Source organism: Aspergillus vadensis (genome assembly GCF_003184925.1).
Source record: "Aspergillus vadensis CBS 113365 unplaced genomic scaffold BO88scaffold_28, whole genome shotgun sequence".
NCBI classification, from domain to species: Eukaryota; Fungi; Ascomycota; class Eurotiomycetes; order Eurotiales; family Aspergillaceae; genus Aspergillus; species Aspergillus vadensis.
In genome coordinates this window covers 1-517,833 of record NW_020292066.1, presented here as the reverse complement: position 1 = coordinate 517,833, position 517,833 = coordinate 1, and the positions used below count along the sequence as shown (strand labels likewise).

Here is a 517,833-nt window from a genome sequence, read left to right as displayed (position 1 = left end):
ATTTTACCTTTATTAGGTTCAATAGTTTCAGGTTCCTATTAATTCTAATAAGATTCACTAGAAATAAGAAATCAGAAAAAAGAAATTAAATAATTAAATAATTAGATAATATAAACAATAACAAGTACAGCAGCTCTAAAGTCTATATGAATATATTATAATTATATTATAATAAAAATAAATTTATTTTTTTAAAGTCTAGTAGATATATCTATTCTATTTATTTTTAAAAAATATAATATATTATATCTCTATATAGATTACCAGAGATTAAATATAATTATTATTAAAGATCATCACATTTTATTATTAATTAATAAAATAATAGATTATCTCAGCAAAATAAAGATCTTTATTAAATTCAATTTATATAATATCTATTATTATATTTAAATAAAGAATAATAAATAAAAAACTACTTTCTATATCTACTATAATAATTATAAATATGTTATTATATTATTTGATTATATTATTTGATTTAGCTAATATATTTATTATATTTTAAAGTAATATAAACTATATATTTAATAATTTATTTAATATCTGCTATATTATATATCCCAATAATATTCTTATATAATTATAAAATTATAAAAAATATGTCAGGCATATGCAGATAGTAGTAGATTATTTAAACAAATATTAATTAATAATAAAAATCTTTAAATATAAAATATATATATATATATATGAAACATAATACTTGGAATTTGAAATTAAGCTAAAAAAAAGTCTCAAAAAAGTTAATATAATTTAATTATAATTAATATCAAAAATTATATATAAAATCCTAGTTCTTATAGAATTTATGAATATTTACAGATAATTTATTAGAAATTATTTTTATATTATTCTTCCCTTATAGAACCTATATATTAAAGAAAAGAAAAATAAATCAGGATTTTTTATTATATTAAAATAAAATTATAAATAATATATATTTTAGACTAATCTCTGTCTTTCAGCTGATATAAGAAAAGTATTTAAGAGATTAAAAAAATTTTTAATATTTATTATTTTTATAATATTTTTGTCTAAAATTTGAGATTAGACTTGAGACAGATTCTTGAAATTTTATAATTTGTATAATTATATTATAATTATAGATAAAAAAATCTAGTATTCTATTATACTTTTCTTAAGAAAAATAACAAATATAAAATATAAATATTTTATAAATAATTAAAAATTATTTGTTATCATAGAAATATTTAAATAATAATACTATTATTCAAATCAAATAAAATATAAAAAATATTAATAATAACATATCTAGATTTTCTGGTGCCACAGATCTATATATATATAATAATGAAATCTAAGATAATATAATTTAATTTGAATGATATAATAACAGACCTGTTTTACAGAATATAAGAAAAAAAAGTTATAAGTATAAAAATAAAAAATTAAGTAATCTGACCCGGAAAATATATAAAATAAATTTATTTTAAAAATAAATATTTAATAATCCTAGCTAGCTCAGTGATAAGACAAGAAATATTATAGATAAATTATAATATATAAAAAGATAGATATACCGAGGATAATATATTTTAAAAAATATTTAATATAAATATTAATAATATAATATATATACTAAGATAAAGAGATATATAAAAATATATAATTTTTATGAGAAACCTTATATTTATTATTATATATTATATAACAAGTTAGAGCTGTTATTATAATCTAGTAACTTAAAAAAAATAAGAACTAAAAATTTTATTATAGATTTATTTTTTAATGAGTAAGAAGAAAAATCCTGTGATATAATTTTAATAATAATAAATATATTTATTAAATTTATGTTTTATTACTTTATAAAGATAAGATACTAGTAGTATTATTAATATATAAAATAAATATAATATATAGAAGAAAAAAAGATAATAATAATAATAATAATAATAATAATAATAATAATAATAATAATAATAATAATAATAATAATAATAATAATAATAATAATAATAATAATAATAAATAGACACGGAAAGTAAAATAAATATAATAAATTAATAATAATATAGATTGCAGCACGGATACAGGTAGTAAGTATATGTAATATAAAAAGAATAAGTTTTTTTAATTAATTTGTATAACCAATTTTGTAATAGATAGTTACACTCCTGGCCATATATTCTTAAAAAAAGAGAAGAAAATCAGAAATCTAATATATAATTCAAGTTATATATTAACTTATAATCTGTATTATATATTTATCTTTTTATATAAAGTATAGAATATATAATTTTATTATATAAATTATTATATAAATTATTACTCAGGCAGAACAGCAAGGAAAATGTACTAAATAATAATTTTTATAAAATAATAAAGAAAAATATATAAGTAAGTTATTTTCATGTAAAAATATAAATAAGATAAAGAAATATTCAAAATTATTACTATTAAATAAGCTAGTATAGTAATATATTAAAAAGAAAGAAAAAGAGAGATTTATAAAAAAATGAAATATTTTTGATATTATATCATTTATTATTATAAATTAAATATAGTAAATAATAAAAGTATTTATAAGCAAGTTCTTGCTTACTAGAATATAAAATTATGAGATTATATTTATTTTGCTATACTAGCTTATTATAAATATGTGTATAATATTACATCTATATATAAGATTCGAGAATAAAGAAGTATATTACATATTAGTAATAATAAATCATAATTATAATATTATAATTAATTAGATTATTATAACTTTCTGATTATTAGATTAGAATATATATAAAATTATATAGATCTTTCTGCAGCTGCGGGGACGCAGTCTTTAGAAGAAAAGAATAATATTAAAATAAATCTATTAGTTTATTATGATTCAATAGATTATATAAATAACATATAGTTATAGATTATATGAATTAAATAGATTATATAATTTACTTTTATTTTATATCTTACTGGCTTTTCCAACACTGTAGGAGGCTAGTGATTAGTTTAAAGCAGAATGATAGCTAGTATTTATGTATATGATTAAACTTATCATGTCTCCTACATCACCCCTAACAAAAATTGAAATAAGAGTAGTAATTAAGGATATTTTATATATATCTATAATCTAATTTAATATTTAGATTCTTTATGTCTGTAATTATTTTAATATTAGTAATAGATATAATTCTATATTATATATATCTCTGTTAATTATATAAAAGTTTTTATATACTAATTTACTTATATATTTTTATATAATAGTCAAGATCTAGATCTGCTTGTCATAAAATTATTTATAGTTTTAAACTGAGGTTATATATTAAACAGAGATTATATATTATATAATTAAAATTATATAAATTATATATAAATATATTATGAATACTAAAATTAAAGACTATATTCGGATTCTCTAAGTATTATAATTAGTTATAAATACTTTATAATAATTATATTAACATTAGTAAGATACTTTATAAAAACTAATTACTAATTATAAATAATTTTAAATAACTTAACTGATTTTTGTACTGAAATTCATTTTTTATAGATAAAAGACTATTTAAAGTTTATAATATTTTTAAAATCTAGTTTAAAAATTATAAGTCTGTCTGTCTGTTTTACAGGAAATAAAAATAAATTGATTTAAGTTTTAACAATTTGAAAACTAATATATATATATAATTACTATATTATATTATTGATAAATTTTTATATTACAATCTTATAATTTTATCTCTCTGTAGGGCTCCTTGTAATTATACTTATATTATTAATATATTTAATATTATTTATATTATTTATATTATCTTCTTATAATATTTATACTATAGAAATATATTAATTAAAAATAGCAGTAATTCCTGCAGAATATTTATATTAATCTAAATATATTATATAATATACTCTAATAGAATTAATATTATATAATATTTATAGAGATTATACAGCATTTTTTTCTATAATATATTATTAAAGATTCCAGAAATATATATAAAAAGAATAAGTTTTGTTTTCTTTTATTTTTTAGCTACTATAGATTATTTTTAATATAATATATTATTTCTATATCTTATTTTTTATATTGTCTAAAAATAGTTATTTGAAAATAATCTATAAAATTTAATTAAATATTTAATTAGTTTACTAGTAAGGTCTTTATAATTTTACTAAGAATATTGCATAATATAATTGATTTATAAGTTTTCAATATAGAATAATTCAATTTACTAGAGTTGTAGAGAGCTATCATTTTAGTTTTATAATAATAAAGGAATAATAACTTATTTCAAATTGATAATTAAAAAGATTAGTTAACGAAGGAATCAGGATCTCTGGAATAACTTATAATATTTAATTAGAAATTAAACATAAATTAAAAGTCTTATCTAGCTTAAGTACTTTAATAATTTAATAAATCTTATATTTATCAAATAAAGATATTTTAATTAGCTCAGATAAAACTATAGATATTATATAAATTAGCTGCTGGAGAAGATAGAAAAAAATCTTTATTAAGATCTTTATATCTTTTCTAAGAGATAATATATATCATTTGATATTTTCAATAAAATATATATATATTTAATAAGTTTCTTGTTCTTTAGTCTCCTGTATAATTTTTATATAGAAAATTATATATTATCAATATTTATAATTTATTATTAATAAATTATTTTATAGCTTTTATATATGGTCTGTTTATATATCCGGAATATTTTAAAATTTATAATATATATTTACTTCAGAGCCTCACAGCTGAAGTATATATAATAATTTATAATACTGTTATTTAAAATACTTGATTATACTAATTCCTGGCAGATCTTATTAAAGCCAGGTCTTGTTTGTTAATTTACATAAATTTAAAAGACTGTTTATTAATACTTAGTAATAATTTTTATAATTTTTTATAATATATTAGTTGAGCTCCGTAGCAGTTTCAGTAATATTTATATAATTAATCATTTAAACTAGTAGCTGTAGTAGTATCAGCACGTATTTATAAAAGATTTTGTTTAATATAACAGAATCTAGAATCTATCAATTCTAGTAAGATTTTTTTAGCAGGACTAGAAGAAGGTAATGAAATTAATTTTTATTTATAAATAATCTGTATTCCTGTACATATATATTTAATTTAATTCATTAACTTCCATAATATTATGCAGAGATTAATAATCATATTGAATTAGATTTTTAATACCACTTCCTGTACTGCTTCTTGAATTATTTTTCTTATTAAAATTTATAATAAGAATTAGCTGTATAATTTATATTACTAGAGATTATATTAATAAGTAAATATTATTTTACAAATTATTTTAATCTTTAGATACATTATATATTATTCTTAACTGCAGGAAGATAATTTAACCCTATTTAAAAAATTATATATATTAAGTTTATTAATCATAATATACTTAATATTTTTATTTATGATTTATTAATATTAATGATATATGTCCAGAGCTTTAAGCAGGATATAGATCTTCTTATTTACTTTAAATTATAAAGAATTATATATATTATATATAAATATTGGTGATTATATATATTTATATAACCTGCTCCAGGATCTGATCAGGAATATATTAAAGAATTAATTTAGAAATTATATGGATTTTAATGATAATATATATAAAAAATATAAATAAACTGCTAATTAAAGTCTTTATATATATATACGGATAAGAACGCCTCTCTGTTAAGCTATATGTATATAAAGTAATTTTTAATTTTTATTAGAAAGTATATATTTGGATCTTTATCATAAGTATTAAACCATAATTTTTAGATTATGACTATTATATATTTGTATATATGTTTATCCTGTAGCAGCAAATTTATAATTTTATTAGATAAATATTAAATATTATATTACAGAATTCTTAGGCTTTTACGTAGCGGGATCTCTGAGACAGTATTCTTTATATTTTAATTTATTATAAATTAAGTTTTTCTTTAAGCTAGGAAAAAAGCCTATGAAAGAAATAATTCATTTATTTTAATATATTATTATTGCTTGAGCTGCTTGTTATATTATTTAAATCTTTATAAATACAATATAAGTATCTCCAGGAATTATTCTAAAGAAAACTGTGTCAGAGATAGTAAAGATTATACATATTATATTTTAAATAATCTACCAGTAAAAGAGTAATATTAGATAATAGAAGTATAGACAGGGAAATTAAATTTCAAAGAATAACTTCAAATAAAAAATACTTGGGTGTCTTGGGGGCAGGAAGTATATAAATTAAATAAGATTATTAATATACCGGATAAGATGCTGGATAAGATAGTGAATAAGATTATAAATATTATAATTAAAATTTTAGAGAGAGTTCTAAAGAAGATATTAACTGATATATTAATTGAAGTATTAAAGATATCAATAAGATTTGATATTATATTTAAAAAGATATTAGATTAGATAATCGGTAATCTTATACTAGAAGATAAGATATAAGATTAGATTTATAAATTTTTATAAAAATATACTTTGATGAATACTTTTATTAATCTTATCAATCTTGATGATTTAAATATTGATATTAATAAATTATTTTTAGTTTTATTTTTATTTTTGTTTTTTTTTATTTCTACCTCTGTCTCTGCCAGCTTAGGTATTTTTATAAAAAGTAATACCAGTAACTTTATCTTTAATATAACTTTAGTTACTAACAAAATATTATTTTTTGTATTATAAATCTTAATAAAGATCTTATAATAGCTGCTATTATTATTATCTAATTGATTCTGTAAATCTTGAGGATTATTCTCTGGATATAGATATTTATTTTATTAAATTGGAGATTAACTGAAGATAATAAGACTAGATATATTAAGTTCTTAAATCAAAATAGACTGACTGCCTTCTAAGAATACTCAGAATATTCATATTCATAATATATTTTATTTAAAGATATAGTTCTTTCTATATTTTTCTATTATGCTCGGGGTATTTGTCTGTAAGTAATTCAATAATAAAATCTTAATTATTATTATATTTAAATAAGTTTAGTAAATAATAGAATACAGCTGTATGGCTATTTATATAATTTAATTATTTTGATAAACAGTACAAAATTTGGTATTATTATTAAAGTTAAAGTATATTTCAGGAATTCGCTGTAGTAAGTAATTAATAATAATATTATTTATAATATTATTACTGGAAATTTTAATTAAGATATTATAATTAAAAGAACTAGCTAAAGCTGTTTATCTACTTTTATTATAATAATAAAATAAATTATGATTGTAAATTCAATTACTAGGAGTATTTCTGACCTGCTTTATTTATATAGAGATTTCTTATATAAATTCTTATATAGAATTTCTTATACAATTCTGTATAGAAATTCTAATTAGATCATATATTAGGTCTTATACCGGGTCTCTTATAAGTACTCGTACTGACTGATAAAGCTATAATATAAGTATTAGAGATTATAAAGAAAGTTAATACTATAAAGATTATCAGGATAATTAAATTTATTATAAATAAAATATATGAGCCTGCTTCTATCAAAAACTGTATTTTTAAATTTCTTTGAGAATTATGAAAATAAAACTTTCTTATTTTTATGTAATTTAATTAAGATATTATTATTAGATATAGCAGGTTTCTAAGTTAGCTTAGTAAATTTTTATAATAAATATATTTATACAGATTTACTTATAACTTATTCTTATAATATTTTTTATTGTAATTTTTAATATAATATAAGCATAATATTTTCTAAGCTATATGAATAAAATTAATATTTTTAAAATAATAATAACAGCTATACTAGAAAAGCTTATAATATAAGTTATATAATTTTATTTTTGATTTTCTAGGAATATTCAGTTTTCAAAAATATTATTTTTATTATAAGAATTCTAAAAGATAACCAGAGAGAATTTATATTAGAATAATCTTAAATCATTATAAATTTATTTTTTTAATAGAATCTGGATTTTAATAGTTAGATTATTCTGAAATAAATTCTTCTCGATCTGTACTATTATTATATATAATAAAAAAATAAAATAGAAATACTATAAACTAGAATTATATACTAGTAATTAGTAATATAAATAAGCTTGCTGAGAAATAAGAAGAAAAGCTAGATAATATATCATTATATATAAGTTTTTCTTATTCTGTGGTTATATTAATAGAAAATAACTATTTCTATTCTAGAATATTTTGATAGTAGTTAGTAATCTTAGTAAAAATAACTATTAAAAAATACTAGTAAAGAAGATTTTATATTTCTTACTAGACTGCAGAGTTAAAAATAATCTTATAAAAAGAATTTAATATACATTATAAAATATATATTAGATTTTTATTTTATGCAAGTAATATGGATAAGAAGAATAATAGAAATAGTAGACATTAATATAAAAATAATTATATAAATTAGAACAGATTAGAAGGATTAGAAATAAAGAAAGATAATCTTATTAATTATTATCTTTAAATATTAAAAGACCTGCCTGGCTCGTGGAATTATTAATAATAATATTTTAAGATATTTTCCAGGGGTAGTAGTTATTTTATTATAAAATAGTTTATAAGCAGGATTACCAACTGTAAGATATATTTAATAAATAGTTTTAAAAGGTTTTTGATTTAAGTATTAAATTAATCTTTATATAATATATAATTCATTTACAGTGGATCATAAATTTAAATATTTATATAATACTAAAGTTAAGATTATCAATTTCTACAATAAGCTACTGTATTTTTAAAAGTAATAATATTAAATAATTATAATAATATATTAAAATAAATATAAAGTGTATACAGAAGAATATAAGTTTATTTAGAAAAAATATAATAAATACTAAACTTAGTATATAACAGCGGGCATTTAAGTTAGAGTAAGTATTTTAATTAAATAGTCCTGCGCGGAGGATTGTTTTTAATAAATTATATGATAATATTAGTAATACTGGTAATACAAAGAGTAGATATATTATAAATATAAGTATATTATATATATAGTATAAAAAGTATAAAAAGAAGACAGAACAGCTCTACTTTTAAAATTAAATGGGATCTCTGTCTAGAATATTATAAATATTTATATTTATTAATATTTTCATCTAGTAGAGATATCCTGGTATAACTATTATTTATTGAGTTTTTTTATTATATTATTACTGTCTTTGCGGGCTTTTATTTATATGAGCTGTATTAATTTTATAGACTTTCTTTGTATTATTTATAAGCAGGTTAATTCCTTGATTCAGTATATCTTTTCAGATAAAGATAAAAAAATATATATGAAAATCTGAAATAAAGATTCAGAGAGAAGCAGATACAAAATTAGAAAGGTATTTACAAAATACTTAAAATAAAGATTCAAAGAGGAACAGATGCAGAGATAAAGAAGTATTTGGAAAATATCTAAAATAAAGATTCAGGGAGGAGCAGATGCAAAGATAAAGAAGTATTCCATAAATTATATAATAATTTTATTCAAGTTATATAAATAAAATTAATTAAATAAAGAAAGAGATGAAGCAGGTATAAGAAAATAAATATATATTAAAAAAATAAAAAGAGGATTCATATAATCTAATATATTATAAATCGGATAATTATCAAAGTAACAAGTGTTATATATTATAAATAAATTAGAAGAGGTGAATCTATATAAGAATTCTCGTAAATGATAAAATAACCCTATATTAAAATATTTTAAATACTATATTTATACCTGTTTTATGAATTTTTAATAATATTTTAAATAATATTTTGATTAATGAGCCAGAAGAGAAAACTAGATTATTTTATGGAATATTTAATTTAATTATATACTGAATTTTATCCTGTAGCAAGTATTATTCTAAAAAATGAATATTATGGAAAATATATCATATTTATCTGGATTATATAGGTTTTATCTTATATACATTTAATTTTGAATTATAATTATCCTATGAAAATTAGATAAGAATAAGTATATAAATCTAAGAACTTGTCAATTTATAATTTTATTGAATATAATTAATAAAATTTCTTAATTTAGGAATATTATATATCTCAGTTATCTAGCTAAATATTATAAATCTTCATTATAAAAATATATAAAAAATAATAAGATTACTTCCATAAATATATATTATATATTCTATCCAAAAAGATTTTAATTGTAATATTAATATAATAATTAGTCTATTATATTTTTTTGGTTTTTAATATATCCCGAGCTTATAATGTTATTTTATATTTTATTCTATTTATTATATAGTTTTCAAAATGACAAATTTCTCTAATACATATTATCTAAATTCAATGTTTTCTCTGTAATTAATATATGATTATTACTATATTAAAAAAATAAATACTAAATTATAATCAATATTCTACAGGGCTCTTTGTTATTTTTTATATTTTATTTATTCTATAATATTTATTTGCTCAGTAGTAATATTAAAAATCTCTTTTTCATTAAATATATAAATAATATGTATGATTTTATTTAGAATTCTATCATTTCAGATAAATATATTTCATTTTAATATATACATGAACATGCTCAGGAATAAAAATAAACATATGAATTTAAATTTTTACTGATTAAATATAGCTTGATTTATTTAATTAAATAATACATTTTTATATTTATTATCTATAATCCTTGAATTATGAAACTTGATTAATTATTTTATCACATATTAAAGTTACTTTGGAAAGAAACTTTATTATTTTAATTTTAATATATTATAACAATTATTTAAAGTAGCTACAGACTAGGATAATTAATTTAGTTTTTATTTTTAATTATTAGTTTCCTTTTTTTCAACTGCTCCATGTGGCTTATCTAAATTATAAAAAATATCTTAAAAATAAAATTTAATTTTATTAAAAATTTCAAAAGTATTCAATATTGTATATTTTATTAAACTATAGAAACTTTTCATATAATATTATATATAATTTTTAAGATTGATTTTCTAATTTTATTTTTAAGGGACTACTGAATCAGCTGCCTATAGATTTAATATTATTATTTATTAAATAATTTAAAATATATATAATTTATAATTAATTATAAGATTTTTCTATAAAACCTGATGCTCTTTCTTCTATAAAAATTCAAAATAGTTATTTAATTTTTAGATAAAAATCTAGCAGATTTACTCAAAGTTATTAATTATTTTAACAATAGTTTTTTCTCAGTAGAGTCTGCTATCTATTTATAAATATTTATAAAATACTTATTTATTTATATATATATATCTGTATATCTTATATATAAAGATAAGATATATTAAATTAACTATTCTTTTATCCTGTATAAATATCTAGTTAATCCTATAATTTTAATTATACTGAAATAATTTATAAAAATAATTTTTCTAGTCTGTATTAATATGAAAACAGAGCTTTATATTTAGCATACATCTATATATAAAATAAGTATTCTAAAAATAAATTCTAAAATATATATTATATATATATAAGCTATATAGATTAACTACTTATTAGATTTTTTATATTTTATTAATCAAGAATAAGATCTTGAGATATATATAGTATATTAAAAGCAGGATTAATTTATTGAATTCAGTATTATTACAAAATTAAGTAGCATTCTTATTATTAATCTTAGTAAGATAGTATACTTATTATCTAAAATCTAAAAATCAGAAAAGTATTACAGAAAAATTATTTAGCTAAAATAATAAAATTAGTTAATATATATTATAATATTTTATAAAATATAATAGTTTATCTGGTAGTAGCTAAAAAGATTGATAGAATTCTACATAATAATTTAATTACTAATAAAAATAATTACTTTATATATTTCTAGAAGTACTAGAATTAATATAATAAAAATATTATAATTATTCATATTATAATTTATAAGATATAGCTGTTTGATAAAAAACTAGAATTATATTAATATTGATAGATTTTTTATATATATTATATATATTATATCAGCGCTGACAGACTAGTGGATAATATAAAGTTTTGTAATAATTATTATTTCAATATTATTTCTGTAACTATTATTATTGATATAAACACAAGACAAATTAATTAAACTACTAACATTACTTAAATATTTTTTAAACTCTTAATATTTATCTATAACAGATTTTACTAAGAAGAAAAAATTATCATAGAACTAATAATTTTAGAATTAAGTAAATCTAGTACAAATTTATTTGAAGACTAAATAAGCCTTATTCTAAGTTTTTATAAAGAAAGAAATATTAAATTTATTTAGAATTCTTTTTTATAATTAGCTATTAATTATACATATTATAAAATATTAAATAAAATAATAATATTAAAATTTATAATGAGCTATTTTTAATAGTTTATTTGAAAGGAAAATAAGAAAATATATTATAAAAGTAAATTTCTAAAATAGGCAGAATATTATATAAAGATTTCTTATAATTTGATTAAATTAATAATATTAAATACTTTCTATAATTTTAATATTATTAAATACTATTTTTAGAAGTTTTTTATATTCTATATAATTTATATAAAGAATTTGTACGGAAATTAAGAGACGAGGATTATAATAAATATATATTAAAAATCTAAGTTAATTTCTTCTATGATAAACTAGAAGTTAAAGATAAGATAGAGACTAAATTAATTACTCTGGTCTAAAATTATTCTAAATAAATCTTTTCTAATAAATTATGATTAATACTAAAGTCATAGAATTATTTTATAAATTTGGTTTTAATATTTTATCAATTTAAAAGGGAAGATGCTACTGCTACACCAGCCAGGCTTCCTCCATACCAGCATTCGCTCATGCCACACCCTCTGTCTAACTTATAAGATAAGGTTGCATCCATTTAAGATAAGACTTGGTTCTTATAACTGACAGTATTCTACTGCCTACTATTATAGGATTCTTTATTCTTATAAGAGGTATATATTCACACCCCAGACACCAACATACTGGATCGGGAAGGCGGTGAGGGATATCAAAGAGACTATACTATAAAGGGGATGAGCCTTGCCTTTTTAGATAGACAGAGGGTGTGGCATGAGCGAAGACCGGTGTAGAGGAAGCCTGGCTGGTGTGGCAGTAGTGCCTCCCTAAAAGTATTACTATTTATAATAATTTTAAAATCTTAAATTATAAAATTATAACCAGATAGCCTTTTCTAAATAATAGTATATTTTTTACTATATATAATATAAAAAATATAAAACATTTTATATATATAAATACTTCCTGGGTCAAGGCTCTGGAAATAATATAATATTTTAATATTATAAATATATTATAATTCTTATTAATATAAATATTAACATAATCAGGAAAAAATATTTTTTTCTAAAATATTAATATAAGCTAGCTAAATACCTTTCTACTATTAATAGTTATTATAATTTTTTATATTAATAAATATTTTATATATCAGCTGAATAAGACCCTGGAAAAAAGTTGTTTAAAAGTCATTTTATATTAAGAAAAATTCCACAATAATTATAATAATATTAACTAGATTATCTGTACAAGAATCCTATTTAATAATAAAAAATTTAATATTATAATCTGTAATCAGAATCAGTATATTTTATAATATTAAAAATATACATATTTATATTATTATAAATATTTAGCCTGTACATGCTACACAGAAGATTATAAAAATAATACTGATAGAAATTATATATATTGTATTTTTTATTATATAAAAATATAATATCTTTGACTACATCTATAAATAAAAAAATATATCTAGAAATAATATATTAATAATATTAAATTTTCTATCCGCGTCCTGATTAAATATTATATATAAAATAAATCTTTTAATAAGCTATTTAATATTACTATAATTAATACATAAAAATCTATTATTATTTTATATAGTCAAGAACTTAATTGATTATATATTAAATAAGATTGTATTTACAAAAAAAACTATAATAACTTAAAAATTATTATAGTAAAAATTGTAAAGTCTTCCAGAGTTAATTATAAATTAAATAATTCTATATTAAATCCCAGTATACTAAATAGAGTCAGTTTCAAGATATTCTAATTATTTATAGATAATTTTATCAAAAGATACCTGTGTTATTAAAGGCAATGATAATATAATAATAAATAGAAATAATAATAATTTTATTTATATAAAACCCCTAGCCTTTGAGATTAATAAAAACAAACTAATAAATTTATCATTAAAATAATGAATATATGAATCCTGATAAAAACAGAAATAAAGATCTCTTAAATTTTAATTTTGATAATAATAATAATACTACTAATAATAAATATTAATAAATATATTATAACTTGATCTAGTACAGATAAAATACTAAAAGAACCTTTCAATTGTAATATATTGTTTAATTAGAAGAAAATATAAATCTCAATATAATAATTATTCAAAAACTATATTTGAGTTATTATATATTATAAATAATTATATATACAGATTTTATAAGATTATTCTTATATAACTATATAATCTATTCTAGAAAATATGTTTAAAAAGAAATTACCCTAAATATACTTCTTCATTAAATGGAAGATAAACTTTGAAAATAAATTATATAATATAATATTTAATATTTTAATCTTTCAGAATCTTATCAAAAATAAGATTATTTATATAAATAATATTTATAATTCTAACTTATAAATAATATCTCGGTATTAGAAATCCTTTATAAACTTATAAAAATTCATAATAAGTATCTAATTATCAGTAATTTTAATCTCTAATATTTAATATACATTATATTAAAATATAATTACTAAGACTCTAAGACAGAAATCCTGATATATTTAATTATTAATTAGGATATCAGCCTGGAGCTACTGCTTTCTAAAATAATAATAATATATAAAAAATAATTATAAATTAAAATTAATTTAATTTAAGTTTTAATCTACTAAAACACCTGTACTGGAATAATAAGATTAAATAATTATTAATTAAAGATTATTTTTTGAAGTTTTTAATATATATATATATATGCCCCACCTGGATATAAATACTATATTATAAAATATTATTAATATTATTACATTTTATTTTGTCTTAATACTTATAAAAACAGCCAGTAAAATAATGTTTTTAAAATAAGTAAAAAACGATTTTATACAATCTAAAATTTAATAAATAAGATAGTTATTAAAGTATTAAAAATTATACATCACAAACAGATCCAGGAAAAGAATAAATCTATATAAAAATCCTAATAATTAATAAAATAAATTTCTATAAAAAAGTCTCTAGAATCTATATTTATATTTATTTTATAAGATTCTAGTAATATATTAAATAATATTTTATTTAATAATCTTAAAAAGTCCAGTTATTTTAAGGAAGTTTTCTAGAAAATTAATATTATGTGCTACTATTACATATATAATAAATTAGTTTATAAGATATCTAGCCCGGATGGGCATTCTGAATCTTATTTTATAATAAATATCATTTTGAATTAAATAAATACTAAAAATATTTGACATATATCTGGATTAAAGTTTTTATCTTATTTATTCTTATATATTTATAAAAAATATACTACATAAGGTAAGTAAAAATAATTATATAAATTTAGAAAATGATTATCTTATAATTTTAATAAATGTAATTAATAAAACTCTTAGATTATCATTATTATATATTTTAATTATTTAATTTAATAATATAAACTCCTACTACAAAAGTATATAAAAAATAATAAAAATACATCTATAAATATATATACTATTTTTTGAAGAAAATCTATGCTGCCTGATAAAATAAATATTCTATTATGGTTTTTTTTAATTTTTCATATATCTGAAACTTATAATAATATTTTATATTTATATTTATTATATATTTTTCAAAAGCAGCAAGTACTTCTAGTATTTCTTAATCAAATTTAGAATTTTTCAAATGATTAATATACAATTATTACTATATTAGATTATTTTTAAAAGATATTAAATTATAATTAATATCCTGCAGGACTTTTTATTATTTTTTGTATCTTATTCTATAATACTAATCTGCTTAACAGTAATAACAATAACAGAAAAATTTTTCATTAAACTTATTAAATAATATTTATATTCTCATCTAAAATTTTATTATTTAAAATAATTATAAATTAAGATAATTAATCTACTTTCTATCTTATCTTTAACTATTTAATATGAAGAATATTTATTTCAAATTTATAATATATATATATATTATAACTCTAGTTTTTTTAATTCTTATACAGCTACTCTACATAGCTTATTTAAAATATAAAGATTTCGAAAAAATGGTATTTAATATTAATAAAATTATAGATAATATCTAGTATTATTTAAAACTTTATATATAATATTTTAGATAATTTATAAAATCTGTTTTTATTTTTTTTTTTAGTTTTATTCTTAAATAAGCTACTAAAGATAATTGTCTATAGATTATAATATTATTATATTATTAAATATTTTATAATATATACAATTAATAGTTAATTATAAAAAAAATTTTTTTCATAAGCCTTCATAGGCCTTAATATTTTTCTCCCTGCAGACACTTAAAATAAGTCTTATTTAATTTGCAAAAGTATCTATTAGATTTATTCAATCTTAAAATTATTAATTTTATAATAATTTCTTTTTATTAGTTCAACGCAGACAAAAATTATAAATATTTAAGAAAAGTAATTAAATAATATTAATAGCTTCAAATTTTATATAAATCCTTACGAATAGCAGCAGCTATAAAGATAATATTAATATAATAATAATTATAAAATCCTGTATATCAGCTGCTCTGTAAGCTTCAATATAATAGATATAATATATAATAGAATATTAATATTAATATAATCTTAATTTTAGTTAAATGAACATATTTCATAGGTCCTGTTATTGCTAGTTATAATTTTTCTATATTATTATTTATATTATCTAAGAAATATAATATAGTTGTTTTATGAATTAAATTATGATCTAGATCTTTATTAATTTCAACTATAATTAATCAAATTAATATATTTTATATAAGATTAATATAAATATTCATTAATTCTAAAGATTCAATTAAATACTTATCCTGCAATAGCTTCCTGGTTATACAGAGATTTTTAAAAATAAATTTACTGATTATCTTATTAAGGTCGGTACTGTAAAAAAATATTAATAATCATAAACTAATCCTGTTTTCAGCTTATTATATATATTATTATTCTAATTAATGAAATATAAAAATTCTAATAAATAAATAAATTATATAATTTATATATGTAATACATCCTTCTAGAACCCATCTCTAAAATACGTATTTTATATAATATATATTAGGTATAAAGCTCTGTCTTAATATAAAAATAATAAAAAAATACTTTTATAAATTATTTTAATATTATCAGAGCCACAGAATTAACTAAATATTTATATAGAAGAAGTAATTAATTTGATAGATTTTAATTTCATATACACAATATATATATAAATATTTAAATTAAGATTTTATTAAATAATTACAGACATGTACTTAGAATTAAATCTACCAATCTAATTTATAAAATAATAAAGTCTAATATTATAATATAACTTCAGGGACAATTCAGGGCCTTATTTAATAAAATAATAAAAAATAAGAATAGTAATAATTTTATTTTTCTATCTATTAATTATAATGAAAAATCTTCTTTACTAGTTATACAGAAGATACTGCAGTAGAAATATTTATTTAAGAATTATTAATATAATTAAATAATATTGTATCTTTCTTCTAATCTTTACAGGTTTTTTAGATTATTATAATATAGATTTAAGATATTCTTAGTATAATCTTTTCTTTATCAGATATTATAAATACAATCTTTTAATAATTCTTACAATTACTCTTTATATTTTCAAGTAATTATTAAAAAAAATAAAGAATTTTTTTCTGAGTAAATATTTTTATTTAAGAAATTTTATAGATATTTTTATAGAGATTAGATTTTATTCTATAATTCTTATAAATATTATAAAAATTAATTTTATTTTTATCTTTATATTTATTAATATTTTTATATTTATTATTATTTTTATATTTATTAATATTTTTATATTTATTAATATTTTTATATTTATTAATATTTTTATGTTATAATATATATTAGAGTTTATTTTTATAAATAGTCTTCTATATATCTATAAATTAGAATATATTATTATTTAATATTTTTTAATATCTTTTATTTTATATAAGTAATTGATTATTCTTTATAGCTAGTTATCTTCTAGTAATATAATATTTTATAATTAAAATAAAATTCTATTCTAGAATTTATTATGGATTTATGAATTTATATTTATAAAATGTTATCAAGATTCTTTCTATTCTGTAAGATATATTTCAGAAATCATTTTTTATATATTTATAAAAGACTAATTTTTTTTATAAAACTATCATTAGTTTTGATTTATTTATAAGAAACTCTTGCTGCTTACAGATCTTGTATTGCATTATTATAAATAAATTTACAAATTAGATAAAATAATATTATATTTAATTCTTAGATTTTTTAGTTAAATTTTATTTTTATTTCTTAATTATTAGAAGTATATATTTTATAAAAAATAGTTTTAAGATTTTATTACCAGATTTTTTATTTTTTTTAGTAAGATTTTTTAATTAATTTTCTAGAAACTTATAGAGACTTTTACATTTATAATTATAATAATTACTTGCAGTTTCCTCTTTCCAGGAATTATTAAATATATAATTTAAATAAATCATTTTAATATATATATTTTATTTTTTATTCTAGTTATTTATATCTGCAGTTAAAACTTGCTCAATAATAAATAATTAATACATAATATATATATAAATATTATGATATTTACTGTCTTGCGGAAGGTAGATATAGATATTTAAATATTTAAAGTTTATAATAAAATTTATTAAATATATTTAGATCTTTGCAGGTTCTTTTTTATTTTATAATAATTTTTAATATTAATTCGAAATTCATAATCTGCTTAAGTAGTTTAAATTATTTATTAATTATCTAGAAAGATTTATAATTTTTTATCTTTTTATAATTATTTTTATAGTAGTATCATGGATCAAGTAATTAGAAAATTTAGAAAATTTCTTACAGGTATAATTTCCGATATTTCTTACAGATATAATTCAATAGATTATCTTGTAGGGTTTGAACAAGAAGATTATATAAGAAAATATAATAAAATAATATAAAATATAGTAATTATCTTCTTAATAATATTATTGTTATTAATTTTATTTCTATCTATAAATAGTTACATATTTATGGTTAGTCTATAGATCATATAATAAGTATTAACTAAGTTTTATAACAGGACTGTTATCAGTATAGATATTTCTCATAATACCTTTTATCGCGAGGGTTATAAGGAATCAAGTCCTTATAATCTATTAGTATAGTAATTTACTGGTAGATTATAATAATAAGTATCTAACAAGCTTATATTGATATTTTAAAACATTATTTTTTAAATTATATATATTCTATATTAATAAGGGCGATAGTATATCTATGATATTAAAATATTATAACTATTTCTAAAGTCTTGACTCCTGAAGTATTTATATTATATATCATAAGTATATTATTACTTAAAATATTAATTCAATGCTAATTTTATAATTTATTATCATAGAATTATTACAAGCAGTAATATATCTATTAAATTAATTAAAAATTCTGAGTCTTGTATTAAAGTAATTAAATTATTGAATTCCAATTTTTTTATATAATTTTTAAGCTTTTACTAGAAACTCTGGTTAAGCCAGGATTAATACTTCTATAAAAAGTAATTAATTCAAACTGGTATTATTATCTTTAATATATATTTTTCTAAGCTAGTTAAATATATATAATTTAAATATTGATATAAATTCCTATTTTATTATTTTGGATAAAAATAATATTAAGATAGATATAGAATTTTTATTTTTTGATATTATAGTATATTTAATTAATTTAATCTAATCAGCTTATTACAAGTATATAATATCTATTATTTTTATAAAGTCTTTATAATCATATCTAGAAAAAAGACTTTTCTATTTTTGTATCAATATAAGTATAATATCCAGAAAGTTTAGAAAGATATTTTTCAAAGATTTATATCTATTTTTACTCTCATGAAAATAATTACAATTATTAATATTATCTAATAAAATATTTATTTGAATGTATAAAATTTTATATATACTTAGTTTAATTACTTAAGACTATATAGTTCTTCTAGCAGTTTTCTATAATATTATAATTATATAATACTATAAAACATCAGAAAAGCAATGTAGATAGTCAAAAATGGTGGTTAGCTATAACTTTCCGGGATTATTTGACCTCTAAAAAGGGTTGGTGGGCATGCTTTTTTAGGATGCTAGGGTCCTATATTTCTCCTATATAAAATAGTAATATTCTTATTTTTTATATATTTATTGTAATAATAATACCTCCTCTGCCAGCTAAACAGAGAAAGCTATTATTGTAAAAATAATTATATATAAATAGTTAATATACTTAAACTGGTCTTATATTTTTCTAGCAACAACTATTACCAGTGAATAGCATCTCAGGTAGATGTAATATATTTTAATATAGATTAGACTTAATACCCCCCTCTTATACGGATAAAAGCAATAAGTACAAAAATTTTTTAAAGAATTATAAATGTTCTATATATATAATATAGTTTTAGATATAAATGATCCTACTAGCTATTCTGGCAGCAGCCTGGCTACCAGATTAGTACTACCTGTTACTCGGCCGTTGGGGCAGACTTAAGTGTGTATGAATTAATTATTCAAGTTGATTAATGGTTATATATATATAAAACCCTGAAGGCCCTGAGATTTCTGTTTGAATACTAGCTATCCCTTCTTGTCCTACTAAAAATTTATAACCGGGTTTCTTATCTTTCATTATTAAAATTTTTCAACTAATAATTCATAATATTAAATTATAATATTGAAATATTACTAATATAATAATTTATAATAATATAATAAAGAAATTGAATAAAAGATGTTAAGATAAACATTAAAAAATAAGAATCTACAAAATTATATTCTCTATAATAAGATAATAAAAACGTTTCAAAAGATTTTTTGGAAAATTTTAATATTATATTGTTTCAGACTGATAGTACGGCCTGAAAAAAAGTATCTTTAAAATTATAAAATTTTAAAAAATCTATTAAATTATATTTTTTTTATAAATTATTAAAAATACAAAAAATAATTAGTACAAAAATATTATAATTAGCTCTGGTGATAAAGTTATAATATGAAAAAACCATTAAAAAGATTTAAAATTATTAATAATGTATATTATTATATATTTATTATTTTTATATATTCTTTATAAATAATACAGAAAATATTATAGACTACAATATATAATTTTGATAATAAATATTAAAAAAATGAAAGCGGGCTTTGTATTTAAAAATATAGATTAATATGATGTTCACTTGATTAAATAAATAATAATAGATAACTATAATAGAAACGAAATTAGTCTTTATTTTTAAAAAAGTATTTAATCAAAAAATATTATTCAAAAATTGATTATCTGATCTTTAATTTAAAAAATCTTTATTAATTATGAGGAAAATTTAATAAATAAGATCTTAGATAATAAATATAAGAAAAACTAAAATAATAGTCTATATATAAAATTACATATAATAATTCTTAAATAAAAGATTTTTTAAAAGATATATGAATAGCAGGTTATAATTTTAAAAAAATAATTATTGATTAAATAATTAGTATCTAAGTTAGAAGTTGATATTAGATATTACATATATAATATTATTAATGAAATATATATATAGAAATATAAATTAATATCAATTTTTAATTTTCTTATTTTAGTATCCCGGATTAGGGGGTGAAAAACTGCTAACTATATAATATATATATGTTAAAATATTAGAATATATATTAAGACTGAAGTTTATATATATATAATATTATAATTTAAAATATAATGTTATTCTGGATTTATTCTACCTAGATTATTATAACAAAAAAATAAATTAAATAAAAATGAAATTTATTTTTATATGACTTATATCTAGGTTAAGATACTATAAATATCTATATTTGAATATATATTGTAATACAAATAATACCTATTTTCTTTTAAGTTTAGGTTTAAAAAAAGAAAAAAATTATAATAAAAAAAAAGAACTGTAAAAAAGATTCTGTATATTGAAATTAATTTAAATTTAGATTTTCTTTTCAAAATAATACTAGCAGTTTTTAGAACTATTTAATTCCAAAAATATTAATATATTATTTCTACATTATAGACTCGATATTAATTATTTAGTTAAATTAAGAAAATAAGATTTTTAATCTCTATGTAGCTCTTTTTATAATATACTTAAAAGACTATTATATTATAAAAAAGCTTATAAAATTCTTTAATAATATATATATATATATTTATATATATAAAACTATTTTAAAATAACAATCTTAGTTTCATTTATCTGGAAGCCAGGAAAAGATGTTTATTAATATATTAATTATTATAAATGGAATATTACTATAAAAAGGAACTGGTTATTATTATTAATTTACCAAATTCTAAATTAGATTAGGAAAGTTAATTAATTTATGAATCTAATACTTTGTATAATATTTTGTAAAATATATATTATTTAGAAAAAGTAGATGACTGTCTCCTGTATTTAATATAAATTATATAAATAATTAATAACTTTATTTAAATTTATAAATACTTTTAGTGTTGTTAATTTAAATATATTGATAAAGTTTTATATAAATATTCAAAGAAGTTCTACTCAGTTTATTTAAATAATATATTTCTTATAAAGATTTTTTAATAATAAAAAATATATTTAGAAGGCCTTGACCAAGCTATCAAAAATAAAATTCTATCCAAAAATTATTAAATATGAATTTAAATAAAGAAGGAAAATATTTTTGTATTATCAAAAAATAAGAAGTTAGCATAGATCTTGAAAAAAATTAAATAATTTAGAATAAAATATTTTTATTATTATTAAATATATATATATATATATATATATTGAATTTACTAATTTCTATTACAAATATATATCAAACTCTTCAGAATTACATAAAATCTTTTTATAATTTAAATAAAAGAAATATGTAGTTCTGTTAGATTTAGGAATATTAAAATTTCTTTTCTTTAAAAAATATTCTATGTTTAATTAATAGTTATATTTTCTAGTTCTAATTAATAAACTGTTCTTGAGACTCACTTTTTAAATATTATAATTATATTTATATAGTAAAAAATGGGGGATACTACTGCTACACCAGCCAGGCTTCCTCTATATTAGTTTTTGCTTATATTATACTCTCCATCTAAAAAGAAAAGGTTTCTTCTATTTAAAATATAGTCTTATTAATATCTTTCACTGCCTGCTGCTTTAGATAACTTGATACCTGAAATATGATTTCAGTATCTTAAACAGAGAAATAGCTTAATTAAGAAAACAGTATATTTCTATCTGTAATAGAAATCAAGCCTTATTTTTAATAAATAAGATCTTACTTTAAATAGAAGAAACCTTTCTTCACAAAATAAGTAGAGAGTATAGCATGAGCAAAAGCTAGTATAAAAGAAGCCTGGCTGATGTGATAATAGTACCTCTCTTGAAATATTATACCTGATAAAGTAACAGCTTAGTAACCGGATTAAAAATATAAATTAAATTATAAAATAATCTTTAATTATAATCAAAATAATTATAATAATAAATCAGTTTCTCCTGTATCTTCTTAATAGCAGAAATTGAATTCAAATATTTATAATTGTATCTACAATTTTTATTTATTTTTATTCATATCCTTGCGTTTCCAAATAAGTAAAAAGAATATTATATATATAAAATATTTTATTTTTTATTACTACTAGTATTGTTAAAAATTGTAATAATAGTGAAAAATAGCTTAAAAAATAAGAAGTATTATAATATATTTATATCTTTTCTTCTAAAGAGCTGATACAGATATTTATAAATTCAATAAAGATAAAAAAATAAATATTCAAGTATTATTAAATATTAATATTAAATAATTATAAAGACTCAAGGATAAGCAGGAAAAGAAAAAAATAAATAAATAAATAAAAATGATAATAAAAAATAATTAAATCTGATAATAAATATAACTAAGAATAAATCAATCAAGAGAAAAATAAATTAGTAATTATAATAATAATTAATTAATCTTTAAATTAAATAATTTAATTTCATTTAGAGTCTTGAGGAAGCCTTTTATAAGATGTTTATAAATTTATTTATTAAATATATATCTTAGAGAAACTTTATGTTAATATATAAATCTAGCTTTTATTATTTTATTATATTTATATATTATTTTATATTTAGTATTATAGATCTTTTTTAATACAATTAATACTAATTAGACAAATTGTCTTTAGATTATCAGAATAAATTAGATTTTTTATCCAAAGAATCTAATTTAAATCTTAATAGATTAGATTAATTTATTAAATTCTAAATTCAATCTTTAGTGAAAAAAATTAGTTAATTAATTTAAATCTATCTTATAGATTAGATCAGCTAATTAAGATCTACCCTGTGGATTGGGGCCAAAAACTTCTATAGAATCTATTCAAGAACCCGACCTGACCTGACAATCTGACCCAATGACCCGACCCAATCCAACACTATATTTAAATAATATAAATATTTAAAAATATAATTAAATATTGACTATGGATATTGATAGTTCTATAAAAACTTTCAATATTAAAATATTTTTCTATAGCTCAGGATTATAATTTTTTATATATAAATAAGATAAGCTTTGATATAATGTATATAATATATACTGGAGAATTTATTAATATCAATATAATTTTAATCTTTATCGAATGATTATATTTTATAAATTATATTGTTAATAATTTTGATTATAATTCTCTCTTAATCTCTATATCTCCAGAAATATATAATATAGTTATATCATTGATAATTAGATTATTATCCAGATCTATACTTATTTTTTTAATTATTAATAATAAAGCTAGTAGAATTTATACAGTATCATTATATATATTAACTAATTCTAAGACTTTAAGTAGAGAATTTTTGTATAATAATTTCCTGATTATAAAAAATTTCTAGTAATAGATATATTAATTATCTTACTAAGACCAGTATTAAGACTGTTATATAAAAATAGATTATTAAAATTATATATATCAATGAACTAATCTTTAAAAATATATTATATTTATCTCAGGATCCTGGCTAATAAAAAAAAAATCTAGGAAAAAACTAATTTATATTATTTATTCTTATACATAATATATTTTTCCAAAATCTACTTTTAATATATTTATATTATATATAAATCTATACCAGGCGTGGAATTGTATTCTAATATGAATATAAATCAAATTTATAAATTATTTTAGTACTCTCAGAGTTACAGAATTAATTAAAATACTTATATAAAGTAGGGGATAGTTAATTCGATATATCTTATTTTTATATATACAGTATGCAGGTATATATATAAGAATCTTTAAAAATATTCTATAACTACAGATAAGTATTAGAAATCAAATTCATTTATCTAGCCTGTAAAGTAGTATAATGTATTATTATAATATAAACATTAGACTAATTCGGGGCCTTACTGAAAAAGATTACTAGTAAAAAAATAATAATATTCTTATTTTTCTGTAGAATAATAATGATAGTATCCCCCTATAAGATTATAATATAATTAGTAACTTTATTTTTTTATTTTATTTCAATAATAATACTTCTCCTATTAGTAAAACAGAGAAGAGTACTGTAATAAAAAAACTTTTCAATAATAATTAATATAATTACATTAGTTTTATATTTTCCTGGTAATAAATAAATCTAGTGAACAGGATCATAGATACTTATATATAGATATAAAATTATATAAAATAGATTTAATATTTTTCTCCACATATGTGTAGCAATAGACTAAATATAAAGAGACTAGAAAGATTATAAGTATTTTTCATATATAAATATCTTTATATATATTATATAGCTTTAGATGGTAATGTACCGGCCATTTAGCAGTAATACCTGGCTACTAGATCAATACTAACTACTACTTGGCCGTAGGGCTGACATAAGCGTGTATGAATAAATATATAAATTAATTAATCAATATATCTTATAATGTATCATTGCATGTATTAATTAATTATAACATCTCAGCTAGACAGTCTCCCTGTAGTAACTTTTTAGGTATAAAATGACACTAGTAATAAGTATACTAACCGTTTTATTAAAACCAGTACTAAAAATATTATCTAGAAAAGGATTATTTATATAGTTATTATTATTGATAAATTGGTTATACTTTTAATATATAATATATATTTCAAGGTTCTAATCAATAAAATATGAAACGTCCAGTGGATAATTAATTTATATAATTTATCTATATAATATTTACTTCCAGAGCCTATTTCTAAAGTAGTTATTTTATATAATATATATTAAGTATAGAGCCCTATCCTGATATAATTATAAATAAAAAATTAATTTTATAATTTATCTTGACATTATTAGAATCACAGTATTAATTAGAAATTTATTTACTTATATATAAATCAAAAAGATTCTAGTTTTTTTCCTTTTTTTATTATATTCTCAGATACATAAAAGGTATAGCTTCTCGATTTATATTTATATTATATAAATTAATATAATATTATCTAAGTTTTTACTATTTTCTATTTCTTCTGTTCTTTCTTTATTGTTAATATATAAAAAATTTAATTTTTATATGAAAATATAATATACATATATTATTATATTATTTATTCTTCTTTCTGGCTTTTCTCTTATTTTTATTCTTCTTTTTATTTCTCAGATATATAAAGAATCTAATTCTTATATATATATATATATATATATATTTTATAGTAATAAGTATATTTAATAAACAGAATCCTAGATGAGTATAATTATTTTTATGTAAATTAAAACCCCCCTGATCTACATGGGCGAAATAATATCATAAAATAAATATAGAGAGATCAGAGAATTGCAGGTATTTTATATATATGAATAATTTCTCGCAAGGTGCCGAACGGGTCATAATAGAAACACCGTCCGATCCCTAGTCCTTAAGCAAGCCCTAGCACCCCTGCAAAAGCATGCCCACAAGACTTTTAGAAGTCAAAACTCTTGAAAAGTTACATTTAACTGCTTTTTAACATTATCTACGTCGCTTTTCCGGTATTTTACAATATTGTGTGACCACAATATCGTAAGAAACTACTGGAAAAGCTATATAGTCTTAAATAATGATATTAATTATATATAAAAATTGAAAATATTATATACTCATAATAGGCTAACCAAATGAAATTAATTAAATTAATTATAATATTATAGAATAAGGACTCTGTACCTGTATTAATATTATATTTATATTTTAAAAATAATAAAGAACTTATATCAATTTCTAGATTATATATGTCTAACTTAATAAAATATAGATAAAAAAAACCAGTCTAATTTAATTAATTTTTATAAGAATATTAATTCCAGTTAAGCTAAAGCCTTTAGTAAAAAATTTGAAATTATATATATATATATGATCTCCAGTATAATAATTTAATTATTTTATTATGAAAACTAAAATTTAATTATTTAAATTAATAAAAATATTATTATCTGCAGAGAGCCCAAGATCTAAAATTATAATATATAAAAAATTATATGATATGATATTTAAATATTATAGATATACTATAATTTTTATTCATATAAATATTAATATAATCAGAAGAAGCAGCCTTCTAAAATATTAATACTCATATTAATTAAATAATTATTTATTATTAATAGCTATAATTAGTTTGTTATATTAATAGATATTATATATATCAGCTGGACAAGGCTCTGGAAAAGAATTATTTAAGAAAATTATTTTTTTATATTAATAATAAAATTTAATAATAATTATACTGCCAGCTGGGCTACTGTATATAGAAATTTTATTTAATAATACTAATTTTTGATATTATAACTTATAACTAAGACCAGCGTATTCTACAGTATTTTAAATATTAAACTCATAAATATAAATATTAATATTACCACAAGAATCCGGCTTGTATATATTATATTAAAAATTATAAGAATACTGACTGTTTTTATAAGAATAATATTAAAAAGAATTATATATATTATATTTTTATAATTATATCTGTAAATATAGGAAGATACACCTGGAGATAATCTATTAAGAATATTAAATTTTTATTAATACTTAAATAAAATAATATATACAGAAAGGAGCCTTCCAGTAAATTATTTAATATTATTATAACTAATATATAAAATACTATTATTATCTTATATAATTAAGAGTTTAATTAATTATATTATATAAAATAATCTTACTCAGAGATTAAAAAGAAGATTATAATTATTTAAAATAAAAATTATTATAATAAAAAATATAAAGTTTTTTAAAGATAATCTTATATTAAATGATAGAAAACTGAACAGAATCAGTCTTAACATATTAAAGTGATTTATAAATAAATTTACTAAAAAATATTTGTTTTTATTATTAAAATTAATAATAATATAATAATAAGTATAAATAATAATAAGCTTTTTTTCTATGCAGGGTCCCTGGCTGCCTAGATTAATATATTTAAATTAATAAATTATTATTAAAATAATAAATATATAAATTCTAATAATAATAGACATAAGAATTCTCTGTCTTAATTTTAATAATAATAATACTAATAATAATAATAATTATAAATAATTATATTATAATTTAATATATTACAGACTGACTACTGGGAGAGTCTTTTAATTAGAATATATTTTTAATAAAAAAAATATATGATTTTTATATAATTATTATCTAAAATCTATATTTAAATTATTATATATCTTCAAATAAAAATATATACACAGATCTTACAGAGCTATTTTTATATAATGATATAATTTATTCTAAAAAATATATTTAGAAAGAAATTATCTTAGATCTACTTTTGTAGTAAATAAATATAAAGTAAATTAAAAAATATAATTTATTTGATATTATTTTTAATATTGTAGTATCCTGATCCTTCGGGGTCTGGATATAAAAAGTAAAATTATATATATATATATAATATTTATAATTCTGAGTTATAAAGATATCTAAATATTAAAAATTTTAATCTGTATTATCTGATATAGACCGCGCTAGAATATGATCATTAAGATTTCAAAATAAAAATATTAATTTTATTATTAAAATTGATCTAGAGCTGCTGCCTCCCGAAATAATAATTATATATAAAAAAAAATTATAAGATTATTATTTGTTTTATATTAATTATTTTATATTTTATAGACTAGTTAATTAATTACCAGTTTTATAGAAACTAATAATAAAATGTTAATTATAACTTTATATTTATTTCATTTAATTTTAAACCCACCAAGGCGTTTATACTGGAATAATAAAATTAAATAATTATTAATTAAAAATTATTTTAAAAAGTTTTGATAATATATACTTTATCTAGATACAGATACTATATTATTAAATAATATTAATATTATTATATTTTATTTTATATTAGTATTCATAAAAACAGGCAGTAAAGTAATTTTAAAGGAATAGATTATATAATAATTTTATTCAGAATATATTAATAGAATTAAGCAGGCAAAGAAAAAGATAAAATAAATATAAAAATTATATAAATATATATATGAGAAAAATTGAAAAAGGTTCTATATAATTTGATATTAAATAAATAAACTAATTACTGAAGGATCAAAAACCATATATTATAAATAAAATTAAAAAAATAAATATACACAGAAATTCTAATAACTAATAAAATAAATTTATATTAGAAAGTTTTTTTAATTTCTATTTATATCTCTCTTATAAGACTTTAATAATATACTAGATTATATTCTAATTAACAACCTGGAGAAAAAAGCTAGATTATTTTAGAACATATTTTTTTAAAAAATCAGTACTACTAATTTAAATAATATTTTAAACCTTATTTTATAACAAGTACTATCTTAAATCAAATAAATATTATTAAAAATATTTAATATATATCTAGATTATAAGTATTATTTTATTTATTTTATTTATTTTTATATATTAATTATAATTATACTACGCAAGCCAGGTAAAGATAATTATATAAATATAAAAAAAATATTATTCTATAATCTTATTAAATATAATTAATAAAATTAAATTTTTCTAATTATTTAATTAAATATTATAAGCTCCTGCTGCAGATATATATAAAAAGAATAATATAAATATTTTTTTAAATATATATATTATATTTTCTTTTAAAAGTATATATATATTATTTAATAAAATAAATATTTTATTATAATTTTCTTAATTCTTAACATATTTAGAGCTTATAATAATATCTTATTATTATATTTATTTTGATTCTGACCTGTCAGAAAAAATATATTCAAAATAATCATAAATTAAAATAATTAATTTAGTCTCAGTCTTATTTTTAATTATTAATTTAATATAGAGAATACTTATCTTAAATTTTAATATATATTATAACTTTGATAAATTTATGAAAACTATTATTATTTTAATATTTATCTTAATCCTGACCTGTCAGGGAGGATTTATTTAGATTAAAATAACTATAAAAAAATAATTAATCTAATCTGAATTTTATTTTTAATTAATTTATAAAATGTATTTATCTTAAACTTTTTATATACTATAATTTTAATTTTTCTAACTTTTATACAGCTGCTCCACGTGGCTTGTATAAAAATAAAAAAATATTAAAAAAATATTCATTATTATTAAAATTATAGAAGATATCTCGTATTATATATTTTATTAAACTATAGAAATTTTCTGTATAATATTATATATAACTCTTAAAATTTATTTTTATATTATACTTTTTATTTTATTTTTAAATAAGCCACTAAAAATAGCTGTTTATAGATTCTAATATTACTATTTTATTACATATCCTGTAATATATATAACTAATAATCAATTATAAAGAAGAATTTTGTGTGAGATTTAATACTTTTTTTATAAAAATTTAAAATAAATCTTATTTAATTTTTAAATAAAAATCTAAGAGATTTTTTTTAATTTTAAGAATTAATTTTAAAATAGTTTCTTCTTAGTAAAGTCTATTATATATAAGGATTATAAGTTAAAAAAATAATTAAGTGATATTAATAACTTGAAATTTTTATATAAAGCTAAACAAATAACAATAACTACAATAATAATATTTATCTAATAATAATGTTAAGATTTCATATAATCAGCCGCCCTGTAAGCTTTAATATAATATATACAATATATATTAAAAAACTTATCATTATTAACATGACTTTAGTTTTTATTAAATAATTATATTTTATAAATTATATTATTAATAATTATAATATGTTTATTACACTGACTCCAGTGCTTCTAGAAATATATAAAATAATTATTTTTATTAATAATTAGATTACTATCCAGGCCTGTACTGATTTATTTAAATATTATTAATCAAATTAATATATAATATAAAATACTATTATATATATTAGTTAATTTTATTATTTTAGCTAGATAATCTTCTTATAGTAGCTTTCTAATTATGAGAAGATTTCTGGTAATAAGTATATTAATTATTTTATTAAAATTAATATTAAAAATATTATTTATTTATAAGATAATACTAATTTTAATAAATTAGTTTTTTTTTAATATATTATATATACTTCAAGGCCTTAGTTCAGAAAGTAAAAATAATTTAATAATTAATTTATATAATTTATAAATATAATATATTTTTCCACAGTTTATTTTTGAATCTTTTATTAAATACAAAATTTTATATATATATAATATATAGATACATACATGCGAGGGTCTTTAAGAAATATTTTATAAATAATTATAAATAACTTTTTAAAGATTAAATTTACTAATTTAGCCTGTGGAATAATATAATATATTATTGTACTATAGATTCTAGGCCAATTCAGGACTTTGCTGAATAAGATATTTAAAAAAACTAATAATATCTTTATTTTTTTATAAAATAATAATAATAATATTTTTTTATTAGATTGACTGGTAATCTTATTTTTTTATATATTTATTTTAATAATGATATTTTTCTTACTAATCACGCGGAGGAGGGTACTGCAGTAGAAATATTAATTAAAAAATAATTAATATAATTAAATAAATTTTATATTTTCTTAGTAATAAGTATATCTAATAAACAAGACTTTAAATAAATATAAAAATTTTATATAAATTAAAGCCTCCCCTGATCCATAGAAGTAAAGTAATATATTGAGATAAGTATAAAGACATTTAAAAAATTATAAATATTTTATATATATAAATATTATATAATTCTAGATATAAGCAATGCTTCCAGTCACTCTGGTAGTATAATATCTGGTTACTAGATTAATACTATCCGCCACTCGGCCATAGAGCTGACATGAGCATGTATGAATAAATCAATCAATCAATCAATATTAATAAGAATTATAATATATTTATAATATTTAAATACTATATCTGCTCCTAGAGCCGTGATTTTAAATATGTATATATAATAAAAAATATATTATTTCAAAGAATCTGTCCAATTATAATCTTATGACTTAAGATTTCAAAATTTTTATAAAAAGAAATTCAATAAAATTAGTACTACTGCCTTTAATATATAATTTATTAAACTAATTAAATATATAAAAGTTAAAGACTAATTTAAATACCTGCCTTGCTACTTTTATATATAACAAAATAATAGATATTATAAAGCTCTTACTCTCTAATATTATAATAAATTTGATTAATTCAATTTGATTAGCTGATTATAAGTATATAATATTCTTAATCTTTATAAGACTTATTATAGTTATATTTAAAGAGAGAGCTCCTGCCACTTTTTTAATATATATAATTCTAATATTCAAAAAAATTTAAGAATTTATTTCTCAGAGATTTATATCTATTATTTTTCTAATAATAGTATTTAAAATTATTAATATTCTTTAAGTAAATATTTACTTGTATATATAAATTCCTATATATAATTAGTTTAATTATCTAAGATTATATAATTCTTCTAATAAGTCTTTATAATATTATAGCTATATAACATTGTAAATATTGAAAAGATAATATAAATAAGATTATAGTTGAATATAACTTTTTAATAGTTTTAATTTCTAGGAAGCCTTAGTAGGTGTGTTTTTATAGAAATACTGATCTAATTACTTATAACTTTCTAAGTACTAGAGGATAATACTAAAAATAATTTTATTTTTCTATGTATTTATTTTAATAAATAATACTTTTTCTACCAGCCACACAGAGAAAAAGATTATTAGATAAAAGTTTTTATTCAAAAATAAATAGTATATATAATTCAAGAAGTCTTTTATTCTTCTGATAATAAATAAATATAATAAGATCATTTAGTATTTATATATATGAAATTATATAAATCAAATTTATATAACTAGATTATATGACTAGAACATTAAATAAATACAGAAAAATTAATAGAATTTCAAATATTTTATTATTATATAGATAAATTTATATATATATTTAAATATAAGGAATTATTCTAGTTGTCGTGGTAGTATACTACCTGACTACTAGATTAATATTATTTATTATCTGATTATTGGAATTAATTTGATATGCATAAGTTTATTAATTAATTACTAAATTTATAAATTTTTTTTATTAATTTAATAATCAGATTCTGGTTCTTATATATAATTCTGAATATTTTATTAGACTGGTTCAGCTGGATTCTAAAAGTTTTTATAAAAATCAATAAAATTAGACTAGTATTTTTATAATTTATCAAATCAATTAAATATATATAATCTAGAGATTAATATAAAACTTTATTATTTTTGAATATAATTATTGTGGTAAGATTACGGGTACTATAAAACTTTTAATCTTTAATATTATAATAAAATTAATAAACTTAATCTAGTTAGCTTACTGTGGTATATAATATTTCTGATTTTTATAATATTTTTTATAATTATATTTTTAAAAGAAAGATTCCTGCTATTCTCTCTATAAGTATGAATATAATATCAAATTTAAAAAAAGATTTTTTAAATTTTTATATCTGTTATTACTTTCCTGGAAGTATTTAAACTTATAAATATTATCTAATAAAATATTTATTTAAATATATAGATTCTTATATACAGTTAATTTATTTACTTAGGATTATATAGTTTTTCTAGCAGCTCTTTATAATATTATAGTTATATAATATCAAAAAACACCGGAAAAGCAACATAGATGGTGTTAGAAAACAGTTAAATATAATTTTTCAGGATTATATAATCTTTAAAAGCATCGATGGACATGCCTTTACAGGGTGCAGGGATCTTTTATATATATTAATAAAAATATTATCAAGATATATAATACAGCAGATATTAAATAAATTATTAAATATATAATTTATATAGCTTTGGAATATAGTAAGTATATTGACTAGATTAAATAATATAATGATATATTTATAACAGCTATAGTAGATATACAAAATAATTTTCTATTTATTATTTTTATCTATCTATATATTATAATAAATACCATATCGATTGAATTTTAATAGAGATTTTAGCTCTGCTATGATAATATATTATTTTAGAATTAATAATTAGATAATAATCTTTAAGAATTAATTATATTTAATTCTTAATGATTTATATAAAAATATAATATATCATAAAAATAAATAGAATAAATAAATATACTTACTCGACGTTAGAAAGAATAAATATACTTTTATTATAATATAATTATAATAAATTTATATGGTTTTTGAAGTTCTGTTTCTGATAGATTATAGATAAATCAATATAAAGATTATTTCATTTCTTTAATTTAATCATATAACTAAAGTTAGAATATAAAATAAGGATATCTATTTGTTTTTGGAAAAGTTTATAAAAACATTATATTTACCTTCAAAATAAAATGAATATTAAAATAATAAAAAAGTTTTAGACCTGATTTTCATATCTTATAAAATAGTTTATTAAATGCTATAATATAAGAATTATTAACAAATAATATTAACATATATTATTTAATTAAATAAATCAGACTATACTTAATAAACAAAAATTTAAATATATATATTTATCTTTATTATTTAAGATATTTATGTATATATCGGGAAAAAAATAATTATTTTTAATAATATGATTCCAAGTAAAAATATAAATATTATTTATATATCTAATTTAAAGAAGATTCTTGTTATTACCACTGAGCAGATCAGTATCATATAAAAAAATATTAAACAGCAAGGAAGAAAGACTCAGACCAGCACCCCTGCAAAAGCACGCTCACAAGGCTTTTAGAGATCAAAACCCTTAAAAAGTTATATTTTACTATCCTCAGAGGATAATACTATCTATATCGCTTTTCCGGCATTTTATAATATTATATAGTTATAATATTATAAAGAACTACCAGAAAAACTATATAACTTTAAGTAATTAAACTAATTATATATAAGAATTTATATATACAGATAAATATCTTACTAGAGAATAGTAATAATTTTTAGTAATTAACAAAAAAAATAATCTAAAGAGTATTTTTTTATTTCTCAAATATTATAATTATATTTATAGACAGAATAGCAGGAATCTTTTTTTAGATATGATTATGAAGAATCTTACAGAGATTAAAAATATTGTATATAATAAGCTAACCAGAGCAAACTAATTAAGTTTATTATAATTTCAAAAAATAAGAAGTCTATTTTTACATCTTAAATATTATACTTATACTTAGAAGTAGTAAGATAGGGATTTATATTAATCTCTAAATTATATATATCTAACTAGCCTAATAAAATATATATTAAAAATAGCAGTATTAGTCTGATTTAATTAATTTCTTTAAAGTTTGTAAGATTCTAGCCAAGCCAGAGCCTCTGGCAGAGAATTTAAAATTATATATATAATAAATTTGTAATATAATAATCCAATTACTTCAATACAGAAACTAGGATTTAATTAATTAGAATAATGAAAATACTATTATTCATAAGATTTCTAAGATTTTGAGCTATAGGATTACAGTTAGATAAAGCTTTTTTAAATAATAATATTTTTTTTATATATAATATAAAAATATTAAATAATTTATATATATTGATTAATTGATTAATTGATTAATTCATACACGCTTATGTCAGCCTTACGGCCGAGTGGCAGATGGTATCGATCTAGTAGCCAGATACTGCTGTCAGGATGGCTGGAAGGACTGCTTGTATCTAGAGTCATGTAATATCTATATACATAAAATACTTGATTTTTTAATCTCTTTATACTTATTTTAATATGTTGCTTTGTTCACGTGGATTAGAGAAGATTTTAATTTATATAAAAATATATTATATCTGCCTGAGATTTTATTTACTAGATTTACTTGCTGCTGGGAGAATATAAGACCTGTTTAATTATACTAATTATTCTTATAAAAATAGTTCTACTCTAGTAATCCTGTCTTTTATATCACTAGCAGGGGGGGTGTTGTTGTTGGAATAAATATATAATAAAATAAGATTATTATTTTATGGAAAAGGATTATTCTTGCTTTCCAGTTCTTATTTAATAAGATCTTGAATTAGTCTGGGATTTATATTATAATAATAAACTATGCTGCTTTGCAGGCTAGACTGGTAAATCTAATTCATAATAATTATTTATAATTATTAATAAGATATTTTAATACTCTTATATATATATCTGCGTGTTATATATTTAAAAATAAGATATATTAGACTAACTATTTTCTTATCTTACATAAATATTTAATTATTTCCATAATTTCAATAATACTAAGATAGCTTGCGAGAGTAATCCTTCTAATTTATATTTATATTAAAGTAAAACTTCATGTCTAGTATATATTATATATAATAAATACATTAAAAGTGGGCTTTGAAAGAATATATTATATATATAAATTATATATATATATATATATTATTTACTGAATTTTCTATACTTTATAAGCCAAGGCTTTAAAACGTGTGCAGTATATTAAGAATAAAATTAATTTATTAATATATTTTAATACTAATATTTCTTTTCTAGGCAGTATCCTCAGTGCTAATTTTAATAAAATAACTGGTATATTTATTACCAGGGACTCCCTCGTGGCCAGGAAGCTATTATAAAAAAATTAATTTAATTATTAATAACTAATAACGTCAGTACAGGCCTGGATAATAATCTAATCATTATATAAATAATTAATCTGTGTGTTTTTAGAGACACTAGAATTAGTAAGATAAGAATAATATAATTATTAATAATATAATTTATAAAATGCAGCTATTTAATCAGGGCTAAAACTATATTAATATTAGTAAATCTTCTAATATATATTATATATATTATATTAAAATCTACAGGGCAGTAAATAATATAAAAATTTAAAATTATTACTGTTTTAATATCACACCCGTGGCTGTTGCTATTAATATAAATATAAAATAAACTAATCATATTAAATTATTAGTACTGTTTAAATAACTTTTTTTGAATATATAATCTCTGTGTATAGTAGACTCTACTGAAAAGAAATTATTTTAAAATTAATAATTTTAAGATTAAATAAATCTATTGAAAATTGGGTAATAAGATCTATGTTGAATCTTTATAAGATATTAAAAAATTTTATTAAAGATTCCATTTTATAATTCATTATTAATTATATATATTACAGAGTATCTAGTAAAATCATAAATAAATATTATAAAAATATATATCACAACTAGATAAATCAGACTATATTTAACAAGTAAAAATTGAGATATATATATTTTGATTATTTAATATATTTATATATATATTAAAGTTAAAGATAGTTATCTCAGACAATAATATTCTAGATAAAAATATAAATATTATTTATATATTTAATTATAAAAAAATTCCCGTTGTTGCTGCTAAGCAGATTAATATTATGAAATAAATAAAATATAAAACCCAATGAAGACTCCTACAAAATAATAATACTGGTTTAATATTTCTTAAAATCTTTTAGTATAATAATAATTATATATTGTTAGGGGTTGCCCCTTGGGTCCAAGAGTACATCACCTGTTAGATAAGAAAGAATAACTAGTATTTAGACAGGGATCTTGGGATATCTGAGGTTTTGTATATGTTGGTTAATCAGCAGGCAGCTATGAGGCTGGGTAGCTAGGTCCTCTAGTAGGGACTTGTCCCATAACATTTATTAATTACTGAGAAATTTATAAATTTAATTAAATGAATATTAGGAATATCTACTATTTTCAAAAATTAGATAATAAATATAAATATAAGATATTTTTTTATTAGATAATATAGATTTTCTCTAAAAATTATAATATATATTTATTAAATTATTTTTATTTTTTTTATATACCTCTGCGGCAGGAGCTTATAATATTTAATTAAATGATTATAATATATAATAATAATGAACTCAAGAATTTCAGAATCATATTTAATATGATTATAAAATAATAATTTTTTAGATTTATATAATTATTCTTGTGTGGCTTCTAAAGAATAACTATAATTAAATATTAGAAATATATAAAATAATATTTATAATTTAGATATATATTAAGGGGGATGCTACTACCACACCAGCCAGGCTTCCTCCACACCGGCCTTTGCTCATGCCATATCCTCCACCTGTCTTAATAGAAAAGGTATCTTCCATTTATAGTATAGTCTCTTTTATATTTTTCATTACCTTCTTAATTAAGTTATTTATTTGCCTGAGGTACTAAAATCATGCCTCAGAAATAAAGCTCCTAAAGCAGCAGGCAGTATATTTCTACTTGTGATAGAAGTTAAGCTTTATCTTTAATAAATAGGACTTTATTTTAAATGGAAGAGACCTTTCCTATTAAGGCAGATGGAGGGTGTGGCATGAGCGAAGGCCGGTATAGAGGAAGCCTGGCTGGTGTGGCAGTAGCGCCTCCCTATATTAAATATCTTTGATAATATTTATTTAATCTAAGATAGTACCTGTTATAGAATAAAAATTAAAATATTATTTAAACCAGACATTTTATAAGATATAATATAATATATAATTCTATAAATCTCTTGTAGAGTAATCTATAATATATATATTAATAATATATAATTCTATAAATCTCTTGTAGAGTAATCTATAATATATATATTAATAATATATAATAATATTCTATCATATTATATAAATTTATAATACTGATTTTTTTTAAAAGAATATTTTTTTGTAATAGTCTGATTTTCTTTTCTAGATTATTAATTAAAAAGTTATTTGTATTACTAGAATTAAATAAGATGAATATAAATTTAAATTTAAATTTATTTTTAATTTATATTTATTATATTAATTATCAGAAGTTCTATACAGACTTACCTTTTTGTTATTCTATTTATAATATATAATTCTTAATATTTTAACAGTTATTTTATTAATTAAATAATAAATCATAGAGAATCTCTCTTTATTCTTTTCTGAGTATATATATTTATATTATTTTATTTTATTTATTTTATCTTATTAGGATATTCTAGATAAATTTATTATATAATTTATTCTTTAGAGATTACCCTGCCGGCTGTCTCCGTGAGTACTAATATAAGATATAATATAATAATATTAATATTATTTAATAATATAATATCTATATTTAAATAGAATAAATATATAATTAAAATCTTTCAAAAAAATTTAGTTAATAAATATTTGATTTTACTATTCCAGTACAGGTGCTTTATAAATCAGAAATTAAATTAAATTAATATAAATTTATATTTAATATTTTATTATTACATTTTATAAGATTAGCAGCTGATCAGCTGGTCTATAAATCATAAAATAATCTATATAAAATTAATAATATTCTTATAATTATTTTTTATATATAATTATTTCTTCAGGAAATAGCAGTTCTATATTAATTTTAATAATAAAATTAATTAATAACTTTATTTTAAAATCTTAATAGTTATATTCTGATATAGCTTATATTGAATCATATAAATTAAAATTATTAATAATTAAATATTTACTACGGATACTTATAATTTTATAAAAAATTTCTACTGGTTGACCCCCGGTAATTTTGTTAGTACAGTGGGAAGGTGCAGGGATCTGAATCCTTTGTTTTCTGCTGTTCATATGATTATTAATACTTCATATGGCCATTCAGCGTTGCTATTCAAGGCTTCACTATAGCGATTTAAGAAGGCGGTGCTGTATGGGAGACTTACCGCTTCAAGGATTCAAATCCCTGCAACTCTCCACCGTACTAACAAAATCACCGGGGTCAATCGTAGTAGTACTAAGATAATTTTTTGGAACTTAGAATTAATTATAAATATTACATATATAAATAATTTTATTCTCTGTACCCAGGTCCCGAAGGATCAGGATACTAAGATATTAAAAATAATATTAAATAAATTATATTTTTTATTTTTTTAATTAATAAAAAAGTAGATCCAGGGTGATTTTCTTTTTGAATATATTTTTAAAATAAATTATATACCTATATAAAAATAATCTTATACAATCTGTATATATATATTATTTCATAATATATAATAATATAAATATAGTTACTGAATAATCATTATACTAAAATCTTTTTCTTTCTTTTTCATTTAAAAAAATATATTATGCCTAAAAGTTTCTTCCAGTAATTAGTTTATAATATATTAAGTTATAGTATACTTTTTTTAAAGATTATTATTATGATTATTATGATGATTATTATGATGATTATTATTATTATTATTATTATTGTTATTACTATTATTATTATTAAGATTTATATATTTACTATATTTATTACTTTAGTAATAATTTATTAATTTATTCTTAATAATTTAGGCAGCCAGGGATCCTGTGAAAAAATTTATTATTATTTATTTTTATTATTATATTATTATTTACTTTGATAACAGAGGCGGATATTTTTTATAGAATTATTTATAGATTATCTCAGTATCCTGAGACTGATTTTATTTAGTGTTGTGAGATTTAATATAAAGTTACTTATTTTTTAACTAAGCTTAGAAACTTTTATAATTATAATTTTTATTATAATAATATTTAGTTTAAATTATTATAATCTTCTTTTTAATCTCCAAGTAGAATTATTTTATATAATATAATTAACTAAGTTCTTAGTTATATAAGATAATAATAATATCTTATATATTAAATATAGCAGTATCATTTAGCTTATTAAAAAATTTTATATATAATATCTGACCATGGAGTTAATAGAAATCTAGTGATATAATTTAATATACTTAATAAATTATTTTTAACTAAATTTTTTTTATATTTAAAAAAATAATTAAAAATATAGGTTTTTTTATCATAGAAAGCACAGCATATATAACTTGGGGAACACTACTGCCATACCAGCCAGGCTTTTTCTATACTGGTCTTTATTCATACCACATCCTCCACCTATTTTAAAGGGAAAGGTCTCTTCCATTTATAGTATAATTTTTTTAATATTATTCACCGCCTTTCTAATTAAATTATTTAGTTGCTTGAAGTACTGAAATCATGCCTCAGGAATGAAATTCTTAAAGTAGTAGGCAGTATGTTTCTGCCTGTAATAAAAATTAAGCTTTATTTTTAATAGATGAAATTTTATCTTAAATAGAAGAGACCTTTCTTATTAAGACAGGTAGAGGATGTGGCATGAGCGAAGGCCGGTATAAAAAAAGCCTGGCTGGTGTGGTAATAGTACCATCCTATAACTTTCATTAATATTATTTTTATAAAAATAATTAATATTCTTATAATTTTTTATATAATATGTACAGGCCAGGTGCTTATAGCAGTTATTAATATATATAATATTTATTAGTATAATAATAGTCTTGTAATAGATAATAATAATAAATTAATATTTGATTAACTTATATTAATAAAAATTGTAATATATCTGCAGTACTTGAATATTAATTTATATTTGAAGCTTTTATCTCAAGAAGTTTTTATATATAGAAGATATTCTATATATTTTATATTATATATAATAAAAATATTTTATTATTCAAAAGAATCTTTCCAGCTGTAATCTTATAATTTAAGATTTTAATATTATTATAAATATTTATATTTTTATTAATCTGATCAGTTAAATTTTAATTTTTATATTAGAGTAGCTGGACTATTATACTAGAAATTATATATATATATAATTTCAATTTTTCTGTTAGGGATTCTGGCTTGGCCGAAATTGAGTTTTTTATAGGAATTAATTGAAATAAACTAATATTATTATTTTTAATATATATTGTATCAGGCTAGTAAGATATATATAATCTGGAGATTAATATAAATCTCTATCTTATTATTTTTAAGTATAACTATAATATTAAGACTGCAGATATTATAAAACTTCTGTTCTCCAACATTATAATAAGTTAAATTAGCTTAATCTAAGCTTGTTATAAATATACAGTATTCTTGATTTCTAAAAGATTCCTTATAATTATATTTAGAAAAAAAGACTCCTATTATTCTTTCCGTAATATAATCATAATATTCAGAAAATTGAAAAGAAAAATATTTCTAAATATAAAAATTCTTCTATACAGTTAGTTTAATTATTTAAAACTATACAGTTTTTCCAGCAACTTTTTATAATATTATAGTTATATTATATGGAACCACACTGGAAAAGTGATGTAGGTAGTATTAGAAGGCAGTTAGATATAGACTTTGTGATAGGATCTACTTGTCAGGGTAGAAAGCCTGTTAACTAGATAAGGAATCAGCCACTGAACATTATATATTTATCTAATAATAAAAAAGATAGTCTATATCCACGAGATAGACTGATTCTTAAAAGATTAGTAATTTAATACAAAGAAATCAGTATCTTATCAATATTAAAAAGATATAAAACTTTTATTAATAATTTTATAACTCTTATAATTATTATAATATATTATTCTAATAACTTTTATCCTAAAAATTTAATTATTTTATTATAAATATTATTTTTGTTTACTGGGACAAGCTACCTGGCTCAGGTATTAAAAATAATTTTATATATTTTTAATTTAGAATAATAAGAATCCGATAACAAAAAATAAAGAATTTACAGAATATCCAGTATAAATAAAATTATACATTAATTTTATATAGCTTTATTAGTATTTAATTATATTTATATAGATAGATTTATTATAAAAAAATATAAATAAAAAAATTTTTTATATTATTTTTTTTCTCTTCTTCTTCTACTCTGTAGTTACTATTTATATAATAGTTTACTATTATTTTATTTATTCTTTATTATTATCTTTTATTTTTCCATTATTTTCTTTATTATATATTAATTATTTAGTGATTATTAATCTCTTTATATTTATTCTATAACTAATTTAGAATTATATCATATTATTTATCTTAATATTTATAATACGGTGGCCGAGGGGCTATTTAATATTATTATTATTATATATTAATAAATAGAAAATATATGCTATTTATAAAAGAATAATTAAACTAAGATAATTAAAATATATATACTATTTTAAAACTTCTTTCAAGAAATTTAAGCTAGATAAAATAAAAGATCAGGTAATCTTTAAGATTAATTATATTTTAAATAAAAAAAATTTAATTTTATATCATTAATATTATAACTAACGTGGTAAATATAAAATAATATAAATTTATAAACTTTTTTAAATATATTTAAACTAATATAACTAGACTCTAGTAGGTATATTAGAAAATATTATTAAATTAATTAAATTTTTTAAATAATACTGTATCTATCTCTTTAACTAGCCTGAATCCAAGGAAGATAAAGATTATATTAATTTAATAATAAAATTTTTTATATTATATATAAATATAAAATATATCTAGATAAAATTTTTATATAAATAATAGCTATTTACTGCTAATTTTATAATTTATTATTAGCCCAGAAAACTATAAGTAAGAATAAACTTATTTATAATTAATATATTAATATTTTACTAATATTATATTATTAATTATAAAGCTTTTTTAATTTATTATTATAAAATTATCAGAATTAATATTAAAAAAAATTTTTTATATTTAATAGTTTTAATTTTATTTTTTAGATTTCAGCTAAGCAGTCTTTCTAGACTAATATTTTAATTATAATTAATCTCTAATTTAAAAATAATAAATTAAAAAGTATTATTTACTAATTACTTATAAATTTTTTAATTATTTTAAATAAATTTTAAGAATGATTCAGGCCTTATTTAAGATTAAATTAATGTTAAATTATAATAAAATAAAATTATTAATATATATAAATATGACCTGTTACTTTATAATAATATTTATAATATATTTTTTAGTATATTAATAAAATATTATATATTTTTTAATTTATTATTAGTATCTAGACCTGCTCTTAATAGCTAATTAATAATATTTTATTAAATTTTCTTTAGTTATTATAATTTTTAATATATTTTTTAGTAATCTCTGATACTTCCTTGTATATTTATTATATTTTTAATAAAAATTTATTAATTATACTTATTTAGCTAATCTTTCTACTTGATCAGATAATAATCTTAATTATTATATTATTAATAAAATTTTTTATTTTTTTAATTTCTTATTTATCTTCATTATCTAAATTTAATATTAGAAATAGTTTTTTTTAGTTTCTTCTTATATTCCATAATTCTAACAAGAAAATATAAAATATATTATAAATTTATTTATATTTCTCAGGTAAACATAAGTGATATACTTAGAATTTAATATATTTAAAAATTTAAAAAATTTTATTAATTTTTTTAATTCTTTAAATTATAAGTTCTAGATTAATAATTTAATAAAATCTTTTTCTTTAAAATAAAATAACTTTTTATATTTATTATAATATTTCTTTTACTTTTTTATAATTATTTATTATATTTTTTATAACTATTTTCTTATTTCTTTAAGTTTTTTAAATTTATTTTATATAATTAGAATCTCTTGCTGTTAAGAATTACTTTCAATTCTAATATAAAAATTTAGCAAGAAACTATACAGCATATTATAAAATAATTAATTTATAATTATATTATTTATATTATTATAAGTAAATTAAACAGTTGGAAAAATTAATAACTAATTAATATTAAACTAACTGAAGTACTATTAGAGATAATATTTAATAATTTAATTTATTTATTTTATTTAATTATTAATTTAAAAATAGAACGCTGCTGAAAGTTTTAAATTTATATAATTATTATAGATTAAATTTAATCAAAATTTACTAGTAAAAATAGATTCTTAATTAAATATAATTCTATTCAGAAGTCTGAAGATTAATTTAATTTATTTATAAAATAATTTAATAAGATCTGGAGCAGTTATTATAAATAAAATAATAAATAAAATAATATTTCAAGAATTTATTAATAATAAGAATAATATTAATATTTTTTTATATTAAAATAATAGAAGGCAGTCCTGTAATAAAATCTATTATTAATTTAATAAAAAATAAAATAGTATTGATAATAATTCAAGATTATTATATAATTAATATTTTAAAATAATAATTTTTTAATATATTAAATAAGTTCAGATATACTTAGTTATATTATATTATAATTTATTTTAATAAAATTTTTTATATAATAATAATATTATTTAGGTCCTTCCAAAGTATCTTACTAATAGATTATTATAATATAATTAATAAGTATTTAATATAATATTTTAAAGAATAAAATATAATATTAATCTTTAGAAATAAATATAATTAATTATTTAAATAATTTGATATTTTTAATCTAGTTATTTTTATTAAATAATAGTTTTTTATAATTATATTTTTAAATCTCTATTCTATAAATATAAGATTATCTCTTAGAGTTTGGAACTATATATATTTAAATATAAAATATCCATGGTATATATTTATAATATTATAAATTAGAAAATAAATCTTTCTTAAAATAAGTTTTTTTAAATAATCTAATTAATTATTTTTATATTATTAAGATTCTTTAAGCTTAATATAATACATATATTAAATCTAAAATAATTGTATATATTTTAAAATTTAAACTAGAATTTCTCTTTAATAAGATCCTTTACTATTAAAGATAGTATATTTATAAATTATTTTTAAATTAAAATTAATAATTTTTTTAAGAAATTAGTTTTACTTAGAATCTTATAAATATTCTAGAAAATTTATTTATTAAATTTAATTTTTTTATTTTATATTTAATGATAAAATTTTAAACAATTATATTTATAAATTATTAAGCTTATCTTCCGTTGATTCTAGTTTAATATATAAAAAATTATAAATTTAAATAATTAAATAAAATCTTAATTATTTATACAGTCTCTTCTAGATACTGTTATTATTATTTAAAAAAATAAATAATAGTAAATAACTCTTGATCTAGAGTATTATAATTTAATTTAATACTAGAAAATATATAAGATTAAAATATAATTAAATAAAATATATTTTTATTATTAAATTAAAATAAAATACTACTTATTCCCTTCTTGGATATATCAGTTTTTAAATAACAGGATTTCATAGAATTAAAATATATTAATAAAAATATTTATTAAAAAATAATAAAAAATAATTTATTTAAATAAAATTAAATAAATTTTTTCTAGTTTTTGCCTGTTCACTATTCCATAAAATAAGAAAGTAAGAGATAGTATAATATAAAAATAATCTTAAATAAATTATTAATAAAAATTATAAAATTTAAGAAAAATGTGAATATTATAATAATTTTTAAAAATCAGTTATAAAATAATATAATTTATTTATTAAAAATCCATGGATACTCTATTAAAATTAATAATATATTCTAAAAATTTAATTTTAAATTAATAAAATAAATATTTTTATAACTTTATATAAAATTAGATTTCTTAAATTTTTTTAAAATTTAATAAGTATATTTTATATAAGACTTCTTATCTAGTAAAAAAATAAGAATTTTAACCAAATATATTATGTAAAAATTATCAAGAAATTCTTAAAATACAGAATATATATAATTTTAAAAAATTATCAAAATATTTATTAATCTAAATAATATAATTATATATATAAGATAATTATATTAATTATAAAATATTATCTTCTATTTATTATTTTTCAATACAGATTTAATAATATATATTTTTAATATTAATTTTTAAAAAATATATACTTCCTGAAACCTTATTAAAAATCTTTAAAATAAAAGATAAAGAATAATAATTCTCAATAAAAAACTTATTAAAATCTTTATAATTTATATAAAAATATACATTATTATTTTTTTTAAAAATAGAAAAAAATTAAAGATCCCAGCAAGGCTCTTTAAAAATTAAATTTAATTTAATTTTAGATTTTCTTAATATATTTTTATAGAATCTTAAATTCAGCCTTGGATAGGAGGTATATTAGACTATAAAAAAATATTTTATTAAATTTAATATTAATAATATAATTTACAGGAGCGTGAGGGGGTAATTATTTAAAAAAATTTAATAATAATATATACTTTAACTGAGTTTTGAGTAGCCTTAGCAAATTAAATAATGATAATAGATAAAATAAACAGTATATTTAATTATTATTAATAATTTTATACTAATAGATTAATATATAAATTCTAAAATATAATTATTAAAAATAATACTAAACTACCTTTTAATCAGAGATTCTAATTAATTTTTATATAATATTATTTAAAAGTACAGATGCTTTCTTATAAATTAATAATAATAATAAAAACTTTCTATATATTATAAATAAAAATAATAATTTAATTAATAACTTTAATTTTTAGTACAGTAACTAGAATATATTAGAAATTATAAACTATAATAAATTAATAATTAATAATATTTATTTTAGGGCAGTTATTTAGATCTATAAAGATTTTAAGACTATTTTAAGTATAAATAAAAATATAAAAATAATATATAACCTCTATTATAAATAAAAAAATTAAAATTATAAAATTTATTTTAATTTCTTTACTTTTCTCTCTAAATTTAATAAAAATAAATAAATTTTAATAGATTAAATCTTTTTATTTTCAGTAAAATATCAGTTTACAAGATATTAAATACTTTTATATATAAAATATTATAATTAATAATTATTTTTTTTTTAGAATTATTTCTATAATCTAAAATATTTTTTAATAGTTTTACTAGTATTCTCTTTGAGGTGTTTATATAATTAATTATTATTAAATTAATTATTATTTTATTTATATTTTTCTCTATTTTCCCATAGTTTATAATAATAAATAATAATAATTATTATTTTATTCTGTTTCTTTAATAAATAGAGAATATATTTTTGAAATATATTAATTTAAATTTAATAATAATTTAATAAAATATAATAAGGTCCTCCTTTTCTATTTAATAAGAAAAATATTATTTTAAAATATTAAAATAAATATAAAATTCTTTTAAATTCTAATTATATTACTAGTAAGCCCGTTTTAATTAAGCTATAATATTAGATTAAAAAATAATAATATTTTAAATTAATATAAAAATCTAATTTTTAAATTAAAATTATAATTTCTTTATAATTATTTTTTTTCAAATTTTTATTATTAATAAAATAGTAGTATCTCTGTCTGTATAATAAATTTATATAATTAATAATAAGAAGAATCTTATATTTCTTTAATAAATATTTCTTAAGAATATCTTTAAATATATATTTTAAATTAATAATCTATTTCTGATATTTCTAGAAATTAAAATTTATAAATAAAATAAAAAAATATTTTTAAATTTAGTTTCTTCTTTATCTTTTTCTAATTTAGAGAAAAATTAATAATATCTTAAAGATATTTTACTTAAAAATTATTTTTTTAAAGATAAACTATTTTTATTATAAATTAATAATTTATTTTAATTAATAATTTATTTTTAATTAATAAATATTATTTTTTAACTGTTGGATCTCTTCAATAGTTAAAATAGTATTTAAAATTAATTTTAAATTAAATTAATTATCAAATATCTCCTATTTCTTATTATTTTTAATAGGTATCATTTTACTTAAATAATTAAAAATAAAAAATCAGAATATAATAAAATTTACTTATCAAGGTAGAAAGTCTGTTAACTAAATAAAAAATTAATTATTAAATACTATATATTTACTTAATAATAACAAAAGTAGTCTATATTTTTAAAATAAATTAACTCTTGAAAGATCAGTAGCTCATTATAAAGAAATCAGTATTCTATAAATATCAGAGAGATATAAAACCTTTATTAATAATCTTATAATTCTTATAATTATTATAATACATCATCCCGATGACTTTTATCCCGATAGCTCAGTTATTCTATCACAGACTTTTTGAGGGTTTCGACCCCTAAAAGCCTTGTGGGCGTGCTTTTACAGGGGTGCTAGGGGTATCTTTAGAGATCGGAGGGATCGGCGGTCATAATATAATAATAAACGCGGACAGTAGTAAGTCTCTTTTTATATAGAATTTCTAGTTAATTAAATTGATAAAATTAAACTAGCAAGCCGCTGCTGAAGTAATTAATATATGGATTTTAATGATAATAGAAATAAAAAATAAAAAATCTTTTGAATATAACTTTAATAACAATAATATTATCAATAATAATAATTATATTATAACTTAATGTCTTATAAATTAATTACTGGAAGAGTCTTCTAATAATAATATATTTTTAATAGGAAAATATATGATCTCAGTATAATAACTATCCAGAAATTATATTTAAATTGTTATAAATTATATTATATATAATTATATATACACAGACTCTACAGAATTACTTTTATATAATCATATAATTTATTTTGAAAACATATTTTAGAAAATATCTTAGAATCTGTTTTTTATTAGCACAGAGATAGATCTGAAAATATATAATTAATTTAATATTATTTTAAAATATTAATATCCTCATCCTTCAGGATCTGGATCTTATAAAAAGTTAAACTATTTATATATGAAACATCATTATAGAATTATTATTAATTTTTCATAGGCTACTCTATAAATTACAAACTAATTAATTAATTATTAATCCTGTAAGAATTAATAATAAAATATTAGAAAATAAGTTGATATTAATTGAATTAAATCTTTAACCTACCAAGACACCCGTACTGGAATAATGAAAGTAAATACTTATTAATTAAAAGTTTATTCTAGAACATTCTAATTATATATATACTTTATTTAGATACAGGTATTATATTATTAAATAATATAAATATTATTATATTTTATTTTATATTAATACTCACAGAAGGAGCTGGTAAAATAGTTTTAAAAGGTAGATTATATAATAATTTTATTTAGAACGTATTAACAAAATATAATAAATAAAGGGGAAGATAAAGCAGGTATAAAAATAATATAAATATATATATTCCAAAATTTAAAAAAAAGATTTTGTATAATCCAATATCCAATAGATATGATAATTATTAAAGTATTAAGAATTATATATTATAAATGAGTGAAAAAAGGTTTATATTAAACTTCTAGTAACTAGTATAATAAATATAAATTAGTAATAATTTCAAATTTATTTTTATATCTGTCTTGTTTTAATATTTAATAATTTGAAAAAAACTAGACTATTTTAATTTTTTTCTAAGATTATTATTATAATTTAAATATTATATTTATCACTGCTGTATATACTATGGATAATTTAATAAAAAATTTATAATAATATATGTTACATTATATTTTATATAAAATATTTAGCCCGGATGGTATCCTGAACCTTATTTTATAATACATATTTTTGAAAATATTTAATATATATCTGGATTATGATTACTACCCTATTTTTATATATTAATGATAATCATATTATATAATTAAATAAAAATAATTATATATATCTGAAAAATTATTATTCTATAAATTTAAATAAATTTAATTAATAAAATTTTTTAATTTATTATTATTATATATCTCAGATATCTGGTATAAATATATATTATATTTTCTTTAAAAAAGATTTATACTGTCTAGTAAAACAGATATTTTACTATAATTTTTTAATTTGAATTATATTTAAAATCTATAGTAAGATTTATATCTATACTTGCTATAAAATCTTTAAAAATAATCATTATTAAGAATATTAATTAATGAAATTTATAATTGTTTTAATTATTAGTATAATAACCATTACTATAATAGAGAATATTTTTAAAACATATTAAATTATAACTAGTATTCTACAGGGCTCTTTATTATCTTTCATATTATATTTATTATATAATATTAATTTACTAAATAATAATAACAGGAGGTTTTTATAATTAAATATATAAATAATATCTATTTCTTTATTTGGAATCTTATTATTTGAAAAAACTATTTTTGATTTTAATATATACATGAACATGCTGAGCAGTAGAAATAAACATATATATTCAAATTTTTATTCATTAAATATAGCTTAGTTTATTTAGTCGGATAATATATCTTTATATTATTTATTCAAAATTTCTGTATTATAGAACTTAATTAACTATTTTATAAAATATTAAAATTATATTTAATTTGAAATTAGATTTATAGAATTTTTTATTATTATAATATTTATTTAATCCTGACCAGTCAGGAAGGATCTATTTAAAATAATCATAAATTAAAATAATTAATTTAATCTATATTTTATCTAAAATTATTAGCTTGATATAAGTAATAGTAATTCCAAATTTTTGATATATATATTATTATATAACTGCTCCATGTAGCTTATATAAAATATAAAAAACTTTTGAAAATAATATTTGATATGACTAAAATTATAGAAAAAATTTAATATTATATATTTTACTAAATTATAAGAGCTTTTTATATAATATTCTATATAATCTTTAAATTTTTTTTATATTATATTTTTTAGTATTTCTATAACTAGATATTCTATAACATAATAATTAATAATTCATTATAAAAAATCTTTCTGAATAAGACCTGGTGTCCTTCTGTTTATAAGAATTTAAAATATATCTTCTTTAATTTTTTGATAAAGATCTAGCATATTTATTCAATTTTAAAATTATTAATTCTATAATATTTTTCTCTTAGTAAAGCCTGCTATATATAGAAGTTATAAATTTAATAGAGAAAATATTTAAGCAGTATTAATAACTTAAAATCTATGTATATACTTATATACTTATATGAATTATATCATATAATAATAATTATAAAATCTTATATAATCAACCGCTCTGTAAGCTTTAATATAATATATATAATATATATTAAAGAATTTATCAGTATTACTATAGCTTTAATTCTTATTAAATAATTATATTCTATAAATTATATTACTAATAGTCTTAATTATAATTTTTTATTTTACTAACTTCTATATTTCTAGAAATATATAATATAATTATCTTTATTAATAACCAGACTGCTATCCAGATCTGTACTAAGTTTTTAATTCTTACTAATTCTTATCAATATATTTTATAAAATATTATCATATATACTAACTGATCTTGTTATCTTAGCTAGAAATTTTCTTATGATAATTTTTTTAATTATTAAAAAGTCTCTGGTAATAAGCATGTTAATTTTTTAAATTAAAACTAGTATTGAAAATACTACCTAAATAATACCCATATTGAATATATTAATAAACTGATCTTGTTTTTGACATACTATATATATCTTAAAATCTTGATTAATAAGATATAAAAGATCTAATAAATAATTAATTTATATAATTTATATATATAACATATTATTTTAAAACCTATTTAAATAGAAAGACGCTACTGCCACACCAGCCAGGCTTTCTCTATACTAGTATTCGCTCATGCCACACCCTCTGCCTACCTTATAAGGTAAGGTTGCATCTATTTAAGATAAGACTTAGTTCTTATAACTAATAGTATTCTACTGCCTACTATTATAGGGTTCTTTATTCTTATAAGAGGCATATATTTACACCCCAGACACTAATATACTGGATCGGGAAGGCGGTGAGGGATATCGAAGAGACTATATTATAAAGGGGATGAGCCTTGCCTTTTTAGATAGGCGGAGGGTGTAGCATGAGCGAAGGCCGGTGTAGAGGAAGCCTGGCTGGTGTGGCGGTAGCGCCTCCCTTTAAATATTCATTTCATATATGAATTTATACTAGATATAAAGCCCTGCTCTTATACAGATATAAAAAAATTATTTTTCAAGATTATTTCAATATTATCAGAGCTATGGAATTAAATAAATATACATGTAAAATAAAATACAAATTAGTTTAATATATTTTATTTTCATGTATATAATATATAAATATAAATATATAAATATTTAAATCAAGACTTTCTATAAAGAATAATAAATATATAACTTTAAAATTACATCTACTAGTCTAGCCTGCAAAGTAGTGCATTTTATTATTATAATATAAATTCTAGACTAATTCAGGATCTTATTAATAAAATTCTAAAAAATAAAAGAAATCTGTTTTTGATAGAATAATAGTAATATACTTCTGTAAAACAAAATAATTTATTTTTATATATTTATGTTAATGATAATCTTCCTCCTGCTAGTTATATAAAAAAGAAATTAAAGGATTTAGCTAATATATATAAGAAAATATATATCTTTATTTTTCTTAAAAATAAGAGATTCTTATTATTAAACTGATAAAAATCTTCGGATAAATTACCAGCTGTAATATTAATAATACAAAATAAATTTTTTTAATAATTATAAAATAAAAAAAGAAAAGAAAAGAAAAAATATAAAAACCTTTTTATTTATATTTTCCTACAGTAAATCTATTTATATAAATATAATTGAATACTAGTAAAGCCATACAAAAATAATACATAAATTTATTAATATTATATATTTTATAATATTTTATCTTTTATTATTAGGTTCCTGCTATTCTAAATTGAAAATATATAAAATTACTTTTACATTTAAGCCAAATAGCTTATCTTAATAAAAGAAAAATCTATAATAAAATAATATAGTTATTAAGAATAAAGCTATCAGGATAATATATTATAATAACTATAAAAATTATAAGATTATTAATAATAATTCTATATTTTATTAATATATATAAAATACTGATTTTCTTACTGAAAGCTACTAATCTCTCAAAAATCAGTTTATTTTATAGATATAGACTATTTTTATTATTAATATATAAATCTATAGTACTTCATGGCTGATTCCTTACCTAGTTAACAGACTTTCTACCATAACAAGTAGATCCTATCATATATATATATATCAAATTTTTAATTCCTCAGCTCTTATATATTTCTTTTATAAATTATACAGAATATAAAAAGTTTCTAAACATTATATTTAATATTATTTAAATTCTAGAAAATATCCAGTACTATATACTTTATTAAGTTATTAAATTCTTTTATAGAATATTTCATATAATTCTTGAAATTTATTTTTGTATTATTATTTCCTGTCTAACCCTTAAAAATCATCAAAAATAATTATTTATAAATTTTGATAATATATAAAACTAATAATTAATTGTAAAAAAATCTTAAGACTTATTTTTTTCCTATAATAATTTAAAAAATAAGCTTTATTTAGTATTTAAATAAAGATTTAAGAAATTTATTAAATTTTTATAATAATTCTTTCTTGGTAGGGCCTGCTATATATATAGATTATAAATTTTGAAACAGAAAATATTTGTTAATATTAATAGTTTAATAAGGATTCTTTATGTATCAAATAACAGCCGTTATTAAAATCATATTAATATAATAATAATCATTAGATTTTATAGTATCAGCCGCCATGTAGGCTTTAAAATGATATATATAATATATATTAAAGAATTTATTAATATTAACATAGCTCTGCTCTGGTCTTTATGGAATAATTATATTCATAAATAATTGGAATAATAGTTCTAGTCTTAACTCTTTATTATACTAATATTTATATTACTGAAAGTATATAATATGGTTATTTTCATTATTAATTAGATTGAAATTTAGACTTACACTGATTACTCTAATTATTATTAATTAGACTGGTATATTTCATAAAATATTATTATATATATTAATTAATTCCAAAGTCTTTTTAATTAAAGGATCGTCTTGTAATATTTTCTGATCACAAAAACATCTTTACTCTTTAGTAATAAATATACTGATTATGTTACCAAAACTAGTATTTAGATTACTGTATAAAAACAGGATTCCAGTATTAGAAGAAATACTTGCACTATATAAAATATGTTATTAATATTATTATTAAATTAATTCTATTTTTAGCATGCTATATATATCTCAAGATCCTGGTTGATAAAATATAAAAGATCTAATAAATAAATAATTTCTATAATACCTATATATAAAAAATCCTTAAGAACCTATTTTTAAGATACTTGTTTCATACATAAACTTATACTGGATATAAAGCTCTGCCTTTATGTACAAATAAACTAAAATATTACCTTCTGGAAGAAACAGAATAAGAAATATTCTAAAGATATACTTAACCAGATTTCAGAGAGAAATAGATATAAATGATATCTAAAAATAAGAAGTTTTCGAAAATATGCTAAATGAAGATTCAGGGAGAAGTATTTACAAATATAAAAGCATTTAAATGGCGCACTGAATATTGATTTATTTAATAATCTTTCATTTTAGTTTATTAATCGTTTCTATTATAAAACCAACTTCCTGATAAAATTATATTCATATTGAATCACGTATATACGCGTGAATATTGAATTTAGAAGTAATGAATATATTGTAAGAGCCAATCAAATAATCCTATTTAATATATCTAAACTAGAATATCAAACATGAGAGGGGAAGGGAGAGGAGTATAAAGAAATATATATAAATAAGCAAAATAAATAAATAAGATGATATATAATTAATAAAATAAATAAAAATAATATTATATATTTTAATTATAATATTTATTATTATATTATTTTTTTTTAGGACTGGCTGTTCTTCGTCAGAGGTATATTATTATTTTATGAATTAATATAAATTTATCAGTCTCAGCAGTAGCTAGCTACTGCAGTAAATACTTAAGAAGACTAAGATAAATAAAATATTCCTAATATTTCTAGTTAAATAATATATATGATTTATTTTATTTAAAGCAAGCCATTTAATCCTATACTATAAATATTTATAAAATAAATAATTACCAATTATTTTTTTATTTTATTTAATTATTAACTTTAATAAAAATAATAATATTTTAAATCTAGTTAGATAGAGCCTTTAATAAGTTTTATAAATATAATTTTATAAAATAAAAGATTAAATATATATATATTAGATAATAAATCTTATATATATTATTTATTTTATCAATAATTAAAATAAATTTATATTAATTATCTAAGAATTTTTATCAAAATTAGTTCTAATATTAGTTTTTTATATTAATATAGACTTTATTACAGATACTAAAACTATTAATAATTTATTTATTAATTATATTATTTTTTGTGTCTTTTAAATATTTTTCTGAATAAAAAATTAGATTTAATTTATTTAGAAAATAAATTTTTATATCTGATCTCAGATAACTATATATAAAAATAAATTTATAAGAAATATTTAATTAGATAATATTTTAGATTTATAATTTCTTCTTATTATAAATAATAATAGTCTACTAGATTTATACAGAAAAGTAATAATAATAAGATTGATTAGAAATAATAATCTTAATTAATTATTTTAAAAATAATTAATAAAATAAATTATTATATTATATATTATTTAATAATCTCTATCTATCCATCAGTTTAGGGGAGATATATAGTATAAAATTTTCATTTTATTTATAAGATTTTATAAAATTTATTCTAGAAATTAGTTATAAATTAATCTTCCTAACTAAAAATAATTAAATTGTAATTTTATTTGAATAGATATTTTATTTATAAATAAATATATTATATTCTGTATGAATATTTATTTAATATATAAAATAAAATTATATATTTATTACAATAACTTATTATAATAAAAATTATATTATAGCTATAGCAGTTATTAAAAAAATAAATATTTATTAAAATATATTATTATAAATATATAAAAATTAGTAAAGAATAGAACAGACTTAAAAATAAATCATAATAAATATTTTTATATTTATATATTGAATAATTACTTATATAATATCAGATATCTCTGTTCTAGATATTCTAATAACATTAATATCTTATAAAAGTTATTATCTTTATATATTCAGAATATATAAATAATAATTAATGATAGTTTTTTTTAATAATAATATCTAAAAATCTTTTTTATCAGGGACTATTAGCTAGTTTTAATATAATAATAATTTTTTTTCAAAAAGTTTACTATTCAATTATCATATTCTTTCCCAAAAAATTTTCAAAGATAAATAATTACATTTAATAATTTATATATGATTAATTATATATAAATTTTATAATTTAACTTTACAGGAGCTATTATTATAGTAAATTTAACGAATATAAATTAAAATCTAAGAATAATTTTTAGTTTAGTTAATCAGGTTTTAATAATACTTAAAAATAATAATAATTTTTTAATAATGTAGTAGCAGACTTTTTATAAATAAAAGTCTGGAGACCGGCAGTATAAAAATATTTTGAAATTTAATATATATAAAATTTATAATCCATTTTATTATCACTGAAGATCAGTATATTATTAATATTAATAATAATAGATTGATCCAGAAAATTTATAAATATCTTATTAATGAATTGCTGGAAGATTGCTGGGTTTTTAATAAAATTAAATAATAATATATAATGTTTATAAATGTTTTTAATAAGTATAAAATATTGTCAGATTCTTGAGATTAAAGTTTATATAAATTTAATAAAGATTATAATATTCTTTAGCTAGTTTATTATTTTATTAATTAATAAAATCAAATAAAAATCTTGATAAATTAATATATTTAATTTTTAATAATTTATATAGAGATATAATCCCCCTCTAGACTTTATATTATAAAAATAAAAAACATCAATAACATTATATTAAAAATAATGAAAATTTTTAAAATTTTTAAAATCTTTGGAAATATTTTTTTGGAAATTATTTTTAAGAGATTCTCTTCTTCCAATTTTATTTAATAATTATGAGAATAAAATAGTAGACGAATATCTAACCTTTTTAAAAAATATTAATTAAATTATAATAATATTTAAATAGAATTTATTTAATTTTTTCCTTAATTTAAAATCTTTATTTACAGAATTTTATTTATTACAAATTATTTTTTAACTATATTTAAAAATATAAAAAATATCTTAGATTTCTAATTCTGATGATATCTGTAGAATATAATAATTTTAATTAATATTATTTTGTTTTTATTTAGAATATTTTTATTATAAGATTTTAAAAATAAAACAGAGTGCTAATACTAGAGTTTTTCATATTAAAATTATAATTTATTTTAGTTAAAATCTCCTGCGGGGAGTTTCAATAAATTTATAATAATATAAATTTATATTTTAAAATTAATATAAAATATAATAGCTCTAGTATCTTTTAAAAATATTTATTTTAATAGATAATATTTTACTGATAGTTTTAATTTTTAAAATATAAATCTAGAATATTTTAAGGAATATAATATAATAAATTCATTTTAATTTTGATTTATAATAAAAGCTAGTCAGACTAAATAAATTAATAATATTAATAATTAAATAAAATTTTATATTTTATAAATTATATTCTTTCTAATATAATATTATACTGACTGAGATTAAGAATTAGAAAAATTTATATTATTAAATTCTTATTTAGTAATAATAAAACTAAAATGAATAATATATACGGAAAATAAAATAATTTTTTATTAAACTTTATTATAATATATTTGGTTATGAAGGATATTGTTTTACTCTGAAATTAATATTTTAATTTAATCATAATTAATATTTATATATATAAATATACTGGCTCTAGTATTCACTAAAAATATAAATAAATATTATTAACTTATTCTTTAATACTAAAATATTTATTATAGAACTCTTATTTTCTTAGTCTAGCAGAATCTGTAAGTTTAATATATTTCAATAAAATTTTACTTTATTTGAAAAAAAGACTTTTTTTATTATTTCTATTTATTTATTTATTTTATAATTTTTAATTATATAATTTAAATTATCTTTTTCTTTAGATAATTCTTGACTAAATAATTCTATTTTTAATAAATATTTTTTTAATTATTATATAAATACAGTCCTCGGGCTTCAGGCTTAAAATATAATTAATAATTTAAAAAATTTAAATATTAATAAAAATAAAAATAATGAAAGTACTAGTGTCTAAAACTATTAATTAAACATAAAATAATGAACCAGTTTTTTTAAATTAGTAAAAATTATTTTTATATATTTTAATATATTAATAATATTTTTATAGAGATTAGTTACTTCAGAATAAAATTAAAATTAAATATTTCTAAAAATATTTTTTACAGCAGTTATTTATATAGATATATATTAAATAATTAAAAAAAATTAAATTATTTATATTAATTTTTAATATTTATTATATTATAATTAACTAATTCTCGAAGACCAGAGTCTTTCTATTATTAAATATTAAAAATATAGAAATTTTTAAATATTTTTCAAATTGAAAAGTCTCAGTTCTTTGATTATTATAAATTATATAATATATTATTAATATTATTTATATATTATATCTTTAACTAGCTTACCCCGCTTTTAAATAAAAATATTATATTTATTAATTATAGTATTCAGTTTTATTTCTATCTTATTTGTAAAATTAAGAATTAAATTAAAAGTCTTTTTAGTATTATTTATATATTTCATTAAATTTTCTTTTAGATAATTTTTTATAGTTATCATTTTCTTTATTTATTAAAATAATTTAATATTACTTTAAATTTATTCTATATAAAACAGAGCCAGCCTGGCTTTCTTTAATTATTATAATTTGAAAAAATATTAATTAATTATCTTTTTTAGAAATTTAATTTAGGCTATTTTATCTTGGCTGTTTTATTATAAATAAATATATATTAAATAAATATTAATAATTTTATTAGATAACTAGCTACTTACAGTATTAATTAAAAAAATCAATTAATTATAATATTTAATATTATATAAAAGCTAATTAAATAATTCTATTTAATAAATTTAAACTAGAATATCAAATATAAGAGGAAAAGGAAGAGGAGTATATAAAATAAATAAAATAAATAAAATAAATAAAATAAATAAAATAAATAAAATAAATAAAATAAATAAAATATAATTAATAAAGTAGGTAAAAACTACATCATGTGCCTCAGTCATGTTACTCGCCATCATATATATTAAATTAATATAATAATGATACAATTACAACTTCCAAAGAAAAGCTAAATAATCTATTATGTTATAAATCAGATATGTTAGGCTTAATAAATAATAAATATTTCTTCTATATGAAAGGAAGATTATTTAAAAATTAATTTTTTAGGCATAGTCTAAAGTATTTTTCTAAATATTCAATTTTATTCACTTTCAATATGTTAAGCTACTAAGAATATGTATTTCTAATTATTATGGTATGGGAGGACCGAGGTCTTTTACTGTGCATCCAGACAACACTGATATGCCACAGTTCCATGCCGTTTTAGTAATCAGACGCTCTTGGTAAGCTACCACCTCCCCACGGAAATCGTTCGGACCACTTTTATTTAGTTTCTGCACATTCAACTACATTCCTGCCACGTACATGGCCATAACGATCAAAGTCAATATATTCAACACTTTAACCCCATACACTGGCACCGTTCTTCAGAGCCCAATATTAATCTAAGCAACAAATAATTGTTCAACCCTTCAAGCAGAAACCGAATTCAACCATTCTACTCAATATAGCCTCATCATGTCGTTCTCAAACCTTGTTTCTGACCTTGCATTCAGAGACGCTCAGGATGACCGAAGTTCTCAAATATCCCATGCACGGTCGCAAGCTACCGCACGATCATATACCAGCACGGCTGCGACCAGTGTTAGCATATCTGGTGACATTTCTAGTCAGCTTCATTCTGGTTATAGTCACCCATTGAGTAGATCATGGCAAGCCGAGAAGCAGTTGACCAAGGTTCGTACTGCGATCTAGTCCTGTAGTATCATGGTCTGATTGTGTGCAGGAGATGCTCATCTATCCCCTTTTCATTACCGATAACCCTGATGAAGAGACGCCTATTCCATCCCTCCCAAATCAGTATCGCCGAGGGTTGAATCGATTAGTTCCCTTTCTAAGACCATTGGTACAGAAAGGACTGCGTTCCGTGATTCTGTTCGGTGTCCCTTTGCATCCATCTGCAAAGGATGCGCTGGGAACCGCTGCGGATGATCCTACCGGTCCAGTAGTTCAGGCCATCCGCCTTCTTCGTTCGCGCTTTCCTCAACTTTATATCGTGACGGATGTTTGTCTTTGTGAATACACCTCACATGGTCATTGCGGGATACTACGTGAGGATGGGACGCTCGATAACGCACAATCTGTTGATCGAATTTCAGATGTAGCCCTCGCCTATGCTGCCGCTGGTGCTCACTGCGTGGCTCCGTCAGATATGAACGACGGCAGAGTTCGCGCCATAAAACTCAAGCTTATCGAAGCTGGTATCGCTCATCGTGTCCTCCTAATGTCATACAGTGCAAAATTCAGCGGATGTCTATATGGTCCCTTTCGAGATGCTGCTGGCTCTTGCCCATCCTTTGGAGACCGCAGGTGTTACCAATTGCCTCCAGGTGGCCGGGGGCTTGCTCGGCGAGCGATACAGCGCGATATTGGGGAAGGCGCAGACATAATAATGGTGAAGCCCGCTAGTAGCTATCTGGATATCATACGGGATGCCAAGGAGCTTGCCAAAGACATGCCAGTTGCCGCGTACCAAGTTAGCGGAGAATATGCCATGATACATGCAGGGGCTAAGGCTGGCGTTTTCGATCTGAAATCAATGGCTTTCGAGAGCACAGAGGGTATACTACGGGCAGGAGCTGGTATCATTGTGAGCTATTTCGTGCCCGACTTTCTGGATTGGCTTTCTTAAGCTATTGTGACAAGACCGAGCGAAATCATGACTGTAACGAGTGTGTCCACTTTGCTGTTTATCCCCCCATTATGTTTTTGTCTTTTGCATGTCAAAAGTCCATCTCTGATTGAGCCTGTCGATCTATCGAAAAGCATCAGCTCGTTGCTTCATTTCCCTATAAAACTAAACGGAGGCAAAACGCATTACCTTTTTCTTCTTTCCCGCTTGTCCCTGTCAATCTTATTATATTTCCCCATCTCTTACTGGGCTTTCATACATTTCCATTACGGGCATATTATTAAACATTTGATGATCCATGTCCGCTAAAGTACTACTTAAGTCTGCCATCGAATACAATGCTTCTATAACGATGTTTGTGTGTCTTGCTGCTTTGCTGTTGAGAAAGGGACAGACATCATTTCCCCACTTACGCCTGCGGACCACTCATGCTATCAAAGAATACAAATAGGGGTCGATGGAAAAACTAACGTTATGTCAAAGATTCACACCTTGTGCTCTGAGCCAGCCAGATCTCTCAGAATGGATGCAGAGAACAAACCAGTATAATTACAAGCGAAGCTGAAGGTTGATGATAAAAAGACAAGTAGAAAATATTTGGTATCCTGAAAGCCAAAAAAACCAGCTGGTACGTACCAACAGATCTGCACAATAAATCACATATAACTTGGCTTTAGTCCCTGAAAACCATAGGCTACGATGTCTGACTTTACTACCTCTCCAGGAGCGACATACGCCCCGCGTCGTAGTCGAACACCAGGATAGATCGTACAGCCAGCCCCAACGTAGCAATCTTCCTCGATTGTAACAGGGCGCCCCTGATATCGGCTTTGTGAGCCTTTGCGTTCTTGCATATTAGCATGGGCCATCGATGTAAGTATGGTAACCCGGGGACCTATCCAGGTATGGGCACCAATCGTTACAGGACAGTCATCAACAAACAAGCAGTTTTCTGAGACCATGACATCTTCACCGATATGCACGTTGTACCCATAGTGACAGTAGAAAGGTGCCTCAACAATAGCACCTTGCCCTAACGACCCTGTCGAACGAGATGAAGTCAAACCAGGAGGTGAGTTGATAGCTGAGCCTGGGGGAACAAGCACTTCCTTCAACAGTCGACTTTGCTCCTTAGAGCTTAACCCCGATATAGGGTTACAGGCGTTATTGAACCGCCATAAGGCGGCCTTGCAGCGATCCCTTTCTTCCACGAGGTGAACATCATAAGGTCGGTAGAGGTCACCACGTATCATCTTATCTTTTTCGGTGTCCTCTGTCGATAACGTACGAGTAGATAACTGATGTTCGATGCTTAGTGCCATCCGCGCCTGAGCCTGGGGGCTATTAGTGTCCACGTTCCCTGAATGTGCCGATCGTTGATCTATCCCTCCTTGGAAGAGTGGGACTGCCCCGGGTTTGGAATGGCCTCCATGAGAAAGCTCTCTGATAGGAGGAACGATTGGGAAATCAGACTTAGCATGGCCTTCCCGGGATAATTCATGAATCGAGGGGACCTCGCGGTAATCAGGCTTTGCCACATGATCGGAGATGTAGGAAGTGTGGCCTGTGCTTCCCCAGCTGCGTTTCGTCCATGGACCGCGACCGGAATTAGTTCCTGTAGGACTAGTATTGAATGAGGCAGTTGCCCGGTCGCTTTCGTCTACAACAATAGGCCTGATTTTCCCTGGATCAAGTTGTTCCGGCAAGGTTTGTTGCCGGTCATGCTGACTTAGATCGTGGACATACTGAGAATTGACATCCAAATAACCTTCCTTGGATTGTAGAGGAACTGGAGTTTTCGCATTCGACGGCTTTTGCCAGGTGCTTCGAGATGAATAGCCCTCACACAAGAAGCCCCCCCTGATACAGTTGTTGCCTACAACACCGATGAAGTTAGATCGTAACGATACCACAACATAGCTACAGAAACCATATCACCAAACTTACAGGCAGGATGTTGTTCATCGCACTTCTTTTTCCTCCTCCGACAAGTCATGCAGCCTGTTTTGGTTCGGTTACTAAACACGCGTTTTCTCTTGGGTGCAACTTGAACGGCTGCCTGAGGCCGCTCCTGAGGAAGTACAGATAGTGAGGATGGCTGCTCACTCTGTGCTGGCCCTTCCGTTGGACGACCGCTTGTACTCCAATTCTTTTGAGCCGTATCATGGCCATTGGCCTCACGCTGAAGTGCCTCGGCCAATTGAGCATCGGATGCGTCAAACTGTTGTGCACGCTGGGCTTGATGTACCAGCTGGGAATCATAATCATGCCATGTTGTATTTGCGGGTGGCGTTCGAGTATCACCCCCATGTTCCTCTAATCGAGGCTGAGTAGAAGGGGACGGATGCTTGATATCGCTTTCACCATGGGACATGCCGGTGTCGTTCGACGTAGATGTCTGAGTGGGGGGTTGGTTCGTATCATCCGAACGCAGAACCGGGCTTTTCGGAGCCCTGCGAAGCATACCATGGCTTTCTTCTTGTTCCCCAGATTCCGATCTTTTGCGTTTGCTCTTGCTGGGACCCGACGAGCCGCTCAGGGAAGGTGACCGCTGAGAATGGGGCTCTTCTAAATCATTAGCACTGTTGCCGCTCTCAGCGTTCCCGTTCCCCTGTATTTGTTCGTCGAGGCGAGATTGCGCATCTAAACCATTTCGTACGAAGACATCGGAGGATTCAACGGCGCAATCGGTAACAGCCGGTGTGGGCACAGATCCCGCAGTAACCGAGGGCTCTTTTCCATTCACTGCAGTAAATCGGGAAGGGCTATGGTCCGCCCTAGGCGCTTTTTCGGTGTCTTGATCATTCATTACCGATGTAGAAGCCACTGTTGCCATGGTAAATGAACCGCTCAGTGTAGGTATGTTTATAGATCAGCGCGGATGAAAGTTGAATTATCCGACATTTGCTTTCAGGATAACGCTCCTTGTACCCGATGATAATTACCGCCACTTACTGGCTAATGGACGATGGAATCGCTAGACGCGCCTGTCTGTATTTGCAAATTACCCAATATAATCTCGTGAGTTATGTGCGCTGAATTGAATCATTTGTGGTCTCCAAACAAGCACATCAAACTCAGTCCAAAAGGGATGCAAGCTCAGGAAGCGGTGCAGGAGAATTGAAGCGGAAACATATATCGTGCAAGTCGACTATGCTGAAAAGAGAGATAGAGAAGGTTATCGTAATATTTGGATATCAGGGCACTTCCTAGTAAATAACTAGGTGACCTGTATGACTACCCCTAGGACTGTGCCACTAAAGAGGCCAATCTTGTGTTGTTGTTGGGCTGGGGGTATGCCCGGCAGTAGAGGCAAGGAAATAAGTGTTTAGCGCAGAAGTAGGAGCGAAAATGTTTTGAACATTGCAGGGAAGACCGCGAAGAGGAAGGTGGGAAGAAGAGAGGAAAATAAAAAGCGCGTTCCTCGCTTTGGAAGTAAGAAAAATAATAATAGAGGGAAGAATTGCAACTATGATGCGCAGAAGGTTACGTGAAGCCAGTAGAAAAGCTAGATTATGATGGTAGATTGAAATGGGGGAATGTCTGGCCGTCTTACATCAATTCGCAGGCATGGATTCCAGATAGGGCGGTTACTAAATAGAAAAGAGGGGAAAGGCGTCAAAGGAAAGAAGGAGGGGAAAGTGTAGTAGTGGCCGTGGTCGTACTAGCAGTGGAGAGAAGATGGATAGGCAAACGATAACAATTATAGGTCAGCGAGTAGTATGTCGAAACGGACTCCTAGAACGAAATTTTTTGCCGCCTGCAGGTGGGAATCAAGAAACGAGGCATTTCACTAAGGAACCAATAGTACCTAGTTGCAAACCCCAGGAAAGAAAAAAGGAAAGACGAGCAGCCGTAAGGAGGGGGGGCGGGAAGAAAAATAGTAATGTTAAAGAGGTAAACGACCAGGGGAGTCGAAGTACTAGCAGTACCTTAGTGGGATGGATGCACTGTAGAGTTGGAGTCGTTCATTGGGTGTCGTACATCCTGGCAGAAGGATGCGGCTGCCAGCTGGCTGCTGAGCACTCGACAGGATTGAAGTTGGCGCGCGATCGGCCATGAGCGGCGCGAAGCAAATGGTTGGCTACCACAACCCCGGCAAGCAGCTTCTGGTTGGTTGGACGTGAAGTTAAAAGACGCATGAGTTTGAGCGATGGCGCGCTCAGGCGACACGCCACCTTTGGGAGGGGGGAGTCGACTCGCCCTGGTTCGGTGGCTTTTGCACTGCCGTCTGCTCTACCCGCGAGGGAAGCGCGGCACGGCGGCGGCGGAAAAGGTTCCTGGTGGGTCGAAGCGACCTGCGCGTTGACAGCCTGAAATGGTGGGTGTGGAACACGCTTACACAATAGCTCGGTCGCTTACCAGCGCTGCCTTTTCCCGCCAATTATTCGCCATTGGCGCAGGAGGGACGCGGTTGCGGTTAGTACGGCACAGCACCTGTCTTTCTTCCCTCTTACCTACCGCGGTACCCCCTTCCCCCCTCTCCCCCCCAATGTCTGTGCTATCGTCCCGGAAAGCTGAATTTGGCTAATCTCTCACTTACATTTTTATAATTTACCAGTGAACAATGAGTACTTCGTGAAAGCTGGGACGTAATTATACTCCGTATTAGTAGGAGTCCCCATACTTCCTCTATTATGAAGGGTGATGTACCATACCTATATTGTGACATGGTCAGCCACGCGCATCATTCCATTCACATTGAAGTAGATTGTATCTCAGCTGTCCTTTTTCCTTTGTACGTCGTTGAACAGCAGTGTCCTAATCATCTCAAGTACCAATCATTTACAATGTCGAAAATCTTCATCCGTTCTAAGTTTGCCAAAAGTAACAGACGGATTGATGGTCAGAATTGCTCAGCTTCCCACTGTACTCAAGTTATGTAATCTACTATACAGTAGGTGTCACTGGTATCCTAGCACAAACCATCTGTCTTTTTTTTATCCACTCATATTTCAATTTGGAAACGAAAGCAATATCCTAGAAAAAAAATCTCCATATTCTTTAATGCTAGTCCACTTAGCCCTATGTTTAAATAGACTTCGTAGCAATATAGTAGATTATAGGCCCATCTTTGAGACACCTATGATGTGCAGAGCCCCCCAGGATGTTAAATTCGGGCTCATCAGAACCGCAAACTCAGAAGATAATGATCTGGTCACTATAAGCAAGCTCAACATACCTGGATCGAATCTGCAGAAGGCTTGAAGACCTTTCATAATCGACATACTATGCAAAAATCCCCACATCGGTATTACCACTCCACAAGTATCTTGCATTGTGTAAACCTAGTAATGAAAGAAATAGGTACCCCGTAGTCTAGGTATCTAGTTCTATAGCTAATACTGCGAATCCGGTAGTTCAGTACTATGTTTACTTATTTCTTACTAACTAATTAGCTAGCTATAGTTTGGTCAGAGCTCTGATTGATGACTAAGGCTAAATGGAGATACATCGCACCGGCCCGATAGAATAGCGCCAACAATCCGAGAGACGCGCTGTTCTCACCGCCAGTACTCCGTAGTACGCATTGTTTTTTTCCAGAAATATCCATATCCCAAAGCCAGAACTCTCATCATAAATTACAGCCACCGTACCCCACTTTACCAGCTGCTTCTCCAAGGCTGCTGCATCTTCAGGCAGGAGTTTGCTCCAAGCTCACCCTACCTCCGACGAACCCCTCCAAGGAAGCCTCTTACCCCGCCATATATTCTGCCAACCTATTCTTTCTTGCTACGCCGTCTCGTATCTACGGCCTTCTCTAGACCCTATTGAGTCTTCATCTAGACCTCGCTTGCTTGAATCGTCTATTGAAGGCCGAGGAGCGCAGCGTACAGTACTGTCAACTTCTGGAGCGGAATGTCTGTTTCCATACAAGAGTTGGACAACACAGTCCGGGCCTTCTATGAGGGCAAGGGAGATCTGGTATGTCGCAAGGAGCTGGGCGCTTATGTCTTTGACTGCGTGTTATCGTAATTGGGATGTGAACTGACCTGATATGCGACTCACAGCAAAAGCAAGCTCAGCAGACCCTGACGGAGGTGAGTGACCGGATTGCGTAGCACATATCATTCATCTAGCTCTGACTTGTTTCCGGTGACCAGTTCAAGCAAAATCCGGATGCTTGGTTAATTGTGGGAAATATTCTCCAAGAATCAACATACCCACAGACAAAATGTGCGAGACGATGCCTCTCTCTATGCTGCAGACGGCCGTGCGCTGATAGAATCAGATCTTGCTCTCCAGGTCCTTGACGATGTGATTATGACGCGATGGAAGGTCTTACCCAGGGAGCAATGCCTAGGTGATTACTTCAAGCTAACCTCGATTGTCAAACTATTCTAACTTCCTCAGGTATTCGGAATTTTATTGTCAACTTCATCATCGAAAATTCGAAATCGGAGGACAAGTTAAGGAGTGAGCGAGCCTTCCTAAATAAGCTCAACCTGGTTCTCGTTTCCATCCTGAAACAAGAGTGGCCACATAATTGGCCAACTTTTATCAACGAAATCATCTCGTCTTGCCATACCAGCCTGTCCATCTGCGAGAATAACATGGCAATTCTTCGTCTACTATCCGAAGAAGTGTTTGACTTTTCCCAGGATCAAATGACTTCGGTCAAAGCGAGAAACTTGAAGACCTCTATGACGCAGGAGTTCTCGTCCATTTTCCAGCTATGTTCCGAGGTCTTGAACACAGCGAACCAGCCAAGTCTTGTCAAAGCTACACTAGAGACTCTGCTTCGTTTCTTGAACTGGATTCCTTTAGGATATATCTTCGAAACTCCCATTATAAACACTCTGCTGACGCGGTTTCTGGATGTTCCTGAGTTCAGAAATGTCACACTCAAGTGCCTCACCGAAATCGGCGGGTTACAAATTGGCAACCCGTACAATTACGATGAAAGGCTGGTCCATATGTTCACAGAGACGCTGACTGCAGTTTCAAGAATCATCCCCTTGTCCATGGATTTGAAACAGACCTATGCCAAGAGCAACTCGAGGGACCAAGAGTTCGTTCTCAACCTGGCACTGTTTCTCTCTAGCTTTTTCAGCGCTCATCTGAATGTGAGTTCTTATGGCATAACGATCAGGCTCATGCTAACCTCTTCAGCTCATCGAGAAATTGCCCAACCGTGACTACCTTACCCACGCCCATTTCTACCTCATTCGTATCAGTCAAATCGACGACAGGGAAGTCTTCAAGATCTGCCTGGAATATTGGACGAGGCTAGTGCAAGAATTGTACGAAGAGATGCAGCAGCTTCCAATCACAGATATCAATCCTCTGGTGAGTATGGGTGTTAGCGGCCTGTCGAACGGAGGTGCACCGCATCCCAGCACGTTGGCCAACTATCCTCTCCGGAAACACAAGTACGAGGAGGTCTTATCAAGCCTTCGCACGGTCATGATTGAGAAGATGGTGCGTCCTGAGGAAGTCTTGATTGTGGAGAATGACGAAGGCGAAATTGTTCGCGAATTCGTTAAGGAAAGTGACACCATTCAACTTTACAAGACGATACGCGAATGCCTGGTCTATCTGACTCATCTGGATGTCGTTGACACAGAGAATATCATGATCGAAAAGTTAGCCAAGCAGGTTGACGGGTCTGAATGGTCCTGGGCCAATTGTAATACTCTCTGTTGGGCCATTGGTTCAATTTCCGGAGCCATGAATGAAGAGACCGAGAAGCGATTCCTGGTCAACGTCATCAAAGATCTCCTTGGTCTTACCGAAATGAAGCGTGGAAAGGACAACAAAGCCGTCGTGGCCAGTAATATCATGTACATTGTCGGACAGTATCCGAGATTCCTGAAAGCGCACTGGAAATTCTTGAAGACGGTGGTGAACAAGCTTTTTGAGTTCATGCATGAGACTCATGAAGGTGTGTTGCTGCCCTGCACATGGAAAGTCATAGCTAACCCAAACCAGGTGTTCAGGACATGGCTTGCGATACATTCATCAAGATCGCGAATAAATGCAGGCGGCATTTTGTTGCGCTTCAGCCGGGGGAGAATGAACCATTCATTGAGGAAATCGTTCGCAATATGAGGAAAATTACTTGTGATCTTTCTCCTCAGCAGGTCCACACTTTCTACGAAGCCTGTGGCTACATGATCTCGGCACAGGGCCAAAAGGGCCTCCAGGACCGACTGATTGAAAATTTGATGTCCCTGCCTAACTCAGCCTGGGATGCCATCATAGTGCAGGCAAACCAGAACCCCGCTATACTTCAAGATGGCGAGACGATAAAAATCATCGGAAATATTATGAAGACGAATGTCGCAGCGTGTTCCTCTGTGGGCACTTACTTCTATTCCCAGCTTGGACGGATTTATCATGACATGCTGAATATGTTCCGTGCCTCCAGCCAGCTTATCAGTGACGCTGTAGCGCATGATGGTAAGGATGTCTTCTTCTGTCCCCGCCACAGTCTTACCTCTCGTCACTCCCGTTTCACTTCACCCCTTATGCACCGAGCATGTCAGTTGTTAGAGCTTTCTGACCATTATATAGGCAACATCGCAACGAAGACCCCGAAAGTCCGGGGTCTAAGGACGATCAAGAAAGAAATACTGAAGCTCATCGACACCTATGTGCAGAAAGCCGACGACCTGGAAATGGTAAATGCAAACATGGTCCCTCCGCTCCTGGAGGCCGTTCTCGTCGACTACAATCGCAACGTTCCTGACGCGCGCGAGGCGGAGGTCTTGAACGTCATGACAACGATAATCCACAAGTTACACGTATGCCGGCCCCACTAGATGACACTGAATCCTTGCAGGATTGATATCGAGCTGACATGTGCTATCTAGAACCTGATGGAAGACAAAGTCCCCTTGATAATGGAGAGCGTCTTTGAATGCACACTGGGAATGATCAACAAAGATTTCCATGACTATCCAGAGCACCGTGTCCAGTTCTTCAAGTTGATTCAAGCTATCAACTTGTACTGTTTCCCGGCATTGCTCAAGCTCGATGCTACGCAATTCAAGTTTGTCATCGATTCTTGCATGTGGGCCAGCAAACACGACAATCGTGAAGTCGAAAATACGGGTCTCACAATGTGCCTCGAGCTCATGAACAACATGGCCGACACTGATGCTCAGACCTCCAATATCTTCTTTCAACAGTTCTACATTCCTATCTTGCAGGATGTATTCTTTGTCCTGACAGACAGTGATCATAAAGCCGGTATGTGGTCTAGTTCCTGTAGACAGAAGTGTGCTGATGTGTATTATAACAGGGTTCAAATCACAGGCCATGCTACTGTCGCGCATGTTCTACTTCATTGAGTCTGGCAAAGTGCAAAACCCAATTTATTCTCCTGAACAGGCACCCTTAGGGACATCCAACAAGGATTTCTTGCAGGAATATGTTGCGAATCTCCTACAAAACGCCTTCAAGAATCTCCAGGAGTACGTTCTACCCAATCATGAGGAGCATATGAGTCGAAGGAAACTGAATGATTGGCTAATGTCTTCCAGAATCCAAATTAAACAGTTTGTCGTTGGCTTGTTTGCATTCAATGACGACTTTAACAAGTTCAAGACGCATCTGCGTGATTTCTTGATATCACTGAAGGAGTTCTCCGGTGATAACGCAGACTTGTATGCGGAAGAAAGGGAGCAAGCCTTGCGGGATGCTAAAGCCGCTGAACGAGACCGAGCAATGAGGGTAGGTGGTCTTTTGAAGCCATCCGAAATGGACCAAGAGGATGAGCTATGACTGGACAAGGAACTGCGTTCCGAAGTTGCGCTATCAACTGCCGATACCACAGAGCATGGCAATGATCCCAGGTCTTTATCGGCGAGTGACTGGTTTGATGGCTGGTCATGTTATGGACTCTAAGTTTGAACTAATTGCCATTTAACGAACAAGAAATTATCAGTGCGTATTGGGGTTTCTTTCATCATATGGTCCTCATGTAAAGTCAGTCTTGGTGCTTCCAGAGCGCAGCGCGATATTCCTCCGCTCCTTTCTTTGTGCCTTCCCTCATCAATCAATTTGCAGTGACAACATATATGAAGCTTTCCATCCAACGGAAGTAATAAGAAGATAGAAAAAGACCAATAGCCTGTTCAAAGGTAGCCAGGCGCTGCGGTGACAAGGTCGTAGAGACTCCAAAAGGGAGCAAGTAATGGAACGTAGATATATTCTCTCGGAGGTGGCCATTGAACTACAAAGAGGTCATTCTACTTATGCAGTAGTCTAGTAATGTCCGGAACAAGCATTCATTACTCTACACTCATGAATAATTGTTGTGCAAGTAAACCCCGACGTCTATCAGTAGTTGAGCGCGTACCAGAAGCGAAAAGGCGGTGTGAAGCCGTCCTCTTGCTGTGATGCATCTTCGTCAGAAGCAAACTCCATTTATCTGAACGCTCTAATGGTCCAAGTGACATTTTAGCCCCCGCGATAATAACTCTTGTCCCATAACAGCATCGGGACGCCTCTCTGTCTCCGGAGTTGCGTCAATATTGAATTTTATGACCATGTCTCGGACTCGCCAAATACCGTCTGAGCCAGCAAGTAGTTCTCAACTGGAATTGACAGAGGGGCATACCAGCACTTCGTCAGCTATTCCAGGTCCAGCAACTCTGAGGTTAAGAGCAGCAGATGAGCCTGCTGTTAATCGGCCCGAAATGAATGAGGGCACCTCCCGACGTATACGCTGGAGTGAAGATGTCATAGATAACGAAGGAATGGGAAAAAAGAGTTCCAAAGGTAATCTTTCCCTAGCCAGCGGATTTTACGAAACTGTGCTCACATATGGCAGTATGCTGCATCTATCACAAAAGCCGACCTATTGGCGATAGTAGCTCCGAATCCGAATCCTCGGACTCCAGTACTTCTAATTCGGACACAGATAGCGACGGCGAAGCGGCCTGCCATAGAAGGACGGGACGCCGCCCGCCTACAGTGCAGGGAGAAGACTATGCTTCTTCTGGTCAGAGGCCTCCGTCGAACAGAGAAGGAAGAACCTGCCGATCAAGTCACCGTACGAGGAAAACGAAACGAAAACCAAGCCCAAATGCCTATGAGAAAATGCCAAAGACTACAAAGGGCCGTTAACATGTTCGAGATCTTTCGCAGACTAACGCTGTGATTCATCCTCAGTATCCAGCAGTTAGGGTCTTCCATAATAGTGTTTGTTATATGCCATGAGTGGAAACATCTTAATCAAATGCAATGCGATAACGACGTCAATTGATACGCCCCATCAAATTTGCATCCTCAGTATCGTCTAAATGAAAACCTATACTGACTATCGAGGTCAGCCTTCTCTTACCTGTCCCCTGATCGTCCTTGGATAGCACGGTTGTCTCATAGTACTTCCTCTAGCATGACCTTTAAAGACGGGTTTGACCAGGTTATCTATTTATCTATACAATACACGTAAATATTAATGGACGGTTGAAGATGGTACAGGACATCAGACTTATTTCAGAAGGCTTGCTGGGACTTGAACAGAACTAAAAAGCGAATAGAGGGAAGAAATGGATGAAGTGACAATCAAAGAAAGAAGTGGTAATGCTGTGATTATAGGGGGCGAGCCGATTGTAGACTCTGCTCATCAACAACTATGAATGAAGTATATTTCACAGCATCATGCTTTTTCTTCTAGCCATAGCAGCCGCGGCACGTTGCCCGCGCTTAGTCCGCCCCGAATCGGCCAGCTTCGAAGTAGACAAGTCTGCTCCAGTACTCGCTTCTGGCTGCTGTGTAGGAAGGCTCGGTTTGACGAATTCTTCAAAGGATTTTGTCGAGTATGAATTACCTGCACGGGCCTCCGATGGAGAGATATCTCGGCTTTCTATGCCTATATAGCCGTTGTTTGCTGGTTGAATTTCACCTTTTCTGGATGATTCGGGCTGCGAGGAATGCCGTCTAGAATTCCGAGCTGTAGCAGGTCTGGCCTTGCACCCAATAGGGGGAACGCTCCTCGTAACATCATTACCAACCATCTGCGACGGCTGCGTGTGACAATTGCCTTCTTCGGCCATTACTTCGTCGACTTTACTCCCAGCCACCCAGTGATGAGGATATGCCCCTGTAGACTCGGAAATGCCTTCGGGTGCCATATTGCACTTGCTTGCCGGAGAAGTCTTCCGTTTCCTCTGAGACACCGAGTTCATTTGCTGGGTGGATGAATCTGCTGCTGCCTCTGTCGCCGGTAATCTGGGTTCTTTGCCTGAAGAATCCGAGTTTCGCGGTCTTCGACCATTAGATCGCCCATTCTTGCGCACGTCCTCATCCTCGTTCGAATCCAGCCGTGTAGTGAGGGAGCTAGAGCTTCGTCTCGGGTGATCGCCAACTGCTGCTATTAATTCCTTCGTAGGTCGCCTCATCTTGTCTCGTAAATTTGGCTCCGCATAGCTCACAATGGCTCTCTGACGCCTGGCAGGCCTCGTTGGGCCAGACACCTCAGGCAAATTCCTTGGTCCGCTCTCAATTTCTGGTAGCGTCGACGACCGCGTATTGGGCTGGGCTTTAACCATAGTATTTTCGCTATATTTCTCTTCATCTGTGGACTGATAGATTCGACACTGTCCATGCGTCAATTCTTGCCTCGACTGCTCGAGATCCGTGCTTTTTTTGGGGGGTGTTGGGGACAGCCCAACTTGCCCATCCTTTTCGTCAACGGAGGATAATGTGTCTTTCTGGTGCTTCTCTTGCACCATTGTATTATGTGCTTTCGTTGGGCTGGTCACATTCATGTTCGTGCTTCCTACATCCTCATTAGCTGATCAAATCTCAGTATTGCGGTGGCACGGCACGGCACATACTATGCTCCAATGCTTTCCGTTTTGCCAACCTGTGACTTATTGCCTCTTCTGTCAAAAGCGATGCCTTCCCTTTTGATGGGCTATCATCAGCCTCTGAAGACAGCGGCTGCTCGTTGTTGCCCGCCGGTGATGGTGACTGCATGCTTGTCCGTGGAAGGTCGGACTTTTTCGCTAACGGCTCTATTGTGTCTTCGTGATGCACCGAAAATTTGCGCTTGGTTCCCAGGCCGGAGATAGCCCCAGGGATATTTCGTGTCGAGGTTGCCCCGTGATCCATGCTAGGGCTTTCCATTTGCTTTGATGCTAAGTTGGGCCTTTTTCTTTTCCTGGTTTCAAGCGTTGGGGGCAAAACTGCCTCGTCCTCGTCCGATATGTGCTCGTCGTGACTTGGTTCCTGCTGCGCATTCATCATATCGGAAGAATCATTCGTAGAGGAGCTGTCGTCCGCTGTGTCTGGCTGCGTGGCTACAGGTTCTTCCGGAGTGGGGGATCGCAGATTATCGGCAGTGTTATATCGAATATTTTGCAGCTCTTGCGGCCTGTTTATGGTAAGCGTCGAAGACTTAAGGCTCGGGGTTCCGTTTCCTTACTCTAATGTTCTTCTGGGGTAGTATTTGTCTTCCAGGATGACAGGAAGCCTTCCGTCTTCGCCTGTCCCATGATTAAGCTCATCATCACTAGTCTTCGATTTCCAATCCGGCAGTGCCCGATGTTGGCTCGAATCTCGAGGATTCTCTGCACGTTTGCTGTAGAACGTGCGCGGAAGTGCGCCAAGGTCAGCCACCAGGTTGTTCAGTTCCGCCAACTTGCTGTCTAGTCTCGTCTTAATGTCGTAAACACCATGCTGGAGTAGCCGGACAGCCTCAAATCTCTCTAGCTCCTGACTAAGACTTATTACTTGCTCCCGAAGCGAGACATTTTCTGAGAGGAGATGAGAAACTTCAGATTCCAGGCTGCGAATGCGGAGGGACTGTATCGAGTTTACTCGGGCGATTTCACGATTCTGTCGCACAAACCGTCGTTTTACTGATGTGGCGCTAGAGTCAGCTTCAGTAGATTCCCAACGGGGAGGGGTTGCGGTGCTTACAGGCCTCTATGTGCTCTGTTGGAGCTGACGCTTCATTTAAGCGAGCCATACCCGGCATAAGGAGGCAAGACTGCGGGCAATTCCTCTAGGCAGTCAATCACCCAGAGACCAGGTATACTAGAAGTAGTAAAGGCAGCCAGCATCCACACTTATTCGGTATTGTAGATAGTATCTCGCCTCCTTATCCGAATTAACCGGTGAGTAAACCAGAGTGGGTGGATGTGGCCCCGTGATAGTTGACGAACGCGGGTATGGTTGTTGACAAATGCCCTTATCGGGACTAGTGTGATTGCTGTCGGTCTGCGACCGCTCAAATGGTGCATCATAATAATGATAGAAGCTAGTCGCAATAATTTATTCAGATTTTCAGTTTTCCATCTAGCAGCAGCTCCCTTTAGAAATCGACATTCTCGTGTAATAAAGCTCTTCACTAAATCTACGAGCCACAACTGCAGTCATACCAACTAGCGTGCAGTCTGTGCAGCCTGCGTCTTTCACTGTTCACTATCCGTTGATATACCCCGCCTCTATTGACTTCAGGGAGGGTCAGACATCTCCAAAACGCGGCCAGTACCAACAATTCTTCTACATCATGGCATACATGCCTCGTACTGCTTCCATGTTCCCTCCCGGATCCTCGGCCACATCCTCGTTCCGCCAGCCAAACCAACAATCTACAACAATCTCACAGCAACAGTCTTCGGTCCTAGCAACCCGCATTGCAGCAAAAAGGGCTGAGCTGGACAATCTGAGGCAGCTTCGTGATATGAGTGCAGCACTGGCCTCGCAGATGCAGGCTTTGCAGGACAAGCTTGGGACCCTCAAGGATGGCACAGAAGGTTTGTCCACTCAAAATATCATGGTGGAATATGTCCTGATTGACTTTCGTGTTGGCTGTAGCTGTCGCTTGTGTCCTTGCAAACTGGGATAATGTACTGCGGGCCATCAGCATGGCCTCGAGTAAGTTTTCTCTCTGATGAAGATTTGCTCTCAAACGATGCTGATCAACCAAAAAGCGAAAGCCGCGAACTTGAACTCACCGATGGAACACACGCCAGATTCCACTACCAAAAGACTTCCAAATGGCTCACCTATGCCTGCTACTCTGGTACGAATCCCCGTTTCAAAGCAGGAAGAGCCTCCTAGCCAGTGAATCACTGTGTACGAAATACAGGCTCTTGGCTTGGGTCATGCATATTATGCGTCCACAAACGTCCTTTGGTAGGTAACCCGGTGCCTGTGGACTGGGTCAGATGTCATTGGCTTAGCAGGTGAGCTATCATCTGCATGGTCGAGTATAGCAACGGGATCCACAGGAGAATCATCTACAAAGAGGCCGGGATCTCGCCGACATGGAATCACAGACTACGAGCTGGACATCGTGGATATTCTTGGTCATCTCTAGCATTGTCTGAAGCGATGGTATTGGATGCAGAGAGTTCCAGTTGTTTGTGGTAGCGGGCATCTGGAGCAGGATGGGGGGGGGGTCGCTTTCTGGTTGCAAATTGAGCCTCTCCTGGGACTGTTGGAATATCACGTAGGGGAACGGTTCCTGGGGATAGGTTATTTTGCCTGAAGAGGTATTTGTCCGTCAGGTCTGATCTGACAGTGGATAGTTAGGGATAGACCGCATATCAAGGGTCGATGCGGTGATTATTTCTCGCATACTCCATGCCAGTTTATATTTCCGCCGTGACTGTTTCCTCTTCTGAGTGATAGGCAAGGGCTCTCTCCTTGACGCATGGGTACGTACGGGTTAAAATATAGAGAATTAGAAGGGCTTTGTCAATCAGTCTGTCGCCAGACATGGCTTTCAGTGGGCTACCTACATCGATGCCCGGTAGTTTGCTGGGAATCGCGCATGCGTTGTCGAGCTCGATTTCATAAAAAGATGTCAACCATCTGGTCTCGGTAGAAGACAAGTCCGTTATCTCTCCGTCAGCCTACCGTTGAGACTGTTGTTATGTTCAGCTTATATCTGGCATGATGCGGGTTGGTTCATTAGAGGTATGCGAAGCCAAACAACATCAAAATCATTTTGGAGGATTTGGTCTTGTAAATCTCGTTGTCCTTCGAATTATACCTGCTCAGAGAACTTCGTTACCGCGTAGGAACGGTGGTATAGCATATTACTTTGAGGGTTTCCTACTGCTGTTGGACTAAGTCAGTGTACTTTGCAGTTTGGATGCGAATTCCAGTGCGCTCTATGAGAGAGAGAGAGAAATAAAAATAGAGCAAAAATGGAGTTGCGGGGAATCGAACCCCGGACCTCTCCCATGCTAAGGGAATATTATACCACTAAACCACAACCCCATATTGGTTGTTTGCGGAATGAATTTAAGCACTGTATGCTGTTGTTTAATTCTAAGTGTTGCTGAGATGTTCGGGCTAAAGCAGGTACTGTGGGGGTTGTGCTGCGGGTTATGTTTTAGTCGGTGCTTTGGCCCTCCGAAAGACAATCAATATATGCATGTGTCACGAAGGATTGGGCCTGAACACTTTCTTGAAGCTCTCATTGATGTGTAGGACTCTTGCTGTGGGCGACCATTGCTTTATTGCAGGCTCGAGAACAATACGCTGGCAGTCCCTTGTCTGCGATTACCAAGTGGAGTCTACCAGCTTCCCAGCGTGTGAACAGCAATACCTGGTACTTGCGTCGGCTCCTCTGCTAGGTTGCATGTGGGCATGATATCTAGAAATAGGGGTTTTTCTCGGTACCATGGTAAACTTTTCTCCCATTTGAAGGGGGATGGGCGGTATGATATGGTAACTCGTATCGTTCACTGTTGACACACGTATATATATATATATATATCTACCATGGCCGTGCCAGTAAGTTATCGCCGACCAAACATCATTTTGATGTCACCCCAAACCAACATTCCCAGAACCCGCCCCCCCGTGCGCGTGAGTAGTAGACGACCCCAGTTACTGCAAACAAGCCGATCATACGGCCATCCAATGGAAAGCCCGGACCTCGAGCCCAGGAGCTTGGGACGCGTATCATGTATAAATTCATATAGGTAGACCTACTACAGGTCGTCAAAGAGAGGTACCTGATCCTACCACATACACATGACTCTGCCAGCCAGAACTAAGTGGAGTGAATGTATAAAGGGAATTGATAAGGTAGTTCTTGATTCCTAACGGTTAATTGTTTGTATACCCAACTGGCCACTTCCCGGAAACCATAGGAAACCGTGGCAGGAGACTGTACCATAAGATATCGCCTGGTTTATCACATACGTGACAAGGTAGTTGATGGATGTTACTGATAGCAACCGAGACCATCCACGTGTCTGGGGTTGGGTTGGGCTAAGCTTTGGAAGAATATATATCGATATCAGTGATATACCGCGATAGGTATAGGTTTGCTGGATTATATAGCCTTGAGTTTTACAAAGTATACTATAAAGGGGTTGTGGTTTAGTGGTATAATATTCCCTTAGCATGGGAGAGGTCCGGGGTTCGATTCCCCGCAACTCCATTTTTTGGTATTTTTCGTTATGTTTTTTTTTTTTTTGGTGTTCCGTAAGAATGCGGTATACGCGTTGAATGATGTATGCACTGAGCATGTATATGGAAGGAAAGGAAACAGCCTAGCTAAGGTGATTATAATCATTGCAGCAATGTTGCATAATTTCTGCAGCAAACAAAAGTACATCATATAGGCAAAGTAGCGCTTGAGTGTGTATAAGATGGGGCTGTGGTTTAGTGGTATAATATTCCCTTAGCATGGGAGAGGTCCGGGGTTCGATTCCCCGCAGCTCCATTTTTGCTCTATTCTTTTTTTTTTTTTCCCGCGTCAATCGATCGACAATGGGAATGTCACTTTCCATGTATAGACACATACACACGCCCTCTTAAGTCTTCAACACTAGATGAAATCTCGGATGAAGGCACTGGGATGATACTTCGTAGACACTAAGCCCACACTCGTGTGTTCCTACACATCCATTGGGACTCAAGACCCATTAGATACAAGTTGCTATTGGTGTCTTAATTGTAACTATCCATCGCCTGGCTCTAGGGTACAGTCCCTGGTCACCGGTTTACTAAATTATCAGTCACGTATAGAATAGGCAACCTCTATACCCTGGCTAATATTAGGAAACAGCTTAACAATAGGATACCAACCAGTACACCTGCTGCTTGGATGTTTCAAGTTGGTCAGGACTGATTTAATAAACACGACATCTTCATACTTGGCATTGCCATGCCATCTGATGTACTCTTTAGATTTGCGATGTGATCGAAAGACATCGTGTTGGCTGGACCGAGGGAAAAAGGGGTGACTAAGAGGCTGCGTCGCAGGACATTCCAGCTCGTCCTCACACGGGCAAACTACGGGGTAGTAGGTTCGACGCCTGCTGCTGCCATGTGCAGAGCCTCTGTACGCAGTGGGCGGGTAGGGCGGAGAAGGCTAGAAATGATGTTGTGTCTGCAATTGTATGGATTTGACTCCCTGCTGTCACGCCAAGACACACACTGTCGGCATAACATATCTCACGTAGCCTACTGTTTACAGGTAAAGCAGTATAGCTACTCCTATGCCTTGACATACGCGGGCCGACTCATTGCTGCTGACAATCCCAGCAAGATCCTATGGGTGTATATACGAGTGAAATCAGTAAGTACCATCACGGAGAAATACTGATTAGTTACTGTACAGCAAGGATAACCGTGGGAGGAGCTGCTGACCTTGTGAGCATGACCACCACCATAGTGACCCCGAAGGAATGTATTATCCGATGGTCCAACCATAAGTGCCGTTTGGTGTAGATTGACCAGTGACTACAGCAGGTGCTCGAATTAGAATGCGCTGGGGCCACCAGCAGCCGTGCAGGTAAAAGCCAACTAGGCCAAGATAGGCAATAGACTACTGCAACTATGTAGGAAGGGATGGGGCAAAAGATTAGCCACCGGTCACCCCCCCTCTTTTTACTCCACTTAGACTGCCTTAAACATGACAAAAGATAATAAGAATAAGAATAATAATAATAACTATAAGAAAAGGCAGGTATCGTACCGGGTACCTGGAGAGTCGATAAATACTCAATACTTACATTGTTACAGTAACAGCAGCAGTAACAGCAGCGGTAATCAAGTTATTAGAGTAACTTGCGTACATTGATTATTTACACTGTGGTACAGTGGTGAGTGGCACATACTAGTTAGTACTTACGATACACCAGAGACTTTCAGAGAGACCACTTACCATATACATCATGGGTATTGTCCCGTAAGTCCCTGGACAAACCCAAACACTTTCAGAAGTATGGGCTAGACCTGAACAATGCTCCATACTAGCTCAATGTAGGTATGCTCTATTGGGGATAAGTTTTGGGTACAGACAGACTAGTATTGGCAATCTACCCGTGAACCCTACAACACCAGCCTCCTGGAGATTGGGCCATGCTCCCCCCTCTTTCCCCTAAAGGGGCTGTGTGCATGTCACTGGCGTCTTTGGGGCATTTAGCTACCCATATTTATATATAAGATACTTATATGTAAAGCCCTTGCCCTCCTCCCCCCCAATAGTCCGCCGTCATTTGCATCTGACTTGTCCCTGTGCGGACTGGGTGACCTGGAGGCTATGCTACACACTGGATGAAGAACCTGTTCCGTATCCCTTCCCATTCCATCACAACAACAACAACAACAATAACCCTTCCATACACCTCAGATATCTCATCAGTTGTCATCTGACATAGATCTGGATCCACCGGCTTGATCTACCCTCACGTCCTTGGGTAGATCCCTTTGCTAGTGGGGAGGCCTTGCGTGACCCTCCTGCTTCGCAAGAATGAGACCGAAGTGGATTATTATGGTGTGATGGCCTTAACCTTTTCATATATAATGAACCTCCACACCATTTACCATCACATCTGCTAGCTCTTCTCACGCTCTTCCCCCACTCGCACAGGAAGTCATTGCTAACTTGGAAAAAAAAGGGTTATCAGCAGTAGTAACCATTCTCATTCACGGAATAAGAGGCCGACTAGCAACCCTCAAATATCGCTATCCGAAGCGCATTCGATTATCCCATATTTGGTGACATATCATCGGGACAACAGTCCCTAGTCCTGCATTGATACTCCACAGCCCGTATATACAAAGTTTTTCCACCTTGTCCCCAACGCCATCCCCTTCTGTTGCCTCTTTGTGAGGACCAGCCAATATGGCAACTGAATGGTCGCTTGACTTCTGCCTTGCTTGTGACCGTCAGACCCTAGGGGAACCATATTGCTCCCAAGCCTGCAGGCTGGCTGAGCTAGATACCGTCTCGAAGGAGGCGACAGCACCTCATGCGATCGTGTGTCCACAGCCAACTAGGGCCCCCAGCCAAGCTGGGCGTTCTGTGACCAGCTCTTTCGCAACCATGGGAACGGCGCCGGCGGGATCACCTGGTTCCCAATACCCCAAAAGGGTACTATCGTCATCTTCTTCGCAGACATCACTGTCGTCGGTCAAGAGCAGCTCATCACGGTCCTTCGTGGTAGCAAGTCAATTTAAAAACGAGTTACGGGATTATGCGTGCAGCTTCGACCACGTCCGTGACTTGAAAAGACGTTTCGCATCTTAGCGCCGTCTGATTACAGCCCTCATAGACATCTATTTCCGAGATCTATTCTCCATGAGCACCTTTGTATCGAGACATTGGTGGCTATTGTGGAAAAATACCACGGACCCCTCGCACTTCAGCAGCCCAATCCAGTATCACCTCCCATTCCCAAGAGAACCGTTCATTGGTTGTCATATCTCCTTTACTACAAGAGCTATATACCCAGCATCAATTATACCATCAGGCCATTCTGGGCAACATGAATACCCAGAGAAGCCTGCAGTGTGGCACTAGGCATGAGGGATCACAGATCAGTCAGGCATTAAAGGGAAGGGAAGGTAGTGGGAGAGGGGATAAGCAATGAGGGGCAAGGGGAGGGATGGGCCGGAGGAAGAAAGTACATAGGGGAGACTGTCATGGAAAGCAAGTGGGACAAGAAATGAAAATAATACATTAGCATCAAGGTGCCGATCCGCGGCAGATCGGAGCAGAAGCCCGGTTTTATGCCTTCAATTGCAATCATTGTAAGCTGTCATCGCACTTGTATGGCGACGACATCAAGCATAATCTGCGATACCTCCAACAGTAGTATTGCTAAGCTACAATCCTACATGGTCCACAACCAGGAGGGTTTGAAGAAAGTGCCCGGACATAGGGGATCGCTATAGAATAATCAAGCCCGACTGATGTTCCTAGCATCTCCACTGAGGTGAGCATTCTCCCCTTCATAGTGTACTGATGTTCAGAGACACAGGCTAATTACTATACCCAGCTTCCGTCCAGTATAAAAAATATACACAACATCAGTTCTTCGCTTCACCCTCCCAATACAAACCGTAAGTCAGATTTGCCAATCACCGACCCAGTGCTGTCGCGAGTGCCTTTTCATCTCTTGGAACGAATCGAACCTTATACTTTTGTGGGATTGCCACGAGACTTGTAGGGTCTGAATTGCCCCGAACAGGATGCCAGTCAGTCTCACCAAGTGGCTCGATTCGGAAACCATTTAGTGTGCGCATGAAGACAAGATAGAGTTCACGATTCGCGAGTAGTGAGCCAGCGCACATGCGATAGCCCATGCCATAGGTGAAAAGAGGAGCGTCTGGTTGCTCGAGCCATCTTTCTGGCCGAAACTCCTCGGGGTCGCTCCAGACTTCGGGGTCTACGCGATGATGCATTAGCCAATAATTGCAAGGTATTACGATCTTTCATCGAGCGACAACTTACCCATGTTGCAGGCCCAGGAGTTCAAGAAGAATACGGTGCCCTTAGGGATCACTATTCCATTGTACACCACATCTCTAATCGACGTCCGGGGAAGCGCGAGACGAAGGACTGTGAAATACCTGTATATCACCACTTAGCGCACCGGAACTCTGAGCTTGGGGTCCATTTCTCAGGCTGTACCTTAGGCATTCTCTAACCAGGGCTGCAACGTAGGCACATCTCTGATCATCCATGGGATCGCACAAGGGTTGGTCATGCCCGTACATATCTTGTATCGCGTTTGCGGCCTTCTCCTGGATATCAGGCCGCTGGGAAAGAAGGCCAATACTCCAAGCCACAAGGGTCGTGACTGTGTCGAGACCTCCAGAAAGCATGGTCAAGCTGATTGATATGAGCTCTTCGGAGTTTAGTTTCGCCTCTTTGTCGAGAATAACGTTCGCCTGGATGCATGGTTTATGAATGCCTTTCTCCATGCGGTCATCCAAGTCTCGGTTTAGAGCGGTGAGATACCGATCACGTCGATCTCTCATTTCTTTGGCAACCTTTGAGTTGCTATTGAAGGGGTTTAGTCGTAAAAGAGGAATGTAGTCCTGCAGGTTGCCAGTGGTGCTTCTGAACTTGCTGATCTCTTCCTCGACGTGGGTAATCTCGGCAAATAGGTCTTCTTCTTGGGAGGCCACACGTACCCCCCAATTGAGGGTCAAGGACAAACTCAAGCTTAGACGCTGGATCATCGGCATAGGATCCACTGGTTTTTCGCCACCATTTCCATAAGTGTAGAGCTCATCCACGAAAGATCTGGACTCGACATCTAGGTGCGAGATGTATGATTCCACAGAAGGGCGATTGAGGGCTGAAGCGGCACCTTTTCTGCGTCTCTTAAGTGACTCACTATATGGGGAAGTCCCGATTGTTGTGCCAGCAGTATTTGATACAATCTGATGCAATATTGTGAGCTATAACCCACTGACAAAGGAAAGAAATGAAGGCAATAATAGAGAAAGCCTAGGGAAGCATGCTGCCTGGAGCTTACCTTGTGGAAAGTATAGAATTCCGGTCTTGAGCTTAGAGCTTGTGCATTGTGTCCAAAAAGAACTTTTGCCGCCGCCGCCGAATTCACGACAACAACTGGGATATTTCCCAGCTGGATTTGATAAACGGGCCCGTGCGTTTTAGACCATATGCGATATTGTTCAGCGGCATTTTTTCGGATCTGCGCCAGGTTTCCAATCAGAGGAAGACCACGGGGGCCCTTAAGACCAGGTACTCGAGCGGAAGCTCGAATAAATTCGTTAATGATGATATAGACAACCGGGACAATGAAGGCGGTTGCGGCCAATGACTGCAACGGAGATTCGAGAATGCTTTGCTGCAGGAATGAAAGAACTGCTGCGATGGCCATGATGGGCGAACTGTGTTTCTTGCTTGGTGATATAGTATTCAAGTAGATAGGGAAGATGTTAAGCTGGCGCTGGGCAAGTCGACTGAATATAACACAGCATCATATGCCCTGGTGCACATGTAAGACATCCCGGAGTCGCCATCCCTCCCCTCTCGCAGGAAGGAACATTTCCGTCACCAGGAAGTGAGGGATATTGCTAGCTTACTTAGTTTTACCCCAGGTTCCACTGTCCAAAAACCCGGGGGGGGTGGGGTTCGATCATAGTTGGTAACTCAGGCAGAGAGGGAGTGGAAGCAACCGAGAAGATTCCGCAGCCGGAACGTTTCCGCTTCTCAAGGTCAATACTGTCGATATACTCTAAATCCCTTGGGACAAGGACCTCGGTTGCTGCCATGGTAATGTAGGCATAGATCTGGCTTTCCTTTTTACCAATTGCGGTAGATAGTTAGTTAATACGTAGCTTTGATATCGGAGGTTGGCCGGGATTATACTTGTCCATATAAAGCAGAATGTACGGACAGTGTTTCAATTGAATATACTACTTCTTATCAATTGTAGGTATGAGGATATGAGTTAGTATTTTTTTTCTCTTACTTCTTCCCTCACCCTCACCCCTTTCTTTACTTTTCCTTTTCTACTCTCATTGGCTGCCCCCTTCTTTAATGCTCACATCTGTTTGCCTTTGCCTTAATCTCCATAATAATTGGAAAAAAATCCTTTTTTTTTTTTTTTTTTTTTCTCTTCTTTATTTTTTCTTCTACAACATTTTAACGGTGTATTCTTTTGATAAGCAACATCATCTTGTATAATGCTAAGAAGGAAGAAGGAAATGATAGAGAAAAATGGGAAGAGTATAGGTTGATATGAGTGCTTCACAGAAGAAAGGAGAAACTTAACAGGATTACCGGATGATTGATGGTGTGGCTTTAACTAAGTACGGAGTTGCTACTGACCGATGAAGGAGGGACAGGGTCTATTGAAGACTAGACTGCATGAGTACCCTTGGCAGCGGGAGTTATTTGCGGAGACAAAAATAAATGCAGTGGGTGTGAGATATCTAGTAGTCTACTACTTACTAGTCTATTTACTTTCTACTTATGCACAGACAAATGCGACGGCCTTTGACCCACTCTCCAAGCCGATCGGGAACATCAGGTGGATGTTTGGGTTGCTACCCTGGCTGACCGGTCGCATTGGATCACTGCGCGCTCCATTAAAAGAATTGGAAGAGGGGTAGCGGAGCGGAGGATTCTATCATGATCGACACGAAAAGCTGGATGGAAGGACAAGACACAAGTCAAGCGAACTTGATCTAGTCGGGTACGGAGTTTAGACACCGTCAAGTCCTGGGAAGGTTGACGTAGGGCGGTGGGACTCGCACTTGCATAGCAGGTGAAATATATCTACAACCCCCAACCAAGAAATTGAGTCCCGCTTGCTTCCATGGAAAAAGTGAGGGAAGCGCATTCATCTCCAAGGTGCCTGCCTGCCTACTAACCCGAGGGCATCCACCAAATTATTAGGGATTACGCCATTCAGGTGGGGAGTGTGTGACCACGGCGACGCTACTAATCTATGGCCACTTGTCCACAGTACATCAATCCAAAGAGTATACTTGATTATATAATACTTCAAGGTCACTACAAAGGTCTTGAGATAATTATCAAAGTATGTTATGAGTATATGTATTATGTACAGTATGTATTCAGTTCTATTCCCGCTCAGGGTCTGGGCTGGGCTGGGCAAGTGGAGAAAATGAACCCCGACAAACAAGGACACTCGACCCTTTACTTGTCGACTGCTGTACTTAAGACAATGATGAATGATCATGATATTCACTCCTTCACTCCCCCTTCCTGTCTTAGTATTGTAGAAAGCATCGCATAAACAAAATCATTGTATAGATAATAAGCCAACTGAGCAGTAACCACGACCAAATTTTATATGCATTGATATTATCCATCCCACATAATTCCGGTTTGCAGTACGAAGCAATAACTGGCAGGTAGTATGTATATATGCTGTTCTGTTATGTGGCACCTACTGTATGTATCGTACACATTTAAGCGTTGAGATCCAACTAGGGATGATCATTGTGCCAGACAGAAGGCTTTAGACAGGTCTAGGTATCCTAGAATAGACGAAAGATCCGCAATGAAAACGTGGATAGGTCGCGTGATTTCCAAAAACACTAGTTTGACTTACCTAGATAGGTAGTCCGCACTGCGAATGATTGTACTAATCCTGATCCCCCCGTTCCCAAGTAGGTGCTCCATTAGTAACCCCAGGCCAATTCCTTTCTTCTTTTGTATTCCTTTCATTTCTCTTTTTTACATCTCAAAAAGAGTATTCATTATATATATCGTTCTGTGCAATAAGTGAATTAATAAGAAATGGATAAATGATCTAAAATAAATCTAAACGAATCAATTGATAGCTACTCCGCCCTCCACAATTCTAGACTATGGAGAAGAGGGAAGAAAAAAAGGGGAGTTGTTCAACTAAGGGGAGGGGGGAAGGAGGAGAAAGAAGGAAATAGGAACAAGGTGGATGTTGACAATAGTAAGGACTATCTAGATAGGGTAAAACCTGATAGACCGCGAGTCTGGAAGCCATGAAAAGACCCAAGTGGATCGGTCCCTTTCCCCCCAAGGGAACATTTACAGAAGAGACAAAATCTTTTCTGGTCACATGCGGTTCCGGAGTTCGGGCGCGGCAGGCAAATCAGTGATCAGGCCCATCCACGCCCGGGGCTGCCGAGATGCTGATTGGTGGGACATTCCTGATTGACGCTGCGACACCGTCATAGCGACCCGCCCCCATTATTTTCTCCTTCCAATCCAGCTCCTTCCCGGATTGAGCTCATGACGCAGCCTCCCCCAAATTCCAAAAGGTGGAAGGTTACCCGGCCCTGAATTAGGCCTGTAGAGTATGTAAATACTAATTCATTCCCATTCCTTTCCCCGTACAAGAAACCATTCGAACTTGGCAGCTGATCCGGCATTCCTACATCCCTCGCATCCTTAACCTCGCCCTCTCCTCTCTCTTCTTTACTCTCCTCGTTCCTCACGAAACCCCATTCCCATTCCCCATTCTTCCTCTCGACTCGTACTGGCCCCATTGCCTTCCTCTTCATACGTACGTCAGTATATACGTATAGTACTCTAATTCGTTACTTCCCTCCCCTTCTCCGATTCTACACTTACCACTTTTCCTCGGGCAAGTGTCCCGTGTTTCTCTTTTTTTTTTTTTTTTTTTTTTTTTTTTTTTTATCTCTCTTTTCCTCTCGCCCCCAAATTGACACTCACAAGTCAAACATTTTACGTGGAAGGTATGCCGCCCCAATTCGCCGCCTACCTTGTTGCGTATCGGTTACACCGCAGTTCTCGAGTTCATATTCAGCTGACTTTTGGTGTATGCGCGTGTGTGCAGAGCTTCTTTGAGTATAGAACATACAGCGCGCGTTTCTTATAGGGAATCCACCCTCTAATACCGTCAATCCACCAACTCGCTCTAGCTCACCAGATCCTATTTGTTCTGAACATTCGACCCCCTGGGTACAATGGCCTCCCGCCAGTCTCGTAGGATTCTGCGACCTCTGCTCTATACATCGCTGGCGGCTGCCACAGGAGCCGGAGTTCTCTACATCTCTTACCGTCCCCGCAATATCCCTGGTTCAGAAGCCCCCGCAGTTCCGCCGCCAGGCTACCATGAAGGCAAGCTCGTGCCCCCGAGCTTCCCAAATATCAAATCCCGCCTCGAGCAAATCCAGGACTTAAAGCGCTCTTCCAGTGGAAGCAATTCCGAAGAGTATGATCTGCTTGTCATTGGCGGTGGTGCCACTGGATCGGGAATTGCTCTTGATGCTGCCACACGAGGGTTGAAGGTTGCTATTGTTGAGAGGGACGACTTCAGCGCCGGAACGAGCAGCAAGAGTACAAAACTCGTTCACGGTGGTGTTCGTTACCTGGAAAAGGCTGTTTGGGAGTTGGATTACAACCAGTTAGTTTTTCCCCCGCCCCTCTCCGATCTTTTGTTTGCGTGCCGACCATGATATACTGAATGCCACTCGTTCTACTTTAGGTACAAGCTAGTCAAGGAGGCTCTGAGAGAGCGAAAGTATTTCTTGAACACAGCCCCTCATCTGTCTAGCTGGCTTCCTATCATGGTCCCGCTACAGAAATGGTGGCAGGCGCCCTATTTCTGGGCGGGAACAAAGTTCTATGACTACTTGGCTGGGTCTGAAGGTATCGAGAGCTCCTACTTCCTTACCAAGAGCAAGGCCATCGATGCCTTCCCTATGTTAAGAAAGGACAACCTGTTTGGAGCTATGGTATACTATGGTATGCAGTTTCTTCCCCACCCTACCCCCGTCATTTAGATGATCCCTCGTTAACGGCGCGTGTGCTAGATGGTGCCCACAATGACTCTCGAATGAATGTTTCGCTGGCGATGACAGCTGCGTTATACGGAGCCACTGTTGTCAATCACATGCAAGTTACTGGCCTGGAAAAGGACCCCTCTGGGAAGCTGAACGGCGCTCGTGTCAAAGATCTTATCCCCGGAAGAGATGGACAAGAGACGGAGGAGTTCACGATCAAGGCAAAGGGTATCATAAACGCAACTGGCCCCTTCACCGACTCGATCAGAAAGATGGACGAACCCGGCATCAAGGAGATCGTAGCCCCTAGCTCAGGTGTTCATGTGATCTTACCTGGCTATTACAGCCCTTCAGATATGGGCCTTATTGACCCATCCACGTCGGACGGCCGTGTGATTTTCTTCCTTCCCTGGCAAGGGAACACTATTGCTGGTACAACCGATCAGCCGACTGAGATCACCCCTCAGCCCCAGCCTTCTGAAAAGGATATCAATTGGATCATCTCCGAAGTCCGCAATTACTTGGCTCCAGACATTAATATTGAGCGGAGTGATGTCCTTGCTGCCTGGGCTGGAATTCGCCCGTTGGTGCGTGACCCAAAGGTAAAGAGTTCCGAGGCTCTGGTCCGCAACCATCTCATTACTGTCTCTCCCTCCGGACTCCTGACCTGTGCTGGTGGCAAGTGGACCACTTACCGGCAGATGGCTGAAGAGGCGGTGGATGAGGCCATCGATGTATTCGGCTTGAAGCCTCGCGGTGTCACCGGCGCTCCGGATATCAGTGGTGTTGGCGGCAGTGGCTTGGTCTCCGACGGTGCTGTCCTTGACGGATCTTGCCAAACCCACCAGGTCCGCTTGATTGGTGCTCACGGCTTCTCCAAAACCCTTTTCATCAACCTCATTCAGCATTTCGGACTCGAGGTGGATGTGGCCAAGCATTTAACGGAATCATATGGTGACCGAGCCTGGCAGGTTGCGGCTTTGTCTTCCCCCACAAATGCTCGCTTCCCTGTCCGCGGCCAACGCATCTCCAGGCTATACCCCTTCGTTGATGGCGAAATCAGGTATGCTGTGCGCCACGAATATGCACAGACTGCCACCGATGTCATTGCTCGTAGAACCCGGTTGGCATTTTTGAACGCCGAAGCAGCCCTCGAAGCCCTCCCTAACATCATCGATCTCATGGGTGAGGAGCTCAAGTGGGACAAGAACCGGAAAGAATCTGAATGGAAGGAAAGCGTCCAATTTCTATCTTCTATGGGTCTGCCAAAGGCTTTCCTGAGCATGACGCGAGAGGATGTCGAGGGGGGTAGAGTAAAGGATCTGGATATCGCACAAAGAAAGGCCTTCGCTCGGTCCGGTGAGTAGAACCTGCACTAGAACAGCTCATTCAGGACAGACCTGACTAATGAACTTTTAGATCCCCCAGCGGATGTGCTCAGTAGTGACATCCCCTCGTCAGATTCCAACAAGCTGATACACCCCGAGTCCCCGGCAAACAAATAGAAGTGTCATGAGCTATAGAGTATTGCCTTATGTATAAATATTATCGATGTATTACTTTGATTCCATAATGTATGATGGGTCTGGTTAAAGATTTTCCTCGTGTACTTTCAATCAACCAAAGTGATGACATGTCTCGACTTCTATACCTAAGAATGACGCCGACAGGCAATATTATAATGTATGTACTCGGCTTGCCTTGGAGTAAATGGGATCATATAGTGAGATAATCTGAAACATGTCAGATACGGGAGACATATACCATCTAGGCCTAAGGCTTCAGCTGTGTTATGGTCAAGCCTTGAGCACTCAATGCATATGGTGGTGAACATTTAACAACAGAATGAAACAAATCGGGCAAGTTCATGGATGCGGACTGGTCATGGAAGGAACGCCTGCTCGACAAGGTTATTTTTCTCCAGTTTTCTCAGGGAATGAGCCTCCTCTACCCTAAATTGCAATAGTGATTAAGAGTTCAGACTTCCCGCAACGAAACTACGGTTATTGAACGTTGTTTGAGGCTTTCGCCAGCGTATTACATATTCACCTCTTTGCCTGACAGTTTATACTGCACACTCACTGAATCATGACATGGCACGCTTTTCAGAGGCGTGCCGGGGTTGCGACCTCATGGCCGCGTGAGAATAGCCTAGAATTCTGGAAGACAGAGAGCGACCGTCCTACTAGAATGTCCCAGCCACACACTAACTGTGAGGGGGAGGATCTTTTCGGAGACGAGACCGGGCTGGAGGTGAAGTACAAGACATTGACTTGGTGGTGAGTAGGCTACCGGTCTCTGAGAACTACTAGCCACTAGGAGCTAATTAACCTCCAGGCAGGCTGGAATGAGTGAGTAATCTCGGGTTGAAACATGCATGTTACAACATGAAGTCCTAAAGATACCAGTTATGATAGCAGAGACCATCTCTCTTGGAATCCTGGCTCTCCCCAAAGTGCTAGCTACATTGGGTCTTTTCCCGTACGGTTTCCTTAGCCGGAAAACTAGCCATGATTCCTGCACAAGCTAACTTTCCGCAGTGGAATTGCCGTCATCATTGGCGTCGGGGTGCTGACGACCTACACAGGACTAGTCATTGGGGAGTTCAAGCGTCGCTATGCTCAGACACATACCATGGCTGATGCCGGAAGCATACTGTGGGGAAGGACTGGCTTCGAAATCCTGGGCGCTGCTCAGCTTATCTTCTTCATATTCGTAATGGCTAGCCATATACTGACCTTCTCTATCATGGTGAGCGTTCTCACCGGCTACTCGGGCTGTACAGTTCTATTTTCCGTGGCTGGAGGATTGCTTTCGATCGTCTTCACCATTCCACGACGTCTCGAAAGCCTGTCATTTCTCTCCTCAATCAGCTTTGCTAGTATCCTCGGAGCAGTTTTGGTTAGCATGGTTGGAGCATCTCTCAACAAGCCAAGCCCTATCCAGACATCATTACCGCCTACTTTTCACGACATAGTGGTTGCAATTGCAAACGTTGTATTTGCGTATGCTGGACATGTTGCCTTCTTTGCCTTCTTTTCAGAGCTCCGGGATGTGAAGGACTACCCAAGGGCACTGGCGTTATTGCAAGTGACTGAGGTGACGCTCTACACAGTGACGGCTATTGTACTCTATGTATTGGTTGGAAAGGATATTGCTTCCCCATCCCTCAATTCAGTCAGTCCACTCTTCAAGAAGATAGCATATGGTATTGCAATCCCAACGGTAGGCAGCCCAATCAAAGCCGTGCTCCCTTGTCGTTCAACTGATCGCATAGGTCAGATTGTGATAGCAGGTGTCGTCAACGCCCATGTCGCGGTGAAATCATTATACTTGCGGATGTTTCACGGCAGGAATGCCATGCACTCACGTTCCTTCGGTGCAATATCCCTATGGGTCGCTGTATGCGCGACGCTATGGTTTTTGGCCTGGGTAGTAGGGGAAAGCATACCGGTTTTCAACGATATCTTGGGGCTTACGGTAAGTTTTTGGGACAAATAGGGAAACAAAGAGAAAAAAAAGGTACCCCCTTGGTCACGAAGACAGCTGACCCTTATTCTGCAGAGCTCGTTGTTTGCCAGCTGGTTTACGTTCAGTCTTCCAGGCTTGTTTTGGCTTTACCTCAATGTACCTGGGAGGCCTCTCGGTTGGAAACAGACAATGCTGATAGGCTTCAGTTGCATGAATGTCATCATCGGGCTAGTTGTCGTAAGCTGGACCTACCGTTGTCACTGGCTAACCAACTAACCGGAGTCCAGTGTATAGTTGGGGTGTACTCATCTATCAGATCGATTCAAAGCAATCTCAGTGAAAACGTCGTTCGAAGGAGGTTCTCCTGTGCAGATAATTCATGACTACTGCTTGGGAAACTACATCAATCAGTCACGGCAAGGCCAGAAGCATGCCGCTTTGCATTGAGACAGGACAAGGAAGGTATTGGAAGCCGTGTATCTCATCTATGAAGTGCCGGACTATGAAGGGTAGCGTGGGGCAAGCGTGTAAACATCATTCCAGTCTGCTAGGACAGAGACTAGACTTGTGTGCATGCGATTACCTTTTCACATTACCAAATTCTTACTTTCTTGTGCCTGTTTGCCCCTTTGATCAACATCTATTGTTAGGCCCGGAGGTTCTAGGCGGTGCCTTTGCTGCCTAGCAGTAAGTTGCTCAGGGACTTTCGGCTGGCAAAGCAAGGGTATCCGCACCCATGTACTCGAGATATCCGGTACATACCCATGATTCGTTCTGCGGGGATAGGCGGCTTATTCTCCAACGATTGACGTGGGCGCATAGCAGGTATAAAGGTAGATACTGCTAGACAATATCATAAGCGGGCTCCATAGCACGTATGGTAGGCAGATATTTATAGCTAATTTATCTCGCGCGTGGGGCCCTGGCTACACTACCTATAGCGCCTGAGCCAGTACTACCTGCATTGTTAACAATTAGGAGCGAACACGTACACTAGGTACACTTCGCTTGTATTACCATTCATGTAGCCGCTGAGGATGCAACCACCCACATGTGATACCCAGGTACTACACCCAGCTAGTTGCTGTAGTTGGTAGCCGCTCGGGGCCTACTAGGGCCAGCGAGTAGTAGCTCTTATTCAATCACTCCCGGTACTGCGCGATACTAGTAGGTTGCTAGTAGGTACAATCTACCAAGGTACAGACTAATTTATACTGTTAGCCAGTTAGTACTCCTCGTAAGTAACCGGATCGCGGAAATCCACTGGTGCCCATTCACCCAATAAAAAGGCCTGCGGAACCATGTCTGCGCGGGAGCCCGATTTGGATGCTACCCGGACAGCGGGAGGTTCCTCGATTCATTTGAATTTTATTTTTATTTTTAATTTGATTTGATTTCTTTTGTTCAATTTACCGCCAATTTCTCTGATTCTTTCCCCAGTTGGCCGCTTTCTCCCCCCTCTCCCCGCCCCCACTTACCGGGGGTGGTATAGTGTACAACTATAGTGTGTGGTACTTGACCGGGGGTGGGGGGGGGGGGTTTTGGGGAAGAGGGGGCGGGCGCCAAGGGAAACCCAAAACCCGCCCCAGAGGAGGTCATGGGCTGAATTTGAGTGAGGGAAGGGGAGGGGAAAACCTGGAAGAATCTGGAGGGACCGTCATCATTACCAGTTAAGTAGTTAAGAAGCAACCAATCGTTGCACAGGAATCTATTATCTTCAATTCTACTTCTAGTCATGCTCATTTTTTCATTACCAGGTCTCGCTATGTAATATTTATCCATACTTCTAACTAAGTATAGAAAAAGTATGTTCTACATGACTACTTTACTACTACTGTACCTACTAGTTTGTATACACGTTTCCTTTAGCAAACCATTGGCGCTCAGGTGCAGTAGTGAGGGCATTTCGTGCTTATGGCCTCGTGCAGAACTACAGCGGATCTAAAGTGTAGCTGCATGGCTATCGTACGCGGGAGCCTCTTAGTGTCATGTTAACAAAGGTACGTAAACTAAACTAACTGCTCTCCGGAAGAGTCCGCTTCCCAACGACAAATCTCTTTTTCCGCTTTCCGAGTCCGACTTGTTGGTGGTAAGAGTGCAGACGTGCCTTGTTTTTATTTCTATTCCTTCCCCCCTCACCCAAACCCCTTTCCTCATCCTCCTCCCCCGAGGGCGTAAGCAAATAAATGTACACCCAGAACTAGCCTGGGAATGGCTACTCCGCTTCAGAAAGATGCCATATGTGTATGGCTGGTCCCTGGCTGGTCCCTGGTGTAGCTCACTGTGCTAGAATTTAGGACAGCACCCATTGCTGGTGGTTATGTACGTGAGAAAACACGTCAGCCGAGGGACCTAGAAGTCCCCGTAGGGGTAAGTGCGGGGCACGGACAGGAGAGGGTCCAGGTCAGTGATGATCTCTCCCTGAGTTGTGATGATGAAACAATTTATTTTGGAAAATGATCCCATAGCTTGTTCAATTAGCAGCAGATCGAACAGCGGAAGAGAGGGAAAAAAAAAAAAAGGATGAATGAAAGACATGATGAGATCGGAGCAGGAAATTAGTAACAAGTTGAAAAAGAGGGAGAGATAAAACGAAAGATAAATTTGTTCCCTAGAAACCACACAGTAGATAGGCAAGAAATGAAATACGCAACATAAATGAGCATGAAATGCCAACGTTTCAAACTGGCAATTTTCGACAGTTCGGTCGTCATTTGACGGATACAGTCGAGACGGCTATACCCGTGTACTCGTCCGCTCGGGTATCGGACCAACCAGCTCGGACTTGGGGATCAGAATGCATGGTCAATCAATTGACCCTCGACAGAATAACTGGACACTATAACTGTGACTGGCATTCCCCAACCAAAGATTTCAGAGGGCTCAAGATGCATATGTTGCGGCCATCGAGTTTCACCCCATCGCACTCCTGCCACATCTCAGTTTCTTGTTTGTCTTGGCAGACGACGAGGTCGTTGACGGGGAAATTGCTGAGCGCTTGCGTCTGAGTGCAAGATTATCTGCTTGATTCGACTGTCAAGCTCAATCATGGCTTGGCGCCCACAATTTTCTCATTCTCTCTCTCTCTCGGAGCCTTGAGCCTGAAGGTGGTGTAGGCATAGGAACGGCTATTTGACGAGCGCACTACTGTCACTAAGTCTTGCTTCCGTTGGTGGCCGAGTCGTCTGCGCGATAATGATTCCAAAACTGCTCCACGGCTCTTTTGCACGCAGGTTCCTTTTTATAGCGCAAGATGAAGTAGTTGAACAAGGAGAATTCTTTTTGATTGAGCACGTAATCTGGCTCAGCCTTGATACGTTCCCATAGACCGTTGACGGAACCTTCAAGTATAGCCATCGTATCAGCGTCAGGACCAGACTCGGACTCTCTGGCGCGGGCTAAGGCATTTTGCACTTCGGGAGAGGAGGGAAGTTTCGCTGTTCCAGCCATCTGGGGTAATTGCACTTGGAATTTCGAGGCAGATATTCGGTCTCTCGATTTGGATTTTCGTTGAAGGAAGTGTTAGAGAAACGAAGACAGAAGAATCCCGCGGGTACTGCAGAATGCTGGATTGCTCAGGGAGGACAAGCCAGATTAATGAATGAAGAAGAAAGGGGTAGAAATAGAATGATCCCTGAGCTTCTCATCAAATTTTTTTTTGGCGGACTGTCTTTGGCAAGCTCCGACCTTCCCCATTTATCATCGTCTAGGTGGAGTAGGGGGTTTGCTGGGTAATCGTGGATCGAGTCTCTAACAAGGGAGAATAATACTAATGATTCAATCATAGTAAGAATAGCCAAGTAGACTAATACATTTAGAGTAATTCTATGAACATGGAATATTATATTAATGTTGTTAAATGAATGGACGTGCTGGCGCCGGGGGAACATCCATGTTTGAATGTGTTTCCAATTTTACCTTTAATACTACAGGGTTTCTTTCTCTTTCCTCTCTTTTTTTTTTTTCCCATTTTATTTTCTCTTTTAAAAAATAAGAAAAATAAAATAGGTGAAAAAAAAAAAAAAAAAACAAGAAACAAACTTTTCTTTTTCTTTTTACGTTCTCCCGTTTCTCTTTTCTTTTTTCCCCATCAATATTTTTATTTTTAATTATCATCCTCGTTTATTTTATTTTATTTTATTCTGCTATCTTCTTATTTTCCTTACTTGATTTTTTTTCCCACCTTCTCTTGTTTCTTTCGGGACTAACTACTAAAGCCTCCTGGTCTTCCATCCTTTACTATTTATGTCTTTTTCTAATTTGTCCTTCTTCCATCCTCCCATGCCCATGTTACCGCTTTCCCCCCTTCCCTACCTTTTCTCAAAGCATTGGATGGGCTCTTCATGGATTGCGTCTGTTATGCAGGAGTGCCACTTTTGAAAAGTGAGTAGTACTGATCGACTGGTGTCCATTTCAGCCTATCGGATTTGGTTAGGTTTGATAGATCTGATCTTGTTCCGAGTCCTCGTGCCTTGTGATAGAGCCGGGGAGAAAGGAAAACAAAAAAACCAAGAAAAGAAGAAAAAAAAAGTAAAAGAATAATATCTTTATTGTGCAAAGATCTCAGTTGATGTACTTAATTCCGGAAGTTGTCTGGAGCACGTCGAACCGTAGTGTATGTATCTAGCTAGATACCTCAGGAAAGGTGAGAGAAGCAGCAGTGGTGGGGATATTATTTCTCTCGGTCACCCTTTTTCCACCTGTCCCTTCTTCTCTCCTCGCGTTCACCCTCTTTAATTTCCCTTCCATTTGCTCTGATTTGTATGGCCATGTGGCAGGTGGGGTTTCGTACGGGCTCACCCGCTGTAGCAGCTTCTAGTATTGAGCCCTTGGCGTAACGGTTTTTCTCGCGATGGGAAAAGTGTCAGATTCGGGCTCCACGGTAGGGTAAAACTGGTAGGGTTGCGAACCAGGCCGAAACGAGCGGCTGCCGCTGGTTGGTTGTCACTAGTCGAGATTGGGAACTGGTTACGTACGGATCGGTGGTAGTCGTCCGGTAACTACGGGTAATCCGTCTAGGAACAGCCGGCGCTTGCACAAATCCAGCAACTGAGTGTATTACTGTTCCGTGGATGGACTGGGTCTCGTTACGGAGTAAAATGGGGTTGAAAGTATCTGACTTTGGAGCCATCTTGTCTGAGGTCTACGTGGTTAGCAAGGGGGAAAAAGGAAGAAAAAAAAAAGATAAAAAAACTTAAAAATTTCCCTTAGCTCGGTTCTTCCGATTTCGTTTAGACGTTGTCCAGTAAGAAGAGAATTTTCGTGGTCATGTGTGACTGGCATTTCGGGGATATTGTCCAATTTCACCAATCAAATGGGACTCCGAAGTAAGGTAGATTGAAATAAGGAAATAAAATGTTCAACGTGTATAAATTATCCTTTTCCCTTCTTTTTTCCTCTTTCTTTCTATTTTATTATTCATTTCTATATTTTTCAGATTCTATATTTTTCAGATTCTATTTTTTTTCTTTTCTCATTTTTATTTTTCGTATCATGGGCGATGATTGATAATTGGTGTGGATGTGGATTTGAGAGTTCGGACAGCTTCCACAAATTTCAAATGAGTTCAAACTCTCCGTCAAGTGTGCTCCGGGACATACGTACGACTCGCCCACAAGTCCGTACGGTCCGGTGCATGAGCTGGGTGGGTCTTGGGTGGTTCGCTCCAAAGGCGAATCGGTCGGCGGCGGTATGGAGTATTAGGCTAGGAGGTGAAATGACTCGCATCTCTGAGAGGTTCGCTGTTGGGAAAAGGAAGAAAAGTCAGTGTTTTGCTTCAGATGTACACAATGTGTGCTCGCAACGTATACACCAGCGAGAATGCTTAATCCCTTCAACTCTTCTTGATCCCTTGAATCGTACCACAATCCTCCTGTTGGTTAGAAAATATGCATCAATTTTCCGTCAAGCACTACCTCCTACTACTATGAGGTACTCCGTTGCAATTGCCCATGCAGGCTGGATCCTGCGGCAGCAGCTCACCGTTTCGGCTAGTCACTTCAAGCAGTCGTGCTAGTAGTAGTTGAAAGGATCTCCGTATTCAACTTAATACACCGCTTTATGTCTTACTCTCAACCGAAGTCGTTACTTAGTTCTCAGTAGCCGCTGACGATCTGTCTCTCATTCCCGAGACAAGCGGCCAATAGTGAATGCTTCTGCGCTTAGCCTTTGGGACTAAGTGATAGTAGTGGTACCGAGGGTCTTGCTCTATATATATCCCGCCGCTAGTAAATGGACCCAGTGGCTGCAGTGGGATAACTAGTACCTACCCGGCCCGTTGTATCGCGAAAACAACATTCATATCCAACTAGTTAACATAGGGAAGGCTGAGTAACGGACCCTCGTTCTTCTAAGATTACAACTATCCATCCTTTAGAGCTATGATCGACTTGATCTATCTTTAACCGATCCAACCTTTTTTTTTTTTTTTCTTTTTTTTTCTTTTTCTTATTTCCCTTACTGGGGAAGCAAACCACCATGCCCTGGGTGTGTGTGCGCCTCTGCACTTGATGCCGTGAGCCACCGTTCGTCCTACCCTTTATCCCTGCATTCTGTTTTCTTTTCGAATAGAAGCTATGCGCCAGGGTCACCATACTGACACGTTGACACTGTATCTCCACCTCTGTCAGACCGAGGTATGGCCGTTACAACCGGAAGCATGATGCTCCTTGTCATTGCTGCATAAGCAAGCGCAGTATCCAATGTTATACACGGATATGAATGGTGTATTTCTCCCCTAGCTGGGTCATCCGTCGTTCGGACCAGCCTCTATATCTCATGCCTGCCACTTGTCAAACCTACCCCAGGTGCAGGTTCATGCCTGAAATTCTGAGCCTATGGACTACCGCCAGTGTCTGGTCAAACATTCTATGACGAGAGGAGTGGACTTTCCTGCCCATTCTGCGTAAATTCCTCCCGGTAACCGACTGTATGCACGGAGTGTCCATACCCACAGTGAATCAGTGGTGACAACAAGGGCACTGCATCTCGACAACTCATTCCAAAGGCTAAGTTTGATTCTGATGGGCGACTTCTTCTAGGATGGCTCAGCTAGCCAACCCCCTTGCCGCTGACGAACGGAAGTGCCTTGGTGAGCGTCGAGACTAGTTGACCAAGCCTGAGGGTTACGCGCCAAAACCCAGGGATTATGAGTAGGGCCATCGGTGCATCGGCCCCCATGTTCCCTGCTGTGGGCTCGTTAGAACACCCACTTAGTCTGTTGCAGGCTGTTGGAGTCCAGGGTGACACGCTAACCATAATTTTGATACTCACCTACCAATGACTGCTGATGCAATGTCTTTGGAGAGTGACAGGGCAGCTCGGTCAGAGGTTCGTAGAGTGAGAGCTCCTGGAAGGGCACGATTCCTACGTATAGAGTGGTAACAACGTGTAAGCAGTAGGCAGGTATTTATTTGACTTTGGACCACCAGAATACCTGTGCAATTACATTATGAAACTCAGGAATGATACCTCTTATGGAGCAGCGAAGTGACTGGCTGCTAAAGTAGTTATCTGCCCATCTATACATAGTTAGCTAGTACTGAAATAGTCAAAGCACGCTTAACTTTACTACGGATACAAACATGACTAATCCGCATCTAGTTCCCCGCGCTCTTTGGCAAAGAAATCTTTCCACACACATTCGTCGAATCGCTTGAGGATACTGAATATTCCTTTGCCGAGCTTGCATTGTTTTCGCGTTGTTGCTAATATTGTCGTGCCGATCCCTGATCAGAAGTCATCGTGACAAAATGGTATACTATTACACGTCCAAGGTCGTTGACCCCTCGGCTTTCATCTATGTTGGGAAAGATAAATTTGAGAGTACGACGACCATGTTCTAGTCTGAGAACATGTGCAGAGTCTGACGATTTTTGTGGGCAGATGAGGACCTTATAAAACATGGGTTGGAGAAGGACGTCTGGTACCGTCACCCTTGCGCCGTCGCCGACTACCTTTCGCAAACAGCGTGCTGACGCTTGCATCTGGGTGTTAACCTTGTAGGGTTTGTTCACCACCCTGTTGTGCCAGAGATGCAAGAATCTAACCGGAGCTGATGCTACATCCAGTTCCACGTCGATAACTTGTCCAGTGCCCACGTATATCTCCGCCTCCGGGAAGGTGAAACATGGGACAACATCCCGCAGCAGCTGCTAGAAGATTGTGCACAGCTTACCAAAGCGAATTCGATCGAAGGTTAGCAATGACGACTCAGCAGCCGAAACCACCTACGAGAGGGGAACTAAGTCGCAGAGCAGGCAACAAGAAGGACAATATAACCGTGATCTATACGCCATGGTCGAATCTTATGAAGGATGGATCTATGGCGACCGGCCAAGTCTCTTTCCACAATCCTAAAATGGTCCGCAAGGTCCTTGTCCGACAACGGGAAAACCCAATTGTCAACCGATTGAACAAGACGCGTATCGAAAAGTACCCTGATCTCAAGGCGGAGAAGGATGAATATCTAAAGATGAAGCAGAAAGAGGAACGTAAGGTAAGAGAGGAGCAGCGATCGAGGGAAAAACAGGAACGGAGGGAACGAGAACAGTTGAAGTGGCAGAAAACTCATGCCTATGATGACCTGATGAGCGAGGAGAATGTTCAGGCGAGCAACAATCAGGACCGAGATCCTGATTTCCTCGATGACTTTATGTGATAGCAAGAGGGTGAGTGCAGATCGGTCATTAGAGGAACAAGCCGAAAACTCGGATTTCCATGGGCAGTTGCTTCAGAGCTATGAATCGCAACAACGTCGTGACATATTGTCGAGAGAAGTCCCAAGGCAGTTGCGACTTGTGCGATCGATGGACACCCTGGGCATATCATCAGGCGTAGTGGTTGGGGTTAATATGCGGTGACCTGACTGAATGGAGGACCCTACAATAGTCTGGAAAGATTCATGAAGTCATATGCTAGAATACACGAAATATTTCACGCAAGAAGCTGCTCGATATGGCATGATATACTTTGTAGTGGTTGAAGTTTGCGGCCTATCCCGTAAGGCGTCGTGGAGGTGGTTCTGCGTACCTAAGCGAGAGCTGCGGACGGCGGAAGCAATCTCCCTGCGCTAGCGATGTTGACAGCTATGGCCCCTACCTCATAACGACACGCAAGCCCGTCCGGCGCAGTGACCATCGCAGCAGCCCTAGAACGAAACGCTTTCTCCTAGAAAGTCGGAAGAAGAAAAATGCCCGAAGGTCCGTTTGTTGATCGCGCCTCCCTACGTTTTCCCTAATTTCCGACGTTCATTCGTGCTCACGATTGACCATCGTCAACCAGGCGCAAAACAGAAGAACAAGAAGAAGAACAAGGGGGCCGCTAAGCCCAAGGAATCAGATGAACGCCCTGAAATTGGTTCTAATAAGGAAGCACACGAGACGTCGGCGGCCATGCAAAACACTGTAAGGACTCCCGCATAAACATAGTATCGAAAGCCTGCGGGCACTAAATCTGGATCATGAGATGTGCAGGGTAATATAAACACGGAGAAGAACGTCGAAAATACAGATGACGAAGTTGCCGGAAATGAAAATGGGATTGATTCAACTATCGGCTCGACAAAGGAGGCTACGGGGGATCCGGAGTCCTCCGTCGCTCACGATACGGCTGGACCCGAGGAGAACGCGAATAAGTCCGCCGGTCCTGATATTCAGCAATCAAACGAACGGCTCGAGGCACTTGTGAGAGATCGTGATACGTTACGCGCAGAGGTGACCGATATGCGGAAATCGTTGGAGGAAATACAAACCAAACACCAGGCAGACATGGAAGCTCTGCAAGAGAGACTAGATGACGCCGAGAGCAAGAAGGAGCATGCGGAAACGCAGTTTCAGAAACTCCTGGAAAGGGTGAATACGATCAAGTCCCAGCTTGGAGAGAGACTACGGGAAGACGCTGTATGTTCTACTGCCTCAAGTCGAACCTCCGTCCACTCTTCACTAAACCTCGGATAGGAAGAAATTGCGCAAGCGAGATCGAGAATCGAAGAGCTTGAAGAGCAGAATTCGACCTTACAGGAGGAAACCCAACACAAGTCTACTGAATTAGAGCAACTATCGCAAGCAAATAGCGAGATGTCGAAAGAGCTTTCAACATTGCGGGACCGCACAAGTCTATCACAACAAAATTGGCTCAAGGAGAAAGAGGAATTGCTTGAACAGGAGAATTACCTACAATCCGAGTTTGAGCAGGCTAAAGAGGCCATGCATAACTGGGAAGTGCTGGCAATGGAGGAGCGGTCAGTCAGAGAAAGCTTGGGGGAGAAAGTCGTAGATCTTGAGGAACAGCTTGCTAGCGTGAAGGATGCTTACGAGAAGACTGCTGCCGAACGTGATTCCCAGTTGGCCACTGTGGATGGGCTGCAGCGTGCGCTACAAGAGATCCAGACAGGTGAGAGCATAACGGTGTGCAAATGACGACTGCAGATGCTTACGAGGCAATAGCACGTAAAAAGGAACTCCGTGAGCTTGTAGAAAGCTCCGATGCTCAGCTAGATGAGTTGAAGCAGGCGCTTCAAGGCGCAGAGGAGAAAGCCTCGAAGGCCGACAAGGCTCTCCAGGATGCCCAAACAGAGCTTGAGCGAGTACGGCCGTTTGAGAAAGAGGTCAAGGAGAAGAACCTCTTGATTGGGAAGCTCCGACATGAAGCAGTAACGCTGAACGACCACCTGACAAAGGCCCTGCGGTTCCTTAAGAAAGGCAAGCCAGAGGATAATGTTGACCGGTATGTCGGACTTTCACAAATGAGTCCAGATCTTCCGAAGAACACTGCTTACAAGCTCCTATAGTCATATTGTCACAAACCACTTGTTGCATTTCCTTGCTCTCGACCGGTCAGATCCCAAAAAATTTCAGATCCTGCAGCTTATTGCCGCCCTCCTAGGCTGGTCTGATGGTGAGCGAACCACACCGGCGCCTGATATAGTGCCACATATACAGTAATGCTGACAATACACAATAGAGCAACGTGAGCAGGCAGGTCTTGCGCGTCCAGGGGCGTCTAGCACCTCTAGCAAATTGAGGGTGCCGAGCACTCCCGTCCACCGCACGCCAAGCAGCCAGACTTTGGCAACGGAATTCCTGGATAATGGGAACTCCAGCAAAGAGTCGCTAGCGGAGCTGTGGTCCAATTTTTTGGAGCAGGAGTCGCAGAGTGCCGAGCACTTACCACCAAAACCGTGAAATAGAGACACTGTGGCTGCTGATCACTGCTGCTCAAAACTCGACCGACCCTAAGTAGAATCCGGGCAGGTGCGGGTGTTTTCTTTGATAGGTTGTACGATAAGCAGGCTCTTATCAGAATATGTATTCGCCATCGCCTTGTCCTAACTTTTTTTATTATATCTTTTCCTAAACCGGCTGGCGCCCCCCCACCGCCTCTGGTTCTGCCGTAACGGTGCCACCCAAAGTAACGGCAAAGCACACCTCCGGCTTCCCATACACATACAATTAATTCATGCATTCTTGCCTGTTGAGGCACCGTGTTCTTTCCTTTTCGAAGATTATTCGTACGCCTTCAGCAGTCCGCTCCTCAGTGTTGACAATGGCTACCAGTGCTGGTGCGTCTTCTCGTGTCAGGAACGGTTGACTCAATCAATATCCTGACCATGACTCCCAATCTAGTGCACAAGTTCCGTCCGGTGGTGGTGTCCGGCCCCTCAGGTACAGGAAAATCGACTCTGCTGAAGCGACTATTTGCGGAGATTCCTGATCGCTTCGGCTTTTCCATCTCGCGTTCGTTCAACCTCCCCTGATTGTCACCCCGTCAGCACGAACGCACTGTAATCTGACCTGGTGTTTTGCGACAATAGATACCACTCGTGCTCCTAGGCCGGGTGAGCAGGATGGCCGCGAATACTATTTCACGACAAAGGAGGACTTCTTAGATCTTGTGAGCAAGAACGGCTTCATCGAGCATGCGCAGTTCGGCGGAAACTACTACGGCACTAGTGTGCAAGCGGTCAAGAACATTGCGGAGCAGGGCCGGATCTGTATCCTTGATATTGAGATGGAGGTAAGAATCCGTTTATTCTTGCCGGCCAAAGTGATGCCGCGATGCATAGTGTAGACGTTCAGAGAAGATGCTAATAGTATTCTACTGGAATAGGGAGTCAAGCAGGTGAAGCGTACCGATCTTAACGCCCGTTTCCTGTTCCTGGCGCCCCCCTCGGTGGAGGAGCTGGAGAAGAGATTGCGCGGGAGAGGCACGGAGACTGAGGAGAGCCTGACCAAGCGTCTCGCACAAGCCAAGAACGAGCTCGAATATGCCAAGGACCCGCGGGCTCACGATAAGATCGTTGTTAATGACGATTTGGAGAAGGCATATACGGAGTTGAGGGATTGGATTGTTGACGGTGGAAACTTCGGTGCGTCGCAATAGTCGGTTACAGACAGCCTGATGCTGCAGTGGCCATTGCGCGTTTGATAAGTATGAAGTTTTAGACCATGTGTTTCCCATAGATTTCACTGTCCGAAGAACAGTAATGACTCATTGTTTGGAACCAGCTATATTCTCCTGGCGATGCGCAATTAAGGGAATTAAGTACAGGAAATGACGAGACAACGCTTAGCGCTTTCGTTGCTAGCTCTTTTCGACCTGGAATAACCAATTCATATGAATCAAAGCAAGACGAATACCTCTCATTCAAGGGTGGAGAGGGTAGGATGAACACTAATACGATAAGGAAAAGCCTGAAGTTAAAGAGGATATCTGTAAGAACATGCCGATAAGAAGGTGGTGCAGTAAAAACAAAACATGGAAAGAAAAGCGACCCTCAAGACTGCATATCTGGGCCTTTGATTGGTCGCGGATACATGGCAATGGTTCGTTTCAAACGGTCGCTCCACGGGACCACCGCCATCAACTGATCCCCTCAGCCAAATTAGTAACCGTTCATAGTCATGCGTTGCGAGTTGCGGCTGAGTTCTCTGTCCGCCGAAGGACTGATGGGACGGCTGCTACCGGGGTGGCTTCCAGCGGCACTGCTTTCCTTCAGTGCCAGCAGCTGCTTGGCACGGAAGGTCTCATAGTGGATTTGGCTGGTCGTCTCGATAAGGTCCTGCAGATGAGTGCGAGTGAGGAAGTTCCTCAGGTAGACGAATTCACAGTGGTTCTCATCCTCCACGTTGATAACACCCCAGCGGTTTTGACGTCCGCGAACCTGCTGGCCATTGACGACGATGGTGCGTTCGCTACCCACAACAGCAAAAGGAATGATGTCCTGGACCGGCGTTAGAGGCAGAGATAAGTTGAATGCTGTGCAATAATGATTCGCGTACCTTGATCTGGACGTTGACGGCACGCTCTTCATCATCAAGTTCGTCATTGTCGTAGGGGTACATCTTCAAGTTGTGGAAGGCAAACTCTTCCTTGATTCTCTCCTTGAAAGCCTGACGCTCTTCGAGGGTAAGGGAGTCGGCCTTGGCGATGACGGGAACAACGTTGACAACGTCCGACAGCTTCTTGAGCACAACGATATCAATGGGCTTGAGACTATATGAAAGTAGAGTCGGTTAGCCCCGGGGGAGTGATTTTCGGTGACAAAAGCTCGATAGACTTACGCATGGCCGGACGGCTGGATGAAGAACAGACAACAGTGAATACGGGTATCCTGGATATACCGGTCACGCTGAGCGGTAAGCTCCTTGCGGAGGTATGCGGAGTGCTGATCCTTGATGTATTTCACGATAGGATCCCAGCTAGTAGTACATTAGCTCGGCTACAGATATTGCGGGTTAATGTCTATTACCATCTGTCGTTGTTGACCTGGTCACCGTATCCAGGAGTGTCAACGATGTTGAGACGCAGACGCACGCCGTTCTCCTCAATGACTAAAGACGAGGCGGTTAGCTCTGCCAGGAGTGAAGCGGCAATGGCGTAGAGGTCATACTATGCGAAACGGTCTGGATTTCGGTGGTCGAGCGGACAGGTTCGTTGGGGGTCATGCGACCCTTGGAGTCGATAAGGTGCGAAGCAAAGATGGTGTTGATCAAAGTGGACTTGCCCAGACCCGTCTGGCCTATTTCGTCCATGTTAGCTGGGAGGGAAGGGGCTCTCTTTTCTCGGACATGACAGGTGAAAGAGTCGACTCACCAACGCACATGACATTGAACTGGAATCCACGTTTCAACAGCTTGCGCTCGATCTGGGAGGTGATGCTGTCGAAACCGACGTGGCTGCGAGGGAAGACCGTCGCGGGATTGGTGGAAGACGAATTGGCTGCGGCTGCCATTTTGAAGGACGCTTGAAGATGATAACGAGAGAGGGATTAAGAGCAAACGGGGGATGGTATATCTATCAGTCGACGGGCGTCCCAAGGGGTGGGGAGATGGTTGGTTAGAGAGGGAGAGCGAGACGGGGGGGAGTAAGTAGCGAGAGGGAAGGGTGAAAATGAAGACTAGGTAAACAAATGGGGAGATTGGAGAGGAATTGACAGCGAAAGAAGAAAAAAAAAGAGGGGGGCAGCCCACCAAGTAGTAGTAAGGAAGTAGTAGATCGAGGAGAACAAGAGCAACGGCGATGCCCAAGCGTTTTCGAGCGAGGGAGGGAGTGGAAGCAGAACAACCGGGGGCCCCTTAAAGCTGCGTTGCTCTGGCCATCCAACCCAAAAGCGGTGGTTGCGACTCAGGGGGCCCGCTATTCCCCCAACGGATTAGCGTGTCTCCAGACCCCAAATCGGTGGAAAAGCTTCAGAATTATTCGATTTTATGCCGCCGCCTTGCCAGCCATTTCGCCCAATTCTTTCCTCCCCAATCTGAGCTCCAATTCCTGTCTCAGCTCTTATCGGCACCTCCCGAATTCTGGCTCTACAACTCCTTCCCTCCACCATGTCCGCCCCCATGCTCTCGCGACGCCTCCTGTTCACGGAAACCGTGTCCTCCGCCGCCGCCGTAGGACGGTTGTCTCGTTTCGCTATCAATGCCTCCGCCTGGTCTCCCAACTGGCTTAAGCCCGCCGCCATTTCCTTGAGCATCCCCGGGATCATGGAGGGCATTTGGGACTCTGTTCTCCGTGCTGTCCCCAAGAAGAAGACTTCTCACATGAAGAAGCGTCATCGACAAATGGCTGGCAAGGCTTTGAAGGACGTGAAGAGTCTCAGCACATGCTCCGGATGTGGCCAGGTGAAGCGCTCGCACGTCCTGTGCCCCCACTGCGTCGAAAGTAGGTGCAAAATCTCTGCGATCTCGTTTCCATCAAGCCTTTTTTCAGCGACTGATCGTGATTTATCCTTCAGGTGTCAAGAAGCAATGGAAGCAAACTCAGGCGGCTTAAAGAGCGAAAGACGGCGAGATATATGATGAAAAAAAACGGACAGATTTTTGATTTGCATTGGGGGATTGTATTTTTACCTGGTATTTATGAAGTGTAGGATAAATGCTGCATGGCATTCGGCGTCTGGCACAGCCTGAGGGTTATCTATATTAGTGTTGTTATTTCTATATTTTTAAAGTTATACTGTGACCATTTTGTATACTTGTACAATTTGCCAGATATCAATTGAAAAAGAATTTAAATAATTGCATGTCGTGTTATCGCATTGACTCAGTAATTTTAGTAGGGTCGGGCAGAGGATGTCAGTCTTCCATTGAAGGCCCGCTGTAGTGGTGGGTGCCATTGGAAACATGATCTCATTCGGCCGCCAGCCAGTTTGTCCCGCCATGATCATCAACTCGCGTCCCAAACAACATTCGTACTCCTCTCAACAACCATACAGCGTGCTCAAATTCGCCTAGGGCCTACTCTGCCTAGGCATTTAGAGCTCCGGTCTAAGCATGGTAATGTTCTTACATGGGGAGTTATATCGCTGTTGAGGTAGTTTCTAACTTGAGAAACAATTGAGTTTAGTCGAAACAATATCTCTCTTGCGGTTCTGCCGACAATGGTTCGTATACTTTAGATGACTCCCTGCAAACCCTGGCATATACTAATATCATGACCAGCCCACCCCGTTGATATCTTCGCACTGGCCGTGACTGACAAGCAGATCTTGTCGGCCTCGGGTACTTCTTCCCTCAAAGTTCACTCCACTGCAGACCCCGATTTTCCGCTAGTACAGTCTATTGACGGTGCCCATAAAGTCGGGTGCCATCATGTGGTTACTAACGGAAATGGCTCGAGGGCCGTCAGTATTGGCTTTGGCGGTGAGATCATGATTTGGTCTTGCCACGACGGAGTCTGGGCGAAGGATGAGGGAGCGTCTGGTAAATACCCTAGTACTCCACTGTGTCATTCCTGTGTCTGACCATGACCCAGTAAACAAGGCAACACCTGCGGATGTTTGGGCCATCGCTTTGTCCGAAGATGGACAATATCTTGCCGGGGTTACGCAAGATGGCCACATCAAGGTGTGGGATCTGGACACTAATGGCGAGGAAATCCGAGACTATGAAACCAAAGGTAGCTTCGGCACCTGCATAGATTTGGTAGGTGAAGACTCGTCCACTTCTGCCACTTTTGGGGCCTAAACTCATGAATAAACTTTTTAGTCCGCGGATGGCCGCTTCATAGCAAGCGGACACGAAAACGGTAGTGTTTACATTTTCAGTACAGAAAGCGGACGCATGCCATTCAGCCTATCAGGTGCGTACTTTGTTGTGCTAGCTAAGTCCAAATGAAGCAGACAAAAGTGCCGAGTGATTGTCTAACATGTATATACAGGCTTGGTTAAACCTGTACGAGCTGTTGCATTCTCCCCTGGGGGAAAGTTTCTTGCTGCTGCTGGGGATTCCAAGGTGATTGTGCTTTATGACACGTCCTCTGGTGAACAAGTGGCGAGTCTCTCGGGGCACACCGCATGGGTCATGTCGCTTTCGTGGAGCCCCACGGGGGAGTATCTCCTCAGCGGGTAAGTTGCTATGTATATTTTTTATTGAGGATGCTATCTAACATTCGAAAGGTCGTTTGATGGAAAGGTCAAAGTTTGGTCGATAGACACAAGAGCATGTGTGGCCACCCATTCCGAAACAGACAAAGCAATCTGGAGTGTCAAGTGGCTGGCGAAGATTGGGAGATCAGTAGGATTTGCCACGGCTGGTGCAAACAGGAGCATATCATTCTATCGTGAGGCCACTGGTGGTTAGTGCATAGGCCGTGTACGAATCAACCAATGCCTTTGTTGTACGAATTCCTTAGCAGCGAGCTACTTGAGCCACCTTCCTGAGTATGCTGAGACGAAGGAAGCCTCGATAAATGCCTTTTTGCATTGTCTGAACGGAAGCCTTAAGATAGTAGGACCTGATTCCAAAGTGAAGCAAACACTGGTATTGATACATTAATCATTACTTGGTATTTCCAAAGCGGAAGTAGCCTTTATCTCCTCCCTATTTCATAGTATCGACGAACAACTTCCGCATTCTTTTCAAGAACGCACCAAAGTCGCGATCCTCATTGACGATATCGAGCTCCCGTTCGAGAGCCTCCCGATCGAGTTTTGGTCGTGTATGAAATACTGCGTAATCGCGGCTCCCTGTACCGAGTTCGAACCACGCTTCCGCTTCCCAGTCTTTTTCGAGCAGATGGGTGTACACAAACTTTAGTCTATCCTCCCGCCCAGCTCCCTCAATGCGTAAACACAGATAGTCCTGCCAAAAGTCCAACTCCGGCACATTCAGCCGAGCTTGAGCATCCAGATACCTGGCGTGCATCTTCTGCGCCTCCAGCTTCTGGTTGATCGCTTTTTGGGTCTCGTCGATTTGTTGCTTGAGGCGGTCGCGCTTGGCGAGACGGGAGTCACGTTCCAGGGTCACGGAGGAAATGGCGGCGTGCATTTCCGCTGCTTCAGCTGCTTCCTTCTGTAGTGTTTGTTGGTGCGTTTGCGATTTGAGGTCCAGGATCTCGATATCCCTTTGCTTCATGCGTTCATCCTCTGTAGGATTTAAATTAGTCCGATGCTCTAGCGCCATCTCCATAAAGCGATAGCTTACCCTGTAGCTCTGCCAATCCAATCCTGAATTGGTTCCTCTCCTCCAATACCTGCTTGCGGCCTCTCTCGATGAATGCATCAAAGCGAGCAGTAAACTGTGCCATACGATTCCGGAGATCCTCAAACCCAAAGTTGATACTGGGGAGTGAATCCGCCAGGGACGGTGCATCGGCCGACGCAAGAGGCGGGCGCATGCCACTTGTCGAGAGCGACGGATCAAAAGATGAGCTCATAGTGTATCTAACTTGATGCTTTATTGGTGCCGATGTGGTTGTAGTCTGTGAGGAATGCGATGTATGCGATGCGGGGTGATGATGGTTACTTGACTTTGTTTCATGTTCTCGAGCGCGCCGCTAAAGCGCGGTGTTGCGGCGCAACCGCCGGGCTCCAGACTAACGAAAGCTTGGCATCGATCTATCACCCATTTTTTTTTTCTTTTGCCTGGTCTTACCTTCGCGAGATCACCCAATGTTTCATTTACCCTTGCGCATGCATAAATTATGATTTGACAGCTGTCAGAAGCAGTTGCATTTGAGCACACTGCTGGGAGACTCGTCTACCAGTCCGCAAGCTGTGACCAAGACGTTGTACTTTTTGGTTCTCGATATGCTCACGGTTAGAAGGCTAGAGTTAGCGCATATCGCCAGGAGCAGAAACAGACCTGATGGATGAACACTCTGTGGGTGCTCTGCAATATGGGCATTTGGGGAAACCAACGTACAATTCAGAAGCTCACACATGGGTCTTTTCACGAACATTAGCTCCATGTAAGTGGTTTGGAAGATCGACGCGAGCCAGTTCGAAAGACTGACACCTCCTGGAGCTTCATGTATCTCTTACTCCGGAGTGACCAAAATCACGGTTCAATCGTCCCTCACTGCACTGCAGTCTTCCTCAACCGAGAATAAGGGCTTTTTGCCTCGCGTCTACCCCCAGCTTGCAGCTTGCTGGCCTCTAGTCGACAACGAAACCGTCTCTCATGCTATCACTGGCTGCGACATATGTGATCCTTCAGTTTCTACGCTTTTTGATCTAGGATATGCGGTCGATCTCGAAAACAACGATTCGGGGAGCCGAGTTATACCTATCGCCGTCATAGCATCCGGAGAGTGCGGGAACACTATCAGCTTTCGAAAAATCGAAGATGATGTTGTCGAACTCCGACGGAAGACGACTTCCTGGGCGCGTGTTCCTGCAATTGGGCAGACGGAGACCGTTGAGTGGTCGGCGGGAGGGGCTCCTGTCCGTCAAATCTGCTTTGCGCGGACGGTTGAAGATAATGCGACGTGGATGGCAGCTCGTTTGCCCCGCTCGACTACCATCTTCCGACCACAGTATCACCGAACGCCAGTGCCTGTCATAGGATTGCATGGCAGTGACCACCCATTTCCCGACCGTTCTTTTAAGTCTCGCCTGGATGCGAACCCATTGGTGGAGATACCAATCCAGCGGACCGGAGGCTTTGCGCATGCGGACGTGACTTTCAACCCCTGGTATCAGAAGCAGTTGGCTATTGTTGATGAACGAGGTCATTGGAGTGTTTGGGAGCTTTCCGGCCGACACAGGCGCAACAAGGGTAATTGGACAGCTATATCCGTCAATTCTGGCTCATTGCCGTGGCTCGATCTTGGAGACGGCCAAGACATCGACGACCACACTCGTCATGATGGATGGGCAGCCATCGAATGGGTTGGTGATGTTAACAGCTTTGTCGTCTCTGATAGACGCTGCCCAATGCTCTATCGTATGGAAAGCGGCGAGGTCTTTCCATATACAATTGAGCTTGGCCTTAAGCGAAGATCGGAGTGGATTCTGGACATCAAGAGAAGTTCTGCCAACGTGTCGCATGTTTTCATCTTGACGACAACTCGAATTTTCTGGCTGGATTTAACATCATGCCCTGAACCGAGCAGTGCAACAGACAAAGACTCACGACCGCCTCTGCTACCCCGTTTGTCCTGGCGCCATTTCCGTGATCCCGAGGACACCACATTGCGACTGACTCCTCTACTTGTGCGGGAAGGTAGCTTGATGACCGCAGACCTCTCCCTTTCATAGCACATGTACTGATAATCTCAATAGACTTTTACCTCGTTCTATACTCGCGCCTCAACAATATTGCGCTAACCTTGCAATGCCCATCTTCGTCCCTGGATGAAGCGGATGTGACAACGATACCAGACCCCTATTTACTGGAGATCCCGTTGTCATCTCCTGATACTGAAGGCTCACGACACTCCAACACGCAGCTGACAACACTGGTCTTCAAGGAAATTACGCATTTGCCATCGTCAGTCGGTAAACAATATCACGACCCACATGTTAGACTCATAAAGCTTTTTGCGGTAGACTCAGGTCTTACTGTCCACGAATCAATTTACACGGCACCCTCCCGTGATGACTCTCGGGATGATGAACCAGCCGCACGAGATGTCTTACGAGTGAAGAAAAGGCATCAAGGAGTGCAAAGGTTGCAGTCGGCTTACTTCGAAGATCGATTCGTAGTAGAGGACTGCGAGGAATCCATGCTGGGAAGCGGTATGCTCACAACCGCAGACACGGGGATGTCTAGCATAACGCCACTTGCAATCCCTGAATGGTCTCTCGACTACACCCAAGTCTATGCTGCTGCTACTGGAAGGTTAACGCTGTCATCAAGAGATGACGACCTAGGTAATCAAATCTTTCAAAGGAGTTTTGAGGAGGCTATGCAAGTGCTAAGCGAAATGGCCACTGGTGCCGGGGTGGGCAACGACCAGACATGTCGTACAGGGTAAGTAAATTTTACTGCTATATATAGACTATCTTTTACTGATGTTCTTAGTCTCGAGGCCCTTGGCAGTAGTCCATTACTTGACAGTGTCGAACAGAACTCGCGGAGTCTCCAGGAATTTCTCTCCAGCAACCAGTCAGCTCTCTTAGATTGGAAGGTTGACCGCCAACTGTCCGGCCATTCTAGTCCACTTCTCGTTCGATCGGCGGATTTCATATACGAGGTTTCGGGATTGGACCTTCCTGCAATCTATGATCTGCTTACCAATAACTGGCTGGCTGGCCTGCCTCACGAACTTCCTGGGCGCACAAGATTCACGAAAGAGAAGATCATCCGTGGAGTTGTCGCTGATCTGATTTTGGCTCAAATACGCATAAGAGTTCGGACGCTCTTCGGGATTGATGAATCTGATGACAGCAGGCGGATAAGCCCAGGGGATATTCCATCATCATCGATGATTTCGGCTGATGACCCCTTTAATGTAAGTGCGAGGCGGGTGTTTCAGCGATCGGCCTGGACAGGCAACGGTAGCTTGGATGATCTAGGCAGCGGCACGGCACCGGGAAGCACTCTTGGTCGCGAGGAAGTTGAAGCTGAGAGTCTGCAGGACATGGAACCTACATATGCCAGCCTTTCAGCATATACTACCTTTAGTCGCGAGCGGAATATGCCTCGAAAAGTGGCGAGCATGTTGGGCCATTGGCAACCAGGTGCCGACCCGGCTGGGTACAACTGGCAGAGGGCAATGCAGCTTCAGGGAACCGAGGAGTCGCAATCAGCATCTAAGGCAGCGACACCGAAACGTCGTCAACGCAAGAAGACGCCATCAACCCAAGGAACTACCACTGTGACTAATGGGAATGTATCCGTACCAGCTCTAGCCCCGATGACTTCTGTTACTCCTGATGTGCGGGGGTGGGGAAGTCAACCAGAGCACAATGAGGCGCCTGTTCTCAGACTGCAAAGTAGTCAAGTTATCGAGGACGATGTTCCGATGACACAGATCGAGCGGGGCGCATTTGGTGGCCGAGAAGCTGGGCGAAAGAATGTAATGAAGGCACGCAAAAAGAAGCGCGCGGCCGGTTTTTAAAGCAGCCTTGTTCGGTTATTCATCCAGATTTTTTGAACCTGAGAAGCCCTTTGAAATAACTGGAAGATTAGCATTCAAAGATATTCCGAATAGATTAGATGTACAATTGTAGCGGCTTGATTGGTAAGACAATGAGCGATTTCTGCGTATTTCTTTGCCCCGCCTCGGGATTGCGATATCCAACCCTGGGAAGTATAAGAAGAACGAGACGAGGCTCATTTCATTCTTCAAGCACTCTTTTCCAATTCTTTCCATCTCGTCGTCGATCTACCTACTCGCAGGAACTATCTACTTAATAATAATCGTCGCTGTTTGCTGTGCCAGTTACACGCCGGCATTGTTGCTCAACTCGAAACGCCCATCGATCGACGTTCCCCGTCTGTCTCCACCCCTCCTCTCCTTGCTTCAGCCCCGCCATCGTCATTCTATCTTCTCTATTTACTTATTTGTTCATCCACGCACCACACTCCACTTATCTGCTTTCTCTCTCTCTCTCTCTCTCTCTCTCTCACACACACACACACACACACACACACACACACACACACACACACACACACACACACACACACACACATACACACGCCCCCCGCCAACACCATGTCCGACCACCAATACAAGTTCAACGTCAGCATGAGCTGCGGCGGTTGCTCCGGTGCCGTGGAACGAGTCCTGAAGAAGCTCGAGGGTTTGTTTTTCTTCCCCTTCTTTCCAGGAAATCGTCAAATAGAATACTAAGCAAGTGCACTGAACCGCTTCGCTGACTTTCTCTCCTCCTCCTCCACAGGTGTCAAGTCCTTCGACGTCAACCTGGAATCTCAAACCGCAAACGTCGTCACCGAACCTTCTGTGCCCTACGATACCGTGCTGGCTACGATCAAGAAGACTGGAAAGACGGTCAACAGTGGAGAGGCTGATGGTCAGACTATGAGTGTCTGAGAAAGAAAAGAAAATGAAAGAGTAAAATCAGGAGAATCACATGGAGCCCAAGGGTGGCCTTGGGGAGGTGACGAAGCTTTCGTCCGAAGGGGGCAGTGTGTTATGCATGCATATATTGAAAGAATTGGAAGAGGGGCTACTGCTTTGGGTAGTGTTGCGAGATACCCTGATACCCCTGACCTGCTGCTGCTGCTGTCTGCATGGTTGTATATAGCGCATCTAATTGATTACGTTCGTATCTTTTTTGTGATTGACCTTCATGGGTGATTCATTTGTCTATCCGCTGCCTGCGCAATGTGTCTGCTAACGTTGTGGCTGGTGATGACGACGACTTCTGCGGGTATACGCATAAGAGACGCGAGTACATGTAGTAGTGCTCTACACTCAGAGTAGCTGTGTGCTAAAGCGAGGTAAGCACATCGCTTGTCAGATTTGTTGTTGTTGTTGTTGTTGACACGTGGTCGGGTATCATATCCGCTTGACGCTCAAGCTCAAGATTTATGTACAGCAATGCATATGCGGACATCTACATAGAACGCCATCGACAAACACAACCCGAAGCCTTCTAATCCACAATGACGACAGTCCGACCCTCAGGAACCGTATAGGGAACCCGCTCAACGCGTCTTACATAGGTAGGATAACGTTGTTCTTCCATCCGCAAGCCATCGTGTGGAAGGTCATAGGCTTGCCTGTCCGTTTCGCGTCCGTTAGTAACAAGTTCAAAAATAAGAAGGGGACAGTACGCGCAGCCCCAGCTGCAAGGTCCATACCGTGAAGTGTCCACAGCATCTTCATACCCTCTGACGTAGTGGCGGGCTGTAAAAGGCGGATTAGGTACCCTGTCAGCATAATTGCTTGGACCATGATGATCGGCCACAACATAATCCTGGATAGCGGGTCCTGCCCGGGAATCCAGACAAACACGGCCAACGGGCCTGCTCCATTCTGTGCTACCGGGCGAACTACGCATGTATTGTTCGGTCTGCACCGGAATTCCAGCCGGGAGAGGATGGGGGTGGACTGGGTAGGTTGCAGGTTGAAGACGACGCTGCGCTGGATACTTTGTTGGAACAGGATCCCGCACATCAACAGCACGAACGAAGTCCTCCGCATAGTGTCTTCCCTGAGATGGTTCCTGTGAAGCCAAGGGGTGGTCATATTCTCTGCCGCGACGAGTAGGGTCCTCCAGCTGAGCCACGTCAAGCGGTCTTAAACTGCCAGAGTTATATCTAGGAACCTCATGATAGACACGTCGCTCTCTCAATTCAGTGGGCCGCACAGGAACAAGCCTATCAGTAGCGTTATCCTCAGGAATAGCATATCTTGTACTTGGCACAACTTGAGATTGCCCTGGAGACCTGTACTGGATGGGTAGCCCGGAAGGCACAAAATGAGATGCATGGCCATGTACGTCTTCCAATGGCCTCTGATGCACGGCAGTCTCGGTCCTGGGGCCAGGTGCGGTAGTATAAGTGGAGTATTGCGTTCTTTCCGGGTGACCCTCCGCAACAGGATGAGATCCAACGGGGGCAGCATATCTCCTACGGAAATGAATATCGTCCTGGATTGAAGAGGGTTTCAGGTGAGTATGTCCAGGGGTATCCTGATACCTGCCGCTTGTGTAAGGGAACGCAGCACCAGTGGTGACAACCCTGGCTTGAGTATGACAGAGCCGTTCACGCTCGTAGTGGCCCATACGTCTCCGCTTAGAAGCTTGATCTCGATCAGAAACTTCTGGATCGTGGTGTATCATCTCCTGCCGAGCTGGACGGTGAGGTGTTATTGAGCGAATCGAGAAATCCCCGGAAATCCTTTTGGCAAGGTAATCCAGCTGGCCACTATTGGGGCGTCGGATTTCCATGGGTGTGGCAGTCTCAATAGAAGGTAATGCATGATCCTGTGGCTGTACATTGGTCCTGTGTTGGGACGAAGCCAGAGGTCTTGGGAGGACGGCCGCGTCCCCGGTCATCTCATGAATCTCTCTCGGGCCACTCACAAATACAGGCGCATTTGGCGAGTCTTCTCGCTGATATGAACGCTTCTGCTGTTGAATGACTGGCACCCGCTCCATAGAAACCGCACTTGTTACAGGTGCAATCTCCTTTCTCTGAGCAGGCAGTTCAGGCATACGGTGCAGTTCATACTGCTCGTCCAAAGTTAGCTCGAAGCAGTTCTCTCAGTGTAGGTCATAAAGCACGGCTATGATAAACAAAAATATAGACCTTGGGTGGCTTACCCGTTCCATTACAGAGTCCGCGACCGTCCTACCTATGTTGGTACTGATGGGCCTTGCACTAGACGTAGCAACGGGTGCCAGCGATACACGAGGTCTATGAGTAGACTCTGATTCAAGCCCAACAGGTCCTGGTAATGGCTGTCGAGTGATGATCGGGCCCCGAGAATCGGAGGCATCATGCAGTCTGTGCTGGTTAGTTTCGTTTGCTATGTTTCTATATCGGTTGAGAGCGCGGTCCCAAGCCTGATATCTGCTGAAGCCTCGACGATCAATCTTATGTCTTCTGGGGGGCTCTGGAATGTAGCGGAAACCTGGAGGTGCTTCTTCATCCGACGGATCTAACTGGGTATCACGAAGGGCAGGGTTTGCATAATTTAGCGTCCTTGTTTGAAGCTCGTCAGCCTGGGGATTACTGGAAACCACCATCACGCTGTTATCGCGAGTATTAGGTGAGAACGGCTCTCCCTCGACATCACCGTCCTCATCATCCGATATGACAATGACCTCTCGGAAGACGTCCTCCAGAACTGTCTTCCCATTCTCATCGTCTCCTCTCCACTCCACTAATTTTGCAAGGGTGGGCTCTTCGACCACGGTCCGAGCTTCATGAAAGGATGTCGCCTTCAAGAGACGATCGTAGTCAGTGTAAATGTGTCGGATATGTGCCACAACCGCTAATTGAGCCCGACGAGCCAGGGGTAGCTCAACTGCCGTTCCTACTTTTCGCTGGCCCTTAAATCGGTCTCAGCATCTGTCACGTATTCGTATATCATGGTTCCCTCCCATCTATTTCTCCTTTGGCTCGTCACGTACCTTTTGAAAAGCAGTCTTAATGATTTGATTGAGATCATTATCGGGAATGTTGGGGAATAGGTCTCTCAAGACATCTCTCGCTTCTGTATTAATAGTTGTCTGGGAGACTTCTGAATTAGCTCTTTTGCGGTCGTTCTCACCGCCAACCGTGCGAAAGGGCACCGCTTTCCCAGCGGCCGTGAGATAGAGACCCAGATCCATGCACACTGCTGCGACCGCGGCGCTTGGGAAATGATACCCTATTCGATGTACATGCTGGGAGAGATTGTGGGTGTGCATATGCGGCGTTGTCTAACCATAGCTATTAGATAAACGAGAACCAAGGACCAAATATGGACACAGCTGTCGGCATACCGTGACAGCGAATACCTTCAGACCATCCTTCCGACATAGTTCCTTACATGCCGTTGTAAGCTGAGGGTTGCCTGCAGGTATGAAGGTGTAACCAGGAGGGGCCTTTGCTTCAAAAGATATCTGTTTTCTTGGTCAAGAGTGCCCGTGAGAAACTGATAACACAACAACATACGACACTTCGAAGTTTTTTCTTCTCCTGAGTAACAGATTCCAGAATCACTCTATGTTTTCGAGCATTTCTCTTGACGATCCTGCTCGGGGCTCGCCTGGCAAGGACCGAGGGAGGTCTCCGAGATACTCGGGCCATGCTGACAATGTAGAACCTTCCCGAGTAGCTACAGAAGACAAGCCTTCATTTTACCGGTACCGGTTCAGATACACACACTGCATGGAATGAAGCCGTGGAGGCCTGGATCATTCATCGAGAGCGAATGGTTAGACAGACGCGTCGATAGACAGCTAGTAGTCACACGGGTGTTTTCAAGTTAGTAAGCCATATTCTACACAATGAAAAAGATCCTAAGCATGAACCGCAGTCCCAGAAAGTCAAGAATATGGACTAAACTGGAACAAGACGATAGTTGTTCAAGTCGGTCTAGCCACCGTTTTGGCCAACAAGATGATGCACTAGCCCTGATACCGTGAAATAAAGGGGGGGGGGGGGGGTGCTTGATGAGACCGAAATGGTAGTTAGCCGTTTCAACGCTGACCTCCCAACTATAGGAGTGTATAGCGAGGCAGAGCAGCAAAGATGGCGGCAGCCGGGGGTAGTATACAAAAGAACCTCCAACAGGCTGGGTTGGGCTGGTGGATGAGGTTTAAAGGGAAAGGTGGGAGAGGGAACGAGAGCGCCGGAGGGCAACCAAACTTAAACCATTTGCGGCCTAACGCGCGGGCGCCGCTGGTGCCTGCCTGATCGGGGCTAGCGTGAGCTACCTCATTCACATCAATTTGCGACCACCAAGCTAAATATTCAATCTTCCTGTCAATATATCTATCACCTTCCACTCTGATTGCCAATAACTGGATCAGAGAAGCAGTTGAGAGGTTCACAGTAATGTTGGCGCATTCTGACATCTTGCTGAGTGGTGAACCAAAAGAATAAGGGTGGTAGGGACAAGGGGAATTATTAGTATCAGTTGCCTGTGACCAAGAGGTCTCCTTCTCCCTTTCGCGGCAGGATGATTACACCTACCCAGACTTTAAAGTCTGTGGTGGATCAGAAAACTGTTGTCCATGCCTATCGCCACCTGTATCGCCAGGGCTTGAAGGCTATCAATTATTCTACCCCAGCACGGCATGTTCTTCGGCATAGTCTACGATCCGCCTTTCGTTCATCTTCACCGGAAGAGCTGAACCCGCGGCGCATAGCCAATACTTTACAGTTTCTCCAACGAGCTGCCGACGTTGCAGGCCTTGAGCATAAGATTGTGAAAAATCTGATGATGATGAAGTACTGGGAGCAGCCCCAAGTGAGAAAAGACCACCGCACGTAGGTTACCATTGAACCCCCCTTCAAAGAAGAATTTAGGCCGTGCGGGACTAATTTCAACCTAAGCTTGAGAGGGCTAGGGGTCGATCAAAGGGATCCTATATTGATGCAGGATACAATGCGGCAATTTAACCTAACCTTGTCACTCCTCAATGACAGCCTAGATATTTGCCTGAGGTAACCCATAGAGATCATTGATTCCCTGTCGTCTGCATCGAGTGTATGGGGTCACTGCTTTCGTCGGACATTGAATAAATACAGTCCCCCCGAAATAGTAGGACAACGCATATCTTCCACTTCAACTCTCACGAGGCAGGACATGACGCTATCTGAGTGTCGATTAAGGTCTACATCTCTTTTCTGAAGTTCCTTACATCTTGAAGCTCCGACAACCTTTCAAAAAAGGTCTTATTTCCCAGGTGAAGCTGCAGCTGGAGCTGGGTTGGATGAGAGACGAGAGGATTGTTTCGGCCGGCATGGTCGCCACTGGCGTGTGATCGGGATATACGGGAGCGTTGAAGGTGGAAGTAGATCTGGGCCGCGGCTAGCGAATCAGCATCCGCGCCGGCCCAGTGTCACATGTTCGAAGTGCCTGTTCCGGAGCCCTTGTCTGACCCTCAGGCTCGTTCCAGCGAACTCCTAGTCTTGTAATCCTTCGTACTCGAAAAATAAAAAGGCTCTTCTCAATCTATCTTCTCTCCTTTGACTCTCAGCTACGTTACACCCCATATCGATGCTGCCATAGGCCCTTCATGAGTGGGCTTATTACTTCCCTCTTCATTGAACCCGTCGTTCGGCAAGCCCGCCGCCTCTCCCAGCAGGCCAATGCCCAGCCATCCCCCGACAACCGACCTGAATCTCCCGCAAGCACACGAGACCATGTTCCCCTGGTCCATGGCAATTACAAGGCCGCAGACCCTACTAAGATCATAATGTCGGAATCTGGACAAGAAAAACATGCTGATCCCCCATCGAACGACGGATATGCGGGGTCCGACCATGGTCGTGCGATCTCGCCGACGTCGCCGCCGATCGACCCGACCAACCAACATCATGGAACAGAACATAGTCCTCCCTTGGACTCGTCCAGAAGTCCAGTAGGGGACTCATTGCCGTGTATGTCAGGTTCGCCTGGCATGCATAGAAGACCCTCGACACCGTCGGTACGGTTTGCCCCTGTCGCTTTCCCCGCGCATGAAGCCCCTCAGAGCACGAGACAAGACCCCCAAAGCCCACGACAACACTCGAACGACCAATTATCAGGCGAAGACGGCGGGACATCTTATACCTTACCAGAGGACGATGGAATGGGTGCCTTGAGAAAGAGAATCCACGCTATCAGGGACCTGGGATCTAGCAATGCAGACCAGGCACGCATGATCCACGCCTTAATGACGGAGAACTACCACGCTTCCCAGAAGAGTCTTGATGACCAGTCTGCTTTAAGGAGTCTATCACCTTTTAGCCCTCGCAGCCTCCCACGGGCGGATAGCCCCGGCAGCTGGTCCGATCGATCTTCCAGTCAAACTTCGCAGTCTCCAGTCTCGACAGCACCCGATACTCCTTCGTACAATTTGACAGCTGAGGATTTAATACCAACGTATGCGCCCCGGATGGAGCCCGAGTCGCCTCTCGGTGAAGTGGAAGACATAGATGCAGAAGAATGTGAGGAAGTTTTTCTGGGCTGTCAGCACTATAAGAGAAACGTCAAGTTGCAGTGCTATGCGTGTAAGAAATGGTACACCTGTCGCTTCTGCCACGACGCAGTCGAGGATCACCACCTTGATCGGCCAAGAACAGAGCATATGCTGTGCATGTTGTGTGGGCACGCTCAACCTGCGGCACATTCATGCGGACATTGTGGTGAAACGGCGGCGCAGTACTATTGCCACGTCTGTAAACTTTGGGACAATGACGCAAACAAGAGCATATATCATTGCAATGACTGTGGCATATGCCGTATTGGGCAGGGCCTGGGGAAGGATTTCTTCCACTGCAAGGTAAGAGGGCAATCCACCTAAGTTGACCGGCGTGGGATGCTGATGTGAGGTCTAGACGTGCAGTGTCTGTCTTCCGATCTCTATCGAGAACACGCATCGATGCATAGAGCGCTCTACGCAATGTGACTGTCCCATTTGCGGTGACTACATGTTCACGTCGCCAGAAACTGTGGTTTTCATGCGGTGTGGGCATAGCATCCACCAGCGATGTTTATCTGAATATGCAAAAACTTCGTACCGCTGTCCGATATGCAGCAAAACAATAACGAATATGGAATCCACATTCCGGAACTTGGATCGAACCATCCAAAGCCAGCCTATGCCAGCCGAGTTTAGAGACACAAGAGCTCTTATCTATTGCAATGATTGTGGTGCCAAGTCTATTGTCAAGTATCACTGGCTGGGTCTTCGCTGTGATATGTGGGTTCACTAATGATCTCCCTCCACATGGTATGCTAACCAAGGGCTTAGGTGTGAATCATATAATACTGCTCAGAAGCAACTTCTCCACCGCGATGCTCAGGATCCCGCAGAAATTGATGGCGAGAACACGGACATGGCAACCTCACGAATCAGATCTTCCTCTTATGGCGCGGATGAGACCGTATTATCAACGCTGGCCTCGTTGCGAATTGACACAAGCAATGTTCCGAGGCCGGACTCGGCAACTCCTCAGACTAACGCACCTTTGTCCGCCGAAGCAGGTAGCCAGTTTTCGTCCTATAGTCTGGCTCGTGGTCGTGCAGTCTCCCCGGTGATCAGTAATTATTTTGGTATCCCGCCAGATCGTGAGTCGGAGAGGTCGCGATCCACATCTTTCTTTAGCGGCCTAACTTTCCGGAACAGTGCGGACGATGACGGTGGCGAGCTTCGCTTATGGGGTACCAAAATCAAGTACAGCTATGGTTTTCTCGGCCAAGAAACCGAATCTGTTGATGGGGCCTCTGATGCGGAAATTGGAGAGATGGACGAGGATGGCGATAGTGGATCCGAAGAAGCAGAGAATACTCGTGATGAAGACGAAGAAGACGAAGAAGACGAAGAAGACGATCAGGAGAGCATCGACATATTTGGACATCGATGAAGTCTCCTTACTATATACTATATACATACACACGGCTGTTCCTCGAAAGGCTACTGGGGAAGCGGATAACGACCACCATAATGAAGCTGTCATGGCAGAAGTTGGCCGGTCCAACTGACAGCTGCCTTCTACGATACATTGATACTTTTTCTTGCTTGAGTTATGGTAGTTTGGGCGTTTGGTGTTGAGCATGTGTCAACGTGTCTATTGGTACTATCAGTCATTGTTGCACCCGCACGCTTGTCACACGGCGCATCGGATGGAGGTAGCTGGGGGAGTAAGGGAGACTGGGGTGGTTAGAGGGTGTTTTTTGCTTTGTGTAATATTAGATCCGGAAGGTTAATGGGTAGACAGAGGGGGAATAGCAAGACCACCTCCCTCTACTCATTTTTATTAATTCTTTAAATACTTCATCTTCTATACTACAAAGGTCTCTATCTAGTGGTGATGTACTAGTGATGTATGCCCCAGGCGAGCAAGGGATGATTAGGTAAGCCAGAGACGGGGGGGAAGATTTGACTGAATCGGGCGAAGATGACGATGACGACAAAAGTAAAGATGGGATGCAGATGCAGAATGATTGAATGAATGCAGGATCCCAACCATGGTTGGCCACTCTGGAACGCTCTCCTTCTGAAGATCGATCTACCTACTTCTAGGCAGCTCTGCTTCTTCTTCCTCTCGTTAGAAATCTTCTTCCTACTGCCTTTCTATTGCTCCACACATTTCCATTCCGTCCTTTCTTTGTCCTTCCTTCTGACTCTCTGCCTGCTGCTGCTGCTCACTAATCTCTCCTCTGAAACGAAGCACGGATCTCTCCGGGGCATGTTCCAACCCTCAGCTTGATTACGAACGCTTCCCCGACTCCTCGGTGCTGCTGCGCACCCGTCCCGGCGACACTCTTCTTGTCCTGTCCAACACTTATCCAGACTCTCCTTTTCCGTGCTGTCTGTTACGGATTCAACCCGCCCTTGACCGTCACACTATATAATCCAGTCGCTATACAGTAAACCCATCCGATACCCTCACCCCCAACCCCTCCGATAAGGCCCCCTCCCTATCGGTCTCTCTGGCGCGGATGCAGCAGCAGTACAACTATAAACCCTCGTCCTGATAGAACATGATCCGTCGCAATTCAGACATTGAGGTCCAGCTCCCAGATGCCGGTAGTCCCGTCGTCTCCGAATCTTCAAACAACCCGGATGTAGAGATGTCATCGGATGAACCTACTCTTCCTCTGAGCCTCCCTGCCCACCTCGCCGCTCGCTTTGCCCGGAAACCCAGTGTGATCCGTCGCTCATCAGCAGCCTCATCCCGCCGAAGCTCGATATCGTCCCTTCATTCGCAACACTCGCATGCGTCGGCTCATGGCGCATCTTCTACCGATCACGCAGCGCAGCATCTTCGGCGGACCTCTATCCTCGAAAGCCGCAAGGCACGGCTTGCCGACCGCGCGTTACACGCAGAAAAAGTGAGGCTACGTGCTGCCCTTGCGAAAGCTGCTACACGCAACTTGCAAAGAGAGGAACGGGCTTTAGCTGCCCAGCAAGCTCGGGAACGGCTTTTGGCTGAAATCACTGCCAAGTGCGAGGAGGAAGTCCGCCGGGCGAAGAAGAAAGCTGAAGACAACCGGGAAAGGAAGGCTGCTGAGCACGCTCGCCTTCGCTTGGAGATCGCCGAGAAATTCGCAGAGGTAGAGAAAAGGCGAATGCTATATCAACAGAGCCAACGGCGCCACCGCACCAGTAGCCTGCATTTAACGGACGAGAAGAAAATGTCAAATCTTTCAGCGAGTCTCATCACGCGGGACGCAGCCGCAAGAACAATTCAACGCGCATGGAGGACATACCATTCCAAACTGGTCATGCGAGAGTTTCTTGACCTAGGCCTGACGACCGGTCGCATCCGTGACATGACCTTTGAGGATGTGGGTGCTCTGCTATCGGCAGATCCAGTCCTGACCACTACGGCCCGCGTCCTTCGACTCTGCGGGCTGCAAGACATGGAAAGCGGCACCATGGGCGGCCGGGGTGCTGTGCGCACGTTTCTGAGCAGCTACTTGATTGTCACTCATCCTACAGAGGTTCTGAGCAGCAACGGAGAACAGGAACAGGACCTGATTGCCAAAGCACGAGAGCTCCTCGTGGCCTTCGAGCAAGTTACTCCTCTGCTCTCCTCCGGCTGCTGTTCGCCTCTGTCCATCTCCACTGAGCTCCAGGTGCTGTGTGAGGCATACAGTGTCTTTTTCTCTGCGTTCCATGCGTGGAAGACGCATGATTCCAGCGTTTTGATTGAGATCATGCTAGCTCAATTTATCGAGCTGGAGCTGATCTGGCAGACGGTCAAGGATGATCGTGCCGGTGGTGTGGCCGACGATTACCGGCAGGGGATCAGACAGAACCAGATTTTGCTCCTTGCCAGGCTGAAGCGTCTGGCGGGGTCTGATCGGGCCATGCAAATGGTGCGCGATGCTTTGAAGAAAGCCAAGCGTGAGAAGAAGCGTACTGCCGCTAAGAAGCAAGCTATTCCGCGGTCAGCGGAAGTTGCTCCCTCCACCGAAGCTCTCACTGAGAGTGTTGCCTCTCCTATCAGTGAGACATTCAACAACGTGGACAGTGCAGTCTTGAAAGAATTAGACAAGCAGCGGATCTCACCTCATGAACGGTTCACCCGCATCCTTACTGCCCTTCCGGAGAACCGGGCGTTGGTCCATGAGCTCCTCATCAACAAGGCGTTCAAGATTGATGAGGAACAATATACGGAACCGCGCAGGCGGATAATGGAGCACATGTGCGAAATGATGCGCAGGGATGTTGATGACGGTCTGGGCACGAACTGGACGGTGGCTATGGCTACTGTGATTCAGGATCGATTGCTGCGCTCTCTTCGGCCTGGCAATTCGCTTCACGTATTGATCAGCGAAGTGCTGGATCCTAAACTAATCGAGAACCAGTGCAAGGCTGGCGCTTTTTCCTACGATAAATTTTTCGAGTTTATGAATACCATCCTTCCGAAGCTCTGCGCTCCTTATCGTGACCCTGTGGTCAAGGCCTTTGTCGAGGATACGTCAGGGGATGCGATCGATCGCCTAGCAAGACTTATGGGAATCATCGATCTCCTGTCTCTTGATCACACCAATTTCATGATCCAGATGGCGGCGCCGCAGCTCATTCAGGAGGCGCCTGGCTACGAACAGAGAACGTTCGAGAAAGGTCTCCAAGATGGCTCGTTGAGTCTCGGGAAGACCCGCCGTTTCTGGCGGACGTACCGAAAGGTTCTCGCAGATGAGATGCGGAAGCGTGATCCGGAGAACGTAAATGGCGAGCCACAACCCCCTATGGCAAAGATCTACGCGCAAGGATTGGTGGATCTGGTGCTGAGCAACGCCCCCGTGTCCGACGAGCTGATTCCTGAGACGCTGGAGTTGGATCGCCAGCGGCTTGGGCGGCTACATGCCCAAGCATTTCGGATCGTTGCCACGGCGTCCATACTCTTAACGGCCAAGAACCTGCTCAAACGTGATGTACGGTCTCAATGGAAGGCCGAGGCTGACCGAATCCTGTCCCTCGACTTCAATGAGATCCAGCCCGATCGGGTCCAGTCGATCTTAGAGTCCACTCACCCGATGCCTCCTAGTGCGAGCGCCCAATTGGCAGCCACCATTCGACGAGTGCTGGCGCCAGTAGGTGCCGCTTGCGCCGCTGCCGCACCGGCGGGAGCGACGCAGACGACAGTCGAGATCCAAACGGACCCAGACCCGTCGGGCCCGTCTGCTGCCTCCTCATCTACCGTGTCCGAACCTGCAGGATCCATCGGCTCTGCAGGATCGTGCGCGAGCGCGACCAATGCTGCTAGCTTTACGGACCCTGTGGCGCGGTTGATCTTGTCGCGTCTACGAGCTCACGTACTCTCTCGTATGAGCGCGTCTAGCGCCAGCGAGAGAGTGCGGGCCACTACTACGGCTAGCCAAAGTCTAGCAGGAGCCGGCATGCCCGAGTTCGTGACAGAGGTCGGGCAATTGACCGAGGAGTTGGAGAAGATGCGTGAAGTGGACTGGTTATGTCATGGCATGATCTATGATCGCATCTTGGCCTAGGGTGTTTTGGCTTCAGAATGGAGCGTGATCCCAATTGTATATTTCGGACTGACAGGGGCCTTCTCTCTCTCTCTTTTTCATCCGTTATTTTATGGTCTCTTTATTTTTACATGGGCTTCCTTGGAGGGATATCTGTCTATAACAGGAGGGTAGACTAGGATGTGAAGGCGTAGTGTTGATATTTCTGTACCTAATGTGAACGCGAATCTATACAGTCGCAGTCTGTATCTCCGGCGCTCTATAATGGATGGAATGACTGACCTGTAGAATGAAGCCATTTCATGTTTCACTCCGTTTCCACAACCGCCAACTGGTGAGCTCAGCGCGCTGTGACGTGACTAATCGCCGATCCACGGCAACAACGACATTATCAGTCAGTAATTCGCTCCCCGCCAAATCCCACGTTATTCCATCTTCTTCCATTGGACCATCTACCGACTTCCTGAGAGCCCGAGTAGACAATTAGCGGCAGGAAAGCAAGGAGGCTCTCTAAATATAGACCGGACTACCCTCAATCATCACCATGGCCGCCGTCGACCACCCCGCCTCCTCGCTCCCCCACCTCCAGCTGCTGTCGGATTTGACCCCGCCTTCGCTCGAACGCACCTGGTTAACAGCACCACACCCCCGACTCCCCATCGTCGCCACCTGCAGCTCTGATAAGACCGTGCGCGTCTACTCCCTGACCAACTTCCGGCTCCTCTCCACCATCTCCGGCGGACACAAGCGCAGCGTCCGCACAGCAGCATGGAAGCCCCATGTCCAGGGCGAAAGCGTGCTCGCGACGGGCAGTTTCGACGCCACCGCGGGGATTTGGCGTCGGTGGGACAGTTACGGACAGACGACGGGTGATGAGGGATGGGGATTGGGTCAAGAAATCACCACCAAGAGCGAGTCACAAGAGGAGCAAGCGCAAGAAACCGACATTCTCCGTCAACAGCAAGCCGCAGACAACGACACCGACGGCGGCGCAGATGATGAAGACGAAGAATGGCGCTTCGCCGTCCTCCTCGATGGACACGACAGCGAAGTCAAATCCGTCTCGTGGTCCCCCTCGGGAATGCTCCTTGCGACATGTTCGCGGGACAAATCGATCTGGATCTGGGAGGATCTGGATGATGGGGATAATAACTTCGAGACGGTGGCGGTGATGCAAGAGCACGAGGGAGATGTCAAGTGTGTGGCATGGCATCCGGTGGAGGAGTGTTTGGCTAGTGCGAGCTACGATGATACAATTCGTATTTGGCGCGAGGATTTGGATGATTGGGGACAGGTTGCTTGTTTGCGGGGTCATGAGGGGACCGTGTGGTTTGTGGATTGGGAGAGTGTGGAGAATGCGCCAGTTTGTTCAGAGGAGACGCTATTGGCGCAGTGGAAGGAGGATGTGCAGAGGGAGTTGTCGGGTCCGCGTATTGTTTCGTGCTCGGATGATCGCACCGTTCGGGTCTGGAGGAGACAGCCTAAGGAGCAGGCTGCTGCTGGGGGTACAGGCATGCCGAGTATTTTGCGTCCGACGGGCCTGGATGAGACTTGGGAGGAGGAGACGGTCTTGCCCAAGGTGCATGATTTGGCTGTTTATGCGGTCGCTTGGAGTAAGCGGACGGGATTGCTGGCGTCTGTGGGTGCGGATGGTCGCATTGTGATCTATGAAGAGCGCTTGGTGGTGGTGAATGATGATACTTCTGCGGGTGAGTCGCAGCCTATGGATACGGATCCGCCTGCGGCTGCGGCAAAGGGTGCTGTGCGGCCGGAGTGGGCGGTTCTGGCGGTGTTGCCGGGGGCGCATGGCATCTATGAGATTAACCATGTGGCCTGGGCCAAGCGTGCGGATCGTGGTCGCGACGTGAGCAGGGAGGAAGAGGTCTTGGTCACTACCGCTGATGACGGCAGTGTCAAGGTATGGACGGTGAACCGGTAATTATTTGGGGGGTTTGCAATTGGATATCGACTATTTTGAGGTATATACGATGTTTACCGGTGGATGAAATTCGTGACTTATAGACGGGGAGGGCATTGTGTCCAGGCTATATATCAGGAAGCGGTCATAAACTTTGTTCATGTCTAGATGTTAAATGATGCCAGGTAGCAACCTAGATAAGATGATAAATGCACATAAGGAGCACGTCCTATCGTGGCCAAGAAAACAAAAACAAAAGGCCAAACCCCAAGCAAGCCATACACCTACACCTTCACCAGTTTACCCAACAAAAAGATGAACTAGGATAGATTATGATTGCCCCCAGCTCGGGAGGCCTGTCGAGAATGCTGTCGCGAGATATCATCCTCGTCGCTGTCATCGCCCACAGCGTAGTGTTCTCTTTCGAGATCCGGAGAATGAAGGTCATCGAGTTCGGCCTCGTCGAAATCCCCAGCTTCGACGTCTGCGCCTCCCGTACGCTTGTTGTGGAACCGCTCGAGAACAGAGCTTCCGCTCATGTCCTTATGCCAGACGCCCCGGTATCCCTGGTGACGCCGGCGGCTGCGCCAGATGAAGAAGCCCCAAACTAATACTCCGATAATGACGACGACGAGAACGGCTTCACCTGACTTGGCGTAAGCTTTCCATTCCGTCTCCTTGATTCTCTCCTTCTCCTGCTCCTCCGCCGCGGTGCTGTTGGGATGGCCGCCCACCGACGTCTGGGGCAGCTTCTCGCCGTCAATGCGCGAGTCGGCAGGGCTGCCTCCGATGCTCGCGATATCGACATTCATGAAGCGATCTAGCATGTCCCGGCTCTGACGGGGAAGGTCGTAGGGAACCATGTGACTTGCGTTGTAGATGAGCACGTAAGTCAAGTTTCTGGCATATTGATAGATACCAGCCGGCTCGCCTTCGAAACTCCAGTCGTGTCGAGGAGCCCAGACGCCGGGTGAGGTCTCGAAACCGGTGCCCCCGTTCCACTTCATGTTGTTGATGAGCTGTTCCGTGCCGACATGGTTGCAAATTAGGTCCTTGTCTCCGCTGAAAAGAAGGATTTGAAGGCCCGATTCCAGCAAGCCAGGAAGTAGTTGAACCGAGGGTGGGGACTTTTGCGGATTGAAGGCGCTGCTCACTGCTCCTGAACACTCCACCCAGCCAGACTTCTTTTCCGGATTGATGTTAAGCGCTTTAACAACATCTTCTCGCTGCAGGTAAGGCTTCACGTCCTCCAGGTCGGTCGGCCAGTTCATACCGCATGCGTCGGTGGTGTCACGAAGGCGGATGTCATACATGTTGAGACATTGGTTGTCTTCGACCGTCTTATCCAACAGAGCATTCATGACCTTCTCGCAATCGTTCAGATGAACCTTGTTCTTGCCCGTTTCCAACCGGGACTTGCAGACTGACTGCAAAACTTCGAGTTCCTTTGCGACCCGGCTGCCTTCCTTGATAAGGCCTTCTTCATATGCGTAGGGTAAGTAGGACATGTACTGTTCATTTGGAGAAATCCAACCATTGCCAATCAATAGACCTTTCAGATTCCACGAAGCGATGGTCTTTCCTTGAACATTCTTATTGCGTTCCTGAATGGCTTTGGCGATGTATGGAATATGCTGGCCGGCGTAAGACTCGCCGGCAATGTAGATCTGTGGGAGATGTTAGAAGAGAATCCTTTAAGGTGCAAGGCTAGGGCAGAGCGGAGTATTGCAGCATACATCATCGCGTTCATACTCCGGAAATAATCTGAACCACTCTTCCAGGAAGACAATGAACTGAGCCGACATCTCATCGAGCTCATGGAGATAACTGTCCGTGTTGACGTAACTGAACCCGGTTCCAACTGGTTGATCGACGAACAACAAATTGGCGAATTCGTCCCATGAACCCTCATTATATGTCAAGGTTTCATTGTCCTTCAAACGATACGGACCGACCTCCATCAATGCGCCGTCCATGGAACTACATCCGGGTCCGCCGTTCAGCCAGATCACGGTTCGTTGGCGATTGGCGATATGGCGATTCTGATAGTGCCAAAAGAACAGGTTCCCATTGTTCTGGGGATCCACCTCGATATGGCTGCGCGTGGAGGCCGCAAGTCAGTAAAAAGGGTGCTAAGCGGACCGTTCCGGGATATTGAAGCTTACCCAGCATGCATCTTCAGCAAGGGCCCCTCGGGGGCACCGGGCAAGGAGTGAACATAATAGTCTGCGGCCGACTTGGCTGACACCAAGGACGGGCTCAGAAAAAGGAGCGTTGAGATCAACCAGGACGCCATTGAGGGAATGGAAGTGGTCTCCCCGCGGAATGATAAGGAGACCGTGTATGTGTAGGCGATTAGTACTAAGATATGGCGGCGGCGGCGTCGGCGGATGACCGGGGTAGTAGTAGATAGTGCCGAAGACGGCGCGGAGGATACGGTCCCAAGTGGGATTGAAGTCGCGCTCAAGGAGTCATCGAATTTCAGCCAGCGGGGCCTTGCACTTTTCGCTTACCCGTCACCCTTGGGGGCGGAGGTAATGGGAAGCAACACTCTCGGGGATTACGTCGGCGGAGAGGGCCGGGAGGGAACCTGGTTCAGGAACAGGGATAAAGGTCAAGGCCAGAGGGAGGCGGGGTAGGAGTGTTTGTGACCTCTAGCACAAGAGTCGCTGTCCAGACACGCGCCAGATGTGAAGGTCAAGAGATTCCGAAGGAGAAAAAGGGGAGGAGAGGGCGAAAGATGGGAAAGGGAAGTGGATGAGAGAAGCTGAGGGAGAGAGTGGATAGAGAGAGCATAAGAGGATGGCGTGGCCAGACGGGGCGGCGCTCGGTATGGCCCCGTATCAGCCGGTATCTGGGCGATCCCGTTACAATTGTTACGCACCCTGAAGAGCCGTGGGAAGCGGCCTGAGGGAAGGGATGAAACCATTCTGATACCGTTTCCAGACCGTCTCAGCCTATCGTTGCCTATTTGGGGGCTCTATAGGTTGCTTCTATAGAAAGACTCGAATCCCGTCGGATTCTCTGGTTCTATGGCTTTTCTGAATGTGTCTTTCTCATGCATTATGTGAATCGGCCAAATAGAACGCCACAATGTCCTCGTGGCAATAGCTCTAATGGTTATCTGACCATATCGCTTTTCTTCTTCCGAAGCTATCCGTGAAGTAGTTCTCGCCGGTGCTAGCCAAGAGTTCGCCCGAATCGGGTCAGTCCTTAGGGGTTCATGACTTAGTCCTTCATGTTGCTGGTCTAGCGCTCATGATCTCTTATTATATTTCTCTCTTTAACTATCCTGTACAGAGGTTTATTTTTTTCAGGACAAGCTACGTTCGTCGCTGGTATACCAGATTAAACAAGATCATCGATGCCCTGGTCAGCATCCTTCTTGATCAAGTCAACCATGCCCTGGGATTTGTCAGTGATATCGTGAGATGAGAAATGATGTCTCCGTGGGTGAGAGGTTCTTCCAGGACGCACCTTGGGCATGATTGGCTCTCCATCATCGCCTTTTACATAGCGGAACGGCATCTCGGTGCGTTCATGCTCGTTAATCAAAATCTCCGGGTAGTCAATGTACTGAATTTGCTCCAGGGGCACTGTCCCGGGGTCAGCTCTTGTCTCTCATCTCACTGTCCAGAGAAGCAGGGGTTGACCTTTCTCATGCACGACCATGCGCGTAACACGCACCGCCGTGTCCGTGGTCATCTGCTTAGGGCCCAGTCTTCTTCCGGCATAACCCTTCTTGCGCAGTTCGGAAGTCCGATCTAAATCCATTTCGTCAACAGCTTGAACCTCATGGTCACTGCGATTTCAAAAGGGAACTTACCACGAGGAGGATCATCGCCTGAAGAACAGCGGATCTCGACGGTTAGCTATCTTGGAAATATCATAATGCCAACTAAATACCTCCGACAGTCCAGGCTCGATGATTGGAAGCACTCACCAAGAATACCTCCGAAAAGGAAGACATCAAAAGTGTCTGCATCAGCGGGACTTAATTCCACGGTGGCAGCGGGGTCCAGCAGGCAGACTCTGGATTTCCGATCCGCAAAGATTTGCTCGACACTGCGATGCTCCACCCCAAGGCCTGGGGTAGCAGCCAGGTCTTCTGGCATCTGCAAGGAGGTGGGCACCGAACTGAGGAGAAACTTGCTTCCCGCGGCGTGTGATTCACGGGCAATGCAGCCATACTCCAGGGCGGACCAAGCACCCAGCTCGGGGTCCAGATGTTCGACCACAATGGTCACGGGTTCCGAACCTTGCGCGGACATGGTGTCGCAATTGGAAGGATTTGATGTATCCTGCAGTTGAAACAATGGCTTAGAGCGTTTACGATTGGATGGGTGTATCGAGAGAAGTGGTCTGAACCAGCCCAAAGTGTGTCGTCCTAGGTAGTTATACCTTGTTCTTCTTTTCCCTTTTCTTGTCGTCAGAATATAACGGCAACCAAGGATTATGGGAATAAGAAGAAAAGAAAAAAAAGGAATGTCCCAAATTAATTCAAAATTATGAATAGTATAGACGGAGAGAGGGCGACGGGGAATAGCCTACGTGGAGAAAATCCAGCAAGACTGGAAGAAGAGATGAGTGCGATGCGTTCGTGGAGGGGTAGAATGGAGAAAAGCTGCTGAATTTGATTCCGTTTGAAGTCAATTCGAGGTCGAATACCGAGTAATAATAATACCACCCCGACAAGTTCACCACCACCACCTCCTCCTACTCCTTCGTTACCACTCCCGATTTACATCGTACCATTACTTCCAGGGGAGCTTTGAAGCAGATGAGGCAGTTTACTTCTAATATAGAACTTGCATAATTAATTAGAAAGAAGAGTAATTTGTTGGATCTTATTCTCTACATCTGATTTCACAATGAAACATGGAGGGGTTGGCTGGGTTTGGTTAGTTTCTAATCGATAACCCGGCAACTTATCAAGGCCAACAACGATAAAGACTATCGGCACTTGAATCTAAGTACGTAGTAGTTCTTGAGCTTACTAGTGATTGCACAAGAACCACTGATGGCATTAACTCCGCTGTCAAGCAGAATTACATAGGTCTGTAAGTAGTGAACATTGATACACATTACCTCTTGTGAAATACCGATTGATCCATGCTGGAAGTGAGTTGCTGGCAAGGTCGGTATTGGTATGTAACACTATAGTCACGAGGGAGTGGAGCCGCTCCAGAATACACCAGACTAAACTGGATGCAGATAGCACCATACCATAACTGGCATAATGGGTACAGGTGGATCGACATTAGCGGAGAACAGGGTTGGTACTGAGACGGTCACAGCCAACCATCAGGCAGTGGCACCTTCCCCCAATTATGACGGGCAAGGTCACTTCTCTCTGTCTCTCTCTGTCTCTCTCTCTTTATCTTCGGACTGCTTGCTTGGCTTGCTCTTCTGCCTCTTCCTCCTCCCACTTTCAACTCATCCCCTCCTCCACTTCCCCCCTTTTTCTCTTCTGTCTCTTATCTTCTCGGTTTGGCTATCTTCTTCATTCTCTCTTGCTTTCACACCCTTCCCTTCCCTTCCCTTCCACACCTCCTTTGGTTCAGTCAACTCGACCAACTTATTGGTGTCGTCCCATCCTGTGGAATCTATACTTTCCTCCCCGCCATCGGTGGGGTTTCCTGACGACACTCCCTTCCAGTGACCGCGCCTCACCCAGTCCTGTCCACACCCCCCCTCCAACAACCTAACAACCTCACTTTATTCTTGCCCAACTCTTCCTTCTTCTATTCCTTTTCACCGATTTTGTTCTCTTTCTTTCTCTCCTGTCAATCCTCATTTTTTTAACTTTGGTTCGCCAATATGAATCCCCATCAGCAGAACAAGATCGATACTAGCGTGAGTCTTTCCCGGGCGACCAATCTATTTGAAAATAATGTTCCATAAGACTGACAGTGACTTTGTATCTATTTAGAAAATGAGCCCGGATGAGCAGCGGCTTTTCCGCCTCTATGGCAAGATGCCCACCAAGAAAGACCTCCTGCAGAACAAATTGAAGGTATGCCGACTTAATTGTCTTCGAATTCTGACCGTCAACCCTCTAATCGCGGGCTTGTTACTCTTCAGGAGCGCAAATACTTTGACTCGGGGGATTACGCACTCAGCAAGGCCGGAAAGGCTTCGGATGTCGGTGTCACCAACATCGGCTCCCAGCACCCCGTCCCGGAGAACATTCCTCACCTAACTGCCACCTCGCCTGGTGCTAACAACCCTGCGGCTGCAAGCAATGGCGGCAGCATCAGTGCTCAAGGAGGCCAGCAGATCCCTGGTAGCATCAGTGGCCATCCCGGCTCCATCGGATTTCAGAGCCGAAGCCCCGTGAAGGACCCAAGTTATCTGCAACGGGAGACAAGTGCGGATGAGACCGAGGAAGCCGAGAAGAAGGAAGATGACAGCGTGAGCCCACCCCCTGCGCGTGGTGGTGTTCCGATCCGACAATAAATACCTGAACTGTCACTTTTGTTCTCCTTGCCCCATTCGCACTTGTTTTCGCATCATGTCTCTGTTTCCCCCCGTCGGTGGTGGTGGCATCAAAAGAGCCCGGCGCTATGGATCGATTCTAATGTATTTACGACATTTGTTTCCCATCTTCCTTCTCCCCTTTCCGTTTTTAGCGACCTCTGTGGACAAAACAGAATGGCTTTGTTTCCGAGCCGGCGGCAATGAGGTTGCAAGGGCGGTGGGAGCCGAGGCTCGGTCCAGTCAGGGCCTTTTGACAGAAGCTCAATACGGAGCTGTGCTCTAAGCCTGTCTACTTGGACCAAGCTCGATTACTGGACCCGTCCTCTCAGAGTTCGTTGCTCGTGATATCGGCTTTTGAGGTCACCTCAACGCTTTTCGTTTTGAAGCTTCTTCTCTTCTCTGTCAATATCAGCTGCAGAACATATATTGGTCATTTGCTGGTCCAGTCATTCCACAGGCCCCTTCCTGATGCGTTCATTCCCGCTCATATTTGTCTGTGTGATGCCGCACAGAACGTGAGATCTTTTCGCATACTGTTGTTATCTTGTGGGTAAAGGAGTGCGTGAGTGAGTGCGTGCTGGATACACGGTTCAATTCGGAGATGGCAATGCACCTGGCATCTGTTCTATTCCTGAAGTACGTTGGCAAACGAGCCCTCAGCAGGGTCAAAATGCAAATTGATGGTTTTTCTCTCCGTCCCTGTCGCGGTCTCAGATCCCATGCCCTGTGTGTGGGCTCTACATTGATACGGTAGGCGGAATGCATCCCGTGTGTATCCACTATCCCATCTGTTTAGATGGGCGGGATAGCACACCTTGGGTGCTGGCAACATGATACCGCGAGGTTGATATTCTGCGCTATGTGTAACATGAAGATGACCAATACAAGATCGCTACAGGCAGGGGGAAGACATCGCATCTTCCATCGCAAAACTGTCATTGGGTATAAGAACTCGTCTAAGGCACACAAAAGGCAACAAAGCCTGGGATGGGGCAATACATGCTGTTATATGATCCTTGATTGCGAATTGGAAGAGAAGAAAAAAAGCAAAGATAAAAATAGAAATGAATTGACGACTCAGCAAAACGACTGGGGTATAGTAACAAGAGTGGCTCGCAAGACCATGGTGTAAATGAGAGAGGACAAGTTTATAAAGGAGCGATGAAAGGCAGGAGGGTACCTGAACCCCCAGCAGAAGGGGCCAGCAGTGTGTTTGCAGGGACAGCACGGCAGCAAAACAAGTCGGGTGCACCATAATTGAGCCCGCCGTCGCGGATGGGGTGCTCATGACCGACACAGGCTATACATTATCATTCCCACCCGGCTAGGGGGGCAAATAATTGCATGGCTCTGGTATAGCTGCGTGAAGGGTGTGGTCGAGAGCTGTTTGCCGCCCCGTAACCTGGATTCCCGGAGTAACATACTCTGAGTGGGATGCTGCAAGTAGGGCCAATGAGAAAGCTTTTGTGCTTCCGGTTCCCATTCAAAGAAATGCAATAGTTCTGAGATAGCAAAATGACAATGCTGGCCTTCGAAGTGCTTCTGATAGAAGCTCCGGCGAAAAGCATGCTTTACGTGCCTGGCATAGTCTAGCCTGAAAAGTCGAAGAATCCGGGCAATATTGGCCTCAGCTGTAGGCTTCGAAAGGCGTCCGTGTCCGGCTCGATAGTTGTAGATGAAGAGCCAAGCGATTCCGACGAAGGCTGCGGTATCTCCGCAGTCCACGTCGACAAGATGCCAGAAAGTTGCATCCATATTTTTGACGGCTCCATTCAGTCAGTCTTCCAGTGACCAGCGAGTCCAGAGTCCAGATCGTCGTTTTCACCAAGGTATAGCTCGACAGCGTACAAGGCCATGGTGCCGGCGAGGTTGGCCCACCGCCAAAGGTTTCCACCGCCGGCTCCTTGGGTGCTCCACCATTCGCCACTGCCACCCATTGCTTGAGAGGTGGAAGCGAAATGCTGCATCAGGAGACTAGTGTACACGGCGATGAGGATGGACGGAGAGAAGTAGCTGAGTACGCCCAAGAATTGGCCCGCCGCATCGGAGTCGTCCAACGAGGCTTCTTGAGAGAGAGCTCGTGCACCCGCTTCGCGGACGGCGGGTATGATGCGAGTCGATGCGTACAGAACAAGGATTCGGTATGTGAGCGAGATCAATACAGAAGGGGTGACGGCACCGAACACTGCCGTGATAACATTGAAGGCCGCGTGGATGATGGAGGGTAAGGTGGACAAGGCGTGCATCAGGGTCGTGTAGGAAGCCATGATAATAGGAGGAAGCGGCGGGAAGTCCCCGGCTTGAGCGGGGGAAGGTACTTGCTCCACAGGATGCGATGGCTGGTAATCAGTGAAAATCTGGTAGATGCAGAGAACGATGTATGCGAACAGTAGAGAACTTTCTACTGGGTTTCCTCGCCCACTGCCAATGCCCCACGCGCAGAGGATCACAGCACAGGTGATGGATACTCCGATCAAAGCGGCATCAACATTTGAGATCTCGGGGAATTGGAGGACCCGCCACAGGAAGTATACCGAGCTCGATATGATGGAGGCGGAGAGTACCAGGAGACCGATCTAGCGAAGCACGAATTAGCAAATAGGCATCCTGCAAATATGGGCTATAGAGTGACGTGGACATACCATCCAACTATCGCTTCGCCCACCACGGTTGACAAGCCAGCGGGTAATCTGCCCTGCAGCCTGGATGACCAATAAGCTGCAGAATCCTTCCACCAGCTGGAAAACCGGGGTCGACCATCTCAGCAGTTTATCCCAATTCCCAATAGTCACTGATTCTACCAGTCCATCGGGCCCAAACAGCCACTCCTGGATCGACGAGTCGTGGGCTCTCTTGCCCGTGAAGGTCCGCTCCACCCAAGAGCCAGCATTATCGGTATCGATCGAGAAGCGGTTCAGCGACCAGATAAGCAGGATCGGAATAATGAGCCATTGCGTCGAGCTAATGACGACGATCAGGGAGGAGCGGAGCCATGACCGATCAGGCGTAGTGAGGCGCAGAAGCGAAAATAGGAAGTAGAAGGTGGCCAGGGACAAGGAATAAGCTAGACCGCATGTTTTCCCACCCACATCAAAGGCGAGGGGAATGGAAGAGACGGTGACGGCCAGAAAGACGGCCGACGAAAGGGCGCGGAAGAGCCACATCGGACAATATGGCCCAGGGCTACTGGACAGGGGACGCGCGCGAAAGAAGCAGATGAGGCACGGGGAGGGTCAAATATGCTGGAGGAGAGAGCGAGCAGGTACGGACGGACGCGGTGTCAACTTAATAGGTTAGACAGCCTCCAAGAGTCAATCTTGGGGTGGAAGCGCAAGAGAGTGACGAAATCCCGATTTAAGGATACATGAAGCCCGATTTCCCGAATTCTAGACTGGGTTTTGAGCTCGCTGGGCGATGCTAGCTGGGTCTATGAAGAAATAGAAAATTTCTCCCTCTTCTTTCCAGGCGATGTAAGAATTTTGATCTTATCACTTAAGCGGGACGGAATATGATGATGGATGATGATGATGGGATGGGACTGGGCCTGAACTGGTTGTGGCACGTGCAAAGGATAAATAGTGTCAGACACGCCAACCGATCGCTGGACAGATTCGCTTTTTCTTTTTTCTTTTTTTTTGGGGGGGGGGAGAGAGCCACTGACAGAGGCGCAAAAGCTTAACAGCCGCAGCGACTCAGGATGGACAGCAAGTAGAGGCACAAAAACCAGGAAAGGGGCGATGAAGCCGGGGGGCGCAGACCGAGTTTAGGTGGGCAATTCGACGATAGTCGCAATAGTAATAATAATAATAATAATAACACCAAATCCACTCCACCCGTTTTAGCGTAGAACGGAAGGCGGTGGAGCTGGTCCAGATGCTTAGTCGGCTGCAAGTAGCGGTCAGAAGAGGAAAAAGAAGCAGCTGGAAGGAAAAGATGATGCCCAAACTGGTGGAGATGGATAAATCGTATGAAGCCAAGTCTGAAGAGATGAATATCTGCGGAAGAGGGTCGAAGCTGGTTGAATGAATCCTTCAGGATAACCAACAAACATACAGCATACATACAGCATACAGTACGTAAATCCATCTGATTACATACACGGATTTCCTCTTCAGGACTAGCTCTTCCCCTCTCTTTCACATGCTTCCGTTAAGCCCTTGCGATAGAAGCCCTAAGGAGCCGCCCGATGAAGTCAAGCGGCAGTTGCAAACTCGCCCAGGTCCTTTCCTCTTGTGGAAGGCGCTGTTCTTCCAGTCAACCAATCACAAATCACAGATACCAAACCGATCCCCAATCCAGACCCCTCATAGACTGGTTCTTTCTCCAAAAGGTAACTTACTGTAGTATTCCGATTACCTAGTAGTACTTTACTTTACTTTTACCATTTCTTGAACCTCTTTCATCTTCATCTTTCACTATTCACTGCTTTTCTATTAGTATATGCTCCGCTGGCGTCGATTCTTCACCATGGCCGAAACTGCTGCGAAGAAAGTCAAGACCTCCTCTCCCTTGATTGGAACTCACAAGTGAGTACGCGCAGAAGCTTCTTCCCCGGCTTCCCCTCCATTCATAGATTTGCGATGTGCTGACTCTTCCTCTTTTCCCTGCGCAGTGGTCACTTCCACGCCGATGAGGCTCTTGCTGTCTATCTCCTCCGTCTTCTGCCCACATACTCCTCCTCTCCCCTCCTCCGGACCAGAGACCCCGCTCAATTAGCTACCTGCCACACCGTCGTCGACGTGGGCGGAGAGTACGATGCTGCCAGCAACCGCTATGATCATCACCAGCGCACTTTCGCAACCACTTTCCCCAACCACAACACCAAGCTCTCCTCTGCGGGTTTGGTGTACATGCACTTCGGTCGGGCCATCATCGCCCAGCACACCTCGTTGCCCGTGGACCATGAGGACGTGACTCTCCTGTACGAGAAGCTTTACACCGATTTCATTGAAGCCATTGATGCCAACGATAATGGTGTCTCTGTCTACGACCCCGCTGCCGTTTCCGCTGCCAACATCCAGAAGCGCTTCAAGGATGGCGGAATCACCATCACCTCCGTGGTGGGTGACATGAACAACCCGGACCCCACCTGCCCTCCCGGCGAGCCTCAGGACGAGGATAGTCTGTTCGCCAGAGCCAGCACGTTCATTGGCAACGTCTTTGCTCGCAAGTTGCACCATGCCGTTTCCTCCTGGCTGCCTGCGCGGACCACCGTAGGCGCTGCTTACCGTTCTCGTCGGGACGTTCACCCGTCCGGCCGGATCATCGTCCTGCCTCAGGGTGGTGTGCCCTGGAAGGAGCACCTCTACAACTTCGAGAAGGAAGCCTCTGGGTCAGAGGAAACCAACCCTGATGAGGAGGCTTACTATGTTCTGTACCCCGAGAGTGCGGCAGAAGGTTCGAAGTGGCGTGTGCAGTGCGTCTCTGTAAACGAGGGTAGCTTCGTGTCCCGCAAGCCTCTTCCCGAGGCGTGGCGGGGTGTCCGCGACGCCGATCTCGACGGTGTTATGGCCGCGGAGGCTGAGAAGTCTGGAAAGCCCAAGATCCCCGAGGGTGCCGTTTTCGTTCACGCCAGTGGCTTCATTGGTGGCCACCAGACCAAGGAGGGTGCCCTTGCCATGGCCACCCGTGGTCTCGAACAATAAGCTGCAAGTATAGTTGGCAGCTGCGGATGGATGCAAATTTACGATAGAATTTATGCGTACATACTTCTTGTCATGACGGTACGGGATGCAGTTAGGAAAACCATCTAAAAGTTATATTGTTGGCCAAAGTGCTGTGTTGAGAAATCAATGCATAAGGCATCGTTAAAACGTAGCCTTTATTACTGGCTTCTTCGTAATGAGACATTAGATAGCAAGGGGAAGTCGCACTGGTCACCTATGTCGCGTCTATTTCAACACTTGGCCGGGCAGGTTCCATTCGACTTTACTGATTCCTCCATTGCCCATCAACCACAGCGTCTTCAGCTCCGGCCCCGTCCAGGCAAAATTCTGGACCGTGTAATTGGTTTGAATCGTCAAGAGCAGCTCCCCAGAAGGGTCAAGAACATCGACACCTCGACCACATCCCGTCAGAATGTACCCATTCGCTGCCACTTTCAGTCCATCCGGGACAAAGCCTGGTGCCAGATAAATGGCCCGTTTGTTATAAGCGTGGGCACCATCCTCACTCACGTCAAATGCATAGATGGTCCTATAGAAGGAGAAAAGAGATGAGTTAGTCACCTTTCGGGTCTTCGAGCAAATCAGGACCAGGCTTTACACACCGCCGATGCGTGGTATTAAACGTACTGCCCGGATGGCCATATTTGGGATCAATAGGAGCGCTGACTGCCGCAGTATCGCTGATGTATACAATAGTTCCATCTGGGGTGAAAGCGATCCCGTTGGGCTGACCGATTGAGTCGTCCACAACTACCACAGCCCCAGAAGAAGTGTTATATCTGTAACTGGCGCAGGGAAGCTGGGGAGGGGTGTCTGTGATATCGTTGAACCAGGAGTATTCTGTACATCGGGGTATATCAATTACCGAATTCCACATGGCATATGGTAGGTGGGAAGAGCTTACGTGGATCTGTGAACCAGATATCGCCAGTCTTTGGATGCACGGCAATGTCGTCAATGGTGTTGAAGTAGTATCCAAAGTAATTGTTGACCAGGCTCGTTGTTTTATTCGTCTCTGGATCTAAGGTTCTGAGGGAGATGCGTTGTTCAGTCCCGCCAATTGATCTGTTGCCGCCAGATGCGCCCCAGATGATTTTGCCGTTATGGAACGTGCCGCCATTGGGGGCATAGACTGGTGGATCGGAGAGGTATTCGGATAAAGTTGGGGGGTCCTGGTTGAGGTCGACAACCAGCTGCGGAAGATAGCCTGGCGGCGGCGCGAGCTGCGAAAGGTACAGCTTGTTCTGCGATGCCACGTAGACGGGGGCTTCGTGCACCGCATCGTTCACGGCAAAAACGTATTCGTAGCTCGGGTTCGAGCCTAGGACTTCGAGTCCTTTCTCTTTATTATACACAATGAAATCCGCGGTCTTGACGTCTTGCAGGACTGTGCCGTTTGCTACGGTGGTATCACCGAAGGTCGTAACGGCATCCATAGTGCTTACATTGCGAAAGAAGTGGTAGCTATTCTGAGCGTCAATGACTGCCCGGGCGTTTCAGCAGCTGGGAGTTACGAGGGACTCACGGAAGCACATTCGCATAGTGATTGACGCAGACAACCGAGGGGCCACATTCTTCTGAGATGGGATGGGTAACGCCTGTCTGGGCTTGGACGAGACTGCCCGTGAAAGATCCGAGTAACAGCGGGAGTTTTTTCATTGTGATATGTAAATCTATATATAAATTCCGTCAAGTCGACGATTCAAAGAGATCAAGGAAGGCCCAGATGCACCCTTTCATTCCGATCAACAGATCCCCCGGTGGGCTATACAGTGATATTTGTAGACTATCCATCGGAAGATGGCGCGGGTAATTGGAAAGAGGAAGGAGTAATCAACGGGATGATCCCGATTTTTATCCAAGCCAGTTTGATCCCAAGCATACATGGGGGGCCTTGCCTCGGGGGGTTTTGAGGTCTTCGGGGCGAGCTTTGGACGGATGCGGTAATTGGAAACCCTCCTCTTAGTGTGGGGTACAGACGAGTTTGGGGCACGATCATCGCCCCTCCGGGGACTTCTCCCCCAAGACAAGCCATTCTCAATATTGCGGAGCGGCTTAGTAGGTCTCGGCAATCTGATTTTCGGATGAGTTCCCAGGCTTGCGGGAAATGAGCAAGCAGGTTCTGGTGACCTGTAAATCGGAGAACGTCCGAGGGGAGGGCCGAGGGAGATGCTGCAAAAGAAGCAGAGTGTCTGTTTACCCCCAAACAGATCCTTGCCATTGCCCATGGAAAAAGATGAAAGCAAGTCATCCATTAATGCCGGATGTTCAGGGAACTAATGTCTTCAATGCTGCCAGTGCCATCACCAGACACCGGGAGGTCTTTGGCATCGGGGTGTATATCCGAGTTGTCTTCCCTCTCGCCCAGGGCACGCTGGATCAACTTGGCTTTAACAGCAGCGCCTTTCATGCGCTCATCTACATCATTCACCGCTTCCTCCGTGTTCACCATAGGCAGGGAAGCGGGGTCTACCAGTTCCAGCAGGATCTCGATGTTCTTGGCTAGCCTGGAGCTCGATGAAAGGCTCGACATTTCCTTGCAGATGGCGGGATCCAACAAGGAAAGTTCTACCTGTTTGTGATCACTTTCCAGGGCTCCGTTGTTCTGGCCATTGGACTCGGGGTTTCCCAACAGCTGCGAATCTGCAAGCCGTTGAGACCAGACCAGGGCTTTGCCATATAGTCTTCCCATCTCGAGGAACTTCTCGAATCCTTTCTCGACAGCAAACACACTACCCTCTGTATACCCGGCTTGTGCACCATCCGCTGCACCCAGATCGTAGCCTTCTTGGTAGAATTCTTCCTCCAGGTCGAGCAGACTGTCAAGTAGGTTATTGTTCTCCATGATTGCGATTCAAGGAGAATAAAGAGATAGACACGGGAGGGAAGGAATGAGAGACAAGACGGTAATAGAGTAGAGAACGCGACAGTGGTATCTAGGAATCCGCTATTAGTTGCAGCAGTCGAGTGGGGGCAAAGGAATGGAACAGTAGGAGACGAGATGATATGAAAGGGAAGCGCCCAAAAAAAGTGCGGAGAGAAGCGGCCGAAAGCGATGAAGCGATGAATCATCCGCACCCGCGAAAAAGTTGCAACATTTCTACCCCTCCATCCCGCTGATAGTCCAATTCCCCGCCATCCGCCTCCAATTCCATCATGGCTTCAGACTCTAAGATCTTGCCCAAGAAGGGCCAGCGCAATATTTTGGTCACCAGTGCTTTGCCCTACGTCAACAACGTGCCTCACTTGGGTAACATTGTTGGTTCCGTCCTCAGTGCTGATGTCTTCGCCAGGTACTATCTATTCATCCTGCTTCCTTTCCTCCCCCCCCTCCCCATTGCTCCCTTTGTTTGGCTCCTCTCCGCGAGCTCTCTCATTAATTCCATTCCCACAATGCTAACACCCACTTCTTCAGATTCCACAAGGCTTGCGGACATCAAACACTCTACATCTGTGGTACCGATGAGTATGGAACGGCAACCGAGACCAAGGCGTTGGAGGAGAAGGTGACCCCGGAGGAGCTGTGCGCCAAGTACAACAAGATCCACCAGCAGGTGTACGAATGGTTCGAGATTGGCTTTGATCACTTCGGACGTACCCCGACCCAGCAACACACCGAAATTTCCCAGGCCATCTTCAAGAAGCTCTATGAGAACGGCTATCTGACGGAGAAGACGGCGGAACAGCCCTTCTGTGAGACACATGGATCTTTCTTGGCGGATCGTTACGTGGAAGGTGAATGCCCCCGGTGCCACTACGACGATGCTCGTGGTGACCAGTGCGATAAGTGCGGTCACCTCTTGGATCCCTTCGACCTCATCAACCCCCGCTGCAAGCTTGATGGCGCCACCCCCGTCCGCCGCTCTACGAAACACATCCACCTTCTCCTCGACAAACTCCAGCCTCAGATTGAAGAATGGTCTAAGAATGCTATCGAAAAGGGCGACTGGCCTAAGAACTCGCGTGTCATCACCGAGTCTTGGTTGAAGGAAGGTCTGAAGGACCGCGGTATCACCAGAGACCTGAAGTGGGGTGTCCCGGTGCCTCTGGAGGGATTCGAGAGCAAGGTGCTTTATGTCTGGTTTGAGGCTTGCATTGGTTACCCCTCCATCACGGCCAACTATACCCCCGATTGGGAGCTCTGGTGGCGGAACCCGGAGGATGTCCAGCTGTATCAGTTCCTGGGCAAGGATAACGTTCCTTTCCACAGTGTCATCTTCCCCGGTTCTCAGCTGGGAACCAAGGAGAAGTGGACTATGCTTCACCATCTGAGCACCACGGAGTACCTGAACTACGAGGGTGGCAAGTTCAGTAAGTCTAGAGGTATTGGTGTCTTTGGTACCAGCGCCAAGGAGACGGGTGTGCCCCCGGATGTGTGGCGCTACTACCTCCTGAAGAACCGTCCCGAGACTGGTGATACCCAGTTCGAATGGCGCTCCTTCGTTGAGAGCAACAACAGCGAGCTGCTGGCTAAGCTGGGCAACCTTGTCAACCGTGTCATCAAGCTTGTTACGGCATCTTACGGCTCGGTCGTTCCCGAGTTCACTGTCCCCGAGAGTTTCCAGCCCACCTTGGACGAAGTCACGACTACTCTCAGACAGTACATTGAAGAGATGGAGGGTGCACACCTCCGCGCTGGTGTGGTGAGTGCGATGAAGCTGGCCGAAGCCGGAAACGGATTGATCCAGGCCAACCGCCTTGATAACTCGTTGATTGCCAACGAGCCCGAGCGTGCTGCCGCGGTCGTCGGTACTGTGCTCAACTTGATCCACCTCCTGGCCAGCGTCTTCTCTCCCTACCTCCCCGCCACCTCCAAGGCGATCAACGAGCAGCTCGACGTGCCGTTCGGCCTGATCCCCTCTCTGGAGGACATCAAGGACGGCTGGAAGCCGACTGCCATCAAGCCGGGTCACAAGATCGGCAAGGCCAAGTACCTGTTTTCTCGTATCGACCCCAAGAAGGCCGACGAGTGGCGCGAGATGTTCGGTGGTTCCCAGGCCGACCGCCAGAAGAAGGAAGAGGAAGCGGCCAAGGCAGCGGCCAAGAAGGCCGCAAAGGATGCTGCTAAGGCCAAGAAGAAGGAGAAGAAGGCCAAGGCTGCTGAGGCCGCTGCCGCCGGCAGCAATGTCGAAGCCTCCGCCAAGGGAGGCGCCCAGGCTGTGGAGGTTACCACCGATAGCAAGACCGACGAGGCCGTCGAGAAGGTCGCCGATGGCGTGGCCCAGGTCACCATTCCCTCCTCTTAAATCACATAGAATTCCCAGCCCCCCAATCCCGTCAAAAGACTCGGAAGACAGCGTCTATAGAGTTGCAGCGACTAGCGGACTCCCTTGATATCCTGTGCTGATGATTAGAGCGTTTTCTCTCATTCCCCTTCCTTCCGTTTTCCGGCTTCGTCATCGTAGATCGTTGATGATCTATAGCTACTTCTTCTTCCTCTTTCTTCTTCTCGTCTTGGGATACTGCGTTGCTACGTATGCAAAACATACTTTGTGAAAATGGAGTCGATATGAGATACGATGTTGGTGAAATGAGCGCAACGGTTGATGACTGACTGATTGATTGATTGATTGATTGATGGGTTCAGTAGTATCTTTTCGGTTTTGGATGTCTTGCTTTAGGCTTCACATTTGTTATTATCCTGCATAGTTTCAGTTCAACAAAACTCGACAATTCAACATGGGTTTCAATACAATCCTATCCCGTCTTCTCTGTGCTCTACCCCAACGTTCCCAATTCAGTTACATAGGTCGAAGGGTATCGCCTGTCGCCAGCAGCTACAGTAGACTTCCTGTAATATCAGACATGGGGGACCCCGGATAGACAACAGGATTAACCTGAATAAATCGCTCATATGCATTCCCAGAGAGTAATAGTAGTAATAACAAAAAGAGTACATGATACGGGGAAATGAAACAAAGGGGAAAAAAAAAAAAGAAAAAAGCATGACGAGCCAATCCATGTATAACCGAAGCATGATACTCCAGATGTATGAGCCCTGCCAAAAGTCCATTTGAAATCGAAAGGTTTGGCCTCCACGACGCCTCCATGTGCAGATCCCTTCCAACTACATAGCCTTCTCCCAGTCTACTCCATTACCTCTTCCGGTTGTTTGGTCTAGGCTTCACTTCCTCTTGGCTGACAGGGTGCAGCATGACCTTGTTGGGCAGTTGCTGGTTGTTGGCGGAGTAGCCCTTGCTCCAGTCGTAACTGACGGCATAGGCGAAGATGTTGCCGTTGCGGTTGAAGGCGGTGCTGGAGATGGTACCGCCCACGGAGGGATATCCCTTTAGACGGTGCTTGGCGTCCTTATCCCAGAAGTGGAAGGTACCGTCACTGCCGGCGGTGCTGAAGGTGCCGTGGACGGGGTGGAAGGAGATGGCGTTGACGGAGTAGATGTTGTTGACATCGCGCTGAGGAGTCTCACGGTGGCACTTGAAACTGAAGTTGTTGGAGGAGTCCTTGTCCTCGACATACTGGATCGCACAGCGGCCCTCAACACTGCCGACGGCGAAGCCAGTGGCAGTCGAGAAGCAGCTGACTACTCGCGTCTGCCACTTGAGGGGAGACTGCATGGTCTTGTAGAATTTGGTGGGGTTTTCGAGGTTGATGACGTTGATATAGCGGTCTGCGGTGCCGACCACGAGGAGTTTGTCCTTGACATCCATGGTATAAACACGCTCCTGGCACTCCACCGTGGCGATGGGATTCGACTGTCGCAAATCCCAGTACTTGATAGTCTTATCCCAAGAGCCGGTCACAAGTAGCGGGGTCCCTCCGGCCGGGTTTGGGATCATGTGGCAGCATTTGATGGGCGCATCGTGAGCGGCGACTTGAGTGGTCGCATTGGTCGCAAGGTCGAGCATACGAGCGGCTTTGTCGGCGCCAGCTCCGACGACTTTCGTACCATCCTAGGTAGTAGCAGAGTCCAGATCAGTTAACTGTAGGCACTGCGACAAGGAAATGAGGGCGAGCTCACCGGCGACCAGCAACAGCTCAGAACGGGGGCCTCATGCTCGAACAGAGCTTTACCTTCGCTCTGGCCCTGCTCATTGATCTCGTAAATGCGAACCTTCTTGTCCCATGAGGCGACAGCGAGGTGTTCACTAGCCGGGGAGAAGCGGAGGTCCGAGATACTGTCCTCGGGAGGTTGGTTCAGGGCAACATCCTTGGAGATATCACCTGTGGTGTTGGTCTGACCAGCTGAGGTCGTCGCGGCGCCGACGGAACCGAAAAGCGACATTAGGGCGGCGAAGTATTACACTATATGAACCGATTAGGCGATAAGCTGTACCATCAGGGAAATTGAGGGGATCCGCAACGCGAGACGAACCAGGAAAAAGCAGACGTGACTGGGAGCGGGAGGAAAGGCAGCAAGACCTGGGTGGTGTTGTACCCAAGCGGTCGCGGAAGAGAGGCGCAACCGGCCAAATTGACCGAAGAGCGTGAAGCTTGGATGATTCGAAAGGCGCACTAGATTGGCAGCCCGAGCAGCATTCACTAATTGCACGAAAAGGAATGGGATGAAGATGGATTGGATTGTATGGAAGCTCGCTCATCCAAATGGGCAATAATTAATCGAATATCTTCTTCGCGGCTTTCCCTTCACCGCCTTCAAACAAGACAAACTGCTGAGTCAGCTGGGGGAGAGCTTCCTTCTCGCCTTTCCGTCCTGGGTAATCACTCTGTAGTACATAGATAGTCACTACTACCTACTACTTCGTAGTGGGTAGGACAGTGGGATTATCTCTACCACTGTTTGTAGTGAGATGCTCTTTAGTCACTTTCAAGATAACCTGCATGCTTAACAGCAATTTGACAAATTCTTCGCTTTGCTTCTTTAAGTTCATCCTTCTATACCAATGAAGGGAATGGCAATAACTAGTCTCCCCACATCTGAGACTGCTGGACTATATAGATATACAAGCCGCTTAACAACATACCTTGCCAACAGTCTAATACCAATCCCCTGACTGCTCGGTTGAGGCCTCAGTTCTTTGCAGACCGGTCGAATCTGCTCAACGCTGGTATCTCATAACCATTAACGTCAACAAAATGGGCACTCGCTACGAGCATGGGAGGAAGGGAGGGGGGGAAAGCTGACCTGCAACGGGTCGCCACCCATTATCATTGACTGATGCTGGTAGTGTGTTGCAGGCAATATGGAAATGCAGCGTGGACCCCCGTTATGATTCGTAGGACCCCGCCCAAGCCTGCACGGTCGAAATATTGGATGGCCAATAACTTGCAATCCAACACCTTATGATCGCCGATTGCTGTAGCCCCGTCTCGGGCGCAGTTTCACTTTCGAAGGTACCTAGTCTACGTTGTAGGCAGGCTACAGCCTACAGGGGGGGCATCACACCACTGGTCCAGTCCCGGGGCCTGGACAGGCACACCCATCAAGACTCCTCTCAAACCCTCGAGCTTGTCTAGTCTCGGCCAGGGCTGGTATCCCTTCATTCGATGCCCTCGCGATTTGGATGTCAAAGGACCTCACGTGCCACGGGGGGGATGACAGACCTTACATGAGCGGACGTTTACAGTTCAACCTGTACCACGGAAGGCATCTGCCGATTGTCTGGCACAATGAAAGGAAATGGGCGCCATGAGGTCATGCATTTCATCGGTCTTTCCGTCTGGGGTTGATCCGCTTGGACGAGTCAATCAGCTCAAATCAGTTTGGTAGTTACGAGAAAGGTGACGCATTTTCGATCTTCATTACGGCTGCTGGCTTGATGGGGAGGGGGTGTCGTATGCCACTACTATACCTACAACGACTACTATACCACTACCTGGAGATTGCTCCGTCAAAGATACCGCAGGTAGGTGCAGGGAGAAGGAAACAGAAATCATTGGGCCAGGCGGGAGAGCGACCGAAGGAGAGAAAATAAAGTACGGGCGAAAGAAGCAGACCAAGTGGAGCGGGCGGGAATGCGGGGTGCAGCCTTAGTGGACCGTCGCCCGGAAGCTCTCGACGTCAGGCTTGCTCGTGTGATCCGGTTGCCCCGGGTGCATCATTCATTGATTTTTATCTACTACTTACTTACTTGGAGAAATTTATCTGACACCTTAAGAATTCCACACTATCTAAATTCATTCATAAATGAAAATGGAGAGAGGGTTATGGGGAGGTTGGGTGGGAGGGAGAGGTGGTACTTTGAAACCATTCATCAGGTGATGGTCCGGATGTAGATATGCATCGTCCGGTGCGGAGATCCTAACAACCATCCTCCTTCTCCTCCCATCATTCCACCCTGCCTGCCATCTTTCTCTCTCTCTCTCTCTTCTCTTGCCATTCAGGCTTCCTCCCCTGTTCATAGTGGGAACATACGATCCAGGATGATTGCTCTGGGGCCCGCTTCTATTCATCATTTGAGCCATTCAGTTTCCATCATAATCCCTGTAGCTGTGCAGTAGTTTGCAATTGAACTTTACGTACACCCCGTGCTGTAGACTACTCATTAAACCTCCTCTCTTAGTCCGATGCAGCCCATGCCTCTATGTATGTATGTATGTATAGATGAATGTACGTCCGTATCTATCTACATTATGTATGAATGGTATGGATGGATGAAGAGAGGCAGCCAAGAGGGAATTAATGGGGATGTATCAGGTAAGGAACACGATGGTATGGTATACGTCAGGTAACTTAGTAGTAACTGACAGAGACAACATCCCAAAGTAGCAAGTGAGAGCAAAGTGAACCGCTCCTTCCCTCTTCTTCTTGTTCTCCCCATTTCTGGGTTGGCCCATCCATGTCACCTGCCCTTTCCCTCTCCCTTTTCTTCCCTTCTTCTTCTTCTCTTCTCCTCCTTTTCCTTTCCTTCCTTTCCTTTCTTCTCTCTACTATCTTGTTGGGTCCTACTGACTTGATTCTCCCTCCCTCCCATTCCATACTACTCACTGTTCATACATACTACTTACTCCTTCACTTGCTGGTAAGTTCAACTCTTCTATCTAAGAGTAGCACTAGAATGCTCGAGTAGTCATTCCACGTCACCACTCGGGTCCTTCCCTCCTCTGCCACTGGGGTGTCCTCAAGTGGCCAAAGGAACATCATCCATCCCCTTAATAGTACACACAACTAACAAGCTATTCTGTATACCAGGGCTCCTACTAAGAGATTCACTGCTTCCTGTCACCATATTCCGCAGCCATGTCTGAACCACTCCAAAAGATTGACTCGGCCATCGAGATATCCCCCAAGGATGAGAAGGCCCCCGACAAGGATGCCAAGAAGTCCCACAGACGTACCTCTTCCCATGCTGAGGGTGTCTACAACATCAAGGAACTTGGTAGGTCCTTTCTTTCTACAGTTATTCTTCATAAAGAACATAGAGCATCCTCTTCTGCTAACCACTCGTTCATTTGTAGAGGAGAAGAAGATCGAGATTACCCTTCCAATTGAAACCCAGAAGACTGGATGGTATGCATGTTGCTAAATATACCTTTTCAGAAGACCTGAGGCTAATCGGGGTAAACAGGAAATTGAACACCTCACCATCGACTATTGAGGACAAGGATATCCTTAAACTTCAGCTGGTCAACCCCCCGGTCAAGAAGATCGACTTGCACTTCCCACTAGGGCTCGAAGTCACCGCTCGCAATATGAAGGGCGTCACGATAAAGGATGCGCTGGACGCGATCTACAAGCAATTCAAGAAGAAGGTAAGTAGCTCAAGATGATGATCCATCAGATGTCTCCCGTTTCCTCCAATAATACTGACTTCCCATCCGCTCTAGGCCGACGATGAGTTGGACAAGCCTTACCTCGCTGGTTTCGAGTGGGACAAGGACGAGTGCTGGACACGCCTCATTGTTCACCAGACCAAGCAGGGCCCCCCTCAACAGCCCAGCAAGAAGTCCAAGAAGAAGAAGGCTGAAGAGGCATAGACTGCAATCTGCTTCGGACAGGCCGTGTCCATCCTACAATGTCTTCTCTCTTACTCTCTCTTTCAATGGCTACTTCCACCATACTTTGTGATACTGTCCTCTTCGTGCCCTTGGCCTCTCTGGAACAGTATCCGGGAGAGTCGAGGCAGGAGCTAGGCGAGGAGATGATAATCCCTGTAATCTGCCTTTGTTGTCTTTTCACTCCAACTCTCTGCTTTCGTTTCCCGTCCGAGGATGGGCCTTGGCCGAGTTGACTTAGTGAGCACCGGACGATCTTGTATCTTCGAGCTCCATTCCTTCATTCAGATTCAATGTGGAGACACAGGAATACTTAGTTGACCTTCTGAATAACTGATGTAGAAACTACTGCCTAGTGTGGTTCTAGTAGACGGGCTAACCCGGTAGGTCCAGGCACCAACGATCATGATGGGTCGACGTCCCACCCTTATCAGCATGTGATTATCAGACGTATGTGCATCGGCCTCACTCGCCCGCCGCACCTGCAACAGCTACATTATATAGAATATCCGCAAAACTCGATGCAGAATAGCACAGGCGCTAAAGCGCTGAAGAACAGATGCTAGAAAAGCACATCAATGCAACGCCCGCTAATAACAATACAGCCTCGGCGATAGAGATAGCAGAAAGTCGACAAAGAAACAGACTGAAGAGAGAAAGAACAAGAAAGATTAATATCATACACATTAGCATGAAGTCATCAACGTATTCGTCCCGCGTCCCCCCGCACCAAACAAAACTAAAACGACCTCGTCGAGGATAGTAAAGAAGAGGTGCGCATTCAACCGTCGATTATTCAAAGTCGCAAAGATCCTGCGCGCAGCGGCCTGCGCATTCGCTCGTCCGACCACATTGCCCGCTAGATCGGGGATCAGCGTGGCCAGGACCAGACTTGCTTCAGTGCGACTCTTCAGCCGCTCCGACGCAGTGCGGACGCGGCTTTGGCGAAGCACACCGCCCGGCCACATGGTATCCTTGATGAGGGTGATGTAACGCAGAAGCGAGTCATCCTGGACAAGGGAGCGTGCTCCTTCGCGAACTTTGCGCTCGATCGTACCTCCTAGCAATTGATGGAGGACGACGACCACGGCACGACCGCGCAGCCAGTTATTTCCCTTGTTCAGCTCGAAAGCTTCCAGGAACAGATCGCAGATGGGTTTGATGAAGGGCTCGAGTTCGCGGTCTTCGAAGGCGTTTAGTTCGGCTTCCGCTTCGGCGGCGGTGACGGCGTCCTCGGTGGCAAGGCCAGTGTCACCGGGAGATACTGTGGTGGAAGTGGTGGATTGTTGGTTTGTAGCGGCAGAGATGAGACTTTGTCCGGCTGTGGATAGTTGATCTAATACGCCGAAGTTGCCTAGGAAGTCATCCATGCCATCGGCGACGGAGTTGTAAATCCGAGTGACTAGGTCTTTGGTCTCTCCGTTGGTGGTGGAGCTTTGGTTCTCGTTGCGGGGGATGATGGCTCGTTGGGAGAGGAAGGCTCGTAGGTCCCGACTCCGGCATACTTCAGGGAGTAAGAGGAGTTTCTGTAGATATGCTTCTAGAGCTAGGCGTCGCTTCTGGAGGAATTCTTTCTGGAGCTTGAGAACGACACGTCGACGTGGGAACTCCAGGTGACGGACGGACGGGTATCTCATGCGTAGCTTCTGATGAAGTTCATGGAATTCGCTGTACCTGCGGGCTACGGCCCAGGAGGCGGCGGGCATTTGCTCACCGGCGTTACGTTGCACCTCGACCACATCTAGAAGATATGTCAGTGGATCTGGACAGCAAGTAGCTCCCTTGACAGACGGAGGTAGGATGTAAGGAACGTACACATAGCGAATTCTCGACCATCTTCCTCCTTTCCAACTACAATGGATTTTATACGGACGGTCGATCGGCCATACAGACTGTTGTCACTTTCTTGGATGATATACTGCTGTCGTTGCATCTCTTTGCGGTGAATCTCGCGTTGGATGCTCGCTTTGGATTTGCGCAGAATCCTCAGCTCCGCGGTGTTGTTGGTGAGTTCAGCTTTGCGAGTAAGCGTGTCTACCACTGACTCTTGAGATCCGAGCTTATCGATATCTGCGGTGAGCGCCTCAATGGCCTCCGTCAATCCGAGATCCCCAGGAGCCGCCTCATGGACTTGATCGGCCGGGTCTGTATCTGTTCCCATCGGCTCTTCATATTCGTCTTCAATATACTTCTGCTGTTCAGGGAAGAGATCATCATCGAAGACCCCCTGGCGTGAGGATCGATCCACGAGGCCCAATGAGGCAATGCTCGGCTTGATACGGTCCTCTGTCCGACTATCTGCCCGAGGGATATCTATTGAGCTGCGCGGCGATCTGGGGAAAGGGTCGCTAGCGGGCAATGCAGACGGGGACACATCAGCGTTCTTCACATCTTCAATTCGAGTGTTTTTGGGCTCGCTCGCAATGATGTCGTTCAAGGCTGCCTCCATGTTCTCGATAACTTGGTTTTGATTCGCCTCGGTTTCGCCATTTTGTGAGTCTTTCCCTAGACTTTGTGTCGACATTGCCAGGGGATCTGTATCGTAGTCGTCGTCAAACAGCGGTGCAGATCGCTCGGAATCGAATGAGCGCCTGGAAGACTCATCGTCATCAAATAGTTTACCCATGCTACGAACATCGCTCGAAGAAACCGCCGCTCGTCGCAAATCTTTGGGCCTGGCGCCAGGCTGTGATGAGGTGCGAGACATCAGAGGAGGTAAAGGCCGCCTTTCGGGCACTTCAGCAATGTTCGGGGAGCTCTGTTGAGGGGACTGCGGGCCTGCTTGGGATGCTTCATCCGATGCAAGGTATTTGTAGTAGAGATCTGACTGCTTGAACTTCGGGTAGTAAATTTCCTGAAGCTTATCAAGCACCGCAGATTGAGTGCTCAAAATGACCGTCCGAGCTTTTCGATACTGCTCCGAGGTGGCCCGCTTCCCTGCGCTCAGGAAAGCCTTCACCACCCGACGGGACTCATCCGTGACTCTCAATTCCGGTTTCGAGAGATACGTCTCACTGATCAGAGCCATGTCGCTTCGGTCCGCTGGGGTCCAGCTGGTGGAGGTCGGGGAGCTTTCTTCTCCGAAATCATCCTCTAGAGGGTTGCGAAAACCGTCGACCACGATCCAGAATTGAACTAGAGACATGAGCTGCTGACGGTCCATAAACTCCATGAAGTAAGAGAGACCCGACGCATCATGCATGACATCCACTAAGGAGGCTTCCTGAGGAATAGAATTCTTACGGCGAAAGTGAGATACGGCCGCGGAGGCGTGCGACATCTGAGTGCCTCCGGGGGCAGAAAGCTTAGCTACTTTTTGGTCCAAGACCCTCTTACCGGTCTCCAGTCGTCGGAGGTAGACCTGGTCCTGTCCTTCCACCATAGTCTCCCGCTTCAGTTGGCTTGCCACCAAGGCTCTGAAGCGTCTGGCGTCCGAAAGATTGTTACAGCGCCGGATGGCCCGGACAAATCGCTCGAAAGCACGCTCTGAATCGTGAGGACTCAGTCGAGGAAAAGGGTGCCCCCTTTTCGACCGGGGAGCTGGAGATGCATGCTCGTCCAGGGCCGCCCTGAGTTTCCGGACAGTCTTACGGTCCTGAATCGCGGTGCGACCATAGGCCTCCATCAACTGATTCCATGAGTCCGGGTCGGAGAGGACGGAAACGAGAGGGAAGAGCACGGCGCAGGCTACAATCTCACGAATCAAAACGGAAACAATGCGACTATTGAGGACGGATTCCGGGAACAGTTGGGGCAAGAGCCCGACGGCAATTTTGCGGAGGTACTCCTGTTCCAGTAGCTTTTGGTCGGAGAGAGACAGCATCGCCGCCGGGTGTAAGTTCCCCTCGCGATACTTGCTCGCGATGGCAATGTCCAACTCTTCCGACTCCGTGACATTCCTGGTAAGATTCCTTCCCCGGACCAAGCGCTCAGCAACCTCAAACTCCTTCAGATGGGATGTCAGAACGGGGAAAATCCGGGACACTACAAGAGAGACGAGGTCTTCCGTTAGGAGCCTATCGCGCAGGTTTCCAATGGCTGTCCGAATAGTATGATTCACCTCGTTCACGAATGTGGGGTTGGGGCTGATATGCTGGTACCATGATGCGATGAAGTCCCGCGTGGCGAAGGATAGGAGCTCGTCAATGCCTTCAGAGACGATGAAGGACTGTGGGTATAGAGATTGTGGATTATAGGTTGAACGGCTTTTGAATGCTTGGGTTTCTTGATCCCAGTGGTGGCGGGCGAGGAATGCGACGCGGGGACTCGTGGGCGAAGGTGAAGCAACGGCGTCATTCGGGGAGCGGATGGTGAGAAGCACGAGAGCGAACAACACGGTGGAGGAAAGAAAAGCACCGAGCACCAGAGCATAACCCAGATATCTCAGTATGGGGAGCCATTTGACGGCGAGACCCCAGGCTATAAAGGCACCAATGCCCAGGAGGACATAATCGCGATGCTTCAGGGCCATTCTCCCTGGAGCGGATGCGCTGCCATGCCGGTCAGGCAAGGAAAGCCGAGAGGGAGCCGAAGCAAGACATGATGGAGAAGAGAAAGTGAGGACTGCCGGCTAGAGAAGAAGAAGAAAGGATTAGAACGAGAGCTACAAAAGTAAGAGGAAGAAGGATGGATTGGGATCAGGCGGTGAGTTTGGGAGAGGCTAGTAGTTGCGTCACTCAGGTACTCGATAACTAACTTAACTCCCTTCAGAAGGGGAAGATCTGCAGTTGGGGTTTGTTTATGATAGTGAGATAAGATATGTAAATGGTAGTATAAGTTATAGAATATATACTATCATCATCAAATGAGGAGAGAATAACTTTGAACTGTGGTGGTAGTAGTCGTAGTAGTAGTACACGGGAAATCTGCCTGAGGCCTTGTCTCGTAAGTTGTAACTTGTAAGATCCCGTGCGTCTTTTTCAAGACGTCATGCCGTTTCGGGAATGTTTTCTTCTCTCCACTTCTTCTTGCTGTCCTTCTTCTCTCTGCTTTCCCTTTCCTTCTTCTTCTTCTTCTTCCTTTCCCTCTTCACCTTCTTCATTACCTCCTCCATTCCTTGTCTTGTCCCCTTCTTCTTTCCTTATACCTCATCTCTCATCTTCTAATCTCCCTTCCTCATGGCTTCCTTGTCCAACTTTGTCGACTTCTCCCAGCCGTCCCTCCAATGTACGTGGAGCTTTCCCCGGCTAATCCCCTCTCTTCCCTCCCCGCATGTGATTGTAACTGTTTCTTTCTCTCTCTCAAACAGGGGCTGCGCTGTCAATCGCCTTTAACCCTATCTTCTGGAAGTAAGTACTTTGCCATATTACATTCTTTCCAGTGCTAAACATTATTCTATCAAGCATTGTCGCCCGTGCTGGTTGGTCCCATCTCCCACTCCAAAAGCATTCACCCCAGATCCTACGAGGAATCCAGCTCTGGCAGTTTCTGCCTTGGCTCTACCATTTCCCACGTCCACCTCTTTCCTCCATTCATCTTTCAGTATAAGAGGCTTATGACCAATTTCCTCGGTCATCTCATTCTGTAGAGTATCGGAGTCACTTCTTGACTCGTATATTCGGTAATGCCTACTACGGTTGCTACTTCCTCGCCGTCACCATCTTCAGTCTGGGAATTCTGCGAGACCATGTCTACCAAGTGGCCCTGGAAGACCAACCTTACTATGCCCCTGTGCACCAACCCGTCCTCGGCGGCCTTCTTTTCGCCTTCGGCTCCGTCCTCGTCCTGTCCAGCATGTATGCCCTCGGTGTCACCGGCACCTACCTTGGCGACTACTTCGGTATCCTGATGGATGCGCCTGTCACCGGCTTCCCCTTCAACGTCACCGGTTCCCCCATGTACTGGGGCAGTACTCTGAACTTCTTGGGTGTTGCTCTCTACAAGGGCAAGGTGGCGGGCGTCTTCCTGACGGCCGAGGTCTTCATCCTGTACTGGTTCGCTCTCCAGTGGGAGGAGTAAGTATCCCATCTATCTTTTCTATATTGGCCCACTATGCACCATGGACTTGCCTGTACTCTTTTTTTCGTCGCAACCAAAGCCCATATGCACATGTGTCTCAAGCCCCAACGCAAAATGAGATTTTATTCCCCACGCACGGAATTGGTAAACCCCCACTGACCCGGGCCTGGTAGTCCCTTCACGGCGGAAATCTACGCCAAGCGGGAACGCGAGCGTGCCAAATCCAAGCGCGGCGGCAAGAGCTTGTAAGCCGAGACGTCACAGGAATCTATGTCCGGGGGTCTAGATTACCGCCCATTTGCCTCCCACCAGTGGAGCTTGGACCTTTCGACATCATTCCAGTCTCGCCAGTCCCTGAGTGGAAACACAGAGCTCGTCAAGCTACTGTTCTGAGTCTACACGGGGCTGCATATCATGGTCGCCTAGCAGTCTGGTTTTGTCCAGTGAGAAGTGGAAGGAAGAGGTGGAGGGCTAGAATGAGAGCGAGAGAAAGGGGCAGGATAGGGTGGGCAATAGCAACAACAGCTGGCTACGTATAGCCACTGAGAAGGAACAAAAGAAAAAGGAAAGTGCGGTGACATTGAGATGCTCAGATAGAACGGAGAAGAAAATTACTACAACGTTGAATTACCACATGGCAGTCTTCTGCTCTCAAGTATAGATAAACAGGAACAACGGGTATCATTTGCTACGCTTGTGCGCTTTCGCCATGATCATCAACTATCATAAAATCACACCATACTCCCACCAGGGATGGTAAATAAGATCACCTGTTTCACTATCCATATTCCCGTCAAGGGAAAAGAGGGAGAGGGGAAGACCATCTCACTCAAACCGATTCTCCACGGTAGTCTAATATGAGACACCTGGTTCACCTCCCCAAAACGCCGCCAACTCCACGCTATGAGTCTTTGGAAAGCGCAAGTAATTTGAGCGTGCAGATGGCAAGAGCTGCATCGGAGAGACATCCAAAGCCAAAACGCTGTCGATTTCAACAAGGATCCAGCCTATGCCCGTCGACCTCGGCCTCTCTTGGTCGACGTCCGGCTCTCCTCCACCGGTTCGATTTCATCCTCATCAGCACCCTTCTTGAGATCTTCTCCTTCGGCAAGGCCCCATTTCTCTCGATCGTACCAGTCTTCTCCGTCGCTCATCTCGCCCACGTGCCCCTCCGCTTTGCACCACTCGAGCACATCCTCTTTCATCCGATTGGCCCGGAGCAGAGACTCCAGCATATGCTCAAATCCACGAACGGTCTCCTCCTGCTTCTGTACATAGGACCAAAGCAGTCGACGTGTCTCTTCCGCTTCGTTGGGCGGGAGGCCGAAGTTCGAATCTGGCCGAACAGAGTCCGGTATAAGGAAAAGAGGGTGGGGTGTCGGAAGACTCCCTAATGTGTCGTCAGAAGGGGACGGGGAGAGGGGTCCGGAGTCGCCCTCCTGTGGATTCGCTGCATTAGCCTGTGCCCGGGTCGTCATGCGCCGAGGTGGCTCGGGAGATGATCCATCTTGCATTTCTGCATCTGCATCTGCATCCGCATCCGTCCCGTCTACCTGTGCATTGTCTCGAATTTCTGAATCAGGCTGTGCATTGCCCTGGGTTGTGGCAACTTCCCGCTCCATGCCATCCTTGTCCAAAGTGCCATCTGAGTTCGTCACTTTATCCCCATCAGACTTTGCGTTTGCTGTGAGGCTTCCATTGACTTGTGTGACTTGGTTAATAGTCTCTGAATGATGAGGCAGGTCGCCAACTGGGGTATCAACTTCTTCTGATTTCGGCTCTCGGGGTTGTTCAAGCGCATTCGCAACAGTTTCTTTGTGCGTCATCTCCTGGTCATGAATATCGGTCATCTCAACGTCCTTATCCGCGGTAGTTTTGTCCTGAGCATTCTCGTTCTGGGAAGGCCGAGGCGACTTTGAATCACCTGCACCCACGGACGCGCCTTGCACACTGCTTTTCTGAACAGAAGGCCCTGGCACCAAAGGATTTGCGGTCCCGTTATGTCTGTATTGACTCCCGGGTGAGCTACGTGTCGTATGGGCTATCCGGGGTTCAAAGATCCATCTGTCTTCAGGCGTCTCCACTGCACCGGACGGCATCCAAGAACTGTCTCCCAAGAACTGCCGGTGCAGATTTCTGGCCCGCCAAAGCAGTGCTCTTTCTTGGCGGAGCTTGGCTTCGATTGCCTGCGTCATGTGCAGCAGCGCTTTTGACGTATAAGCGTGCGATAGAGAAGGATGGGTAGGAAGTTCGGACGGGTGTTTTAAAGGGCAAAGGAAGTCTAAAAATCAATTGTGGTGCTTGATTAGCAAGAAACTTTGGGAAGACATCGAGATGGAGCAGAAGGCCTCACTTTCAAGCGCAATTTCCGAGAATGGATTTTCTGCCGCCGCAGCGGCATCAGCTTCGGAATCTTCGTCATCCTCGTCCAACTCATCACCTTCTGAATCATAGCGCACGGGATTGGGCTGGAGGATATAACGCGTGTATCCAGCATGTTCGATTTTCTATAGATAGATAAGTTTCCCTAGCGGTCAGCGTGCCTCCCTTATCATCATCACCCTGATCGACTGATGCTCCCATCAAAAGAGAGCTTTCGACGGCCGCGGGGGTGGAACTAACCTGCTTATAAAGCTCCTCCGGATGTATGTAACCCAGAGCACCTTCTCGGACGAAATTCGAATTTGTGTGTAGTTTATTACCCCGATTTGTTGGTTGAGTGATCGGATCGTCGGGTCCAGAGTCTAAACAAGAGCGAACGGTTAGAGAAAATGAGAAAGACAACGGGGAGAGTAGAGGACGCACAGTCATTCTCCTTGCGGAGGGCTCTCTTCATGCCAACAATGGTGTCGGCAATCAGAGCTGCCTGCGCCGCCATGGCTGGAATTGTAGTGGAGGCACTACTACAGCAGAGGCAGCCAGAGTGATGGCGACAGCAGCCGAACGAACGAAAACGGGATTCCCCGAATGGATAGGGCGAATACGGAGTTCTATGGGACGTGATCGACAAGACAAAAGCCCAGCACCATGAAGCATGCGAATTGGTATAGGGGAGAGCAGATGAGGGGAAGAAGAAGGTGAAGAAGCGAGGGGAAGAGACGGAAGAACGAAGTTGAGGTGGAAGACTGGCAGTCCGGGCAGGGAAGGAACGAACGGGCGCAAGTTGCAACTCCGGATTGGGGAGGAGCTGCGGGCGTCGCTCCGATCGCCGCCGCTAGTCCTCTTTTGGTAGCGCGTGATAAGGGCTCAACACGTGAGCGAGAGCGGTATCTAGTTACTATCTTGATAATCGATGAATAGATAACTACTCTGATTTAGTTGCACTAAGTAGAAGGGTAACGAGTACATCTACTAGGTATCTGTCTATAGCACTCGATCTATGATCCCAATTAAATTGAGGATGGTCCAGATCTAAACCTGATTTCCATACATACCACGCTCCACGCTACATACAAACTTTTTCCATGACCCTCGCCGCACACCTTAATCGTCGGCATCAACCCAGACTAAGATTCCTTTCTTATCCGACCGCATGTCTTCCGTCGGTAGCACCCGCAGGGTCTTGTTAAAATATGTATCGACGACCAGGAGCTGCGGCTGGATCCACAGACCTCGTTTAGATGCCAGCAAGTTGTACCGGACCGTGTGTCTGCTTAAGGGCACCAGCTGCACGACCATCGTCTTCGGTCCGCTGAACGCAAAGTTCTCACTTGCTTCCATGCTCAGGTTGAAAGTAAGGAAGTGCATCGACGGGTTCTCTAGAGTGTAATCAAGATGGATCAACCCCGAAAGTGTATCAGACGCCTTAGCTGAGGCGACCACCCGAGGCTCACCTGCTGGCATAACGAATCGGGGGATATCAAGCGTGGTCGTGGTGGTTGTGGATCCGTCGTTCAGCGCACCGTCATCTGTTGCATTGCGCCTCCAGCGAATCTCTAGGGCGAGGTTCAAGGCTGTAGGTCTGCGGTCACCCAAGATTTCCTTCTGAAGGTCCATGATGAAATTAGATTCTCGAAGCTCCTCCGGACGGATCTCCGCCACCTCGGGACTGATAATTTCCTCCGACCCAATGTGACAGGTGGCAGCGCCGCCCAGTCCAAGCAACACTAATGACATTTTTTCCACAACCAGGGGCTCCACAGCAAAAGAGACGACCTTGGAGTTGAGACACCATCTCTGCTGCAAACCTCCGGGCTTGACTTCATCCCCATTTGAAAGCAGATCGTCATCCACAGTGAAGAAGTCCGGCCAGGGTTGAGGATGAAGACGTGGAAGGAACTCATAATTGGCCTCGAATGGCCTGATGATTGATAGGCCAACACGCATGCTCGCGATGATAGGTGTCTGTATATCAGAGACGAGGTTGTAGAGCGCAGAGACTTCAAGCTCGTAATCCAAAGCATCGTTGGTATCCGTAACCACAATCGTAAGTTCTTGATGAGATGAGCGTTCCATCACCCCTATCGGTCGCTTCAGGTGGTGAGAATTGCCTTCTGTCGGAGTACTCTCCCCAGACCCCTGCATCTCCGAGGAACTCTCCTCATCTAGCCACCGTATCTTAGCCGTGGACTCCGGCCGGCCGAAAAGTCTAGTCTCAACGGAAACATCTGCAGCTTCTTCTTCCTCGTTGTCGACACCAACTCGGAGAATTATTTTCTCATTCGTATAGTATGTTTCTCGAAGGTTCAGCAGCTCTACCCGTATCTTGGGTGGTTTGGGTAGTATCTTACATCGGCCCGTATCGCGGCCTTTGCCCACGCGCCGTCGGCTTGGGCCCTTGGACGTTTGCTGCCACCAATAGGACTCATATGGAGTCAAATCGGTTATCGCGTTGGTAAGATCGAATTTTTCTTCCTCGACGGTCAATGTTATGGACGCGACACGGGACTCCCCGGCTTCTCTGGGAATGCAGGTAATATCGTATACCTTGGTCTGGGAAGGCCCAAACGTCAGGTCTGCTAGCCCAGTCAAAGCAGTCAATCCGCTCGTGGGTGATTGCAAAGCTGCCAAGTCTTCAGCCGTACTGGGGTCACGTAGCAATGGCGAAGTTATTGTGCAGGGTGTAGCCGTATCGGCGTCCACATTGCGATCAGACTGAAGCCGTATTGGCCGCAGGCAACCCTCAAACACTACCTTCACTTCGGAGAATGTGAGAGGGCTCGATGAGGGCTGGGCACAGGAGGTAATGATAAGCTGGCCCTTAGACGGCTCACCTACATTTCCTTCGGAACTCTGAAAGACGAAAGACGCGGTGACTAGAGCCCGGGGAAAATGTCAGTAAGAGTAAGTTTATGATATTACTGAAATAACTTACCGCTGGGCACGATGTCCTCTGCGCGCAGGACCACTGATGGCTTGGGATCCACTAAAGGAAAGTCCTCGAGACTATTATGGAGATCATACACCCAGTCGGGCCGCGGTTGGAACACTGAAAGAATAACATGATGTTAGACAGGGGACTAGTGAAGACAATCGAAGCTGCGATGCTAATGCAGTGCAAGACGATTTAGAAATAGAATAAGCTCACCCTTATGTCGAAGTTCCCAGTCAACGCGCAGAACCATATCGCTATCGCTCACGCGTACGGCACATTCCCTTAGGGCCCAGCCAACCCTTTGCATGAGCGGCCACCAGCCCGAACGTCGCCATGACAAAGTCGACCACAGTGGTCGAAGGATTTCGTAAGCCTCCGGCCATGAGCTTAGGCGCATATATTCTTCTGCAATCTCCAGGCTAATGCTCTCCGCTTTCCGGTTTTGGTCTCTCTTCGAGAACTCTTCGAGTGCCGCTTTCAAGGCATCCAATCTTAACAGTGCGTGATTGAAACCGACCACTCCCGGCTGGGGTGCTTCAACATGCGGCTCAGGTACCAAATAGGTGTCGTATAGATAAGACTTATTGGCTATCTGTGACGCGGGAGACTGTCCTGGTGGTATCCGATCGTCTTCTGGAATCTGCTCCGCCAAGGTTCGACGGTACATAGTATACTGCGCCGCTCGATAGAGCCAATAACCCTCATGATGAAGCTGTTCCCACGGAAGATATGCATCCGAAGGGGAAACCGTTTTGTCACGTGGTACGAAGATTGAGTATTGCTCTTGAAACTGATCCTGGGGGATGCCGACGGAGGTGAAGTAGGGAATATTGGCTTGGCGAATGAGCTGGGCCATTACCATCGACCACCTAGCTTCCCAGGCTGCCCAGCCATAACTCTTGGTGCCTTTTCCGCGCCGGTCGATGATATCTTTTGAACGATTCCGGTGGCTAGTCCAAAACCGCACAGCAGGTGTTGTCTGTCCCGTCATCAACAAGCCGCGAATGATACGTATGGCCAGTACATCCCCCAGAAGTCGTGCATCATTAAACCTAGGATTCCAGCCAGCAATATATTCGAACACCTCTTGACCAAACAGGGTCTCGTATGCGCTTTCATAATTCCGAAGCGCGGCATCGATTTCTTGGCGGAATTCCGCAAAGATACCCAGTTTGAATTCATATCGAACATTCCATCCTTGAGACGATAAGGTCTGGGACGTCCCACTTGTTGGTGGTGCTGTTGGCGGGGGGATGGTGCCTCGATTTCTTTTGCGCCTGGCGTGCTTCGATAGGTCCCGGTAGTATTCCATCACCGATGGCTGGAGAAGAGATAACAGGGACGTGGCGAATTCCTTCAATTCCACTGGCGTCGCATCGGACGGAAGGAGGAATATAGACTTTTGATCCAGATTCGTTGCCCTTCGAATGCTAGCCATTCTGTCCTCCGCATCCCCAGCATAGCTGCCCGTGCTCTCTTCTGACAAGAGAACAACTATAAATCGGGATTTGTATCCAGAAGATGCCCATTCCTTCTTCAATCCATTTATTTCTATCTTGAGTTGATTGTCGCGCAGCGAGCTCATATTAGGATCGAAGCAGAAGGGGAAGAAATTGATCACTGCCGCAGGGACAAGGTCCTGGTGTTTAGTGACCCATAGATGGCTAAGCAAGCCATCTGGAAACGTCGGCGAGCTTGGTGTAAGTGGGGATATGGGAGAATGAAGGATGAAGGGGGTGCCACGCGATATCTCATCGTCTTGTCCGGCCGTCGGGCTCGTCGGCGATACGGGTGGGGGGTCAGCTTTGCGCGGGGGGAGACTGTAGGACTATAAGAAGTCAGCGGCGTGAATGCGGCCCTTGCGGCATGAATGGTAGTAGAATTTCCAAATGTGAAGTAGCAAAGGAAGCTTGCGCGTGGTACGAAACCTCGCCCTGTAGGTGCGGGTGGGCTAGCTGTTTGTCTCCGAAGTGCAGGTGCAACGAGGAAGGGGGTTATGCTTCGACAGCCACGGTGTATCAACCTACCCGTCCAACGCTTCTGATTTTGTATTCAATTCTGGATGAAGATGCATGTGCACCCTCACTAGTATCCCACGGGGCACGGAAAGCGTTTTCCTCGAGAAGTACACGCCGCAATTCCTCCGCAACTGAGCCGGTCAGAGGCGGGAAATCCGAGTATATCTTCACGCCCCTCTCTCGGAGGAGGGGATAATCAGCTCGCACGCATTGCAGATCATCGTCGGCGCTTGCTTCAAGACCGGAGAGCAAAACGAAGGGGAGGTTGTGGGCAACATAATCTTCCGGGTAGGCGTCCATTGCGGACACAAGCTGCTGGGTGGTGCTATCGGTCACCGCATGTCTGGTTAGGCCGAGGGGTCTTTCAACGGCCACCACGGAGTGATGACTAGTCCGGAAATGGTTTGGAAAAAATGGTTATGTTGATAAGACGTTGTCTTCGATTCCTCGCACGCTGTAGAGCGATAATTAGTTCCTGCACACTTTTGCCGTCCCAGAACAGCACTTCCTACTGCATCAACATTGGTGTTGGAAGAGACAAATTGATGGTCCGTTCGGTTACCATCGCCGAAACACGCCAAGCCAGGCTGTATCTGTCAGGCATCAAGTCGCATCGATCATGGTTTTTACGGCATTCATCTGAACACCATGCATTTATTTTTCATATGAGAAATGCCATCAAATGAGACTTGTCGGCATGCATTAAACCATCGCCTAATCTGGATGTGTGTGTGTGTGTGTGTGTGTGCTTCTTACCGTCCACAAAACTACTAATTGTACTACTAGTAGTATATTTTTAAGGTACCACTTGGCTACTACTAGACGGTCGAGCCAAGATATATAATAAGCACTGGCAGGCTCACTTCTACCAACACCGACCTTCAAAAACTATTATTATCATTCCAAGATGGATTTCGCCAATGGCTACTAGTACCGAAAATATCGACCTTGAAGTAGCGACATTCAAGGTTCTGTTAGTACATCTTCCCCGGAAAAAGTTTCACATTTGAAACCACTCGACATGCCTTCTCCAGATTCAAGAGATATGATCATTACAGCATCTGTGCATTTGGCACCCGAGTCAGGCATATTCTAACGAAACCTCGAGCCCCTCAAGTTGATCCCTAGGTCGGACATCTGTCTTCTTGGTGGATCCACTGCACCTTTCAGATTTGATTGTGAAAATCTACTTTTCAGTCCAGCCACCGTCCACGCTTAGGGGTGCACTGCAATATGGCCAACAATCGACTTGGACCCCCTTCAGATGGGCCATTAAAATTCGCTGCCTTGAGCTTGCTATCTATACCATGACGCAATACCATGCAGCCCGAATGCACAAGGTCTATGATCCAGCTCATGGAGGGGGGTCTAACGACCTTGCATATCGTTACCGGATGAATGATCGTCTGTGCAGTGTACAAGCCACAAATGATGGCAAGGGACTCAGGAGGACGGAAATCTCCGTTCCAAAGGTCCCGGCTCCAGAACCAGCATCGACCCTCATTTCGATCTCAGCCAGCCTGTGGTCCGGTGGGGAATTGGACGACGGGGAGTCTCTCCATCCGGCTCCTCGCCAATTCGCTTCCGTGGACAGAAACGAAGCTAGCACGAAAAGCAAGATACTAGACTACTAATTAACCCATGAGTTAATTAACACAAATAAGTATGAGTGAGCAAAGGTGGGACATTTATCGTCATCGAACGAATACTAAATACCAAAAAGATCATCATCATCATCATCATCTCCTCCTGGCAAAGATCCAAGGGTCATGTCTCCCAACTAACTAACTAGTAAACAGAATTACCATGTTGAAATCTGAAACAAAAGGCTGATCTCATTCTTGAGGAGGCAGTCATGTGCCCCTGGCTAGCAGGCATATCTATCCAATGCTGGACTAGATACTTTTGTATACACACACCCATGAAATTTGGATCTGCGAACTGTGCGGAGGATGAAATGGCGCATTCAATTGGAATCGAGGAGTGGAGGCCCTGCAGGGACACTAAAGACGGGCGGGGACTCGGTCAGGCAAATGACAGGGCAGAAATCCTCCCTCGAATTTCTTTTGGAAGGGAGTCCACTAATTAATCTTTCCCTCTCCCTCTCTCTCTCCTTGTTCCTGGCGTGCCGTCTCGCAAAAGCATCCATCATGTGAGGGTGATAGAAGAGAAGCTGTGTTCTGCTTGTGGATGAGAGATGGAGGGTGAGGTTGCAGTAAGCATCTACGGAGTACCTCTCTATCTTCTTTCTCTGTCTATGGCATTGGGGACTAATTGAATTGATCTTTTTCTCTTCTTTCTCTTTGTCTCCTTTTCAATCTTCTTCACTTTCTTTCTTTCCTTCCATCCATCCTTCAGGTTTCCTCTGCCCCTCCCATCCTCTGAACTAAATACTTTTCTTTTTTTGGTACTCCGTACATTTATTTCCCTTTATCGATCGTACCTCCGTCCGTCCTTTTTCCTCCACTTACTTAGCTTCTTCCCCTTTTCCTATTATGATCTAATGCAAAGAATATTTATCTTATCCGCTCCCTTCCACCAATCTTTTTTCTCTCCTACTCTTTGCGCGCAATTGCGCTATACTAACCCCCAACCAAAACAACCTTCCAATCTCCCCCCCCCCCCCCCCCCCGGATCGGCAGTTCCAACAAACCCCCCCTCCCTCTCCCACCCTCCTCGTTAAGGTCTTGCTTCTAGACAATCACCGTTCGGCAAGGGGGCTTGCTTTTGCAAACTGCAGGGGCTCCATAGGGCCGCCCTGGATCTTCCAGCCTGGATTCTAAGTGGCACATGCGCCAAGCGCCCGCAGTCTATCGATTCTTGCCGTTAAGCTACCGAGCTTGCATACGCTATCTTGCGTTCTCACTGGATCATGCAAGCGCGCACTACGCTCGACCGCATATATCGTCGGTAACTGTCTCCTGATCCTGGCCCGGGAGAACGTTTCTACACCGTCATATTCCTTGTCAATGGCAACCATGAATCGCGCCGAGGATCCTCTGGCGTCAAAGTCTGATGGTGCCCCTTTTCACTCCCCCCCTTCGCTTCCCCGGCATCACAGGTCCATCCCTTCGCGCACGCAGCTTAGTGACCCTTCAGCAACGGCGGTTGACCCGGCGTCTCCCGAAGTCATTTCCTCTCTGATTTCCTCGCTTTCAACGATCTCGGTGCCTCTCCAGTCGCATTTCGACAACATCCCGCGCATCGATACGGAGACGAATCCTTCTGCGCCAGTGTACATTCCCACAGGTCAATCTCCCAGTCTTGACCAACGGCAACCCAGCGAGCATGATCTTTCAGTGAGGAACAGGACGCGGCAGGCGTCTGAGGAGGCATTGCAGACTCCCTTTCTGCATCCAGATGATGCGGCGGCCCCTCCTATCATTCGCATGGCACGGGCGCCTCCATCCCCCAAACATAAAGCGACTTTCGATCCGCCCTTGTCTCCAGGAAGACCGACATCTAGGGGCTCATACACGTCATCTAAGGCAGCGTATGAAGATACTGCGTTTGGTACCATCACCACGGAACCGGGCCCACGAGTGTCTACAGCAAATAGCGTGGCATCTTCGGGCTCTAGGAAGAGCCTGAGAAATCAGTTTGGCCTCCTCAAGAGGCCATCTCGAGAATTTTGCAGTGATAAGGACAGGAAAACCGAACGGCTACGCAAAACGTGTAGCTTCAACGACGGCCTCAGACACAATATACCACGCAGTCGTGCTAGTATACGTTCATTGTGTTCTATGGCTGACGTCGTGGAGGAGACACGCCCAGTGCGTGCAGCCACCGAGCCCAGCAGGGAACCGACATTCAGCAGACCCTCCAGTAAGGAACGCCATTCGTTGCAAAGCGCTCGGGATAGTGCGCCGAGTACACCAGGCGGTATTGGTAGCGGACGTGTTATTCCTGCTCGCGAGTCTTCCTTGCGCCATAGCTTTTCTTCCAGCCCAAAGCACCGCAGATCCACCCGCCATAGCCGGTACTCTTCAACCAGTAGCAGAGAGATGAAAGTGGACAGTGCGGTATCGGGCGTGGGCAACGAAGCCGAACAGGTAACGAAGCGAATACAAGAATTGAAAGACCAGCAACAGAAGATCAAAAGCGAACTAGAAATAGATGATACCCCGGAGAAGCCTTCTAAGCCTGGCCCCGCCGTCGCATCTGCCCGGGAGATGCAGAATGCCAGTGCCAGCAGCGAAACGATGGAGCATAGGCAGATCGTCCGACAAGCAAATGGTGGCTTTGACGAGAGTGCGCCGGCCCCAGCAGTCATGACGGGCAAGAGCCGCTCTTCGCTGGCCTCGAAGTCAATCAGTAACCCGCCACCGTCTCTGGAGAGATTTGACCAGCTTGCTCGTTACCGTGGTCCTATGGAACAATCGACCTCAGCCTTTACCCATAAGCGCTCCCCATCCGGTTCTGCTACTCCCGTTGGTGTCTCGAGTGGGGAAGAACGCCCCACAAGTGCCGATTCCATTGACCTTGCAGTCTACGACTACATATCTTCCCCGAAACTTACCCAGAAGGTGTCACATCCTACATCAGGCCGTACCATAGCGTTCTCCGAGGTTGGAGACCCTAAGGGATATGTGGTACTTTGCTGTCTTGGAATGGGCCTCACCAGATATCTGATGGCGTTCTACGATGAGCTGGCACGATCACTGCGCCTGCGGCTTATTACGTTGGATCGCCCCGGTGTGGGAGAAAGCGGCCCCTACGTCGACGAGGCGGGAACCCCCCTCGGTTGGCCTGGTGAGTATCCTCCAGGTTGGTTGTTGCCTTGTCTTTACTGATGATTGAATCCCAGATGATGTCGCCATTGTGTGCAACCACCTCAAAGTTACCAAGTTTTCAATCATGGCACACTCTGCGGGTGCTATTTATGCGTTGGCTACTGCGCTTCGGATCCCACAGCATATCCGGGGCCGCATTCATCTGTTAGCACCCTGGATTCCACCTTCTCAGCTGTCTAGCATTGGCTCGCAAAAGGCTCCCGTCCCCACAAATGCTGTCCCGTACTCCCAGCGAATTCTCCGAGCCCTACCGATGTCCATACTCAAGGTGGCCAATTCAAGCTTCATGACTGCAACCAGTGCAAGCCTGACCTCTAGCCTCCCCAAGTCTCCGCGCCGGGCTAAGCGGAAAGGGCTGCTCAAGGATAGCTCCAGTCCCACCGGCGCTGAAGCCAAGAGCACGCAACGGCTCCCATCCAAGATCACTCAGCAAGGGGTAGATCTGAAGGCCCTCGAGGGACTGAAGGCATCTGATTTCTCTGCTACCGAGGGATACCCGAAGGCCGACCCCACATCAAGTCAGGCCTTACTTGCCACGTCGCAAGAACGGGAACGCCAGACCGATTACGATAACCGACTTACGCATAAGATTTGGGAGCTAGCGACTACGAATGCAAATCCGGCGGTAGATCTGCTGGTCTGCTTGGAACGTCGTCAGCCCATTGGCTTCCGATATGTGGATATCACCCGCAACGTTGTCATCCACCATGGCAGCCGCGACACTCGTGTCCCGGTGGACAACGTCCGATGGCTGGGGCAAATGATGCGACGATGTGAGGTTCGCGTACTGGAAGGAGAGGGTCATGGGCTGATGGCCTCAGCGGCAGTGATGGGCAATGTGCTCATGGAGATTGCCAAGGAATGGGAAGATTGGATGATCGTGGTCCAGGGCAAACGCAGAGCTACCGTTGGAACACGTTCAGGCATTGCAGTTCAAGCGTGATGGATGCAGGTTAATGCAATGCATGCACCTTGTTGCTCGTATAAAGAGGAGGAAGAGAAAGCCGGTGAAGACCCCCGTTTACTGGATGGAGTCTAGAATGGGTCAACCCTACCGCTGCAGGTTCTGCGGTGCTTTGCTGCGGCTGTTGTTCCTCCACATGTGTGTCTATCTAGTGCGTGCCACTAGCAAGACTTGATGCCCCTGTTGTTGTTTTCCCTTTGCTTTTTCGTGCTTTTAATCATGATACCATCCCTTTATTAGCTCCATACCCCGATCATAGCATACATAGAGATACCTGCTAATATAATGCATAATCAATGTTTGTGTCAGTGCAAGAGATGGAAACGAGGAAAATTTAGCGAATCTGTCTAGGCGTCAGTAATTAGGCTATAGAAAGTTGTTCTATGTTGTAGATGGAGTTGACAGGACTACTAGCAGTAGTCAACTAAATGAAGGGCGGGCCAACCCCGACTAGCTGTTTCTGCCCCACTTGCTCTCCTCATGAATCGGAATCCTTGCCTTGTTTCTCCCCCCCGTGAAGTAAACCTCCCCAAAGTTTCCCCCCATCAGTCATCTAATCTACTTCCCCTCCATGCTTATCCTTGGGGTCTAATCTACTGTATTATTATTATTATTATTCTTGAAGGTGTTATTCTCATATTTATTATCTTTATCTGATACCATACTCGAGCTTTGCAGAGGCTTCGTGGTTGTCTGCTCGCCCAATGTCCAGCTATTCTTGGAATTGGAGCTGCGTCTATGACTTGTCGGCTCAACCAGCCTACTCTTAAACCACGCGAACGCATGCGCATAGCTGCCATTGGCTCGGAATCTTTGTGACGTATAGCAATTACTCAATATCGGGACCGTGAGAGAGAAAAAGAGGGAGAGTGTTCCATATTTCTCGCCGATTCACCCCCTTCTCTCTGTTCCTTCCTGCCTTGCTCCTGTTTACTCGTGGTGTCACACCTTTGTCAAGATGCTTTCGCAGCGGCGCATTCGGCTTCTGGCCATCGCTGTTGTGGTCATAATCATCATGATTTTCTACTATTCGGTAATATACTCCATGACATCGTGACCATACGAAGGTTCAACATTACAATGGCTGATGCGATGCATGAATTCCCATATAGAGTGAATCCCGGAGTGTTCAGAACCAACAATTCTACCGATCAACCGTGGCGGCGATGGAGGCTCAAAAGCAGGCAAAGGAAGCCGGAACCGCAGCCAACATACCGCCGCAGAAGGACCAGCCCAAACAGAATCCTATCAAGGAGGAGACGAAGCCTGCCATGGACAACGATAAGGAGGAACCGGCCATCCCCAAGGCGAACAATGACGCGGATGAAGTAGAAGAGATTCCAATCGCAGGCAGAACCAAAATGACAGTACCTAAGAACCGAAATGATCCGGAGAAAGAGACGTCGGAACAGCCGCAAGAACAGAAGCCGGAGACAGATGATCATGCGGCCGCCGTGGCCGAGCTGAATGGGATATTGAAGCGGGCACCAAGTACGCAGTCTTTCTGTTTCCTTTCCTACTACGGGAGACCTTCCTCCTGGTGTTTGGGAACGTTTGCTAACCTATGTGCTGCTGCCTCCAGTCATTGTATTTTCCAAGTCTTACTGTCCGTATAGCGCCAAGGCGAAGTCTATCCTCTTGGACAAATACTCGATTGTTCCTGCACCTTTCGTGGTGGAGCTTGATAAGCATGAGTTGGGTCGACCGCTGCAGGCGTTGCTGGGAGAAAATACCGGGCGTCGCACTGTCCCGAATGTGTTGGTTAACGGGAAAAGCATTGGAGGAGGGGATGATGTGACGGCTCTGGACCAAAAGGACGAATTGGCTTCAACATTGAGAAGCTTGGGGGGTAAGTGGGTCCAGGAGGTCCATCGTAAAGAATGAAGCCACTAGGAAGGCAGCAAAGAGATGAATGCCTAGTATGGCCGGATTGACAGAAGCAATGGGGTTTCTGTTTTTGAACACCAGCAGACCAGGCACCGAAACCATGGTCTCCATTGGCATACAAATGGGCTGGATGGTCTCCAAGCACCACGGGCTTGTACAACATAATATGGGAGGTATTTCCCCTAGTGGGTGAAGGGTTTATGTATTCTAGGTACATAGTAAGGGGTAAACAGGCGATCTTTTCATACGAAGTATACTAGTAATGATTATTGAGACCACGATCTTTTGTACGAGAAAAAAAAACTTCTGATAACTGGCTCGTGTAGTATGGAGTCTAGATAGCCTTGAGAGATGAGAACATTGTCAACTGCCCGTAATGCGTGGGGGCCCACGCAATAAGCAAGAGACGAGCTCCTCATTTGGCAGGAAAGAGGACAAATGATTGATGATATGGAGTACAAAAGAGAGAGATGGGTATAATTATTCATTATATGATTATTGTCATTCACTATTATAATTGTCAGGCTAATTATCATCTTTCTGCCCGTGAAAATTACTATGAACCAAAAGACGGGTCGGGACTAGACCCAAAACGGGCAGCCCTAGGCGGACAAGAGGACTAATCCGGATTGGGCCGTAAGCGACGCACAACCCGTGATTTTCGCTCCACCACTCCTCGACTGCGGTTTGCCTTGTCGAATTTCGATCCTTTTGACGACCGACCGCTCGACGATATCGACAATTCCCTCGCGGACACACCACAGCCCACGCAGTCAAGATGCGGTACATTTACTCCGAGGAACGGCTGCCTATCCCCGAGAATGGTGAGCTTCGATTATTCCCCCGATCTTTGTCGCTCTGTTCGCTGCGTGAACGCGGAGGAGGATCTGGACGGAGGGACAGGCATGGCATCGAGGATTTGGGGGGAGGTTTAGGATAGCGTTGCGCCAGTTACAAACCGGCAATCGCAAGGGGAAGGAAAAGAAAAAGAAAGAGAGATGCTACGCTGAATGCCTGTCCCCGCGATCGATTCTTGCGATCTCAGTTTTGTTTGCGTGATATGATAGAAAAGGACATGGGACTGATTCGAATTTCCTCATACAGTGAAGGTTCACATTCGCTCGCGCATTGTGACCGTTGAGGGACCCCGAGGTATGCAAATTCTCCAACAATCCACCACGGCCCGGCTCTGGAACAATTTCGACCAATTTGTTCTACATGGCGTTTTGTGGCCTACGGCTCGAGCCATGTGCCGCACCCGTCTGATTACAGCGACACTGACATGGGCCCTTTCCCCCTCTTGCAGGCAAGCTCGTCAAGGACCTCTCCCACATTGCCGTCACCTTCGGCCGCCCCGAGAAGAATGTCATCTCCATTGAGATGCACCACGGTGTCCGCAAGGGAATGGCTTCCCTTCGTACCGTCCGCACCCTCATCAACAACCTGATCATCGGTGTCACCAAGGGCTTCAAGTACAAGATGCGCTACGTCTACGCTCACTTTCCCATCAACGTCAACATTGAGAAGAACCCCGAGACCGGCCTGCACGACGTTGAGATCAGGTATGCCGAACTCAATTCACTCGCACACACATCGAAGACTGGGGGGGGGATAAGCCGGGATCAGGCCAAAGGCTTTTTTCTAGAGTCTTTTCCCGTTCGGGTTCCGGCTTCTTCCTACCAGTGCTTGGGTCAATTGTCATTTTTTTCTTGGAGGAAAGACATTTTGCTGATGGGTATTGCGTTATACAGAAACTTCTTGGGTGAGAAGTACGTCCGCCGTGTGACCGCCCAGCCTGGCGTTGAGGTCATCACCTCCCCCAACGTTAAGGATGAGCTCCAGATCTCCGGTAACTCCCTGGAGGGTGTCTCCCAGAGTGCTGCCGACATCCAGCAGATCTGCCGTGTCCGCAACAAGGATATCCGTAAGGTAAGAAGAATACCACCGGATACTTTCTGATTTCAAATTAGATGACTGACATGATAATATTGCACAGTTCCTTGACGGTCTGTACGTGTCGGAGCGGGGTAACATTGTCGAGGAGTAAACGGTGGTTGTCCGCCTTGGTGGGTAGTGACGGATGTCTGGAGAATCTCTTTTTTTCGCCTACTTGCATAGGGAAGCAACGCGGAATTTAAAACCAAAATCATGGAATTCAAATGCCCCCCTTGACGTGTTTACGGATCGGGATGACTCCTTGTACCTCCGTTGGGAGAAAGAAAGACAAAGTGTGCGTGCGTGGTGTGTAGACAAAAAATTACCGGTCGGCTTTTACTGAGCAATCCAAATATCCTCTTTTCTGTTCCTCATCGACTTTTTAGACGGATTCCCCATGGATTTGCTGCGTAGTAGAGTGATCGGAAATAGTCGAGGTAAGTTTGATTAATATAATAGTATAGATCATGGGAGTGATTCCATACATTTTGAATGGTTTGCGGGGAGGCTCTTCCCCCATGTTGTGTATGTCATCATCGCCTTGTTCTTCCTCTTCCTCTTACAATTGTCTTCCAGCCTGCCTTTCCCCCTCATCACTTCTCTCCGCATCCCTCTCGTTGTATACCCATGAGGTTTTCTTTCTCACGCCCATCAGTTGCTTGTTCTCCCAGGCTTCTTATATATATATGACATTATTCTCTCTCCCCCACATGCGTGGTAGCTTTCCCTGTTTGTCCAGACCCTGCTGACCGCGTCAAGCATGTGAATGTTGCTTCCCCTCGCCATGTGCCAACGCTGTTCTTGATTCCCCGCCGAGTAGATAAAGCCCGGTTGTTTCTTTCCAGTCGCAATGGGGTCCTGGACGACCATCTGCCGAATATTCTTCGCTGTCCTGAATATGATACTCGACGTCGCCTTCTTCTGGAAAGAAGTACGTTGTCCCCTGCAATCCCGCCCTGCCGTGGATGTGAATGAATGCTACAAGCTAGTTGGTGCTGGGCAGGTAGCTAACGCAGCTCTCCATCTGAAGCGATTACTGTCCTGGTGGAGATCCAAGTCTCCCCGGAAGCGACTGCAACATGTCCTGAGGACAGCATCCACCTTTGAGGAATGGGAAGAGGCTGCTTTCGAGCTTGATGAGCTCCTCAGCATGGATCTCTGGTGAGCAGACCCTCCCTTCCTGCCGAATAAATACCACTCCGACGTCCAAAGCATCTCCAAACTCTGTCCTTTCCTGACTCTCCTGCCTAGGCGTCAGAATCCAACAAGTCGGCATTATGACTACCGACTGATACTAGGTCGACTGGAGGCTCTTATGAGCGCTCGCGAGGATGAGGATATCCTGACCCTTGCGAACCTGCTTCGCTCTGGGTTACTTCGTAATTTGGGCAACATCACCTCCCCAAAGATGTTTCTGCATGCCTACGCCGGGACCAAGCTTCTCATAGATGACTATATCACACAAGTCGCGCTCTCAATTCAACAGGTCACCGTTCTACAGACGGCTCCGATCCACGACAGCGGATTCTCGTCGCAGGCTAAGCTTGAGCTTCTGCACGATACTCGGCAGGCATTTGGGAGAACGACACTGCTGTTACAGGGTGGTTCAATGTTCGGACTCTGTCACCTCGGCGTGGTGAAGGCTCTCCATTTGCGTGGCCTCTTGCCAAGGATCATCACTGGGACCGGGATGGGGGCGCTCATTGCGGCATTGGTGGGTATCCATAGCGAAGATGAGCTGCTCACCTTCCTTGACAGCGGTGCCATCGATCTGAGCGCCTTCGATCGTAGGCGGCGGATGAAGAGGCCGGAAGAAGAGAGTTGGTGGTTGCCTACTAACCTCGGAGACAGTTGGCTGGGGACACTCTTGCGGCGAGTCAATCGATTCATTCAGAAAGGCTACTTCCTTGATGCGGAGGTGCTGGAAGAATGCGTGCGCGCCAATCTCGGTGATCTCACTTTCGAAGAAGCATATGCCCGGTCCAAGCGTATACTCAATATCACGGTTGCCACATCAAATAAGAACGCTACTCCGAACCTGCTAAACTACTTGACTGCACCGAATGTGGTACGTGACGAAGCACATACGCTCTCTGTGTCCTTATTAACATTGAACCGTCTGTGGCCTAACTCCCTCTTACAGTTGATCTGGTCCGCCGCTGTAGCCTCCAATGCATCTAACAACTCACTTTACCAGCCAGTCACAATATACTGCAAAGACGAAACAGGCTCGATCGTTCCTTGGCCGCATTCTCGCGATGCAACCTTCTATCAATCCTGGCGTCAAGGTCAATACAAAGAGGAAGAATCACCGCTAGCCCGGATTGCCGAGCTATTCAACGTCAACCATTTCATCGTGTCGCAGGCCCGGCCATACCTAATCCCCTTCCTACGCTCAGACTCGAATCTTCTGGACCGTCGCCCAACCGACCAATGGAGCATCACCCAAGCTCTAATGCGTCTCTTCACTGCCGAGCTCCACCACCGCCTCGGACAACTAGACTACATGGGCCTCCTTCCCGCTACTCTCGCACGGCTTCTCATTGAGGAGACCATCCCCGGCCCCCATATTACCCTCGTCCCCGACGTCTCCCTTCTAGACCTTCCCAAGCTCTTCCAGAACCCAAGCAAAGACCGTCTAGCGTACTGGTCTCTCAAAGGTGAACGAGGTGTCTGGCCCGCCGTCAGCGCATTGAAAGTCCGCTGCGTCATCGAAATCGAGATCGACAAGGGCTACCAGGTCGTGCGTCGACGACAACCCTCCGAAAACGCCCCATCAACGCCGCGTCGCATGCCCAATGAGGGACTCCCGCGTCGCCGTAGAGGCTATAGCATTGATTATGGTAGAGATATGCTGAATTTCTCTGGAAGTCTGGGTTGCCAGGACGATTCAAACTATTAGGGTTGGTACATACCAAGCTCCCTGATGCTTGTGCGGCAACTTACGCACATCTTGCTCTGGTCATCATTTACTACTTACTTCCAATATTGATTGTATACATAGATAATGCGAGGTATCGTAAGATGCAGGAAAGACATGCATACTAGACGTTACTAGTAAGCTGTGAACGGTACCTGTAAGAGTGAAAGTATTCGAAACCTGGTTGCATGCATGACCTTATCTTTACCGTAGTGCAGGATAGAATATTCTTGTTTTGGATGTACTTCCTAAATTTGAAACATATTGAATAGACAAGCTACACTTTCATAGTAGCCAAGACCGAAACACTCGTCATACAGTGGTGTTCAGCTACTAGTACTGTCCCGTGAGCCTCACTTCAATGGGGTGGGCATCCGTATCGGATACGGATATATATATGTGGAAGTATACCCAATGAATCATGATGATCTACTATGCCGAGGCTGGAATGATACCTCGAGTAGCTACGAGTATTACTATGATAATAATTCGCCAACTAGTGATATCCATATCCCCAGAATACCTATGCACGGTCTATAATGGCCTTCTATTATGTTGCAGTTTCCCGCAAGATAGATCTTCCAGTTCGATTCTGCCCAGTCGGACGACGAAATTTACACTGGAAATCATAACTGTAGAATTCGATTTGAAACAGTTCACCTCACGTACGGGTTTGCATATCGACATACGAAAGAAGCATAAAATTTGTGGGACAATCACGTATACTCAGAGTATCAGGTGTGCGTTGGTAAGGAATAAGGCAGAGCAAATACAGTGACTACCATTAGGCATACCGAGATCGTAAACATTTCGTTACTGACTGGACAAAGAGGCTGGAAATTTATGTCATCTCAAGTGATGCCAGTGGTCCCTTGAAAGCTATGATATGGTTAGTCACTATATAATAAACTTTGTGATATGGGTGGAGGAGACGTACATTTCCGCGCATGCACGGCGTACCAGAATGCCGAGATGGCCATGAATCCTACGACGACAACAGAGCCGTAATTCATGGAAACAGGAGTGACAGGCAACGAGGTTGGCATACTGAAAAGAACCAGCTCGAAGGCAATCCAGCATAAGGCGATTACGTTGACGATCGGTCCAAAGATGGGACCACAGGTCCAAGGAGCTTGGGACACCTCGCGACGGCCGTTCAGGAGGCTCAGTGCAATGGGGATAGCGTACGAGACTGCGAGAGCGATGACACCCGCGGAGACAAAGGCAGTGAAGGCCTCGCTGCTACCGAGGTTAATGAGTCCTAGAAGCATCTGAATGACGGTGCCGAAGGTCAAGGACCAGACAGGTACGCCAAGGCCCGGGTGTACGCGCGCCCATAATCGCGAGAGAGGGATAGCGTCGTCTCGAGCGATCGCCCAACTGGCTCGTGAAGCGCAGACGGTAATGCTGAGGCTAGCACAGAAATTGACGATCAAAACAAGCACAGTGAGAGCAAGGCCCCCGCCGGGACTGTCCATGACTACATGGAAAATATATGGCAGGACTTGGCCAACAGGGGCATTGATGACATCTTCCAAAGGGGGAATGGTGAAGCAGATGGGGAGGATGAAGAATAGACCTGTTATGCACCCTACGGGGACACAGAGACTGAGGGCCCAGGGTACCTCCACGGCTGGCTTGTTGCATTCTTCTGCCATGGATGAAACCATGCCGATGGCACAGAACGTGTATGCGGGCGCGAGGAGTCCAATGAAGAAGGAGAAGCCCGACCATCCTGACAAGCTGGAGTCGTAGTGAGCCAATGCATAGGCAGCACTATGCCTGCCGGCACCCGCCTTCACAGAGAGCGCAATGAGGATGACAAGAATTGTCAGCACCGTCCAGAGTGCGCAGATCATGTCCACCTGAGGTAGATACCGGTTACCCAATGTACAGATGATAAATGCTCCCAATAAGACAGCGTATAAGATCAGCAGCAGTTGCCAGCTAGTAATCGTCCATCCTGGACGGAACATTGAGATCGAGGCCGCAGCTATGGATGCGAACCCGAAGTTGACCGATAGAGTAATGGTCCAATTGCCAACAAGCCAGACCCAACAGGTAACGAAGGATACAGCGGCTTTGGAGCTTCCTGCAACCCGGTACGACCAGTAATACGGCCCAGCTGAGGTGGGATATCGAGACGCGAGTTCAGCAAGCGAGAGGGCGATACACTCGCATAAGACGCAAACGACGATCCAGCCGACGAAGATGGACAATGGGCCGCCGCCATAGATGGCGTCAAGGAGAGGCCCTCCTTCTCCAAAGGGGATCGCGGCAATGGCTAATGTCTGGAAGAGAAGAGTGAAGACCGAGCGGTTACGACGCAATTGCGGCTTGTACCTCGAGCCTTCGAGCCTGTCCTGCTCGTGTTTCTCTCCCAGTTCTGATATTTGTGCGACTTTGTCCTGGGCAGGGCTGCTAGGCCCCGCCAGCCCGTCATCTTTAGTCGCATCCATCGCAAGAATTAACTCAGGCGGCTAGATCAATGACAGAGCTAAACCAAGTGGCAAGTGTTTGTGGGATATACATGAATGATCGTGCCCGCTGCCCCTGGGCTATCTAGCAGCCCGGAATCGGTCACACGCCCTTGCAGGCCTGAATAGGAGGTGACATTGTCTTAGGTAACACAACAGGCCATAAATGCACATCTTGTTGAAATTGGTAAGTTATCGGTGGGAGGCGGTCATCGTTTTTCGGCACTCTGGCTGAGCGCCCTTGCATAGCGACCGAGACATGCGTCAGCTTGGTGCGCAGCCTCGGAGCAAGCATATCAAAAGACCATTAGACACCAGTCAGAATAGGTCAACCGATGCAGAACCAGGGCCTTATATTGCGTGTGGATGCAATTATATAGAAGGCAGCAGACATAGATCCTGGCAGGGTAGGTGAAAATGACTCAGATGTGTGGATTTCGACAGATCTGATAAGTCGCACAAACGGAGACAGAGTCCGCAATCACTCTCAGTGGCGTCACCAATTCCAAAAATACTCTATCATGAGGAACACGTTTAGCCGTTGAACTGTAATCCTCGAGATACAGATTCTTTGAATGACCCGCTTTTGTTCAACGCACTTCCGGACCTGATACTCCAGGAAGGAAGGATGCGATCCCAAACATGTCGATTTCCCAGCCAGAATATGACGGTGCTATTCGCAGCTTGAGTGCTTGGCCATATCCTGTAGCAATGTACATGAGATCGGTGAGAACACTAAGCAGTATGCCACGGTGAAAAGCCAACGATAAAGTCTGACAAGTACCAATCGTAGACGTTGCTTGACGGTTCGAACAGAAAAAAGAAATGTAAAAAACTCAGAAGAAACAATGAGATAACTGAATTACGTATTCAAATAACAGAAAATATATGACACGCAAATGGATATATCCTACATGAACAGAACCTGGTACTGCGATCGAAGCACAACTACTAACGCGGACTTAACCTCACCTAAAGTTCATGCACCAGACAGGCGGCATGGATATAGACAGCTGTCTCAATCACCGGCCTGTCCACCATTAGACTGCACTTTGGGGACGGCGCCCTGATTGGCGAGATGGAGGACGAAGGGATCGAGGGCGCAGGGAACGAGCGCGGGAAGTGGGCCGACTGTCAGCTTCGGATGGCACATAAGCCAACGTGGGAACTGCGTCACGAGTCAGTGAACGAACGTCAGAAATTCGGCATACATGTAACTTACTGCTGAATGCATAGCCTTCAGTTGCTGCCTCCCGATCTTGGGGGTTGATTTCCACCCGGATGGCCACGTCCAGACCTCCCCACATGTCGCTGCTGCTACTGAACCCATCGGCGGCAGGGTGACTCGAGCCGGCATTTTTCTCGCCCTTGTGGAGGGGAGAGTGTCCGTCCATGGCAAGGGGGAACGAGGCAATCTCGTCCTGAGCCGTTGCGGCATTGCCATTAGACCCGGGCGTCTCAATCTCGGTGATACAGGCATAGTTTCGCGATGGCATCGTCACTTTATTCCAGGAGGCGCTCTTCTCTTGCCCACCGGGCTGGCGGTCAAAGAAGTCCATCAGCGTCTCATCAGTAGACGAATCCATGTGATGGAGCTTGTTTCGCCGCGCGAGGAGATTTGCAACGGCCTTGGGCGGAGGCTTATTGGTGATCGCACTGCTAATGACATTGACCATGTACCGCGGGTCGTGTTCACTGTGGATGCGAAGACTGGGGTTCGAATAGAACCTTCCGATGGCCGCCAAATGCACATCACCACCCAGAATTGTCACCCGTACGGAATGGGCCTTGGCAAAATCCTGTAGACGCTGGATGAAGATGCGTCGTTCTTTCTTGTGTTGCCGGGCCGTGTAATGATCGTCTAGGTCGTCCAACAGATCTACCTGGCCATCGAACTGATTAAACAGACCTCCTGCGAAACCGAAACGCTTGTTCAGCAGACGAATCGGGGCAATGATGGGCGAACTCAGGATATTCTCCAGCCATGCAAGACGGGGATAAGCAATCGGGACACCCAGAAGCACGACCAGGTGTTTGATGTCTCCATTTGCTGCTGTCACTTCGCTCTGAAGCCGAGAGAAAATAAGATCGTACGTGTCTGGATAGTTCACCTGGTGACGAGTGCGCTCGGTGCGCGCATCAACACCAATGAAGGCAATCCGCTTGCCGAGGCGCATGTACAGGTTCCTGCTCCTTTCCTCCACGTAAGGTCCTGGACGCTTACCGATAATCCAGCTGTCATCTTCCTGCTGTTCGTCCAGAACAAAAGTGTTCTCAAGCTGTCGTGGATCCGCGCCGGCGGTGCCGTTGACGGCGTGCATAGTCTGTGGGGCATCGGTAGTGTAGGTCGACTTTGGCGGGGCGATGTGATGCTGGAAGAGGCAGTAATACTTGAAGGCAACGCCGCCAATGCCTCGAAAGACGGAGCAGCGCATGAAATGGTCGGTGTACGAGCCGAAGCCGTCGATAATATCATGGTCGTCCCAGATATTGATTTGTGGGATGCGCCCGTTTGCACCCTTGAATGGTTGGGTAGAGTACCACCGGACATAGTTTGCATAATAGTACTCGTCACACCTGGCGCGCAGGTTGTTGTCGAAGTTGTGGGCGCGTCTTGTGTGTGGATTGGAGATGGAAGTCCATTCCTTAAGTGGTCCGTCCACACGAATTCCATCGTTGTAGAGTTGATCGCCACCACCGATCATGACATGGAAGGGTTTCTGCGCGTGCACGCGCAAGACATCATTCCAAAGGTTAGGCCCGACCCATGCGTTCATGTCCGTACCGACGGAGAAGCCATTGCACGAGTGGAACATCATACGCATTGACTGGTTAACAGAAGGAACCGCGAAGTCCCATGACGAAGGTGCTTCATCGCCCTCCACATAAGTAAATCCCGGAATCGCGTACTCCCAGCGCGCTTCATAGGATTCCAGAGCGAAAGAGAGGGAGAAACGCCAGAACGCCTTCTGGGGATCCTCGTACAGACGGACACCATCCACGGTCACAGCAGAGTCGCCCGCACGAGCACCATTGCCGGCGTGACTGGCCCCAATGGGGCCAGCCTGGCGTAAAAGCAGCCGTGGCTGGCTCTGACCCGGTTTAGTAACGATCAAGACACTCCCACGCCAAATGGACGAAGAGGTATTGACATCCATATTCTTGAAATTGATCAAAGGGCCGCATATTACGTCCACCTGGGCATTGAGGTCGGACGCATGGCCATTCATGGCCGCGACAGGGGCATGGGCTGATGATGATGTCAGTTACAAGATCCCGAGTATCGTAGGCAATGAAGCCTGGATGGAAGTGTCAAGGGACTGAAAGACAGTAGCTTACCCGGAAGAGCCATGCCGAAGGGATTTGGTAGTAGTGGTAGTTGTAGTAGGAGTAGTAATTGAGGTTGCAGTTGGAGTAGATGTGGAATACCAAAAATACCGGAATTATCGGAAATGGAGCAGAACAGGAAATGGCAGGCGATATGGAAGTAGTACGTAGTGATTATTTGCAAAAGAGGAAAGAGAAAAAGACAGGTATAGGGTATCAAGAAAACAGCCAAGAGGACAAGAATGAATAAGGAAGGAAGAGCAGGGCGAGGGTTGAGTGAGATATTTGGAATGGGAAGGAAGGAGTGATCCTGAAAGTCAGTTAAGGAAGGAACGACGGGATACAGCCAATGCTTGTTTTTTAAAGGCCGAGGAACTGCCAGCTGACTTTCAGCCCTCCGTGACAGGAAAGCAAAATAAGATGCAGCTAGGCGAGGGGCCAAGAGTAAAAAAGAAAGAGAGAGAGAGAAAGAATGGTTGAGATCTCGTATGGCAGGCCCCAACAATATGGAAGCGAGTCAAGCGACGGTCGCACGACGAACGGGATCGAACCGTGTACAGGTCGGGAGTAGAAGGGAGTAGGGCTGCAGGGCTGAGAAGGGGGAGACTGAGAGAACGACGGAAAGAGAGCGAGAGCGAGAGTGGAAGGTGGGTGGGATGAATGGAAGGGAAGGACGGGCACAAGGCTGGCTTGGGTTTGCCTGCATGTACCTGGAGAGCGCAGGGTGAAGTTACACGGGGGCGGACTATTTAGTGACGGGTACCTATCTACTAGTAGTACTTAGTAGGCAGTGGCACTTGTGCCCTCAAGGGACTCTCGCCAAAAATTGAAATGCACAGTAGATCTTACTCCTCCAATCACCGTGAACTCTTCATAAAAAAGATTTCTAATGCGGACTCCTGGCAGGCTGCGCGGACCCCCAATTCTCCGACAGATTAGCGATCTTGGCAGCAGGTTCTCAGGGGTTCAGCTTGGCTCGCCGACCAAGACCGGGTAGGGATGAACAGTAAGTAGGGAAGTTATCTATAGGGCCCTTTTAGGGAGGAGAAGGAGGAGTAGATGGATACCTTACGAAGCTGGGTCAGGCACTACCATGGATGTCGGCTAAATGGTACACGGTAAGTACACCGTTCTCCCTGAAATTATAATCCCCCAAATCGCGTCGAGGATTACCGCTGATCGTTTGTTTCCTTGGCTCATCTTATGAGCTGTCATTTCATTGGACAGGAGCGGAGAGCTGGTGATGACTGCCCAGAGATAGCGGGGCGCTTAACCTTCCCATCTGGGCCAATAACCACCTGCCGGCATACCCGGTGGGGCGATCCATGACCGGCCGTCCCACAGCAGAGCCACTCTCAAGCCACACTGGCTTTGCGGCTAACCCCGATTGGTGGGCGGCGGTGCAGCATCGCTGTGGCTGCCTAACTGGAATCGAATAGCTGGGATACCTCGAATGGGTGGCCTTGGCGGTGGATCGTAATGATTCAGTTCACTTCCAACGGGTTTGTTCGTTACAGGACAAGTCTGTCTGTCTCTAGTTTTAGGCAATTATCCAGCTGTGACCACTTTGTGGCTAGATATTATGTGACATTGAATTGATAATACTATGTATGTATGACATGTATGTATGGCATCATCAGTACCGTGCCTTCCCGATGCAGGTCATCAAGATACATGCATCCACGTGATGCTGTGCTCCGTCTGTTCCACCAGAACTGCGAGGCTGTGAGATTCCTCGTAGATATAATACCAATGAAATGGAAGCTGCCGCGCATCAGGCTTCATGACGCTCATAACATTACTTCTACATTGATAAGTATCACTTTCATCGGTCCTCGCTAGCTGCATGGCCCTGTTGCACATACTTTAGAATCGTCTTTGCCCTGAAAGTCCGTACGATCTCGCAGCCTCGCAGCCTATGACTTCAATTGGAGATTATGATACTGATCCTAAGAGACGCTTGCTACCAGTCAATCATGATGAAAGATGTCATGTAATGTTTGCATGTGATAGAACTTTTTCAGAGAAAGGTAAAGACATCTTCATCCTGCGAGAGAACGATGTGAAACAATCATCCATCACTTGACCTCAAAGGATACAAAGAAGTGGTAATAGACTCACCAACAGAACGCTAGAATGGTCCGCCAGGTGGTCATGTTCAAAGTGACTCCAAACATCCGCATTTAGACATGATCCGGACTCAAAACATCCAGAGTACTTCACTTCCAATGCACTCCATAGAGCGCCCTTTATTCAATCCCACCATGTTAATCAAAGTCTGGACTGGGCAAATGTCTTCTACCAGCATGCGAACGCCAACTTTCTCTTCCCCAGGCCATGATCCTCAGCTGCATCCCCTTTCTCCACAGGGTCTTACCCCGTAGACAGTTTCATCTCAGAGAGAATCGTCTCCAACTGTTCTCGGATACTGACATTGTCAAGCTCTGGATGTGCCTGCGAAAGGTCAGACATCCGCCTCAAGAGCACTGGAACAGGTGATTTGCGGGACTCAGAGGCATCGGAGAAGCTATCTTCTTCACTCGATGAAGTGCTATGCCCTGATGCTGTAGCAATCCAGTCCCTGTGCGATCGAGCCCTATCAAGGTGACGGGACTTAGCTGGCGGAGCCTTAGGAGCAGGAGAGGACAAAATGCTCGACGCCAATGCCTGTTTTGATCTCTCAACTATTTCTCTGAAAGTTGATTCTGGCGACTTGGGGACGCTGGCATTAATTGGCAGGGTAAACACGTCCTGCAAGCCTTGCTCGTGGCATTCTCTTCGCCCATCTTGGTACTGCTGGCGAAGCTTGCTGGCAGTATCCAGACTGGGCGCACATCCCCTAACATTCTCAAGCTCATGTGCTTCAGGGACGTGAAGGGTCATCAAGTCATCGATGTAGCGGCTCCTCGCTTTCTCGCATCTTTCTTGCTCTTCCGTATAGCCCTTTTGGACACGCTTCCAGAATCTAGCCGAGGCGCAGGCCAAGATTCTGCGACACTCCTCCTCATACCTCTGAAAATCTGCAATGAGAGACTCGGCTCCAGGAACACATGGCAGGATCAGCGGCTCTGCCATATCTACGACCCACAGACAGAAGTTGATGACAATCACCAGCTCCATGCCGGGATCCTCACTGACTCCCGCGCCCTCCCAGTTATCCACAACATACTTGCCCTTGCTAAGAATACCCACGCCCGGATCCAGCTTACATTCGTCAATACACTGCCGGAGGGTATCACGCAAGGCCTTGATTTGCACTTCGTACCGGTTAAAGCCCTCATTCCAGACGCACCAGACGTCGTCGATGTATTCTGGTAACCAAGCAAACTGACGGACAAAGAGGTTACCGCTGTCAAAATCGAAACCCAAGATATAGGCCTTGTCAGCGGGAGCAGCAGGATTACCGCGAACAGGCAAGCAATTAATCAGCATAATAGGGTCGTTATCCTCACCGATACCGTTTGGATAATAAGTCTGTGGATCAGATAGCTGACTGTAAAGACAGGGACGGCACTCATCGCCATCAAATAAGAACATGCTGTTGCGTCTCGTATTATCGTCCATGCCTCTTTCGTTGTGAGCGAGGTACAAGTGATAATCGATCTTGTTCAACCCAAACCATGTCAGAATATAAGCTGGGGATTCGCTTGTCGGATATTCATCGGCATCAGAGAGTGCATCGACATCCACGCTTTCTTCGGCAGGTAAAGAAATGGAGTCTCGTGCCCACGCTGTCTCGAAACACTCAACATCGTGCATAGGAGGCTCAATCAGGACTGTCTGATCCACATCCGAAACGTGATCCAAGTCCTCATCTGTGGTGTGGGACCCTTCAAGTTCAGTAAGGGAAAAAGTGGCATTTTTAAGCTCCTGTGGATCCAATATTGCGCCTTTGCAACTCTTCACCAGTTTTGGTATCAAAGAGAGGGGCCCAACCTCGGAGCTTATGAGGACCTGGGCTGGCATGGTGACAAAAACAAACAGGATCTGAAAGCACTCGAGGACTGTTCATACAACAACCGCGAAGCAGCAGCAATGTGTCGACTACGTCGGGTGCTAAGGGATGAGCGTGTTCTGAAGCAACAGACCGTGATATATTAATCTGGAGGAAAGAAGGTTGAGGATATGTGGGTTGAAACAAAAAACGAGTGAATCGAGGCGACAACGAAGATGCTGTAGAATGGCCTGGTTTGTGGAGATTCAAAGTTCCTCTAGGAAGAAATAATATCGAGCAGATAGAGGTTCTCTGTGACAACAGAACTGGGGACTGTGAGCGAGGTGCCATTCACTGACACGTTGGGCTAGGCGAGTGTGTGTGGAGAGAGATAGGTCATCGCCAGGGCACCTCAAGATGGAAAAGGAACAAGACCCTACATACTGACGCGTTCTACAATTCGCATATACAAGTATGGATATAGCAATTGCATGAACTAAAAACAGATGTGGGACGTGCGCGTCGAACAGAGGAAAGGTGCCATGCGTACGTGCGTGGGAAAGGAACTATGGTGTTTATTTATACACAGACGAACTTGTTACTAGTGAGCAGGGGACAACCCCAGAGTATGTCCAGTCTACTCGTTCATATGCAGTCTATGTGTGGCTTTACCCATCTTTCCATTTATGATCCGCCGGGAAGTACCATGCTAAAGGGGTACCTGTCATACAACCAATAAAGCCAGATAGTCCTTCAGCGCAACAGAGGATAAAAGGTGATCACCGGGATAACTATTACTTAGGTGATGCGTTGTCCATCTAACCCCTGTCGCTGCCTCGAAAAGGGTACATCCAGAGAAAATAGGTGCAAGAACCAGACAACAACACCAAACTTAACTGGGACCCCCAGATTTACGACATACCTTATCTCTCTGAACGGAGAAAAAGTTCATACAATCTAACTTTCCAAAATGCGAAACTATAAATACACAGCTACCACTGGTTGAGCAGTAGCCAATAGCACAACCTTAAAAGAAAGAACCCAAGTGAGGTTAGGCTCTAATTCTTCGAAGACAGCCAGCGATACCACGTCCCACTACCATCAGGATGTTTCCGTTCCGTCTTTGGCCGACACAAAGCCCAGGAAATACCCGTCAAGTAACCACCCATATGGGCCCAGTGATCGAGTTTATGAGGACCACGTAGTCGTCGAACCAATGAGATCGCTTCAAGAGCAACCATGGTGGTGATGATGGTCCATCCGGGGACGGAAAGCATCTTTTTCCATTCTTCTGGGAGGAAGAAGAATTGCAGGTTTTCGCTGTGGGGTGTTAGTCATTTGGGATTCGAACAATAGGGGGAAAGGAAGGAGAGGGTTAGGTACTTGGCATTCAACGTGCAGTAAGCTGCTATGACTCCCGAGAGGGCACCACTGGCGCCGAGCGCGCTGACAGTCCATTGAGCCATGAGACAGTGAGCCGTGAGGGTGACGAACGAGCCGACAACGCCAGAGGCGATGTAGAGCGATAGGAACTCTCCGCGGCCGATTTCATCGTGCACTGTGAGCAGTAACACACTTATGTCAGTTTTGAATTTTGAGAATTCGAAGTAGAAAATAGAGGAGAATCACGCACACTTGGTTCCAATAAACCACAGAAACACCATATTCGAGATAAAATGTTTAGGGTACTGATGGCTGAAGATGTTGCCGAGGAGTCTCAGCGGAGGATTAGGGTTGGCGGGGATGCTGATCAAGTAACGGTTGAAGAGTCTCCAGCACGGAGGGAACCACCAGAGCGCGAAAATGGCAGTATTGATACCAATGATGGTGCCGACCGTTGCAGCTGAGCGAGGAATATTGGGCCATAATCTGTCGGAGGTTGCGGGCGGTTCGTAGTACATAGTGTAGGCGTAGCAGAGACCCAGGGTTAGGAGCAAGAACGCAAACGAGGGGAGAAGCCGTTGACGCTGTTTATGGGGTTAGAAAAGGCAATCATGCAAGATGATGAACTGAGAGACTTACCAGGGTGAGCTTGTTCAGATCAAAGTCCAAGTCCTCCGCAGCCATGTAATTCTTCTGCACCCAAGCAAGAACAGGACGCTGCTTGGGGTCCGCAAGTTGTCGGTCTGCACCCACACATAGTGTCAGCCATCCATCATTAAATCCAATGCTTCTACCATATTAACATACCCTTTGGCGCAATCTCCAACGCAGTCTTCTCATCCACATTCCTCAAAGCCAGACTATTCTTCTCAAAAGAGCGCCTAACCCTCTCATCATGCTGCATACCCCGAGACAACCACTCCTGCCGTTTCCTCTCCTGCTCAGCCAGCAAGTACGCCTCATTCTGCGTCCGGACTTCCTCTAACACACTCTTTCCCGACGGGTTATGCGACGCACCCGCTCCCCCATTTACATCAGCTCCATACTCCCCACCCTGCGGCATATACCGCTGTACATTTCTCGCTTCCTCCTCGTCCATTTCGCGCTCAACGCGGGCCAGAATCGCAGCATCTTCGTCGACCGGGTAGTTCGCACGGAGGTACTTGAGTGCTAGCTCGAGACTGCGCGGGTGCACGGAGCGGACGATATCAGCGGGGAGGTTTAGGTCCAAGGTGCCGAGGAGACGGCGGCCATGGAGGACGGCGAGGACACGGTTCGCTAGGGCTGGGGGAAGCTTGGTACGTGGACCAAAGATGGTTTTGAGTTCGGTGGTCGTGAAGGGTGTTGAGCGGGGATGAGTGCCTTGTTCTTGGGGTTGGTCTGGAGTTGTTGGGTGTTTCGCGCAGAGGGAGTGGGTGTTGTGGAGGGAGCGAATAAGGATGAGGGATGAGGAGGGGGCAGTTGGTTGTCTGGAGAGAGCTGAGGATTGGTTTGACCAGGAGCTTAAGAGACGTCTGGCGATGTTATCGGGTTGCCAGGGGAGGGTGTTTGTAGAGGCGGAGAGACGAAGAGGAGCGGAGGAGCGCAGCGGTGATGTTGATGTTGATGGGGCAAGCCAGCTCGAGGCGCGGAGCCCCGGGCATGGTATGCGCCAGGCTACGCCCAACGCATTGCTCATCTCCTGCAATGAGGGGTCCGGGAACCCGTATCACAATGGACGATGCTGTTGGATGTTGGTGGTGGATTCGATGGAGTGCGGAGAGAGCCGGATTTTCTCCGTCTGCCGAGAGAAATGTTCCGCAGTGAGACTAAAGCAGTATAGTTACTTGATGGTTGGTAGAGCTAGTAGTCTACAGAGTTATGTCTGTATTGCAAACATGGCGCAATGCAGATGCCACCTACGATATCAGCTCAATTGAGGTAATTGGAAAGAAATTATTAGTTTGTAGTATTGTAGTTCTAGAAAAGAAACATCATCCCGAATAGCCTCATGCACGTGGATCATCACGTGGAGATAACGCGATCACATTCCCTGGTCCGATAAGCTTCAACTGAACTTCCCAGACGAATGAACTTCTGGATTGCTGGAGAAACATCCTCATTCATCTATTCACTTGTCTCTATCTACCAAACCCTCTATCTCATCTTACATATACCCATCAAACGTCGACAAAACCAAGCAACCATGTCCGCCGAATCCCTCCCCATCAGCCCCGCTGCCTTCGCCGAAGCCATCAAAGAGCTTCCCCTCCCTGTGCTCTACGCCAAAGTCTCCGAGATCCGCAACTCCATGGCGCACCTCCACCGCTCCAACCAGGAACTGAGGACATTCATCAACGAGTCATGCGACACGGACTCCGAAAAGCAAGAACTAGAGGCATATATCAAGGAGAACGAGGACGTGGCAGTGTCTATGCTGGAGAGAATCGAGCTATTGAAGACAGAGGTGGAAAATCGGGGACAGAAATGGATTGAGCTGGATGATCCGGAGAAGGAGAAGGAGAATGGTGAAGGGACTGCCAATGGAAGTGAGAATGGAACGGTGGAAGGAACGGAGGAGGCGCGGAACCCCGCTGCGGGGAATGAGGACCGGAATCAAGATCACGATCAGGACGAGGACCCGGAGGGAGTTTATCTGTAGTCATGGGTCTCCGTCTTGGTGATGAATTCGAGACCAGGAAAGGTACAATGCGGCTTTTGAGGAATATCCATCTATCGCATACGGGAACTTCTACATGAGCAGCTCCCGACTACCTCACCTACCGCCGAGAGTGTCGCAATGTCGCATTTGCAGGCCATTTGAACCACTGTCCGGTCAGCCTTCTCAACTGAATACAGTTCAATTGGATACAGTCGAAGCGTGAGAGACCTCGCGCCGCTGATTGTGTCCATGCTAGTCGAACTCTAGTCCTTCCGAAGGAAAGCCCTACTTTATCATCATGCTGATTGTTCATAATCTCAATTTGGCTGATCAGTGTCATCTCCACGTCAGGCTAGTTCCAGGTAAATAATCTCAAAATGCTCTCGTCCAGCCACGATGCGCAAGGTTAATCTAGGCTACAAGAATCGCGTAGTCAGTGGGGGGTCCCACGACTGGATATGCAGGAAATCACAGGAAGAACATATTCACACCGCATGCTAAATGCTTAACGCCAACTCTGTGTCACGTAATCCACGCGGCGTCCTGAAGAAGTCAAGACACCATGAAACCGCGATCATAGGATCGAGTCGGTTCGTCTAATCCGATCAAAGGGTTCCAACGCCAGGTCGGACCGCTTTCTTACTTGAGGAAAGAAGAATGGGAGTTCTGCTGCGCCCTAGCTCAGCTAGAGGCTTGCTGGCCCCAGTGGCCACCTGCTAGCGCCTCCGGAGGAATACGCTGCTGCTTGATGAACAGGTCGATCAGGGGTTGCATGGGCTCCATTTCCTTATCAGAGACGAGCTTGTAGTACTTGGCCACCGTGACGAAGTGGACAAAGCACATGTTGAGAATGTCATGCTTGTTAATGTGCCAGAAGGGGTTCAGCCAGTGCGCGTGGTACAAGTGGGCGTAGCATCGGAACATCTGCTTCATGATGCCCTGGCAGTCTTTATAGAACGTCTGAGGGAAGCCGCTGGACTTGCCAATCCACTCCTCCCCGGAAGTAGCGCTGGGGCCGCCTGCTTCGTTGACAGCAAAGGTGTCTGGTACACCGGTAACCTTTTCCGTGGGGAACATGACCGGGTCGTGAATCTTGCTGACAATCCATTTCTCAACACGGTTGATGAACTTGGGGGCCGAGATCTTGGCGGCACGACCGTCGACCAGCCAGGTGTAGGTCAAGCTATCCGACGATGCCCAAGTTAGACTGGTTTCCGAATCTTGGACGCGGGGGAAAAAGCAACTTACCGACCAGCCGACATGGTGGGGCAGGTGTTCTCGTTACAGATCGGCAGTCCTGTAAGGCTATTGACCTCCTGGATAACCTGGAGCATGCCATGGAGCAAGCGATATTGTTCAACGACTGTGTGGAGAAAACGATCAGCGCGGGGGACTCTCCGAGCGGAGGAGGCAGCAAGTCCGCTTACTTTGATGGGCCAGCCATTCACCCAGCTCCACGTTCTTGGGACAGGCACACAACGTCAAGAAGTTACCCTTCACATTGAGGGGGGCATATTTCTCCTGGAAAAAGTACTTGGGAGCATCGGGGTCGTAGGTGGAGGAGGTGTCCACGGAGAGACTCGAGGTGAGGGACGGCGAGTTGGGCACATGGCCGGCGGGAGGCATCTGGGACGCCGGCGACGGAGCCGGACTTCCATTGTTCATCTTTGCGGGATTGTTATTGTTGTTGTTGTTGTTGTTCTTGTTGTTATTGCCTCTGCCAAACCCTTGGCGGCTGGGAAGGGGAAACAAGTCGCAAGTCAGTCCTCGCTGGTGTCCAGACGGAGATGTGGGGGGAAGAAGGGAAAAGGAGAAGGCGTCAGGAGATGAAGCCGCAGCGCTGAAACAAAGGACACAGACTGGTGGACGTGGCCACTGATTTCAGGGGGCATCATTCTTTTGGTGCGCCCAGGCATGTTGCAGCACTGTCCACCCAGAGAGAGCGCATGCGAGTGAAGGGTCCAACAGGGACGGGATGCATGATTAGGGGAAGAGGAGGGGAAGGCACATACACACTCTGGAAGAAGGTCGCCATGATGAACGGGAATACACGTGTGTGGGAACACTGACTAATCTGGCGATCAGGCAATCCGAGATAGTTCAGTGAGAGATCCGAGGGGATTGCAGAGGGGGGAGGGAACAATCCACGACGGAGTTAACAGGGAAAGAGTTGGGGAGGAAGTGAGGAGGAATGAATGAATGAATGAATGAGTTTGGGGATGTCCCGATCTGGAATTCGACTGATTCGGTCTGGCCCGTCCACCTGCCCGCCGCGCTAGTCCCGCTTAGGCCCGGAAGGGATCATTATATCTACCGAGGGGGTCTGTTACTTTCACTAACTCAACTCATAGTTTATTCAGTCTGAACTAGTAATAATTAACAGCTACCGCGCAGCTCCTCCCAGAGTCGCCCAGCCCCATTGATCGCACTTTGGCCCTGGTGTTATTCCTATTCTACCCTCTTCTCAGTCTCTCTTTTTCATACAGGGTCTTATCAAAAAAACAATCTCTCCGAACACTTAAGCTGTTCCTAGCACCAAACACAACTTCATCTTCGGCATTGACCGCACACCCGCCGGAGCTCTCTCTTTCCCACCCATAATGTCTTCTTCTGATGAGGATGTAGTTCGCCGTCCGGGGCGCAGCACAGGTCCCGGTCAACCAGGCAGTCCGTCTGCAAGTGAACACAGCGAGGCTCCGGCGCGAAGTCAGAGTCCCGCGGGCTCGGATGCGGGCAACGCGAACGGCTACGATGATGCGGATCTGTTTGGTTCGGATGCTTCCGACGGAGGATTTGGCGAAGATAATGAGTATGGCCCATCGCCTCTGTTGCTGGAGAGACATTCATTGACTGGTATACAGACGACCCCAGCGGACGCTCGACGACGAAGAACTCGATTCCGGAGATGACGTGGATCGCAATGATCGGGTTGGAGAGCCCATGGACTACGAAGGAGGCGCAGACTATGAGGAGACGGTAAATATCATGGACATGAGCTTGAGCCGGGCGCCGGAGCCTGTGACTTCGAACGGCGAGGTATGTTCCACAAGCATCCACCTGCTGCATGATTCCGGACTCACCATTGTCCATTCTAGGTTTACACAATGCCAGTACCCCCTTTCCTATCCGTTGAAACGGAAGAGTTCAACCCAGAGACCTATGTTCCACCTCCGTTTACGACAGCGGCCACGTCGCTCTGCTGGCGCCATGACCCCCAGAACGACTCGCTGCTGCAATCGAATGCACGAATCATCCGCTGGGAGGATGGTTCCATGACATTGCAGCTGGCGTCCGCGCCAAAGGAGCAGTACCGTATCTCGACTAAGCCACTGGCGCCTCTCAGCAAGTCTGGCGAATACGACACGAAATTAGATTCCCACGTTTATCTGGGAGCAGCCGCAGAAGCCTCTTCGGTCTTCCGGTTGACCTCACATCTCACCCATGGACTTACGGTCTACCCGACTACCGTAGAGACTGACGACGCCGTGCAGCGTCTGCAGGAGTCGCTCGCAGCAGCAGCCCGTGGTGGCAAGAAGACGCTGGACGGATCGGCACCGGTTATCGAAGTCAAGGAGGATCCCGAACTCGCCAAGCGGCAGGCAGAAATGGCCGAGCGCGAGAAGCTGAAGGCTGCTCGTCGCCGCCAGCAGCTTCAGGACCGCGAGATGGACCGTGGTCGTCGTCATGGGTTCACCCAGCGCACCGGCGGTGCTGGTCTCACAGTGGGTGGCTTGGAAGATGACGACGGTCTCCTGACGACCCGGCCTCGCGCGAAGAAGCCTCGCAGGCCGAACCGTCGGGGCGAGATCTACACCGACGACGAAGAAGAATATGACCGTCGCGGACGCACTCGCGAAGACGAATACGACGAAGACGATGGTTTCTTGGTGGGCAGTGACGAAGAACCAGAAATCGTCGATGATGACGACGAAGAAGATGTCTTGGAGGATGAAGACGAGGACGCTGAGGGCGAAGAGGAAGACCTTCCACCCGCCAGACCGCGACAGAAACGAGCCTCCCCCGAGGCTCCTGAGAGAGGCACCCCTCCAACCCGGAAGAAGAACCGCTACATTGTGGACGACGATGATGAAGAGTAACGGCTCTTCAATTCTAGGCCATATTGACATTCTTACTTGCTTCTTCTAATGACATTGTAACTGTATCATCCATTCTGGGAGTCATTCTTCGGGCGCATGCATGGTAGTCACCACCCATTCAATGTTATATTTTTGATATCATACCAGAATTTTACAAAATTAAGAAATAACCAACGGACTCGGCGATATGCAAATTTGTACATACCGTACCGCTAGATCTATCTACATTGCTAGTAATATCACAAAATCATCAGACTAGTCCCTCTCAAACAGAGATCGGAGTTTATAGTATGATTGTCATAAAATCGTAAGATTAGGCACCGTTAAATCGAACCCGGTGATGAGAATTTGGCTCCCTCCACCCATACAGCCACCTTATATCAATGAAATTCTTGATCAACGATGCCGGGTCTACTTGGCACCCGCACCATCCGGATAATCACTTGGGTCAAAACCAAACTTCGGAATGACATTGCGCGCGCTCTGAATGATGCGCATACACAGCGCATCCCGCTCATGGCACGATTCCTCCTCCTTGGACCCGTCTGTCTTTGGTATAGGTAGGTGACGTTCCTCGACAGGCAGCGGGTGCGAGCGATGCCAACGTCGCTGGCGCTCCTCCATTTCCTCTATAAGACCAAGCAGGCTAGGCCCATCATCTGCACCCGGGGGCATACCGGCCGGATCACACGGCCCTCCTAGCACACGGTATCGCACGGTTTGCCGTAGCCAATCCTTCCAGCCTTCCGTGGGGTTGGGGGAGGCATCAATTGCTGCGGCGTATGCCGGTGGTGCCGATTGTCGGCCGAAGTCGACGGCGTTGACTTTGGATATACGTAGCCAAGTATCGGCGATGACGGTTAATAAGGTGCCGGTGAAGGTGACATTTTGCATGCCTGTTGTGAAGCGGAGGGGACAAATTTGGCAGCGGATGACGGCCTGGGCGGTTCTGGATGCGATGTAGAGGGAGCATAGGTTGTGATGGGAGATCGGGAATGGGGCGAGAGAAGACAAATGGCTGAGACAGAGGTAGAGGCATGATAGACAAGGGCATTGGCGGTCGGATTCCTCTGAGTCCGGGGATGAGGCGGCAGAGGACTGCTGGAGCAAGGATAGGTCTGGTGGGAGGGTGTAGAGATTGGCTGCTGATGAAGAGACATTGGAGAAATCAGGCCATGGACTGACTGTCGTTGGAGCTGTATCTATTGGTTTGTTGAGGAGGAATTGCCCGGCGTCAACGTTGCTATTTGCGTCCGCAAAGAAGTTGGTCTGCCCCGTATAGTCTGACGGGGCGGTCTCGGCTGAGTCAATGGTTGATGGTACTAGGGAAGCAAATTCCAAGTTATTGGTCCATGGATCATTCCCTGAGAGTCCGAAAGGTGGTGATAGATCCTCATCTTCTCGCATACGCTTCTTCGGAGGCCGTCCCATCTGTTTCTGTAGGGAGTAGTGGCAAGTGAGGCTTTGTTTGACGCAGCGAGTGCAGCCAGTGGGCTCTCCGGAACACTTTAGCTTGCGACTTCCTAGCATGATGGAAATTGATTAGCGCCAGACATTTTCTACTTCAGCTTGACAAGAAGTCAGACATACTGCACTCATCACAGGCCGCATGTCTTTTCCCCCGCGCCACGCCTGTTGCGGCGTCACTCGTGGAAGCATTGCTTGGGTATACAGGGTGTGGCTGGCTACATTCGAGAGAAAATTGCTGGTGCATCATGCTGCAGAGCCAGCGTAAATTTGGACCGGCTTTCAACTAAGCCACGAAGGTAATATGATTGTTAGGTGGTTGATCTTAAACTTCATAATAATGATTGCTTGTTATCGATAAAGTTGCGTGCCTGAGGCCAGCGAGGGGATCGATAAGAGAGGCGGTGTATCACGTGGGCGGTATGCCTTTCCGCAAATCGAGGGCAGCAAAAAAAAAGTCGAAAAAGTCGAGCTTCGAATTCCTTCCAGCAGTGCTTCGATCCTGCACAAGATTCTGCCCACTCGGAGTGTTCCTTCGTCGCCATGAGTGCTGCAAAGGTTTCCAAGAAGCGCAAGGCTGTCACCAAAGATGTCGAGGAGGAGGCCGGTGTGTTCTCTGGCGACGAATTGAACGTCGGCGACATTGATGGTGCGCTTTCGGACGATGCCAACGACCTGTCGAGCGACGAGGAGGATTCTGAAGTTGAATTGGTTGACGACTTCAGCTCCGATGAGGATGACGATGAAGAGGAGTTGGACAGCGATGAGATCCCCTCCGACGGAGAGGCGCCTCTCAAGAAAAAGTCCGGCACATCAGCTGCGGACCTGGAAGTACCTACGAACGACGACGAGAGCTCCAGCGAGGAAGAGCAACCCAACTTCCGCATTGAAAAGGATGCCAATGGAAACGACCGTTACGTCTACGACGAGATCAACCCAGACGACAACTCCGATTACTCTGACGTCGAAGAGAATGCGAACACGATCGGTAACATCCCGTTGTCTTTCTACGACCAATACCCCCACATTGGCTACGACATCAATGGAAAGAAGATCATGCGTCCTGCCACCGGAGAGGCTCTGGATGCTTTGCTTGACAGCATTGAGATCCCCAAGGGCTTCACCGGTCTGACTGATCCCTCGACCGGTAAGCCTCTGGAGCTGAGCCAGGATGAGCTGGAGTTGCTGCGCAAGGTGCAGATGAACGAAATCCCCGAGGAGGGCTACAACCCATACGAGCCTTTGATGGAATGGTTCAGTAACAAGCAGGAAATCATGCCCCTTAGTGCTGCTCCGGAACCCAAGCGTCGATTCGTTCCCTCGAAGCACGAAGCCAAGCGGGTCATGAAGATTGTGAAGGCCATCCGCGAAGGTCGCATTCTGCCTTACAAGCCCCCGTCCGAAGAGAAGGAAGAGGACCTCGAGCTCATCAATTATGACCTGTGGGCAGACGAGGCAGAGCGCCCAGACCACCCCATGCACGTTCCTGCCCCCAAGCTTCCTCCGCCAGGCTACGAGGAGAGTTACCACCCGCCTCCGGAGTATCTCCCCGACAACAAGGAGCGCAAGGCCTGGCAGGAAGCCGATCCCGAAGACCGGGACCGGGAATTTCTCCCTACCGACTTTGGCTCTCTCCGCAAGGTCCCTGGTTACGGCGAGTTTGTCAAGGAGAAATTCGAACGTTGCTTGGATCTTTACTTGGCTCCTAGAGTTCGCCGCAGCAAGCTCAACATCGACCCGGAGAGTCTGCTTCCCAAGCTGCCCAGCCCTGAAGAGTTGAAGCCGTTCCCGTCTGTCTGCGCCACGGTGTTCCGGGGACACAAGGGCCGTGTTCGTTCTCTTGCCGTCGACCCCACGGGTGTGTGGCTCGCCACTGGTGGTGATGATGGCACTGTCCGCGTTTGGGAATTGCTCACCGGTCGTCAGCTGTATAGCGTCAAGGTGGGTGAAGAGGATCCTGTCAACGTTGTCCGCTGGAGGCCTAGCAAGGATGCCGTGGTCTTGGCTGCCGCCGCCGGTGACGATATCTACCTTATCGTGCCCCCGATTCTCGACCCCGAACTTGAGCAAGCCAGTTTGGATCTTCTCGACGCCGGCTGGGGATATGCCGCTTCTAAGCCTGCCCCGAAGGCCTCGGAAGAAGGCAAGAAGACTACCCCTCCCCAGTGGGTGCGCCCCTCGGCCGCTCTCGCCGACAATGGCGTGTGCGCTGTCATTCCCCTCCGCTACGTGGCCAAGTCTATCTCGTGGCATCGCCGCGGTGACTACTTTGTTACCGTCTGTCCGGGCTCTTCTACCCCGGCATCCATGGCCATTGCCATTCACACTCTGTCCAAGCACTTGACTCAGTACCCCTTCAGCCGGCGCATCAAGGGTGGTGGCCCGCCCCAGACCGCGCACTTCCACCCCTCGAAGCCCATCCTCTTCGTTGCCAACCAGCGCACCGTCCGTGCCTACGATCTCTCCCGCCAACTGCTCGTCAAGATCATCCAGCCCGGTGCCCGCTGGATCTCCTCGTTCGACATTCATCCGACCTCCTCCACCGCTTCGGGCGGAGACAACCTCATTGTCGGATCCTACGACCGCCGTCTGCTGTGGCACGATCTTGAACTCTCCCAGCGCCCCTACAAGACCCTCCGTTACCACCGCAAGGCCATTCGTGCCGTCAAGTTCCACCCTAGCGGCCGCTACCCTCTGTTCGCAGACGCCAGTGACGACGGCTCTCTCCAGATCTTCCACGGCAGTGTCACGGGTGACATGCTCAGCAATGCCAGCATTGTGCCGCTCAAGGTCCTCAAGGGCCACAAGATCACCGGCGAGCTCGGTGTCATGGATCTCGACTGGCACCCGCGCGAAGCCTGGTGTGTCAGTGCCGGTGCGGATGGAACCTGCCGGTTATGGATGTAATTATTATAATTGGTCTTCCTTGTGTGTATCCTGTTCAAATTTACATGGGAGGCGTTTTGGTGTGTGCATAACTAAATTTAGAGTTTCTGATATCCAAAAGTTCATTCACTCCTTCATTGGGTTGTTTGCAGTAGTAGTTCATACCGGTAGAAATTAGTAGTAGTAAGTAATCAGTGGCATCCTGGATTGAATATCCCTCAAAAGATCTATCATTAATCATCACTTTTTTTGGATCCCTCCACACTCTATATATGCACACAATGAAGAAACAGCACAGAAGAGATAATAAGTAAAAGAAACAATCCCAAGGTACATCGATGTATGTACACACACCAAAACACTGACTGAATAATCTAATAAGTATTTACACCACCCCACCACTCCAATCCCTCCTCAACTTCTCATACTTCTTCAAATCCGTAACACTAGGCCGAATGAACGCCTTGGCAGCGACAAAGTCCTCGAACTTGATACTATCCCGTCTCTTAATAGCCGAGTAACCAGCGCGACGAAGCAAACTACCCAGATCAGCACCACTGAAGCCCTCACACTCCTCGGCGAGTCTGCGCAGATCCTCATTGAACTCGATAGGCAAGTTCCTGACGAGGGTCTGCAGGATCTCGACACGCTCGAGCGGACTGGGCAAGTTAACGAAGAGAAGGGTCTCGAGACGACCGGGGCGCAGCATAGCCGGGTCGATAATATCGGGCCGGTTAGTGGCCGCGATAACGTAGAGGCCTTGACGGCTGCTGCCGAGGCCATCGAGTTCAGTGAGGAGGGTGTTGACGACGCGGGCGGAGGCTTCAGAGAGGGTATCGTCACGACGGGGGACGAGGGCGTCGAGTTCATCGAAGAAGATGACGCAGGGGACGGAGGAGCGGGCGCGAACGAAGACCTGGCGGACGGCGCGTTCGGATTCACCGACAAATTTGTTGAGGAGTTCGGGACCCTTGACGCTGATGAAGTTGGCGCGGGACTCGTTGGCCACGGCTTTGGCGAGGAGCGTTTTACCGCAACCGGGGGGACCCCAGAGAAGGACGCCGGTGGGAGCGGTGATACCGACGTTGGCGTAGATTTCGGGGTTCTTGATGGGCTCGACGATGGCGGTGGACAGTTCGTCGCGAATGCCACCGAGGGCGCCGATGTCGGCCCAGGTGGTGTCGGGGATGGTGGCGAAGCCTTCGCGCTTGGAGGAGGGTTGGATCTTAGGGAGGGCTGTGAAGAAGTCGGCGTTGGAGACGAGGACGGTTTGGGTTTCGTCGCCGATGGGTGTTTCTTTGGCGTGGGTGATGAGGCGGCGGAGTTCTTTGACCTTAGGGCTGATGATGTCGGCTTCGCCTTCGATCTCCATTTCCATTTCCTCGCCGCTGTTGGACTTGAGGAGTTCGAGGTAGCGTTTGATGGCGGCGGCGCCGGCGGTGGCAACGAGGTCGTTCAGATCAGCGCCGACGAAGCCGGGAGTGCGCTTGGCAAGGGTCTTGAAGTCGAGGTCGTCGACGAGACGCATCTTGCGGGTGAGGGCGCGCAGGATCTGCTCGCGGACGGGCTCCGAGGGGACGGTCATGTTGATTTCCTTGTCGAAACGACCTCCGCGACGTAGGGCTGCGTCCAAGCTGTCTGGACGGTTGGTGGCCGCCAGGACGATGACAGGCTTTCCGTCGGTCTTTTCGAGGGCCAAATCGTCCATGCAGGTGAGAAGTTGGGCGACGATGCGCTTCTCCATTTCTCGTTGGGCGCTTTCACGCTTGGGGGTGATAGCGTCGATTTCGTCAATGAATATTAAGCAGGGTGCGATTCTCTTGGCTTCTTCGAAGTATTCGCGGAGAGCCTTCTCGGACTCTCCTGACATGCCGGAGATGACGGATGGAGCGGATATGGAGATGAAGGGGACGCCCAGCTCGGCGGCGAATGCGTTTGCGATCATGGTTTTACCGCAACCTGGCGGACCATGTAGCAGAACACCGCGAGGAGGCTGAACATTGGATGACATGTAGACTTGTGGGCGCGTCATGGGCAGGATGACAAGATCCCCGAGCTCCTGCACGACATCGTCTAATCCACCCAGATCGGCCAGACTGATATGTGTGGGGGGAGAACGGTCGACTGCGGCCTCGGCCTTGCGGCGCTTGGAGGACTGCGATTCACCACCATGGTGCCGTTTCTTCGTAGAGGTAGAAGGTGGTGCTGCTGTTGACTCGGCGGTGTTGGATTCGCTCTGTTTCGAGGGCTTCGAGCTGTTGGTTGTATTCCACATACCGACCAGGCTCTTGTTGAGGCTGTTGGATTCCTGCTCCCGTCAGCTACCTCTCCATCGCTAGCCAAATTCTAAGCCGCTTCTGAAGGCAGGTACCCCATGAAGCGGCGCGCATGTCGCATACCGGTGCCGGTGGCTCCTCCAGACCTTCAAAGTCGCCGTCTATGGAGTCGTTCTCATCTTCCCCGAGGACGTCGGCTTTCAGCACTTCCACCACGCGCTCGATGCTGTCTTCGAGAATGCGCTTCGGCTTCCTGTTCAGGCTGGAATTGGACCGCTTGATGGTATCGTAAATGCTGGACACCGACAGGCGGAATTGGGCATTCTCTGCATTGTCGTCGATGATTTTGCGTACGATCTGGTAGATCTGTGTATAGCGAGTTTAGCGATAATCGCATTGATATGACCCGAGGGACGAGTCGCAGCACTTACATCCTTGTCGAGGCCCTGCCTCAGCGTCGGCCTGCCCCCACGACGCATCTTGAAATAGAGCAGGGGCTATGAATGTGATAATCGGGGGTGATAAAGATCCCCGCTGGCGATGAATTCCCACAATTTTAGAGACCCGGAGAATTGATGCGCCGGCGGAGAGCCCCAAAATCGTCTGAAAACACCGGCAGATTCCCGAGAATGTCACACTAGTCCCGATGGGGCAATAGGACGATAACGGACGTCATCTGCGGTGGACTCTCTCACTGCTCACTAGTTATCTATCATTCTATCACCGCCGGCCTTTGACTGCTTCCCCTCAAGCATCCTCGGGAACAAAGCAACATGCGCTGACAATGGGGAACACAAACAGCACCCATAAGATCTCTGCTCAGGACCGGTGAGTCTATCCATATTATTCCAATGGGGTTCGCCCTGTTGCTGCCTCCATCAGCGCCGACCGGCACGGGTCACGAGCCCCATTCTCCGTCTCCGACCGATAAACTAACGCTCTTAACGCTCAGGGCAATCCTTGACCTCAAGAACCAGCGAGACAAGCTCCACCAGTATCAGAAGCGAATTACCGTCTTGACAGACCGCGAAACCGACATCGCGAAACAATGTCTCGCCAGGAATGACCGCAAGCGCGCTTTGCTTGCCCTGCGTCGCAAGAAGTACCAGGAGTCGCTACTAGATAAGACCGACAAACAACTCGAGCAGCTCGAACAGCTTACGGGGCAGATTGAGTTTGCACTGGTTCAGAAGGATGTTCTTTTCGGCTTGCAGCAAGGGACCAAGGTCCTGCAGACCATTAACAAGGAGATGGGTGGTCTTGAGGGGGTGGAGAAACTGATGGGCGAGACGGAGGAAGCGAGAGCCTATCAAGAGGTAAGCTTTTATTGTCAATGGTTATCTGAGAAGGGTATTCTGGACTGAAAGCTGACGAGTTGGTGGTGGTTGTACAGGAAATCAGCGAGATGCTTGCTGGACGCTTGTCCACTCAGGATGAGGATGAGGTTGAAGAGGAACTGGAGGCTTTGCAGCGGGATACGCAGGGCCCGGTTGTCTTGCCCAATGCGCCCAGCTCCAAGCTCCCAGAGCACGTGGAGGGAGTCAAGGAGGACGAGCATGCCGTGGAAGAGGCCCAAGTCGAGGAGCGGACTGCTATTCCTGCTTGAGACTGTGCCATCCATACGATCTCTTTCTTTCGATATTAGCATTGCCGGCGTTGGTGGTTTCATGAATTTCAAGTATAGTATAGCATTGTTAGATATGTTTCGCTATTTGAACGCTAGCAACTAGACCGTCGAAACATGGATTGGCGTGCATTATCTTGATAGAGGCCAGCTCAATACCCAAGGCAATATCCGTAGCTTCTGATCAATCATTTTTAGTCTGTCACAGACCTCATACATTCCAGGCCAGCATATAGCCGCCCCATGTTCAAACAAACACTGAAATCCGATCCATATCACTCCCGCTCACAGAATCCTGCTCCCCACCCCATTCACACCCTGGATAGCAACATGATCACCCGGATTTGCAGCCGCCTCATACAAGAAACTGATCGGCTCCCTATTTAGGGCCATAAACTGTCCCTTAAAACCAATATACCCGACTTTGGTGACGTCTTCTTCCCCATCGCTCCAGTTATCCTCGAAGAACAGAGTGATGGAGGTAGTCGCGTTCCAATGCGCCCGGTTCAGCGGCAACTCGAAAACATCTGCGCCCGGCATAGGTTGGGGTATCTCGACTGTCTGCGTGGGCTTCAGGTCCGAAGCTGTTCCGAAGTCCAAATCGTCGCGATTCTTGAATAACTTTAGGGTCTTCGGGGCAGATGGGGTAGGAGCGGTGTATATAAGGAGGGAGTGGACTTTGACTTGGCCGGTGAACCTGGAATCATGGAATTTAGCAGCTCGCTCATGGATGATATGGTGATTATGGTGTAATAGACTGTTGAATGCTGGGTTTTGCGACAAGAAGCTGCTGAGATGAGGGGCACTTGGCGGGGTAAAATCCACATCAAAAACAGCAAATGCGGTCGATAACGACGACGATATCAAGGGGTATAACGTACGGAATATACATCAGTAGCTGCTCATCTGCGTCGCTTTCCAGCTCCGGTTCATCGTCGAGTCTTTCAGACCATGTTTTCTTAACAATCGCGGCGCCGGACTCGGGACTGGCCTCTGCAGGTAGGATCTCGGGTTAGCATGCACAGCACTACTTGCAGCAGGTGTTTATATCGCGTTTGGCCTACCGTTCAATGTAGTAATCGAGTCAAATTGGATTTGAGAGTAGAGGAGGGATTGGATGGCGGGGGTGATGTCGTTGGAGTGATCATGACCGTCTTCTCCGTGGCAATGGCCGCCGTGATCGTGGTGGTGGTGATGACCTGACATATTCAACTTGGAGATTTGGAAAAGACTGACACTGATTGATTTTATTTAGATGTCTGATTGATAGAGTATTGTAAACCTGCGGGCTGCAATGTGTTCGAGATTGTAAGGTTGGTTGACTTTTCAGAAGAAACAGAAAATGATGGTCTGCGTTGTTGTTCTTCGGCGAAAGGACCGTCTGGCTGCTGCGAAATGATGCGCATCACGATCCAGGTGACCGAATGCTCGTTTCATTCACCACCCAGGTACGCTTTACACCTGTAAGCATTTATTGATTATTATGGTCCGCTGGAATAGCAGATTTTACTGGTACTGATAAATTCTACAGGTAACAGAAAGAAGGAACATGCATCTCTAATATTCTATAGAGGTCAACGCTGGCGGGTATAGTACAGGCAGGTATGTCGTCAATTACAATCACTAATAGGTTCACCGTCATATAAATCCCATCAAGGTACACTCTGTACCCGACACTTCAATGGACCTGGTAGTAGTTGGGGGCATATTCGAGGAGGTAGTTCTTCTCGATCTTAGTGATATCGCGGATGAAGGTCTTCTCGCCGGTCTGTAAGATCTCATGGAAGATGACCCAGTCGGCTTTCCGATTCTGTATAGCCCAGTTAGCGAATGGTCGAAAATATAGTACAGAAATCTAGATTGCCAACATACAAACATCAATGAACTCGGGTGAGCATGGAGAGTCAGGCCTCCGCTCACCGTCTTGAAGGTACCATCGGGCTGCATCTTCGCGGCGTGTGCGAAATAGCCCGTAGTAAGACACCTACGAATCTGTTCCGCAAGTTTACTTGGGTCTTCTTGCCGAGACCGTGCGGAGAGAGTCTCGTCGACCTGGATTCCAAAACGCTCAAGATATCGCTTCAACTGGCCCCGAATGCTCACAGCCCGCTGCAAAGATCGAAAGTTCAGAAGATTGTCCCGGCACCATTTGGACTCCTTCTTTCCTTTGGTGATAAACGCTTGGTACACGTTAAGGTACGTTAGGTGATCCCCCTCTTCAACTGCGAACTTTCTCCGGTGGCTCTCCGATGACTTCCTGTCGCCTTCATGCTGGACCCATACGGTCCCCTGAAGGCTCACCATGGCAGCAATAGAGAGGATCTCACTTAAGCAGTTGAAAGATGGCGCTGATAGCAGCACCTTTGCCATCATTGGATCGACTGCCAGCTCTGCCATGCGCATCCCATGGGGCTTTGTGAGTTTAGCATAGTCATCAACTGCTCCCAAAGAGTACAGCAGCTCAAATGCGCGAATAACAAGCTCTGTAGGAGGGGGAGTCAGGAAGTCGAATCGTACGATATTGTCGATACCCAAAGCCTTGAGCTGCATGATCACAGGTGCTAGGTTTGACCGCTGGATCTCCGGAACGGTGGCCTCGGGGAGTTGCTCATAGGCCTGCTGTGTGTAGAGGCGGAAGCACTTCCCAGGTTTGGTACGCCCAGCTCGACCAGCACGCTGAACAGCCGCTGCCTTCGATATGGGCACTGCGGTCAATGTCTCTATGCCAGTCTGCGGGTTATAAGCTCTCAGTTTGGCGAAACCGCAGTCGATGACATACACAATCCCGTTAATAGTAACAGATGCTTCGGCGATATTGGTCGACACGATAACCTTGCGGGTGTTTTCTGGTGTCGGTTCAAACACGTACATTTGCTGGTCTGTTGTGAGGCCAGAGTAAAGGGGCAATGGAAGTATACTCTGCGCCTTGGGATGTAGCGTTGCGGCACGTTCAGCGATCATCTGCACCGTTGTATCTATCTCCTCTCGGCCAGTCAAGAACACCAAAACATCACCTTCCGCCTCTTGAAGATGGATGTCGAACACGGTTTTGACTGCGCGTTCGACATAATCTTCCGCAGGGTTCTCGAGAAAGAGCATGTCCACCGGATACATGCGACCTTCTAGACTGATAATCCTTCCCACCCTGCCGCCGATTTCACTGGATTCCGGACTGCTGTCAAACTCCTCACCAGCGAAGAATCGCAGAAAGTCTTCAGCTTGCAAGGTTGCACTACTGACCACAATCCTAAGCTCCGGCCTTCGTTTCATGATCTTTTTCAGGATACCCAGGAGGATATCAGTACTGAGGGACCGCTCATGAGCTTCATCCACCATGATTACAGAGTACCGTGACAGCAGAGGATCTACGAGTGCCTCCCTAAGTAGCATTCCATCTGTAAGGAACTTGATCCTGGTGGAAGCCGAGGTCAAGTCCTCAAAACGAATTGAGTAGCCCACCTCTTCGCCGAGCTTGCAGCGCATTTCCTCGGCTACCCTAGCTGCCACCGTGGTAGCAGCCACCCGACGCGGCTGGGAAATATTAGTTTTTCCTTTTGCATCCGAATTGGTTTGAAGGGAAAGACATACCTGTGTCACGGCTATGGCCTTTCCATCTGCACACCATCCTGCTTGGTCGAGATAGTGGGGTAGTTGGGTTGTTTTCCCACTTCCTGTTTGTCCAACGACAATGGTCACCGGATATGTCTCAATCAGGTACAATAAGCTCTGCTTGTGTCTTGCGATTGGAAGCAATGCGGCTGGCTTGTATAGAGCCGGGATAAAGCTGGTGGACAGATCCAGCTCGGAAGCCATTGCGATTGGGCCTTGAATGATAATGAACCTAGGAGGTGATTTGCAGCACCGGTTCCAGCCAGGGGCAAGCTATTATTGCGCTAGAAATCCCCAGGTAAGCATACTGAAATAGCAAATTCCGTGTCAGCTGCGCAAGCCCTGCACTGCCAAAATTGAACCCAGAGTCTACTTGACGAAGTAGATATTGTTGGAAGCACCTGCAGCAGTGCTTACCTAAGCACCGGGTCCATCACGTGGCGCAACGTCACTCCGCGGGCATCGGAAGTGCGAAGGGGGCTGAGAGGCTCCGAAGCTCCAATCGCATCATCCCCAGCTTGCTTTCTGCCTGTTGGGCAAATTTCCTGGTCGCATAAATACCCTCAAGGCCTGCGAAAGCTTGGCACTCTTCTCCACCTTCTAGACTTCAAGTTTACACTATTTCAACGCTGCCTAAGTTGCTCTCACGATGTCGGAAGAAGACAAGACTGTAGGTTGTCCTCTATATCCGCTCCTTATACCTCACGCCCGGCCACTCACTCGCAGCCAGACTCCCAATAAACTGTCCACTGGACCGCTCAGTCCCAAACCCGAGTCGCCGACTACCGCGCGCCCTCTAGATTTCGATGATGAACCTCAGGAAACCGGTGTCACTGCAGCGCCGTCAACAGCCCCTACTCAGCAGGGCGCTGCGGAAGCTGCCCCGCCTAAGCCACCCCGCCCATTGAGCCCCCGTCAACAGGCCGAGAATACTCTCAAGGAAGCATTCCCCTCTATCGAGGCATCGGTGATCAAGGCAGTGTTGGTGGCCAGTAACTGGGATGTGGAACGGTCATTCCATGCTTTGCTAAGTACGTGTGGATTGCGAACAGACAGTACTGCTATGCGCGGTCACTAACAAGTCCCTTTAGGCATGACGGACCCCAGCGCTGCCGAACAAGATGCGCCGCCTCCGAAGCCACCACGCCCAACTGCTGCGCAGAGGCAGCTAGAAGCGGATGAGATGTATGCCCGTCAGCTGGCCGAGCACTACAACCGTCCTGCGCGCCAACCTCGTTGGGACAACGAGTACCCACAGCAGCGGCCGCGAAGGGGAAGCGATGGATCGGAGGAGAAAGAATACAGCTTCTTTGACGGTTGGTGATACTGGATCCTTCACTACGTTATCTTGGTCTCTAACAGCTGGCCTGTATAGATGATCTCCCGGTGATCCGTGAGAACCTTCGCAAAGGATTCTTAGATACCCAGACAAAGGTCAACTCCTGGGTCCAGAACCTGAAGAAACGCCTCGACGGCGAACCCGAGGCCGGTCCTTCTGGTCAAGGCCAGCCCGAAGAGAATTATGGTAGACCTAGACGAAGCGGAGACCTAGGTCGTCGGAGCGGCGATCGCGAACGCTACGACGCCGATCACCGCATCCTAAACGACGACTTTGCCTCACTTGAACTGAGAGATGCGGAAGGTATTTTGACCCTGATTATTCCCTGGTTCTGCACTAGATCCGCATTCGAATGCTAACCTCCGTTCGCAGCTCCTCCCCCGCGCCCCCCACGACCCCTCGCCAACCCCAACCTGTTCAAATCCTCATCACCTTCCCCTGATCGACGCAAGGTCTCTTTCCAGGAGGGGCCACCTACCGAGATTGACAACCTCTACGATGCCTCTGAGCCCGTTAGACGTACGTCTCCCGCGACAGGCAAGTCGAGCAAGTGGCAGCCTCTGTCGACTGTTGACCCTTCGCCCGTCGGGGAGCATGACCCATTCAGTCTTGGGGACAGTGACGATGAGAAAGAAAAGGAAGCCAAGGCCAAGGAGCAGAGCACGGCTGAAGCTGGGCCGGCCAGCGAAGCGTCGAAAGACAGCAGCAGCAAGGCCGAGAATGCTGGCAAGTCGTAGGGCTTGTTCAGTAATCGATTAATAATTATGAGAATTTCCTTTTTTGCCTCCTCCCCGACACATGCTGTTTCATCCCTAGCACCACCTGTCTGCTACATGTACTCTTCATACCATTACCCTGATAATGGCCATATGGCCGACGTTAATGATACCAAAGACTGCACTAGTGGGAAGTCCCAGAGACCGGTCCATCCCTAACGAGGACTATGAATACGACGAACATTACCACAATTAGTAGTAGACCGCTCAATTATGTCCATCATATTATTCCATTGTATAATTGAAGAATAAACGGGTATCACAAGGAAAACCAACCCAAACAGAAAGAAGCAGAAAACGCCATAAATACTTAAGATAATACTAAACCCACAACCCCAAATTAGATCCCTAACATCCATCTCACTCCGGCAAACCCTGCTGCTGCTGTTGCTGCTCATTCACAAACCCGCGCGGCACACCAGATTCTTTTCTTAGATCCTTAATGACCGCCTGATAGACAGCGTCAGCTTCCGTCCCTCCGGAACAAAGTAAACATATAGAGCACATGATAGATATGCAAGAACTTACAGCAAGAGCATCCGGATTGACTCCATTCTCAATCAAGGACACACAAAGCGACAGCTCCGTGCGGTCTAAATTAGTGTTCTGAATGAGGTTCGAATATAGTTAGTCAATCCACCGATCAATCAATCAATCAATTAGTTGACCAGGTGAGTATTGTGTGTCTTGTCAAAAGGTAATGACACCGGATCCAGTCTAGACCAGGAAGTCTGGTCTATTCCCGCCTGGCATGTTGGTGGTAGGTGAGATGGATAGGAGCAGCAGTGGATGATAGCAAAAGCTAGAAAATTCGATGGTAACAATAATAATAATAAAGTAAAAAGAAAATAAAACGCCAGGCAGAAGAATGAAAAGAAAATCGGTGGATGAGGAGGGGGGAGGTGGTGTCACGTACAAGAAGGGTGGAAATCTCGTGAAGAATGTCAATAACTTCGCGGGCGGCCTGGCGTTTGTCGTCGGCTTGGGAGGGCATTTTCGGGGAGGGAAATGTAGTAAAGTCTTTTGTTTGGAAGTGAGGGTTGAGTGAGAGGAGAAGGGACGGGGTGATGAAACGATGGACAGAATGCTGGAAAGTGTATATCGGGAGTATAGAGTATAAGCTATAGATAGAAGTTGACTGGAGTTGTAGATGGTAAATAGTCAATTGAAGGTATTCATTCCTATCCGGTCTCCAACTCAATATTACTTACTCAAATACTCAAATGTAACGTCGTATTGTAAGTATAGTACTGCGGTGACTAGCGCCCGTATTATACACTAGACCTAGATGGGACAGGGGAGTATCTGTGATTGGTTTTTCCTCTACTAGAAAACTTCCAATTACTCTTGACAACTCGGGCAATCGAGCTGAATTGAGAGCCATTGGACCCTCACACGACATTGGGCATCTGCTGAATCAGAAGAGAAATCTCTAGTGAACTATCCTTCGTGCTCCGGGATAATTGTGGAACCTCCCCTGTCAACTCCCCAACTTCCAAACGATCGTGAATGTAGATCCTGGAGGGGCTCTCCGGAATGCCACCAGCGGATCTGACTCCCAGTCTGACCATCTCAGACATCCATTCCTTGAAGAGAGACCAGGCCCTGGAGATTCTTGCCCAGATTTCACGCGTCGAGAAGAAGACTTTCCCCGCTAATGAGGCATTCAGTTTCGGTGAGGAACTCTGGCGCAAGAAGCCCAACACGAGGGTTCTGTATGTGACCCGTGCACCATCGGCTCCAGGTGATGTCCGCCCAACCTTGCTGGCCTATGCCGTCTACGTCCGCCAGAAGGGAATAGCCCTACTGCACAAAGTTTGCGTGGGTGAAGCACATCGCCGCCAGGGTGTCGCGATGCGGCTCATGAACTATATTCGAGCTCGTCTACAGAGCGAGGGGTGTCAGCAGATCCAGCTATGGGTCGACAAAGCCCGCTCGCCCGCCAGATCTCTATACGTCCGCAATGGCTTCAAGGAGCGTGATGAGATCCCGGACTATTATGCGCCAGGGCGTACCGGAATCAAGATGGTTCTCGATCTTTAGCTGTAGCGTGGGCCCTGTACCCGCCCTGTCGCGCCTAAGCATGGCCTTCGGCCCCTCGATAGACAGGCCTGATCCCCCTACCCCTCCACTTTACGCGGTGGAAAGGAGCCACAAGACTTCTCCTTGGTACTTTCTGTTCGAAACTAGGGTGGCTTTGCCTGTCAAATACCCTCCCTTAAGCCTTCGGGAAATACGAACGCTATTGAGAGGGAGGGGTTGGGCCGGCTATGCTCCTGTGTGGACTCCTGCAAGCCATCCCTTGCAGGCGCGTGCATTCGCAACGTGAGCTTGAACTCCCGCGCCGCGAACCATCCATCTCTAACCATTCCCATACTTCAGTGACGTCAAACATATCCAGGTATGGCTCTGTAGAAGGGGCCACACGCTTCGCGCCTCTCCTGTGCCCAATGGGCCCTTGGGCGCGGTGGCCCTTGGGGGCACACTCTTTGCCCTAAGGGCAGGCTGTTTCCGCCACTTTTGCTCTTCCAGCTGCCACCTTCTATCTTTGTCGTCTCTTTCTCTCTCACTTTCTTGTGAACTTCATATACAGTCCTAGATCTTTAATCTGTGCTTGGATGATACGTCTGGAAGATCTATAGGAACGTCTATCGAATACCTGCCAGGACCGTTCCACTTGCTTAGGAGATATGGCGCTCTTTGCGTTGGCTCTCCTCAGCATCCTGGTGACTGTTGTTGCAGGTCTGCAGGCCAGCTACCCTGTTAACGCACAGCTACCTCCGGTAGCCCGAGTATCGAAGCCATTCGAATTTGTCTTCTCGCCGGGAACCTTCTCTGGCAGTGATGACAACACACAATACTCGCTTTCGAACGCGCCGTCATGGCTCGAAGTCGACAGCCAATCCCGCACGCTATCCGGAACGCCGCAGAAAGATGATCAAGGATCACCGACGTTCGATCTTGTGGCCTCAGATGGCTCGGAGTCTGTGGACATGCAGGTCACGTTAATTGTAACAACCGACGATGGACCGCAACCGGGAAAGCCGCTGTTCTCACAACTCGAAGATATGGGGGCAACCTCGGCCCCAGACACCATCCTCCTACACACTGGCGACTCTTTCTCATTATCCTTTGAGCCGGACACGTTCACCAATACGCGCCCGTCAACGGCCTACTATGGCACATCTCCAGACAACGCACCGCTACCCTCATGGATTGTTTTCGACCCAGCATCACTCAGCTTTTCTGGTACAACTCCAGGTAGTGGACCTCAAACATTCAGCTTCAATCTTATAGCCTCGGATGTGACTGGGTTCAGCGCGGCTACCATGACCTTTGAGATGACCATCAGTCCACATATCTTGGCGTTCAATCGGAGCACGCAGACATTCTTCCTCTCAAAAGGACGGCAGTTCACTAGTCCGCAGTTTGCCAGCAATCTCACCTTGGATGGACATGACACGAGGAAGAGCGACTTGACCGACATTAAGGTGGATTCGCCGGATTGGTTGTCCCTGGATGACGATACCATCTCTCTGAGTGGCACGCCCCCTGCGGATGCCGCCGATAATAATGTCACGATTACCGTGACGGATAAATATCAAGACGTAGCCACGCTGGTTGTCAGTCTACAGTTCACTCAATTCTTTCGCAACGACCAGAACGTATGCGATGCTATCATCGGGCAGTTCTTCATGCTGGTCCTTGACGACTCTGTCTTGACCAACGATTCTGTCCAGGTAGACGTTGACTTAGGGCAAGATCTTCCCTGGCTTCACTACAACCGTGACAACAAGACTATATTCGGACAGGTTCCCTCCGACATCAGTCCGGGAAGCTATCATATCAACCTCACTGCCCGGGAGGGTACCGCAGAGGACACTCGCCAATTAACTATCAAGGCGATGTCAGAAGGGACCACAGGCGGGTCAGGCACAATCAATTCTACAGCCTCCGATGCAAAGAACAGCATTCGCGGAGGCAAGGCCGGTATTATTGCTATTGCTGTCGTCGTCCCCTTCGTGTTTCTGAGCACTGCCTTGCTACTGTTCTGCTGCTGGCGGCACAAGCGTAGAGCGGCCGCAAAGAAAGCTCAGGATGGACAAGAAGCCGAGAAAACGCTATCAACTCAGCCAGACGGCGAAGGGGTCACACATAGTCGGCCCTATGAGGAAACTGCCCAGGGCGAGCCCCCGAGGATTCTGAGGATCCCTTCACAATCATCAGAGCCTCCAAAACTGGAGCTACCATTATGGCATGCGAGCCCGTCGAAAAGCAATGAGCAGGCCCCAGACGCAGCCGGCAAAGAAAACACCCTCTCCGATCCTACATTCGATTGGGGAGGTTTCGCTTCTCTCAAGGGACCCGAACCAGAAGAGGCCAAACCAGTGGAGGAAGCACCGCCACAGCCGAAACGCCTGTCTTTCCAGAACAGTCCCCCCTTACACCGACGAACAACCACCACTAGTTCTAGGAGACGAGAGCCCCTTCGACCGATTCAGCCTAGGAGGTCCCTGAAGCGAAATTCTACCACCCGATCGCGTAGATATTCCAAACGGTCGAGTGGTATATCTACAGTAGCGTCCGGGCTTCCAGTCCGACTCAGTGGTGCCGGACATGGGGCCGGTGGTTTCGGACCTCCAGGACATGGCGTGGTCCGTCTTTCCTGGCAAAACACGCAGGCGTCGTTCGGAAGTGACGAGAGTGACGTAGGAAACCTAGCGCCGCTGTTTCCACGACCGCCACCTCGAAACAGAGAGAGCGGGGATTATTCCAGACGAATGAGCCTGCGGACAGTCGAGCCTGACGAATCGACCATTTCCGAAGCTGACTCACTAGAGGCGTTTCTTCACAGCCGCGCAAAGAGTCGGAATTCGTCCAACCCGCTCTTCGCAGGTCAATTTGGCCGTCGAGCATCATCGGGCTGCCGGGCTCTCGAGAGAGCTCGAAGCACAGCCAGTCGCGCCGACACAGTAGCCAGTTCCAACTACATTGAGGAATATCGAAACTCAATTCAAGAGCGGCCGTGGTCGACAGCCATGTCTGCCTCCATTTATACGGATGACCATCGTCAGTCGGCTTATTTACATAGCCTGTCTGAGGAATCTTCCGACATGGGGCCACCCCGCCCCGTGGGCAAACTGCCCAGCCAATCGAGTCTGGCACAGAACTACTCTGAGACGATTGCGCCCCTGCCTCGTTTCTATAGCGAAGTAAGCTTGGATGAGCCGAAACGGTTCGATGGAGGGCCGGGATTGGGGAAAGAGAACGATCCGCCCACTGAGCGGCAGCTCGGCGGGAGCTCACGCCCTTGGTATCAGACCGGCTTTTACACCCACGGCGACATAGCTGGGGCCGGACAGTCATCGCGAAAAAGCCCTTCACTCTACTCCATTCCTTTCGATTCCAAATCACGCCGAGTGAGCTTGAACCGAGCGGTGGAGCGGGAATGGGAAGAGCTGCACAGTATGCAGAGGGAGCCGGCAGGAAGCCTGAGAAACAACGCAGCCTTCTTGTGAATGAGGTGACAAACGCAATGCTTAGTATTTATGTTCATATTTGTTTTGGTGTTTTGCTTCACTGTCGACCAGGTCGTTTAGAAAAGTGTTCGGCGAGCGTGATATCCATGGATTCTGAATTTGGTTTCTTTGTTGCCCCTCGGACCGTTGGACGGTCCTGCGCCTATCTAGTACCCAGTAGTGTTTAGCTAAATAACTAATCCAGTTAATATATCACTTGCATTAGGTCACCAGAACAATGGGCCAGTAAACAGCGGTAAACCCTTGTTCCCGCTTATCGGACTTCGGAGAAGCGCCCATGTGTCACCGTCTGAACCATTAAGCCCCTAGTAAGATACGTCGGATCCTTTGGCCAGCTCCATGGCCGCTCCTTTTAGCGTCATTTGGAAATGAGGCTAACCAAGGCCCATTCTTATCATCATTTCTGGGGCAGAGGGGGTTCTTATTCCTTCCCTCAGCCTCTTGGCCCATGAGTTTTGAGGCATCCCTCTTCATCTCATGCCTATGATTCCTTCACCATGACCATTGCTTCCGATCAACCAGAAACACCCTCTGAGACAACTTCTCTCTTAGCTGGGCACAATGAACTCCCTGTGCAGCCAAAAAGTGTGACGCGTAGAGCCCAGCAGGTCTTATTTCTTGCGTGCCTCATAGCGGTCACTGTCGACATCGGCAACTACATCTCCGTTGCTCCCCAACTTCAGATATACGAGTTGAACATCTGCCAGCGCTTGCATCCGGAGGTCTTTGATAGCAACCCCGGCGGGGTTCTTCCTTCACTGATTCCTTCGGCTTGCAAGACTGCTGATGTGCAAGGTGAGCTGGCGTTGCTCAAAGGTTGGATGAGCACCTTTGACCAGCTTCCGGGCATTATTTTGGCGCTTCCATATGGACTCATGGCAGATCGCGTTGGTCGTAAACCAGTCTTATTTCTAAGCCTGGCTGGGTGTGTCTTGCAAGAGATGGCAATCAGAGTGATCGGTAAGTTAAGCTGATGTTGCGACGTGGAGGGACAGGCTAACTCCAATGTGAAAGCCTGGTATCATGCGACCATCCCCCCACGAGCTATTTGGTTTACACCAATCTTTCAGATTCTTGGTGGCGGTTCTCAGATAGCTACTTCAGTGGCTTTCACCATCATCGCGGATGTTTTCCCGGTAGAGAAACGGTATTGAAATCTTGCTAAACCTGTTCACATCCCCTCTGCTAATCAAGGCTCCTGTAGTTCAAGTACCTATTTCATCTTGTCGGCAGCTATACTGCTGTCAGAGATTCTTGCTGTTCCCTTAAGCGCCTGGCTGATGTCATCAAACGCCTGGATCCCTTGGATGCTCGGACTAGCCTGCGAAATTGGTAGCCTGTTTACGATCCTCTTGTTGCCGGAGACTAAACCGGAGCCTTCAGTCAACCCCGTCAATGATGTTCAGCCGGAGACGGCAGGCCACTTGAAGCTATCATCGGCATTTACATGGGCCACTGCGGTACACTTTGCTCGCTCACAGTTCGCTCAACTGCATGAGTTCATCGGCGAGTATCCAAGTGCCCTAATCATCTCCCTCGCCTTCCTCTTTTCGAGCTATGGAATTGAAGCAGTTCCTTTCATGCTCCAATATGTCTCCAAGCGCTTTTCATGGAGCTTAGCAGAGGTATGAGATCTCGGCAAAATGTACAAATACTTCAAGTTTCAGGTATGCTGATATGATTTCCAAGGCGAGCCTTCTCATATGCGTCAAGGGGATCATTAATTGCTTCGCTTTGATGCTCGTACTTCCGATGGCTACGAAGATCCTCGACCGATATTTGTCCCCCGTGCAGAGAGACCTTAAAGTGGCACTAGGCTGTGCATGTCTGTTAATGGCTGCTTTTGGCTTCATGTCCGTGGCATCTCATCCAGCAGTGTTCGTTGTAGGAGTTGCTCTGGTTGCTCTTGGAGGGGGGTTCAGCGCCGCTCTGCGCAGCGTCGGGAGTGCTTTGGTTGGGTCATCGCATGTTGGACTCCTGAATACGACCATAACTCTGACACAGGGAGTTGGACTCATGATATCTGGGCCACTCCTAGCTGGATTGTTTCGAGCAGGCATGGCCTGGGAAGGGGCGTGGATGGGGCTTCCATGGATGGCAGGATTTATCTTGTATGCAGCAACCATCCTGACAGTGTATTGCCTCCAAGTCCAGAGCTAGATCTAGCCATCATCATCTGGCCGTTGGTGACTGCTAGGGTCAGGTCAGCTGCATGGTATGAGAAACAAGTGATCAAGGTTGATCATCGAAGAGCATGACAGCGAGCTTGAATGTCCCCAGAAGGGGAGGAACAAGCGGAGAGAACCAGGGCAACGATGGTCAGTCCTGAATGGGCGTACTGATAGTGGTGGTATAGACCTTCCCATTTGCTAGAAGAGAAAAGATGGACACCGATCGCTCGCAAAGCGAGATGTGACCATTTCATAGTTGGATCTTTGGGTGGGATGGTAATAATCCACAATTGCATCGCTACTGGAATCTTCTAAGGAGCGGTCTGGGAAAGGCAGTTCACAAGGGAAGAGGTTGAAAGTATGGAGTAGTGAATTAGTTGAGAGAAAGAGCAGGTGCGACTCTCTACTAGATCAAAGACAACCGTCCTGCCACATGACCACGCTCCAACCGCCACGCTTATGTACTCGCTTTCTACACAATGAATGCTTACAAGGAACCTTCGAAGCTACTGGGTATTATCAGTATCTCATTATAAGTCGGTCAATGCTGTCTTCTCGGTTCCTCGATAAAACCCGGAATAGACACGAATTGAATTAGATAGCCCCAGTCCCCTTGCAAGAGCTAAAAGGTAAGCTGCTTGAGTTCGGACTGTCGGGGAATAAGTAGGCAACTGGCTGGCTGGCTGGCAGGCAAGCAAGCAAGGAAGGTATAGACAGAACTCATAGATGGCCTCTAGTCGAACGTAGGCGGCAGGAAGGTATTTACCAGAGCGGCTTAGTTTGCATGTATGAACACGTACCCAGATGCATGGGTCTGATCTACTGTATAACCCATCAGTAGCGCGTTTTGAGAGTTCCTTTATCTTAGCACGAGCCAGTCCTTTGGTAGTTCATATAATTAGTAACCTAGATCCCCGGTACCTTGCCAACTTCCAATCTAACCAGGCATTGAAGGTCAATAGGAAACGTGGCACGGACGACGTTCTTGTTTGAAGGTAGACATGGAGCTGAGCTAACTAGTACGTACAGTGTCAGCTCCACCGGAAGGTCTTTAAATGGATAATCCGTATTTCACCTGCAAATTAAATGGGGGTTTCATGCTGTAGAGATGCTATGCAGGAGCTGTAACAGGTAGGCACATCATCTATTATCTTCCAGCAGATACTAGAGACGTAGGGGGAGGGAAGTACCTCGAATTGTGGCTGGAGTTGATGGGTGAAAAAGTTCGGGTCAGCCGACGCCAAGGAGTTTTCGTCATTATTCAATTTCAATTCAATTTTTCAATTATTTTCAATTGCCGCATCCAGAAAAAGGCACGCGACTGGCAGACTTTCCCCCGGCTCTTCCCTTTTCGGGCCTACCGCCTGCCGCATGCGATCAGGTTGTAATGGTACGGTGGAAGTACCATGAGAGTACCTTACCTTTCTCCCCAACGGAGTGGAGGTACCCTGGAGGTACATGCGCTGCTCTCTGCCTGCTTCAGCCTGCTGTCTCTCTCTGTCTGCCTGCGGCTGACGCCCTTGTGATTTTCTTTTTCTCTCTTACAGTAACAGATGGCCAGATAATGCCTGATGCCCATTAGTCTGCTTATTATCGTGCAGAAAATCTCTTCCCCTTCCTGTGACACCATCTCCTCCTAACTTGGACCAGTTCCTCCCCTCGGTCCCTTGTGTCATTATTTAGTATTCCCAATTGTCTGACCTATCTTGCCTGTTATATCAATCACCCTGCTTCTCACCCAATTTCAGAGCTATCGTCATCGTTGAATCGGCTTTCCCCACTCCCCCGAATGATAGGTAGGCAAGACAGGCTACTACACCACTCCCACTACTACGTATTAGTAGTTAATTACTAGTAGTAGTAGGTGCTGTTATTATTATTACACCACCGAGTCCGGAACTTAACTAACCTTCCACAGCACTCCGGAGACACACACACTACTAAATCCTCACACAACTTTGGTCCCCTCTCTCCCTACTACTAGCTTCCCTTCCCCCCCCCCCCTCTCTCTCCCTCCACCATCCCATCATCAGTTCTGCTCACGCTTTTCTGCTGGTTCCATTCCCGCTTGCCGCCTCCCGAATAGTCATTCTGCCCTTGCCCTCAAAGCCAACCTAATCTCTTCTCTTTCACCTGATCTGCTGCCTCTTCCCTCCCCATCCCCCTCCCCTCGTCTTCCCCCCCCAAAAAGAATCCGCCGGGTTTTCTACCTTTTCTCTTCCTTCTATCCTTTCCCCTCCTCCCCCTCTTCGGTGGTGTGTGTATGTCTGTAACGGGCCTTTTCTCTGCGTGAACAGTTTAATTGTGATCCACTAGAAATCATGGGTCAGACCTTGTCCGAGCCCGTGGTCGATAAGGTGAGTGAAACCTGAAGCATTGCGTTTACCTGTCTGGTCTTTGATCCTCCCCCACACTGCACGCATCTTACGCCATTCCAATCTGTCCACCATCCGCGTTTGCCATTCTGTGCCATACCCGCCCATGCTCCCCTTTCTTATCCTTTGTCCAACATGTTCACTGCCCAAAATTATTATACCCTACAGCGTTCTTTGTCATTACTCCTCTTGTGTGTCGCGCCTGCATTGTGGTGATCATCCCTCCCCTGCGGGGTTCCTCCACAGGATGATGAAAATTTCCTGCACGCGATTTTGGGCGGATGACCTGTCACCATTCCATTGCGTTCCGGGCCTCTCCTAATTTCCTACATCCTCACTAACCACTTCCGGTACTATCTAGACTTCCGCTGAAGGTCAAGATGAGTGCTGTATATACGGTGTTTCCGCCATGCAGGGTTGGCGAATCAGCATGGAGGATGCCCATGCTGCTGTCCTCGACCTGCAGGCCAAGTACTCGGAGCAGGAAGAAAAGCCGACCGACCCCGATAAACGACTCGCTTTCTTCGGTGTATATGACGGGCACGGTGGTGACAAAGTAGCATTATTCGCCGGAGAGAACGTCCACAAGATTGTCGCGAAGCAGGACTCCTTTGCCAAAGGTGATATCGAACAGGCCCTGAAGGATGGCTTCCTCGCTACCGACCGGGCTATTTTGGAAGGTTCGTGAGCGCTATGATCGGAGTTCGGGCAACCTTACCACCCGCCTCTCCCTTCCCTTGATTCCTGTCCCTCCGAAATAGCAACGGACTGACCCGGCTAGACCCGAAGTATGAGGAGGAAGTGTCTGGCTGCACCGCAGCCGTCAGCGTTATTTCGAAGCACAAGATCTGGGTGGTATGTATCCTAGCCATGACCAATGAGGAAACGACATTGGGTTCGGTTCATTCGTTGACTGGTTATAGGCCAATGCTGGTGATTCTCGCTCTGTACTGGGTGTCAAGGGCCGCGCGAAGCCTCTTTCATTTGACCACAAGCCTCAGAACGAAGGTACAGACCCTACATCTCGATTACCGACCTGTATTGGTGATGCTGACATGACAAATAATAGGCGAGAAGGCTCGTATCAGCGCTGCTGGTGGTTTCGTTGACTTTGGCCGTGTCAACGGCAACCTGGCCCTGTCGCGGGCCATTGGTGACTTCGAATTCAAGAAGAGTCCCGAGTTGTCTCCTGAGCAGCAAATTGTCACTGCCTATCCTGACGTCACTGTGCACGATCTCAGTGACGATGACGAGTTCCTCGTAATTGCCTGTGACGGTGGGTCTCTCTCTGGTGACAATGAAGTGAGGGTTTCGGAGGTCGCTAACTTTTCGGAAACACAGGTATCTGGGATTGTCAGTCCTCCCAATCAGTGGTGGAATTTGTCCGCCGTGGGATTGCCGCGAAGCAGGACTTGTATCGGATCTGTGAGAACATGATGGACAACTGCCTGGCCTCCAACAGTGAAACCGGCGGTGTTGGCTGCGACAACATGACGATGGTCATCATCGGTCTCCTTAACGGTAGGACCAAAGAGGAGTGGTACAACCAGATCGCTGAGCGCGTGGCGAACGGCGACGGCCCTTGCGCTCCGCCCGAGTACGGCAAGTCTCTCGAGGATCCCACGGCCTCCAATTCCAATCCCTACTGACTGAACGGGGGGTGCAGCTGAGTTCCGCGGCCCCGGTATCCGGAATCAATTTGAGGAGAACCCGGATGACTTTGACATGGAAAACGACCGTGCGCGTGGCTTCAGCGTCCGCTCTGGCCGCATCATCCTCTTGGGGGACGGCACTGAATTGATTCCGGAACAGAACGATGACGAACTCTTTGATCAGGCTGAGGAAGACCAGGACCTTGTCAATCAGGTGCACCGTGATTCACCTGATGCGGCTCGGAATGAACGGGAGGGAACTCCTGGACCTCAGTCTAAGGACACTCCCCGAACGGACGCCGCTGAGATATCGGAGTCGCCGTCTACCACCGCGGAGGGTTCGTCCGGCAGTGCCCCTGGAACGCCGCAAAAGCCTACGAGTTCGTAGTCATGATGGATCTCTTGCATTTCTCCTTGATGTGTCTTTTCTTTTTTTTTTTTTCTATTTCCTTTTCTACCCTTGCCGCGCTTGTTACCTTTTTCCCTTTTTCCTTATTTTGGTTCTTTGAAAACCATCCTTGTGTGATTCTACGACTGTGCCCGTTTTTACCTATTTCCTTACATTTACGTGGACTTCTTTCTGCCTTGCCCCTTTCGGAAGCGCCAGGCTTTCTCACGTCGAACTCCCCCCTTCTATCTATCATACTCCAGCCTTACTCCCTTTCGAAATGGCCAAGTGGTTTCAGAGGCGGAGGAACCCAATCGCGAGGTGACCTTTTTTTACGAGAAGGAAGTCCAAAGTCACTCAATATTTCGGCATTGGTTGCGGGGTGGATGCATGGGAATCGGGTCGGAGGGTTTCGTTTATGTTTACCAGTTTTATTGCAGAGCCGCGAGCGGCCGGCCTCACGAGAGTACGTCTGTTTCATGCCATGAACAAGATACCGCACAAAACGCCCACTGTTGATGAACCATGATATTTTCCATGATTGTCCCAATTTTCTTTATCTATCTTATTGTCTGTGTCTTCCCTGCTCCTTGACGATGCGATGCCGTGTCCACCTCAGCTGCAACCTGGAAATCACCGGCGGGACAGCCCTTGCGATGTCCCGGCTTGAGCGCGACATTGGTATGTTGTAACCACTCGATCACGTCAAGGAGGAAAGGGAAATAGCGGAGTTGCACACCATGTATGGCGTCCCGGGGGGAGAAATATTCCACGATGGCATGACGTATAGTTTTTATAAGTCCGGGGTCGGGTAAGGCAAACTCGTCGAATGCTTGCTTCAGCAGCGGAGTTTCTGGAACCGGGATGAAAGCGAGCCGTGTATGTTGAATCTCTTGTCTCGTTTTTCTTCTTTTTAAATTATATCGTATGCATATAGAAACGTTGGCTGTGCAGGAGTCTTTACACCATCCGGAAGTTAATTGCGACAAAAGATGTGGGGATGCGCGTAGTTATAGTACGTAGTGGAAGAGGAGTGTAGGATGGATCTGTTTAACGTTAGTAGGTAGCTAAGCTAAATCCAGTACTTCGCAAAAAAGGCCTGATTGAGGTACACCGTATGGTACTTTGGAAGGACCGGGCGAATGAGAGGGCCCGCCGGAGTCCCGTGATGGGCGAAGATGGTTGGGGCAGGACCATACGTGACGGTCAGTTGTCTTGCTTGCTTTCCCCACTGTGGGCAATGCCAGTATTTTAGCAGTACGTATCTAGCAGTAATTAGCAGTTTCTCGCGGTCATTAGCGACCCATTTCCTGGTAAGCGGTCAGTTATATCGGAGGTGATCAGTCGAGTGTGAGTAAGGTACCATACATGAATCAATATTCCCGGTCGGGAAGATTTTGAGATTCTTGCCTTTTTTAGTCTGCGCTCTAGTTTCGGATCCGCGATACTTTCGGTCGGTTTCTTCCCCTTGTCTTTGCTTGCTCCATCGCCCGTCTGTCAAGGGTCCTGCTCTAGTTTCTTCCTCTTCCTCTTCCTCTTCTTACTCTTTCTCTTTCTCTCTCTCTTCCTCCTTCTTCTCCCCCCCTCTCCGCCATTCACCCCCCATGGTTTGTTGAGGGATTTCATCTTCTCCTCTGTGCTTTGGATCCCATCCCCGGGCCCTCCCGTACACTCCTCTTCCCTCCTCCACATCCTCTCCGTCTTGCTTTTCTGTCCTCTTGTCTCACCTGTCGCCAAGCGGATTAATTTCTTATCCTCCTTCTCTTTCGCCGCTCCTCCTTCTCCTCAGCTTCTTCTTTTCCGTGTAATTTTCTTTATTGACAGAAGTCGAGCTGTGCTCCCTCGGTCGGCCATCATGTCCTCCCCCCAATCCTCGACTAAACGCAAGCGCAGCGGTTCCCAACATCTTTCCGCCAATGCCGCCATTCCATCCCCTGCAGAACTTTTGCAACCCTCCTCTCGCGATGCATCCGGTGAGGAAGGCGACGAGTCCACAGGCTCCGCCATTCCCTTGCCCAGCAAGCACAAGAAGCAATCATCTCTCGATGTCACCTCTGCCGGCGCCGTTCCGCCCACCAAACGGGCCCGCAAGGCGTCCACCAGTGAAGGTCACGTTCCAGCTTCCAATGGTGATCTCCCCGACGCACCATCGGCCCTCAGCAAGGAGGATCCGGGCGAGCCATCAGAGACCACCGTGGCCAGCAGTGATATCGAAAGTCGGAGCAAGAGCCGGCCGGGCTTGCAGGTAGACACATCGGAGCCGTTGATGAGCCCTCCCGCGCGTGCTGGACTTCAGGACCCCGTCGGTTATCACACCAACCCTCCACCAACGGGACGGCCGGTGCGCGTATATGCGGACGGCGTGTTTGATCTGTTTCATGTGGGGTATGTATCGGCCATCCGGCTTAAGTAGACGGAGTGCTAATCATGAGGTGTGCAGACACATGCGACAGCTGGAACAAGCGAAGAAGGCGTTCCCTGACGTGCATTTGATCGTTGGAGTGACCGGAGACGAGGAAACACATAAGCGCAAGGGACTGACGGTCCTGAGTGGTGCGGAGCGCGCGGAGAGTATCCGCCATTGCAGATGGGTGGATGAAGTGATTCCCAATTGTCCTTGGATTGTGACGCCGGAATTCATCGATGACCACCAGATTGACTACGTTGCGCATGATGATCTACCATATGGTGCGGATGAGGGGGATGATATCTATGCGCCGATCAAGGCTCAAGGAAAGTTCTTGGCTACACAGCGGACAGAGGGTGTGAGCACAACGGGAATTATTACCAGGTGAGTTGTGCTGCTCGATGGCTATGCTTGGATGGGGGCTCATTCAAGTACAGAATTGTTCGCGACTACGACCAGTACATTTCTCGACAGTTTAAGCGTGGTGCTTCACGACAGGAACTGAACGTGTCATGGTTGAAGAAGAATGAGCTGGAGATCAAGCGTCACGTGAATGAGCTCCGGGACAGCATCCGGTCTAACTGGACTACGACAGGCCAGGAATTGGGTCGGGAGCTGCGTCAATTCTGGCAAAACAGCCGGCCCAACAGCCCGCTATCGAGCGCGCGCAACAGCATGGATCTGGGCGGCTCGCGCAGTGGTGTCACCAGTCCTGTGCTGGGCAGCAAGGCACACGTTTCTCGGGTGGAGGCCCTGGGACGGCCGGAGAGCACAATCGGCAATGGTCGGAACGAGCCGGACTTTGCAACGGGCTACAGTTTGGGATTGATTGGGGGTGTTCGCGCATGGGTAGGTGCTTTGTTATTGATACTTTGTGGCATTGACTAATCTTGATCCTGTAGATGCGCAGTCGCCGTTCTCTCGTGGGCAGCCGGGCACCATCGCCCACCAGCGAGGAAGAGCACGATTCGGAGGTGGAACGCAGTACGGAGGCATTGCAGCAGCAGCTTCAACAGCACGAGCATGAGCAGCATCACGGTTGATTGATTGGTTAGTTGATCATCTACGATATTTTTCATCAGACCCCAGACTGGTGAAGAGGTCTGTGTTCTGACTTGTTGCAACGATCGATGTAAGTTAAGCGAGGACTTTATTTTCATTAGCTCACGGTAGCGTTGGAAAAAGAAAAGAAGAAAAGGAATAGATGTTTTATTTGATATTTCTTTTTTCCTTTCTGACCGAGTTAATGAGTAATGATTGTCTGGATTGGTATGTTTAATGGGATGTTGGGATGGGTTGGTGGTTATTGTTGGTTGGTTGGTTGGGTTTTTTCTTTTGGTAAATTGCATACTTATTCTTTTCAGTTCTTATTCACGGCATGAGATGGATGGATGGATGGATGGTAATGTACAGCTAGATTGATTGATAGAAGGGCTAATTCATTCATGGATATGAGAAGTGGTAGTAGCAGTATTGGGATGCAGTATATATAGTAGTCAGTCTAACCAATGATGACTTCTATCGTGCACACAACCAACAAAACCAGGGTATCTATCATGCAACAAAACGCTTTAAACATCACTTTCTTCCCTTCAAGCAGCCATAATAGTCAACCTCCCCCTCCTCTCACCCACCACATCCTCCTCACTCATAAACCCACCATCCACCCTCTCCCGACACATCACCTCCACCAACCTTTCCCTAAGCACCTGCACATCCCTCACCAACCCATTCTCCAACACCCGTCTCGCCAACCGATCACACCTAACCATCACCCCCAACTCAAACCCCTTCAACCCCCGTACCTGTAACAACGGCCTCACCCACTCCTCCTCAGTCCCAAAACTGACCATATTCCCCCCAGTCACCGACATCCCCCCACCTCCTCCTACATGGTTATTAACCGCAAACACGGTCCCCAAATCCAACCCTAACCTGACCCTCTCCAACCCGGGACACTTCCTCGCCACGGCATCCCAGAATCCGGCCCATAGCGTATCATTGTGCGTATGCGTATACACTGAAAACGGATATTCCTGGCCAGCCATGGGCTGCCAGATCGGTGTGTATTGCACGGTGAGGGACTTGATGTATTTCCGGAGATGGGGGGAGATGGTGTTGATGAATGAGAGGAAGGTGTAGAGGTCGTCTGTGTCGATGGTCGTGAGGGAGTAGAGGAGGGGTGCGGACTCGAGGTACATGGCTCGGCAGGTTAGGAGCGGGGAGGTGGTGTTGCGAGAGAGGGTGGTGGGGAGGGAGGGGTGGGTGTGCGGGTAGAGGGTGCTGTTTGTGTCGTGTTGCTTTGCTTGATTTGTTCCTTTGGGAGGGTTTATGGTGGTGGTAGTGGTAGTGGTGATGATGGGTTTGGGGATGGTGGTGGGAGAGGTGCGCCATCTGGCCATGGTTTGGGGACAGCATTGGCGGTGTTTGTCGAGTGGGGAGGGGTGTGTGCATCGGACGTGGTGGATTTTGTTGCGGATCTGGACCAGGTGGATGGTTGTGTTTGTAGTAGTGGTGGTGTCATTGGGGTTGGGACTGGTGTTGGGGGAGTCGTTGAAGACGTAGGCGTAGATCATGAGGCGGATTTCTGGGGGCAGACGTTGGAAGAAGCTGCTTGTTGGTTGGGAAGTGCTGTCTGCTGCTGCGGATGGTATGATGTTGTCGTTGGAGGAGGATGTAGATGGAGGACTGCATATTTGACGAGATTGAATCAATTCGCGAATGGTTTCTGGCCATCGTTTGCCTGTGGGATAGTAGTGGAAGATGGAGTAGGGGTCGCGGAGGATCCAGGTGTCGAAGTGGCGCATTTTGTATATTTCAATGGGTATATATCTTGTCTAGTCTAGTGGTTTAGATGTATGGATAAAATATAGAATGTAAGTCTAAAAGATGTATAAGTATGATTGAGTATAGAGAAAGAATGACGGGCCTAGCTTATACATATATAAGCTAGTGGGAAATGCACAGATACACACTGAGATAGAAAGAAGTACGAAGTGATAATAGCAACATTTAAGAAGAAGAGTATAAAGTAATAAATTAGTTAATATTCGAGAATCGGAACAGCACGGTCTCAAGTGCAACCTTATGACGTGGTGGCGGCCAATCAACTGGTTCACATGCAGGGATGCTGCAGTCAAGCTCGCCGGTAGGATCAGAGTGCTCCGGTTGTCGTAGTAGTAGTATTGATGTTGAACTGTAGACTGAGAATGGTTGGTATCCTGGGTTGTTCCAATTGAGAATGCCACGTAGAGATGCTACATGGACAAAGTACTAAAGAGTAGTATAAGAAGAAGTGATATCCCCGGATTGCCCTCCCTCCACTATCTCCGTCAGTATCAGTATTAGTCCGGTAAGAGTATTGAAGCGAGCCTATCACAGTCCCAATCCAGGAAGAGCTTCAGCCACTTTCCTGCATTATGGCCAATCACAACCCTCAAAAGCAATTGGAGATGCCCATTGGAGTGGAGCTCTCTACACACTTTGCCACTTGCGGACTGGCATCATTTACTAGCGTATACTTAGTATGGAAGTACCACTGCATCCGACCGCCTCACTTTCACTGCTATCAATCAATTAATCAATCAATCACAACCCCATAACTAGTGACTTCATATATCCTTTTCTATATACTGCTATGCTCTGCGCCAGTATGCTATGCATTGTGAGCCCTTCCTCCCCCTATCGACATGTGGCATCGCTCAACCTCTTCCCTCCGCGGTCGAGCTATGCACTGTGACGCCGACCTGCTTCCTTTTTTCTTCCCCCCTCCCAAAGAACTTCAGGCAAATCCCTCAGATCGTCGCGCGATTTGCAAAACGCCTCATGCGCGACCCCCGCTCTGTTGTCTTTCCCCGCCCTCCTCCAGACGCGCTTCTGCAGCCACTCCAGCCCGGTTCTCGTCCGTGCCCTCTTGATCTCCTCCCTCCTTCTCCTCGGATGCGGTTCCCTTTGCGCCCTCTCGCGCCATGGCCACATACATCGCGCTCACCAGGATCAGCGCCGATCCCGCCCAGCTCACCGCCGACAACGTACTACCCCAGATCGCCCGGTCGTAGAACACGGCAAACAGCATTTGCGTGTACAGCATGAAAGTAGCCCGCGACCCAGACGATGTTGGCTTTGCTGATGCTTCCTCCTCCTCATCGCGCGTACCATAGTCCCGATCCCAGTTCACCGAAGTCTTGGGCTTGGTCTTCCGCACTGGCGGCACATACGCCAGACCTGCCGTGAGCAGGAACTGCAGCAAGAATCCGCTAACACCCAGCCCAAGAAGCAGCGTCCATTCCCACAGCGTTCCCGGCAGCTCCAGCGGAACCGAGGGCATGACCAGCATCGCCAGTGTAGCTACGACCGTCGTGAATGAGGAAAAGTAAGTCACTGAGACGAGCGGGTGACAGCGCTGTCCGATCATCCGGATCGTGGTGTACGCACACGAGGCTCCCAGCACTCCGAACGTAGCCACCACGATGGCCAGCACGTGGTGGTAGCTATCGGTGGCACCGGGCTTATCGCCTTGCTCCGGTTCTTCGGAGTCGGCGCCCGACCGCATGAACGGGAACGGCCGAGCGATGAGAACGACACCCGCCAGCGAGACCAGTCCGGCAAGTTGCTGCTTGCGCGTGAAGGTCTCGTTGGGGATCAAGAGCGAGCAAGCATAGCAGCTCAGGATCGGCGCGAGGAAAGTCACCACGGTCGCCTCGGAGAGCGGCAAATACTGAACGGAGTAGTAGAGCCCGTAGACGCCGAAGAATCCACCTCCAGCGCGCAGCATCAGCAGAGTAAAGGTTTCGCGCGTTCCGAACGGATGTGGTACTCGCGCGTACCACATGTAGAGGTAACTAGCGAGAACAGTGATAGACATGCGGGCGAACAGGATCTGTAGTACGGGGATCAGCCGGGTTCCTGAGCAGGGATATCTAGTGTCTTCACTAGAGGGAGCCCCATGAGTGGGCGATCCCTACACAGTACACACAGTAGATGATGCTTCCATCTACTAGGAGATAGCTATCCAGCAGATAGGTAGGTGATATAGAAAGAACGCACCTGAAACGGATGAAACCCCTTCCCATCACGACCCTTGATTTCCAAAACCTGCGTCATGACATTCATCGACGCACCAAAGAACTGCGCGAACATGACCAGGATCATGCCCTTACCCTGCAGCCAGACATCGCAGGATACCTGCTGCGCCGTCTTCCACCATGGCTGAGTTGAGCAGTGTTGCATTGTTGAAGAAGCAGAAGCAGAAACATGCCCATGTCCCGAATGAAGCAGTGGCGTCTGCTCCGAATAGACAACGTGCTGCTGTTCATCAAGCTGATTGTTCTGAGCCGGTAGTAAAGTTACATATTGTTGCTGAGTTTCTTCACCCGCGGTCGAGTTGACGCCCCTTGCGTCAGACGGATTCAGAGACATTTTGTTTCCAGTGGATCCAGGTAAGTGATTCTATTTTGCTTTGGTATTTCCTTTTCCTTCGTAAATCATAAATTCATGAAAAAGCAAAATGGGTTGAAATATCGTTCAATCGTTCATGTACTCATGGATGAAACAAGAAAAATAAGTAAAAGTAGTGTATCCCTGCGCCCCTTTGGAAAGAGGAAGAAAAACTTGCAAGTCAACAGACCGGCTGGAAGAGCACTGGAATGCGACGATATCACTTTTTTATTAATCAGAAGAAGAAAATATAAATCCCAGTCAAAATAAGCCCGTGACACCAAACTTCTTTTAGAGCCGCGATCGGCCTGGTTTTTGTTGCATGACTAATCGGGCCCTTGTGACACCCTTCGGTTTGGAGGGGAGTTTGTCCGAATCTTACTATTCTTATGTTGTATATCGATTGATGTGTGTTGTTGGTAAGAGGATATGAGAATGTATTGTATTGTTCAGGAAGCATAACAATCTGATTGAAATGCTATGCAGGTATCCTTGGGGGTTGCTGGCTGTGCATGAGAATGGTTCCTTGGTTGTGGTGCGCTTATCGGATCTACTAAATATCATCCAGATATATGTTTCTTGAGGTGACACTAACACAAGGTCAACAGATATACTGCGATATCACATCATGAAGCAGAATACATGGGCGGATATGACGCCAACATGGAAGTTCAATGAGATGTACATCTGCATGTGAGCAGCAGGGATCAAACTTTATTAATTACTCAAGGTCCGTGCCCAGACTGTGTGTTTAGTTGTTGGTCTGTCTCAACAGTATACACATAGATTATACAGCTCCTAGTTGTATATATGATCTACATAAACGTAAAAGTATCTCCTCCCTTCTCGCGCATCATATTGCCCACACGCTGCGTGCCCACAATCCGCTCCAGCTTCAGCGCATCCCACTTGGAGAACAACGCGCGCACGCCTCCCTCGGCCGCCTCGACCAACGCGGCTGGATCCAATCCCAGGAACCCGACAATCTCGCTATAGAACGCCGGGTTCTCAGGCACTCCGTACATGATGATCCGCTTGACCCCGCGGAGCTGGTACCGACGGAAGTGGTGCAGACGCTCCGTGTACAGCAGCACCGACTGGCGCCCATTCATGAAATACGAGCGAGCCCGCGCCGCCTCCCGCTGCTCTGTGTATTCGGAGATGGCTCCGAATGAGACGTTGGTGGTCTGCTGCGACGTGGCGAAGTGATTACGCACGCGCACAAAGTCCAGGTACGACGGGATGAAGATCAGGGTTCCGCCGGCGCTGGCCTTGCCGCGACCGGAGGCAATGTCGCGCACCAGCGACGAGAGGATGGTCGTGGTGAAGTGCTTGAACCGTGCATCGGGGTCTTTCGCCGGCGAGAGACAGTCGAAGCGGGTAAATGTCTGCCTGACCGAGACCGGGAGGGGGAGCTCGGTGATCGCGCCCGCGTGGATCGGCGTGGCCTTGACCCTGCCCGAGGTGTTGTGCATGTGCGTCGAGAACACCGAGTTCATCTCCGGAGTGACGAATGAGGTGAGCATGATCATCTGCCGCACATACCGCGCGTTGTTGTCCAGGTACCATGTCCGTACACGACTGAAGTCACATCCATGTGCCTCTCGGGGCTGCAGGTTGAGGTGCTTCATGATGTAGTCGATGTGATCCCAGTTTTGCATGAGCAATGCATCCGCATGATCGACGATTACTACTTCGATAGACGAAAGGAAGTCGTGATCGCGTTTCTTTACACTGTGAGGCATTAGATAGAACGTTCTGGACCCGAGGGTTGAGCTAGTCGACTTACTCTGCCTGGTCCATGATGGTGCGTAGACCAAGTGGACTGGCCAGGATCATATCGGAGGTGTAGAATTGCGCAAAATACTTGACAGTCTTGCGGGTGAACTTGAGACCCAGACGGAACATGTCGTCGTCATTGCCACCGAAGAGCTCGCGGAAGTCGTCCGGCTTGCTCTCCCATGACGGGTCATCAGCCGCCGAAAAGGTGTCGAGGAGACGTTTCTTGTTTTCTTGTTGCTCGGGTTGGAAGAAGCGCGTGATGGACTCGACGGCCCGCACACAAGCCTGCTTGGTGGGCAAGAGATAAAGTACCTTCGGCCGAGTGAAGCCCTGGTCTCGGACATCGATGTCGGCGTCTTGCTCTTTGGCCAAGCGTGTGTTGTTCTTGAGCACTCGATCGCGGGTCTTGAGCACGTGGTTGGTGGCGTGGAGGGCCAGAAGATCGCGCATCTGGGCTGAGTTGGATGGCGTCCGGGCTCCATACAGGACGTCCTGGTAGCCGAAGATGTACGGAGCAATGTGCTGGGCCTGTCCACCGATTTGGGGGAATTTATCGGAGGCTGGCTCTTTGAGTTTTCTCTTAAGCTGTACCGGATATAGATCAGCGGCCGTATCAGTAGACTAGGGCTGCCACGCTCACCTTCACGCTTGAGATCTGCTTCATTGGAGGTAGCCAGGACGCATCGTCTCCAGTATCTGGAATAGTGCGCACAAGCCTCAAGCCTTCTGGCAGTTCCTTCTTTGCATTCTTCCACTTGTTCTCCCCAATAGCCTTGATCTTCTTGGCCAGCTCGTCTTCCGTAGGGTTCGTGAAGTGCGTGTCGAAAGGATCGTTGTCTGTTGAACATTAGTGCAATGGCAAAACAAAGCAACAGCATAATCTCATACCGTCTTCGTCATCACTATCCTGTGCACCAGCATCTTCTTGATTTCCATTGTCCTCTTCATCCGAAGGCTCTTGTTGCTCAAGATCGTCCTCCCCGAGAGCTTCTTCGTCCTCCTCCGCAACAGGGTCCTCGCGAACAACCTCGACGGTCTCTGTAGTCTTATGGTCCACCTTTCTCCTCTTGCGGGCCGGACCCTTGGAGTCGGTAGATGTGTTCAAGAGTTGTAGCAGCTCGTTGTAAGGGCGACCAGACTTCTCCTCATCCTCTTCGTCGCTGGATGAACCGACGTCCATGACTTCCTCTTCGGCCATACCACCCTCCATATGCTCATCGACAGGACCATCTTCACCGGACGAAGAATCATCAGACCTGCATGGTTGGTCAGCTTTACTGTAGAGACCAGCGCGGAAGTGATGCTCACTCTATGTCGGCAACCCGAGAAGCCTGGAAGGCATCGCGGCGCCCGACGGGCCCTCTCGAGCGTTTTCCGCGGCCTCTAGGAGCTCTGCCTCTTGGAGGAGCCATTGATAATAAAGTAAAAGCAAAATTAAATTGGCTAATGGCCACTAGAACAGCAACAATTCGGGGTCGATTGCAGTTGGGCGGATTATTTTTTCGCGGCGTTGGGGGGGAGTTGCTTATCTTATCTTAGCGCGAAATTCCCTTTGCGCACACACAATTTGAGCCTCGCAGCAGAACCTCCGTCGCGGCATCAGAGGCGGAAGATTTAATTAGTATCCCGAACCCCAGAGTGCCACTCTTTCCCCCCCCCGGCCAGGACGAGATCAACCCGAGAGACCGCTCGACCTATTTTTCATCATGGCTGAAGCTGATTCCTTCCTTCACCTCGCTCGCCCTCTGGGCCCCGTGGCAGTGGGGACTGCACCGACAACCGCCCCTCTGAACGTTGTCATCCAGCCCCAGGTACGTGTTATATGGCTGGGTCTTACAGACTTTTCGACCTGGGTCATAGTGCTAACTCTCTGGGCTAGGCACTCTTCTCGATCCTGGACCACTCCCTCCGTCGCAACGCTGACCAGGAGCGTGTCATCGGTACTCTGCTGGGAACCAGATCCGAGGATGGAACCGAGGTGGAAATCCGCAGCACCTTCGCTGTTGGACACACGGAGACGACAGACCAGGTTGAGGTGGACATGGAATACCAGAAGCAGATGCTTGCGTTGCACCTGAAGGCCAACCCCAAGGAAGTGCTCGTGGGTTGGTACGCCACCTCGTCCGAGCTGAACACCTTTTCCGCTTTGATCCAGAACTTCTACAGCGGCCAGGGTGATGGCACATGGCCTCACCCTGCCGTCCACTTGACCGTCTCCACCGAGGCTGGAAAGGATATCGAAACCCGCGCCTACATCTCCGCCCCCGTTGGTGTGACCGCGGAGAGAGCCGCCGACAGCGCCGCCTTCATCCCCGTCCCTTACGAGATCCGCTACGGTGAGGCCGAGAAGAGTGGTCTGGAGGCTATTGCTGCGGCCCGTGATGCTGAGGAGCGTCGTGCCAACATCTTCACTGATATCGAGGCTCTGGAGCGTGCGATTGAGGATGTTCTGGGCATGATCGACCGGGTTTCCCGCTACGTTGAGTCTGTCATTGACGAGGAGGCTCCTGCTTCGACGGCCCTGGGCCAGTACCTGCTCAACACCTTGGCTCTGGCACCTAAGGTTGAGCCCGCTGACATTGAGCGTGACTTGTATGTTGCCCCTTCTCCTCCCCCAACCCTCAGTTATCTCTTTGAAACCAAGCATCAAACTAACCAAACCCAACAGCAACAACCACATCCAGGACGTTCTGGTCGTGTCCTACCTGGCCAACACCATCCGTACACAGATGGAGCTGTCCAACCGGCTAGCAACCGCCCAGCTGACTCTTGGAGGCGAGTCCGGCAGCGGCGAGTCGGGCGACAAGCGCGGCGGCCAACGGGGCGGCAAAGGAGGCCGGGGCGGGCAACAGCGGACTCAAGAACGGAGTGGAGAGGAGGCTCGCGCGTAAGAGGATATCATAGGGTTATTATAACGATACCTTTCCATTTCTCTTTTTAACATTTATTTCATTTGTGCAAAATTCTTTTTCTTTTCAGTTTATTTCTCTCGCCACGCAACAAAAAGCATGTCCCCCTTGATATCGTTTCATTTCCTGGATATATGATATGTTTCCAGTCCATATCCGGTTTCTTGTGCCAACCCAGGGGAACTGAAGTCATGTTGTATGGATGGAAGCCTACCTACAAGGGCTGGTTCCGCATCTAGCAATGGCAGGCATCAACATCCCAACCAATACGCGCCCTCATCAATGATCGCCCCGAAAAATTGAGCATCATAAGGAATGGATAGGACCTTACGAAGACCGAACCCAACGAACCCCAAAAAACGGAAAGGAGGAAAAAGAAATAAGAATGAAAGAATGAAAGAAAAGAGCAACGAACGGCGTATGGGAGTCCGTCTGTCTGGCTTGAAATGGAAAAGAAATGGGAAAAGAGAGCAGAAAGAGATATTTTTACGTACATGCAATCAGCCCTGCAACAGATGCTTGCATTTCGTCTTTTGTCCAGTTTTCTTGTATGTGATGTAGGGTAAGGTAGGGTAGTCTTGGTGGTTTTGAGGTACATATGCAGTATATTTGTGGCACGTTGACTATCGTACCTGTCTCCGTTGATAGACGTTGCAATAGAGTATCATTTAGGGCAGATCATTTCTTATCGATGCAGCTTTACCTTTTACAGTAATGATAGATCCCTTGATAGTTTTCATCAATTCAGGGAGCTAGTTGCTCTTAACTAAGTAGTAATATCCAATCTTGATACATAAGTAACGCCCCCCAATGCCGACCAGATAGTAGTGGATATCATATATGTGTAGAAATGCAGGTGGAATAACCCTACCCCTGTGGACCCGAACGCCAGAAAAGATAAAAACGAAGTCAGCAGCCAGAGCAGCAAGAAAGGTATCGGACGAGATCAAATCTCAGCTCATCCCACGACCTTTCGCTTCTTCGGCGCTGTATCCTCAGTTGCGTCCGAATCGCGTCTTGCATTTCTCTTCCCCTTGCCCTTACTCTTCTTCCCATCAACGCTTTCACCAAGTTCTTCAAGGCCCTTCTTGCCCGCATCCTTCAAGTTACCGACCTGATCATCATTCTGATCAAATGCCTTACGAGCCTCTTTCAGCTCACGCTCCATGCGAAGAAGTTCCTGCACACGACCAAGCTTGTTCGGGTCCCGGCGCAACGCAAATCGGAAGTCATCAACCTTGATCTTCTGTCGGCGGGAGTAGCTGGCGTACTGTGCCGCACCGTGACACATCTCGAGAACGAAGTCGGTGACAATCTCGTCCAGTACACGGATGGTTTCGGGGAGTGGCTCGGGAGGGTAAGATGGGTGCGGACGGGGGTCACCATAGGCAAGAAGGAGGAGACGGACTGATATGTGTGTTAATGTTAGCAACGACAACCCAATATAGATCTAGTTTATCGATTGAAGCCAACGGCGACGGACGTACGTTCAGATGCAAAGTTCATCTGACCCTTGTGCCTAGCGGCACGGGCTCGTGGTTCCGCCATATTATTAGTGTTCTTCTTCTTGGTCCCCTTTTTATTGCTATTCTTGTTGCTATTGTTCGAGGACTGTTCGTCCGCTTCGGCGACGGGTTGCGGTTTAAAGGCGGGACGATATCCGGCGCGGATTAGTTCTGTTTCCTGGGGATTGAACGGCCAAGCAGAAGCGAGCTGACTCGACACATGGCCAGTGCTGGGCTGACGGGGAGGGGCTGGTGAAGCCCTAGAAGTCTGCTGCGATGGCAGAGAACGGCGGAGAGGCTGCGAGGCTGGACGGGCAGCAGAAGATGTGTTGCGAATTGAAGCAGGAGCTGCGGCGGAACGATGGCCGGACTTCCGCGCGGAAAGGCGGTGGGGACTCGTGACGGAAGACATGGTGGCAGAATCACTTGGTTTGGTTGCGCGCGGGACGGAAGTCGTTCTGGCTCATCAGTTGTTACTTCTCGTCTGTTGGTTTACACACGACCGATAAAAGGTACCTTTTGAGATACAGACAACCTGGGAGGGATTGAAGCAAAGAAGAGAAGGAGAAAGTAACTAAGAGGCAGTGAGGTTTCCAACTACGGGAATATACTATCAAGATGGTCAGTGAATATACTCCGCAATCTTCCCACTTGCTGCCACTTCTACTGGTGATGGATCGTTAACTTCTAGTGCATGATGCAGTCTGCCTTGTTCAACTTTCAATCACTTCTGCTCGTGTTCTTGCTTATCATCTGCACGAGCACATATGCGCACTCGATGATGCCTGGGATCATGGACCGCAATCAGAGCGGGTAAGTGCTGCTGACTGCTGCTGTCTGAAGTGGACCTCATGTCGAGTCTATGAAGTGACACGGTTCTGACCTGATATTGTCTTAGCTTCTTTGGGATCTTCTGGAAGTGTGCTCGAATTGGTGAACGGTTGAGCCCCTATGTCAGTATATGCTGCGTCGTGATGGCTGTGAGTATACCAAGCACCCTGCGGGAACCAATTGCTAGCTTAACTCCGATGCTAATACCCATGTTCTTGCCAGGTCTCGATCTTCTTCGGCGGCTGATCGACTCGCCCCAACTCCTTGCGGTCTCAGATTAGATGGTCATTCTACCAGGTGGTGGCGTTACTGAAGCTTCTCTTTTCGCATCTTCTTTTCTTGCAGGGGTCTCTCATGATTATTGATCTGTATATCGTACATAAATTCTACACTATCAGGATGTCTATGTTCAAAAAGGATTTTGTCCGAAACCACCGTAATCCCAGGTCCGCGCTAGAGATGCAAGAGAATAAACAGAAACAGACGGGAAAACAGAAGAAAGGGTATCTCATGCGTTGGCCTTTAGACGTTGCAGGCCTCGATCGAGCAGCTGCTCAGTTTCCGCTTCGTCCAGCTGGGGATATTCGGGGTTCGGATTGAAAGCATCCCTCCTCAAATGTGAGGCAGATTTCAGGTCCAGCTGTTCCACAGCAATCCAGAGTTGCTCTGGATCCCGAAGGTAGCGTAGGCCCTTCATCGTGTAAGCATCGATAGACAAGCCCTGATCCTCGAGATCCTTAATTGACTGCGCGATAGCAGATGCATTCTGCTGACTCGCAAACCCGCTGATGATGACATTCCAGGTCGTCATACTGTATACGACTCCATGCTTGGCCATCATCTCTCTCACCTTCTCAGCCGCGAGTGGCTGGTTGTTATAGATGAAGGCACTCAACAGCAGCGTCCAAGTCAAGACCGTTGGCGGTGTCTGCGTGAAAGTGGGTTCAGAGCTGCCAGTTTTGGCGCCAGCTTCAGTGGCAGACTGTAACATATCTTCAACAACGCGCACAGCGGGTCGCAGCCCGTGTGGGTTGTTGCGATACGCAAGCATGAACTCATTGTAGGTATGGTCGGTCGCAGCCAAAGGGGCTATGTCTTTGTGACCTTGCAACACCAATTCCCGGAACCTGTTATAGACACGTTCGACACTGCCCACGTGGGCTTGACACCGAAGCCAAGTCGCAATAACGAGATATAAGGCAATGACGGACGGTGGTGTCTTCTCGCCAGTCGTTGGAAGATCGTACTGACGAGGGACAATCGAGAGCTCCTTCAAGGGCGTTATGTCATGCAGCTCGCAATACATGCGCAACAGAGAGTAGAAAATTTCCCGGCGGTCAGTAGCACCATCGAGGTGCTTCACGTTGAAAACGAAGTGAGAGTGAAAGAGCTTGCTCGCAATATAAGGGTTCTTCTTGAGCTCTGGCTGGCTTTCAAGTTCCTCCATCAGGTGCGTCATTCGCTCCCTGTCTTGACGAGCGACAGCATCGCTAAGTAGAGTCAGATAAGTGTACGAATCAAGTTGGAAGCCTTGAGCCTTCATGTGGCGTAGTACGTCAAGCCCTAATTGAGGATCCCCTGTCTTGAAGGCGTTGGAAAGTACCACGTTCATCATGTCTCGGTCAGGCTGCACCCCCATACTGAGGAGTTCGGGAAGAATGCGAAAATTGCGTCCATCCGGGCCATCCACAACCGAGTCGAGAACTAAGAGCTTGCTGCAATGGCGTGAAACCGCTATCTCCATGGGACTCTGGTGTAATCTCCAAAACTGCCGCCCAGCCCTGCGCAGTGCCAGGAGTGCGTTGTCAACGTCTTTGAATTCCGTGAAGCGGCCCATGAAACCAAGGTAGGTCTCGCCCTTCAACCTGTGTTTCCGGGTCTCCACAAGGTCCCAAGCCTCATAGACGGCGCTACGATCAGCCTTCTTTATGAAGAAGCGCACACCCTTCTGCGGCACATAGGAGACAGGCCACTGCATGGGGTCCAAGCAGGCACGTATGACAGACTGATAATTGTGGGAATTCTTGGTCCACCGCTGCATCTCACGAGAATGAAGAGTGTCCAGATAAATAAGACAGTCCGCAATCATGGCAAAGACTGGCTTGACAGAAGCCTGACATGTGACTAAGAGGAATTCCAAGGCCAGCTCAGGAGAGTTCCGCAATAGCCACAGCGACAATCGTCCCCAGTGGATCTCCATTTCCAGCGGAGTAAGGCCATTCCAGGCCTCACGGAACGCTCCTAGGCTGTCCGTTTGAATTGTCTCCAGCAACGCCTTATCTTTCGAGTCTAGAGGGTAAGGCACCAACTCTTCCTGCACTTCTCTCCCATCGTACTTCGCTTGGAATAACTCTCTCTGCGCAAACCTCCATTTTCGAATATCATCACCACTGCACGTATATGATCCGGACCTGATAGCCAAATCCAAGGCTTTGGTTTCCTTTCCAAAGCGTAATGTCAAGAGCGGCTTCACATCGCTGAAGCTCGCGAGGGTAGGCGGGGTACGCAAACTGCGTTTCTGCACGACGGATAGTGTAGTGTTTTTGTTGATGAGCGATAGTAAAGTTGCGTTGCGAGAAGCAGCTCCGGGTGACAGAAGTGAGAACTCCCTTTTGGTAATCGAGGGCTGGTTATGAAGTACACTATTCCCTGCAGATCGGCCGAAGGTAGTTGTATGGAAGAGGCGTTGGGTCTTCATTTCTGGAATAACAGTGCTGTAGACACTGGAATGCCTCATACCATTTGAAAAAGTATCTGGTTGACTGGAGGTATTCGATTGCGGCGCATTGTCGACAAAGGATCTTGCATCCTGGGGCCCTTCTCTCCGTCGCCCGAGGCGGAGCCTATGCTGCGGGTTGTAGACCGGCAATCCAGCGCAGACGCGGGAACGCGGGAGATAGTGCGGACAAGGTAACATTCAGACTCACAGCTTGTTCAGCTCATATCTCGATTGAAAGTTGCGAGAACAATCACCGCGCGGGTTTGGGGCCGGGGAACGAAGGGAAGCACGATTGTTGTAGCCAATAATCTTTCCCTCCGCCGCCGGATTTTGCTCCGGCGCCGATGTGGCTGGTGCGTTACAGATGTGGCGCAGCACCGCCCGATAACCAAAGCACAAGCAAGTACCTACCGAAAGATCATTCTAGACTTCATCATCACATCGTCTCAGTTCTCGGGTGACGCGAGACCCTTTCGAAGAGACTCGGAGCTTTCTGCGGGCAGAATAAAAGGATCGTTACTCGTTTTTCACCCCGTACTTACACCATATCGTGAAATCCTTCCCCCCGCTCGATTTTTATATCCGACCCTCCTCTCCCCGCCGTGATGTCGTCGAACCATGCTTCTCTCGATGCGGCGGCAAATGAGCGCAAAGCACGTCTTGCAAAGCTTGCCGCGCTGAAGCGGAAACAGCCAGAGCCAGAGCCATTGACCGAAGCTGGTGCCGCCGATGAAGAATTGGAAGATGCTGCTCCCGATGTAACAAAGCAATACCTCTCCGGGAGGAACTACGACGCAGAAATGCGCGGCCCAAAGCTGGGATTCGACACCGCCCCATCAGATGGTCAGATCACCGTGGAAGCGCAGGCTGCAGAAATCGCTAGGGCCACCGCAGAGAAAGCCAAGGAGGATGAGGAAGGTGACCAGCCCATTGACCTCTTCAAGCTACAGCCCAAGAAGCCGAATTGGGATCTGAAGCGGGACCTGGATGAGAAGATGAACGTCCTCAATGTTAGAACTCAGAACGCGATCGCGAAACTGGTCCGCCAACGGATAGAAGAGGCACAACGCGCAGCTCAGGCGAAAGGAACAGGTGCCAATGGAGGTGAACAGGGCGAGGAAGTGGGCATTGAAGGTGATATGCTGGTCCAGGGCATTCATGTCCGTGAGAGGGAAGAAGAGGAGGCAGGCAACGGTCTGGAGGATGACGAGGCATGATTTTGATACCCCATGGGAAGATGTATGGTAGCAGTTGCGATTCGGTCTCATCTCTTTGCATCTTGCTTTTACAGGCGCCCACAGTTGGAGGATTTGGGACAAGTGTCGCAAGGCGTTGAGGATCTCTGCATACGGTTTACTTGGAAAATTTACTTTCAATGCATTAGCCTTCTGTATGGTCTTACTATAGTACAGTCCCCCGTTTATAATCCTTGGAGAACCAGCCCGTAATGATGAGCCTCGAAAGAGGGAAAACGCCAAACTCCCGCACATCCGTTGTCCAGTACTTTTTCTATTCAAAACCGCAAGCCAAAGACACCTAGTTGCCCAGGTTCATGGACTGCGTCAACGCAAGACGCTTGCTGTAAGGACTGAGACTCCTCTCACGGGGCGGAGGCGGCGCGCGACCTTGGCCCCGTCCGTCTTTCTGCGAGTGACTCGGACCATCCCTATAGTCTCTTGAAGCAGGATAGCCACGCTCTGGTCGCTTCTCTGGGGTCGCAGACCGTCTCGTCCGGGCAATTCGGCTGTGATCCACGCTCTGACTTCGGGACCTGTCTCGTCGTTCACGATCCCGTGACAGGTGTCGAGGCCGGCCTCGCTCTTCAGGGCTGGATTCTCGACGCCTCCGCCGGGTGTTCCTGTCACCCTGCCACTCACGCGATCGAGAACGAGAGTCTCTGTCCCCGGACGAGTAGGAGACTGCGGAATCATGAGAAGACGCATCGCTGTAGCGTCTCTTCCTTTGTCCAGAAACATGGGAAGAGATGGACCTTGTTCGACCATGGCCCTTTCGTGCACCATAGTCCGCATGGCGAGGGGGCGATCTTGAGTGTGACCGACTAGTTGATATCGTTGATACCGAGCTGACCGAATGTGATGATGCTGACCGAGCTCGTTTAGAGGTCTGAGTGCGACTATCAAGAGGGTCCGCCTCATCATGCTCTCTTTTGCGACCTCGTTCTTCCTCACGCTTGGCAAGGATCTCAGTCGCTAGTCCTTTCCTGTACGCATTTTTAGCTCGTGCTCTTGACAGCTCGCTCATGAGCTAGATAGAAAGGATAGACCTACGTGCGTGATGAGTCACTAGGGACATCAGCTGAGAGTTGCGGCCGCAGTTTGGGGTTCAATAACTGCTGCGTGCGTGATGGACGAGACGTGTACGGCCGCTCTTGGGCGGTCACTTTACATTCATAGCTGTAGTGCCGTGCTGGGACCGTCAGCAAATATGGAATTATAGTGTAGATGGTCTTTACGTATCTCGTTTCAGGCATTTTTGGCACAAGGTGCTAGGAGTAGCCTTGGTAGGGCCTCTGAGGCCGGGAGCATTTCGATAGCGATTCATCCGGGGCACTTATCAAGCCAGTAGCGGATACGTAAAGAAGCTATGGATCGGCTGCCTGTCTGAAACACAAGAACACAAAAGAGAAAAAGATCCCCGCACGCCAGGAAATCAGCCTGGATATCCCAAACCCAAGCTCTTTCCTCCCCGCGGCTGTCGCAGGCAGAATGTGGGCCAGGCCGACTAGATTAAGCGCGCGGCTAAGCGCGGGCAGCGGCCCACGAAGGAGGAGCCAAGCGAAACCCGCCCGATTGACTTGAAGCGTTGCTCGTTCCTTCTCAGCCCAAAAGATCAAAAAGCCGGTCCAGCATCGTTGGCCTGCCCTTTTACCCACCCCCCATCCACATCCACTTTCCCCCCAAATTTGCCCTCCGGTGTTAGTGGAAGTCCAAGGGCGCTTCCGTCTCGACTCCCACTCCCTACTTTTTCCGGCTGGCTTGGTTCGTGTCCCGATCGTCTCATTGTTAGTGGAAGGAAACCTCATTTCCCCCTCTGCCCCCCAAAAGACAAGCGTTGCATATCGAAAGCCATGAGCCAATCTTTCTGACCATCGTGTAAGAGCAGCCTTCTTTCTTCCTTCCTCTCTTTCTCTGCATGCTTGCCTGCATCCCATATTCCGGCTCCTGATCAGCCAGTCCTCTCCACCCCGCTTCTCACAGAGCACGGCTCTGTGGCATTCCGACCGGACCTGACGTCGAAGCAGCTTTCCTTATGGCGACCTACGTTTTCCAGATATGTGCCGTCTTTCTTTTTGGGCTTGTGTGAAGTGGGATCTTTGAGTGGCTTTTGATCGATATTCATTTCGGCTTTTTTCTTCGTCAACACCTGAGCGGGTAGAGTGCAGTCTCTCGTCGGGTTTTCCCCTTATCCAATCCGTCCGTATCCGATCGTTTATTGTCTTAGCGGAAGGAAACGCTACAAGAACCCTGGACGTTTGGCTCAGAGAGTCACGGAATAATGGCATCCAACAGTTCCACAAGAGACGAGCATCGTCTTTCCTTTGCAAAGGTAGGTGCTGCGTTGCTAGTCGGCCAACGGCGGGTTCTCGCTGACCCGCTCAAGCAGATTGCGGCCATGCCTCCGCCATCAAATTCGGAAGTCCCCGTATCATCTGACGATTTGAACGGCTCACAGTCCGTCGATGACCCTTCATCATGTTCCGAACAACATGGCTCGGAAAATGTCCCCTCCAGCCAGGGAGACCCGATTTCTGTCCGAAACGAGGCTGCCGCTGTTGATCGAAACGTCGACAGTCTATCGCAGGCCGTACATGGTGTCCACATCGATGACAAAAAGTACCACGACGGTCCTGTATTCTCCAATGAGGTTGCAGACAACGCTTCTCTGAAACGAGAGAACTCGTTTGAGGACGATCGTACCCATCTTTCAAACTCCTCGACCAAGCCCACGAGCTTCGATTCTAAGAGCATGGCTTCTGTAACGACATTCGCAATGGACGAAAAAGATTCTTTGCGTCCGGATGACAGTGCGAGCGTTCAGGCCATTGATGAGGAGGAGTCCCTATCTGGGCACGCCTCCGGTGCTCCGAACTCACTGACAGGGTCAGAGTCAGGTGCCCGCGGATTCTTACAGAGACCACGGGGAATTCTGCAGCCCACGGGACCTATATTCGTTGATGGTATGCAGCGCACAAATGGTGCCATATTGCCAGACACTGTCGCCAACAATTACCCGAATGCCGATGCTTTCCAAGCAGGACGGCCTATACATGGGTTCCCGTCAGAGCCCGACGAGAAACTCCTTGAGGCTATGAAGTCCCCCAAAGACCGCCTCTTGATTCTTCAACTGGAAGAAAAGGTCCGATACTTTATACAGAATTCTAAGTAAGTCGGCCACCATGCTGCCTTTGTGGTTCTGGGTTCAATATTCTGATGATTTCCTAGGGAGCACTCTTTGGAACTCCCGCCTTCAAACGCTTTTGGGCGGCTCCTTGCACACAAGCTGGGCGATTACTACCATCTGACGCACTTCGTTGACAATAATGTCACGTCCGTCCGGCTTCATCGGACGCCTTTCTGTCGGCTGTACGTCTGCGCTGCGATCCTCACATCTTTCATGGTTGACTTGTGCTAATTTTTGTAGCCCTACGCCTCTCTCAGTTCTCCACGCTGCGACTAACAGTACTCCGCCTCCCGCCATGCCTGCAATGAAGATCATGCGTCGTACCGATAGTGAGCGGCCTTCCACCGAGGGTAGCATCGCGGCAAGCTCCTCCGCTGCATCTAAGAACGGATCCGAAGCCGGGGACAGCGGAAACGACGGGGAGCGGGGATCTACCCCAGCCAAGGACAGGTTGACCTTGACTCGCGAGGAGAGGGAGGCCAAGTACCAGGAAGCTAGGGAGCGAATTTTCCGTGATTTTACCGAATCGAAGAGTACTGAGAACGCCAATGGTGATTCTACCGGAACCAATATGTCACGCTCGAGCTCAACAAGTGGACGCAAAAAGGCACAGCGCCAGAAAACTCCTCACGATGACAGTTTCGAGGTTCGATCTCAATTCAACGCGTATTACCCAGGAATGCCTTATGCCAACGGACCAATGCCCTACGGCATGGCTGTCAACGATCCGTCTTTTCCAGCCCAACCTTGCATGGTGGGACCCGGTGTGTCGCCGCCTAGTATGGGCTACGGTCATAGTGGCCAGACTGGTCCAATGTATTCCGGGCCCATGAACATGAATGCTATGCCACATTATTCGATGCCTGTATCGCCTCAGATGACCCCCAGTGGCCCATGGCAGAACGGCCCTGTGCCCCAGCAGTCCCCCTACTCTGGATATGCGACCATCAACCAGTCGCCCGCGATGGCATCCACTAAGTCGTCCCCTGCTTTGAGCAGCTATCCTATGCCAAACTCCGTCCAATATCAACCCAATCCTGGTTGGTCCACGCCACCTTATCCCGGCGGCTATCCACAACCATCACATCGCAATCCTCCCCCAACTGGATGGGCCGGCTATCAAACGCAGCCTCCAACACCGACATCTTATCCTTATGCTCAATATCCCGGACAGCCCATGAGCCCGGGGATGCAGGGCCACGGCGGTGCTCACCCTTTGCCCGGAAGCTTCAATAGGTCGCCTTTCAACCCACAAACCCGCTCATTTGTCCCTGGTGGTGCGACGTTAGCACGGCACCCCAGCAAGGGCAACCAGCACGGTATGAACCCATATCCAGGTATGCAGCCGGGCATGCAGCCCCAGTGGTCCGGATTCCAAGATTTGAACAGCAAGGCTCAAGACATGCCTGGTTCAGTTGGACATGGCCCGACCCGCGGTGGGCCTTCGGGAGGCAGAGATTCTATTGCGAAGTGGGGGACACCGTCACATCTGCCACCCAAGCCACCACCGTCCGAGGTGCCTTCTGACTTTGACTTGAAACCGCGCAGTGGGCCCAACTCGACGCATCCTTACTCGGGCAACACGCTCCCCGCCACCAAAAACGGGCCGCTTGTTATTTCTGGCGGAGCAAGCCTGCCACGGGTCAATTGACGTGCTCCTGCCTAGGGCAGACAAAGCTTTTTTTCATTAGAGTGATACTACTACTTGACTGTTTTCTACCAAAAGTACATATGGTTCAATGTTGGCGTGATGTGTTGCTGGTGACGAAGGTTCCTGACGCGGCCGTTCTGTATCTCTGGAAGATTAGACATGGGAACTGTTAGTTGTGATCAGCGTCGCATCTCTAGTGGGAGAGAGGAATGATTTGATGAGTGGGAACTGGGTTTCAAGGTCCTGTCAGCGCCGCCCAACCCCTCGCTGTCGACGACTGGGATTTCGTGGGCGTTCGGGACTTGGTTGGAAACCTGAATTACTCGATGTACTTTGAGCATTGCTATGTTTGCTAGATCTTGCTGGCTTGGGAGGGGCAGGCGATAGTGCTTAGATAAATACACTGTATGACACCAAGTGTTGAGATATTGAAGTATTTGCAACAAGTAGTTATTACTACCCGGGAATAATCTCGACGGCTGCGGTCAGAAGGGTCCAGTCTACATACACGACACCACAGAAAAAAACAGCTAAAATTACACAATCATGACTAGCCAAAACACAAGGCCCAAGCACACAGCAGTGAAGGTAAAGAAATAGTAAAGGTACACAATATAAAGGCCAACTAGGCCACCACCACACCCATCACTCACTCATTCATCACTCTATTGCTTCGCAGGCTTCGCCTTCCCCGCCTCCTCCTTTCCATGACCAGTAATCTCTAAGCGCTTAATCTCCCTCTCGAGATCAGAGATTCCCCCCTTCCGGAACCGCGTGACCTTATTCACATTCATTGTGGTGAGTTCATTGAGGGTCTCCAAGCCCTGAGACCGCTGTCTAGCAACTGTCCGCGCCGTCAAAGCAAACCGCATATCTTTAGGTCCATCCACCAACTCCAGGATTGCACTGGCGGCCTGATCATCCTTCTTGGGTTCGACGCGCAGAACTCGCGTGTAGCCACCGGGACGTTCGGCGTAGCGTTCACGAAGAGGACCGAAGAGCTTGGGGAGAAGTTCGTGGGGGGTCTGATTATTTATTTGGTTAGTTGAGATTGTTCGCTTTCATCTATCGTATATCCTCCATGGTATGTAGGAAATATGTCTTGAGAAAGAAAGAAAAGGATAGAGGGGCAGCATCATACATAAAACGTCGACAATGCGCGCTTCCGGCTCGCTTCGGTGTTCTTCTTGCCCAGGGTGATCAGCTTCTCGGCCAGTCGTTGCGCCTCCTTGGCCTTGGCCCATGTGGTTGTGATGGATTCATGCTGGAAGAGAGAGGTGACGAGGTTACGGAGGAGGGCCTGTCTGTGAGAGGACTTGCGGCTCAGATGGCGGAATTTGGCAGCACCTCCGGCCATAGCGTCGGTGGTGGTGAGGGTGGTTTATTTGATATGGGTTTCTGTTCGGGGCGGAGTGTGGATAAGCTGGCTTCGGGGGCCAGGCGGTGGGATGGGATGGATCAATTCGAAGAGACCGGATGGAATTGAAACCGGGGTGGAGGATAAATGGGATATCAGGACTCACGGGTTGTTTTTCGTTGTCGTTGAGAGGGAAAGATGAAGCTGGAGATGGAGATGGGCGGAAAGATTCGATTCGCCGCGTAGCCAATCGGAGTGCGGGTACGGCAGCCCCGACTTTCTCCTCCGTTTAGGAACATCTCTGATCTTCAATCCTTCCTTCGATCCCCATTGAGTTCTTTTGCGTCTTATAATTGGGGAGTCTCTTTTGCCTGAACTGTACAGTGGTATTTGGACAAATCGGACATATTTATTTTGTCCCACATCTCCGCTTGGTGGCCACATCAGACGAGACCGATACTCCTCGTCGTTCCATCTCAATCAATCCCGATTGTCTGATTGTCCGCAAGGGCTTTGAAGAACCCCCCGCTTTCGTCTGTACACTTTACCAATCTCGACATCCTCTATTTGGCTTTGGTCAAACCATTTGTGAATATCCGCTCTTGTAATTTCTAAAATAGAGATTAACATGGGCTTCTTCGCTGGCTTCGTAAGTCCCCCGTTATGCCCTTACTACTCTCCTACCTCTTCATCCACTTATCCTACATCCCTCCATCCCTTTAACTCCATCCTCCCTCACATACAAATCAAACCAAACCAAAATCTCATAAATTACACCCGAATCAGTTCAGCGGCTTCGCCCTCACCACCTCCGTCCTGTACATCTCCCTCCAAGTACACAAAGCCAATCGCCTGGAACAGCGCAATGCCATTCGCGAACAAACCCGCGCTCTGAACTGGCTGGCCTCATCAGCAGGCGCATACGACCGTCGCTTATTGCCTCAAGAGACCCAGAAGCGTCCGGGTGAGGAGGAAGACCGGAAGACGAAACCTGTCTTGAAGGACTTCTTGAAACATCGCTGGAACCAAGAGGTGGAGACGTTGGCGAGGAAGGCGTATGAGAGTCGGTGGGAGGATGCGCGGGATACGGCTGTGGAGGGGTGGAAGACGGTGGTGAGGCTGGTGAAGAAGGAGTAGATAGATTTGTCTCCTAGTGCTGCCTTTTGTTTATGGTTTGCGTTGGGTGTAGGTGTGGGTGTGGGTTTGATGGAGATGAAGATGGAGATGAAGTTTCAGATACCCTTTGGTTTTTGCTCTATATTTATAAGGTCTTTGGATTGTTTAACTAGCGGTATAATGCTACATTTCTTGTTTTCTTGGTTCGCGGTGATTGCGGGGTATATGAAGCAAGGCTTCTTTGGGGGCTGTTGCCGCCTATGTGGTGGATTAAGTATGCGGGGTGGCGCAGACTTGATGCGATTGTCTTGCGACTGCTGGTACTTGGACACTGTGTGCCGCGTTGACAGCAATGCATATCCACTGTCAGTAGGCTAGTCGCCTTACTCTTTAATACAGAGGGCTATCAAGCAGTCCCCGTAGATGTCTGTATAGGCCAACAGCTAGCTCACCCAGTATCAGTCGTGGTCTGCGTCGTGGTACTCATGCTATCAGTATCACTCCAGATATCTTTGCTCTCCCTTTCCACCGCGCGCATAGCCTGAGCGACTTCCTCCAGCTTGGCCACCACATCCAAGACACCATTATTAACCCGATCGAAGTATCGATCATTAGCCTCCCGTCTCTCCCGTGCAAGAAGAATATCCTTTTCCGTCTCCTCATCCAGATTCCGCGAGGAACCATCCTCAGGATTAGCAGAATCGCCCGGTCCAGCCGTGCTTCGCGACGCCGGCCGCAGCGACGCATTACTCTTTGCCGTGGCCGCAGCAGTAGCGGCAGCACCTTTTGTTTCCACAACCTCATCCCCGGCTTCGCTGCGCGCCCACGCCTGCGCAAGCTTCAGCTGTTTTGTCCGGAGATCTTCCAACGCCTCAGAGTGCTTCTCCCCAAAGACATGTTCGCCCGTTGCCGCGCTCAGCTCGACCTCGGACAATGCGCTCTGCATCTCCTGCCATATGGCCTCGGAGCCGTCCACCTCCCCCTTGGACTGTTTGCGAGTCAGGAATGGCGAGAGGGACCCCGGGGCCTCTAGGGTTCCTGCGCGGGACGAGCGATTGCGCTGCAGAGGCGGCCGCGGAGAGGCTCCCGTCGTCGGAACAGCAGATACCGGCGGGGGAAGAGAGAGATTGGAGGCATTATGTGACGGCGGGCCTTGGAAGAGGACAGGCGGGGGAAGACGCTGGGCACTTATCTTCCTGGTGTCCATTTTGGGATCCATTTTAGGATCCATTCTGAGTGGGGGATCCATGGTTGGCAGTATATTTGTTTCCTTCCCTTCTTGCTATAAATTAAACATTATAATGTGGATCACAATTGAATATCAATAGTATAGTTAGAGTATAAGAAGAAAGGTGGTGATAGTGAGTGACAGCATCCTTATCGTTATCAGGAACCACGGGGAGAGCGACAGAGAGAGACGGAGAGGGCCGAAGTTTCTCCGACTCCGACCCAGCCCGAGTCCCGTGCCTCGCTTAGCGGCCGTTTAGGGCGAAGCCGCACAGCAGAACATTTTCGATCTAGTCGAGCGACCGCCGGCCGTGAAAGCGAACCCCCCCTTCGACTTTCGACAACCATCCGCCCATCCAGCCAATTTTATCCATCAGTTCGGTACGTATAGAGATACCCCCCCTATTGTGAATTTATTATCACCAGTCGATATTTCCCTGGTTGCGAAAAAGACAACGAGAAATTCCCCCTACGCACACACAAAGTCCGCCTTTTATATATCCCCGAATCTTGAGAGAGAGAAATCCGCAAACACATCCGCCACCTGCAACTTTTCCAACTTTCATCACCGAATTACCACCCATTTATTGGAAAAAAACATAATTCTAACGGAAATTCTTGCCTTTTTACAGTTCACCCTCCTTCGAACATAATCCGACAAGATGGGTAAGGGACAGCCCCGTGGTTTGAACGCCGCCCGCAAGCTCGCGACCACCCGTCGCGAGAACCGCTGGGCCGATCTGCACTACAAGAAGCGCCTCCTCGGTACTGCCTACAAGTCCTCTCCCTTCGGAGGTGCCTCCCACGCCAAGGGTATCGTTCTTGAGAAGGTCGGTGTTGAGGCCAAGCAGCCCAACTCCGCTATTCGCAAGTGTGTCAAGGTCCAGCTCATCAAGAACGGCAAGAAGGTTACCGCTTTCGGTGGGTGATCCTATCCTATTCGTTTTTCTTTATTTTCCCGGTTGTTGTTGTGGATGAATTGAGTTTGGGGTGTATATGATGGAAATCTGTGTGGTGTGTGGGGAGGATACCATGAGAAGAGCAAGGGAAGCATGGAATGGAGTTGGGGGGTGTGGCAACGGGGAAATACTGAATATCTGATTCTGGGGTTCGATTGTGCTAACATATGGTGCTCTGTTTAGTCCCCAACGACGGTTGCTTGAACTTCATCGATGAGAACGACGAGGTCCTCCTCGCCGGTTTCGGTCGTAAGGGCAAGGCCAAGGGTGATATTCCCGGTGTCCGTTTCAAGGTCGTCAAGGTCTCCGGTGTCGGTCTGCTCGCTCTCTGGAAGGAGAAGAAGGAGAAGCCCCGCTCTTAAATAACCCAAACCCTGGGGAATTTAATAAAGATGTTATTAGCGGGGTGGAAGGGGGCCCATTCCATGGAAGATGCTTCGGGGCAAAAGGCAAAGCAAACACAAGTCTATGGTCTGGAATTGATGGTTCAGGACGGATGAGACCCTGCAAAATACATACCATTTGCAGCGTACTACGATTGATATATCCATAAAAGATGGCGCCATGATTTATTTCTTTGGGAGGGCCCTAAAATTCAAATCCTTCAAAAAATGAGTCTAGCTCTTGTCGTAGTTCTGTTGTAGGTCGAACCAGCCTTGCGGCAATCTGCGCATCTAGAACGCATATACTACTGTAGTATGTACATCGGCTGGGTGCGTCAATCGATAAGGACTGATCTCATTCATAAAGATTATCCTAGTATCCCCGCGGGTATCGTTGCGTTCCATGATCTATGCCCTTACGCCTTACTCTCATCTATAGCCGTACTTTTTGCATGTCATCTTGCAGCCATCTGCATTCCCTTAAGTTTTTGTTCATATGTTGATTCATTTCCATTTCCATGATCCTCAAAACCGTTAGACGTTGATATCCTCCTTGCGGTAGTGGTCCGAGACAATACGGTAAAGGTAAGATGGCGCATGGCCTCCCCTGGAGTGCTTGTCAGTTCTGCAGACTCAATGGTCCAAGGTTTAGGGTAACTTACAGGTTAGTGATGTAAAGGTCGACCAGTTCCGCGGGGACATAGTCGTAAAGCGGGTTCTGCACGTCAATTTGGTCTACGAGGTCACCATCTTCGTACCCAATAACCTTGCTGACATCGCCATACTCGATCAGCGAGTCGAAGTCGAACGGGTAGACAGGGCTGAGCTTGTAGACACCGCTCACAACGACCACGGGAGTCTGGTGCACCTTGGCCGCGCGAGCGATGACTCGCGTGCCTGCCGCAGCGACCAATCCGCCGTTGGCAAGGACCGAGTGTGTGCCCAAGATGACCTTGTTGACACGGGACATGAGCGCGAAGACTGCGGAGTCGGGGATGAGGATAACGGTGATGCCCAGAGCAATCAAAGGTTTCTGGAAAGCCTCGGTGCTCAGGATGTCGTCGTCCTTAGGAGCCTGTCCGCTGACGGTGGCATGGGTCGCCTCATGGTTGTTAGGATAAGATTCGGCATGGATGACGGTGAACTTGCGCTTGGCCGCAGCCTTGAGCAAGAACTTTTGGACGGTAGTCGAAGAAGTGTGTGTGAGGATGATTTCGTTGGAGTGAATGTGTTCCAAGGCATAGGCCGCAATCTGGTCGTCCACCTGGCCCAACTCATCGATAATTTCGTTGATACCGTCGAGAACTTCGGCACGGATATCTTTGTTGTGGCTTTGGCCAAGTAGGCGGCCCGACGGAGACGCGGAGGCCGGAGTGCCAGGTAGAGACGACTCAGGCTCTGGGTGTGAGAGAAGACTGAACATGGAAATGGGCGTGGCCGACAGCGAAGTAAAAGGCTGTCTGGAGGATGACCGGTCGGAACCTTCATGGCGAGAAGAGAGAACCTCGGAGGGGTCTGCAAACGGCAGGGATATTAGCTCACAATAGTCCTGGATTGATGTGCGATGAGACAGGACTGACCATCCAAGGCACGAGGGGTCTGAGGCTGGCTTTCAGAGCCCGCTTCACTCAGAGTGAAGTCGGCCTCTCTGTCGTCTTCCGCTTCATCACGGATCAATCCGAGCACACGTCTGACAATGTTTCCGACCACCATCTCCCTAGGCTGGGCAGCCATCACGCGCCTTCCCACATGCTGGACTCGCTCGATCATCTTGTTCGCATCCGAAGTCCGAGTGGCCGAAATAACACTGCGCAGAAGGTAGGCGGTTGCGGTCGCGCATGATCTGGAATGGCGAATCTGTCTGCGTTTCAGAAGCCTAGAGGCTGGTCAGTATGTTGCACGAGCTGCTGCGACACGCGGTGATATGACGTCGAGGACGCACGAGATCAGATCGTCAATCGATGTATCAATTGGATTCGTCTTCAAGGACTTGAGGAACGACGCCAATCCAGGCGTCAGGGCCGCGGAAGTGGACGGCATGGCTGCGATTAACCGCGAAAGGGTCTCTTATTGAGTTGACTGTCAGGCTTAAAGGTGTTGACAAGCTCCAATGGCTTCCTGGTCAGGCACGCACAGTGTTAGAAGGTGGAGGAGTCATATGGTCGCGAACGGTAGCATACCTTTGAGAGGTCGCTGGAAGATTTCTCGAAATTGCACCGGTTGAGGAATCTATGACCAGATCGAACCGGAGAATAACGAACTCCACGTGGGAGACTTTTTTGGGGGAGAAAAGTGAGGGTGTTAGAAGGGGGAAAGTCAGAGGGAGGAAGAGGAGGAGAAGGTGGGATGTGGTGACGGCGGGAGAATTTGCCCGCTTTCTTTCGGTCTCAACTGCGCTCGGCCCAACCATACATACATACGTCCATACATACATACGGTCTCAGCGTAACATACGGCCAGGCCGCTTCTCTCCCTCTCACTCTCTCCTCTTGCTCTCCCCACACTTTCTTACTTCGGCCCATCGTTCCTCAACTTCATCCGCCGGCTGATCAGCTGCTGTCCGTCTCAACTTCCTCCTTCCCCCCAGCCCTTCCTCCCTCATACCTCTCCCCTCTCCGTGAGGCCTCCCTCTCGTTGTCGCCGTGAATTCCGCACGTTCGGGCTCTCCTTTCCGCCCGTCCTTTCCTCGGATCTACTTGTCGTCATTCCGCCATCCACCAGGTCGGGTAACGGTGAAATCCGAAAAAGCACGGGTTGTCGACTGGCGCATTGAGGTCCGTAGACCCCAACAGTTTCGGCTCTCCATATCACCGCATCATGCTCCAACATCCCCGGTTCCATCACCGGCCTCGACTATCTAGCTTGCAGTATTCAAATGATTGCTGACCTACGCTCCTTCTCCCTCTAGTCACCTGCGCCAGCCCAGACACCCGTGGGCCGTGTGGGAAGATGAACTCGCTCAACATCCTCTCGTCTCGAGTCATTGGCCAGTCGTCCCTCCCAGCTCGGAGCCGCCAGCGTTCCCGGTCTCAGGGAGACGTCGCCAGAGCGAGTGAGCCCGGCGACCTTGCCAAACTTCGGTCGTACAGCGAAAGCAACTTTCACTCGACTGAGGCCCACGAGAATAGCCATGATGCGCCCGACGAGAATATAAACTACTCCCACGAAATTACGTTTGATGAGAAATCGCCCCTATTACGAAGTATACAGAAAGATGGTTCATTTGCTACGAAAGGCACCCTAGGATTCGTTGCCCAACGGTTCTTTGATGCGATTGCGGAAACGATCAAGTTCATCTTATCCACCTTAGCTGCGCCCGGTTTTTATGTTGCCCAATGTTTCGAAGACGATAACGGTCATTACTCTTTCATGGCACCTGTGAGAAAGCTCCGACGGTCCGTGTCTCGCCGCCCATCCAAGTCGACTGGCTCCACAACGGCGGGTAGAGGTAGTCGACAAGCGGAGAGCAAGCGACGAACAGGTACTTCGCGACGGTCTAAAAGCAACGTTTCACGGGATTCCATCGCTTCGAGCACATCCGAGTCGGAAGGAGATCGCCGGAGCGCCAAGGCACTCGGCAATAGTCGGTCACGAACCTCCAAGGCAAAGTCGTCCAGTCCAGAACCAAGGCCAGATGAGACCGCTCCTAGACGCTCGATCCGGATCAAGCTCCATAGTGAAGAGGCACTCAAACGACAGAGGCAACGTCGGTCGCAAAGTGCTGATCTGCGCCAGACACCGGAAAATGGGGTTCAGGGTACTCTCAACCTCGACAGTCTCAAATCTCCCACGTCTCCGTCTGTGCATAGGGTCACCAGGTATCCGCATTCTCCTGTCCCTCCTCGCCCGCTGATTCCACCCCGTGTGCCATCTTACACGGCCAACCTCCGCCTTCCCAAGAGCCCGCAAAAGACTCTAGTCCTCGATCTGGATGAGACTCTCATTCATTCCCTGGCCAAAGGCGGCCGCATGTCCAGTGGGCACATGGTTGAGGTCAAACTGTCCACGCCGATGACGACTGCACTCACACCTGGCGGACCTCCCACGACTCTGGGCCCGCAGCATCCCATTCTGTATTACGTACACAAACGACCCCACTGTGATGAGTTCTTGCGCAAGATCTCCAAGTGGTACAAGCTGGTCATCTTCACAGCCAGTGTGCAAGAGTATGCGGATCCAGTCATTGACTGGCTTGAGCAGGAGCGGAAATACTTCCAGGCGCGGTATTACCGTCAGCACTGTACTTTGCGGAATGGTGCATATATAAAGGATCTTAGCTCTGTGGAGCCTGATCTGAGTAAGGTGATGATCCTGGACAACAGTCCTATGAGTTATATTTTTCACGAAGGTACGTCTCGACTTCGGCGTGGTTCTACTGCCATATTCCGGCCTGATCTAACACCTGCAATAGATAATGCTATCCCAATTGAGGGCTGGATTAATGATCCCACGGATAATGGTCTTCTTCACCTCGTCCCCATGTTAGAAGCTTTGCAGTATGTGACCGATGTGCGGGCATTTTTGGCCTTGCGTAGAGGGGAAGCGGAAGCTTAATCTGGCGCCGAGGGGCGATGGTGGAGGCCTTTACCAGACCATAGAAACGAAAATCAGAAAAAGGAAGGAAAAAAGAAAGAGAAAGCACAGTTTGATGTTTACGGAAGTTCTTATAATGCATTCATAGCTCAGCTCAGCTCATGTAAAGAAGAGGCTGAAGGGAAAGCATGACGAGTGTTCACTGAAGCATAATGTTTGTTCCTCTCCATTCCATTACCATACCATACCCCCTCTCCTGTTTTTATTCTTTTTGCCTTATTATACTACTTTGTCACCCTACAGATTCTTGTAATTCCTTTATTTTTTCATTGTCATTCTCCTATACTATTCTCTATTCTTATACCGTTTGTGTCATTCTGTTCCACCTTGTCTCACGAGTCAGGAATCATCCTCAAAAATGCCCACCTCAAATACAATATACCTTCCTGTCTGGATTTTATTCATCAAGACAGCGTTGCTAACTGCCACTTTGCTTCTTCGTTTCTTTGACCGAAAGAATCCTTTGGAACTGGGTTGTGGGTTTCCTACTGCGATTGTATGTCTGCCATGTCAGTTAGCCTGGGGATAGATCATACAATTCCAATATTGGCCTGTTGCTTCAATCGGACAGTGAATTCTGATACTACTAGTTAGATCTCTCGAGTCGTACTACTTACTCTTACAAGAATTAAAGCTGTCAATACTTGTGGTATAGCTCGACTCAGGTGACTTACGATGCTAAGATAAGCGTGGATAAATATATATGCTGTAGTGGGGACATTTCATTACTATTGAATAAGTAGTATGGATTGAGTAACTATGAACTAACCGAGGTGATGATGGCATGACTTTTAGGATATCACGTAATCTATACCACGTAGAATTATTGAATCTTTCTTTCTCGAGGTGCTCCAATTATTACTTGGTAGAAACTCATGTAGGAAGACTACTACTAGTAGATATACTGCAAGCCAAGTGGAGACGGAATAAATGGTAAACCCGATAGGGTAATATGGCAGAAGCTGTCAGTTCCTATCGCTGTTTCCATATTTCTAATTATCGTTATCGCGCCGTATCCGACATCGGGGAGTTCGGGGTTGATACGAAGTATGAATATTACGACAGCTTATTGATGTAGCTATACTTTGTGAAATATCTTTATCCAATTTTTATTTGTTTCGTTATATTTTCTTTTTGTTTGGGCTTGTTCGTCTAAGATATCGTTATGGTACTAGATTGATTTTTACAGTCCCTTGGCCTGCTTGGCCTCCGTCAAGGCTTCCTTCAAGGCAGCAATGGCCTTGTCGACGTCCGAACGGTTGGGGTCCGTAACGCTGACGCCCATGTGTCCGAAGCGGATGTACTTGGTGGCAACCTGCTTGTGCAGACCCGCTGCAAAGATGACGCCGCGCTTCAGCAGACCCGGCAGGACGTCCGGAGGAGCCAGACCCTCCGGCAGCCAGATGGCCGTCATGGCGTGAGCCTGGTTCTCGGGCTGGGAAGCGACCTGCTGCAGACCGAGCTCGGCGACAGCAGCCTTGACGCGGTCGGAGGCCTGGGCGTGGATGGCGTAGCGCTCAGACATGGGGCGGGCGGTGATCTGGGAGAGGGTGGTGTGCAGGGCGTGGACGAGCTGGGTGGGAGGGGTGGCGAAGTAGGAGGGCTTGAAGTTCTCGTAGTTCTGCATGATGGGGAGCCAGTTGGCGATGGAGGCGTAGTAGGAGGACGGGGGCGTCTGGCGGGTCTTGAAGGTGTCAATGGCACGGCCGGACAGCATCAGGATGCTGAGGCCGGGCGGGCAGCCAATGGCCTTCTGACTGGCCGTGAGGACGACATCAATGTCCCATTCGTCAAAGGCGATCTCTTCGCAGCCGACACTGCAGACACCGTCGACGACGATCAAGGTCTGGGGGCTGACACGGCGGACGACCTCGGCCACGCGCTTGATGTCGCTGAGAACACCGGTCGAGGTGTCGACGTGGGTGATGGTGATGATCTTGTAGGGCTTCTCCTTGAGGGCCTGCTCGATCTGCTCGAAAGAGGGGCGTTCGCCGATGGGGGCCTTAAGCTGGGTGGCATTGGCGCCGTAGGTTTCCAGGCAAGTAGCGAAGGAGTCGGCGAAGTAACCGGTGTGCAGGACCAGGGCATTCTCACCCTTCTCGATCAGGTTGGAGGCCACGATATCCCAGCCGAGAGTACCACTACCGGAGATGACGAAAGGCTGAGCAGCAGGGTTGGAGGACTGGAAGAGCTTCCGGACCATGGACAGGGTCTCTCCGAAAGTCTTGACGAAACCGGGGGCGACATGGCTCTCACTGGAAGCCAAGAAAGAAATGGGTCAATGAGGGGCAGATCGGAGGAAAAAGGACGAGGAGGGGAAGGGGATTGATTAACTTACGCATAGTGAGCCATTGACTGGAGGACAGCATCGTCGAATTCAATGGGCCCTGGGATCAACAGGGTGGGGTGAGGGGCTTGGGAGGACATTTTGGCGGCGGGGGAAGGGGAGTCAGTGGGAGAGGAAGGAGTCGAAGGAGTAGAAGGAGAGGTAGTCGGAGTGGAAGCAGTGCGATCGAGGGGTTTATATTCGATATCGTCGGGAGCCAACGAGTTCCTCTCGGTCGAGAAGGGGGTGTTAAGCTCCGGCAGCGGGAGTCGCTGATCCAGGTGCCTGGAAATCAGGCTCAATCGCTGCTGGGGAGTGCGTTTGGCCGCCAGGGTTGCTGATTGAATCGGCTCTCGACGGGAGAGAGCCTGCGGGGTAAAGGAAGATTGGATGGATAACGATAACTCTCTTTTGCTTGTGATGGAGGGTGGAACAACCGTGGGTTTCCCTCGGGGATCGCCGGGCTTGGATGCAGTAGTAGTGAACACTGTATGTAATCTCTGTATCTTCAGGCACACTACTCACTCCCTAGGTATGGGACTTTTCCTAGTGCAATGGCTGATTCCGGGTGATTTTATGCGATGGGTGAGATTGGAGACGATTTATGGGAATCGGTTTTTAGAAATTCGGGTTTTGGGGAAATAGTTGTAATTCCTCACGTTCAAAAATTTTTCCATTCCCCTTTTCCATTTCATTCCCCTTTTTCTTTTTTCCCTTACATTCTATCGGCCGGAAGACGCCATTCTTTCTCCAACCCGGGCGGACCCTTCCGTCCCACGATTTTCTCCGCGATCAACAATGGCTGTCTCTGTCTTGACTCATACAAATGACATGACTAAGTGACTAATTAGTGTAGTTTGACTGCACGATGGGCCTCTGTTGATTTGCTTTGCATACTTCTGGGCAAGTTGAAAGTCAGTTGTTTGTCTCGGTACAAATGAGATCTCAGCAACATCCACAACCGGCGCAGTGACCCATACGACGCTGTCGTTCTTCACTGCAATGTCCATGTGGACGATCTCGGCCAATTCTTTGAAGATTCACCCTGGTGACTTTACTAACTACTTACTCAAGTTGTACCATCAGCCAGCGCGATTCGCAGGTCTTCGTCCTTTTATTTGAAATCAGTGACCACCCGGAGCAGTCCAGGTCTTCGGATTTCCCAACAACTGATTCTCCGTTTAATAGCAGCAAAGATGAAATAGTCTTATTTTTTGGCCTCTCAGATGTATGTAGGAAAAGCGCAAACATGTCTGCCCGAATCTGCTGGATAGGTAATATTCTGGTTGCTTACGGCGCCCACATGCTGTCGTGGAGGGGTGCTGTTGGTCTTCCATTCCATGCTGAGCTTCGGGGAGCCTTGGTTCTCTTCCAAGTGGGTCTGAACCTCCAGCTGGACGACGACCTGCCATCCATTCCAATGCAGTTTGTCTGCTGCATTCATTCCGGGTCATAGAAAGGAATAAATAGCTGTCCTCTACAACATCCCTAGGCCGAATCACTTCAACAGGATACTCGTCGGTTTATAGTTTGGAATCCCTCGAATCTTCTACCCCTCTCTTTACCCCTCCATCGGATCATCACAATGGCAACCCAAGAGCCTAAACCCGCAGTAGTCTGCGTTTTGTAGGCTGACCTCCCCCCGGATACATCAGTACTTCTCAAAATGATAGTACTAATTCCCCATCAGCTGCGGATCCTATCCCGGTAACTCTCCTAGCCATCTGGAAGCAGCTCGTGCGCTTGCGCAAGATTTCCACAAGCACAATGTGCAGCTGGTTTACGGCGGTGGTACCGTTGGTATCATGGGAGAGCTCGCCAAAACCCTGGTCTCATTATCAGGACCAAAGTCGGTCCAGGGAATTATCCCGCAAGCCTTGGTCGAGGTCGAGGAAGGCTACAAAGGCTCAGCAGCAGACACGCAAAGCAAGGAAGGCAAGGCTGCTGAGCGTGTCGTGAACCAGTCCGTACAAGAATCCAACTTCGGCATGGTGACCATCGTCCCCGACATGCATACCCGCAAGAGATTGATGGCCCAGAAGGTCCTTGAAGGTGGTCCCGGGTCAGGCTTCGTTGCCCTTGCTGGTGGATTTGGCACCATGGAGGAACTCATGGAAATGACCACCTGGAACCAGCTTGGTATCCACAAGGCGGGCATCGTTTTACTAAACATCAACGGCTACTGGAATGGAATCCTCCAGTGGATCCAGGCCGCTGTCAAGGAGGGCCTGGTGAGCCCTGAGAATGCTCGTATCATTGCAGAGGCTACGAAGGTGGAGGAGGTTCTTAAGATGCTGAGGGAGTATCAAATCAGCAGTGATCGTATGGCGTTGAACTGGGGACAAGAATAAGCGGTCGATTACTCAGCAATCCTCTACCAGCATACACGATACAACATGGCACCGCGACACCTCTAACCTGTATAGTTATGAGTACTGAAATTGTCGCATAGAGCCTCCTATAATAGAACGACTCCTGAATAGTTATCAAGCCAAGTGACCTACAGAGGCTAATCCCGAACGGCTTGTAGGGTAGGGCTTAGGGCAGCCCGGGGTGGCAGGCATCCATCGGCGGGCGTCCATAAGCTTTCCCCGCGGAGCTCCATCGCGCCGGAGGAGCAACTGATAGTCATACGTAGCTTAATTTCCCATTCCCGTTCCCATCACCGTCGCCGTCTGCTGTCCGCATACTACTTCTCGCCAATCATACCCCCAAGATCACGCCCACTTGGAATGGGCCTTGAGTGCTTCCTTGCTTGCTTCTTCTAGGATGACTTCCCGTCTAGTCCTGGTCATTGGTGACCTCTTCATCCCCGACAGAGCCCCCGTACGCATCCCCTCATCCCTTATCGCATCCTCGCAGGTTGACCTGTCTGCTGACTTGTACTCGCTAGGACCTCCCGGCCAAGGTGCGCACTTTTGCTCCATCCCTCTTGATCCTCCTCTCTGTTTCGCAATCCCCCGTTCTCGATTAACACGCGCACAGTTCCGGAAACTCCTGACGCCAGGCAAGATCGGCCAGATCCTCTGTCTCGGCAATCTCACCGATCGGAGCACCTTCGAATTCCTCCGACAGGTCGCGCCAGACTTGCAATTGGTCAAAGGCGACTTCGATGTCGATTCCCCAAACCTACCCCTCTCCAAAGTGGTGACTCACGGGAGTCTCCGCATCGGCTTTACTCATGGCCACACCATCATCCCGCCGGGGGACGCCGATGCCCTTCTGATCGCTGCCCGCCAGATGGATGTTGACATACTGCTATGGGGTGGAACCCACCGCTTTGAAGCTTTTGAGCTGGAGGGGAGATTCTTTATCAACCCGGGCAGTGCCACCGGAGCCATGAGCACGGGGTATTGGCCTGAAGGGGAGGAGCCGACACCTAGTTTCTGTTTGATGGATGTAAGTCGCGCAACTCTACAGTGGCTTGCTGGAAGACTTTGTGCGTGCTAGATGCTAATAAAGTATCACAGATTCAAGGCGATGTTCTCGTGTTGTATGTCTACCAGCTGAAGACGGACGCCAACGGGGTTGAGACGGTCGCGGTCGAGAAAGTATCTTACCGCAAGAACAATATCCCTTCTTCATGAGTTGACGCTTTATAATTTCTTATTGTACATACATAGAACCAGGCACGATAATGATGTTCTTCTAACCTATGCGACTGTTGTTCATGTTGTTCATGTTGAATGAGTTGATAGTGATGTACGGTTGCAATCCATGGCCTGTCCTGAACACGTCGCATCACGTAGGGCAGTAGCTGACATATAGCATGATCCCTGCTGCAAATAAGACCCCTACCCAAGGAGATGATAGGTTCTATCGGCATTATACTGAGGGCGCGGTAATTGCTACGGAGATTGACAGGCTCCTTGCTGTACGGTGGACATTTTTTACGTAACTTTGATGTCCCCGAACCTATAAGGAAAGAAAAAAGACATTTACAGGTCCGCAAGCCTTGGGAAATACGTACGTAGCGATGGATTGAATCCCAACATCTGCCAATGCGACAGGAACTTGCCGAGTCCTAGGGGCTCAGGATGATGTAGAGCGGTACCGACGGGAGTGGTCCAATGACAAACCTGCTAGGCCGGAAAGAGCAAGCAGTGACTTCGGCGTCGATCAACGCAAGCATCACATTTGGTTTCTGCACTCCCCAGTCACCTATCACCTATCTTACTTTCTCTACTTGAACAGGTCCTAGTTTAGTTCTAGGTGCCAGTCCTTTCTGCCCTTCTCGGACCTTTTATTTTTCCTGCAGCTTTCCCTCCCCCGCCCACTAGACCAGTTCCGCGGAAGCTATCGTTGCCGCTTGAGCTTTCATTGCGACTCAGTGACGTGAAGAAAAAAAGACGCGACTCTCTCTACACCTCTAATAATAATGGCTACGGAAGAGAACGAGATCAAGGATGAGCGCCTCCAACACCAGGAGGAGGCTGGTGATGATGAGGTACGTTTTGACGGCTTGCGCTGAAAACCTGACGCTTGGTGCTTTCTTTTGCTGGTTTCTTGGCTTGCTTCTATTTGACTTTACGATTTGTCTTTCACTGGATTCAGCTAATGTGCCATTTCTTTTCATGACTCTTAGGAGGAGATTGCGGCGATGAAGAAACGGGTAGCCGAAATGGAATCCGAGGCAGCGAAGCTACGCGAGATGCAAGCCACACTTGATCAGCAATCGGAGAACCTGCGTGAGGACAAAGAGGAGATCGACGCTCGGAGTATCTTCGTCGGCAACGTGGACTACGGTGCCTCTCCCGAGGAGATCCAGGCACACTTTCAAAGTTGCGGCTCAATAAACCGTGTTACTATCCTGCTGGATAAGTTCACGGGCCAGCCCAAGGGGTATGTTGCAGCGCATTCGTCTGACAGGCAGGGGATATCATATGCTGATTTGATTTACAGATACGCCTATGTAGAATTCGCGGAACCCAGTTTAGTGGCTCAGGCCCTTGTCCTGAACGAGAGTGTCTTCCGTGGCCGGAACCTGAAGGTAGGTCGCAAGATTGAGGCCATTGATCGATTGAATGATACTAATGCTCTGTGATTACAGGTCGTTCCCAAGCGTACCAACCTGCCCGGCATGAGCCGCGGTCGTGGACGAGGTGGATTCCGCGGTGGCGGTGGCCGGGGGTACCGTGGCGGATTTGCGCCCCGTGGAGGGTATCGCGGTGGCTACCGTGGCCGGGGTCGCGGCTATGCGCCCTACTAAGGGCATGGTCTGCTAGGAAGCGAAGCATGCGAGCGAAAGTTAGGTGCAGACTCGACGCGGCATCGCGGTGGCGACGTCCGGTGCGACGCACAGGTCGAGGTCTGAAATGCACACATCTCTCTTGATCTAGTGAGGGAATCCTCTGGAGTTTATGGACTGGGATGTACTTTGTATGATAACCCTCGGGCAATCTCGGACTGCGCCAGATGGGTGGAGCACTGAAGTCGCTTGTTTCTTGTTGTGATATCATAAAGCCTACAGAGAGAATTTGCTTTACGACAGGAACCGTCAAGAAAAAGAAACTAGTCAAGAGGACGGAACAATTGGGAATTACGTCTTGGAACAGACAGAATAATGGAGCCGCTGTGAGTTCAGCAGAAAAAGAGAAAAATATGTGGCTCATAAAAATCTATGTAGTAAACTAAGGCAGCAAGGCGTTGGAATTAGCCATGCCAATAATAATTATACTGTAGGGAGCAAGGACGGCAGAAAACAGGGAATAACGTCATGAAAAAAAATAAATAGAAATAATATAACTAAGTAATAAAAACCCTACACCAATGAAAGACGGATAACCAGCCAGAACAGCCCTACACTAAAACCAAATTACTACTACGTTACTAAGTACTGTGGCTTTGTCAATCACTATCGGCAAGGCCGGCATGATGTCGCATTTGGAGAGGGAATATCAAGCATCAAATAGTAAGTAAGCGGGAAAAGGGGACGGAGGAGCATCCAATCTCCGTCAGCAAGTTGGGAGAGAGAGAGAGAGAGAGAGAGTCTAGAAAGGCCGACCCATGCGAGGCGCTGACGAGTTTATTCCTCAGAGCGGAGCAAGAGAGAGGGAATCATATCGCTTCCCTTCTCTTCTTTTTCCTCCCTTGGGTATTGTGCCCCACTGTGCTTGTGTAATTGACTGTAATGGTGTGAGATATCATTCATTGATTGGTAAGTTTTTTAAGTTGGGAAGAAGGAAGAGAAGGAGATGCAATTTGCCGTGGGAAGAAAGAATTTGGCTGCCTTGGAGGGGGGCGGAGGGAAGGAGAGATATGTAGAATATGATTAACTTCCAGTATGTGCAGAGTTGTGAAAGTTGAAAAATAAAAGTAGGCATCTACTTAACTATTTATTATTTCTCTATTATTATTGAGAGTAGTATCAGTATTGAAAAAGTTGACGCGGGGCGTTTTTTTGGGCGGAATTCCGGGCAGCCCAAAACGATCGGAGGGAAATCATCGATACTATCTAGACTAGACTAGACTGGTTACTCGGTATTTTGCAGTGACTGTAGTACGTATTTACTAAGGTTAACTTATTGTTTAGTATCAGATTATAGCAAAAGAGATTGATTGCATCTTCCACGGTTCATATCGGTAGAGATCGATCTATCTTTTTTTTTCCCTGCCGGTGAAGAATAATAGAGAAGAGAGTCATGCTACTACTTTACGACTAGATACTACCACCACCACTAATTACTACATGACTCTAGTACATACAGAGACTAGAACAAGTTGTGCTTAGCTGCTTTGACGTCTCTCGTCCTTCTCTTTCCCTTCCCCCTCCTTTCTCTTTCTCGCCACGACCATCGGAACAAGCACCAGGAGAAAAACCCACCGTTCATCCTCTGATACTCGTGGACTCTTCCAGCCGGGCATCGTTCCCAACTAAACTTGACTAGCACACAAACGGGATACCCGTTAGTTTACTACTAGTAGAGGAAGAAGAAGATCCGCCTTTGCCCGCGCCAACCTTTCGCTCGTCTCTCCCCTCCTCCCTGTTGCCTCCGGGTCAAAGTTCCACGACTTTGTCTCTGTGTGTGTTTGTGTGTCTCTGCCTTGCCTGCTTGACTAAAAAGTACTTACTTAGTTAACTAAAGTTAGTTAGCTAACTAAGTGATTTACTTAGTAGTAACTTACTAAGTACTTACTTACTTACTTACTTGCTTGGTTGCTTTGCTGCATCTCCCGGGCGAACCCCTCGCGGCCCCGTGATTGGCTCCCAAAGCGCAACGTCAGGACTGCCCTGCTCAGCCCCAAACTGGCCTGCGAGACTGACTGGAAAGACACTATCTACGACTGACTGCCCGCGCCTCCTCCTTCTCCATCATCTAAACGCCTTCGCTTGGCCCGTTGGTTATCGTCACCCTCATCTTTTATCGTCCTTACTTTTTCTCTCTCCCTTTCTCCCCCCCGTGTCCACCTCCTCTCCCCTCGCTCTCCACCCTCCACCGTTCGCTCTTCCCTTCAACCCCCCCCCCCTCTCCTCCCCCCACGACTTTCGCCTGACGCCACTTCCCTCTCCCGCTGCTGCTCGGTGTCCGTGCCTGTTGACGGCGGTGGATGCGCACGCCGCGATTTACCTTTTGAGGCTTGTCCGGATCGGCCGTTTTGCTGCACTTAGAGGCGCGTCATTGTCTGCCTGTTCCCTCCCTCCAGGATGGGTTCCAACCTGCCAGCGTATGTGCATACGTCGGATTCTCCCCTTGCGTGATGTCTTGAACATCAACGTCGTGTGTTCTGTATGTGTGTCGTGCTACTGACAGATTGCTAACCATCGATGACTTGCAGGCAACCAAATCTTCGGGTCACAAGTAAGCTTGATTCGGCGGCGAATCCTCGACGGCCTTGATGGGATATAGTGGGGACAATGTCAGACTGACTGGTGTGTTCGATAGTTATCGCAGCGGATGGGTTATACAAGCGCGATGTTTTCCGTACGTCCCCGCATTTGATCTACGGATGACTGCCAGCTGACATTTGCTTCGTCCATAGGATTTCCCGATCCCTTCGCTGTGGCCACCGTCGGGGGTGAGCAAACCCACACGACGTCGGTGATCAAGAAGACGCTGAACCCCTACTGGAATGAGATGTTTGACCTGTAAGGACCCGATCCGCTGGATTGTCTGTCTGTCTTCGTGGACCGACACTAATCACCGGTCCATGCAGCCGAGTCAATGAAGACAGTATCCTCGCAATCCAGATCTTTGACCAGAAGAAGTTCAAGAAGAAGGACCAAGGTTTCCTCGGTGTGATCAATGTGCGGATTGGCGATGTTATAGATCTACAGATGGGTGGCGATGGTGAGTCACGAGATTGGATGGTGTTCACCCCTCTTCTGGTCGTCCATACTGACAGCGGTCTCGCGCCATTTAGAAATGCTCACCCGAGATTTGAAGAAATCCAACGATAATCTTGTGGTGCACGGGAAGCTCATTATCAACTTGTCCACCAATCTCAGCACCCCCATCCCGAACCAGGCCAATGGCCTGCATCGTTCACATGCCCAGTCGTCGACCTCCAGTGGGCTCGTTCCCCAGGTTTCGAGTGCTTCGCATCCGTCCGTCAGCCCTGCCCAAGCCGAGCCGTCCGCCGCCGCGTCGAACGTGTCGCTCCATCCTCAACGAGTCCCCTCAACCACCCGACCGACCAGCACGGTAGGCCCCGCCAATGGCGCCGCCCCCCCTCCAGCTGGCCCTCAAGGTTCTCGCACCAATCTCAGTTCTTTCGAGGACAGTCAGGGTCGACTACCAGCTGGCTGGGAGCGACGGGAGGATAACTTGGGACGTACTTACTATGTGGATCACAACACGCGGACTACCACCTGGACCCGGCCGTCATCGAACTACAATGAGCAAACGCAACGCACGCAGCGCGAGGCCAACATGCAACTGGAGCGCCGCGCCCACCAGAGCCGGATGCTGCCGGAAGACCGGACAGGGGCCAATTCGCCCAATCTGCAGGAGAGCCCGCAACCGCAACCGCAGCAGGCCCATACCCCGCCGGCCGGTGGCAGCGCCAGTGCTGTGTCCATGATGGCCACGGGAGCTACCACTGCAGGCACTGGTGAGCTCCCACCTGGATGGGAGCAGCGGACGACACCCGAGGGACGGCCCTACTTTGTCGACCACAACACCCGGACGACCACATGGGTCGATCCTCGGCGACAGCAGTACATCCGTATGTACGGACACAATGCCAACGGCGGCAACACGACCATCCAGCAACAGCCGGTGTCTCAGCTGGGCCCTCTGCCTAGTGGATGGGAAATGCGGTTGACGAATACAGCCCGGGTGTACTTTGTGGATCACAACACCAAGACCACCACGTGGGATGATCCCCGTCTGCCGTCGTCGTTGGATCAGGGCGTGCCGCAGTACAAGCGTGACTTCCGCCGCAAGCTGATCTACTTCCGGTCGCAGCCCGCGCTGCGCATCATGTCCGGCCAGTGCCACGTGAAGGTGCGGCGTAACAACATCTTTGAGGATTCGTACGCCGAGATCATGCGGCAGAGCGCTTCGGATCTGAAGAAGCGGTTGATGATCAAGTTCGACGGTGAAGACGGTCTCGATTACGGTGGTCTTTCCCGGTAGGTCCCTTCCCTTAGCTGAGGAATGGCTGAATACTGACTAAATAGTGAATTCTTCTTCCTCCTTTCGCACGAAATGTTTAACCCGTTCTATTGTCTTTTCGAGTATTCCGCACACGATAATTATACCCTGCAAATTAATCCCCATTCGGGTGTGAACCCGGAGCACTTGAACTACTTCAAGTTTATTGGACGCGTGGTTGGGCTGGCTATCTTCCACCGGCGCTTCCTCGACTCGTTCTTCATCGGAGCGTTCTACAAGATGATGCTCCGGAAGAAGGTGTCGCTACAGGATATGGAGGGTGTGGACGAGGATCTGCACCGCAATCTGGCGTGGACTTTGTACGTTACCTGTAATGTTGTTATGGGCCAATTCTAACGCTGCGCAGGGAAAACGACATTGAGGGCATCATCGAGTTGACCTTCTGCGTTGACGATGAGAAGTTCGGTGAGCGCACTACGATCGATCTGAAGCCCGGGGGCCGGGACATTCCCGTTACCAACGAGAACAAGCACGAATATGTAGAGTAAGTACTGTCTGTTACGTTGTTGGCAAGGTTGGCAAAGCTAATGAATTAGATTGGTCACGGAGTGGAAGATCGTGAAGCGGGTTGAGGAGCAGTTCAACGCGTTCATGTCGGGCTTCAACGAGCTGATTCCGGCAGATCTGGTCAACGTGTTCGACGAGCGCGAGCTGGAGCTGCTGATCGGCGGTATTGCAGACATCGATGTGGATGACTGGAAGAAGCACACGGATTACCGCGGTTACCAGGAACAGGACGAGGTGATCCAGAACTTCTGGAAGATCGTGCGCACCTGGGATGCGGAGCAGAAGTCGCGTCTGCTGCAGTTCACCACGGGAACGTCTCGTATTCCGGTCAATGGATTCAAGGATCTGCAGGGTTCGGACGGACCGAGACGGTTCACCATTGAGAAGTCGGGCGATCCAATCGCGCTGCCCAAGTCGCACACCTGGTAAGCCCCTCTACCCTCGTATGATTACAGCGCATACTAACTAAGCCAGTTTCAACCGACTGGATCTGCCGCCGTACAAGACGCACGACGTTTTGGAGCACAAGCTGTCCATTGCTGTGGAGGAGACATTAGGTTTTGGACAAGAGTAGACAGGTGATGGGTGATATTGCATATGACCTCTAGCATCGACGCAAGGCAAAACATGGTGTCCGAATAACGTTACGGACTATGCCTGCGAGGAGACGATCCGAGGGAGGACTATCTCTTTTTCGTCGATATATTGTTCGGTTAGCAGGCAGGGCGGCAGTGGGCTTAGTGAACTGTATATAGTGTATTATTGCGGCGCCCGCAGCCATTGGGCGAGGTGTATGGAGTAGAATGTCGAATACTTCCAATTGGCATGATGTTCACCGATGTGTAGGTTTGGCCAGCAGCCAAGACGCACAGCATATTCCCATTCTCGACATTCCATGCCGAACTAATGATCAAGAGAATCGGTCTGGAAACCCTCAAGTCATGTACCCAGAAGAGAGAGTACTATATGATATATCGTACGCCACCAATAATGAGCGGGTCTATACCTACACCTGCTCCGTACTTTAGATTATTACTATGTAGATGGTACTCGACACTCCATAGATATAAGACTGATACCTTTCCACAACAGAGTATTCATCTTTAATCACTCTTCATTCCCCAGATAAATATACTGCTATACTCTTCTATCCTATAAACGCATTCTACCTACCACCAACACATCACCAAGACTGAGCAGAAGAGAAGGAACGAAAATGCAATTCAAACTGAACCTCATCTACCTCCTAACCCTGACCCTCGCCTCCCTCTCCGCCGCCTCTCCCGCCGCAGAAACTGGCGCAGCAGTAGCAGCAGGAGGTACAGATACAGGCGCACAACCCCCAGCCCCGACCTCTACTGGCAGTAGTAGCAGCAGCAGCGACAGCGACAGCGACAGCAGCTCTTACCAACAATGCGCGAAGAAGTATACCTCTCTCCATTTACCCCAAAATAACCCCACATATATACACATATACTGATGAAAATAATGAAATAGTATCCTCGACGCCTGCCTCTCCCAAATGAAACCCCAAATGGACAAATGTTCCCAGAATGATTGGTCGTGTTTGTGTACGCAGAGCAAGAATATGCTTACGTATGATCCCTTCCTCTCTACAACTGTGGAATACTATATGACGATACTAATAAACCCGGTGTTAATGTAGGTGCTACAACGACTGCCCCTCCGACCCAAACCATACCTCGGCCGATCAACAGAAAATGGAGTATTGTAATGCGGCGGAGGCGAATTCGCTGTATTCCACTTCTACCAGTGTGAGGTCGTCGAAGACGGTCGTGAGTAGTACGTCGTCGGCGACGAGTAGTAGGACTGCTGTTGCGGCGGCGACTTCGTCTGGGGCGGCGGGGAGTGGTGTTAGGGTTGGGGAGGTGGGGATGATGGGGTTGGCTGGGTTGGTTGTTGCTTTGATTTAGGGTATTACTTACTTACTATGTATACTACTACGTAGGAGTATGGTAGTATAGGAGTGTTGGGATGTGGGGTGTGAGTTGTGTGGTATAGATGGGGATGATGTTAAGTTGTTTGGGATGTATGTTAATGTTATGTGGTAGGGGAGGGTGGATGTAATATGTTACTTTTACTTATAATCTACTAAGGGTGAAAGGTATTGATGGTAATGTACGATGTGGAGGCTGAATAATGTATATGTATAATGCTTGCAAATGGGTATATGGGTATCAACGAAAATATCTCTCAAAAATCAACTGTATGCGTTTCCTTGCCCTCCATGCTCCTACTACCACTGCCCCCGTAGTGAATGTCCCTACGAGCATCCATTGGAATGGTCGTTCGGAGAAGACGAAGAATGAGCTTGTCGAGCCGTCATCGATATCAATGTCGGTTAACTCCTGTTTGTATCATGTTAGCATAATCCTGTACTTATATGTCAAAAGTGGCAGGGTAGCTTACGCATCCCTCAAACCCCCTCGTCACGCCCATTTCATTCCCCTCCAAATCCACCGCCATCAAGCGGAAATATCCCTCTCCGATCAGATCTACCTGCGTCTCGAATCCCTCTTTTGGCGTATACGCAACACTCTCAAACTCATCTTCTCCTGCGCTGGAATTCCTCGCCCGCTGCAGCACCCATCCTGCAATATCCGTCGCCCCGTTCCAGCTCACATATGCCGTGTCACCCGCCTCGTCGACCGCCACATCCGGCGGCACCCGCGGCCGTCCAACCCAGTGGAACTTTTGCGCGCGGTACGACTTGATCCATCCCAACCAGAAGAAGACGCGCGGCCCCCAGTGAAAGTCGCACAGCACTTCGCCGTCCACGGTGAACTCGGTGTACGCTGATGGCTTGCCCCAGCCGATGAAAACATGACCGGTCCGGGGTAGCACCTGCAGGCTGCCCTGGGAGTGGCTGCTAAAGGAGCCGGGACTGTCGTAGACGTGCAGGGTGTTGGCGGTCCAGTCGTCGAAGTTCAATTCGATCATGAACCCGCGTGTGTGGTCTCTAGTGTTGAGATGCTCGTGCGCTCCGTTGTCGAGCAGCGTGATGATCGTCTCGGACTGCCAGCGTGCGTCGTGCTGCCAGGTAATTCCCGTGGCGGACTTGTCGGGGGAAATGTCCTTGAAAGTATTGCGCTTCCCGCCTAGCACCCAGAGGATCTCGCCCGAGGGGCTGATGCAGGTGACGGTGTGCATGTAGCGGGACGAAACGAGGTAATTCCCGTTGGGGTGTTTGTCGATGCTGTTGATGTGGAAGAAGTCGTAGGCGTCGTGGGCTGTTGGGGCGGAGCCTTTCTCGCCGAGGGGGTAGTAGGATTCGTCGATGTCGTAGTAATCGCTGGCTCGCCATTCGAAGAGCAGTTCGCCTGTCGCAATGTCTATTTCCTGGAAAAGTCCGTCGTAGATCCAGCCGTCTTCGGGTCCGTCGACGGAGGAAAGGTCCGCCTCGCAAATGTCGTAGATGGTCATGAGCGCGGTGCCCTCGTCGGTGATTTTGAACTCGTGCACGTCGCCGGTGTATCCGTTGGCGGGGGATACGATGTAAACGACGTCGTAGGAGGAATTCAGCTGTGAATAATAAGCTTCGATCACTGCCAGTCAGTCATGCAGCTGCTACCTACCATGTAATATTGGCCGAGTCCCCGTGTGCCGTCGTCATCGCCCGCCCAGAATGTCAGGTAATCCTCCCCCATGTAGCGTTGGACTTTGAGGTCCATGATCTGGCCGAATTCCCGCTCAATCCATACCAAATTTCCCTGGCTGTCGTAGACTAGCGGCCCCGGGTCTGGGTATGAATGACCGCGAGGGCTGAGAAAAACGTAGCCCTCTTCACATCGCGGGTCCCAGCGCAGGACATTGACCTCGGGGGATTCCTGGTCAAACGACTCATATTTCAGAGTGGGATGAGGACCCAGAAAGCCCAGGTCATACCAGAGGCCATGCCATGAGAAGGCCGATGCCAGTATGGGCCACAAGGCCCAGAGAACCAGCAGCACGGCCATCTACGGCAGATTGAAGAAGCACGACAGGGCAGGTAGTAGTCAATGGAAGAGAACTAGCCTGCCAGAGGAAGAAAGAGTCGTGCATGGTGACGGAGAAAAAGCGATACGCTGCAAACGGAGAGAGCGAGTGGGCGCGGGCAGTTAGGAGGTGGGACAGAGCATGACGCGGATAGTCGCAAATCATGGACCGAAGCCACCCAACGAGCGAACGGGAGAGAGGTTAGCCGGGCCCCAGACGTTCGTGTGGATGCAGCGCTAGACTTGAGTGGGATGACAGATTCGTAGGCATGTTGGCATTTCAGGATGAATTGGTGGGAGGCGGATCCACTGGTGGCAGCGCTAGTAGTGGAGAACCACGCGGACGGACAGTTGAAAAAGCCAATTATAGTGAGATGTGATGAGAAGCATCCAAGGATTCGGAGTCGGAGAACCTTATCTGCGTCGGTTATAATAAAGGACGGAATGGCATTGGTACGGAATCGATAGTAGAAAGTTGAACGCAAAGTTCTGAAAACGGATGGCGTTGCGAATGCGGTACTTGGATAGTAGTACTGGAAGAGACGCCAACAGGACAGGTGACAGTTCGAGTACGTATGCTATGCACGCCACTGGAGTTGCAGATGGCGAAATGGATCTTGATGGATAATAATATACCAGTTATCAGGCAGCATTAATCTGGCGACCGCGCAATCTCTGGCTTCCCCGGCGGTCTGCTGTGCAGTTGCTTCCAAGGATCGGTTTGCCATCGGAGAAGAGAGACGATGCAAATGCCAACCGAAAACGGAATGCATATCATGCCAAGAATGATAGTATAGTTGAAGCAATTAAGGAGATGTTTCAGAGCCAAGAATGATTCCAGTTTAAACTAAACCCCTGAGTGTGACCCTACTCACGTGATCATTGCCCATTTCTTGCCCCATCTCCTTCCATCTATATTTGAGATAGAAAATAGCTACACCACTTGTAGCACCCAAGCCAGGCTGTCATCAATCATGGCAGCCACTTGCATGTAAACATTCCAAGTGGTATGGGCATAATGTAGTTCTGCAGCTTCCTTGGCCCGTTAAAGTCTGGTATGTATGTATCTTCATCTCCCTTGTTCTAGGGTTCCCCCACGGCCAGAAATTCCCTTGTGGGTCGTGCTGTGGATTCATCCATCGTCGGGGGAACCTCTGGCATGATATTAAGCATGTATTCATTGACAATGAAAAGTTGTTTTAATCGTATTCGGGTTTACACCGTCAGGAGCTCAGACCCGCTGCAATTTCACATATATGCGGGGGCAATAGACTATGAACAAACATATTGCTGTGTATATTGGTTCATAAACTAATTCTTGCTTAACCAACTTCATTTATTTACATTAGAGTAGCAATGAGATCTATAGTCATCTCGGTGGCATCTACACCCAAAAAGGTGATTTATACCGAGTCCGAAGTGGACTTACGTATCTCCTGCACGTCAATGGAGCAGCTGATGGCGAATGGATCCTAATCTCCCACTAAATAAGTACCTATCACAACCACCAATTTCCATATCATTCAACAAAACTCCATAAATCAAGCAGGATTAACCCTGCGACTGTCCAATCTCTTGCTTCTCCGTCTGCTTTCTCCTGTTGGCTGTTCATCCCCCAACTTTCTCTTTTCCCTTTTTGTTTCCTCCTCTACTTGTTCTTCCTCCACCTTCATTCCCTCAGATCCCTTCTTATCACCACCATCACCATCCCCATCATCACTCTGCCCACCCCCCAACAAAGCATAATAATGCCTCACCACCAACGCTACCTTTTCCACATCCAACCCAGACACTCCCTTCTCTTTCTCTTCCAACCTCTCCCTCAACCCCTTCACCCCCTCCCATAACTCTCGATACTCCTTCATCGTATACTTGACATTCAACTCGCCATTCAACCGCTTATACACCCCTCTTTTAACTCTATCTGCTGCCTCAGCCTCCGCCTGAGCCTCAGCCTCACCGTCCCCAGAGCCAGAGTCACATCCAGAAGTAGACGGAACCTCCCCCATACAAACCCACAAGTACACATCATCGCTGTAAAACGGTACATCCGCAGTAGAAGCAAGCGACAACACCAACGAAGCCGTAGCCACTCCCACACCTCGTAACGCTTTAGTTAGGATATCCAACGCTTCGCTTGGAAACTTCTCCTCTTCCTCATCACCTTCCTTGGAAGTATGGTGGGTGGTGAGAGCTTTAAATGCCCTCCCCGTAGCATCTCTAACCACACTCTCTGAGTTCGAGCGTATCATGCCTAGTAATGCTGGGCGAAAAGTACCATGTTGCCTGTTATAGTATCAGTACAGGCCCTATAAATAAAGAAAGAAGAAAAAGAAAGGGGATTTACATCTTCCACTCCATCAACCTCACCAACTCGTCTTTCTCCAAGTACCCATATCCATACCCACTCCCATCATCATCCTTTGCTCTTGCAGCAACCACCCCCGGTAATCCCTCATACCTAAACCCATCGAGCGCCAAGAACTCATCAACTTTAGCAGTAATAAACTCCTCTTCTGCTTCTGATCTCGTGCCTGTTGCTGTCCAGGATGATTTCTGCTTTGTTTTCGGTGCTGCTGCCGCTGGTTTGCGCTTGATCTTGGCGGCGGCTTTGCGGCGGGAGAGAAGGTCCACTGTTCTTGGGTATTGGGATAGGAGGTGTTGGAAGGTTTGGGGGGAGATGGTTTGGGGGTGGAGGTGGTTCATTGTACTTTGTATGATTATTGGTGTGTTGGTTTTTCGCTAGAGGTAAGATGGGGGATGACGGTTGTGGTTGTTTGGGGATTATGGAGCTGCGGATGGCCTGGCCGCTTCCGAGCGGTAGGGTTCTTCCATATCAATCAATCTACAATCTAGTATTCCAAAGGTCATTACAACGTAGGTATAATCCAAGCATTTAATACAGGCGTCTACTAATCATCATATCCGCCATCGCTAAATCATCCTAAACCCCGGCCGCTCGCAGAATTCCTGACCGCAATTTATCAAGTACCTAAAGTCCATACATGAAAGAAAGGAGAGTATCCTCATACATTAAACACGTGCAATTCTATCGTTTATCGTCCGCTAGGCCGGCGCGGACTGTCCTTCTTGCCCTTAGCAGGGCTCGCATCCGGGCTCGCAAAGCTCACGCGCTTCTCATCCCGGCTGCGACTCAATGGTCCCAGTGAGGCCGACATGACCCCTTCTTTCTTCTTCTTGTTCCGGCGACGGAACATGCCCATATCCGACTTGGCCTCTGGCGGCGTCGTGGACGTCGTGCTGTCCTCGTCGTCCTCCACTCCAATATGACCGAAATCCTCCTCCGCATCACCCGCCTCCGACGAGCTAGGCCCAGGGCTCTCCGAATCCGAAGCCGCTTCATAATCGTCGTCATCACTGACGAGACTCGGCGCCTGGTTCGATTCGATGGTATTTGGGCTGAGGTTGGACGAGGGCTCGGTCCCGTCCACCTCTCGCAGCCCGTCGAGCTGCGGCGGCCGGGACACCGCCCCATAGGGAGATTGATAGGGAACAGGCTTGGTCGGGGTTAATGACTCAAAGGGAAAAGGGTTGTGACTCGTTTTATCGAGCCCCTTGCGGCTGCCCGGGCGCTGGGTCGCAGTCTGCGAGGCCGTGGTCCGCATGGGTTGCCTGCCCGCACGGACTGCAGCCGCCTTCTGCTCGTGACTCATCGCTTCCGGTGGTGCCACAGACTCGCTGTCCGACTCGCCCTCGTCCGAAGAGTACTCGCCGAGATCCACTGTTGTCTTTGCCTCCCCGACCAACCGATCAAGGTCGAGCCCCACGCCCCGGGACTGCATGAGAGATGACAGGTGAGGGGTGGCGGGCGAGCCCATGAACGAAGTATGACTCGAAGTGGCAGCGGCAGCAGGTGTGCCGCGGTGGTTTTCCAGCTGGGGACGGGCAGCCGCACGAGGAGTTTCCACCCCGGTCGATGCCCGTCGACTCGGGCAGGATCGCTTCCGGGGACTTGCGTTACCGCCCGCGGCTTCAGACGCAGAGGACGGTGTTTTGGATGATGGCTCAATGCCATGTGCAGTTCGAATCAGCGGGTGGACGAACCCGCCGGTGCCGGCTGTACTGGAGCTCTCTACCCGGCCGCCAACAACGGCGCCAGCCTCGTCGACTTCAACGGGCTTGCCAGACTCCATCGCCGCTGCATCATGGCTGGTGTAGTTTCGACTATGTGCAATGCGACAATGGTTGATGAATCCTTGGGTGCTGGAGAAATTGTCCCGACCGCAGTCCAGACACACCAGCTTGACGAGTACATTATCCGACTTTCGTCGAATAAGCATGGGACCAGCCTTGTCCTTGGGTGCTGGGTAGCCGTTGGGCAGAGCCTGGAGCTTAGCACTTGCCGAGCCGCGCTGAGGCCGTGTCTTGCCAGCCAGCGAGCCCAGATCGCCCGAACTCCCCCGCGTCGTGCGGCCTTCCATGAGAGGTAGCCCACTGAGAGGAGTATCGGGCTCAACTTCGCCACCGTCGAATCGAGGATCCGGTAGGAGCCATCTAGAGTAGTGGCGCGAGTAGGGACCCTCCACGACACCCCATGGCGCGGGAGACTGCGGCGCAGGTCCATTTTCAGGAGCCCAGACCGCGACACCCGTACCATTGCTGACCGACTGCGAATAGCCCGCCACCCTGGATCCCGGATATGGTATCTCGGCACATCGACGGAGTTGCTCCAGCGCGACCTGGCATTTGGCAATCTCTTGATCGATCAGCCTGAGCTCATTGTGTTTCAACAACACCTCCAGACTCAGCTGCGCTTCAAGGGTCTCGCGCAGCGTGTCCGCGTCGATCTTTGGGGAAGTGCCGTCCTGCTTCGTTATCTCCGAGGCATTTGTAATCGCGCTTTGACCAGATTGCGACGGATGCGACGACTCCGAGATCGGCTGGGCGCGACCGTCCGGTCCAGCTTGGTGCGACACCGTCACGGCGCTGGCGGCAGGTAGGGAAGGGTCTTGCTGAAGGCTGACGGGTTTTGAGGGCGCATCGTCGGCGCGCAGCTTGGTTGCGACCGGGGCATCTCGGGCGGGGGCGGAATCGCTAGAATCAGAGCGCTTGCGCTTCAACTGCGGTAATGGCAGGCCACTGACGCCCGACGCGGCGCAGTGCGGCGAGGTCGAGAGCATTTTAAGCTCCTCGGCCATCACCTTGTTGCCCCCGATAGCAGAGGACCAAGGAAGCAGGCGAAACATGCCATGCGAGGTTGAGCGCGGAAGAATGTAGAGAGTCGGATCTGCGCAAATGCGATGGGAATGCGACAAGTTAGAGGCGCCACGTAAGAAGCACGGTACAGTCGAAAGTTGTTTGCCACGCAGACCCCATGCACCTGTGCATGCAAATGCGATCTAAATCCGGGGGAGAACGATGGAGTAAAATGAAGGGAAGAGAGGAGCAGGCAACGAGGGAATGAAGGTTGCCGCCGATCGGTCAGACGTCGTTGTTTGCGACCGGTGGGAACCCAGCAAGGGGGAGAAAGGAAACACGGGGGGAGCCCCAACAAGAAACGGATAGCCGGAGCTCCGACAGTGAAAGCATGCAACAAGGCTGCTGCGTGAAGACGTAAGATTATTGGATCAGATTGGAGGAAGGGAGTTGGAAGGGCAACTAGGATTGGTCGAAAAAGGAAGAGGGATATTGATGATAAGAAGTCCGGGCAGTCTGGGTCCCAAGTATGACCAGATTAAGTTGGGAGGGGAAGGAACAGGACAGGAGAGAGCGGCCAAAAAGCAGTGAACAAAGACCAGCAAGAATAATAAAGACCGGTCGGAGTTCTGGAAGACACAGCGTCCAAACTATCAAGCAGAACCTAAAGAGGAACCTCCTTCCCAGGCAGGTCACATGCACGCCGGGAAGGGGAAGCCAGCTGAAGCGGATCCACGGCTAGGCAAGTAGTAGTAGCAGCAGCAGTAGTAGTGATTGATGGGTGGTAGAAGTAAGAGGGCAACCCTTCCCAGTTCCCACGGGATGGTAATGGTAAGTAGGTTGGGCGGTGGCGTAATCTATTAATAATAACCAGTGGTAGATACTAGTTATTCTAGTGTGGGTGTGGATAGTAAAGTAGTTCGAGTGGAATGAATAGATAGCACCCGAAGCTAGTAGTAGTAGTAGTAGGTAGTCAAACCTAAGAGAGGGAGGGATCGAGAGGAGTGTGTTGTAGAGAGAAAAAGAGAGAGTACGGTTGGGAGAAAGAGGAAGAAAGAATGGGTGGGAGGGAGAGAGAGAGAGAGAGGAGTACCAAGGGAGACGAAGGAAGGCGGACGTTGTCGGGTTCAGGTTAGAAAACGGTTGTGGTAATAGTAGCCAGAATAATAATCATAATCTTGAATAATTATGTTGATTTGATGTTGATGTTGTTGGTGGTGTTGTTCAGGTCAACCTGGAGGGAAAATACCGTTAAGAAAAAGGCGACTATTGGGAGATAATTAGGAACCCGTAGAGAGGGGAATTTCAATACTTACGGAAGTCCGACCAGGGACCAAACCGGTTTGAGAGGCGAAAAAAGGTTAATTGGGAAGATGAAGGATTTTGGTTGAGTGGAAAGGGTAAGTAGGGAAAAGAAGTTGGGAGAAGAAGGAAGAACCCGGGATATGGGAGTGGAGGAAGTATTCAAGGGAGGGAGACAGAAGAGGGTGGTGGTGGTGGTCTAGTCAGTCAATCAGTTCAACTGGGGGGGAAAGAAGAGAAATCGAGATGGGGATTAATTAGTTATTCTCTCATCATGATTACAATATGTGAGTGTGAGTGACTACTTGTGACAGGGGAGGAAAACCGGGCGACAAAAGGACCATCCTAAAGCGAGATGCAGTACTAGAGTAGTACATACATACATACAGTACTACAGCTGCTGCTATTATTGATGGAGGAGGATGACACGTCGAATCACTGCCTGAACGAGTGGAGCCCATGATGTGATGCCGGGCCTGGACTGGGCCATGGATGCCCGGGGTATTGGCCGCGCTAACATCCGCTCTAGCAGGGGTCTTTTGCCGCCCACAAAGTACCAAACATACACCCATACACCCATACATACAGCGGGCGGGTTTCTATTCTTTCCAATTCCTACCCATACCCGTACTGGTATGAAAACCTCCGTCTCGTTACATTGCTGCATCTACCCGGTCAAGTACCCTCCGTCTGAAAGTTGAGACACTTCCAGGTAGATTAAACACACACTATTGTACTACTCCCCAGCTGCCCTAGTTATAACATGGATTCTCTCTCCCCCAATCTGCTTGCCATGCTTGCCATGAAATAGATCCTTTTAAAACCCTGTGACACTCCCAGTCAGACATTTAGGCTACCACCACCATCCTTTGCACTGCCTACCGATGCCAATTCGCTCATGACAACTCGTAGTTCCATGGATCTGTTCCTCAACCACCCGATTTTAGGTTCACTACACATGGGCATTGTTCCCTTCCCACTATCTGGCTCTCGCTCGCTCTCGCACCGTCAGTCTTTCCTCCTTTTCCACCAGCAGATCAGACCCGGGATCGGCGGTTGAGCAAGGCTCGTTACATCATCCACTCGCGTCCTCGTCTGCCTATCATCTCCACCAGCCACAGCATAGCTTGCGATTGAGTTCACGCCAGCACTGCTTCATGGCACGCTTGCTCGTTGGTTCTCCACCCCCAGACGCCCCCTAAGGGATTCCTGCCAGAGGAGGGGCACTCAATACGAAGTTGCTCCCACAACAAGGGGTCTACCACAATACCACCGCCTATATCACAGAGATTTATGCCTGAGGCTGACAGCTTCCAACACTCTCGCATACAACATGGCCTGTCGCTTCATCCTCATTGTTGAGTTGCCGTTGACTAACATCGCAATAACCGACTGAGAAAGCCGATTCTCAACCCTACTTTCCAATCACTCAAGCGGTCGACTGTCCTAAGAAATATGCTGGCAGTGTGCTGACAGTATGCTTCCATCTGCTTTCGATGAGAATCATGCTGACGGCTTAGAGGCTCGAGGCGTTGGGTGCTCCCGGTTTTTAACCACGGTATTCTCTTGGCCTCAGGTGCCTCTGCCGTCGGGACACCCGAAAATCTCACCTCTCATCGGACCTCATTATCCCGAGGCATGGAATTTCCGAGTCATCCTCCAAAGGGGATGATTTTGAACGTGTTGATCCTCATCTGAGCGGGAGGGGGCCGTTATTCGGATGTTGCTCAGGTGCCGACTGCAGAAAAGATACCCTATGCCTATTTCCCCACACCCCGCACTACCCTCAAATTAATTCGTCATGCGGGAATTTTTGCGCGCCGGTGTCTACTGTTTGTAGCTAGTGAAGACAATCTTCATGGCTCATTTAAACCGGCGCTCGCTGTTATTGCTGCATTCGGCTCTTATGTCAGATGACGGACGAGCTTGGCCATATTGAGCTCCTCGGATGGTCCGACTTGGGACCTTGGCTTTCCTCGTCGTCGAATAGCCTTTTGGCTCAGTGCTAAGCATCCTTCAACTCAGAACTAGCTAAAGGATGGCTCGTCGGGTTATCCAGATGTCTCGGTCCGGGACAGAGGCCATGTGCCGGCAGCACAAGCATGGACGAGATATAAGAAGTGCTGGAACTATGCCGACAAATGAAGCCATAGCACCGGTCCACACCATCTATCTCCTCTGAGACTTGCGCGCCCAATGTACAATCTACTAGGGTTCCTCGCTGCGCTGGGCTGCGCGCAGTCCGCCCTCGCAGCCCCCTTCGCCAGCTCTCCAAACTCCTCCTACATCGACTGGCGCACCTTCAAGGGCAACGGCGTCAACCTCGGCGGCTGGCTCGTGCAAGAGTCCACAATAGATAGTTACTTCTGGGACAAATACTCCGGCGGCGCCTCCGACGAATGGGGCCTCTGCGAACACCTCGGCTCACAATGCGGCCCCGTCCTCGAGCACCGCTACGCGACCTGGATCACCAAGGCCGACATCGACAAGCTCGCGTCCGCCGGTATCTCAGTGCTGCGCATCCCCACAACCTACGCCGCATGGATCGACCTCCCCAGCTCGCAACTCTACTCCGGTAACCAAACGGCGTACCTCAGAGAAATCGCCGACTACGCCATCAACACCTACAACATGCACATCGTGATCGACACACACTCCCTCCCCGGCGGCGTGAATGGCCTGACCATCGGCGAAGCCACCGGCCACTGGTACTGGTTCTACAACGAGACCAACTTCAACTACTCGTTGCAAGTAATCGATCAAGTCATTAACTTCATCCAAACCTCGGGATCCCCACAGTCCTACACCCTCGAACCCATCAGCGAACCCGCCGACAACAACACCAACATGGTCGTCTTCGGCACACCCCTCGCCCTGACGGACCACGGCGCCGCCTGGGTGCTCAAGTACATCCGCGCCGTCATCCAAAAAGTCGCCTCGGTGAACCCCAACATCCCCGTCATGTTCCAGGGCAGCTTCAAGTACCCGCAATACTGGGAGGGAGATTTCCCCGCGAACACGAACCTCGTCTTCGACACACACCACTATTACTACGAGCATATGGATTCCTCGTCGGAGAATCTGCCCGAGTATATCCTTGCGGATGCGCGGGAGAAGTCCGGCACGGGCAAGTTCCCTGTGTTTGTGGGCGAGTGGGCGATCCAAGCGACGTATAATAATACGTTTGCGCTGAGGAAGAGGAATGTGTTGGCGGGGTTGGATATTTGGCAGAGTTATTCCCAGGGAAGTGCGTATTGGACGGCCAAGTTTACGGGGAATACGAGTGTGGATGGACAGGGGGAGCAGAAGGATTATTGGTGTTATGAGACGTTTATTGACGAGGGGTATTTCAGTTGAGCTGCTGCTACTGCTGCTACTGCTGCTGCTGCTGCTGCAGTTGTTCAGGTGTATGATTGATTGATTGAATGTGATGTGTATATAGGTATGAACTATGAAGAGATGAATATGCTCATGAGTGGGTACTATTGATGACTTTTAACAACGAACTTGGTAACAAACTAGTTAAAACACAGTCTAGACTCGTAGGAAAAGAATGCTCAATACTACTAACAAACAGCATGAGAAACAATACATATCATCTTCCTTCAAGTTCCTCCCCAACAACTCATCCATTGACACAGTTATACCCAATACCACTCAATCCCACCACCCACAAAATACATAAAACCAGCGACCAGCACCGATCAATGCCTCACCACGCTCACCCCAACACACACCCAACAGAAACAAACTGGAATAGAGAAATCACTCCACCATCCTGAGCACGAAATTCACCACGACGGCCGCCAAAAGCGCCATAGCGAGGATGGTCGGCCCGAAGCGATCATCAATCCCACTCTGGCCTCGTTTGCGAATACTCTGCGCGCGCCAGTGGAAGGTCACCAGCGCATAGATCATCGCGGCCATGGCGATGACGGTGAACAGACCGGCGGAGATACGGCCGATGCGGTCACCGAAGTTCAGCAGACCGACGGCGAGACCGCCCAGGATGACGGTGAAGTTCAGCCATGAGAGGAAGGTGCGCTCGTTGGCGAAGAAGACTTTGGGTTCGACGCGCGTGGGGAGGGCGATTCTTTTTCCTGTATTTTCTTGGTTAGGATTTGAGGGGGGTAAGGATGGGAGAGGAAAGAATTGAAGGGGGTGGGGGATTGAGGGAGGGAGGGGAGTGGGATTACCTGGGGCGGTTTGGAGGAGTGGTTGGGAGGACATTTTTATTGTGAGGTGGTGTAATTGTGAGAGGATGGTAGCAAGGGAGAAGGAGGAGGAGGAAGAAGAGGAGAGGGGATAAGAGCTAAGCTAGTTGGGGAGCTGCAGCAGGTCGTGTGACTTGTTTCTTTTCTTGTCTGGGAGAGAGAACGATAAGAGAGTAGGAGATAGGTAGAAGTTAGAAAGGAGAGGGAAGGGAGAAAAAGAAAAGAGAGAGAGAGAGGCAGAAAGAGAAGAGAATTCTGCACGGAGTAACTAATTGCAGAGGTGGTGATAAGACGCCAAACTAACGTTAGATTAGTTAGTAGTGAGTTAGTTCTCTAAAGGAGGGAGACAAGAGGAAAGAAAGATTTAAGCTCCGGGGGGATTGATGTAATAGCCATGATTGGTACTGGACAGTAAAAAAACAGCACTGGATCGAGACGAGCTACTCGCTTTCCCCGCTTGACGCCCGACACTTTGCCCGCTTCGGGTTTAGTGTAACGCGCCGCGGCTGTTTCTGCTGTACTTCACCGCCGGGTAGCGCGCACGTGCCGCAACCTGTTGTTGTGATTGCCCGGTTGGCCCCGCCGGTGCCGATTGGTCTGGGGTCTACTTTACTACTATTACTACTACTTAGTACTAGTATGATAGCCTGCTGTTAAGGGGGAGCGGAAGTCCTAGGACGCAAACAAGAGAGATCATGGATCTACCATGCAGCGGAAGTCTTTTCCTGCAGTCTTCTCTTGACTTGTTCAGCCTGATGCAGTGGGTTGTCAGGATCTAGTGCGGTGGAGTGTGCAGCGGTTAGGAACCGTTTACATGCGATATAGTCCCTGTTGGCTATCACAGCTGTGAAGGAAAGGCATATTATTTGTGCTGTATAAGTGGGAGACTTAAAGTTTCCTGAGTATATCTGAGAATACGTGGGTTTCTGGGGCGCAGGTAGTTGCGGGTGCTGATGGCGTTATTGACTTTGTTGGTGTCCATTAACTTGAATGTGAATGCTTGAGGAGATCCTTCAGAGGTCCATATACAGTTTTTTTTTTGGGGGGGGGGGGGGGGTTCAAGACACTGCGAAAGATGATAAGTGAGTATTGTGCTTTAGCTATCCAAATTAAAGCATTATCTGTCCATTTCACTCTGATTTCACGCTCAATCACCATGTCCGTAGTTCATGATTACGTGTCTTTTGAAGACTCAGTGACAGCACCATATATTGCAGTGGTTGCTTAATTAACTTCTACAGAGTGTGATGTTTTATTTATATTAGTTTCTAGTCGATTTTTACTCCAACTGAGTAGAATGTGTGAAAGTGGGTGTAAGTACATTTCCTCCTAGATAGGGTACGCGTACAAGTATATATGTACTGGGGTAATGGCCAGTTACAGTGAGCGATTCCGTAGAATATAGTATAGCCTAAAATTGCATTCACCTTTTAAGAATAAAGTATTTCAAGCAAGAGTCGACGTAATTGGAGTAGAAAGGTCGAGTTGGAGTAGGGCTGTTGATAAGGTCCGTCAGTTGGAGAAGGTTACAGAGGTTACAGCTTGAATGGTTGGAGTAGATATTCATGCTGCGTTCAGCCTTATACACCTACCTTACTGCCGAATATATTATGAAACTACCTAAGGTATGCAATAAAGAAAGAGTGCATTTGGGTTGGGAGAAAATATTTAGGGGTGTGGGTGTGAGTCGGATGTTCAATGAATGTCAGGATCCGTATCCATCCGTACAAAATCATGGACTCCATAATTCCAGACAATATTTATTTTAACAAGACAAAAGAGCAGAATTTTAGAGCTGCTACTGTGATTAGAGAAATGTACTGGAATCAGTGCTTAAGTTATGCATTTTACATTCAGTAAAACACCTAATCTTGGCGTTATGTCCATCTATACAATGACTTTCATCTACCTAATAACCACAATATTATTGTTATATAGTTACTCCGACTGATGCCATTGAGAGTACCAGGGACCAGACTCAAAGAAATTACGATCCGATGATACTTAATATCACTATCGCCGGCTCCAATTATGGCTCCATCATAATGTCTCCAAATGTAACTCCGCGGGATTTAAGGTCGCGGCTCCATTAACGTTTTCAGCAACAAGACAGTGGAGAACCTAAAGGGCATTATTAAGCCCTGCCATAGTAGTAGATTAATAAACCAAAGTATCATTCGAACAATATTTCGATTATAAAAGGCACATGCATTCTATCCAAAAATCATCAACATGCAAACATTCCTGAAAAGGGCTCTCTCCACAATGACCAAACCTCTACTCCTCCACGCCCACGCCACGGGGCCCAATCCCATCAAGATCGCAATCGCTCTCGAATCCCTCAAAGTTCCCTACGACGTCCAACAGTGGGAGTTTGGCGACGACCCCAAAAAAGGCGTCAAAGGCGAGGCATACTTGAAGATCAACGAGAATGGTCGGCTTCCTTCCCTTCAGGACCCGAACACGGGCGTCGTGGCCTGGGAATCCGGCGCATGCATGAACTATATCCGCCGAGTCTATGACCGCGAAGGGCAGTTAGGTCCCGCCGGTAAGAAAGAGCAGGATATTGTCGACTTGGAGAAATGGGAGTACTTTGTGCTCACTAATTTGGCGCCTATGTTGGGCCAGGTTAATTGGTTCAGGTATTTCTGCCTACCGAAATAGTAGAAAAATTAAAAACCAAAATCGTTATATGCTAACGTCATGTCAAGGAACTACCATGAGGTGAAGAACCAGGATGCGCTGGATAGATACTCAGCGCAGGTCTATCGCTGCTTCGGGGTGTTGGAGGGGCAGTTGAAGAAGTCGAACGGAGAAAGTATTCTGCCCGAAAAGATTACCGCCGTGGATTATCATGCGGAGCCCTGGGTCAGGCAGTATTCTTTTGCGGGTCTGTCTCTGGACTCCTACCCCCTTCTTCAGCGTTGGCTGGATGGGATGGCTAAGCTGGAGGAGGTGAAGAGAGCGTATGTGAAGATTAAAGGACAGGGCCCGGAGTAGGCTCATGGCTGAGTGGGTGACTGCATTTATCATAGCTAGGGAGATGCGTTAACATGTGGAACAAGATTTTTCTAGTTAGAATAACGGTATTTAAACCCAATTACTCAACAGGCCAAGCACTTTATAGTGTATATATAGTATTAAGTACTAATGTGTAGCATCGATTAATTATACCGCGAATATCGCAATCCAAGGGTATCACTCAAAAAGTACTATCAAAACCCATCATACCACCACCTAAAACTCAACGACCCCATAAAGACGTGTAACATCCTCACACAGCCTCTCAAGACTGAACTCCTTATAATAATCCCTTGAACCCACCGGAAGCCGCTGTAAAAGGGACAATTTGATGGTCAGTTCAATCAGTTGAATGATCTCCGAGATCTTCTGCGGAGTGGTGTTTGGTCGATATGCATCTCGATAAGGCTCTAAAAGGCCTTCAATCTCGGACCTGTCGCAGACCTTGTTGCACATATCGAACCGTTGCTCGAGGAGCGGAAAGAGTTCGTCTTTCTCGATTGAATACATCTTGTCTCGATGTTTGAGATATTCCTTCCTGCGGATGACTTGTTCTTTACTCAGGGCGGGTGACATGTTGAAGACTGCAGGATGCTAGTAGGCTGTTTGAGGGGTGTAGATTGGTTATATTGTGTGTGGGTTTGTGTATATGCTCGGTAGGGCTTTAGTTGTGGTTGCTGTATCTTTGCTGACTTGCAAGGTTCGATTGAATACTCAGGGGATTGACCTTCTACATCTATGTCTATATCGACTACCAGATAGGCATCAAAACAAAGAATCTGGTGAGATAAGACATGCATTCTATTGGCGTTGTTCAGCCAAGGTTTGCTGTGGTGAAAGTACTACTAGTTGCCTTCACGATAATGTAGATATTTAGGCAACTAACTGCATCCTATAATGTAAAGTAATATAGAGTATCGAAAGGTGCTCCGCTCAAAGGTGATTCACAGAACCATATAACGGGGCCATATAGAAAGTGAATATGCTCATCTCGATATATATGTATAGCAGAGATGAAAGTTGAACTTAATTTTCGGTTCGTCCCAAGCATTGTGGACAACTTTCATGGCCACATCCTCCACAGAATACCAAACATTGTTGGTCAATGGTTTAGTTGAACAAAGGAAATTCAGGACATAAAGAAGCCTTTCAGAACAACATGGAGTTTAGACAATTACATCCGAGAAAACAAACATAATTTTAGTGTACCGGCCGAGTACACAACGTGACTCTGGAATCAGAACAGACACTGTAGTAAGTTTAATATGTTCATTGGGTGGGAGGTTACGTTGCTCAATAACGCTAACCACAGCATAGTGTATATACAATCCTTAGCATCCAAGGTACGAGCCACACTCCAAAGCCAAGATACAGCTATCCATAGGCAACTTCCGCTTCCATTCCAGGGCATTGCTTGCTTAATGCCAGGAAACATATGGACAGGCCGAAACCCCTCCATGGTTTGATTAACCATGTCACATAAATAGGGACTGGTCGTCTCCGTATCCAATCTGTCTGACACTGACCTAGGACTCTCCACTCATCTTCTACTCCTGAGAAATTCCAATCAATTCACACCATGTCCGATACATACACCGGCTATGACGAGTGCGGATGCAGTTTGGCGGAGCAATCGATGCGCCGGCATTACAACCCCATACAATTTATCCGCGGCTCGCGAGCAGGAGGCGTATGGGCAATCGGCACCGATTTGATTTTGAAAGCACACCCCAAGTTCGAAGACTCTCTGGAAAACGAACGTCAAGCGCTGCATCTACTTGAAGCTCATCCACATATCCCAGCACCAAAAGCTGACCGTAACTGGATCGATCAACATGGGAACCACTTCTCGATGCAGACACAACTGGACGGTGAGACACTCGAGAATGCCTGGCCGCGATTGTCGAAACACCAAAAGGCCACTATCGCAGACCAGGTGGCCGACGTGTGCAAGCAACTACAGTCCATCACATCGCCGAGTATACAAGGCATTGATGGAGGAGCCTGTCCATTAGATATGGTATTTGATGATGGTAAGCTCCAGGGACCTTTCCACTCAGACTCTGAGTTTCGGGATGCCATTAGCCGTGAACTATCGTCTTCAGCATTTTCGAATAAAAAGGATGAATTGATGAAGCGTTTCCCTGTATGCGGCCCCTATGTCCTCACGCATGGCGACCTTAATATCTCCAATATTATGGTCAAATACGGGCAGCTCGTTGGGATCATTGATTGGGAATTTGCAGCTTATTACCCCATATGGTATGAGTATCTTGGAATTGCCCGTGATTCTACTGGTAAAGACGCTGAATGGAGAGAGTTGTTGCGACAGCGTCTGGATAGCCATGAAGATGCCAAAGATTTCCTGAAGGACCTGCGTAACTTGCAATGGTATAATCGCTTGGGGGACTGAGTTAAAAAAGTATTGGATGGATTATATGCAGATTCTTGATGAATATCCTTCTATACTTTATAGAATGTGCAAATGAAGCTGGAATCAGTCACGAAAAGAATGATGGTTTTCATAACCTAAGAAGCAGATGCGACTCTGCAGCACCTATGATAGCGTATCAGTAAATAGTCGGATGTAGATTTAAAACAGTGGCCTTCTAAAGAAAAAGTATCTGCAGGGTGAATATGTACTAACCATGCCATGTATCTCAAATGTAGGACGCAGAAGGCTGGAGTTCAATTCAATTGTATACGTAGTAGTCTGGCTATTGTAGAAGATGGCAGCTGATGAGCTAATCCCAACCAAGTAATCAGCTAGTCCGGTCTTGGACCGGACACTAACCCCTCCCAGCCTAGCCTTGTATTCATCCTGACCAATCAAGAAGCGTAAAACGACAGCCATGATGCCAGTCAACGGCGAGCCCCCAAACATTCATTCTTCAGCACCAGCCCGCTAGCTGTTCTTTCGCTGCTGTCGCACTCGCCTTGACACTTCCGCGCATACCAGCATAGCATAGCATCTTGCATTGAGTGAGTGGCCATCTTATCCGTCAATTCCATCAGCCCGTGTTGCTTGGTTCGCTGGCCCCGGAGCCGCATTGTCTGTCCATCCCCCCACAATCGCATCTCCAGCATCCCATGGTTATCACTCTTCCCCGACGAACATCCCCTATCTACAATCAGACCCGCGCGAATTCCACTGACAGCTAGCCTTCAAGTCTCACGCAAAACATATCTTACACCAAATCCAACTCTTTCATTCACAATGGCCGTTGACGCTGCTACCCCCTCTTCGGTGTGTCACCACCCTCCCCGTGCAATGATCGTACCTGGATAGCCCGCAATCCGAACGTCATCCGACCCCTCTCGCGTCCCTATCCAGACGGACAACTCGTTACAATATACTTACTATTCGACTCGCATAGCCCGTTCCGATCCCCGAATTGACCAAGATCGCCACCGAGGTGCGTTCACCCATACCTTCACATTCATGGCCTCCCACTTCCACCGACAACCCCACTACACTCCTCTCCCCAAACCAATGCTAACCACCAATTCTCCCCCCAATATAGGCCTGCGACACCGCCCTCAAAGATGTGACCGAGTACGAACACACCAAAGTCGGCGACTGGAACTCTCAAATCATTGTACCTAATACCCCCACCCCCACAACTACCCCCTCCAACATCAATCTAACCACTCACTCCGATCCAACAGAACACCATCCTGAAAGCTCTCATCACTGCCACCGCCCCCTCTACTCCCTCGACCGCCCCTCCCTACCGCTTCACCGTGAACAGCACCATCGTGCAACAAGGCCTCATCGACAAGTCCGCCGCCGCTGACGGCGCGACCAGCAACACCGGCAAGCGCGGGATGCACTCTGCGTCCGGAGCTTTCTGGGATGTGAACCGCGATGGTATGTGGACGTTCAAGTATCCCGGCGCTGAGGAACGGGGTCTGGACGTTGTTGTTAGCGTGACGTGGTTTGCGCTGGGTTAGGAGGGTTATCACTTTTTTTATGTTTCTTGCTGGGGATGGATAGGTTGGGGAATTTCTTTCCATATAGAGTAATGAATTGAAGGGGAGTTTTCTGAAGTCTTTTGGTTATTTTGTTCTTTTTCTTTCTATGTGCTTGGTTTGTTGTTTGGAATGAAGGGAGGTATTTGATGCGATTTGGTGGATGGCTTTCTGTTTCGGGGTTTCTTGCTCATTGGATTGTGTGTAGTAAGTAGCCAGCTGGTGTCAAGTTGTTTGTATGGGATGGGTGGACTTTAGTCATTCTAATTGATATCTCGTATATACTACAAGTTGCCCGAAAGCCTACCAGCAGTCTACGGACAGAAAGAAGTACAAATAGGAAGAATATATCTGCCCCTGCTTACTTTCTATTGCATTTGTATTTTGCTATCGGCGCTGTTCTATTGACCGTACTGCTAGTTACTCGATTCTTTTTTAAATGAGCCCTGGTTAGATCCGCATAGTCTATACGAGTTATATGCTTCTTAGCATTATCTGTTACAGTATATAGAGCATTATTAACGCACAGAAGGTATGTCTGAAGAATAAGTAATCATACGAAAACAGTATCTATAGTTTTATAGGGAAAATACATCCATCTCCGGATTGGGCGCAACCCCATTCATTACCTCATTTGATCAAAGTTGCACACACCTCCAATTATGCGAGAGTATCTAAGTCAATACTTACTTACACAGAGTACTTATGTAGTCGCCATAATCCCAAACCTACACTTATTGCAGCTACTGCCCGCAATCAATTGGCTGATCCCGGAATTTGGACATGCTACGTACTAAATAGTACTGAGATAAGAACGCCTAACAGGACAACATACTACTAGAACAGCCGTCTTTTCGAACCAAATACACACAACCGGGCTATCAAAATATCCGGTTTCCCCACCGAAAACGACTCATTTCGGGGCCGGGCTGCCCGCCCACCCACGTCTTTGTGGACAAGGGTACCAAAAAAGAGATAGAGGGACAAAAAAAAGATATGTAAGCCCCTGGTGGGGCTCGAACCCACAGCCTTAAGATTAGCTGAATTGACAGTTAGCAGAGGTTCAAGGTTTTGGGTGTAGTAAGGGGGTACTTGCAAGTCTTACGCGCTACCGATTGCGCCACAGGGGCTTCCCTGATGGTGGTGAGACTCTAATAGTGCTATTCTAGCTTGCTCTTATCCCGATTTGTAAGGGAGGGTTCTTCTTGCGGTGAATGTAAACAACTCACGTAATACATGAATAGGTAGTTAATTCTTTGGATGTGAGTACTTAGTAGACATCTGTGATAACAAGAAAGAAGGGGAAAAAAAGAGTCATGTCAAGAAATCCTAGAGATGAATGCGGAAAAAAATTGGGAAAAAAAAAATAAGCCCCTGGTGGGGGTCGAACCCACAGCCTTAAGATTAGCTAGAGGGATAGTTAGCAACGTGTTGGGTGTAAACGGGTTTTTCGGGGAGACTTGCAAGTCTTACGCGCTACCGATTGCGCCACAAGGGCCTCCTTGGTGATGAGCGGGTCCACTTTTACGGTACTTTATCTCGCATTCACTGCAATCAGTGCTGAAGTTACATGAAAAAAGAGCCATTCAAGTATGAAGGACACGAATTAATGGAAAAAGGAGTCACGTGTCATATTGAAGGAAGATATAATTTTGGCGTTATTTTTCGCTTGGTAGACATATTTCATCCCTTCGTAATTCTCTGTGTAGACCGCAGGTAGGTTTTCCGGACACTTGTAGTGTACTGCTACCGGGTATCACTTCACGATTTTCACTTCAGTTCGTACCAGCACCATGCTGACATATAATTCGTCTCCATGTTGAGGAGCATTAACCTATATATAGCCTCCACCGTGATGTATTTCGGTCATCATACACGATACTCGCCTATCCTGAGGGTATTTTCCAAGGCTCGTTATTGTCAAGTTGTAGAGAGATGATCGTGTAGTAATCCCTGGATGATCTTACTGATCATTTCATTGCACAGTGGCTTAGGCTATGGAAAGATGAACCCTTCCTGTAGTATAAGCTCCTAAGACTGTTAGTACTAATGATAATAGTCTCTGGCAGTCATATACTTACATCTCTTATATCTTCATTGATGTTAGACCATCTCTTGTCGGAATGCTCAGGTGACTGAACAGAGATATTATTTATACAATCGAGATGTTCCGATGTCCTCTGTCTCTTAAAGAAGACTGCTTCTGATACAAGATAATGCTTGGTGCTTCTGACAAGGTTAGCAGATTTGTTTAAGTGGCAAGTGCATTCTTTCTGCGCGGTAACATACAATGTGTTTTATTTGGACAGACATGTTGATGGTGTCCTTTCGTTCCGTAACTTCTGTATATAACCCTCGTACACTTGACGATATTGTGGTCTCTTTTGCAATAGACGCAAGTCTTATTTGCAGGGCAGTATTTGCTGATGTGAGCCAAAGACTTGCAGTATTGACATGCTCGCTCTGGGTTACAGGACATGACCTGAGTCAGTGTGAACTATATTATAGGTGGAAGCGGAGAACAGTGCGAATGGCTTCCTGGTGTTGTCTGCAAGACTGCAGTTTGTGGCTGAGAAATCGTGAGAGCCTTGAAACTACTGGGACGTAGCTGTCGGAGAAGTTCGTACATTGTAGTCGGTAACAAAAGGTTCAATGAGAGTGGCATTATCATAGAAGAAATAGTAAGACAGGCCTGTGGATGTAGTAGGAACTGAAAAAGAGTTGGTTGCTCTCGAGGGGGAAGTTGAGCCAATTTATATAGAAGACTTGATGTATATTGGTGAATCGGGAATACAACGCTTCAATCAAGCCCTGTGAAGGTATCTTTGTGCTTAGGGAAGAGGCACAATATTGAAGGGGGCAATAGTATTCAATGATTGCAGAGTGATGAGAGGCGAACTCTAGGAAATTGAATAACTTAAAAAAGGAAGACCATCTGCAACAGGGGAATCGAGCTACTTTATATAGTATCTTAGTAGCCACTCTTATTTCCGGTAAGTTCCTTCTCTCCTTTCTTTTCCTGTTGCTAACATCCTGTGTCTGTCTCAGTTTCATCCGCTAAGCCTTTTGCATTCTTCCTACCACCAACCTATCGGCAGGTTTCGCTCGATTAATAGGTCTACGACGGATATCGTCTAGTATATATTGATATCGTTGGCGAATCCACTAGCTTCTACCCTTTAAAGGGCATATATAATATTGCTTATTGCCGGAACGGGCCTGGCAGTTATTTGAAATAGTACTCCTTGCAAATCAGTGCATCAACATTCACCACTTCTTCATTGGGTTCTGCATTATGTACTAACTCAAACACAAGAACCACAACCCAAAGCTTTAAAATTAGCTATTGGTTGGTTAGTAAATTGTCTATGCCGAATACTCATAGGTCCTACACGCTACCAATTGCGCCACAAGGGCCACTTGTGTATGAGCTGTCTCCGAGAGGAGAGCTATTAGGGTCGCTGCGGCATGCAGTGCGTATGATTTCTCCCGCCTCTATCTTTCTTGACAAGAAATACCCGTCCACATTTACTCTCTACTCTTTACTTCTTAAGAGGATGCCTTTAGCGTGACTTGTTTTTGTTCAGCTAACAATGTTATTTATTATTTTGATTATTTCCATTTCCTATTCTGCTTACTGCAGACTTTTGAACTATAATACAACCCTAAGAGCGAGAGAGCCGCACAGCTAGCCTCTTATTAAACGGATCTTGATCATTTAGAAACAATCTTCGGACTGTCCCCACCCTGGGCTATGAGTACATCACAATCACCCGGTTTGGATGTGGCAATCGGCGAAGCTAATTCTTGCTCCATCATTCGAGCCAACTCATCATCATCATCCTCCTCCACCCGATCGTCTGACGCAATCTCGCAGGGGCCCCTTGCTGGTACGTGGTTGTCCCGGCTCCGCTCGGAGTCGTGAGGCCCACCCGCGGGTTTTAAAGATCCTTGTCGAGGCGCTGGGGTTGCACTGATGCGGAGGTTCTGATTGCCGACGTCTCCGTCCGCATCACCAAGCCAACTGTATTTTTTGTTCCGCAGTGACTGAAGCATCTCCACACGTCGTTGGCGCTCCTCCTGTTCTTCTGGGGTTGGATTCGCTGCAGCTGACCCGTCATCGCCTGTTTCTTCGGTCAGGTCGATTGTGATAGGCTCCCCAACAGATGCATTTGGTGTAGAAGCCATGGATTGTGGCTGTGAGGTCGACGGTTGTAACGAGATTGCGTTCGAGCTAGCCTGGCGTGCCCGGGGAGGTTTGTAACCAGTTGGAATCGGGGCAACTGCGGGCATTTGCTTCTGAACTTGAATCTCATATAGTAGATTGTTGTAGATCGTGCCGAGATCATGAAGCTTGTTTTTCCACTCGATAGCCTCTTGCTTGTACTGCTCGACTCTTTGTTGATGCCGGGAGCACACACGTCGCAGCATGGCATTCTGCTCAAGTAGTGTCTGTTGTTTTGTTTTACCCGTCGCCGGATCCATGGCCGTCAGGTCCGACGCCAGTGCCCACTCCTGCTTATACTTGTTGCGCTCCAGCGTCAGCTGCTGTACCTTATTCCGCAGAGTCGCAAGGCGCAAGTTTGTCCGATCATCCGAAACTTCGATACACCTGACATGGATATTCGGAGCTGACGGCATGTATCCCAATGGGCCCCCATAAACTGGATACGGCGAGACATACTCTGGCTCGGCAAACACTCGCTGAAGAGCTTCGCGGTTTGTACTGTCGACGATGTCTTGATGATCAAGAGAGAACCGTTCCTTGGTAATCTCGCTGACGGAGGGCAAATCGAAGGATTGGTCAAACACACTAAAAGTCGCTGACATGTCTTCCTTGCCTCCTTCTCCATTACGCGCGCCCTGGATGTCAAAGTTGAAAGAAACATCGCCATCAGGGATGTCCAATGGAAAATCGCCCGAAGGGTCTTCGAACAGAAGGTCTATAGAGTCGAAGACGGCATCGGACTGTTGTTTCTCACCATCGCTTGGCGTATGAGGGCCCGTGCCTCCTTGTTCAGGTTGTCCAGAATCTAGTGATAATAACGAGGGTGTTTTATCCGGAGACTCTGTGGTTGAATATTGCGACAGCTCTGTGGCTTGCCTTTTTCTAGATTGGTCCCAGGAGACACAGTCTTCAGGGAACGCCTCGTCGCCATTTCGCTTCCGCTGCAAGACTGCATCAATCTCCTGCAAAACAAGTTCGGAATCGAAGAGAGGGTCGTACAACTCCTCCGTGGCGTTATTGGAATCGTCAAATGCCGAAAAGTCTATCTCTAACTGTGGAGAACAGGTCGTGGTATCTGCCCACGACTGTCGGCACTCGACCACCTTGTCGGCCGGAGATTGTTCTTCTGAGGGTGTATCATTGACTTCCACTTGCTTCTCATCGTTGTGATCCTTGTGGGTATTTCCGAGCGGTTGTGTGCAGTGTCGCGGATCGGCTGGGGTTTCTGACGTTGCGTTCACATCTCTGGTCGGCAGTTTCCGTTCTTCATGTTGGGAGGACTTGGTGGAGAGCTGCAGCTGGGACCCAGGGGGAGGTGTAAGCCCCAGATCATTCACGTGCAGAGGTAGTGATGGGGGAGATGGAAGGCCCTCAAGATCATGAAGACCATGGGGGTCTGGAGGACAGGTCTGGAAAGAGGTAGAAATACCTTCAGCCATGCTTCCATTCATCCCAGCGACAAATTCAGGCCCAGTTCAAAGACGGCCAAATGTTTGTGTACCGTGCTATGCCGTTCAATATATCCTAAGGAAGGTGGCGATAACACTTAGGAGATGAAGCGCTCCATCTACTCATAGCCCAGCTCTGCAGATGGTGAGAATGAGGATATCCCTCGCTTCGAGACTGCTGTGAAGCGTACCTCTTGAGAGCAAGTATTCAGATCCCAAAACGACTGTGATTTGAGACTTGTCCCGCGGGCAAAATGTACGGGAAGTAGATAAGAGGGAGAGCCAGCAGGTGCCTCAAATAAATAGCCTGTCAGCAGGCTCAGGCTAGCCACTGGATACGCGCCTTATTGCATAATCCGGTTTGAGAGCAACAACTGTACGGTTTCGCCGATGTTGGGAGAAATCGAAATACCACACGTGTCCAGGGTGCTCGATATAATCCCCGAACGAGTGAGAATGACCAGAAAAGCCAGGTCAGGACAGTCACGCAGAAGTAAAGAAGCAAAGAAGTACATCGCAGTAGAAAAGATTCCCATTCCGTCCAAATTTAATCCGAAATGATGTTCTCCGCCTTTTACACCGCCCTATGGACCGCTCACGTGCCCCACATAGTGTCCGGCGCCAAGCTGGGCGGCCGTGGCTTTAAGGCCGGCAGGAAGCTGACGGGCACCGCATCTTCTTTACTTTAGTAACTGGCGACTCCCCGATTCCCCGTCCCTCCTCGCCTCTTCAGCGTCCTTGCTTCTGGGCTCGTCTACAACCTTCAACATGAGCGTTATACTTTGCACTGGTATGCAGTTTTCTGAGCGATAACTGGTCTCCAATATCTTGTGTCTTTCCTGGGAAGAATTGACTGACCAATGTTCTATAACTCGTGATTTACAGCGGGCTACGACCACACCATTCGGTATGTCAGACTGTGTTACTTGCGCCCCGAAAGTTGACGTCGCTAACTTGGCCCAGTTTCTGGGAGGCCTTGTCGGGGATTTGCTCGCGCACTATACAGCATCCCGATTCCCAAGTTAATCGCTTATGCATCACCCCCGACAAACGGTACTTGGCAGCCGCCGGCCACAATAATGTCAAGCTGTATGACATCAAATCTACCAATCCCAATCCGGTCATGACCTTCGACGGCCATACAAACAACATCACTGGCGTCGCGTTTCACTGCGAGGGGAAGTGGATGGTCACCAGCTCGGAAGATGGTACAGTTAAAGTCTGGGATACCCGTACAGGCAGCCTGCAGCGTAATTACGCGCATAAAGCTCCAGTCAACGACGTTGTAATCCACCCTAACCAGGGCGAGCTCATTAGTGGGGATCGCGCTGGTATCGTTCGGGTTTGGGACCTGGGTGAAAGCGTCTGCACCCACCAGCTGATTCCTGAGGACGACGTTGCTGTTCATAGTGTTAGTGTCGCAAGTGATGGGTCCCTGCTTTGCGCTGGAAATAAGAAGGTAAAAAAGACAATTACTGGCCGCTTGTCTTCATCACTGACCTTGGGCGACCGGCCTATAGGGTAATGTCTACATCTGGCGCATGATCCAAGACGCCGAGATAACACGCATTGTTCCGATATGTACCTTCCAGGCGCACAAGGACTACCTTACTCGCGTTCTTCTCTCCCCTGATGTCAAGCATCTCGCAACGTGCTCCGCAGACCACACAGCCAAAGTATGGAACCTTGACCTTGATTATCCGCCGGCCAAGATTGCTGCCGCCAATGCCGCCAAGGCCAAGGCCAGAGCCATCTCTTCACCTGAATCGAATGACAGCCCTTCTTCCCCTGAATCTACGCAACACGTGAACAACGCATCTCCCAACGGCACCGACTTTGAAGCCAACCCATTCAGTCTCTTCCAAGCAGCGACACCTATAAACAACGAACCCCAGCAGTCCTTCCCTGTACAACCGGACGGACCCCCCATGGACTCCGCGACAGGAACACTTTTCCTAGAGACCACGCTTGCAAATCACCAACGGTGGGTCTGGGATTGCGCTTTCTCCGCTGACTCTGCGTATCTCGTCACAGTATCCAGCGACCACTACGCCCGTCTATGGGAGCTGGCTTCGGGTCAGATCATCCGTCAATACAGTGGTCATCACCGCGGGGCGGTATGCGTAGCGCTGAACGATTATTCCGAGCCGCGTTGAGAGTTGTGTCTTACATTAAGAAGCTGCCTAGAGGCAGATGTATGCGTCTTTTAACCTTTCTTCTCTTTCAATTGTCTTGTATGGTTCAGGGCTAATGGTCAGCATGGTGCCTGGTTTGGGGCTGGAGGCACGAAGGCGAATCGCCTTCTGCATTGGAGTTCAGGTTTTTGCTTGATTCCCTGTGTTGCGTCATTGGATGTTAGCGAGTAATCCTGGTTCGATATCCGTATATGCATGAGTTTATTGTATGATCGGTTTCATGGTTGTAATTGTTTCCAGTCATCTATCACCGTTCCCTACTTACATTAATCTCTCGGCGACTGTCAAGGCAGTGGACCAGTATTTGCCCCATAATAGTATATTGTTCAAGCAAGGAATGAGCAGTATTCTCATAATTGATATCAGTAGATAAATTGTCACGCTAATTGTGATATCTTCTCCAGGAGGCAAGATTTAGAATTTGAAACTTAATTATAGATAGATCAGATATATGTATGATATGAGATCTACGGTAGGTGGATGCAGAGCACTGTGCGAATGTTTTCCTAGTGTTGCCTGTGTACTTTTTAGAGCCAAGAAGTCCCCACGCATAAGAGTGTACTATTGTAGCAAGTTGGGCCTACCAATCTTTGCTAGGGTGAGCAACGAAGTACTAAGTAGGCTCAAGAAGGCACCCAGCCGCTACATTGGGTGCAGTGAGATGAGATGCCCCATGAATTTTGAATACTCTAGAGGGATCCTTAAAAGGGTCAATATGATTGTTAATTATATATTACCTGGGTCAATTAGAACTCTCATCTGAGATATATACTCCTCTTCTTTGGATTGAAATTCTTAGCATACGAACACTCGTAATATCATAACAGAGTCGTAAATATCGTAACCTATGCAAGCTGGATGACATGTGCAGTGCCCTCCCAATGTATCAAAAGGAAGCGAGGCAACCACAAGCTCAACTCAGACCCAAAACCGAATTCCGTCTAAGTTGAATATGCCCCAGTCTATATCCATCGCGTCTATACAGCATAACCCGAACCAGAACGGGAAACCAAATAAGAAAGAGGTACAGTATACATATCCAGATCAGTATATATTGGCGGGCCCCTGCGATGCTCACACCTTTATGTTCTATTTATCATCGTCGTACAGGCGATTTTCCTCATTCGGGGTATGAATCTCGGGGTATTGGATGAGAGGAGGAAAAGGGACCACAATCTGCGAGAGCTTATGTGGTCTGGAATAGGGAGACAACAGCTCACTCCGTAGTTGCGGGGCTGTGTGGATGCTCTTTCTCACGCACATCAGGGGAAGCTGTGCTGCTAGGGCTCGCAGTGCCGGCATTATTCTGCTTGAGCTGCTTGCGGGTTTTGCGGCCGCCACAGCAAGAGGCGCAGCAGGAGCCAAGCTGGAGGATAAAGGCAATCAGGTTGAAGGCGGAGGCGACCCACATGAAAGCCATCATGCGCGTGCCGATCCAGGCGTCGATGTTGAGGTCTTCGCTGGCGGAGGTGAAGACGTTGCGGAAGATGATGAACATGACGGTTGCGACGACGGAGGCAACAACGGTGAAGAGAGCGGTCAAGAAGGTTAGAATGAGGAATGGAAGAGAACGGAGGAACACAAAAGTACGACGGCGATGTTGCGGGTGGGTTTGATTGACGACTGGGTCGGCAGAAAGAGCTTGAGGAGGCCGTGAGGAGACGGCAAGTGGAGATAGAAAGATGAGGATGAAGGTTAAGACGGTAGCGGTGATAAAGAGACCAAACATCCAGTGAGAGGCTATGCGGGCGATGTGCAGAGCCGACGTGATGTTGGCAGGAAGAGCAACTGCAGGTTTGTGAGTAAAGGGAACGTTTTTCATGTTAGAAGGAGGAGCGTACTCGTTGCGCCGGATAGCAGTTCACTGAGGATGATCTCGACAGGATTGAACCAGTAGAGGGGTTTGGGCGAAGAGCAGTGGGTGATGCCCTGGTCCTGATAACCTTCGCAAAAATTCCATAGTCCCACTTGGTAAAAGTCGTGCAGACCGATGGTGCGAGCAATTGTATCGATCAGGACCGCATTGGGGGTGGACAATGGGATGATATTCGCCAGGTTGATCTCGAGGAAGTAGGTCTGTCGGAGAACGGGCTTATCGGCGACATTGCCAATGCAGACCAAGATCAGGAAGATCCAAGCGATGAGATAGCAGAAGGAACGAAGGATACGATGCCAGAGCACCTTCGATCTGCTCCGGCCGACCTGCGGACGTGCAGGAGCTTTCCTGAACAGGGGCAGCTTTGCCATGGACCGCTGTCAAGCACGTGGTGGTGGAGAGGGCAGGTCCGGAAATTGCGGATAATAGAGTCGGAGAATAGACGAAGAGGATAGAGGAGAAGATGGATGGAAATGATGTAGAAAGAGACCCAGATCAAGAGCAGGGCGTCTAGTTAAATTCTAATACGTAGTATAGAAGAGATCTGGGAAGACATCGACTGGATGACGTTTACGCCCCCCCGTGAACCACGTGCCAGGATTCGATGGGGAGAGAGATAGAGAAGGGACCAGCGGGGAGGGAAACACCGGCAACCACGGGATTAGGTTGACGGGATCAGGAGAGGAAGCTGGGGATACATCCAGGAGAAGAGAACCAGAGAGTGGGAAGGAAGAAAAAAAAGGGGAGCGAGGAACAGGAAGAGATGGCGGGAATGGGGGAAAAAGATTAGGGAAAGGGAAAGCAAAGTGGATGGCGAGAGCGACGTATACACAGTACACAGATGGATGACTGAATATTACCGAACTGATCTGATCTGCCGTGGAATTGAATTGGGCTTTAAGGTTGAAAAAAGTTAGACGCCTTGGCAGCCAACCAGAATGAGAAAATATGGAATAAAATAAATGGGGAGTAGAAAATAAAATCAAAACAATAATCACAACAATAATAATAAAAACAACAATGAGAATTTCACACGAGCCGTAACGCTGGCGGCTTCAATAATCTTACTCAGGGAGAAAGTCTCAGTCTCAGGGCCGCAGCAGGTATTCTTAGCAGCGGCGCTGGTCTAGACCCTGATGGGAACATTTTTGCGATGGTGGCAGGAACTTTCCTTGCCCTGCCTCTTTTTCCCTCCTGGGCGGCAGTCTGACTGTGGACGAGACAGTGGAGAAGGCCGATCATGAGCAGATTTTATCCTTGCTCTGAAGTAATCTGAAGTAAGTGCAGCAATAACCCCCCGTTGATCGAGGGGCTCTTACTGCGCGGACGCCGTTGACCAGCACCAAAACCACCCCAGTTCGTGGCTGGTGATGGGCTGGAATACAGTGATGATTGGCATGAGTTAGCCGCTGATGGTTTTTCCCGATTACCCAATGCAGTGGGGATCGTGGCTGATCTGGCAATCCTCACGACATTCAGGAGCCACTCGCCAAGAAAGACTAGCAGCGACCCTCATAGGGCCTGGAATTAAAAGTCACTGCCTATTCTGGCGTTTCGGCAACAAATCTATCTGTTCTGTCAGTAACTGTTTGGCCAAGACTGGCTCAAACAACGTCATCGACAGGTGGGCCCCACTCTTGGTGTCTTTTTCAATTCTGGCTGCCTGGGCTGAGCAGATAATATAATTGGCCGGAAGGACTGGGAGGATTTTCCATGCGGGCGATCTGCCAGTGAAAGCCAGGCTAAGATCGGCTGCTGGCCAGCTTGGAGCTTTCCTCTCCGGGACAGCGGGGCGGACAGTCAGGGGGGTGGCAACCAATGGCTGCCGGGATCGGCCCCCCTAAAGTAAGCCAGTACCCTGAAGGCGGGAAACCCTGCGTGGTAACAATACCTGTTACCAACCATACCTACCTAAAAATACCTTACCAGCCCAGCATCCATGGTTGACTTCATCGTAAGACATCATTCCGCGCCCGGTGATTATTCTGCTTCTTCAGGGTCCTGATCCATCTGGTGCTCCATCTGGTGCATCTGATCGCATCGTGTGGTCCTCTTCGGACAGATTCACCGCTGTATATATATCCAAAACCTCCGAGCCTCCACAGACCGGCCTCTTGACTCCAGACCACCTCTTGTCATGCGGTTGATCGCTCACCTACTGCCGCTCCTGGCAGTGGGCGTTTGGCCTTCTCTGGCACAAGATGATAGCACCACGACGACGACGACCGGCAACAATGGCGGCCTGACTCTCGAGGGGACCGTCACTTCGTCCATCAGTGAAGCGACGCTGCCCACAGGTCACTACCTCTCCTACACTACGACTATGACCCTCGACAATGGACATACCGTCACGAGCACCGGGGCGCACTCCGCGACAACCACCTCCAACTCTACAACAGCATCCGGGAATTTCACCACGACGGTGACTTCCTCGTCTCAATCTCTCACATTGCTGGTGGGCGGCCAGACTGGCGGAGTCAATGGCACCAACGCTACTACAACAGCGACGTCCACTGCATCGTCGACCCCAGTCGTCAACACACAGCCTTGCAATGGCCACGCGGAGTTTTGCGCGCGAAAGTACTCCAACATCACCATGGTTGCTGCCCACAACAGCCCGTTTGTCAAGCCAGGCAATGCGGCAGCCAACCAGGCGTTGGACGTTACCGCTCAGCTGGATGATGGCATACGGATGCGTAAGTTGTCCGATCGACAAAGCTTAGCCCATGGATGGTATTTTGCTGACACCCTGGACAGTGCAATTCCAAACACACCTGGTCAACAACACCCTCTACCTCTGTCACACCAGCTGCGATCTTTTGAACATGGGACCATTGGAAGACTACCTGACAACTGTCACGAAATGGGTCAAAACCCATCCATATGACGTGGTCACCATCATGATAGGCAATTATGACTATGTAGACCCCGGCAACTTCACAGGTCCTATCCAGAACTCTGGTCTCATGGACTATGTGTTTACACCCTCAAAGATCCCAATGGCGCTAGATGATTGGCCTACGATGTCCAGTATGATTCTGTCTGGCAAGCGAGCCGTTGTCTTCATGGACTACCAGGCCAATCAGACGGCCTACCCGTGGCTCATGGATGAGTTTTCGCAGATGTGGGAGACGCCGTTTTCGCCCACGGACGCAGCCTTCCCTTGCACAGAGCAGCGGCCGCCGGACCTGTCCACGCAGGACGCCAAAGACCGGATGTACATGGCTAACCACAACCTGAACCTCGACATCAACATTGCCAGCATCAGTCTGCTGATCCCCAACACTGCCTCACTCAACCAGACCAACGCGGTCTCCGGCTACGGTAGTCTCGGAAAGATGGCACGCAACTGCACGGGTAAGTAACAGCTGACTGTGGTCTGTGTAACATGCTAACCTCTTTACCTCATAGCTATGTGGGACCGGCCGCCTAACTTCCTTCTGGTGGATTACTACAATTACGGCAACTTCAACGGGTCCGTGTTCGCGGTGGCCGCCGAGATGAACAACGTAACCTGGGATGGGAAATGCTGCGGCGCAGCATCTGCAGCGACGAGCGTGATGCCTGGGGTGAGTGTGATGAGTACGCTGCTTCTGATTGCGGGAGTGCAGTATATGGCATCGATATTTTAGTGTTGCTCCGAGCGTATATAGTGGGAGTTTGGAGTTGATGGATACACTTATATTATGACTCACGACTGTACAGTTAGAATTGAACCTAGTGGTTAAACTAAATTCATGAACAGGTTTCTTTAGCCCTATGTAGCTGCATCAATAGCTCCCAATATACTCCGTCGACAAAGTAGTAACTCCGATGCCCCTAACCCAAACCAGCTAGCGCCCACTCAGCTGACCACCACCACCACCAAACCAACTCCGCACTCAATATCATCACCACACTTTACACAGTAGACTACTACTACAACAAGCTACTCAATCCACACCCGGGGGCCAATTCACAACCCTGAACCTCAACCCCCCACACCAAATCCCACCTCCGATACCAACCAATCCCCCCTCCTCCGGGATATACCCAATCCAACCAAAATGGTCGACATCCTCCCCCTCAGCAGCTACCCCTCCTACATCGACCTCCTACCCTCGATCCAAACCTGCAACATCACGAACCTCCCCGAGAACTACTTTCTAAAATACTATTTGTACCATGCACTGACCTGGCCCCAACTATCCTTCGTGGCCGTGGTGCGGCCCAAGAACGGCTACAGCAAGTATACCACCACCACGGAGAATGGAGGACAAGGAGCCGGCAGCGCCGCAGAACAATACCCCAAGGTAGTGGGGTACGTGTTGGCGAAGATGGAGGAGGAGCCGACGGATGGGGTGCCGCATGGACATATCACGAGTATTTCTGTGATGAGGACGCATAGACGTTTGGGGATTGCGGAGAGGTTGATGAGGATGTCTCGTACGTTTATCCCCCCCCCTTTCCCCACCTGCTTTTATTCTATTTCGTTTTGGTTGTTTGTGAATGTTTGTGGGAAAAAAAAAACGCATGCTAATCATTCTGGGGATGGTGTTGATAGAACGCGCAATGGCCGAATGCCACCGCGCACAATACGTGTCTCTGCACGTGCGCGTATCCAACAAAGCCGCGCTGCACCTTTACCGCGATACCCTCGGATTCCAGGTCGATAGTGTGGAGAGCAAGTACTATGCGGATGGGGAGGATGCGTATGCGATGCGCATGGATCTGTCGGGCATGTTTATCAATTGGGCGGAGATTGAGCGGAAGGATCGCGAGCGGGCGGAGAAAGATGAGAAGGATGCGGATGAGGGTGATGAGGTGGGTGAGTTGGGGAAGAAGGAGGAGAAGGAAAGTACTGAGAAGATGGTTAAGGTGAAGGTTGGGCGTGGGTTGGGAGTTGGGGATTTGGTTGAGAAGAATGAGGCGCAGGCTTCTTCTTCTTAGTAGTCCTCTCTTTTATTCTCTTTGACAAAAAGGTTCTAGGTTCGGGGGAAAAGAGTGGGGTTGTCTTTCTTGTATAAAATAGATGTTATACGACGGTTTTTGGTAGATCTTGATCGGTATTGGTATTGGTATGTTGGTGCATGGTTCTAGATTCATGTTGAAAATGCATGCTAATGACCACACTGTACCCCGGGTTGACGCCGGTATGATAAAGAAAGTAATAAATACATAAGAGAATCCCAAGTCCAGTCTCTTCCATGAATATAAACACCGCTATGATCATGCATCGTCCCATAAAGTAATTCAAATGATAATGTCCTGGCCATGGCCCACTAATTGCGCCGTGACGCTCCCCGATTATATTGATCGGTGCCCTTCTTGTCTTTCTCATATGACTTCTCTGCTTCTTTGCACGGCTTCCTTTCGATTGCCGACTTCTCACTCTTCCCCTTGACCGGCATCTTTTCGTTACTTGATGTGCTCGGTGTGCTGATAGAACTGATTTCACTATCCGATTCGGCCAGGGACCGCGCCGGGGATGGAATGGAGGTGAAAGACTGTACAGTTGAGCGGCTCTCCCGATTAGTGTCAAGCTCCAATCGCTGCATGTGCTGCTCGAGTGGCATCTCAGCACCATCCCTCTGCACCTCACGCGCTCGCTGCTCCTGACGCCGGCGGGTGCGTTTGAGCCGCCGCTTCTCGCGTTGCTCTTCTCGCGCTCGACGCAATACATCTCGAAATGCTTTCCGCGTGGCCCGAGTCTCTTCTTTGACCGCTCGCTTATCTGACTGCTTCTGGTGCTGCTCGCTTGGCGAGTCCCATCGCCTCCAGCCGTGACGCCAGCCGCTTCGTCCAGATGTACGGTTCTGGCGTCGCGACTGCTGAAGAACGTCAAGCTGACGCCGCAGACCCACGGCGGCTTCGTACAACTCCCGGTCGTGATGGTCGTTCAGTGACAAAAGCTGCGCGCGGACAGTGGCCAGATCAGAGGCGCTGAGCTCGGACGTTGTTGACAAGGAATCAATCGAAGAGAAAGACAAGTCGGATGCCTCCGAGTCGATTGAAGCCCGGCGAGTCCGTTCAGGTTGAGCTGGAGTAGCGCGTTGAGGCGCAGCTGTCGTAGCCGTAGCCGTAGCCGTAGTCGTGGCCGTAGGTGTATGCGTAGTGCTATTCTGTACGTACCCTGGCTTAGGGGGTTGGTTCGCGATCCAATCATCACGAGAAGGACTGACAAAGCCTGTGAAGGCATCCTCCACCTTTCGTCCCTGAAGTCCGGCCTGCTCCTCGATCCAGCGACTGTGAGCAAGAGCCTGTTCCTCCACCTGCCTTCCATAATGTTGTGCTTGCTCAGTAAAGCGCTCTCCATACTTCTGGGCCTGCGAGGCCAACGACGCTATCCAATCTAAGGGTCCTCCTCCCTTTGACATGCTTGGATCCTGGTAAGGAACCCCATAAGGGGGAGCAGTCCAGCCCCATGGAGGCTGAGGAGGGTAGTGACCGGGCGGCGGCGGCGGTGGAGGTGGAGGAGGGTAATGGTATGCAGGATGAGGCGGATACACAGCAGGGCTGTATGGCGCAGGATGCCCATAAGGCGCGTAAGGTGTAGGAGGGGTAGGATATTGTGGGTAGGCATATGGCCCTGGTGTATAAACAGCACTGACTGGAGGCGCACCAGGCTGCTCAGCAGCTGTTGGTGTCACAGGCGACTGTTGCAAGCGACCTCGACCAGCGTCGGACGCCTGGGCGACTCGATTCTCTCGCGTTGTAGCAGCCGGCCAACACTTAGGACACAAAGATGATCGCGGCGCACTCTGAGGGTCCATCACGTAGACATATACGACACGAGCCGAGCGGGGTTCGAAGAAATATTGGTTCCACTCCATTATCACGGCAGCAATCCGTCTCTTGCGTTCTTCATCCGTCTCCTGGGGCCGATCCTTACGATCACGCTGAATCTCTGCTCTCACTTGACGGGGCAGTTGTGCCGAAGTAGACGCTAGACCCAAATGCGGTGGAAACAAGTATCTCAGGAAAACGTCCCAGTCCTGCTGGGTGATGTCTTCCGTCTTCTGCGCGGTCCAACAACGAGGTCGACGCCGGATATCCTTCGATTGGCTGCGCGGAAAGATCGTTACACAATGTTCCACAATGTCCCCCTGACGGCTTGAAGTCGGAGGCGGTCGCTCCACGAAGTACTCCGCAGCAGATGTAAAGTGGGTAGGCAAGCTGGCGGAGGATGCTGGAAAATCATGACTGGCGGAGCTGGACGCAGGACTTGAGGGCGAGGTGCCTAGGGTTGTCTCCCCCCCACGCAGACGTAGCAGGACACGATTCACTTCCGCAGTTGCAGCGGCATTTCGGCTGTTTGCTTGTGCGAGTAACGGGTCGACCGCAGAGTATGGCGGAGGAGGAGCTTCGTCGGATTCCATTGTAGCAAGGACAGATATTGTTGTAAAAGTGTGAAATCAAAATCACGGACCGAGTTGACCTTCAGGTTCGTAACCCGTCATCCATCGCGCATGGGAAGATATGCAACACCCACCAGCCTTCCCGGACACACTCAGGTACGGAGACGCTGGAAGGCAGCAGGATTATCTAGATTCTGAGTACGATAATCAGCCCTGGCACTGCAGGGGCGAGCGAGCGAACCGCACGGCAGACGTAGGAGAGTTGAGTCCTACTCTTGAGTAAGACGATCGGAAATTCAAAAGGCCAGAGAACGGGATGGCCGGCAGGTGGAGGGAGAGACAAGATGACTTGGAAGTGTCTCGGGCGGCGGAGGATCAGCGGCGGATGTGATCACGGGGCAGCCGGCGCTTGATTGGCGCCACCCCTCCGCCTTATCGAGTCGATCTTCAAGCCAGACTGACTAGTAATATTACTCTCTCCTCCACTCAACTATCGATTTGTTCAACGGTGCTCCCCCCCTACCGCTACCCGGCGTTTCATGTTTACTTCTAGTGGACTGCCCCAGATTTATAAAATGTCAATCAAATTGTATGTGACCATGTCTGCAATGATTGATTCTATCCTATCGCAACTCATATGCAGCAGCAACAAAACAAGCAATTAACCAGACTATATACTGCATGGCGCCCAAACTCCCCTGCCTTGATGCCTTGGATATGTCGCAAGATGAGAAATATAATCACGGTATAGTGCAAGGGAATATGTACCCTGATGAACAGAAAGATGCGGGTATTAAGGATCTATACTGCTAATCCCAAGCGTCTCCCCAACCGTCGTCCTCCTCAGTGTCTTTAGGTGTCGTGTCAATCTTTTTTGCTGGTGCGACAACGGTCCTGGGCTTAGCCGTGCTACTGCGGCTAGATGGCCGTGATACCGAGGTGGGACTGGATTTATTCAATCCCTTTGGCAATGGCTTCTTTGACTTGGACTGGGCGGCCAGCCAACCCGCAAAGTCCGGCTCGCCGCCATCATCGTACGGAACGGGGGCTGCTTTAGGTGCAGGGGCAGGTGCAGGAGCAGAAACTGTTGGACTGCTAGTTGCTGTCGCACTGAAGGGGTCCTCCTCTACTTGCTGCTCGTCTTCATCATCGTCCATTGCACCCCACGCGTCGTAGACATCTCCTGCATCATCCTCTTCTTTAGCCAAAGTTGGTGGTTGCTCTGACATGGACCGATTCAGAGTCTGAGTTGCAGGCCGTAGTGTCTCTTTCTGCACCGATGATGACGCCCTCGTTGGGCGGGGAACAGAAGCTGGACGAGCCGGTTCAGGCTCGACCGGTTTAACACCGTTGGCGGTGGGTTCGATTTCGCCATTGGCCGCCGTGAGCTTATTGGTGAACGAGGAAATCGCCCATCCAGCCCATGACTTGTCGTTAGATGTGCCGATACGGGCTGTATCCTTTGTCGGATCTGCACTGGCTGCCGGAGGAATTACCGTGTCTGCCATTGTGCTGCCGTACTTCCGGATACGCTGGAGATACAAGTCGAGTGTCTTATTCGCCTGGTCTCTGACCATCCTATATGAAGCATTAGACCCGAGCCATGAGAGAAAGTGAATGTTCTTACTTTTCCTTATCCAGAAGGGAAGGGCAGATAGCCGGAAGCACTTTTGTCGCGCAGTCTTCCTCGGTGAAGAACTCCAGCGTCGCTCCGAGAGCGAGCAGACCAGCGCTCCGGGCGTGGACGAAGGGATCCCGAAGAGACCTGGTGAAGGCCGCAATAAGGACCTTGGACCTCGACTGTAACGGGTCAGCGTTGCGTATGATGCTTTCTGGGAAGAGCCACTCACGCCCTGTCCGAGGTTCTTCGCTATCTTGCCCAAGCAGATAGTGGTATTTGTACGAATTCCCGGCTGCTCATCGTTGGCAGTACGGGCGAGGAACTTGAGCAGATCACCGTTGATGACACGGTCGCTGAGCTTGTTGATAATTGGCAAAACAGCCTTGACCGTCTGCTCTCGGACGACGGGGGCGGCGTCGGTGAAGCCGGAGGTCTATAGCACATGAAATTAGCATCGAGCCCTGCCGGGGATTGTTGATACTAACAATCTGAGGGAAGATCTTGTCATTGACGATCTTTTGAGGTAGGTTGTCGATCATCACCGGGAGGTTATCGAGCAAGCAGACCCGCAGCGCTCGATCCGGGTTTCCAAAGAGTCGGACAACGACTGGCGTAAGTCTCGAGTTGAACTCTTCCTGGGATAACTTCGCCCCGATCTTCAGAATAGCCCCCAGTACCTTGGGGCCGCCTCCGCCAAACTCAACCGACTTTAGCAATTCTGGAAGCACCTTCATCTTGAAAAACTCCTCAGGGAAGTCGTCGGACAGCTCATCAAGCTCACTACTCCAGTCAGCATCCACTAGTTGCAGCCTGTTTCTAACGAGACATTGACTCACTTGACAAACTCCTCTCGCTCCGCATCGTTCTTGAGCCCTAAACTCTCAATATCGTCCGTCAACCGGATAAGTGGGGTTTCGAAGAAGCCGCCGCTCTTCTTCCCCTGCTCAACAAAGTGGGCAGGGCTCAGGCGCAGTTTGGGATTTGCCGTGCACAGGCGTTTATAGCTCTGATGCATACTGGGCGGGATGTTCGTCGTCTTGCCCACCTGGTCCCCGCCAGTGAAGTTGCCATTGTAGACCTCGTAAACTAGTATTCCAAGCCCGTAAGAATCAATCGCAGTCAGCGGGTTCCGTTTGATCGTGTCCCATCCGCTCTTGACGACCTCCGGAGGTGTGAATCGAGCCGCGTCAGGAACGAGACTACCGTATGTCTGCAAGGCGCTGTCAGTAACCGCATTTCCGTAATGTAATCGACGATAAACCGACATAAATGACCGCATTCTCATCGTTCATTGAACTCAGAATATCGAAACCGCCCAGCTTCCATTCCCCACTCTCGCTTGTGAATACCGATGAGGCCCTGACAACACCATGAACAGAGGCCGCGTCTCCGTTGATGAACTTGAGCGTAGACTGTAGAACCGCATACGTCAGAACAATCACAATCGCAACCACAACCACCATAACCCGAACATACCGCCACAGTATACAACCCCCATTTGGACGTCTCCTCGCTCAGACTCCTCCGCTTAACATGCCACGAAAGGGGCACGACTCGCTCGGTGACAATATAAAGGCTAGCTTCCGTCTATAATCCGTCAGCCGTTCCATCCATAAAACATGATACACGAACTATCGTGTGTCCAATTACCTCTATCGTATCCAAGACCTTAATCACCCCGGGATGTCTCAGCGTCCGGGACTTGCGCACCGCATTCTTCGCCAACGGTAGACGGGACTTATTGGAAGCAATATCGAAGGTAAAGACGCTGCAGGGCGAACCGTCTTCCTATACGTACCAAGCGCCGATCAGCAATCGCATTAGCCCCATGGGGGGTTTTGATTCCGCGGGCCCGCATGACATCTCATACCCGTTTCGTAGCATTGTGTAGCGTCCAGATCGAGTCGGAGAGATCGACTCTGTCTCCGAGCGAGTAAGGAAATGAACTACCCTTTGCGATCGCCGATGCGACGGCAGATTTGAGAAAATCCATGGCTGGTGTGGGCGGTGCGGACAGTTGTGGGTGTTCTCGCGGAGGGGGCAGCTAAATTAACTACTAGCTGGTCTTTAAAGATAACTACCACCGCAGCGGCGATAGTGGAGGAACGTCTTCGGCGGGGAGAGAGGAAGAAGGGGAGGGTATATAAGCGTATAAAAGAAAGAAAGAAAGAAAGCTTTAGAGAAACGACACGTATGCGACCGATCTCTAGTCCAAGACAGAACGAAAGAGATTCAACGGCCCCCAAGTTCAACAGGGAGAGAGAGATCGGGGACATGGGAATAATACAACGGATTTGTCCCCTTTGGCGCTGCCCGTGGTACCCCGCCCCCAATCGGGTTTAGGGGCTTTTTGTGGGAAAGCTCCCCATTTTATCGCCGGAGCTTGACTTTCTTTCTCTTTAGCTTTAACACATACACACACGCTCTCCTGTTTCTATATCTATCTCCCACGACAGACGCGTCTGCTGAATGATAGCAGCAACGACACTAATAACACAATGATGCTCTCTTCGCTCTTACCATCAACAACCAATACTCACCTCCAACTAACCCTTCACATCGAGCTGAGCTAACACAAGGCACGTCCCATAACTTCCTACTTGACTCCTCCCCCCGTCCCAGACCCGATTCACTTCTAGTCACAGACAATCCTTCCCCCCAATCCCTCACCTCCCTCCCTCCTCAAACCACAAGAGACAACCCATTCTCCAATGATGATCACCTGGTAAAAGGTCAGACCGCGAAACCCATACGAAAGCGTCGTTTCAACTCCCCCGCTGTGTGCTCACCTTCCAACCCAACCAACACTCCCAGCACGAGCAATCCAACAAAAAGAATCCCTTTTCCCCGAATACCCTCCCATCGCAAACATCATGGGGACATCTCCTCGCAGCTACCCAATTCCATTACTTTTCATCCTCGCTCTTCTCTTCATTCAACAAAGGCAGGCACAAGTTCTTGTTAAAGGCATAAAGGTTCTGGTCGAGAGGCTCACGACGTTGCTTTTTTTTTACCTTGGAGACACATGTGTACAACGAAACATTCACTTTCTTTTGTTTTCCAAGCCGCAATTTGGGGTTTCTGGTCCGCTTTTCTCCATGAGGAATTTCAGAAACTAATGGCTGCGGCGTACATTCTTTTTTCTTTGAGTTAACTGCCGAATGGGAGATTTGCGGGATGGGGGGGATGGGTAGGGTGAAGCAGGGATCAAACTGTGGTTTTGTGATGGGCTCGGGGGTGGTGGAATCTGGGTGTTTTGGCTGGTGGTTGGGCTTTGGGTTGAAGGGTAGAGTACCGCGGTGGCGGCGTCTTTCTTGGTTGGATGATGACCAAATAAGAAACTGAAAAGACCTGAGGAGAATGCTCTTTCACTACTTCATGCTTGTTGTTGGAATTTTGTTATCCTAGTTAGGCCCTGCAACTATTTACTTCCGTCGTGCTGACTGGCAGCTCCTGCGTAATTGCTACGTTACTGAGTCCTGTCTACAAGAGGCATCAAGCTCGATTATATTGATGTCATTCATCCCCGTCAAAATGCGTAAAACAAGTCGCCCTAGAACACTTCCCCTCATATCATCTCAATGTCATCCCGACAACTCACCCCCGTACTGTGCAACGTGTCTCCTATACCACTCGCTATGGCCTCTTCCACCCGTCGCTGTCCATCAGAACTCCCCTCTTCCTCCGGTTCGATTCCCCATGGGTAGAGATGGCAACGCAAAAGACATGCAAGACGAAGAAAGGAAAAAAGAAAAAGAAAAAAAGATAAATCCCAGAACATCATTGGCATATAGCAATGAGTACCCCAGTAACTTGGAAAGTTATCGTAGTGGAATCCCTTCGTTGGCTTCCGTAAATCACTTCCAAGAAGCCGTATAGTATAGGCCTGCATAGGATGGCAACAAGGCCATCGGATGCCGAACTATTTGCCGACACACCAATCCCCAGAGGTCTCTCAACTTATAGCCCATGGCTATACTCCTATACACACCTGATCTGACTGCAATACTTCACACGAAGCTGCCACCTCGCCTGGCTTTTGTTAGCACGTACCGACCCATCGAGGGCACTAAGGAAAGCTTACCAGCAGGGAATCGCAACCCGCCAACCGGGAACACTATAAGTCTTCCGGTGCACATAGCGCAGCGCATACGTACAATGTACAGATAGCTTTGGTAAACATAGTGAGGTTGTTGGTCGACGCGAGACGATTTGAGTCGCCAACGGTGAACAACTGGAGTTCACATCCAAGTGAAGCCTGAATTTCCAAAGAGGAACGGCGGTGTTTTGGGTCAGGTCGCTAAGCCAGCGATATGGCGTCTCACGCTTGTCAAGCGGGGGATGGTTCATTTCACTTCATCTGCTGCCTCTTGCGGTTGAGGTCCAGATGCGACAGTAGACGGGGGTTGAGCAGGCATTTGAGGAGGCATCTGCGGCATTTGGTTGTAACCGCTACTCGGTGTCCGATGCTGGTGGGGTGGGTAATGGTGTATTTGGTGGGGACTAGACTGGAAATGGGGCTGCTGCTGAGGGTAATTGCCGCGGACTGGGGGCACTATGCTAGTTAGCTACCTAACCCCACAACGGTCTTCTGGCTTCGTTATAACATACTGTGAGTAGGCTGCTGCGTCGGATACACGGGCTGGCCATGCTGCCCAGGGGACATGAACATCACCGGTTGGGGGGGCTGACCCGGCTGAGAATTCTGGTGCATCATCATGGGAGCACCCCGACTGGGACTGGGATAGCCACTGTGAGGCTGGGGCGGTGGCACATGTTGGGGATACGCGTGGCTAGGATTTGGGGAATACATCTGCATCTGGGGTGTATAGGGGGCCACGCCTTGAGGAACACCCATGTATGGTCCGCTAGACGGCTGTTGAACCATCATTGGAGCGCCCATGGTTGGTTGGGGGTTGACGAATTGAGGACCGCCCGGGTAATGTCTCATATGTCCAGGTTGAGTGCCGGCCTGGCTGACATAGAACTGTGGCATGGCTTGGCCAAATGCAAGCTGTGCATGTGGCGCCATGGGGGACGGGTAACCGTGCTGTAACCTGGGGGATGGGAACACTTGCGAGGTCGAGGCAGACATCTGCATGCGGTGGGGATCGTCAAAGTGTGGGGGCCCGGAATTATGATGCTGCTGAGGGTGCAGATGAGGCCCGTGTGGTGGACCAGTGGTGGGAGGCATGCCGGGAGTGTTCTGTGGGAACTGGAACGGCATCTGCGGCGGAGGCATCTGGGGATTGGACGCAGAGCGGCTCTGGGGAGAGATAGCTGGCACCGAAGCAGGCGGCTTGAACATTTCCAGGTATGTCTTTTCTTCGTTTCCGGGAGCGGCATCCCAAGTAGGGGGAGTCCGGTAAGCAGGCGGGATGCCTCCATTGAAGGCGAACCCCTTCTCATTTGACTCCGCATTTTCCTTCTTCATGCGCTTAATGGGGTTGAACTGATCATTAAGGGACGGCCTCTCAGAAATTGGTCTTGGCTTCTTAGCCCCGAAGAACAACGAGGGGCTAGTGGTCCGTGAGACGGAGCGTCCTCGGGTAAAAGGAGAGGAGGTGGACGAAGCACCGGGTGTAAAGGTACTTGCGGCGGGGTTTGGCTTAAACTCCAGGGCCCTCACGTTGAACTTGGTCGAGACGGACGAGGTTGGTGTCTGCACCTTATTCGGGCTAGTAACAGCAGGCTGCTCGCCAGCTGGGCCAGTTGGAGGAATGCGAACTTCATTGATAGGCAAGGGAGCGGGAACAGTTCCCATCGCGGCTCCCTTTCGCTGCTGTATGTTATCTGCTAGACGATGGCCGAGCATGCCAGTGGCTTGACGGCCCTGGTGCACGGGCTGCTGCGGCAGCCGCCCACCCGGTCCAGCATGCGGACCGGTTGGGGGAAACATTTGACGACCCCGAGGATAGTTCTGGCGGTCAGACTGCGCAGGAGGCGGCATAGTTCCACTCTCCTGGCGAGCGTTTCCAGATGGGCGAGCAGCGGGCTTCGAGTCAGTGCTTGCTGGGGACTTGGTCACAACCTTCTCCTCAGCGTGCTGCTGAGCTCTTTGGATGATCTCTTCCTGCTTGTGCGGGTCTTTAGCTAGGATGGGTACCAAATCCTTGGGCACTGGCGTTGCCAGCTTGAAGTTCTTGGAAAACTTCATAAGTTCGTTCAACTTAATGGTTCGATCATACGAAGCCTGGTTACGACGGCGTTCTTGCAACTTCGCCTTTTCACTGTGGGCGAATTGTCGGAAAGAGTCGAGCACCTCGGCCTCCACATTCGAAGTAGCATTTGCGGGAGCCGGGGCACCAGATGTGGTCTTGGACAAGGCAGGCTTTTGTTCCGTATCGGCAGCAGAGCTTGCTGTTATACTGGACGGTGCAGGCTGAGCCTGGGCCTGCCCATTCTCCTTGGGCGGTCCGGCGGCAACAGCCTCTTTCGGGGCACTAGGAACCTGTTTGAGAGAGCTTGCGGGAGCTCCCGAGGCCATGGCAGATTGAGCGGCGTTTTGCCTGCGTGCTGGTGGAGTGTACTTATTTGGCTGGCCCGAAACAAGCGGCGGGAAATTCCTCTCATCACGGCGGACACCGCTGTATTTAGCTTCCTCATCATGATCATCTGCCGATACCTGCCCTCTTTCCTCACGAACATGTGCATTGTCGGTAGTGGCGCCTTCTATTTCACGAGCAATTCGAGCAGCATCTGCTTCCTTCTGTTTATAGGTAGGGTCCGACCGATCGATTCTAGTGGTGTAGATGTTCTCATCGTAACTGCTGGTAGCACCGAAGAGCCTGGCGTTTGCTTCGAATTGGTCCCATCCAGTTGAATTGTGCGCGCTTTCGAGTGAGAGGTCAACGTCCGTATCGGCGGCAGGTTCCCAGCGCTTGAGGGTCCGCTCGCGAATCGCAAGATTTCCGGAGATGTCAGTATCCGTTTTGAAACCTACAGGAGTCCCTGATACTTTGTTAGGATTTCAAAGTGGCCATCAATGTTATCAAGCTAGCCCGGTGACTTACCGTTCGCGCTCTTTGCTGTAACATCGGCCGGGGTGACGTTCGGGACCGAAATGTCGACCACATCCTTGACATCGAAGGACATGCTATGATCCGGCGCTGACCCTATATACGGGCTTGAGACATCACTAACTCCATTCGCTTTGTTCTGATCCGCCTTGGTGGGCCTTTGCACCATCTTGAGTACGAACGAACAGTCGCTAGGCTCCAACGTCGAGGACGAAAAAATTCCCGTGTACTTATCCCCATTTCTTGTGGTAATCGTAGCATTCAAACCCTGAGAACCGTAAGCCTTTCACGTCGACACATGCCGGGTCTGGAACACTGAGCTTACAATGAAGCTAGCAAACAAGAAAACGAGACGGTCATTTGCGTGGTTATCGGGGGTGTTTGACTCTTTCGGAGTCGGTCGAGGAGAGGCGGACTGTTTGTGAGACATGTTGCCGTTCTGCTGTGAGTACGAGGCCCGCTGTGTGATCGGGTTTGCGCCGTGAGACCAAGCTTTGGTGGAGTTACTGCGTCTATCATCAAGAAAGAGGTGGATTAGCTAATGCGCAATACAATGTCGTGGCTATCAGCAAAGAGCATGAGATCAACGATAGTGCCCTTTCATCAGGCACGAGACTGGTGGTAGAACAAGAACACGGGGTGAGAAAGATGAAGAGGCAAAGACACAATGACGCCAAATAGTCGTCCAGAAGACCCGAGAGCCACGGAGGGCATTGACAGGAAGAGACCCGTCCTGAACAAGGTTTAGAGGGAGGGGGGATGGTAACAGAGCAAACGGCCATTTTTTCGTGAGGGGACAAGCGGTGAGGAAAGGGCAATGGAAGCAAACGAGTCGAAAGGAGCTGGGAGGGATGAGGCATAACATGTTGACCTCGCAACGTACCTCTGCCCGCTCTCGAGAGGACTACCGGATTGACGCCGGCCGCCCTCCGAGGCCTTTGTACTAGCACTGGATCTCAAGGAAGGTCTAGTACCGGGGTTCTGAGGATTCACGGCATTGCCAGACGCACTGTTGGCAGCCGGCACTGAGTTGACGGTAGAAGCCATCTGGCTGGATCGTCACCGAGCGTAGCTCTACGTCGTCGCACGACGCAAAGCCGTAAAGAGTGCGGACGGAAGGCACGAAGCCAAAACACACCGCCTGCGCAAACAGGACCGAAGAAACGGTGGATGGAGTGGGAGGAAGGGATTTGGGGGGGAAAGGAAGAAAGAATGGCGGGGTGGAAGGGGAGAAAGGGAAGCTGTGGTAGGAGAGCGAGAGCCCCGAACGAGTCACGGGACCGCCTTCTGGTGTTGAGCGTCCACGGGAAGGGAGGAACAGAGAGAGAGAGAGAGACACAGAGAGAGACGGGGAAAGGGGAGGAAGGAGGGGAGACGCGGATCCGGGAGGAAAGACGGGAAGTGGAGAAGGAGGAGAAGAATGAGTTAAGAAGAGAACACCAGAAGGGAACTGGCGAGAAGCAAGTAGTAAGGTAGTAGTAGTGGTAATTGTAGGTAGGACGTCCCGGTCAAGTCAGGTTGCCGGCCGCAGGTAGTAGTAGGGAAGAAGAAGAAGAAGGTAAAACTACTACTACAACACAAGGAGAAGGGAAGTTCAATGTTCAGTTGGTACTGGTAGATCGATAGGTGGGTGAGCAGCAGCCACAAAAAGAGGAGACAGGCCAAAGACAAGCCAGCCAGACAGCTAACATCATCCACAGGTCAAAGGTCAAGTAAGGTTAGTTTTCTGTACGTACAGCAAAGGTCTGGCTGGAGGGTTTAGCTTGTCAGAGGGGAATTTAGGTGGGCAAATCCCATGGAAATCCCAAGGGTCTTCCGGCCTTGGGTTGGTTGGCGGTTGGCAAGCGAGTGGGGAACGAAAGATGGCCATGAGTGGGAATGTGCACTTGCTTTTTTATCTATGTTCTTTCTTCTTCAAGTTCTTTCCTCCCTCGTTTCACTTCCACTCCCACTTCCACTTCCATCTCCATCTTTGATTTTCTTGCTAAGCTAGCTGATAAGCATTTATTTCCCAAGTCTGGTGGAATAGAAAACTAACTACTACATCTCAAGTAGTAAGTATAATTATTTTGGAGGGCTTGTGAACGGCCTTTCGTAATGCCTAGTCCCAAATAAAGAAGAAGAAAAAAAACATGATTACATTTATTGGCCATCATCTTTCCTGCACCATCATGAATAATGGGATTACAGTTGTGCGTGCGTGCGTGTAGGTGTGTGTGTTCCCACCTCGCTACTACTGAGACGCACCATGTCGCCTCACTCCACTTGCTTCTGCTTCCATCAGTCGAGTTGCCAATTTCAATGGACTCCTGCCCTTGCGGCCTGTCAGAATCCACTTGGAGCAGGCCCACCCATTGCGCTGCATGGTGAATCCATATGAGTTCCGTCCGTATCTCTGATCCTAGGTCTGGAATGATCCCTTGCTGCATGGAAGCTCACTTCCACAGCCCATGCTCCCTCAGACCTTCTTGGTTCTTGTCTTTGCTGTCACCGCGTCTGAAAAGTCCATTCGGTACTTCTGCCATCCGAGTGCGATCGGTAAGTGCAACAGAGCTCAGGTTCGCTCGAGCAAGGGCGGCTGTCCTGCCAACACATCTAGCAATCACCAAAATTGGGCATTCGCGAGGTGGAGAGCCATTCCACCCCCCGACTAACCCGGCTAGGCATCCGATCTATAGAGTCCTCCACCAGAGATACTTTTCCAGACGTGCTTCCCTTAAGATCGAGAAGCAGCGCCGTGCCAATTCTATCTACCTAGACTTCTGTGCTGGTTTACTGCAGCTGTCAGCATGATCATAAATTAGACCTTCGGGGCCAAGGAGATAGACGGCTAGTTAGCTTGATGATCGACCGAAACCATACTTGCATCATGCTTGCTGGGTGGTTTGTTTGGGGAATACTGGCAAAGCAAATCAGCGAACCGACTTGCGCTAAGATCCTGCCTGATAGACAATCGCATTGACGCTTCAGCGCACTACCCACTTGATGCTATAGATATCACATTACTAAGAGACTAAGCGAATACAGTAAGAACTAAGGCAAGCGCCGGGGCAATTGACCGGGCCATGCTAAGCATTATTAGGCTAGTTCATTATATTGAGCGCCTGCCCAGGCGTCCAGCGACTCATGAATTGTGCGCACAACGATGGATCGGGCCAGTATCATATTGTTGCTGGCGTTGAACCAGAAATAATCAATCAATGGAAATCATCGTTACGTAAGAGTGGCTCTGTCAATAGCCAAGGGAGACTTCATGGGAATCCCTTTCGTTCCAACTTGAGACAAGACAATCAATCAATCGAGAGAGGCACTGCCATCACTACAGTATGGACCAAAGTGCGCGAGGCCTCGTTAGGACTACTGTGTACAGAACCTTACGCAGTGTCACACAGGAAAGGATTTCCGGAAGTTTGATAGGAAGGGACCCTCCGGCGTTGAAACTCTAAGCCCAAGTTGGTTCTGCAGTCTGACATGGACGGCCAAGGGATCGGTGTCATCATGGGGAGGTATCCACACCAAGGGATGAAAAGGTTGAACCAGCTGAAGAAAATCTCGTCTGAGGTGTATCAACAGTTGGGAGCAGATCAAGTACTATTGCGATGCGTACTTGCTTTCACCGCTGGAGGGCTTAAGCCCGAGATATCTCTCTCTGAGAGTGGATTTACAGGGGAACTTGAAGGATGATACTTTGTTTGTGAGAGAGTAGTGTTGAATTGAGGCGCGGCTGAAGTGGATCCGGCGAAACCAAAAATCCCGGAGGCTGGTGCCAACATGTGACTTGGCAGGCGTTTGTCTGGTAGATGCCTCAGGCTGACACCAGTCTCGGAAGGCAGCGACGTTTGAATTGCAGTCAGTCAGTCAGTGTTGCGCTGCTGGGCATTTCATTGCTCTGCTGGCCGGGAGACTAGTAAACTTGTGCCCAAATTGGTCTTCTATCAGATCCCTTAGACTGCTTTTAGTGCCAGTCCAACAGCATCACCACCACCCAAAACTACTACTACCACCACCACACTACTACCTTTCACCACCCCCCTCTCGAAGAGGCTGGTTCCTTGGCTATAATTCCCGCTTGTCTCTCGCTGCCTTTCTCGTGCGGACCTTTTTTTCTTATCATTATTACCTTCCTACTTTCTTTGTTGCGTATTCTTCTACGCCGCCTCCTTCTTTCTCCTGTTTGATCTCCCTCGTTTCTCCTCATCGTTTGTGGCTATTTCGATCCATCCCGCCGTCACTGCTCCCTCCCTCTCTCTTTCTCCCTTACACATACCTCTGAGACAATATTCAATCCCCAGCCCTTTTCGCGACCTTGCACACTGCATCCTCTTGTCGCTCCTAATATACTCGTGTCACAACTTATCAACTGCCACCAAAAAGAATAATTGTCCCGGATTCCCGCCTTGCACATATGCAGTCCGCCTCCAGCGTTTCCTCCCGCTCCCAGCGAAGTCCGTCAGCCCAGCATTTCCCATCCGGTTCAGGGAGCAGTGTGGAATCCGCCATGACCTCCGCACCACGCAGTTCGTCGAGCTCGACGAGGTCTCAATCCTCAAAGAGCGTGGTAGTAAGTGCTCCCCTCCATCGTGGTGGCATGCAGCCACTGCTTGGGTTTCCTCCAAATCACCCCCCAGCCGTCCCACAAATACTCCGGCTGACCTCGTGGTGCGTCTGATCCACAGCCCGAGAAACAGATCAACCAAATCGAAAAGAGCGTCACCCATCTGCTGGTCGCCACGAAGCAACTGCTAGAGACACTGACACAATGGTCCCGCCGACAAGCCTCAGAGAATGAAGTGTCAGACGTCTACGTACGGCTGGGCTATGAGTTCAACCTGGCTTGTCGCGCCTTCAATGCCATCGGAGTTGACACCTCAGATCTTGGCCCCGTACCCGACCTCCTGCGTACGATCCTCGAAGATACTCTTAGCCAAGATGCATCCCCACAGAGTCTTGAGCGCTACCTCCCTCGAGTTCGCGACATCATCATCAACCTTCTACATGGACTCAAGAAAAAGCAGGCTCGACTACGTGCGCGGCAACAGAAGGAGGAAAGTAGGCCATTGCCCGGTCGGCATACAAGTGCCAGTAGTGCAACTTCGGCACAGGCGGCGTTGAATCAAGCATATGAGGACACTGCCTCCACAGTAACGTCTCCGAAGCGATCGACTCGGCGATTTGGCAGTAATGGCTCTATGGAGGATCCTTCTATGGCCCGGGCGTCTTCGGCGGCATCGGCTGATGTGCGCGGAGCGAGCTATTCCGAACGAGATGCGTCGAGGCGCGAGGCACAAAACATTCTATCGCAAGGATCTCAACCAGAATCTGGCGCAACTCCCAAGGCCTCCGTGACTTCGACAAACGCGCCACCTTATCCCACACCGCCCCCTCCGCCCGCCCCGAAACAAGACGATGCTCTCGGTGCTCTGCAGAGAAGCGGGGAGCTGGAACGTCGGGCCTCGCGAAGGTTTTCGGCCTATCAGATACAAAAGCATCTGGGAACTTCATCAAGCGGTGTTCCAGTCCTTCCGACCCAAAATTCACCGATCCCGAATCGAGGGCGTGATGTTCGTGAGTCGCTGAACGCTGTGCGTCTACGCGGGTCAGTCCATGGACGACAGCGATCGACAAATCGGCTGCATGACGCAAAGGTCGCTTCACAGGCGCCTTCGAGCGTTCCCAGTATCGAAGAGGAGCGCCCAAAGTCTCGCGTTGGGTCACCTGCAGAACTTCCAGCAGAGGGCACTACTGCCGCCAAAGACAAGTCTGTTGAACGCCCTGGAAGTGGACCGGCAGATCACCCGGCTATTGGACGGCAGCCCGATCTCCCACGACCTTCTGAAGAGCCGTCCCTCGCGGGGGCATTTGAACCCGTAAAGGATGCTGCCCCTACCGCGGCTGCCCGCCCAGGAACGCCTAAAACTGAACGCCAGGAGCCAGCTGTGTCTGCTTCCACTCCACCTCAATCAGTCCAATACTCCCCTGAGCAGCAGTCCCCAGGCAAGGAGCTCACTCTCTTCCTCCAATACAGAAGCAAGATCAAGAAATACGTTCTCCCAGAAGGATATACTGGCCTTACTATCGGGAGACTGCAACTAGCTTTTATTGAGAAGTTCGCTTGGAACACCCACAACAACGGGGTTGACTTGCCCGAAATCTATATTCAGGACCCGGTATCAGGCGTCCGGCACGAGCTGGAGGATCTGGCTGATGTTAAGGACCGATCTGTGTTGGTGTTGAATGTTGATATTCTGGATGAGGTCAAGAAGCATTTTGACGATGAATTCGGTGGAGTCCGTCGCATGATTGAAGGTGTTAAGGGGGCCCTCGAGGGCCAAGAAAGCATGATGCAACGTGTGTCAGACCGTCAACTGGAAGCTGCGAAAGAAATGGCTCGCCTTGCTGCTGCGCCTCCTGTGCCTGTCGCAGCTACCGCCAAGACTGGTGAAGCCCGGAAGGGTCCTATTGCGGGGAGCGACAGTCAAATCGCTGAGCTCCAGAGTTTACGACGTGACCTTGCTGTACTTCGCCAGACGTACTCGAACTTCACCGCCGATATTGCAAGCTCAATGAGCGCGATCCGTACTAAAGCAGGTGGACTGAAGACGGCCGCAGCTGACGTCACCGTACCATCGTTCGAAGGCGATGCAGGCCGTGTGCGGGTGAACTCTGGGAAGAAGGAGCTTGCCGAAGAATCAGAACGTCTTGTGGCGCGGGTTGACGATCTCCAAGATTTGGTTGAGGATCTCCGCAAAGATGTCGTAACTCGTGGTGTCCGACCGCTCCCCAGGCAACTGGAGTCGGTGAGTAAGGACATCAGCGCCGTCACCAAGGAGATCAAGAAGATGCAGGATTTCCTTAAGCGGGAGAAACCCGTCTGGACAAAGATCTGGGAGAAGGAGCTCCAGCAAGTCTGTGAGGAGCGTGACCAGCTTACTATGCAAGAGGACCTCGCAGCTGATCTCCAAGATGATCTGGAGAAGGCAGCTCAGACTTTTGCACTCGTTGAGCAGGCGACAAAGCAGCAGGCGATGCAGAACAATACGGGTGGTCCCACGCTACGCAACACCTCGCGGAACGTTGTGATTGATCCGGCTGTGGATCCCATGAAGGCTAAAGACAGCGTTTTGGGTGAGGTGCGCGCCTTGCAGCCGAACCATGAATCCCGCTTGGAAGCGATTGAGCGGGCAGAGAAGGCACGCCAGAAGGAGCTGGAAACTCGCCGTATCGGGCTTTTCCAGAAGGAGCTCGGAGCGTTTGTCGAAGAAGGCAAATTGAAGAAGAGTGGTGGGGTGGAGGAGGCTGAAAGACTCCGTCGGGCCAAGGATGACCGCATTCGCAAAGAGGTCTGGGAGAGACAACAGGCCAGGGCCGCCGAAATGGAAAAGGCAGAAGCAGAAGCCGCTGCAGCGCAAGCGGAGCAGGCTGAGGAGCCAGCCGAAGACGCAGAGGCCGCAGAGGCGGAGCCTGATGCAGACGTGGCTGAAGAGGCGAATGCTGAGAAGGAGGAATCTGGAAAGGAGGAGGAAGTAACTATGGTCAAAGGAAAGTCTCCGGTTCCGGAAGACTCGGATGAAGCAGAAGACGAGCAAAGGGAAACGTTCCTTGATGCCGAGGAGAACGAGGAAACTGACAAGGAAGCAACCACTGCGCATGAGCAGAAGCCGGACCATGAGCAATAGGGATACGGCTCTGTTGACCGTTCCGCGGCCAACATTCTCAGTGCGATACTCGTCCTCTCCCTCGTCTACATCTTGTATCTAGCCTGAGTTGTCGGGCTGCCTCTTTTGGACCTTTCTCCTTTGTCATTATCACCATTGCGTCCACCCTCGTTAAATATTTCCTTGAACTGTCTGTTTCCCTGTGTTTGCTATATTTCTTGTCGCGTTCGCTCAGTTCCAATCGCAAGAACTGGAGCTGCAGCCTTGCCTGTTCGCATATCGACGATACCCTGCCAGCTTGTGGCCTGTTATGACTATTGATGATATACAGGAGGGTCAGGTTATCTTGGTCTATCCTGCTTTGCTGCTGTTTCAGACGAGGTTGATTGATAGAAGCGTTCATTTCTTGCATTAATATACTATTAGAATTTATAATGTATCAAGCCGCATTCCTACACCATATCCTAGGACGAGCTTTAGACAAACGATTATTCTCGCTTCCCCCCTGAAAAGACCCGAAGCAAAAATTTACGACAAATAAGTAGCCTAAGTTACTGTCATAATTGTTGTTGCAGTGTTCCCCAACAATAAGAACCAACTTAACATGTATTATCTTCAACGCAGGCGACATTGCCATGAAGTAATTATACACATAGCACTCGCTTTCCCATCAAGTTACCACTCTCGATAACCCGTAAACCAAGAAGCCTAGTACTACAGGATGAGTGATCTCCTTATCCTGAACAATCAATAACTACAACGAAGTGACCCTTCCCCCTCTTAATATCCTATTCATCACTGGGAGAACCCCACCATATCTATCTATCTAGTCTTGAGATAAACATAAGTAGGAACTGAACATTCCCATCGCCATTCCCTATCGTGATGTTAGTTCAGGGTAAACTGATCAATACTATATATTCATGATCTAAATACTGCAAGTCGAATCAGCATACTTTCTACATGGTAGCACTGATTAGTTACATGGATACGTCTTCTGTAATTCTTTGATACTGATGACTGATATATCTAGTTGTTAGTTAGTGATAGCTAATAGGTATCACCTGCGAGATGATGCTGATGTATATCATGAGGTAGTATATTCTGTGTATTTATGGCCAATCAATTGAAGTTGATACTACCATGAACTGAACCGTTGGTTCACCAATATAAATTACTATAACTATGAGCAGTACCCTAACAACTGCAGCACTTCAATCACACTTGCGTTTGACCTGTAATTACCAAATTAGGATTCTTCCGTCCCCTTGGATTCCTCTGGCCCCGTGTCTTCCTCCTTGGAGCCATACTCTTCGTAATCAAGCCCGGTGCACCGACCGCAAGACGAAACGGCGGCTCTAGTCCTTCTTTCCTTGCCCTTTCGTCTCTCTCCTCACTCCCTCCATCATTATGAGCATCAACAACGACCGTAGGAGAATATGGCGGAAGCTCAGCCAACTCAAACTCCGAGGAAGTACTAGGACCCCCCTCCGCCCTCCGAACCAACGGCGAGCTATCCATGATACTACTATGTTCTCCATCTCCTCCTCCCTGCACCATCCCACTACTATCAGATACAACACCCACAAGCCCATCAAAACGCCCAAGATCCTCCCAATCCCGCTTATCCGTATCCCTAATGCCCGCAAAGCGCACATGTTTCTCACGCTGCACTTCCGCACCCATGCGCAGCATGGCAAAAGCATCGAGACTATCCGTCCAGGTAGGGACGGAGCGGCAGTAGAAGACAAGCAAACATAGACCCAGTATCTGCAAGCAAATCAGGATGGATATGGTTATCACCCCCGCTAAGCTCCACTTAGGCTTGACGATCACCGTTCCACTATCAAAGTAGATGCTTCGCGAGTTATACGACCAGTCTTGCGTTGCTGTGCTGGTTAGCACGGCTTCATTGGCGAAGTAAGTCGCCATGTCTAGTGCTGTAGCGGCGGCTTGGGTATCGTTGAACGAGGCAACCCAGGTGAAGATTGTGTTCATGAGGTATTGGTACCAGTAGTCGTCGCTGAAGCGGTCTATTCCCCATATGAGATCCTCGCAGGTATTGCCGGCGGTGCTGAAGCCGCTGAGGGAGAGTCTGGTGAATGGTATGGTGTTGAATTGGCAGATGGAGAATAGGGCGGATCTGGTGGTGTTGGTGGTGATGGCGTAATTGGCGGCGTTGAGGAAGCTTTGGTTGCCGAATAGAGCTAACGCACTGGTCATTAGTGGGCCGGCTGCGTGGAGGTCTTCGTAGTTGAAGGGATCGGGGAGGCCGGAGGGCCCAATGGTTGTTGTGTCGTTGTCACTGGTATATAGTATTGTCTGTTAGTAGTCTATTCCTCAGGGGGTCAAATTGGAAGGGTGTTGGAAGGGAATGTCTTACACAACCGATGGAATGGCATAATCATCGTCTGCTCCCAGATAGTCATTGAAATCATGCTTCAGCACCTCCTGACTGGGCCATTTCTCGAGAAGAGGTCCCGGATTGTTGCCATTCTTGTAGTTGCTGATTTCGAAGTACCCCCGAGTGGTATTTGTCGTACATCTCAATGTAAAGTTGTATTGTTCGGCTTCGTAATTAGTGATTTGCTGAACAACATCAATCCACAGCTCCTCGGAGATATCCTGGCGGTCTCGACTCCGAGTCCAAGGTGTCTGACCGTACGTGCCGGGCGCGCAGATTCGAATGTCGAGTGTATCAGGGGCAGTCAGGTTAGTCACAAAAGGCCGGTCACCCGAGCACGTCTGCGGGAAGTCGGATGAATGCACCGATTCGCAGGCGGATGTTGAGTTCAACCGGATGGCATGTTGGCGCAGAACACCGGTATTGGTTCCATTTTGCAGTGCAGATACGAAATACCGGTCCGAACGGAAAGATTCGTCATACCAGAAGAATGTTCCTCTCTCGATAGCCTCAGCGTCGTCGATGGTTGTCCATTGCTCCGGCCATAGGTAAGGTTGCACGTCGAGCTCGCCTACCAGCTGCGTTTTCTTGGCTACCTGCTGGACAGCAAGACTTTGAGGCATGGACTCTAGAGCGGCAGGCTCCGGGTCAAGGCCCACTATTGTGGCGATGTTCGATGGGTCGCATGTCCAGACAGGCATCTCCCAGCATGTGGCGATGGTAATATCCTCATATTTGATCAAGATTGACTGAATAGCAGGGGTGACTGCTACGAGCAGAACGAACAGCCCTCCAAAAATGGCAAATGGGGATCCATGGCCATCGAGTGGTAGACTGCGAAACCATGACCTCACGTTGGCCCAGGGACGATCCGCTAGAGCGACAATCTGTCGGAGGGACAGCTTCTGATTAGGCGAACGTCGCTGCGTGTAGACAACGGCCGCTTGGGCCAGGAACCCGGAGACGATGGGAATGGCGAGGACGGCTTGTAGCTTTTCAAGCACGAGGATAAATTCAAAGCTAACGAGAATATCCAGAACCACAGCTGCCGACTGACCAAGGCCCTGGCGAGTATAGGAGGCGGCGTCTAAAGGACGCACCATCATGACACAAGTCATGATCCAGGGAGCGAGCAGAATAGCAACATAGAAGGAGAGAAGGTACAGTGACTTCCTCGTCCGATACCGCAGAGGCTCCAGTATCGGACTTGGCTCATTTGAGTTCCTTTGGGCATTTACAGCCACTTGAGGGGGGCTGTTCATGGTAGCCATCATGTATAGCCCGCAGGCGAAGTGAGTAAAGTTCTGGCATGTTCGCAAAGACGGGCTTTCTCAGGGGTCGTTTATATCCATTTTCCCACTCAGGACTTCATCTCCTGGTGGCCGCAGCAAAATCAGCTATTGGGTCTCACGGAGGGTCTACCTGCAAGGCTGACAGACCATGAACGCTTGCGAACCGAGCTATAAGTGCAATCTAAGACCAAAGAAGCCAAGCTCATGGCGCCCCAAAACCCTAGCGTTTAGGCGAGTGTGGTTGGATGGTTCCGAGTGGATAAAGGTCGGAAAACTCGGCCGTGAGGCTTGTTTTCATCTTAGTCTGTCTCGCTATGGCCTCTCAGAGCATCGCTTCGTTCCGACAGACCCGCAAACTAAGGGTGCTCGTGAGGCTAGTGATGTAACCATACAAATTAGCAAAACCCTGCATGTGATGCCATAAACGCTTTGTTCGTCTTATCGTGTCACGAGATATAGGGGAAGGTGTTCAGAGTTCAGGGTATAATTTGGGCTATGCGGGCATACTAAGCCTATCACATGTAGTAAGCATCACTATCTTTAGTATATTTTATATATAGGCTCGACAGCTCTTCCAATCATACCACTTGATCTTTCTGTGCCCTCAGACTCCTCTTGTGAAGGCTGAGGCGCTAACCAATCAGCCAATGATTCCTTTCTTACTACTGATTTATCCTATCTCGTAATTTCTCCCTCGCCCTTCTGATGTCGCAGCCAAATCACTCCATCATCATCTAAACCTTCCATGAGAGCTCGAGGAATTCCCGCAAGGTCATAGTCTTGATATCTGGGAAAGCCTCGTTGAGAGTGCTGACAGGTCTGAGGTCAAGCTCATTTCCGATGATCCACAACCCAGTCTGAGCGAATAGTTGCTTGGTCATTTCTTTGCCCACTACAGCAAAGGTGGCCTCGTAGCAAGGTAATTCCGTGACCTGTCCTGCTTCTAACTCTTCTTTAGAGTCATAGGTGATATGAAATCTGGTACCTGGAATAGTCCCATTAGATAAGTTACAGTGAATACCTCATACAGAAAGATGCACACACCTCTCGCCTCTTCGGCCATATTAACAAACTCATGAAGCGTGACCCTGTCACCGATGATATAACTTTCCTTTGGCCAGACCGCAAGATCTAGGATGCGGACAACAAATTTCGCAATATCCAGAACCCGGGTGAGCACGACGGCTTGGTCTCCAGATCCGGGTTTGGCTGCCACGTTGTTGGCGATATCAACAAACATCGGAAAGGAACCGACGTTGGATTTGAGCAGAGAAGACCCGTAGAAATCCATGAACACGCCGTTGTAGATAGCAGTGTGCATTAGAGTTGTTTTCTCCAGTTCCTCTAGTGCCTCTGTCTTGGATTTGGCGACCTCGGGATACCTAAAAGACAGAGGTCAATACTTAAATAGGCTTTTCTCCAACCGCCCGGGTACTTTTGGAGGCATGGCTACTAACTTGGTGGGATATGCGAACCCGGCAAAAATGCTGGGAATAAATCGCTTTGTCGCCGATGAGTTCTCCGCCGCACGAATGAGATTCTTTTCCGGTAGAGAGCTTCCATATGCGTTGATGGTACAGATCACGTCGCTGACTTTGTTTTCTTCGAGGGCCGATGTCAGGTTTTGGATGTTGTCGTAATCAACAACGACCAAACGAGCTGGTAGCTTCTCGTCTAGACCGGGAGTACTCTTTGTAGTGTTAGCGAGGCGATTCGTCTGGTGCAGTTGAAGATATTACACTCACCTTTCGACTGAATATGACCACATTGTGCTTGCCATGGACGGCCAATGCTTCTGCAATGGTTAGACCAAGACCTTTAGTTCCACCGGCGACGGCAACCGTAGTAGTAGTAGTGGTAGTGGTAGCAGTCATAGTTTTTTAATATCAGTTCTCGGTATGTGAGTGAGAATGAAGCGAGTATAATGACAGTCAATGTTAGACCTATACCATATCATGTCGAAAAGCAAGTGCTATTTAACTGCTTAGAAAATAGCCTTGGCATACCCCAATCATTACAAATCCGAGCCCTGCATTCTAGCATTTTGTTAGCACAATGATGTCCTGAAGTGTTGAAGATGGTCGGATCAAATCGCATCCTGGAAGGATGATGAGACTAAACATACTTCCGAGCGGACCAGCCCTCCTCCGTGATCCGGTCATCTTTTCCGCCATCCGGCCACTTGAAGGATCGAAGGATTGAAGGATGATAGTTCCTAACCAATGACATGATCATAGATCTGTACTATCTTGTATATTGACAAAATAACACAATATTCCATAGCATAAATTCTCAAGACTCTCTCTAGCTAGATTTGGCATACAACAATCTTGATTAATGTTGATATCAAACTAAAATCGAAGAAAGAAAAGAAAATATAGTATCATATGGTCAATCATACTATGACACTACACGAGATGCTTATAGAGTAACCCTCCAAGATGGCTTCTATCTGGAAATCAGCAACCTAGGGGAGTCAATTGCCAACAAGGCCAAATAAGATCATCATTACTCGCATATTCCTCTGCACCCCTCGAATCCCACAGATATTCTACACATTCTGATACACCCCGCGGAGGTAAATTAATGACATTGTAAAGAATGTCCTCCTTACACTTGCGCAGCGGGTGATGGAATGTGCCTCTGTGTTGACTATAAGAGCTATTCAAAGGTAGACATGGTCTCACTAGAAGCATTCCATCAGCCACAACTCCAGTTCTTATCGTGGACTTCAATACCCATCAGCATCCACATCAATGGCCCAGCTATCGGGAATATACCATCCTCCTGACGGTTACCTTGCTAGCACACAAACCTGCGCCCTAGTTTGGGACACAATCCACCAGGATCTCAAAGCCTCCGATGTACGAGCGCGTACCTCCTCGAAGCGTTTAGTGTGTATGAAGCGAGTGCGGACGGTGGGGTCTATATCCTCAGGGGATTAATGGGGTTGGGGTTCCCGTTGGTTAGTCCTGTTATGTATCGTGTTCTGGGGGTATGGATGGGGGAATAGCCTCTTGGGGTTTGTAGTGGTAGTTATCGGGTCCCCCCATTCCGTGTGTGCTGGGAGTGGTGGTTTGATGAGAAAATGAGGAGGAAGAGTCGTTTTGTGGATGAGGTGTGATGATCATGATGATGATACATACGTAGTTATCCATTCCCCCTTGATTCGGGGAGTGGGTATTGTGTACTACATTATCTGCAGGGGGGCTTCATGATTTTGACTTCCGTGATTAATCATCATGTAAGTTGATCTCATCTTCTAATGGATTTTTGATATTGTTCTATTCAAATGCATTCATTGCATTAAGATTCCAGGTTTTAGCGGTTCCTGAACTTAAAAGTAGGGCTGGAATTGCGGGTGGCAGGCATCATTGTTATCTAAACTCAGTACATACTAACTTCTCACCCCCTTCCAACGGCCTTGCCTAGTCAAACGAATCAAGCATACATGATCTGCAATAAATAAAAGCGTAATCTGCGACATGACGCGGTGTGGAATGTGCCCTACGTCGATCTTTTTCAGCCTGTATTTCGTGCTAGTTTCACCGCCCACAGAATTATTCTAAACCATGACGTAGTAGCTATTGAACAGAGGATAGTAAAATCGTAACTGTCATGATTAGAAAGATAGATACAGCAGAGAAATCTATGATACTTCTAAAACTATGCATATGAACCAAAAGCCTTGCGCATAACAACCATCAACTCATCATTCTTCCATCTGAATAATCTCCTGGATCATGTCATAACGGATCTTCTCATTCACATAGCTGTCTCGCTGGTACTCCTCGTGACCGGTCACGAATGAGCGCATCCACTGGGCTGGCGTCGGAAGCTCTCCGCTTGCTCGTTTGCTGATCACATCCAGGTAGGGCATGATCTTCTTTTGGTCCATCACGGGCGTGTTACTGTACTGGAGATAAGCGCGCACGATGTTCACCAGTCCAGGGAAGCTGGAGGGCACCTTCGGGTCTTCGCCATTGATGATCTCGTCCGCCGTGAGAAGCGCACATGACGGTGATGCATGTGCAGTAGATTTTGAGCAACAGTTAACACAGCCTCTCCGCTGACGCTGTGGACGCTCGCACTGCTCTGCGGATGACCATCCGGTCCGGCGGAACCAGAAGCGCTCTTCGAGGGCAGCATTGCGCTTCTGCGCCCGTTCCATGGAGTCTCCCAGCTGGTCAATAGGCACATAAAAGTTCAAATGAAGTTCCGTAATGGCTCGAGATAGGAGGTACATGAAAATGGCGAAAGCAGCGTTGTCGAAATCGGTCAATTGTACTTCCATCGGTCGGAACTCTACCCGCCAGCCGGGTCCATCGTCGGTTAAGGGGATCTTGAGTCGGACATGTTGCCATACAGTGCTGTAGTAGACGTCAAATATGCCCGTACTATTCAGATCGAAGTTTTCCAGGTCTGTTCGGTTGAGCACAATTGGATCCCTCGAGAGGATATTGGCATAGTGCATCGCCAAAGGTTCGTCCATGCCGCCATCTAGTAAGCGTTGTTTGACCGACTCATTCATGGGAGTCAGCGGAGATTTGCTTTCAAGATTGGCTGGCTTCTCTTGCGAGATGTATGTGCGGTTCCAAGAATACCGTGGCGGCTGCATTGCATGAGTTAGTCAAGCCAAGAAACTTTAGGGTGTGCATAATACCGTCGTGGTTAACTCTTCCGGAGTACGATCGTCAAAGCATTCAGAGGTTCGGCCCCAGCGCACCTCTGTATCTACCAAATAACCCTTAAACATCGGCGTGGCAGCGGTAAGTGCTAACATAACTGGCCCCAGTGCGATCATTTGGTCATGCAACCATCGCGCTTCAACTTCATTAGGAGCCTGGAACGTAACCTGAATGCAGCAATTCCCGACCCCGAGACCGATCCCATCCAGATGGACATGGCCTTCTTTTCCATCCCCGGGGGGATGCTCTGCGGGGTATTCAAAAGACGCAGAAGTGTCATGAAAAGGTGATTGCGTCTGCTCATCTCGAAAGACTGGAATGTAGCTCTCAACACGCCGTTGTCGCCGTGCCAGCAAGTTCTCTGTCATCATTATATAGCGCGGTATGGGACAGCAGATCTGTTCAAGAGACTCTTCATGCGGACTTTCTGGGAGTGTGAACTGTCCCTTTTCACCTAAGCCAGGGAAAACACACAACGGCACAGGGTGTTGGTCGGGCGATAGGAATTGCCCGATCAATTTCCGTCTAAAGAAGTCAGCTTTATGCCTACTTGTTGCGAGTTCCAACATACCGTCTCTTCATATTGCCTTGAACCCTGAGTAGGTCCATAATATCGCCCCCATATGGCTCTCCTGGAGTTGCTTCAACCATATGCCGAGCCCATTCCGCCTGTAACTTGACTTCATTCCATGGTTCACTATCATGTCTCAGTATCCTGTCTTTGGCAGTGTTACTAAACACTTACACTTCCTCAGCTTTAGCACAATGTCTTTCCTCTTTTTGAAGGATGTCTTCTTGGTTAAGAAGCAGTGTTGCTCGCGACCTGTTTGCGTCAAGGCTGACCAGGGTATATTCAATCTGTCGAGTCAGCGTCTCCTTCGATATAACTACAGCAGGTGAGGTCTTACCTCGTCACCCCATAGTGGTTCCAGATCGCTTCTATTCTTTTGCCTCTTCCATAGAGATAGCAATTGCTTTTAACGTTAGTGACATGCATTCAGAAGGTAAATAGGAAGCACTTACCTCCACTGCCCCTTGACGAGCAATAGGTGCAACTTGCTGAAGCTCTTGCCATGAAAGCGGTGTTCCGCTCACCCTGCTGGGAGGTTAGACACGTACTGTCTCAAGTGCAACAACGGTGGAACATACGGTGGACCCATTCTCAGTAAAGTAGAAATATGATATGAAATGGAGTTGTTTGAGTACAAGCGTATAGGTATGATGGTGGGTAATTGAGCATCATTATATAGCCTCTCCAAAATGCAATTAAAGGGAATCATCTAAGACCTTTACTATACGCGTCGTTGTCGATCATCGTAGCGCGACAATCCATGGCTTGGCTGACAGCAGTATGCTGCCTCGTACGTAATGCTCATGGGCAGCTGAAAGAGGTTATGAATGACCAATCATGCATTCTCACATATTACGCTTTTTTGGGGTCGTAGATGGCGTAATGGCAGGCTGCAACTTCCTCGTTGCTACCCCTTGCATGGTGTCTCATCATGTCTGAAACGACAAGGCCACATAGGGCATTTTGAGAATTGGATATGTGCACCTCTTACAAAACTCATCTTCGGCGTCTCAGGCCAGGCCAGTCGGCTTCGTCCCCAAATGTCTTAACCTCATCTGAATATGGGTCAGTAATGAGACAGCCGCATCGGCCATGAGCTCGTAGACAGGCAGGGCTGCGTCCCCTGCATCTTTCGAAGCGGTAGTACTCACATACTTCTTGTCTTGGCAGGGCCACCGGAAACTGAAGGCAGCATCATTTCCGAGTCACCCCGATTATTATTGGAGCGCATTCAAAAGTCGATCTTCCACCGAAACACTTCCTCGAAGACATCAGTAACTTGGTCAAGTACGTGTTGCATTATCGCCAAGGCCTACATAATGCAGATCGTGAATTGCTTCGATGGAGTTCTTGGAAGAAGCGTGTTCCGTAAGGGGTAAGCATAGTGCTGAGGTCGATTCAAGTGCCCACTAGTATCTGCAACACCTGAGACCAAACACAAAAATAGACGATGAATTCCTTTCTGGTCGGCGTTCTCCGCAATTCACCAGTGTTCACCGTCTGAATTATGTTAGCTCCTCGCTTCCAATCCAGCTCCCCCCCATCCAGCGTACGTATGCATTGCAATAGGCTGCCATTCACGAGTCGTAGTTCTATTGCCGCCGAGAAAGGCTTCGTAAGTGGATGAAAATCCCTTTGGCATGTGAGGTACCCGCGTCGTGGAACTCTTCAAAATACGGTTTATGCATCGCAGCATGGCCTGTATAGGCTGAGGTGGAACATCAGACGAGCTAGTTTGTCAGTGCAGGGAGAACAGCGTGCCAAGGGACGCCATACATTTGCCTTAAAAGGCTAGCATTCATAGCAAGAGCCAAGAAATCAGACCAAGAAGCAATGACGAGCTTGCGAATCCCTATCTATGATGAAATGATTGCATGTCTATGGACAAGTTGGGGAAGTGGGAGAGGAAGAAGGAATAGAAAGAACGCATTGGGCTGAGGCCACGTGCTTGAGGTCACGGGCTGCCAAATCATCTTTCCCCTTTCAGTCGTTTGTCTATTACTCTTCCCTGTCTATTGTTCTCATGCTATGCTACACCACGGTGGTCTGTTGGCTTCTGTGATATGCAACAATTGTAGTGTATGTCAAGTCTCCCTGCGTTGCTCCTTATGATCTATCCAGACAGTTGATGCGTTCAATCAGTTGTTGAGAATTCATTCGTTGTAGGACTATGTGAAAGAGATTATATTGAGGCTGTAGGCTCCATTGCATACTGATCAGTCTCGACATTCAATTTGTAAAGGGCTTTGAAAAGCCAAGACTAGAAGGTCTCGATGGTATTTTCTGCTAAAATATGACACTTCCGACTGCAGACACATACGGCAATACATGGTCGTTCGAAGCAAATAAGATCTTCATGACCCATTGTTGACTCTCACTGTGATGGGCGTAATCACAGAACCTTCACAGGCTCCCCAGGTTTGAGCCAGCATACCTGGTCACTGATTCCTTCCTCCTGGAAAGCCTGACGCAGCTCTTGTCCAAACTGTGTGAAGTGATGCCATGACTCATAATGCATAGGTACAAGGTAGTCGGCCTTGATTTCGCGGAAAAGTTGAGCGGCCTGCTTGCCATCCATGGTGATCTGATAAGGGGGGCTGCTTGGGTCTGTCATGTCCGTAGGCGCATGAGCATTACCGAGGTTGACGATCGCAGCACAAATATGGAAGCGCTCTGCCATCTGCTTCAATTCCTCCACGTAAACAGTATCACCCGAGAAGTAGATTGCGTTAGGGAGACCATCGCGACCATGACCAAAGCCCTCCCCGGTCAAGATAAAGCCGGTACACTCGTTACCAACGACGTGCTTGGTTGGCGTGCCAATAACCTGGAACTTCTTTCCGGCAATGACAACTTCCATTTCTTCCCAGGGCTCGAAGCCATGAACTGCGGGCCGAGGGGAGAGGTTCTTCGCACCGTCAACAGTAGTGAAGACTCGGCGTCCATCAAGTAGGCGGCGACCGAGGTCATCAAGGTTGTCGACATGGTCTTCATGACTGAGCAGGACTGCATCAATGACAGGAAGCTGATCGAGGCGGAGAGCAGGGTCATCCTCCACTTTGAGAGAAAATTTGTCGGTCACAGGGAAAGATGTTCCGGCCGGAGAGAAGAAAGGGTCAGTGAGCATATTGACCCCATTGATCTCAAGTATGGCTGTAGCAGTGCCAATATGGGTGACGTTAAGAGTGGGTGCCATGATTGCTGATGAGCTTAAGAAGAGAGGCTGATTGGTGAGAGAAAGACTTGTAGAAAGGCAGTGTCTGCCGATGACTGCGCAGGGCACAATATATAGTAGATCTGAATAGTAGTACTTGGGAATCCGGGCAAAACGTGAGTATCTTGTTAAAGTAGGCAAGTCTTCGGTGGCCAGTATTTATAGCTGAAACTTGCTGAGTGGCACAGCAGAAAAGGTTGATATTGTTCACATAATAGACTACTAATGATATACCCAGCCTGTAAGCATCTTTGAAATGAAGAAAACTGATTATTCCGGTATCCCGCCTTCGGCATCCCGCCCTTCGGTATCCCTCCTCATATACGGTAGAGTTGTGGCGAGCCAGATATCTCAGTCACTTTATCTTTAAATACTAACAGATTGTTTTATGAATCAATCTGATGCTGGTGTTTAGATCGAGGAAATGTCGGCAGGGTGTGCCGGTTAATAGGACGTTTAGTCCGGCAATAGTCTCTTACGACTAGAAGAAATATGTAGGCCCGAAAACTACTAGATGGTACTATATTTAATTGTAATATGGTTAATTATGAGATCGTTTGAATTTCTTCGGGGCTTCTTCTTCTTCTTCTTCTTCTTCTTCTTTTCTCTCTCTCTCTCTCTATTTTTTAGTTGGCTGAAATAAACAATTACATATATTATTTCAAATAAGATCTGACGAGTGGCATGTCATCTGTGGCGTTTCTCCATGTTCAAATCTGGAGCGGAAGACCGAGTGGGATACCGATACGGTATCTTAAGTGGGGCACGACCTGTGGCCCTGAATACTAATCCTTATTAACCAAAGTCTATAATCTATCCCCAAGTACCATTCCACCAATTCATGTTGCAAAAGCGCTGATTACCTATCGGCCTTTTGGTGTTGGGTTCATCCGTGGAGCGGGTGCAACAGCGGCCACTTCGGTAACTTGCGTCACTTCTTCTCGTCACTTCCCGGCATCCCTCCTGCATCCTCGCAAGAACTGAGAGCCCCGAACCAACCAACGATAATGCCTTCCCCCAAACCTACTAGGTCACACTATAGCTTTCGATGTGGTCATCCAGGTTGTGGTGCAACTTATCAGCGGAGAGAACACTTGAAGAGACATACTGCGCGTCATAATGAGGGAGAACGCCTCTCGTGTCCTTATTGTGAGAGTACTTTAGCCCGGAGGAATGTGCCATGCCCGGAGCACCTGAACATCTGCTTCCAAAGCTAACTATAGACCAGCGACCTGTTACGGCGCCATGTTCGAAACTATCACCCTGAGAGAAAGCCTCCACAGTCTCGGGCAGTAAAGGCCTGCCAAAAGTGCCATGCTCGAAAAGAACGCTGTGATGGCGGACATCCGTGCAGCCGGTGTCAACAACGGGGTTTGAGCTGTTCGCTTGATGTCAACGTAACTGGGGACGAGAAACAACAGGTGCTTGGATCACAGGAGGATTTGAGAACTGAGCTGAATGCATCAGTTCCCGACGCATCACGGTGGATCGCCCAGGATTTCATAGATATTTACTTCAGCGAATTTCATCCTGTCTGGCCTTTCCTTCATAAAGGAACATTTGATCTTACCAAGGAGCCTTGCATTCTCATACAGTCCATGCTAATGATTGGACTATGGATCAAGGGCGACCGGGAGGGGCGGGACTCGGCGATGCATTTCCATCACAAATTGCTGTCTGCTATACAGGCACAAAAAGTAGGGATTATAGCATGATCAGTATTGTCAAACAGGGGCTGACTTCTTTTGATCATAGTCCCGGTGGCATGTGTCAGAAACAATACCACAGCGTATCGAGATGAAACCTTGGCAGATGCCGACATACCAGAGCATTCTTCTCCAGCTTATATTTGCTCTGCTCATAGCTAAGCAGGAGGCGACTTTTGACCTGAACCTTCGTTGTCACCTGCCATCATCCAAGTACGAGCTGCTCACCTCGCTCGTAAAAACCTGTCGGCAGCTGGGATTGTTCTCGTATCCGAATATGCTAGCTCAGCATCCTCTTGATGCGCCAGTAGCTCTCATCTGGGTAAGTGTGGAAGAAGCTAAGCGATTCGGGTTGGCCCTTTATAAGCTATGTCGGCTATGTGGGCCAAAACAGACAGTCAGTTCTGTTGCTCCAAGTCATGGTGGCTCGCGAGGGAGTGCACTTCTTACGCTCGCAGATCTGGACTTTAGCATGCCAGACAGTGATGAGATGTGGAATGCGTCATCGGAGGAACGTAGAAGTATCCTACAAAATATGACTTTACAGCACTCTTTTAGAGATAACCGCGACACCAGTGGCTGGATATCCCAAGCATCTGCACACTTGCACGATGATTATGTTGCTTTTGATTGGATTTGACAATGCCCGCTTCTCTTCCACACCATCAGAACGGTCGCATTAACAGAACATATAGTCTATGTCGCTGTCTTTGCATTGGAATATTGGTGCTTGAACCAGCCAGTTCAAGGAAGAGAAGTTAGGGCACTGAGGAATGGGGTTTTATGACAAGAGATAATTAAGACTTATATTGGGTGCAGCTATATGTATTAAGGTTTCGCTGATAAGGCCGGGGTGTTCTCCGCGTGGCCTATAAATGGCTTCGGATAATCCACTCCTTCCTTTCTCCGCAGCCATTCCTCTCCATCTCATGGCATCCTTCCCCATCACTCGCACCCGGACGGGCTGCCGGGCCTGTAGGGCCCGGAGGGTAAAATGTGATGGTACGATAATTCACCTCCGGATTGAATAGCCTCTGTAAGCTAATACATACAAAGAGAGCCATCCCGTCTGCCGTCGCTGCGCGCGAAACAACCGGGGCTGCGAATACAGCTTTCAGTTGACTTGGCTTGACGAATCTATCGCCAAGGGCGTTTGTCATGGAAGGACCGGAGTATGGTCAAAAAACGGCCGCAAGAGAATGGGTGTCTCAAACGAGCACGACCTGGCTAAGATGCCGCGACATTCTACGCCTGAAATTTCGCACCAGCAGTGGATGTTTCTAAACACATCCGCTGACGACGTTAATCGGCTTTGTGTGGAGTACCATAGGGGCTATGGAGGTAACTCGCTCGGTCTTCCACGGCGGCTGCTACTATCACCCTCAATGAATTCAATGCCAGTCACGGCCCTGAATCGAACTAGCGAGGATCCTATGCTGCTGGCATTCTTTGAGACAGTAATTTGCAGCAGCTCAACCCTGGTCGACAATGTACAATCAAATCCATATCGATACTTGATGTTGCCCATGGCTCTCAGCTCTGAAGGCATCTATCATGCGGCATTGGCGATTTCCGCAAATACCCTGCGTCTTTCCCAAGTGCGGTATCGCGTCCCTGCTCTGGAACACCATCACCGTGCGTTACTCCACCTCAAATATCTTCTAGGCCAGGATAATTGGACAGATCGGGAGATGGATGAGATATTGGGGCTGGTTATGATGCTCTGTTGGTTTGAGGTATTGAGAATGTTCAGCTATACCTACCAGCTCAGACTCAAGAGTTGACATCATTAGATCTCAGATCATAGTTGTCCATCGTGGGTGACTCACCTGAACGGGTTCCAAAATGTCACGTCGGCACGAAAGCAACGACGTTGGAAAACACCATCGCAGCACAGTCAGGAGCTTCTTAATTTCTTCGACCGCTACTTCGTTTTCCACCTCGTTCTTGCCCGAACGGCCTTTCGATGGGATGGTCCACAAAAACATCCATGTCTTTCTGCCTTGCCTCCAAGTCCATCATCGGATATTATCGACCCTTATATGGGATTTAGCCACGCGCTACTTCTCCTAATAAATAAAGTAACTGACTTGGCATGGCAAGAACATGCGCTGGACATCCAAAGTGCGTATGGACTGAAGCACTCGTTGGAGGTGCTCCGTCAGATGCCACCTCATGTGGATATCAATTTGCATTCGGGGAAAGAATGTATGGTCATTGCTGAAGCAAACCGCTTGGGTGCATTACTGCTCCTGCACGAGATATGCTCTTCTTCTACGTCAACCTCTTCGTGTCCATCGTTTACCTCCGAGGAAAAGCTCCGCTATGTTCGTCAGATTCTCAATCTCATACAGACGCACAAGTCCAACATGATGCGCACTGCCGTGCTTCCTTTATGGCCTCTCTTCCTAGCAGGTTGCTGTGCCTGGGACGACGAGGACAGAGTTGTTGTTCTGCAGATCTTCCAGGAGTGGGAGGCCATTCGTCGTTTTGGTGTACGTCTATCCACCCACAGATACCACTTCACAAGCTAATGGTTTAGAACATCACACCGGCAAGAGAAGTGATAGAGATGGTTTGGCGACGCCGTGACCTTAGCCTAATTGAAAATGCTAATGACGCCATGTCAGGGGGGACAGCCCGCTTTGAATGGGAACATGCGATGACGATGCTTGGGGGGTGGAAGCTAGCGCTAACATAAAGACATTCATTCTAGCATGTGTTATTTGCTTGTGTCGTTGACTTTTACAATCTCGGCCCCCTCTCACGAGTTTTACGTCCCTTCCATCCTGTCAGGTCATTCAACTCCAACTCCGGATCCTGATGGGCTAGGTTCTTCGCGGTCACCGTCTGGCCTGCGCGCCATTGCCACTGCCGGGCAATGCCAGTCTCTATACTTCCTTCCAGCAAGTCGGCAATGTACTTGCCTAGCACGGGCAGGAACTTGAAACCATGCGCTGATCCTCCGGCAGCCACGTACAGCCCCTGATGGTTAGGGTGCGGTGAAATTAGAAAGTGGCGGTCAGCGGTATCAGCGTCCCAGCAAAGACGGGTATAACAGAATGGACGGTCGGCCAGCTCCGGTAGGACACGACGAAGGTTCCGGCGCATCTGAGCCTCGATCTCCAGCGGGAGATCATCTTGCGGATTGTCCACAAAGGTGTGAGGAATAGATGACTTGTTTCCGGACTGTGTATCCGTCTGCATGTTCGTGATGAACTGGCTGTGCGCCATCTTGAACACCCCATCTGCCTGCGGCGGAAAGAAGTAGCCCAGCTCCAGATTATCCATAATAGGAAGTGCGGAATAATGAGTTGTCTCCGTCGGGGAGAGTTGTATATGCGCCACACTGTGGCCTTTGGCCGTCAACTGGCCCGCCACGTCCAGCAATGTTGGCGTCCAAGCCCCGGCAGCCACCACGACCAAGTCAGCAACATGCGTGGATCCATCAGCCGTGATCACTCCCGTGCAACGCTTCTCCTCATCGAACAGCAACTTCTTGACCCAGCCCTCTTCACCAGAGATATATTCCACCCCTTGCTCCTGCGCTGCGGTGGCCATGCGCCGTAAGGCTTCCCCGGCCGCCGCCCAGCCAGCCGTCGGATTCCAGACGTTGATATTCCACCCATCCAATTCGCCCGTAACGAGGGGGAACCGCTCACGGATTTGCTGCGTCGACAGGCGTTCCAAACCCTTAACCCCGAGCTTGGTGCACGTCTCAATCGACCCTTCCACAAACGCACACGACAGCTTATATGCGCTCAGAACCCAGCCAGGGACATGATACAGCCCACGAAACAACTCTGAGGACTTCCAGGCGGCAATCGCCTCAATTCCCAAGCGTGCATACAGCGGCTCGTTATAGTCGCTGCGAATGATCTTGCTGATATCGGTTGAGGCGGCCTCGCAGGATGGCGCGGGATATCGATCCAGCACGCGGATAGACGTGAAACCGCGCTGGGCGAGATGGTAAGCGGTTGAGGTGCCAAAGCAGCCAGCTCCAACGATGATGATTCTTGTGTTTCGGTCCATGGTAGGCTAGCCAAGTATTAGAATGGTTCTGCATCACCCTTCACTACTCAACTGAAGTATTTATCTAGCTATGAGTATCGAGCAAAGCTACAAACCAACCAACTACTGTAACCCAGAAACCCTCGGAATAGTAGCCAGAACCCCTCAATTGCCAACCACTCAGAGAGTAATTAGTATCCACGTCGCACCGACCTGCCTGCCTTCCCCTCAACCATCATTAATCCTCCCCTCGGGGGATACTAGTAGCGCAATCTCCTTATCACGATAAAGCCCCTCCCAGCAGATAGCAAGATAATCAAAAATCTCCACAACAGAGAACGGAAGTAAAAGCCAGCAGACCAAACCGGGCCTCGTTCCGACCTTCCCCCTCCCGCCCGTTTAATCATACCTACTTACTTATCATCTGTAAGGATCCATCCATCCCGCTACTGATTCCCCACTTTGGGATTCATGGCTTAAGCTGATAGGTTGGGTATAGGACCGGCGTATGTATACTACTTACTCCTATTTTATGCTATCTACGTAGTCGGTAGTTAGGTACTTACTTTGAGTGTTAGTAGGGATTCTTATCGGTTAGATGTTGAGACGTGGGCCACATGATTCGTTGTGTCTCGGGGGTTACCCCGCTCGTTACTTACTACTAATCTAGGTTTGTCGTTGGGGTTGATCTATGGCTAAGTATTGCTACTGCAGTGTGTAAAGCGGAGAAAGTGGTTAGTGTATTGTAGGTACCCTGTATGTTTATCTAGTGATTGGGGTAAGTATTATGGATAGGTATTGGTAGTTGGAGGTAGGGTGCATTGATTCTTTGATCATGTTTCAAGCATTGATTACTTTATAAGTAATAGTAGTATGCTCTACGATATTCCTGGTTCAGATTATATCATACTACACTAATATGTATACCGGAACGATCTCTTCTCTTTATCCGTTAGATCCGAAAATGCCGCATCCTCTGTAACAGTAACAGTCTGCTCCTCCTCCTCCTGCTGCTGCTGCTGTTCACGATCCCGTCGCTGATTCTCCCATCTACAGAGTACTCCGTAGGCTGAGATCGCGACGATAGCAACGACCAGACAAGCCAACAGGCCCTCGTAACCGTGCGAGTAACTCGGGGCATCCGTGGAGCGGAAGACCTGGGGACCGATGATATTCCCCACACAATAAGCGATAAAGAAGATAGCATTCAGAGTAAGTTTCTTGGAGTGACCACTGGTATTGGCCATAGGGAGCGAAGTGGATAGTACGTAGGGTGCCCAGTAGGTGTAAAAGACGTAGTAGGAGGCGAGGAGGCCGTGCTTGTCGGAGCGGGGAAGTTTCCACATGAGGATGGCACAGGCCATAGGGACTAGGTTTGAGACGGCGATGATGAAACAGCGGGAATTTGGCACACGGGAGGCGAGCAACGAGAGCAAAATCTGCCATACGGTGGCGAGGACACCGGTGGGGATGCCTAAGACGGTGGTGATCAGGGAGGAATAGCCGAGTCCGGTGACGATGAGGGCGGAGAAGGTGACGAGGCCGCCATTGGGAATGTTCTGGGCGAGCGAGAACAGAGCTAGGAGCCACGTCTTTGGGTCGAGGAGACATTCACGCACTTGGTACCATTTGATGGTTTTGTCTTCCATACCGGTGTTGTTGTCTTTGACGCGCTCGAGGCAGACGAATTTTTCGCGGTCGGAGAAGTACCAGCACTGGACTGGGGAGTCTGGGAGGAAGATGTATAGGACGCCTGACCATAGGATGGAAAATGCACCGAGGACAAGGAAAAGTAGTCGCCAGGGGTGTAGTGCTGTGTGGGTATGTCCGATGCCGTAGCTGACGACTCCAGAGAAGACGGACGACACTTGGTTGAACCAGAAGGCTACCCGGAGAGGTTGTTCACTCGTCTTCCACCACATGACCGTTAGGATGCTGGAGATGGGAAACACCGATGCCTCGAGCATGCCCATGAGGAAGCGCACTGTCGCCAGACCTGCAAAGTTCTGCGTAGCGGCCGTGCACAGCATCATGACTGCCCAAGCGAAGACCATTCCCACGTAGAGTTTGGCTACGGGGAGCCGCTGGATGAGTAGCGCAGCAGGGTACTCGAAGAGCAGGTAGCCAAAGTAGAATATTGAGCCCACCCAGGAATATTGGTTGCCAGTGAGATGGGTATCAGTCTCCATACCGTAGATAGCGGCATTAGAGATGATGACCTTGTCGACTGCGGCGAGCACGCAGGTGACCATAATCAATGGGATCAATATCAGATCAATCTTCCACAGCACGCGGCGCGCCTCTGCGTCGGAGATCGGTGCCGCCATGATGGCGGGATCAAGCTGGGCGAGAAACTGCACTGCAACATCTTCATCTTGCCCCGACCGATGGTCGAGGATGTCCATCTGGCCATGCTTAATCTTCTCCCCATTGGAGGCGCTGCGGTCGAGGCCAGGTTTCTTCTGGTCGGTAGTCATGGCACCAGTGTAGCATCTGCATTGATGAGGTGGGAGAAGCACCCCGACCATGTCGTCGAGTGTCAATTTTATAGCATCGTATAGATACCCCTGATAACGACGCCGGCATTTGTTATCAGAACCTTATGCCCCGAAAGGCTAAGGCGAGGGGAAGGTCGGAGCGAGGCCGATAACAAAGTACCGTCAAGGTCCCATGATAGGGCACGATAAGATAGCGCCGGCATTGGAGCGAGTGCTGTTGGAGACGAATGCCGGAGCCCACTCTATTTATATAGACCATGCCGGCCGTTGGGAGAAACAGTTCAGTGCATGTCTTCTGGTAATATTCAATCAATAATCATGTCTTCATCGAAAGTCAACATCAAAATCGCCATTGGTGAGTTACGCTGCCTGAGCTGGGCGACCGCATAAGCTGACATTCGTAGACCGTGGTGGCACATTCACCGATTGTCTGGGGATTGTAGAAGGCCGCAAGGAAGACATTGTCGTCAAGCTGCTTTCGCAAGATCCAGCTAACTACGCAGACGCCCCGATTGAAGGCATCCGCCGGATTCTCGAACAAGCAACAGGAAAATGCTTTCCCCGCGACCAGAAACTCACCACATCAGATTTTGGCAGCGTCAGTATCCGTATGGGAACGACGGTCGCCACGAATGCTTTGCTAGAGAGAAAAGGAGAACGAGTGGCGCTTCTGATCACAAAGGGTTTCAAGGATGCACTCCGCATCGGGACTCAGTCGCGTCCTAAGCTCTTTGCTTTGAACATCCAGCGACCCGACGTGCTTTATGAAGATGTGGTCGAGATCGATGAGCGAGTCACTATAGAAGGCTATCAGCAGAATCCTGTTCCAGATAAAGAAGGCCTTGAAGCGGCATTAGAGACAGACAATTACCTGAAGAAGGGACTCAGTGGAGAGGTCATCCGTGTCTTAGAACCTCTAGACGAGGCGAAGACGAGACAGAGTTTGCAAAAGCTTTTTGCTGAAGGATATCGCTCCATCGCTGTCTGTCTCGTACACTCATATACATTCCAAGAGCACGAATTGGCGATCGAGAGAATTGCCAACGAAATTGGATTTACGCAGATCTCGCTGTCTAGTCAGCTGCTTCCCATGATTAAAATGACCTCTCGAGGCGCTTCAGCTACAGCAGATGCCTACTTGACGCCGGTGATCCAACGATATACCCAAGGTTTCCGATCCGGCTTCCAGGATGGGTTACAATCGTCGGACACGCGCTGCGAATTCATGCAAAGCGACGGTGGTCTGGTAAACTTTCAAAAGTATTACCTTCTTCCCATCTGGATAGCCCGAGTTAAACTCACTTTGTTTAGGTTCTCCGGTTTGCGCGCAATTTTGTCGGGCCCCGCAGGTGGTGTTGTAGGCTACGCAGGCACCTCGTTTGACCCAGAAGACCGAAAACCCGTTATTGGGTATGTCCTTTCTCAGGCGACAGATTAAGGTGGATACTCGCTGACCGAACAGCTAGATTTGACATGGGCGGCACCAGTACTGACGTCTCACGGTATGACGGCAAGCTGGAGCATACTTTCGAGAACACCATCTCAGGAGTGACAGTGATGGCTCCACAGCTAGACATCAATACAGTGGCGGCTGGTGGCGGCAGCATTCTGTTCTGGCGTCATGGGCTCTTTGTAGTCGGTCCAGAATCTGCAGGCGCACATCCAGGGCCAGCTTGTTACCGCAAAGGAGGTCCGTTGACTGTGACTGATGCAAATCTGTTCTTGGGCCGCCTGCTCCCAGAGTATTTCCCCAAGATCTTTGGGCCTAACGAGAACGAGCCCCTTGACGTCGAGGTCACTCGTCAGAAGTTCACGGAACTGGCAGATAAAATCAATGCAGAGACAGGTCACCGGAAGACACCAGAGGAAATTGCGCTGGGTTTCATTCAAGTTGCAAACGAATCCATGGCAAAGCCCATCCGGGCGTTGACCGAAGCACGAGGATATGATACTTCAGCACATAACCTGGCCTGCTTTGGAGGAGCAGGTGGACAACATGCATGTGCAATTGCATCGTCATTGTCCATAAAGACCGTCATAGTCCACCGTTATTCGTCGATTCTCTCCGCATACGGTATGGCTCTTGCTGATGTGGTGCATGAGGCCCAGGAGCCTGCGTCCGGAGCTCTTACCGCGAGTGCAATGGAAATAATTAATGGCCGTATTGAGGCTCTCAAGGCAAAGGTCACCGAAGCCTTGACCGCAGACGGTATTGAGGAGACTCGCATACATTATGAGGTGTACCTCAATCTCCGCTACCAAGGAACCGATAATACACTGATGGTCCTCAGACCAGATGGCGGAGATTTTGGGGCAGCATTCATTCAAGAGCACCAGCGTGAATTTTCCTTTACCTTCCCAGGTCGCAATATCCTAGTCGAAGATATACGTGTTCGTGGAGTAGGCAAGGCCATTTCAGGTCCCCCAGAGGCGCCGCAGCCCGAGTTGCGATCTATTACGGCATTAGCCATTGGAGAAGAAAGCCGGGACGATTCCACAGAGGTGTATTTTGCAGGCGTCGGGCGTGTCACCACTCCAGTCTTCTTCTTGGAGCACCTGAAGCCAGGAAGCTTCATCCAAGGACCAGCCATGATCATTGACAAGACACAAACCATTGTCGTTGAACCCCATGCATCGGCCACTATTTTATCTCGCCATGTGATCCTGAATGTTCAGTCTGTCAAGAACCAAGTCGACAACGCAACAGTGGTCGACCCAATCAAGCTTTCGATTTTTGGTCATCGGTTCATGTCGGTTGCCGACCAGATGAGCCGGATGTTCCAGAAGACATCCGTGTCAACCAACATTAAAGAGCGATTGGACTTTTCCTGTGCAGTCTTTTCACCTGACGGAAAACTTGTGGCGAACGCACCTAATGTTCCTGTTCACCTCGGCAGTAAGTGCTGCTTTCCTATACTTCTTAACGGCAGCTGACTTGGGCCATCCTCAGGTATGGAGTATGCTGTGCGGTATCAGCATGAACAGTACGGTGGAAACCTGAAGCCAGGAGACCACATCCTCACCAATCATCCACTTGCTGGCGGAACGCATCTTCCGGACATAACTATCATTACTCCTGTCTGGGATCAGCAAGGAAGCAAGATCATCTTCTATGTCGCCTCTCGAGGCCACCATGGTAAGCAACCCCGCTTGCTGATGAGATAGTCGTGTCTAACTAGAATTGCAGCCGAAATCGGAGGAATTGCGCCAGGTTCTATGCCCTCAGATAGTAAAATGCTATATGAGGAAGGTGCCATGACCATGGGATTCAAGGTGGTATCACAAGGCCATTTTGACGAAGACATGGTGCGGAAGTTCTTATATGACGAGCCAGCCTCGTACCCAGGTTGCAGTGGCACTCGCACTTACAAAGACAATGTCTCCGACCTGAAAGCGGCTATTGCAGCCAACCAGAAGGGAGCACAGTTGCTGGAAGGTCTCGTTCAAGAAAACACGCTTGATGTAGTCCACTTCTACATGGACGCCATCAAGAAGAATGCCGAAACCGCCGTACGAGAGTTGCTTAAGACAATTGGCAAGAAGGCTGCTGGCCAGCCTCTCCGCTTTTCTGACTTCATGGACGATGGTACAGAGATTCGATTAGAAATCCGCATTGACGCAGAGACTGGATCTGCCGAGTTCGACTTCACTGGCACTGGGCGAGAGACGTTCAACTGCCTGAATGCCCCAAAAGCAATCGCCCACTCGGCAATTATTTATAGCCTGCGCGCCCTCATCGATGTTGACATTCCATTGAATCAAGGCTGTTTGGCGCCTATCAACGTTATCATTCCTTCCGGCACGCTTATAAATCCATCTGGGTATGCGGCCGTCTGCGCTGGAAACCCCATCACGTCGCAACGCATCACAGATGTTGTCCTAGGAGCCTTCCAAGCCTGTGCAGCCTCACAAGGATGCTGCAATATCATCTCATTCGGTATGGGTGGACTAGACGAAAATGGTAACGACATCCCGGGCTTCGGCGTTGGCGAAACCATATGTGGTGGTTCCGGTGCTGGTCCAACCTGGCATGGTACATCTGGTGTTCATGTCCATATGACCAACACTCGGATCACCGATGCAGAAGTGTACGAGCTGCGATACCCGGTTATTTTGCGACAGTTCTCTATCCGCAAGGGGTCTGGTGGCAGGGGACTTTACCGCGGTGGAGACGGTGTGATTCGGGAACTGGAGTTCCGCATTCCCCTGTCGGCCTCTATGCTGAGCGAACGTCGCGTCTATCGGCCATATGGGCTGGCAGGTGGTGAGGCTGGCCAGGCGGGGTTGAACCTGTACGTGAAGAAAGAGCTGGATGGGACCGAGCGAACGATCAACATTGGTGGGAAGATGGAGCTCAAAGTGCAGCCTGGAGAGCGAATTATCATTCACACGTGAGTTTAGGAGCTTCAGTCCTTTTTTTTTTTTCTTTTCTTTGCACGCTTGGCTGACTTGGAAAACTAGTCCTGGTGGAGGTGGCTGGGGAACGCCATCGGATGAGAACGCCATACCCATCTGTAGTGGCAACAGTTTAGAGGAGAATCGGGTAGTATTCGAAGCACGGGGAAGCGTACACAGCTTCAGTGCCACTGCTGAGGCAGCTTCATAGTCATTGATACTCCTTGATGAGGGTGATAGCCCTGCAGTCCCATGGCAAAACTTGCGAGGCGAAGTGTATGAACAAGAGGGACGAGTACATTGGGGGTCTAACCGGCGATCATGTGATTGCCATTCCAATATTGTTGACTTGTAACATGCCGATTTCATTTTGCTTCTATTTCAAATGGTAGGGTAGTCAATCTGGGCACCGTAGGGGACATGTGGACACAAGCAGGTGGAGCCTCTAGATATCACCAATCAAGTCATCGCAAGGACGGTTTTCTTTGCTGAATATGTTGCTCTCTATTGCTCTCTCGAGAGACCACCTTTAATAGTATCGAACAATAATCTGGATATGCATGTAAAATGGCTGCATCTGGGTTCAAACAAATGGGGTCTAGTTGAGTGAATGTCAGGCATAGTGAAAATAGCTTGTGTGGAGCCTTTTTGCTGGAAGAGGCAGAGCCTTGGTTACTCCATTGTGGGTAGTTGTTCATATGTTATTCCGTGATAAGCAGTTCAGTGAATATGAAGAAGGCATTCACTGTGCATCGTGAACGCCTCGTGAAGGCCTCGTGAATGGGTTTCACTTTTTACTTACGGTCAAAAGTGTTGTTTTCGGTACGCTTGGGTCTATGTCTGCAAGCACTACCTCAAATTTTGGGTTCACTCTGATTTGTCCTCCTAATCCCCATCGAGAAACCACCATGGCGTTCCCAATACGTGATACAAGTGGTACAGGCACCAAAATGCCACATCCAGCGCCGGCGAAGGAGCAGTTCAATGACCTTTCCACAATTAACCGTGATGCACTCACTACTCTCGCCGTTGAAGTCCGCCGAAAGCAAACTATAGACACATTTACAACTGCAAGTGTACTCTTTTGTCATGAAGGCAGCCGTAATGTCGTTCATGTGGTCGAATTTGACGACCAGGTGCGTTACATCATCCGCCTACCCATCAGCTGCCGGCCAGGGCACTGCACAGAGACTGCCAAAAGTGCCTTGATTGCGAAGGTGGAAATGATGCAATTTATCCAAAAGCGAGCCCATTTCCCCATGCCAGAAGTGTACGACTTCGACGTCTCATCGGAAAATGTCTTAGGTACACCGTACATCGTTGAGAGTTTTGTTCCAGGAACATTGGTCTCGGATGCCTGGTTCGACGACTCAGGGGCAATGTCATTGGACCAAAAGCGACTGCGCATACTGGACAGTGTCGCAGAGACCATGGCAAAGCTGCACAGGTTTTGCTTCGACGGAATTGGTACGTTGGGACCGGATGTCCATGGCGATCTTCGGGTGCTTCCATGCTACCATTCGCGGAAGGGATCAGGGACTGATGTGCAGTATGCGGAGTATGGTCCTTACGAGTCCACTGTGGACTTTTTGCGTGAGCGCCTTTTGAAATCACCCAGCGGGAAAGAAGAAGAAGGCCCATGTGACGTTGGCTGTCTGATAATGCTGGAAATGATGATCGGATGTATGCCGTTGTCGACGAGCCAGAAAGACGAGAAGGATGAGACATTCGTGCTTGCAGTGCCGCAATTTGACTCCAAGAACATTCGTGTCGATGAGCAGTGTAATGTGAGTGGAATCATTGACTGGGATGAGGTGCAGACCATGCCACGGTTCCTAGGCTATGCTACATTCCCCAAATGGATCATGAGGGATATGGACCCAGTAGCGCATGGATGGTCTCTGGACTCTAAAGAGGATTCGGCAGAGCGGTTGAGATGGTACCGGCTGCTATATAATCGCAAGATGCAGGGACTTCTCAATAAGGTCGGCGATGCGAGATTTGTGAATAAAACACATATCTTCGCGTCCATCCTGCTTGCAATCGACAATCCTGCGGCTCGAAGAGAAATTGTGCAGGCACTGGTTGCAAAGGTATTTCCGGCAAAACTGGAAAAGGCAATGCGTTTGATCGAGAATGCAGGCAACGGAGAACTCGGGCGGCAGGATAAGGAGCGACTCTGGGAAGGCTTTGACTTGCTTCTTTCGATTTCACGTTAATCCCCAGAGACGAGAATCTCACACATCCTTACTTTCGGTGGTAGGTTCATAATGTGGAATGGGGCAGTTGGCAGGTTGAGAGTTGGAAACTTTGGGACATCTGTGATGGTAGGCGATCCTTGCACAATATTCATGTGAAGACATATCTAGAAGGTTTCGCTTTCCCACTCATATGCAATGAACGTCCGGCAAATACACACAGTCTGTCTGCAGACATAGTATGGCTGCTCTGCTGCAATCCGCACTTGACCTTACCAGGGTTCATTCTGGTCCAAGTAGACGATATTGAAGATGGAATATTGGCTTAGTATCCGTCAAAATCCATGGTGAATCCTCATAATTGCAAGGTGTTGCTTCAAGGGCTGGGGTGCGTCGGCAAGAAGCACTGGTATCGTCTCTGTTGTTTGAGACCAACAGTTGTAGTTCTACTTTGTGTAGTGGCCAGCATGAGACATGATGATACAACGAAAGTTACGGCTAGGTACAGATTCCAAAGTAACGTGGGTACCATAAACACTAGAGGCACTATATATTTTAAATACAAGAAGAACAGGTGACCTTCGGGTCAGATTGGCTCAATTGGGAACATGATACAATAACCTATAAATAAAGTTTCCCACAAATTTTTGTTTCTCGAAGCCTTCGGTTCAAATACCGGCTGGTTTACTGTTGCTTTTTGATCGAAAGTCCTTCTATATTTTGTTTTACCACGTAGTATTCAATACTGGGTATGTCTGTTCCCATTTTCCTGGGTAACCTTTGTATATCGGTGCGTAACTGGGCCAGTTCATTGTATAGCGCTAACGCGTCTTATCAAGGAATCCGAAGAGTCCCCTAGTTTCTGCTTGGAGTTGCCCTTTGGGAGTCCTTCGATATCCTATACTCTGGTTAAGGACCGTATTGTGGACTATGTGATACTACTATGCAATCACTATCGTCCTATGCCACAACCCAGCTCCACCTCGTTCAATGTAGCCATCAATCTGTCACGTTATAATGTCGATATTCTGTCATGATGACAATGTAGATTATGAATGAGGTATCTGCCTAGTAGGCCCAAAGACAAGTAGTTACATATTTCAGGTCTTCGGCCGGAAAGTGAGATGATGTTGTATCTGAGTGGTTACACACCCGCATCTTTCAGTCTATTCATTTTTATAGCCTATTGCTACATTTGCATGAGTTATATTGCTAGATTATGCCGAAAGCTCTTTTCCCAGTCAATTGAAGACGACCATGTGGCGGGCGCTTGCAGCGGCCTCATGCAAGATTCAAATCCCGATGTAACTGAGCGGAATCAAGCGAACCTCCAATAATAACACTATTTGGTGCCACCGCAGGTGCCAATAAAAGTCGAACCAATATACTTTCGAGGTTACTCACATAAGCCCAATGAAATGCTTTGTATTAAGCCAGGTTGTAATCCAATGTAGTAATGGTGGAACACTACTAGTAGGGACTAGTTAGAAGCGATAAGCTTATCGGAATTGTTGTTCATCCACCAACTAAACTCGGGCACGGGACAAACAAACCCCATGGGCAAGTGGAACTCTTACAGAAGCAAGAAAAATTCTCGTTCCCGAACCCATTTATTTCCCCATCTTACTCCCATTTCACCTCATGTCGATCTAGACAGCCTGAAAATCCTCCTGTCACTGGACTAGCATGAAACAACCATCATGTTCGTCCAAACTATCCTTCTGATCCTCCTGCCTCTGGTGGTTTCTTACTTCATCAAACGGATCCGCTACTCCCGCTTCCAGAAGTATGCCGACTGGCCGCAACTCCCTCCCTCCCTCATCTGGGGCCACATGAAAGCGCTCCACGAGTTTATTGCCCGAGGTGAGGAGAGAAGGCACATCGGTATGAAAGAATCAAAGCCCTCGTCGTCCTCATGAATAGGATGGGTATAGTTGACAATTACAAACGCTCTCAATCAGACATCGTATTTCAAGAAATCCAGGAACATCTGGGGAATCCCCCTCTCGTTCTCTACGATCTCCGGCCTGTAGAGTTTCGACTCTGTGTGGTTGGGAGTCATGAGGTCGCAGAACAAATTGCCCGGAGCTCCAAGAGCTTTCCGTACAGTATGAAGAAGTCACCCACGATGGGCGCGCTGGAGCCTTTGTTGGGACCGTATTCCATCATCACGCAGCAGGTAGGCCTTCAACCATATTCTTTATTTGTATACATTTTTAAAGATAACCTATGTCACTAGGGAGAGCACTGGAAGGGTCTACGCAAGCGGTTCAACCCAGGGTTTGCGCCTCAGCACCTTGTTACCTTGCTGCCATGCATCTTGGACAAGGCGATTCAGTTCACTGATATTCTTGACGGGTACGCTCGTAGTGGAGAGGAATTATCCCTCGACGAGCGATGCGTCAGCCTTACCTTTGACATCATCGGTAGGACACACCTCTATTCTTAAGGGGCACGCTTTTCGTTCTAACTAGTCTTCAGGCGCAGTTACCATGGACAAAGACTTCCATGCCCAGCTAGACCGCAGCAAGCAGGATGAACTCGTTCGTCTCTACCGTGAGCTAACGACCACATACCGTAGAGGCAGCAGTGTGCAATGGGACTGGCTGGACCCCCGCATGAACTGGAGGCGTCGAACTCTATCCCGACGCATCGATCACCTGATAGCTGAACACATCAAAACGAAGTTTGCTGAGCTCAAGTCCAAATCGACGGAGAAGCGCTCCCGGAGTGTTCTCTCTCTAAGCCTACAGGACATCGACGAACTAAATCCCCGTGTCATCCAGGAAACATGCGACCAGCTCAAAAGCTTCCTTTTCGCCGGCCACGACACCACCAGTATCGTATTGCAGTGGACCTTCTATATCCTCAGTCGCACCCCACGCGTGCTGGATAAAGTTCGCCGCGAACTCGACGACCTCTTCGGACCAGACCCATCCCCCGCAGCCGTGCAAGAGAAGCTCCTTGCCCCGGGCGGAGAAGAACTCCTCCAGCGTATGTCCTATACCTCTGCTGTGATTAAGGAAATTCTACGACTGTACCCACCATCCGGATCAGCGCGGTACATGCCCCCAGGTTCAGGCTTCAACGTGCAATTACCAGACGGTAAGACGCTCTGCCTAGACGGAGTGGTCGTCTATCTCAACGCGACACTCGTCCATCGTGAGGAGAAAGTGTACGGACCGACAAAAGATGAATTCATCCCCGAGCGGTGGCTGGGAAACACAGATACCGGTCTAGGACTGGTCCCGGATAGCGCGGAGGATAAAGGGGATGGGGAAGGTTCGGTCGCAAGCGCTCATATTCCCGCCAGCGCGTGGAGACCGTTCGAGCGCGGCCCGCGCAACTGCATTGGTCAAGAGCTAGCCAACCTGGAGGCCCGGGTAATCCTGGCGTGTACGGTTCGGCGCTTCGATTTCGAGAAGGTGGGGGTGGGCGCACTTGCGCGGGATGCGACTGGAGCGCCTATCTTGAATGCTGCTAAGGGGCAGTATGAAGTGGAGACGGAATTGTTCAATGTAAGTTTTCTTTCTTTGGCTTTTTCCTTTTTTCTTGTAGGTTGGTAGAAGGGTGGCTTACTTTTTGGTTTCTAGACTATGCAGGTCACCGCGAAACCTATTGATGGGACGGTGGTGAAAGTTCATCTTGCTGAGAGAGCCATCTGATTCCAAGAAGGATGGTTGGTACTGCAGATGGATGCTATTAGCAACACTCTTCTTGGTCATATTTCCTTACTACTAATCGCTGTATAAACTACAAAAACGTATATATATTCTCTTCTCTTCTCTGCAGCAAATGCTAAATTGACGAGCTAACTCAATATCATGACTTCGTTCACTGTCCCTGAGTTCCCAAAAGACTAAGGGCTTGCGGAGCTGTAATGCGCTCCGAAGGCCGAAACTCCAGCAATGCGCGGATGATTGGGATCAGAGGAGCGAGCTCTGGCTCGGCCACTTCCTTATCGAAGCGGTCCTCCAGAGTGAAGACTTCGTCGCCTAGTATTTGGAAGTCAGCATGCTGAGGAACAAATGCATTAATAAGCAGTGGTTCTAGTATCTCACCTTGAAAATCCATCATGTCTCCAGCTTCCGCTCGCATACGGTCCCAGGCAGGTTGCCATTCCCGAGGTAACTCGCCCAGAAGGTCTATCATCTGCTCGACCACTACCATATCTTCTACATCGGAGTCAAAGGGGTATGTCCCGAACACGAAGAAGAATAGCTGCAATCTTGTCAGCATCATTTTTTTCGAGAAATTCTCTTGATGATCCACATACCATGCAGCCCGTATGCCACAGATCAGTCCTGTGATCAGACCTCCCCGTGAAAATCAACTCTGGAGCCCGCGAAGGACCCGGTTGCGCGAGTATCCTCGACTTCTCTTCCTGTGCAAAGCCCTCTCCTAGGTCAAAGATGCGGAGCTCCTCGGCAAACTCCTCTAGCCAGTCCTCCCAACTCACCGGTCCAAACAGAGCCGCTGGGAAGCCTTTGTGCAGCGGAGTGCCATCGAGGTGGGTCACTGGTTCGTGCTCGGGCGAGCCAAAGACCGCAAAGATGATCTTCTCCGATGCATAGGACAGGTTCCTACCGCTGAAAACGATGTTTCTGCCGCTGATGTCTGGTTCGACTTAGTCAAGAGAATACTCAAGGTTTGACTATAAGTAGGAGCTTACCTATCTGCCCCACACCCGCATTATGGACCAATTCGATAGCCTTGAGGAGCTGCCTCGACAAGCGAAGAATGGTCTGTGGATCAAGGGAATCCGAGAGCTCGCGGTAGTCAGTGATGATGCGATCGATGGTAGGACCGATCAGCTCAAACACCAGGCATTGATGGATGCCGTTGGGGCCGGGCTGGATGAAAGCGTCCAGAAGGTGGAGAATGTACTTGGACGAGAGATCGTCCGGAGCGGCAATCTTCTCCAGCTGCTGGAGATTTTGGAGTTCTTGGGAACTGTACGATGTGTCTGCCGTTTTGATCTTCAAGGAGACCCATCGGTGTCGTCTTTGAAGTTATCAGTGTCTATTTATGTAAGATGGGACAGATGGGCATTTGTGACGCACAGATTGTCATGGGCAAGCCAGACGGTGGAGAAACCTCCCCACGTGAGTTTGTGATGTATAGTGTAGCGGTTATCTTTGAAAGTATCGCCGATACGGACGGGATGATATCCACCAAACTTGTATCCCGAGAGAGGCTCCTGGGTGTAGAGAATGTCGCTGGGATATTCAAACGATGAATCTTCCATGATTGAGAATGAGAGAGATGATGAGAGAGAAGATGGAATGAGAGAAAAAGTCGAGGGGGACAGGCCGCGTTAAAAGAACCATTGCTGGGATGAGATGGGGGGTAGCAATCCCTGCCATTGTGAGCAGCAAGCGCCCTCCCACTAATCGGGACGCCAGTAGATGGCGCTGTGCAGGGAGTAACATGGGTTATGTTGGATCTATATTGCTCGCCATTACCCGCGCACCTTCTCAGCCCTCCTCACTCCTTTCTATAGTTAGTTCGGCCAACAGTTGCATTCTCCAATTTCCAACAGTCAACATTTCTCCATCATCCAATGATAAGCTGATCCGTGGACGGGCAGCTGTCAAGATGGAATGGAGCTGAGACTCACTTACTCTCCACTTTCTTGATTCCCATGGAACGGGGGGCCCACCGCCATGACGCAAAGCGGTGAACGTAGAATACTGCCGGCATAATCAGGTATCCATTTATTGTCACCTTTTTGGCATTATTTCCCGATCGGGACGGTGGAGGCCCCCGTTGCCTTGTTAATTGTTGTTCCCACTCTTTCCCAGCCACACTGTCTTTGGGCAGAGAGGAGAGAGTCGGTTGCCCCCCGACTGTTAGTTTCATGCTTAGTGCTTCGTGTATTTAGTGCCGGTATGATCTGCAGTTGATCCCGGTTGTTTCCCTTCTGTCACCTTGTCGGTCGACTTATCACGGAGCTCTTCCGATAACGTCCTTTCGGAAGACGATAATATATACTACTTATGTATGTGCGACTTCATTCCTGGAAATGTTTCGTGCGCTGACTATGACCCAGTCCTAGAAACTACGACCTCATGTTGTCAATATCTTTGCTGGCCTGCATCCTCGGCCCATCAATCGCAGGACAAGCCTTCGCAAGCAATGTCTCTATCACCAATGACTCCCAGGATACGGATTCGATCGATCAACACAATGCTCTTATCGAGTCATACCTATCTCAGAAGCCTGTCCGCGGAGTCCATAAGATGACCGACGATGAGGGCGAGAAATTCTTCCTCGACTACTGGCTGTTCGACGAGGCCTATACAGCCGGCAACACATCAAACGTCAATGATTCTTTATCACAAGCACAACCTTATAACCTCAACACAACCGAGAAGGTCTACTTTCAACCTCGCTCATATCCCTTTCGACCCTCCTACCCGAGCGACCTCGAGATCGAAAGGCGCGGGTGGAGTGAGCACTTCTCACCGCTTCTTCGGCGAGACTTCAAATGTCCTTCCGGCACATACGGATGCTCATCGATAGATCGACCTGAAAGCTGCTGCAGTACAAGCGACACGTGCGTTCTGGTCAACGACACCGGATCTGGTGACGTAGGCTGTTGTCCGAAGGGAGAGACGTGCTCGGGAACAATTGGATCATGTCAGGACGGATACTCCAGTTGTTCGTCGTCTCTGGGCGGTGGCTGCTGTATCCCAGGGTACGAATGTGTCACCGGGGGATGTAAGTAACCTGCATCAACTGAAGAACCCCCTACTTTGTGTCGCTATTGAGGCTAACGGCTCAGGTATGCGCGTCTACACAATCACGGTCACAGTAAGCTCAACCGTCATGCTATCGACATCCACACACACCATCCCTAAAACCACTGCGACGCAAACCACGGGCGATCTTGTGCCTCCTTCTCGACCTACCACTGTATCTACCTCCACGAACTCCAAGACGACCACGACTACCAGTACGGCATCGGTCTGCCCAACCGGGTTCTACGCCTGCTCTGCCGTCTACCATGGAGGATGCTGCCGAACCGGCCGCGATTGCGACACGACATCCTGCCCGGCAACGCCCTCGACGACCTTCACTAGCGACGGAGTGACAATTGTAGTCCCTGTGGCCACGACGACGGCATCCACGACAACAACAAGCTCTCCCGGGCGATGCGCAACTGGGTGGTTCAGCTGCGCCCAATCCGTCGGGGGAGGTTGTTGTCCGTCGGGATACAAGTGCGGGACCAGCTGTACGGCAGTGTCAACGGCGACGGAGACCGTGGCCAAGGAGCAGGCCACGAGTGGGAGTGATCAATTGCGGCAGCAGTGGGGGGTGATGGGCATGGGTATGCTAGCGGCCCTGGCGTTATGATAGACATGATTTGATACGTAGATCACGAGAGCATGCATAGCGAAATGATAATGACAATGACAATGACAATGATACTGAACCGATGAATGCGGTGGCAGGTATAAGTAAGCGTCAAAAGCCCCGTGGGGCGGCACGTGGGGCGGCATTTTACCCGATCGGGCGACGTCCCGGTGAGTCCCCGACCCTCTCCGACTGCGGCCTCCTCCCTCGATAATCTCATTCTCCATCACTTCTTCCCTCTTTCTTCTTCTTTTCTTCCCCTCTCCCGACTCGTCTTCCCCGTCTGTTGTTTCGTCTGCACGCCTACTTTTGGCCAATTCATCACCATGTCGAACAACGACACCCAGAAGCCCTTGCCCTTCGGCTACCAATTCATTGCCGGTGCCGTCGCCGGTGTGTCCGAGGTACGTATGGTGTGATCCCGCTGCCAGTTCACCGGAGCACGCGACTAACTCTGCCATAGATTCTGGTTATGTGCGCATTTCCCACCCTCAATCGACACAATTCAACCAGCCAATACTAATCCCCTTCCCCCCAGGTACCCCTTGGACGTGGTCAAGACTCGAGTGTAAGCTCTACTTCTCTTATCTCTCCCCAATTGCAACCACCCACTAACCTATCCCACCTTCAGTCAACTCCAGAAGGGTACCGCGGTCGCCGGTGAGGAATACTACAATGGCATGTTCGACTGCCTGCGCAAGATCGTCAAGAACGAGGGGTACGCCAATCAACTCCCTCCCCCCCAACCACCCCCTCACAACCAAACTAACCCACCTCCCCCAATAACAGCTTCTCCCGCCTGTACCGCGGTATCTCCGCCCCCATCCTGATGGAAGCGCCCAAGCGTGCGACCAAGTTCGCCGCCAACGACAGCTGGGGCGCTTTCTACCGCAACCTGTTCGGCGCCGAGAAGCAAACACAGTCACTGGCGATCCTGACCGGAGCGACGGCCGGAGCGACCGAGTCGTTCGTCGTCGTGCCCTTCGAGCTGGTCAAGATCCGTCTGCAGGACCGCGCCTCGGCCGGCAAATACAACGGCATGCTGGACGTCGTGAAGAAGATCGTCGCCGCGGAGGGTCCCCTCGCCATGTACAACGGTCTGGAATCCACCCTGTGGCGCCACATTCTCTGGAACTCGGGTTACTTCGGCTGTATCTTCCAGGTGCGCGCGCAGCTCCCTGCCGCCGAGCCGGGCAACAAGAGCCAGCAGACACGCAATGACTTGATCGCGGGTACGATCGGTGGTACGGCCGGTACGATTCTCAACACGCCCATGGACGTCGTCAAGTCCCGTATTCAAAACACCTCGAAGGTCCCCGGTCAAGTGCCCAAGTACAACTGGGCTTGGCCTGCCGTCGGAACTGTCATGAAGGAGGAAGGATTTGCTGCTTTGTATAAGGGATTCTTGCCCAAGGTGCTGAGATTGGGTCCTGGTGGTGGTATCCTTCTTGTTGTGTTTACGGGAGTCATGGACTTCTTTAGAAATATGAGGGGCGAGTAAGATCCTCCTCCTACACCTCCCTTTTCCCTTTTTTTTTTTTTTTTTTTTGTGAAATGAATTCTTTCTTTGTTTAGTTTCTATATTTCTACTTTACCAGAGATAGGGGGATAGAAATAGAAATAGACGGGACAGAGAAAAAGAGTAAAAAAGAGAGAAAAAGAGTCTGAAGGGTCTAGTTGTTGTTGTTCATTTCATGTTAAATTTGAAAGTATTCCCCCTTCTTTTTTCCCCCTTTCCCTTCCTTTCCAATATTTGCTTTTGAGATAGTACTGTAGATACTGGGCACTGCATTTATTGAATGCTACTAGATCCGTACTATTCATGTACTATGTATGTGTGTATGTAGGTACCATGCAAAAGTGGCTAGCTGTATGCACAGCGTGAGAATAAGCAAGTAAGAAATGAGGAAAAGAAAGAAATGCATGTGATATGTCTGTCTAATGTATGTCTGTGTGGACCCATGGAATGGGTCCATCCTGGTCTCACCAGGATTGGTACCTACAGTAGTCGGGCAATCATCGTCCCCGGGGAACTGCATGATGGCGGGCGCTACGATAGACATCAGATATCCTTGGACTACTATCATTTGCTGGTTAGACCCTTAGGAAATGGGGTCTAGAACACTCCATGTGCCTGTTCGATGGCGTGCAGGACACGTGTCGACTCATCTACTGCTGATGCCTAGGCTTCTATTGCCTGTGGCAGGGCCAATGATTGTAGTAACTTCCATTGTAAATTAGGAAAATGAGCATTGAGTAGAGAGTAAAGTTGCATGCACCGAATGCACCATTGTATCAATGAATCATGCTATGTAATTTAAATCGAAAATAGATAGCAGCCGTAAATGACATCCGAAATGGGGTCAAAATAGCCAAAAGGATATTAAGGATGAAGTAGGAAAGTTGAAGACTGTGAAACCGGGACAATGGGAAAAGGGTATCGATGTAAAAGGGAAAGAAGCCAAATGACGCAAGACATGTCGTGTTCCGACCTTGCTCACCATTATGCGCAAAAGAACAACAGAAAACATGCAACCCAAGATAGCTAGCTGGAAATTCACAAGACAAACACATAAGACAATCAACTCAACAAGTAAAGCCCACCAGAAATTAGGCAAAGAATGAAGATAATAGCAATAAGAATCCGAGACAGCCAATCCCAGGCAAGTATAGCGAGAACCACACGTGAGAAGTATCAAACAACTGACGAAAAGAAAGTTCAACTGGCCCTTTAGCCTCGATGGCATGATAAGGCTTCCGTGTACGCCGGTCAACTACCCGTCCGTTTGACGCCCTTGTATGCAATAGCTCATGACATGCGTTCGTTTGAAGAAATGAGAGCTCGAGCGATAGTTAGCGGGAATGTATCTAATTCATCTCCATCGCATACTCGTCTTCCTCCTTGAAGCTCATGCCCGCGTGACCCGAGCTGCTCCAGTACTGAGCCTGCCCAGAGCCTCCGTTGCTACCGCCGTTGCCGTTGAACGGGGGGCTCAGGCTCTGGGGGCTCAAAGCCCCATTGCCAGCCACAGAGTCCCCTGCCATGTTCGTGTGTTTCGGTACTCGCAGCCCGCTTCCGGGTGCCCTGCTATAAGTGAACGAACTAGGGTCGTTCTTCTCCAAAGCATCGAGAATCTCCGTTCTCATCCGCTTCTCTTCTTCGGTCTGTTCGAATGGCCAAGTTCCACCCAAGTTGCTGATGATTTCAGCCAGCTCCGATTCCTGCTGGAGCTTAACATGTAGGGCCCACATTAGGTCACGCATCCAGCCTACGGCACCGTTCAGGATGTCGCCCTTGTTGGGGCCCTTCTCTTTCTCCTCGATTGGCAGACCCATCGTAATGTTACCCGCAGTGGCCCGGCGACCATTGCCTCCAGCCAGCAAAGACGTCGCGGCATTGGGGGTGGCTCCAGTGGCAGACATTGCTGTGTTGTTGACAAGCTGCTTCCGGACTTTGTCATCCTCCAAGCGATGCTGGGGAACGAGGTGGGAGAGATCCTGGATGCGCTCGTTGATGTTGTCCCGTCGCCGGCGCTCGACCAGGTTATGGGAGGCCCGCCGACGGCGTCGCTTGGCCTCTTGGGATTCTAGGTCCTGGGCACTACCTGGCATGTGCGTATCAACCTTGGCCGGCAAGGAAGCATGTTTACCAGACTTGAGGATCTCCGAGATTCCCGCGTGGTGAGGGTGGCCGGGGGAGGAGATTGGGGACTCCACGAAAGAATGGGCACTTCCTGGCGTACCGTCCCATTGGTTAGACAGTGTCTTCTGGTGGCGATGCTGCAGGCCAGTCCGGATGGGTTGCGTAGGAAAACTTCCAGATTCTGGGGTTCCCAGGGTCAATGCACCAAGGGCTGGGGTCCTCGGGGTCATCGGACTGCGCGCATCAAGCGAGGCGCGGTCCACTGCTTGCAAACTCGGGCGGCCTTTGGAAGCCAGATAACTCTGTTCGAACTGGGATCCACTCTGCAGATGAGAGCCGGGCTGGCCGTTTTGGTTCATGGATCGAAAGTGGTCATAGTTAAAACTGTGCATGAACGGGCTGTTCATGGGAGCTCCATCGGGCGTGTTGGAGTACATCTGAGACATCTGCCCCGGATGACTCATGGAAATTCCGGCACCCGAATGCTGGTCCTGGAGGAAGTTCTGCTGCATGCCATTCTGTCCGTTGATTTCCAGGTCCAACAACTCATCTGTATCAATACCTGAGTTTCCAAAGTTGAAGTTCTGCTGCGACGTAAATGGGTAGGACATGAATCCACCGTTCTGCATACTAAGCTCCGACGGGTCAACCCCCTCGTTGGGGTTGCCAAATTGATTGGACATATAGTTCGACTGTGACATCATGAAGGAGGACTGATCACTGCTGCGTTTGTCAGGTTTGTTCTTGATGAGAATGCTCGCTTCCGCCAGTTTACAGCGAGTCTAAGCAAGCACTCAGGCAGAAAGCCGACTGCGTCTTCCAGGGGAGTCTTACAGTTCAAGATCGAACTCGCTGATGCTTGTGGGACTATGGGGTTCGAGCACAGTAAACCCCAAGCTGAATGTGGAGCGAGAAAAGCTCCTCGTGTGAAGGTTTAGCCTCTTCGCAGAATAGTTAAGAGGTCCAGTGATAGAAGCGGTGAGTTAAACTCATCAACGAGGTCGGGCGAGTTGCGAGGGTGGCGGGGAGAAAATCTGACAGATCGGACAAGTGCCCGTTAGCGCTCAATCAAACAGAGAGAGAAGGCGACACTAGAATGAGCCACGATCTAATTTCAGGGAGAAGAGAGACAGGAGGTGGCTCAGACCACCACAAAACAGGGAAGGTACGGAGTTACCAACCAGAAGAGTGGGATGTCTACTTGACGAGCAAGAAACTGCGCGGTAGACGCTTCCTGGATGAGGCAAAGATACGATTGGTGCTGAACCCGGGATGAGTTCAAGGCGAATGCGAGGGGTAATTCGCGATCGGATTTGACTGGTCGCGGTGGGCGAAGTTGTGGTAGAAAGGTAAGATTCGAAAGCGGACGCCTCGGAAAATGCCACTATCGTGGGCGGAGTCCGAAACCCAATAGGCTGCCTCGTTGATTGTGAACCGCACAGAGGAAGAGCAGACTGCACAGAAAGGTCTGTGGTAAGCGACCGGGGAAATGGGCAAAGTAGCAGCTGGGAAAAAAAAGGAAAATAGAAAGTAAGAAAAAGAGATCAAAGAAGGAAACAGAATTGCGTGGCCATAAGCGAGGCAAAATAAAGGGGAGACAGAAAGAGGGAGAGAGGGTGAAAAGGCGGCCAGATGGGGCCGCGGAGGCGATGGGCTGGAACAATGGGGGAGGGGAAAAGGGAAAAAGGGAAGGGAAAAGGGAAGCGATAAGAGCAGTCGGAGCCGGTCACAGTTGAGAGTGAGGAAGATCCACGGGAACGAACAAGACGAGATGAGATGGAGCCTTGTACTTGCACACCGGGGGAGGTTGAGTGTGTGGGGGGGTGGAAAGCGCGCTTCCTGAGAATTACTGTTTCGATGATGGATGCGAGTTGGGTCTGGGGTATATGCGACAGACGCTGGGAGAATCTGGGATGGGAAGAGGGGAAAGGAGTGGAGGAGGCGAGAGATGAATGTGGATGGATGGATGCACTTGATGGGCTGAAAGTGAAACAGGCACCGTGGGGGGGCAACTAAAGAGGGAGGAGAAAGAGAGGCAAAACCGATCGTGTTGAGCATTCCCCGGGCGGTGGGACTGCTGGGGGCAAGCGGTCAGTGGTGGCAGTATGCGGGCGTGGCAGTGGAAAGTGTGGAAGTGTGGAGATGCCATCGATTTGCCCCGGAAATCTGCCACCCGCTGCGATCCCACCCCCTCGGTCTCCCCGTGGTTCCCCTTTCCTCTCGGCGTGCCTTGGGGGTGTTGTTAAGCGAGACATAGACATGGCGTATGTGACTATGTGTGACAATAATCACGATGAAGGTGCAGAATGTCTCTCCTCTTCCCCTCTCCCCTCGTTTCTTTTCTCGCCGATTACCGCCTCCCCGCTTTAGTCCAACCGGGAAGCGCTCTCCGACTCGGGGTCCGTGAGACAAGAATGAGCCTTCCAAGGTTGCCCCGCGGTAACTCAACCCCTTGGGGATGTCGGAGCAAATTGGAGCATCTCATAGGCGCCTGCTCACTGTCTTCCCGCGAACTGTTCGACCTCCGACCCGCGATCAGTGGGTATTACCCTCCCCCCGCCGAGAGAGCATGCAGGGGTTGAAGCCCAACGGCGCTGTGCTGCAACCGTCGCTTGTTGCTCTTCCCAGACCACAGCTCGGTTGAAGCCATGACAACCCCGGCAATATCTCTGCCGGATATCACATACTGGAGGAATGAGGAGTAACCCATACCCCTCCTTCTTTTGGCTTTGCTTCCTCCGTCATCGGATTTAGAGTGTGTTCAGGTTTGCTTGCATCTTCTCCAAGCGGGATCCTCAATCCCCAGTGCGACCAGGCTTCAAAGGAACATGATGCAGGACAAAAATAATCGAGAACTCAAAAACGATATGCGAAACTGTAGGAAAACTAACTTACTAGGTTTAGACGTGTCCAGGGTCAGGTATGAGCGATGTTCTTCACAGACCTGCACAAGAGGTATTAGTATTAGTCATATCCTTCAGGTTGCAGTGACAGAAATAGTGCAGTTGATGGCGCAACAGTCATAGACGCACAGTGTGATAGTAGAAGGGATGGCCCCGCGGAGGTAAGTGATGGAAAGAAAGAGGAATAGTAACAGAGGTAGACAGAGGTGAGGCTCAAAGTATCCAGAGACCAGGCAGAAATGAAAAAGCAAACAAGAGAAGGGAGTAACAATGAAAGCGCTTATGAAGCCAGCCGCCTTATCTCAGCGGCAGGAGGGGCTTATATGCGAAAAAAAAAGTATGGAAGGGGACCGGGGCAAAGGAGACGACAAGGTATTTAGCTGTGATTACTTACTTGTGCCCTGTTGGGTGTGAGATGTCGCAACAGTGAGGGGTTCGTGCTCAGCGACTCTGAGAGACTGTACTGTCAAGTTACTGGGAACTACCCTTGAGCGACGGTGACCGTAAACAGGCAATTCGCGGGAGAGTCAATGCGGCGCAGCCGGGCGACGCAACAATCATCAAATGAAGAAGTCCCAGCTTCTGTCGACAGGATTCCAAGATTCAAGGTGGTAGATGGTATGATCGGTAGTAGTAGTGGTATTCCAGATAAGATCAAAAAGAAACAGAACACCTAGGCTTGAAAAGACGAGGGGATGAGGGGGACTTTAAAAGACTCTCGCGGCGTTCTTCACAGCCTCTCATTTGATATATCACGGTCAAGGTCATGCAGGGCGTCGATCCTCAATCAACGAGGCTTAACAAAGCATCTACGGGGATTACATGCGTAAACCGGTTCTCCAGCTTGGAGTAGAGGGTGTGGAATTAAATTAATATCATTTATTTTTGAAAAATAGAAAAAGGGAATAATCAGAAACGGCAAAGCAACACTAAAATAGCGGGCAAAACAAAATTACAAAAAGAATGAATACAATTTATTAATTAATGAAAAGGAGGGAAGGAAAAGGCAAGTCTTGGTGGCGATGAAGCTAAGGCGTGGGAAGCTAAGTATGTGAAGATGGAGGGGGATGAGACCAATACAAGCAGAAGAAAGGGGGGCGTGTGGTTGGTGGGCAGGAGGGGGTGTACTGTAAGTAGGGTAAGTAGGTTGTAGGAGAGACGGTCAGAAAAGCATCCATCAAGGAGGGTAGCACCGTCCGGATGGGGGAGGTTAACCTCCCCTCTCAATCCCATGAGCATCCAGGTACTACTATATTTGTCACCTGTCCCTTTTTTGCCAGGTTCAAGAAATAATTAAATAAAAATAAAAAGAAAGAGAGACTAGAATGACTCACTCGAGGTCAGCCTTTGGGAGGGGGAGGGGTGTTATCCCCATGGCAAGATGTTAGTTATCCGGTTTATTATCACTCATCTTATCCCAGGTTGGATTCTGGTTGGTTGCTACTTATTACAAAGTATCTCGTTGCGCCATATACTTCCATCGTATTGAACCAAAAAGGGCGCTAAGACAGCAATCATTATCGCCGTCGGACTTACAACCCCGACGCCTACTATAGGAGCAGCCAGCCTGCTATACTTCCTTACCCTCGATTTTAGGAACCCACTCGGGAATGTATCAGATGCCAGGCTGGGCAAGCCCCAAGCATACCAGATCATTCATCCTGACGGGCGGACTAATGACCATGGAGCGTGAGATTTAGAAAAATCATGGTTTTGCTTTTTCAATTTTAATTTTCAAAAGGGAACGATGACATCATAGTATACTGCTAATGTACTGAGGGGTTCCTCAGGATGGATAAATTGTTTCAAAATAGATTGTCGGTAATTTTAGTTTTGATCATTAATTCCCCAGGCTCTCCGCCGGAGTGCTTCATGGCGGGTATCGGAGAAGGGATGAATGATCGTGGCGTACCATGTGGTAAGGAAACTGAGGGAAACGATCTCCTTCTGTTCAGCAACTTCGAAATCTGTCCAGGTTACCTCTGTTCATCACTACTACTATTACTTACTACCCAGGCTTCTGGATGATCATGTTCAAGATCGCTGCACACTAATAGGACCGACGAGCGGCACAAAACACCGCCTTTACCATGGAACACAATACGATGTCCATCGCACTAGGTTTAGCTCCAGGCATACATACCGCTCGTATCTAGGAGGTATACAGCCACCATTATCTTGGGGAGAGATACACACACCGGGCACCTGCCCGGGATACGGTATCGTCAGGCTAGTAAGGTCGGCTTCCTTCGCATATCAAGACCCTCCTTCTCATCTTATTTGCGCACGTCCACCTCGAGTACGAAGATGAGCATGGAACCGCCTCCTTGCCCTTAGGAAGAAGCAGTCGGGCTTCCAGAAGAGACACCTCGGCGTCCGAGCGTCTCCAGGTTGGGGCTGACACAGAAGGCGGTCCGTGACACCGTGCATCCTGTCGCCTCCCGAGAAAGAGTGCGCCAGCTTGTGCCATCTGATAGGCTTCTACTTTGAATTATGGGGTGGGGTTGGTGCAATGCGACGGTGTCCCAAGCGCGGGAGCTGGTTTAATTTCCTATTGTTTTCTCCTTTTTCCTGCTCTCGGGGTAATGGCTTCATTCTTCTCGCGTTATTCCGAGCAGTCTTCATAAGAAGCGCTTCCCTATGCGCACCCGCGCGTCGCGACAAGATTTAATTCCATTCATTCCATCATTTGCCTTTTGACTTTTCATGCTCGATGATTTGAAATACAAGCCACCAGGAATGTGGGGAGCCTTATGATCCGGCGAGTGGGAAAACAATTGAGCTGCGTCTGGAATGCTGTCAAAAGTAAATTGCCAATCACCTTGCAGCATCAAATCAATCGGGGAGTCCTGATAGCCCGAAAGAAGCCACCAGCAGAGATTAGCTTGTCAACCCTGGTTCGAAGTGCCGCAGACACGATAGGTGGTATGTCACGACCCGACCAGCTACACCATGAACCACGCCCACTGACCTAAATTCCTGCACCGATCGTTATGTAGACTTCCCCCCCAGCGGACAATAATCTGGTATGCGACCTGGCGCCGCCATTCCCAACGATGACACCATCGTACATACAGCTGCTGGTGGAATGATGATAATGGATGACCGGTATCAGACCACAAGTCCGGTCGATTCTGCCGAATGCGGAATCAACAGATAAGCCCGGTACTTGCACCAGAAGTGGAAGCCTAATGAAGGAATAGCATTGGTTCCCGCAAATCGTGCCCGTCCCGTCCCGTCAAGGTTCGGAGGGCATGGCCGATATCCACGGTTACTGCAAGGGAGTTCTCACTACGTATGTATCTGATGGTTGGCCATGACGATGGCAAGAGCTGGTCGGTCCCTATGCTTGGCCGCCGACTCTCTTGTACGTGCAGGTGCTATTAGGATGCAGTAGCTACTAGCTGCGTATGATATGCAGGCGAGAGAGTTCATCATCCATCCAGTAACTTGTGACGCTAATGGGGTTCAGAACAGCTTCCTACCCGGCCAGGAATTAAGGTTTCAATATCAGAGAGACAGAAAGAGCAAAAGACACAGGAATTTCAATCCCAGCTGAGGAATTCCTCTAAAGTAGCAACAGGAAGATAATCAGACTCTGGCGGGGTTAATTATCCGGCCGGCAACACCTTTCCGTTTGATCTCGACGCTAGTTTACTATCGCCTAAAAGAGACAAAAGCTCGCATGTTGGAGATTTACGGGACTGTGCAAAGGTAAATCATTCGCTTCTGGGTTTTTGACTTTAGCCAGTTTTACGCAGCGAATGTACGTAACATGTCTCTCCCTGGAGTTGCCTGATGCAACCCAACTAAGAAGCTATCGGCCGTGATAAGCATTCTAATGCAGACACACCATGGATAGGAGGAGATTGTACTGAGGTCCAAGTAGGCTTCTGCATCCCCGGCTGCTCTAACCAGGATCGACTGGACTAGGAAAGAAGCCAGCCGGAAGGGGTTCCAGGGCGCCACTCGTCTAACCACAGTCTCTCGGCTTCTCATTCGACGAGCTGAGAAGCCAACCATGAGGGAGCAACGCACCTTTACAATCCTGAACAGGTTTTTTGGTTGCTCTTGGAGATAGGCACCAATTACAGATGACTAGTCATGTAGTTAGTGGGTGGACACTGTTTTGACCTAGACGACGAAATGTACCAAGGCAGGTAAGTAGTAGTAGGTAGGCTACCGGCACCTACTGATAGTACTGTCTGTATCTACTAGTAGTACTTACTAGTGTAACTACTAGTAGCAGTGGGAAGTAAGTATGTTTCGGTATGGTAAGGACGCGACCTGGTCAGCGGAACAGGCGCCAAACGGTTTTAACTAACCCCATGGGCGGTGTGGCCGAACTCTCCCATGGTCTTCAAACCAGCCAATTAATTGTATCCAGCCTGCCTGCCATGGCGCCATTTCAAGCAGTGATTGGTGGAGCGATTGCTCAGCTGGGGTCACCAGCTCGTTTTGGGTTTAGATCCGTCACCGGGACACCGTCTCTGTGAACGAGGCTGCTGATTGGCTGTTGGGGTAACCCACCCCAGCTTTGCAGGAAAGGGACGAACTCCCATTCCAACTGCGACGGCGATTATGGGCGGTGCTGGTGCTGGAAAGCAATCATCCCCCGATAATTATCGCGACACCTGTGGGTAAAGAGGCTCCCCCATTGTTGACAACCACACTCAATCATCCACTTGCGTTTCGGAGATAGTATCAGTTTCTGCGAGCTTTGGTATGTGACCGTATTCTCCCTATCTCTCTAGCTGGTAATGGTGGTGGTGGTAGTGGTGGTGTTCTGGCTACGTGCCTTGTTCTGCCTACACTCATCGCGACCACCTGCTCAACGCCCACCCACACACACACACACACCCACACCCACATATCCTCCCCCCCTCCTTTGACTTCCCCTCTCGTCTTTTGCTCGACTCCTCCTTCTCCTCCTTCCATCCTCCCAAGTCAGATGACGACTGGCTAATCTTGCAGCCTGTGTAGAGCCGATCTCTGTCTTGAAATTCGGGTGGCCCCAGCGTTACGCCAGCTACCATCCTCGCTCTCTCAACCCCCATTATCGTCATCGTCATCGTCATCATCTTGCAGCTTCCTCCACCCTCCCTCTCATTCTCCGGTCGGCGCAGCTCCTCTCCCGGCTGGGTAATTGGCCGTTCGATCTCTGCATTCCTTGCGCCGGGGTGGGAGACTAAACCCCCGATTTACAGCTCGTGGGACACACTGGGTTATTAGAACTGTTACATCGGCCGTTCGGAGATACTGTTTCAGTCTGCGCTACTGCTAGGAGCACTCGCAATTCCCTCCTCTAAGAATAGGCCGACTACCTCCAGGAGGCGCAGTCCCCTTTGGTGACAGGTTACTATCGATAACACGACTTTTACGAATCGGGCAGGAGGGCGATCACAAGCTTATCAGCTTCACTCTGAGAAGACACCAGTGGACCACCAACGTCCGAAGTTTCTATTAGCGGACGCTAGGTTTGTCCCGTGCCCAAGCTCCTCGGGAGTCTAGTCCGGTTGCGCAACAGTCATCTGGCCCGCTTTAGTTCGATCCTATCACCGCCTGTTACTCACTCGCCGTCGTCTTTCCCCCCCCCCCCTCCATCATTGATATCTGCAGATCATCTGCACGCACATATTGGTTTCCGTCGTGCATAGTCCCTGCAGAGCCTTTCTCACCTTGTCACCGCAGTGTCGCTCTTCCAGTGGTCGACTGGCAGTGTACACCAACCCCGGTAGCAACATTGTCCGAAGGCAAGTATCTTGCTTTCATTTCGTTTACCCTGCCCCTCTTCCACCAGGGTGTAACTAGGCCCGGCACAGAAGCGAATAGCAATCATGGCCACCAATTCATTCCGCGATTCGGTCAACTCCCTGGGTTGGTCGCGACGAGACCCAGATCTCTCCGCCCGCAATAACTCGTCGAATACGCCTATCCTATCACGGTTACAGTCTTGGAATCCATTTGGTCAAGGGGAGGGCTATCTGCAACTGCCCACTCATGAAGCTCCGGGAGCTCCCCTACCCGCCGCAAGTCGCCGAGAGGAGGAAGATACTTTCTTTGCCTGTAAGTCCTCCGAACGCATGACCGATTTTCCGTAAAGATGCTCTCTTCCTTGATTTGCTGCACTGCCCAGTCCAGGTGACAGAGACTCAGTTCCTGCATCTGTCTGGGTTCCACGGAAGCCCTAGGAATAGCTGCGTGATGTACTCTACTCTCTATTTACCTATGGGACTATACTTTGTCATCCACCGTTTAATTTTCCTATTCTCCATTTTTTGTTCCTTTTTTTTTTTTTTTTTTTTTTTTTTTTTTTTTTTTTTTTTTCTGCGCTTCTACGCATTTTTTGTTTTTTTTTTTGCCGCCCTACCTCCTCCCCTTTTAACTTTTGGCTAATGCTAATCATACATTCCCTTTACAGTAAGTCGATGGGATCGGATGCTCATTTTCATCGCATGCAACCTTGGTGCCGCCGTCTGCTTCCTCCTTTGCTTTTTCCTGTTCCCGGTCCTATCACTGAAACCCCGCAAATTTGCCATCCTGTAAGTTGCTCTACAGATTCCCGTTGATCTTTATCGAACCCCAATACATCCCCTACTTCGCCCACCCACCGGGGAGGGCACGAGGCGGTGGAGTGCTTGTCATGCCCTCCTCGCTGGGGACTATGCACCACGCGTCTCCGATCCGACTACATTCCAGCGTCCGTGCTGAACCCTCCATCACGCCTCACCCATACTGTTTGCCAAGGAACTTCCTGTGAATCTGTGGCTGATCGAACCGGTTTTACCTCTTGAACTAGGTGGTCGGTTGGTTCCTTGCTCTTTCTCCTATCATGGGCAGTCCTCATGGGACCCCTGGTCTACGCGAAACATCTGGTCTCGGGACCACGTCTGCCCTTCACGGCGGCCTATTTCGGCTCGATCGCCATGACTTTGTACTTTGCTATCGGAGTAAGTACCCCTGTTTGTTTGGCTCTAGCTACATTGCCCAGGATCTTCCCTGCCGGACCATGTTGTGTATGCCTGTACTATCTGAGCGTACGCCTCTGCGATCGCATACCAACCTGTCGATTTCGAGGATCTTGCATACCTGGGTCGTGCGCGTACAGTCGGAGCCTTCAGCCGACGATATGACATCATAATGCACCGCCACCCCGGTCGTGAATATGATCTCTCATATCGTCCTGCAACAGTAGCAGGTTGGATGTGCATGCACTACTGTAGACCCCAGTCGGGCCCGTGCACACCAAGAACACCAGTGGGAATACCGGTTGCTAATCGTCTTTTCTCCTCTAGCTTCATTCAACCCTGTTGACGCTCATCTCGTCGGTGTTTCAGCTAGCTGCCCTGCTCTGGTACCTTGTCAGCTACTTCCCGATGGGTAGTACTGGACTACAGTTTATGGGAAGATTCGGAGCTCAGCGTGTCACTTCATGGATGACCAGCTGATACTGTTGAAGCCTTGCTACCACCGGAGACCGGACTATCTTGCTCTACCCTGCGCCTCCTTCTGGACGCGCATACATTGTATATTTCTTTATTTGATCGCATGGTCATCATGATAGACATGGGTCCAACGGCCGGTATACGCTTGCTTGTACAGCTCTTACCCCCCCTTCTTTAATATATACCAGACAGCGAATACATTAGTCAGTAGTTTAGCTTTATATAGGTTGTATAATAAATATTGAGCTGTCTATATTAACCACACGAGAGAGACCGGGGGTAAACTGGTGCCCAAATACTCTTGTGCTATTACAATGCCACTAAGTAGTGTCCTCTCTAAGATGAGAGTTACAGATTGACTTGTTAGTGCGGTTTCATCACTGTTGCGTGTTTAGCAACTAAGTAATGGTGAACTCTCTGAAAGTGTGGGCGGTATTATATATTTCCTCTTACTACTAAGCAAGAGAACCCGATAATGCGGTTGGTATATTCCTTAGATCATCCTCCAGCCAGTCAGTCCTCTGAACGAACCGGCAATTTGTTCGGACCATCCTCTGAACTATCGATATTGAATTGTGGACTTGTTGGATATTGACTGTAGGTATGGTTTATTGCTGAGTTTTCCCCCTTTGCTACTATTACTACTAGTATAGCTGGGGTGATTTTTTGGTCTAATAATTGAAAATCCCTTCTATGGGGTGATACATTCTTGTCGGCTGTTAAGTAGTACTTGATTACAGCTGCAATAGGTGGCATGTGGGTCTGTCTTGTATACCCTCGATGATATATATATGCAACTGATGTTTTACTCCTTCGATGCATCGGAGTAAGCGAAGGAAGTAGTTTGATCATGCTTTCCAACGTATTTACACTAAACATTTACATATTTCACTATATAGTGCACCCGTTCAGTTGTCATACTGGAAAGAGAGGAATGAGAGGGTCATTATATGAAGGAAATCCATTAGATATAGATAAGACAATCTGACATACAACTTGCAAGCAACAGTTCGATAAAACGAAATATGAGATCTGTCATCAATGATACCCATTAAGCCTATCATTAGACTCCTTCGCCTCCCTCACAACAAAAGGCGCAATACTGGCAAGTTTCTCACAAGTCTCAGTCAACTCTCTGGACGGGTCCGATTCCGCGATAACTCCCGCACCAGCCTGGATCCACTGACGATCACGATCCTGGAAAACCGAGCGAAGCACAAGCGCAGCTTCCATGGTATTCTCATCCTCGATCATCAGAACAGCTCCCGAATAGAGCTCTCTGGGCTGCGACTCAAGGCGAGAAATAGCATCAATAGCAGCCTGTTTCGGAATCCCCGACGCAGTAATCGATGGGAAAAGAACATTGAATGCATCCCACATGTCCTTTTCTGGGGATATACGTCCGCAGACCCGAGAACCAAGGTGTTGCACGCTGCCCCGGACCCGTACTGACATGAAGTCTTCTACCATGGGCTTGTCGGAGAGTTGGCTGATTTCGTGCACGGCTTCTTTGACGGAGATGACGTGTTCGACGATCTCTTTGCTGTCGTTTTCTAGTTCATGTCGGAGTCTTTGGATTTCGGCTTCTGTGCCTTTGCAGGAGCGTGTGCCCGCTAGAGGCTCGGTGGTTACTACCCCCTTGTCTAGGGACATGACGAGTTCGGGGCTGAATCCGGTGGCTTGGTAGTCGCCATGGCGGAGGGAGAAGCTGCGAGAGGGTGTGTTGGATTGACGACCACAGTGGAGTGTTGATGGCATGTCCACTCGGTTTTGGAGGTTGACTGGGCGTGATAAGATTATCTTGGAGTAGTGGTCCTGCTGAATTTGTGATAGAGCTTTTTGCACTAGGGTTTTGTATTGGCTTGAGTTCTCATTTACGTCGACGTGTTGAATATCATGAGCGGGGGATGGTGTGTTGCGACACCGACATGTCTCTTTCAGCAGAGTGCACAAGTCCAGGACCTCTTTGGTGTCATCCCCGGTGATTGTAATTTTATCTGCGTCGATGAGTACTTCTATGCGAGGTATCATCAAGGCTAGTAAGGGCCATTGGCCAGGTGTGTATTTCAGGCCCCGGATATGGGGTGCATAGTTGAACCCAACGTGTCCGTATACTTTGGATGTGTGGTCCCAGTACTCGCGGAGGAATTCTCGCGCTATATCAGGTAGTGGCTTCTTCACTGGGAGGTGATGGCTTGATTCTCCAGCTACTGATATTGTTATGTTCTCTCCGCTGGAGTCGATTATCAAAGATCTGGAGGATCCAAGACCAATATGCCAGTGGTCTTTGCGTTCGTAGACGTAGTACTCAGAGCCACTGTGTCTCTCGAGGACAGATATTACTGGTTTGAGCAGGTCGCTAGAGGAAGAGGTGAGTGTTATTGATATACGAGTGGAGGACATTGCGGGTTGGGTCGATGTTGTCACGCTTGCAGCTGTAGAGATTGATGGTCAAATTGAAGGGGAAAATGTGTATAAGAATAATCAATCCCAGGAGAATGTTTGTTGGTTTTCTTCCCAAATCCGCTACAGCGTCAACATACTATAAGAAGAAGAATCTGGAATTGTGATAGGCCGCACAGGAAGGTGCGAAACTATGTGATATAAAAGGCATAAGTGAACTTCATGTATCCCTTCACCACATGATCAGGATAGACAAGAAGGGCCGTCAGATGATAAGAGTTGTTAGGTTCATCTCTTCAGATTGGCCTCTATCCCACCAATTACTAGGAGGAAAACGCACAATGAACACATGAATGATCTGGTATTAGATGCAAATAAGTCAACTTGCAGAATATCCCTGGCTTGCTGCGACCATTTCGGGCTTTCGCAGAGAAAGACCCGATCTATTCGTTCAAAATGAGGAAGCCTGATCCCTAGTTAGTACTCGGACGGGGGATGGTATGCGACTATCACAATATCTCATGACTCCATGTCCTTCATCTGCAGAATGATCCTTTAGGGGAAGTTTGCGGGCTAATCGCCGTTCAAAAATAACGAGGCCGCTCAGTAAAGGCCGCTAGCGAGCTGGATTCCTAAGGCTGTGTGACATACCACTGTTACTAGCTCCATTGTTCCTTGAACCAAGGAAGAATAGGATCTCCTTTCTATTGACGTCAACTTCCTCTATTGGGCCAAATGATATTCTTCAAACTTCCATGTCGAGGACACAGACATGATTGAGGTACAGACAGTTTTGCTAAAGATCGGACAGGACGATCCAAGCATCGCGAATACGTAATGCAGCTAAATGTAGTTGGAAATTGGCCTGGAAGGCGCGCATAGTACGACCATTAGAGAATGTAATGACATATAGACGTAGTCACGGCCATTTCACCGCAGTCGGCAGCGTGTAGGGAGCGGCTCGGCTTGAGATCTGTGTAACCTCGCTTTAGGGCCCAGGAGTGGTGGACTTAGATTTCTTCCAGCATCATGGTAAGCAGTACACCGGTTGGGCGTGATGATTGTTGATGGTACAAAATAAACCCCTTATGTACTTGCTGTCAAACGTATCGGCACTTTTATGTCGAGCCGTATCATGCTGTTATCCAGGTTGGAGACAAACGGAAGAGACAGACAATGCTAGTAACAGGAAAACTTTGCCCTTACGATTAAGCTTTCTCTGATCTGTTGGAAAATGATGAGTAATTCTTCACAATCAAAGGTCGATCATTCAAGTAGGGGTACCCCAAGGCGTTGTCGTACATTCACGCAAGGGATCTTGGTACATGATTGGTCTGTTACAATTTCTTTAAGCGCGACATAGAACTTCAATGGCGAAGACACAAGTAATGTTGGCCCAGGTGACGGTGTTTCCCTGATTGAGGATCCCAACTTTGCATAGGAGGAATGTCGATGGACATTTATACCGGTCAGTTCCTCCATCTTCAGTTTCTGTTATGCTCATGTTGAACACTCTGTTAGAGAAAGTGAATACCAGATACACTACTACTTACTTCAACGGCAATGGCTGACTCTGATCTATATCCTCTTGGAAGAGGACTATCGGACTCGGTTCGGTAAGCTCTCGATGCGAGCCAGTGTTGACATCGTAACCTCCTGCTCATTATGTTTCTAGATTGGATGCTCAGCATCTTCTATGGAAGCTTCACACTGGATATACGCTTCACCCCCACATTCCTATCACTCCAGACATGAAGATAGCGGAAATTGGCACCGGCAATGGGTAATGCAGTTCATTGTCTTTTCCTGACTCGAGGGCATGGATCGATCCTGTTCGGGTTCCGATGCATGCCCAGCCCAGCATATGAACATCCACTAATAAAGTACAGGATATGGCTCTTCGACCTAGCCCCATCGATGCCATCTACCGTGCAACTGCATGGCTTCGATATCTCGGAGGATCAGTATCCTCCGAAGCATATGTGGCCACGGAACGTCAAACTAGCGTTGTTGGACGCCTTCAAGCATGTTCCTCCCACACTTGTCGGGCAATACGATGTTGTACATGTCCGGATGTGGGCGAGTAATATACGAGATGGCAACACCGGGCCGCTGATGTTACATTTGCAACAGTTGCTAAGTAGCACTCACCACCCAAGGATGGCGACGTTTATCTAATATATACTAGAGCCGGGAGGCTACATCCAATGGGAGGAGGCAGATCTAATCCACCAACTGGTAAAAGGGCCCAAGGCCCTTGAGTTTGCAGAACATATACCGTGTCTATTTCAGAAGGTTGGTCTAGACTTTAGGTAAGATCTACTCCCTTTTAGCTATTATCTTCAGTACTGTTTGATAGTCGTGAGGGTATCAAAGGCTCATTGACACTATTACTGCTGGGTCACTAAACTCCCTCGCGATCTGGAGGAAGCACATCTGGAAGTTATAGAATCCAAGACAGAATCGTTCCAGGAATTCCTTGTCCAGAAATGCACGGATACATATCTTCTTGCTCTCGGTGAGATATTGCGCGGTACTAAGTTGACATGTGCGGAGGTGATTGTGCCTCTTGTGACCAAGCATGAGGCAGAACTGCAAAGTCTTTGCGCCGAGCGCAAGGGAACGGTATATAACTGGTCTCCGGTCAAGATACTGGCACAAAAAACTGCATAATCCTTGGCTTATTTCATTATCGCCAGGGAGCCGTGAAGGAACAAGATATGGTTCAGGGTTCCATATAACCGGATTGCTTTGCTGCATGCCCTGTCAGCTTACCTAGTGCCGCAGTAGGTAGCTCGGATAAGAGTATAAGGATTACAGCTACTACTTTGTTGACTCCGTAAAGATTTACTCATAACTGGGTAACTGGGATATCGAGGTATTAGATGTGACACTCGACGTAGCTGAACAATTATCCCAGACATTCCTGGTAAGGTTCTCTACACGATGTAGTAGATTTTCATATCCTTAATATCGCTCATTATAAAATACCTTTAGTCCCTGCTCATATCCAAAACACATTGAATTATAGGGTCTAGTATGCAAAATCTGTTCTTCCACTTCCCCTCAGTGGGAATAGCGATTCCATATTCAGATAGACTAAGCCATATGAAGTAGCTTGAATGTAGTCACTAATGAGTTAAGATCTACGATAATTCTATAACTGACCAAGTAAGCCACACCCGCGATGATACTGCCGAGGTTCATTAGCAAGCGCTGCTTCCGCTGCGTAACTATTTGCTAATGTCTACCCTTGCTCTTCATTCCCTTCGACACAGATGGGATCTACTCGTCAAGAGGAAATCTTACAACACTCATGCAAGGGGAGGACATCCATAAGATACTATCTTCAGAACTTTATTTCCATTGAATCAGTGTGCATAATAGTATCCTGGGGTTCTTCTGTTCGTAACAATATCCTCGTTTTGAGTGGCTGTTTTGATTTGTATGGTCTAGATTGAGGAACAGAGGGAGTGGGGGGCAGTGATGGATAAGGCTATGGCATACAATATTACCGATTAGCTGATATATTCTACGCTTTGTAGACTAAATCTTGGATCAAAATATACGTCGGTGGGCTGATGAGAATAGTTCGGATTGCACAGGGAGGATCCTGCTATATCTCCCTTAGATACTGAACGACGATTGAGGAGGTCTCTCTGGAATCTTATCCGGAATGATTAACGCAGAGTTTCCAATCCCGTAATCCTTCACCAGAGTAAGGCTGAACGCGCGAGCGATCTGATACTCTCCCACAGGATTCGGATGCAGTCCATCATAACCGGCAGGACATGCATCTGGTCCACAATCGTAGTTCTCCTGCAGTTCGACCAGATGAATGGGCGAATCTGCAGTACTCCACTCTGAGATGGCATTACGCAGCAACGCATTATAGATATTGGTATTGAACGGAATATCCTCTCGACCCGGGATAAGGCTGCGCTGGGGGACATTGGCGATGGCGAACTTGAGTTTTGGATTGGCTGCGCGGGCATTGATGACCAGGGTACGGATACTGTCCAGCGTGCCGGAGGCATCACTCTGGAACCAGGCCATGTCGTTGAACCCCAGCATCAGCAGCATCAAGTCTGCTTGGTGGGCATTGAGGACATCATAGATCAAGTCCTTGTCGATGGCGGCCACGCGGCCCCACACGGCGAAATGATGGCGATCAAAGTCCGGGGACACGTCAGGGGCGTACCCGCCGCTGGTTGGGGGCTGGCCCAGCGGGGTCTGGTGCTGGAGCTCCCCGTGGGCCTGCGGTTCGGACGGCGCGGTCCCTGTGTAGGGGCCCACCAACTGGACGGCAATGTTTTGCGCCCGGAACCATTCCCAAATTCGATACCGCCACGTGTAGTCCCCTTCTTTTCCTTGGGACATGGAGTCTCCTACAATCATTACTCGTAGGTTGCCGTTTTGCATTGCGTCAACTGAGGTTACGGTTGAGGATGAGTCTGTCTTGGCCGCAGCGGTCATCGAGGCCATCATTTGCAAGGCGTCCTGATCCTCCTTTGCTTCACCGAGTTGCATCGAGTTCGTGACCGGTGACAACATCCCGGAGTCTTCGTTGGCCGTGGCCAAGGGAAAAGGAGGATTATTTGCCAGTTGGGATAATTGACCGAATGCTCCAGGTTCGACAGCGACGGCAGAGTAAACAACTGGAGCAAGAGTGCATAGAGCTGCAAGATACACGAAAAGACAGCAAAACCCTCGGCTTCCCGGTGATGGAAGCCACCAGGAACGGCTCCCCAGAAGACCAGACATTTTGGACTTGCGGTTGCTGCGTAATCAAGATCGGCGCCCTCGGGCGCAGGTGATGCCCGGTCATTATATAACTACTGCTCCCACCAGGTATTAGGTCCATTTGCTAGGGATTTCACAAGTCCAGCGCGTGCCAACGGACTAATTAATCCTACGCTTAAATGATAAAAGATGATGACATCTGGCGATAGGTATCGCAGGCACCAAAGAGGAATGTGCTGGGATACGGCTTTCCTATCATATCCCCTCGATGTAACCTCGAGGCTGTCTAGTGCATCGCCTAGTTCAGGGTCTTGCCACGCTAAGGCCCGCTACGACGAGGGTTCGGATATCCTCAGCGTATCAGAGCTGGAAAGCACCTCACTACTAACCGACCGAATTTCATAATCGCTACGGAGACCATTGAACCAGTTCTTTCGACAGCAGCCTAAAAGCATACTACTCGACAATAGGGCAGCGGCTAAAACCGACGCACGCCTCATATCATGACCATACAGTCCCATCTTCTAATATAAACTCCGGTCAATGGCGATAAGTAATGTCTCACGAATCAGCCAATCCACGTTTGGCAAAAGCTTGATATCTCAGGCCCGAGCGTCAATGACTCCGCCAAAGCGACATAAACCACCACCTAGATGCACCCGCCAAGAGTCACTAGTCCAGCTTCTCAAGAACCATACTTAATCTCACCAGGTGCCTGCTGGGGTCTTTCTCCTGCTACCCTCTTCCTTCCCCCGGTGGAACCTGGATAGCGCCAGCCTGCTCTCCGGCCATGGCGTCGGTGACTCTTGAAAGTCTTCCGGTGGAGTTAATCGAGGAAATTGTGGCTTGGCTAGACTTCCACGATCACTGCGCTCTGCGTCTGACTGGACGCACCATCTCTGTCAAATCGTCTAATGCTGCATTTCGGAATTATTTCCTTTCCAAGAAATTGGAAGTCGCGGAGGCCCCGCTTGAGCAGTTTGTTGGAATTACCCAGCCAGGACGGTTCGGGCTTTGGGTCCAGGATCTCACTTTGTATGCACCTCCATCACAATCATACGTTGAAGATGAAGATACCGGAGAACTCTTCCCCATTAACCCCAGAATAATTGAGTTACTGGCACAAGGGTTCGAGAACATACGTGATAACTCCCCACACGATGAACCGTTATCAATAACGCTCAGAATTCTTGGGGAAGGTGTCAAGAGAAACGCCGCCGCCAGGGTATTCCGGGTCACACTGTCAGCTCTTCGAAGCACTGGGCTGTCTGTCTTGTCATTGGATGGGTTTGCAGACGGGTTTTACCACCGTCCTGTTGGACATGGTAGCTTTCCTATCAGCGAATTCCCAGAGGCTTTATACGGCGGCAGCACGGCGGATCTAAATAGGCTGGCGACGACCTTCCACACATGCAGGAAGATTCGTCTAGGCTTGGCACACGACATATACAAGTTCGATTCTGAGAGCGTCCGGGAATTCAACTTTAGTCGAAACAGACTTTTTGAGTTGCCACCAAGCTACGAGGAAGCCCGCGAAAGCACCCGATCACTGTCTGAATTTCTGAATCTGTGTGCCCCAACTCTAGAGGAGTTGCACTTGTCATGGGAGTCTGACCCTTTTGAAGATACAGCCGGAGTGGTAGAGAATACCTACTTCTTCCGTCGAGTACAGGAGTCTTGCCGTTTTTCGATCCTGAAGAGGTGCACATTGTGTCATTTGCACATGTCCGAAGCCACGCTTCTGGCCTTCTTCCATCCTCTCACTAGGCTCGAATATATAAGACTAGATTACATTTCGATCGACGGTGAATATGACGAGTTCTTTCGGCTCCTGTCTACGACGATGCCAGAATTGAATTACTTGCGCCTCCAGTCTATGTTTGATGCCACCGGGGTCCTTAGATATCCGGGAGAACCCCGCGAAAATAGGATACCACGTCCGAAGAATATCCTTCGTTTTCCTGGTATCATTCGGACAGGAGCTGATGCTAGGAGGCTAGTGGTAGGCAGGTAATGATTATTGATTCTATCTGTTTGTGAAGGAATAGGTCTCTCGGTCATGGCCTTACCTAGCATTTGAGTTGCAAAAAGACGGTGGAATCACATCGAACGAACGGCTGGAACTCCACGGCTTTTTTGCAAGCCATCCAGTTGAAACAATCTACCCCCCCCTCTTGAGGGAGCGTGTGAATGACTAGCAGTGTGGCGCTTCGACCAAGTAATCCAGCCCTGAAAACACAGAAACTATCTGCTTGGACATACATGTGTGGTGCTGAATAATGTCAAACTTCAAAATCTGAAGCGCAAGGAGTGTCATTTTTGGCCTACACTACTTCATGATACTTATTTACCTGAGCGCCGTGCGCACCGAATAGGTTACTGCATTAGGTTAGACTCGATATTAACCCGCAATGAAGAATCTCTATGACAGAGAAACTCATCACATTGGAGGTCTACCTTGCATAAAGCCAATCTAAACCGCATCTGCTAATAAGCAAGCTTCTTCGAGCCGGGCACTAATATTTCTAAGCTCAATCTGACACCTATGTATGTCTATTTTATTGGAGCATTTGCTTCGTCCAGCTATGGATGCTCAGTGGAACCGATCTAGTTTCGATGCCACGCGGCTGAAGCGAGGCTGAAGACGGGACTGCTCTGCTTCTAGTCTCCTTTTCGTAACAAGCTCCGACCCCGACAACTCAGCATGGGCCTTTAAAGCGGGGATGATTTCAAAGGTTTGCTACACCTTCCGAGCCACATACCCTTTCAGGCGACCATGGTTTACAGAGGAAAGCCCAGTCCAGGGTGTGCTTCATGCCGGAAACGGCGCCTAAAAGTACGTCGGTGCACCTTCACGCCTGGATGATTGACTGTTGACCATATAGTAGTGCGACCAGGAGCGACCTGCGTGCTCCCAATGTCTGCGGATAGGTAAAGAATGCCCCGGATACCAAGACCTCCAAGCTCTTCGCTTCTTTGATCAGACGGCCGCTGTAACCACCAAGGCCTTGGCCCGGGCTGCCAGTACCCACAAGGCCGCTCGATCACCCACTGCAGACAGTGCAGAAAGTTCGAAGACACCGCCATTGATCGAGGGGCCCACCACCCACATTCAGGAACAAGCCATGTCTCACATCTTCAAGTATTATGTCGGCACTAGTCAAAACCCCGGCATTCTCTGCTATTTGCCGAATTTGCTGCGCACTGACCCCTCGGATGCACTTCAAGCCACCATGAAAGCCATAGGGCTGGCATGCATGTCGAGGATCTACCATCGGCCTGAATTGGCACGATCGGCTGCAGAGGAGTACAGCAAAGCCTTGCGGGCCACCAATACGAGTCTTCAGGATGCAGTATTAGCTACTTCGGACTCCACTTTGGGGGCTGTCGTCACGCTGAGTATGTACGAGGTAATGTGTCTAGCTACATTGTGTGCTTGTAGGTGGGTTGTTAATCCCTATTAAATAGATTATCTCAGGCCAATCCCAGATGATGGACGCTTGGCTAAATCACGCCCGCGGAGCGCTGAAGCTCCTTGAGTTACGAGGAGTGAAGCAGTTCGAATCAGCGGCTGGGCGGCGCCTCTTCGCCAGCACACGCCTACAGATTGTTAGCTATCCCTCAATCATATCATAGGCACTAAACTCAGAGTGTTAACATACCATTGTCAGGCTATGATCAACATATTCTTCAGAACGAGTTGTCACCGCTCGCCAACAATAGCTGCATTATCAAAATATGCAAAATCCATTGGTGATGCTGATTCTCAGACAATGGAAGACTTTTACAACATCTTAGTCGCATACAACGATCTCTCCATAACAATAAAGGAGACATATAACACGACTGGCTTCCGCGGAAACATCGCACCCTTAATCCAAGCAGCCCTCGATCTTGACGCCGACCTAGTCTCATGGGCGACTTCCCTAAGCCCAACCTGGCAGTATACGACCATCAATACCCCACTGGCATTCTCACACTTCCGTAGCCACGACACGGAGTATCACGTATATCCAAACATCGACAACGCAGTGTACTGGAACCACTATCGTCAAGCCCGCATCATTCTCCACGAGATGATCCAAGCAATGTGTCTCCATCAAGAAATTCCTGAATCATCTCAACTCATGCACGAGTCTATAGCCATCAATAAACAACTGGCGGAGGACATCTGCGCTAGCGTCCCGTATTTTTTCACTTCTGGCGACGCTGCCCTTGGGGCTGTCGCTCGATTGCCATGGCCTTTGTACCTTGCCTCGGACTGTGCGGGTATATCGCCTCACACAAAGGACTGGATTATGCAGATACTCGATCTTATTGCAACGTCTACAGGTGTGCAGCAGGCGCGTATCTTGGCGCGGCTGGTCAAGACGGGAAATCACAGCTATATGTTGATTCCTGGGAAGCCGAAAAGAGTTCATAGAGAGGGGAGCGAATTTTCCTCTTCCTGAGTATGGCTCGATGCTCTATCAGCGGCGCTGCTCGCATCCTTTACTACAATGACTGCTCCTTGACGCAATTGAAGTTTCCCTGACAGAATAAGTATCCTAGTATATAAATTATCGAACCGGATCTCAAGACATCAGTTGGTGCCGGTAAGGTCAAGCCACGTAGGAGGAAGAGGTGGTTAAGAGATCAGGTACTAGTGCCTGGCTACAGTGGATGTCTTAACGATTGATAATATTCAAATATCCTGCCTCTATATATTATTACACTCACCGCTACACATATCTATATTCGGGCTTGATTCCTTTCACTAGACTCATTCTGGAGTCTCATATGTGCTCTATACTATACTAGCTTGGCTCATTCAATTGAATTAGGATTCAATTGAATAAGAAGCAGAAAATAATGAAAGCATGGCTACAGTGAATATCACCTGCATGACTATTTAGAAGCCACTTCTGGTGCCTACATGTCCTTCTCTCTTTCTTCCACTTTCTCCCAAAAGCTTTTCAGAGAATATCAGAAGAGCAGACTGAGGGATATGTCTCAACAGTTATTACTATATTCTATGTATCGCGGGCCAAGCAACAACACGGAGTACAATATATGAATGTTAATTACCAGCTCCCGCATCTACCGACATCTTCCCGCTCTAGGAAAAGACCTGCAGCATCAGGAGCTGTTCTAACATGCCTGACGACGCCCGCATCAAAGCGGTAGACGAGAGTACCATGCAAAATGCTCTTAATTGGAACTTCATCAGACTGTTTAATTCGCTCTGTGAAGCAAACGACCTCTCCTGCACGTCAGACGCGCTCAACTATCTTTCACGAACAGGTAAAGAGATGTGATTCCTGAGTAATTTTCATTGTCTATGCTAAATTCCACAGATATCCAAAGCCTCACACTTCAACTCTTGCTGGACCTGGAACACTCTGCGATCTGCGGGTTAACGCCCAGATATAGCCGCGCCGCTGCCCTGGACAATATCCAGAAATTGAAGACTGCAATAATACTGTCCGAAGCGTTTGATCTCTCCCTTGTACAGTTTATATTGGCTTCAGCTATTGCTTGCACGCCAGATAACGATATCTGGGAATGTATCGATGACGCAGTCATTGAATACACCCGTGCATCCTCCCAACAAATCCAACATATCCACAATACAAGCAGCTTTGCAACCCTCTCCGAGCACCGCCAATATATTGATCGAATTCTCAAGGCTGAGGTTGGATCTTTGTATGTTGGAATCCCGCAATTTCACGCCGCGTTTTTTGGATGCGTACGTGGTCTGCAAGAAGCGTCGCAGGCCGTATTCCAAAGATGCAGGGAATGCACAAATCCTCTTTTTGTTGCTGATAGGTGGGAGGGCTGGCCAAAAGATGCAAGCCAGGAAGACGTCTTGACTTGGTTCTCAGATCTAAATGATAAACTTGCTAACCTTTCCAAAGACTACTGTCCCGAGTCAGCGCAGCTACGAAGGCCAGTAGCCCGACCTAACAGACCCATTCAAGGCTCTACGGAAGAGCGCAAGCTGGACATTGGATTCGTTAGCGAAATCAATGCAGGAAAGAATACCAAATGTCTTTGGGTGGAGATCCTCGTACCTGGAGTGCTGAAGAGTGATCCAGCAGCCGATACCGCTGCGAAGACATGGCTTGATCTGGGGAGGTGCGCTAGAGAAGTCCTTGCTGCCCAGGATACCCGTCGGTTTGTCTTGAGTTTTACCATATGTGGATCCTTTATGAGGATATGGGCCTTTGATCGTCTCGGAGGAGTTGCATCGGATCGATTCGATATTAATGAGAATGGTCTTCAATTTGTGTCCATCATTCTCGGCTTTCTATGGATGAGTGGCGAGCAATACGGGTTTGACCCCACAATTATCATAACAGAAGATGGCCGGCGTTTCATCGAGATAGAGCAAGAAGGACAGGTCCAACGTCTTTTCCTCGAGCGGTTGATAAAACGGACACCCTGCATCGCAGGTCGAGCAACAACATGCTGGAAAGCGTATCGTGAAGATGACCCCGGGATTCCACTCGTAGTAAAAGATTCCTGGCAAGACACGGAGCACGACGAAGAAGGTAGTCTTCTTCAGGAAGCTACCAACGCCGGGGTGGTCAACGTCGCACGGTACTATCACCATAGCAATGTTTGCGTCCCTGGTAAGGTAGATGATGTTCGCTATAATATTCGGGGTGGTTTAAATATCAGAACTGCGACTAGCCTGCATCGCTCAGAGCAAGCACAAGCGCCCTCAGCCGGTGCCAGCGTAGCTGATGCCCAGCATAAGGGTCGGAGCACCGATAGACCAAACATCGAGCGACCCTCCAGCCAAGACAGTGCCATCTTGCCGCCTATAAAGCGCCCACGCCTATCATCACCTAACGATACATCCAAAAAGTCCCCAAACCGTATCCACCGCCGAGTCATCCTGCGCGACTACGGCAAGCCAATCTACACGGCAAGCACTCATTCAGTCCTTCTCGCCGCATTAGAGCAATGCATAACAGGACACCAATCTCTCCACGAGAAAGGGATCCTACACCGGGACATCTCACTCAATAACCTCCTAATTAACGAGAACAACAACAACAACCCATCCTGGCCAGCGTTCGTAATCGACCTTGATCTCGCCATCAAAGAACAAAGCGATATTCCTACCCCAGAGTCAAACGGCAGTAAGACCGGGACCAGACCCTTCATGGCAATCGGCGCACTCATGGGCGAAAGGCATTCCTTCATGCATGATCTCGAATCATTCTTCTGGGTGATCTTTTGGATATGTGTCCACTATGAAGCCCCGGGTAGTAAGGGAAGAAGAAGGACTGTTGCTATATTCGCCAGATGGATCTTTGTCGATACGGATGATCTGGCTGTTATGAAACAGGGCTTCGTGTTTACTGAAGTGGATTATCTGCGGTGGGCTGATAAGTACTTCACGACGTATTATAAGCCTCTTGTTTCGTGCGTCAACGCTTTGCGGAAGGTGGTCTTTCCTGGTGGGAATAGATGGATGGTGGAAGATATGGGGTTGTATGAGCGGATGAAGGAGGTTCTGCGCGCGGGTAGAGAGGATGAGTTTGATATGTGTGTTGAAGAAGCGGTCACTGAGAGTTTGTAAGTAGGTCAGAATGAACTTATATCATATCGCTGGCTAGTCGGAGCGATTGTGGTGATGAGTGTCTCAACAATATATATTCACGACATCCGGGAGAGAAGAATAAAAGAAAAGAAAAATGGAACAAGTACTAGACTAATATAATATAAACTATAAGTCATTATCCTTTCATTGATTGCATTGGTGGTTTTTCTTAGACTTCTACAAATTATGTATGAGAAAATGGGAACTTAGCTTCTAAAACTTGAAGATAGAACACACACGTGCAAGACAACTCAAGTGTGAAGGGGAAGTCATGATCTAACTAGCCCTTGGTTCTGCGTTTGTTTTCACCACTTCCACAGCGGATGTCTGTCTACTGGTTATTCGATATGATAGTATACTACTCCGTCCAATAGAGCAAAGGATAGATACTGGATGCCAAACCAGGCGACTTCATGTCTATAATAACTAAGTATGTACTTTTCTCTTGCAATCATCACTCATGACTCGTCGTCATCAGTCATTAACTTATTTGCCCCGACTCATCACCACACCTACTGTCCCCTCTACCACCCTCACACCTGGGATCTCGGCCTCCCAAAGTCCGGTTTCTCCTCCGGAGCCAACTTCATGCCACCACTTCAGCAGGTCGTTGCTCTCTTTGGGCTTCACGTCGGGCGACGCAGTTCCCACAGTGACATGGGGTGTCTCGTTTGCACATGGCCATTCCGCCAGGTTCTGGTCCTCTGGTGGGAATATCCGCGCTACGAATGCCATGAGACGGTTGTCCCAGATGAGACGCTCAAGACGTACGCGAGCCGGAGCCAGCGTTGGGGTGATGGTGGGATCAGACTCGGGCTTGCTCTTCATTTTCTCGATATACTGGCGGACGTATTCGTCCCAAATACCGGGATGTTCTTTCTTCGAGGCGCGGTGGATCAATGTCACGTGGAATGTGGGCTGTACACGTCTGCTGTTGGTGAGCTGTCTGTAGAGACGTGCTTTTTCGGGGTCTGTAGATGGGGGAAACAGAGTCTCGAGGATATTTTTCACCTCTGCAGGAGGTAGGGAGATGTTGAAGTACTCGATCTTCTTGGCCAGATCTTCGGGGGTTGGACCGGCTGTGGGTGCAGGGCTGCCATGGGTTTGGTTCTGATTCTTGTTCTTGTTCTTCGGTTTCTGGGATCCATATTGATGGCTCCAGTCCAGCTGCACTTGGTATTCGTTCATCGACCAGTAGATGGCGTCATCCAGTTGCTCGGTCGTTGGAATCTCTTTCACGAGCTTGGGATAGAACGAGTGTAGCGCTTTCACCACTGTCTCCAGATTCTCACGCGAAGAAGCACCGACATCCAGGTCAATGACTTGGTCGAAGTAGCAGTCTGGCTCACGGTCGGTGTCGACAGCTTCGAACCGGTTCAGGAAACCCTCCATGATTCCAATGACCTCCTCTGGATTCTTGCTTCCCGCCCGGATGGTTTGGTGGTTGTCTCCCCGATCCAGGACTCGTCTCCGCGTTACCTCGCGGATTCCAGGAAGCAATTGTCCTTTGGGCTCGTGGACGTACTGGAGCGCGACATAGCGAGCTTTATGAATCACAACCGACACATCTTCTATGAGTTGCTGCCGTTCGCGTCGCATGTGGTTGTTCCGGTCTGCTATTACCACAGGATGTTGGGCCAGAAGATTAGTAATGTCCAAGGAGAATTTCTTTGGCTTGTTCTTCTGCTTCGGAATGTTATCGTTCTGCACCTGTCCCCATCCAAACAACTTGCAGAGAGCCAAAGCCACGGTCGTCTTGCCGCAGCCCAGTGAAGCAATGGGGACAAGAATCACGTCGTGCGTCACATCGCCGGATTCGTCAGACTCCATTTGGATAATTTCAGATCCGTTGAGGCCTCTCTCTTGCAAGAAACCCTCTCTCAAAGAGATGATGCCGTGGTTCTGCTGGTACTGCTGTGCGAGACCAGGAGTTTTCGCGAGCTGTCTCCGCGCGTAATGGAGATACTCCTCAGTGATCTTCTTGTGCTTCTTGATGTTAGGAACCTTTCCTGCAATGACTGCCTTTGTGCACTCGCGCCACTGTCTGTACATCAAGTAGGGCTCTTCAAACTTGTACTTAAAGAACCAATCCCGGTATGGCGCCCGTCCTTTATCGCCCATGTGGCATCGGACCACAAACCCCTCGGTCTCGCGGCCATCCCAGGTGCCAGTTTCAGCGCAGTTGTCGAGGAATTTCTTGACCTGATCGAGGTCTTCATACACAACAAAGTTGGCCTTCTTGAAGCCCCACGCATCGGCGAATTTGTGTACTTCTGAGCTAGGCTGCGTGGCAAATTGGGGCACGTTGAAGTTGAGTCCATGTAGATAGATACCCGAAGCGCTTTCGTCGTAGGCAAGGACATGCTCCTCAAAAGAGTCATCACACAGCTCGCCTACTGCGGTGACATTGAGTCTGCGCAGTTCTCGTGCCAAGTCCTTTACACTCTTTCCAACAGAGGTGACATGTCGCTCGACCCAGCGCTCACCAGCTTGAGCATGGCTGAGGTTTGTATCGGAACGAACACCCGTGGAATGCTTGCTGCAGACCAACAAAGTGCCGTCCTCAAGACCAGAGATGAATATAATGCATCCGTTCTCTTTCACACTGAGCTCGTAGGGACCCCTAGTGTTCATTTCAATATTCCTCCACTTTGTGTCATTCACCTCATCCACATTGAAGAACTTGTCGTATCCGCGAACCGCAATCTCCTGAGTGCCATCCTTCCTCTGGGTGGTGAACAGTCCTCGCGCATAGGTCGGCAGATCGTCGCGTTTGTAATCCCAGTCCATGAATTTCCACGAATGCACCTTGATTTTGTCTGCTTTTTCAACGTCAAAGGTGGATTTCTTGCACTTGAACCCGGACTTCTTCCCGTGAGCTGTGCCTTTCCTGCTGGCAGCCTCCAGGCTGGTGACCAGCTCGGCGACTTCTCGCTCGTCCTGCTGCACCATTGTGATCTCTCGGATTCACGCGTATCGAATCCAAAAAAGTACGCAATTCGTGTGTTGCTCTCGGTAGAAACGAGGGAATCAAGGGTCGGGATGCGGGAGGAGGTGGGGGAGAAGGCAGAAGGCACGCTCTGTGTGTTGTCGATATGGCCAGGGAGGAATTGCCTTAGGTTTTAACAGAGCAAGCTCGACCTTCCCAATCAGAAGCTTATCCCGAGCTAAGATACAGCCTCGCGCGACGAAAAATGAGAGTAGAAAGTTGAGTCACCGTCAGCCTCGTTCGGGGTCCCAAAGTAGGAGTTTCTTATCGAAGATGCGGGGCAGCGATCCTTTTTTGAAAAAGCGCTTTTTTCCGCCCGCGCCACTTTCATCCGCCCATCTCAATTCACTGAACACATCCTGCCTTCACTCGTCCATTACCACTTCATCTGAAATTATTGTGTGACTCAAGGTATGGCACCATCTGTACAAGCCACCAGACACTATCAGGACTGACTCATATTTCCTCTCCGACTAGTGAAACCGGCGCTATGACTCAACCCAACCCTTACGTTCTGGCCGCCGATAATCCGGGCGCCGTCCTGACGCTGTTGCAGTCCAACCCCTCCATCGCCTCGAACCAGGATGAGCACGGATATTCATTACTCCATGCTGCGGCTTCTTACGGACACATCGACCTGCTACGCGCTCTTGTGAAGGACTACAATGTGGACGTCAACCTGCTCGACGAGGATGGTGAAACCTGCCTGTTTGTGACGGAAAGCCTCGACATTGCGAAATGCCTGGTTGAGGAACTGGGCGTGGACTACAACAAGAGAAACGATGAGGGCCTCGCAGCCTATGAGACTATTGAGAGCGATGGCTCTTTCCCGCAAATTGCTGCTTATCTGCGGCAAGTCGCAGGCGTGCCAGAGCCAGAGGCCGACTCGGCTGGCGACGCACTAAACCCGGCTCCGCCGCTTCCCCCGAACATTCAGATGAACCTGGGCACGGTGTCGGAACAGGAGGCTAGCGCGGGAATGGACGAGGTGGACCCCGAGTTCAAGCGGCGCATTGATGAGCTGGCCGCGCGTGAGGATTTCCACAGCGAAGCTACGCAGAGCCAACTGCGCCAGTTGGTCATGGATGCTATTTCGGGCTCCGGTATCAACACCCAGGAGCGTGAGGTGCGCCGCAGGACGGACTAAGGAGCATAATATAGCAGATTGCCAGTATACTGCGGCCCTCTGGCAACACTGATACCCAGCTTCCTGCATAGAGGTTTCGGAGGTCTTCCGGAGAGGTCGTTTACGTCTCGCATTATCGCGTCTAGGACCTTAGGCCTGCAGCTCGAACAAACCCATCATACCGTGTCTGGTGGTACTTCGAGCATAGCAGGAGACAGGATCTTCTGATTTATAACCTGGTACGTGGAGGAATTATGCCTCTATTAGGCGGCACTCCATGAACAAGGGCGCTATACCTGCTCCCAGCGCACGCGAACAGAGCATGACGGGCAGCTAAGTGAGGCAGCATACTACCTTATGTGACCAAGAATTAAACCTTAATCCGTTTACAACCCCCACATCTATATTCCACACACTGTACTAGTTCCTATCCGTAGGCTTGTAAACACCCTCCAGTCACTCACGTGATGATCGGCCTTCCCCGCATTTCGGGCGTCACAGCCAGTGCTGCTCTTGGCTTCGACCAATCCCTCCAATTGCTGCCTGTCCTCACTCTGTCTGCCCACCTATTCAGGTACTTTCCAGCTGTCAGCTTACTAGTCATTACCTCCTGGAGGTCCCTTCATTCGCCATGAACCCAGCGCTTAACCCGGACACTCCTCCCCCGCCTCCCCCGAAACCCAGCAGCCACGAAGCCAGTCGAAGGGGCACCCCGTCGCATCCAGGAACACCACAACAGTACCAGGAAGGACACTATGCGCAGGACCGCTTGAATATGCAGGGACAGAGATACGCTTCTTCTCCGGCGACATTCAATCCCGCTGCCTCGTTGAATGCGCTGCCTAAGCCGCCGACGGTGGAGGAGGGTTGGTTGCCTGCTGGTGTGAAGGAGAAATCGTACGTTATACTTCTATTCCTTGCTGTGATGTTGGGATATGGGCTAATAGATACTTTTTTGGCAATAACAGGACTGTCGATCTCCAGACCATCCTTCAAGATCCCAATCTCATCTCCGCGCTCTCCAGTAACCATCCTTCGTACACGGCGCACCAGGATAACCTACAGACTCTTCTGAAATACAATAAAGACCTTGCGAACCGTTTGCTGGAGCTGCAGTCACATGTCGGGGAACTACGCTCTTCTACCGAAACACTTCTTCTGACACATCAGTCGCTTGAGGTCTCCTGGCGGAAAAAGCAGTCTGAGATGGATGCTGCGCTGGCGCCGTGGTCGCCTAAGGCTTTGTATCAGCGGCTGGCTGCTTCGATTGCGGAGCAGGAGGCGGTCTGTCAGGCAGTCGAGGAGAGCTTTTTGGAGGAGGAACATCATGGACGGGCGACTGAGAAGGAGGTCGGCGATTGGATCAGACGGGTCAGAGCGGAATCTGCCAAGTTGGCGGCTAGGAGAGAGGCCAAAGCTAGATGGGATGAGGGGAGGGTTGGTGGGTGGAGGTGATATTCATGTTGGTTTGGCAACTTGATGGAGGTGATGAGGTTACCGCGACTTCGATCGAGGTCACGGTTCGACTATGGCATCACCTAGCCCATTATCTGCATAACTCATGTCACTGAACGCGGAGATGAAGGAGACAAAGTCTACTTGAACTGACAAGGTGGTGAATGTTCTTTCAGGCTCTAACCACAGTGCGCAGGGCCATTGGGCCATTGTCTCATCGCTCATCCGGCCCCTGTCGACCGCTTTCCAGATCAACGTTATGCGGGCTGCTCTCTACAGCATCGCGTTTGTCGCTCATCATGACCCAGTTACCGGCAGAAACGTGGCTCGGCTGTCCAACTCCCATGAAGAAAGCATGTTTGCGACTCCTAGCTCCCCACGACCAGCCCGCACCACGGATAATGGGAAGCTGATACAATCGAAATCCAATCCATGCGAAGACCATTCCCATGACCGATCCGAATATGATATCGAAACCATGATGGCGATAATCAAACCAACGCGATGCAGATATGAAGAAGGCCACCGCAATGGGCACTAATGCAACGATGAGCATATAGACAGGAGGAGCGGCGCCCTGGTTTCGAATCCTCCCACGATCCTGTCTTTGCAGATCCTGGCTGAGCGGCGAATACGCCAGGAACGGGAAGCCAATAGAGAATTTAGCACTTAGCCAAAGAGCGAGATACATCAATCCCGCGAACGACACTAGATAATCCCCATGTCAGATCAAATCCCAACTTGATAATAGATAAAACTCACTAGAAGAATGCCCACTCGGAAAACTAGCAAACCCATCCACCTTCAACATCTCATCCCCCTTATTCCGACATATTTCCCACGTCACCATCGTAGGCGCACCCGCAACCCTCCCTCCCAACCCCGAAACCGCATATTCATTAACCGCAGATAAATCCGGGTCACACCTAGCCAGCATATCCGGTCTCGGCTTCCCATATAGATCCTTCAATCCCTCCGTAGCCATGAACGTACCCGCAAGAGCAACACCTAATCCCATCCATCCTGCATGCCATTCCCAGAGTTTGACCATGAACTTCCTTCTTAGAGCTTCTCTTCGAGCATTCTGAACACTAGAACCAGCTATGGTGGTAGTAGCGGGATTGATAAATAGAACAGAGACCAAGACGATGATCACAGCTGGAGCTACTACCGCCACCACGGCTAACACGCCCGTTGAGACAGTATCTTTTTCCCTGTGGGGGAAGGAGATGCTTGGGTCGGTGAGGGAGAAGGGTCGGTGGTTGGGGGTTGTTTGGTTGAAGCCGTAGCCGATGAGGGCGACTCCGCTGGGGTAATTTTTGGGTTAGTAGTGTTTTGGTTTTGGGGAGTGTGGCTTGGGGTGGACGTACATTATGAGGATCCAGTCGAGTATGTAGGAGAGGATTAGGCGCTTGGAGAAGTTTTGGTAGGAGAGGTGGTGACGATGGGGTGCGGGGGGAGGGGTATCTTCTGATTTGGAGGGTGACATTGTAAGTTGTTTGTTATATATAGTATGGAATTTGATGTCTGTTGTTATTGGTGTTGGTATGTATAAGGGAACTGGATGATTGGATATGATGGGGTGGAATTGTTGCAAGTAGGTAGCTAGCTACTCGGCTCGTATGGAAGTAACTATGTGTATGGCAGGTGACCCGACCAGATGAGAATAGTAAAGGCTACGAGGCTAGGCGTTTCTGAACCCAAATCATTGGGATCGTGGTACGGCCTTGTTCATTGAACTCTAATTTTACCACCTTGCTGATCTACACTATATTTACGAGGGATGGTGAACACGAGGTTCGTGGGGGTGTTGAGGGGAGAGAGCATATGAGTAATATTGTATTCGTTGCATTTCGTTTCCTCATTTAGAATTAATAGACATGTAAGCTGCAAGACACCATTTTATTTCTGCTTGCCGTCCAAGTCGCCGAAGAATTCTCGGCCAAAGTCGGCGCTGCTGTCGTTGAAGCGCAGCTTGCGGTCAATGCCCCGGATCTTCTGGAGATCCTCGGCGTCTAGCTTGAAGTCGCCTTGGAGGTTGTCTCTGATGCGAGATGGAGTCTTTGACTTGGGAAGAACTGAGTGTCCTTCGTTGATACCCCAGGCTACAGAGTGTTAGCTTCTTTCTTCGCGAGGATAGATAATATGGGACCTACCAAGTGCTACTTGCGCAGAGCTCTTGTTGTACTTCTTTCCAATCTCGACCAGCACGGGGTCATCAATCAGCTTGCCAATTGTGCCCTCGCGAGAGTATAGCTCGTTCTGGTTTCCGAAGGGAGAGTAGTGGGTGACATGGATGCCCTTGGACTTGTGCCAGTCGGCGAAGCTACGCTGTTGCAGCCACGGGTGGCTTTCAAGCTGGTGGACTGCAGGGACGACGGAGCTGTTCTGAAGGAGACGTTCCATCTCTGACTTGGAGAAGTTGGAGACGCCAATGGCTTTCACCTTGCCGGTTGAAAGGAGCTTCTCCATGGCTTTGTATGTCTACCAGAGATGGTAAGTTAGCGCATTCATTGGGCATAGTTGGTGTTGTGTAAGGGGATGGAATACATACATCGACGTAGTCAGTATCTTCCACAGCTGGCTTGCCACTCTCGTTCTTGGGGAACTTTTCAGTTCCTCTCTTGAAGGCCACAGGCCAATGCATCAAGAATAGATCGACATATTCCAAGTCGAGGTCGTTCAACGAGTCCTGAAGCGCCTGCGCTACATCGTCGGGGTGGTGCTTGTTATTCCAGAGCTTGGTGGTAATGAACAGTTGGTCACGAGGCACGCCAGACTTCTTGATAGCCTTTCCTACAGCCTCTTCTGTTCCATAACTGCAGTATCATGTCAGCGTACCGACGATACTCGATCAGTCGAGCATGCGAACTCACATTCTAGCAGTGTCAATGTGGCGATATCCAGCCTTGATAGCTTCAAGGACAGCTTGCTCCTGTGCCTCTGCGTCTTGCCAGGTTCCAAAGCCAACGGCGGGGATTTGAGCGCCGGTGTTGAGCTTGAATGTGGTCGTCATTTTGAGTAGTATGCGTCAATTGAAGTATGGTTGAGTCAATGGCTATTATGTGCTGGTGAACAACGGCTGGCCGGGAAGAAGGCCCCTTTTATGGCCATCTTCCAGCGCATAATTGCATTACAAAATCCTGGTGAATGCAGCATCATAAACATGGATCGACGTCAAATTGACGCAGATAGAACTTTGGGTTTCTGTCGGGAGAGGGCCGATGACGTTTTGAGACGGACCCACTAAAGCTCCGATCCAGACTGGCCCTCAGCGGAGCTAACACAGTTAATGTTTCAACAAATCGCAATCAGGGAGCATTAATCGAGCGTTTCTGGACGATTCGAAGCCCGACATACTTTGTGCCAAAGGCGTGCTCGAGGGGTTACCTCATTGTGTTAACAAGCAGGTACCAATCCTCCACTGTGGGTCTACTCAATATATCCTGATGTTGGATCGCTCTGTACACTGCAAATCCAGACAGGCAACAAGTTGAAAGCGTTGGGTAAGTACTTACTAGATACCTGCACAAACTTACTAAGACGGTCTCTCGGTGTACTACATGTTGCCATACGATGTTTTCCTTCGGAGTTTAAAAATTATAGCCAACATCCCACTGTGAGCCACGATGGCCGAAATCCATTGGTTGTATATGCTCATGGGACAGGCCCAGTGAAAGATTGACAGGTTTCCATCCTCAATGAAATAGAGCAAGTCGATCATAGTGGAATGATTGAAAACTGCAAATCAGTGGGTAGATTGCCGTGGCGTCCGCTCCGGGGCATCGATCTAAGGCTTAGTAGGCATGACAACAATCCATGGATGGTCGGTCCTAGGAGTGAGTTATTGAGCTATGTAGGATGCTTTGCTGACCGGTCTTTGCCTCAATCCCTCTCTTCTATTAGCTCAAGACGGTTTTCAGTTTTCGCTAGGTCCCTGAGCCCGATCTGTCTTGTGGTATCATCTGCAGGACTTTTGCCAATTCCGCTTTGCCAACCTCTCTATACCTCCACCTTTGGCACGGTACTTTGCATACAGGTACTTTGTAGAAGGGGATACGTGCGATCAATCGCGGTCTAGACACTATAGGTGAGTATAAGAATGAAGCATGCATTGCATATAACGCATCACATCATCACGAAGCCCTCCCATGAGTCAGGTAGAAAGGAACAGCACTGGAAGCATCAACAATGCGGTATACTTCGTCAGTATTTCATTGACGAGTTTGGTCGATACCCGACTAATTGCCATCTGAAGCAGGCCTCTCATCACCTTGGGTAGACTTCGGTGTATCTAGTTGGGAATTAAACATCGACGGCGACAGATAGGAAATAGTTCAAAACCTTGGCGTGCTACTATCCCATCTTCTTGGTCTTAATGATCTGGAAGACCAGCTTAATCATTGCTGTTTGGTGATAGTTGATAGTGATGAGGAGAGTAATGTGTTAAGGGTCGGCTGAAGTGTTTAGGCAATACAATCAGTCAAAAGAGAAGCCGGAGCTGGTCCCAGCCCATGAGTTAATCTCCAGGTTTTGTACAAGTCTACCGATATGACAGTCCCAATCCCTAGCCTTTTCAGCGACGAGACCAGAACTAATCAAGTCCTCCGCTAGGACCTGCGAGTTTGAAGTGGGAAAGCGTAAAGTTCAGGAAGCATTACCCTGCGGGATCGAGCAAACCATCATTGGGCAGCCCAATCAATTTTAAATAATGACTGATTGCTTCAATTCTGGCAACTCATAGCTTTTGGAAGCTTGTAGATGAGCATTTTCTAGACAGTAAGAGATGTAGCAGTAATGGTACTAGTTGGGTGGGTCCTCGACACTAAAGTGTTTGTTTTCCGGTCAAACAACGCTCTTGGTGATACTCGCTAGCCGTGGTGTTAACTGCCCACCTATAAAACCGCGGCGCAACCCACAATAATTTTTTTCTCAACTTGCCCAAGCTTGCAACCGCATCAACAAGATGCACTAGTCGACAACCCAACTTACTTAAGTTGGTTTACTGGCATGCTCAATACAGTCAATGACAATTGATTGTATTTGAGCATGCCTTGTCAATGAAGATGTGAGTTCACAAATTTTGCTCCCTCAGTTATACATCCCTACCATATCAGGATGAATTCCTTAACAGGAGTCTCCACGGCCGAAAATGCATGAAGGACCTTCCAAAAGTCTCTAGAATTACTCTGATACCAAAGAAACCATCATTGCCTGCGGCTTCTTGTTTGCATTGAACTCTTGCTGACATTGTGCTACTATAGATGGTCTAATGATGACGAACATCTTCTGACAACATGATGTATGATTTCATATTCTAAAAGGTATGCAAGCACAACTTCTTTCTATATGTTCTTCCTCCCCTTGTATGATGACCCTATGACACGCTTTAAGGCATTCCTCAAACTTAATCACTATGTGGAATTCGTGTTTTAACTCAAGTTTCAGCCTTGTCTGACAACTACAAAATAACCTCATTGCTTCACTCAGCTTGTTTGTGACCATTGCTAACTTGCTGGTGATAGGTAAATACCAACCATTCCATCTCTATGCCATTGTTGGCCGTCGATGAAGATACTTTGAACGAACGGGCGGACAGAACGTGTGCATTGACCCGCATCCATCAAAAGCAAAGCGTACAAACTTTGCGGGTGTTGGGGAAGTGTACACATTGTTGAGAACTCGTCACCTGAGCTTTCATCGATCGTTCTGCGATTACCAGAAAATTCCGATCCAAGTCATACTAACAAGTCATGACAGGTACTGTCTTTCTCAACTACCCTCTTTATCTGCCCATATATCCAAAGTCAACATTACATGATGAATCTTGTTATTCACACTGTTTGATCCTGCACGCCATGTGTTTGGAAATGAACATGTTACAAAAAAATCTGATTTAATGAGGTTGGTAGTGACCATACCCTTGATACCAATGTGCTTGCGCTAACCCGTTTCATAGCCTGACTTCGTTGACATCTCAATGCTTGTGTCACTCATGCTATGTCTTGCACGTGATGCTAACTTTGTCGAAAAGTAATAGGGAACATCTTGTAAATGGTCTATGAAGCTTCCAAAGTGTGAGTATACCCTGTCGTGTTTTCTTCATTATTGCATGATGAATTCTTAAATCGCTGTGTTCTTACCGAACCACCTTGACGAAACAACAAAGATTCACCTTGGAGACCTGAACTTCTCACCCATACACATTTATGCATCAGTGTCTGTTTATACAGCTGCTAACATTGCATTGTGCAGGTCACTCGCCTATGGATAGCTACTTTAATGATAATGATAATGATTTCAAGTCTTGAAACAATGCTCCCACTTTTCTGTAAATCATAGTCCACATCTCATAAAACTTCGTATCGTCGTCACCTAAAGTGTTCCATCTACTCAAAGAACAAATTGTGCTTCTTGTGCCAGTCTTCCAAGCTATGCTCTGGGTAAACATCAAATACCTGCTTCTTCCCCTCTGGCCATCGCACCCAAGCCGGCTTAGAGCTCTCCATGATGCAGACCATCTCATCAGGGACCGGCAGTTCCGTATCAATGGCCGAAGCAAAAGGATGAATGAGCTCTGGCCAATGGTGATCCCACAGCCAAAGCATGGTGCTGCAATTGGAACAGAAATTCCGCTCCGACGCACAGATCTTCTCATCCGGTGTGCCTCGCGCCATGACGGCGGAATATTTCCTAAACCGGTCAGCTCTGAACTGCCATCTTCAACAGTCGCATAGAATATTCAGAAGCAGGCAAGAGACCGCATATTAAACAGAAGATTGGCGTGACATACTTGATCAAGTCCTTTCCCTTCTTGATCTTCAGGCTATCAGCAATACCGCCCAGATTGACACTGCCACTGTATCCGCCGACCTTCCGGCAGATGCTACAGGCGCATAGTTGATAAGGAACTGGGGTCGATGATTCGAGTGTGAACTCAACGCTGCCACACTGACAGCTGCCTTCAAGTTTCCTGTGTTCTTTGTTAGTATCTATTCGACAAATACTGCTCGTATCAAGTCTGTGTCGTTGTACACGAAAGTTCATCGGTATGGCGGGAGGCCTACATCGGCATAATGGTCAAGTGGTCAAGTATTCGTGGGAATAGTATAGTATTGTCAAGTGCGAAGCGTGATTTGTACTACTGATAGTAGTCGAACCTTGCTTGACAGGACAGAGGATTGCGACTATCTATATAGTACCAGGACCGTGTCCGGAACGGCCTCGGATGCAACAACGTCATTGGCATATAAGAGGCCTATCATGCAAACTCGGATTGTCTGGATCCATGAGGGGCTGGGTCAATGACTCCGCACATGCAAACTTGGATTCGCCGCGACGCTCGGATAGCACTGGATACCATGCAGCTATCGTCGCTTACTCTTTGTCCATTGGTTTATCATTTTCCACCTCTGCATGTTGTTGTAGCATCGTTTTGCGGTTGGGTACCCCGCATTTTGCTACCACATCACATTCTAGAGGAATATTTTCAAGGGTATGGGATAAAGACATGTTAAGTGTATAGTATAACATACTTGGCTTAATTCTATAGAGGGTCTAAGGTCACGAGCTCATTATCTCTGCGCTGTCTCGTTGCATGACTCTTCATAGATCAGCAGATGTTTGCTCTGTTTGTCTGTGTGTTTGTCACGATTGTCTTGTTTGTTCTTATCGGACCGCTCGCTGTGCCGTTTTTCAGCAACAATCGAGTCCGGCATTTGTCCGATACAGAGGACGACATATTGAGCCAGTCAATTATTCATTCGTTATCAATTTATTTCTCAGCTTCGGAGTATACATACTATTCTGTCATCATGGGTTTCGGAGCTCCCGGTGGCGGTGCCGCCCCCATGAAGCCTACGCCGTGAGTTATACCCTTCCCGGCCTTGGGAATATACCTGCAGACAGCCCAGAATCGCAGAAGAACAGTCTGAGCTAATATTTCTCCAATGAATTAGTCCCGAGCGTGGCAGCTTTCCTCTCGATCATGACGGTAGTCCTCCCTTCATTTCCGCCCAATTTGCAGGCTAGCCTATCTCGCCTCGTCGACAGCATTGAGCCTTGCGCGAACCCTTTCTCTATCCACCTATTCGACAGAGACATATAACTGACATATCACTCTTCTGCTACTATAACAGGCGAATGCAAGCACCTCATCACCGACTACCTCAAGTGCCTGAAATCGAGACGAGGTGTGAACGACGACGAGTGCCGGAAACTGGCCAAGTCGTATCTGTCTTGTCGGATGGACCAGTATGTTCTTGGTCTGCATATACGCTATTGAAGGACTCATAGCTAATTACCTGCGACTTGTCTCTAGCAATCTTATGGCACCGGACGATTTCAAGAACCTCGGGTTGGTTTTCGAGAAGGATAAGGCTACACCGAGTGGGGGTGCTGAGGGTGCGGAGAAGAAGGCATAGTTTTCTCCTGCCGGACTTATATGCTAGATAGCTTGGAGAGTTGTATGATATTGGGGGATGGCATGGCCTCTGTATAAATAGGGTACTATTGTGTGCGATGATTGATGATGGATGGATAGATACTACTTCTCCATTTCCGGCGTTGGGATTGCGGTTCTGTATATAGCTTGTGTATCATACCTAACTTTGATGTGCATTCATTTCAAGTATACCTGGACAAATGTGGAGAAAGAAATATAGGTACAATTCTTGTCAAACTGCCTGCTCCATAATAACGTTGAAGCAAAAAACGCAACCATGCAATGTCATGCGGGGAAGCCGACCCGCCAGAACACCAACCCCAAAACGATCAAATCACTCTCCGCCCGTCCCATTGAAGTCACCCAATGCTCCCAGCAAACCATCTCCCAACACCCACCCACGACCAATGTCGTCCATTGCACGGCCACCAGACCCCTGCCTGGTAGCAATCATCCTAATAGTGCGCTCACGAGCCGGTCCGCGCTTCGTCTTCCATTACCCACCCAACCCGCTCAGCGAGAACGGACTCCGAGGGGCGCCCAAAGCGCGACGACCGTCACGGAAGAATTCCAAGAGCAACGATTCCAGCTCCAGCGAAGACAGCAGCTCCACCTCTAGCGAAGATGAGGACGAGGCATCAATAACTGCAGCTGCAGCAGCTCCCACAACCACAGGGACTGCGACACAGTCAGCCAATACCACCCAGAACGCCTCGCACATCGCAGGCAGTCACCCGGTGGCAGGAAGACGGTCGAGTAACTTCGGCATCGTTGATGATGGAACCATATCCGGCTCGCCGGGCGGGGAGTCCCAGCGTGCAGGCTCAGTGGGGTCCGGGCGGGGGCTGATGATGCGGAAACGAGGGACGAATTCCGATGCGGAGGAGGATGCGGGCGCTGCGTCGGATAGACAGGAGGATGAGGCCGGGCCGTTTCGGCCCCCCTGGGAGTCGTTATTGGGGCTCCCTGCGGATGTGTGGGAGAAGTTGTTGAGTCCGTCGCGATCGTGGCATAAGCGGCGGTTTGAAGTCGGGATTAATGATTTGGCGTTTGTGGGGTGGCCGGTTTTTGTGCGTGAGGATGGGACGTGGAGGAAGCAGAGGAGGAAGAAGAGGAAGCCTCGTGCGACTTGGGAGGGAGCTGAACTAGGACATAATGAGGCTCCTGCTGATGGAGATGGGGGTGATGAGGCTGAGGCTGAGGATGATAGCCCTGATCGGGATACGGAGCTTATTGCTGCTTCGACGGAGACGTTGAGTCCGAAGCAGATGGCTAGTACGGATTATCAGCGGACCTCGATGATTAGTGTTAGGTCGTTCAGGACGTTGAGTGAGGCGCTGGATCCGGATGATAAGGATTGCATGACTATGTTTAATGTCGTGTTTGTTTTGGATCCGTCGTTGTTGGAATATTCCATGCGGTTGAGGGAGATTTACGATAATATTATTAAGAAGTTCTCCAAGGCGCTGAAGTGGGAGCAGGCTCGGACGGATTATGTTTGGAAGGAGGCGCAGCATATCTCACACATAAAGGAGAAGGCTAAAGAGAAGCGTATGTGGTCCTGTTGATGTGGAGAGAATTTGGTTGCTGACCCAGTGATGAGCAGGAATGTCCGTGAATAGCCTCTATTCGGAGCTAATCAGCCAGTCCTCACTTGCAAGGGCTATCTGCACTGTGTTCACCAGCATATCGGCATCAAAGATTGCGTCGGTGTCTCTGAGTCCAGATGTGTCCATCTCGCTACAGATACCACCTCTAACTTCGACGCCATGGCTTCCTGGGCCAACTGACAAGGCATATCCGGGTCTCTGGCTTACAACGGCGGACAGTGTCACTCCGGTCGATGATCCCACTGCTGATGAGAACACCGCCCCCCATCAAGTGCTTGCTAAACATTTCGCGCTCTTATTGCTGGACAATGAGGCATCGATTCTCAAAGACGTTGAAGCATCTGGGGGTGCTCTGGCTCCTGCGCTTGCCCATTATATCCGATGCTCGAAGCCGACGAAGTCCTTTGCGCAGATATCTGTGTCCTCTGGCATACCGCTTTCCACAATCCAGATGCTGGCTAGCCATCTTGTGTATTGGAGAAGAGCGCGAGCGATCCCTCCGCTCCATCAGAGGGACACTTATGTCGTATCACCAAACTGTGATCTGAGCAAGCTTGAGGTAGCCACAGCAGCTTATCAAGCAGCGTTCCCGACCCTCCCAAGTCTTCCCAAGATGCTATCAGCTATGAGCGGGACACCCAGGCCGTACGGAAGCTTCATTCCAAGCAAAGACCACAAAGACACGTACTTCGCTATCTTAGCGTGGCTATTACGAGGTGGCTGGGTCACTCAATTGCGGGCCTTTGCAAGAGTCAAAATAAGTCCTGAAATCAAGATGGCTGTGGAGACGGCCCTTCGACAGGAAGAAGTTGACAAATACTTGAGCAAAAGGGGATCGGCGTCAGATACCGAGACAAAGGAGGACCATGACGATGCTAGTTCATCTTCGTCATCATCACTAGACAGCAATGGAAGCGGTGATGAAACGCCAATGCCAGGCCGGTACAAACGGAACAACGAGCTCGACCTCTCCCATTCTCTCCTGGACCAGAACACGTCATTGAAGACATCGTCGCTCATTCTGTATCCGCACCGTGCATCACCACTGGAGTCCCGATGGTTAGGCGAGATCATGGCACGATTCCCCGAACTTCAAGGCGAAGTCCCCGATGGGGACCTTGAATACGCAGGACTTCGAACATCGCTCAAGAAGTACTGGCCGACCTTCATCAAATACTTCAACGGGTATGACGCGCTCGAGAAGATTCCTGTTCGAGAGAACTTGAAGCGCAAGCTAGTATGGCAAATCCTCACGCGCCTCGGATTAGTGACAGGACAACAGTCATCCATCCAGTTGGATCCTAGAGAACAAGTCCTGGTTAGTGTCCGACATTGGTAGAAGACGAGTTATGATTTATGGCCGATAAATATAATCAAACTATAATATAAGCATAATATGCAACTACGCCCATTCACATAGAAGACAATTCAATACACTAAATAATAACTTATAGAAAAGCCACCCAATCCAGCATAATCACACGTGACACCCCGGCACACGGACGGACGGACGGAACGGAAGCACTAAACATTTAGCGCAACTAACAAACCCAACTAGTATTCCTCGTCAACGCAACCAAAACCATGCAAGACTCTCCGCCGCCGTCGGAAACAGGAAATATCTCGGCCTATGGTTGGCGATTATTGTTTCGGCTCGGATCCATTCGTTCTACTTTAGACCCTCCGAGGAATTCCGAAAAAAGAAAAATTATTAGCCCTTCCACGGGACCAGAAACAGATAACTAGACTAGTTTACATTGTTGTCTCGCGCGCGCGCGTCTCAGCCCTAATCGTCGTGTGAACCGCTGCCCGGGGCTGGGACACTTGCTAAGCGATAGTTTGTTAGTAGTTGGTTCTATACCATTATTGAGATTGGTTAGTTTGCATAAATTGTCCGGTTGCGCCGGGCGTATCCGAGGTTAAGTAAGTTAGGTTGAGTGTTAGGCTTCGGCTTACTTAGTAGAGGAATGTGACTGACTATTGTAGTTAGTAACTAGTTATGACATACTAGGGTTGTGTTGTGTAAAGTGATTAATCGGTACTGTGATTGGATAGCAAAATGAATGATTCCGAGGGCGCTGGATGGATGGATGATTGTTCATCTAGTATTTATTATTCCTCATTGAAGAAGGACGGTGTGGCTGCTGCTGCTGCTGCTGCTGCGGGATCATGCATGGGATAAAGGACATTATTGTAATTCCGTATCGGTGGATGAATGGATGAATGAGAATGGCTTAGATTTGACTGGCTGGCTGGCTGGCTGGCTTATTGGGGAAGGGAAAGAAGGAGATCAATCAATAAATAAACTCCGTACCTTGTTGGGTTGGTTGGTATGGAATGCCCCTGCATTTTACTCCGTTCCCGGCCTATTAATTGGATTTATTATAGATGGGGTGTCCCCAGAGTAGTATTGCTTTCCAGCGAGATATGTGACTTCTGGGTAGGTATATCGGGAGAAGAAAATTATGTATATGATTGCTTGTCTTAGTGTTGTTAATAGAATTTGCTTCGAGCTTACTCACTGCTAACGAGGAAAACAAAATGTGGTGTTGTCGATTCATTCCTTCACCGGCTGCATGATCTAACTAACTTCGCATTGTATTGAAGTTTAAGTACACTTGACTCGATTAGGTTAGAGTGGTGTTTGATGTTGATACGGTATGGAAGGAAGGAAACTCGGAGATTTGCGGTTGTTCTATCTACTTAAGTCAAAACTGACTAGAATAAGTTAGTATGTCGATTCATACTCTTTTGAGTGTACTACTATACTATCCGAATAAATCGTCAAGCTTGAAAGGATATGAGAACCTAGAAGGCTGTGGGAACTGGGAAGACCATAAACCTTTAGATTCCATTCTATGGTGAATCCTAACATTCATAGCTCGCTCCATGACACATTTGCGTCTATTGATAGTACTAGTTCTCTGGTATTTAATTCTTGGCATAGCGAGCACGTTCTTGGTTTGACACGGGTTGACATGGGATATAACCTTACTTAGATGCCCGAGTTTTCTCAAGAATGTCATTGATTTACATGCCTGTTGTGCAATGGGGTTAGTTATTTAGTATGATTTAGCTGACATGATTCACTGCTCTCTTTGCCTACTCTTGTGGACTAGACTGGTGGGTCTGGGCACTGACAAGTAGATCAGGTTGGAACTTGGAAGTGTGGCTCGCTGGAGCTTCGTCTTAGTGAGTTGACTATATGATTTGTATGGTCGCACTTGGCTGGGATTATTAGGTTTAGCATGCCTTCGAGAAGTAGTCGCATGACTATAGTAGTGAAGTGAATTGTAACTATCAAACATGGCCATTGTAGGTTGACTGTTACTTTTGGTGCCTATGTGGGGAATGACATACTCCAGGATCAAGAAGGATCATGGCATTTTCCCCCCTTTTTATTAGGATTGATCAGTTTATACAAGTCGAAATTCAATTTGTTATATTCGATTTGTGAGCGAGGTCATCACCGATGGTATAATCCTACTACAGGAGCTGCTGGCGGCGTAGAAATTATATTTTACTTGCTCGTAGGCTCGAAGTGTGAATGAACTCGCCGCCCTACACAATCTCGCAACGAAATGAATCAGAATATAGACTGTAGCGACAGACCATGATCGCATTGTTATTGGGTGCTTAGATGCAAAGATTCAATGCAGAATCAGGCCCGTCGAGGATAGGTCACCTGACTAGTTCTAGCACTCCAGCACCGATAAGTCGCCTTATCGAACTTTCCAAATTCGACACCCTTATCTATCAAGTGCATTAGGAAGGCAGCAGAATGCTCACTTGTTGTGCATTTTGATTATAGATATTGTGCTCTGTAGGACCAAGACATCCCACGTCCTATGTAGCCCCGAGGTGGCCTAAACGCATAGTGGGCATGGACCAAATTGAAACCTTGCCTATATCACTGTAAGTGCCGTCTTGTTTCCTGGGTGTTATTATTCGCTCTTCCTCTATATTCCTCTCAACGCGGTTGGATCAACTCGACAAAATTGAGTGGCCCGTAGACCCTGACAGAGCCAGTGAAAAAAAAAGGCCTACCAGATGATGGCATCAGCCCCATCCATGCATGGATCACAGAACCCCTCCGAGCCCCGCCATGAGTGTGTTCGCGGTTCAAAGTCGTGCGCACCTGCAGTCCATTGCATTTTCGGTAAATGAGACCTTAAGCCAAAATGGTTAGCATCGGAGACTGAGGGGAGTCTGCGAGGTACTAGAATTGTGGTCGTGTCACTTTACCCACAACCACGGAGGGTATTTGCTGCCTTCACAAGACCTGGTTATGTTAATTAGACTTCCAGCTGTCAAGCATCACGAGTTAACTACTTTCTCCTTCAGGGTTGGGATGACATTTGGTAATAGAGAAAATGGGTATTATGAGAGCCGAATTGAAACCGGAGACCATTACGGTTTAGTGCCGCTGGAACGTCCGAATCAGGACAGTCGCCAGTCAAAGGGTTTTTTTTTGGGCTTGGGCATAGAGGGGAAGTGAGGGGTTGCTGGAAAGGACTGACTGACTTGCTGGGAGTCAAAGAGTGGGATGACTGGCTGGGGGAGGTAAGCTGCCACCCACGCATTCTCCCGACCTTCAATCTCATAAGCCTTGACTTTAAGACAGACTGGTTCGGAGGCAGAAATGCGTTTGTTATACTACTCTTACCACCACACTGGTTGTTGGTAATAATACGGCCCGCATGATAGCTAGTATGGGCGGTCTCATATCTAGGGATACCGATAGCAGTACAAATACTCGATTTGAAAATACTATGTTGAATATTTCCACCTCTTTTCTCATTTGCAATGGCCGTAATTCCGATCTAAAGGTTTTAATGTGAACACCCATCAGAATCCAGCAGAATCCATTAGCAATCCAAACTCATCTGCTGGTACTTACATACAACTTCCAGATCTTTACCCGGAATATTTACCTCCAACACAAGTGAAAGGCCGGTTCATACCCACAGAAACCCTGGAGTCCACGAACCACATCGTGAGACGACGATGTGGGTATATGGCAGGAATAACAATTTTCACCACTATTTTTTCTGTGATTTTTTGGACTTAATTCCTACGCCCTTACCTCTTTTCTGCCCTTGGTTGAGCAGAGCCCGTCCTGGTGTTCGGAACTGTAGGAATCATGGTACAAACTAGGTACCATTGATACCCGTATTATTTGGCAAGACAATAGTGTTATTACATGCGGAAAACTCGATTACTTTACTGTACCTTGAAAGTAGAAACCTCCTGTGCAATTTTTTTTTATTAACCCTCTGTTGGCGGATTCCACAATTCTGACTAGTACTTACTTTTCTTGCCTGCCTTCTTCGGCTTTTCCACGTCCCTCCGGCCTGTAAGTGATTTATTCCATTATTATTTTTCGTTCTCTTACACACACAGTCTCTACCCTTCCTCTCTCTCTCTCTCTCTCTCTCTCTCTTCTCTCTTCCTTCTTGTTTCTTCCCTTTAACCCCCCTCTTCTCTATTCCCCCCTCCCCTCCCCTCTTCACTGTTCCAACATTTTGGGATTCTGTCCCTCCCTGTGGTTCCCTCCGTCGGTTACCCGTGACCCGTGTTGCTATAGTGAGGTGGTGCTCCATTTCTGCAGTGCGCCTTTTTTTCCGTTCTCCGAGATCCTCCTTCACACACAGACAGAGGTATCCTTGTATTCAGCGGGACCACCGTCTACCTTACTTTTCTTTTTCCTGCCCATTTCCCTCCTCATTGACAAGTTAATTTGATCGTTGATCACTTTCTTCTTGCTCAGTCTATTTTTTGTTTTCTCCGCACGGGTCCTGCCTCGAACTTTTTTCCGTCGCAGCTCCTTACATTTTTTTTTTCCCTCTTGCCCTTCCGTACCTGGCAAATCTTCAAACCCACCAAGTTCTGTAGCGGTTGTTGCCACGTGCAAGTCGCGCCTCGTTTACGCTTTAACGCTTTCGAAGGTGCAAGGTTAACGAGTTCTCTCGCAAACACCAGCGTATATCGATTCTTTACGTGATCGTCGATACGACACCAAGCCAAGAGGCAGCGCAGTTGGATTCTCCGACGGCCCGAATATCATAACCGCACACCGCGAGTGCTTATTGTAGCCAGTCTTACAACAAGCACGTCGAACGAATCGGTTAGAAACCTCCTTTGGACACCTTCCTACCGAAGCGATCTCGTCTCACGATTTCTACATCGACTCCTGTTGGCCCTTCTTCGTTCGCCGTTTAGCGGATCTGGACACAAATAGTGCCGTGCGAGAGCATATTGGATGCGATTTGTGTGCTAGGTTTCAACATTAGTTAAGGGATCTTCCGACTACATCGGTTGTTACGCTACACTTCATCGACCGCGTCTTTGACCGATTGGACAAACGCCAGTTCAGCCGTCCGCTACCGAATAGGTTCAATAATCAGTTACTGGAAGTTGCGTTTGGTGGGGTTGCTCAAGGGCAGCGATTTTTTCTTGCCATCGTTGTTGGAGTTATTCCAACCAAACCTCGGTTGACAGCTCATTGCGGAGGTATCTGTTCTCTGGTAGAACTGACTTCTTCGCTATCCTCTTTTCTTCACTAGAACGGGCTTCATAGACCGCGTTTATTTCTCACGTATCGAAAATGGCCGCTTCATTTTCTTACGCTCAAGCAGCAAAGGGCATTGCTCCCGCGCAGTCCCCCGCAAAGACATCACCGGAAGAACAGACCCAAGCGGGTTCGAAGCCGGAGGAGCAGAGTGTGGACTCTAGCTCGCAGACGAATGCAGATGCCGTGCCTTCCAAGGCCGAAACAGCCCAGGAAACCGAGGTGACCCACACTATCGAGAAGGAAGTCGAATCTACAGCTACCAAGGCCAACGCTTCTGAAGCATCAAGTGATGGCAACTCTTCCACGTCATCTGTCCCCAAGGATGAGGACGGAACAGATACCCCCAACGGTACTTCGGAATCTACCTGGGACAACAAGTCCCAAGCCTCGGGTACCGAGAAGACGAATACTGGAGCAGACAGCACGAAGGACAAGAACGCTGAGAAGGAAAAGGCTGTGCCTGCTAAGGAGCTGAAGGCTGCCCCGCTCCCTTCCGTGAACATCTGGCAGCAGCGGAAAGAGGCGCAAGAGGCCAAGGCCAAGGCCGTTGCCGCATTGAAGCCTGCCTCCAAGGGCACCTCGAAGACTGCGTCCGCCGCTTCCTCAGTGTCTGGTGATCATCAAGCCGAGTCGAAACCGGCCTCCAAGAAGAAGGGATCTGACGTTCCTTCGGAGGGCGCCAAGGACCGGAAGAAGGCTGACGGAAGTAAGGGACGTGATGATGGCGCCAGCATCCCTCCTGTTGGAGACGAGAGCCTGTGGCCTACACCCCAGGTTGCTCAGGGTGAGGAGAAGAAGAAGGCTCAGGAGAAGTCCGACAAGACTGAGAAGAGCCCTGTCATCCGCCCTCACGGCAAGGAGAAGTGGATGCCCGTTCCTTACGTTCCCACCGCTGTGTTCAACACCCCTCTGCCCTCTGCTCGTAGAGGCGGAAGGGCTGCTCGTGGTGGACGCGAAAACTCCCGCAATGGAACGCATGGCGCTGGAGCCGGTGCTGATAAGGCTTCCGGCCAGGCTGCACAGGGCTCTACGGCAAAGCAGGCTACCTCTGCTGACAGAGGAAGAAACGAGCACAACTCCGGTCGCGCCAACTCGCTTCCCGCCCAGTCAAGGCGCTCCAACAGCGCCGATGCTGGACTGCCAGACGCGCGTAAACACCAGGCAGCGGACCGCAACCGCGGGCCCAAGGGAGAGAACGCAAATGGAGCACCGGCCGGAAGAAACGCTAACGGGGCAGACACTTTCCCCCGCCACCATGCCAAGCAGTTCGCTAAGGGCCATGATGCAGGCCACAAGGGTGGTGAGTCTCGTAACCCCCAGCTTTCCGTGGATGCCCAGGCCGGTCCTCGCCAGGACCGTCGCTTCGAGAATGGCCCCAAGTCGGCAGATTTTGCTAGCTTCAACGCCGACCGCGAGCGCAAAGAGAAGGACTTCCCTCGTGAGTCGCGTCCCGAGAGAGGACGTGGCGGACATCGGGGAGGCCGTGGAGGCCATGCTGGCTTCAATGGTGCTCAGAACGCCCACTTCCCCAACAACCACATGTCGCACCACAACTTCATGCACCCCAAGTTCAGCTTCAACGATCGCCAGAGGTCGCAACAACATGGCCCTGTAAATGGTTCCGGAGGCCACAGAATGAACATCAGGTCGCCTTCCCTGCCGAACTCCACTGCCATGTACGGCGTCTACCCCTACCCTGGTGATATCAACACAATGTACGGCTACCAGCCCATGCATGCTGGGCCGATGACCGCATACCCCTATGCCGGCCAGTACTACGACCCTTACTCCCAAATTGGCATGATCTCGATGCAGGTCGAGTACTACTTCTCCGTGGATAACTTGTGCAAGGATCTCTTCCTCCGCAAACACATGGACTCCCAGGGTTACGTTGGGCTGGCTTTCATTGCCAACTTCAAGCGCGTCAAGAGCTTGACCGATGACTTCGAGCTTTTGCGCCATGTTGCTCGCCAGCTGAGGAGCGTCGAGTATGTTCAAGCTGAAGATGGGCTGGACCGTCTGCGGCCGAGAGACAAGTGGGAGCAATGGGTTCTCCCTATGGACCAGCGTGATCCTTCTGCCCAGAATGATGGCCCTTCTCCTAGCAGTTCTGTGAAGCCTGAAGAGGTCTACGTTGATGGGGCTGTCAATGGACAAGTCCCCAACGGTACCGTTGAATTCAACGGTGCCAAGACGTCGCTATCGTCTACTGCTCCGGAGTTTTCTCCTGCCGGCACCCAGAATGGCCAGACTGAAATCACAAATGTACGAAATCCCCGGTGATGGTCGACTCTATCCCCTTGCTACTTTTGATGGACTACGGCCGTGCTGTTTGTGCCTACTTTCGTACAACGCATCCGGCAGTTGGCATCCTTCAATACTGTTTCAAAAACTGTACGAGGCATCTGTTAACGTCTTTGAACAGCAGGCTGAATAAATTGGTGCATTGTTGAATTCTTCTTCGTTCCCGGGACCTCAACAATTGTCCTTTCAGGTGTGCAAGACTGGAATGATATCTTCGGTTATCCTCACTGACTCCTCGGCAGTCTAATCATGAAATATGCGAGGCCTGAACCAAAATGCTGCTCATATGTCAGATTGCGAAAGCTGAAGATTATCCGGGTCGAGAAGAACATCTCACTAATCTGTCTCTTTCCTTACTTTCGACGACTTCTACACGCTTCGATTACGAGCACTCGATAAGCGATTTTCGAAACGGCAACCCAAGACGGTGACCGTGGAATGGATGTTCTGTACCAAATCTGGTCACGTTTCTTGGTCCAAAATTTCAATGCACAAATGTACAATGAATTTAAGAGTCTAGCGTTTGATGATTTCTTTGCACGAAACGTCAGCGGCGGCTTCTTCAGTCTTCACCTTTTGCGGCAACTTTCGACGAGCGACGGGGGTTTGGGAAAGCTTATCGGTTTTCCAAGAACTGAGCGAGAAGCGATCCTCTTGATACCCAAGCTACGCTTAGGCTGTCTCAGACCCTGTTCGCTATGGTGAAGTCCCTGTCCGAACCCAAGGGCACCAAAAGACCGTACCTGAGATGATAGCCTGAGAGCCGAGCTGGAAAAGTAATTATGTCGTTTGTTTTCGTTCTATTACTCTTCTATTTCCGCTCACCCTGTCTCCTCTACCATCTATGTTACTATTGTCGCTTTTTTTTTTTTTTCTGCTCATGACTTGCATTTATCTTCTTCTTTTTTCGCCGACATGTGTCCATTGAAGTGGAACATTCATGCACATGGGAAGTCTCGGCATATCTTCTTCTGTTTCCTTCGCATTTTCCTATTTCAGTCATGGGAGGTTTCGAAAATTTCTGGAGTCCGGGCATGTTTTACTGGGCAGTGTTTATCTGCTCTTGATGCTTGCTTTGAGATACGCCGGGCTGAAATTCTTTCCACGACCATAGAATGTTCATCCGGGTTATTTGCTTTTAATACCGTGGTATTGTTTACCCTTCTTGTGTCGATGTTTAGTACGAATGAAACCAGAAAACCCAAAAAGGATAAACAGCTCCTTTCTCTTCTTCCTACATTTCCAACCTTTTTCACTCAAACTCAACCGAACGGTCCTTCCCCAGACGGTGGGGGAGATGCTCGCACTGCTACGAGGACTTGATATAGGCGTCTCTGCTGACTTGGCCTGGTTACCCTGGGCTTGATGGTGACGCCTAGTTGGTGACGCCTTGCTGACATTCCGTCTTTCTTTGCTTTTCATACCGGTGGTCTTATCTGACGAGAGTTTTGCACATTACATTATGGGGTAATCTATTAGTTGGGTCGGGGATGTGACGAGTAGCCCGAGGTAAAGAAAAACAGGATCAAATGCATTATAGCTTAGGAGTCTTGCTTTGATTTGTGAACGTACCGGACGCGGTTCTATAATTTATATTTATACTACAATCTAACATACATCCGCATGAGAGACGTGGATGTGATCGTTTTCCATTTAAATTAGGCAGTAGATGGTTATCTCTAGAGTATGGTAGAGCTGCAGGGTCCGCATCCTAGAGTCGCTGATTCAGCATTAATGCCTGAGGTCAAAACCGGAGCGGCCAGCCAGCTTCACCCGAGCGGCTTGAGCTTCACTCCGGGCTTCTCCAGTGTCTCCGATCAGGCCAGTTTAATCCTTCTCTCCCCCCTCCCAGATTCCTGTCTACCACAATGGATGTGGCCTCTCGACAGACAATGAGGCTGATTCGGCCTTCAAATAACCGATCCCTTCTCTCCAGCCCTCGCATTGCCGGCGCTGCTCTCCCGACTACATACCCTCTGAACCGCATTCGACGGAGAAATGCCTCCAGCACCCCTCGGAGACTTGCCCCAGAGACATCGTTCCTGCCCCTAGGCTCTGGGTCCTCGTCTAGTGCACCGCCCACCTACTTCTCCAATCGCACCTCCCTTCCAGTCAACACCGTTGTTCGCTTCGTCCCCCAACAGACAGCATGGATTGTCGAGCGGATGGGCAAGTTCCATCGGATTCTAGAACCCGGTCTCGCGATTTTGATCCCATTCCTGGACCGGATTGCCTATGTCAAGAGTTTGAAGGAGTCGGCTATCGAGATACCCAGTCAGAATGCCATCACGGCCGACAATGTAACCTTGGAATTGGACGGAGTGTTGTACACGAGGGTTTTTGACGCGTATAAAGCCAGGTGAGTGCGATGCGGCAGAGCTATTGTGCAGATATTCCTGAAGAGGGCCATCTTCTTTCAAGTATTGGATGAATACTGATCATGCGACTCTTCGTGCTTTAGTTACGGAGTGGAGGATGCCGAGTATGCCATTTCTCAGCTTGCGCAGACGACCATGCGTTCGGAAATCGGACAGCTTACGCTGGATCACGTCCTGAAGGAGCGCGCCACATTGAATACCAACATCACACAGGCCATCAACGAGGCTGCGCGCGATTGGGGTGTTGTTTGTCTGCGGTACGAAATTAGGGATATCCACGCCCCGGAGGGTGTTGTTGCGGCCATGCACCGCCAGGTCACGGCAGAGCGATCGAAGCGCGCGGAAATCCTCGAGTCCGAAGGTCAGCGACAGAGCGCGATCAACATTGCGGAAGGTCGGAAGCAGTCCGTCATCCTGGCTTCCGAAGCTATGCGGACCGAACAGATCAACCGTGCTGCGGGTGAGGCCGAGGCCATCCTGCTGAAGGCCCAGGCGACCGCCAGAGGCATTGACGCCGTCGCTCAGGCGATTGAGGCTGGTAAGGATAATGCTCACGGCGCTGTCAGCCTCAGCGTCGCCGAGAAGTACGTTGATGCCTTCTCCAACCTTGCCAAGGAGGGCACTGCTGTGGTTGTCCCCGGTAACGTTGGCGACATGGGTGGCATGATTGCCAATGCCATGGCTGTGTACGGCAAGATCAATGAGAGCCAGGCCAAGACCATCGCCGCGAAGTCCCTGGGAGTCCAGGAGCCGGTCCAGAAGGAGACCTCTTCCACCAGCATCAAGTCGGAGCAGACACCAGAGTACGACAACGTCGATGCGGAGAAGGAACACAAGACTCCTGATGCCGTTCAGGATGTTCTAGGAGGATTCGACCAGGTTAGCCAACAGAGACACCAATGAACAAAACGGTATCCATGTTCTTCTAGCTTTTCTTAGCCTTGTTGTTTGACTATGATTGACCATTCTCCCTTTGCGCGGTTGCCTCATTATAATCACCGATTACGAAACTTCTGGATGAATCGTCCATTATCCTACCCATTTTGTATCTCTATTGCCCTATGTGCCCCGTCAGGTACTGATGCATGATGCTCCGGGAGTTCTACTCGAATGAGAGCTACGGCTACCGGGTGTTAAGCGCGTGCATCACTTCTAGCAGTTGGCGAAACGGGTGTCAGTCTTTGTCTGGATCATGTACAGTAGACAAAAGTGGATTCAAGGGACCTTCCCCATTCTCTAACGTAGACAGCGTAGAGATTACCGACGGTAATCTCCGTCAATTTCTTCAACAACTTTAACCCTTAACTCTAGAGCCCTGGGATCGGCGGCAGAAGCTCGGGCCACCGCCTCCCGCGCCGCCCATCCTGGGGATCGCGACTTTCATTCATTGAAACCAAGGCGCGCCCTCTCATCGCCCGTTTTCCTTGCGCTGAATCCCTCCCGATCCCTTTTCTCGTCTGCCTTCCCCACGAGCTCCTCTCCTGCGTCTCACTAATTCACTCGCGATCGGACGGGCCCCGTTACCCGATGAGCTAGGAAGGACAAAGCTTCTTTGCGATGGTACAAATAAGTTAATCCTCGAATCAGCACCTGCAACTACGCTACACTACACTATTATCAGGCACACACATACCACACCTACTTTGCCAACGAATCCACCGATCTCGGACGCACACAGACACCGAAGGAGATAGAAAGAGGAGGAATCATCTATAACACAGGGCATCGACGGTGTCTCCGCCATGCATATCATTAAGCCCGTTTGGCTGACACATGGGGGTAATGTTTTTCCTTCCTTCCTCTCTCTTTCCTCCCTTTTGGGTTTCTGCCAACGATGAATGGATGCGTTGTCGAGGATGTTGTATCCTATCTGTTGTTATCCTGGCATTGACGCAACCCTTCTTCTTGTTTCTTAACTTTCACAATCAAAGTATTCATCCATCGGCTAACGCTCTTCCCTTTTTATCTTGTTATACAGGCGAACGGAAGGATTTCGAGGTTTACAGTTGTGATGTATCCCCCGATGGGAGTCGCTTGGTGACAGCTGCTGGAGGTCAGTTCCGGATCATATTACATATCCCCTTTACCTGGGGGCGGGTTCAACCCTTGGAACGGTTCATTGACAAAGTTGTATGTACGATACAGATGGATACGTTCGGATATGGTCGACAGAGGCGATCTGCAACACCGAGGACCCGGAACAAGCCAGTAAGCCGAAACAGCTGGCGTCGATGAGCAATCACTCTGGAACGATACATACGGTGCGGTTCTCGCCAAATGGGAAATACCTTGCCTCGGGGGCCGATGATAAGATTGTGTGCATTTATACATTGGATGCGAATCCGCCGTCTCATGCGTCGACGTTTGGTAGGTGATGCGAGTGGCTTGTTGGTTGTGGATACGGTTTGGGGTGGTGTTGACTGATGATTTTGCGTGTTTAGGGTCGAATGAGGCACCCCCTGTGGAGAACTGGCGCACGATTCGGAGATTGATCGGTCATGATAACGATGTTCAGGATCTAGGATGGTCGTATGATTCTTCGATATTGGTTTCGGTTGGGCTGGATTCGAAGGTTGTCGTGTGGTCAGGAACTACGTTCGAGAAGCTCAAGACCCTTTCTATTCACCAGAGTCACGTCAAGGGCATTACATTTGATCCGGCGAATAAGTACTTTGCTACAGCCAGTGATGATCGCACTGTTCGAATTTTCCGCTTTACATCTCCCGCACCGAATTCCAGCGCTCATGACCAAATGAACAACTTCGTGCTTGAACAGACTATCTCCGCGCCGTTTTCGAATTCCCCTTTGACGGCCTACTTCCGCCGGTGTTCCTGGTCCCCAGATGGTATGCACATCGCAGCGGCCAATGCGGTGAACGGCCCCGTCAGCTCGGTTGCGATCATCAACCGGGGCTCGTGGGATGGCGACATCAATCTTATTGGGCATGAAGCACCGGTCGAAGTTTGCGCTTTCTCTCCGCGGCTGTACTCGCCCCAACCGATCACCAAGCCGGCAGTGGATAGCCAAGGCCAGGTGGTGCACAACTCCGTCACGGTTATTGCATGCGCGGGCGGTGATAAGTCACTCAGCATCTGGATCACCAGTAACCCGAGGCCTATCGTGGTAGCCCAAGAACTGGCTGCCAAGTCCATTTCTGACCTGGCATGGAGTCCGGACGGCAAATGCCTTTATGCAACTGCCCTCGACGGCACAATTCTTGCAGTGCGGTTCGAAGATGGGGATCTAGGCTATGCGATGGAGATGGAGGAGAATGAAAGATCGCTTACCAAGTTTGGCACGAACCGAAAGGGCGCCGGCATCACCGAGACCACGGACGGATTGCTTCTTGAGGAGAAGAGTAAAGCTGGAGAGATCAAGGGAGTCGAAGGCCGCATGGGTGCTTTGATGGGTGACGATCATGCGGCTGCAGACAGCACGGCCAATGGAAAACCTGGCTCAGGAGCATCGAATGGTGTAACGCCAGCTCGAGCAGCATCTCCTACGCCGGATACACAAAAGTCTCAACCGAACGGAACCGCAAGCACGCCCGCAGCACAGGAGCCGGAGAAGCCCGATCCATACCAGGCAAAGCTGGAAAGGCTGAAGCAGCGTCCAACGTATACGAAGGATGGAAAGAAGCGAATCGCCCCCCTTCTGGTATCGGGTGCTGGAGCGGCCGAATCCTCTCTTCCACAAGCCCGACTTATGGCGTCGGTCAGTAGCCAAGTCAAGGCCGACACACCCCAATCGATTGTGGACCTCTCCAAGCCTTTCGATGGGCTACCCAAGGGTGGTCTGGCAGCTCTGCTTTTCGGAAACAAGCGCAAACTCGCTCAGTTAGAAGGGGATGACGATGGGCATGTTGAGAAGCGCGTGGCGCTGGCCAGCCAAAACGGAGCCACCCCGATTCTGGCAAGCACGCCCGACGGTCTACTTCCTGCTCAACCACAGCCCGCTCCCACCGGTCAGCAACAAACGCCAGAGTTCATTCGGCCAGCTGTCATGAATCCTTGCATGGCAATCAGTCAGCTTCGGTTGGCGGTACCGAAGGTCCGCAGTCAGATAGTACGAGCCATCGATCCGACTGGGAAACCGACAGAGCCCAATGCGCCGGGGGAAACCAACAAGTCGCGGGTTGACGTGGTTTTCGAAGCACGCAATCCATCTCCGGCCAGCTTGACGGGGCGTGCGATTGATCGAGAACCGGTCCGGCTCACGCTTTTCCGTGGCGAGCAGCCTCTGTGGCAGGACTTTCTCCCGCGCACTGTTCTTCTGGTAACAGGTAATCTGAGCATGTGGGCCGCAGCTTGCGAAGATGGGTCGGTATACATCTGGACGCCAGCTGGGCGTCGGCTGGTCAGCGCCTTGGTACTCGAGGCACAGCCAGTGATTCTAGAGTGCAATGGCCCCTGGATTCTCTGCATCTCAGCTGTGGGCATGTGCTATGTCTGGAATGTGAAACATCTTTCCTCTCCACATCCGCCTATTTCATTGCAGCCAGTGCTTGACGCTGCTGTTCACACATTGGGCGCACACCCTAGCGCTGCGCCCGCCATCACAAACGCCCGAATCAACTCCGAAGGTCGTGTGGTGGTTGCCTTGTCGAATGGTGAGGGATACTCCTATTCACCGTCCATGTACACCTGGCAGCGGATCTCGGAATCTTGGTGGGCAGTTGGCAGTCAGTACTGGAACACCACGGAAGCGCCTGTGGGCAATCTCCAGTCGACAGACTCGCAGGACAAAGACGCCAAGGCAGCTGTGTCGGCAGGAATTGTTCCCTTCCTGGAGCGCAACACCACAAATGAGACGCTGCTGCGTGGACGTGCCTACTTCCTTCAGCGACTGATCAAGGTGCTGCTGTCGCGGGAGGGCTATGAGAGCTTTGAGTCCAGTGTCTCCATCGCCCACCTTGAGAATCGCCTTGCTGCTGCGTTGTCTCTAGGCGCCAAGGAAGAGTTCCGACTGTATCTGTCGATGTACGCTAAGCGGATCGGAGCAGAGGGGCTGAAGATGAAGGTCGAAGAGCTCCTGAAGGGATTGATTGGCGGGCTCTTCGAAGAGGAGGACGCAGACGCGGTCCGCCGGTTACAGGACAACGAGCAGGACGACCGGAATTGGCGCGAAAGCTCGGAGACCCTCTGTGGCTGGCCACGGGAGGTGTTGTTGAAGGAGGTGATTCTTGCTCTTGGTATGTTGCGTTGCTCCATTTTGTAATCTTCTCATAACTAACATGATCTAGGCAAACATCGCGATCTTCAACGTGTGACGGTGCCTTATGCGAAGCTGCTAGGAGTTGTGGACAACGAGTCTGAGGCTGGAGATGCCATGGAGACCTAAGTTGGTGATGGGGTATCATGTTTGATTGTTTGCTTGGCGTTATTCTGGCGTCTACTGGGTATTGATCATTTATACTAGTCTGGAATGACTGGGTTATGGGTTGGGATACGGCGGGCATTCATGTCATACTTGCGCTGCTGCTTTGCACACTGTGTATTGTTTCTGTATTATATCATATTATGTTGGTGATGCCTGTGTGGTTGAAGGTGTCTCCTGCTTTTCTTCATCGATAGCATTGATGCTTGTTTACTGGAGATGGTGCAACGCGAATACCATTATTTCAGCACTCTTATGATAATTATCCTGGACTGGAGAGATATATAATAGGACCTTCTGCTACTGTCACTCACCACCGGAGTCATCCTTCCATGACAACTTATCTATGGTCAAGCAGCAAGAGCAGTACTGTATGGCGCATTTAAAATACGGTATTCGCGATATTTACTGAATTTCAGAAGGAATGAGGTTTGGTATGAGCTGAAGATATACTTCTGAGTTGTATACTGCCTCAAATCTGAGGCATCAATACAAGGGCAGGGCTCTCACGTGGGCGGTGAAAGTGAAAAAAAAGGCACACATGAAATTAGCGAAGAACCGGCGTCAGTCAAGTCGTCATGGGATGCCAAAGTTACTTACTGTGTAGAGGCACCGAATACAAGGAACTGAATCACTAGAGTTACAGCCCGTCATCCTAACTGCCACTCACCTTGGTCACTGTAGATATACTTTTCCATACCTATCTTTTCTATCCTTCTATCCATCAATCTTCTGCCCACGGCCAAAGTGGGCGTCGCCATCCTGTCTTCCCTTCCGGGCACCCGTTTTCTTTTCCTTTCTTCGTCTCTCCGCTTTCATCGCTCCGCAGCTGGTCCTGCTTCATCCTTTGCTGCTGCTACTACCTTCCCCTCTTTGCGACTCTCGCTTGCTGCTGCTGCTCCTTCTTCTCCGTCCCCGCCCTTCCTCTTTCTCTCCCGCCGCTCCTACTCGAGCAAGAAGAAGAAAGCATCCAAGTCCAAAATGCCCCCCAAGAAGGCCGTCGTTCAAGAAAAGGTCCTGCTGGGCCGTCCAGGAAACAACCTGAAGAGTGGTATCGTATGTGAGCATTGACCCCACCATACACTATGTGTTTTTTTTTTCTGCCCCTCCCAGCCTCCTCCCTTTTCGTCTTTTTTTTCCCTTTTGTTTTTTTTACCAACTTCCCTCCCTCTCCCTCTCGCTTGTTTTCTTTCCCCCCTATAAATATCTTCCTTTTCCTTTTCTTTTTCTTCCTTCTCTTCTCTTTCCTTCTCAACATGCAATCACCACACACAATGTAATTGCCAAAGAAGGGAAATAATAATGTTTATTCTCTCCTCTCTAGGTTGGTCTCGCCAACGTCGGCAAGTCCACGCTCTTCCAGGCCATTACCAAGTCGTCTCTTGGTAACCCTGCCAACTTCCCCTATGCTACCATTGACCCCGAAGAGGCTCGTGTCATTGTTCCCGATGACCGCTTCGACTGGCTGTGCGAGCACTACAAGCCCAAGTCTCAGGTTCCCGCCAACTTGACCGTCTATGATATCGCCGGTCTGACCCGTGGTGCCTCCACCGGTGCCGGTCTCGGTAACGCTTTCTTGTCGCACATCCGTGCCGTCGATGCCATCTTCCAGGTCGTCCGTTGCTTCGATGATGCCGAGATTATCCACGTCGAGGGTGACGTCGACCCCATCCGTGATCTGACCATCATCAGCGAGGAGCTGCGTATCAAGGATATCGAGTTCGTCGAGAAGGCCCTCGAGAACCTTCAGAAGCAGACCAAGCGTGGTGGTCAGACTCTCGAGATGAAGAAGCTGCGTGAGGAGGAGGCCACCGTGGCCAAGGTGCTCGAGTGGCTCAAGGACGGCAAGGACGTCCGCAAGAACGAGTGGGGTCCCAAGGAGGTACGTTTATCATCATTTTCTTCTATCCTGCACTGCACCTGCACCCCTTTTTATGATGAATAAGAGTTTTACTCGAAATAACCCAGCTCGTCGAATGTCTCAAATTTTTTTCCAACGTAGAGGCATCATGAGATTACGTCCCGTCTGATTTACATGATTATCATTTATTTTGTCATCTGCATCATTGTTTCGGCAACATGCTGATTTGTCTAGGTTGAAACCATCAACCCCCTGATGTTGCTCACTGCCAAGCCGGTTGTCTACCTGGTCAACCTGAGTGAGAAGGACTACATCCGCCAGAAGAACAAGTACCTGCCCAAGGTGTTCGAGTGGATCAAGACCAACTCTCCGGGTGACTCCCTGATCCCCATCTCCGTCTCGTTCGAGGAGCGTCTGACCCGCTTCGAGAGCGATGAGGCTGCTCTGGAGGAGTGCAAGAGCCTGAACACCAAGTCGGCCCTGCCCAAGGTGATCACCACCATGCGTCAGGTGCTGAACCTGGCCAGTTTCTTCACCACCGGTACCGATGAGGTGCGCCAGTGGACCATCCGTAAGGGCATCAAGGCCCCGGCTGCTGCTGGTGTTATCCACACCGACTTTGAGAAGACCTTTATCCAGGCCGTTGTGTACAACTACGCGACTCTGCGTGAGTACGGAGACGAAGGTGCCGTCAAGGCCGCTGGTAAGGTGATGACCAAGGGTAAGGATTACGTTGTGGAGGATGGTGATATTCTGTTGATCAAGGCGGGTGCTGCCCGTGGTTAAGTGGTTAAATTGATTATATAGCCTCAATACCATTTTGCCATTCAACTTGATGTTTCATTGTAGTAGTCAGTAACCAGTAACGAGTAATCAAGTACCGTAGCCATACTCTGTAGTTCATATCTACGTAGTACGTATAGCAGACCTGCAGCTAGCTACCCCACCGACCACGTGACATCCCCCGCAACAGATCTGCGTGAAGATTGCGATAGCCTCCGAATTCACAACATACACCACACCACAGCAAGATGTTTAAAAAGGAGTGAGTCAAACCAGCATACTTATCAATCCTCTTCACCATCACAAGCAACCACTAACAAAGAGCATCAGTATCCCCCCGAGCAACCGCTCAAAAGTCAAATCCTCCGTGCAGCGCGGCCTCCGCCAACGGTTCCTAGACACATACCCAGGATTCGAACCCTACATTGAAGAAGTCCTACCGAAGAAGGCCCAACTTGATGCCGTGAAGCTGTACGCTCCATACCTCCCATACCCACCACCCTCTTCTTACGAACAACATATATACTAACCCCTCCCCCCCCTCCGGGGGGTATATCTAGTCCGGAAAGATCCACCCTCTACACCCACGAAAACACCCCCTTGTTCTACCAACCGCTCGACGGCCCGCCCATCCCACACCTGAAACTCATCCACGCGTACCCGGACGCCCTGCCCACGATCCAGATCGACCGAGGAGCTATTCGTTTCGTCTTGTCTGGTGCGGCGCTCATGGCGCCGGGGTTGACGAGTGCTGGGGGGAGATTGCCCGATGTGGAGAGTGGGGAGAAGGAGATTGCGGCTGGGGAGGTGGTTGCGGTCAAGGCGGAGGGGAAAGAGACGGTTTGTTTGGTGGGCGTGTTGAAGGTCGGTACGGAGGAGATTAAGAAGGTCGGGAAGGGGGTGGTGTTGGATGAGGGGCATTATCTTGGGGATGGGTTGTGGAGGTATCATCTTGATTAATCTGTGTCTGTCGACCGGAGGGAGATTATGGTTGGGGTCGTGGGGGTTTGAGGGAGTATGAGAGGGGGTGTGATACCAGTTTGATTGGGGATTGGATTGGGGTTGGGGTTGAGCTGTGGCTATGATATGATTTTTTATTATTATGTTTGTATGTGAATGAAAGTAAAAGTGTCTATGTCTTCTGTTATTCTTGTATGTGGTATTATGTACACTTGTATAAGGTTAGGCATGACGGTCTGATTCAGGTCGCGGTGACAATGATGTCGGTGAGAGTGATGACCATGATGGCGTGCGGATCGCCAGTCCTAGCCCCTTCACGCTCGTTCCTGATCCATTCAGTCCCGTCCCTGGGAGATTGCCATCTCGTAGCCCCGCGCGCGTCACGGCCCGTTGCAGCATATCGCCTGATCCGTCGAGCGCTATCAAAAACCGAGCCAGCTCTGCACACAGCTCCCAGTCGTTCTTCCGCGACGCGAGGTACATCAGACGGACGACATAGTCCTCGATAGGCGAGTCGTGGTCGTCGTCTTCGTCTTCGAATGCCTGCAGCACTAGAAGATAGCCTACTGCTGTTTTGAGCGAGTTGAGCTTCAGTGCTTGCTCGAACAGATCCTTCGGGGGAGGGAGGTATGTGAACAGGGTGCGCCAGGACCGGAGTTCTGTTTTGCGCGTGCACTGGACGACAATGTCAAGGTATACGGTGGCGGGTAGGGATGCCTGGAGGAACGATATGACCGTCGGGAGAAGGGGGCTGTGTTTCTGTGATGGGTCGTCGGTCTTGCTGTCCTTGCTGGCGTTGTCGACCTCGTCGTCGAGGACGTGGTGCAGCAGGACTTCTAGGGCATGTGGGAAGTAGGAGAGGTGGGAGAAATGTTGGCATAACGACAGCGCTGCTGGCATGTCGCCATGTGTCAGGCTATGTTGGAGGAAGTATGGAAGAAATAGATGTGTCTATACGGTCAGCAGCAGTCTTGAAGACCAGAGGGCAACTTACTCGGATGGCGAATTTCAGCACGGAGAACGTGACATCGCGGCGCTGGGTCATCTCTGCTTCCACTCCCAGCACGATGCCTTTGTTCAGTAGAACTGACAGAGGGTAAAAGTCCAGCGGTACCTCGAGCGGTTTCGCTACGTCTTCCCGGTGCAGCACATCCTGCACATCGCTCCATGAAAGGAGTTCTTTCCCGCAGAACGTCCACAATGAGTCCCGCAGCGACAAGTTGCTGTGATACATGTTCAACGCCATCTCGGCTGCCGGACTAGCCGGGACTGACTCGTCCACCGATGGCGCAAAGTTGAAGGACAACTGGTCCCTCATTAGAATGTAGTACTCGACTTCGTGCGATACCACACGCATGTCGTACTTAAGCTCTCCAGTCTCCGACGTCGATGGTTGCAGCAGAACCAAGTTGCCGTCGACTAATAAGAGGACTGATGCGACCTTGACATCCTGCGATGGATCGCCATTACCTACTGCAGTCAGCATATGTAACCACCCAGAAGCAGCACACTTACGCATCTGATCCTCAGGCAAGATCCAGCTGATCGCTCGCACGCGGGTCGGTGCCCGCACGATGCCATGAAAAGCAATCTGACCAACCGGGACCAGTGTTATTCGGGAGTGTGCAGAGTTGATGATGTAGTGGTAGAGGATATTATCATAGGTATAGACAAGAAGGGAGTCTTCGCCTGACGGCCCGATGAAGACGACAGGCGAAGGAAGGTATTCTATATGCAAGATCGTGTGGTTGTTCAAGGGACTCTCTCGGGAGTAGAGCCGGAGCTGTGACAATAATTAGTACTTGGTGTACACTCATCCCTGTTGACTCACCTCATAAGATCCATCGTTGTCGATGGCAGCAATCAAAATGTGGCCGTACCAGCACATGCCGCCTCTGACGGCAAACGAATTCTCAATCTTGGAGTCCTCAAACACTCGCCAGCGGCCGCTGTTCACACTATAGTGTGCAAGTCCACGCCGGCCAGCAATGGCTACGTACCTCCCGTCCTGCGAGACGACGCTGGAGCGAATGGGCCACTGGGAATGCAGATAGGATGGCGGGTACTGCGCATGGTGCCAGAGTGAATCCTTACCCGAGATAGTCATGAGATCAGGTAGGTCGTGGCCGCGGTAGAGGATAATCTCCGTCCCGGTCTGCAAGAGACCCCGAGCCAGGTTCGCAGAAGAGTAGCAGCCCGTCAAGGCACTGCGAGCGGTTTCGAGTATCCACAATCGACGATCATTCTGACCCGTAAGGATGATTTCAGCTCCCCCGCCTATCCAACAGCCGTGAGATACCCCAGTCACCCAGTCCTCATCGTTCGACTTGGCCAGTGTCCGATCTGCCGTGAAGCTGGTCCCACCGGGCTTGCCAAACACACTCCATGTCGTCCATCCACGCTCATAACCCGCAAAAAGGCAATAACCGTCGGGCGAATAGGACATGAATGACAGATTACCGGTTGTAGCAAGGGAAGCTGGTAGTTGAAGCCGATGCGAGAGAGGAACATTCCCCATGTAGTCTTTAGCCGTGTATACCAGAATATCGCCGTTTGCGCAGTTGACAGTAAGAAGCGAGAAGCGGGCATTGACCGCAACCTTCATGGCTTTCGTGCCCTCATCCTCGGGGTTGTGGAAGCAATGTCCTTGGAAAAGCTTCTTGGGAGACTCCGAATCCGTTGTGCCTTCCGGAGTGCGCTGGACGGCATACGCCTGGCCTTCGTTGGTAATCCATACTAGCATATTAATAGCTCGATCATACACCATATCCGTAATAGATGTGCGCTTAGACACACCCAGGATACGGCTCAGAAGCTCAGACTGTGTCTGGGAGCCATCTGCATCAGGCATCCATCGGATGCACTGAATAGCAGCCGGCTTCACCGTGGCGACGACGAGTTCATTATCCAGCGCAAGGGCTTTCGCAATGCCCGACTCTATCTTGATCGCCATTCTAAAGCGAACGCTGACATCTCGAATCCCAGTGGCCTCTTCCTCGGCTGTTAAGCGCGCAAGCTGCTGACGGCGAGTCGAACTGGTCTGATCGAAGTGATGTTGATACACACGGGTGGTAGGGCCAACAGCAATTGTGTACGTCAAAAGGTATCCATTCAGCGTCTGGGCAACGAGAATGGTCGAATCCGGGTGCATCAGGAGAGCTACATTAGGCCCATAGTTCTCCAGGGAAGAGGCGGACCGAGCAACCGCAGCTACAACAGCGGTGGGCTAACTGCCAGTCAACATGCGCATCTTACAGGTTTTCAAGAATAGGAACCTACTCTAGTCTGCCATATAGCAATTGACGAATCAGTCATCGTCGCAAACATGAACCCACTCCTGGAAACGCAAAGCCCCGTAATGGGCTCATCCGCCCAGGCCGAGTCCGTCGTCCCCGTCGGTTTGTCGGCTTCATTTTCTCTCAACGACAAGCCCTGTTCCGCAGAGCTCTCGTACTCTATTAAATCATCGTCTTCGGAGATTGTAACCGGGATTGCAGGGCCATTGATCGCATAGACCCGGGGAACTCCATTGGGCCAGTACATGGCTCGACACAGGCGCGAGAGTCACGAAGTATATCAACAAGTTCACATCGAGTCATCTTCGTCAGACGCGGAAAACTTAAACCGTCGGAGTCGGGACAGATGCGATCCCGCGAGTACCGACCATATCCACCCAAGAGTCTTACTGACAGCGATGGATGAAGATGACGGTTGGGAATGTGGATATGGATTGGATCCAGCTCGGGAGCACGGGGTATCACGTGCAGGGAAGCTCCGGTGACAAACAGGCCAAACATCCTGCAAGCCCCCGCATCCAATTTCCCCCCGCGACGCCTTTACTTTGCTCGTGATAAGACATTTCCATTCTCTGTGATACCCCCTTATACCTCACACAATGGTAAGATTGATTCTTTGCGCAGCCGATCATCGTGTTATCATGATCAGAATCTAACTTCCCCCTCTCTAGGCTCCCACAGAGTCCAAGAAGCGCCTCGCGCTCGCCATCATTGACTTCCTCGGTGCCAGCTTGAAGGATGGCACCCTGACCGCCGACGATGCCGAATCCATCGAGATCGCCCAGTCCTGTATCGCCGATACCTTCAAGGTTGATCCCTCCAACGAGGCTGCTGTGAAGGATGCCGTGGGTGGACAGTCCCTGGCCAACATCTACAGTGTCTACGAGAAGCTTCGCAACAAGCCCACCGGCGACTCTGCCAAGTCTGCCGAAAGCCAGAAGCCCGCGGCTGGCGCTCCCACCCCCGAGTCCGACAAGCTGAAGTCCGAGGGTAACCGTGCCATGGCCCGTAAGGACTACACCACCGCTATCGACCTCTACACCCAGGCTCTGGCTATTGCTCCCTCGAACCCCATCTACCTCTCCAACCGGGCTGCTGCCTATTCCGCGGCTGGACAGCACGAGAAGGCGGCCGAGGATGCCGAGCTCGCCACTGCTGTTGACCCCAAGTACTCCAAGGCCTGGAGCCGTCTGGGACTGGCTCGTTTTGACCTGGCTGATTACCACGGTGCCAAGGAGGCCTACGAGAAGGGTATTGCGGCCGAGGGCAACGGTGGTAGTGAGGCCATGAAGTGGGGTCTGGAGACTACTAAGCGCAAGATCGAGGAGGCCAAGCGTAGCACCGAGCCTCCCGCTGATGCTGTTGATGATGCTGCTGGTGCTTCCCGTAGTGGCGGTATGCCCGATCTCTCTTCCCTTGCTAGCATGCTCGGAGGAGGTGGCGGCGGCGGTGGCGGCGGTATGCCCGACCTCAGCTCCATCATGAGCAACCCTATGTTCGCCAGCATGGCCCAGAACCTGATGAGCAACCCTGACATGCTCAACAACCTCATGAGCAACCCCCAGCTGAGACAGATGGCTGAGAACTACGGCCGTGGCGGTGGTATGCCCGACATGTCCTCTTTGATGAGTGACCCCAACATTGCCGATATGTAAGTGACATGACATACCCGGTACATTGTATTGCAACTAACATGTATCTCCCAGGGCTCGGAACATGATGGGAGGTGGTGCCGGACGTGGAAACCAGTAAACGGGATATCCTATATGTGTTAGTGTTTCGGAGCTTTATTTGTTCATTTCATCAAAAACCATTGTCGCGCTCTCGACCTCGTATACGTGCAATGTATGATCATCTTAATTATGGAAGCGAATAGACACGCCGCTATACTTGTCTGACAAATCTGTCTTGTTATGAGGAACATATTTCTTCGTTTCACAGCTGTATTTACAAAAACTCATAATGATCCACTTCATGTCGCCAGATTCAGGCCACATAACACCTAGACTCGCTTATCAAAACCACCAGAGAGGCCTAACGGCCACTCAACATAAAGGAACAAGACAACAAGCACTGAGCCAATGCAAAGATTTCATCAGAAGAGTGGAGGGTGAGGTTGCAAAGCGAGTAAACACGACTCCCGAAAACGCCCGAATGGAAGCACAAGCCCCACTGCACAAATGTATATATCATATACTCTCTTAGCGGACGCCAGTGAGCTGGATCGGAGTCCAGCAGAGGGTGAGTGAGGATATCACAAAAGTGGGAGAAGGATGGTAAGAAAGGCGCCCAGCGAGATTAATCAAGTTACTATCACAGACGGTTCCATGAAGCGCCAGTTCCGCCTGGTCTCTATTTTAACAAAAATCAATATTGTACAGTCGGATGATATCAAAACAATCGAGAAGAGAATAGAGGCATGTCATAGACCAAAATCAAGCAGGTGTTGTGATCGTTGAGCGTCGAGGTAGGCGAGGGAGGTTTAGGAAGGATATTTCGAATGGCTTAGATGTAGTCACGAGCGGCCTTCTGCAGCTCGATCAATCTCCAACCCCGGGTCTCCGGGTTGTTGACATCCTCAGGTATCCGTGTCAGACCGATGGCGTAGGTGACCAGCTGGACCTTGTCCTCCATGCCGGCAGCCAGCTCGCCCGTCTTCACGTTCTTGTAAACGTGAACCTCCTGGGAGCGGCAAGTCACAACGAACACAGGGATGTCGCCGGGCTCCAGCATGCGGGCGTGGGAAACATCAACGCCACGGACATCGAGAATACGGCCATCCGACTTGAGGCCGGCAGTAGTGTATTGCTGGGCAAGAGCAGCGTAGACGTGGAACTGCGCATCAGAGAGCCACAGCTTCAGGGTCTCAACGTCTCCCTTGACGTAGGCGTCAAGCACCTCGGGCAGGATGTATTCACGCATTTCTCTGAGGAAGGCTTCCATCTGGAAGTTGGGGTCCATCTCACGGAACTTCTTGATGACACGAGCGGTCTCGTTCTCGGCGAAGAAACCAGCAACACGGTCGGAAATGCTGCGCGCGGTGCTGATCAGGGGGTTCTCCGACTCCTCGTAGGTCTCCTTAAGGGTGAAGAGCTTCTGCATCATAGGGTTGGAGTCCTTAAAATCGCGCCACGATTCCTTCCAGGCAGAGTCCTTGTGGAGGGTAACGTGGGTTCCAGCACTAGAGCAAATCACCATTAGAGATCTCCTTCAATTGATTTACTGAACATGACTCACTTGGGATCCTCAACCATCGGCTCGACACGGCGACCAGCCTTGAGCTCAGCCTCTTCACGCAGCTTGCGCTGCTTCCGACGCTCCTCCTTCTCGATGTAACCACCGTAGCGAGAGCTGCTACCGTCATCGATGGCATTCTTCACACCACCCACGGCACTCTTGTATGCCTCGGTTTCTCTGACAGGTCTGGTGACCTTCTCAATACCAGAGCCAGTGACGTTGACACCCTTTCTGATACCCTTAACAACAGGAGTGTTCCAGGTCCATGCGGCACTAGTGCCAATGGCCTTTCCGGTGGTCTTGATGGCGGTCGCAGTCTTGGAGGTGGCGGCTCCAGAGGCGGCTTCATAAGCGGCACGAGCCTTCTTGATGTTCTCGTTCTCGGAAAACTGGTGAGCAGACGAAGCAAGAGCCTTTGTCGACTCATTCCACTCCTTCGAAGCCTTGAACTCCGTCTGGAGAGTCTCTCTGAACACCTGCCAGGGAGTCTTGTCACCATGGGGTGGCGGCGGAGGCGCATCCTTCTTTCCTTCCTTCTTCGACTCCCCTTCGCTCTTCTCCTCGTTCTCCTGGTTGGGCTCTTCCGACTGCTTCTCCTGCTTTTCTTGTTGCTCCTGCTTATCCTTCTGCTGCTGCTGTTGCAAGCGAGGGGCGACGACGTGGAAGGATCTGGTCAGAGGGAGAGCAGCGAACGGGGAAACGAGTTGAGAAACGGGACGGTCCGCGCGCTGGCTGTTCAGGAGGGTGTTTCGTGATGTTGCGTAAGAGCAGGACTGAATCAAAGAGCGCTGGGACACAGCAGCGGTCTTCAGAGTCGGCACCTGAGACCGTAGGGTGGCCGCCCGCGCGGTGACCGACATCCTGGTAGCCGAGATCATGCTATGCGACTATTAAAACAGAAACCGAATTAAAACCAAGGAAAAAGATAAAATCTGCGTGTTCGCCAACCCCGAAGATAAGGTGGAAGGACTAAGGTTGAGGTTGAGGGCGAAGAGGGAGGTGGATGGAAGAGCGAGGAAGCGATGTCGGCAGCTGGTGTCAGAACGAGAAGGGAAAAAAGTTGAGATGCTGGACGCCAAGCCCGTCGAAAATTCGGCCCTTTTCCGCCGCCCTGTCGTTCCGGCCCAGACTTGCGCCGCATCTTTGACTTGGAGCCACCTCCGGCTATTCGCAATCACGACAATTTCCATTGTCCGTCCGGAGTTGATTTCATTTTGCTCCGCGTTCTAAAACGTTGGCTGGTATATCGGCCACGTTCGATCCTTTCACCCGCCGCCTAGCCGTATCTCCCCGACATCCTCCTCGATTGACGACACCGCAAAGATGAACTCGACATTCGTTACTGCCCTGTCGAGGGCTCTGCCTACCGTTGGCCGCTCGTGTCAAATCCGTGCCCCTGCTTTCCGTCTTACAAGACCCTTCTCCTCGACTCCCGCAATCCTCGAAAACGCAAAGGAGAAGACCCGTCAAATCGAGAGAGAGATTTTGAACACCCCTGCGGAGAAGCAACCCGCCCAAGAGAATGCGTCATTCTCTGCAATCACCAAGATGATGCAGGGTGAGAAGGTTCGCTCAAACCAGGGCGTGAGTCGCGACTACTCCCGGATGGCCGAGAGCCTGGAAGCAGAGTTGATCAACCAGCCGTACGCCGATCGGTCTCCTCCTTACCACCTACATGTCTACTGCCACAAACACAACACCATTATGACATTGACACGGCCGAATGGAGACCCAATGATGGCTAAGAGCTGCGGTCACCTTGGATTCCGCAAGTCCAAGCGTTCGGGTTACGAAGCCGCCCACCAGCTGGCGTCGCACGTCTTTGGCCAGATACAAGAAAGGGGCTTTTTGTTGGAAATCAAGCGCTTGGAAATTATCTTCCGTGATTTCGGACAAGGCCGTGAGGCTGTCACCAAGGTTTTGCTCGGTAACGAAGGAAGGAACATCCGCGGCTTGGTTTGTCGGGTGACGGACTCCACCAGACTCAAGTTTGGTGGTTCCAGAAGCCCCAGGGTTCGCCGTCTTGGTTAAGGGGATGCTTCTTGTTGACGAAGTTTGTTATGTCGTTCTGACGCGGGTAGAAGTGCTTTGCTAGAACGTCTGGGACAAGAACACGGGCATGCTTTCATGATACCTGATGACGGGATGGGATTGATCAGAGATGCCCCGGAATAGGTTCTTCTCAGTCCAACCATATGGCGACCCTACACTGTATCAAGTGAACCGTTCTTGTTGTGTGGCGATAGTCCGGGCAATGGTTCAGGGTTCAGGGTCCAGCTCCTTTTCTCTATTTGTATACTAGCCAGCCTGTTCCCGGCATATACGGGATTTATTTTTTTAGGATGCGAGTTTCTACGGGTGCAATGTATATCAATTCAAAGTTTCTCCTAGCAAGAATGTTGTGAATGAAGGCGTGTAGTTGGACAGTTTATCTTGGAAATCTCCATAAAAGCGAGGCAGGCTGAGATCTAGGCCGACCCAAAGGGGGATAGCGCGAGGAGCTCCCAGGACTGCCACTCCGAAAGCTGTTGGCTGAGATCCCCCTCTTGTCCTCAACAACTCCCTCACTCTCACTCGTCGCTCAACTTGTGCTTCTAGCCTGTCCATCGTGACGTTGACTTCTGTCTCTTCCGACTGGTTCTTTGCGCTTTCTTCCTAAGCTCTTTCGTTGAGACTGCACTGTTTCCGATTACCTGCGGGCGCATGCGCCGGAGCTGCTCCTCTGCGACGATCGAGCAGCGGATCCCCCCTTCGAGACCGGTCTAGACGGCTTCATGAGTGCCTGTGATTCTGTGTTGGGCCGTCGTCCAAGACCGTTTGGATGCACCCTCTAAATCCCTTCCTCCGTGCCTTCTTCCGAAGCACAGTTCCGGGGCAGTGTATACCCACCGAGAATCATGTATGTCCCGCCAACTCTATCGGCTCCGGCCTGAGCCCAACCTCTGACATGCCCACTTTAGGTCCTCCTAGTACCTGTCACGGAATCGCTGGTCGGCTCGCGCGACCGCGAGTCATCCCTCTACTACTCCGATCTCGTCGTATCCGAAGAATTCTTGGGAAGCCATACCTTGCGAATACCAGTGTCCACCGGGGCCGGCGGGGGAAAGGATGACTCAAATATACGAGATAGCCGGGGCAAGGCCAAACAAGTGACGACGGTCAACGGGCGCACGGTTATTATCAAGGAGAACTCGGTGTATAGTAACAAAGGTGGGAAGGCATCCGGCTAGTCTCCTGATTAGCACCTGCGCTGACCCTTATATTTAGGCTTCAAGTCCCTGAGCCAAGCCCAGCTGTTATCCGATGCGCTGTACTACAACAATAGCAACGACTCTCAACCATGGCTGATCTACTACATCTCACGGCCGTTGATCGGCTCATTCGATCCCGGAAAGATCGTCACTGCTGTAGTGCCGGGCATGTTACCCAAGCGCGATATCATAGGCAACGGCATGAAGTCTAACGAGTCCGTTTCGTCGCCACCGAAGAAGGAGATCAAGACATTTGGGGAACTTCTCGCGCACTTCCCAATGATTGCCCGGCAGATGCAACCTGGATTGGAGAGATTGTTCAAGGAATTTGGAAAGGAGCTGGGGAAACCGTTGCCACCTCCGCCGTCTCGTTCGCCCCTCATATTCGACGAATACGAACGGAAGCAGAACAACAACGAGATAACCGCCGACGAATCTGCTTCTATCCGTAGTTCCGCTTCTCGCAATAGGGAGGGCCTACCCTTCAACTCCGAAGAGTACTTCGAGGATGACGAGGATCTGATGCGTCGAAGTCTGGAAACAGCTGTTACTGCCGCAATTGACCTGTTTCGTTTAGTGGATAAGCAGCAGTTGTCTTTTCTAGGTGCCACCACCGATCTCACGGGGCCGTTGGTGGAAAGGCTCATCGAGCGCTACGTCGCTGAGCAGGTGCACGAATCTCTTCTCTTCCCTCGTCTTTGCAGTTTCCGCCAGCCAGAAGACGCAGAGCTAGACTCTAGGATTCGTTACATGGAAAACATTGACATCTCGCAGGTGGGCATAGTTGTCGATGGTGGACGAGAGGGTAAACGGGAATTGCTACAGCGCATTGGGAGAGCAGTGGAAGAGTTCCGCAAAATGCTAGACGCCAAGTGCCCCCACGACATGTTGAGCACTCTACTTCAGACAATTAAGCTCCTGTCTTATCCTGGGAATTACGATAGAGCGGAGTCTCTTGCATCGGAAAAGCAATACGCGCCGGTAACGATCAACGCTGATATTCTGGTTTCATTGCTGCTGGTTGTGGTCATCAGATCCCAAGTGAAGAACCTGCAGGCAAGGCTGATGTACATGCAACATTTCATATACATCGACGATGTTGACAGTGGTGAAATGGGCTATGCGTTGAGCACTCTCGAGGCTGTCCTTACCTACCTGGTGACTGATTCTGCGGGTCTCCGGCGAGCCAGTATTCGGAACAGGCGCTTATGGAATGCAACCAAAGGCGGACGTGTCGTTGACATGAAGGCCATATTAGAGCCAAATGGCGATCAGGAGTCGCTAGACGAAGTTCCGTGTGAGCCCGAAGAAAGAACTGTTGCGTTTCGGACGCATGACGAGGATAATCTTTGTCAAAGTCCACATGAGCCCTTGCTTTTGCAGGATGCACCGTTCGAAATGAATATTCCTAGTGGGACGGCGCATGATGAGGAACCCTCTGAGCCACCTCCCCTTTCTCATGTGTTTCCTTTCCAGACGTGGACGAACACGGCCCCTCCGAAAGAGATCCGACGCCCTGTGAAGAAGGTTTCCATGGATGTCCGCAGCCTGTCTGAATCATCTGGGATATCTTTGGCTTCCCGGACAACGGGAATGGGCTCCATTTCAAGCGCGATTGAGGGGGACAGTTCAATTGAGACATTGACGAAAACGCAAGATCCTGCAGGCGACTCGATTCCGATGATGGCTGTAGAAAGCCGCCAGCCAGACGCCTTGAAATACCTGCTGAGCCTTCAAGATTACTATCCGCTGGCGGATATTCTCGAGGACACAAATACAAATGGAACAACATTACTTAGTGCCGCTGTTCAGCTTGCTCATGTCGAAATGGTGGACATTCTATTGAACTTCCTATTCAGTTCAACGGATAAGCACACCATTGCATCGTACCTGCAGAAGTCAGACATGCATGGGCGTACGGTTGCACACTACCTCTTCAGCACGCCATCGGTAATGCATAGGTTGGAGGGACTACTGCCGTGGTGTCAACGCGATAAGCATGGACAGACGCCACTTTTCGCTCTATGCAGGTCTTACGATCACCCGGACTACAACTCGATGGTGAAAGAAGCACTCACGGCCGCCCAAATCGCCCAAGGTGATGGCAAGCCCTTGCGCCTCGATAATCATGTCGACTCTAGAGGCAATACATTGTTGCATATCGTTAGCGACCCGGAAATTACCATCCGCCTCTTGCAAGAATGTGACTGTGATCCGAATGCGACAAATGATAAACGGTTTACTCCTCTCATGATGGCCAGCAAGTACGGCCGCATCGATCAGGTCCGGATCCTCTTCATGGACCCCAGAGTTGATGTTCACCTGAAAGAAAGCCGTGGATTGACTGCTGTCGAACTTGCTAAGGATGATGAAGTGCGCAATCGCATTGACGATCTCATCCTTCTCTCTAACCCTCCGTCAGCCTACGACGAGCAGTCTGGTCGTGTCACGACGGTGGTGCGCTCATACTTTGTTGAGGATGCGACAGTGCGCTTTGTTCTCAAGTCCGGTGCCCCGAATCCAGTGGTGAACTCGGCAGAGTCCCGTCCTGCGTCAGGGACAACCTTCACAGTCACCACATGCCGTCGCACGTTCTCTGACTTTGAGAACCTTGCCAAGTGCCTGTCCATCGAGCATCCGGCTTCCTATATGCCGTCTCTGTCCGACTTCCGTAGCCCTTTCCAGATTCATTCCAAACCGTCCCGTTCTGTGCTCCATGACATGCAAGAGAAGCTCGACAGGTTCCTCAAGGTCTTGCTCACGCATCCAACTTTCGCCACTCACGAGATGCTGTGGGAGTTCTTTCTGGTTCCCGAACTGCAACCCGAGATGATGGCAGACCGCTCGCAGCGCAAAGCCCAGGTTCTCACAGAGTCCATCAACGACGACTACGAACCCGTCACACCCGAGGGCATGCGCGAGACAGAGCAATTTGTCTCCCACGCCCAGGACATGGTTCGCGCCGTCCACGTCAACACTCGCAGTTTGCTCCGTCGCGGTCACGCTCTCCAAAACTCTGCATCCGACATTGCAGACGCCGTGGCCCTCTGTGCCTCCGTTGTCTCAACCCTCAAGGAACCGACCAACGCTCTACCAGCCTCCTATGTGGACGCGTTCACCCGCTATGCAACCCATCTCTCCACTTCATCTTCCGACTCTTCTCCTCTCCTTCAATTCCTCACGGCCCTGACCTCGATCGACAACACCACAACCGCCATCCTAGCATCCCTCTCTCGTCCCATCTCCCTCATAAACAACCTATCCTCCACAAACAGAAACCTCTCCCGCAACCGCTCATCCCTCGTATCCTCTTCCCTCCCCCGGAAATTCAACATCAATTTCCCGGGACTTGAAGAATCCCGTCAAAAGTCCGTCCGCGACCTCGAAACCAAGATCCAGGACTCCGAACTCCAGATCGCTCGTCTCTCCCGCGAAATTACGTGGAACAAGGACGTGGTTGTCGGCGAGCTAGCAGGCTGGACCACCTGGCGCGAGAAAGTCGGACGAGATGCCATCCGCTCCTTCGTCCGAGCAACCTTAGTTCGAGAACGCGAACGAGGCAAGCGCCTAGAGCGGTGTTTGCGTGGAGTGCGTGAGATGCGATAGATCTTGTTTACTTTCATTTATTCATTCACCCTGTTGTATCATCCTATTATTCTTCATTACTACTACTACTACTACAAATCATGCATGTACGGCGGTGCGGTGTATTTGCTTTTTTCTTCCCCTTCATTTGAGTGCGTTTCGCTTTTCACTCTCTTCACCCGGTATCTCTCATTTCATCCTTCTGGTCCTGTTATAAATGGCAAGCTCTGTAGACTTATTATTGATTTATTGTTTTACTGACTGACCGGTGTTGTGTGCTCTGTTGCCATTTATGATCTTGGTCTGCTTTGACGTTGTGTTGTGTTGTGTTGTGTTGGTTGGTCTGGTCGCTTGTCACTCGGCTTGTGATGCGTCTAGAGGACTGCTTAGCTGCGTTGTTAACCTAACCTATATTCATATATTACTAATATAAATCCGACGATGTGATGATATTTGTGGTTTGTTTTGTAGGAGAGTGGTGGCTTGTTTAAACACTAAAGCAGTGTCGATTGGCTTTCTCTTAAGCTGGGTTATCATGGATGATCTCTTTGCTTTGAGAGCGTACTAGATGACTAGGGCAGAAGGAATGCCGTGCTGCTTGCTGTATTGGATATATATCGTGTCTCAGTCTTTTGCTGGACCCTAGCTTCTCCCAATATGTAGATTGCACTGGTTATGGAATGAAAAGTTGGGAACTGGACCTGGATTCAGTAACTTTTGGCTATTGAGAAGGTGCATGACCTCCTTGTTCCTTCGGTCTCGAAGAGTAATAAGGCCTCGTACAGCTGTTTGTATCATGACGAGAAGAAAGATTCTATAGGGACAGAAAGGGAAAAGAAAGAAGACAAAAAGTCCCTGACTCCCAGTTCCGGTTTGGAAAATACAACTTCAAGTCTGATGTGACTAGACCAAACACGTACCCAACAAGCACACCATCCCATAGTCCTGTAAAATCAAAAGGAGAAAAGAGGCGACATTGTTCTTTGGATTGCTGGTAGTTTGAACAAGCTGTTTCCACCAGCGGAGTCACGCTTGCTGTTCGACGGGACATTACCACCCTCATGTTCGACGTTCAGAGAAGTCCGCTCCAGGCCGTAGGCTGGGTCTGTGTGGTGTATCATCGGCTTCACCGAGAATGCCCTCAAGGGTGATGGTACGACAACGATTGATCTGGCCTTCGAGCCATGACGTTCGTTGCGGGAACGTTTCAACGCGCTGGCTGGACGTTCCGGTATTGCGTTCAACTCAGTTGTAGAGCCTGCATCCCCCAGGGTAGAGCTGGGCGAGTCGAGCGTAATGGTAGAGACGCTTTTGCTCGTGTGGTAAACTCTCGTCACGGAGGGACCGTCTTGTTCAATGAGATAGGTCGAAGATGGCGAGCGACTCCTACTGAACATCAAAGTCTCTCGGCTTATCTGCTTGCTGCTCGTCGCAGTCATTTTGTGGCCTTCCTCGAGCAAGGAGAGAGCAGAATATCCGGAATTCGAATAATCTTGATTTTCACGTTTATGTCGCCCCCAGCTTCTTTTAGCCTTCTTGATGGATAGGATAGCCAAGAAGGTTAAAGCCATTACTGTGACGGCCGTGAATATGCACGCGGCAGCAAGGGAGCTTTTCTGGTAACTCCAATGCGGTATCCAATTCCGATTCATATACCCTGGTCTCCGAGCGTCTGCATGTAGGTTTATCTGAGAGCTTCCAACCTGTGCTGCACCGTCCTCAATTGTAGCCATTCCCTGCGATGGGGTGTTTGAACGAGTTGCAAGCTGGGGATCCCTCGTATAATCAAGACCACTAAGGACAGTGTCTAGCCGATGTTTGACAATCTCACTGTTCCTACTCCACAAGTGCATGTCCCCATAGTCTCTGTTTAGCAAGCTGTAGGTGCTTTCCAGTATCCCGGCAGACGTCCGTGGCTGCTGCCCCAGAGCCCTGCTGGATGTGGTAGTGGCCCTTGAGGGCACAATAGAAGCCAACAGCATCAGGCACGCGGGGCTGTGAAGCAAACAGCCGTGTAGTTTGCCGGTTTTCTTTCGGTGCAGGCAAGAAAGTCTAAAAATGGGACGTGTGGTGTATATAAAGATCGAAGGTGCAATACAACTGTTCGATGACGGTAGCTTGTATATTGATAATCGCTGCCATTAGAGCAAATGCGTATAGTCAGTAGCATGTCAGGAACGTTTTAGAGTGTCAAAGAACAAGTAACCTGTCCGTTGCAGCACGGCTCAAATGATATCGGCGAATAATAGAGGCAACTGCTCTGAGATTCACAGCTGGGTTGTGGTTTCCTAGATTCAAGTATAAATGTGGAACCTGAGGTTAACATAGTAGCGCCCGAAAGGGGCATTTCTCTATTAATGGCCCTACTAAGTATTGAGCTTTTCGGCATCCAATTCTCAAATCAGTACTATGTGCTAGCATGATGATGTTATTCAAGCACTAGGTAAAAATCGAGAGAAAGATCAGTATAAATCTTTTTATATATATTGGCGATATATTCTGCCTTTAGGCAGTGAGTATGGACACTGCCAGGAATCTGTACAAGTTCCTGACACACCGAAGTACTCAACTTCAATAATAATTCTGATTGACACGACCCTTCTTAATTCTAAAAGCAAATCCAAAAGTGAAGCCATCATGTAAGAAGTATACATCTCGTATGTAATCGCGCTAGTCCCGAAACAGATCGACGTCATCAGCACCGCCACACCCCAGCCCCATACACCGGCATGATGTCATCGCCAGGGTCCCAATGTAACAAAAAGTATATATAAGTAATGAAGGGTGCCTGTCAGGCTTATCTCCCACTTCCAAACCCAAACTTATCTATCTCCACTTATCATTCTATTACACAGAAGAATCAAGAATTCATCTCGACTTCGAAGATACAAAGCAAACTACAACCATGCCTCTCGTCGTCCCCGGAATCAACAACACCTCTGGTGGTGCCAGCCAAGAGGAGTGGCTTAACAAGCTGGCAGGCAAGAAGCTAACTGAGTCATCGAGTGATGTGACTGTATGGCTCTCTTCTTCTCTTTCTATCTCTAATGGGATCTTTTTGGTTTTAGGCTGACATAATTTTTGATACAGTCATTCGCGAAAAAGGACCTCCCCCAGCAACATCGTGTGCTTAAACCTGGGGATGCCATGACCATGGATATGAGGCCAGAACGGTTAGTCTACCTTTGCTAGATACTTGTTTGTATCTGTATACTGTTCAAATGCTGATGGACTTGTGTTTTATTTTAGGATGAACATCCACTTGGGCGATGATGGTACTGTTCATAATGTGACCTTTGGTTAGAGGGTGATACTTGATGTCTGGATTACGACTTATAAAGATGTGATGTGACTTGTTACGATATTATGGGACGATACTTTTATGTACTATGTCGAGAGAAATATACTGAAATATTGTTGTTCGGTATAGTGTGATATCCTATCACTTACTCAGATGATGTAGTCTTCCACTCCAACAATGATGAATCATATAGCATTCTATCAGACGGCACTGTCTGAGATTGTGGAGTACCCTGCCCAACCTATCTATATAGCGAATACCAATCATTATTTACTCCAGCTTCCACCTCAACAAAGTCAAAGAATGCTTCGGGAACACAAATTGTCCCTTCGCTTCCCCTGTACTCTCGGTCACCACAACCTCCTCTTTGCCATTCATATTACAAGCCTGGACGCTCTCTCCAGTAACAGTAAAGATCGAGACCGGCCCAGCCAGCCCATCAATGTTGCTCGTGATATCCTTTTCCTCATGGATATTGACCACCGCAACATTCACATACCCATCCTCACCGAGGGTAGCGCTAACATCCAACCAAGGCGTATCTTTGACTCCGCGCACCCACTTCGGAGAAGTCTCCCCTTCATACGAAGCACAAGACAGATGCACACTGATAGTCCATCCCCGCATATACTTCGAGAACAGGTACAACGGCCAGTAAGTTGTCTGCTTAGTGATGCCATCCTTGCTTGTCATGAGTGGGGAGATGACATTAACGCTCTGCGCGATGCATGCCATGCCCAGGTCTTTGCTTTTCCTGACAAACACATTCAAGTAAACGGCCACGGCTAACGCGTCGGAGAGAGTGTAGGACTCTTCTGCACCCTTGCTGCCCTCTGCGCGAATTGGGTCCCAGACGTTCCATTCGTCGAAGCAGATGGTGGGTCGGTGTTGATCGGGTGGAACCCCGTTCTCGATCCGGGCGAGATCGATTAGAGACGAGGTGATTTCGATGGCACGCTCTGCGGCTAGTGGGGCGGTGACATTGGGGAGATGGGAGGGAGAGCTTGTGTATAGATGGATGCTGTGCATGTCGATGAGAGGTACAGTGCTGGTAGATAGAGGGGAGTGTGCTGGGAGCAGGCACTGCTTCAGAGTGTAGTAGTCCCATGAAGCTGTGCCATCTTGTCCACAGAGAACCAAGATCAAGCTGGGATCAAGGAGCTTCAAGGCTATAGACCGTATCAGTAGGTGTTTATGAGAAGAGCAACAGATGGCTTACCCTTGGCCCATTGATAGGCTTTGTGAGCATATGCTTCCTTGGTCATCTGTTCGACCTGCCAGGGACCCCAGGTCTCGTTGCCCAGGGCCCAGTATTTGACCTGGAACATTGAATGAGTACATAGGAAGCCTGAGGAATAGGGCATTCGGGATCATACATTGTATGGCTCCTCGCGACCATTCTTCCGCCGAAGATTAGCATAGTATGTATCTTTAGTTCCGTTACAGTACTCGACCCACGCCAGCGCTATACCAGAGCCCATTAGTGATGTGCCATGTACAGAGCTAGGATAAGTTACCTTCGTCAAGAGTACCTGGCTATACGTCAGCGCTTGCGCTTCAAGTAGGATGGATCACATTACCAGTTCCAAAGTTCAGGCAGAAGTAGGGCTCAGTGCCTAGGACTTCGCACCATTTCAGGAATTCATCAGTGCCGAACTGGTTGGTCTCTGTTCCCAACCATGCCAGCTCAGGTCTATAGAAGAAGTGAGATTAACCTTACAACATCTGTAGGAACGAAAAAGAAAAAAACACTATCCCATGAGAGATCAAACAGAAACGAGGTAAAGCACATGTACGAGACATATGTGGAAGGCTAAATGATCATGTGGACATACCTAGCAGGCCGTTTCTCCTTCGGCCCAACCCCATCGATCCAATGATAAGTCGCCATGAAGTTCCCACCGGGGTATCGGACGACAGGGATGTTGAGCTCCTTCAAAGCTTCGAGGACATCCTTCCTGAAACCATTCTCGTCTGACAGTGGATTGCCTGGATCATAGATGCCCCCATAAATGCATCTGCCCATGTGCCTGATAATACATGAGCACACTGCTCGATTGCCCACAAGGCAAATGAGTCTTGATCGATAGACCTACTCTGTAAACCCCGCGTAAATATTCGGATTGATCTTGGAAAGACGCCTCTCTGGGTGGATGGAAATACTAGGCGCATCCTGGTCACTAAGCTTGGTGAAGGTGGTCATGGCGCGAATGATTTGACAAGGCTCCCAGTAGGGTAAGTAATAACCTAATCTGAATTGGTATGGAGGTAATCAAGACGGTAAACTCTACCAGAGAGGATTTGTCGAAAGCCAGTACGATGGCAGACTAGCAACAGATATTAATGTGCGGGAGCTATTACCTGGAGTCCCGCATAAATCGGGGAAATCCCCTGCGGGGTGATTCCAGACCTGCGACTGACTCTCGTGTGCACCACGCGATGATGGTCTGTTAGGGCGTCGGGAGTGGATGAGATGCAAGGTGCTCTGACGCCGTTGGCTTGGGGATCAAGCCGAGGCAACGCCACGGCAATATTCCATCAATCAGCACGCTTGTCAGACGGGAATCTTTTCTTGGTCCAGAAACCGTGCATACTGGTACCAATCCCGTATCGACCAAGCGTTACTTGGCTTGACCAGGGTAGTCGTTAGCGATAGGTCACGCATGGCATTTTGTTCAGTGGCTTCGGTTGCGTTGGATCCTGAGATTCCTAAAACATGATCCCAAATGGCTTCCTCGCCGACGGCCTCGTTTAATTTTCAATTAACCGAGATGCTCATGTCCTTTTCAGTGAAGCATGAGGTTAATATGACCCATAGAATGGCTATACTCGTTGAATACGCGGCTCAATCCCCAGATGTTCTTAAATGGCTGAGGGTCCTGTACCCCAGATTTGGTCTCCGCATTTTTGTCGTTTAGCTCAGCTTAGTGATCTGAGACACTAAAGCTTTAGGAGCGCTTCTTCCATCATGCGTCTCTCCCCAGCATGGTATCAAGTCAGTCAACCTTCTAATTACCTGCTAAAAACATGGACTAACTGAGTTTTCAGTTCCTAGTAGGCGTTTTCGCCTCGCTGGGTTCATTCTTGTATGGATGTGTGTACATTCTTCCTCCTTGCTGTGGATCCACGGGGCCTAACACTAGTCTCGGCAGACGATCTAGGTGTGATCGCTGAAGTCATCGCCTGCGGGTCGTTCATATCCAGATTCAACTTAAATGACACTCAATCGTGAGTCGCTAGCCCTCGCTAGCATGTTGAAGTGTTCTGACATCCCGCAGTGGACTTGTGGTGTCCATGTTCACCGCAGGTGCTTTCTTTGGTGCAGCGTTTGCAGGTCCTAGTGGTGACAAGCTAGGCCGACGATGGACCATTACTGTCGGTTGTGTTCTCTTCTGCCTCGGAGGTGGTCTTCAGACTGGAGCACGAACTGTTGCCTTCCTCTATAGCGGAAGGTTCTTTGCCGGCCTGGGGTATGATATTCTATGCCCAGCGACCGTTCAAAATCATGGGTTAATCTGTTTGCAGGGTCGGTTTCCTTACTATGATTATCCCTTTGTACCAGGCTGAGATCTGCCATCCGGACATTCGTGGTCGTGTTACTGCTCTGCAGCAATTCATGCTAGGAGTTGGGTCTTTATGTGCTGCCTGGATCTCATATGGCACATATATCGGATTCTCCGACACCAATGACACACAATGGCAGCTACCCCTTGGACTGCAGATTGCACCAGCTGTCTTTCTGGGGCTTTTGATCATGCTTTTCCCTGAGGTACGCAATACCTTATTGTTCACTTGTTTTTATGCTGACAAGTAGTAGTCACCACGATGGCTCATTGACCACGGTCAGCACGAGAAAGGCCTGAAGACACTGGCAATGCTCCATGCCCATGGCAACGAAGAGGATCCCTGGGTCCGTGCAGAATTTAACCAGATCCAAGAAAGCATTGTCTATGAGCATGAGCACGAAGCCAAGTCCTACAAGGAACTCTTTACATCACGGTCGTCCTTCCGTCGCCTGTTCCTTTGTTGCTCATTGCAGGCGTCCGTACAGATGACCGGCGTGTCTGCAATTCAGTAAGTACTCCCTTGAATTTCATACACTTATATTTCCAGAGGCTCACCACTATTTTGATAGATACTACTCTGTAACCATCTATGGTCAGATTGGCATTAGCGGCGAAAAAACGCTACAATACCAAGCTATCAACTCCATCATCGCCCTCGTGGCCCAATTCCTCTGCATTCTCTTCATCGACCGAGTCGGTCGCCGCTGGAGTTTGATCTGGGGTAACCTAGGAAACATGGTCACGTTCATCGTTGCCTGCATCCTGTTAGCACAGTTCCCCCCAGAAAGCCACAACACCGGAGCCCACTGGGGCTTTATCATCATGACTTGGCTGTACAACTTCTCATTCTCGTGCACATGTGGCCCTCTGTCCTGGATCATCCCGGCCGAGGTATTCGACACCCGAACGCGGTCGAAGGGTGTTTCGTTGGCTACTATGACATCGTATGCGTTCAACACGATGATCGGGCAGGTGACACCCATTGCCATGGAGAGTGTGCGTTATCGATACTACTTCCTCTTCATCATTTGCAATTTCACGAATGCGGTGTTCTTCTGGCTCTTGCTTCCTGAAACGAAGAAATTGCCGCTGGAAGAGATGAACTATTTGTTCTCGAATTCTCCGTGGATTGTGGCGGGAAAGCGTAAGGAGGATTATGTTCCTCATGATTTACAGCGGAGGCTGGAGGAGGAGGCGGAGAAGAGAGAGGTTTTTGCTACTCACAATGAGGTGAGTTGAGCACTGGAAAAGAAGAGAATTACAGGTCAGCTCGTTATGTGTCTTTTGTTTTGACCAGAGGGTTGAGTAAGCGGAGTATGTTCTTACTGGCTCCAAACTATCATGATTGCATAGGTGGCAATGATGTAGCTCACACTAGCTCGTAATTAATGGTGTGCTAAGTGAGCATGGTGAAGTGTAATTCTTGAAGCGAACAGACTCGCGTGGCCCTCCTGACCACCTGATGGGAAATTCAACATCAAGTACTGTAAGTATTGGTATCTTAAACTTGATACACATGAATCTCAAGCCTACAAATATTGTAATAACTGCCTTTTTTGAAAGCTAGTATGTAATATTATAAAATATGCGATATAGATAAGACCTAAGCGCTTTTAGTGATCCAAAGGCCCCGTTGCTGATGTTCCAGTGCATGCAAGCTAGTATCCCTCAAGCCCAGAGGGACGAGGCATCATGTACATTTCAATGATACCGCATCAGTAGTCCGCAGGCGCAGCAACTCGCGACGGAGAGCACGAACGTAAAGAGCAGGGACACCAAGTGCCTATTGTACAATACATCAAGATCATTCTGAATCTGAGCCGTAGTCGGCTAATCCAAGGGATAATGAAGGTGCCTTTGCTGCTGCGTTCGATGCGGTTTGCTTTGGGCTTGGTTTTGAATCCTGCACAGGCTTGCTTGCGCCAGGCAATGTATCTGCTTGCTTTGACTCTTCCGGCTTCTTTTGCGTTGGCTCCGGCTTGGTTTCATGGACACTCTTATCATCCTTTCCGGATTCTTTGTCCGTACTGTGTTCTTTGGAGGATTTTCCAGTAGTGTCGCCCCCCAGAGACTTGCGCTTTTTACCGGGTATAAGAAGGTCTTTGCTCTTCTCTCGACGTCTCTTGCGGGCAGGAATCTTCCAGTCCTCCCCTTCAGCGGCCGGTGCGACATCCGCAGATGTATCCTCCAGCAGAGTTTTCTCTGCCTCTTCCCGCTGTCGACGGAACAACTCCAGCTGTTCAGCAGTCTCTTTCTTGACCGCAGCTTCCTTGGCCCGGGTGGACTCCATGATAGAATCGAGGAATTCGACTTCGTCTTCGTCCAGCGAACGGAATTGATTTTTCAACTTGATTTTCTCTTCGAAAGCTTCCTGCTTGGCCACTTTGCGCGACAAAACACATCACCCTAACATGTCAATCCAAGGCGTCTCCTAGCACACGCGCCTCATGGCATCTCCGCACAATGTGGAGACTCACTTTTGTTCTGCTGAAGTACTTCGTATAAGCTCTTGCCATCTTCTTGCCTCCCTAGCTCTGCTTTGCGCTTTCGCTCCTCCTCGAGCTCATTCTGTACACGACGCCATTCATCGTCGCGTTCGATTGGCTCCTGATCCGTTCCGGCGGATACGAATCCAGACGACATGGTGATCTCGTTGACGGAGGTGTACACAAAGCTAGCAGGCGGTCGTCGAATGGGATGTCCGGAATTGCGATGGAGCGGACAAAGCACAATGGCCGTGGATCTACAAGAGCCTCCGGCAATGTATCCAATGCGAGAAGAATGTAAACGGCGGCGAGCAACGTCACGGGCGGCTTTGCTTTGCTAACTTCCGGCGGCTTCATCCTTCACTTGTGACCGTTGCCAACCGAGAGCCACAGTAGTGGACCGGCAGAAACAGGCGGTGAAACAGATGTGGTCCATGGTTATTGGGCCTGAGGCAGACCCACGTCGGAGCGGCGGAGTTCTGCTGTTTTGGTCAATTTAGGCAAAATGCCTCATTAGTCATCTGAGGGGCGGTGGTTCAGAAGAATCACGCTGGCTAAAAGACTGTCCATATTATCCTCTACTACCTAGAAAGTCTTACTGTACAAAGTAACTGGGACGACGTTCATCTTGAGTGTCCCAGCTTTTGCCATCCGGCGTCTTCACTGTGTTCTCATTGATAGTTATCGGCACAATGAGCCCTGGTAATTCAATATCTCGATTTCCTGAACAGTAGCATTTCCACGATATGGTTCAATGAGCAATCTGATGCTCTTCTATGCTTTTCCCCAATAGTTTTGACCTGTTCTCCAACTTAATTATGCGTTTATCTACTACTTCCTGAGCGATAGACAGCACTCAGACAACCTCGTCTAAGCGCAACTGACCGATGTCAAGGGCTTCATTCCCGTTCGGGCTCGGTGGTAACTTCTTTGATAACGGCAAAACAGGAGCCCCAGGTTGCAGATCGGAAATGACTGAATCCGTAGTTATCGTTGGCTGAAACCGACCTTCCAATGCAGGAGACCCGACCTTTGGGTCCGTCCGCTAAGAGAATGCGTGGGTGATCAGTGGCCAGCGATGCCTCTGGTGCTCCCCACTATCTCTAGGAGGGGCAGGTCGTGCCCCTCCATCGTCATCGTCCCGCTCATGGTGTGCTGGATGGACCTGCCTCCTCTCTCGTCCGGTCCGCCCTCGGAGCTTGCATCCACCTTGCTATAAAGCCCACCTTCACCCAGACTGATCAATTCTTCATTTTTTTGATCCCCCATTCATCATCCTTCCTATTCCTCCTCCCATACCCCTCAGAATCACCAATCAATCGTACAATATGTCGAACCTCGAGCACACCAAGTGAGCTATTTCCTCTATTAAACTGGACTTCAATTGAACGTGAAGCACGAGGGATCGTTGAACTTACTAACAATAATCCTCCGCTCCTTAGGAAGGTCTACACCCTCAACACCGGCGCCAAGATCCCCGCCGTTGGTCTTGGTACCTGGCAATCCAAGCCCAACGAGGTCAGAGAGGCCGTCAAGAATGCTCTCCTGAAGGGATACCGTCACATCGACACGTAAGTTGGAAGCAGCCCCCAATTACCGGACAATCAAGAAGAACTCGATCTGACAATTCCATCATTAGTGCCCTTGCCTATGGCAACGAAGCCGAGGTTGGACAGGGTATCCGGGACTCTGGTGTCCCTCGCGAGGAGATCTGGGTTACCACCAAGCTTGACAACACCTGGCACCACCGTGTCACCGAGGGCATTGACTCCTCCCTCAAGGACCTTGGCCTCGACTATGTCGATCTCTACCTTGTCCACTGGCCCAGCTGCACTGACCCCAACGACCTGAAGAAGCACCTCCCCGACTGGGACTTCATCAAGACTTGGTACAGTTTCTCTTCTTGAAAATACAGTATTTAGCGTTGCTAACACCATCCAGGCAAGAGATGCAGAAGCTTCCCGCCACCGGCAAGGTCCGTAACATTGGTGTCTCCAACTTCGGCATCAAGAACCTCGAGAAGCTCCTGAACGACCCCAGCTGCAAGATCGTCCCTGCTGTCAACCAGATCGAACTGCACCCCAACAACCCCTCCCCTAAGCTGGTTGCCTACAACACCTCCAAGGGCATCCACTCTACCGGATACTCTTGCCTCGGCTCCACCAACTCTCCTCTCTACAAGGACGAGACCCTCCTCAAGCTGGCCGAGAAGAAGGGCAAGACTCCCCAGCAGGTTCTGCTCCTGTGGGGTGTGCAGAAGGGCTGGAGTGTCATCCCCAAGTCGGTCAGCAAGTCTCGCATCGACGCCAACTTCGAGCTTGATGGCTGGGAGTTGACCGCCGAGGAGATTGATCAGCTGGACAACCTCAAGGACCGCTTCAAGGTCTGCGGTGACGACTGGCTCCCCGTCAAGGTTTTCTTCGGTGACGACGAGTAAACTATTATCTACGAGACTATGATGATATCCATGTGAAATAGAGCTATAGAAAGCAAAACAAAATGTACATACGTTTAAACACGCTTGTGGGTGTAACTTCGTGTGCAAATTTAGAATGTGTCGTCTTAAGCACAAGTAGACCGCCGACAGCAGGATCCTCATTGTCGAGGCAAATCTTTCTGTAGTGTCAAGGCGACCTTCCCTTGACTGTGAAGGTAGAATTATGTCGACCTAGTCTTTGTTGACTTATATGTATTTAGCTCCAAAAGCCTGCCACTGGTTCAAAATTTGGCTGTATCACATATGTGAATGGTCAGAAAAACATGCTAAATAGCATCCAGTAATTGCTAACATGGTATGAGAATACATACTTACTGGGATGACCCAAAATTACGGGGCACGTGGCGCCGGATCACATGCCGCACCGCCACCCCGGGCTGCTCCGTCATCAGGCCAGGTCCCTCGTCATCCCCTTATCTCTCTTCCATCTACCATCATCCTAGGATGGTTATTCCATCTGAGAAACAACTATAAGTCTTTCCATTCGATTGCAGTCAGGATGCCGCCTTCAAACGGGCACCTGCTGCTCCCCAAGTTCTGGAGAGCAGCCAGGTGAGTCATTCGCCACTCGGACATACTTCATTCCGCTAACGGCCTCCAGGTCTGCCTATGAGAAGGCCTACAAGACTATCAAGTCTAGGTTCCCAGAGCAGTTTCAACAAAGCTCACTTCGCCTTCAGCCTGAGTACGTGCGTGTAGTCAACAGACACCCTATCAACCGGGCTGCTGCTATCCGTCAAGCTCGTGGTCGCCACTACTACTCCACCCGTGCAGCAAGCTCCTTCGTCTCCTACATTCGCAGTGGTCTACAGGGCGAGCGTACTGCCTACAAGACATCTCGAGTCGCAGCTAATGTCAGTCGCTTGACTAAACATGCTCCGTTTGCATCAACCCTTCGTCCGAATCTGACGGGCGGCACCCTGGGCCGCACGGCGGGTGGTTATGCAATTGGTGCCGGCCGCATCGGTGGGGCACGATACTTCTCCCATGGCGCAGCTGCCCCTGCCCAGGTCATCAACAATGTTTCTGTCGGTGTCCGGGCGTTCTTCCTCTCAGGACAGAAGGCTCGCTTTGATGGAGTCGATCCCATTACTGGCAACAAGCGCTTCAAGACTGTGAGCAAGCTTCAAGATGAGGCCGAGCGCAAGATGGCGGCGATCCCTCGCACGGCACCCGGCTCCTTTGTCGACTTCCAGATTTCCCCAACTATCACCGCTTTCGGTCTGCAGAAGAACCTGGCAGCGACTGGTGCTGGTGACGCCCAGACCATCAACTCGGACGGTCTCTTGGATTTCCTGTCCGCGGACTTTGCCCGTGCTCTCAAGGATCTTGCTGCCGTGCTTAACGACCTGAAGAGGCTATCCACACTGGGTGACCTGCCCATTTTGCTACATGACAATTCGACGATTCGGGTGCGGTTCCCTGGTTGCGATGCTAGTACTGTTGAACGTCTGTGTGACGAGGCTGGGGTTCAGAGAGGCAAGATAGTGCAGGATGAGGATTTCGACATCCGTACAGGTGCCGATCTCGCTCTCTTGTTTCCTTTTGCCCCTAGTGTGCCAGCTTCTCCTGACGTGAACGACTACTTTTACCGCTCTGGGACCATAAAGTCACAGGCTCCCGAGGAGGTTGATTGGCATGCCATGATGTCTCCGGAGGATGTCTCAGAAGCGTCTCCCGAATCCTACAAGCAGCCCTTAAATCAGCTCAGCTTTGAGGATGTTACCATGTTCGGTGAGAACCCATGGATGTCTTCTCCGTCAGGATATTCCAGCATCAATGTCAGCGAACTTGGCGATCGTGCTTTCTTTGCTGAAGTCGCAAGCATTGGTTTACCGGAGAGTGCCTCCGAGTACGAAGGATCGGATGGAATACGCAAATTTATAGCAGAGTGTGATCTTGCTTCGCGACATTATGAGCGGGCTTTCTAATCGTGATACATATGAACATACAGACTTTGACAGTCATTTATTTCCTATTGTTGTGATTTTATCTGAAGCATATACCTTTCTATACTAAACCCAAGATGACAGTTGACGATAACAAACGAAAAGACCAAAAACAAATTGATCAATAGCTTCTTGGAGAGCTCTGCGTCTAGTGCAAACAATTATTTTATGTATTTAGGCGAGTGTTAGTTCAAACAAACCGATCTTTCACCCTAAACTGCCCCGAGGACATGACCAACTTCCCTCTGGTAGGAATGCCTCACCTTCCGAATGGAGCGTCGGACCGTAGGACCGGATGGCTATATCTGTGATATTTGGTGATCGGAGTTTTGTAGTGACCACTACCTAGTAGTATTCTGGTTTCATCCAAATTGATGCCAAATACAACCGGATTTCAGGGACTTTATGGAAGGAATGACATTGAATTTTCCCGTGCCTGCGACCACTAACGTTATGCAGGAGAGGAAAGGACCCTGAACTAATGCAGCTGAAACAGTCCTCAATATAAACCATTTATCCGTAGCTTCGCCAGGAGGGCGCACAAAGCCTTGTAGAGATGAAGATCGACCGGACCGAAGCCCTTTCGGCTACGGAGAGTCCGTCTTGAGACACGGAACAGTTTTCCTCATCACGACAATGTCCCTGCCAGGAGCAATCAGTCGATATATTCAGGCGTCTTGGCCTGTTACGGATGAAAGATTTTTAGCCGGATATACTTCACCACTCCTTGTTATTTTCGGTAATGGATAAACGTGTCTATAGAAATGAGCTGATATAAATTGAACTGGTATGTTCAGCATAGTTGCATAGTAGTCAGGAATAAGAGCCAAAACACACGAATTCACTTCGCTCAGTACTAGGCTTTCTCATGAATATGCACTCCATCAACATGCGAGCCATCTGGCCCCTCGTCTCTCTCTTCTCTGCCGTCAAGGCCCTCCCCGCCGCAAGCGCGACTGCTTCAGCGTCTGTTGCTGCTTCGAGCTCTCCGGCGCCGACTGCCTCTGCTACCGGCAATCCCTTTGAGGGATACCAGCTCTATGTGAACCCCTACTATAAGTCACAAGTGGAGAATTCGGCCATTCCATCATTGTCTGCTAGCTCGCTAGTCGCGCAGGCGAGTGCTGCGGCCGATGTGCCTTCGTTTTACTGGCTGTGAGCATCCCCTCACATATTCTTGGGTTTGGGCTGATGATGCGATACTCAATGCTCAGAGACACGGCCGATAAGGTGCCTACCATGGGTGAATATCTGGATGACATCCAGACGCAAAACGCCGCTGGAGCGAGTCCTCCCATTGCTGGTATCTTCGTCGTCTATGACCTGCCGGATCGGGATTGCGCTGCCTTGGCTAGTAATGGGGAATACGCGATCAGTGATGGCGGCGTGGAGAAGTATAAGGCGTACATTGATTCTATTCGCGAGCAGGTCGAGACGTACTCGGATGTTCAGACTATTTTGATTATTGGTAGGCTTGTATTGTCTGATGGATAGATGTTGGACTGGAACAGGATACTGACTGGTCCTCGCAGAACCGGATAGCTTGGCTAATCTGGTGACGAATCTTGATGTGGCTAAATGCGCCAATGCTCAATCTGCTTACCTGGAATGCACCAACTATGCCCTTGAGCAGCTGAATCTGCCGAACGTGGCTATGTACCTTGATGCTGGTACGTCTTGTATATCGAGGATTCTGGGCGCAGTTAACGATGTCCACAGGTCATGCGGGATGGCTGGGATGGCCTGCCAACATCGGTCCCGCGGCGGAACTCTACGCATCGGTGTATAAGAATGCGTCGTCTCCAGCAGCTGTTCGTGGACTCGCTACCAATGTAGCTAACTTCAACGCCTGGAGCATCGACACTTGCCCCTCTTATACATCGGGCAACGATGTCTGTGATGAGAAGAGCTACATCAATGCCTTTGCACCGGAGCTCTCTAGTGCTGGATTTGATGCCCACTTCATTACCGATACGGGTGAGTGTTGCTGTTATACGTAGCGATATGTTTAGTCTGACTCACTGGGTTAGGTCGCAATGGAAAGCAGCCTACTGGACAGAGCGCGTGGGGTGACTGGTGCAATGTCAAGGATACCGGCTTCGGTGCTCAGCCAACAACCGATACTGGAGACGAGCTGGCTGATGCCTTTGTCTGGGTCAAGCCTGGCGGAGAGAGCGATGGGACATCGGATACTAGCTCTTCTCGCTACGATGCGCATTGCGGATATAGTGATGCTTTGCAGCCTGCCCCGGAGGCTGGTACTTGGTTCCAGGTGGGTGTTGGTTGAAGTGTTGATGATAGGTTATGCTAACATTATGTCCTAGGCATACTTTGAGCAGCTTTTGACCAATGCCAACCCTTCCCTCTGAGTCAATCGCCGAGTACTTTGATGGAAATACTGCATGTCGGAAGTAGATCTTCAACAGTTATAAAGGGGAAGTGATGTAGTAGATCTTGGAATGATGAAACATGTGGGCAGGAACCCAACACATTGAGGATGCAAAATCAAGGCAGCTTCCATTAGGCTTTCATTAAGTGCACACATCAAACATAGTTATCATCTGGTGAAGCACAGCATGAGTAGTCACCAACGCTGTAGTGAAAGCATGCAAGGCGGTGAACCGGCGCATGAAGAAACTCACCGCCAACCCCGCGCTAAACTGGAAGAAGGCGATCCACTGATAACAGTCCGGCTGGATGGAGAAGAAACACACACTGCATTCCCCCCCCAACGCCAAACCACCCTCATTATCGCTCGCGAACCCCGAATCTGCTTTTCTTCCGGAGACGTGACTGTTGGATGCTTTAAGAAGGGTTGTTCCAACTGTACAGTTCTGGGGGCTCTCCTGCACTGGAGTTGTCCGACCGGCTCTCTCAGCAACTGCTACAGGCCAAGCACGAATACTAGTCTTTCTTAATCACATCCCCCTCGGTGGAGTCTGCTAAAGGGAAGAAACCATGGAGGACTTCAACAGCGAAACCGACAGTGACTACACTAGCTACTGGAGAGATTGGGTGAGTCTATCAATCGCTTCATGAGTTTCTGTGCGAAACGGGGACGACGGCGGCTTTGCAAGTGAAGGGAGATGCGTGGCTCCGCGCCTGCTCTCGACGATGTCGTTGCGGCTGGTGAGGGACCAGGAGCTAGAATAACACGCTCTCATGCTTGAAATCTTCTCTGGTGCAATCATTCTGCTCAGCTTCTTTGTTGATATCAGCTGCGCGTTTGCTCTTCCCTCACCAGTAAGACAAGATGGCTCAGCCTACTAGTTCTACTAGTGAGGAGTCGTCACTTGCTACGCTACGACCACCTATTGAAGCTCGTCCTCGTCCCCGACCTCAAATCCATATTCGCTCTTCGTCTAGCTATTCATACGGCGTGGTACTGCCTCGGAGATATGCTGACTTCATTCATCAGTTCATCTCATCTCGTGGAAACGAATACTTCTGCGAAATCGACGAAGATTACTTGACCGATCGCTTCAACCTTACCGGCCTGAACACTGAGGTCGCTTACTACCAGTATGCTTTGGACCTTGTGACGGACGTGTTTGACCTCGACGCGGACGACGACCTGCGCGAGCAAATTGAGAAGTCGGCGCGTCACCTCTATGGTTTGGTTCATGCCAGATACATCGTCACAACTCGCGGCCTTGCCAAGATGGTATGTCTTACATTACGGGGTTGTGAAGGCTATGTGAAGGAGTTTCTGACGGACAATCTAGGTTGAGAAATACAAGCGCTGCGATTTCGGCAAATGCCCCCGTGTTATGTGTGACGGACACCCCCTCCTGCCCATGGGCCAGCACGACGTTGCCAACCAGAGCACTGTTCGCCTGTACTGCCCCAAGTGCGAGGATATCTACAACCCCAAGTCGTCCCGCCATGCTTCTATCGACGGCGCTTACTTCGGCACTTCGTTCCACAGCATGCTCTTCCAGGTTTATCCTGCTTTGCTTCCCGAGAAGAGCATTCGCCGCTATCAGCCCCGTTGCTTCGGCTTCAAGGTGCACGCCATGGCTGCCCTTGCGCGCTGGCAGGATGCTTACCGGGAGGAGACAAAGGCGTCCCTTCGCGAAGCCGGTGTGGAAGCCAAATACATCGAAGACGACAGTGAGGAGGAAGAGCTAGATGACGACGACGAACCTATCTCGGAGACCAAAGAAGAGAGAGTCGCCGGCGATGCCGCCTCTGGCCGTATGGATCTTGGCAACTGATTGACGCTCCCTGGCATGATCTTTCTGCTTCATCGGAGTTTCCTCGTTTTCCTCTCATATCCACTTGGCATGGGCGCAGCATTATGAACTTGCATTTCATCGCGCGTCTGGATCGTTTTCTCCGGTTTCACTTCCTTTTTTCTCTTTCCTCTAAACACATACGCGTCTTCCGGCTAACGGCTTTCTGAAATCCCGGGCGTATGACGGGTCTTTACAATTTCATTATCTCATGTTCACTGCAATAATGATCACGAACACTGGTGGGCGTTGGAAGTTTCGAAGATGGCGGGTCTGTTTTCCTCTGCTTCTAATGTGTACTAGTTTATCCCTCGGGTATGTCTCCCGTGACTTCAAGATCACTCAGACATGGCGGGTTCGGCTCTTATGTAGAATACCTTAGTTTCGGTCAGGAACAGAGACAGAGGGGACATAATGAACTACATGCTCGTCATTCATCCATCCATCCATTACTCTACGTAATTCATCTAGCCTGCCTACTGACCCCTCACCTTCTCAATCGCAAACGAAATCGCCCTCGCCAAATCCTCTCCCTTCTCCCACGCATCATTATGATCGCCCTCAATATCCAACATCTCCACCACCCTCTCCTCACTCCCCCTTCCACCACCCACCCACTCCTCCTCCAAAGCCTTCCTCATCACCTCCCTCTGCCCCGGATCCACCAGACTATCACCCCCGGAATACGCCAACACCGCCACCAAGCGATCCCCATCCCCAATCCCACTCCACCCACCACAAACCCCCTCCTCTCCCCTCCCCAAAGCAGGCGACACCTCATCCCAAACCGCCTCATCAGCCCCAAACGCCCCCTCACTGAAAACCTGATACGCACTCACACTCCGATGCGTATCCCTCAACAACCGAAGATCATAAATCCCTGCCATCCCCACAATCCCCACCGGAGGAGGCAGAATTTCCTCCCCCTTCAACAAGTCCCGAAACCTCCCCATCACAGACTGAAACGCCAGCGTAGCACCACAACTATGTCCCACTAGGATGTAGTTCCTCCCGATATTGTATTTCCCTTGCAGGAAGGACAGCGCGGATTGCACATCGGAGATGTGATCCGGGTGCTTTGCGGCGCGGAGGTGTGTGGGCTCGGTGGTTTGGGGGTCTTGAGGGTGTGATGGGTGCGGGCTGAGACGGTAGGAGATTGAGGCGATGCCTTTGAGGTGGGAGGTGTTGTTGGTGTATGAGGGATTGCTGGTGAGGGTGCTCAGGGCGGGGGTTAGGTAGTTTGTGGCGGTTTGGGTTGGGTCGCGCCAGGCGCCGCCGTGGATTAGACTGTGTAGTTGATTGCTTAGTTTGTGTATATAGAGGGTTGAGTAGGGGGTATTTACATCACCCAGTAGCCTTCTTTGTTGTCGTTGTTGAGAGTGGCCACTGTCACGGTTTGGAGGCTGTGATCGGTGCCGTAGGGGAAGGTTTCGATGGAGGGAGAAGGTGTTGCGGGTTTGGAGGGGTGTGTTTGGCCCATTGTTGATGTTGTTTGATTGTGTAAGTATTTGGTATAGGTGCTATTGTCTGTGGATGAGAGATGCTTGCTTGGTTTATGTAGAAGTACTGGGCTGGTTAGTGAGGGGTTAGTGATAGCGTTGGTTAGTTGGCTTGGGAATCTGCGGATGTAACTCCGTAGATAAGGTCATTGTTAGTGTTCCCCCCGGGACCCGGGTACGGCATCATTAGGTGGAGTATTTTCAGCATATTTGCCTCAATTGGAAGTTTATAATCTCATGATAGCATAGTTCATAGTGAAATAAATATCCTCTGGCAGAAACGATGCTTTTGAGCGTAAAGTTATGCAAGGGGGATTGAAAGTACCAAAAAAGGCAAGCGGACCGGCGGCTCGTATGGGGCTTGGCACGCTAGCCGGATTGGGGGCTAGGCGGTGGGAAATGCTGAATTCCATCCACACAAACCTCGCCGCCGACTGCCATCTCATTGTCGCCGTCTGTATACGCAATTCCCAGGCACATATTCAACATGGCGGAGTAAGTCTTCCTGGTCTGCTTGATCTGATCTGGGCATTTGTATACTAATGCTTGCAATAGGAAAGAAGTCCCTCTCACGGCCGTCAAGGTCGAGGCCTTGGTATGCACACCATGAAAATCTCCCCATTCCCCCACCCGCCTTTTTCACGGCCGGCAGCAATGCTTACAGCGTGGCATACAGGTCGTGATGAAGATCATCAAGCACGGCTCTCAAGCCTTCCCGACGACTGCGACCGGTTCGATCGTTGGTATGGATGTCGACGGTACCCTGGAGATCACCAACTGCTTCCCTTTCCCCGTCGTTGAGGTGCCCGCCGAATCCCACTTTGACAACGCCGCTCCCAACCCGGCTGCTGCTGCCCCCCGCGCAAAGGCCAACGCCGCCTACGAGGCCGAGATGGTCCGCATGATGCGCGAGGTCAACGTTGACGCCAACAACGTCGGTTGGTACACCAGCGCCAACATGGGCAACTTCGTCAACATGAACGTGATCGAGAACCAGTTCTTTTACCAGAAGGATATGAACGAGCGCACGGTCGCTCTGGTGCACGATGTTAGCCGCAGCGCACAGGGAAGCCTGAGCCTGCGCGCTTTCCGCCTGTCTCCTAAGTTCATGGCGGCTTTCAAGGAGAACAAGTTCACTTCTGAGGAGTACGATACCCTTGACTCGGAGGGATGATAGACATATACTAATTGGTTTTTTCTGGCAGGCTGCAAAAGTCCAACCTCAGGTACCAGGACATCCTGGTCGAGCTCCCCGTTGAAATCCACAACTCTCACCTGATCACCTCCTTCATCCACCAGCTCCAGACCCCCGTCCAGGCGACTCCCTCCGATCTCCCCCCGTCCCTGGCCGCCTTGGAGTCGTCTCAGTACGCCAAGTCGTCCGTGCTGGCGCCCAACTTCGACAACCTCTCTCTTAGCATCGACCCGTTCCTGGAGAAGAACTGCGACCTCCTGCTTGACAGCATCGAGGTGCACCACACCGAGACCAACAACTTCCAGTACTACCAGCGGTCGCTCGCCCGTGAGCAGGCCAAGATCACCGCGTGGCAGAACAAGCGCAAGACCGAGAACGCCAGCCGCGCGGCTCTCAAGCAGCCCCTTCTCCCTGAGGACGAGTGGCAGCGGCTGTTCAAGCTGCCCCAGGAGCCCAGCCGCCTGGACAGCATGCTCAACAGCCGCCAGGTGGAGCAGTACGCTCGCCAGGTCGACAGCTTCGTGTCCGCGACGACGGGTAAGATGTTCGCCGTCAAGGGCAACCTGCTTCCGGGTGAGTCGGCCAAATAGATGGATGCGGAGGAACGGCTAGGAAAGGAAAATAGGAAAGGCGGGCGATGATGATTAGTTCTTGGAATTGCATGACCTTACGGCGTAGGGAGGGAAAACTTCTGTATCTGACGGGCTGTTAATATGACTCCTGTTTGCTTCTTCCATGAGAATTAGAACGGGCATGACTTGATACCATACCTCCTTACTTGACTGCTGCTACTGCTGCTGCTCTTTACCTCTTATTGTATTGATTATGATTAAAGAGTAGCTGATCCAGCCCTAATTCCGCCTTAGGGCAAGGCCAGTTACAGGCACGTGGTGATGACCTCATCGATAACGAGATAGATACTACTAGATAAGATCATGCCTTACCTAGTATTTCCAATGAACATAGACTCAATTCCTGTTTCAATAGATATTATGCATGATGTACAATACCAACACTGACATCTGGCTGGTTAGTCCACCCAAACACCCAACAGCAACCCACCTATAACCAAGACTAAAGAAGAAACAACCAGTCCGGCGCCTTCGCCGTCCTAATCGTCGACTTCCTCGTCTACCCCATCGACACGCTCAAAACGCGCATTCAATCTCCAACATACAACCAAATATACAAAGACGCTACAACTGGGGCAATTAACCGTAAACTCCTCTTCAGGGGTCTCTACCAAGGCGTAGGGAGCGTCATTCTCGCTACTTTACCAGCTTGTATGCCCCAATCCCCTCTAGCATTCATAACATATACTACCCCAAATCATCCACATTATACAGATTAGTAGATAATGAAATTAATATGTATGATGATGAGACAGCAGGAGCATTCTTCACCACCTACGAAGGCCTAAAACACACTCTCACCACTACACAACAATCTCCCCTTCCAACACCAATAATCCACTCGCTCTCCTCCTGCGTCGCTGAATCCGTCTCTTGCTTTATTTTGACTCCTGCGGAGGTGATTAAGCAGAATGCGCAGGTATACACCAATCCCAATCCCAATCTCTATCCCAATGACCCAAAGAAACCACCATCAAGCACAAGATCAAAAACAAATATAACCCTCCTCACGCTGCGCAAGTTCCGCCACAGACCATTATCCCTCTGGAGTGGATATACCGCGCTCCTGGGCCGGAACCTGCCCTTTACGGGGCTGAATTTTCCTCTTTTTGAGTATTTGAGGGGGTTGGGGGCGGGGTATTTACTTCGGTGTCGGAAGGGGGATGAAGGAGATGGGGAAAAAGGAGGAGGAGGGGATAGGGATGTGTTGGGACAGTTTGGGAATGTGCAGAGGGCTCTTATCACGGGAGTTTCTGCTGCTATTGCTGGGACGGTTTCGTCTGTTGTGACGACGCCGGTGGATGTGGTTAAGACGAGGATGATGTTGGGGGCTGGGAGTTCTACCAGCAATGATATTACTGGTAGTGGGGAGAAGAGGGGAGAAAGGAGGAGGTGGGGGGCGTGGGAAGTAGGAAAGAAGGTGTATAGAGAGGAAGGGGTCAAGGGGTTGTTCAAGGGAGGGGCGATACGGTCTGTGTGGACGGCGGTTTCGTTTGGGGTGTATCTTTGTGTGTATGAGGGTGGGAGGGGGTTTTTGGAGAATAGACGGAGGGAGAGGGAGATGGCATCGTCTTGAGTGGGTGGGATGTACAGCTACAATGTGAAGAGGGTATAAAGTCATCAGGTTCATTCACTCTGGTATATCCATCAAGCAGAGTCCATTCTCAGTAAGTTAATCGTACATCATGGCCAAATCGTATATCCCTTCAATGGCAAATATCGCTTCATGTCATTCGTCATTCCATTCGTAAAGAAAAGAAACATCCTCATTTCAATACCCCAAACCACCAGCTCAACCCAAATTGGTCAGTCTCTTGAACCAATTCGGCATCCTGGGTCCATTGACTGGCGGTGCATAACGATCGTCGTACGACCTCATGCCCCGGACCCGTTCGTAATCTGCGCTGCCTGAACTACGCTCAGACCGTCTAGCCTCGCGCTTTCGCGCCCGCAACTCGTCGATTTCCTGATCCGTCATGCCAGGATATCTGGCTCGTCGTCGGGCCCGACGCCGCAGCTCACGTCGTGCCTCCTCGTCCGAGGAGACCGAGTTCGCCTGGGCCGGCTCACCTGGACCAGGTGGCATGTCCAATACGGTGGCCACGACCGGTGGTGGTTCAGGCGGGTCGCTGGCTTGCGAATGCACCCAGGACGAAGTTTTATCCTTGCGTCCTCCGGACATCATCGGTGGTGCGCGCTCCGGTTCTGGAGCCCTGGACCTGCGACGTTTGGGCCTCACCCCCTCTTGTGTAGACCGTTCCGGACGGTAAGCCCTCTCGCCATCGTAGCCGCCGAGATAGAATTCTCGGGCTGCTCTGTCATCGACGGGGTGACGAGAGGATCGACGTTTGGACCGGGGCTCGTACGCGGCGGCTTCTTGCATCTCTGCCTCCCTCCGCCGTCTGCGTTCGCGCCGTTCTGCTGCTCTGGCTTCGGCTTCGGCCTGCTCTTCTGCCTCGCGGGCCTCTGCTTCTTCACGAGCACGGCGCTCTTCACGAGCTGCTCTACGAAGCCTTCGCTCTTCCTGGCGTCTTGCTTCCCGCTCTTCCTCCTCTCGGAGCATTCTCTCCTGCATCTCTTGCTCACGAGCTCTCTCTCTTTCCCTCCGTCGAGCACGTCTTTCTTCGGCTTCGCGCCACTCGCTCTCACGGAGCTGATCTGAGGGCGCCTGTCGAGAGGATCGCTTTGCTCGACGTGCTGCCCGTCTAGCTTCAACTTCGTCCATGTCGGTTTCCGGGAACCCACCTACTGGACCACCCTCAGTGACAAAGCCGTCAAGCTCAGCCTCTTTTTCGGCACGTCTCCTGCGAGCTTCGCGTCTTGCACGCCGTTCCTCTCGCTCTGGCTCTGTCATGTACCTAGCATCCTCATCACGATGAGACCTGGACTTTCGGCGCTCTGGAGGGTCCGGACGAGCGTTCTTCCGCAAAGAGCCGATGAAGCCCATGAGACCAGTGGGCTCTGGTTTCTTGGGAGCAGTACTTGATCGTCTCACGCGTCGCTCTCTTGGTGCTTCCACGAAAGCAATATCTTCTGGTCCCGAAAACACTTCAGCATCTTCATAATGCTCTTCTTGTCTGGACCGAGACTACGCACGAAGTTAGCATTGTGACAGAAGTTTATGGATGATATCACTGAAATCTTGCTCACCTTTCTCCTCGATCGTCTGTCGGAGTGCCTTGATCCCCTTGAGCCCTCCTTCGGGGCATCAATGTCGTCCCGGTCTACCATGACGATGTCCTCGTCTTCGACTGCATACGGATCAGGAGCGCCTAAGAAAACTGTTAGCAGCGCTACAGGCAGTTATATAAGAGAGTACTTACGAGATCTTCTACGAGATTCATGCCGTCTCTCTCTTTCCCTCCGGGAGGAACCGTGCACGCCCATCATCCTGGCGGCTTTATCCGGCATATCCCGGCTATCGTCCGGTGGAGGGCTGAGGAACCCGGCGTCGTCCATACCCACAGATGGACGCCTCGAAGTAGCTCTGGATGCGTGTGCTCCGTGTCTTCGACTGGACTTTGTCCTACTCGGCGGCGGCGGCGGCGTGCCCAGGACAAAATCAGCAAGAGTCATACCTCGGCTATTACGTTTATCCTTGTCAGAGGTCGACTTCTCTCCCTCGTTCTCGAGATCCCTAGACCTTGGTTGTCTGGTCGATCTCGACCTGACCATAGGTGGGGGTGACTGTTCCCGTTCCCGTTCCCGTTCACGTTCCCGTCTACGCCGATGTTCCCTAGTGCTGGGCTGCTTTTGAGGCGTTGCACCCCAAAATCCCCAGGATGCTGAACCAGGAGTGCGCTCAACACGGACACGCTCCTTCCTGGCCGGCTTCTCTGGTTCAGGCTCGGCGGGCTCGGTAGGCTCGGCAGGCTCTGGTGGAGGCGTAGGAGGGCCGCCCGCGCCTACATCAACTTCTGCCGCTGCTTCGCCAATCTCGGCATCGGCAGGGGCTGGTTCCACGACCGGAGGTGCTTTTTCTCGACTGGATACCTTTTTGGTCCGTTTCTTCGGCTTTTCAGGCTTGGGAGCAGGTGCTTCGTCGATCACCGGCTCTATATCCCGTGCTTGCTCGATCGGAGGCTCGGGAGCAGGAGCAGGAACGACCTCAGGCTCGAGCTCAGGTACGGGCTCGGGTTCAGGTTCAGCTATTGGCTCCGGCTCAGGTTCAGGTTCAAAAGCGGGTTCCGGTTCTTGCACTGGCTCAGGAATCGGTTCTGGCTCAATGACCTTCTTCTTTTTCTTCTTCTTTTCAGTTTTTGAGATGGGAACAGGTGCGGGGGCTGGCTCGGGTTCCGGCTCGGGTTGGGGTTCTGGCTCTGGTTCTGCAACAGGCTCAGGGACCGGCTCAGGCACGGGCTCAGGAGCCGGTGGTTCAAGTACAGGCTCAGGAACTGGTTCAGGTACCGGCTCAGGCACAGGTTCAAGTACAATAGCCTTCGCCTTCTTTTTGTCCTTCTTCTTTGATTTCTTTGACAAAGGCACCGGCTCGGGCTCGGGCACGGGCTCAGGTTGTTGAGGCTCAGGTTCTGGCTCAAACTGAGGTTCCGGCTCTGGAGCAGGCGGTTCCGGGGCAGGTGGCGGGGGTATATCGTAAAAGTCCTCCTCGTCGTCGAATGCGTCTGGGAAACTGCCTGGAACCAAATCCCTCGAGGGCTTTTTAAACTGAACCGGTTCGGGGTCAAAGAACTCGACAGGCTCGGGTTGCGGGGGAGCAGGAGGTTCCTCTGGGGGTGGGGCAGGCTCTTCCTTGGCAACCTTTTCCTTTGATTTCCCCTTCTTCCCTTGCTCCAAAACTTTGATTCGCTCTGAGACGGACAATTTGGCCGATGACTTGGTCTTCGAGGTGACAACGGGAGTCTTCGCTGGCGGCGCGGCTGGCGCGGGTGGTTCGTCGACAACTGGCGGGATTGGCGCTTCGGGCGCCTCGGGCATCTTTGAATCGTCAACGTCAATAAGTAAGTCATCCTCTGCAGGATGACTTGGTAGAGGTTCAGGTTCGGGCTCGGGCTCTGGTGCCGCCTCTATGGCTTTAGTCTTCTCTGATGACTTTTTCTTTGTAGTCTTGGGTTTGCCCATAGTTGCAGCACCTATGGTGGCCCAGAAACCCATGCCACTCTTAGGTGTCTCTTCCTCCTTGTAACTCTTCTTATTGCTCTTCGAAGGCTTGCTGTCGTAGTCATCCCAGAGAGGCTGTTCGGGGACTTGGTCAGTAGGTACATATCCCTCCGGCTCGGCAGTCCATCCCAAAGAGGGCGGTGTCGGTGCGGGCGGTGGAGGCTCAGCTGCGATCTTGCTCTTCTTCTTTTTCTTTTCCTTTGGAGCGTTCCATATCCCCCAGCTCTCCTCCTCATAAGTCTTTTCTGGAACCACTTCAGGGACAGGCTCGGGCGCAGGCTCTGGCTGTGGCTCCCAAGCTGGCTCAGGTTCAGGCTCCGGTTCTGGGGCTGGAGGTGGCGCCGGCTCTTCTTGAACAGGCTCAGGTACTGGCTCAGGCTCAGGCTCTTTAGGTGGCTCAGCATTCGGATCAGGAAGCTCAAAATCTTTACCCGGGATAGGAAGTCCGTTCTTAATCAATGTTTTCTCACGCTTCTTCCGGTCTTTGGATGACAAATTGTGCCAGTTATTATAGAGAGGACTGTCTGGTATCTCCGGAACCTTGATCTCAGGCTCAGGCTCAGCTTCTGGGATCGGTTCAGGTTCAGGCTCAGCTGGTGGCTCTGGCTCAGGCTCTGGCTCAGGAGCTGGCTCCGGTTCCTGAAGTGGCTCTGGCTCTGGCTCAGGCTCCGGCTCCGGCGCTTTGGGGGGCTCAGCATTGGGATCAGGAAGCTCAAAATCTTTACCAGGAATCGGAAGTCCACTCTTTATCAATGATTTTTCACGTTTCTTCCGATCTTTTGATGAGAGTGTGTGCCAGTTGTTATAGAGAGGACTGTCAGGTATCTCAGGAGCTTTGACTTCAGGCTCAGGCTCGGGTTCAGGTTCAGCTACCGGCTCGGGCTCTGGTTCAGGCTCAGGCTCGGGCTCAGGCTCAGGTTCAGCTTCCGGGATTGGATCAGGTTCTTGAATTGGCTCTGGCTCCGGCTCCGGTTCCTTAGGTGGCTCGGCATTCGGATCAGGAAGATCAAAATCTTTGCCGGGGATGGGAAGTCCGGCTTTGATCAGTGATTTTTCACGTTTTTTCCGGTCTTTGGATGATAATATATGCCAGTTATTATAGAGAGGGGTATCTGGAATTTCAAAGGCAGGCTTTGCGGGCTCCGGTTCAACCTCAGGCGCTGGTTCAATGACTGGTTCAGGTTCTGGCTCTGGTTCAGGTTCAGCTATCGGCTCGGGCTCGGGCTCGGGCTCAGGAGCTGGCTCTGGCTCTGGCTCCGGTTCCTTAGGGGGCTCGGCATTCGGGTCAGGAAGATCAAAGTCCTTGCCGGGGATAGGAAGTCCGTTTTTGATCAGTGATTTTTCACGTTTCTTCCGGTCTTTGGACGAGAGTGTATGCCAGTTATTATAAAGGGGGTTCTCCAGGAATCCCAAGTCTGGCTTCTCGGGCTCGGGATCAGGTTCCACGACTGGTTCAGGTTCTGGCTCCGGCTCTAGCTCAAAGACCATGCCCTTTTTCTTCTTATCCTTCTTTGGGACATCCCAGCCCGATGACCAATCATCATCCTTTATCTCGGCAGGCGCTGGCTCCTCAACGACTGGCTCGTCGAGGAGGGCATTCTTCTTACCCTTCTTGTCTTTCTTTTTGGTCGCAGGGCCCCAGGGAGAGCTCCAGTCATCTTCAGGCGGCGGATCGGCTGCGGCAGGAGGTTCAGGGGCGGGGGGTTCTTCAAGAAGAGGCTCGTCAGCCTTCTTCTTTTTCTTGTCTTTCTTGGCAGTTGGTCCCCATCCCCAGTCATCATCAGCAAATTCTGGCTCCTTCTTCTCTTCAGCACCCGGCCAGGCGTTATCTGATGTTGGTTCTTCTGCAAGAAGGTCGGGTGTCGACTCCTCTTCAATCCCCTTCTTCTTTTTCTTCTTGTCCTTCTTGGTCACAGGAATTCCCCAGTCGTCGTCTGGCTTGTTTTCCTCCGAGGCAGGAGGGGGTTCGTTGGCAGCTGGAGTACTTCCAAGGTCCGCACCGAAGCTGAACCCAACGGAGGCGTTCGACATGCCGTTGGTGCCGGAGAAGGACCAGGGGTTACTATTATCTTTTGGCTTGTCGTCTTTCATGCCGTTAAGGGTGTTAAGACCCCATTTATCACCAGAACCCCAATCTTGACCCCAGCTCCCAAAGCTGAAGCCCGTCCCTGGCGCTGCTGGAGGCAGACCCAAGTCTAGTTGCGGCGCACTGTCGTTCAAGCTTACGTCTTGGAACCCGTTGGACGCCGGTTCGGGCGGGCTAGGGTCGGCGCCCTGTTGACAAGTTAAGATTTATCACCTGTATCGCAGCGACGATGCATAACATACCTTGTCTTTCTTCTTCTTTTTCTTGCTGGTTGTTGTGGCAAAACCCCAACCATCGTCACCGTTGGCATTAGTGTCATCTGCCCAGCTAAGGTCGGGGGGAGCGGCGGCAGCGGCGGCGGCTTCTTCTGCAGCCCGCTTCTCCTCCTCTTCCTTGGCCAGCCGTTCCTCTTCTTCCCGTTTTCGTTGCTCTTCTTCTTCCTTCAATTTTTCCTCTTCCTCCTGTTTCTTTTTCTTCTTACTCTTGTTCGTGCTTGTCGTATTCCAGTCACCCCAGTCGTCATCTTCTCCATTATTACCGTCGCCGTTCCCATCTTGGCCATTGTCATCTCCTCCATTGCCACCACCTCCAGAGTCGCCTCCTCCATTTCCACCGGTATCACCGTTCTGCTCATCTCCGCCGCCCTCCTCTGGCTTGTCGCCTCCACCTTCCTCAGCCGGCGGTGTGCTCTGTCGCTGGGGTTGCGCGGCTGTCTTCTTCTTCTTATTCTTCTTTCCTGCTCTTTCCCGAATGCCCGTTGCAGACCCAAAATCGAATGGTCGCGATGCACCCTTAGACTTTGACTCATCTGTAGTCTGTGGGGGCGCGGGCGCAGAGTCCTGGATAAGACTCTTCCGCTGGGCTAAGGGAGCAAGCGTAGCGTAATGTGGAGGTAGATCTTTGATCACATCGTCATATGTAGGCGGTGGTGCATCATAGCCTTCGGGCTCGAAGGCATGGATGTCAGCTTCCAGAGCCCGCGATGATTCGTAGCCTAGTTTTCGCCATAATATTGTATCCTGCTTACAGGTCTAGCCATTAGCAACGGGAACAGCAGTCTCATGGCTAGTAGTTTATTTGCCATTGACCTCACCGTGAACTTACCTTGTTTTGATGTTCCACCACTTGGAGGACTTTGCCGTAATACTCACCACCACTCTTGGTGGTGTATCCTCGGGACCCGAGACACTCCAAAGTTAAACCATCTATCTGCAGCCAGCCATATGACAAGTCGCATGTTTCCTTCTGACGTTCGGCAGGTCCCAGCGGGGAAGGGAAGTGTACCCTCAGCGGAGATACAAATTCATCACGAGGGATTGTCCGCATAACCTCCATCCTGGAAAAACGACCGACACTCGTCTGACGACCAGCGACTGCTCTATGCCAGGCGCATGGATATCAAAGGACTATCGGCCCCAATTGAGGCAGTTGGCGTTCGAGCGACGAAATCGACGTACAAATAGGCGACAGCGCAGGAGCAATGAATTCAAAGACGACGGGGACTCAAAAGTGGGAAGGACCCAGGACTAATGGTAGTTACACCACGCGAAACGTCACGTCAGACGCCAGGCAGACCGAAACTTGCGATAAGGACTGGAGATGGGGCGAGACAGGAGTCGATCGACCTCAAAAGGAATGTCAGAGGAAGTGAGGAGATCTAGATTGACGAAAGAAGTTCAGCAGGGAGAAGCAGGGATACGAGGAGAGGCCATGGAATTCATGACCCTAGGGCGGTGGCAGACGTGGAAAGAAGGAATGGAGCGCGATTCTGCGGAAGATCCTCCCAGGCGAGAATGGGATTGGATGATTTGGTATGCGATGGACAGTGAGGAATGCGAACTAGTATACGTCGGGAAAATCAGCGGTCGCTCGAAGGTGAGTATGGAAGAAGCAAGTAATACTTGAAGACGGGCTGCGGGAGTGCCACCCAAAGTAAATAAAAAAGTTCGAGGGAAAGAAAAAATGAGTGAGACTGCAAACCTTTTTTTTTCTATTCTGCTCAAGTTTACAAGCAGCTCTTTGATTTGATTGATCGGCGTATACGGAGTAAAAGCGTGTGATTTGATTCTCCGAGGCCCAGTAGCGTAACCCGGTGGCTGGGGAAGTGGTAATGGGCCAACGGGGCAGCGGGATCGCTGGGAAGATGCCGGTATAGTCGCACGGCGCGGTAGGTGAGAGAGTCTGTGGATGTGGATGTGGATGAAAGTTTTATTGGCGCATCCAATGCAGCGACCAACGAGGGACTGAGAAGTATCCAGGAGTAAGTACTGTGGTGTTATGTACACTGTAAGTGAGACTTGAGAAGAACGGCAGTAAAGCCGGCGAGCAATGGGATAATGAAAGGGAGTCAGTAGTCACGCAGGCACAAGCCAGTCACACACCCGGTTGGGTTGCGCGCAAGGACGGGGGCGGTGGGCAGATGCTCCTATCGATAACGAATGCCCCCCTCCTTCGCGGTGGGAAAGCGTTGGCGCGATCGACGAGTCGGACTATGAAGGTATGTACTTTAGTGGTGGTATGTACTGGGAAGTACATACACTGACTGACTGACTTGCAGTGGTTGCGCATATGCCTCTGGACGGGTAGATTGGTCTCTCTATATGTATGTAACCATCGGGAATGACCTCCCTCCCTATCATGCAGAAAGGAGCCCGTCATCACTCAGAAGGGGGGGGAAGGAGTCTGAGAGAGCCCGACAAAGGGTATTCAGAGCATTACCAAAAAGGGTTTAAACAGTCCAGGGTATTCGTTGTCATTCTCTTCCCGGCATCAAGTGGGGTCGAACATTATTATTACTGTACTGCTTTGATGGAAATGGAAAGTCTGCTGAAGGAAAAAGAGGAGCTAAAAGATCACCGGTTCCTTGGTTCGACTTGCGGACATCTACCAAGTAACTTACTAAGACTAGACTAGTATCTACCGCAGCTAAAGTAAACAAATCAATGGCTGGTCAATGGAAAGTCGCATAGGGCATCACTGCAAGAGAAAGAAACACAGGAAGAATCACCATTCATTCCAATATCACGCATGTCGGACATATCAGATGCTGTCTGTCCCTGCCTACTGTCAATACTGTATGGAGGGAATTAATTCATTGATCCTCCATCTGAGCCTCGCAATCTCTTCGATCTACCACCGCACGTGCCTCCAGATCTATGCAACAACAACAGCATAATTTCCCAATATTGGTCCGAACTTGCATTCATCATCATGCGGAAATCCAAGAAACCCCGTCCAGTCTCATTCTTAGGCAGCCAAAATGCCCTCTGCTCCCCTCTCGTTCTAAATTCGGCGAGAAACTCGGATGTCAGGAAAAAATAAAACGACCACCCCATTCTTGGGTGGATGCGGTGGCCTCTTTCTTCACCGCATCGAAGGCAAAGACCCCTCCACCAGCCTATGAGATCACGTTCTGCGCAACGGAGACCCAACCACTGGCCATTCGCAGCTCCCCTTCGTCGGGGCTCTTTGACACCGTCGCAGTTAATCCGGTCAGACTAGTCCTGATACACCACTATGTACATCCACCAGCTCCGCCTGAGTATGTCTCCTCCCCCATTATCGTCCGAGTGTGCTGTACAGTTGTCCATCCTGTTGAGAATCTCCGAACGTCCGCAATTGCTGCATCGCATGCATTTTCTAGACCCTGGCTGTTTCCCGTGCCCCGCCGCGGAAAAGCATATGCAGTGATGCACGCCGATTCTACAGCCACTTAGTTGCTGCTATCTACAGGCTGTTACTGCTTGGGGAGTTGCGTTGAATGCATATACCATATGTTGATACTATTCATCATAGCAGACTCCCCTGTCTGCGGTCTCTGCATGTATCCAAATTGGGACATTTCTAGCTTGACGCGCTAAATCGCCCTTTTAAATTGAAACACCCCGGCAAGAACGGGCCAGCCCGCATACAATGCAGTTCAGGGAGAGAAAGAGTAGGTAGGGTACTACGGGGCCCTGGAGGGCAAGTCAGGTACGGCTTGTTGACAATGACTCATATGTCCGTCGGACCGCTGCATCATCCCAGGGCATGCGTACCCACCACATGGATACGATCTTTTATGCCCAACACCCGGAGATGTGCGTGCATCTATCTATCGTATGTCGTTGAATAAGCAGCATGCAGTAAGTAGTTCTTCTTACGACGACCTCTTAATTGACTCAGTAGACCCTTCACCGGTCATCGGCTTGAGGGACATGGCGTTGGTCTAGAATTCGAAGATCCTAGGCTGCGCTCGAGCAATATGCAGTTTGACCAAGCAGATACCCGTCCAAAACGACACATCCAGAGGACGAGAAATGTCTCAGCTCTTATGGGTGGGAGACCGTTGATCGTTGCTGTGGATAGATGGCTATGACTCCTGCGCAGGCACGTGGCTCGGGATACGTCACTGTATCGCGACTATGCGGCTTTTGTGAGCCCAGCCAGGCGTCCCATTGTTCCTACGAGCACTTGATCAACAAGGAAGGATGTTTCCTTTCATAGGGTACAATTCCCTCAAGACACGTTACAAATGGAGAATACAGGTGCACGAAAACATGGAAGGCAAGCAGCTAAGACCGAGTGGGCAAATGACACACCATTATCCCTAGGACCCGCCTGCAGAATCTTGAAACACAATCGACCTTCCTGGTATTGAAACAATCGTCCCACCTCATTACCTGACAGTCATACCACAATGCTTATACAGGATGCTCATTTAGTCGCGTTCTTTCCCACATAGGGGGGATCCTCGCCATAGACGACCTTGTATTCCCGGGCGTACCGGTCGGCATCAACTTCTTGAAGTCGCACGTATTTCTATTCGCTGCATTAGCATTCCTTCTGACAACAATTCAGGAGAGGCGCAGCAAGCATACCTGTTTCTCTGCAGCGGTCATGCCTCGCCATTCTTCCGCAATCCGCACACCACGCTCGGGGATGGACATGTACTTGAGGTCACCAGCCTGATGGCGTTCCTCGGCATAGAACAAATACGCGATCTTGGAGCGCTTGACCAGGCGAGGGTCATGAAGAGGGAAGAACTTCTTGTTCTGAATCTGGGCGAGTCTTCGCCGGGCGTCGTTGGCTTGCTTAATCTCCAAGGGACTGTGCGAGTCGAGCCACTCCTTGTATTCCTTCTCGTAAGCTTCCTTGTTGGTAGCAGCAGTAGCGACAAATTGCTGTAAACAGACGTCAGTATCACGAAGCCTCTCACGTCTTTTTGTAACCAACGAACCTCGCGCTCGGCTTCACTGATGTTCTTGGCACGGTCGGCGGCCTCCTTGAATGCCTCCTTGCCCTTCAATCCCTTCCCTTCCTTCTTGACCTCCTCAAGCTTGCTCAGCATAGTCAGGGTGAAGTGGTTGGTGAGCCTCTTGGGCGGCGTAAGAGAGGCAGCCTTCAGCTGCTTCACAAGCTGTCTCAAGTCGCTCTTCTCCTTAGCTTCCTTCTTGGCGGCTTTCTGCTCATCGGTGAGCACCTTCTTTGCCCGGGGCTTCTTGGTAGTCTTGGTGGACTTCGTAGACTTGGTCGTCTTGGTGGAAGTCGATTTGGTGCTGGCGCGCCCCTTGGGGGAAGCCGCAGTCGCATAGCCGCTGGTCAGGTGTCCGGAGAGGGCAGCGGAAAGAGGTGCATATCTGACATTGGGGGTCGAGAAGCGACTCAGAGCGGCGAGGGACATGCGTCTAACATGACTCTGAGAGATGGCCTGGCGAACGGGACGAGAGAAGGCCTCACTAAGCTGGAGGTGTTGGAGAACACCCCCTCCGCACCGAGCTAGGTTCAAAGGCATGGCCCTGAACAATGGTAGTCGCGTATCGGAGAACCGGAGTAATATGTAAAGGGTAGGTTGCTAAGTGACCAAACAACGATCAGTCGAAGGATTCGCCCTTGTGCAGGATGCCTGTCAGTGACGAAACCGGGGAGGCTGGGGTCGCGTAGCTCAGTCGTTTGGGAGATGCCGAATCGGGTAATGAAGCTCTCACGTGAGTATTACTGATATCGGTATCAATCACGTGATAGATAAGTGGGCTCCCTCGCCGCCTGAGGCGCGAAAGCCTCTTTAGTTTGGGAGAGAACAGACCGTCGGACACCATCACTTCGACCACACCTTGAGCTGTTCTCGCCACCGGGTTCCTATCGGCAGTGCCTGGTTTTCGCAGAAAATAACTAAACTGTTTCTCATAATTTGAATGGAAGGGTAAAACTCACTTTAGTATCCTGTCCACGTGCTCGAGCTTTTTCCTGAGTCTCAGTAATACTCACTCATCGTTGGCCTGCAACAATGGCTCGCCACGGGGATACTCGCTCACCATCACCTGTAGGCAGCACGTATTCCTCATCCAGACGGAATCGCAGAGACGATGATCGCTATGAGAGGAGCCGGCGAGACGTTGGCAGGAGTTATCGCCGATCGCGCAGCCCTGAGGTACGCATGAGCTCATTTTCTCCATCTGATGCCATTAGACGGCTCTAACAATCTCTTTCGCCTGGCTACAGAGACGATACCGTGAACGCGAACGTGATCGCGACCGTGATGCTTACCGGAGATGTGACCGCTCGCTAGACAGACGCGACGAAGACTCTTATCGACCTGGTCGGAGAGAACGCTCTCGCGATCGACGACGGTCCCGGGAGCGCGATGATTACCGTCGACGAAGCCGCGATAGGGATTATCGAAGCAGGCGAGAAGATTCCCGCGACAGGGCTCGAAGGCGGACAGATGATTCTGCTGACTTGAAGTACAAGTCTAGACGGGACGATAGCCGGGATCGGGCTAAAGATGCCCCTAGGTCTCGTGAGGTAAGCTCCAAGCCAGTCCTCGTTGCTTTTTCCTGTCGCATTGGATAAACGCATCTAACACGGATTATAGACTTCGAAGCCGTCAACACCAGCAGCCACCGCGGCCCCGACAGAGGACGAAAAGAGGGCGGAGAGACTCGCCAAGCTGGAGGCATGGAAGCAGAAACAAGCCGCTGAGAAGGAAAGGAAACAGCGAGAAGCTGCTGCAGCTGGTGGAGCGAGAAGTATCTTAGAAGAGATTGATCGCAAGTCTGGTTTGTCACCGGCTGTCAGTTCTCCCCAATCTCCTGCAACACCAGGCGTTGATGCTACTCCCGGTACATATACTGGGAAGTTTGATCCAAAGGCGATCGCAAAGAGTGCTTCTTCTACACCCGCACCCCCGGCGGTGCTGGGCAATGATGTTGCCGTTCCGCCATCTGTCAAGCCAGTTACTACTATTCCCGCTCAGGTTAAGCCCAAGCCCGCTACAAGCGGTGCTTCAGGTATGTTGTTCTCTCAATTCCGATTGTCATAGAGATCTTTGCTAATTTCCTTCACAGCTACTTTAAAGGCGAAAGGCAACGTTGGTCGCTTTGGCCTAGGAACCAAGCAAGCAGCAGATACCGAAAAGACAACGGCTACCAAGACCTTAGGATTCGGAGAGGAAGAGTCGACACGGAGGAAGTTGGAAAGGCTACCTACGCCTCCATTAGAAGACGCGAAGGATGTCAATGGAGCTGCAGATGGTGCCGCTGATGAGGATGAAGATGATGTCGACATGCAAGACGGCACCGAAGAAGAGGCTGCTGCTGCGGCACGAGCTGCGGCGGAGAGGCGAGAAGAACGCTTGCAGAGCGAAGCTATAAAAGCTCAGTCCAATGGTGCCGAATCGAGCGACACTGTAATGGGCGACGCTCCTGAAGCCGCCGACAACATGGAGGTCGATGCTCAGGAAGAGGAGGAAGTCGATCCTTTGGATGCATTCATGTCAGAGCTTGCTGAGTCGGCACCACCAAAGAAGAAGGTCGGCGCCAAGTTCTCGAAGACCAAAGAGCAGCAGCCTGAGGCTTTGTTCGGTGACGAGCATGATATTGATATGACTGCCGTCGGGGATGGGGATGCAGATGATTTCCTCGCTATTGCGAACAAGGCCAAGAAGAAGAAGGATATCCCAACCGTTGACCACAAGAAGGTTGAGTATGAATCCTTCCGGAAGAAGTTCTACACGGAGCCCTCTGATCTGGCACAAATGTCGGATGAAGAGGCGGCAAGTTTGCGTCTGGAACTCGACGGAATTAAAGTCCGTGGTGTTGATGTTCCCAAGCCAGTCCAGAAATGGTCTCAATGCGGGTTGGGAGTGCAGACTCTGGACGTAATCGACAAGTTGGGATACGAGAAGACTACCTCGATCCAGGCTCAGGCCATTCCTGCGATTATGTCCGGGCGTGATGTGATCGGTGTGGCTAAGACGGGATCTGGTAAAACAATCGCCTTCTTAATTCCCATGTTCCGACACATCAAGGATCAACGGCCGCTGGACAATATGGAAGGTCCCGTTGGTCTGATCATGACGCCTACTCGTGAATTGGCCACGCAGATCCACAAGGACTGCAAGCCATTCCTCAAAGCTTTGAATCTCCGAGCCGTTTGTGCTTATGGTGGCGCTCCCATTAAAGATCAAATTGCTGATCTAAAGCGTGGTGCTGAGATCATTGTCTGCACACCGGGCCGAATGATCGACCTACTGGCAGCAAATGCTGGTAGAGTCACTAATCTACGCCGGGTCACTTATGTGGTCCTTGACGAGGCAGACCGGATGTTCGATATGGGCTTCGAGCCACAGGTGATGAAAATCATGGCCAACATTCGCCCTGACCGGCAGACGGTGCTTTTCTCAGCTACATTCCCTCGGAATATGGAAGCGCTGGCTCGCAAGACCCTGACAAAACCGATTGAGATTGTGGTTGGTGGCAAGAGTGTCGTCGCTCCCGAAATCACCCAGATAGTCGAAGTGCGCAACGATGACCAAAAGTTCGTGCGTTTGCTGGAACTCCTGGGTAACCTGTATTCGAGCGACGAGAATGAGGACGCGCGTGCTCTCATTTTCGTTGATCGTCAGGAAGCTGCTGACGCCCTGCTTCGTGAGCTCATGCGCAAGGGTTACCCATGCATGTCCATCCACGGAGGCAAAGATCAGATTGACCGTGACTCGACCATTGAGGATTTCAAGGCTGGTATCTTCCCTGTGTTGATCGCCACATCTGTTGCCGCTCGTGGTCTGGATGTTAAGCAACTGAAGCTCGTCGTAAACTACGATGCACCGAACCATCTTGAAGATTACGTTCACCGCGCAGGACGTACGGGACGTGCCGGTAATACCGGAACAGCGGTCACATTCCTCACGGAGGACCAAGAGCGCTACTCCGTCGACATCGCCAAGGCCTTGAAACAAAGTGGACAAAAGGTGCCGGAGCCGGTGCAGAAACTGGTCGACGCTTTCCTGGAAAAGGTCAAGGCCGGCAAGGAGAAGGCCAGTGCCTCTGGATTCGGTGGAAAGGGTCTGGAGCGTCTGGACCAGGAGCGTGATGCTGCTCGTATGCGTGAACGGCGCACGTATAAGACTGGTGAAGAAGGCGAGGATGAGGAAGAGAAAGAAGAGAAGAATGAGCAGGCTGAGGAGCGATTCAACAAGGCCATCTCGTCTGTGCAATCCACGGCAGCTCCATCCCTGCCTGGTGTACCAAAGGGTATTGATCTTGATGGCAAGATTACCGTGCACAAGACCGAAAAGGATCCCAACAGCACGTCCAAGAATCCACTGGACAAGGTGGGCTCAGCCGTTGCGGATATCCACGCGCGCTTGAGTCGCGCAGGAGTGATGAGATCTGGAGTGCCCATCGACAATCGCGGGCCCGATGCCGGCGCCTTCCACGCCACCTTGGAAATCAACGACTTTCCTCGTAAGTCTACCGCCCATTGTATTGAGTGTCAGATGCTAACTTCCTTACAGAAAAAGCTCGGTGGGCCGTTACCAACCGCACGAACGTGGCCAAGATTTTGGAGGCCACGGGTACATCCATCACTACAAAGGGCAGCTTCTATCCTACGGGCAAGGTGCCTGGGCCTGGCGAGAACCCCAAGTTGTATATTCTTGTTGAAGGAGAAACGGAGCTGGCCGTGACGAACGCCATGCGCGAGTTGATGCGACTGCTGAAGGAGGGCACCATCGCGGCGGCGGACAGCGACGCACGGGCACCCGTGGGAGGCCGCTACAACGTGGTTTAGTATATCGTTGTACCATAGACATATTATCGATAGGCATTCTAACTCCAGATGACCATCTCATGTAGACATGAAATAGAGGAAAACAACGATAAGATAAACTAGGTTGCTCTGGTATCAACAGTAAACACAAGTCTTAACAAACCGAAAAAGGCAGTAATATATCCCGCTAAACCGCTCACGCACACACCCATAAATATATCAACTCCACGCAACCAAAACCACAAGCCCCCCACCCACATACAGATACAGAGTAGTAGTAATACTACATACTACTGCCACCTCCTCGCCTCCGCCGCCCCATCGGCGTCCCTAGCAGCCACCTCATCCCGACTAGCCTCATTCAACGTCTGATTCTGCGTCTGCGCCTTCTGCGCCGCTAACTTGGTGCCTAGTTTTCCTTTACTCCCGGCTGCAGATGCGGACTCGGCTCGTTTCTGTTCCAATCGTAGTTGTAACATTAGCCTAGTAGCCCTAGTAGATAAACCCACCAGAAAATATCACTGTTAAAGGAAAGGAAGGAATACACACCTGCGCCGCCAACGCAGCTTTCGTCCTCGCATCCGCAGTCGCATTATCCCCATTACCTTCCCCAGCAGCAGGCGACCCTAACGTCCGTCCAGAGGGTCCAGAACCCCAGTTCGAGGCGGGTTTGGCGTTGGAAGGGAGCGGGGCGCGCGGGGCGGAAGAGGAATCTTTTGCTGGGGGGTTCGGGCCTGAGCCGAGGACACGACCGGGGGAGGAGAAGGCGTCCGGTTGGTTTGAGGATTTGGAGCAGATGTTGCCCATGTTTTTGGTGTGGCTTTGTTGTGCGGTGGTGGTTCGTGCGGGGAAGGTTTGGATGGTGGATGGTGGATGGTGGGTGGGTGATTGGGTGATTGGTGGGCTTGTATGAGAAGGTTATTGTATTGTTAAGGATGGACTGTGTTGAGTGTGGAGGGTTGATAGTAGATAGTGAGTTAAAGGTTGTGGTAGATTGTGGATAGTATGGGGAAGATAGTGAGGTTGATAGGTAACAGTGATAATGATAGTGACGCGGAGGAGGATCCGGTCCGGAGGCAGCGGGCGGGCACGTGGGTAGCGTTATCCGTTAGTCGGTAATGTTAATTGTAATTGGCACATGGGGAATGGGGAACGCGGCTGTGAGGGGGAGGGGTTAATTAGTATCTACGAAAAGTTTCTGTAGATTCTTGTTTGGAGATACATATGTTTCATTCAAGTGATATATGGATTTCTGAGAATATATTGTTTCCTTTTTGATCTGCATCAATTTACTGCTAAGTCAGAGACTCAGAGTTCACCGATGGACAGACAAGGTTGTGGTGGTGAAACTTTGCTGCAGTAATGTCAGTCAGGTGATGTTGTTTACTGGTATTTTTCATATTCACTAATCATTGATAAGACATATTAGGTAGAGATCGAGTCCTTCCTAAATGGGGTACCGATGTTACTCCCGTCTGGGTCAATCAAACAGTATCAACCTCAAACACACCAATATGCAGGAGGGCATCATTTATGTGCACTGGATGCTGTCCCACTTCAGCCCAAGGCGGCAACTAAGTATTGCCGGGCAGAATCCGGCCAGATTTTTCTCCGCCTGGCCCCAAGGTTCTCACTCTCTTTCCTCGAGGGATCTTCAGGGTTGCAAGCACAGTCCTTGACTATCCCTTATTGAATGGTAATTGCTGATATAAAAAAAGTACTTATGAAGAAGACAGGAATCACTGATAATTATACAGAGAAAAATTCTGACATTGGGAGGAGTATCATTCGCTGCGGCGACCAGAAACTAATGACGCCATCCCCCAAGGTCCTCGTCCCCAAGGTCCCCAAATTACCGATTGAGATCTGCCCCGTATCGCGACGGTAACCTTACCGAAAAAGAGCCCTACTGCGCTGTATCCTCTCCTCCTCCATCAACCACCATCTCCACTCTCTCGCGCTCTCTACCAACTCCTACTCGCTCCCTGATCCATACTACCTCTGAACTATCCTGTTCGCCCACCATCGTCTGTCACCCGCCTCTCATGCTGGCCCCCAAGGTCCTCATCCCATCGCTTTCAGGCGGTCTGTCTTTTCCCTCTCCGACGTTTCTATCGGCTGTTCTTCATTCTTGGTGATTTCTGCGCATTGTCCAGTCGCACCACTGGCCCTCTAGCCTCCCGTTGGACGATCTCTGCATTGCCGACCTTGATTGCAGTTTGTTTGATTGGTAAGAGTATCTCTGTTTCCGCTCGCGTGGTGTGGAGGGCAAGCTAACTTGCCACTTGCGTGCTCTGCGTCAGACAAAGACAGGCACACCCCAGATCATCCTACTCCTTTCCCCCCCCGCCTCAGAGCTTCTCTGGCGGTTTGTCCCGTTCACCATCCCCTCTTCAGTGTGATAAAAGTTCAGCCTCGCGGTTGACTGGGGACTCTTCTGTCTATCATCTAAGCCTGTCGATCATCATCGACACCATGGCTTCTCACACGAAAAAAGACGATTTCTGCCTTGAATGCCACTGGGAGGCGTTCCACCTCGATGGAAAGGAGACAGAAGATGTCTCGGAGGCACAGCCAGTCCAATGGAATTGCTCCGACCAGGTACATCACACCCCGGTGCCGCCATGCAATGGGGATGACGACTGCAATGTCGAGGAGGACTGTTGTGATGTCGACGACTGTTCCATCACCTGCCCCTCCGTCTGCGACGGCTTCATTGAATGTGGTGATGCTGCAGTGTGCTCTGTGTCGCATTGCGACGAAGATCATTGCGAGAACACCGACCCGGTCTGCTTTGATGAACACTGCTTCGGTACGGGCACCAACATTGATGGCGAACACAGTTTGGAGTCGCTATTAGGGTTGGGAACTCCTCTCAACCTCGACACAACTGACCTATTATCCCCGACTTCCGTGCCACAGTCGCAGGTAGAGCAGCCCAAGACCATGGCGCAGCCCACGGGCATGGTACCCTCTGCACCTAGTGATGCATTCTTCAACCCTTACGCACCTGCGTCTCACTGTCACTCCCACAGTCATCAGCATTTCCACTGTCATGATATATCTAAGGATGCCCACCACGCAGCAAATCCGTGGTTACCTCTGCAAAACGCAGTCAACCCGGCGGATGTATTCCACATGATGTGCCCTGACCTGTCTGCGTGCCATCAATTCCACGTCCACGAAGTGCAGAACTGTTCTGAGCAGGACAAACCTGCCGATGATGCGGCCTCGAACTCGTTTACCTGCTTCCACATCCCTCATCATCCTCACCACCACCATCCTCCGAACGAAGTGAAGAGCCCAGCTCCGGCGCAGAAGCCAACCAATAATTGGAAGCCATGCCGCACGCATGTTCATCGGTGTCGCACGCACGGACACCATGTCCATTCCTATTCACCATACTCACGCCACTCGCGGTCCAGTGTGAGTTCCCAGTTGAGCCCGGGAGAGACGCCACCCCCGCTGGAAGGGGGTACCTCGTCCGTCTTGACCAGTCCGGAATACACTCCCGATACCGAGATATACATCTGTCGATGGACCTCGAAAGCCGACGGGACCAAGCTGCCCTGCGGCGCCACCTTTGCCGATGCATGCGGTCTGCAGGAACATCTCGTGGCGTGCCACATGGCGACCGTAGATGGCGCCAAGGGCACGGGATATTACTGTTGCTGGGAGGGGTGTCACCGGCCGGATGAGCCGTTTTCGCAAAAGTCGAAGCTGCAGGGGCATTTTCTGACTCACAGTAATTGTAAGTGCATGCCAAGTGTTTTTCGAGCTCGAGCTGACGATGCAGATAAAAATTTCAAATGCTCCGTCTGCGGAAAGATGTTTGCGCGACAGGCAACATTGGAGCGGCACGAGCGGAGCCACCGAGGCGAGAAGCCGTACAAGTGTACCGAGTGTGGAAAGTCGTTTACCGACAGCAGCGAGCTGAGTATGTGCATGTTATCTTCAAGACGAATAGACACTGACGGGATAGAAACGCATTCGCGGACGCACACGGGCGAGAAGCCATTCAAATGCACGTACCCGGGGTGTAACTTTCAGACTGGTGATGTAAGTACAGCCAAACAGAAGTTAGAACTCAAGCTAACAGATTCAGTCATCTAATATGTCCAGCCACCGATTGAGTACGTATTTCGTAGACAAGTCTATGCAGCTGATACTAACTGGACTAGCACACGGCGAGCGTCGACACAAATGCCACCACGCCGGATGCACCAAGAGCTTCACGCGACACGGTAAGCCCAAACCCCCATGTGGCCCAACAGAGATACTAACAAAGCAGACCAACTTAAACGACACTTAAGGACCACGCACAAAGAAGACATCTCACTGGGTACTCCGATGCCGGATGACTTCGGACTTGCCTTCGCCGAAGTGGCGTGAGAGCAGCACAGACGGGCACCAGGCGCAGATCAACGGGGAGGGAATATACATACATACGTGATTTCTGATACCGGATTGATGGGATTGGATATAAAACGGAGTACGACGGCGAACAGGACAACTGGATGAGCGAGCGATTGACGACTGGTTAAAAGATCATTATGAGTGGACGACACCTATACCTATACCTACTACTATCACAACCTACTACATAGTATATATTAGACACGAGTTGAACAACATCCACCTACCAAATAGTATATAACCACACACACCCCATCTAATGACACACCACCACCACTACTACCACCTTCATTTAAGCCCTCATTCAATCCTCTCCTCCCAACCCTAAATATCACCACCACTATCATACACACATTCCATCCACAAACACAACCATGAAAATGATATTACAAATCACTCAGCAGAAGCCCTCTCCTCCAAACTCTCCACAGCCCCCACAATCTCCCTAACCCTCGTCCCCACCCTTCTCCTCACCTCCTCACGGACTTCATCCCCCACGGCACCCGGATCCAACCCCGTATCCACATCCACCTGTCCCTGCGGCGAATGGCTCACGAACGACATATCCCTCGTGTACACCGTATACACAGCAATGAGTTCATTCAGAGCATCGCGCGCCGATTCCCGATCCGACGCTGCGTAGATCGTCGCCGAGTCGGTGCTTTCTGTGGCGATTTCGAATTCGTCTTTTGCGACTTCGTATCTTCATTACCAGATTGAGATTGTTCAGTATGTATGATAATTGGGAAGGGGGGAAAGGGTATACGCACAGTTCTTGGAGTTCGTCGATGATTTGGTCGGCGGGGGGTTTGGACGATGTTGAATATGAGGATTTGTTTTTGAGTGTGGGGGTGAATGTGAATGTGTAGGTTCGTGGGATTGTTGGTGTTTGTGTTGGTGTTGGTGTGGTGGTGAGTCCGGGTGCGGAGGTGAGTCGGGGTCGGGCGGAGGTGGTTAGGGTGCGGAGTGGGAGTGGGAGTGGGCGACGGGTTGAGGGCTTGTGTAAAGAGCGGGAGAGGTGCACTCCGCGAAGAGGGGTCCGGAGAGACATTTCGGATATGAATTGATGATGGGGATTGGTAGTGAGGGTGGTTAATGGATGGATGAAGTGATGGTTGCTATGATGGGATGACGTCGGTTGGGGATGGACCGTGCTGACTAACCGGGGTGTGCCCTTACTTTAGTTAAACTAGTAGAAGAGTTGCGTGATACATGTCTTGGTTAGGTTATTGTTGTTTTCTACTCTGATTTTCTAACTATTGATGACGATATTTTATATTTGTCACCGTTCGATGGGTTTTCTTCTATTGGGGTTTCTGGTAGCCAGTGATCAGTGGCATGGCTGATGCTACTAGTATATCCTGGTGATTGTGATAAAGAGACAAGTACTCTATCGCTAGCAAGGAGACAGTCATAGCAGAGAACAAGTACCAAGGTAAGTATCAACAACCATATTTTCCCATCATAGCCCTAGATGAAGGATCTTGCAAGAGCTGAGTTGCGAGCAAGTGAACACGGAGCCATCTGTTATAACTATATCTAAAATTATATGAACAAAAGTTCTATTACACACTTTCACTCCAATAAAATTCTCTACCTCGGCCAAAATCACTTGTCCAAGCCCTGTAGGCTTTAGCAAAGCAGTCTGTCACGTAAGAGAATGTCTATGCCAGGGAAATTCCGTCTAAAATCCTGCTATTACCTACAGACAATGAACCAATAGCAATTCGCCCTTCTATCTATAAGGATTAATAAATAGAGGATTTGGGGTAAAGGAGCAGTCCCTTCTAGTCGCCTACATTCACCGCTACTACTATCACAGCCTCATGATTCAGGTATACTGCTAAAAGCATCGTGTGATCTTCTCTGTATGTCAATTTATGTGTCCATTCACAGAAGGATTCACGGGTGGGTTCACCGAATTGCCTTATTGAATTAATGGCTTGTCCTCAGCTGAAACAAATCTTATATAAAGTCAGCTACCTCTCAACCAACCCTTTTACAACATGAACCTCAAATTTTCCCGAGGCTATGCCTGTATAGAGAACTCTATGCAGATCGAACATATACTTTTCTTTGTTTATTATATACCACGCTTTTTACCACGGCATTCCAAGATGTGAATGAAGACTTTATTCTCAATTCCTGGTCTGTCTTAAGGAGATTTTACAGGCTCCCTTTCAGGCTCTTGGATAGCAGTGTCAAAGTCAGACACTATTGTCACATTAGTGTTTTCAACATGATTTTCGATAACGTTCTTCCCGCTGATGCCTACTACGGAGAAATAAAAAGCATCAGGATTCGGTGGAAGCCCAATGCGATCCCAAGATTGCCCAAGGATGCTGAGAACTTGCAGGTAGACCCAGTTGCGCTTATGATGAAGACAGCCACTCGGAAAGGGCCGGATTGTCTTCTAGGACAGATGAAATGCTTCGAATTTGAGGAAACATGTTGTCTAAGAAGGTATTCATATGACTCTATCTGTTCTTTGCTGTGCCTGTATGTCTTCGGGGATTATTTCACTAATACTTCTGCTCTGGTTAGAATTCGGTTGCTTTTCCTTCAACTCGCTTATGGAGAATAAATTGCCTCTACGGAAAACATATGCTTAATGTCAACGAGAACATGGCAGGTCAGACAATAGTCATATATATCAAATTGGTCCAAACCCAGGATATCTCTTCGACTATTAGAGATTAGGACAGGCCTGTGACGAGAAACAATTTGACAGGCAAATATCAGGCTCTTGCCTGCGAACAATTACCAAAACTGTTACCACTTCTGCATGCTGGAACATATCTCTCCGTCTGCTTTCAGATAGACGTGATAATAAACCGTTACTAGTCCACTCATTAGCGGTTTGACACTATATATGGAGCCTGTGCTGAATATGCCCCCAGCGTTCAGGTGTTATATAGCAATGCAGCGAGAACATCAGCGTCTAGACCTGTCCATTTTCTTGATAGATCCATTCATATAAAATCATGGCTATGAGGACTGTTTATAGTCCCTTCTATTCCCGAGATGCACTTAGCCAAGGATGTCGGTCTGCGCAATCGGCCACTCTTGAAAGGCCAAGAGATCGACTCAACTCATCCTCACCATGTTAGCGTCGCATTACCCCAGAACTTCCCTTTAGCCTAAAATCGCCACGGCACGCGTCCAAGCATCGTCGGAGCAATCACCTATATAACCCTTAAGCATGCTAGCATCTTTCCCTTATAATGTATTAACCACATCTCACCATGTGGCCCTCTACCTTCCTCGCAACTACCCTACTATCAATCACTGCATCTTCCTCTCCTACAACAAACCACACCTACACCAACCCTATCCTCCCCGGCTGGCACTCCGACCCAACATGCGCGCACGTCCCGGAACACAACACCACCTTCTGCGCCACCTCCACCTTCATCGCCTACCCCGGCCTCCCCATCTATGTCAGTAAAGACCTGCAGAACTGGAAACTCGCCAGCAACGCCTTCAACCGGCCCTCTCAAATCCCCGATCTCCGAAACACCACAGACCAACAAGGTGGCATCTACGCCCCAACCCTGCGCTACCACAATGGTACCTTCTACCTGATCGTCACCTACCTCGGCACAGACATCCAAGGCCTCCTCTTCACCACCACCAACCCCTACAACAACTCCGCCTGGACCGACCCCCTCGTCTTCACCGTCACGGGCATCGACCCGGACATCTTCTGGGACGACGACGGTACCGTCTACGTGACATCCGCGAACAGTGGCTCCTCCAGCGGAAACCACATCCAGCAATACTCCCTCGATCTAAGCACCGGGGCCACCGGTCCCATTCACAACCTCTGGAACGGCACTGGAGGATCCAGCCCCGAGGGACCGCACATTTTCCGCAAAGACGGATACTACTACCTTATGATCGCCGAGGGAGGGACCGAGCTCGGACACTCGGAGACGATTGCTCGGTCAAGGTTCCGGACCGGGCCGTGGGAAGCTTATCTCCGGAATCCGCTGTTGACGAATCGCAATACGACGCAGTATTTCCAGACGGTCGGACATGCGGATCTGTTTCAGGATAGTGTGGGAGATTGGTGGGCTGTGGCGCTGAGTACCCGGTCTGGGCCGGCGTGGAAGAACTATCCCATGGGGAGAGAGACGGTTCTTGCGCCGGCGAGGTGGGAGAAGGGCGAGTGGCCGGTTGTGCAGCCTGTTCGGGGGGTGATGAGTGGGCCTTTGATGTCAGAGGATAGGGGGATTGCAGTTGGCGAGGGGGATTGGATTGATCAGCCTGATAGAGTGGATTTCGATCCCGGGTCTGCGATTCCAGCGCATTTTGTGTATTGGAGGTATCCGAGGACGGAGAATTTTGTGGTTTCACCGGAAGGGTATCCTAATACATTGAGGCTGACTCCGTCGTTCTATAATTTGACAGGAACGCCGGAGTTCAAGCCGGATGATGGGTTGACGCTGGTTATGCGTCGGCAGACGGATACGTTGTTCACGTATGGTGTGGATATATCGTTTGATCCTGAGATGGATGGTGAGGAAGCTGGGGTTACGGTGTTTTTGACCCAGGAACAGCACATTGATTTGGGTATTGTGTTGCTACAGAATGACCTGTCATTCAGGTTCCGTGTTGAAGGCCGGGGTAACTACGATGGCCCCCTTCCTGGACAAACTATTTCTGTGCCAAAGGAATGGCAAGCCGACACTATAAGGCTCGAGATTCAGGCTGTCAACGACACGACGTATGCCTTTTTCGCTGCGCCATCAAGGAACCCGGGTCATAAGGAAGTCATTGGGTGGGCAGATACGAGGATTGTCAGTGGTGGCACTGGTCGGTTTACTGGTAAGTTGGCCCTTTACATTTTTCGAGTTCTTTTTCTTGCAGTGTTGACAGTTGTAGGCGCGCTTGTTGGTGCTTATGCTACGAAAAATGGAGGCGCTGGAAGTACACCGGCTTATATTAGTAGATGGAGATATCAAGGACAAGGCCAGGAAATTGACTATGGTCGTATAGTTCCGAGCTGGACTACGTCCGTAATCGCATAGTTGGAAGATTTATATACTTTGCATTTGGTGAGGAACATTGGGGATGAAATGCCAATTCAAGTGATTTCTGTCCCTACAATATTAACCATGCTTAATGAGAAGACTCACTTGGCGTAACTTGCTTGCTGATTGGCACCTGCCTCATGTACCATGAACGACCAGCAGACTTCTGAATCACCAGACACTTCACCTTCCGCCGTTCTTCTGAAGAACTCCAGGTGCTGAAGAGTGTACCGTAGATTACTACTGTAAATGGTAGTTCCATAGCACTTGGGAGTTATGCATACCTGTCCCAACACCCCGGCATGTCCACCCCCAGCTCTGCGTCTCTCGCCCTATATGCCTCCGCGGATGTGCAGTGATCTACCCCAACATTTGCACCTTCTTGGGAAGCTGTGCAAATCGACTGGATATTGACAGTTTTGTCCTACATTGACAAATACATCGTACGGTATGGTTCATAAAAACTCCACGGAGTTATTCCTTGTTTTCGATCCTCTGCTTCACCGGAAGGCTGTCAGCATGTCACAGCTGACAATAACTCCATCACCCCTAGCAAAGCCAGCTATGATTAGCGGTCACTTGACACCCATTATCACTATGAGGTGGTTTCTGGCATGCGACAGGGCACTCGTACCCTGAGGGAAGTCGCTCAACGTCAGGTGCGCCCCGCATTCCTTGCACATTCTTCTTCTATACATACGGATCCCTTTCCCGAGGAAAAACAATGTTCAAGCAGACATATAAGGAGCTACATGCTACCATATTATGTCTCTAGGCAGGCAGACTCGACAGTGGCATCTAGCCAGCCGACACCATGAGATTCGTTCCTGCTGCTGCAGTGGCACTGCCAGTGTTGGCGGCGCATGCTGCGCCCCTTGCTGAGCCCACTTGCAGCAACACTGATGTTGTTATCTTGTAAGCTCCTCATATTAGATACGGCATCCAAGCTATAAACTCACATATTCAGGGGAGCAGGAGTTGCCGGTCTTACCGCTGCAGTAAAATCCCCATGCACCGCGCTGGCAAGATCAAGCTGACAACAGCAGCAAACCCTCTTAGACAAAGGTGTTGAGAATTTTGTTGTGCTCGAAGCTCGAAATGAATCTGGTGGCCGGCTTTACAGTCGCAATTTTGCCGGGCATAAGATTGAGGTCGGCGCCAACTGGGTATGTATCAGTCATCCGGTTGTTCAATGGCCGTTTCAATGCTGACAAAATAGGTTCACGGACCGGGGGGGCCGGAAACCGGAAACATCAATCCCATGTGGACTATGGTAGGTAACTATCTCTGGCCTTGACGGACTGGCTAACTTGACGTAGGTTAAAAGGGCGGGATTGAATAAAGTGTGAGCACCCCTTAACTCGATCCAAGGCGAGGACATGCCGTTGATAAACCCCATCAGGAAGACCAACGAGGAGGACAGGGCCGTGTATCCTAAACAAAGCGAAACAGCTGTCTTAGCCGCCCTGAAGAGCGCCAAGGTCGCCACTGATGAGGTGTTGGTTGACGCCGTCGATATCCTGAAAAACAATCGCCAGGATCGGACATTCCGAGCCGGCCAGCGCCTTCAGCACTGGGATCCGGCGAAGAATGACCCAGCCGGACAACTGGCCGACTGGTGGGCCTGGGATTGGGAAGCTGCATCTCCGCCAGAGGAGAATTCGGAAGTCTTTGGCGCTATTTCCACGATCGCCACCTACGAATACTTTTCAGAGGGTGACTGGTTTATCTGTGATAACGCCGGATTCGTATCTGCTTTTCGGAAGAATGTGAGCGCCGTCCTCAATGGACCGGCAGATCGTGTTCGCTTCAACAACAAAGTCACCAAGATCAAGCACAATTCGAACGGGGTCACCGTGACCAGTGATAAGGGATGCGTCAATGCCAAATATGCTATTGTCACCTTCTCTCTAGGAGTACTACAGAGAGGACACGTGGAATATGACCCGCCCCTGCCACCTTGGAAAGCTCAAGGCATTGCCGGCTTTGAAATAGGCACATACACCAAGATCTTCCTCAAGTTCAAGAGCAGTTTCTGGGACAAAAAGCAATTCCTTATGTGGGCAGATCCCCATGTTCGCGGCAATTACCCCGTTTTCCAGCCGTTGGATATTCCCGGGTTGTATGAGAACTCTAATATTCTTGTGGCCACGGTGACCGGAGAGCGTTCTTACCGCGTCGAGTCTCAGACAAACGAAGAGACGAAGCAGGAGCTCCTCGAGGTGCTTAAGCACATGTATGGTGAGAGGGTCTCAGAATTGGAAGAGATATACTATCCGAGATGGAGCACGGAAGATTGGTGAGATGTCTGTGGTACTCTGAGCCGGCAGCAGCACTAACTTTGCAGGTCCTACGGATCGTACTCCTACTGGCCGCCATCGACCAGTTTGCAAGAGCATCAGAATCTCCGCGCCAATGTTGATAGTGTCTTCTTTGCCGGTGAAGCCACCAGCCAGGAATTCTTCGGCTACTTGCACGGGGCCTATTACGAGGGCAAACACGTGGCCGAATTCCTGGCACCCTGCCTCGATATAGACCCGGAAGTGCCATGGTGTCAAGCCACAAACTATCAGGCGCTGACGGGGGTTACTCCGTATGACTTGTACAATCCAACCAATGGCTGGTATATTTACAATGACAAAGTACCTGGCCATGACTGAGCCTATGCTCGCCTTGGAACTAGGTGATATTATGTCTTCTGGAATATCCAGGGATAAGATGCTTTGGATTGATTGAGATCATCGAAAGATATGTTTGCGGGGTAGTATTGATTGACAATGACGATGTGGAGGTCTTCTAGGTTCTTCGTCACTCGCTCTAGATAGTTACTGAACAACGATTTAATCTATATTGCTGAAACTATCACCGATATCTACTTGACCATTTCCTCTCCAACTTTTATTACCTTTCAAAAAATTCATCCTGACCACATAATCCCTCTTTGATAATGTTTTACAAATGAACTATACAAGCCTTACCACAGTAGACCAGTATCTATAGACAGTCCAACCAGCCATAGAAGACACTGAACCAAAACCAAAGTCACAACAAACACCCAACATGATCCTATGAATGAAAAATATGTAAATGAATAAAAATAGTAAGAAGAAGAGGTAGAAGACACATCACGAAGCCCGACCATGCCGAACCCCCTCCCTCTCCACCGCAATCCTAACCAACGAAACCAACCAGCTCAAAAACCCATCAACAATATACGCCGGGGGAAAGAACCTGCCCTCCCCGTCCAAATCAAACGCTTCACAAGCAAACAATCCCCTCATATCCTCCAACATCCTCAAATCCCTCGTGAAGGACGCATTACGAGGATCGGGGTTCTCGATCAGACACCAGAAGACGGTGAGAATGGCGGAGAGGATGAATTGTGCGTGGATCCTACCATCACGCCCTTTGTATCAGTATACCATACATAGCTAGGGATAGCAATAACAAAGATTAAAGAGGGAATGGTAAGCTCACCAAAAACTAAACCGATCCACCAGGCCTCCCTTCCCTGAGTTCAGGTAATATAGTAATGTCGACCTCGAGGCCTGATAATACAGCTCCAGACTTGAAGGAAGCGGAGCAGAGACGACAGATAAGCTAGTTGTGATACTCGCTTCGTGCAGTTTGCGAATACAGTAGTGGTATTCGAGGTGGATGTTGATAGGGCGGATATTGACCATTTTATGATTACTACTTTCTTCGTTGGAGGAGGAGGAGTGTTGTATTGTTGGATCTCGATTGTTGGGTGTGCTTGTTTCGGATCTAGGTGTGTGTGCTGGTGTATGTCCTAAGGGGAATTCGGCGTATAGTTCACTCAGATCCTGATCGAGTTGGCGGATATGCGCCAGACGGCGGGCTTCAGGGAGGGATTGGGCGTGGCTGGAGTAGAGGCGGTTGTAGATGTGGGATTTGAAGATGGCGAGGCGGATGTCTGTTGGGTAGAGGAGGGGGATTTCGTTGCTATTGTATGATGATAATGATGCTGATGATGATGGTGATTGTCGCGGTGGTGGGGGAGAGTGGGTGGTAGAGTCGATGTAGGTTTGGGGGAAGTCGAGGTCGACGTCGATGTCGTGGATAAGAGGTGGAGAGCAGCTGCGGATGCACATTTATTTGTCCATGCTGTAGCAGAGCCAGAAGATGGCGCGGAGGTGGGAGTGGGATCTATTGTTGTTGGTAGTGATGGAGGAGGCCTGCGGTTGGTATTCTGGGGGAGGGGTGATGCGGTGGCCGCCTAATTGATATAAAATGCGGATGGCTGTTGAGAGGAGGAGTTGGGCTTGTTGGGGATAGCCTGCTGGGGCGATGTGGAGGGCCTATCTGTGTTTAGAATATGGGAGATATGGTAGAAAAGAAGGAAAAGATACCAATATGACAAATGTTTCTAGTTTCCACACACTAGCTAGCTCAAGCATGAGCTTAGGTACTAGTGTCAGTACGGCCTGCACGTAAGCTTCCGGGTCTGTATCTGCAAATTGCGGCTGGTTTTGATGCTGCTTGGTGATAAAGGCTGCGAAGGCGAAGAGATGTGCCTTTTCCGCCGTGGTAGGTAGGGAGTCTGTACGGCCAGAGACGAGGGCATCAAGGACAGCCTGGGAAGCAGGTAAATCCACAACAGGAAACATGGAGTACATGCTCTTTGCGGCGTAGTAGTCGAGACACTTCTGGATCAGTGCGTAGCTGGGCCATTGGGGAGTAGAGATTGCTGGCGAGATGGAAGCATACTGGGCCTTGTAGGACTCTGTCGCACAGGCTAAGAAGCCGTGCAAGTCCAAGACAGCGCCGGTTTGGCGGTAGACAGTAGCATGGAATGAGTTACGCTGAGGGGAGTTAGTAGTGCCTGGCCAGGAAATTTCCAGGTGCTGTTTGAAGATTTCCAAGGCTATGTCGAAATCCGACGAGTCCTGGGGATGCGATGGCGCGGCAAAGAGCGACATGGGCGGACATGGTGAGGCAGATCGCAGTTCATCCTGCGAATGGATGGTTGATGAAACTGCTCCTGGGAGAGGACGGCCGGCAATGAAGCTTTCCAATTCTTGTACACGAGCCTTGGCTTCAGCGAGTTGCCTATGAGAATTAGCAATGATGTTACTACTGTTTATTTACCACTGGGAATAGCAGTATATTACTATATTTGCCACAAGAAACATACTCTCTAATAGTCTTCCTGGGTTGACCAGTCACGGTAAACGTGCAGGTAACACCAGCAAAATGACAATTCTCACATGCTGGTTTCTCTCCATCGCATCGAATCTAACCCGCATCAGTGATGAGCCCGTACTAAGTAAAGGACATAGGGTAGCACCTTTTTATGCCGGCACAGGTCACATGCACTCCTGGCCCTCCCGCCACGTTGGGCCACAATATCGAGGATATCTGCATCCATGCTGACAGACTGCATGAATCAAATGACACCGGAAGAAGCTAATTAAGCGGGAATGATATCCCCCGGCGGGAAATGCATGATTAAGACCCTTCAGGGTCCAGGACAACTTTATCGCTGCCTAGAGGCTTAGTCATCTGCGTGCGTGGCCTGGCGGTCCCACTTGGGCGGGATTCCGCCGAGCCCAGACCAGCCCGGAAGCTTGCTTGATTTATGCATAATAGTGAGGGTATAGATGTAGGTGAGTGGAAAGTGGTTGATTTTCTGTCGGTGATATTCTCAGTATTCAGTTGCATTTACTTCTGTCCATATCAGTGTAATGCTTGGGATATCAGCAAACAAACAGCTACCGATACTATGAATCTACCGACGGTACTAGCGTTTCACTCTAAATCTAACCTAAATATGACCAAAATTGGGCTATCCACTTTGCTATTGCCGTTCTATCCGGTACTCTCATCCATTAGAGCATGCTGGTATTTCATGCTGCCCGATATAGCTAGGTTGTCGACGCAGCGTGCCTACCATAAAGGGTAGGAACACACAGGCATCCCCTTCGTTCTCTGCCACTCTTTTGCATCCTTAAACACTACCGTAAAAAATATAGAGTGCAATGATCAATATAAAGCACCAATTCATTCTTCTCTTTCTGCATCTTCTTTAGTTCTTTATCTTTCATTTAGAAGACGTTGAAACGCCCCAGGTCGGAGCGAACGTGGCAGTCGAGAAGTTAGGGCTACGGTAGTCACGGCACGAGGCTGACGGGAACGTGCATAACCCTAACTCGCATACCAAGAGCTATATACACCACGTTCATATGATAGTTCTATACTAGCGACTGATTTTTATCTATTGGTAATTAGAGTATAATCTGATCGCTTTCATAGCACGTTTCGAACACTGTAAGATGAAGCCATAAGTCCCGGGTCGTCCATTGCAGAGAACCACCTATCAGGCCCAATTCATAGTGCACCTTAGGAGATATATCGTCCAGATGCGTAACTACTTGACTACTCGACAAAAGACTAGAACCTTAAGTTACCAACCCAAAACGCGTCTCACTTCCAAGATAATGCAACGTATTGTCAATGTGGGTCCTACACCACCACTCTATTCTATTCATATCCTAACCCTACCCAACCCCCAAACCCAAAATTCCCAAGGCCAACAACAACTAAGTAGTAAACTTCAACCCGCCATTAGCACAAACCACACTTCCCGTACACCACCCCCCATCCTCCGTACAAAGCATCCCCACCACCCCCGCAATCTCCCTCGTAAACGCAGGCCTCCTCCCGCCCATCTTCTCCCTAATCAACCTCTCCTGCTCCTCACTCAATCCCTCCTCCCCATCCTGCAACTTACTCAACGGTGCATTATCCTGAAACCCCTGCATCTGCTTCCAGAACTCCTCACCCGTAGCAAAATACATATCCCCGACCACGGGACCCGGATTCACCGCATTCACCGTCGCCACGTCCGCCAACTCCCTCGCCCAGGTCCTCGTCATCGCCTCCAACGCCGCCTTGGTACCCCCATACACCGACTGGCCCGTGAACCCCAACGAGGATGAAATACTCGAGATATTGATGATGCGGCCGCTGTGCGCGGGTTTGCGGGGGAGGTACTCGGCGCAGGCTTGCGTGAGGAGCAGCGGGGCCAGCACGTTGATGGTGTAGTGCCAGTTGAAGTAGGCCGGGTCGATAGGGCCTGAGGAGGAGTCGTTGAGGAAGCGGTCTTTACTGACGCCGGCGTTGTTGATTAGGATGTCGATTGTTAGGGTGTTTGTGGCTGGGGAGGTGAAGTGGGTTTTGGCGGCGGAGAGGATGCTGCTGATGGCGGGGGTGGGGTCGGAGAGGTCGGCTTGCACGGGGATGCAGGTTATGTTGTGCGTGGTGGAGAGGGTGCTGCAGAGGGATTCGGTGCGTGCGCGGGAGCTGTCTGAGGTGTAGTTTAGGAGGAGGGAGCAGCCTTTGCTGGCGAGGTTGTGGGCGATGGCTTCACCGATTCCTGGGGGACGTTAGTGGGGTGGTGGGGATGGAGAGGGTATGGGAGACGGGGATGGGGTACCGCGGGAGCCACCGGTGACGATGGCGAATTTGCCTTCGAGGGGACGGGACATGTTGATTGATGTAGATGTACTGCTGTGTAGTATCTTTAAAACAGAAGTAAAATGTACAAAAGGAAAGTTGGGGAATCCAATTTATAGCTAAGTTTCAAAGAAACTGTAACTCGGGTAAATGGCCACCGGGAAATTACCTTATTGGTGCTCCGGCGGCACCAAGGTTAAAGATATGCAGTCAAGTAGGTTTGATCTACATAGTGATCGAAAGTTAACATATACCCTAAATTCAGTTCGACTATACTACAATCTACTAACTACACTCTTCAACAACCCCAACAAAGTCTCACCTACACTCTCCGCAAACTCCCTACAATTTATATCCCCCTGACATCTCACAACCCTCACCCCGGAACCCTCCAACCCCTTCTCCACCGTCCCAAACAACACCTCATCCGCCTTCCCATCATAGAACCCATTCCCCGGTACATCCATCATACTGATCCCCCCCGTCGGCAACATAACCACCACGTTCCCCGGGCACTTCGCCTTCCCCAACTTCCCCACAATAAACTCCCCGATCCGTCGATTCTCCTCCTCATCCGTCCTCACAATAGTCACCGTCGGATTATGCTCGTAGATCCTCCTCCCGCTGAACCGCTCGGGGATTGTATCCTTCGTCCCAAAATTAATCATATCGCACGCCCCCACACTCACTACCTGCGGGATGCCCCTCTCCGCCGCGGCGTCTAACCGTCCCGGTCCGGCGGACAATACCCCGCCAGCGAGCTCATCCACGATCTCAGAGGTGGTCAGATCCACAATGGCGTCGAGTTGTTGTTCGCGAATTAGTCGCTCCATGGCTTTTCCGCCGGAGCCGGTGGCGTGGAAGACGTAGATTTCGCATTCGTTGTGGAGGTGGGATTCCAGGTAGGTGCGGATTTGGGTTACGGCAGGTGTGGTCACGCCGAACATGGTGATGCCGATTTTGGTTTTTTTGGGCGTTTCTTTGCTGAGGCTACCATTCTCCTTATGATGTCTATTCTGAGCGTGTCCGTTCGAGCTATTAGACTCTGAGGTCTGAAGCTGGTCGTGGTATGATATCGCCATTCCGGTTCCTGCGGCTGCTGCGTTGCGGAGGATTCTGTTCAGAATGCTGTTTGTGCCGGCTACGTCCACGACACTGTACATCATGGTGATGTCTGTTTCTTGAATGTAGGGACCCACGTCGCCGGAGGCCATGGTGGAGACCATCAGTTTCGGGAACCCGATGGGAAGGGCGTCGCGCATGATGGTGGTTGCGATGGTGGTGCCGCAGCTGCCGCCGATGGAGAGGATGGTGTGGATTTTGCCATTGTGGTAGAGGTCGGCGACGGTGGGGGTGGAGAGATGGGTGATGGATTGGATGTAGTCGTTTCGGGGGAGCTGGGTGAAGTCGATTGTTTTGTTGTTGAGGCTGGGATGAGGAATGTTGATGAGCGGAGAGGAGGTGGCGGCGCGGCCGACGTCCATGAGAAGGACGGAGATGGAGGGGTTAGAGGTTAGTTGGGAGTGGAGGTAGAGTAGTTCGGACCATTTTGTGTCGCAGGTGCCGAGGAGGAGGATGGTTGGCATGTTGCAGTATACTATTACTATGACTTGTTGTAGATATTGGAGGTGTTGTAGAGAAGGTGATGTTACTACTACTACTATTTATTGGGAGCGGGGTTTATAACGTTGAAGAGGGGCATGTTACACAGTGGCTGGTGGCAGGCAGCTGGAGAATCGATCGGCTTGCGCTGCACCGTCATATCCGAGACTACCAGATGTACTAAGAGTACTGTCGTGCGTAATACTGACAGGGATCTGTTCGCAGGAACTCAAAAAGCCCAAGGCGAGATGTAATAAATTAATCACGCAGAAGAGAGGAGTCTCAGCTGCAGACAAAACCACGCCGTTGCAAACTAGTTAGGGTTAGCCGTGGGTCAAATCCCGGACGATCCTCAGCTGAAGTGGTTACCTCACCTAAAAGTACTACCCATCCGCCACCAAACTGGATACTTGACTATCAATTATGTGGTAACCGCCTGATCCACTGATGATTTGGCATACCCCTCTTACCCCTCCTTCGGAGATAGAGTCACACTATCACGGGGATGTTTGTTTCCGACATTCTTTCATTCGTCATAATTCCGACTTTTGTAGGTCGGAGGTTATTTAAGGCCCATCCTCAACTGTCCTCCACTAGCCCTCGATTTAGTATATAACATACTACTTTCCTAATACCTACTACAACACCCACCCTAGATACTACAACCTACATACCTACACAATAACACCACTATGCCCCGCCCAACCACCCGACAAGAAGTCCTCGACCGTCTTCGCAAGACCATCGCCGATGGTTCCATCATCATCGGTGCAGGAGCCGGTATGTACCCATCCTACCAACACTCAACTATCAATAAGTAACTAACGACAAAATACAGGAATCGGCCTCTCCGCCAAATTCATTGAGAAAGGCGGCGCCGACCTAATCCTAGTCTACAACTCAGGCCGATTCCGCATGGCAGGCCGAGGCTCTCTCGCAGGAATGATGCCCTACTCAGACGCCAACGCCGTGGTGGTCGAAATGGTACATACCCTCACCCTTTTTCGCCCTTCCCACCCACAACCAATGCTAACTAAGAGAACAGTCCAGCGAAGTCCTCCCCCTCATCCAAAACACGCCCGTCCTCGCCGGCGTCTGCGGCACCGACCCCTTCCGAGACATGCGGACCTTCCTGCGCCAACTGCGGGACATCGGGTTCGTGGGGGTGCAAAACTTCCCGACAGTCGGTCTGATCGACGGGAACTTCCGCGCGAACCTGGAAGAAACGGGGATGGGATACGAGAAGGAAGTGGAGATGATTCGCATCGCCAGGGAAATGGATCTGGTGACGACGCCGTACGTGTTCAATGTGAAGGAAGGGGAGATGATGGCGCGGGCGGGCGCGGATGTGATTGTGGTGCATGTGGGATTGACGACGAGTGGGACGATTGGGGCGCAGACGGCGTTGACGTTGGATGAGTGTGTTAAGGTGGTGCAGGAGGTGAGGGATGCGGTGGTCAAGGTGAATCCGGAGGTGATTGTGTTATGTCATGGGGGGCCGTTGGCGGGGCCGGAGGATGCGGAGTATGTGTTGAAGAGGTGTAAGGGGGTGCATGGGTTCTTTGGGGCGAGTAGTATGGAGAGGTTGCCTGTTGAGGTGGCGTTGGAGGAAAATGCGAGGAAGTTTAAGGAGATTCAGTTGTAAGTATTCTTCAACGAGATTTAAGGGAAATGAGGTGGGTATTTGGTAAACTACTGTAGTAGGAATATGATGTATTCAATTATCTGGTATCTTCTGTTGAACAATTACTCCACAACCACCAATGCAACCCTAGCCATACCCAGCCACTTTTATTTGCCGTTGAAGACAATGCTTTTGAGCCCCATGTTGATAAAGAACCCTGTATATGTCGTCGTAACATCGTGAATGTTGAAGTCTAGCAGTAGGATTTCGACATCTAGTAGCGGTAGCTATTTCACTTAGTCAGTAGCTGCCAATTTGTTAAAGCTTGGGGTATAGGAGGGCTTACTGGTCAGCCTTGAAAGGTCCGGTGACCTCAAGGCCAAGGTACTCAGCCTGGACGGGGGTGAGCTGAGACAGCTTGGCGTTGACGTGCTCCAAGTGCTGGAGAGCGACCTGCTCATCGAGAGCCTTGGGGAGAACGTAGACACCGACGGGCTTCTTGCCAGTGGTACCGAACTCGACGTACTTCTTGCCGAACTCGGCGTCCTCAGCCTTGAACAGAGCAATCTGGGCAAGGACCTGGTTGGAGAAAGAGCAGGACATGACGAAGGAAGAGTGGCCGGTGGCACAGCCAAGGTTGACGAGACGACCCTCGGCCAACAGGATGATGTGGCGGCCGTTGGCCATGGTGTAGCGGTCAACCTGGGGCTTGATGTTCTGGACCGACTTGGCGTTGGCCTTGAGCCAGGCAACGTCGATCTCAATGTCAAAGTGACCGATGTCTGAGCAGTTAGCTTGATTCAGTAGATCATGATAGATGGAACGTACTGCAAACAATGGCGTCGTTGCGCATCACCTCAAAGTGACGGCCGACGAGGATGTCACGGCAACCAGTGGTGGTGACGAAGATCTGACCCTGGGGAGCAGCCTCCTCCATGGTGGTGACCTGGTAGCCCTGGACGGCAGCCTGGAGGGCGTTGATGGGGTCGATCTCGGTAACCAGGACGCGGGCACCCATGCTGCGGAGAGCATCGGCACAGCCCTTGCCGACATCACCGTAACCGGCGACAACGGCAACCTTACCGGCGATCATGACATCGGTGGCGCGCTTGATACCATCGATGAGGGACTCACGGCAACCGTACAGGTTGTCGAACTTGGACTTGGTGACGGAGTCGTTGACGTTGATGGCGGGGACAAGGAGCTTGCCCTCCTTGAGCATGCGGTAGAGGTGGTGGACACCAGTGGTGGTCTCCTCGGACAGACCGTAGCAGTCCTTGAGCTGCTCGGGGTACTTCTCGTGAACGAGGGAGGTCAGGTCACCACCGTCGTCGAGGATGAGGTTGAGCTTCTTGCCATCCTTGAAGGCGGAGAGCTGCTGGTCCAAGCACCAGTTGTACTCCTCCTCGGTCTCACCCTTCCAGGCGAAGCTATCAATTATTAGATCGAGCCGATAGATTGGTATACAGTTTTAACTTACACAGGGACACCGGCAGCGGCAATGGCGGCGGCGGCGTGGTCCTGGGTGGAGAAGATGTTGCAGCTGGTCCAGGTGACCTCGGCACCGAGGGCAACGAGGGTCTCGATGAGGACGGCAGTCTGGATGGCTGCAAGGGATTAGAAAGGTTTCAAAGTAAAAAATGTCAGGCCGACATACTCATGTGCAGGCAACCGGCGATACGGGCACCCTTGAGGGGCTGGTCGGGACCATATCTGCGGCGGATGGACATGAGACCGGGCATCTCAATCTCGGCGAGCTCGATCTCGCGGCGGCCAAAGGCAGCCAGGGACTAGAGGCATGAATGAGAATTGCGATCATGGTAGAATGGTATAACGGGGAACGTACGATGTCGGCGACCTTGAACTTCTGGGCGGGGGCAGCCATGGTTGTGTGTGGTGAAGATACTAGAGAGGCAATGGTTAGAATCAGTCAAGTTGACAGTGAGAAGAATGAGAAGAATGGAGAGATATGGCTTACAGAAAAAAAGGGGGGAGGATAAGTGAGGAAAGAGGGAGAGTGGGAGGGAGTAAGAGTAGAGGGGGAAGAAGAGAAATAAAAGGGCGGAGAGAGAGAGCGAGAGAGGGGAAGAAAGCGTGAAGGATTCAAACGGAGCAAAGCTCGGCCGGCGGGGCTGATGCGGTCGGACTTTCTATGCTTCCGGACTGCGTGCTGACGGTGCCTCTCCTGATTGCTGCCGTTGGTCCATCCCTCGGTCTCGGAACTTAACCTGAAGACTAACCATCTGCCTCATAACTAGTGAACTATTAACCGACTAACTACAGCTGGAGGATGACTATTGTTCTCCGGTATCCATCGCGACCGGCGGATCCCACTGGCCCCAAATCTTGGGGGTGCCGACAATCGGATTTTGGACATTCCTCAGTGCATCTGGCCCCCTCTTACCTAAGGCCGTCAGCAAGGGATGCCACGTCGAAGCAGCCATAACTAGTGAATGCGATCAAAGTAACCAAAAAAAACTCTTTGGGCATGAAGATAATGCATGAGCAATTAAGGCATCAAAAGATTGAAAGATCAACGAGTCAAATCCCGAGTATCTATCCCTCGCCATATCGATAGCAGATCGTACTGTGTAGCACCGGACCATCCGCGGCCATGCACGAGCTTCAATCCAAGTAATCCCCTCTGCAGATCCCTCACAGAATGCAGCTACCCTGCTAGTCAGTCAACCAAGGTCCCTCCCAATCTTACCTAGGCCTATCGTAGCAAGGGGCACTCTCTCTGGTTGACATCCACCACCGCCAACATCCACTAGCTCTTAGCCACCAACTAGAAACTAGCTACCTCACGATGAAAGCCGCCCTAGTCACCCTCTACTCCTGCCTCGGGTTGGGTGTGCCCGCCCTGGCTGCCCTCATGGAAATCATGCTGAGCAATTCCACCTCGTGCCAGATCCGTGGTGGGGATGACATTGCGAATCTTGCCTGTCGGAATACGGTATGCTGGTCTTGGTCGATATCAAGGAGAAATGGCTAACTCAAGGGTGCAGTGTATTGAACAGGGTGGTGGGTGGACTGGAGGGTTCTGTGATGATCAGCAGTAGGTATCATCCAGTCTTGGGAGTATGGAAGCTAACGAAGGACCTAGGATTTGTCATTGTACGTTTGATATATCTACTACGAAGTAGATGAACGCAGAAGGCAAAGTTATGGATGCGAGTAAGCAGGTGGAAGAATCATGTCATGTCTGTCATAAGTTTATGTTCAATTAACCAACACTGTCATTGTCCCAATTTGACCAATTAAACACCGTCATTAAATCGGTAAAAGTTCATCCATCTCTGCACCATTATCAGTGTCCATCCAATACATCACAGAATCCAGGTATAAACCAACCTTATCATACGGCCGGGACGAGTCTGCAAACCGCAAATCCGTCGCCAACCGGATCACTCTATCCGGGTCATTGTTCACCGTCGACGCGTGGATCTAATCCCATCAGCACTATCCACAAGCTCCTAATAAGATGCCGCTTACCATGTGAGGCTTATGCAGCACCACATCCCCCGCCTCGTATTCCGCAACCAACCAACGCCGGCCATTTTCCTTGGCAAATTCGGCGGGATTCTCCGACAACATGCCCGTGGACATCATATTCGAGTTGAAGGCATATTTAGCCTCTTCCTCCGTCATGCCCGCTGCCAGAGCCTTGGCCGTGAATTCATTCTCAATCTTCTGGCCCACGACATCACCTGTCCTCGTCAGCATCCCCACATCATACAATCCGGATGGAAGACATACTATCCTCCAAATAAATCAACCCCCCACCACTCAACTTGATATCCCCAATAGGTACCCAAGCCGTCACAGCCGTGGGCTCACCATGTCTAATAAAGATCTGATCATAATGGACACCAATAGGCTTCGTCTGGGGGATATTATTCCTCAATAGCGTCCGCTTAAACGTCAACGTATTGTCACCCCACCCCGTGAACTTGGCAATAAAGGCATATAGCGCCGGATGCTGGACCAGCTTCTCGGCATACCAGTCCTTGTAGTGAGCCTCGATGGCGCGATCGACGAATTGTGCGGCGCTCTCCCCGCCCGGCCGGCCATTACCACCAGCCGCACCAGCCCCGATGCCGGGGAAGTCGTCGGGGGTTTTGTCGGGGTTAAAGATGCCGTGGACGGGGTCGCTGTCTGTCTTCAGGACGCCGGTGGGGGCGAGGTAAGAGAAGTATTGGCGGCGGGCTTCGAGGACGTCTTCGCGGGGGAGGACTCCTTTGAGGAAGAGGTAGCCGTCGGCGTTGAAGCGGGCGCGGAGCTCGTCGAGGGGGAGGTTAGGGTCGGAGGGGCGAAGGAGGGCAGCGTTTTCGGAGGTGAGGGGACCGTCGCTGACGGCGAGGGTTTGGGTGAGGACGCCAGGCATTTTTGGTGTAAGTAGTGCTGATACTAGTAGTACTACTAGATACTAGTATCGATTGGACTACTGTTTGGTTGAGGATAGGAGGGGAGAGGTATGGGGGTATAGGGTTATTTATATATATTTTATCTACTATCCGGGGCATGTGTCGTGACGTATCCTAATCCTAAATCTGGAGAATAAGGATCTGCCCCGCGTTGAGGGACGTTCCATGCAGCAAAGCCATGACCATTGAGTGTTGACAAGTTGATCGGCTGCAATATGAATGGGGGATTTTACAATCAGCAGATTGGAGATTGGCGAACAAAATCCAGTGGAACTTCCCCCCTCCCCACCTCCGCGTGGAATGATACTCTTCTGGAAACGCCACAATGCGCGGGTGGGGAATCCACTCCGCGGGCAATGCTGCCCTTTTGGCTGTCCAGTCTGGATTCAGAAATGTTTCCCGGTCAGCAAAGCTGCAAGCGAGAATTTCATTGCTGATCTTTCTTTGAATCAAGGGTATAACTCTTCACAATATATATGCAGTATTAATAATTAAGGAATTGAACACCCAATCAATGATATGAAATGATATGATAAGATCAAGCTATTCATCCACCCACTCCCCAAACTCCCATCCCCAATTCCCTTCTTCATCCTCCCCCACCAACAACTTCAACGTCGTGAACTCAATTCGTTCATACATTTCCCTCGCCGCCCCACGTGCTCGTCGATGCCATGGTCCCGACCCTCCTTTTCTTGCATCTTCCCGACTGCGCCATACACCTATCAGTCACCTGTTATTAGCACATCCATCCTCCTCGCAAACATTATTTTTTAGGTAAACTCTTTAGAAAAAGAGGGTAGAGAACTCACAAGTAGCTAACCCCCTCCTCTCCCCATCCACATTCCCAAACCAATACTTTAACAATCCACCCCCCGCCACTGCCTCCCGTAACGACATCTCATCCAACACATGCAACTTCTCCCCATCTGCATCGGCCGTCAACGTCGACCGGAATACAACCACATAGAATATATTCTCGTGTCTCTTGCCCCAAGTATACCCCTCGCTTTTCGCCTGTTTCCTTAGAAACCCAAAGACACTGTCCCAGTTGAAGGACTCGGTGTAGGGCGCCGTGGCGTAGTCAGGGCGAATGGGGTGGAATAGGGTCAGCGCTTTGGCGAGGAGTTGGGAGGCCGGGCTGAGGGTCTGGAGGTCGAGGAGGTGGTGTGGGGTGTTGTAAGGGGAGATGATGAGGTTGGTGTCTGATGGTGGTGGTATTAGGGATGAATCATTGGGGATTGTTGGGTTGAGACGAAGTTGGAGGGAGGCAGCGGCTTGGAAAATGAAGGCTTCGGGGTTGGTGGTTAGGAGGGTGTGGTGGTTGAGGAGGATGTTGGTGGGTGGTGGTGATGGTTTAAGCCGTTGATGTTGGGTTTCGGGGGTGGAGGGACGTGGTGAGGTTATGCTGGGGGACATTGTTCTAGTAGTAGTGTCTAGGACTGGTGGTCTATGATGGTAGTAGTGTAAAATAGTAGTATGGAGTGGTGTATAGGGGTGTATGTATGTAGGAACAAAAAAGGCGGAAGGTGATGCTAAAGAGTGACAATAAGTGCAACTAATATAAAGCGAGAAGAATTAAAAAGACACGAAAGAAGAATGATGGGATGAACGTCGCCATTTAAAGAAAACAGGAAGAAATGAAACCCGAGAATAGAGAAACTACTCATAAAGATCCACCCGATCCAACCTCCACTCGATGAAATCCAAGATCGATCAGATCACCCTCAAAGCACGCAATATGCCGACACTTGAGTCGGTCAGCCGGAATGTTGCACTGCTCGTTGGATGATCAAATTTTGAGAGCCCGGGTGCCTGGATGATCATCGGCTACTAATTTTATGCTTATCATCGGATCCCCGGGTGCGACATGCAACTGGTCTGCACTACAACATCTCCGGTGGTTGGTTAGGGCTCTATAATATGTTGCCTAGGGACAATAACTACAAGTGCTAGGGGACGGTGGTCAGCCGGTGTGCCAAATGGAGAATAAAGAAAAGTGCTATGAAACACTGCTCGGCGCAACCCCCAGCAGAATTGAGTTCTTGCCCGTTATTGTCACATTCAAGACAATAGCACGACATATCTTCCGGGCTTGCGCCATCAGGGTGTGTGGGCTGGGCTTTGCCTATCCCCAGCCCGAGAAATTTCACCATCCCGTCTGGAACCATGGCTAGGTGTCCACTGGTTCGCATGGAATTCGGCACCCTTGCACAGTACCGTTCACTGATGACCAAAGAAGCTAAACCATAATTAAGCACTGGTATTTTTGTTTAATCCTATCATACAGTTCTTGATGGTATCATGCAAATCCCACGTTATAACGCCTTGTGAATGCTCGTAATCCTGAAAAACACAATGACCCCCTTTACTGCTTCACCGGCGGCGGTGGCGGTGCCATCTTACCCTCGCCTGTATCGACCTTCTTCTTCGGAGGCAATGCCGGAACCTTAAAACCTCCATTCCCCCCTTGAGGCGCCGTGCTGCTCTGGCCACCAACTTGCGTGAATGTGCCAGATTTGAACCACCGATCCTCCTCGGCCTTGCGTTTCCGACTCAACTCAGCTTGTACCTTAGGATCCACCAACTCCAACCCTTGCACGGGCGTGAAGGCAATAGTACTGGCAGTACCTGCTGATCCTCCCAGCGAGGTGCCAACTCCAGAGGTCCGCAACCCTTTCGCCTGAAGCACACTGGCCGTTCCACTAGCATTGGAGCCGAATGCACGGAGAGATGTAGATGTGCCACTGACGGGGGTTGCGGTACCCCATCCCTTGTTGTTTTTGCTAAGCTTCGCTCGGGTTCTTTGGTCGATCTGAGTCGCGCGGATCCGCCCATCATTCTGTTGGCCAAGCATGCCCAGTCCGACTGTTCCCTCTCCGGTACCATATCCGACTTCTGCCTCCTCCCTACCAAAGGCAACCCGGTTCTGGGCTTTGCGGAGTTCCGTCATGGCGACAGCTTCCTTTGCCTTTCTCGCCCGTCGTCCACCTCGCTTACGGGACGGCTTGTCGTCCGGAGCGGGGAGCGCCTTCACGCCCGAGTTCGGCGCGGGTTCCGTAAGCTTTTCCAGACGCTGGAAACACTGCTGCTTCAGCTCTTCACCGAGCGATCCGTCAGGACTGTACTTGGAGACGTCCGCTCGCGTAGCAAGGACCATCTTGGCAGAGACGATGCGAATGGCCTGCCGCTTAAGGTCGTTCGGGACACCTTGTATGATCGGCGAGTTGTACAGAAATCCCTGAGAGCGAATACCAATATTTGTAGCAAATCCTAGTCCCTCCGACCGCTTCGAGCCCTGTGCAGCTAGGTTGCACGCGGGGATCTTCGCTAGCTCAAGCAGACCTCCGGTCTGGTTCAAGAACTGAGCCGCTGTCTCCGGTCCGATCAAAGCCGCCAAGTTGGGAGCGATCTGGCTCATTCGCGACTGGATGCTTTCTGTAAGTGCCGTACGTTCGCGATCGAGCTTCAGGATCCGCTCGCAAGTATCCATCACGGTCTTGAGTTCGGACTCGGTCATCTCCCGGCCTCGGGTGGTGGTACCCTCCACGGCCACAACCATCAGGGATGGCCCATCCAAGATCGACCTCAGTGGCACGCCCACCATGTTATCTGGCGAGGTCGACAGAGCCTTGATATCGTTGAGCGGGCCATTTTTCAGAATAGCGACAGTTTTCGCGTAGTCGATCGGGGTAGTCACGAGCGTCTCGAGCTCAGGAAATCGGATAGAGTAGTGATCGCGCAGCACTTTGTGTAGACGAGTCAGTTCGTCGGCGGTCGACAAGGCAACGTCAAACTCGTTGGTGAGCTCAGGCGCTTGCGCCAGCTGCTCCTCATCGACAGCTTCCTCTTCGAGGCCATCACCAGCCTGAAAATTCTCGTCGTCCTCCTCAAAATCTCTCAAGAGATCCTCCGCATTTGACATGATGGGTATTCGGCAGCGTGACCAGCAGACAAGCTGTGTAGGTCCGCAAAGTAGAAGCAAGGCCGCGTAGATGAGATGCAGGTGAAGTTCGAGGTTTGGGTTCGCCGCCACACGGACTGGGCTTTGCAGGCCGGAGCTGAGTCAGCAACGCGGTGGCTGGGGGTGGCGCAAGAGACCATCACCGCAGCTTGTCCGACTTTGGATCGCAGCATTCATTCGGAATCTGGAATCAGCATCAACCTCGACTACCGCCCGGTAGCCAGCACAACGCCTTTGATTTGGGGTATCTGGACGTGTTATCTGTCGAGCCGTATTTAGCTCAGCTCTACGCGCACGCCAGATTTCTCGGAGGCCTTGTCCGGCTTGAACCATACCTCACTTACCGATCGATTATCGTCGCATAAACTACACCACGATGGAGTCGTCACGCGGCCCTCCCAGGGTCAAGAACAAGGCCGCAGCGCCCGTCCAGATCTCAGCGGAGCAGCTGCTTCGCGAGGCCGTGGACCGGCAGGAGCCCGCATTGCAGGCGCCGACGCAGCGCTTTGCCGACCTGGAAGAACTGCACGAATACCAGGGCCGCAAGCGAAAAGAGTTCGAAGACTATGTGCGTCGGAATCGAATTAACATGAACAACTGGATGCGCTATGCGGCATGGGAGCTAGAGCAGAAGGAGTTCCGCCGGGCGCGTTCAATCTTTGAACGGGCGCTGGACGTCAGCCCGACCTCGGTGGTTCTGTGGATTCGGTACATTGAGTCGGAGATGCGGAATCGCAACATCAATCATGCCAGGAACTTACTCGACCGTGCGGTGACGATCTTGCCTCGGGTGGATAAGCTGTGGTACAAGTATGTCTACATGGAGGAGACGCTGGGCAACATTGCGGGCACACGGCAGGTCTTTGAACGGTGGATGTCTTGGGAGCCGGAAGAGGGAGCTTGGAGCGCCTATATCAAGCTGGAAAAGCGATACAATGAGTTCGAGAGGGCGCGCGCGATCTTCCAGCGGTTCACGATTGTTCACCCCGAACCACGCAATTGGATCAAGTGGGCTCGGTTTGAAGAGGAGTATGGAACGAGCGATCTCGTGCGGGAGGTGTATGGAATGGCGATCGAGACGTTGGGAGAGGACTTTATGGACGAGAAGCTGTTCATCGGCTATGCCAAGTTCGAGGCGAAGTTGAAGGAGTATGAGCGTGCTAGGGCGATTTACAAGTATGCTTTAGATCGACTTCCTCGCTCAAAGTCCATGGCGCTTCACAAGTCCTATACGACATTTGAGAAACAGTATGGTGACCGGGAAGGCGTTGAGGACGTGATTCTTTCGAAACGCAGAGTCCAATACGAGGAGCAACTGAAAGAAAACTCGCGGAACTACGACATATGGTTCGACTTTGCCCGGCTTGAGGAGACCTCGGGCGACCCCGACCGAGTACGCGACATCTACGAACGCGCGATCGCTCAAATACCACCATCGCAGGAGAAGCGGCACTGGAGACGGTATATCTACCTCTGGATATTCTACGCCATCTGGGAGGAACTGGAAGCTAAGGACGCCGAGCGTGCGCGCCAAATCTACAACGAGTGTCTCAAATTGATTCCCCACAAAAAGTTCACCTTTGCCAAGATTTGGCTCATGAAGGCGCAGTTTGAGATCCGTCAGATGAATCTCCAAGCCGCTCGCAAGACGCTTGGCCAGGCCATCGGCATGTGCCCCAAGGATAAACTCTTCCGGGGATACATTGATCTAGAGCGCCAGCTGTTCGAGTTCGTGCGGTGCCGGACGCTTTTCGAAAAGCAGATCGAGTGGAATCCTTCCAACAGCCAGTCGTGGATCAAATATGCCGAGTTGGAGCGCGGGCTGGACGACACCGACCGTGCACGAGCCATTTACGAGCTTGGGATTGACCAACCAACTCTCGATATGCCCGAGTTGGTGTGGAAGTCGTACATCGACTTTGAGGAGTACGAGGGCGAATACGACCGGGTCCGCCAGCTGTACGAGCGTCTGCTGGAGAAGACAGACCACGTCAAGGTGTGGATCAACTACGCCCGCTTCGAGATTAACGTTCCCGACGAGGAGGAAGAGGAAGAGGAGGAGGAAGAGGAGCGGCCGATCAGCGAGGATGCCAAGCGTCGTGCTCGGGCCGTTTTCGAACGAGCCCACAAAGTGTTCAAGGAGAAGGAGCTCAAGGAAGAGGTAAGCTGTCGTCAACGTTCCTTTTCTGACATATCCCTGACTAACCATGACACAGCGCGTGGAACTGCTGAATGCTTGGCGGTCGTTCGAGCACACGCACGGTTCACCAAAAGACATCGACAAGATCGAGAAGCAGATGCCCCGGCGAGTCAAGAAGCGGCGCAAGTTGGACGACGACCGGTACGAGGAGTACATGGACTACGTATTCCCGGCGGACGACCAGTCAGCGGCAAATCTGTCGAAGCTGCTGCAAAGAGCTCACCAATGGAAGCAGCAACAGCAACAGCAAGGGGATGGATCTTAGATCGATGTACCAGGGTAGTTCTATACATAGCTGGGGAGTTAATGGCATCACGAAATGTATCATGTCAGTAGTGATAGCTTTTGCATCGGGTCACACGTGCAATTACCAATTTTGTGTATCACCAATCCATCCTCTGGCACTCTGTGGACTCCGTCTGTCTAGTGCAGTACTCGATAGTCAATCACATAACTGCATGTGATCTAAATGCTCAGATAATGAACATATCAACCCACTTCCTCTTACAGAGCCTAAAACGTTATGCCTCAATCAGAACAAGGGACGATGGCGCATCTGGGAGCGCGTCAGACTGAAGATCTGGAGGTGGCCGGTTCAAGCCCGGCTCGTCCCATTCTTTTTTTTCCCATTTTTGCTTCGGAAGTCAAGAAAATTTACAGTTATAAGAAAGGCAACAGTGAATGCACTGAATAAAGAACAGACTTCATACTGTAAGATAATAAATAACCACAATTACTATCGTGAAGAATTATCAGGACTAGGATCAGAATGCGCAATACTCATCCTACCGTCTCACTAGCAGCAACCCTCATTTGGTAGTCTTTCCTCTGTTTGCCCGGCGTCCTCTTGTTTTCTTCGTCTCTTCTTTCCCTTTCTCCTCTTTTACCTGCTGGCCTGACTCTTTCCCTGTTGCTCCTCTTGTTCTTCGTGCTCGCTTGGGTGCCGGTCTTTCCGTATCTTCACCTGCTCCTTCCTCATCCTCCTGCTTCCCTGGGCTTCCTTCTATAATCTTTCCCACCTCTTCTCTCTGTGTCTCTTCCTCCACTCTTTTGCCCTCGTTTTGCTTCTCTCGTCGTTCCCGTTCCCAGGCAGCCTGGTGCTTCGCCATTACCTCCTGTTTCTCTCTGTAGACCTTACCCGCCTCAGCTTCCCGTTCTTGTTGCAACTCGTGGTACACTTCTTCTGTACAGTCGCCATCCTCAATCACTGCGACAGCCTGAGCCCAGGATTCTAATTGACCGTCGGGGATTGCCGCTCCCGTGCGTGACACTGCAGGTTGCAAGATGAACAGAATACGATTTCCGTCCAGTCTAGGCTGGTGCGGCAGGTAGATATGACGCTCCTCTGCAGTCACGAATTGATCCCCTCGCCAGAACAAGGGCGAGGCCAACTTCGTGAGGTTTCGATACGTACAGATACCATGAGAAGAGCCGAGACTGATAGCCAACTTTTCGGCTTTCTCGTAGAATTGGACAAGCTTTGCCTCCCGCACAGCGGTGTCTTCACAGTTTTCAAGTAGCATCTGAAATGGTGGATGTTTCAGCATGGCGGAAGCGAATGATCGAGTCAATTCCTCACGTCGACTCTTTGTATGCCGGCCCATCTCAGTGTTGTCGGCCTGTTTATCATTGACGGAGTTCGCAAGACGAACGGTCTCGGTTTTCCACAGGCTGGCAGACTTGGGATTCACTATTCAATAACAAGTCAACAGTGAGACTAGGCGGTTAGGGAACCTAGGTACGTGAAGATATTGGTGGCCTCACCAATCAGAAACTGCTCATACAGATGCTGCAGATGTTGTGCAAACGACAGCGAACTCTGTGCTTGAGGCTCAACGTCTATCGCTTCTGTCTTGCCCTCAAAGTACCAAAAAGGATTCTCGAAGAATTTATCGAATATGTCCTTTACGAGCATCGTTCGGGCGAGGGCAAGGGGTATGAAAGTACGGATCGGATACGGCAGAGACTTTAGAAAAGTATCCCAGTCCAAATCCTGTACACAGTAGCCATCCAGGCTCTGGAGAATACTTCGTTTCTCACCGGGAGCGAATTCGGCCAGCGCAGCCGTATATCTTTTCACATAATCATCCGCCCACCAGTTCGCCGTGATGAAGAGAGAGTTAAACGCATCCTTGTAATCGATGATAGGCTTTGGCCAGCCGCGCCCCCCAAAGACTGCCAGCCACATTTTCTCTTGACGGTCTCTCTTTAACTCATCTATTTCAGCCTGCAGATGATCGATCTTGACCTGGAGTACATCGGTATCTTTATATCTCTCTGACTGATTCAGGGTTGGAGCCGGGTTCGTGTCGTCGGGAACATGGGGCGGCGAAGATGCTTTGGAGGATGGTGCCTTCAATGATGAAGGGGATATTCAGAGACCAGCTGACGAATGCAAAACTTCCGAGATCAATATGCTCACCTTGACTTCCTTTCTTTTTCCCATGACGCTGAGACGATGATGAATTTCGAGCTTAAAGAATTCCTTTCCTAAGAGCTGAGTGATGACAGAAGTCGATTCGAACCCTGGGCAGGAAGTAGGGTGATACTTAAGAGATTTTGGAACAAACAACCGCGATGAAAGAGCCGGACTTAATGAGCAAATATGTTGTCCATAACGGGGCAAAAGGGGCTTCTTTGTCCTCTCTTCTTTCCTTTCTTCTCGCTCTCTTCTTCTGGCTCTCTTCTTCTGGCTCTCTTCTTCTGGCTCTCTTCTTCTGGCTCTCTTCTTCTGGCTCGCCTTACCTACTAACCTGTTTCTAAACGGACTGTACGAGCATACCAGCCTATGATATCTCGTTGGGTCTCAAGCGATGAAAAACCTTCCGAGACATTGCAACCTTCTTAGGCCTATCAGCTCCCTGGCCGCCAGGCCGGGGGTGGCGGGTTTCCGAGACGCTTTGGCCTGGAAACCCGACCCATCGAGCATGACGAGCTGCAAGAGAGCCACTATTGAGGGCTTGGGGAGGGACCAACAGACGGTGATAAATACCCCATCCCCATTCCCATTCCCAGGTTCCTCATCTTGCTTTCTCGTTAACTTTCCTGTCTTCATTTCTTAACATCTGACTCTAATCATCGTTCATCTAAACTGCTTGTCATCGATCCATTTACCTCATCTTCTGTACCCACTTCTGTGCATCTTTGCCCGTCAGCTCTCATTATGGCCCACTTCACAAATAAGATAGTCGTAGGTGTGGATGTTGGTATAACGTTCACTGGTGAGTGTCGGCATTTGAACCAGGAGCTTCGTGCAGGAACTAAGTGATTCCAGGCGTCGTTGTAGCCCATATGATACTGAACGAAGAGCCCGAATTTCAGGTCATCGAGGATTGGCCTGGAAGAAAAGCCTTAAAAGTCCCGACAAACATAAGCTACCCGGGAAGGGAGCCTCGGTGGGGCTGGTGTGCCTACACCTATCCCCCAACTTACGCATGGTTTAAGCTTTTATTAGACCCTAAAGGCCGCCCTACTGGGCCCCTGAACGAGTCGTTCGCAAGCTTGACATATCAAAGTCTGCTACAGGAAGCGCCGGAAAAGACCGCCGTGGACATGGTCGGAGATTTTCTCGGACGGATACGTCAGTTCATTCAGACCATTTGACATCTCTTTGTCTTCTTACTGACGAGACGCTTGTACAATTCCGTTTTTCTACCGCCGTAGCCTGGGAAGAGGAAGCTCATATGGCCATGCGGACGGCCATTTCCCAAGCCGGATTCGACACTATAGGTCTGGAGAACGTTTTTCTCAGTTCTGAGTCGGATGCGTCGGCCCGCTATGTGTTAGAGCAGAAAAGCGATATGGTTCAGGTTAGTGAAGGGCTGCGAGGGATCCAGGGAGACCGAACTCGCTGACGAGGGCATTTTGGACCAACAGGTCGGCGAAATCTTTTGCATCTGCGACATAGGCGGATGCACCATTGTGAGTATCTCCCCAGCAGAGACTTCCAAATTGGTTCCCTGACCATTGCCTAGGATTCAGTCTGTTACTGGGTGGTGTCGAAGAATCCAGCTTGGGTACTGGAACCCTTGAGCAAGTCCTCCGGTATGTCCAGCTTCGACTTGTGTCAGTTAAGTTCTCTTCTCACATTCACAGGTCATATCGGTGGTGCAATTCAGGTCGACATATTCTTTCTTGCAACGATGCGTGCAAGATTTCCGGAGGTGTTCGCCAAAGTTTTCGATGACAATGGCGGTATGGCAGGCCAATTTATGGCCAAATTTACGGAATTGAAAGAGACTTTTGATGGCACCGGGGGAATCCGTAGGCTGGTTTTGAACATGGATGTGGTTTCACTCCCTGATGACGCTCACCGCCATTACGACGCTCAAACTGGAGAGGTCCTACTTTCTGTCGGCGATATGAAGATGTTTCTTGAGCCGACCATTAAGAGTTCTATCCAGATAATGGGCGATCAACTCAACGAGGTTGATATGATGTGTCGAAAATATGGAGGCCATCAGGTCTCCCACTTGTTTATCACTGGAGGGTTCGCTGCCTCTCCCTATGCCAAGAGCGTGTTCAAGGTCTTCTGTGAGCAGCGAAATGTGCAGCTAACCGTCCCGGACAACCCTGCCATTGCGACGGCCTACGGGTCGGCCCTTCTAGGTGTTTTCGATGTGTCATATACCATGGTGAATTGCGCCCGCACTTACGGAATGCACCATGACGACTTCATGCCATTCCTCAAAAAGGCAGGCCGGGAGCGACCCATAAAAGAGCGATTGGACCTGATGCACAGCGAAGAAAAGGCGCCGATCACCTGGATATTCAAGAAGAATAACCAGTACCAGGCGGTTGAGCAGTACACCTGGGGATTCGAGCTTCTGCATCAGCACAACATGCCGTTGATCAAACCGATTGCTATCTACTCCGTCGACGATCCCAGCCCACGCTCGAAGCCCGAATTGCTCAACCCGGTTCATTCAAAACTACTCGACTATGTTCAACTCGGTCTGTCTCAGGTTGACTTGAGCCGCCACCCTCACATAAATGACAACGAGGGGCACACATTCTTCCAAATTCTTGTTAATGTACAGGCCACCCTCTGTCTCAAGAAAGGGGAGTTGAGCTTTCAATGTTTAGTAGGCGGAATCGATTGTGGCAATTGCAAGGTCTATACAGTTTGGGCATAAATTGCTCGAGATGTCGCTGCGCGGCCCAGCTGGCTAGCTGGATGGTTGGGTTTTCAACAAGACATGGATGAGCAAACGCTGCACCCGGTTTGTTCAGCCTCGGTAAACCGCTTTACTGTAGCGTGTAGCGTGTTTTCATATTTCGTATTTCGTTTGTTACCTAGTTCGCGAATTTCTTTCTTTTTTCTAAGTTTTAGTTTGCCATCTTCTTCTTTCATTCCTTGTTTCACTCACACTTTTTCTCTTATCCCTGAGACTTCCTTCTTCATATTTGATTTTATTATTTATTTTATTTTTGATATTTCCATTACTCATTTATTTCGTTGCTAATGAATGGACGGCGAGACTGTTTTTTTGGAGGATATTTCTTTGAGTATTCATCGGATCAGTCAGGACCCAGTATGGAGTAAACCAAATTGTTATCTGAGTCCTGAAATCAACATGCTTCGCTTTAATTACGTCCTTCTTTATCAGTAAGCTGATACGAACATTAATCTATCCCCATGTTATCGGGGACTGTTGTCACGGGGTGAATGAACCGACCGGTAAACATCCACATCAGCATACTGGGTGGCGGAGGCAATGCTTAGAGAGTCCTTTGGGACAAAGAATGAGAACGACGGGACTAACTCATCTCAAACAATGCCCACATAAAGCCTACCTACTATGATGCAAATAGTTATGGCACCCTCATAAAGGAACGTCGACTCTCAGTCTCACTAAGATTTCTTTTCGGTGTGCGTGCCTGTTGTACCGCAGCTTATTTTGTAAATCTAGAATTGTTCACTTTCTTTATTCACTTTTCTTTCTTTATTTTTTTTTTTTATTTTCTTATTTTATTTTTTTTATCATCAAGGCCATCGTTAATTCTATCGAAGTCACGGCAGTGCTGATAGTTTCATTATTATCATCATCTATATTACCTTTCAATCCTTAAATAATTACTCTGCTGGTTTCAATGTGACGCAGTCGTTTCCCTCTCGAGTCTGCGCTGATAAGCAGGATTTTCCCCAAAAATTTCTAATGACGTATCGAAAGATTCTTACTGTACATATATAATTATTAATTTTTCTAGCCATCGCGAGAAGTAAAAGACAATCTTCGATATGAGTATCATTACATTTGACCTTGTTGGCCATACAAACACTAATTCAATTTGCCACAAGATGCACATGTTGAAAGCAGCAACAGGAAAGATAATAATAGTAATAACTAACAATGATAGTAAGAATAGGAAGAATACCATTACTGAGCTTATGTAATTGCCACAAGTACGACTTCAAAAATTACACTTGTTGTTAGTGGTAGTAGTGCTCTCGGCAGGGAACCTGACATCTTTGACAGGGTGAAGGAGGGTCGAGGGGACGCCGCGAACCCTGTCTTTGTCAGGCTTCATCCTATATTCGTCACATCGAACGTTAATAGCTACCTTTGATGTAGAGTTTAATAAAGGAGAAGATGGTGGGGGGGAGGCGGCTGTGTAGTGTTCTAGACAAACAGCAGATCCGTTTACCACCTCCCATACTACGTGTCCCCCTCAAATCACAGCGCGAGCATAAGTACTAGTAGTACGAAAGACCCCGAAACCATATTTCATTGGACCTGTAAGAACGGGATATTCGGAGACTTGTCACTCCGAGCATTAAACTCCAGCGTTGGAACCAATCCAATCCAAACTCTCCGGCGGCATCTTCTTGGAAACCTTTCTCTCGGACGGACATATTGGAGTCGATTATTACTTTGAAGATTTCGAAGACAGAGGCCAAAATTGGAAATCTCCTACTGTCTGTTGTGTGAGGCTCGTTTATTACTGATTATATCATTCACTGTATAGTAATTCGTCCCCTGTGGATTTGTGGATAAAAGTCGTATTGCGTAGTTGCTCTAGGGCAGGGCAACGGCTCTGATTCGGGCTTCTTAGGCATCTGTGTATAACCGAGCAGCATTGCGCTAGAGACACCGAATTTATCGATCTCATTGTTAAATTCCATTTCATTTTACTACTTGCGTGAGATAGATTGATAACGAATGACTTGAAAATTGCTTTGCCGTAGAAAGAGAAGCAAAGTGTTCCTAATGAGAATGGTTTGTAATGAATAGGAGTGATGAGGCGAGGAATATACAGAAATAACAAATCACTGCATTAAAACATTCGACAGTCTGGGGCAATTATAGACAAAACGATATATAACAAAGATACTACAGACACAGTCCTGAACTTCAATATCTCCCTTACTTATTCTTCTTCCGTCTCAACCTCTTCAAGGGTTTTTGCAGAAGGCTTTGGTCGCTCTCGCTCATGATCTTCCTCGGTGTAGTCACCATGTTCCACCAATAGCTTGGCTTTAATCAAGACGTTTTCGTCACACCTCAGAGTCCTTAGCTTTAGTATTACAGCCGGCTGGATTATACCTAGGATGCGACGGCCAGCCAATCTGGCATCGTCAGCATTACCCCGGACATTATGGAGGTTATGGAATGTCGCTTCGTGGGATCTCGGATCAAAGGTGGTTCCCATAGTCTGCAGTGTCTTATACACACAATGTCCCTGATTGGAGCCGAGGGTAATTGCTGTCTCATCAGCAAATTTGCATAACTCCAGAAGACTGTCCTCTCGCTTCGTCGCTTCGTCGCAATCCACACTTTTTAATAGCCTCTGGAAAAAGACGTCGGAAAGTAGGGTGGAGGCGAACAAAGCGACAGCGTTTGTGCGATATTCCTTTGTCTGCCGACCGAGCTCGAGATTGGGTGCTTGGACTAACTTGACCGAATTTAACAGACGGACGGTTTCTTTCTTCCAAATGGTGGCTCTGATGCCATTCGCTGCAGTCCTGGTCAGCATCAGATGAGGATATAGAAGGATGCGGAAGAGAAGTTCCCACTTTCTAAAAATCGTCGGTACAGATGTTGCAGATTCTGTGCACAGGAGACTGAGCCCGTCGTATGATCCTGCCGATCGAGACCTTCTCCTTCAAGGTACCAAAATGGGTTGACAAAGAACTTATCCACGATTTTCTTTGTCAAGATGCTCTGAGCGAGCACCTCCGACATATACAGAGAGAAAGGGTAGGGAAGAGACTTCATCAGTGTATCCCATTCCAAATCTTGGACCCAATAGCCTTCTAGGCTATGAATGATGGCTTGCTTTTCCAAGTCATGCAGTTCAACGGTATCAGGCATACCTTGCCGGGCATGTTGTTGGCACCAATGTTCTATGCGATACATAACCCGGCGGATGTGGTCCCCCAAGACCTCGAAATCATAATCTGGCCAGCCCGTGGCCCCGGCAGTAAGCATCTGCATTTGCAACTTGAAGTCGAGCGAAGCTTTTCCCTGAAGAATCTCCAGTTTGTCCCGGAGAAAGGCAACTTCGGCCTTGAGGGCTTCGACGTCCTCAATCTGGGGTGGGCTTTCGTCTTCTGAAGCATGACGGTCGGAATTACGGTCGGTATCGGCGGGGGAGGATGCCTCCTATAAGAAAGAAGTTCAATCAGCGTGTGCCCGATGTCTGCATTCTAGAATTTACAAGAGGGTCTTTGAGTCTGAGCCCGAAAGGATACTTACCTGAACAGAAGTCTTATCCATGTCGGCGGTTCAGAGCTGTGCAGAGAGGCAAAGCTGAGGAAGACAGGTAAATGAGAAGTAGACGATGAAATTAGAGAAAGACCAAGGGGCAATGAAGAAGTTATTGTAACGTGGGGAGACGATGAGAGGGCGTTAGAGAAACCAGGAATTGGAAAGAGGTCCAGTGGCTTTGTTCCCCGTTCTTCCCCTTGACAACCAACACGCAAGATGGAGCATCTAGACCTTCAAAGGTGTAACTCAATTCTCTCCCATTCTCTCTCTATTACCCCCCTCGTCCTCCTGATACCTTCTACCCTGAGACAGCCGAGTGAGAACAGGCCTATCAGGTATGGGAGGTCTCCAGACTAGTGATCAGCCAGCCTCGTATCTGCCGGGACGGCCAGTTTTCCCTCCGAGACAATTGCCCGCCCTCTTCAGAGAGCTAGCAGACGGTTTAAGTGTTGGGCAGCATGGGACACATGAAAGGGCAATACAATCTATCTCTGCTTTCTCCTCCTTTCCCCCCCTCTTGGATGCTTTTCAGTGTCAGCGATATCTCCACTTCCACACCCCAACCCCAGCCCCCAGTTCAGAATTGCCATTTTCAAGTCCCCTTATCATACGAGTGTTCGTTACAGTCAATATACCAAGGTCTACAAGTGAGCCCTAAGATGAGCCAGTAACAATATGTCACAGGCCAAGTCAAAATTAGTCTGTGGTATTGACTACGGCACGACGGGTACCGGTGAGTTGACGGTTCCCAAGCTTTTATACATCATGCATGAAGCTAACCGTACCTAAGCCGCTGCTTGGGGCTATGGTACTGACGAGCAAAGCATAGATTCACCCATCTATCAAGTGGATGAATGGCCAGTTCAATCCCGGGCCAAACTGCCATCGACAATGCAGTACCCAAGTGGCATGCAACCTCGATGGGGAGTAGAGGCTACACCTGAGCTCGAAACTTTCAGGTGGACCAAACTCCTGTTAGACCCAGACTTGGAGTCAACAGATTTCCGGGACGAGGAATTGGAGAGGGTATCGAGACAACGGATCATGCGGCTGCCAGCCGGAAAGTCGGCCGTGCGTGTCGTTGCCGACTACCTCAGCGGGATCCGTAACTACCTGGAGCAGTCGTACATTTTTAGTCAACCAAACATCAAAAAGGAGTACTGGTTTTCCATTCCGGCGGGCTGGTCCAACGATGCACAAGTGCGGATGAGTGAGGCTATCCACTTGGCCGGGTTTGGTCAAAAACCGAATGAGGAAGTTTGCCTTGTTACTGAAAGCGAGGCGTCCGCGATATCCATCCTAGAGGCATCTGGGGAACGAAGAAAGGTTCGTACGTGTGCCTACTTGACCTCAGGGAATATTTCTGGCTAATGAAAGATTGTGTCAATAGTCCGGAAGCACATTTTGCGTGTGTGACGTGGGCGGGGGCACGGTTGTGAGTAGAATATGCGCGATTGTTCAACGTTTCATATCCTGACAAGAAGCTAGGACATCTCCTGCTATATGATCACGGATGTAACTGCAACATCGTATTCACTCACGGAACTGAGCAGTGCCATAGGTAAGGATGTTCTTTCACTGGTTTGTCTACAAACGAAGATCTAATGCATCCACCATAGGCCCCAAGTCTGGGAGTACCATCATTGACAGAGAGTTCTTGAAGCTCATGAGGCATCGCTTCAACGCCTCCTTCATAAATCCGTTCAACGACGTCAATTCTGATCGCAGAGAAATTCTCATGAACGATTTCAAAAACAGAAAGGAAGAGTTCACTGGAGATGGAAGTAGCCATCGTCTTGAATTCCGGATGGAATGCTTTACGTCGCAATGGTATGACTCAACGACGGGTCATATAATCTTGTCCGACAGCGATATGCGGGCATTTTTTGACACCGTTGTCGGCCAAGTCTTCCATCATGTGAACGATCAGGTGGACAAAGCCACTCGTGGCCACTTCAAGATCGATGTACGTTCAGGTTCTGAGTAATCCCCTTGATTCTAAGCTAACTGACCTGCAGGAATTGTTGATGACTGGGGGGCTGATGCGCTCTGAATTTGCGCGGGAGGCATTTTCGGAGGGGTTCAAAGATGCAGGATTTTCCAGGATCTTGTTTTCCCAAGCACCGTGAGTTTCAGAGGTTTTGAGGCGTGCTACATGCTGATCCAAAGGCAGTGAACTATCTGCATCTCTCGGTGCTGCGCGAAAGGGCCTGAGCGGCATCGTCACGAAAAACCAGACATGTAACAAGAGTTACTTCATCGAATGCTCAGGATTACGGGAGGAACCCGGAATATGTCTGCAAGCTTTCATTGATGAGCCCGATGCGCCCGCTAAACCCCAACAGATTTTGGTCAAGGTAAGTTGTTGGAGAAGAGAGAGAGAGAACATTCTTCTCATTTGCCTTCTCGGTAATGAGGTGTTCTTTGCTAACTCCTCACCAGGGCCATGTCTACGAGGAAGATAGACCCTACAAGACTGTATTTCATCTTTATAGTCGCCCGGGGGAGCCCCCTGTCAAAACGTTCTTTCTGAAGATGAGCGATGGCCAAAGTAAGCTGTGTCCCGCCATGTTACCAATAACAGCACTGACTCTGGCGCAACGAAACTGCAGATTCGCGCGTACTGGCCCGGTTGACCTGCAATTTGTCTGACATACCCGCCGACGAACGCGCCCTACAACCTGCTGCTGCAGGCGGTGTATACTCGCATCAATGCATCTCTGTGACTGCGACATTTCGTGTGAAGGGGTACCTGGAAATCTCAGTGCATACTAAATGTAAGGTGTTGGCCCAAAAAATGGTTCCTAGAATATGGAGTGAGCGTGCGGGTAATTGAAAGGGTGAGTCTCTCTCGTGCGATTTGCGGACTGTTATGCGATGAGTGGTAAGTATGTGTTTCAAAACATCCCATATAGATTGGTATCTGCTGGAGTTGTCTTGGAGTTTTGCTTTATTTCTTTTCTATTTTGTTCTTTTCTTCTCTCCCATACGACTACTATCTGTTTCTACATCTCCCTAATGTTTAATGTCTATACAAGCAATAATTCGAGTTTTTTTATTTTATTTTATTGTTTTTTTTTTCTTTTCATTTTTTTTATGGTTTTCCTTCACTTTATCTTGGTCTCTCTCCCTCTCTCTACTCTAATATATAAATCTCTTTTCGGGCCTATTGTTTTCTCTCTCCTATTACTGTACTTAGATTGCCAGCATTGAACATTTTCGTCTGCAAAGGTAGTATATATAATGCCAGTGCTTTGATTGAAGTCGAAGTCGCGATGGTAGTAACAACTACAACTACTAAGTCGCGGTACTATTCCTAGTAGTACTTCTGTGCTCCTTCAATAACTGGACTAGACAATCTTACTTAAAATTCCCATAACTAGTAGTATTATGATAATAAGAATTGACCGACATTGTTATCGACTCGTTGTCATGGTTGGTTCTCAGCTCAATTGGTATAATTACTTACTATCTAGTCCTTAATTGGTTTAGTCGGGTAGTTAGTTAATTAAGTTAGTTATGATGGCAGGGGGGGTTACGTCAGTCCCGGCGTGGTTTGAAGTGCCTGAGGCTCGCAGAGCTATCCACCAATCAGCAATGTGATGCATTCCCAGTGGGGCCGATGAAACGGCCACGAGTCATGTGAGAATTTAGGATGATACAAATTAGATACTTATCTACATAGTGGTCCGGCCTATAAATAGATGGGACTGATGATGTAGGAGAGATGTTCGGCAAGGTCAGAAGTGGGAAATAGGTTTTCTAGTCTCGCGACGGGAGAATATCTCCGTCTGCAGTAAATACTCAAGTAACTTGTGTAGCAGTAATAATAGTAACTGTTGTGTACCTGCATATCCAATGCTGGCGGGTGTGCCTGACTAGTCCCGCCAGAACCAATAATCGGGCAGTTGATCCCGGTCGGGCGCACGAGGGATGATAATGATAATGATAATGCATCATCATCAACAACAACAACAACAACAACAACAACAACAACAACAACAACAACAACAACAACAACAACAACAACAACAACAACAA

At 46.9% G+C, this 517,833-nt stretch overlaps 189 protein-coding genes and 6 non-coding genes across 195 annotated transcripts; 107 read left to right on the top strand and 88 right to left on the bottom strand.

Annotated features, from left to right (window-relative positions):
* Positions 1-61,051: 61,051 nt before the first annotated feature.
* On the top strand, positions 61,052-62,225 carry BO88DRAFT_457799 (porphobilinogen synthase HEM2; the record flags this gene model as incomplete). The annotated part of the gene is made up of 2 exons (XM_025711007.1): positions 61,052-61,270; positions 61,320-62,225. The coding sequence occupies 2 exons, from the start codon at positions 61,052-61,054 to the stop codon at positions 62,223-62,225; spliced, it is 1,125 nt and encodes a 374-aa protein (XP_025558705.1).
* A 328-nt stretch (positions 62,226-62,553) lies between these two features.
* On the bottom strand, positions 62,554-65,440 carry BO88DRAFT_156173 (acetyltransferase). Its single transcript, XM_025701561.1, has 2 exons — positions 64,173-65,440; positions 62,554-64,101 (listed from the first exon to the last, which is right to left on the bottom strand). The coding sequence occupies exons 1-2, from the start codon at positions 65,059-65,061 to the stop codon at positions 62,882-62,884; spliced, it is 2,109 nt and encodes a 702-aa protein (XP_025558704.1). The 5' UTR covers positions 65,062-65,440; the 3' UTR covers positions 62,554-62,881.
* A 718-nt stretch (positions 65,441-66,158) lies between these two features.
* BO88DRAFT_429340 (uncharacterized protein) lies at positions 66,159-66,620 on the bottom strand (the record flags this gene model as incomplete). Its single annotated transcript, XM_025709142.1, has 3 exons — positions 66,159-66,403; positions 66,466-66,538; positions 66,588-66,620. 3 exons carry the CDS (start codon positions 66,618-66,620, stop codon positions 66,159-66,161), a joined length of 351 nt encoding a protein of 116 aa, XP_025558703.1.
* A 1,101-nt stretch (positions 66,621-67,721) lies between these two features.
* Positions 67,722-72,253, top strand: BO88DRAFT_491241 (exportin CRM1). Its single transcript, XM_025712847.1, has 11 exons — positions 67,722-68,150; positions 68,237-68,266; positions 68,330-68,402; positions 68,458-68,529; positions 68,580-69,292; positions 69,339-70,110; positions 70,158-70,628; positions 70,743-70,972; positions 71,042-71,420; positions 71,473-71,644; positions 71,714-72,253. Exons 1-11 carry the CDS (start codon positions 68,085-68,087, stop codon positions 71,952-71,954), a joined length of 3,219 nt encoding a protein of 1,072 aa, XP_025558702.1. The 5' UTR covers positions 67,722-68,084; the 3' UTR covers positions 71,955-72,253.
* Positions 72,254-72,595: 342 nt separating this feature from the next.
* BO88DRAFT_396780 (PPP1R11/YPI1 family protein) lies at positions 72,596-73,767 on the top strand. Its single transcript, XM_025705254.1, has 2 exons — positions 72,596-72,953; positions 73,006-73,767. Exons 1-2 carry the CDS (start codon positions 72,716-72,718, stop codon positions 73,299-73,301), a joined length of 534 nt encoding a protein of 177 aa, XP_025558701.1. The 5' UTR covers positions 72,596-72,715; the 3' UTR covers positions 73,302-73,767.
* On the bottom strand, positions 73,648-76,301 carry BO88DRAFT_491240 (shugoshin family protein). The gene is made up of 4 exons (XM_025712846.1): positions 76,104-76,301; positions 75,607-76,042; positions 75,017-75,555; positions 73,648-74,958 (listed from the first exon to the last, which is right to left on the bottom strand). The coding sequence occupies exons 1-4, from the start codon at positions 76,159-76,161 to the stop codon at positions 73,829-73,831; spliced, it is 2,163 nt and encodes a 720-aa protein (XP_025558700.1). The 5' UTR covers positions 76,162-76,301; the 3' UTR covers positions 73,648-73,828.
* Positions 76,302-76,454: 153 nt separating this feature from the next.
* BO88DRAFT_156048 (DASH complex subunit DAD2) lies at positions 76,455-77,671 on the top strand. The gene is made up of 3 exons (XM_025701560.1): positions 76,455-76,942; positions 77,004-77,063; positions 77,120-77,671. Exons 1-3 carry the CDS (start codon positions 76,696-76,698, stop codon positions 77,254-77,256), a joined length of 444 nt encoding a protein of 147 aa, XP_025558699.1. The 5' UTR covers positions 76,455-76,695; the 3' UTR covers positions 77,257-77,671.
* A 673-nt stretch (positions 77,672-78,344) lies between these two features.
* On the bottom strand, positions 78,345-78,416 carry BO88DRAFT_t237. Its single transcript has one exon. It is a non-coding gene; the product is annotated as a tRNA-Ala (tRNA).
* Positions 78,417-78,495: 79 nt separating this feature from the next.
* BO88DRAFT_156041 (uncharacterized protein) lies at positions 78,496-78,892 on the top strand. Its single transcript, XM_025701559.1, has one exon. The coding sequence runs from the start codon at positions 78,574-78,576 to the stop codon at positions 78,790-78,792; it is 219 nt and encodes a 72-aa protein (XP_025558698.1). The 5' UTR covers positions 78,496-78,573; the 3' UTR covers positions 78,793-78,892.
* Positions 78,893-79,518: 626 nt separating this feature from the next.
* Positions 79,519-79,590, top strand: BO88DRAFT_t238. The gene has a single exon. It is a non-coding gene; the product is annotated as a tRNA-Ala (tRNA).
* A 213-nt stretch (positions 79,591-79,803) lies between these two features.
* BO88DRAFT_t239 lies at positions 79,804-79,875 on the top strand. The gene has a single exon. It is a non-coding gene; the product is annotated as a tRNA-Ala (tRNA).
* Positions 79,876-79,930: 55 nt separating this feature from the next.
* On the bottom strand, positions 79,931-81,234 carry BO88DRAFT_438525 (uncharacterized protein; the record flags this gene model as incomplete). The annotated part of the gene is made up of 5 exons (XM_025709672.1): positions 79,931-80,526; positions 80,591-80,621; positions 80,668-80,897; positions 81,133-81,139; positions 81,170-81,234. The coding sequence occupies 5 exons, from the start codon at positions 81,232-81,234 to the stop codon at positions 80,167-80,169; spliced, it is 693 nt and encodes a 230-aa protein (XP_025558697.1). The 3' UTR covers positions 79,931-80,166.
* Positions 81,235-82,013: 779 nt separating this feature from the next.
* BO88DRAFT_155995 (uncharacterized protein) lies at positions 82,014-82,839 on the top strand. The gene has a single exon (XM_025701558.1). The coding sequence runs from the start codon at positions 82,285-82,287 to the stop codon at positions 82,687-82,689; it is 405 nt and encodes a 134-aa protein (XP_025558696.1). The 5' UTR covers positions 82,014-82,284; the 3' UTR covers positions 82,690-82,839.
* Positions 82,840-83,262: 423 nt separating this feature from the next.
* On the bottom strand, positions 83,263-85,297 carry BO88DRAFT_373887 (cytochrome P450 phenylacetate hydroxylase; the record flags this gene model as incomplete). Its single annotated transcript, XM_025704289.1, has 4 exons — positions 83,263-83,830; positions 83,896-84,014; positions 84,076-84,833; positions 84,929-85,297. The coding sequence occupies 4 exons, from the start codon at positions 85,295-85,297 to the stop codon at positions 83,523-83,525; spliced, it is 1,554 nt and encodes a 517-aa protein (XP_025558695.1). The 3' UTR covers positions 83,263-83,522.
* A 3,562-nt stretch (positions 85,298-88,859) lies between these two features.
* On the top strand, positions 88,860-91,183 carry BO88DRAFT_396770 (glycerol-3-phosphate dehydrogenase GUT2; the record flags this gene model as incomplete). Its single annotated transcript, XM_025705253.1, has 4 exons — positions 88,860-89,299; positions 89,381-89,640; positions 89,709-91,037; positions 91,098-91,183. The coding sequence occupies 4 exons, from the start codon at positions 88,860-88,862 to the stop codon at positions 91,181-91,183; spliced, it is 2,115 nt and encodes a 704-aa protein (XP_025558694.1).
* A 685-nt stretch (positions 91,184-91,868) lies between these two features.
* BO88DRAFT_350109 (uncharacterized protein) lies at positions 91,869-93,425 on the top strand (the record flags this gene model as incomplete). The annotated part of the gene is made up of 6 exons (XM_025703482.1): positions 91,869-91,957; positions 92,016-92,029; positions 92,087-92,159; positions 92,219-92,903; positions 92,961-93,158; positions 93,243-93,425. 6 exons carry the CDS (start codon positions 91,869-91,871, stop codon positions 93,423-93,425), a joined length of 1,242 nt encoding a protein of 413 aa, XP_025558693.1.
* Positions 93,426-96,302: 2,877 nt separating this feature from the next.
* On the bottom strand, positions 96,303-96,599 carry BO88DRAFT_349986 (uncharacterized protein; the record flags this gene model as incomplete). Its single annotated transcript, XM_025703477.1, has 1 exon — positions 96,303-96,599. One exon carries the CDS (start codon positions 96,597-96,599, stop codon positions 96,303-96,305), a length of 297 nt encoding a protein of 98 aa, XP_025558692.1.
* Positions 96,600-98,537: 1,938 nt separating this feature from the next.
* BO88DRAFT_155924 (uncharacterized protein) lies at positions 98,538-99,313 on the top strand. The gene has a single exon (XM_025701557.1). The coding sequence runs from the start codon at positions 98,650-98,652 to the stop codon at positions 99,163-99,165; it is 516 nt and encodes a 171-aa protein (XP_025558691.1). The 5' UTR covers positions 98,538-98,649; the 3' UTR covers positions 99,166-99,313.
* A 1,482-nt stretch (positions 99,314-100,795) lies between these two features.
* BO88DRAFT_446800 (putative DUF814 domain protein) lies at positions 100,796-102,089 on the top strand. Its single transcript, XM_025710314.1, has 4 exons — positions 100,796-100,973; positions 101,034-101,074; positions 101,219-101,345; positions 101,408-102,089. Exons 1-4 carry the CDS (start codon positions 100,901-100,903, stop codon positions 101,806-101,808), a joined length of 642 nt encoding a protein of 213 aa, XP_025558690.1. The 5' UTR covers positions 100,796-100,900; the 3' UTR covers positions 101,809-102,089.
* A 159-nt stretch (positions 102,090-102,248) lies between these two features.
* On the top strand, positions 102,249-104,465 carry BO88DRAFT_408211 (putative Golgi matrix protein). The gene is made up of 7 exons (XM_025707656.1): positions 102,249-102,349; positions 102,432-102,553; positions 102,623-103,048; positions 103,106-103,541; positions 103,595-103,874; positions 103,939-104,045; positions 104,112-104,465. Exons 1-7 carry the CDS (start codon positions 102,340-102,342, stop codon positions 104,330-104,332), a joined length of 1,602 nt encoding a protein of 533 aa, XP_025558689.1. The 5' UTR covers positions 102,249-102,339; the 3' UTR covers positions 104,333-104,465.
* A 228-nt stretch (positions 104,466-104,693) lies between these two features.
* BO88DRAFT_457789 (guanylate kinase) lies at positions 104,694-105,530 on the top strand (the record flags this gene model as incomplete). The annotated part of the gene is made up of 4 exons (XM_025711006.1): positions 104,694-104,709; positions 104,774-104,884; positions 104,962-105,164; positions 105,258-105,530. The coding sequence occupies 4 exons, from the start codon at positions 104,694-104,696 to the stop codon at positions 105,528-105,530; spliced, it is 603 nt and encodes a 200-aa protein (XP_025558688.1).
* Positions 105,531-105,598: 68 nt separating this feature from the next.
* Positions 105,599-107,717, bottom strand: aspD (septin aspD). The gene is made up of 6 exons (XM_025707655.1): positions 107,244-107,717; positions 107,041-107,169; positions 106,900-106,981; positions 106,712-106,849; positions 106,430-106,643; positions 105,599-106,371 (listed from the first exon to the last, which is right to left on the bottom strand). The coding sequence occupies exons 1-6, from the start codon at positions 107,380-107,382 to the stop codon at positions 106,033-106,035; spliced, it is 1,041 nt and encodes a 346-aa protein (XP_025558687.1). The 5' UTR covers positions 107,383-107,717; the 3' UTR covers positions 105,599-106,032.
* BO88DRAFT_491232 (SKI complex subunit WD repeat protein SKI8) lies at positions 107,632-110,559 on the top strand. The gene is made up of 6 exons (XM_025712845.1): positions 107,632-108,311; positions 109,091-109,351; positions 109,404-109,573; positions 109,637-109,730; positions 109,809-109,995; positions 110,047-110,559. The coding sequence occupies exons 1-6, from the start codon at positions 107,978-107,980 to the stop codon at positions 110,228-110,230; spliced, it is 1,230 nt and encodes a 409-aa protein (XP_025558686.1). The 5' UTR covers positions 107,632-107,977; the 3' UTR covers positions 110,231-110,559.
* Positions 110,330-111,393, bottom strand: BO88DRAFT_396752 (kinetochore Spc25 family protein). Its single transcript, XM_025705252.1, has 2 exons — positions 111,074-111,393; positions 110,330-111,015 (listed from the first exon to the last, which is right to left on the bottom strand). Exons 1-2 carry the CDS (start codon positions 111,303-111,305, stop codon positions 110,471-110,473), a joined length of 777 nt encoding a protein of 258 aa, XP_025558685.1. The 5' UTR covers positions 111,306-111,393; the 3' UTR covers positions 110,330-110,470.
* Positions 111,394-111,538: 145 nt separating this feature from the next.
* On the top strand, positions 111,539-115,035 carry BO88DRAFT_373861 (uncharacterized protein). Its single transcript, XM_025704288.1, has 4 exons — positions 111,539-111,839; positions 111,896-113,095; positions 113,155-113,845; positions 113,897-115,035. The coding sequence occupies exons 1-4, from the start codon at positions 111,737-111,739 to the stop codon at positions 114,933-114,935; spliced, it is 3,033 nt and encodes a 1,010-aa protein (XP_025558684.1). The 5' UTR covers positions 111,539-111,736; the 3' UTR covers positions 114,936-115,035.
* Positions 115,036-115,430: 395 nt separating this feature from the next.
* BO88DRAFT_408202 (copper metallochaperone ATX1) lies at positions 115,431-116,110 on the top strand. Its single transcript, XM_025707654.1, has 2 exons — positions 115,431-115,623; positions 115,723-116,110. Exons 1-2 carry the CDS (start codon positions 115,536-115,538, stop codon positions 115,872-115,874), a joined length of 240 nt encoding a protein of 79 aa, XP_025558683.1. The 5' UTR covers positions 115,431-115,535; the 3' UTR covers positions 115,875-116,110.
* Positions 116,111-116,439: 329 nt separating this feature from the next.
* On the bottom strand, positions 116,440-119,945 carry BO88DRAFT_438513 (DUF2293 domain-containing protein; the record flags this gene model as incomplete). The annotated part of the gene is made up of 5 exons (XM_025709671.1): positions 119,453-119,945; positions 119,281-119,400; positions 118,927-119,217; positions 118,114-118,845; positions 116,440-118,050 (listed from the first exon to the last, which is right to left on the bottom strand). Exons 1-5 carry the CDS (start codon positions 119,585-119,587, stop codon positions 116,440-116,442), a joined length of 2,889 nt encoding a protein of 962 aa, XP_025558682.1. The 5' UTR covers positions 119,588-119,945.
* Positions 119,946-120,461: 516 nt separating this feature from the next.
* On the top strand, positions 120,462-120,953 carry BO88DRAFT_350321 (DUF1763-domain-containing protein; the record flags this gene model as incomplete). Its single annotated transcript, XM_025703492.1, has 2 exons — positions 120,462-120,772; positions 120,839-120,953. The coding sequence occupies 2 exons, from the start codon at positions 120,462-120,464 to the stop codon at positions 120,951-120,953; spliced, it is 426 nt and encodes a 141-aa protein (XP_025558681.1).
* A 571-nt stretch (positions 120,954-121,524) lies between these two features.
* BO88DRAFT_419167 (CHY and RING finger domain protein) lies at positions 121,525-123,856 on the top strand (the record flags this gene model as incomplete). The annotated part of the gene is made up of 3 exons (XM_025708379.1): positions 121,525-122,772; positions 122,828-123,192; positions 123,244-123,856. The coding sequence occupies 3 exons, from the start codon at positions 121,525-121,527 to the stop codon at positions 123,854-123,856; spliced, it is 2,226 nt and encodes a 741-aa protein (XP_025558680.1).
* Positions 123,857-124,976: 1,120 nt separating this feature from the next.
* BO88DRAFT_396732 (IQ calmodulin-binding motif domain protein) lies at positions 124,977-128,170 on the top strand (the record flags this gene model as incomplete). Its single annotated transcript, XM_025705251.1, has 2 exons — positions 124,977-127,542; positions 127,663-128,170. The coding sequence occupies 2 exons, from the start codon at positions 124,977-124,979 to the stop codon at positions 127,950-127,952; spliced, it is 2,856 nt and encodes a 951-aa protein (XP_025558679.1). The 3' UTR covers positions 127,953-128,170.
* A 75-nt stretch (positions 128,171-128,245) lies between these two features.
* On the top strand, positions 128,246-130,019 carry cia1 (iron-sulfur cluster assembly protein CIA1). The gene has a single exon (XM_025701555.1). It carries the CDS (start codon positions 128,476-128,478, stop codon positions 129,868-129,870), a length of 1,395 nt encoding a protein of 464 aa, XP_025558678.1. The 5' UTR covers positions 128,246-128,475; the 3' UTR covers positions 129,871-130,019.
* On the bottom strand, positions 130,020-132,304 carry kexA (serine-type carboxypeptidase kexA). Its single transcript, XM_025701554.1, has 3 exons — positions 132,015-132,304; positions 131,586-131,946; positions 130,020-131,516 (listed from the first exon to the last, which is right to left on the bottom strand). Exons 1-3 carry the CDS (start codon positions 132,143-132,145, stop codon positions 130,170-130,172), a joined length of 1,839 nt encoding a protein of 612 aa, XP_025558677.1. The 5' UTR covers positions 132,146-132,304; the 3' UTR covers positions 130,020-130,169.
* Positions 132,305-133,082: 778 nt separating this feature from the next.
* BO88DRAFT_408196 (SAM-dependent methyltransferase) lies at positions 133,083-134,291 on the bottom strand. Its single transcript, XM_025707653.1, has 5 exons — positions 133,793-134,291; positions 133,676-133,693; positions 133,503-133,613; positions 133,327-133,445; positions 133,083-133,254 (listed from the first exon to the last, which is right to left on the bottom strand). Exons 1-5 carry the CDS (start codon positions 134,118-134,120, stop codon positions 133,198-133,200), a joined length of 633 nt encoding a protein of 210 aa, XP_025558676.1. The 5' UTR covers positions 134,121-134,291; the 3' UTR covers positions 133,083-133,197.
* A 601-nt stretch (positions 134,292-134,892) lies between these two features.
* Positions 134,893-135,712, top strand: BO88DRAFT_155269 (uncharacterized protein). The gene has a single exon (XM_025701553.1). The coding sequence runs from the start codon at positions 135,089-135,091 to the stop codon at positions 135,509-135,511; it is 423 nt and encodes a 140-aa protein (XP_025558675.1). The 5' UTR covers positions 134,893-135,088; the 3' UTR covers positions 135,512-135,712.
* On the top strand, positions 135,670-136,308 carry BO88DRAFT_350176 (endosulfine family protein; the record flags this gene model as incomplete). The annotated part of the gene is made up of 3 exons (XM_025703485.1): positions 135,670-135,705; positions 135,782-135,865; positions 135,934-136,308. The coding sequence occupies 3 exons, from the start codon at positions 135,670-135,672 to the stop codon at positions 136,306-136,308; spliced, it is 495 nt and encodes a 164-aa protein (XP_025558674.1).
* A 1,793-nt stretch (positions 136,309-138,101) lies between these two features.
* BO88DRAFT_396719 (ICE2 family protein) lies at positions 138,102-139,670 on the bottom strand (the record flags this gene model as incomplete). Its single annotated transcript, XM_025705250.1, has 2 exons — positions 138,972-139,670; positions 138,102-138,905 (listed from the first exon to the last, which is right to left on the bottom strand). Exons 1-2 carry the CDS (start codon positions 139,491-139,493, stop codon positions 138,102-138,104), a joined length of 1,326 nt encoding a protein of 441 aa, XP_025558673.1. The 5' UTR covers positions 139,494-139,670.
* Positions 139,671-140,663: 993 nt separating this feature from the next.
* Positions 140,664-142,136, top strand: BO88DRAFT_396716 (MYG1 family protein). Its single transcript, XM_025705249.1, has 2 exons — positions 140,664-140,855; positions 140,942-142,136. Exons 1-2 carry the CDS (start codon positions 140,770-140,772, stop codon positions 141,972-141,974), a joined length of 1,119 nt encoding a protein of 372 aa, XP_025558672.1. The 5' UTR covers positions 140,664-140,769; the 3' UTR covers positions 141,975-142,136.
* On the bottom strand, positions 142,098-143,951 carry BO88DRAFT_155254 (SMP-30/gluconolactonase/LRE family protein). Its single transcript, XM_025701552.1, has 4 exons — positions 143,521-143,951; positions 142,900-143,459; positions 142,598-142,835; positions 142,098-142,524 (listed from the first exon to the last, which is right to left on the bottom strand). Exons 1-4 carry the CDS (start codon positions 143,652-143,654, stop codon positions 142,221-142,223), a joined length of 1,236 nt encoding a protein of 411 aa, XP_025558671.1. The 5' UTR covers positions 143,655-143,951; the 3' UTR covers positions 142,098-142,220.
* Positions 143,952-144,044: 93 nt separating this feature from the next.
* Positions 144,045-145,044, bottom strand: BO88DRAFT_408190 (Yae1 family protein). The gene has a single exon (XM_025707652.1). It carries the CDS (start codon positions 144,838-144,840, stop codon positions 144,250-144,252), a length of 591 nt encoding a protein of 196 aa, XP_025558670.1. The 5' UTR covers positions 144,841-145,044; the 3' UTR covers positions 144,045-144,249.
* A 50-nt stretch (positions 145,045-145,094) lies between these two features.
* BO88DRAFT_408189 (methionine--tRNA ligase MES1) lies at positions 145,095-147,716 on the top strand. Its single transcript, XM_025707651.1, has 2 exons — positions 145,095-145,288; positions 145,411-147,716. Exons 1-2 carry the CDS (start codon positions 145,152-145,154, stop codon positions 147,239-147,241), a joined length of 1,968 nt encoding a protein of 655 aa, XP_025558669.1. The 5' UTR covers positions 145,095-145,151; the 3' UTR covers positions 147,242-147,716.
* A 129-nt stretch (positions 147,717-147,845) lies between these two features.
* On the bottom strand, positions 147,846-149,583 carry sonA (putative nuclear pore complex protein (SonA)). The gene is made up of 3 exons (XM_025707650.1): positions 149,329-149,583; positions 148,975-149,258; positions 147,846-148,906 (listed from the first exon to the last, which is right to left on the bottom strand). The coding sequence occupies exons 2-3, from the start codon at positions 149,236-149,238 to the stop codon at positions 148,091-148,093; spliced, it is 1,080 nt and encodes a 359-aa protein (XP_025558668.1). The 5' UTR covers positions 149,239-149,258; positions 149,329-149,583; the 3' UTR covers positions 147,846-148,090.
* A 549-nt stretch (positions 149,584-150,132) lies between these two features.
* On the top strand, positions 150,133-150,607 carry BO88DRAFT_429308 (uncharacterized protein; the record flags this gene model as incomplete). Its single annotated transcript, XM_025709140.1, has 2 exons — positions 150,133-150,215; positions 150,403-150,607. The coding sequence occupies 2 exons, from the start codon at positions 150,133-150,135 to the stop codon at positions 150,605-150,607; spliced, it is 288 nt and encodes a 95-aa protein (XP_025558667.1).
* A 1,279-nt stretch (positions 150,608-151,886) lies between these two features.
* On the top strand, positions 151,887-153,229 carry BO88DRAFT_408186 (uncharacterized protein). The gene is made up of 5 exons (XM_025707649.1): positions 151,887-151,936; positions 152,107-152,293; positions 152,373-152,424; positions 152,483-152,666; positions 152,742-153,229. The coding sequence occupies exons 2-5, from the start codon at positions 152,155-152,157 to the stop codon at positions 152,889-152,891; spliced, it is 525 nt and encodes a 174-aa protein (XP_025558666.1). The 5' UTR covers positions 151,887-151,936; positions 152,107-152,154; the 3' UTR covers positions 152,892-153,229.
* Positions 153,230-153,595: 366 nt separating this feature from the next.
* Positions 153,596-157,676, bottom strand: rgsC (putative intermediate filament protein (Mdm1); the record flags this gene model as incomplete). Its single annotated transcript, XM_025705248.1, has 2 exons — positions 154,725-157,676; positions 153,596-154,650 (listed from the first exon to the last, which is right to left on the bottom strand). The coding sequence occupies exons 1-2, from the start codon at positions 157,378-157,380 to the stop codon at positions 153,596-153,598; spliced, it is 3,711 nt and encodes a 1,236-aa protein (XP_025558665.1). The 5' UTR covers positions 157,381-157,676.
* Positions 157,677-158,026: 350 nt separating this feature from the next.
* On the top strand, positions 158,027-159,116 carry BO88DRAFT_349924 (bifunctional phosphatidyl-N-methylethanolamine N-methyltransferase/phosphatidyl-N-dimethylethanolamine N-methyltransferase; the record flags this gene model as incomplete). Its single annotated transcript, XM_025703475.1, has 5 exons — positions 158,027-158,075; positions 158,158-158,197; positions 158,252-158,268; positions 158,437-158,863; positions 159,041-159,116. The coding sequence occupies 5 exons, from the start codon at positions 158,027-158,029 to the stop codon at positions 159,114-159,116; spliced, it is 609 nt and encodes a 202-aa protein (XP_025558664.1).
* A 418-nt stretch (positions 159,117-159,534) lies between these two features.
* On the bottom strand, positions 159,535-161,997 carry BO88DRAFT_408181 (uncharacterized protein). The gene is made up of 4 exons (XM_025707648.1): positions 161,673-161,997; positions 161,490-161,611; positions 161,221-161,374; positions 159,535-161,148 (listed from the first exon to the last, which is right to left on the bottom strand). The coding sequence occupies exons 1-4, from the start codon at positions 161,743-161,745 to the stop codon at positions 159,875-159,877; spliced, it is 1,623 nt and encodes a 540-aa protein (XP_025558663.1). The 5' UTR covers positions 161,746-161,997; the 3' UTR covers positions 159,535-159,874.
* A 227-nt stretch (positions 161,998-162,224) lies between these two features.
* BO88DRAFT_491212 (uncharacterized protein) lies at positions 162,225-166,714 on the bottom strand. The gene is made up of 4 exons (XM_025712844.1): positions 166,209-166,714; positions 164,395-166,009; positions 164,182-164,295; positions 162,225-164,122 (listed from the first exon to the last, which is right to left on the bottom strand). Exons 1-4 carry the CDS (start codon positions 166,497-166,499, stop codon positions 162,351-162,353), a joined length of 3,792 nt encoding a protein of 1,263 aa, XP_025558662.1. The 5' UTR covers positions 166,500-166,714; the 3' UTR covers positions 162,225-162,350.
* Positions 166,715-169,025: 2,311 nt separating this feature from the next.
* On the top strand, positions 169,026-172,052 carry BO88DRAFT_154957 (hydrolase, alpha/beta fold family protein). Its single transcript, XM_025701551.1, has 2 exons — positions 169,026-170,951; positions 171,007-172,052. The coding sequence occupies exons 1-2, from the start codon at positions 169,169-169,171 to the stop codon at positions 171,933-171,935; spliced, it is 2,712 nt and encodes a 903-aa protein (XP_025558661.1). The 5' UTR covers positions 169,026-169,168; the 3' UTR covers positions 171,936-172,052.
* Positions 172,053-172,486: 434 nt separating this feature from the next.
* BO88DRAFT_408177 (glutaredoxin) lies at positions 172,487-174,126 on the top strand. The gene is made up of 3 exons (XM_025707647.1): positions 172,487-172,989; positions 173,069-173,447; positions 173,539-174,126. Exons 1-3 carry the CDS (start codon positions 172,915-172,917, stop codon positions 173,838-173,840), a joined length of 756 nt encoding a protein of 251 aa, XP_025558660.1. The 5' UTR covers positions 172,487-172,914; the 3' UTR covers positions 173,841-174,126.
* Positions 174,127-174,621: 495 nt separating this feature from the next.
* BO88DRAFT_350160 (60S ribosomal protein uL6) lies at positions 174,622-175,890 on the top strand (the record flags this gene model as incomplete). Its single annotated transcript, XM_025703484.1, has 5 exons — positions 174,622-174,667; positions 174,948-174,995; positions 175,150-175,405; positions 175,595-175,772; positions 175,840-175,890. The coding sequence occupies 5 exons, from the start codon at positions 174,622-174,624 to the stop codon at positions 175,888-175,890; spliced, it is 579 nt and encodes a 192-aa protein (XP_025558659.1).
* Positions 175,891-176,628: 738 nt separating this feature from the next.
* BO88DRAFT_429299 (triacylglycerol lipase family protein) lies at positions 176,629-178,680 on the top strand (the record flags this gene model as incomplete). The annotated part of the gene is made up of 3 exons (XM_025709139.1): positions 176,629-176,939; positions 177,030-177,846; positions 177,922-178,680. 3 exons carry the CDS (start codon positions 176,629-176,631, stop codon positions 178,678-178,680), a joined length of 1,887 nt encoding a protein of 628 aa, XP_025558658.1.
* A 643-nt stretch (positions 178,681-179,323) lies between these two features.
* On the bottom strand, positions 179,324-181,490 carry BO88DRAFT_491208 (putative amino acid permease). Its single transcript, XM_025712843.1, has 2 exons — positions 179,636-181,490; positions 179,324-179,577 (listed from the first exon to the last, which is right to left on the bottom strand). The coding sequence occupies exons 1-2, from the start codon at positions 181,155-181,157 to the stop codon at positions 179,540-179,542; spliced, it is 1,560 nt and encodes a 519-aa protein (XP_025558657.1). The 5' UTR covers positions 181,158-181,490; the 3' UTR covers positions 179,324-179,539.
* Positions 181,491-182,215: 725 nt separating this feature from the next.
* BO88DRAFT_429297 (uncharacterized protein) lies at positions 182,216-184,527 on the bottom strand (the record flags this gene model as incomplete). The annotated part of the gene is made up of 3 exons (XM_025709138.1): positions 182,216-182,343; positions 182,398-184,425; positions 184,515-184,527. The coding sequence occupies 3 exons, from the start codon at positions 184,525-184,527 to the stop codon at positions 182,216-182,218; spliced, it is 2,169 nt and encodes a 722-aa protein (XP_025558656.1).
* A 2,348-nt stretch (positions 184,528-186,875) lies between these two features.
* On the bottom strand, positions 186,876-188,468 carry BO88DRAFT_429296 (uncharacterized protein; the record flags this gene model as incomplete). Its single annotated transcript, XM_025709137.1, has 1 exon — positions 186,876-188,468. One exon carries the CDS (start codon positions 188,466-188,468, stop codon positions 186,876-186,878), a length of 1,593 nt encoding a protein of 530 aa, XP_025558655.1.
* Positions 188,469-189,176: 708 nt separating this feature from the next.
* Positions 189,177-191,580, bottom strand: BO88DRAFT_491205 (rhomboid protease PCP1). The gene is made up of 5 exons (XM_025712842.1): positions 190,627-191,580; positions 190,459-190,562; positions 190,070-190,403; positions 189,820-189,994; positions 189,177-189,756 (listed from the first exon to the last, which is right to left on the bottom strand). Exons 1-5 carry the CDS (start codon positions 191,495-191,497, stop codon positions 189,495-189,497), a joined length of 1,746 nt encoding a protein of 581 aa, XP_025558654.1. The 5' UTR covers positions 191,498-191,580; the 3' UTR covers positions 189,177-189,494.
* A 348-nt stretch (positions 191,581-191,928) lies between these two features.
* BO88DRAFT_408170 (uncharacterized protein) lies at positions 191,929-192,618 on the top strand. The gene has a single exon (XM_025707646.1). The coding sequence runs from the start codon at positions 192,005-192,007 to the stop codon at positions 192,458-192,460; it is 456 nt and encodes a 151-aa protein (XP_025558653.1). The 5' UTR covers positions 191,929-192,004; the 3' UTR covers positions 192,461-192,618.
* Positions 192,619-192,758: 140 nt separating this feature from the next.
* BO88DRAFT_408168 (Mob1/phocein family protein) lies at positions 192,759-194,597 on the bottom strand. The gene is made up of 3 exons (XM_025707645.1): positions 193,888-194,597; positions 193,709-193,823; positions 192,759-193,643 (listed from the first exon to the last, which is right to left on the bottom strand). Exons 1-3 carry the CDS (start codon positions 194,123-194,125, stop codon positions 193,142-193,144), a joined length of 855 nt encoding a protein of 284 aa, XP_025558652.1. The 5' UTR covers positions 194,126-194,597; the 3' UTR covers positions 192,759-193,141.
* A 243-nt stretch (positions 194,598-194,840) lies between these two features.
* BO88DRAFT_396660 (Paf1-complex subunit LEO1) lies at positions 194,841-196,800 on the top strand. The gene is made up of 3 exons (XM_025705247.1): positions 194,841-195,269; positions 195,322-195,496; positions 195,556-196,800. The coding sequence occupies exons 1-3, from the start codon at positions 195,061-195,063 to the stop codon at positions 196,555-196,557; spliced, it is 1,386 nt and encodes a 461-aa protein (XP_025558651.1). The 5' UTR covers positions 194,841-195,060; the 3' UTR covers positions 196,558-196,800.
* On the bottom strand, positions 196,684-198,360 carry BO88DRAFT_373771 (Zn(II)2Cys6 transcription factor rglT). Its single transcript, XM_025704287.1, has 2 exons — positions 198,148-198,360; positions 196,684-198,080 (listed from the first exon to the last, which is right to left on the bottom strand). Exons 1-2 carry the CDS (start codon positions 198,272-198,274, stop codon positions 196,969-196,971), a joined length of 1,239 nt encoding a protein of 412 aa, XP_025558650.1. The 5' UTR covers positions 198,275-198,360; the 3' UTR covers positions 196,684-196,968.
* Positions 198,361-198,502: 142 nt separating this feature from the next.
* On the top strand, positions 198,503-201,050 carry erb1 (ribosome biogenesis protein ERB1). The gene has a single exon (XM_025707644.1). The coding sequence runs from the start codon at positions 198,568-198,570 to the stop codon at positions 200,929-200,931; it is 2,364 nt and encodes a 787-aa protein (XP_025558649.1). The 5' UTR covers positions 198,503-198,567; the 3' UTR covers positions 200,932-201,050.
* A 50-nt stretch (positions 201,051-201,100) lies between these two features.
* On the bottom strand, positions 201,101-203,760 carry BO88DRAFT_408163 (putative AAA family ATPase/60S ribosome export protein Rix7). Its single transcript, XM_025707643.1, has 3 exons — positions 203,618-203,760; positions 203,310-203,552; positions 201,101-203,218 (listed from the first exon to the last, which is right to left on the bottom strand). The coding sequence occupies exons 1-3, from the start codon at positions 203,663-203,665 to the stop codon at positions 201,296-201,298; spliced, it is 2,214 nt and encodes a 737-aa protein (XP_025558648.1). The 5' UTR covers positions 203,666-203,760; the 3' UTR covers positions 201,101-201,295.
* A 143-nt stretch (positions 203,761-203,903) lies between these two features.
* Positions 203,904-205,072, top strand: BO88DRAFT_408162 (ESCRT-III subunit protein VPS20). Its single transcript, XM_025707642.1, has 3 exons — positions 203,904-204,014; positions 204,139-204,502; positions 204,580-205,072. The coding sequence occupies exons 1-3, from the start codon at positions 203,971-203,973 to the stop codon at positions 204,790-204,792; spliced, it is 621 nt and encodes a 206-aa protein (XP_025558647.1). The 5' UTR covers positions 203,904-203,970; the 3' UTR covers positions 204,793-205,072.
* On the bottom strand, positions 204,873-206,157 carry BO88DRAFT_408161 (PITH domain-containing protein). The gene is made up of 3 exons (XM_025707641.1): positions 205,875-206,157; positions 205,692-205,803; positions 204,873-205,507 (listed from the first exon to the last, which is right to left on the bottom strand). Exons 1-3 carry the CDS (start codon positions 206,014-206,016, stop codon positions 205,096-205,098), a joined length of 666 nt encoding a protein of 221 aa, XP_025558646.1. The 5' UTR covers positions 206,017-206,157; the 3' UTR covers positions 204,873-205,095.
* A 226-nt stretch (positions 206,158-206,383) lies between these two features.
* On the bottom strand, positions 206,384-208,776 carry BO88DRAFT_446756 (putative ATP dependent RNA helicase). Its single transcript, XM_025710313.1, has 3 exons — positions 208,399-208,776; positions 206,683-208,341; positions 206,384-206,620 (listed from the first exon to the last, which is right to left on the bottom strand). Exons 1-3 carry the CDS (start codon positions 208,621-208,623, stop codon positions 206,489-206,491), a joined length of 2,016 nt encoding a protein of 671 aa, XP_025558645.1. The 5' UTR covers positions 208,624-208,776; the 3' UTR covers positions 206,384-206,488.
* Positions 208,777-208,940: 164 nt separating this feature from the next.
* Positions 208,941-210,750, top strand: BO88DRAFT_408158 (CUE domain protein). The gene is made up of 5 exons (XM_025707640.1): positions 208,941-209,089; positions 209,150-209,450; positions 209,511-209,735; positions 209,795-210,061; positions 210,131-210,750. The coding sequence occupies exons 1-5, from the start codon at positions 209,069-209,071 to the stop codon at positions 210,493-210,495; spliced, it is 1,179 nt and encodes a 392-aa protein (XP_025558644.1). The 5' UTR covers positions 208,941-209,068; the 3' UTR covers positions 210,496-210,750.
* Positions 210,739-211,693, bottom strand: BO88DRAFT_408157 (mitotic-spindle organizing protein 1). Its single transcript, XM_025707639.1, has 3 exons — positions 211,451-211,693; positions 211,063-211,140; positions 210,739-210,984 (listed from the first exon to the last, which is right to left on the bottom strand). The coding sequence occupies exons 1-3, from the start codon at positions 211,526-211,528 to the stop codon at positions 210,895-210,897; spliced, it is 246 nt and encodes an 81-aa protein (XP_025558643.1). The 5' UTR covers positions 211,529-211,693; the 3' UTR covers positions 210,739-210,894.
* Positions 211,694-211,930: 237 nt separating this feature from the next.
* Positions 211,931-212,577, top strand: BO88DRAFT_438477 (GNAT family N-acetyltransferase; the record flags this gene model as incomplete). The annotated part of the gene is made up of 1 exon (XM_025709670.1): positions 211,931-212,577. Exon 1 carries the CDS (start codon positions 212,071-212,073, stop codon positions 212,575-212,577), a length of 507 nt encoding a protein of 168 aa, XP_025558642.1. The 5' UTR covers positions 211,931-212,070.
* Positions 212,578-212,929: 352 nt separating this feature from the next.
* Positions 212,930-216,312, top strand: BO88DRAFT_154594 (putative transmembrane glycoprotein). Its single transcript, XM_025701548.1, has one exon. It carries the CDS (start codon positions 213,225-213,227, stop codon positions 216,051-216,053), a length of 2,829 nt encoding a protein of 942 aa, XP_025558641.1. The 5' UTR covers positions 212,930-213,224; the 3' UTR covers positions 216,054-216,312.
* Positions 216,313-216,571: 259 nt separating this feature from the next.
* Positions 216,572-218,234, top strand: BO88DRAFT_429281 (putative MFS transporter; the record flags this gene model as incomplete). Its single annotated transcript, XM_025709136.1, has 4 exons — positions 216,572-217,034; positions 217,089-217,221; positions 217,279-217,699; positions 217,764-218,234. The coding sequence occupies 4 exons, from the start codon at positions 216,572-216,574 to the stop codon at positions 218,232-218,234; spliced, it is 1,488 nt and encodes a 495-aa protein (XP_025558640.1).
* Positions 218,235-220,250: 2,016 nt separating this feature from the next.
* On the top strand, positions 220,251-222,870 carry BO88DRAFT_154406 (PP2C family serine/threonine-protein phosphatase). Its single transcript, XM_025701547.1, has 7 exons — positions 220,251-220,602; positions 220,982-221,300; positions 221,402-221,475; positions 221,544-221,628; positions 221,690-221,896; positions 221,962-222,222; positions 222,287-222,870. The coding sequence occupies exons 1-7, from the start codon at positions 220,567-220,569 to the stop codon at positions 222,658-222,660; spliced, it is 1,356 nt and encodes a 451-aa protein (XP_025558639.1). The 5' UTR covers positions 220,251-220,566; the 3' UTR covers positions 222,661-222,870.
* A 1,645-nt stretch (positions 222,871-224,515) lies between these two features.
* On the top strand, positions 224,516-226,110 carry BO88DRAFT_350254 (choline-phosphate cytidylyltransferase; the record flags this gene model as incomplete). Its single annotated transcript, XM_025703490.1, has 4 exons — positions 224,516-225,045; positions 225,101-225,451; positions 225,505-225,916; positions 225,970-226,110. The coding sequence occupies 4 exons, from the start codon at positions 224,516-224,518 to the stop codon at positions 226,108-226,110; spliced, it is 1,434 nt and encodes a 477-aa protein (XP_025558638.1).
* Positions 226,111-226,520: 410 nt separating this feature from the next.
* BO88DRAFT_408152 (uncharacterized protein) lies at positions 226,521-228,041 on the bottom strand. The gene has a single exon (XM_025707638.1). It carries the CDS (start codon positions 227,872-227,874, stop codon positions 226,660-226,662), a length of 1,215 nt encoding a protein of 404 aa, XP_025558637.1. The 5' UTR covers positions 227,875-228,041; the 3' UTR covers positions 226,521-226,659.
* An 849-nt stretch (positions 228,042-228,890) lies between these two features.
* Positions 228,891-230,485, bottom strand: BO88DRAFT_349983 (DMT family transporter; the record flags this gene model as incomplete). The annotated part of the gene is made up of 2 exons (XM_025703476.1): positions 228,891-229,946; positions 230,114-230,485. The coding sequence occupies 2 exons, from the start codon at positions 230,483-230,485 to the stop codon at positions 228,891-228,893; spliced, it is 1,428 nt and encodes a 475-aa protein (XP_025558636.1).
* A 756-nt stretch (positions 230,486-231,241) lies between these two features.
* BO88DRAFT_408150 (UTP25 family protein) lies at positions 231,242-233,790 on the bottom strand. The gene is made up of 5 exons (XM_025707637.1): positions 233,594-233,790; positions 233,174-233,541; positions 232,926-233,122; positions 232,293-232,870; positions 231,242-232,237 (listed from the first exon to the last, which is right to left on the bottom strand). Exons 1-5 carry the CDS (start codon positions 233,695-233,697, stop codon positions 231,319-231,321), a joined length of 2,166 nt encoding a protein of 721 aa, XP_025558635.1. The 5' UTR covers positions 233,698-233,790; the 3' UTR covers positions 231,242-231,318.
* Positions 233,791-233,991: 201 nt separating this feature from the next.
* BO88DRAFT_429275 (eukaryotic translation initiation factor 3 subunit F) lies at positions 233,992-235,176 on the top strand (the record flags this gene model as incomplete). Its single annotated transcript, XM_025709135.1, has 3 exons — positions 233,992-234,096; positions 234,165-234,877; positions 234,954-235,176. 3 exons carry the CDS (start codon positions 233,992-233,994, stop codon positions 235,174-235,176), a joined length of 1,041 nt encoding a protein of 346 aa, XP_025558634.1.
* A 21-nt stretch (positions 235,177-235,197) lies between these two features.
* Positions 235,198-235,902, bottom strand: BO88DRAFT_154228 (uncharacterized protein). Its single transcript, XM_025701546.1, has one exon. The coding sequence runs from the start codon at positions 235,790-235,792 to the stop codon at positions 235,430-235,432; it is 363 nt and encodes a 120-aa protein (XP_025558633.1). The 5' UTR covers positions 235,793-235,902; the 3' UTR covers positions 235,198-235,429.
* Positions 235,903-235,916: 14 nt separating this feature from the next.
* Positions 235,917-237,025, bottom strand: BO88DRAFT_408148 (putative transcription initiation factor TFIID subunit 13). The gene is made up of 2 exons (XM_025707636.1): positions 236,682-237,025; positions 235,917-236,601 (listed from the first exon to the last, which is right to left on the bottom strand). The coding sequence occupies exons 1-2, from the start codon at positions 236,740-236,742 to the stop codon at positions 236,153-236,155; spliced, it is 510 nt and encodes a 169-aa protein (XP_025558632.1). The 5' UTR covers positions 236,743-237,025; the 3' UTR covers positions 235,917-236,152.
* A 371-nt stretch (positions 237,026-237,396) lies between these two features.
* On the top strand, positions 237,397-237,776 carry BO88DRAFT_429273 (protein kish; the record flags this gene model as incomplete). The annotated part of the gene is made up of 3 exons (XM_025709134.1): positions 237,397-237,512; positions 237,598-237,679; positions 237,753-237,776. 3 exons carry the CDS (start codon positions 237,397-237,399, stop codon positions 237,774-237,776), a joined length of 222 nt encoding a protein of 73 aa, XP_025558631.1.
* Positions 237,777-237,858: 82 nt separating this feature from the next.
* Positions 237,859-240,531, bottom strand: BO88DRAFT_408146 (pentatricopeptide repeat protein). Its single transcript, XM_025707635.1, has one exon. It carries the CDS (start codon positions 240,445-240,447, stop codon positions 238,039-238,041), a length of 2,409 nt encoding a protein of 802 aa, XP_025558630.1. The 5' UTR covers positions 240,448-240,531; the 3' UTR covers positions 237,859-238,038.
* Positions 240,532-240,671: 140 nt separating this feature from the next.
* BO88DRAFT_408145 (CCDC12/cwf18 family protein) lies at positions 240,672-241,699 on the top strand. Its single transcript, XM_025707634.1, has one exon. The coding sequence runs from the start codon at positions 240,855-240,857 to the stop codon at positions 241,464-241,466; it is 612 nt and encodes a 203-aa protein (XP_025558629.1). The 5' UTR covers positions 240,672-240,854; the 3' UTR covers positions 241,467-241,699.
* An 86-nt stretch (positions 241,700-241,785) lies between these two features.
* BO88DRAFT_396600 (zinc finger CCHC-type containing 10) lies at positions 241,786-242,949 on the bottom strand (the record flags this gene model as incomplete). The annotated part of the gene is made up of 5 exons (XM_025705246.1): positions 242,727-242,949; positions 242,538-242,673; positions 242,424-242,470; positions 242,170-242,383; positions 241,786-242,146 (listed from the first exon to the last, which is right to left on the bottom strand). Exons 1-5 carry the CDS (start codon positions 242,809-242,811, stop codon positions 241,786-241,788), a joined length of 843 nt encoding a protein of 280 aa, XP_025558628.1. The 5' UTR covers positions 242,812-242,949.
* Positions 242,722-243,593, bottom strand: BO88DRAFT_154102 (uncharacterized protein). Its single transcript, XM_025701544.1, has one exon. It carries the CDS (start codon positions 243,419-243,421, stop codon positions 242,852-242,854), a length of 570 nt encoding a protein of 189 aa, XP_025558627.1. The 5' UTR covers positions 243,422-243,593; the 3' UTR covers positions 242,722-242,851.
* A 172-nt stretch (positions 243,594-243,765) lies between these two features.
* Positions 243,766-246,322, top strand: BO88DRAFT_350250 (putative R3H domain protein; the record flags this gene model as incomplete). The annotated part of the gene is made up of 4 exons (XM_025703489.1): positions 243,766-243,816; positions 243,874-244,652; positions 244,713-244,853; positions 244,912-246,322. The coding sequence occupies 4 exons, from the start codon at positions 243,766-243,768 to the stop codon at positions 246,320-246,322; spliced, it is 2,382 nt and encodes a 793-aa protein (XP_025558626.1).
* A 419-nt stretch (positions 246,323-246,741) lies between these two features.
* Positions 246,742-247,867, bottom strand: BO88DRAFT_408141 (mitochondrial 54S ribosomal protein bL17m). Its single transcript, XM_025707633.1, has 2 exons — positions 247,464-247,867; positions 246,742-247,347 (listed from the first exon to the last, which is right to left on the bottom strand). Exons 1-2 carry the CDS (start codon positions 247,677-247,679, stop codon positions 246,988-246,990), a joined length of 576 nt encoding a protein of 191 aa, XP_025558625.1. The 5' UTR covers positions 247,680-247,867; the 3' UTR covers positions 246,742-246,987.
* Positions 247,868-248,003: 136 nt separating this feature from the next.
* On the top strand, positions 248,004-248,891 carry BO88DRAFT_408140 (MICOS complex subunit Mic12 family protein). Its single transcript, XM_025707632.1, has 2 exons — positions 248,004-248,328; positions 248,466-248,891. The coding sequence occupies exons 1-2, from the start codon at positions 248,308-248,310 to the stop codon at positions 248,814-248,816; spliced, it is 372 nt and encodes a 123-aa protein (XP_025558624.1). The 5' UTR covers positions 248,004-248,307; the 3' UTR covers positions 248,817-248,891.
* BO88DRAFT_154080 (uncharacterized protein) lies at positions 248,719-249,208 on the top strand. The gene has a single exon (XM_025701542.1). It carries the CDS (start codon positions 248,886-248,888, stop codon positions 249,171-249,173), a length of 288 nt encoding a protein of 95 aa, XP_025558623.1. The 5' UTR covers positions 248,719-248,885; the 3' UTR covers positions 249,174-249,208.
* A 35-nt stretch (positions 249,209-249,243) lies between these two features.
* Positions 249,244-250,026, bottom strand: BO88DRAFT_350222 (DUF5315 domain-containing protein; the record flags this gene model as incomplete). The annotated part of the gene is made up of 1 exon (XM_025703486.1): positions 249,244-250,026. One exon carries the CDS (start codon positions 250,024-250,026, stop codon positions 249,244-249,246), a length of 783 nt encoding a protein of 260 aa, XP_025558622.1.
* A 301-nt stretch (positions 250,027-250,327) lies between these two features.
* Positions 250,328-251,511, top strand: rps23 (40S ribosomal protein uS12). Its single transcript, XM_025701541.1, has 3 exons — positions 250,328-250,506; positions 250,655-250,943; positions 251,165-251,511. Exons 2-3 carry the CDS (start codon positions 250,685-250,687, stop codon positions 251,341-251,343), a joined length of 438 nt encoding a protein of 145 aa, XP_025558621.1. The 5' UTR covers positions 250,328-250,506; positions 250,655-250,684; the 3' UTR covers positions 251,344-251,511.
* Positions 251,512-251,624: 113 nt separating this feature from the next.
* BO88DRAFT_408135 (translation initiation factor eIF2B subunit beta) lies at positions 251,625-253,716 on the bottom strand. Its single transcript, XM_025707630.1, has 5 exons — positions 253,545-253,716; positions 253,307-253,482; positions 252,945-253,240; positions 252,027-252,879; positions 251,625-251,971 (listed from the first exon to the last, which is right to left on the bottom strand). Exons 2-5 carry the CDS (start codon positions 253,402-253,404, stop codon positions 251,899-251,901), a joined length of 1,320 nt encoding a protein of 439 aa, XP_025558620.1. The 5' UTR covers positions 253,405-253,482; positions 253,545-253,716; the 3' UTR covers positions 251,625-251,898.
* Positions 253,717-254,225: 509 nt separating this feature from the next.
* Positions 254,226-256,014, top strand: nemA (Nem1-Spo7 phosphatase catalytic subunit NEM1). The gene is made up of 2 exons (XM_025701539.1): positions 254,226-255,712; positions 255,776-256,014. Exons 1-2 carry the CDS (start codon positions 254,314-254,316, stop codon positions 255,916-255,918), a joined length of 1,542 nt encoding a protein of 513 aa, XP_025558619.1. The 5' UTR covers positions 254,226-254,313; the 3' UTR covers positions 255,919-256,014.
* On the top strand, positions 256,014-256,507 carry BO88DRAFT_154006 (uncharacterized protein). Its single transcript, XM_025701540.1, has one exon. It carries the CDS (start codon positions 256,110-256,112, stop codon positions 256,377-256,379), a length of 270 nt encoding a protein of 89 aa, XP_025558618.1. The 5' UTR covers positions 256,014-256,109; the 3' UTR covers positions 256,380-256,507.
* Positions 256,508-257,140: 633 nt separating this feature from the next.
* On the bottom strand, positions 257,141-258,384 carry BO88DRAFT_419112 (alanine--glyoxylate transaminase; the record flags this gene model as incomplete). Its single annotated transcript, XM_025708378.1, has 2 exons — positions 257,141-258,212; positions 258,296-258,384. 2 exons carry the CDS (start codon positions 258,382-258,384, stop codon positions 257,141-257,143), a joined length of 1,161 nt encoding a protein of 386 aa, XP_025558617.1.
* A 1,484-nt stretch (positions 258,385-259,868) lies between these two features.
* On the top strand, positions 259,869-261,870 carry BO88DRAFT_350262 (vacuolar protein sorting 29; the record flags this gene model as incomplete). The annotated part of the gene is made up of 6 exons (XM_025703491.1): positions 259,869-259,909; positions 259,974-260,605; positions 261,069-261,109; positions 261,177-261,191; positions 261,269-261,682; positions 261,754-261,870. 6 exons carry the CDS (start codon positions 259,869-259,871, stop codon positions 261,868-261,870), a joined length of 1,260 nt encoding a protein of 419 aa, XP_025558616.1.
* A 791-nt stretch (positions 261,871-262,661) lies between these two features.
* Positions 262,662-263,492, top strand: BO88DRAFT_350240 (polyadenylate-binding protein; the record flags this gene model as incomplete). Its single annotated transcript, XM_025703488.1, has 5 exons — positions 262,662-262,734; positions 262,838-262,842; positions 262,869-263,125; positions 263,186-263,273; positions 263,334-263,492. The coding sequence occupies 5 exons, from the start codon at positions 262,662-262,664 to the stop codon at positions 263,490-263,492; spliced, it is 582 nt and encodes a 193-aa protein (XP_025558615.1).
* Positions 263,493-265,928: 2,436 nt separating this feature from the next.
* On the top strand, positions 265,929-269,132 carry BO88DRAFT_491167 (NEDD4 family E3 ubiquitin-protein ligase; the record flags this gene model as incomplete). Its single annotated transcript, XM_025712841.1, has 10 exons — positions 265,929-265,948; positions 266,060-266,082; positions 266,167-266,205; positions 266,264-266,369; positions 266,438-266,571; positions 266,645-267,857; positions 267,906-268,199; positions 268,247-268,384; positions 268,437-268,832; positions 268,882-269,132. The coding sequence occupies 10 exons, from the start codon at positions 265,929-265,931 to the stop codon at positions 268,979-268,981; spliced, it is 2,463 nt and encodes an 820-aa protein (XP_025558614.1). The 3' UTR covers positions 268,982-269,132.
* Positions 269,133-269,508: 376 nt separating this feature from the next.
* BO88DRAFT_491166 (GPI anchored serine-threonine rich protein) lies at positions 269,509-270,341 on the top strand (the record flags this gene model as incomplete). Its single annotated transcript, XM_025712840.1, has 3 exons — positions 269,509-269,832; positions 269,905-270,003; positions 270,074-270,341. The coding sequence occupies exons 1-3, from the start codon at positions 269,624-269,626 to the stop codon at positions 270,339-270,341; spliced, it is 576 nt and encodes a 191-aa protein (XP_025558613.1). The 5' UTR covers positions 269,509-269,623.
* A 217-nt stretch (positions 270,342-270,558) lies between these two features.
* BO88DRAFT_408128 (arylsulfotransferase family protein) lies at positions 270,559-272,662 on the bottom strand. Its single transcript, XM_025707629.1, has 2 exons — positions 272,004-272,662; positions 270,559-271,950 (listed from the first exon to the last, which is right to left on the bottom strand). The coding sequence occupies exons 1-2, from the start codon at positions 272,382-272,384 to the stop codon at positions 270,808-270,810; spliced, it is 1,524 nt and encodes a 507-aa protein (XP_025558612.1). The 5' UTR covers positions 272,385-272,662; the 3' UTR covers positions 270,559-270,807.
* A 1,281-nt stretch (positions 272,663-273,943) lies between these two features.
* BO88DRAFT_350236 (uncharacterized protein) lies at positions 273,944-277,543 on the bottom strand (the record flags this gene model as incomplete). The annotated part of the gene is made up of 4 exons (XM_025703487.1): positions 273,944-274,329; positions 274,384-274,688; positions 274,750-275,144; positions 275,534-277,543. The coding sequence occupies 4 exons, from the start codon at positions 277,541-277,543 to the stop codon at positions 273,944-273,946; spliced, it is 3,096 nt and encodes a 1,031-aa protein (XP_025558611.1).
* A 3,103-nt stretch (positions 277,544-280,646) lies between these two features.
* BO88DRAFT_153712 (glucan 1,3-beta-glucosidase precursor) lies at positions 280,647-282,422 on the top strand. Its single transcript, XM_025701537.1, has one exon. The coding sequence runs from the start codon at positions 281,058-281,060 to the stop codon at positions 282,216-282,218; it is 1,161 nt and encodes a 386-aa protein (XP_025558610.1). The 5' UTR covers positions 280,647-281,057; the 3' UTR covers positions 282,219-282,422.
* Positions 282,330-283,462, bottom strand: BO88DRAFT_408124 (putative vacuolar transporter chaperon Vtc1). Its single transcript, XM_025707628.1, has 2 exons — positions 283,058-283,462; positions 282,330-282,961 (listed from the first exon to the last, which is right to left on the bottom strand). The coding sequence occupies exons 1-2, from the start codon at positions 283,089-283,091 to the stop codon at positions 282,627-282,629; spliced, it is 369 nt and encodes a 122-aa protein (XP_025558609.1). The 5' UTR covers positions 283,092-283,462; the 3' UTR covers positions 282,330-282,626.
* A 1,878-nt stretch (positions 283,463-285,340) lies between these two features.
* Positions 285,341-286,075, top strand: BO88DRAFT_350014 (glutathione S-transferase family protein; the record flags this gene model as incomplete). The annotated part of the gene is made up of 2 exons (XM_025703479.1): positions 285,341-285,717; positions 285,787-286,075. 2 exons carry the CDS (start codon positions 285,341-285,343, stop codon positions 286,073-286,075), a joined length of 666 nt encoding a protein of 221 aa, XP_025558608.1.
* Positions 286,076-286,312: 237 nt separating this feature from the next.
* BO88DRAFT_429252 (uncharacterized protein) lies at positions 286,313-286,672 on the bottom strand (the record flags this gene model as incomplete). Its single annotated transcript, XM_025709133.1, has 1 exon — positions 286,313-286,672. The coding sequence occupies one exon, from the start codon at positions 286,670-286,672 to the stop codon at positions 286,313-286,315; it is 360 nt and encodes a 119-aa protein (XP_025558607.1).
* A 1,003-nt stretch (positions 286,673-287,675) lies between these two features.
* Positions 287,676-288,509, top strand: BO88DRAFT_429251 (aminoglycoside phosphotransferase family protein; the record flags this gene model as incomplete). The annotated part of the gene is made up of 1 exon (XM_025709132.1): positions 287,676-288,509. The coding sequence occupies one exon, from the start codon at positions 287,676-287,678 to the stop codon at positions 288,507-288,509; it is 834 nt and encodes a 277-aa protein (XP_025558606.1).
* A 481-nt stretch (positions 288,510-288,990) lies between these two features.
* On the top strand, positions 288,991-290,346 carry BO88DRAFT_408122 (dynein light chain Tctex-type family protein). Its single transcript, XM_025707627.1, has 5 exons — positions 288,991-289,078; positions 289,267-289,343; positions 289,474-289,512; positions 289,621-289,695; positions 289,766-290,346. Exons 2-5 carry the CDS (start codon positions 289,314-289,316, stop codon positions 290,048-290,050), a joined length of 429 nt encoding a protein of 142 aa, XP_025558605.1. The 5' UTR covers positions 288,991-289,078; positions 289,267-289,313; the 3' UTR covers positions 290,051-290,346.
* Positions 290,347-291,069: 723 nt separating this feature from the next.
* On the bottom strand, positions 291,070-291,198 carry BO88DRAFT_t236. The gene has a single exon. It is a non-coding gene; the product is annotated as a tRNA-Ala (tRNA).
* A 239-nt stretch (positions 291,199-291,437) lies between these two features.
* BO88DRAFT_t235 lies at positions 291,438-291,566 on the bottom strand. Its single transcript has one exon. It is a non-coding gene; the product is annotated as a tRNA-Ala (tRNA).
* Positions 291,567-293,683: 2,117 nt separating this feature from the next.
* On the bottom strand, positions 293,684-296,035 carry BO88DRAFT_408121 (uncharacterized protein). The gene has a single exon (XM_025707626.1). The coding sequence runs from the start codon at positions 295,733-295,735 to the stop codon at positions 293,783-293,785; it is 1,953 nt and encodes a 650-aa protein (XP_025558604.1). The 5' UTR covers positions 295,736-296,035; the 3' UTR covers positions 293,684-293,782.
* A 408-nt stretch (positions 296,036-296,443) lies between these two features.
* BO88DRAFT_396549 (WD40 repeat domain-containing protein) lies at positions 296,444-298,192 on the top strand. Its single transcript, XM_025705245.1, has 4 exons — positions 296,444-296,534; positions 296,630-296,651; positions 296,708-297,203; positions 297,265-298,192. Exons 1-4 carry the CDS (start codon positions 296,513-296,515, stop codon positions 297,898-297,900), a joined length of 1,176 nt encoding a protein of 391 aa, XP_025558603.1. The 5' UTR covers positions 296,444-296,512; the 3' UTR covers positions 297,901-298,192.
* Positions 298,193-299,155: 963 nt separating this feature from the next.
* BO88DRAFT_350035 (SUR7/PalI family protein) lies at positions 299,156-300,186 on the bottom strand (the record flags this gene model as incomplete). The annotated part of the gene is made up of 2 exons (XM_025703480.1): positions 299,156-299,727; positions 299,781-300,186. The coding sequence occupies 2 exons, from the start codon at positions 300,184-300,186 to the stop codon at positions 299,156-299,158; spliced, it is 978 nt and encodes a 325-aa protein (XP_025558602.1).
* Positions 300,187-301,726: 1,540 nt separating this feature from the next.
* BO88DRAFT_153541 (PLC-like phosphodiesterase) lies at positions 301,727-303,521 on the top strand. The gene is made up of 2 exons (XM_025701535.1): positions 301,727-302,511; positions 302,573-303,521. Exons 1-2 carry the CDS (start codon positions 301,953-301,955, stop codon positions 303,178-303,180), a joined length of 1,167 nt encoding a protein of 388 aa, XP_025558601.1. The 5' UTR covers positions 301,727-301,952; the 3' UTR covers positions 303,181-303,521.
* BO88DRAFT_153542 (peptide alpha-N-acetyltransferase complex A subunit ARD1) lies at positions 303,522-304,910 on the top strand. Its single transcript, XM_025701536.1, has 2 exons — positions 303,522-304,240; positions 304,359-304,910. The coding sequence occupies exons 1-2, from the start codon at positions 303,862-303,864 to the stop codon at positions 304,742-304,744; spliced, it is 765 nt and encodes a 254-aa protein (XP_025558600.1). The 5' UTR covers positions 303,522-303,861; the 3' UTR covers positions 304,745-304,910.
* Positions 304,632-307,477, bottom strand: BO88DRAFT_408117 (uncharacterized protein). The gene has a single exon (XM_025707625.1). It carries the CDS (start codon positions 307,171-307,173, stop codon positions 305,077-305,079), a length of 2,097 nt encoding a protein of 698 aa, XP_025558599.1. The 5' UTR covers positions 307,174-307,477; the 3' UTR covers positions 304,632-305,076.
* Positions 307,478-307,738: 261 nt separating this feature from the next.
* Positions 307,739-310,766, bottom strand: BO88DRAFT_396534 (COPI-interacting protein CEX1; the record flags this gene model as incomplete). Its single annotated transcript, XM_025705244.1, has 9 exons — positions 307,739-308,730; positions 308,780-308,952; positions 309,003-309,206; positions 309,259-309,553; positions 309,610-309,983; positions 310,039-310,185; positions 310,250-310,360; positions 310,424-310,561; positions 310,644-310,766. The coding sequence occupies 9 exons, from the start codon at positions 310,764-310,766 to the stop codon at positions 307,962-307,964; spliced, it is 2,334 nt and encodes a 777-aa protein (XP_025558598.1). The 3' UTR covers positions 307,739-307,961.
* Positions 310,767-312,244: 1,478 nt separating this feature from the next.
* BO88DRAFT_153301 (uncharacterized protein) lies at positions 312,245-312,914 on the bottom strand. The gene is made up of 2 exons (XM_025701534.1): positions 312,858-312,914; positions 312,245-312,800 (listed from the first exon to the last, which is right to left on the bottom strand). Exon 2 carries the CDS (start codon positions 312,663-312,665, stop codon positions 312,342-312,344), a length of 324 nt encoding a protein of 107 aa, XP_025558597.1. The 5' UTR covers positions 312,666-312,800; positions 312,858-312,914; the 3' UTR covers positions 312,245-312,341.
* A 205-nt stretch (positions 312,915-313,119) lies between these two features.
* BO88DRAFT_419092 (putative PAB1 binding protein (Pbp1)) lies at positions 313,120-316,222 on the bottom strand (the record flags this gene model as incomplete). The annotated part of the gene is made up of 4 exons (XM_025708377.1): positions 313,120-313,328; positions 313,385-315,724; positions 315,787-316,060; positions 316,118-316,222. The coding sequence occupies 4 exons, from the start codon at positions 316,220-316,222 to the stop codon at positions 313,120-313,122; spliced, it is 2,928 nt and encodes a 975-aa protein (XP_025558596.1).
* Positions 316,223-320,290: 4,068 nt separating this feature from the next.
* On the top strand, positions 320,291-323,468 carry BO88DRAFT_419091 (formin-mediated actin nucleation enhancer; the record flags this gene model as incomplete). The annotated part of the gene is made up of 2 exons (XM_025708376.1): positions 320,291-320,353; positions 320,469-323,468. The coding sequence occupies 2 exons, from the start codon at positions 320,291-320,293 to the stop codon at positions 323,466-323,468; spliced, it is 3,063 nt and encodes a 1,020-aa protein (XP_025558595.1).
* Positions 323,469-324,665: 1,197 nt separating this feature from the next.
* On the bottom strand, positions 324,666-327,381 carry BO88DRAFT_438440 (uncharacterized protein; the record flags this gene model as incomplete). Its single annotated transcript, XM_025709669.1, has 2 exons — positions 325,831-327,381; positions 324,666-325,752 (listed from the first exon to the last, which is right to left on the bottom strand). The coding sequence occupies exons 1-2, from the start codon at positions 327,123-327,125 to the stop codon at positions 324,666-324,668; spliced, it is 2,382 nt and encodes a 793-aa protein (XP_025558594.1). The 5' UTR covers positions 327,126-327,381.
* Positions 327,382-327,701: 320 nt separating this feature from the next.
* On the bottom strand, positions 327,702-329,017 carry BO88DRAFT_446714 (NmrA-like family protein; the record flags this gene model as incomplete). The annotated part of the gene is made up of 4 exons (XM_025710312.1): positions 327,702-328,128; positions 328,188-328,525; positions 328,601-328,833; positions 328,889-329,017. The coding sequence occupies 4 exons, from the start codon at positions 329,015-329,017 to the stop codon at positions 327,878-327,880; spliced, it is 951 nt and encodes a 316-aa protein (XP_025558593.1). The 3' UTR covers positions 327,702-327,877.
* Positions 329,018-330,755: 1,738 nt separating this feature from the next.
* BO88DRAFT_373633 (glutamate--cysteine ligase) lies at positions 330,756-333,021 on the bottom strand. The gene is made up of 7 exons (XM_025704286.1): positions 332,981-333,021; positions 332,855-332,927; positions 332,740-332,805; positions 332,577-332,689; positions 332,403-332,528; positions 331,807-332,356; positions 330,756-331,755 (listed from the first exon to the last, which is right to left on the bottom strand). Exons 1-7 carry the CDS (start codon positions 332,989-332,991, stop codon positions 330,856-330,858), a joined length of 1,839 nt encoding a protein of 612 aa, XP_025558592.1. The 5' UTR covers positions 332,992-333,021; the 3' UTR covers positions 330,756-330,855.
* A 1,259-nt stretch (positions 333,022-334,280) lies between these two features.
* Positions 334,281-335,793, bottom strand: BO88DRAFT_446712 (MBL fold metallo-hydrolase; the record flags this gene model as incomplete). Its single annotated transcript, XM_025710311.1, has 2 exons — positions 334,837-335,793; positions 334,281-334,382 (listed from the first exon to the last, which is right to left on the bottom strand). Exons 1-2 carry the CDS (start codon positions 335,596-335,598, stop codon positions 334,281-334,283), a joined length of 864 nt encoding a protein of 287 aa, XP_025558591.1. The 5' UTR covers positions 335,599-335,793.
* Positions 335,794-336,623: 830 nt separating this feature from the next.
* Positions 336,624-338,084, top strand: BO88DRAFT_396513 (Zn(II)2Cys6 transcription factor; the record flags this gene model as incomplete). The annotated part of the gene is made up of 3 exons (XM_025705243.1): positions 336,624-336,791; positions 336,840-337,313; positions 337,372-338,084. The coding sequence occupies 3 exons, from the start codon at positions 336,624-336,626 to the stop codon at positions 337,960-337,962; spliced, it is 1,233 nt and encodes a 410-aa protein (XP_025558590.1). The 3' UTR covers positions 337,963-338,084.
* A 623-nt stretch (positions 338,085-338,707) lies between these two features.
* Positions 338,708-340,023, top strand: BO88DRAFT_350335 (fungal specific transcription factor domain-containing protein; the record flags this gene model as incomplete). Its single annotated transcript, XM_025703494.1, has 3 exons — positions 338,708-339,058; positions 339,116-339,817; positions 339,865-340,023. 3 exons carry the CDS (start codon positions 338,708-338,710, stop codon positions 340,021-340,023), a joined length of 1,212 nt encoding a protein of 403 aa, XP_025558589.1.
* BO88DRAFT_153197 (NAD(P)/FAD-dependent oxidoreductase) lies at positions 339,963-341,385 on the bottom strand. Its single transcript, XM_025701533.1, has one exon. It carries the CDS (start codon positions 341,352-341,354, stop codon positions 340,068-340,070), a length of 1,287 nt encoding a protein of 428 aa, XP_025558588.1. The 5' UTR covers positions 341,355-341,385; the 3' UTR covers positions 339,963-340,067.
* Positions 341,386-342,247: 862 nt separating this feature from the next.
* BO88DRAFT_446708 (allantoate permease) lies at positions 342,248-343,810 on the bottom strand (the record flags this gene model as incomplete). The annotated part of the gene is made up of 1 exon (XM_025710310.1): positions 342,248-343,810. One exon carries the CDS (start codon positions 343,808-343,810, stop codon positions 342,248-342,250), a length of 1,563 nt encoding a protein of 520 aa, XP_025558587.1.
* Positions 343,811-344,149: 339 nt separating this feature from the next.
* On the top strand, positions 344,150-348,787 carry BO88DRAFT_472277 (5-oxoprolinase; the record flags this gene model as incomplete). Its single annotated transcript, XM_025711743.1, has 7 exons — positions 344,150-344,186; positions 344,236-345,091; positions 345,143-345,241; positions 345,298-346,727; positions 346,782-346,967; positions 347,019-348,222; positions 348,293-348,787. The coding sequence occupies 7 exons, from the start codon at positions 344,150-344,152 to the stop codon at positions 348,435-348,437; spliced, it is 3,957 nt and encodes a 1,318-aa protein (XP_025558586.1). The 3' UTR covers positions 348,438-348,787.
* Positions 348,788-349,176: 389 nt separating this feature from the next.
* Positions 349,177-350,445, top strand: BO88DRAFT_429230 (uncharacterized protein; the record flags this gene model as incomplete). The annotated part of the gene is made up of 1 exon (XM_025709131.1): positions 349,177-350,445. One exon carries the CDS (start codon positions 349,177-349,179, stop codon positions 350,443-350,445), a length of 1,269 nt encoding a protein of 422 aa, XP_025558585.1.
* Positions 350,446-352,031: 1,586 nt separating this feature from the next.
* Positions 352,032-354,254, top strand: BO88DRAFT_408107 (cytochrome P450). Its single transcript, XM_025707624.1, has 5 exons — positions 352,032-352,308; positions 352,386-352,603; positions 352,664-352,850; positions 352,906-353,942; positions 354,018-354,254. Exons 1-5 carry the CDS (start codon positions 352,125-352,127, stop codon positions 354,087-354,089), a joined length of 1,698 nt encoding a protein of 565 aa, XP_025558584.1. The 5' UTR covers positions 352,032-352,124; the 3' UTR covers positions 354,090-354,254.
* Positions 354,255-354,258: 4 nt separating this feature from the next.
* BO88DRAFT_373615 (kinase-like protein) lies at positions 354,259-355,672 on the bottom strand (the record flags this gene model as incomplete). The annotated part of the gene is made up of 5 exons (XM_025704285.1): positions 354,259-354,419; positions 354,486-354,645; positions 354,701-355,041; positions 355,097-355,428; positions 355,488-355,672. 5 exons carry the CDS (start codon positions 355,670-355,672, stop codon positions 354,259-354,261), a joined length of 1,179 nt encoding a protein of 392 aa, XP_025558583.1.
* A 517-nt stretch (positions 355,673-356,189) lies between these two features.
* On the top strand, positions 356,190-357,844 carry BO88DRAFT_491143 (putative GPI anchored protein). The gene is made up of 3 exons (XM_025712839.1): positions 356,190-356,425; positions 356,477-357,147; positions 357,212-357,844. The coding sequence occupies exons 2-3, from the start codon at positions 356,496-356,498 to the stop codon at positions 357,781-357,783; spliced, it is 1,224 nt and encodes a 407-aa protein (XP_025558582.1). The 5' UTR covers positions 356,190-356,425; positions 356,477-356,495; the 3' UTR covers positions 357,784-357,844.
* A 169-nt stretch (positions 357,845-358,013) lies between these two features.
* On the top strand, positions 358,014-359,332 carry BO88DRAFT_491142 (putative mitochondrial 2-oxodicarboxylate carrier protein). Its single transcript, XM_025712838.1, has 5 exons — positions 358,014-358,187; positions 358,247-358,257; positions 358,322-358,351; positions 358,415-358,501; positions 358,573-359,332. Exons 1-5 carry the CDS (start codon positions 358,110-358,112, stop codon positions 359,282-359,284), a joined length of 918 nt encoding a protein of 305 aa, XP_025558581.1. The 5' UTR covers positions 358,014-358,109; the 3' UTR covers positions 359,285-359,332.
* A 658-nt stretch (positions 359,333-359,990) lies between these two features.
* Positions 359,991-360,504, bottom strand: BO88DRAFT_152974 (uncharacterized protein). The gene has a single exon (XM_025701530.1). The coding sequence runs from the start codon at positions 360,355-360,357 to the stop codon at positions 360,079-360,081; it is 279 nt and encodes a 92-aa protein (XP_025558580.1). The 5' UTR covers positions 360,358-360,504; the 3' UTR covers positions 359,991-360,078.
* Positions 360,505-362,417, bottom strand: BO88DRAFT_152981 (basic helix-loop-helix domain-containing protein). Its single transcript, XM_025701532.1, has one exon. It carries the CDS (start codon positions 362,128-362,130, stop codon positions 360,652-360,654), a length of 1,479 nt encoding a protein of 492 aa, XP_025558579.1. The 5' UTR covers positions 362,131-362,417; the 3' UTR covers positions 360,505-360,651.
* BO88DRAFT_152980 (uncharacterized protein) lies at positions 362,418-363,608 on the bottom strand. The gene has a single exon (XM_025701531.1). It carries the CDS (start codon positions 363,482-363,484, stop codon positions 362,705-362,707), a length of 780 nt encoding a protein of 259 aa, XP_025558578.1. The 5' UTR covers positions 363,485-363,608; the 3' UTR covers positions 362,418-362,704.
* Positions 363,609-365,939: 2,331 nt separating this feature from the next.
* Positions 365,940-368,825, top strand: BO88DRAFT_429225 (uncharacterized protein; the record flags this gene model as incomplete). The annotated part of the gene is made up of 15 exons (XM_025709130.1): positions 365,940-366,018; positions 366,182-366,278; positions 366,346-366,488; positions 366,568-366,719; positions 366,807-366,851; positions 367,067-367,127; positions 367,177-367,233; positions 367,407-367,456; positions 367,491-367,494; positions 367,573-367,613; positions 367,727-367,781; positions 367,925-368,043; positions 368,219-368,300; positions 368,345-368,385; positions 368,625-368,825. The coding sequence occupies 15 exons, from the start codon at positions 365,940-365,942 to the stop codon at positions 368,823-368,825; spliced, it is 1,227 nt and encodes a 408-aa protein (XP_025558577.1).
* Positions 368,826-369,914: 1,089 nt separating this feature from the next.
* On the top strand, positions 369,915-372,145 carry BO88DRAFT_491140 (putative Golgi traffic protein SFT2). The gene is made up of 4 exons (XM_025712837.1): positions 369,915-370,395; positions 370,751-370,871; positions 371,129-371,279; positions 371,625-372,145. Exons 1-4 carry the CDS (start codon positions 370,167-370,169, stop codon positions 371,775-371,777), a joined length of 654 nt encoding a protein of 217 aa, XP_025558576.1. The 5' UTR covers positions 369,915-370,166; the 3' UTR covers positions 371,778-372,145.
* A 667-nt stretch (positions 372,146-372,812) lies between these two features.
* Positions 372,813-374,177, bottom strand: BO88DRAFT_472270 (salicylate synthetase; the record flags this gene model as incomplete). The annotated part of the gene is made up of 1 exon (XM_025711742.1): positions 372,813-374,177. The coding sequence occupies one exon, from the start codon at positions 374,175-374,177 to the stop codon at positions 372,813-372,815; it is 1,365 nt and encodes a 454-aa protein (XP_025558575.1).
* Positions 374,178-375,740: 1,563 nt separating this feature from the next.
* BO88DRAFT_429222 (class I SAM-dependent methyltransferase) lies at positions 375,741-376,850 on the top strand (the record flags this gene model as incomplete). The annotated part of the gene is made up of 6 exons (XM_025709129.1): positions 375,741-375,793; positions 375,853-375,960; positions 376,067-376,317; positions 376,366-376,489; positions 376,524-376,527; positions 376,605-376,850. 6 exons carry the CDS (start codon positions 375,741-375,743, stop codon positions 376,848-376,850), a joined length of 786 nt encoding a protein of 261 aa, XP_025558574.1.
* Positions 376,851-377,789: 939 nt separating this feature from the next.
* Positions 377,790-379,005, bottom strand: BO88DRAFT_446701 (SGNH/GDSL hydrolase family protein; the record flags this gene model as incomplete). Its single annotated transcript, XM_025710309.1, has 2 exons — positions 377,790-378,835; positions 378,870-379,005. 2 exons carry the CDS (start codon positions 379,003-379,005, stop codon positions 377,805-377,807), a joined length of 1,167 nt encoding a protein of 388 aa, XP_025558573.1. The 3' UTR covers positions 377,790-377,804.
* Positions 379,006-379,670: 665 nt separating this feature from the next.
* Positions 379,671-381,219, top strand: BO88DRAFT_373599 (uncharacterized protein). The gene has a single exon (XM_025704284.1). It carries the CDS (start codon positions 379,711-379,713, stop codon positions 380,932-380,934), a length of 1,224 nt encoding a protein of 407 aa, XP_025558572.1. The 5' UTR covers positions 379,671-379,710; the 3' UTR covers positions 380,935-381,219.
* Positions 381,220-381,696: 477 nt separating this feature from the next.
* On the top strand, positions 381,697-383,371 carry BO88DRAFT_491137 (Zn(II)2Cys6 transcription factor; the record flags this gene model as incomplete). The annotated part of the gene is made up of 4 exons (XM_025712836.1): positions 381,697-381,756; positions 381,809-382,330; positions 382,389-382,529; positions 382,592-383,371. 4 exons carry the CDS (start codon positions 381,697-381,699, stop codon positions 383,369-383,371), a joined length of 1,503 nt encoding a protein of 500 aa, XP_025558571.1.
* Positions 383,372-384,055: 684 nt separating this feature from the next.
* On the top strand, positions 384,056-386,493 carry BO88DRAFT_429217 (protein kinase family protein; the record flags this gene model as incomplete). Its single annotated transcript, XM_025709128.1, has 4 exons — positions 384,056-384,203; positions 384,257-385,037; positions 385,116-386,050; positions 386,171-386,493. The coding sequence occupies 4 exons, from the start codon at positions 384,056-384,058 to the stop codon at positions 386,491-386,493; spliced, it is 2,187 nt and encodes a 728-aa protein (XP_025558570.1).
* A 416-nt stretch (positions 386,494-386,909) lies between these two features.
* BO88DRAFT_408100 (tRNA ligase) lies at positions 386,910-389,749 on the bottom strand. The gene has a single exon (XM_025707623.1). It carries the CDS (start codon positions 389,464-389,466, stop codon positions 387,001-387,003), a length of 2,466 nt encoding a protein of 821 aa, XP_025558569.1. The 5' UTR covers positions 389,467-389,749; the 3' UTR covers positions 386,910-387,000.
* A 101-nt stretch (positions 389,750-389,850) lies between these two features.
* On the top strand, positions 389,851-391,025 carry BO88DRAFT_373594 (ankyrin repeat protein). The gene is made up of 2 exons (XM_025704283.1): positions 389,851-389,914; positions 389,981-391,025. Exon 2 carries the CDS (start codon positions 389,994-389,996, stop codon positions 390,648-390,650), a length of 657 nt encoding a protein of 218 aa, XP_025558568.1. The 5' UTR covers positions 389,851-389,914; positions 389,981-389,993; the 3' UTR covers positions 390,651-391,025.
* Positions 391,026-391,260: 235 nt separating this feature from the next.
* On the top strand, positions 391,261-392,084 carry BO88DRAFT_350325 (vacuolar protein sorting family 37 protein; the record flags this gene model as incomplete). Its single annotated transcript, XM_025703493.1, has 2 exons — positions 391,261-391,526; positions 391,598-392,084. The coding sequence occupies 2 exons, from the start codon at positions 391,261-391,263 to the stop codon at positions 392,082-392,084; spliced, it is 753 nt and encodes a 250-aa protein (XP_025558567.1).
* A 214-nt stretch (positions 392,085-392,298) lies between these two features.
* On the bottom strand, positions 392,299-393,573 carry BO88DRAFT_350081 (phosphatase PAP2 family protein; the record flags this gene model as incomplete). The annotated part of the gene is made up of 3 exons (XM_025703481.1): positions 392,299-392,792; positions 392,847-393,391; positions 393,455-393,573. 3 exons carry the CDS (start codon positions 393,571-393,573, stop codon positions 392,299-392,301), a joined length of 1,158 nt encoding a protein of 385 aa, XP_025558566.1.
* Positions 393,574-393,910: 337 nt separating this feature from the next.
* BO88DRAFT_408096 (aldo/keto reductase) lies at positions 393,911-395,228 on the bottom strand. Its single transcript, XM_025707622.1, has 4 exons — positions 394,961-395,228; positions 394,639-394,903; positions 394,241-394,568; positions 393,911-394,189 (listed from the first exon to the last, which is right to left on the bottom strand). Exons 1-4 carry the CDS (start codon positions 395,098-395,100, stop codon positions 393,987-393,989), a joined length of 936 nt encoding a protein of 311 aa, XP_025558565.1. The 5' UTR covers positions 395,101-395,228; the 3' UTR covers positions 393,911-393,986.
* Positions 395,229-398,337: 3,109 nt separating this feature from the next.
* BO88DRAFT_373581 (GFA family protein) lies at positions 398,338-399,259 on the bottom strand. Its single transcript, XM_025704282.1, has 3 exons — positions 399,152-399,259; positions 398,878-399,057; positions 398,338-398,777 (listed from the first exon to the last, which is right to left on the bottom strand). Exons 1-3 carry the CDS (start codon positions 399,157-399,159, stop codon positions 398,474-398,476), a joined length of 492 nt encoding a protein of 163 aa, XP_025558564.1. The 5' UTR covers positions 399,160-399,259; the 3' UTR covers positions 398,338-398,473.
* Positions 399,260-399,852: 593 nt separating this feature from the next.
* BO88DRAFT_373578 (cytochrome c oxidase assembly protein Cox19) lies at positions 399,853-400,723 on the top strand. The gene is made up of 4 exons (XM_025704281.1): positions 399,853-399,948; positions 400,043-400,080; positions 400,223-400,337; positions 400,405-400,723. The coding sequence occupies exons 1-4, from the start codon at positions 399,899-399,901 to the stop codon at positions 400,505-400,507; spliced, it is 306 nt and encodes a 101-aa protein (XP_025558563.1). The 5' UTR covers positions 399,853-399,898; the 3' UTR covers positions 400,508-400,723.
* A 177-nt stretch (positions 400,724-400,900) lies between these two features.
* BO88DRAFT_373576 (nitrogen permease regulator 3 family protein) lies at positions 400,901-403,547 on the top strand. The gene is made up of 2 exons (XM_025704280.1): positions 400,901-402,078; positions 402,134-403,547. The coding sequence occupies exons 1-2, from the start codon at positions 400,935-400,937 to the stop codon at positions 403,474-403,476; spliced, it is 2,487 nt and encodes an 828-aa protein (XP_025558562.1). The 5' UTR covers positions 400,901-400,934; the 3' UTR covers positions 403,477-403,547.
* A 5,197-nt stretch (positions 403,548-408,744) lies between these two features.
* BO88DRAFT_373573 (La domain family) lies at positions 408,745-411,394 on the top strand (the record flags this gene model as incomplete). Its single annotated transcript, XM_025704279.1, has 1 exon — positions 408,745-411,394. The coding sequence occupies one exon, from the start codon at positions 408,745-408,747 to the stop codon at positions 410,992-410,994; it is 2,250 nt and encodes a 749-aa protein (XP_025558561.1). The 3' UTR covers positions 410,995-411,394.
* Positions 411,395-411,825: 431 nt separating this feature from the next.
* On the top strand, positions 411,826-412,444 carry BO88DRAFT_152542 (uncharacterized protein). The gene has a single exon (XM_025701529.1). The coding sequence runs from the start codon at positions 411,931-411,933 to the stop codon at positions 412,336-412,338; it is 408 nt and encodes a 135-aa protein (XP_025558560.1). The 5' UTR covers positions 411,826-411,930; the 3' UTR covers positions 412,339-412,444.
* Positions 412,445-412,819: 375 nt separating this feature from the next.
* BO88DRAFT_408087 (SPFH domain-containing protein) lies at positions 412,820-414,647 on the top strand. Its single transcript, XM_025707621.1, has 2 exons — positions 412,820-413,374; positions 413,477-414,647. The coding sequence occupies exons 1-2, from the start codon at positions 412,884-412,886 to the stop codon at positions 414,294-414,296; spliced, it is 1,311 nt and encodes a 436-aa protein (XP_025558559.1). The 5' UTR covers positions 412,820-412,883; the 3' UTR covers positions 414,297-414,647.
* Positions 414,648-414,796: 149 nt separating this feature from the next.
* On the top strand, positions 414,797-419,042 carry hir1 (putative histone transcription regulator Hir1). Its single transcript, XM_025712835.1, has 5 exons — positions 414,797-415,172; positions 415,372-415,446; positions 415,539-415,760; positions 415,835-418,585; positions 418,637-419,042. Exons 1-5 carry the CDS (start codon positions 415,136-415,138, stop codon positions 418,732-418,734), a joined length of 3,183 nt encoding a protein of 1,060 aa, XP_025558558.1. The 5' UTR covers positions 414,797-415,135; the 3' UTR covers positions 418,735-419,042.
* Positions 419,043-419,373: 331 nt separating this feature from the next.
* BO88DRAFT_373564 (GTP-binding protein YchF) lies at positions 419,374-422,493 on the top strand. Its single transcript, XM_025704278.1, has 6 exons — positions 419,374-419,826; positions 420,095-420,652; positions 420,866-421,412; positions 421,502-421,529; positions 421,745-421,885; positions 421,975-422,493. The coding sequence occupies exons 1-6, from the start codon at positions 419,752-419,754 to the stop codon at positions 422,372-422,374; spliced, it is 1,749 nt and encodes a 582-aa protein (XP_025558557.1). The 5' UTR covers positions 419,374-419,751; the 3' UTR covers positions 422,375-422,493.
* A 48-nt stretch (positions 422,494-422,541) lies between these two features.
* BO88DRAFT_152357 (RIC1 family protein) lies at positions 422,542-426,024 on the bottom strand. The gene is made up of 5 exons (XM_025701527.1): positions 425,654-426,024; positions 424,206-425,600; positions 423,890-424,157; positions 423,369-423,844; positions 422,542-423,325 (listed from the first exon to the last, which is right to left on the bottom strand). Exons 1-5 carry the CDS (start codon positions 425,915-425,917, stop codon positions 422,597-422,599), a joined length of 3,132 nt encoding a protein of 1,043 aa, XP_025558556.1. The 5' UTR covers positions 425,918-426,024; the 3' UTR covers positions 422,542-422,596.
* Positions 426,025-426,307: 283 nt separating this feature from the next.
* Positions 426,308-427,775, top strand: BO88DRAFT_408081 (putative Hsc70 cochaperone (SGT)). Its single transcript, XM_025707620.1, has 2 exons — positions 426,308-427,321; positions 427,377-427,775. The coding sequence occupies exons 1-2, from the start codon at positions 426,672-426,674 to the stop codon at positions 427,420-427,422; spliced, it is 696 nt and encodes a 231-aa protein (XP_025558555.1). The 5' UTR covers positions 426,308-426,671; the 3' UTR covers positions 427,423-427,775.
* Positions 427,776-428,025: 250 nt separating this feature from the next.
* Positions 428,026-430,007, bottom strand: tim44 (protein translocase subunit TIM44). The gene is made up of 2 exons (XM_025701526.1): positions 428,908-430,007; positions 428,026-428,851 (listed from the first exon to the last, which is right to left on the bottom strand). The coding sequence occupies exons 1-2, from the start codon at positions 429,783-429,785 to the stop codon at positions 428,176-428,178; spliced, it is 1,554 nt and encodes a 517-aa protein (XP_025558554.1). The 5' UTR covers positions 429,786-430,007; the 3' UTR covers positions 428,026-428,175.
* On the top strand, positions 430,008-431,314 carry BO88DRAFT_152463 (mitochondrial 37S ribosomal protein uS11m). The gene has a single exon (XM_025701528.1). The coding sequence runs from the start codon at positions 430,231-430,233 to the stop codon at positions 430,936-430,938; it is 708 nt and encodes a 235-aa protein (XP_025558553.1). The 5' UTR covers positions 430,008-430,230; the 3' UTR covers positions 430,939-431,314.
* A 160-nt stretch (positions 431,315-431,474) lies between these two features.
* On the top strand, positions 431,475-436,191 carry BO88DRAFT_491119 (putative VPS9 domain protein). The gene is made up of 3 exons (XM_025712834.1): positions 431,475-431,806; positions 431,868-432,117; positions 432,175-436,191. The coding sequence occupies exons 1-3, from the start codon at positions 431,729-431,731 to the stop codon at positions 435,762-435,764; spliced, it is 3,918 nt and encodes a 1,305-aa protein (XP_025558552.1). The 5' UTR covers positions 431,475-431,728; the 3' UTR covers positions 435,765-436,191.
* Positions 436,192-436,441: 250 nt separating this feature from the next.
* Positions 436,442-437,939, bottom strand: BO88DRAFT_152297 (uncharacterized protein). The gene has a single exon (XM_025701525.1). The coding sequence runs from the start codon at positions 437,723-437,725 to the stop codon at positions 436,697-436,699; it is 1,029 nt and encodes a 342-aa protein (XP_025558551.1). The 5' UTR covers positions 437,726-437,939; the 3' UTR covers positions 436,442-436,696.
* Positions 437,940-438,648: 709 nt separating this feature from the next.
* On the top strand, positions 438,649-439,444 carry BO88DRAFT_373542 (uncharacterized protein; the record flags this gene model as incomplete). The annotated part of the gene is made up of 3 exons (XM_025704277.1): positions 438,649-438,759; positions 438,834-438,916; positions 438,993-439,444. The coding sequence occupies 3 exons, from the start codon at positions 438,649-438,651 to the stop codon at positions 439,045-439,047; spliced, it is 249 nt and encodes an 82-aa protein (XP_025558550.1). The 3' UTR covers positions 439,048-439,444.
* On the bottom strand, positions 439,105-441,345 carry BO88DRAFT_373538 (alpha-N-arabinofuranosidase). The gene is made up of 7 exons (XM_025704276.1): positions 441,141-441,345; positions 440,880-441,074; positions 440,625-440,737; positions 440,562-440,576; positions 440,421-440,509; positions 440,264-440,363; positions 439,105-440,213 (listed from the first exon to the last, which is right to left on the bottom strand). Exons 1-7 carry the CDS (start codon positions 441,245-441,247, stop codon positions 439,315-439,317), a joined length of 1,518 nt encoding a protein of 505 aa, XP_025558549.1. The 5' UTR covers positions 441,248-441,345; the 3' UTR covers positions 439,105-439,314.
* Positions 441,346-441,790: 445 nt separating this feature from the next.
* On the top strand, positions 441,791-444,135 carry BO88DRAFT_491115 (sugar porter family MFS transporter). Its single transcript, XM_025712833.1, has 7 exons — positions 441,791-442,039; positions 442,093-442,138; positions 442,197-442,272; positions 442,323-442,514; positions 442,570-442,813; positions 442,862-443,118; positions 443,180-444,135. Exons 1-7 carry the CDS (start codon positions 442,013-442,015, stop codon positions 443,847-443,849), a joined length of 1,512 nt encoding a protein of 503 aa, XP_025558548.1. The 5' UTR covers positions 441,791-442,012; the 3' UTR covers positions 443,850-444,135.
* Positions 444,136-444,172: 37 nt separating this feature from the next.
* Positions 444,173-445,436, bottom strand: BO88DRAFT_408077 (PSME3-interacting protein). The gene is made up of 2 exons (XM_025707619.1): positions 445,088-445,436; positions 444,173-444,992 (listed from the first exon to the last, which is right to left on the bottom strand). Coding segments are annotated over exons 1-2 (579 nt in total). The 5' UTR covers positions 445,089-445,436; the 3' UTR covers positions 444,173-444,414.
* Positions 445,437-446,424: 988 nt separating this feature from the next.
* On the top strand, positions 446,425-447,533 carry gcy1 (putative glycerol dehydrogenase Gcy1; the record flags this gene model as incomplete). The annotated part of the gene is made up of 4 exons (XM_025708375.1): positions 446,425-446,447; positions 446,539-446,667; positions 446,736-446,984; positions 447,038-447,533. 4 exons carry the CDS (start codon positions 446,425-446,427, stop codon positions 447,531-447,533), a joined length of 897 nt encoding a protein of 298 aa, XP_025558546.1.
* Positions 447,534-448,044: 511 nt separating this feature from the next.
* BO88DRAFT_491112 (uncharacterized protein) lies at positions 448,045-449,881 on the top strand. Its single transcript, XM_025712832.1, has 2 exons — positions 448,045-448,145; positions 448,195-449,881. Exons 1-2 carry the CDS (start codon positions 448,093-448,095, stop codon positions 449,522-449,524), a joined length of 1,383 nt encoding a protein of 460 aa, XP_025558545.1. The 5' UTR covers positions 448,045-448,092; the 3' UTR covers positions 449,525-449,881.
* Positions 449,882-450,431: 550 nt separating this feature from the next.
* Positions 450,432-451,911, top strand: BO88DRAFT_429193 (glycoside hydrolase family 6 protein; the record flags this gene model as incomplete). Its single annotated transcript, XM_025709127.1, has 6 exons — positions 450,432-450,697; positions 450,757-451,010; positions 451,075-451,212; positions 451,262-451,519; positions 451,573-451,814; positions 451,867-451,911. 6 exons carry the CDS (start codon positions 450,432-450,434, stop codon positions 451,909-451,911), a joined length of 1,203 nt encoding a protein of 400 aa, XP_025558544.1.
* A 346-nt stretch (positions 451,912-452,257) lies between these two features.
* Positions 452,258-454,212, top strand: BO88DRAFT_408073 (casein kinase II subunit beta family protein). Its single transcript, XM_025707618.1, has 3 exons — positions 452,258-452,557; positions 452,961-453,206; positions 453,268-454,212. The coding sequence occupies exons 1-3, from the start codon at positions 452,501-452,503 to the stop codon at positions 453,757-453,759; spliced, it is 795 nt and encodes a 264-aa protein (XP_025558543.1). The 5' UTR covers positions 452,258-452,500; the 3' UTR covers positions 453,760-454,212.
* On the bottom strand, positions 454,156-455,558 carry BO88DRAFT_396406 (arylformamidase; the record flags this gene model as incomplete). The annotated part of the gene is made up of 3 exons (XM_025705242.1): positions 455,121-455,558; positions 454,262-455,064; positions 454,156-454,196 (listed from the first exon to the last, which is right to left on the bottom strand). Exons 1-3 carry the CDS (start codon positions 455,255-455,257, stop codon positions 454,156-454,158), a joined length of 981 nt encoding a protein of 326 aa, XP_025558542.1. The 5' UTR covers positions 455,258-455,558.
* Positions 455,559-455,763: 205 nt separating this feature from the next.
* Positions 455,764-457,439, top strand: BO88DRAFT_438403 (putative eukaryotic translation initiation factor 3 subunit EifCh; the record flags this gene model as incomplete). The annotated part of the gene is made up of 4 exons (XM_025709668.1): positions 455,764-455,771; positions 455,832-455,871; positions 455,953-456,422; positions 456,482-457,439. The coding sequence occupies 4 exons, from the start codon at positions 455,764-455,766 to the stop codon at positions 457,059-457,061; spliced, it is 1,098 nt and encodes a 365-aa protein (XP_025558541.1). The 3' UTR covers positions 457,062-457,439.
* On the top strand, positions 457,417-458,679 carry BO88DRAFT_472246 (putative mitochondrial carrier protein; the record flags this gene model as incomplete). The annotated part of the gene is made up of 3 exons (XM_025711741.1): positions 457,417-457,500; positions 457,565-457,754; positions 457,859-458,679. Exons 1-3 carry the CDS (start codon positions 457,468-457,470, stop codon positions 458,677-458,679), a joined length of 1,044 nt encoding a protein of 347 aa, XP_025558540.1. The 5' UTR covers positions 457,417-457,467.
* Positions 458,680-458,895: 216 nt separating this feature from the next.
* Positions 458,896-465,642, bottom strand: BO88DRAFT_457652 (uncharacterized protein; the record flags this gene model as incomplete). Its single annotated transcript, XM_025711005.1, has 5 exons — positions 458,896-460,191; positions 460,254-460,375; positions 460,427-464,495; positions 464,550-465,326; positions 465,412-465,642. The coding sequence occupies 5 exons, from the start codon at positions 465,640-465,642 to the stop codon at positions 458,896-458,898; spliced, it is 6,495 nt and encodes a 2,164-aa protein (XP_025558539.1).
* A 128-nt stretch (positions 465,643-465,770) lies between these two features.
* Positions 465,771-466,306, top strand: BO88DRAFT_152028 (uncharacterized protein). Its single transcript, XM_025701524.1, has one exon. It carries the CDS (start codon positions 465,907-465,909, stop codon positions 466,210-466,212), a length of 306 nt encoding a protein of 101 aa, XP_025558538.1. The 5' UTR covers positions 465,771-465,906; the 3' UTR covers positions 466,213-466,306.
* Positions 466,307-468,559: 2,253 nt separating this feature from the next.
* BO88DRAFT_491107 (HMG-box domain-containing protein) lies at positions 468,560-470,218 on the bottom strand. The gene is made up of 3 exons (XM_025712831.1): positions 469,526-470,218; positions 469,167-469,469; positions 468,560-469,107 (listed from the first exon to the last, which is right to left on the bottom strand). The coding sequence occupies exons 1-3, from the start codon at positions 470,078-470,080 to the stop codon at positions 469,003-469,005; spliced, it is 963 nt and encodes a 320-aa protein (XP_025558537.1). The 5' UTR covers positions 470,081-470,218; the 3' UTR covers positions 468,560-469,002.
* A 158-nt stretch (positions 470,219-470,376) lies between these two features.
* Positions 470,377-474,444, top strand: BO88DRAFT_408067 (DEAD/DEAH box RNA helicase). The gene is made up of 5 exons (XM_025707617.1): positions 470,377-470,716; positions 470,788-471,090; positions 471,161-471,575; positions 471,633-474,032; positions 474,083-474,444. The coding sequence occupies exons 1-5, from the start codon at positions 470,573-470,575 to the stop codon at positions 474,355-474,357; spliced, it is 3,537 nt and encodes a 1,178-aa protein (XP_025558536.1). The 5' UTR covers positions 470,377-470,572; the 3' UTR covers positions 474,358-474,444.
* Positions 474,405-475,365, bottom strand: BO88DRAFT_408066 (uncharacterized protein). Its single transcript, XM_025707616.1, has 2 exons — positions 474,886-475,365; positions 474,405-474,791 (listed from the first exon to the last, which is right to left on the bottom strand). Exons 1-2 carry the CDS (start codon positions 475,141-475,143, stop codon positions 474,627-474,629), a joined length of 423 nt encoding a protein of 140 aa, XP_025558535.1. The 5' UTR covers positions 475,144-475,365; the 3' UTR covers positions 474,405-474,626.
* Positions 475,366-476,513: 1,148 nt separating this feature from the next.
* On the top strand, positions 476,514-478,728 carry BO88DRAFT_438398 (C2H2-type zinc finger protein; the record flags this gene model as incomplete). Its single annotated transcript, XM_025709667.1, has 7 exons — positions 476,514-476,566; positions 476,640-478,087; positions 478,133-478,273; positions 478,319-478,395; positions 478,436-478,469; positions 478,518-478,580; positions 478,628-478,728. Exons 2-7 carry the CDS (start codon positions 476,812-476,814, stop codon positions 478,726-478,728), a joined length of 1,692 nt encoding a protein of 563 aa, XP_025558534.1. The 5' UTR covers positions 476,514-476,566; positions 476,640-476,811.
* Positions 478,729-478,834: 106 nt separating this feature from the next.
* On the bottom strand, positions 478,835-479,861 carry BO88DRAFT_408063 (uncharacterized protein). The gene is made up of 2 exons (XM_025707615.1): positions 479,523-479,861; positions 478,835-479,455 (listed from the first exon to the last, which is right to left on the bottom strand). The coding sequence occupies exons 1-2, from the start codon at positions 479,801-479,803 to the stop codon at positions 479,146-479,148; spliced, it is 591 nt and encodes a 196-aa protein (XP_025558533.1). The 5' UTR covers positions 479,804-479,861; the 3' UTR covers positions 478,835-479,145.
* Positions 479,862-481,997: 2,136 nt separating this feature from the next.
* BO88DRAFT_446667 (glycoside hydrolase family 43 protein) lies at positions 481,998-484,360 on the top strand (the record flags this gene model as incomplete). The annotated part of the gene is made up of 4 exons (XM_025710308.1): positions 481,998-483,582; positions 483,640-483,769; positions 484,045-484,138; positions 484,307-484,360. The coding sequence occupies 4 exons, from the start codon at positions 481,998-482,000 to the stop codon at positions 484,358-484,360; spliced, it is 1,863 nt and encodes a 620-aa protein (XP_025558532.1).
* A 213-nt stretch (positions 484,361-484,573) lies between these two features.
* On the top strand, positions 484,574-486,570 carry BO88DRAFT_472217 (amine oxidase). The gene is made up of 8 exons (XM_025711740.1): positions 484,574-484,703; positions 484,756-484,786; positions 484,835-484,954; positions 485,008-485,061; positions 485,108-485,133; positions 485,191-485,455; positions 485,504-486,087; positions 486,136-486,570. Exons 1-8 carry the CDS (start codon positions 484,603-484,605, stop codon positions 486,446-486,448), a joined length of 1,494 nt encoding a protein of 497 aa, XP_025558531.1. The 5' UTR covers positions 484,574-484,602; the 3' UTR covers positions 486,449-486,570.
* A 691-nt stretch (positions 486,571-487,261) lies between these two features.
* BO88DRAFT_429180 (Zn(II)2Cys6 transcription factor) lies at positions 487,262-489,177 on the bottom strand (the record flags this gene model as incomplete). The annotated part of the gene is made up of 4 exons (XM_025709126.1): positions 487,262-487,886; positions 488,187-488,858; positions 488,944-489,044; positions 489,097-489,177. 4 exons carry the CDS (start codon positions 489,175-489,177, stop codon positions 487,262-487,264), a joined length of 1,479 nt encoding a protein of 492 aa, XP_025558530.1.
* Positions 489,178-490,348: 1,171 nt separating this feature from the next.
* BO88DRAFT_373496 (SDR family NAD(P)-dependent oxidoreductase) lies at positions 490,349-491,296 on the bottom strand (the record flags this gene model as incomplete). Its single annotated transcript, XM_025704275.1, has 2 exons — positions 490,349-491,184; positions 491,245-491,296. The coding sequence occupies 2 exons, from the start codon at positions 491,294-491,296 to the stop codon at positions 490,349-490,351; spliced, it is 888 nt and encodes a 295-aa protein (XP_025558529.1).
* A 243-nt stretch (positions 491,297-491,539) lies between these two features.
* BO88DRAFT_472203 (Tm-1-like ATP-binding domain-containing protein) lies at positions 491,540-492,890 on the bottom strand (the record flags this gene model as incomplete). The annotated part of the gene is made up of 1 exon (XM_025711739.1): positions 491,540-492,890. Exon 1 carries the CDS (start codon positions 492,848-492,850, stop codon positions 491,540-491,542), a length of 1,311 nt encoding a protein of 436 aa, XP_025558528.1. The 5' UTR covers positions 492,851-492,890.
* A 537-nt stretch (positions 492,891-493,427) lies between these two features.
* On the top strand, positions 493,428-494,554 carry BO88DRAFT_373493 (TIM-barrel enzyme family protein). Its single transcript, XM_025704274.1, has 3 exons — positions 493,428-493,646; positions 493,705-493,850; positions 493,912-494,554. The coding sequence occupies exons 1-3, from the start codon at positions 493,559-493,561 to the stop codon at positions 494,509-494,511; spliced, it is 834 nt and encodes a 277-aa protein (XP_025558527.1). The 5' UTR covers positions 493,428-493,558; the 3' UTR covers positions 494,512-494,554.
* Positions 494,555-494,832: 278 nt separating this feature from the next.
* On the bottom strand, positions 494,833-496,375 carry BO88DRAFT_349995 (adenosylhomocysteinase; the record flags this gene model as incomplete). Its single annotated transcript, XM_025703478.1, has 5 exons — positions 494,833-495,272; positions 495,319-495,920; positions 495,971-496,097; positions 496,148-496,280; positions 496,337-496,375. 5 exons carry the CDS (start codon positions 496,373-496,375, stop codon positions 494,833-494,835), a joined length of 1,341 nt encoding a protein of 446 aa, XP_025558526.1.
* Positions 496,376-497,258: 883 nt separating this feature from the next.
* On the top strand, positions 497,259-497,738 carry BO88DRAFT_408060 (uncharacterized protein). Its single transcript, XM_025707614.1, has 3 exons — positions 497,259-497,446; positions 497,499-497,548; positions 497,597-497,738. The coding sequence occupies exons 1-3, from the start codon at positions 497,300-497,302 to the stop codon at positions 497,634-497,636; spliced, it is 237 nt and encodes a 78-aa protein (XP_025558525.1). The 5' UTR covers positions 497,259-497,299; the 3' UTR covers positions 497,637-497,738.
* On the bottom strand, positions 497,696-499,006 carry BO88DRAFT_151791 (uncharacterized protein). Its single transcript, XM_025701522.1, has 4 exons — positions 498,250-499,006; positions 497,986-498,200; positions 497,845-497,937; positions 497,696-497,789 (listed from the first exon to the last, which is right to left on the bottom strand). The coding sequence occupies exons 1-4, from the start codon at positions 498,875-498,877 to the stop codon at positions 497,751-497,753; spliced, it is 975 nt and encodes a 324-aa protein (XP_025558524.1). The 5' UTR covers positions 498,878-499,006; the 3' UTR covers positions 497,696-497,750.
* A 454-nt stretch (positions 499,007-499,460) lies between these two features.
* BO88DRAFT_446661 (uncharacterized protein) lies at positions 499,461-500,544 on the bottom strand (the record flags this gene model as incomplete). Its single annotated transcript, XM_025710307.1, has 2 exons — positions 499,730-500,544; positions 499,461-499,639 (listed from the first exon to the last, which is right to left on the bottom strand). The coding sequence occupies exons 1-2, from the start codon at positions 500,334-500,336 to the stop codon at positions 499,461-499,463; spliced, it is 786 nt and encodes a 261-aa protein (XP_025558523.1). The 5' UTR covers positions 500,337-500,544.
* Positions 500,545-501,138: 594 nt separating this feature from the next.
* Positions 501,139-502,917, bottom strand: BO88DRAFT_408058 (U4/U6-U5 snRNP complex subunit PRP31). The gene has a single exon (XM_025707613.1). The coding sequence runs from the start codon at positions 502,840-502,842 to the stop codon at positions 501,286-501,288; it is 1,557 nt and encodes a 518-aa protein (XP_025558522.1). The 5' UTR covers positions 502,843-502,917; the 3' UTR covers positions 501,139-501,285.
* Positions 502,918-503,135: 218 nt separating this feature from the next.
* Positions 503,136-505,526, top strand: clf1 (putative cell cycle control protein (Cwf4)). The gene is made up of 2 exons (XM_025707612.1): positions 503,136-505,042; positions 505,098-505,526. The coding sequence occupies exons 1-2, from the start codon at positions 503,258-503,260 to the stop codon at positions 505,344-505,346; spliced, it is 2,034 nt and encodes a 677-aa protein (XP_025558521.1). The 5' UTR covers positions 503,136-503,257; the 3' UTR covers positions 505,347-505,526.
* Positions 505,527-505,622: 96 nt separating this feature from the next.
* BO88DRAFT_t240 lies at positions 505,623-505,695 on the top strand. The gene has a single exon. It is a non-coding gene; the product is annotated as a tRNA-Phe (tRNA).
* A 195-nt stretch (positions 505,696-505,890) lies between these two features.
* Positions 505,891-507,597, bottom strand: BO88DRAFT_472195 (uncharacterized protein; the record flags this gene model as incomplete). Its single annotated transcript, XM_025711738.1, has 3 exons — positions 507,504-507,597; positions 506,846-507,434; positions 505,891-506,771 (listed from the first exon to the last, which is right to left on the bottom strand). The coding sequence occupies exons 1-3, from the start codon at positions 507,525-507,527 to the stop codon at positions 505,891-505,893; spliced, it is 1,494 nt and encodes a 497-aa protein (XP_025558520.1). The 5' UTR covers positions 507,528-507,597.
* Positions 507,598-508,244: 647 nt separating this feature from the next.
* On the top strand, positions 508,245-510,623 carry BO88DRAFT_446658 (Hsp70 family protein; the record flags this gene model as incomplete). Its single annotated transcript, XM_025710306.1, has 6 exons — positions 508,245-508,302; positions 508,356-508,636; positions 508,711-508,890; positions 508,958-509,002; positions 509,056-509,125; positions 509,177-510,623. 6 exons carry the CDS (start codon positions 508,245-508,247, stop codon positions 510,214-510,216), a joined length of 1,674 nt encoding a protein of 557 aa, XP_025558519.1. The 3' UTR covers positions 510,217-510,623.
* A 1,601-nt stretch (positions 510,624-512,224) lies between these two features.
* BO88DRAFT_396363 (uncharacterized protein) lies at positions 512,225-514,091 on the bottom strand. The gene is made up of 3 exons (XM_025705241.1): positions 513,781-514,091; positions 513,099-513,687; positions 512,225-513,039 (listed from the first exon to the last, which is right to left on the bottom strand). The coding sequence occupies exons 1-3, from the start codon at positions 513,799-513,801 to the stop codon at positions 512,453-512,455; spliced, it is 1,197 nt and encodes a 398-aa protein (XP_025558518.1). The 5' UTR covers positions 513,802-514,091; the 3' UTR covers positions 512,225-512,452.
* Positions 514,092-514,285: 194 nt separating this feature from the next.
* On the top strand, positions 514,286-516,825 carry BO88DRAFT_438385 (Hsp70 family protein). Its single transcript, XM_025709666.1, has 9 exons — positions 514,286-514,525; positions 514,583-515,118; positions 515,183-515,227; positions 515,281-515,353; positions 515,412-515,758; positions 515,811-515,917; positions 515,966-516,149; positions 516,235-516,343; positions 516,405-516,825. Exons 1-9 carry the CDS (start codon positions 514,468-514,470, stop codon positions 516,626-516,628), a joined length of 1,683 nt encoding a protein of 560 aa, XP_025558517.1. The 5' UTR covers positions 514,286-514,467; the 3' UTR covers positions 516,629-516,825.
* The last annotated feature ends 1,008 nt before the right edge of the window (positions 516,826-517,833 follow it).

Coding starts and splice junctions, on each gene's coding strand:
- BO88DRAFT_373861 (XM_025704288.1), top strand. CDS start 111,737: ATGGATGAACACTCTGTGGGTGCTCTGCAATATGGGCATTTGGGGAAA. Junction 113,096..113,154: donor TCCTCTACTTGTGCGGGAAG/GTAGCTTGATGA, acceptor TAATCTCAATAG/ACTTTTACCTCGTTCTATAC. Junction 113,846..113,896: donor GACCAGACATGTCGTACAGG/GTAAGTAAATTT, acceptor TGATGTTCTTAG/TCTCGAGGCCCTTGGCAGTA.
- BO88DRAFT_491212 (XM_025712844.1), bottom strand. CDS start 166,499: ATGGACGCCTACCCGGAAGATTATGTTGCCCACAACCTCCCCTTCGTT. Junction 166,010..166,208: donor AAATCAGAAGCGTTGGACGG/GTAGGTTGATAC, acceptor GACTTCTTATAG/TCCTACAGTCTCCCCCCGCG. Junction 164,123..164,181: donor AGAGGACATCGTGCCCAGCG/GTAAGTTATTTC, acceptor CCCGGGCTCTAG/TCACCGCGTCTTTCGTCTTT.
- BO88DRAFT_396660 (XM_025705247.1), top strand. CDS start 195,061: ATGTCTTCTTCTGATGAGGATGTAGTTCGCCGTCCGGGGCGCAGCACA. Junction 195,270..195,321: donor GGATTTGGCGAAGATAATGA/GTATGGCCCATC, acceptor ACTGGTATACAG/ACGACCCCAGCGGACGCTCG. Junction 195,497..195,555: donor CTGTGACTTCGAACGGCGAG/GTATGTTCCACA, acceptor TGTCCATTCTAG/GTTTACACAATGCCAGTACC.
- BO88DRAFT_153542 (XM_025701536.1), top strand. CDS start 303,862: ATGGTCGACATCCTCCCCCTCAGCAGCTACCCCTCCTACATCGACCTC. Junction 304,241..304,358: donor GAGGTTGATGAGGATGTCTC/GTACGTTTATCC, acceptor TGGTGTTGATAG/AACGCGCAATGGCCGAATGC.
- BO88DRAFT_438385 (XM_025709666.1), top strand. CDS start 514,468: ATGTCACAGGCCAAGTCAAAATTAGTCTGTGGTATTGACTACGGCACG. Junction 515,759..515,810: donor GTGGCCACTTCAAGATCGAT/GTACGTTCAGGT, acceptor ACTGACCTGCAG/GAATTGTTGATGACTGGGGG. Junction 516,150..516,234: donor CCCAACAGATTTTGGTCAAG/GTAAGTTGTTGG, acceptor ACTCCTCACCAG/GGCCATGTCTACGAGGAAGA.
- BO88DRAFT_154006 (XM_025701540.1), top strand. CDS start 256,110: ATGTTTGTTCCTCTCCATTCCATTACCATACCATACCCCCTCTCCTGT.
- BO88DRAFT_373578 (XM_025704281.1), top strand. CDS start 399,899: ATGGGTTTCGGAGCTCCCGGTGGCGGTGCCGCCCCCATGAAGCCTACG. Junction 399,949..400,042: donor GCCCCCATGAAGCCTACGCC/GTGAGTTATACC, acceptor CCAATGAATTAG/TCCCGAGCGTGGCAGCTTTC. Junction 400,338..400,404: donor CTGTCTTGTCGGATGGACCA/GTATGTTCTTGG, acceptor ACTTGTCTCTAG/CAATCTTATGGCACCGGACG.
- BO88DRAFT_408060 (XM_025707614.1), top strand. CDS start 497,300: ATGAAAGCCGCCCTAGTCACCCTCTACTCCTGCCTCGGGTTGGGTGTG. Junction 497,447..497,498: donor ATCTTGCCTGTCGGAATACG/GTATGCTGGTCT, acceptor TCAAGGGTGCAG/TGTATTGAACAGGGTGGTGG. Junction 497,549..497,596: donor GGGTTCTGTGATGATCAGCA/GTAGGTATCATC, acceptor CGAAGGACCTAG/GATTTGTCATTGTACGTTTG.
- BO88DRAFT_396549 (XM_025705245.1), top strand. CDS start 296,513: ATGAGCGTTATACTTTGCACTG. Junction 296,535..296,629: donor GAGCGTTATACTTTGCACTG/GTATGCAGTTTT, acceptor CGTGATTTACAG/CGGGCTACGACCACACCATT. Junction 297,204..297,264: donor TTTGCGCTGGAAATAAGAAG/GTAAAAAAGACA, acceptor ACCGGCCTATAG/GGTAATGTCTACATCTGGCG.
- BO88DRAFT_154594 (XM_025701548.1), top strand. CDS start 213,225: ATGGCGCTCTTTGCGTTGGCTCTCCTCAGCATCCTGGTGACTGTTGTT.
- aspD (XM_025707655.1), bottom strand. CDS start 107,382: ATGGCAGCCGCAGCCAATTCGTCTTCCACCAATCCCGCGACGGTCTTC. Junction 106,982..107,040: donor AATCCAGACCGTTTCGCATA/GTATGACCTCTA, acceptor CCTCGTCTTTAG/TCATTGAGGAGAACGGCGTG. Junction 106,850..106,899: donor CAGGTCAACAACGACAGATG/GTAATAGACATT, acceptor ATGTACTACTAG/CTGGGATCCTATCGTGAAAT.
- BO88DRAFT_491115 (XM_025712833.1), top strand. CDS start 442,013: ATGCGTCTCTCCCCAGCATGGTATCAA. Junction 442,515..442,569: donor AGGTTCTTTGCCGGCCTGGG/GTATGATATTCT, acceptor ATCTGTTTGCAG/GGTCGGTTTCCTTACTATGA. Junction 443,119..443,179: donor ACCGGCGTGTCTGCAATTCA/GTAAGTACTCCC, acceptor CTATTTTGATAG/ATACTACTCTGTAACCATCT.
- BO88DRAFT_152463 (XM_025701528.1), top strand. CDS start 430,231: ATGAACTCGACATTCGTTACTGCCCTGTCGAGGGCTCTGCCTACCGTT.
- BO88DRAFT_408152 (XM_025707638.1), bottom strand. CDS start 227,874: ATGCGCCACTTCGACACCTGGATCCTCCGCGACCCCTACTCCATCTTC.
- BO88DRAFT_408158 (XM_025707640.1), top strand. CDS start 209,069: ATGTCGGAAGAAGACAAGACT. Junction 209,736..209,794: donor AGAATACAGCTTCTTTGACG/GTTGGTGATACT, acceptor TGGCCTGTATAG/ATGATCTCCCGGTGATCCGT. Junction 210,062..210,130: donor TGAACTGAGAGATGCGGAAG/GTATTTTGACCC, acceptor CTCCGTTCGCAG/CTCCTCCCCCGCGCCCCCCA.
- BO88DRAFT_396780 (XM_025705254.1), top strand. CDS start 72,716: ATGACCATGTCTCGGACTCGCCAAATACCGTCTGAGCCAGCAAGTAGT. Junction 72,954..73,005: donor GGGAAAAAAGAGTTCCAAAG/GTAATCTTTCCC, acceptor CACATATGGCAG/TATGCTGCATCTATCACAAA.
- BO88DRAFT_154228 (XM_025701546.1), bottom strand. CDS start 235,792: ATGTACCTCAAAACCACCAAGACTACCCTACCTTACCCTACATCACAT.
- BO88DRAFT_152981 (XM_025701532.1), bottom strand. CDS start 362,130: ATGATGTCACAGTCGAACTATATGTCCAATCAATTTGGCAACCCCAAC.
- BO88DRAFT_408196 (XM_025707653.1), bottom strand. CDS start 134,120: ATGTCCGCGCAAGGTTCGGAACCCGTGACCATTGTGGTCGAACATCTG. Junction 133,446..133,502: donor CATGGTCGTGCATGAGAAAG/GTCAACCCCTGC, acceptor ACCCCGGGACAG/TGCCCCTGGAGCAAATTCAG. Junction 133,255..133,326: donor GAGAGCCAATCATGCCCAAG/GTGCGTCCTGGA, acceptor GACAAATCCCAG/GGCATGGTTGACTTGATCAA.
- BO88DRAFT_446756 (XM_025710313.1), bottom strand. CDS start 208,623: ATGGCTTCCGAGCTGGATCTGTCCACCAGCTTTATCCCGGCTCTATAC. Junction 208,342..208,398: donor AGGCCATAGCCGTGACACAG/GTATGTCTTTCC, acceptor AATATTTCCCAG/CCGCGTCGGGTGGCTGCTAC. Junction 206,621..206,682: donor ACCCGAGTTCATTGATGTTT/GTATGTTGGCAA, acceptor TGGGCTATACAG/AATCGGAAAGCCGACTGGGT.
- BO88DRAFT_156041 (XM_025701559.1), top strand. CDS start 78,574: ATGTGTCACGAAGGATTGGGCCTGAACACTTTCTTGAAGCTCTCATTG.
- BO88DRAFT_408124 (XM_025707628.1), bottom strand. CDS start 283,091: ATGTCCTCCCAACCACTCCTCCAAACCGCCCCAG. Junction 282,962..283,057: donor ACTCCTCCAAACCGCCCCAG/GTAATCCCACTC, acceptor AAGAAAATACAG/GAAAAAGAATCGCCCTCCCC.
- BO88DRAFT_156173 (XM_025701561.1), bottom strand. CDS start 65,061: ATGGCAACAGTGGCTTCTACATCGGTAATGAATGATCAAGACACCGAA. Junction 64,102..64,172: donor CGATGAACAACATCCTGCCT/GTAAGTTTGGTG, acceptor TCGGTGTTGTAG/GCAACAACTGTATCAGGGGG.
- BO88DRAFT_373576 (XM_025704280.1), top strand. CDS start 400,935: ATGTCGTCCATTGCACGGCCACCAGACCCCTGCCTGGTAGCAATCATC. Junction 402,079..402,133: donor GGAGAAGGCTAAAGAGAAGC/GTATGTGGTCCT, acceptor AGTGATGAGCAG/GAATGTCCGTGAATAGCCTC.
- BO88DRAFT_408162 (XM_025707642.1), top strand. CDS start 203,971: ATGGGGAACACAAACAGCACCCATAAGATCTCTGCTCAGGACCG. Junction 204,015..204,138: donor AAGATCTCTGCTCAGGACCG/GTGAGTCTATCC, acceptor CTTAACGCTCAG/GGCAATCCTTGACCTCAAGA. Junction 204,503..204,579: donor AAGCGAGAGCCTATCAAGAG/GTAAGCTTTTAT, acceptor GTGGTTGTACAG/GAAATCAGCGAGATGCTTGC.
- BO88DRAFT_472217 (XM_025711740.1), top strand. CDS start 484,603: ATGAGATTCGTTCCTGCTGCTGCAGTGGCACTGCCAGTGTTGGCGGCG. Junction 484,704..484,755: donor AACACTGATGTTGTTATCTT/GTAAGCTCCTCA, acceptor TCACATATTCAG/GGGAGCAGGAGTTGCCGGTC. Junction 484,787..484,834: donor TTGCCGGTCTTACCGCTGCA/GTAAAATCCCCA, acceptor TGACAACAGCAG/CAAACCCTCTTAGACAAAGG.
- BO88DRAFT_408157 (XM_025707639.1), bottom strand. CDS start 211,528: ATGCCCTCCCAAGCCGACGACAAACGCCAGGCCGCCCGCGAAGTTATT. Junction 211,141..211,450: donor ACGAGATTTCCACCCTTCTT/GTACGTGACACC, acceptor AACCTCATTCAG/AACACTAATTTAGACCGCAC. Junction 210,985..211,062: donor TCAATCCGGATGCTCTTGCT/GTAAGTTCTTGC, acceptor GCTGTCTATCAG/GCGGTCATTAAGGATCTAAG.
- BO88DRAFT_396363 (XM_025705241.1), bottom strand. CDS start 513,801: ATGGATAAGACTTCTGTTCAG. Junction 513,688..513,780: donor TGGATAAGACTTCTGTTCAG/GTAAGTATCCTT, acceptor TCTTTCTTATAG/GAGGCATCCTCCCCCGCCGA. Junction 513,040..513,098: donor GTACCGACGATTTTTAGAAA/GTGGGAACTTCT, acceptor CCAGGACTGCAG/CGAATGGCATCAGAGCCACC.
- BO88DRAFT_408122 (XM_025707627.1), top strand. CDS start 289,314: ATGGCCGTTGACGCTGCTACCCCCTCTTCG. Junction 289,344..289,473: donor ACGCTGCTACCCCCTCTTCG/GTGTGTCACCAC, acceptor CGACTCGCATAG/CCCGTTCCGATCCCCGAATT. Junction 289,513..289,620: donor TGACCAAGATCGCCACCGAG/GTGCGTTCACCC, acceptor CCCCCAATATAG/GCCTGCGACACCGCCCTCAA.
- BO88DRAFT_373538 (XM_025704276.1), bottom strand. CDS start 441,247: ATGACCACCTTCACCAAGCTTAGTGACCAGGATGCGCCTAGTATTTCC. Junction 440,738..440,879: donor AAGGAGAAACGGCCTGCTAG/GTATGTCCACAT, acceptor CTTCTTCTATAG/ACCTGAGCTGGCATGGTTGG. Junction 440,364..440,420: donor GTCGCGAGGAGCCATACAAT/GTATGATCCCGA, acceptor TCAATGTTCCAG/GTCAAATACTGGGCCCTGGG.
- BO88DRAFT_155269 (XM_025701553.1), top strand. CDS start 135,089: ATGGGTACAGGTGGATCGACATTAGCGGAGAACAGGGTTGGTACTGAG.
- BO88DRAFT_408148 (XM_025707636.1), bottom strand. CDS start 236,742: ATGGCGGAACCACGAGCCCGTGCCGCTAGGCACAAGGGTCAGATGAAC. Junction 236,602..236,681: donor GATGAACTTTGCATCTGAAC/GTACGTCCGTCG, acceptor CACACATATCAG/TCCGTCTCCTCCTTCTTGCC.
- BO88DRAFT_408177 (XM_025707647.1), top strand. CDS start 172,915: ATGCTTTCGCAGCGGCGCATTCGGCTTCTGGCCATCGCTGTTGTGGTC. Junction 172,990..173,068: donor TCATGATTTTCTACTATTCG/GTAATATACTCC, acceptor ATTCCCATATAG/AGTGAATCCCGGAGTGTTCA. Junction 173,448..173,538: donor GATATTGAAGCGGGCACCAA/GTACGCAGTCTT, acceptor TGCTGCCTCCAG/TCATTGTATTTTCCAAGTCT.
- BO88DRAFT_154957 (XM_025701551.1), top strand. CDS start 169,169: ATGGCAACCATGAATCGCGCCGAGGATCCTCTGGCGTCAAAGTCTGAT. Junction 170,952..171,006: donor AACCCCCCTCGGTTGGCCTG/GTGAGTATCCTC, acceptor ATTGAATCCCAG/ATGATGTCGCCATTGTGTGC.
- BO88DRAFT_408211 (XM_025707656.1), top strand. Junction 103,542..103,594: donor GCTACAAGAGATCCAGACAG/GTGAGAGCATAA, acceptor ACGAGGCAATAG/CACGTAAAAAGGAACTCCGT. Junction 103,875..103,938: donor CCAGAGGATAATGTTGACCG/GTATGTCGGACT, acceptor AAGCTCCTATAG/TCATATTGTCACAAACCACT.
- BO88DRAFT_408128 (XM_025707629.1), bottom strand. CDS start 272,384: ATGGCCGTGCTGCTGGTTCTCTGGGCCTTGTGGCCCATACTGGCATCG. Junction 271,951..272,003: donor GACTCGGCCAATATTACATG/GTAGGTAGCAGC, acceptor TATTATTCACAG/CTGAATTCCTCCTACGACGT.
- BO88DRAFT_408150 (XM_025707637.1), bottom strand. CDS start 233,697: ATGGCTCCTCCAAGAGGCAGAGCTCCTAGAGGCCGCGGAAAACGCTCG. Junction 233,542..233,593: donor TCTCGGGTTGCCGACATAGA/GTGAGCATCACT, acceptor CCAACCATGCAG/GTCTGATGATTCTTCGTCCG. Junction 233,123..233,173: donor GGATAGTGATGACGAAGACG/GTATGAGATTAT, acceptor AATGTTCAACAG/ACAACGATCCTTTCGACACG.
- BO88DRAFT_153301 (XM_025701534.1), bottom strand. CDS start 312,665: ATGCAGGCCTATACTATACGGCTTCTTGGAAGTGATTTACGGAAGCCA.
- BO88DRAFT_408066 (XM_025707616.1), bottom strand. CDS start 475,143: ATGGGCAACATCTGCTCCAAATCCTCAAACCAACCGGACGCCTTCTCC. Junction 474,792..474,885: donor AAGCTGCGTTGGCGGCGCAG/GTGTGTATTCCT, acceptor CGATTGGAACAG/AAACGAGCCGAGTCCGCATC.
- BO88DRAFT_491241 (XM_025712847.1), top strand. CDS start 68,085: ATGTCTGTTTCCATACAAGAGTTGGACAACACAGTCCGGGCCTTCTAT. Junction 68,403..68,457: donor AACATACCCACAGACAAAAT/GTGCGAGACGAT, acceptor TGATAGAATCAG/ATCTTGCTCTCCAGGTCCTT. Junction 68,530..68,579: donor ACCCAGGGAGCAATGCCTAG/GTGATTACTTCA, acceptor TAACTTCCTCAG/GTATTCGGAATTTTATTGTC.
- BO88DRAFT_151791 (XM_025701522.1), bottom strand. CDS start 498,877: ATGCCTGGCGTCCTCACCCAAACCCTCGCCGTCAGCGACGGTCCCCTC. Junction 498,201..498,249: donor GTTGATTTATTTGGAGGATA/GTATGTCTTCCA, acceptor TGACGAGGACAG/GTGATGTCGTGGGCCAGAAG. Junction 497,938..497,985: donor TGCTGCATAAGCCTCACATG/GTAAGCGGCATC, acceptor TGATGGGATTAG/ATCCACGCGTCGACGGTGAA.
- BO88DRAFT_152028 (XM_025701524.1), top strand. CDS start 465,907: ATGGGGCGAGACAGGAGTCGATCGACCTCAAAAGGAATGTCAGAGGAA.
- BO88DRAFT_154406 (XM_025701547.1), top strand. CDS start 220,567: ATGGGTCAGACCTTGTCCGAGCCCGTGGTCGATAAG. Junction 221,897..221,961: donor CCTCGTAATTGCCTGTGACG/GTGGGTCTCTCT, acceptor TCGGAAACACAG/GTATCTGGGATTGTCAGTCC. Junction 222,223..222,286: donor TTGCGCTCCGCCCGAGTACG/GCAAGTCTCTCG, acceptor CGGGGGGTGCAG/CTGAGTTCCGCGGCCCCGGT.
- BO88DRAFT_152542 (XM_025701529.1), top strand. CDS start 411,931: ATGTGTCCATTGAAGTGGAACATTCATGCACATGGGAAGTCTCGGCAT.
- BO88DRAFT_408087 (XM_025707621.1), top strand. CDS start 412,884: ATGGATGTGGCCTCTCGACAGACAATGAGGCTGATTCGGCCTTCAAAT. Junction 413,375..413,476: donor TTTGACGCGTATAAAGCCAG/GTGAGTGCGATG, acceptor TTCGTGCTTTAG/TTACGGAGTGGAGGATGCCG.
- BO88DRAFT_491240 (XM_025712846.1), bottom strand. CDS start 76,161: ATGCCGGGTATGGCTCGCTTAAATGAAGCGTCAGCTCCAACAGAGCAC. Junction 75,556..75,606: donor TACCCCAGAAGAACATTAGA/GTAAGGAAACGG, acceptor TACCATAAACAG/GCCGCAAGAGCTGCAAAATA. Junction 74,959..75,016: donor ACGGAAAGCATTGGAGCATA/GTATGTGCCGTG, acceptor ATGAGGATGTAG/GAAGCACGAACATGAATGTG.
- BO88DRAFT_154102 (XM_025701544.1), bottom strand. CDS start 243,421: ATGGGATGCAGGCAAGCATGCAGAGAAAGAGAGGAAGGAAGAAAGAAG.
- BO88DRAFT_408189 (XM_025707651.1), top strand. CDS start 145,152: ATGGCTTCAGACTCTAAGATCTTGCCCAAGAAGGGCCAGCGCAATATT. Junction 145,289..145,410: donor AGTGCTGATGTCTTCGCCAG/GTACTATCTATT, acceptor CCACTTCTTCAG/ATTCCACAAGGCTTGCGGAC.
- BO88DRAFT_373594 (XM_025704283.1), top strand. CDS start 389,994: ATGACTCAACCCAACCCTTACGTTCTGGCCGCCGATAATCCGGGCGCC.
- BO88DRAFT_408161 (XM_025707641.1), bottom strand. CDS start 206,016: ATGTCAGGTCATCACCACCACCACGATCACGGCGGCCATTGCCACGGA. Junction 205,804..205,874: donor CTCGATTACTACATTGAACG/GTAGGCCAAACG, acceptor TCCTACCTGCAG/AGGCCAGTCCCGAGTCCGGC. Junction 205,508..205,691: donor CAGCTACTGATGTATATTCC/GTACGTTATACC, acceptor CCATGATTCCAG/GTTCACCGGCCAAGTCAAAG.
- erb1 (XM_025707644.1), top strand. CDS start 198,568: ATGAGTGCTGCAAAGGTTTCCAAGAAGCGCAAGGCTGTCACCAAAGAT.
- BO88DRAFT_152357 (XM_025701527.1), bottom strand. CDS start 425,917: ATGTACTGGCCCAATGGAGTTCCCCGGGTCTATGCGATCAATGGCCCT. Junction 423,845..423,889: donor CTTGCCTGAGGATCAGATGC/GTAAGTGTGCTG, acceptor TGACTGCAGTAG/GTAATGGCGATCCATCGCAG. Junction 423,326..423,368: donor TGCTGAAATTCGCCATCCGA/GTAAGTTGCCCT, acceptor CTGACCGTATAG/ACACATCTATTTCTTCCATA.
- BO88DRAFT_408135 (XM_025707630.1), bottom strand. CDS start 253,404: ATGCCGTCCACTTCCGCGGCCCTGACGCCTGGATTGGCGTCGTTCCTC. Junction 252,880..252,944: donor GACCCCTCGTGCCTTGGATG/GTCAGTCCTGTC, acceptor TGCCGTTTGCAG/ACCCCTCCGAGGTTCTCTCT. Junction 251,972..252,026: donor GACCTTTACATCACTAACCT/GTAAGTTACCCT, acceptor CAAGCACTCCAG/GGGAGGCCATGCGCCATCTT.
- BO88DRAFT_155995 (XM_025701558.1), top strand. CDS start 82,285: ATGGCAACTGAATGGTCGCTTGACTTCTGCCTTGCTTGTGACCGTCAG.
- rps23 (XM_025701541.1), top strand. CDS start 250,685: ATGGGTAAGGGACAGCCCCGTGGTTTGAACGCCGCCCGCAAGCTCGCG. Junction 250,944..251,164: donor CAAGAAGGTTACCGCTTTCG/GTGGGTGATCCT, acceptor TGCTCTGTTTAG/TCCCCAACGACGGTTGCTTG.
- hir1 (XM_025712835.1), top strand. CDS start 415,136: ATGCATATCATTAAGCCCGTTTGGCTGACACATGGGG. Junction 415,447..415,538: donor CTTGGTGACAGCTGCTGGAG/GTCAGTTCCGGA, acceptor TGTACGATACAG/ATGGATACGTTCGGATATGG. Junction 415,761..415,834: donor GTCTCATGCGTCGACGTTTG/GTAGGTGATGCG, acceptor TTGCGTGTTTAG/GGTCGAATGAGGCACCCCCT.
- BO88DRAFT_373771 (XM_025704287.1), bottom strand. CDS start 198,274: ATGATGCACCAGCAATTTTCTCTCGAATGTAGCCAGCCACACCCTGTA. Junction 198,081..198,147: donor TGCGGCCTGTGATGAGTGCA/GTATGTCTGACT, acceptor CCATCATGCTAG/GAAGTCGCAAGCTAAAGTGT.
- BO88DRAFT_408117 (XM_025707625.1), bottom strand. CDS start 307,173: ATGGAATCCGACGAAGCTCCTCCTCCGCCATACTCTGCGGTCGACCCG.
- BO88DRAFT_491208 (XM_025712843.1), bottom strand. CDS start 181,157: ATGGATGCGACTAAAGATGACGGGCTGGCGGGGCCTAGCAGCCCTGCC. Junction 179,578..179,635: donor CGCCGTGCATGCGCGGAAAT/GTACGTCTCCTC, acceptor ACCATATCATAG/CTTTCAAGGGACCACTGGCA.
- BO88DRAFT_491107 (XM_025712831.1), bottom strand. CDS start 470,080: ATGCCTTTGAACCTAGCTCGGTGCGGAGGGGGTGTTCTCCAACACCTC. Junction 469,470..469,525: donor TCAGTGAAGCCGAGCGCGAG/GTTCGTTGGTTA, acceptor GTCTGTTTACAG/CAATTTGTCGCTACTGCTGC. Junction 469,108..469,166: donor TGACCGCTGCAGAGAAACAG/GTATGCTTGCTG, acceptor TGCAGCGAATAG/AAATACGTGCGACTTCAAGA.
- BO88DRAFT_408063 (XM_025707615.1), bottom strand. CDS start 479,803: ATGTCTCTCCGGACCCCTCTTCGCGGAGTGCACCTCTCCCGCTCTTTA. Junction 479,456..479,522: donor ATCGACGAACTCCAAGAACT/GTGCGTATACCC, acceptor CTGGTAATGAAG/ATACGAAGTCGCAAAAGACG.
- BO88DRAFT_408081 (XM_025707620.1), top strand. CDS start 426,672: ATGGCCCGTAAGGACTACACCACCGCTATCGACCTCTACACCCAGGCT. Junction 427,322..427,376: donor GACCCCAACATTGCCGATAT/GTAAGTGACATG, acceptor TGTATCTCCCAG/GGCTCGGAACATGATGGGAG.
- BO88DRAFT_408168 (XM_025707645.1), bottom strand. CDS start 194,125: ATGAACAATGGAAGTCCGGCTCCGTCGCCGGCGTCCCAGATGCCTCCC. Junction 193,824..193,887: donor TGAATGGCTGGCCCATCAAA/GTAAGCGGACTT, acceptor TTCTCCACACAG/TCGTTGAACAATATCGCTTG. Junction 193,644..193,708: donor CCCACCATGTCGGCTGGTCG/GTAAGTTGCTTT, acceptor ATCGTCGGATAG/CTTGACCTACACCTGGCTGG.
- BO88DRAFT_153541 (XM_025701535.1), top strand. CDS start 301,953: ATGCGGTTGATCGCTCACCTACTGCCGCTCCTGGCAGTGGGCGTTTGG. Junction 302,512..302,572: donor GGATGATGGCATACGGATGC/GTAAGTTGTCCG, acceptor CACCCTGGACAG/TGCAATTCCAAACACACCTG.
- BO88DRAFT_408163 (XM_025707643.1), bottom strand. CDS start 203,665: ATGCGTCGTGGGGGCAGGCCGACGCTGAGGCAGGGCCTCGACAAGGAT. Junction 203,553..203,617: donor GGCAGGGCCTCGACAAGGAT/GTAAGTGCTGCG, acceptor CGCTATACACAG/ATCTACCAGATCGTACGCAA. Junction 203,219..203,309: donor TGGAGGAGCCACCGGCACCG/GTATGCGACATG, acceptor TGACGGGAGCAG/GAATCCAACAGCCTCAACAA.
- BO88DRAFT_408145 (XM_025707634.1), top strand. CDS start 240,855: ATGTCGTCGAACCATGCTTCTCTCGATGCGGCGGCAAATGAGCGCAAA.
- BO88DRAFT_154080 (XM_025701542.1), top strand. CDS start 248,886: ATGGAGATGAAGATGGAGATGAAGTTTCAGATACCCTTTGGTTTTTGC.
- BO88DRAFT_408058 (XM_025707613.1), bottom strand. CDS start 502,842: ATGTCAAATGCGGAGGATCTCTTGAGAGATTTTGAGGAGGACGACGAG.
- BO88DRAFT_491119 (XM_025712834.1), top strand. CDS start 431,729: ATGCACCCTCTAAATCCCTTCCTCCGTGCCTTCTTCCGAAGCACAGTT. Junction 431,807..431,867: donor GTATACCCACCGAGAATCAT/GTATGTCCCGCC, acceptor TGCCCACTTTAG/GTCCTCCTAGTACCTGTCAC. Junction 432,118..432,174: donor CTCGGTGTATAGTAACAAAG/GTGGGAAGGCAT, acceptor CCTTATATTTAG/GCTTCAAGTCCCTGAGCCAA.
- BO88DRAFT_491205 (XM_025712842.1), bottom strand. CDS start 191,497: ATGAGCAATGCGTTGGGCGTAGCCTGGCGCATACCATGCCCGGGGCTC. Junction 190,563..190,626: donor GTTGGAGATTGCGCCAAAGG/GTATGTTAATAT, acceptor GTGTGGGTGCAG/ACCGACAACTTGCGGACCCC. Junction 189,995..190,069: donor GTGGTTTATTGGAACCAAGT/GTGCGTGATTCT, acceptor TACTGCTCACAG/TGCACGATGAAATCGGCCGC.
- BO88DRAFT_491232 (XM_025712845.1), top strand. CDS start 107,978: ATGTCCGCCCCCATGCTCTCGCGACGCCTCCTGTTCACGGAAACCGTG. Junction 109,731..109,808: donor CATGCCATTCAGCCTATCAG/GTGCGTACTTTG, acceptor ATGTATATACAG/GCTTGGTTAAACCTGTACGA. Junction 109,996..110,046: donor GGGGAGTATCTCCTCAGCGG/GTAAGTTGCTAT, acceptor AACATTCGAAAG/GTCGTTTGATGGAAAGGTCA.
- BO88DRAFT_408181 (XM_025707648.1), bottom strand. CDS start 161,745: ATGGCGGCGCAGGCAGCTCTGATTGCCGACACCATTGTTGGCATGAAG. Junction 161,612..161,672: donor CCTCCGCAAGGAGAATGACT/GTGCGTCCTCTA, acceptor GCTCTTGTTTAG/ACTCTGGACCCGACGATCCG. Junction 161,375..161,489: donor CGGAGGAGCTTTATAAGCAG/GTTAGTTCCACC, acceptor ATCTATCTATAG/AAAATCGAACATGCTGGATA.
- BO88DRAFT_373581 (XM_025704282.1), bottom strand. Junction 398,778..398,877: donor AAGGGAAAGGACTTGATCAA/GTATGTCACGCC, acceptor TGACCGGTTTAG/GAAATATTCCGCCGTCATGG.
- BO88DRAFT_155924 (XM_025701557.1), top strand. CDS start 98,650: ATGATTGATAATTGGTGTGGATGTGGATTTGAGAGTTCGGACAGCTTC.
- BO88DRAFT_408107 (XM_025707624.1), top strand. CDS start 352,125: ATGTTCGTCCAAACTATCCTTCTGATCCTCCTGCCTCTGGTGGTTTCT. Junction 352,604..352,663: donor ATTCCATCATCACGCAGCAG/GTAGGCCTTCAA, acceptor CTATGTCACTAG/GGAGAGCACTGGAAGGGTCT. Junction 353,943..354,017: donor TGGAGACGGAATTGTTCAAT/GTAAGTTTTCTT, acceptor TTTGGTTTCTAG/ACTATGCAGGTCACCGCGAA.
- BO88DRAFT_373633 (XM_025704286.1), bottom strand. Junction 332,529..332,576: donor TGTGCTAAAGCTGAGGAAGT/GTAAGTGTTTAG, acceptor GAGACATGATAG/TGAACCATGGAATGAAGTCA. Junction 331,756..331,806: donor CGGAAGAGTTAACCACGACG/GTATTATGCACA, acceptor CATGCAATGCAG/CCGCCACGGTATTCTTGGAA.
- BO88DRAFT_373599 (XM_025704284.1), top strand. CDS start 379,711: ATGGCGTCGGTGACTCTTGAAAGTCTTCCGGTGGAGTTAATCGAGGAA.
- BO88DRAFT_153197 (XM_025701533.1), bottom strand. CDS start 341,354: ATGGACCGAAACACAAGAATCATCATCGTTGGAGCTGGCTGCTTTGGC.
- tim44 (XM_025701526.1), bottom strand. CDS start 429,785: ATGATCTCGGCTACCAGGATGTCGGTCACCGCGCGGGCGGCCACCCTA. Junction 428,852..428,907: donor CCGATGGTTGAGGATCCCAA/GTGAGTCATGTT, acceptor GATTTGCTCTAG/TGCTGGAACCCACGTTACCC.
- BO88DRAFT_491112 (XM_025712832.1), top strand. CDS start 448,093: ATGCCGCCTTCAAACGGGCACCTGCTGCTCCCCAAGTTCTGGAGAGCA. Junction 448,146..448,194: donor AAGTTCTGGAGAGCAGCCAG/GTGAGTCATTCG, acceptor AACGGCCTCCAG/GTCTGCCTATGAGAAGGCCT.
- clf1 (XM_025707612.1), top strand. CDS start 503,258: ATGGAGTCGTCACGCGGCCCTCCCAGGGTCAAGAACAAGGCCGCAGCG. Junction 505,043..505,097: donor AGAAGGAGCTCAAGGAAGAG/GTAAGCTGTCGT, acceptor ACCATGACACAG/CGCGTGGAACTGCTGAATGC.
- BO88DRAFT_152980 (XM_025701531.1), bottom strand. CDS start 363,484: ATGCTCAACACGATCGGTTTTGCCTCTCTTTCTCCTCCCTCTTTAGTT.
- BO88DRAFT_408096 (XM_025707622.1), bottom strand. CDS start 395,100: ATGACGACCACATTCAAGCTCAACACCGGCGCTCAAATCCCCGCCGTT. Junction 394,569..394,638: donor AAGATACTGACTACGTCGAT/GTATGTATTCCA, acceptor CATCTCTGGTAG/ACATACAAAGCCATGGAGAA. Junction 394,190..394,240: donor CTCTGCGCAAGTAGCACTTG/GTAGGTCCCATA, acceptor AACACTCTGTAG/CCTGGGGTATCAACGAAGGA.
- BO88DRAFT_155254 (XM_025701552.1), bottom strand. CDS start 143,654: ATGAAAAAACTCCCGCTGTTACTCGGATCTTTCACGGGCAGTCTCGTC. Junction 142,836..142,899: donor TATCTGGTTCACAGATCCAC/GTAAGCTCTTCC, acceptor CCCGATGTACAG/AATACTCCTGGTTCAACGAT. Junction 142,525..142,597: donor TTTAATACCACGCATCGGCG/GTGTGTAAAGCC, acceptor CTCCTTCTATAG/GACCATCTATGCATTTGACG.
- BO88DRAFT_408100 (XM_025707623.1), bottom strand. CDS start 389,466: ATGGTGCAGCAGGACGAGCGAGAAGTCGCCGAGCTGGTCACCAGCCTG.
- BO88DRAFT_156048 (XM_025701560.1), top strand. CDS start 76,696: ATGGCATACATGCCTCGTACTGCTTCCATGTTCCCTCCCGGATCCTCG. Junction 76,943..77,003: donor CCTCAAGGATGGCACAGAAG/GTTTGTCCACTC, acceptor TGTTGGCTGTAG/CTGTCGCTTGTGTCCTTGCA. Junction 77,064..77,119: donor GGCCATCAGCATGGCCTCGA/GTAAGTTTTCTC, acceptor TCAACCAAAAAG/CGAAAGCCGCGAACTTGAAC.
- BO88DRAFT_491143 (XM_025712839.1), top strand. CDS start 356,496: ATGTTGTCAATATCTTTGCTGGCCTGCATCCTCGGCCCATCAATCGCA. Junction 357,148..357,211: donor CGAATGTGTCACCGGGGGAT/GTAAGTAACCTG, acceptor CTAACGGCTCAG/GTATGCGCGTCTACACAATC.
- BO88DRAFT_408067 (XM_025707617.1), top strand. CDS start 470,573: ATGGCTCGCCACGGGGATACTCGCTCACCATCACCTGTAGGCAGCACG. Junction 471,576..471,632: donor CGCTACAAGCGGTGCTTCAG/GTATGTTGTTCT, acceptor TTTCCTTCACAG/CTACTTTAAAGGCGAAAGGC. Junction 474,033..474,082: donor GGAAATCAACGACTTTCCTC/GTAAGTCTACCG, acceptor ACTTCCTTACAG/AAAAAGCTCGGTGGGCCGTT.
- BO88DRAFT_396716 (XM_025705249.1), top strand. CDS start 140,770: ATGCTCCGCTGGCGTCGATTCTTCACCATGGCCGAAACTGCTGCGAAG. Junction 140,856..140,941: donor CCCTTGATTGGAACTCACAA/GTGAGTACGCGC, acceptor TTCCCTGCGCAG/TGGTCACTTCCACGCCGATG.
- BO88DRAFT_396752 (XM_025705252.1), bottom strand. CDS start 111,305: ATGAGCTCATCTTTTGATCCGTCGCTCTCGACAAGTGGCATGCGCCCG. Junction 111,016..111,073: donor TGGATTGGCAGAGCTACAGG/GTAAGCTATCGC, acceptor TAAATCCTACAG/AGGATGAACGCATGAAGCAA.
- BO88DRAFT_408186 (XM_025707649.1), top strand. CDS start 152,155: ATGTCTGAACCACTCCAAAAGATTGACTCGGCCATCGAGATATCCCCC. Junction 152,294..152,372: donor CTACAACATCAAGGAACTTG/GTAGGTCCTTTC, acceptor GTTCATTTGTAG/AGGAGAAGAAGATCGAGATT. Junction 152,667..152,741: donor ACAAGCAATTCAAGAAGAAG/GTAAGTAGCTCA, acceptor CATCCGCTCTAG/GCCGACGATGAGTTGGACAA.
- BO88DRAFT_408190 (XM_025707652.1), bottom strand. CDS start 144,840: ATGGAGAACAATAACCTACTTGACAGTCTGCTCGACCTGGAGGAAGAA.
- BO88DRAFT_153712 (XM_025701537.1), top strand. CDS start 281,058: ATGTACAATCTACTAGGGTTCCTCGCTGCGCTGGGCTGCGCGCAGTCC.
- sonA (XM_025707650.1), bottom strand. CDS start 149,238: ATGTCGCTTTTCGGTTCCGTCGGCGCCGCGACGACCTCAGCTGGTCAG. Junction 148,907..148,974: donor TGAGCTGTTGCTGGTCGCCG/GTGAGCTCGCCC, acceptor GCTACTACCTAG/GATGGTACGAAAGTCGTCGG.
- BO88DRAFT_408170 (XM_025707646.1), top strand. CDS start 192,005: ATGTCCGCCGAATCCCTCCCCATCAGCCCCGCTGCCTTCGCCGAAGCC.
- BO88DRAFT_408073 (XM_025707618.1), top strand. CDS start 452,501: ATGGAGGACTTCAACAGCGAAACCGACAGTGACTACACTAGCTACTGG. Junction 452,558..452,960: donor CTAGCTACTGGAGAGATTGG/GTGAGTCTATCA, acceptor TTCATTCATCAG/TTCATCTCATCTCGTGGAAA. Junction 453,207..453,267: donor CTCGCGGCCTTGCCAAGATG/GTATGTCTTACA, acceptor CGGACAATCTAG/GTTGAGAAATACAAGCGCTG.
- nemA (XM_025701539.1), top strand. CDS start 254,314: ATGAACTCGCTCAACATCCTCTCGTCTCGAGTCATTGGCCAGTCGTCC. Junction 255,713..255,775: donor GAGTTATATTTTTCACGAAG/GTACGTCTCGAC, acceptor CACCTGCAATAG/ATAATGCTATCCCAATTGAG.
- BO88DRAFT_446800 (XM_025710314.1), top strand. CDS start 100,901: ATGGTATACTATTACACGTCCAAGGTCGTTGACCCCTCGGCTTTCATC. Junction 100,974..101,033: donor TGGGAAAGATAAATTTGAGA/GTACGACGACCA, acceptor TTTTGTGGGCAG/ATGAGGACCTTATAAAACAT. Junction 101,346..101,407: donor CAAAGCGAATTCGATCGAAG/GTTAGCAATGAC, acceptor GTCGCAGAGCAG/GCAACAAGAAGGACAATATA.
- cia1 (XM_025701555.1), top strand. CDS start 128,476: ATGGCCGCCGTCGACCACCCCGCCTCCTCGCTCCCCCACCTCCAGCTG.
- BO88DRAFT_408141 (XM_025707633.1), bottom strand. CDS start 247,679: ATGGCCGGAGGTGCTGCCAAATTCCGCCATCTGAGCCGCAAGTCCTCT. Junction 247,348..247,463: donor GCGCATTGTCGACGTTTTAT/GTATGATGCTGC, acceptor ATAAATAATCAG/ACCCCCCACGAACTTCTCCC.
- BO88DRAFT_408140 (XM_025707632.1), top strand. CDS start 248,308: ATGGGCTTCTTCGCTGGCTTC. Junction 248,329..248,465: donor TGGGCTTCTTCGCTGGCTTC/GTAAGTCCCCCG, acceptor CACCCGAATCAG/TTCAGCGGCTTCGCCCTCAC.
- BO88DRAFT_373493 (XM_025704274.1), top strand. CDS start 493,559: ATGCCCCGCCCAACCACCCGACAAGAAGTCCTCGACCGTCTTCGCAAG. Junction 493,647..493,704: donor CATCATCGGTGCAGGAGCCG/GTATGTACCCAT, acceptor GACAAAATACAG/GAATCGGCCTCTCCGCCAAA. Junction 493,851..493,911: donor ACGCCGTGGTGGTCGAAATG/GTACATACCCTC, acceptor CTAAGAGAACAG/TCCAGCGAAGTCCTCCCCCT.
- BO88DRAFT_152297 (XM_025701525.1), bottom strand. CDS start 437,725: ATGCTGTTGGCTTCTATTGTGCCCTCAAGGGCCACTACCACATCCAGC.
- BO88DRAFT_491142 (XM_025712838.1), top strand. CDS start 358,110: ATGTCGAACAACGACACCCAGAAGCCCTTGCCCTTCGGCTACCAATTC. Junction 358,352..358,414: donor GACGTGGTCAAGACTCGAGT/GTAAGCTCTACT, acceptor TCCCACCTTCAG/TCAACTCCAGAAGGGTACCG. Junction 358,502..358,572: donor AAGATCGTCAAGAACGAGGG/GTACGCCAATCA, acceptor CCCCAATAACAG/CTTCTCCCGCCTGTACCGCG.
- kexA (XM_025701554.1), bottom strand. CDS start 132,145: ATGGCGTCCTGGTTGATCTCAACGCTCCTTTTTCTGAGCCCGTCCTTG. Junction 131,947..132,014: donor TTGCTGAAGATGCATGCTGG/GTAAGCTTCAAT, acceptor CTCCACGCGCAG/CCATATCGAGGTGGATCCCC. Junction 131,517..131,585: donor CGGAGTATGAACGCGATGAT/GTATGCTGCAAT, acceptor CATCTCCCACAG/ATCTACATTGCCGGCGAGTC.
- BO88DRAFT_408146 (XM_025707635.1), bottom strand. CDS start 240,447: ATGTTACCTTGTCCGCACTATCTCCCGCGTTCCCGCGTCTGCGCTGGA.
- BO88DRAFT_373564 (XM_025704278.1), top strand. CDS start 419,752: ATGCCCCCCAAGAAGGCCGTCGTTCAAGAAAAGGTCCTGCTGGGCCGT. Junction 419,827..420,094: donor ACAACCTGAAGAGTGGTATC/GTATGTGAGCAT, acceptor TCTCCTCTCTAG/GTTGGTCTCGCCAACGTCGG. Junction 421,530..421,744: donor TACCGTAGCCATACTCTGTA/GTTCATATCTAC, acceptor AAAGAGCATCAG/TATCCCCCCGAGCAACCGCT.
- BO88DRAFT_408121 (XM_025707626.1), bottom strand. CDS start 295,735: ATGGCTGAAGGTATTTCTACCTCTTTCCAGACCTGTCCTCCAGACCCC.
- BO88DRAFT_408202 (XM_025707654.1), top strand. CDS start 115,536: ATGTCCGACCACCAATACAAGTTCAACGTCAGCATGAGCTGCGGCGGT. Junction 115,624..115,722: donor AGTCCTGAAGAAGCTCGAGG/GTTTGTTTTTCT, acceptor CCTCCTCCACAG/GTGTCAAGTCCTTCGACGTC.
- BO88DRAFT_491140 (XM_025712837.1), top strand. CDS start 370,167: ATGGCCACCAATTCATTCCGCGATTCGGTCAACTCCCTGGGTTGGTCG. Junction 370,396..370,750: donor GGAAGATACTTTCTTTGCCT/GTAAGTCCTCCG, acceptor TTCCCTTTACAG/TAAGTCGATGGGATCGGATG. Junction 370,872..371,128: donor CCCCGCAAATTTGCCATCCT/GTAAGTTGCTCT, acceptor CTCTTGAACTAG/GTGGTCGGTTGGTTCCTTGC.
- BO88DRAFT_152974 (XM_025701530.1), bottom strand. CDS start 360,357: ATGTGTTTGTCTTGTGAATTTCCAGCTAGCTATCTTGGGTTGCATGTT.